General features: G+C 46.2%; 5 protein-coding genes, 10 long non-coding RNA genes and 1 pseudogene across 88 annotated transcripts; 8 read left to right on the top strand and 8 right to left on the bottom strand.

Annotated features, from left to right (window-relative positions):
* Window positions 1-22,408: 22,408 nt before the first annotated feature.
* Window positions 22,409-220,162, top strand: SMARCC1 (SWI/SNF related, matrix associated, actin dependent regulator of chromatin subfamily c member 1). Of its 3 annotated transcripts, XM_077992467.1 has the most exons (29): window positions 22,409-22,710; window positions 34,981-35,100; window positions 59,901-59,986; window positions 69,409-69,490; window positions 71,348-71,440; window positions 79,520-79,589; window positions 84,842-84,911; window positions 91,417-91,492; window positions 92,919-93,044; window positions 96,314-96,406; window positions 97,805-97,926; window positions 103,536-103,660; window positions 111,114-111,173; window positions 114,997-115,034; window positions 120,273-120,394; window positions 121,849-121,920; window positions 124,080-124,193; window positions 125,601-125,754; window positions 126,788-126,901; window positions 132,257-132,316; window positions 140,038-140,296; window positions 140,980-141,141; window positions 163,590-163,645; window positions 166,481-166,595; window positions 167,567-167,721; window positions 181,131-181,265; window positions 194,969-195,230; window positions 215,256-215,432; window positions 217,758-220,162. In XM_077992467.1, the coding sequence occupies exons 1-29, from the start codon at window positions 22,516-22,518 to the stop codon at window positions 217,853-217,855; spliced, it is 3,411 nt and encodes a 1,136-aa protein (XP_077848593.1). In that variant the 5' UTR covers window positions 22,409-22,515; the 3' UTR covers window positions 217,856-220,162. The 3 variants fall into 3 exon arrangements, with proteins under 3 accessions (XP_077848593.1, XP_014986557.2, XP_028699904.2); XM_015131071.3 differs by lacking the exon at window positions 96,314-96,406; XM_028844071.2 differs by lacking the exons at window positions 96,314-96,406; window positions 215,256-215,432.
* LOC144339165 (uncharacterized) lies at window positions 22,469-33,602 on the bottom strand. Its single transcript, XR_013413888.1, has 2 exons — window positions 32,689-33,602; window positions 22,469-23,850 (listed from the first exon to the last, which is right to left on the bottom strand). It is a non-coding gene; the product is annotated as an uncharacterized LOC144339165 (long non-coding RNA).
* Window positions 41,107-43,601, bottom strand: LOC144339155 (uncharacterized). 2 transcript variants are annotated; one of them, XR_013413877.1, is made up of 4 exons: window positions 43,390-43,601; window positions 42,517-43,073; window positions 42,079-42,203; window positions 41,107-41,427 (listed from the first exon to the last, which is right to left on the bottom strand). It is a non-coding gene; the product is annotated as an uncharacterized LOC144339155 (long non-coding RNA). The 2 variants fall into 2 exon arrangements; XR_013413878.1 differs by having other exon boundaries at window positions 41,108-41,432; window positions 42,086-42,203.
* On the bottom strand, window positions 99,096-100,344 carry LOC144339160 (uncharacterized). The gene is made up of 2 exons (XR_013413883.1): window positions 99,690-100,344; window positions 99,096-99,369 (listed from the first exon to the last, which is right to left on the bottom strand). It is a non-coding gene; the product is annotated as an uncharacterized LOC144339160 (long non-coding RNA).
* LOC144339163 (uncharacterized) lies at window positions 157,308-159,037 on the top strand. Its single transcript, XR_013413886.1, has 2 exons — window positions 157,308-157,591; window positions 157,756-159,037. It is a non-coding gene; the product is annotated as an uncharacterized LOC144339163 (long non-coding RNA).
* LOC144339172 (uncharacterized) lies at window positions 169,951-176,921 on the top strand. The gene is made up of 3 exons (XR_013413895.1): window positions 169,951-171,821; window positions 174,011-174,155; window positions 176,837-176,921. It is a non-coding gene; the product is annotated as an uncharacterized LOC144339172 (long non-coding RNA).
* Window positions 174,815-177,939, bottom strand: LOC144339147 (uncharacterized). The gene is made up of 2 exons (XR_013413869.1): window positions 176,776-177,939; window positions 174,815-175,354 (listed from the first exon to the last, which is right to left on the bottom strand). It is a non-coding gene; the product is annotated as an uncharacterized LOC144339147 (long non-coding RNA).
* On the bottom strand, window positions 185,723-187,754 carry LOC144339152 (uncharacterized). Its single transcript, XR_013413874.1, has 2 exons — window positions 187,199-187,754; window positions 185,723-185,915 (listed from the first exon to the last, which is right to left on the bottom strand). It is a non-coding gene; the product is annotated as an uncharacterized LOC144339152 (long non-coding RNA).
* LOC144339154 (uncharacterized) lies at window positions 210,498-213,818 on the top strand. The gene is made up of 2 exons (XR_013413876.1): window positions 210,498-211,690; window positions 212,951-213,818. It is a non-coding gene; the product is annotated as an uncharacterized LOC144339154 (long non-coding RNA).
* A 6,290-nt stretch (window positions 220,163-226,452) lies between the features above and the next one.
* On the top strand, window positions 226,453-245,195 carry CSPG5 (chondroitin sulfate proteoglycan 5). Of its 8 annotated transcripts, none has more exons than XM_077992523.1 (5): window positions 226,453-226,808; window positions 228,744-229,827; window positions 233,601-233,789; window positions 237,221-237,296; window positions 244,666-245,195. In XM_077992523.1, the coding sequence occupies exons 2-5, from the start codon at window positions 229,049-229,051 to the stop codon at window positions 244,825-244,827; spliced, it is 1,206 nt and encodes a 401-aa protein (XP_077848649.1). In that variant the 5' UTR covers window positions 226,453-226,808; window positions 228,744-229,048; the 3' UTR covers window positions 244,828-245,195. The 8 variants fall into 8 exon arrangements, with proteins under 8 accessions (XP_077848649.1, XP_077848646.1, XP_077848648.1 ...); XM_077992520.1 differs by having other exon boundaries at window positions 237,221-237,377; XM_077992522.1 differs by lacking the exon at window positions 226,453-226,808 and adding an exon at window positions 227,501-227,638.
* A 45,733-nt stretch (window positions 245,196-290,928) lies between these two features.
* Window positions 290,929-317,251, top strand: ELP6 (elongator acetyltransferase complex subunit 6). 17 transcript variants are annotated; one of them, XR_013413412.1, is made up of 7 exons: window positions 290,929-291,073; window positions 293,662-293,740; window positions 294,947-295,017; window positions 300,130-300,248; window positions 302,715-302,916; window positions 307,134-307,645; window positions 317,029-317,251. XR_013413412.1 is itself a non-coding variant. In XM_001113386.5 (7 exons), the coding sequence occupies exons 1-7, from the start codon at window positions 291,020-291,022 to the stop codon at window positions 309,403-309,405; spliced, it is 801 nt and encodes a 266-aa protein (XP_001113386.2). In that variant the 5' UTR covers window positions 290,929-291,019; the 3' UTR covers window positions 309,406-309,837.
* Window positions 305,154-306,692, bottom strand: LOC114676113 (bolA-like protein 2 pseudogene; annotated as a pseudogene).
* Window positions 314,159-319,026, bottom strand: LOC144339153 (uncharacterized). The gene is made up of 3 exons (XR_013413875.1): window positions 318,411-319,026; window positions 317,628-317,943; window positions 314,159-314,226 (listed from the first exon to the last, which is right to left on the bottom strand). It is a non-coding gene; the product is annotated as an uncharacterized LOC144339153 (long non-coding RNA).
* Window positions 319,027-329,532: 10,506 nt separating this feature from the next.
* Window positions 329,533-398,779, top strand: SCAP (SREBF chaperone). 34 transcript variants are annotated; one of them, XM_077992462.1, is made up of 25 exons: window positions 329,533-329,712; window positions 357,406-357,461; window positions 364,717-364,936; window positions 368,211-368,381; window positions 374,128-374,257; window positions 384,204-384,361; window positions 385,204-385,424; window positions 385,608-385,713; window positions 386,691-386,863; window positions 387,235-387,361; window positions 388,804-388,916; window positions 390,335-390,429; window positions 391,842-391,940; window positions 392,099-392,317; window positions 393,166-393,542; window positions 394,030-394,218; window positions 394,351-394,552; window positions 394,624-394,739; window positions 394,981-395,500; window positions 395,598-395,683; window positions 397,317-397,399; window positions 397,503-397,669; window positions 397,844-397,924; window positions 398,108-398,314; window positions 398,395-398,779. In XM_077992462.1, exons 8-25 carry the CDS (start codon window positions 385,667-385,669, stop codon window positions 398,638-398,640), a joined length of 3,147 nt encoding a protein of 1,048 aa, XP_077848588.1. In that variant the 5' UTR covers window positions 329,533-329,712; window positions 357,406-357,461; window positions 364,717-364,936; window positions 368,211-368,381; window positions 374,128-374,257; window positions 384,204-384,361; window positions 385,204-385,424; window positions 385,608-385,666; the 3' UTR covers window positions 398,641-398,779. The 34 variants fall into 34 exon arrangements, 32 of the variants coding, with proteins under 32 accessions (XP_077848588.1, XP_077848584.1, XP_077848575.1 ...); XM_077992458.1 differs by having other exon boundaries at window positions 394,978-395,500; XM_077992449.1 differs by lacking the exon at window positions 368,211-368,381 and adding an exon at window positions 363,514-363,627.
* A 264-nt stretch (window positions 398,780-399,043) lies between these two features.
* PTPN23 (protein tyrosine phosphatase non-receptor type 23) lies at window positions 399,044-432,761 on the bottom strand. 15 transcript variants are annotated; one of them, XM_077992401.1, is made up of 27 exons: window positions 432,257-432,436; window positions 417,083-417,301; window positions 416,174-416,248; window positions 408,723-408,853; window positions 407,799-407,926; window positions 407,496-407,572; window positions 406,775-406,824; window positions 406,527-406,658; window positions 406,163-406,243; window positions 405,956-406,087; window positions 405,823-405,870; window positions 405,396-405,452; window positions 405,243-405,301; window positions 404,989-405,068; window positions 404,762-404,876; window positions 404,618-404,683; window positions 404,070-404,215; window positions 403,368-403,679; window positions 403,138-403,292; window positions 402,893-403,044; window positions 402,627-402,806; window positions 400,787-402,533; window positions 400,507-400,691; window positions 400,275-400,379; window positions 400,055-400,193; window positions 399,849-399,962; window positions 399,044-399,770 (listed from the first exon to the last, which is right to left on the bottom strand). In XM_077992401.1, the coding sequence occupies exons 5-27, from the start codon at window positions 407,834-407,836 to the stop codon at window positions 399,291-399,293; spliced, it is 4,650 nt and encodes a 1,549-aa protein (XP_077848527.1). In that variant the 5' UTR covers window positions 407,837-407,926; window positions 408,723-408,853; window positions 416,174-416,248; window positions 417,083-417,301; window positions 432,257-432,436; the 3' UTR covers window positions 399,044-399,290. The 15 variants fall into 15 exon arrangements, with proteins under 15 accessions (XP_077848527.1, XP_077848525.1, XP_077848524.1 ...); XM_077992399.1 differs by lacking the exons at window positions 408,723-408,853; window positions 417,083-417,301; window positions 432,257-432,436 and adding exons at window positions 431,754-431,954; window positions 432,737-432,761; XM_077992398.1 differs by lacking the exon at window positions 408,723-408,853.
* A 15,582-nt stretch (window positions 432,762-448,343) lies between these two features.
* On the top strand, window positions 448,344-451,013 carry LOC144339158 (uncharacterized). Its single transcript, XR_013413881.1, has 3 exons — window positions 448,344-448,486; window positions 448,860-449,594; window positions 450,527-451,013. It is a non-coding gene; the product is annotated as an uncharacterized LOC144339158 (long non-coding RNA).
* The last annotated feature ends 27,038 nt before the right edge of the window (window positions 451,014-478,051 follow it).

The raw sequence follows: 478,051 nt of genomic DNA, 5'->3' as shown, positions 1-478,051 counted from the left end.
CTACAGGCACGTGCCACCACACCCAGATATTTTTTCATTTTTTCTGGAGAAAGGGTCTCACTATGATACCCCAGGCTGATTCAAACTCCTGGCCTCAAGTGATCTATCACTTCAGCCTCCCAAAATCCTGAGATTACAGGTGTGACCCACTACGCCCAGCCACAAATAAATCAAGACCTAAGGCCAGGTGTGGTGGCTCACGCCTGTAATCCCAGCACTTTGGGAGGCCCAGGCAGGCGGATCACCTGAGGTCGGGAGTTCAGGACCAGCCTGACCAACATGGAGAAACCCCGTCTCTACTAAAAATTCCCAATTAATCGGGCGTGGTGGCACATGCCTGTAATCCCAGCTATTCGGGAGGCTGAGGCAGGAGAATCGATTGAACCTAAGAGGAGGAGGTTGCGGTGAGCTGAGGGGGCAAAATACTTGAATAGATGTATCTCCCACAGGCGCAGTGGCTCAAGCTTGAAATCCCAGTCCTTCAGGAGGCTGAGATGGGCAGGTCAATTGAGCCCAGGAATTTGACATCAGCCTGGGCAACAAAGTGAGACTCCTCTCTGCAAAAATACTAAACTTAGCTGGGTTAGGTGACATGTGCCTGTAGTCCCATCTGCTCAGGAGGATAACATGGGAGGATCGGCCAAGCATGGTGGCTCATGCCTGTAATCCTAGCACTTTGGGAAGCCAAGGCAGGGGTCAGGAGTTCGAGACCAGCCTGACCAACAAACATGGTGAAACCTCGTCTCTACTAAAATACAAAAATTAGCCGGGTGTGGTGGCACATACCTGTAATCCCAGCTGTTCAGGAGGCTGAGGCAGGAGAATTGCTTGAACCTGTGAGGTGGAGTTTGCAGTGAGCTGAGATCACACCACTGCACTCTAGCCTGGGCAACAGAGCAAGACTCCGTCTCAAAAAAAGAAAAAAGAAAAAAAAAAAGTTGGGAGGATCAATTGAACCCGAGAGATTGAGGTTGCAGTGAGCCAAGGTCACACCACCACACTCCAGACTGGGTGACAGAGTGAGACCCTGTCTCAAAAAAAAAAAAAAAAGGTCAGACGAAGTAGCTCACACCTGTAATCTCAGCACTTTGGGAGGCCGAGGTGGGTGGATCACCTGAGGTCAGGAGTTTGAGACCAGCCTGGCCAACAAGATGAGACCCCAACTCTACTAAAAATACAAAAATAAGGTGGTTCACTCCTGTAATGCCAGCTACTTGGGAGGCTGAGGCAGGAGAATCACTGGAACCTGGGAGGTGGAGGTTGCAGTAAGCCGACATCACAATACTGCACTCCAGCCTGGACAACAGAGTGAGACTACATCTCAAAAAAAAAAAAAAGAAAGAAAATTTTTGCCCAGAGCAGTAGGTCATGCCTGTAATCCCAGCGCTTTGGGAGGCTGAGCCCTGCAGATTGCTTGAGCCCAGGAGTTCGAGACCAGTCTGGGCAACAATGGTAAGACCCCATCTATACAGAAAATTGAAAAAATGTATCCAGGCATGGTGGTACATACCTGTAGTCTCAGCCACTCAGGAAGCTGAGGTGGGAGAATTGCCTGAGCCCAGGGGGTGGAGGCTGCAGTAAACTGTGATCCCGCCATTGCACTACAGCCTGGGTGACAGAGCAAGACAGCCACCTTTTTACTCTGTCTTTAACATGGCTATTTTTCTGTGTGTGCAAAGAGAAGGGTCTCTGGTGACTCTTCCCCTACTTACAAAGACACAGTCCTATCTAACTAGGGGCCTGCCCTTATATCCACATGTAACCTTAACTACCTCTCTAAAGGCCCTATTTCCAAATGCAGTTACAGTTGAGGGTTAGGGCTTCAGTATATGAATTCTGAAGGACACAATTCAGTCCATGACATCAATTTAATGAAATAATATGCAGCAATAAAAAAGAATTAGTTAGGACAGGTGTGGTGCGTCACGCTTGGAATCCCGCCGCTGGGAGGCTGAGGCGGGTGGATCACTTAAGGTCAAGAGTTCAAGACCAGCCTGGCCAACATGGTGAAACCCCGTCTCTACTAAAAATATAAAAATTAGCTGGGCCTGGTGGTGGGCGCCTGTAATCCCAGCTACTCGGGAGGCTGAGGCAGGAGAATTGCTTGAACCCAGGAGGCGGAGGTTGCAGTGAGCATCGATTACGCCACTGCACTCCAGCCTGGGTGACAGAGTGAGACTGTCTCAAAAAAAAAAAAAAAAAAAAAAAAAAAAGAACAAGTTAGATCAAATGTGCAGACATGGAAAAATATGAAGGAAATGTTGGTTTTATTTGTTTTGTTGTTTGGATTTTTTGAAACAGTGTCTTGCTCCATCACCCAGACTAGAATGCAGTGATGGCAATCATAGCTCACTGCAGCCTCAAGCTCCTGGGCTAAAGTGGTCCTCCAACTTCAGTCATCAGAATAGCTAGGACTACAGGCAGGTGCCACCAAGCCTGGTTTGGTTTTTTTTTTCTTTTTTTTTTTTTCTTTTTTTTTTGAGATGGAGTCTCCCTCTGTCGCCCAGGCTGGAATACAGTGGTGAGATCTCAGCTCACTGCAACTTCTGCCTCCCAGGTTCAAGTGATTCTCCTGCTTCAGCCTCCTGAGTAGCTGGGATTACAGGCGCCCGCCACCATGCCCGGCTAATTTTTATATTTTTAATAGAGACAGGGTTTCACCATGTTGGCCAGGCTAGTCTCAAACTCCTGACCCCAGCTGATCTGCCTGCCATGGTCTCCCAAAGTGCTGGGATTACAGGCATGAGTCACCGCCCCCAGCTTTTTTTTTTTTTTTTTTTTCTTTTGAAAGAGGGTCTCTGTCTGTCACCCATGCTGGAATGCAGTGGTGCGATCTCAGCTCACTGCAGCCTCGACCTCCTGGCCTAAGGAATCCTCTCACCTCAGCCTCCGGAGTAGCAGAGACTATGGGCACGCACCAGGTCTGGCTAATTTTTGTATTTTTTGTAGAGATGGGTTTTACCATGCTGTCCTGGCTGCTACTTTTGCTGTGATTATGGTTTTGTTTTGTTTTGTCTCTGACCCAGGAGTCTTGTGTCTTCTACCAGCATAGAGGAAATAGTGGCAGGCTCACTAACAGCTTGTAAGTAGGGTAAAATTCCAGACCTGCATCTTCACAGTTCCTCACAGTATAATGAACACCCATATTAGCCATCACCCAGCTTCAGGGATTATCAACCGAAGGCTAACCTTGCTTCATCTATAGGTCCTCATGCCCTAATTCGCACCAGATTTTAAAAATCAAATCATACCACTTCATCTGTAAATATAACAGGGTGCATCTCTACAAGATTCCTATTTATTCATCATAACCATAAAACCAATGTCGCTGGCCGGGCGCGGTGGCTCAAGCCTGTAATCCCAGCACTTTGGGAGGCCGAGGCGGGCGGATCACAAGGTCAGGAGATCGAGACCACAGTGAAACCCCGTCTCTACTAAAAATACAAAAAATTAGCCGGGCGCGGTGGCGGGCGCCTGTAGTCCCAGCTACTCAGGAGGCTGAGGCAGGAGAATGGCGTGAACCCGGGAGGCGGAGCTTGCAGTGAGCCGAGATCGCGCCACTGCACTCCAGCCTGGGCAACAGCGTGAGACTCCGTCTCAAAAAAAAAAAAAAAAAAAACCAATGTCATACCTTCAAAAGCTAGTAAATCCTTAATATCATTGCAAAATTCCTAACAATAGATAAATTCTTTTTTTTTTTTTTTGAGTCAGAGTCTCACTCTGTCGCCCAGGCTAGAGTGCAGTGGCGTGATCTCAGCTCACTGCAACCTCTACCTCCTGAGTTCAAGCAATTCTCCTGCCTCAGCCTCCCAAGTAGCTGGGACTACAGGTGCACGTCACCACACACAGCTAGTTTTTGTTTTTTGTTTTTTGTTTTTTTTTTGAGATGGAGTCTCGCTCTGTCACCCAGGCTGGAGTGCAGTGGCCGGATCTAGGCTCACTGCAAGTTCCGCCTCCTGGATTTACGCCATTCTCCTGCCTCAGCCTCCTGAGTAGCTGGGACTACAGGCGCCCGCCACCTCACCCGGCTAGTTTTTTTGTTTTTTTTTTTTTTTAGTAGAGACGGGGTTTCACCGTGTTAGCCAGGATGGTTTCGACCTCCTGACCTCGTGATCCGCCCGTCTCGGCCTCCCAAAGTGCTGGGATTACAGGCGTGAGCCACCTCTCCTGGCCAATAAATTCTTTCGGGTAAATTTGTATCTTATCCCCATCCTTTGTGCCAATATTTTAAGTTGTTACTGCAACATTAAAATAGGAATATATATCATTTATTTATGGACTTCTTTCAAACCCTGGGGTTACTTTTTTGGCTTTCAACTGCAAAGATAAGGGAATTTGGGTAATGGAGCATCACATTTTGGGGTATGCATTAAACACTTTGTTATAAAATTAGTAATTTATTATTATCATTATTTTGAGATGGTATCTCACTCTGTTGCCCAGGCTGGAGTGTGGAGTACAGTGGGGAGATCTTAGCTCACTGCAACCTCGGCCTCCCAGGTTCAAGTGATTCTCCCACCTCAGCCTCCAGATTAGCTGGAATTACCAACACTGATAAAAGAATAGAGGCCAGGTGGGGTGGTTCACACCTGTAATCCCAACACTTTGGGAGGGATTACAAGCATGAACCACTGCGCCCGGCCATAAGATAAGTAATTTCTGATAGACGCTCTAGTTAATGTCATGGCCAATTTGTACAAGTCAGTTATTTTCTTTCATTTTGTTTTGTTAATTTTTTGAGATGGAGTCTTACTCTATCACCAGGCTGGAGTGCAGTGGCACAATCTCAGCTCACTGCAACCTCCACCTCCTGGGTTTAAGCGATTCTCCTGCCTCAGCCTTCTGAGTAGCTTGGGTTACCGATGCCTGCCAGAACACCTTACTAATTTTTGTATTTTTAGTTGAGACGGGGTTTCACCATATTGGCCAGGCTGATCTCGAACTCCTGACCTCAAGTGACCCACCAGCCTCAGCCTCCCAAAGTCCTGGGATTATAGGCATGAGTCACTGTGCCTGGCTACAAGTCAGTTATTTTCTTTTTTTTTTGAGACGGATTCTCGTCTGTCGCCCAGGCTGGAGTGCAGTGGCGTGATCTTGGCTCACTGCAACCTCTGCCTCCCGGGTTCACGCCATTCTCCTGCCTCAGCGTCCTGAGTAGCTGGAATTACAGGTGCCCGCCACCATGCCTGGCTAATTTTCTTTTTTTTTATTTTTTATTTTTTATTTTTAGTTGAGACAGGGTTTCACCATGTTAGCCAGGATGGTCTCCATCTCCTGACCTCATGATCTGCCTGTCTCGGCCTCCCAAAGTGCTGGGATTACAGGTGTGAACCACCGCGCCTGGCCCAAGTCAGTTATTTTCAATCTTGGAAAATATATATTAGTAAAACTGAAAAGAGATGTATTGCACCCAGAAATTTTGTCTTTTTTTTTTGAGAGAGTGTCGCCCTGTCACCCAGGCTGGAGTGCAGTGCCACGATCTTAGCTCACTGCAACCTCCGCCTCCTGGTTCAAGCGATTCTCCTGCCTCAGCCTCCCAAGTAGCTGGGATTACAGGCATGTACCACTGTGCCTGGCTAATTTTGTATTTTTAGTAGAGATGGGGTTTCTCCATGTTGGTCAGGCTCGTCTCCAACTCCCAACCTCAGGTGGTTCACCTGCCTCGGCCTCCCAAAGTGCTGGGATTATAGGCAAGAGTCACCGAGCCCTGCCTTTTGTTTTTTTTTTTTTAAACACTGAGTCTCACTTTGTTGCCCAAGCTGGAATGCAGTGTTGTGATCTTGTATTTTTAGTAGAGACAAGGTTTCACCGTGGTAGACAGGCTGGTCTTAGACTCCTGACCTCAGGTGATCCACCCGCCCCAGCCTCCCAAAGTGCTGGAATTACAGGCTAAGCCACGGTGTCCACGCTTAGGAGTATTTTTTTTAATTAAATTAAATTTTATTTATTTCTGTATTTATTTATTGAGACAGAGTCTCACTCTGTATCCCAGGTTGGGATGCAGTGGTGCGATCTTGGTTCACTGCAACCTCTGCCTCCTGGGTCCCGGTTCAAGCACTTCTCTTGCCTCAGCCTCCCAAGTTGCTGAGATTATGGGCTCATGCCACTGCACCGGCTAATTTTTTGTATTTTTATTAGAGATGGGGTAACCATGTTGGCCAGGCTGGTCTTGAACTCCTGACCTTGTGATCCGCCCACCTCGGCCTTCTAAAGTGCTGAGATTACAAGCGTGAGCCACCAAGCCCGGATCAGAATTTTTGTTTGTGTTTTTTTTTGTTTTTGAGATGGAGTCTCACTCTATCGCCCAGGCTGGAGTGCGGTGGCATGATCTCAGCTCACTGCACCCTCTGTGTCCCGAGTTCAAGCAATTCTTCTGCCTCAGCCTCCTGAGTAGCTGGGACTACAGGTGCATGCCACCATGCCTGGCTAATTTTTGTATTTTTAATAGAGACGGGGTTTCACCATGTTTGTTTATTGAGACACAGTTTCACTCTTGTTGTCCAGGCTAGAGTGCAATGGCACTATCTTGGCTCACCGCAACCTCCACCTCCAGTGTTCAAGCGATTCTCCTGCCTCAGCCTCCCGAGTAGCTGGAATTACAGGCCTGTGCCACCACACCCAGTTAATTTTATATTTTTAGTAAAGACGGGGTTTCTCTATGTTGGTCATAGAGACTCCCTCTAACTCCCGACCTCACGTGATCTGCCTGCCTTGGCGTCCCAAAGTGCTGGTATTACAGATGTGAGCCACTGCGCCTGGCAGATTTTTTTTTTCTTTTTCTTTTTTATTAGAAACAGGATCTCGGCCAGGCGCGGTGGCTCATGCCTGTAATCCCAGCACTTTGGGAGGCTGAGGCGGGTGGATCACCTGAGATCAGGAGTTCGAGACCAGCCTGATCAACATGGAAAAACCTTGTCTCTACTGAAAATGCAAAATTAGCCGGGCGTGGTGGTGCATCCCTGTTATCCCAGCTACTCGGGAGGCTGAGAGAGGAGAATCGCTTGAACCCAGGAGGTGGAGGTTGCGGTGAGCCGAGATCGTGCCATTGCACTCCAGCCTGGGCAACAGAGCAAGACTTCTTCTCAAAAAAAAAAAAAAAAGAAAAAGAAAAAGAAAAAAGAAACAGGATCTCACTCCACTGTTCTCTGCCTGTAATCTCAGCACTTTGGGAGACCGAGGCGGGTGGATCACCTGAGGTTGGGAGTTTGTGACCAGCCTGGCCAACGTGGTGAAACCCTGTCTCTTCTTAAAATAAACGAAATTCCCCGGCCAGGCTTGGTGGCTCATGCCTGTAATCCCAGCACTTTGGGAGGCCGAGGCGGGTGGATCACCTGAGGTTGGGAGTTCGAGACCAGCCTGACCAACGTGGAGAAACCCCGACTCTACTAAAAATACAAAACTAGCTGGGCGTGGTGGCAGGCACCTGTAGTCCCAGCTACTCGGGAGGCTGAGGTAGGAGAATCGCTTGAAAGCAGGAGGCAGAGGTTGCAGTGAGCCAAGATCGCACCATTGCACTCCAGCCTGGGCAACAAAAGCAAAACTCTGTCTCAGAAGAATAAAGAAATAAATAAACAAAATTAGCTGGGCGTAGTGGTACGTGCCTGTAGTCCCAGTTACTTGGGAGATTGAGGCACAAGAATCATTTGAACCCGGGAAGTGGAGGTTTTGCAGTGAGCCAAGATTGCACCACTGCACTGCAGTTTGGGCAACAGAGCCAGACTCTGTCTCAAAAAAAAAAGAAACAGGATCTCACTCTGTAATCCAGGCTTGGGTGCAATGGTGCAATCATAGCTCACTATAGCCTTGAACTCCTGGGCTTAAGGGATTATCCTGCCTCAGCCTCCTGAGTAGAGAGGACTACAGACATACATGCTAGCTTTTTTTTCGTAGAGATGGAGGTCTCATGTTAACCAGATAAACCACCACACCCAGCCATTTTTTTTTCTTTGAGACAGGGTCTCTTGCTCTGTCAGGCGGCAGTGCAGTTGTATGATTGTGGCTCACTGCAGCCTCAACCTCCCAGGCTCAAGCAATCTTCTCACCTCAGCCTCCTGAGTAACTGGGACCACAAGCGCATGCCACCACACCCAGCTAATTTATTGATTGATTTTTTATAGAGATGAGGTTTTGCCTTGTTGCCCAGGCTGGCCCTGAATTCCTGGGCTCAAGTGATCCTCCTCCCTTGGCCTCCAAAAGTGCTGGGATTACAGGTGCGAGGCACCAAGCTTAACTTCCCAGAATGTTTTTTAGCCCTTACTGTTTTTGTTTGTTTGTTTGTTTGAGACGGAGTCTCACTCTGTCGCCCAGGCTGGAGTGCAGTGGCGTGATCTCGGCTCACTGCAAGCTCCACCTCCCAGGTTCATGTCGTTCTCCCGTCTCAGCCTCCCTAGCTGGGACTACAGGTGCCTGCCACCACGCCTGGCTAATTTTGTGTTTGTATTTTTAATAGAGACAGGGTTTCACCATGTTAGCCAGGATGGTCTCGATCTCCTGACCTTGTGATCCGCCCACCTCGGCCTCCCAAAGTGCTAGAATTACAGGCTTGAGCCACCGTACCCAGCTAGCCCTTACTGTTAAAAATGGTACTGCCAAAGGACCAACATTTAGGCTTTTAAAAAATCTGAATGAGCCTGGGTGCAGTAGCTCACACCTGTAATCCCAGAACTTTGAGAGGACAAGGTGGGAGAATCACTTGAGCCCAGGAGTTATAGACTAGCCTGGGCAACAGAGTGTGACCCTGTCTCTACAGGAAATAAAATAAAAATGAGCTGGACATGGTGGCATGCACCTGTAGTCTTAGCTACATGAGAGGCTGAGACAAGAAGATACTTTGAGCCCAGGAGGGAAAGGCGGCAGTGAACCATGATCTTGCCACTGCATTTGAGCCTGGGTGACAGAGCAAGACCCTGACACACACACACACACACACACACACACACACACACACACACACACACACACACGGCCAGGATTTCAAAACCAGCCTGGGCAACATAGTGAAACCTTGTCTCTACAAAAAATAAAAAATTAGCCAGGTGTGGTGGCGTGCACCTGTGGTCTCAGCTACTCAGGAGACTGAGGTAGAAGGATCACCTGAGTCTAGGAAGGTCAAGTATACAGTGAGCCATGATCATGCCACTGCACTCCAGCCTGGGTGACAGAGTGAGACACTGTCTCAAAACAAGAAAAAGAAAAAGAAATCTTAGGCCAGGCGCAGTGGCTCTGCACTCCAGCCTGGGCGACAGAGCAAGACTCCATCTCAAAAAAAAAAGAATTGAGGTGGCCGGGTGCGGTGACTCACGCCTATAATCCCAGCACTCTGGGAGGCCGAGGCGGGCGGATCACGAGATCAGGAGTTCCAGACCAGCCTAACCAACATGGTGAAACCCTGTCTCTACTAACAATACAACAATTAGCCTGGCATGGTGGCACAAGCCTGCAATCCCAGCTACTCTGGAGGCTGAGGCAGGAGAATCGCTTGAACCCAGGAGGCAGGGTTGCAGTGAGCCGAGATCATGCCACTGCACTCCAGCCTGGGTGACAGAGCGAGACTCCATCTCAGAAAAAAAAAAAAAAAGAATAGATGCTGGACTTAGTGGCTCACGCCTATAATCCCAGGACGTTGGGAGGCCGAGGTGGGCAGATCACTTGAGGTCAGGAGTTTGGGACAAGCCTGGCCAACATGGTGAAAATCCCCATCTCTATTAAAAATACTAAAATTAGTCGGGCATGATGGTGGCTGCCTGTAATCCCAGTTAGTCAGATGGCTAAGGCAGGAGAATCACGTGAAGCTGGGAGGCGGAGGTTGCAGTGAGCCAAGACAAAGCCACTGCACTCTAGCCTGGAGGACAGAGAGAGACTTTATCTCAATAAATAAATAAATAAATAAATAAATAAATAAATAAAATAATAGAAAAGGCCGGGCACAGTGGCTCACACCTGTAACCCCAGCACTTTAGGAGGCCAAGGCAGGCAGATCACTTGAGCAGGCACCTGTAGTCCCAGATACTCAGGAGGCTGAGGCAAGAGAATGGCATGAACCTGGGAGGCAGAGCTTGCGGTGAGCGCCACTGCACTCCAGCCGGGGCGACAGAGCAAGACTCCAGAGGCCAAAGCAGGCGGATCAAGAGGTCAGGAGATGGAGACCATCCTGGCTAACACGGTGAAACCCCGTCTCTACTAAAAATACAAAAAATTAGCTGGGTGTGCTGGCGGGCAACTGTAGTCCCAGCTACTCAGGACGCTGAGGCAGGAGAATGAACCTGGGAGGCGGAGCTTGCAGTGAGCCAAGATCGCACCACTGCACTCCAGCCTGGGCAACAGAGCTAGACTCTGTCACCAAAAAAAAAAAAAAAAAAAAAAAAAAAAAAAAAAAATTATTTGTAGAGACAGGGTTTCACTATGGTGCCCTGGCTGGTCTCAAACTCATGGTCTCAAGTGATCCTCCTGCCTAAGCCTCTGACAGTGCTGGGATTATAGGGTTGAGCCACCGTGCCCTTTTTGCCAACTCTTTTTGTAAATAAATTTTTATTGGAACCCATCCGTGTTCATTCATGTACCTATTGTCTGTGGCTACTTTTGAACTCTCATGACAGAGTTGAGTAGTTGCAATGGAGAGCATTGGGACCTTTGCAGAAAACGTTTGCTAAGCCTAGTCTTTGATATGTTTTTTCTTTTTTTGTTTTGAGATAGAGTCTTGCTCTGTCACCAGGCTGGAGTACAGTGGTGCGAACTTGGCTTACTGTAACCTCCACCTCCCAGGTTCAAGCGATTTTCCTGCCTCAGCCTCCCGGGTAGCTGGGACTACAGGCATGCGCCACTATGCCCAGCTAATTTTTATATTTTTAGTAGAGACAGAGTTTCACCATGTTGGCCAGAATGGTTTCGATCTCTTGACCTTGTGATCTGCCCGTCTGGGCCTCCCAAAGTGCTGGGATTATAGGCACGAGCCACTGCACCCGGCCTCCTTTTTTTTTTTCTCTCTTTTTTTGAGATGAAGTTTCCCAGGCTAGAATGCAATGCCACGATCTCAGCTTACTACAACCTCCGCCTCACAGGTTCAAGCAATTCTCCTGCCGCAGCCTCCCAAGTAGCTGGGATTACAGACATGCACCACCAGGCCCAGCTAATTTTACATTTTTAGTAGAGATGGGGTTTCACCATGTTGGCCAGGCTGGTCTCGAACTCCTAACCTCAGATGATCCACCCACCCAAGCCTCCCAAAGTGCTGGGATTACAGGCATGAGCCGCCACACCTGGCCTTTGCTATGTTTTTCAGAAACCTTTTTGGTAAACTTATCATAAACTGAGAAAGCTAATGACTGTAATGGCTGGTAAATGGTCATGCAGTTTCTGACTTTTTTTTTTTTTTTTTTTTTTGAGACGGAGTCTCGCTCTGTCACCCAGGCTGGAGTGCGGTGGCCGGATCTCAGCTCACTGCAAGCTCCACCTCCCGGGTTCACGCCATTCTCCTGCCTCAGCCTCCCGAGTAGCTGGGACTATAGGCGCCCGCCACCTCGCCCGGCTAGTTTTTTGTATTTTTTAGTAGAGACGGGGTTTCACCGTGTTAGCCAGGATGGTCTCGATCTCCTGACCTCGTGATCCGCCCGTCTCGGCCTCCCAAAGTGCTGGGATTACAGGCGTGAGCCACCGCGCCCGGCCTTAAGTCTTTTTTTTGTTTGTTTAGGTTTTAGTTTTAGTACTTACTTTGAGTTCTTTGATCCATTTAGACTTATTTTTTATGTATGGCATGAGGTAAAGTCCTAACTTCATTCTTTTGCATGCTGCTCTCCAGTTTTTCAGGCATCCTTCGTCGAAAAAGGTATTCTTTCCTCATTAAATGATCATGGCATTTTGTCAAAAATTCATTGACTAGGCCAGGCACGGTGGCTCACACCTGTAATTCCAGCACTTTGGGAGGCCAAGGCAGGCAGATCACCTGAGGTCAGGAGTTTGACCTCCTGGTCAACATGGTGAAACCCTGTCTCTACTAAAAATACAAAAATTAACTGGGCGTGGTAGTGTAAGCTTATAGTTCCAGCTACTTGGGAAGCTGAGGCAGGAGAATTGCTTGAACCCAGGAGGTGGAGGTTCCAGTGAGCTGAGATCATGCCACTGCACTCCAGCTTAGGCGACAGAGTGAGACTCAGTCTCAAAAAAAAAAAAAAAATTGACCATAGATTATGGGTTTATTTTGGACTCTCATTTCTATTCCACTAACCTATACGTCTATCCTTGTGCTACTAGGACCACACTCTCTTGATTACCATTGCTTTGTAGTAAGCTTTAAAATTGGGAAGTGTGAATTCTTCTATTTTGGTCTGTTCTGGAATTGTTTTTGGCTTTTCTGGGTCCTTTGCAATTCCATATATTATTATTACTATTATTATTTTAAATTTTAGAGATGTAGTTGTGCTCTGTCACCCAGGCTGAAGTGCAGTGGTGTGATCATGGCTCACTGTAGCCTCAACTTCCTGTAGCTGGGACTACAGACACACACCACCACACCTGGCTAATTTTTAATTTTTTGTAGAGACAAGGTCTCACTACATTGCCCAGACTGGTCTTGAGCTCCTGACCTCAAGTTAATCCTTCTGCTTCAGCCTCCTCAGTAGCTGAGATTCCAAGTATGCGCCATTTTGCACTGGGCAGATTTTTTTTTTTTTTTTTTTTTTGAGACGGAGTCTCGCTCTGTCGCCCAGGCTGGAGTGCAGTGGCCGGATCTCAGCTCACTGCAAGCTCCACCTCCCGGGTTTTACGCCATTCTCCTGCCTCATCCTCCGGAGTAGCTGGGACTACAGGCGCCCGCCACCTCGCCCGGCTAGCTTTTTGTATTTTTTTAGTAGAGACGGGGTTTCACTGTGTTAGCCAGGATGGTCTCGATCTCCTGACCTCGTGATCCGCCCGTCTCGGCCTCCCAAAGTGCTGGGATTACAGGCTTGAGCCACCGCGCCCAGCCTGGGCAGATTTTTAAAAAGCTCTATTGCAATCGTGTATTACTGTATTAATCATATCCTTTTAGCCACGTGCAGTTGTGCACACCTGTGGTCCCAGCTACTTGGGAGGCTGAGTTGTGGATGGATCACTGGAGCTCAGAAATTCAAGACCAATCTGGGCAAAATAGCAAGACCCCTATCTCTTTATTCTTTTTTTTTGAGATGGAGTCTCACTCTGTTGCCCAGGCTGGAGTGCAGGGGTGCAACCTCAGCTCACTGCAACCTCTGCCTCCTGTATTCAAGCAATTTTTGTGTCTCAGCCTCCCAAGTAGCTAGGATTATAGGCCTGCATCACCACGCCCAGCTAATTTTGTATTTTCAGTAGAGATGGGGTTTTGCCATGTTGGCCAGGCTGGTCTTAAATTCCTGACCTCAAGTGATCTACCAGCCTCCCTCAGCCTCCCAAAGTGCCGGGATTACAAGCGTGAGCCACCATGCCCAGCCAAGACCCCCACCTCTTAAAACAAAATCATGGCTTTTTTTTTTTTTTTTTTTTTTTTTTTTTTGAGATGTAGTCTCGCTCTTTCACCCAGGCTGGAATGCAGTGGTGCAATATTGGCTCACTGCAATCTCCGCCTCCCAAGTTCAAGTGATTCTCTTGCCTCAGCTTCCCAAGTAGCTGGGATTACAGATGTGTGCCACCACATCTGGCCAATTTTTGTATTTTTAGTAGAGACAGGGTTTCACCATGTTGACCAGGCTGGTCTCGAACTCCGGACCTCAGGTGATCCACGTCCCTTGGCCTCCCAAAATGGGGGAATTACAGGCATGAGTCATCATGCCTATTTTCTCTGGTTTGATGCTTTGACATCTTCAGGCCTTGCTGACTCTGGAGGGACTGCCCCCACCAGGGTTAGTCAGTTCCTAGAGATAGTAAAATACTTGCCAGTAAGTATGCCTTTTATATGTAAACCAACCAATCCACAGCCCAAACCCCCAACCACTATCCTCCTGCCCTAACTACCCTGGGGACAGGTAGGAGATGACTAGGGAAAGCCCCTATGCCCCAGGGCATGCTGAAATTATTCTAACATGCCTATCCAGGACCCTGGAGGCGACTCATGCCTGTAATCCCAGGAATTTGAGAGGCCAAGGCATGAAATTGTTTTAGCCCAGGGGTTGGAAACCATTCTGGGCAATATGGCAAACCCCCATCTGCCTCTACTAAAAATACAAAAATTAGCAGGGTGTGGTGGCACAAGCCTGTAGTCCCAGCTACTCTGGAGGCTGAGGTTGGAGGACTGCTTGAGCCCAGGAGGTTGAAGCTGCAGTGAGATGTGATAGAGCCACATATTCCAACCTGGGTGACACAGGGAGACCCTGCCTAAAAAAACAAAACAAAAACTAGGACATCCTGGCCAGGCACAGTGGCTCATGCCTGTAATCCCAGCAGTTTGAGAGGCTGAGGTGGGTGGATCACCTGAGGTCAGGAGTTCCAGACCAGCCTGGCCTACATGGCGCAACCCCATCTCTACTAAAAACACAAAAATTAGCCAGGCGTAGGCCGAGCACGGTGGCTCATGCCTGTAATCCCAGCACTTTGGGAGGCCAAGGCGGGTGGATCACCTGAGGTCGGGAGTTCGAGACCAACCTGACCAACATGGGGAAACCCCGTTTCTACTAAAACAAAAACAAAACAAAACAAAATTAGCTGGGTGTGGTGGCACATGCCTGTGATCCCAGCTACTGGGGAGGCTGAGGCAGGAGAATCACTTGAACCCGGGACGTGCAGGTTGCAGTGAGCTGAGATCGTGCCATTGCACTCCAGCCTGGGCAACAAGAGTGAAACTCCGTCTCAAAAAAAAAAAAAAAAAGAAAGAAAAGAAAAGAAAAATTAGCTAGGCACAGTGGCATGCGCCTGTAATCACAGCTATCCTGGACGCTAAGGCTGGAAAATCACTCGAACCCAGGAGGTCGAGGCTGCAGTGAGCCGAGATAGCAACTTTGCACTCCAGCCTGGCAACAGGTGGAGACTCCATCTCAAAAAGAACAACAATAACAACAACGAAAAATAACAACAACAAAAATCCCAGATTATATGAATAGATCTATAAGAAGTAAAGAGATTGAGTTAATCAGCTGGGCATGGTGGTTCATGCCTGTAACCCCCAAACTTCAGAAGGCTGAGGTGGGCAGATCACCTGAGGTAGGAGTTCGAGACCAGCCTGGCCAACATGGCGAAACCCCGTCTCTTCTAAAATACAAAAATTAGCCAGGCATGGTGGTGTGTGCCTGCAGTCCTAGCTACTTGGGAGGCTGAGGCAGGAGGGCCGCTTGAATCTAGGAGGTGGAAGTCGCAATGAACCGAGATTGCACCACTGCACTCCAGCCTAGGTGACAGAGTGAGACTGTCTCAAAAAAAAAAAAAAAAAAAAGATTAAATTAATAATCAAAAACCTACCCACAAGGAAAAGCCTAGTCCAGATGGCTTTACCACTTAATTCTACCAAATGTTTACAAAATAGCAATTATTCACAAACTCTTCAAAAACAGGAGTGAATTCATTTATGAGCCAGTATCACCCTAATACCAAAAAACAGAAAAAGAAATCCCAACAGAAACACAGGTTGGGTGCCTTGACTCAAGACTATAATCCCAGCACTTTGGGAGACTGAGGTGGGAAGATCACTTGAGCCCAGGAGTTTGAGACTAGCCTGGGCAATATAGTGACACCTTGTCTCTACAAATAATTTAAAAATTAGCCAGGCGTGGCTGGGCACCCATGGTTCACGCCTGTAATCCCAGCACTTTGGGAGGCTGAGGTGGGCGGATCACGGGGTCAGGAAATTGAGACCATCCTGGTTAACACGGTGAAACACCGTCTCTACTAAAAACACAAAAAATTAGCCGGGCATGGTGGCGGGCGCCTGTAGTCCCAGCTACTGGGGAGGCTGAGGCAGGAGAATGGCATGAACCCAGGAGGCAGAGCTTGCAGTGAGACCGCGCCACAGCATTCCAGCCTGGGGGACAGAGCGAGACTCTATCTCAAAAAAAAAAAAAAAAAAAAATTTGCTGGACGTGGTAGTGCACACCTCTGGTCCTAGCTACTTGGGCGGCTGAGGATTCACCCCGTCAGATTGTCTGTTTCTTCCTGAGTAACTTTTTTTTTTTGAAACAGAGTTTTGCTTTGGTTGCCCAGGTTGGATTGCAACGGTGGGATCTCGGCTCCCTGCAACCTCCGCCTCCCAGGTTCAAGTGATTCTCCCACTTCCCACTCCCAAGTAGGTAGGATTACAGGCATGTGCCATCATGCCCAGCTAATTTTGTATTTTTAGTACAGACGGGGTTTCACTATGTTGGTCAGACTGGTCTCGAACTCCTGACCTCAGTTGATGCACCCACCTTGCCTCCCAAAGTGGCATGAGCCACTGTGCCCGGCTCTTTATATTTTTGGGTGTGTGAGACAGAGTCTTGCTCTGTTGCCCAGGCTGGAGTGCAGTGGCACCATCTCTGCTCACTGCAACCTCCATCTCCCAGGTTCAACTGATTCTCCTTCCTCAGCCTCCTGAGTAGCTGGGATTACAGGCGCCTGCTACCACGCCCCCTGGCTAATTTTTGTATTTTTAGTAGAGATGGGGTTTCACCATGTTGGCCATGCTGGACTCGGATTCCTGACCTCAGGAGGCTGAGACAAGTCGATCACCTGAGGTTAGGAGTTCAAGACCAGCCTGGCCAACATGGTGAAACCCCATCTCTACTAAAAATACAAAAATTAGCTGGGCATGGTGGCGGGTGCCTGTAATTTCAGCTACCCAGGAGGCTAAGGCATGAGAATCACTTGAACCTGGGAGGCAGAGGTTGCAGTGAGCTGAGATAGCGCCACTACACTCCAACCTGGGTGACAAGAGCAACTCTATCTCAAAAAAAAAAAAAAAGAAAAAACAAAAAAAACGAAAAGCTGGGCATGGTGGCTCACGCCTGTAATGCTAGGACTTTGGGATGCCAAAGTGGGTGGATCACGAAGTCAGGAATTCGAGACCAGCCTGGCCAACATGGTGAAACCCTGTCTCTACTAAAAATACAAAAGTTAGCTGGGCGTAGTAGTGGGCGCCTGTAGTCTAAACTACTTGGGAGGCTGAGGCAGGATAACTGCTTGAACCCGGGAGGTGAAAGCTGCAGTGAGCCGAGATCACACCATTGCACTCCAGCCTGGGCAACGTAAGGAGACTCCGTTTCAAAAAAGAAAAAGAGGCCGGGTGCCGTGGCTCACGCCTGTAATCCCAGCACTTTGGGAGGCCGAGGCGGGCGGATCACCTGAGGTCACGAGTTCAAGACCAGCTTGGCCAACATGGTGAAACCCCATCTCCACTAAAAAATACAAAAGAAATCAGCCAGGTGTGGTGGTGGGCACCTGTAATCCCAGCTACTTGGGAGGCTGAGGCAGGAGAATCACTTGAACCTGAGAGGTGGAGGTTGCAGTGAGCGGAGAACGCACCATTGCACTCCAGCTTGGGCGACAAGAGTGAAACTCCGCCTCAGGAAAGGAAAAAAAAAAGAAAGAAAGAAAAGAAAAGGACTATCTGCAGCTGACTGTGGCCATCATATTAGTACATATTTAGACTTGATTAGATTTATTATTTTTTGGATAAGGTCTGCCTTTGTCACCCAAGCTGGAGTGCAGTGGCGCTATTATGGCTCACTGTAGGCTAGAGCTCCCAGGCTCAAGCAGTTCTCCCAAGTATCTGGGACCACAGGTATCTGCCACCACACCTGGCAGCTAATTTTTGTATTTTTTGTAGAGATGGGATTTCGCTATGATGCCCATGTTGGTCTGGAGCTCCTGGGCTCAAAGGATCCACCCACCTCAACCTCCATAAGTGCTGGGATTACAAACATAAGCCGCAGCGCACGGCCAAGAGTGACTTTTTTTGTTTTTTGATGCGAAGTCTTGCTCTGTCACCCAGGCTGGAATGCAATGGCACGATCTCAGCTCACTGCAGCCTCTGCCTCCCGGATTCAAGCAATTATCCAGCCTCAGTTTCCCAAGTAGCTGGAATTACAGGTGCCCGCCACCATGCCCGGCTAATTTTTGTATTTTTATTTTTTGAGACGGATTCTCACTCTGTCTTCTAGGCTGGAATCCAGTGGCATGATCTCGACTCACTGCAACCTCCGTCTCCTGGGTTCAGGTGATTCTCCTGCCTCAGCCTCCCAAGTAGCTGGGATTATAGACATGCACCACTATGCCTGGCTAATTTTTGTATTTTTAGTAGAGATGGGTTTTCACCATTTTGGCCATGCTGGTCTCAAACTCCTGACCTCGTGATCTGCCCTCAGCCTCCCAAAGTGTTGAGATTACCGGTGTAAGCCACCATGCCCAGCTAATTTTTGTATTTTTAGAGATGGGGTTTCACCATGTGGGCCAGGCTGGTCTTGAACTCCTGACCTCAAGGGAACCACCCACCTCGGCCTCCCAAAGTGCTGGAATTACAGGAGTGAGCCACTGTGCCCAGCCAAGAGTGACATTTTTATCTTTCCTAATCCTCTATCATCCCTTCTCAAATAATTCAGTCCTAAAGTCATTCGATTGGAGAGAGCAAGGCATGTCTTAGCATATTTAGGGTGGACTAGCATGGGATGTTGGGAAGGCTGGTTGGAGAGTAGCTACGTAGGAGGGTAACTCAGCATGGAGACTGGGTATATCTGGAGAACTAAGAAAACAAATAAACATATTGAGAATAATGGCAGCCAAATCACTCACTGTGAGAGAAAAATTTACAAATATGCATTTAGTCAAGTTTGGAATGGTTTGAGTTTGTGTGACAAAAATAAGTGGAAAGTTTGATGAGGAAATGAATTATTTATATAATTTTTTTTTGAGTGGGAGTTTTGCTCTGTTGCCCAGGCTGGAGTGTAGTGGCCTGATCTTGGCTCACTGCAGCCTCTGCCTCCTGGGTTCAAGTGATTCTTCGATTCTCCTGTCTCAGCCTCCCAAGTAGCTGGGATTACAGGTGCATGCCACCGTGCCCAGGTAATTTTTTTTTTTTTTTTTTTTTTTTTTTTTTTTTTTTTTTTTTTTTGAGACAGAGTCTCGCTCTGCCGCCCAGGCTGGAGTGCAGTGGCCGGATCTCAGCTCACTGCAAGCTCCGCCTCCCGGGTTCACGCCATTCTCCTGCCTCAGCCTCCGGAGTAGCTGGGACTACAGGCGCCCGCCACCGCGCCCGGCTAGTTTTTTGTATTTTTTAGTAGAGACGGGGTTTCACCGTGTTAGCCAGGATGGTCTCGATCTCCTGACCTCGTGATCCGCCCATCTCGGCCTCCCACAGTGCTGGGATTACAGGCTTGAGCCACCGCGCCCGGCCGGTAATTTTTATACATATATTTTTTTGAGACGGAGTCTTGCTCTGTTGCCCAGGCTGGAGTGCAGTGGCACAATCTCAGCTCACTGCAACCTCCACCTCCCAGGTTCAAGCAACTCTTCCTGCCTCACCCTACCGAGTAGCTGGGATTACAGGTGCCCGTCACCATGCCTGGCTAATTTTTTTGTATTTTTTAGTGGAGATGGGGTTTCGTCACGTTGGCCAGGCTGGTCTTGAACTCCTGACCTTGGGTGATCAGCCCGCCTCGGCCTCCCAAAATGTGGGATTACAGGCGTGAGCCACTGCTCCTGGCCTAATTTTTGTATTTTTGTAGAGACAGGGTTTTACCATGTTGGTTAGGCTGGTCTCAAACTCCTGACCTCAGATGATCAACCTGCCTCGGCCTCTCAAAGTGCTGGGATTACAGGCACGAGCCACAGTGCCTGGCCACTTCTTCTTTTTTTTTTTTTTAAATATACTTTTTTTTTTTTTTGAGATGGAGTTTTTGCTCTTTCTTGGTCAGGCTAGAGTGCAATGGTGCGATCTCACCTCACCACAACCTCCACCTTCTGGGTTCCAGCCATTCTCCTGCCTCAGCCTCCGAGTAGCTGCGATTACAGGCATGTACCACCACACCTGGCTAATTTTGTATTTTTAGTAGAGACGGGATTTCTCCATGTTGGTCAGGCTAGTCTTGAATGCCCGACCTCAATTAATCTGCCTGCCACAGCCTCCCAAAATGCTGGGATTACAGGCATGGGCCACCACACCAGGCCTTAATATACTTTCAAAACACCTCCACAAAGGGATCAATTGAGCCCAGGAAGTGGAGGCTGCAGTGAACCATGATCACACTACTGCACTCCAGCTTGGGTGACAAAGCAAGACTTTATCTCAAAAAACCCCCCAAAAGCAAAAAAACCAAATACCTCCATAGAAAATAGTGATTAATTACAAAGGCAAAAAGAATAACTTCACAGTAGAGAAACTTGAATGATACTTTGTCATCAATGTAACAGGAGAAATGAAATTATGCATCACCTGATAGAATGCAATGCAAAGAACACAAAGAAGAAACATCAAACTCAAATTGAGGGTCATTCTACTAAATAAATGCCTTGTAATCTTCATAGGTATCAATGTTGTTAAGGTTTAAGGACTAAGGAACTGTTCCGTATTGAAGGAAACGAAACTTTATTGAATGCAAAGTGTGATTTTGAACTGGAAACTTTTGCTATAAAGGACCTCACGGTTCAATAGGAAAAACCTGAATGGGGTCTGGGGATGGCATCAGTGTTAATTTCCCAGTATAAATGATTGTACTGTGATTATGTAAGAGAATATATAGACTATACTTGTCTGTAGAAAATACACTTTAAAATTTTTGATAGTTATGGGCATTATGAGAATAAGTTATCAGCAACTTATTCTCAGATGATTCAGGAAAAGTTCTTTGTATTATATTTGCAACTTTTCTGTTAAATCTGAGAAAGTTTCAAAATAAAAACTTTTTTTTTTTGGAGATGGAGTCTTGCTCTGTCGCCCAGGTTGGAGTGCAGCGGCTCAATCTCGGCTCATTGCAATCTCCACCTCCTGGGTTCAAGCGATTCTCCTGCCTCAGCCTCCCGAGTAGCTGGGATTGCAGGCATGCACCACCACGCGTGGCTAATTTTTGTAGTTTTAGTAGAGACGGGGTTTCACTATGTTGGCCAGGCTGGTCTCGAACTCCTGACCTTGTGATCAGCCCACCTTGGCCTCCCAAAGTGTTGGGATTACAGGCGTGAGCCATCTCGCCTGGCCCTCCTGATCACATTCTATTCATTTTTTTATTTAATATATTTTACTGTCCGTGACACAGCCCTCAGGAGATCCTGAAAACGTACATACCCTCATTTTTAAAAGGTCTCAAAACCTTATCAGCAGTTAGTCACTTTCTCATAAGCAATTAGTTACTTGCTTCTCTGAGATCATATAGCATTATGTTCACAACTCCATTATGGCCAGTCGTACTTTTTGAAACAGGGTTTTGCTCTGTCGCCCAGGATGGTGTCGTGAGTGGCGCGATTATAGCTCACTGCAGCAGCCTGCATCTCCCCAGCTCAAGCGATCCTCCCACCTCAGCCCTCCAAGAGGCTAGGAGCACAGGCTTGCAACACAATGCCCGGCTGCTTTTTGTACTTTTTTGGAGAGACGGGGACGGGCGTGGCGGTCTAGAGCTCCTGAGGTCAGTCGATCGTTCCGCCTCAGCCTCCCAAAGTGCTCCACGCCCGGCCAATCATACCTTGATAATTTAAAAATTTTCGGCTTCTATATGGGCCATTCATTAATTCATCAAGTATTCACTGTACATGTATTCATTGTCTCAGGTGTTCAGGATACACCTGTGAACAAGTTAAGATTAGGTTCTCATGTAATTTATGTGGAAGGTAAATGAGAAACTAAAAACACCGGGTCATGGTAAGCGCTACGCAGAAAGTGTATGGGTGTGAACAGTTCAAGATTGTAAGATATGACAACGGCTTTCTGAAGTCCTTTGAACCAGTGAATCTGAACGCGTCTCATAAGTGAAAATCAGAAGGGAAGACCCGCTGAGGTCTCCGAAACAGCCGATGCAAGGGCCCGTGGGGGCAGGAATGAGCCGCTGTGGCTGGACCCCTGAGGGAGTGGAAGGTCTGTGAAGCCGAAAAGCCTTGGCGTGGGCGTCCCAGATGGCTCTTCCCAAATGCCGCCGGGCCGCTGGGGGTGGAGGGTCTAAGGGAAAGCCGGGCCCGGCGCACTCGATACCCTAGGCAGGCTTTCCCCTCGGCACTTCTCGCACCAGACCTTTTCCCTTCAGCGGAGGCAGGCTATGACACAGAATCAACCTGCGGTTGTTAACCGCATAACGATTCGACGTCGGTAGCGAGGGAAGAGCATGGCTCAATAACCGGCACTCACTAGGGGAGAACGGAGCCTACAGAGGCTGGCGGAAGAGGCGGCTGGACGTGCTAGTCCAAGGCGCGCCCGCACGAGTGCTGCGCATGCGTATGCGCGGGCTCGCGTCGGATACGGCGCCAGTCCCGAGAGGGGGCGGGGCCGGGCGTCCGCACCGGAAGGGGGTTGGCTGGGCGGGGCCGGGAAGCGGCAGTGGCGGCTACGCGCGCGCGGGCGCGCGCGGGAACGAACGGGAAACACCGCGAGGGCTGGGGTGGGCCAGGCTGTGGGGACGACGGGCTGCGACGATGGCCGCAGCGGCGGGCGGCGGCGGGCCTGGGGCAGCGGTAGGCGCCACGGGCTCGGGGGCCGCGGCGGTAGCCGCAGGCCTAGCCGTTTATCGGCGGAAGGATGGGGGTCCGGCCACCAAGTTTTGGGAGAGCCCGGAGACGGTGTCCCAGCTGGATTCGGTGCGGGTCTGGCTGGGCAAGCACTACAAGAAGGTGGGTTCGCGCGCCCATGGGGGCCGGGAGACCACGCGACTGGGGCCGGAGGCGGCATCTGGCCTCGCGGGCCTCGGGCCTCCCCTCCCCCCCGCACGCCACGAGGGACAACAAAGGCAGGCGCAGGGCCCGCCACGCCCCCGCCGTCCGCTCTGGGCGCCCGCGCGCCGGTGGCCTGACGGGTCAGGCGCTTGTTCTTGTGAGCCCACGCACCCCTGGCGAAAGCCCCTGCTCAGTCTCGTGTGCCAGAGCAGGTCGAGCTCAGCCACTAGGCGAGTGTGACTCTCTTTTGTCAGCTGCCTTAGGTGTATGAACAATGATCCCTAAAGACCGAGCAAGCGTGGTAAAAGCAGCTTCAAGTTTTGTTTAGAGAGTATTCAAAGTCTCGAGGGGGTTTGCTACCTGTTGTTGATTTGCTAAACGACTGGGATGATTGTATTCGTTAATTACTAACAGGTAATGTGAATTCTAGGATGGATGAGAGCTATTAACGACGGTTTCTACCTCATTGTGCTTCTGGTTCTGTGTGGCGTGAGAGTTAATGTTCACTTGTACGTAAAGTGTTCTTCAGGGAGGCCTTCCGAGAACCCAGTTTTTATTAGAGCACTTTTCTTATGTCACCTTTATTTTCTTCGTAGTGTTTACCACATTTTGAAATTAGTCATTTACTTATTTATCCTACCTTTGGAATGGAAGTTCCGCCGAGTCAGTAGTTTTCAAAGTTTTGACTTAATCCCTTGTTTATAACATTTTTTTTTTCTCCAACTTCCCCTTTGTGTAAATATTCCGGAGAACTCCCTTAAAGGGTGTAATGAAGCAGGTAGTCAAAAAGGCTCCCCAGCCTCTGAAGTTTTCCTATCACCCTCTTTAATTCTGTACTTTCTCCTATTGAGGATCATAGCACTGAAGAAAGGGCTTTGTTCACTACAGTGTATCCGGGAACGTGGCTGATACTTAGTGCCTTACCCTTAGTAGCTGCTTAGTAAATATTTGTTTAATGAATGAAAAGATAAACTAGGAACCTATTTATTTGGCCTTTACAGCTCAGTGAAGCCTGTCAGTGTTTGGCAGTTATTAGGCATGGGCAGGGATCTTGGGTTCCTTTGGCATTACACGTGGTACATTCGGAAATGACCATTTCTGGCCGGGCGCGGTTTGGGAGGCCGAGGCGGGTGGATCACCTGAAGTGAGGAGTTCGAGACCAGCCTGACCAACATGGTGAAGCCCCGTCTTTCCAAAAAATACAAAATTAGTCGGGTGTGGCAGCACACGCCTGTAATCCCAGCTACTCGGGAGGCTGGGGCAGGAGAATAGCTTGAACCTAGGAGGCAGAGGCTGCAGTGAGCCGAGACCGCACCATTACACTCCAGCCTGGGTAATAGAGTAAGACTCTGTCTCAAAAAACAAAAACAAACAAGCAAAAAACAAACCCCAGAAATGACCATTTCTTTCTTTCTTTTTTATTTTTGAAGTTCAGCTGGGAAAAATTACATTTCTTGTCTGAAGTTTGAGGAAGTGAGAGACAGTAATTATATTTTTAGGTGCTTGGACCCCCCCCCCAAAATTACATTTAGACTCTAGATGTTTAGTAATATTGCCCTTTCTTACACAGTGATAAATTGGTCACTTTTTATTTTATTTTATTTTATTTTTGAGACGGAGTCTCGGTCTGTCGCCCAGGCTGGAGTGCAGTGGTGCGATCTCCGCTAACTGCAAGCTCCACCGCCTCCCGGGTTCACGCCATTCTCCTGCCTCAGCCTCCCTAGAAGCTGGGATTACAGGCACCCACCACCACGCCTGGCTAATTTTTTTGTATTTTTAGTAGAGACGAAGTTTCACCGTGTTCGCCAGGATGGTCTCGATCTCCTGACCTCGTGATCCGCCCGCCTCGGCCTCCCAAAGTGCTGGGATTACAGGCGTGAGCCACCGCGCTTTTTAAACGTAGGTAATAGAGCTTCCAGGAGTGGCTAGTGGGATTGAATATGTTATGAAAATATTGGTTAATTCTTTCTTATTACATTCCTTTTAGCCAATGCTTTGGGTCTTAAATTCAGTGAAGCTTTAACAAAGAAAAATAATCTAGAGATGTTCCTTTGAATATCAAGGAAGAGAGTAGAAAAAGGCAAATTTCAGTAATTTCTACCTCTCCACACTGTTCAGTGTGCATCAGTTTGGGACCAACTACAAGAAGCTTTAGGTGTGGATAATCATCTTCAGTATTTGTTTGGGTGGGTAGGGAAGTGGCTACAAAGCAGTTTGAAGAATTGCCCAGTAGTATTGAGACCACTAGGCTAATGTTGATTCACTATCCCTGAGACTTTATAGACAAAGTTGTCTTTGACTTCTCAGGACTTTGTAAAGCCAGAGTGTATTTCTGTGGTCTACTGAGATTGAGAATCATATATGCCCTAGGCCTGACAGCCAGAATCTTTTCAGTCTCTGGGTGTTAGTGTCGAAGTGGTGAAAATATTATCAGAAGGTTCTTTGCTTCTTTTCTACACAATGCATTTCTATTTGTGTACACATTGGTTTTAACTAACCGTTTCTAGTGCATGTAATACTGCATTTTCAGAGCAGACAACAGTTTCAGTCTCAGTAAACTTGATTTTGCTAGTGTTGTTTTTTATTTTTATTTTTATTTTTTATTTTTATTTTATTTATTTATTTTTTGAGATGGAGTCTCGCTCTGTCGCCCAGGCTGGAGTGCAGTGGCGCAATCTGGGCTCACTGCAAGCTCTGCCTCCCGGGTTCACGCCATTTTCCTGCCTCAGCCTCCCGAGTAGCTGGGACTACAGGCGCCCGCCACCTCACCTGGCTAGTTTTTTGTATTTTTATTTTTATTTTTTTTGAGACAGAGTCTCGCTCTGCCACCCAGGCTGGAGTGCAGTGGCCGGATGTCAGATCACTGCAAGCTCCGCCTCCCGGGTTCATGCCATTCTCCTGCCTCAGCCTCCTGAGTAGCTGGAACTACAGGCGCCTGCCACCTTGCCCGGCTAGTTTTTTGTATTTTTTTTTTTTTTTTTTTTGAGGCGGAGTCTCGCTCTGTCGCCCAGGCTGGAGTGCAGTGGCCGGATCTCGGCTCACTGCAAGCTCCGCCTCCCGGATTTACGCCATTCTCCTGCCTCAGCCTCCTGAGTAGCTGGGACTACAGGCGCCCGCCACCTCGCCCAGCTAGTTTTTTGTATTTTTTAGTAGAGACGGGGTTTCACTGTGTTAGCCAGGATGGTCTCGATCTCCTGACCTCGTGATCCGCCCGTCTCGGCCTCCCAAAGTGCTGGGATTACAGGCTTGAGCCACCGCGCCCGGCCTGTTTTTTGTATTTTTTAGTAGAGATGGGGTTTCACCGGGTTAGCCAGGATGGTCTCGATCTCCTGACCTCATGATTCGCCCGTCTCGGCCTCCCAAAGTGCTGGGATTACAGGCTTGAGCCACCGCGCCCGGCCTATTTATTTTTATTTTACTTTATTTTTTTGAGACAGGGTCTTTCTCTGTTGCCCAGGCTGCAGTACAGTGGTGTGATCATAGCTCACTGCAACCTCAAACTCTTGCATTCAGCTCATGCGTTCAGTGAACAACTGAGCATTTACCATGTGCCAGGTACTTAAAGTATAACTCACTTAAAATCCTCACAGCAGTCCTAAATGATAGATATTATTTACCTTCTTTTTCAAATGAAAGATACCTGAGACTTCATTTAGGAACTTTTCTTTTTTTTTGAGACAGGGTCTCGCTTTGTTGCCCAGGCTGGAGTGCAGTGGTGCGATCATAGCACACTGCAGCCTCAACCTCCTGGGCTTAGGTGATTTCCCACCTCAGCCTCGTCAGTAGCTGGGACTGTAGGCATGAATCACCACACCTGATTAATTTTTTGTATTATCAGTAGAGTCAGGGTTTTGCAATGTTTCCAGGCTGGTCTCAAACTCCTGGGCTCTCTGCCTGCCTCAGCCTCCCAAAGTACAGGGCTTACAGGTGTGAGCCACCACACTTGGCCCATACTGACTCTTATTTGAAATATTTTGAGACTAATATATTTTTCTTTTCTTAAATAAAATATGATAGACTTTTTTTGATCAAAAGATTAATTGGGCCAGCTGCAGTGGCTCAGGTCTGTAATCCCAGCACTTGGGAATTCCAGGTGGGACATTCATTTGAGCCCAGGAGTTGGAGACCAGCTTGGGTAACATGATGAGACATTCTCAAAAAAAAAAAAAAAAAAAAAAAAAAGAGACAAAAAAACCCCACCAATTGTGGTGGCATGCATGTGTAGTCCCAGCTACTTGGCTGAGGAAGGGTCCTTGGAGGATCATTTGAGCCTAGGAGGTTGAGAATGCCGTGAACTGTGTTGGCGCCATTGCTCTCCAGCCTGGGCAACAGAGCAAGACCTTGTCTCAAAAAAAAAAAACAAAAAAACCCAAAAAACCCAACAGATTGTTTATGACATCAAAATTAAAATTTATTGGCCGGGCGCGGTGGCTCAAGCCTGTAATCCCAGCACTTTGGGAGGCCGAGACGGGCGGATCACGAGGTCAGGAGATCGAAACCATCCTGGCTAACACGGTGAAACCCCGTCTCTATTAAGAAATACAAAAAACTAGCCGGGCGAGGTGGCGGGCGCCTGTAGTCCCAGCTACTCGGGAGGCTGAGGCCGGAGAATGGCGTGAACCCGGGAGGCGGAGCTTGCAGTGAGCTGAGATCCGGCCACTGTACTCCAGCCTGGGCGACAGAGCGAGACTCCGTCTCAAAAAAAAAAAAAAAAAAAAAAAAAAAAAAAAAAAAAAGAAAGAAATATTTTAAAATTTATTGATTAGGAGTCAGTGGTTTTTTTTTTTTTTTTTCTTTTTTGAGATAGAGTCTCGCTCTTTTGCCCAGGCTGGAGTGCAGTGGTGCGATCTCGGCCTCCCATGTTCAAGTGATTCTCCTACCCCAGTCTCCTGAGTAGCTGGGATTACAGGCACCCACCACCACGCTCTGCTAATTTTTTTCATTTTTAGTAGAGCTGGGGTTTCACCATGTTGGTCAGGCTGGGCTTGAACTCCTGACCTCAGGTGATTCGCCAGCCTCTGCCTCCCAAAGTACTGGGATTACAGGCGTGAGCCACTGTGCCTTGCCTACATGCATTTTCATGTTTGGTAATTCGGTGGGATGATTTGGGAAAAAAAAATCTAATCAGAATTAAATATTTTATAGTTTATTAAAAATTGGACTCAGAATGGGCACTGTGACTCAACGCCTGTAATCCCAGCACTTTGGGAGACCGAGGCTGGTGGATCACCTGAGTTCAGGAGTTCGAGACCAGCCTGGCCAACGTGGTGAAACTTCTCTACTAAAAATATAAAAATTGGCTGGGTGTGGTGGCGCACAACTGTAGTCCCAGCTACTCAGGAGACTGTCGCACGAGAATCACTCAAACCTGGGAGGCAGAGGTTGTAGTGAGCTGAGATCAGGCCACTGCACTCCAGTCTAGGTGACAGACCAAGACTCTGTGTCAAAAAAAAATAAATATATAAATAGAGACAGGGTCTTACTGTGTTGCCCAGTCTGGTCTCAAATTTCTGGACTCAAGTAGTCCTCTAACATTGGCCTGCCAAAGTGCAGGGATTACAGGCGTGAGCCACTGCACCTGGCCTATATTCACTGTAGTTTTTAAAGGTATAGGCCGGGCATGGTGGCTTATGCCTGTAATCCCAGCATTTTGGGAGGCCAAGGTGGGCGGATCACCTGAGGTCGGGAGTTTGAGACCAGCCTGGCCAACATGGTGCAACCCCGTCTCTACCAAAAATACAAAAATTAGCCAGGCATGGTGGCGCATGCCTGTAATCCCAGCTGCCCAGGAGACTGAGGCAGGAGAATCGCTGGAACCCGGTGGGCAGAAGCTGAAGTGAGCCGAGATTATGCCACTGTACTCCAGCCTAGGCGACAGACCAAGACTCTGTCTCAAAAAAAATAAATATTTACCTGAGGCCAGGTGCGGTGGCTCACGCCTGTAATCCCAGCACTTTGGGAGACCAAGGTGGGCAGATCATCTGAGGTTGGGAGTTCGAGACCAGCCTGGCCAGCATGGAGAAACCCCATCTCTACTAAAAATACAAAAATTAGCCAGACATGTTGGCACATGCCTGTAATCCCAGGTACTTGGGAGGCTGAGGCAGGAGAATTGCTTGAACCTGGAAGGCAGAGGTTGTGGTGAGCCGTGCCATTGCACTTCAGCCTGGGCAACAAGATCGAAACTGGGTTTCAAAAAAAAAAAAAATGTATATACACACACATACACACACACACACACATACATACACGTACATGTTTACATATATATGTATATTTACCTGAAAAGTTGATTTGGTTCCATCTGAACAGCCTTTTTCACGGACATTGTCTTTTTCAGCTATAGAGTTTGGTATTGTTAGTTATCTGAAAAATAAAGATTGTAGTTACTGTTTTTGAGACAGAGTCTCACTTTGTCACCCAGGCTGGAGTACAGTGGCACACTCTTGGTTTGCTGCAACCTCTGCCTCCTGGGTTCAAGCGATTTTCCAGCCTCAGCCTACTGAGTAGCTGGAATTACAGGTGTGTGACACTCTGCCTGGTTAGTTTTTGTATTTTTTTAAGTAGAAATGGAGTTTGGCTGTGTTGGCCAGGCTCATCTCAAACTCCTGACCTCAAGTGATCCATCCTCCTCGGCCTTTGAAAGTTCTGGGATTATGGGTGTGATCCACTGTGCACGATCAGTCATTATTTTTATTTTATTTTATTTTATTTTTATTTTTATTTTTTTGAGACGGAGTCTCGCTCTGTCGCCGGGCTGGAGTGCAGTGGCCGGACCTCAGCTCACTGCAAGCTCCGCCTCCCGGGTTCCCGCCATTCTCCTGCCTCAGCCTCCCGAGTAGCTGGGACCGCAGGTGCCCGCCACCTCGCCCGGCTAGTTTTTTTTTTTTTGTATTTTTAGTAGAGACGGGGTTTCACCGTATTAGCCAGGATGGTCTCAATCTCCTGACCTCGTGATCCGCCCGTCTCGGCCTCCCAAAGTGCTGGGATTACAGGCTTGAGCCACCGCGCCCGGCCACGATCAGTCATTATTTTTTTACGTTGCTTTACCTTATACAAAAAAAGTGCAGTGCATTATATGACTCCTTTAGGAAACCTGTGGTTATTAAAGATTATGAAGTTATCTTGTGGATATGTACAATGTATTTTGTCTTTTTTTTTTTTTTTTTTTGAGACGGAGTCTCGCTCTGCCGCCCAGGCTGGAGTGCAGTGGCCGGATCTCAGCTCACTGCAAGCTCCGCCTCCCGGGTTCACGCCATTTTCCTGCCTCAGCCTCCCGAGTAGCTGGGACTACAGGCGCCTGCCACCGCGCCCGGCTAGTTTTTTGTATTTTTTAGTAGAGACGGGGTTTCACCGTGTTAGGCAGGATGGTCTCGATCTCCTGACCTCGTGATCAGCCCGTCTCGGCCTCCCAAAGTGCTGGGATTACAGGCTTGAGCCACCGCGCCCGGCCTGTCAGTTTTGTAAGATATACTTGAAGCATTTTTTTTTCCTTTTTTGAGACGGAGTCTTGCTCTGTCACCCAGGCTTGAGTGCAGTGGCGCGCTTTCGGCTCACTGCAACCTCTGCCTCCTGAGTTCAAGCCATTCTCCTGCCTCAGCCTCCCAAGCAGCTGGGATTATAGGCATGCAGCACCATGCCCGGATAATTTTTGTATTTTTAGTAGAGACGGGGTTTCACTATGTTGATGAGGCTGGTCTTGAATTCCTGAGCTCAAGTGATCTGTCCACCTTGGCCTCCTAAAGTGCTGGGATTATAGGCGTGAGTAACTGCATCTGGCCACAGTTTTAATTTTTAATTTTTTTGGGTACATAGCAGGTCTATCTTGAAGTTTATTCTTTTATTTATTTATTTATTTTTTTGAGACTGAGTCTCGCTCTGTCGCCCAGGCTGGAGGGCAGTGGCGCGATCGCGATCTCAGTTCACTACAACCTCTGCCTCCCGGGTTCAAGCGATTCTCCTCCCTCAGCCTCCCAAATAGCTGGGACTACAGGTGCCCGCCACCACACCCGGCTAATTTTTTATATTTTTAGTAGAGATGGGGTTTCACTGTGTTAGCCAGGTTGGTCTCGATCTCCTGACCTCATGAGATCCACCCACCTCTGCCTCCCAAAGTGCTGGGATTATAGGCGTGAGCCACCGTGTCCAGCTTTGAAGTTTATTCTTTTTTTTTTTCTTTTTTTTTTTTTTTGAGACGGAGTCTCGCTCTGTCGCCCAGGCTGGAGTGCAGTGGCGCGATCTCGGCTCACTGCAAGCTCCGCCTCCCGGGTTCACGCCATTCTCCTGCCTCAGCCTCCTGAGTAGCTGGGACTACAGGCGCCCACAACCGCGCCCGGCTAATTTTTTGTATTTTTTAGTAGAGACGGGGTTTCACCGTGGTCTCGATCTCCTGACCTTGTGATCCGCCCGCCTCGGCCTCCCAAAGTGCTGGGATTACAGGCGTGAGCCACCGCGCCCGGCCTCGAAGTTTATTCTTTTCTTTTCTCTTTTTTTAAAGGTGGAGTCTCACTCTGTCGCCCAGGCTGGAGTGCAGTGGCGCGATCTCTCTGCAAGCTCGGTTCACTGCAAGCTCCGCCTCCTGGGTTCACGCCATTCTCCTGCCTCAGCCTCCCGAGTAGCTGGGACTACAGGCACGTGCCACCACGCCTGGCTAGTTTTTTGTATTTTTAGTAGAGATGGAGTTTCACCATGTTAGCCAGGATGATCTCGATCTCCTGACCTTGTGATCTGCCCACCTCGGCCTCCCAAATGCTGGGATTACAAGCGTGAGCCACCGCGCCCAGCCCGAAGTTTATTCTTAAGTAAAAATTAGGCTGGGCGCGGTGGCTCACACCTGTAATCATAGTGAGAGGCCAGGGCTGGCAGATTGCTTGTGTCCAGGAGTTTGAGACCACCCTGGGCAACCTGGTGAAACCCTGTCACTACCAAAAAAAGCCCCCAAAATTAGCCAGGCATGGTGGTACATGTGTGTAGTCCCAGCGACCCGGGAGGCTAAGATGAGAGGATCCCCTGAGCCCTAGGAGGTTGAGGTTGCAGTGAGCCATGATCATGCCACTGCATGCCATCCTGGGTGACTAGGAGTGAGACTCTTAAAAAAAAAGATACATTTGAGTACATATGGACACAAAGAAGGAAACAAAAGACACCAAGACACCAGGGCTGGCTTTAGAGAGAGGGTGGCAGGAGAGAGAGGATCAAAAAACTATGGTTACTATGCCTATTACCTGGGTGACAAAATAACCTTAACACCAAATCCCCAAAACATGCAATTACCTACATAACCTGCACATGTATCCTTGAACCTCAAATAACAGGTAAAAAAAAATACTGTGTTGAGTATCACTAATTATTTAGCAAATTGAATCTTATTATTGTTTTTTTTTTTGAGACGAGTCTTGCTTTGTTGCCCAGGCTGGAGTGCAGTGGCGTGATCTCAGCTCACTGCAACCTCTGTCTCCTGGGTTCAAGTGATTCTCCTGCCTCAGCCTCCTTAACAGCTGGGGTTACAGGTGTGTGCCACTACACTCAGCTGTTTTTTGTATTTTTAGTAGAGATGGGGTTTCACCATGTTGGCCAGTCTGGTCTCAAACTCCTGACCTCAGGTGATCCTCCTGCCTCAGCCTCCCAAAGTGTCGGGATTACAGGTGTGAGCCACCATGCCCGGCCCAAATGGAATATTATTTATGTATTTTTTTGAGTTGGAATCTCACTCTGCCACCCAGGCTGGAGTGCAGTGGCGTGATCTTGGCTCACTGCAACCTCTGCCTCCCGGGTTCAAGTGATTCTCCTGCCTCAGCCTCCCGAGTAGCTGGGATTACAGGTGCCCACCACCACACCCGACTAATTTTTTGTATTTTTAGTAGAGACGGAGTTTCACTGCATTAGCCAGGATGGTGTCGATCTCCTGACCTTGTGATCCGCCCGCCTTGTTCTCACAAAGTGCTGGGATTACAGGCGTGAGCCACCATGCCCGGCCCTTGAATGTTATCTATTAAATTTTTACTATGTTGAGTAAATTGGAGAAAAAGTGATTGACAATTTTCACTTGAAAGTATATGGGCCAGGTGCAGTACTTTATGCCTCTAGCGTTTGGCCTCCCAGCGCTTTTTGAGAGGCCAAAGTGAGAGAATCACTTGAACCCAGGAGTTCTAGACTAGCCTGGAGAAGTTGGTGAAAACTGTTCTCTACAGAAAATTAAAAAATTAGCCAGATGTGTTGGCACGCCTCTGTAGTCCTAGTTCTCTGGGAGGTCGAGGAGGAGGATCACTTGAGCCCAGGAGATTGAGGCTGCAGTGGCTGTCATCACACCACTGTGGTCCATCCTAGGTCTCCATCTCAAAAAAAAAAAAAAAAAGAAAAAATGTTTTTAAAATTAATTATTTGAGACGGAGTCTCGCTCTGTCACCCAGGCTGGAGTGCAGTGATGTGATCTCGATTCACTGCAACCTCCATCTCCCAGGTTCAAGCGATTCTCCTGCCTCAGCCTCCCGAGTAGCTGGGGACAGGTGTGTTGTCACCACACCCAGCTAATTTTTGTATATATATATTTTTTTTAGTGGAGCTGGGGTTTCGTCATTTCAGGCTGAGTGATAGAAGAAGACCCCATCTCAGAAAAATAAATAAATAAATAAATGATTGCCCTTTTATATGCTGTAAGTTTCAATGGTAGCAGAAATTGTGTGCCCTTTGTCCTATGCATAGTAATTGTAGACGTTGCAGCTGATATAATTTTGACCATACACCAGTCATCTAAAAAATATTTATTGTAATGGAGACATACCACATTAACCTTGAAATGTCGGGCGGTAGTTTGAAGTTTGCTCCAGCAAAAAAAAAAAAAAAAAAAAATTCTCTCTTGTCCAACTGAAAGGCGAGTGTAGATGTTTTTCTTGCTCGGAATTGGAGATTTAAAAATACTTTTTGAGGCCAGGCGTGGTGGCTCATACCTGTAATCCTAGCGCTTTGGGTGGCCAAGGCGGGCGGATCATGAGGTCAGAAGTTCAAGACCAGCCTGGCTATCATAGTGAAACCCCGTGTCTACTAAAAATACAAAAAAAATCAGCCGGACATGGTGGTGTGCCCCTGTAGTCCTAGCTGCTAGGGAGGCTGAGGTAGGAGAATCGCTTGAACCCTGGAAGCAGAGGTTGCAGTGAGCTGAGATGGTGCCACTGCACTCCAGCCTGGGTGAAAGAGCAAGACTATCTCAATAAAAAAGAAAAAAGTGGCCGGGCGCGGTGGCTCAAGCCTGTAATCCCAGCACTTTGGGAGGCCGAGGCGGGTGGATCACGAGGTCAGGAGATCGAGACTATCCTGGCTAACATGGTGAAACCCCGTCTCTACTAAAAATACAAAAAACTAGCCGGGCGTGGTGGCGGGCGCCTGTAGTCACAGCTACTTGGGAGGCTGAGGCGGGAGAATGGCGTGAACCCGGGAGGCGGAGCTTGCAGTGAGCCGAGATCATGCCACTGCACTCCAGCCTGGGAGACACAGCGAGACTCTGTCTCAAAAAAAAAAAAAAAAAAAAAAAAGAAAAAAAAATTTTTTTTGAGTGTATTGGCTACTCAGTGATATTGAACATTTAATTGCCAAATAAAACTTTTACATTTAACTCACTAATTTATGCTTTTCTTGTTGTGTTACCCATTGTTTTTCCTTGCTGTGAAGCTTCCTAGCTGATGTGTCTATTACTGGGTTGGGCTTTTGACATTCTTTACATTAATATGGATAACATTTTACTTTCATTCTTTTGGTAAAAAACACAGGAGATTTACCTTTGTGAGGTCGAGGCGGGCAGGTCACCTGAGGTCAGGAGTTCGAGGCTAGCCTGTCCAACGTGGTGAAACCCTGTCTCTACTAAAAATACAAAAGTAGCTATGTATAGTGGCTCATGTCTGTAATCCCAGCTACTTGGGAGACTGAGACAGGAGAATCGATTGAACCTGAGGGCAGAGGTTGCAGTGAGCCGAGATCGCACCGCTGCACTCCAGCCTGGGTGACAAGAAAGAAACTCTGTCTCAAAGAAAAGAAAAAAGAAGAAAATTAACCATCTTAACCATTTTTAAATGCACACACGTATTTGTTTTTGTAAGCTCCTTTATAGCACAGAGCGTGTCTCAGACATCTATAAATTTCCCATAACATAAGTACTTAGTAGGTACTAGGAAGTAAGCCAACATTTTCTTCTGCAAAAATTGTACTTGTTTTTGAATGCCTGTCTTTATCTTGCAGTATGTTCATGCGGATGCTCCTACCAATAAAACACTGGCTGGGCTGGTGGTGCAGCTTCTTCAGTTCCAGGAAGATGCCTTTGGGAAGCATGTCACCAACCCGGCCTTCACCAAACTCCCTGTAAGTACATCAACTTATTATTATTTGGGCATCCACAGTTGCTGTACTTTTAGGTATAGCATCCGGCTTTTTTCCTTTGCTGCTGCTAGCGTGTAGAATTAAAAAAACCAAAAAAAAAAAAAAAAACCCCAAGAGAACAATTTTAGTTATAGAATATTACTACTTTTTAACGTAGGAAGCTGCTTTTTGAAGAAGCACTTGATATTTGCATTAAATATTGGAGCAGTCATTGTGAAGACCTAAAAATATTTTACCATGTTGCAGTTCCCTATCCTCTCGCTGTGAGAGTCTTCTCCATGCTTTCTCCTGATGCAGGTTTTGTGCCTAGAATACTGTTTTGTGGAATTTTTTACATTTTGTAGGTGAGATACCTTCTGAACTTGTGTGAGAATATAATTTTGGTGTCCTTGCAATTGTGTGTTTTATTTTTATTTTTACAGACAGGGTCTTGTTCTATTGCCCAGGCTGGTTTGATCACAGTGTACTGCAGCCTTGATCTCTGGGCTCTAACCATCTTCCCACCTCAGCTTCCCAAGAGGCTGGGACTACTAGCACGTGCTAGCATGCACGTATGGGTGACTTTTAAATTTCTGTGGGGATGAGATCTTGCTGTGTTGCCCAGGCTGGTCTCAAAATTTTGGCCAGAAGGCGATCCTTCTGCATTGACCTCCAAAAGCACTTTGATTACTGATGCGAGCCACCATGCCAGCCCTTCTCTGCTATCTTTATTTTATTTTATTTTTGAGACAAAGTCTCGCTCTGTTGCCCAGGCTGGAGTGCAGTGGTGCCATTTCGGCTCACTGCAACCTCTGCATCCTGGGTTTAAGCAATTCTTGTGCCTCAGACTCCTGAGTAGTTAGGATTACAGGTGCGCGCCACCATACCCAGCTAATTTTTTTATTTTTAGTAGAGACAGGGTTTCACCATGTTGGCCAGGCTGGTCTTGAACTCCCAACCTCAAGTGATCCACCCACCTTGTCCTCCCAAAGTACTGGGAGTACAGGTGTAAACCACCACATCTGGCCTTTATTTTTATTTTTATTTTTATTTTTATTTTTATTTTATGTTATGTTATTTTATGTTATTTTTTGAGATGGAGTCTTGTTCTGTCACCCAGGCTGGAGTGCAGTGGAGTGATCTCGGCTCACTGCAACCTCTGCCTCCCGCGTTCAAGTGATTTTCCTGCCTCAGCCTCCTGAGTAGGTGGGACTACAGGCATGCACCACCCACCACACCTGGCTAATTTTTGTATTTTTAGTAGAGATGGGGTTTCACTGTGTTGGCCCAGCTGGTCTTGAACTCAAGTGATTTGCCTACCTCGGCTTCCCAAAGCACTGGGATTACAGGTGTGAGCCACTGTGCCCAGCCTCTGCTATCTTATACTCCTTCATTTATATTTTTGAACTCTGATTGTACAAATACTAGATTTTTAGGAATTGTCATATCTTTTCTCATAATTTTTGTCTCTGAATTCATTTCGGGTTTTGTTTCTAGCGTGGTGTTAGCTGCCTTTATGAATCTATGATCAGTAGACCTTTTTTGTGGGGACTGTTCTTGATCACTAAATCGTTTAACAACTTACTGATCTTTCAAATATAATTGAGAATAAGAAATAGTACTCTGGGCACGGTGGCTTATGCCTGTAATCCCAGCACTTTGGGAGGCTGAGGTGGGCGGATCACGAGGTCAGGAGATCGAGGCCATCCTGTCTAACAAGGTGAAACCTTGTCTCTACTAAAAGTACAAAAATTAGCTGGGCATGGTGGCAGGTGCTTGTAGTCCCAGCTACTTGGGGGAGGCTGAGGCAGGAGAATGACGTGAACCCGGGAGGCAGAGCTTGCAGTGAGCCGAGATTGCGTCACTGCACTCCAGCCTGGGTGACAGAGCGAGACTCCATCTCAAAAAAAAAAAAAAATAAAAAAAAATAGGCCAGGTGCGGTGGCTCACGCCTGTAATCCCAGCACTTTGGGAGGCCGAGGCGGGCGGATCACGAGTTCAGGAGATCAAGGCCATCCTGGCTAACACGGTGAAACCCCGTCTCTACTAAAAATACAAAAAATTAGCTGGGCATGGTGGCGGGCGCCTGTAGTCCCAGCTACTCGGGAGGCTGAGGCAGAAGAATGGTGTGAATCTGGGAGGTGGAGCTTGCAGTGAGCTGAGATCGGGCCACTGTGCTCCAGCCTGGGTGAGAGAGCGAGGTTCCGTCTCAAAAAAAAAAAAATAGTGTTTCAATGATCTTACCGTTAAATGTGTTTGCGTATGATGTTTTTATGATCCAAAAAGTTAAAGAAATTTAGTTAAATAGATTGATGTGGTTACTTTTCTCATTTTGAATTATAATTGGGAAGCTTTTATCATTCCTTGGTTATAAAGGAATTCAGCTATGTGTTCTTTTAGTACTTGTATGGTTTCATTTTTCACTTTTTTTTTTTTTAAATTTATAAAGATAGAGACAGGGTCTTTCTGTGTTCCCTAGGCTGGTCTTTTTTTGGAGACAAAGTCTTGCTCTGTCTCCCAGGCTGGAGTGCATGGTGCTATTTCAGCTCACCACAACCTCTGTCTCCCAGGTTCAAGCAATTCTTGTGCCTCAGCCTCCCAAGTAGCTGGGAATTCAGGCACCTGCCACTACGCCTGGCTAATTTTTTTGTGTTTTTAGTAGAGACGAGGTTTCACCATGTTGACCAGGCTGGTGTTGAACTCCTGATCTCAGGTGATCCACACGCCTCAGCCTCCCAAAGTGGTGGGATTATAGGTGTGAGCCACTGCGCCCGGCCCCAGGCTGGTCTTGAACTCTTGGGCTCAGGTGATCTTCCCGCCTTGGCTTTGCAAAGTCCTGGGATTACAGGTATGAATCACCACACCCAGCCTTATTATTTATTTATTTATTTATTTTTGAGACAGAGTCTCGCTCTGTCGCCCAGGCTGGAGTGCAGTGGCACGATCTCAGCTCACTGCAAGCTCCACCTACCGGGTTCATGCCATTCTCCTGCCTCAGCCTCCCGAGTAGCTGGGACTACAGGTGCCCGCCACCATGCCCGGCTAATTTTTTTTTTTTTAAATTTGTAGTAGAGACAGGGTTTCACCATGTTAGCTAGGATGGCCTCAATCTCCTGACCTTGTGATCTGCCCACCTCAGCCTCCCCAAGTGCTGGGATTACAGACGTGAGCCACCGTGCCAGTCCCCAGCCTTATTTTTACATTTAGCTCTCTGATCCGTTTAGGATTTGCCCTGGTTAGTTGGTGTGGGAAATGGCAGATCCATTTTTATGTTTTTCGTTATGGTTATCTGGTTATTCCAGAAAAGTTCATTTAAAAGGGCTCCTTTTCTCCACTGATTGGAGCTCAGCAAATGCTAAGAATTTGATTAGGTGCAGGGTCCTAAGAATACAAACAAATACTGTATATTATTTGTCCTCAGGGGACTCACAGTCTAATGAGCTGTGTGAGTGGAGACTTTGACTTACTTGGTGATGTCAGGAAATGTTTCTGTGGAAAAGGACATTTGAATTGTGTCTTGAAAGTTGAGTGTGAGTTCTTCAGCTAAGTGGGGGAAGATGGGATTTTCAGGCAGTGGTAGCAACACATAAAAGCATTACGGTCTGAGAGAATGTGATACTTAAAGGTAGTTGCACATAGTTCAGCACATTTAGACCTAAGGGTAGGTAGAGGGCAGTCAGCAGAGAGATGGGCCAGAGTCAGTCATAAAAGGACTGGTTTACTGTGCTAGAAGTGTGCATTTTATCTTGAAGGTGATGGGAAACCACATCATAGGGGAAAGTAGAAGGTGGCTTAGTCAAGTTTGGTATTTATGTATGTATGTATATGTGTGTGTGTGTGTGTATGTATATGTATTTATGACGGAGTCTTGCTGTGTCGCCCAGGCTGGAGTGCAATGGCGTGATATCGACTCACTGCAACCTCTGCCTCCTGGGTTCAAGCAATTCTCCTGCCTCAGCCTCCAGAGTAGCTGGGATTACAGGTGCCACCACCGTACCTGGCTAATTTTTGTATTTTTTAGTAGACACAGTTTCACCATCTTGGCCAGGCTGGTCTCGAACTCCTCACCTCGTGATCCGACCGCCTCTGCCTCCCAAAGTGCTGGGATTACAGGCGTGAGCCACTGTGCCTGGCCTATTTTTTTTTTTTTTTTTTGAGATGGAGTCTCACTCTGTCATCCAGGCTGGAGTACAGCGGTGTAATCTTGGCTCGCTGCAACCTCCACCTCCTAGGTTCAAGCAATTCTCCTGCCTCAGTCTCCCCAGTAGCTGGGACTACAGGAGCCTGCCACCACGCCTGGCTCATTTTTGTATTTTTAGTAGAGACAAGGTTTCACCAGGTTGGCCAGGCTGGTCTTGAACTCCTGACCTCAGGCGATCTGCCTGCCTTGGCCTCCCAAAGTGCTGGATTACAGGTGTGAGCCACCGTGCCCAGCTAGCTGCCTGATGTTTTTTGTAACAAAAGTTTAAAGATACTTAAAAGTAAAAATTTGCAAGATTAGTATGAAGAACTTTTCTTTTCCCTTCACTCAGAATCTACAGTTGCTAACATTTTACCCATTTGCTTTATCATTATCATTTTCTGTGGGATGTGTGTTACGTATTTTATGTGTGAAAAATTTGAAAGTTCCTTGTTCCTTTACAGCTAAAGTATTCATTTCCTGTTCTCTTGCATTGTGAACTGGGCTAGAATTATCAAATTAACTATTGATTGAGGTTTTCGATAGCTTAATTCACTGTAATATAGTACATATTGATTGCACTTTATTAATTGTAACATGTAATTTAGAGTAAAATTACAGATTATATTATATAAAGTATTTTACATAATATGATTGAAATTATATTGGGATTCTTAATTAGGAAAATATGCATGTTTTCAAAAATGGTGTTTTCAGAGAGCGTTATGTGTGGGCTCTTTGACTCCTGGGAACTAAACCATTATTTAGTTCCAGATTTTAAAGTATTAGGGAGGAATGTTTTTAGGCATAAGCCGTAATTAAAAACAATTCCTGGTTTAGTGCCACTGGGACCAGATGTATTTGCCTTCCTCTCAAAATGGTGTTCAGCGTTTTCCCAGATGAAAGGAATTGATACAATCCGTAATGGTATAAAACAAAATTCGTTGAGATAGATAATTAACAAAGCAAAGAATGTTTCAGTGAGACATATAAGTTATATACTTTAAAAAGTTTTTTCCCTGAGTAATCAGTATGGTATAAGAGTTCATGCTGGGCATAGTTGACACCTGTAATCTCAGCACTTTGGGAGGCTGAGGTGGTCAAAACTCTTGACCCCAGGGGTTTGAAACTAGCCTGGGCAATATAGGCCCCGTCTCTACAAAGAAATACAAGAAAAATTGGCCGGGTGCGGTGGCTCAAGCCTGTAATCCCAGCACTTTGGGAGGCCGAGACGGGTGGATCACGAGGTCAGGAGATCGAGACCATCCTGGCTAACACGGTGAAACCCCGTCTCTACTAAAAAAATACAAAAAAACAGCTGGGCGAGGTGGTGGGCGCCTGTAGTCCCAGCTACTCGGGAGGCTGAGGCAGGAGAATGGCGTGAACCCGGGAGGCGGAGCTTGCAGTGAGCTGAGATCCGGCCACTGCACTCCAGCCTGGGCGACAGAGCGAGACTCCGTCTCAAAAAAAAAAGAAATACAAGAAAAATCATCTGGGTGTGGTGGTGTATGCACGCTTGTAGCCCCAGCTACTTGGGAGGCTGAGGTGGGAGGATCACTTGAGCCTGGGAGACAGAGGTTGCAGTGAGCTGAGACTCTGTTTTAAAAAAAAGAGTTCACTATTTTGTTGTTGTTGTTGTCGTTGTCCAGGCTGGAGTGCAATGGTGCGATCTCGGTCACTGCAACCTCTGCCTCCTGGGTTCAGACTATTCTCCTGCCTCAGCCTCCCGAGGAGCTGAGATTACAGGCGCCCGCCACCATGCACAGCTAATTTTTGTATTTTTAGTATAGACGGGTTTTCTCCATGTTGGCCAGGCTGGTCTTGAACTCCTTTTTTTTTTTTTTTTTTTTGAGACGGAGTCTCGCTTTGTCGCCCAGGCTGGAGTGCAGTGGCCGGATCTCAGCTTACTGCACGCTCTGCCTCCTGGGTTTATGCCATTCTCCTGCCTCAGCCTCCCGAGTAGCTGGGACTACAGCAGGCGCCCGCCACCTCGCCCGGCTAGTTTTTTATATTTTTTTAGTAGAGACGGGGTTTCACCGGGTTAGCCAGGATGGTCTCGATCTCCTGACCTCGTGATCCACCCATCTCAGCCTCCCAAAGTGCTGGGATTACAGGCTTGAGCCACCGCGCCCAGCCTTGGTCTTGAACTCCTGACCTCGTGATCCACCCGCCTCAGTCTCCTAAAGTGCTGGGATTACAGGCGTGAGCCACCATGCCCAACCGAGATCGCTATTTGGACTAATCATTTTAAAAAAAAAATCAGAGTAGAGGCTGGGTGCGGTGGCTCAGGCCTGTATTCCCAGCACTTTGGGAGGCTGAAGCGGGCAGGTCACCTGAGGTTGGGAGTTCAGGACCAGCCTGACCAACATGGAGAAACCCTGTGTCTATCAAAAATACAAAATTAGCCGGATGTGGTGGTACCTGCCTGTAATCTCAGCTACTCAGGAGGCCAAGGCAGGAGAATCACTTGAACCTGGGAGGCAGACGTTGTGGTGAGCTGAGATTGCGCCACTGCACTCTAGCCTGGGCAACAAGAGCGAAACTCCATTTCAAAAAAAGAAAAAATCAGAGTGGAACTTTTTTTTTTTTTTTTGAGACGGAGTCTCACTCTGTCGCCCAGGCTGGAGTGCAGTGGCACGATCTCTGATCACTGCAACCCTGCCTCCCGGGTTCACGCCATTCTGCTGCCTCAGCCTCCCAAGTAGCTGGGACTGCAGGCGCCTGGCACCACGCCCGGCTAATTTGTTTTTGTATTTTAGTAGAGACGGGGTGTCACTGTGTTAGCCAGGATGGTCTCGAACTCCTGACCTCATGATCCGCCCACCTTGGCCTCCTGAAGTGTTGGGATTACAGGAGTGAGCCACCATGCCCGGCTAGAGTGGAACTTTATATAGTAACTTCCCAAATCATGCTGGATGTCAGACAACTGGCTCTTTTTTTTTTTTTTTTGTTTTTTTTTTTTTTTGTTTTTTTTTTTGAGACGGAGTCTCGCTCTGTCGCCCAGGCTGGAGTGCAGTGGCCGGATCTCAGCTCACTGCAAGCTCCGCCTCCTGGGTTCACGCCATTCTCCTGCCTCAGCCTCCCGAGTAGCTGGGACTACAGGCGCCCGCCACCTCGCCCGGCTAGTTTTTTGTATTTTTTTTAGTAGAGACGGGGTTTCACCGTGTTAGCCAGGATGGTCTCGATCTCCTGACCTCGTGATCCGCCCGTCTTGGCCTCCCAAAGTGCTGGGAACCAACTGGCTCTTGTTCTATCAAATGCTGAGAGATTTAGAAAGAAAGAACCAAACACTTCATAAGGCTAAGGCTAAAGGTGTGTTGCATTAGCAAACACATGAATTGAAACAAAAAAAAATTGCTAAGATGTGGGTATAAAACAAAAAAGAAAAATATATTTTACCTTCATTACAAGTAAAGTTTCTAATTTTTCTACAAGCCCTCCAAGGCTTTAGTCTACATAATATAAACGTAGTCGTAATAATAGAACTATTTTTCTCTTTTTGAGACAGGGTCTCTCTCACCCTGTCACTCAGGCTGGAGTGTGGTGGTATGATCTCAACTCACTGCATCTTCGACCCCTACTTTCCGGGCTCAGGTAGATCCTCCCACCTCACCCTCCTGAGTAGTTGGGACAATAGGCTTGCACCACTACACCCTGCTAATTGTTGTGTTTTTTTTTGTAGAGACAGGGTTTTGCCCTGTTGCCCAGACTGTTCTCGAACTTCTGGGCTCAGGCTGTCTTCCCGCCTTGGCCCCCCAATGTCCTGGGTTTACAGACATGAGCCACAGTGCCCGACCTAGAGCTATTTTTTTTTTTTTTTTTTTTTTTTTTTTGAGGCGGAGTCTTGCTCTGTCGCCCAGGCTGGAGTGCAGTGGCCGGATCTCAGCTCACTGCAAGCTCCGCCTCCCGGGTTCCCGCCATTCTCCTGCCTCAGCCTCCCGTGTAGCTGGGACTACAGGCGCCGCCACCACGCCCGGCTAATTTTTTGTATTTTTAGTAGAGACGGGGTTTCACTGTGTTAGCCAGGATGGTCTCGATCTCCTGACCTCGTGATCCGCCCGTCTCGGCCTCCCAAAGTGCTGGGATTACAGGCTTGAGCCACCGCGCCCGGCCTAGAGCTATTTTTTTTAATTCTGCATTTTAAAATAGATTATAAGCATCTGTGTTTAAAAAAACAAGAAAGCTCTGAGAGTAAGAAATGTAGAAGGTTAAGTGAGAGTCTCAAGTAACTGGATTTTAATTGTGTTTGGGAGATGTCCAAGATTTTGTTTTCTTTTTTACGTGACACAGCCCCAGGAGATCCTGAGAATGTATTCCCAAAATTGTAAACCTGTCATTGCACTTAAAAAATTAATCATTGACCCAGCGAGGTGGCTCACCACGCCTGTAATCCCAGCACTTTGGGAGGCCAAGGCGGGCAGATCACGAGGTCAAGAGATTGAGACCATCCTGGCTAACATGGTGAAACCCCATCTGTACTAAAAATGCAAAAAAATTAGCCAGGTGTGGTGGCGGGCGCCTGTAGTCCCAGCTACTCGGGAGGCTGAGGCAGAATGGCATGAACCTGGGAGGCGGAGCTTGCAGTGAGCCGAGATCGCATCACTGCACTCCAGCCTGGGCAACAGAGCGAGACTCCGTCTCAAAAAAAAAAAAATTATTTAGACTGGGGGCGGTGGCTCACGCCTGTAATCCCAGCACTTTGGGAGGCTGAGGTAGGTGGATCACCTGAGGTCAGGAGTTAGAGACAAGCCTGGTTAACATGGTGAAACCCTGTCTCTACTAAAAATACAAAAATTACCCGGGCATGGTGGTAGGCGCCTGTAATCCCAGCTACTCGGAAGGCTGAGACAGGAGAATTGCTTGACCCCAGGAGGCGAAGGTTGCAGCGAGCCAAGATCATGCCGCTGTACTGCAGCCTGGGTGACAGCAAGATTCCATCTCAAAAAGAAAAAAAAAAATTTAATTTGCAACTGGAGGAAAAATGTAGAGTATTATATTCCTGAACTGATTTCACTCTGCCATTGTATGAATTTCAGAATGGAGAGACTATCTTTGGGAACATGGGACTAGGAAGGAGACCATAAGTGTTGTATATATATTTGAAGTGAGCATTTGAGTTTGTAGCTTAGAATTCTGTCTGATGAAAGTAGAATATAAGCACCTGTTTAAGCAAAATAGTATGGGAAATGTACTTGTGGAATAATGGTTTCGTTTTGCAAAATATATGGAAAGTAAAATACATTTTGACTTAAATAATTATAAAGAGAACATCCATTTAACCACAGTCCAGGTCAGAAATTGCTAACATTGCTAACAACCCTAACAAGCGTATGTATTCCTTCCCTAACCTTAAACTCCCCTTTTTCCCCCACAGATAATCTTTTCCTTGCTTCTTTTTTTTTCCTGAGATGGCGTTTCGCTCTTGTTGCTCAGGTTGGAGTGCAATGGTGCGATCTTGGCTCACTGCAACCTCTGCCTCCTGGGTTCAAGCGATTGTCCTGCCTCAGCCTCCTGACTAGCTGGGATTACAGGCATACGCCACCACGCCCAGCTAATTTTGCATTTTTAGTAGAGAAGGAGTTTCTCCGTGTTGTTCCGGCTGGTCTTGAACTCCCGACCTCAGGTGATCCACCTGTCTCAGCCTCCCAAAGTGCTGGGATTACAGGCGTGAGCCACCGTATCCGGCCTGCTTGCTTTTCTTTATAGGTATCACTGTGTTAGCATGCATCCCTGAATAATATAGTATAGTTTTGCTTGTTTTTGAATTTTGTACTAATGAACTCATAGATATTCTTGTAACTTGGCGGCCATGTAGGAAATAATTTGCAAACATGGAGAAAACAAATAGTCTAACTGAACTGCTCAGCCATATACGTGTGGATAAAACAAATTACTGTAGAAGAGTTAAGTCTCTGAAAAATCTAGTTAGCTAGCTTCTGGCCTTTATAATTCATGTGCAAGGGCAGTGAGCCTACATGATCTAGCATGACCAGTTAGATAGAGCTCAGTAGGCTGCAAAATATGGGCTGCTATGTTGGAGACATGGACTAGTATTCCAGGCAGAGGGCATGCTGGACCAGGTGGTGGGCAAGGCTCTGGAGAGCTGTATGATCAACTTCAATGCAGGCTTGTACTCCGTATCATATGGATTCACAGGTAGATACCTGAGTTCACTGGCATTGTACTTATTTATTTGATTGATGTTTCATTTATTTATTTTTTCCCATATTTTTACTTTTTTTCATCTTTCTCTCTCTCCCTATAATGTGTCCTCCAGCTTTGCTGAAGTATGGCTAATGTACAGTAAACAGTACATATTTAGCTGGGCACACTGGCTCATGTCTGTAATCCGGTGTACTTGGGAGACTGAAGCAGGAGGGTCACATGAGGCAAGGAGTTTGAGACCAGCTTGAGCAACATAGTGGGACCCTATTTATCAGAAAAACTAAAAATTAGTCGTGCATGGTGCTGTGTGCCTGTAGTCCCAAGTACTTGGGAGCTGACCCAGGACTATCACTTGATCCCAGGAGTTAGAGGCTGCCATGAGTTATAGTAGTACTGCTGCACTCTAGCCTGAGTGACAGAGCCAAATCCCATCAGTTTCTCTTTCTCTCTCTCTTTTTTTTTTCTAAAGAAAAAAGCTGGGTGCAGTGGTTCATGCTTATAATCTTAGCATTTTGGGTGGCTGAGGCTAGAGGAGTCCTTGAGCCCGGGAGTTTGAGACCAGCCTGGACAACATGGTGAGACACCCTGCCTACAAAAAATTTTAAAAAATTAGCTTGATGTGGTGGTGCATGCCTGTGGTCGCAGCTACTTGGGAGGCTGAGGTGGGAGAATCCCTTGAGCCCAGGATGTTAAGGCTGTGGTGAACTATAATCATGCCATTGCACTCCAGCCTAGGCGACAGTGAGACCCTGTTTCAGAAGAAAAGCCTAACTGAAGTGTTTTGTGTTGTGAAAACATAGTGTAAACATAAAACAGAATACTGTATACATATATATTTATTTTCTTAAAAATCTCAGCTGGGCACTGTGGTTCATGCCTATCTGTAATCCCAATACTTTGGGAGGCCTAGGTGAGTGGGTCCTCTGAGCTCAAGAGTTTGAGACTAGCCTGAGCAACAATCTTGTGAAATTGAGCTTTTCTTAATATAGCTACAAAAATGGTGAAGTATAATACTGACTTATTTTAAAGCAGTTGTCAGAACTTACTGAAAAAATTATTTTGTTTTTATAATTTTTTTTTCTTTTGAGACGGAGTCTCACTCTGCCGCCCAGGCTGGAGTGCAGTGGCCGGATCTCGGCTCACTGCAAGCTCCGCCTCCCGGGTTCCCGCCATTCTCCTGCCTCAGCCTCCCGAGTAGCTGGGACTACAGGCGCCCGCCACCTCGCCCGGCTAGTTTTTTGTATTTTTTAGTAGAGACGGGGTTTCACTGTGTTAGCCAGGATGGTCTCGATCTCCTGACCTCGTGATCTGCCCGCCTCGGCCTCCCAAATGTGGTTATAATGCATTATTTTCTAGTTGCTAATAATTAATGTGAGCAACTTTTATTTATTGACCACTTGTCTATCCTTTCTTGAGAAGTACCTGTTTGCCTGTTTAAAAATTTGCACATTGGTCTTTCTCTCTTTTTCTTTTTTTCTTTTTTGAAACGGGGTCTGGCCTAATGACCCAGGCTGGAGTACATTGGCTTGATCATAGCTAACTGCGGCCTCAGACTCCTGGGCTCAGAGGATCTTCCCACCTTAGCCTCTCGAGTAGCTGGGACTACCAGTGTGCACCACCACACCTGGATAATTTTTTCTGTTTTTTTGTGGAGACAGTCTCACCTTGTTTCCTAGGCTGATCTCAAACTCTTGGGCTCAAGCGATTCTCCCAGTTCAGTGTTCCAAAGTGCTGGGATTACAGGTGTAAGCCACCATACCTGGCTGAATTTTTCTTAGGTATTCTGGATATGGTTCATTGGTCAGAAATATTTATTACAGATCTCTTCTCCCGCTTAATAGTTTATTTTTTTTTTTTTTTTTTTTTTTTTTTTGAGACGGAGTCTCGCTGTGTCTCCCAGGCTGGAGTGCAGTGGCATGATCTCGGCTCACTGCAAGCTCCGCCTCCCGGGTTCACGCCATTCTCCCGCCTCAGCCTCCCAAGTAGCTGAGACTACAGGCGCCCGCCACCACGCCCGGCTAGTTTTTTGTATTTTTAGTAGAGACAGGGTTTCACCATGTTAGCCAGGATAGTCTCGATCTCCTGACCTCGTGATCCACCCGCCTCGGCCTCCCAAAGTGCTGAGATTACAGGCTTGAGCCACCGCGCCCGGCAATAGTTTATGTTTTTACTCTCATAATGATGTCCTTTGATGACCAGAGGTTTGTAATTGTAATATACAGCAGGAAACGGTAAACTTTTTCTGTAAAATGCCGGATATTTTGGGCTTTTTGGGTCATGTGGTTTGTGATGCAAGTACTCACTTTTGCTGCTATTGTGTGAAAGTAGCCACAAAAAAATACATGAATGAGTGTGAATTTGCTTTCGTTAAACTTTATCTGCGAAAACAAGAGTGGACTGCATTTGATCAGTGGACCATCATTTTCCGTTTCCTGGTACAGAACAATTTAGGAAAATTTTTCTGTATTGTTAATACTTTTTGTGTTCTTATAGAAATCTTTGCCTTTTTTTTTTGAGACGGAGTTTCGCTCTTGTTACCCAGGCTGGAGTGCAATGGCACGATCTCAGCTCATTGCAACCTTCGCCTCCCGGATTCAAGCGATTCTCCTGCCTCAGCCTCTTGTAGCTGGAATTACAGGCATGCACCACCACGCCTGGCTGATTTTGTCTTTTTAGTAGAGACGGGGTTTCTCCATGTTGGTCAGGCTGATCTCGAACTCCTGACCTCAAGTGATCTGCCTGCCTTGGCCTCCCAAAGTGGTAGGATTACAGGCATGAGCCACCACGCCCGGCCAGAAATCTTTGCCTTTTGTAAAGTCATGTATATATTCTATTGTATTTTCTTCCAGAAGCTTTATTTTTTATTTATTTATTATAATTTTTTTGAGATGGAGTCTTGCCCAGTCGCCCAGGCTGGAAAATGGCGCGATCTCAGCTCACTGCAACCTGTGCCTCCTGGGTTCAAATGATTCTGCTGCCTCAGCCTCCCGAGTAACTGGGTTTTCAGACGCCTGCCACCACGCCCAGCTTTTTTTTTTTTTTTTTTTTTTAAGATGGATTCTGGCTCTGTCACCCAGGCTGGAGTGCAGTGGCACCATCTCGGCTCATCGCAACCTCTGCCTCCTGGGTTCAAGCGAGTCCCTTGCCTCAGCCTTCAGAGTAGCTGGGATTACAGGTGCCTGCCACCACACCTGGCTAATTTCTGTATTTTTAGTAGAGACAGAGTTTACCATGTTGGTCAGGCTGGTCTCAAACTCCTGACCTTGCGATCCACTTGCCTCAGCCTCCCAAAGTGCTGGGATTACAGGCATGAGCCACTGCTCCTGGCCTATTTTTTTTTTTTTTTTTTGAGACAGAGTCTCGCTCTGTTGCCCAGGCTGGAGTGCAGTGGTGCGATCTCAGCTCACTGGAAGCTCCGCCTCCCGGGTTCACGCCATTCTCCTGCCTCAGCCTCCCGAGTAGCTGGGACTATAGGCGCCTGCCACTACGCCCGGCTAAGTTTTTGTATTTTTAGTAGAGATGGGGTTTCACCGTGTTAGCCAGGATGGTCTCGATCTCCTGACCTCATGATCCACCCGCCTTGGCCTCCCGAAGTGCTGGGATTACAGGTGTGAGCCACCGCACCCCACCGATTTTTTGTATTTTTAGTAGAGACGGAGTTTAACCACATTGGCTAGGGTGGTCTGAAACTCCTGATCTTGTCATCTGCCCGCATTGACCTCCCAAAGTGCTGGGATTGCAGGCATGAGGCACCGCGCCTGGCCTATCTTACATTTTACATGATAATTTTTTTTAAAAAGTGCAATTTAAAAAAAAATTCATTTTTTATTTAGTTAATTTAGTTTTTGAGGCAGACTCTCACTCAGACTGGAGTGCAGTGGTGCAATCTTGGCTGACTGCAACCTCCACCATCTGGGTTCAACGAGTTCTCCTGCCTCAGCCTCCTGAGTAGCTGGGATTACAGACATGTATAACCGTGCCCAGCTAATTTTTATTTATTTATTTATTTTTGAGACAGAGTCTTGCTCTGTCATCCAGGCTGGAGTGCAGTGGCACAGTCTCGGCTCACTGCAGCCTCTGCCTCCTGGGTTCAAGCTATTCTCCTGTCTCAGCTTACCAAGTAGCTGGGATTATAAGTGCCTGCCACCGTGCCTGGCTAATTTTTCTATTTTTAATAGAGATGGGGTTTCACCATGTTGGCTAGGCTAGGCTGGTCTTCAACTCTTGACCTACAGTGGTCTGCTTGTCTTGGCCTCCCAAAGTTCTGGCATTATAGGCATGGGGCACTGTGCCTAGCCTAGGGTTGTATTTTTTACCTTGCGTGATTACCACTTTGACGTTTAGTTGTTTCTTTTTTTTCCTCCCTTTGATTTGCTTTCTTTCTAGGAATTCAGCTGCTCATTTAAAATAATGTCTGTTACATTTACCCAATATTTCTACATGTTAGTGATAGTGTGTAATAGTTGTTTAGTCTACAATATTGCTGGAGCCAGCAACACTTTTTTCACTTGTAAAATGGGTGTAAAAGAGCAAAGTTCAGGCCAGGCGCCGTGGCTCATGCCTGTAATTTTAATACTTCGGGAGGCCGAGGCGGATGAATCACGACGTCAAGAGATCGAGACCATCCTGACCAACATGGTGAAACCCCGTCTCTGCTAAAAATACAAAAATTAGCTGGGTGTGGTGGCGCGCGCCTGCAGTCCCAGCTGCTCAGGAGGCTGAGGCAGGAGAATTGCTTGAACCTGGGAGGCGGAGGTTGCAGCGAGCTGAGATTGCACCAGTGCACTCCAGTCTGGCGACAGAGCAAGACTCTGTGTCATAAAAAAAAAAAGTAAAGTTCGTGTGATTGTTGTGACAAGTAAATGAGGAAATAAGTCAAAAGTGCTTCATGGTAAATTCTCAGTGATTGGTATCAGTGCTAGTACTTTTTGTTGTCTCCAAGACTATTACAGTAGCAATGACCTATCATTAGAGGTGCTGATAATAATACAATTTCCAAATAAGTTTAATAGATAAGTAAATGTATGGAATTTTTGATGTATGTCATTTTACTTTGTGAGGTATAAGAATTCTGGAATTTAAATGATGTGTTTTTTTTTCTCTGGACCGTTTTCAAGGTGTGAGGATGACTTTGTGATTTCCTGTGAACTCTCTTGGTTTTTTGGACACATTCTCTGCTTATTTACTACTTCACATCCCTTTTCTGGCACAGTCATTTATTGACTGATAGACCTAAACATAGTGTTATAAATGTGTACACTCCTTTCATAGAAACACACGTTTTTTACCAGTCGTTAGCACTACTTTGTCTTTTTTTTTTTTTTTTTTAATTTTTTTTTGAGATGGAGTTTTGCTCTTGTTGCCCAGACTGGAGTGCAATGGTGCAATCTCGGCTCACTGCAACCTCCACCTCCCGGGTTCAAGCGATTCTCCTGCCTCAGCCTCCCGAGTAGCTGGGATTACAGGTGCACATCACCATGCCTGGTTGGTTAATTCTTTGTATTTTTATAAGAGACAGGGTTTCACTATGGCCAGGCTGGTCTTGAACTCCTGACCTCAGGTGGTCTGCCCCCCCGCCGCCCCCCCGGCCTCCCAGAGTGCTCAGTTTACAGGCGTGAGCCATCGCACCCGGCCTACTTTGTCTTTTATGAATAAGTAAAGAAGTAAGGGTTAATGGCACAAATTATTGTAGTAGATTTATCTTTTCATTTTTTATTTTGGAGATGGAGTCTTGCTCTATTGCCCAGGCTGGAGTGCAGTGGCGTGTTCTTGGCTCACTGCAACCTCCACCTCCTGGGTTCGAGTGATTCTCTTACCTCAGCCTCCCGAGTACCTGGGACTACAGGTGTGTGCCACCACGTCCAACTAATTTTTGTATTTTTAGTAGAGATGGGGTTTTACCATGTTGGCCAGGATGGTCTCAAACTCACCTCATGACCCGCCCGCCTCGGACTCCCAAAGTGTTGGGATTACAGGCGTGAGCCACCGTGCCTGGCCTAGATTTATCTTTTCTAAGTTTCTTTTTTTTTTTTTTTTTTGAGACGGAGTCTTGCTTTGTCGCCCAGGTTGGAGTGCAGTGGCCGGATCTCAGCTCACTGCAAGCTCCGCCTCCCGGGTTTACGCCATTCTCCTGCCTCGGCCTCCCGAGTAGCTGGGACTACAGGCGCCCGCCACCTCGCCCGGCTAGTTTTTTGTATTTTTTAGTAGAGATGGGGTTTCACCGTGTTAGCCAGGATGGTCTCGATCTCCTGACCTCGTGATCCGCCCGTCTTGGCCTCCCAAAGTGCTGGGATTACAGGCTTGAGCCACCGCGCTCGGCCTATCTTTTCTAAGTTTCATTAAGCTCAGCAAGATGTTAGGTGGGCTACGAATAAGTAGGATGAGACCACTTACATATATCCAGAATAAGATCAGATTAAATTTCCAATAGAGTCAGCCAGGGATAGAATTGTTTATTAAAAGCAATTGGGTCACACAGTTGAGAGTAGAGGCAGCCTGTTAGAGATGACTTTGACCCCCAGAGTCTCTAATTAGAGTGTTCAGCTGTTGAGATACTCATGTAAGGCATCATTTTGCTAGCTCTGGAAATTTCAGTTTTTGCTACTTTTTTTATGTTTGTTTTTTTCAGACAGGACTATGATCATGGTTTGCCGCAGCTAGCCCTAGGCTCAGCTAGCCCTCCTGACTCAGCCTATTGGGTAGCTGGGAGGTGCATCCTACCATGCCCGGCTAATTTTATTTTAATTATTTTCTAGAGACAGGGTTTTGCTCTGTTATGTTGCTCAGGCTGTTCTTGTACTCCTGGCCTTAAGTGATCCTCCTGTCTTGGCCTCTCAACGTGTTAGAATTACAGGTGTGAGCCACTGCATCTGGCTACCTTTTTATTCTTTAGATTTTCCGATACGAATTAACAAGTATTTACTCTAACATCCTGTGCTTTTCATAGGAAATGTTTAAGAACCATACTCACTATGAATTACAGCAGGGCCTCTTCAGCACTGGGGTTTATAGGATGGTGCTGGAATGGGAGATACAGTCAAGGTGCAGTGAATGTCTCTAAGAAGTTTCTTGTCCCCATCTTCAACTTTCCATTACCTGACTTTGGTTTCTCATGTTTTCATTTGGGTGATTGTGCTGCTGAGCTTTATGAGCCAATCCCAAGTCCATTTCTATCCCAAATCCATTTGTGTGCAAGCCGTGAGAATCCTTGATATATGGATAGACCTTGCCCCGCCAGTATCATTTTATTCTGCCACATCTGTAGAGGTTTTTTTGTTGTTGTTGTTGTTGTTGTTGTTTTTGAGATGGAATCTGGCTCTGTCACCCAGGCTGGAGTACAGAGGTACAATCTTGGTTCACTGCAACCTCTGCCTCCTGGGTTCACAAGCCTCCTGAGTAGCTGGGATTACAGGTGTGTGCCACCATGTCCTGCGAATTTTTTTGTGTTTTTAGTAGTAATGGAGTTTCACCATGTTGGTTAGGCTTGTCTTGAACTCCTGACCTCGTGATCTGCCCTCCTCGGCCTCCCAAAGTGCTGGGATTATAGGCGTGAGCTACTGCGCCCGACCAAGGTTTTTATCTTGTTGAACTTCGTTGTTGGAACTAATACCTTTGATAGGTTCGTGAGTTCTGTCTATTCCTTTTTATTTTTATTTTTAAATAATATAGACAAGGTCTCCCTATGTTACCCAGGTGGGTCTTGAACTCCTGGGCTCAAGAAATCTTCCTACTGTGGCCTCCCAAAGTGCTGGAATTACACTGCTTTTATGTATATTTTACCATTGGAAAATTGAATGTCAGTTTTCTTTTTTTTTTTTTTTTGAGACGGAGTCTTGCTCTGTTGCCCAAGCTGGAGTGCAATGGTGTGATCTCAGCTCACTGCAACCTCCGCCTCCTGGGTTCAAGCGATTCTTCTGCCTCAGCCTCCCAAGTAGCTGGGATTACAGGCGTCTGCCACCACACCCAGCTAATTTGTGATTTTTAGTAAAGATGGAGTTTCACCATATTGGCCAGGCTGGTCTTGAACTCCTGACCTCATGATCAGCCTGCCTTGGCCTCCCAAAGTGTTGGGATTATAGGCATGAACCACCGTGCCTGGCCATCTGTTTTCTACTTCATTCTCAGCATCTGCCCCTGTAGTGGTTGAATAAAAGTTACTTTGTTAGCCTGGCACGGTGGCTCACGCTGTTAATCCCAGCACTTTGGGAGGCTGAGGTGGGTGGATCACCTAAGGTCAGGAATTCAAGACCAGCCTGGCCAACCTGGTGAAACCCTGTCTCTACTAAAAATACAAAAATAAGCCTGGTGTGGTGGCACGTGTCTGTAATCCCAGCTGTTCAGGAGACTGAGGCAGGACAATCACTTGAACCTGGGAGGCGGAGGTTGTAATGAGCCCAGATTGCGCCACTGCACTCCAGCCTGGTGACAAGAGCGAGACTCAGTCTCAAAAAAAAAGTTTGTCTTAAGTGTATATTTGGTAATGATTTCATTTTTCAAATTTAATATCTGTTGAGAAATTGACCTTAAATTATTTATACAGATGTTTTATTGTTATGGCCTGCTCAGTATATATTTCTGAGTAGCATGGATCTCTCATTTTAAGTGGTGTCAATATAGTTGAACTATTGAGAAAATTCAGATTACCTATGTTATCAGGTGGCACATTGCTGAATGTCGGTGATAGATTTGAATAAGCACTGTTCCTGTCCACAAGGAGTTCATATCCCACATAAAATATGTGAATCAGTCATGTCAGTATTATGCTGAGGTGCAATAGTGATTACAGGCATGGTTTGAGGAGAACATTTTAGATCAATCTGAGGATTAAGGGGAGGCTTTGTGTAGGAGAAGTAAGTCTCATTCTACTGTAGTAGATACCCACCTATTACATTAGTTTATTTATTTATTTATTTATTTATTTATTTATTTATTTGAGATGGAGTCTTGTTTGTCGCTAGGCTGGAGTGCCCTGGCGCGATCTTGGCTCACTTCATCCTCTGGCTTTCGGGTTCAGGCGATTCTTCTGCCTCAGCCTCCCAAGGAGCTGGGACTACAGGCATGTGCCACCATGCCCAGCTAATTTTTGTATTTTTAGTAGAGATGTGGTTTTACCATGTTGGCCAGGATGGTCTTGATCTCTTGACCTCGTGATCCGCCCGCCTTGGCCTCCCAAAGTGTTAGGATTATTCACGTGAGCCACCATGCCCAGCCTACATTAGTCTATTTTGAGATGTCAGCACTACAGGATTTTCAAAGATAAAATGTTATCAGTGGATAAGAATTGCACCCAAATGTACTTTTTTTTTTTTTTTTTTTTAGATGAAGTCTTGCTCTGTTGCCCAGACTGGAGTGCAGTGGCATGATCTTGGCTCACTGCAACCTCCACCTCCCTCCGCCATTCTCCTGCCTCAGCCTCCTGAGTAGCTGGGACTACAGGCACCCTCCACCACACCTGGCTAATTTTTTATATTTTTAGTGGAGACGGGCTTTCACCATGCTAGACAGAATGGTCTCGATCTCCTGACCTTCTGATCCGCCCGCCTCGGCCTCCCAGAGTGCTGGATTACAGGTGTGAGCCACTGCGCCTGGCCTTTTTTTTTTTTTTTTTTTTTTTTTTTAAAGGACATTATAATGTAGCATTTGGGATGTATTGGGTATAGAGCTGGCCAAAATAGTAGGAGATCAGAAAAGCTGCATATTTAAAAAGCACAGAATAACCAGATTGACTTGGAGAGTGTATCAGCTTAATTTGGAAGAACTCTAAGGGATCTTAATGATTCTTCTTAATTTTTTTTTTTTTTTTTTGAGACGGAGTTTTGCTCTTGTTGCCCAGGCTGGAGTGCAATAGTGCGATCTCGGCTCACCGCAACCTCTGCCTCCCGGGTTCAATCACTTCTTCTGCCTCAGCCTCCCTAGTAGCTGGGATTACAGGTGCCACCATGCCTGGCCAATGTTTTGTGTTTTTATTAGAGATGGGGTTTCTCCCTGTTTGTCAGGCTGGTCTCGAACTCTCAACCTTAGGTGATCTGCCCGCCTCAGCCTCCCAAAGTGCTGGGATTGCAGGTGTGAGCCACAGCACCTGGCCTTAATTTTTGTATTTTTAGTAGAGACTGGGTTTCACCATGTTGGCCAGGCTGGTCTTAAACTCCTGACCTCAAGTGATCCACCTGCCTCATCCTCCCAAAGTGCTGGGATTATAGGCTTGAGCCACTGTGCCCAGCTGATTGATTATTTGCCTGCCCCTCCCTCTGTCCCTCTCCCCGCCACCTCTCTGTGTCTCTGTCGCGTTCTCTCTCTTTCTCTCTCTCTACCCCTGTGTGTGTGTGTGTAATTATTTGGTTAAAGGGTCTCACTTTGTCATCCAGGCTGAAGTGCAGTGGTGTGGTCACAGCTCATTGTAACCTCAACTTCCCAGGCTCAAGCAACCCATTTACCTCAGCCTCCTGAGTTGCTGGGGCCACAGGCATGTGCCGCCACACATGGTTCATTTTTGTTTTATAGTTTATTTTATTTTATAGATGAGGTTTCGCTATGTTGCGCAGGATGGTCTTGAACTACTGGTCTCGTGATCCTGCCTCGTTGGCCTCCCAAAGTGCGGGTTTTATAGGCCTGAGCCACTGTACCTGGCCTATTTATTTTTTTAAATTTTATTTATATTTAATTATGTTCTAATATCTATGACAAAATATACCATTTTAATGATTTTCATTTGTTTTTTGAGATAGGGTCTCACTCTATTACAGTGGTGTGACGTCAGCTCACTTCAACCTCCGCCTGCCAGGTTCAAGTGATTTTCCCACATCAGCCTTCCAAGTAGCTGGGACTACAGGCGCCTGCCACCTCGCCCTGCTAATTTTTGTATTTTTTGGTAGAGATGGGATTTCACCATGTTGGCCACTCTTGTCCCGAACTTCTGACATCAAGTGATCTAAGGGATCTTAATGATTCTTAATTTTTTTTGAGACGGAGTGTTGCTCTTGTTGCCCAGGCTGGAGTGCAATGGCATGATCTCAGCTCACTGCAACCTCTGCCTCCCTTGCTTAAGTGATTCTCCCACCTTAGCCTCCCAACTCGATCTCCCAAAGCGCTGGGATTACAGGATACTTTTTATTTTTTATTTATTACTATTTTTTTTTTTTAACAGAGGTGGGGTCTCACTATGTTGTCCAGGTTGGTCTTCTACTCTTGGGCTCAAGTGATCCTCCTGCCTCAGCCTCCCAAAGGTTTGGGATTATGGGATGGAGAAACTATGCTCACTTCTGTATGTATTAAACAATGACTTCCATTCCTTGTCCCTCTTTCCTTGGCAACCACCATTCTGCTTTTTGTCTCTTTTTTTAATGTTTGATACCATGTGGTTCTTTGTAGTATATTATTTTGTAGTAATAGTTTTTAAAGAAAAAAATGCATGGGTGTTTCTAATAACACTTCATCCTATTTCGCCTATCTGATGCTCAGTTTATATTGCTTATACCTTCATAATGTGGAAATTATTCACCATTTCATTTAATTTGAGCTATATTTTTAATCCATAAAGCACAGATCTCTTGAATTGTGGCATAGATTTTAGCTATTAGTTAAATATAGTTTTACATAGTTACACCACGTTTTTATGGTCATTAAAATATCATAATAGGCTAGGTGTGGTGGCTTATGCCGGTAATCCCAGCACTTTGGGAGGCCAAGGTGGGCAGATCACTTGAGGTCAAGAGTTTGAGATCAGCTTGGCCAATATGACAAAACTTTGTCTTTTAAATATGCAAAAACCAAAAAAAATTAGCTGGGCGTATTGGCACTCGCTTGTAATCCCAACTACGTGGGAGGCTGAGATATGAGAATTCCTTGAACCCGGGAGGCAGAGGCTGCAGTGAGCCATGATCACGTTGTTGTACTCCAGCCTGAGCGACACAGTTGAGAACCTGTCTCAGAAAAAAAAATAAGTATAATAAAAGTGTTCACTTACAATTTTTGTATAATTTATGTTTTTATTTTTATTTTTTTGTTGAGACAGTCTCACTATGTCGCCCAGGCTGGAGTGCAGTGGTGTGCTCTTGGCAACCTCTGCCTCCCGGGTTCAAGTGATTCTCCTGCCTCAGCCTCCCGAGTAGCTGGTATTACAGGCGCCCGCCACCACACCTAGGTAGTTGTTGTATTTTTAGTAGAGGTGGGGCTTCACCGTGTTGGCCATGCTGGTGGAAAACTCCTCACCTCACATGATCCACCCGCTTTGGCTTTCCAAAGTGCTGGGATTACAGGCGTGAACCACCACGCCTGGCCTAATTTTTGTATAATTTATAGTCAAGAATCTATAAGATGAAAAACTCTTACTATCTCTATATTTATTTTTTTGTTTCCTTTTTTTTTTTCTTGTGGCAAAGTTTCACTTCCTTGCCCAGGCTGGCCTCAGAACTCCTGTCTTCAAGCACTCCTCTCTTCCTCCCTGCCGCCTTTCTCAGCCAGGGTACTGGGGTTATAGGTGTTTTCTTTTGGAACATTTTGATTTACCTTTTTTATTAAAAAAAATTTTTTTGAGATAAGGTCACACTCTGTCACTCAGCCTGGATTTGTCACCATCACAGTTCCCTATAGCTCAACTTCCCATACTCATGCAATCCTCCCACCTCAGCCTCCTGCGTAGGTGGGACACTACAGGCATGTGCCACCATGCCCAGCTAATTTTTATATTTATATTTATATTTATATTTATATTTGTATTTGTATTTGTATTTGTATTTGTATTTTTTTGAGACAAGTTCTGGCTTTGTTGCCCAGGCTGGAGTATAATGGCGTGGTCTCAGGTCACTCCAACCTTTGCCTCCCAGGTTCAAGCCATCCTCCTACCTCAGCCTCCCAGTAGCTGGGACTACAGGCACACTCCCCCCATGCCTGGGTAATTTCTTTTGCATTTTTTGTTGAGACAGGGTTTCACCATGTTGCCCAGGCTGGTCTTGAACTCCTGTGCTAAAGCCATCTGCCCGCCTTGGCCTGCCAAATGCTGGGATTAAACTTTTTGTAGAGGTGGGATCTCACTGTGTTGCCCAAGCTGGTCTCAGACTCCTGCGCTCAAGTGATTCTTTCAACCTTGGTGTCTCAAAATGTTAGAATTACTGGTGTGTAGCTAGGCGCGATGGCTCACGCCTGTAATCACAGCACTTTGGGAGGCTGAGGCGGGCAGATCACTTGAGGTCAGGAGTTCGAGACCAGCCTGGCCAACATAGAGAAACCCTGTCTCTACTAAAAATACAAAATTAGCCGAGCGTGGTCACGCATGCCTGTAATCCCAGCTATTTAGGAGGCTGAGGCAAGAGAATCACTTGAACCTGGGAGGCAGAGGTTGCAGTGAGCCGAGATAGCACCATTGCACTCCAGCCTGGGCAACAAAAGCGAAACCCTGTCTCAGAAAAAACAACAACAACAACAAACTGCTCCTGGCCTAAATTTAGCTTTTTAAAATCTTTCTTTTGACAGACTATTTACTCAAATTATAGTATGTTTATGGAATTTAAAAGGAATTCTTTTGGGAGGGATATGAGGTCTTGCTATACTGTCTAGGCTGTTTGAATTCCTGTGCTCAAGTGATTCTTTCATCTCAGCCTCCCAAGTAGCTGTGACTATAGGTGTGAGCCACTGTACTTGCTACCAGAAAGTAGTTTGAATTCAGTTTATTTTATTTCATTCCATTTTTTTTTTTTTTTTTTTTTTTTTTTTTTGAGACGGAGTCATGCTCTGTCGCCCAGGCTGGAGTGCAGTGGCCGGATCTCAGCTCACTGCAAGCTCCGCCTCCCGGGTACACGCCATTCTCCTGCCTCAGCCTCCCAAGTAGCTGGGACTACAGGCGCCCGCCACTTCGCCCGGCTAGTTTTTTGTATTTTTTAGTAGAGACAGGGTTTCACCGTGTTAGCCAGGATGGTCTCGATCTCCTGACCTCATGATCCACCCGTCTCGGCCTCCCAAAGTGCTGGGATTACAGGCTTGAGCCACCGCGCCCGGCCCATTCCATTTTTCTTGAGACCGCATCTCACTCTGTCGTCCAGGCTGGAGTGCAGTAGGGCGATCAGGGCTCACTGCAGGCTCAACCTCTCAGACTCAAGTGATCTTCCCACCCCAGCCTCCTGGATAGGATTACAGGCATGTGCCACAATGCACAGCTAATTTTTAAATTTTTTTTCTAGAGACTGAATCTCCCTGTGTTGCCAGACTGGTCTTGAACTCCTGGGCTCAAGTGATCCTCCTGCCTTATGCTCCCAGAGTGTTGGGATTACAGGCATGAGCCTCCATGCCCAGCCTAATCGACTTTTAGAAAAACTTATTGATTCCTCAGTTTATTCAAGAAGATATTTAAGGAGGTTGTTTAATTAATATGTGTTTATATCTTTGAATTTATAAAACTTAGGATTCAGATATGAGTAATTTTGTCAGAAGCTTTATTTTTCTCATGTGTAATTTGTATCATTTTTAGGCAAAGTGTTTCATGGATTTCAAAGCTGGAGGCACCTTATGTCACATTCTTGGGTCTGCTTACAAGTATAAAAATGAACAGGGATGGTAAGTTTTTGTATTTGTTTGCATGTTTTGATCTTAAGTTATTTACTTTTAAGTCCTATTTCCTTGTGTTAGAAAATTCTGTAAGCACATTATGATTAATGTGTTTTACCAAGAGCCCTAATTTACCTTGTTTCTACATCCAAGAAAAATATCAACCAACCATGTATGTATTTACTTACTTATTTTTGAGACGGGGTCTTAAAAATAGGACCAAGGCTGTCAGCAAGGCTAGAAGTGCAGTGGTGCAATCTCAGGTCACTGCATCCTCCGCCTCTCAGATTTCGACCAATTCTCATGCCCCAGCCTCCTGAGTAGCTGGGACTACAGGCATGCACCACCATGCCTGGCTAATTTTTCTATTTTTAGTGGAAACAGGGTTTTGCCATGTTGTTCAGGCTGGTCTCGAACTCCTGGCCTCAAGCAATCCACCCACCTCAGCCTCCCAAAGTGCTGGGATTACAGGGATGAGCCTCTGCACCTGGCCACAACCATGTATTTATTAGGCAAGTGATTTCTTTTTTTTTTTTTTTTTTTTTGAGACAGAGTCTCGCTCTGTCGCCCAGGCTGGAGTGCAGTGTCGTGATCTCAGCTCACTGCAAGCTCCACCTCCCGGGTTCACGCCATTCTACTGCCTCAGCCTCCCGAGTAGGTGGGACTACAGGCACCCACCACCACGCCTGGCTGATGTTTTATTATTTTTTGTATTTTTTCATTTTTAGCTAACATGGGGTTTCACCGTGTTAGCCAGGGTGGTCTTGATCTCCTGACCTCATGATCTGCCCGTCTCGGCCTCCCAAAGTGCTGGGATTACAGGTGTGAGCCACTGCGCCCAGTGTGATTTCTTATATTTGATTTTTATAGTAACAGGTATACATTATTAGCAAATTAGAAGGTAGGCTTGCCAGGAAATGTGTAAATGTGTATAATGAACTCATACATTATGTTTGAAGTGGATAGATAGTATTTTTGTTTGTTTTGTTTTTTTGAGACTTAGTTGCGCTCTTTCACCCAGGCTGGAGTAAAGTGGTGCGATCTTGGCTCACTGCAACCTTTGCCCCCAGGTTCGAGTGATTCTCCTGCCTCAGCCTCTTGAGTGACTGGGATTACAGGCACCTGCCACCATGCACCCAGCTAATTTTTGCATTTTTAGTAGAGATGGAGTTTCACCATGTTGGCCAGGCTGGTCTCAAACTCCTGACCTCAGGTGATCCACCTTCCTTGGCCTCCCAAGGTTCTAGGATTACAGGTGTGAGCCACTGTGCCTGGCCAGATAGCAGTTTTAAGAGATCAAGTTAGCTAGGCCTTCAAGTGTTCCATTTTGCTATCCTCAGGACAGTGATAAAAGGAGAAATACATATCTTTGCCTAGATCAGTGTTGGAGATAGATTGAGAATCCCTGCAGATGTTCCTGCCATTTTGCTCCCTTCAGTCTTTTCCCCTTTTCTAGCTGTCTGTCTTGGTACTATTTCTTTTTTTTCCCCTTGAACTCTGGGGTTTCCATCAGTTGCTGGGACTAGTGATGTTTGACGATGATGGTCCTGATCTGTGGGGTTGTCAGGGACATACTTCACAGGGTAGGGTTGGGGGAGTGGAGTATATTGTCTTGAAATTGTTTGGTATTTTCAGTTGAGTTAGCTGTGCACGTTTATAAGCTTAGCATCTTTCCAGGAGAATACACATGTAATTTATATATTTTACTTTCAAAGTTAAGCTAACCCCATACTTTATGGCTGGGAAGTGCAAATAAATATTTAGATCAACAATAAGGACAAGTGTGCAATTAAATTATTTATATAGTAAATAGGACATATAAACTAACATGTGTATTTACTGAAACTTTTTATATATGGATGGTGTTGAATAGATGTTGATTTGGATCACCTGAGGTCAGGAGTTCGGGTCCAGACTGGCCATCATGGCGAAACCCCGTCTCTACTAAAAATACAAAATAAATTAGCCAGACTTGGTGGTGGGCACTTGTAATCCCAGGTACTCACGTGGCTGAGACAGGAGAATCACTCGAACCCGGGAGACGGAGGTTGCAGTGAGCTGAGATTGCGCCACTGCACTCTTGCCTGGGCAACAGAGCAAGACTCTGTCTCAAAAAAAAAAAAGATATTGACTAAAAGCATGAGTCTTTTTTGTTTTTGTTTTCAGAGGTAGCTCTCTGTTTTCCAGTTCTGTGTCTAGCTCTGATGTTGGACCTCTCACGAGGGTATTATTCCCTGATCTAGGACCAACGGCATGTTTCAGTACTTGTAGAGATGGTTTGTTCCCTACTCTTGACTCTGGGTTCCCGGTTGGAACTCTTTCTGTCCCTGGTTCTTGTTCAGCTTCTATCACAAGTCCTGACGTGGACACTTAAGGACAGAATTCCAAAGTGATATGATTTTTCATAGGTCACGTATTGTGGAACTTGCTTTGTGTCTATAGTTTCTGCACAATGAAAAAAAAATTTTTTTTGAGACAGAATCTCGCTCTGTCACCCAGGCTGGAGTACAGTGGTGTAATCTCGGCTCACTGCAACCTCTACCTCCCGGGTTCAAGCGAATCTCCTGCCTCACCCTCCTGAGTAGCTGAGATTACAGGTGCCTGCCACCACACATGGCTAATTTTTGTATTTTTAGTAGAGACCGGGTTTCTCCATGTTGGCCAGGCTGGTCTTGAACTCCTGACCTCAGGTGATCTGCCTGCCTTGGCCTCCCAAAGTGCTAGGATTACAGGCTTGAGTCACCGTGCCCGGCCACAGTGAAATATTTTTATCTGAAATCACTTGCAGTAGTTTAGAAAGATATGTATAATACAGGTCGGGCGCAGTGGCTTGCACCTGTAATCCTAGCACTTTGGGAGGCCAGGGTGGTCTGATCACGAGATCAGGAGTCAGAGACCATCCTGGCCAACATAGTGAAACCTCGTCTCTACTAAAAATGCAAAAATTATCTGGGCATGGTGGCATGCGCCTGTAGTCCCAGCTACTTGGGAGGCTGAGGCAGGAGAATTGCTTGAACCCGGGAGGTGGAGGTTGCAGTGAGCCGGGATCGCGCCACTGCATTCCAGCCTGTCAACAGAGCGAGACTCCGTCTCAAGAAAAAAAAGAGAGAGACACATATGTAATACGATTTCCTTAAAATTAAAAGTGGGGCTAAAAAAGACGTAAAGGATAGGGTTAGCATTGTCAGGAATAAGAATTTTTCCAAGTCTCTTATGCAGATTGTGCCACAATTATTTCCTTTCAGGTATAGTTATGTATCCAGTTTCAGTGTGTACCTTCTCTCATCTCTTGTGCCTCACACTTGAAGTGAGTGCATATGTTAGTAACTTCCCCACTCTGTTTGGATATCTGAATGCTGACCTGTCATTCTGACCATGCCCTGACTTGCCCCATGCCTAACATGCCTCTCAGAACCTTGTGTGTGTTCTTTAATTGAACCTCACAGTCTAGGTTGCATTTCTGGCTTTAGGTCCAAAGTTTGCTGGTTTCGTTATTATGGCAAGCACTATTTTCTTCTTATTTCATTGTGGTTCTGCTTTCTTACTGACTTCTCAGTAGTCTTTGTTTTAGTCGCTAATGGCATGAAGCTCTAATGTCATGCATATGAGGTTGAATGGGAATACCTGGTAATTACTAGCATATTTGTGAAGAGACTGTACATATTAATATTACAGAATTGGCCAGCTGTTGTGGCTCATGCCTGTAATCCCAGCACTTTGGGAGGCTGAGGTGGGCGGATTGCTTGAGCCCAGGAGTTTGAACCCAGCCCAGGCAACATGGGAAAACTCAGCCTCTACAAAAAGTAGAAAAATTAGCTGGGTATGGTGGCACATGCCTGTAGTCCCAGCTACTTGGGAGGCTGAGGTGGGAGGATCACTTGAGCCCAGGATGTAGAGGCTGCAGTGAACCAAGATTGCACCACTGCACTCCAGCCTGGGTGACAGAGACCCTGTGTCAAAAAAAAAAAAAAAAAAAAAAGAGAAATTACAGAATTGAAATGTTAAGTTTGATCTTTCTGGATGTTTCTAAATAGGCAAAATCAATGAGTGTCTTATTAATGGTTTTTCTCCTGAAGGATAAAACTTTGTATAGATTTAAATTGTAGTTATATGTAACTGAAGGATAACAAGTTTGACCTATTCATGGAAATCCAAACAGATCTCCCAAAGGAGAGATTAAATACCAAGTTCAATTAAGTAATAGAGAATTGACTTTAGTGCCCACGTGCCCAGAGATTAGGATGTTGTTTATTTTTCCCTACAGTTCTAAAGAGATTGTTAAATTTTTTTTTTTTTTTTTGAGATGGAGTCTTGCTTTGTCACCCAGCGAGCTGGAACACTATCTTGAATTTACCAAGAATGTTTAAATTAAGTTTTGCTTTCTAATAATGCAGAAAGGTGTTCAAGCTTCAACCCGAAAGAGGAATGCAAATTAGAACTATAATCATTAGACCGGCGTGGTGGCTCACGCCTGTAATCCCAGCACTTTGGGAAGCCGAGGCGGGTGGATCACCTGAGGTCAGGAGTTGGAGACCGACCAGGCTGGCCAAAATGGTGAAACCTCGTCTCTACTAAGAATACAAAAAATTAGCCGGGTATCGTGGTGGGTGCCTGTAATCCCAGCTACTCGGGAGCCTGAGGCAGGAGAATCGCTTGAACCCGGGAGGTGGAGCTTGCAATGAGCCGAGATCTCACTGTTGCACTGCATCCTGGGCAACAAGCGTGAAACTCCCTGTCAATTAAAAAAAAAAACCACAAAAACTATAATCATTAAATATTTTAAAATCTATCGCAGATTGACAAAGATTAAAAGGTGAGGTAATGTAAAATAAAAATAAGTACATAGTTGGCTACTGAGAGGGAGAAAGCATAATACATTCTTAGTGGAACTATAAATGAATACCATTTTATTGAAAGATGATTTTGCCAGTTGTGTTACGTTTGTATTATGTTTCTTATTATTTCAAGTTGAGTATCTCTAATTCCTTACAAATCCATCTGACTAGTACTAGGTTCTAGAAGAATCCCATAGGAGGGCTCTAGAAAAAAAAAAAAAACAAAATCAACTGGAAAGAGATATTCTTGCCCTATGTTATCACAGTCCTATAGAGAAAAGCAAATAAATACATTTTCCTTTTCTGACTTTTTTTTTTTTTTTTTTTTTTTGAGACAAGGTCTCGCTGTGTTGCCCAGGCTGGAGTGCAGTGGCATGATCTCGGCTTACTGCAAGCTCCGCCTCCCGGGTTCACGCCATTCTTCTACCTCAGCCTCCCGAGTAGCTGGGACTACAGGTGCCCGCCACCACGCCCGGCTAATTTTTTTGTATTTTTAGTAGAGATGGGGGTTTCACTGTGTTAGCCAGGATGGTCTTGATCTCCTGACCTTATGATCTGCCTGTCTCGGCCTCCCAAAGTGCTGGGATTACAGGCGTGAGCCACTGTGCCTGGCATTTTTTTTTTTTTTTTTTTTTTTTGAGACCGAGTCTTGCTCTGTCGCCAGTACAGAGTGCATAGGCGCCATCTAAGCTCACTGCAACCTCCATCTCCCAGGTTCAAGCTATTCCCTTGCCTTAGCCTCCCAAGTAGCTGGGACTGTAGGTACACGCCACCATGCCTGGCTAATTATGTTTTAGTAGAGACAGGGTTTCACCATGTTGACCAAGATAGTCTCTTATTTCTCGCCCCCATGATCCGCCCGCATAGGCCTCCCAAAGTGCTGAGATTACAGGAGTGAGCCACTGCGTCCCGCCTTTCTGACTTTTTAAATCTTTGGCCATTTAAACTGTAAATGCAAGCTCTCAGTTGAGGGTTTACTCATTAATATAAAAGTCTTCTGCATTGTTTCCTTTTGTCAATCTACTGGGCAATATCTTGCTGTAGCCTTTCAATCTAAGGCAGTAAATATGCATTGTGTGTCAAAAGGAATTACGGGCTGGTGGGAAGCCAAGGTGAAAGGTTCGCTTGGGCCCAGGAGTTGGCGACCAGCCTGGGCAACATAGAGAAGCACTGTCTCTTGAAGAAATTTTAAAATACTACCCCAGAAAGGTAGCATGTACCTGTAGTTCAAGCTCCTCGGTAGGCTGAGCCGAGAGGACTGCTTGACCCCAGGAATGCAAGGCTACCTACAGTGAGCTATGACTGAACTGCTGCAGTCCAGCCTGGATGACAGAGCAAGAGTCTATTAAAATATATATATTAAATAAAAATAGAAAATTTAAAAAAAGTTCCTCTACTAACTGTATTCCTCCAGTTTTATTGCCTCTCGTGAGTATATTTAGGGCTACCTCTAGAAAATGGTCCAAATAGGGCCGGGCACGGTGGCTCACACCTGTAATCCCAGCACTTTGGGAGGCCAAGGTGGGTGGATCACGAGGTCAGAAGATCAAGACCATCCTGGCTAACATGGTGAAACCCCGTCTCTACTAAAATACAAAAAATTAGCTGGGCATGGTGGTGCATGCCTGTAGTCCCAGGTACTTGGGAGGCTGGGGCAGGGGAATCACTTGAACCTGGGAGGCGGAGGTTGCAGTGAGCCAAGATCACGCCACTGCACTCCAGCCTAGCAACAGAGCAAGACTAGCAAGACTCTGTCTTTAAAAAAGAAAGAAAGAAAGAAAGAAAATGGTCCGAATAAAAATAGTCTGTTTTTTTTTTTGAGACCGAGTGTCACTCTGTTGCTTAGGCTGGAGTGCAATGTTGCAGTCTGGCTCACTGCAAGCTCTGCCTCCTGGGTTCACACCATTCTCCTACTTCAGCCTCCTGAGTAGCTGGGCCTACAGTTGCTTGCCACCACGCCCAGCTAATTTTTTTTTGTATTTTTAGTAGAGACAGTGTTTCGCTGTTAGCCAGGATAGTCTTGATCTCCTGACCTCGTGATCCGCCCACCTCGGCCTCCCAAAGTGCTGGAATTACAGGCGTGAGCCACTGTGCCCAGCCTAATCAGACTCTTTAACACTGGATGGATCCCAGGTGAAGAGTTTATTCCATAGAAGTTGTGTAAAAGGGCTTCAGAAGGAAACTTCTAAAGGGAAAAACAAAAATGCACTGAGCCAAGCGCAAGACAACAATACAGCCAAACAGTTTTGTGGGGAAGTTGCTAAAGCCGGTCTCAAATAAGGAGCTTTGTATGATGACAGCAAGCTAGACTACCCTGGAGACCATCCCCACAGGATGGTCTAGTATCCTGTACCCCAAAAGGGTGGCAAACATCCTAGTAGGATCAGGTGTGGTAGCTCACACCTATAATCCGAGCACTTTGGGAGGCTGAGGCAGAAGAATCACTTAAGGCCAGAAGTTCAAGACTAACCTAGCCAACATAGCAAGACCCCATCTTTATTAAAGAAAGAAGAAAAGAAAAAAACATGAAAGATGGCCAGGTGTGGTGGCTCACATCTGTAATTCCAGCACTTTGGGAGACCGAAGCATGTGATCACCTGAGGTCAGGAGTTCGAGTTCAGCCTGGCTGACATGGTGAAACTCTGTCTCTACTAAAAATACAAAATAACTGGGTGTCATGGAGCATGCCTGTAATCCCAGCTACTCGGGAGGCTGAGGCAGGAGAATCGCTTGAATCCAGGAAGCAGAGGTTGTGGTAAATCGAGATCACACCACTGCATTCCAGCCTGGGCAACAGAGTGGGACTCCATTTAAAACAACAACAACATAGAAGATAGGCTTAGCTTCATAGAGCAAGTGACTTGGGGACTGATTCTGGAAGTGATAGTGTCAGGCCCATTGAGTGGGTAGTAACATCCTGGAAAGGCTATAGAGTTTAAAAAGAAAGATTGGAAGTGTGGGGAACATCTCCAGGATAAAATAGCATGACATGTGAGTTAAGCGTATGAGCTCTGGACTCAGACTGCCTAATGCTAGGTAGTATCTGGTAATTATTAAGAAAATTATAACTGGGCCAGGCGTGTTGGTTCACCTCTGTAATGTCAGTACTTTGGGAGACTGAGGCAGGAGGATTGCTTGAGCTCAGGAATTTGAGACCAGTTTGGACCAACATAGTGAGACCTTTGGCTTTACAAAAATAAAAATAAAAAACAATTACCTGGGTATGATGGCTGGTGCCTGTGGACCCAGCTACTCAAGGCTGAGGTTGAGGTGGGAGTGTCCCCTGAGCCCAGGAGTTCAAGGTTACAGGGAGCTCTTACTGCACCAGACCTTTCCAGCCTAGATGACACAGTGAGACTTTGCCTCCAAAAACAAAAATTATAACTATAGCTAACATTTATTGATCAGTTACTTTATATTAAATTTAAGCACTGTTGTAGTATATACCTCATTTAACCTTCACAAAAACCCACAGTAGGCTATTACATTTATGAAGCAGTCAATCCTTGGGTTAACAAATTGCTCAAGACTAATGTAGTTTTCCACAATCCTTACTTTCAGTCACTAAGCTCTACTCCTCTCCTGGATGTTAGTGTTAAAAGAACTAAAACAGAGCAAAAACAAAGTAGGTATTGAATAAAAAGTAAGGAGAAACAGGCGTTAGACTTTGTAAAGATTTAACCACATGGAGGTGACATGCTTGGGAACTTAATGTAAAGAGACATTGGAGAAGAGTTTCAAGTAAAGGTAAATACATCAGTTTTACCACATTTAGGAAAACAGTGCTTGTTATTCATACTTGCGGGTTTGGTATACCCCCAGCAATCAAGTGATTTCAGATTAAGGGATAGTCTCTGCTCTTGACTGTTACTGTGGCCAGTTAAAAATTTTATTTGGAGAAACCTTGTCTGTTTAAATCACGTCTTACAGCTGTATCAGAATTAAATACCCAAGATGCTTTCCTTTATCTAAGAGAACACAGATACTGCTGAATTTGAACAAATGATTTTTTTTTTTTTTTTGAGACGGAGTCTTGCTCTGTCACCAGGCTAGAGTTCAGTGGCATGATCCTGGCTCACTGCAACCTCTGCCTCTCGGGTTCAAGCGATTCTCCTGCCTCAGCCTCCAGAGTAGCTGGGATTAGAGGCGTGCTCCACCATGCCCAGCTAATTTTTATATTTTTAGTAGAGATGGGATTTCACCATGTTGGCCAGGCTGGTCTTGAACTCCTGACCTTGTGATCCGCCCGCCTCACCTCCCAAAGTGCTGGGATTGCAGGCGTCAGCCACTGTACCCAGCATGGATCTGTGAACTACTTTTCTGTAAGATGTAAGATGTCTTAGATTTAAGGAAAATTAGATAGATATGTCATGGAATTGATACTTCATTTTCACTGAGGTGGATCTTAATATCTCTTTTATAAGGGTGTTGATACTGTGTATTCTTATATTACTGAGAGAATATCTCACATGTTTTGTAGAGTGTTATTTTAATTTCCAAATCTTTCTAACTCATTTGCATCGAATTCTAAAACCAAGTTTTCATTTGTGTTTAAGGTGGGAGACAAATTAACTAGGGTTTTTCCTTTTTTTTTAGGCGGAGGTTTGACCTACAGAACCCATCCCGAATGGATCGTAATGTGGAAATGTTTATGAACATTGAAAAAACATTGGTGCAGGTAACTTGGAAACAGGTTATTTAAAAAGTTTGCCTTTAATATATTTTCAGTTTTAAGATTGGCGGGCCGGGCGCAGTGGCTCACGCCTGTAATCCCAGCACTTTGGGAGGCTGAGGCAGGCCTCCCAAATCACGAGGTCAGGAGATCGAGACTATCCTGGCTAACATGGTGAAACCTCGTCTCTACTAAAAAAAAAAAAAAAAAAGAAAATACAAAAATTTAGCTGTGTGTGGTGGTGAGTACCTGTAGTCCCAGCTACCTAGGAAGTTGAGGCAGGAGAATGACGTGAACCCAGGAGGCGGAGCTTGCAGTGAACCAAGATTGCGCCACTGCACTCCAGCCTAGGCAGCAGAGCGAGACTACGTCTCAAAAACAAAACAAAACAAAAACAGATTGGCTTTATTGGATTGCCAAAAGAACAAAGGAAGAAAATGTTCTGAAAGGTATTGTTTTATTATTATTATTATTATTTTTTTTTTTTTGAGACGGAGTCTCGCTTTGTCGCCCAGGCTGGAGTGCAGTGGCCGGATCTCAGCTCACTGCAAGCTCCGCCTCCCGGGTTTACGCCATTCTCCTGCCTCAGCCTCCCGAGTAGCTGGGACTACAGGCGCCTGCCACCTCGCCCGGCTAGTTTTTTGTATTTTTAGTAGAGACGGGGTTTCACCATATTAGTCAGGATGGTCTCGATCTCCTGACCTCGTGATCCGCCCGTCTCGGCCTCCCAAAGTGCTGGGATTACAGGCTTGAGCCACCGCGCCCGGCCTGTTTTATTATTTTTATGGGTGTTTGGGGATTAGAGCTATGATTAATCTTGTCTTTAAGACTATTAAAATTTATGGTGAAATAATTTATAATTTTCTTCATTAATTTTACCTAATGTATTGTTTGACTTGCCTTTATTTTATTTTTATTTTCTTTGAGACAGGGTCTCACTCTGTCACCCAGGCTGGAGTGCAGTGGTGCGGTCATAGCTAGGCTCACTGCAGCTTTGAACTCTCGGGCTCAAGTGATCCTCCCACCTCAGCCTCCCCTGTAGCTGGGACTACAAGCACATGCTATCACACCTGGCTAATTTTTTGTATATTTTGTAGAGGTGGAGTTTTGCTGTGTTGACCAGGCTGGTTTCGAATTCATGAATTCAAGTGATTTGCCTGCTTGGCCTTCCAAAGTTCTGGGATTACAGGCATGAACCACCGAGTCCGGCCTGCCTTCATTTTATTTGGTTTAAGCACTCTTCCATCCTACTGTTCACTTGACTGAATATTTTCTTTGGGTTTGTTCCATGGTTGTACCATAAATACACATATTATTTCTCTAACTATATTATAACCTGGAAAAAAGAATGCTTAATGTCCTTATTTGTGTTTCCTAATATGTTCATTGTTTAATAATTTATGGTGATCACTAAATTAACCTTCCTGGGGAGAGGTAGCTGGCAAAAATTCAGTTAGATATTACTGTTAACTTAATATGTGAAAGTTGTTTGTCTCACAGATTCTTAGCTAGGGAAACAATTGGATATGTTTTGTTTGTTGGGTGAGAGTTTTTTTCATGATTTGGGGAGTCAACATACATGTTTTGTCATTGCTATTTTTAAGATTAACTGTAATCCCCTTCCATAGCTAAAAACACTACATTAGACCATTAAAGTAAATTTGGGTAAAATTGGGGAGGAGGATTAATCTGGCAATCTGGTGTGGTATCTTAATGAAAAAGCTGCTGAATTTCTTTAGGTCATGCTTCTCAATATTTTTTGTGGCAGAAAAGGTTATCTGGGGGTGGTTTGTGTATTACATAAATAATGTGATATTATTTCAAAACCAAGAGAATTTGAAAGTCTGTTCTTTTCATCCTCAGAACAATTGTTTGACCAGACCCAACATCTACCTCATTCCAGACATTGATCTGAAGTTGGCTAACAAATTGAAAGATATCATCAAACGACATCAGGTAATAGACACAATCACTTTAGATAATAATAGACACGATCACTTCATTTTGTAATTGTAAGCCTCTAATAAATGTCAACCATAGTAATGCTTTGGATTTCTTGATATATTTACATCAAAATAAATTTTTTTCTTGAGTTTTTATTTCTCTTTTTAGAGGTGAGGTGTCACTGTGTTGCCCAGGCTGGAGTGCAGTGGCGCTATCCTAGCATCCTTGCTCACTGTAGCTTTAGACTCCCGGGCTCAAGAGATCTTCCAGTTTTTGTGTGTGTGTGTGGTTTTTTTTTTGTTGTTGTTGAGAGAGTCTTGTGTTGTCGCCCAGGCTGGAGTACAGTGATGCGATCCCGGTTCATTGCATCCTCTGTCTCCGAGGTTCAAGTGATTCTTGTGCCTCAGTCTCCAGAATTGCTGGGACTACAGGTGTGTGCCACCATGCCTGGCTAATTTTTGTATTTTTCGTAGAGATGGGGTTTTGCCATGTTGGTGAGCCTGGTCTCGAACTCCTTACCTCAAGTGATCTGCCCACCTCAGCCTCCCAAAGAGCTGGGATTACAGGCATGAGCCACCGTGCCCGGCCACGATGGTTTCTCACTATGTTCCCAGGCTGGTCTTGAATTCCTGGCCTCAAGTCATCCTCTAGCCGGCCGGGCGCGGTGGCTCAAGCCTGTAATCCCAGCACTTTGGGAGGCCGAGACGGGCGGATCACGAGGTCGGGAGATCGAGACCATCCTGGCTAACACGGTGAAACCCCGTCTCTACTAAAAAAATACAAAAAACTAGCCGGGCGAGGTGGCGGGCGCCTGTAGTCCCAGCTACTCCGGAGGCTGAGGCAGGAGAATGGCGGGAACCCGGGAGGCGGAGCTTGCAGTGAGCTGAGTTCCGGCCACTGCACTCCAGCCTGGGAGACAGAGCGAGACTCCGTCTCAAAAAAAAAAAAAAAAAAAAAAAAAAAGTCATCCTCTAGCCTCGCCCTCCCAAAGTATTAGGATTGATTATAGGTGTGAGCCACCAGACCTGGCCTCTTTTTGAGTTCTTAAAGTAGCAGTGTTTTTTTTCTCTCCACTCATCTTTAGCTTTTAGCCTAGAGTAGCATTTAATAAAGTCATTGGTGTGGAGTCTTTAGTCTTATTGTGAAGTATGCTTTCATAGACCTAAGGAGACCAATGTATTCTATATCACAGAGCTCTATCTACATCACAGAGATTATAAAGTCAAATAGAGTTGGTAACATAATTGGTAGGAAGAAATGACATATTACTTTCAAGTAATCCTGTCTCCCTTAACCCCGCATTTTATGTATTCTGTTACATACATTATTTAAAAAAAAAGCAATTGATGGCCAGGCGTGGTGGCTCATGCCTGTAATCCCAGTACTTTGAGAGGCCAAGGCGGGTGGATCACAAGGTCAAGAGATCGAGACCATCCTGGTCAACATGGTGAAACTCGTCTCTACTAAAAATTAGCTGGGCATGGTGACGCGCCTCTGTAGTCCCAGCTACTGGGGAGGCTGAGTCAGGAGAATTGCTTGAACCCAGGAAGTGTAGGTTGCAGTGAGCTGAGATGGCGCCACTGTACTCCAGCCTGGTGACAGAGCGAGACTGTGTCTCAGAAAAATTCTGCCCCCTCAAGCTTACTTTGTCTTGATACACATGTACTAGTACTGTCTTCTGACATCTTAGCCTTCTTCTTCTGACTTCCTTTTAGGCTGAGACTTTGGGTATTTACTACATGTAAGTTTACAATTACACGTGACTAAACTGTAATTAAGCCCATCACATAGTAATCTAGCTGAGGAGACTTATGTAGAAGATAATTTTCTGAAACATTCCTTGTGTGACAGAGTTTTATGTATCCTTAGAATTGGTTGAGAAGCCTCATGAAATGTCTTTTTTTCCTGCTGCAAAAGAGATTACCAATTGAATTATGTTTTAGCATTTAGTAAAATATCTTGCATGTTCTGAAAGTTAATGTTTCTAGTACTGCATACAATTAAAGATTGAGTACATTCTTTCTTTTATATATGATATCTCAAAGTGTAAGGTAATATAATTATTTTATCACATTGAGCAATCTGAAGTCCAGTTCCTTTTTTTTACTAGTATTATGGCTTTGAACAGATCCCTTAAACCTCTCTCTTTTGGAATATCTTTTTATTGGATTGACTGTCAAATGCAGTTTATATGTGGAATGTTACCAGGACAGGAGTGGAACAAATTGATTGCTGTTTCTTGCCTTGAACCTGAAATTACCTACTCTTTTTGCTACCAGGTTGTACTGGAAACATTTTATGTATTGTCCTACAATTTATGCTGAATATTTAGCTGTTTTATATATATATATATATATATATATATATTTTTTTTTTTTTTTTTTTTTTTTTGAGGTGGAGTCTCGCTCTGTCACCCACGCTGGAGTGCAGTGGTGCGATCTCGGCTCACTGCAAGCTCTGCCTCCCGGGTTCAAGCCATTCTCCTGCCTCAGCCTCCCGAGTAACTGGGACTACAGATGCATGCCACCTTGCCTGGCTAATTTGTTTTTTTTGTATTTTTAGTAGAGACAGGGTTTCACCGTATTAGTCTCGGTCTCCTGACCTTGTGATCCGCCTGCCTCGGCCTCCCAAAGAGCTGGGATTACAGGCATGAGCCACTGCGCCCGGCCTTAGCTGTTATATTTTTGATGAAACCTGCCTTAGTGATTGTTTTCTAGGGATACCCTCCAGAGGGATGCAGAGGTCTAACTGGCTTCTTAGAATCTTAGGAAAGAGACCTTAATAGGTCATAATAATAGTACCTTCATTGATTTGATGATCAGGCCTTTATGTGTAAGCATTTTAAATGAATTAACAGGCTGGGCACCGTGGCTCACGCCTGTAGTCCCAGCACTTTCAGAGGCCAAGGCATCCAGATTGCTTAAGCCCAGGAGTTCAAAACCAGCCTGGGTAACAAGGCAAAACCTCTACAAGATGATAAGTAAATGAACCAACAGCTCACATTGATTGAGTACCTTCAGTGTTCCTAATGCCTTAATTCATTGTATTTGTTAATTCAGTTGTAAAGAATTCTAATGATATAGGTGTTATTGTTATTACTTTGTTTCTTTTTTGTTGTTGTTCTTTTTTGTTTCTTTGTTTGAGACAGAGTCTCACTCTGTCTCCCAGGCTGGAGTGCAGTGGCGTGATCTCAGCTCACTGCAAACTCCAATCCCCGGGTTCAAGCGATTCTCCTACCTTAGCCTCCCAGGTAGCTGGGACTACAGGCATGTGCCACTATGCCCTGCTAATTTTTGTGTTTTTTAGTAGAGACAGGGTTTCACCATATTGGACAGGCTGGTCTCGAACTCCTGACTTTGTGATCTGCCCAAAGTGCTGAGATTACAGTCATGAGCCACCTTGCCCGGCCTTGTTGTTTTTCTTTTTTTAACAACAGGTGTGCTCCACTGCACCTGGCTATTTTAGTTTTATTTTTGAAGAGACATGGTCTTGCCTAGGCTGATCTCAAGCTCCTGGCCTCAAGAGATTCTCCCTGCCGCCTCGGTCTCCCAAAATGCTGGGATTACAGGCATGAGCCACGGAACCCACCCTGCAGCACACACTCCCCCCCACTCCTTTTTTTATATGGAAGGTTTGTGGAAACTGTGTCAAACGAGTCTGTTGGTGCCATTTTCCCAATAGCATGTGCTCACATTGTGTCTGTGTATCACATTTTGGTAATTCTCACAATATTTCAAACTTTTTTAGTTGTTTGTTTGTTTGTTTTGTCACCCAGGCTGGAGTGCAGTGGTGCGATCTCAGCTCACTGCATCCTCCACCTCCTGGGTTCAAGCAGTTCTCTGCCTCAGCGTCCCGAGTAGCTGGTATTACAGGCATCCGCCACCACGTCCAGCTAATTTTTGTATTTTTAGTAGATACGGAGTTTCACCATGTTGGCCAGGCTGGTCTTGAAGTCCTGACCTTGTGATCCTCCCCGGCTTGGCGTCCCAAAGTCCTGGGATTACAGGTGTGAGCCACCACTCCTGGCTTACTTTTTTAGTATTATTGTATATGTTATGGTGATCTGTGATAGATGCTATTTGATATTATTTTAATTGCTTTGGTTTAGCACAACACCCATAGAAGATGGTGAAGTTAATTGATATATGTGTTCTGACTTCTCCACTGACTGGCTATTCCTCTCTCTACCTCGTCCCTGAGACCCACAAGTATTAAAATTAGGCCAATTAATAACCCTACAATGACCTCTAGCTGGTCAAGTCAAAGGAAGAATTGCTTATCTGTCACTTTAAATCAAAAGCTAGTCGTGATTTAGTTTAGTGAGGAAGGCATGACAAAAGCCAAGATAAGGTGAGAACTTGGCTTCTTAAGCCAAACAACCAAGTTTTTAATGCAAAGGAAAAGTTTTTGAAGGAAATTAAAAGTGGAACTCTAGTGAACATGCAGATGATACGGTGCAAAACATGCTTATTGCTGATACTGAGAAAGCTTCAGTGGTCTGAATAGGAGATCAAAGCAGCCCAACATTTCCTTAAGCTAAATTCTAATCCAGAACAAAGGCCTAACTCTCTTCAATTCTGTGAAGGCTGAGAGAGGTGAGGAAGCTGCAGAAGGAACGTTTGAAGGTAGCAGAGGTTGCTTAATGAGGTTTAAGGAAAGAAGCCGTTTTCAGAACATAAAAATACAAGGTGAAGCAACAAGTGCTAATGTAGAATCTGCAGCAAGTTATCCAGAAGATTGAGCAAAGATAATTGGTGAAGCTGGCTACACCAAACAACATATATTCAATGTAAATGATAGTCTTCTATTAAAATAAGATGCTATTTAGCATCTTATTTATAAGATGCTATGCATCATATTTATAAGATGTCATAGTTAGAGAAGTCAATGCCTGGCTTTAAAGCTTCAGCCAGGCTGTTTTGGGGCTTAATGCAGTTGGTGACTGTAAGTTAAAGCCAATGGTCATTTGCAGTTCTTACAATCCAAAGGCCGTATAGATAATGCTACATCTTCTTTGCCTGTGCTCCATAACAAAACTGCAAAGCCTAGATGACAGCACATCTATTTACAGTATGGTTTACTGAATACTTTAAGCCCACTGTAGAGGCCTGCTGCTCAGGAAAAACAATTTCTTTTGAAATACCACTGCTCATTGACAGTCACCTAGTCACCAAAGTCTCTATTGGAGATGTACAAGGAAATTAATGTTATTTCCATGCATAGTAACACAACTTCCATTCTGCAGCCATGTTTTAAGGAGAAATTCGACTTTCAAGTCTTGTTATTTAAGGAATACATTTTGTAAAGATATAGCTGCTATAGTTAATGGTTCGTATGATGGATCTGGGCAAAGTAAATTGAAAATCTTCTGGAACAGATTCATCATTCTAGATGCCACTAAGAACACATGTGATTCATCAGAGGTCACAATATCAACAGTAACAGAAGTTGTGAAGACGTGGATTCTGACCCTCATGGTTGACTTTGAGGGGTTAAAGACTTTAGCTACAGACGTGGTTCAAATAAGAGAACTAGAATTTGAATTGAAGCCGGAACATGTGACTGAATTGCCGCGATCTTATGACCAAACTTGAACATATGGAAGAGTTGTTCCTTATGGATGAACAAAGTGCTTTCTTGACATGGAATCTACTCCTGGCATAATTGCTGTTAACATTGTTGAAATGAGAACAAAGGATTTTAAATATTACATAAATTTACTTGATAAAGCAAACAGCAGGGTTTTGAAAGAAATTCTACTGTGTGTAAAATGCTGTCAGCATCACATGCTACAGAGAAATCGTTTGTGAAAGTAGTCAATTAATGTGACAAACTTTACTGTTGACTTATCTTAAGAAATTGCCACAGCCACCTTAACCCTCAGCAACCACCACCCCTGATCAGTCAGCTGCCAGCATCATTGAGGCAGTATCCTCTATCAGCAAAAAGACTGATTTGCTTAAGTCTCAGATGATTGTTAGCATTTTTTTTTTTTTTCTTTGAGGTGGCATTTTGCTCTTGTTGTCCAGGCTGGAGTGCAATGGCGTGATCTCGGCTCGCTGCAACCTCTGCCTCTGGGGTTCAAGGGATTATCCTGCCTCAGTCTCCTGAGTAGCTGGGATTATAGGCACCTGCCACCACACCCAGCTCATTTTTTGTATTTTTAGTAGACACAGTTTTCACCATGTTGGCCAGGCTGGTCTTGAACTTCTGACCTCAGGCGATCCACCCACCTCGCGTCCCAAAGTGCTGGGATTACAGGCGTGAGCCACTGGGTCCGGCTGTGATTGTTAGCATTTTTGAGCAATAAAATATTTTTAAATTAAGGTATATACATTGTTTTCTAAAACCATGTAAACATAACTTTTTATTTTTGTTTTGAGAGACAGGGTCTCTCTCACTCTCTTGCCCAAGCTAACGTACAGTGGCATAATCATAGTTCACTGCAACCTTGAACTCCTGGGCTCAAGTGATCCTCCCACTTCACCTCCTGAGTAGCTGGGACTACAGGCATTATTGCCTGGCTTTTTTTTTTTTTTTGAGACAGAGTCTCGCTCTGTCACCCAGGCTGGGGTGCAGTGGCTGGATCTCAGCTCACTGCAAGCTTCGCCTCCTGGGTTTACGCCATTCTCCTGCCTCAGCCTCCCAAGTAGCTGGGACTACAGGCGCCTGCCACCTCGCCCAGCTAGTTTTTTTTTTTTTTTTGTATTTTTTAGTAGAGACGGGATTTCACCGTGTTAGCCAGGATGGTCTCAATCTCCTGACCTCGTGATCCGCCCGTCTCGGCCTCCCAAAGTGCTGGGATTACAGGCTTGAGCCACCGCGCCCAGCCTGCCTGGCTAATTTTTAAATTTGAGACAAGGTCTCACCGTGTTGCCCAGACTAGTCTTCAACTCCTAGGCTCAAGTGATCCTTTCACCTCAGCCTTCCAAAGTGCTGGGATTACAGGTGTGAGCAGCTGCGCCTGGCTTAAATGTAACTTATTTTTTATTTTTTTGAGACGGAGTCTCACTTTGTCCCCCAAGCTAGTGGTGCCATCTTGGCTCACTGCAAGCTCTGCCTCCGGGGCTCAAGTGATTCTTCTGCCTCAGCCTCCGGAATAGCTGGGATTACAGGCATGTGCCACCACACCAGCTAATTTTTGTATTTTTAGTAGAGACATGGTTTCACCATGTTGGCCACTCTGGTCTCGAACTCCTGACCTCAAGTGATCCACCTGGCTCAGTCTCCCACAGTGCCAGGATTACAGACATGAGCCAGCACACCTGGCCATAAATGTAACTTTTATATACGTCAGGAAACTAAATTTGTGCAACTAATTTTGTAATGCTTTATCACAGTGGTCTGAAACTGAACTTGACAATATTTCTGTGTTATGCTTGCACAGAGTCCTAGCTTATGGCTCAAGGCCAGAAACTGCATTGATTCACTTTAAATAATGATAATTTGTGATGACCTTGGAAGTAATTTTAAGAAGTAGTAGTACCTGGCTAGACACAGTGGCTTACACCTGTAATCCCAGAACTTTGGAAGGCCAAGGCAGGCGGCTCACTTAAGGTCAGGAGTTCAAGACCAGCCTGACCAACATGGTGAAACCCCCTCTCTACTAAAAGTAGAAAAAGTAGCCAGGTGTGGTGGCAGGTGCCTGTAATTCCAGCTACTCAGGAGGCTGAGGCAGGAGAATTGTTTGAACCCAGGAGATGGAGAAGGTTGCAGTGAGCCAAGATCATGCTGCCACACACTCCAGCCTGGGTGACAGAGCAAGACTTCATTTCAGGAAAAAAAAAAAAAGAATTAGTAGTACCCATATTACTGATATGGGTACCCAGAGAGAGAGAGATCTGTAGAGAACTAGCTAATAGATGCTCGAATTACTTTTTCTATACAGCAGTCTAAACTGTGTAGACAATTTCTTGGTTTATTGTTGTTAATCACTATTTTTTTTATTTGACTAAAAATAAGCAATACTTTTTAAATAAAGTCTATAAGTAAAACCATGCTTTTAGAATTTGTATGGAATTTGTATCTGGGATCCCATAGTTCATTTGCCATGTGCTTTATTTTTGTGGTTTTTGTTCATTTGCTTTCCAGGGAACATTTACGGATGAGAAGTCAAAAGCTTCCCACCACATTTACCCATATTCTTCCTCACAAGATGATGGTAAGTTGGTTTTGCGTTGTGAACGGATAAGCTCATACATCATACCATATGGATTTAATGTCATATCCTCAAAGTCTTAAACAGAATAACCAGCTTTTTATTTGTTTTTGTTTTGTTTTGTTTTGTTTTTAAGATGGAGTCTCTGTTGCCCAGGCTGGAGTGCAGTGGCGTGATCTCAGCTCACTGCCACTTCCACCTCCCGGGTTCAAGAGATCCTCCTGCTTCAGCCTCCTGAGTAGCTGGGAATACAGGCGGCCGCCACCATGCCCAACTAATATTTGTATTTTTATTAGAGATGGGGTTTCACCATGTTGGCCAGGATGGTTTTGATCTCTTGACCTTGTGATCCGCCCACCTTGGCCTCCCAAAGTGCTGGGTTTACAGGTGTGAGCTACTGCACCTGGCCAACATTAACTTTTTTTTTTTTTTTTTTTTTTTTGAGACGGAGTCTCACGCTGTTGCCCAGGCTGGAGTGCAGTGGCGCGATCTCGGCTCACTGCAAGCTCCGCCTCCCGGGTTCCCGCCATTCTCCTGCCTCAGCCTCCTGAGTAGCTGGGACTACAGGCGCCCGCCACCGCGCCCGGCTAATTTTTTGTATTTTTAGTAGAGACGGGGTTTCACTGTGGTCTCGATCTCCTGACCTTGTGATCCGCCCGCCTCGGCCTCCCAAAGTGCTGGGATTACAGGCTTGAGCCACCGCGCCCGGCCACATTAACTTTTAAAAGATGTAGTAGAAGCTGTGCCTAGAGGAACATTTATTTCTTTTTTTTTTTTTTTTTTTTTTGAGAGGGAGTCTGGCTCTGTTGCCCAGGCTGGAGTGCAGTGGCCGGATCTCAGCTCACTGCAAGCTCCGCCTCCCGGGTTTACGCCATTCTCCTGCCTCAGCCTCCCGAGTAGCTGGGACTACAGGCGCCCGCCACCTCGCCCGGCTAGTTTTTTTTTGTATTTTTTAGTAGAGATGGGGGTTCACCGTGTTAGCCAGGATGGTCTTGATCTCCTGACCTCGTGATCCGCCCGTCTCGGCCTCCCAAAGTGCTGGGATTACAGGCTTGAGCCACCGCGCCCGGCCCATTTATTTCTTTATATTAGGAAAAGAGAAAGGTTAGAAATCAGTGGTCCAAACATCTTTCTCAAGAAATTAGAAAAACACCACCAAATTAAACCTAATGAAAAAAGGAAATAATAAAAGAGCAAAAATCAATGATGTAGAAAATACACATTAGTGAGATATTCAGCAATGTCAAGTGGTTCTTATGAAAGACTAATAAGGCCCGGATGTGGTGTCTCATGCCTGTAATTCTAGCACTTCTGGAGGCCAAGGCAGGTGGATCACTTGAGGTCAGGAGTTTGAGATCAGCCTGACCAAAATGGTGAAACCCCATCTCTACTAAAAATACCAAAAATTAGCCGGGTGTGCTCGCACCTGTCTGTAACCCCAGCTACTTGGGAGGCTGAGGCAGGAGAATCACTTGAACCTGGGATGCGGAGGTTGCAATGAACCAAGATCTCGCCACTGCACTCCAGCCTGGGCGACAGAAGGAGACTCCATCTCAAAAAAAAAAACCGGACTAATAAGGTGGTTAAATCCAGGTGTGGTTGTATGTGCCTGTATTCAGCTCCTCTGGAGGCTGAGGTGGGAGGATCACTTGAGGTCAGGAGTTTGAGGCTGTGGTGTGTGATAATTGTGCCTGTGTATAGCCATTGCACTCCAACCTGGGCAACATAGTGAAATCTTATGTCTTAAAAAACAAGGCCTGGCGCTGTGTCTCAGGCCTGTAATCCCAGCTTTCTGGGAGGCTGAGGCAGGTGGATCACCTGAGGTCAGGAGTGCAAGACCAGCCTGACCAACATGGTGAAACCTGGTCTCTACTAAAATGACAAAAATTTAACCGGGAATGGTGGCAGGTATCTGTAATCCTGGCTACTCGGGAGGCTGAGGCAGGAGAATCGCTTGAACCTGGGAGGCGGAGGTTGCAGTGAGTTGAGATTGCGCCATTGCACGCCAGCCTGGGTAATAAGAGCGAAACTCTCTTACAAAAAAAAAAAAAAAAAGAAGATTCCTGTTGGTAAAAGAGGAAAATATCTAAAACCTAAGTTAAAATAATTAGATGAATGGATAAACAAAATGTGGCATATACATACAGTGGAATTTAAAAAAAAAATTTTTTTTGAGACGGAGTCTTTGCTCTGTCACCCAGGCTAGAGTGCAGTGGTGTGATCTCAGCTCACTGCAACCTCCGCCTCCCGGGTTCAAGTGATTCTCCTGCCTCAGCCTCCTGAGTGAGACTCCGTCTCAAAAAAAAAAAAAAAAAACCCAACAAAAAAACCCAATTCTGTTCTTCTAGCTAAGCTAATTTCAGTTAATTATTATATTAACTGTATGATATGCTAATTATTAACTGTATTTTATATTATACTAATTATTATATTAACTGTATATTTTTATTTTCTGTATTTGTGTTGCTCTGGCATTTGATGCCCTGGGGAGAGATTGCCCTTTTGAGGGCTAGCTAATTTCTAAAGATAATAACTTCTCTAGGAGCATATCTTTCATATGTAAACCAACCAATCTGAGTATGTAGCTGTAACCATCTTCTTATCTAACTCACACACCAAACCAATATTTCCCCTTTTCTAAATCATTCCAGGGTGAGGTACTAGGCAATTAGAGACAACCTCTGTGCCCCAATGTTTCTTGGAATTATTCAGCCATCCCTACCCTAAACTGTTTACTCTGCCCCGTGTTACCTTTTCTATGGAAACCCCAATACAGGCTTTGGCTTAGGCTTCCCCTTGTTCCTGTCTTCTACCTCTTGACTATTGTGATGCCTCTGCAGTGGCTCTGCATGGTATGTTCTTTCCCTTCTTTTGGGATATGTAAGTAATTCATCTTTCAGTGGCATTGGCCTTACTCTTGTCATTCAGCCATACTTCTATAAATTAATTCTTGGGTATAAATTTATAATACCTGGGAAGAGAGTGAGTTTACATCTCACACCTCTTGTTGTTTCTGCTATTAGGAAATTTTTCAAAGACAATTTAAAAAATTGTCTTGGCCGGGCGTGGTGGCTCACGCTTGTAATCCCAGCACTATGGGAGGCCGAGGCGGGCAGATCACGAGGTCAGGAGATCGAGACCACAGTGAAACCCTGTCTCTACTAAAAATAAAAAAAATTAGCTGGGCACGGTGGCGGGCGCCTGTAGTCCCAGCTACTCAGGAGGCTGAGGCAGGAGAATGGTGTGAACCCGGGAGGCAGAGCTTGCAGTGAGCCGAGGTCGAGATCGCGCCACTGCATTCCAGCCTGGGCTACAGAGCGAGACTCTGTCTCAAAACAAAACAAAACAAAACAAAAAAAATTGTCTTGATAAAAATCAAAAATTTTTTTGGCCGGGCACAGTGGCTCACGCCTGTAATCCCAGCACTTTGGGAGGCCAAGGTGATAGTTCACCTGAGGTCAAGAGTTTGAGACCAGCCTGACCAACATGTAGAAACCCTGTCTTTACTAAAAATAAAAAAAATTAGTCAGGCGTGGTGGCGCGTGCCTGTAATCCCAGCTACTTGGGAGGCTGAGGCGGGAGAATCGCTTGAACCTCGGAGGCAGAGTTTGCGGTGAGCCGAGATCACACCATTGCACTCCAGCCTGGGCAACAAGAGTGAAACTCCATCTCAAAAAAGAAAAAAAAGTCAAAATTTGTATCAAAGTCAGCTGTGGTTAGGAAAGATATGTTTTCTTGTTTTTCTCATTAAAGTACATAGTCTTTGACAAGATAATCAGTGTTCTGAAAGTCAGCTTTTACTAGTCAGAATACCACCAAGACACTCTTAACAGGACAGGACAGGTAGTTTAGGTAGTGGGGATTTAGAAAGATCCTCTGGCCCCTTCTTTTCTTTTTTCCTCTGCCATGTTGAGTTACCAGGTTAGGGAACAGGACCTGATTCTGTCATTTTCACCTTTTGTTTTGAGGTGGGGACTCACTCTTGCCCAGCCTGAAGAGCAAGAGTGCACTTATTAATAGCTCACTGCAGCCTCAAACTATAATGCTCAAGTGATCTTCCTGCCTCAGCCTCCTGAGTAGCTGGGAGTATAGATGCACACCACCATGCCTAGCTATTTTTATTTTTAAATTTTTTAAGTGACCGAATCTTACTTTGTTGCCCAGGCTGGTCTTGAACTCCTGGGCTCAAGTGATCTTCCTGCCCCTGCCTCCAAAAGTGCTGGGATTACAGGCTTGAACCACCACACCTGGCCCCCTTTCACTTTCTTTTGAGATGGTTAGGTGAGTCATTGTATGCTTTAAAAACAGCACAGGTGTAGGGGCTTCATGGCTTTATTCAGTGAAAACAAGGCTATATCTTGTTAAAACCAGCACTGGAAAGTAATTTTTACTTGGCTAATTTACTAAGGTCTGGTGGTTGTTTTTTTTTTTTTTTGCTCTTTCTTGGGCTTTAAGGGGGCTTGCTTCAGAACTTCTCTCTTGCTATTAGGCATACATTTTCTAAGCTAAATTCAGACTACCAAAGAAGCACATGATAACCATTGTTGAAATGTGGAGGTAATTTAACTATGATTAGAATGAAAATCACTTTATTGTGTAATTTGCACTTATCTTTGGAAAGGAAACTTGAAAAAAAAAGTCTACAATATGTAATCACATTGCTTACACTCTTGTTGGGAGGGCCAAATTAATAGGTATGAGGCAGTTAAAGAATAGTAAAAATAGTATTTTTGATAAAAACTTTGATGTAGCACTGTATAACTTACAGAACATCAGAAAAAGGGAATCTAGAGGAAGCAGAGTAGTTAGTAAAACTTTCATCAATGAGATGAAGTACAGTTTACATCTGGAAAGATGTGTAATAATTGCTAAGCCTCACAGAAAGAGGGATGAGAGGTTCACCATGGGAAGTGAAGCATTAAATAATATGATGATTATTACTTGGGTAGAAGAGAGAGGGGAGGCTGGCAGGAGAATGGGATGGGAGTATTTTACCACAGTGGATAGTTGGTTTTGTCAAGAGTGATGGATAGTAGATCTACAGTTTGGTAAGTCTGAAAGACTGAGAAATTTCCCTTTAATCTGGTAGATAGTACTCAATTTGAAAACTTTTTCTTTCTAAACCAGCAATGGCATGTTGGAAAAATGTTGTTCATTAGCAAACTAAAACATCTTAGTAAAAATTAAGGCTAAAAATAATAGTTTCTTCATTATTTTGTCAGTTTGAGTAAAATTTTTTTCTTTTTCTCTTTCAGAAGAATGGTTGAGACCGGTGATGAGAAAAGACAAGCAAGTGTTAGTGCATTGGGGCTTTTACCCAGACAGGTAATGTTCATTTGCTGTGAGACCTGGTATAAAGATTTCTGTGAAAGGAAGGCACATTTATTTATAGTTTTATTTTCTGAATAGTGACAATTTGTTGATTTGTGTGTAGTCTTTTAGACTCTTTCAGAGTCTTTCATTGACTGTTTTCTTAAGGTACAGAATTTAATGAGATCACCATTAAATCATGAATGAATAAGCCATAAATGGCTTTATTTATCTTTGAAAAAAAAAATCGATATCAGCGCTGGACGTGATGACTCATGTCTGTAATCACAGCGCTTTGGGGGAGGCTAAGGCAGGTGGATCATGAGGTCAGCAGCTTGAGACCAGCCTGGCCAACATAGTGAAACCCCATCTCTACTAAAAATAAAAAAAATTAGCCAGGCGTGGTGTTGGGTGTAATCCCAGCTACTCGGGAGGCTGAGACAGGAGAATTGCTTGAACTCGGGAGGCAGATGTTGCAGTGAGTTGAGATTGCACCATTGCACTCCAGCCTGGGCGACGGAGTAAGACTCCGTCTCAAAAAAAAAAAACCCAAAAAACCTGGTGTCTTTTATGTATTTGCCGAGAAAGTCTGTGTGGTATTAGGTTGCTAATTTATATTTGTTTCTTTTAAGAAATGAATTTTACCGGGCACGGTGGCTCATGCCTGTAATTGCAGCCCTTGGAGAGGCCACGGTGGGTGGATCATGTGAGGTCAGGAGTTCAAGACCAGCCTGGCCAACATGGTGAACCTCCGTCTCTACTAAAACTATAAAAAGTTAACCAGACATGGTAGCACACGCCTGTAATCCCAACTACTCAGGTGTCTGAGGCATGAGAATCACTTGAACCAGGCCGGGAGTGGTGGCTCAAGCCTGTAATCCTAGCACTTTGGGAGGCCGAGACGGGCGGATCACGAGGTCAGGAGATCGAGACCATCCTGGTTAACATGGTGAAACCCCGTCTCTACTAAAAAATACAAAAAACTAGCCGGGCGAGGTGGCGGGCACCTGTAGTCCCAGCTACTCGGGAGGCTGAGACAGGAGAATGGCGTGAACCCGGGAGGCGGAGCTTGCAGTGAGCTGAGATCTGGCCACTGCACTCCAGCCTGGGCTACGGAGTGAGACTCCGTTTCAAAAAAAAAAAAAAAAAAAAAAAGGAATCACTTGAACCTGGGAAACGGAGGTTGCACTGAGCCGAGATCATGCCACTGCACTCCATCCTTGGTGACAGAGTCTCACTCTGTCTTCAACAAATAAAGAATTTTTTCTAGTGTTTATTACTGATTAAATTTTTTTGAGACAGAGTCCCGTTCTGTTACCCAGGCTGGAGTGCAATGGCACAGTCTTGGCTCACTGCAACCTTCACCTCCCAGGTTCAAGTGATTCTCCTGCCTCCATCCTTCCTAGTAGCGGGGATTACAGGTGTGCCTCACCATGCCTGGCTAATTTTTGTATTTTTAGTAGAGACCGGGTTTCACCATGCTGATCAGACTAGTCTTGAACTCCTGACCTCAGGTGATCCACCTGCGTTGGCTTCCCAAAGTGCTGGGATTACAGGTATGAGCCACCACGTCCAGTCTGATCAGTTTGCTTTTTTCAAAAACTACTCATGCCAAACCATTAAGGATGAAATTAATTTATGTCGAAAATTGAGTTTTTCTTCTCATCAGAAATGTATTTGCCTAGTACTGTTGTGGCTTTACATGTTATAACCCATACTGGTTTCAGTATCTATAGTGTGTATAACGAGTATTGTAAACAAGAGCTAGATATTAGTGAAAATAGTGGGGGCAGGCGTGATGGCTCATGCCTGTAATCCCAGCACTTTGGGAGGCTGAGGCAGGCGGATCATGAGGTCAGGAGATCGAGACCATACTGGCTAACATGGTGAAACCCTGTCTCTACTAAAAATACAAAAAAATTAGCCGGGCGTGGTGGCGGGTGCCTGTAGTCCCAGCTACTCTGGAGGCTTAGGCACGAGAATGGCATGAACCCGGGAAGCGGAGCTTGCCGTGAGCCGAGATCACGCCACTGCAGTCCAGCCTGGGAGACAGAGCGAGACTCTTGTCTCAAAAAAAAAATTTTTTTTTATTTATTAAATAAAAATTATTTAATATTAATGCCTGCATAGTGCACATGGAAATAGGGATAACATTCCTTATACTTTATTTTTCTAAACCTATAGTAGAGCAGCTTTAGTATTCATTTCATTCTTGTCAAGTAAAGTGGAGATTTTCATTGTGGTTTCTACAGGTCTAGTCAGTCTTCTTTCACCTGCTTAATTTTTATGTTTTTATTTTATTTTCTCATAAGTTATTGGGGTATAGGTGATATCTGGTTACGTGAGTAAATTCTTTAATGGTGATTTGGTGCACCCATCACCCAAGCAGTATACACTGCACCTTATTTGTAGTCTTTTATCCCTCGCCACCACCCCCACTTTTTTTTAACCTCTACTTCTATCTACTTCTCGTCTTCTCATGTTATTTATAGCAAATCCCAAACACCATTTGAATCATAAGTATTTTATTATGTGTTTAAAAAGAAATACATTCTCTCTTTTTTAAAATTTTTTTGAGATGGAGTCTTACTCTGTCTCCCAGGCTGGAGTGCAGTGGCACAATCTTGGCTCCGCCTCCCTGGTTCTAGCGATTCTCATGCCTCAGCCTCCTGCGTAGCTGGGATTATAGACGCAAGCCACCACACCTGGCTAATTTTTGTATTTTTAGTAGAGATGAGGTTTTGCCACGTTGGCTAGGCTGGTCTTGAAAACTCCTGACCTCAGGTGATCCACCCACCTTGGCCTCCCAAAGTGCTGGGATTATAGGTGTGAGCCACCATGCCTGGACTTTTTTTTTTTTTTTGGAGACAAGGTCATGCTCTGTTACCCAGGCTGCAGTGCGGTGGCATGAAGACAACTCAAGTGATCCTCCCACCTCAGCCTCCCTAGAGGCTGGCACTACAGGCACGTGCCACCCATAGGTGCCTTGTTTTTTAATTTTTGGTTGGGGGGTGGTCTCTGTGTGTTAGGCTGGTCTCAACCTCCTGGCCTCAAACAGTTCAAAGTAATAATACCATTGTCATCTTAACCCCAAACAGTTCCTTAATATAAAATATCATGACTGGGCACGATGGCTCATGCCTGTAATCCCAGCACTTTGGGAGTCTGAGGTGGGAGGATCACTTGAGGCCAGGAGTTCTAGACCAACTTGGACAACGTGGTGAAACCTTGTCTCTACAAAAAATACAAAAATTAGCCAGTCGTGGTGATATGTGCCTGTAGTCCCAGATACTTGGGATGGGGCTGAGGTGGAAGGATTACTTGAGCCCCAGAGGTTGAGGCTGCAGTGAGCTGAGTTCATGCCACTGCACTCTAGCCTGGGCAACAGAGCGAGACCCTGTCTCAAATAAAAATAAAAATCCAGTCAATGTTGTCAATTAAATGACACATTTGATTGATTGATAGTTGTTTGAATTAGAATTTAGATAAAATCTACCTGTTGGGATTAGTTGGTGTATTTAAGTACTTTTCTAATTTATAGTTGTATAGGTTTTTCTTCTGTCTTCATGACCTCCCCTTTCTTAAAACCTTACTGGTTTTAAGAAACCAGTTGGTTTGTCATGTTTTGTTTACCACAGTATGGAGTTTTTCAGTGGCAGCACTGTGGTTTATTTGAATGGATTACTCTGTTCTCTGTATTTCCCTTAAATTGGTAGCCGGATCTAGAGGTTAATCAGATTCCATTTTAATTGGGGAGGAACAAGACTATTGCATATATGTGTGTTCTTTATCAGGAAACAAAATGTCAGGTTTTGCATTGTTTCTGTTAGTCTATTTAAGTTTATTTTACTTGTAATTATATTTTTAAAAGAAGGAAGTTTGTCTTTAGATTCATTCAACATTTTAAGAGTATATGCCGTCTTTTTATGTAGTTCGAGTTAATTACAACTAAATAAAGTCACCTTTGTAATCAGTCTCGTGTGAACCATAATTGACAAATTTAAGTGAATAACTTCCCGTCCCCTAAGGATTAGTTTTTACTTTTAAAAAATATGTTGCCCACACTGGCCTCAAATTCCTGGGCTCAAGGGATTCTTCTGCCTCCTTACTAGCTGGGACTACAAGTATATGTCAGTAGGCCCAGCTTATTTTTAAAACATCATTTGAATAAGTGCTTTCTGTAAAGCACTTCTAGTCTAAAGGCTTCAAGTCAGTAGTCCTTGCATCCAAAAACACCTTTTAATATCTCAGCAACTATGATAGGAAAGCAGTTTGCCCTTTGAAACACTTCAGTGGAAACTTAAATTTATGATGACAAGCTACATAAGTATAGAGTTGGTATAAATTCCAAAATAACACATTTGTAACACATTTTAAGACAGTAGCCTGTTTACTCACCTTTTATGTATCAAATTAAGATGTGGCAGCTGGCTCAGGTCTTGTCTTCTCAAGGGGTCTTGTTAATTTACCTTTTAAAAATTAACTATGGCCTGTGCCCTCACTTCTGCCCACATTTGGATTTCTAATCAAGACTGGAAGAGTATAAGATTGAGTTTTTTTTTTTTTTTTTTTTTTTTGAGGCAGAGTCTCACTCTCACCCAGGCTGGAGTGCAGTCGTGTGTGTGATCTAAGCCCACTGCAACCTCCGCCTCCCAGGTTCATGCTATTCTCCTGAATCAGCCTCCCATGTAGTGGAGACTATAGGCGCCCACCACAACGCCCTGCTAATTTTTGTATTTTTTAATAGAAACGAGATTTCACCATGTTGGCCAGGCTGATCTTGAACTCCTGACCTCAGGTGATCCACCCCCTCGGCCTCTCAAAGTGCTGGCATTACAGGCGTGAGCCACTGCACCTGGCCAGGTTCTATATGCTTTTGAACTGACTTCTGAATGGTGACTAAAAGGAAGCTGATATTTGTCATCATACTAGATGTCATTTGGTTTCATAGTTTACTGGTCAGTATAGTGATATTCACAGTGTTTTATTTTGGTGAAAAATGTTATGCTTATTTTATGATTTTGTTGGAGTAGGTGGCCTGATTTATGTCATTAACTTAGAGCTTGTTGATAAAGAGGCTCCTTGAGCAAAGAGATGTGAAGAAATGAGAGACTAAGCTATATGGATATCTCGGCAGTGAGGGACCAGTCTGTGTAGAGTGTATGCAGGCTTAGTAGGGCATGTTGGAATAATGTTATCAAAGCCTGTGTGACTCAAATATAACATGAGTAAGGAGAGAAGAGCAGGAGATGGGGTCAGCGTCTCCATCAGATAATCAGATCTTGAAGCCATGGCAAGCCATCATTAGGTTTTTTTCTTTCACTCTCATTGGGTGAGAGCTGTTGGAAGGGTTGGATCAGTGGAGTGATGTGGACTGACTTAGTTTTCAAAAAGATCACTATGGTTGCTATGTGAAAAATTAACTCTTGAGAGACCAAGAGACCAATGGCAGAAGCCGGAAAACCAGTGAGCAGAGTGGAGGGGTAAAAATTAGATGGATTCTAGACATACTTTTGAAGTTAGAGCTGGTCACATTTGCAGTTGGTTTGATTACAGGATGTGCTTGAGAATGGAATCAAGGCTGTTTGCAATAATTTTGGCCTGAACAGCAGGAAAGATAAAGTTGCCATTACTGAAGTGGAAATGATTGGCTAGAGTACATCGCTGGGGCCAGGGTAGCATTGCAAGTTGAGCTTTGAATGTTAGGTTTGGAATGCTTGTTAGACGTTCTACACAAGGAGATGTGGAACTGGCTGTTGGATTTATGAGTTCAGAATACATGGGAGAGTGCTGACATAAAATTTGAAGTCATCAGTGTGTATTTAAAGTTATAGGAAGGAATGAAATTATCAGGGGAGAAGGATTTTTCCAAAAACTGAACCTCGGAACTTTTGAAGGTTGAAGACGTTTGGGACTAAGACCAGAAACTGGCATGGAAACTTGAAGAGAGGCTGGTGAATATAAGGACTATTAGGTGATATAGTACTTTCTTGGTGGCCAAGTGTGGGAAATGCTTTGAGGAAAGAGCAAGCAGCTGTTTAAAATTTTTTGGTCTTAGTCTTCAACTTCGGGTTTAGCAATATATACGTTATATACTGGTGACCTCTACAGAGGAGCTTTCTTGGCAGAATAGTAAGGAGAAAAGTGTCTAATAAGTTGCTATTAATAGATTTTAGTAGTATTTCTTTTAGTTTTTTGTTTTGTTTTGTTTTGTTTCGAGATAGGGTCTCACTCTGTTTTCCAGACTGAAGTGCAGTGGCATGATCTCAGCTCACTGCAACCTCTGCCTCCTGGGTTCAAGCGATTCTTCCACCTCAGCTTCCTGGGTGGCGGGGACTGTAGGCACGTCCTACCATGCCCAGCTAATTTTTGTATTTTTTGGTAGAGACGCAGTTTCACCATATTGACCAGGCTGGGATTTTAGTAGTATTTCTAAAATATGTTCTTAGTATTTGTAAAAGTCTTTCTAGTAAATTACCTTTGACTCTAATTTGTTTTTCTCTTTTCTGTTCCTTTATAGCTATGATACTTGGGTCCATAGTAATGATGTTGATGCTGAAATTGAAGATCCACCAATTCAGGAAAAGCCATGGAAGGTAAATGATTAAAAAAAAAAAATCTTATAATAATCTCTTTTTTTGTTGTTTTTTTGAGATGGCGTCTCATCTGTCGCCCAGGCTAGAGTGAAGTGGTGTGATCTTGGCTTACTGCAACCTCTGCCTCCCGGGTTCGAGTGATTCTCGTGCGTCAGCCTCCCAAGTAGCTGGGACTACAGGCACACGCTACTATGTTTGGTTAATTTTTGTATTTTTAGTAGAGATGGAGTTTTACCAGGTTGGTCAGACTGGCCTCAAACTCCTGACCTCAGGTGATCCGCCTGCCTCGGTCTCCTGAAGTGCTGGGATTATAAGTGTAAGCCATCGTGCCCGGCCAAAAAAAATTATTATAATAATCTAATAGCTCTTCTCAGCTGTTTTCTAAGCAGTCTCTCTAAGGAGATACAGAATGTTGGTTTCCCTTTCCTGTCATCCATTTACAAGATATGCATGGCTACGAAGACTTTATTATCTAGGTCTTAGATGAGATGTCTGCAGTGCTTGATGTTTGAGGAGAATCCAAAGGCAGGTCAGATTGTGGTTTGTGAGAGAGGAGTGTGAGGAGTAGAGTTGAACATCACTGATGATGTCATTTGGAAAGCTTGGAAGCAGTGCCTGTGTGACTTTTAGAATGATGTAGACTCACTTTATTAATCATTTCTACCATAATGTAGTAAGAGTCCATACACTGACTTGTTAGTCAGCTTTTGAAGTGGAAGTAATTTAAACTTTGTGGGGCATGGTGACTCATACCTGTAATAACAGCACTTTGGGAGGCTAAGGCAGGAGGATTGCTTGACCAGCCTGAGCTACCAAAAAAAAAATTATCTGAGCATAATGTCAAGTGCCCTATAGTCCTAGCTACATACTTAGAAGGCTGAGGCAGGAGGATTGCTTGAGCTGAGGAGGTTGAGGCTGCAGTGAGCCATGATTGCACCACTTCACTCCAGCCTTTGTAACAAGACCCCGTCTCAAAACAAAAAAATTAATTGTACAGGTTGCAAGAGTAGTCCAAAACAAAAGCACTACTTTGTACTCTTCTTCCAGATTTTTCTATTTTTAACTATTTTTGGAAATTAAATGTTGAAATTATACTATCATCTAATAGTAAAGGAGTAAGCCATATGACTCATGAACCATGTAATGTTGCGAAGTACTACTGAAGGATTTTTAGACATTTATTGCCCTGTAGATTATAGTGTCAGAAGTTTAAGACTGGGAATGATTACTTACTATGGTATCACATTGTTAGGAAGGAAACTAGGCTCCAGAGTATACCTCATATATCATTAGTAGTATTACGTTATTAATGTGTTTTATGCATTTGAGGCTTTGAAAATAAATCAGCGTGTTTCCTTTTCAATACTTTAAAACCTTGAGTGATTTTGTTATTTATGTAGATATTCATGATTTGATACGGTTTTAGGTTCATGTGAAATGGATTTTGGACACTGATATTTTCAATGAATGGATGAATGAGGAGGATTATGAGGTGGATGAAAATAGGAAGCCTGTGAGTTTTCGTCAGCGGATTTCAACCAAGAATGAAGAGGTATTTTCTTTGGCATGATTTCTCACCGTTAAGTCTGTCTTCTTGGCCTAAATGTTACTAAATCTTCATCAATAAATTGTCATATACAAACCACTTAGGAACTTTCACATCTACCTGATGGCTGATGTGCCATCAGGTGAAAATTCCTAAGTGGCTGTAACAGCCATCTCAGAAGCTAATAACCTCCCAAAAAGGGGTATGAAAATCTTAAAAGGTTATTAAGATTTAAAGTGGCCCATGCAGAAGGATAGTGGTATAGCTGATTTTGCCCACTAGATCTGAAGTGTAATATCATCACAGCAGAATTTAATGTAGCCGTTGGTTTTCCTATGGAAAACTCATTTTGTTTAATATGTGTATATATTTTTTGAGACAAAGTCTTGCTCTGTTGGCCAGGCTAGAGTGCAGTGGCACAATCTCGGCTCACTGCAACCTCTGCTTCCTGGGTTGAAGCGATTCTCCTGCCTCAAGCCTCCCAAGTAGCTGGGATTATAGGCGTTTGCCACCACATCTGGCTAAGTTTTGCATTTTTAGTAGAGACAGGGTTTCTCCATGTTGGCTAGGCTGGTCTCCAACTCCTGACGTCAGGTGACATGCCTTGGCCTCTCAAAGTGCTGGGATTACAGGCATGAGCCACCATGCCCGACCTGTTTAATATTCTTAAATAACTGTTAATCCACAGATGGTAGGTAGTGTAAAGTACAGGCCTTAAACATCTTAACAGTTATAGTTCAATCCGCTTTTCTGAGGGTGGATGATTTGACATTTTATATCATTTAATCCTTTGAGAAGTTCAGTCGCTTAGATATTTACCCATGATTCCTTGTAAGGCACAACTTGTGGAAGGCACAACTCGTGCGGTAGGTGTCACTAGAAGACAATTTGACACTGAGAAGAAGGGGTGTTAGTATTGGATTTGTGGTAGCTTTAGAGACTTCTGGTTCCTTTTCCTGGGGTGTTGTTTGACTTCATTTATTTGTTTGTTTGTTTGTTTGAGACAGATTCTCACTCTGTTGCCCAGGCTGGAGTGCAGTGGTGTGATCTTGGCTCTCTGCAACCTCCACCTCCTGGGTTCAAGCGATCCTCCTGCCTCAGCCTCCCAAGTAACTGGGACTACAGGCACGCGCCACCACACCTGCCTAATTTTTGTATTTTTAGTAGAAATGGGGTTTCACCATGTTGGCCAGGCTGGTCTTGAACTCTTAATCTCAGGTGATCCGCCCGCCTCGGCCTCCCAAAGTGCTGGGATTACAGGCCTGAGCCACTGCGCCTGGCCTGTTTTACTTTGTTGAAACATCTTAGAGATGGATATTCTTTGAACCACTGACATGCAGAGTACAGTTCTTTCATACCTATTTCAGTGCTGTGACTTTACTATGAAAACCTTACTGTTTTTCACATTAATTTTTTTTTTTTCTTGACACGGGGTCTCATTCTGTTGCCCAGGCTGGAGTGCAGTGGAACGATCTTGGCTGAATGCAGTCTCTGCCTCCTAGGTTCAAGTGATTCTCCTGCCTCAGCTTCCCAAGTACCTGGGATTACAGGCACGTGCCACCACACCTGGCTAATTTTTGTATTTTCAGTAGAGATGGGGTTTCACTATCTTGGCCAGGCTGATCTTGAACTTCTGACCTCGGTTGATCCACCAGCCTTGGCCTCCCAAAGTGCTGGGATTACAGGTATGAGCCACCATGCCTTGCCAATTTTTAGGAAAAATATTAGGAAACAAAAATGTTAAATGGCTGGGCCCAGCGACTCACACCTGTAATCCCAGCAGTTACGGAGGCCGAGGTGGGAGGATTGTTTGAGCCCAGAAGTTTGAGACCAGTCTGGGCAATGTAGCAAGACCTCGTCTCTTCAAATGATAAAAAAAATTAGAGAAAAAAAAAAGAGAAGAGAAAAATGTTTTACAGTTGAGTCTTTGTCATACCTTTTTACTTGCAGTTGGTTCTTGTTTGTTTTGGAATTGGACTCGTCAAATTTTTTTTTTTCCACCAGTCTTATGGTGCTGATGACTCTTCCATATTCTCTTATTTTAACCCTTCCAGAAGATACACTTACATATTTGCTTTCCCTTAATATATTTTAATTGAAGGCTTTTTTGTCATTAGGAATATTCCAGTTTCTACATTACATTCTTTAACCGACCAGTTCATACCCATTTCTGTTCTGATTTAGTTTGTTTATTCATTTATTTTTAGGAGGTTATATAAAAATGGATATTTGGGCCGGGCGCCGTGGCTCAAGCCTGTAATCCCAGCACTTTGGGAGGCCGAGATGGGCGGATCACGAGGTCAGGAGATCGAGACCATCCTGGCTAACACGGTGAAACCCCGTCTCTACTAAAAAATACAAAAAACTAGCCGGGCGAGGTGGGGGGGGCCTGTAGTCCCAGCTACTCCGGAGGCTGAGGCAGGAGAATGGCGTGAACCCGGGAGGCGGAGCTTGCAGTGAGCTGAGATCTGGCCACTGCACTCCAGCCTGGGCGACAGAGCGAGACTCCATCTCAAAAAAAAAAAAAAAAAAAAAAAAAAGGATATTTGTTTAAAAATTTAGGGTTGGGCATGGTGGCTCACGCCTGTAATTCCAGTACTTTGGGAGGCCAGGGTAGGTGGAGTGCTTGAGCGCAGGAGTCTGAGACTAGCCTGGGCAACATGGCAAGACCCTGTCTCTGCAAAAAATACAAAAATTAGCTGGGCTTGGTGGTGCGCAACTGAAGTCCCAGCCACTTGAGAGACTGAGGTGAGGGGGATCAATTGAGCCCAGGAAGTTAAGGCTGCAGTGATCCATAGTCGCTTGAACTCGGGTGGTGAAGGTTGCAGTGAGCTGAGATCATGCCACTGCACTCCAACCTGGGTGTCAAGAGTGAGACCCTGTCTCAGAAAAAAAAAGAAAAAAATTCAACTTCAGATTTATTGTATCATTCAAAGGTGTATATCCTTTAGATTTTTTTCAAACTGCTATTACATACTCATAAGGTGTTCAAGGTTCTCAGTTTGATGCCATGGAGCTTCTCAATGGAAATGCAGTTGAAAGGAATAGGATGGCAACAGAGAAAATTAACATTTAATTCATGGATTTTTTTCATTTTGGCGTGAGACAGAATCTCATTCTGTCACCTACGCTGAAGTGTGGTGGCGCAATTATAGCACACTGTGACCTTGACCTCCTGAGCATAAGCTATCCTCCCGGCTCAGTATTCTGAGTAATTCGGGTGACAGACGCACACCCCTAAACCCAGCTAACTTTTTGTTTGTTTGTTTTTGTAGAGACAAGGTCTTACTATGTTTCCCAGGCTGGTCTTGAACTCCTGGGCTCAAGCATTCCCCCTGCCTCGGCCTCCCGAAGTGCTGGGATTACAGGTGTGAGCCACCATGACCAGCCTAATTGATGTTTTAATTTTAGGTTATTTACTTATGCCTTTCATGCTTTTACCTAATCTAGTACTGATCATTTAGGTGTTTTTTTCTTTATGATAGTCTGTTTTATTAAATTGGTAGTTACTGTCTGCAGGCTTGCTTTTGTATGTTGATCTTATGTCTTGCAACTTTCCTGAACTTGTTCATTAGGTCTGGTAGCTTTTTTTATGTATAAAATTGTATCATCTGCAAACCAGGATAGTTTTTACTTATAAAGGTTGACTTTTTTTTTCCTTCTTTGAGACAGAGTCTTGCTCTGTCACCCAGACTGGAGTACAGTGACATGATCACGACTCAGTGCAACCTTCGCCTACTGGGTTCAAGCAGTTCTCATATCTCAGCCTCCTGAGTAGCAGGGAGTACAGGCATGCTTCACCATAGCCCGCTAATTTTTTGTATTTTTAGTAGAGATGGGGTTTCCCTGTGTTGGACAGGTTGGTCTTGAACTCCTTGCCTCTTGCCTCAAGTGATCTTCCCACCTCGGCTTCCCAAAGTGCTGGGTTTACAGGCATGATTCATGGCACCCGGCCCTAGACCTTGACTTCTTTTTTTTTTTTTTTTTTTTTTGAGACTGAGTCTCACTCTTGTCACCCAGGCTGGAGTACAGTGGCCCGATCTCAGCTCACTGCAAGCTCTGCCTCCTGGGTTTACGCCATTCTCCTGCCCCAGCCTCCCAAGTAGCTGGGACTGCAGGCGCCACCAAGTTTTTTTTTGGTATTTTTTAGTAGAGACGGGGTTTCACCATATTAGCCAGGATGGTCTCAATTTCCTGACCTCGTGATCCGCCCATCTCGGCCTCCCAGAGTGCTGGGGTTACAGGCTTGAGCCACCGTGCCCGGCCAGACGTTGACTTCTAAATTATGTTGCCATCTTGCTTAACATTTCTTATAACATAAAGTTATCTTCTATTTGTTTTAGAGATTAAGAATAATTCCTATAATGCTACATTTTCACAGGATCATTTGGCCTGTCTTTGTATTTTGTCAGTTTAATAGAGTGTATTTCATATTTTTCCAGTAGTTATTGAAATACATTTCCCACCTCAAAACATAGAATGTGAACAGTACCAGTTTTTAGTTGTGCAGGGTTTCAGCATGTCTATTATAGCATAGTTTGAATAACTGATAGCTGATACTTCCATTGATGATATATATCACCTGAAAGGTCAGGGAAAGTTTCTTGATTACTGGTGTTCCTGGATGATTAATGATATTCTTTTCATTTGCTCTGAACTAAGGATATGCTCTTGTCTTTGTATGTGGAGACTCACCTTTTGCCAAGGATTTGTAGAAACTGAGGAGCAAAGATAGCTGATATTTATTTCCATTTACTTCTTCCTAGCCAGTCAGAAGTCCAGAAAGAAGAGATAGAAAAGCATCAGCTAATGCTCGAAAGAGGAAACATTCGCCTTCGCCTCCCCCTCCGACACCAACAGAATCACGGAAGAAAAGTGGCAAGAAAGGGTAAGAACGATTACATGATTCAAAGGGCATTAAAACAGGCCGGATGTGGTGGCTTACACCTATAATCCCAGCACTTTGGGAGGCCAAGGCAGGCAGATCAACTGAGGTCAGGAGTTCAAAACCAGCCTGGCCAACATGGTGAAATCTCATCTCTACTAAAAAATATAAAAATTAACTGGGCGTGGTGGTGCACGCCTGTTTGAATGTTAGGTTTGGAATGCTTGTTAGACGTTCTACACAAGAAGATGTGGAACTGGCTGTTGGATTTATGAGGCTTGGGAGGCTGAGCCTGGAAAATCACTTGGATTTTTTTTTTTTGGTATCTAAGTATGTATTGAGAAGCATGGCTGGTAAGGAGTTTAAGACATTATATTCACCAAGTTTAGTGTCTCCTTTTCTGATTTTACCATTTGTCCCATTTGTGACAAAATGTACTCATAGAAGAGGTGAATACGTGGCTGCTTGATGTTCGGCAAAGCATGGCAGTACAACTTTTGTACTTAGTGAGCTTTGGTTGAATGAGGATTATGATTTCTACTGAATAGATTGTTTTGAGGGTTAAATGAGACTTTAAAGCCTTTGCACATTGCCTGGCCTTAAATACACACTTAATAAATGGTATATGGTAGTTAATAATTGGTATATATTAAGATACATAATTTCTTTTTTGCATAGCTTAAAATATTTTCATTATAATTTTTATAGTTTAAACTTAGCAAGATAATTATGGTCTGTAAATTGATTATTTTCATGTGACAGTCAACTTTTTGGATGTTGATTGAAGTGTAAAGGTACAATTGACATCATCTCTCCTGCAGTTTCCTTATATAGACTTTCCTCCCTACCCTAGTTAGCATTTCTGTTCCCAGAAGATTCCTTGAATCATATTGCTTCCTGAAGGGTAGTTATGACAACACTCTTACTAATAGAAGTCTTTAGGTGCATTTAAAAACCTCTTAGTTTCATATATTATTAAGCAAGTTACAGTCATCAAAAAACCTTTAAAAACTTAGTTTTTGAGCCCATATGTATTATGACATGAAAATTGAAATTATAAAAATAGATTTTTCATTAGCTGTTTATGGGGTAACTTTATTTTTTACAGGTTTTTTTTTTTTTTTTTTTTTTTTTTGGAGATGGAGTCTCACTCTGTTGCCAGACTGAAGTGCAGTGGCGCAATCTCAGCTCACTGCAACCTCCGCCTCCCAAATTCAAGTGATTCTCCTGCCTCAGCCTCCCAAGTAGCTGGGAGTACAGGCTCGCGCCACCATGCTCAGCTAATTTTTTTGTATTTTTAGTAGAGACAGAGTTTCACCATGTTGGTCAGGATGGTCTCAATCTCCTGACCTCGTGATCCACCCGCCTCAGCCTCCCAAAGTGCTGGGATTACAGGCATGAGCCACTGTGCCTGGCATACATTCCTTTTATATATATTTAACATTTCTTTTTTTTTTTTTTTTTTTTTTTTTTTTTTTTTTTTTTTTTGAGACGGAGTCTCGCTCTGTCGCCCGGGCTGGAGTGCAGTGGCGCGATCTCGGCTCACTGCAAGCTCCGCCTCCCGGGTTCACGCCATTCTCCTGCCTCAGCCTCCCGAGTAGCTGGGACTACAGGCGCCCACAACCGCGCCCGGCTAATTTTTTGTATTTTTAGTAGAGACGGGGTTTCACCGTGGTCTCGATCTCCTGACCTTGTGATCCGCCCGCCTCGGCCTCCCAAAGTGCTGGGATTACAGGCGTGAGCCACCGCGCCCGGCTATATTTAACATTTCATCTTTTTTTTGAGACAGTGTCTTGCTCTGTTGCCCAGACTGGAGCACAGTGGTGTGATCTCAGCCCATTGCAACCTCTATCCCCTGGGCTCAGGCAATTCTCCTACTTCAGCCTCTTGAGTAGCTGAGACTACAGGTGCGCAGTACCACACTCAGCTAATTTTTGTATATTTTGTAGAGATGTTTTCTCTCCTTGTTACCCAGACTGGTCTCAAACTCCTGGTCTCAAGCAGTCCTTCCACCACGGCCTCCCAAAGTGTTGGGATTATTTGCATGAGCTACCACACCTAGCCTATTTCTTACATTTCTAGTCTGAATGTTGCTGTTGCTGTTCAGAGATTTTGGAGCTACATGAGATCTCTGCAGGGAGGGCACTGTCAACTATGATGAGATAAAATGGGGTGCCGGGACACCAGTGGTTATTGAACCGAGATGTGATCCCTAGGAGGCTTGAGGCTCACAGTGGTGACATGTACCCTCCACTTTGAATATAACGCATACCAGATTGAGTTCTCTAAAATATATGTATGCATGTACTTTAATGGAATACATTTGCCTTGTAATGACCACACCTTTTCTCATTTTACGTTTCTCCTTAGAATTATGTTGAAAATATAATTAGAAAATATTTTGAAATCTGTTTTCCCAACTTTTGTTTCATTCATCTGCATTGTATGTTTTCTTCCCCTTTAAGTATTTTATCTCTCTGCTGCCTTTAGGTTTATAGGCTTTTAAAAAATCATCATGTAGCACTTGTCTTTCAAGTTGCCTGCTTAGCCCTCTTCCAAGTGTACTTTCCTTCCTTTTGTTTAAAAAAAAATAAAGGCTGAGTACGGTGGCTCATGCTTGTAATCCCAGCATTTTGGGAGGCCGAGATGGGTGAATCACGAGGTCAGAAGATGGAAACCATCCTAGCTAACACAGTGAAACCCAGTCTCTACTAAAAATACAAAAAAAAAATTAGCCGGGCATAGTCCCAGCTGCTCGGGGGAGGCTGAGGCAGGAGAATGGCGTGAACCTGGGAGGCGGAGCTTGCAGTGAGCTGAGATCACGCCACTGTACTCCAGCCTGGGTGACAGAGCAAGACTCCGTCTCAAAGAAAAAGAAAAAAAAAAAAAACAAGAACAAAAACAAGCCGGGCGCGGTGGCTCAAGCCTGTAATCCCAGCACTTTGGGAGGCCGAGACGGGCGGATCACGAGGTCAGGAGATCGAGACCATCCTGGCTAACATGGTGAAACCCCGTCTCTACTAAAAAATACAAAAAACTAGCCGGGCGAGGTGGCGGGCGCCTGTAGTCCCAGCTACTCGGGAGGCTGAGGCAGGAGAATGGCGTAAACCCGGGAGGCGGAGCTTGCAGTGAGCTGAGATCTGGCCACTGCACGCCAGCCTGGGCGACAAAGCGAGACTCTGTCTCAACAAAAAAAAAAAAAAAAAAAAAAAAAAGAACAAAAACAAACAAACAAAAAAACTCATGTGATTTTTATTTGGAAAACAGTTTTACTTTATGTATCCTATTCTAACCTAAGCCAATATGTCATCCCTCAAAGGGAACTTTGAACATTCTTTCTGCACTGTAGAACTCAGGCTGGCCCAGCATGCTGTTTCAGTCAGCTTTTTCTCCATTTCCACTCTCACTTCACAGTGCACTTTAGATTGCTATGCAGTACTTCCCAAAGCAAGTGTGTTTTTCTTTTCTTATACCTTTTGGCCATTATTCTGCATCCTGAAGCATTGTCTTTTTTTTTAATATTTCATTTATTTATTTTTGCCAGACAAGATCTTGCTCTTTGGCAGAAAAAAATAAAAAACAATAACAAATAAATTAGGGGCTTAAATTAGTATAATAACATCTGCTGAAGAATAAATAAATAATCATTAAAAAAAGACAATGCAGAATATTCAGGGTGCAGAATAAAGGCTGGAGTGCAGTGGTGCAATCATGTAACCTTAAAATCCTGAGGTCAAGCAATCCTCCTCAGTGGCTAGGACTACAGGTGCATGCCCCCATGCCTGGCTTAGCATTAAAAACTTTTTGGAGGCTGGGTGCAATAGTCCATGCCTGTCATCCTAGCACTTCGGGAGACTGAGGTGGACAGATTGCCTGAGCTCAGGAGTTACAGACCAGCCTGAGCAACATAGTGAAACCCCATCTTTACTAAAAATACAAAAAAAATTAGCCGGGCGTGGTTGTGCACCCTTGTAATCCAAGCTACTGGGGAGGCTGAGGCGTGAGAATTGCTTGAACCTGAGAAGGCAAAGGTTGCAGTGAGCTGAGATTCGTGCCACTTCTCTCCAGCCTGGGCAACAGAGCAAGACTGTCTCCTCCCTCCGCCCCCACCAAAACAAAAGAAAAGAAAACAAAACTTTTTGGGCCAGGAGCCATGGTTCATGCCTGTAATCCCAGAACTTTGGGAGGCCAAGGTAGGAGGATCGCTTAAGTTTGACATCACCTGAGACAACATAGTGAAACCGTGTGTCTAGAATAAATTAAAGAAAGAAAAATAGTCTGGGCATGATGGTGTGCACTTATAGCCTCAGCTACTCAGGAGCCTGAGGAAGGAGGATTACTTGAGCCCAGGAGTTCAAGGATGTAGTGACCTGTGATTGCACCACTGCATTCCAGCTTGGACAACAAAGTGAGACCCTGTCTCAAAATTTAAATTTTTTGTTTTTTGGTAGAGATGGGGTCTCGCTCTGTTTCCGAGGCTAGTCTCGAACTCCTGGCCTTCCCTTGCTCTTGGATTACAGGCATGAGCCACCACACCCAGCCCTTACCTCTTAGTGAATTGTTAAACAATTCTCAAGGTTCAGCTTAACTCTAATCTTCAGTCCTTACAACCTCTCTATGATGTATTTTCTTGGTACTTTTATTCATTTCTCTGCACTGAAATATAATACTTCTATTGTATTTCTCTGTGTTTCTGTGAATCCTGTTATGTGAGGTAAGGATTTCTGTTGTATATCCCTTGTAATCCCTAAAGGTAAAGAATCATTACTGGGTTTATTTTTTTGAGCCCCCCTGGCATTTATTAGTTTTAAAAATTAATAATGATTTGATTGAATTTTTGGTGCAAGAGCAGTGGATGATTTTATACGGTAGATTTAGTACTATGTTTAAGGACTCTACTTGCCATTCCTGATATTTGGATGATAAAATGGCCATTAAAACACAATGGTACATATCTTTGATCACATATGTGATTGCTTATAATCTTAGAATATATCATATTTCCTTAGCAGTTCTTCTTTTATTACACTAATTTAAGTCCCTTTTGTGATAGTGCCAGCAATTGTCTAGTAGGATTTTTTGCCCATTTTTTATGCCTGTTAACTTTTATTTTTGTTTTATTGGCTGGTTAGATGTAATTTGGGGGAAGTTATCTAATTTTTTTTTTTAATGTTGCCTTTTTTATTTTTAAAAATTCTTTTAGATAGAGTCTCCCTCTGTCACCCAGGTGGGAGTGCACTGGCGACATCTCAGCTCACTCCAACCTCCACCTTCTGGGTTCAAGCAATTCTCCTGCCTCAGCCTGCTGAGCAGGTGGGATTACAGGCGCCTGCCACCATGCCTGGCTTATTTTTGTATTTTTAGTAGAGACAGGGATTCGCCATGTTGGCGAGGCTGGTCTCAAACTCCTGGCCTCAGTGATCCACCTGCCTCAGCCTCCCAAAATGCTGGGATTACAGGCATGAGCCACTGCGACCGACCTACTGTTTGTCTTTTAAAGTGATCTTGAGCATATATTCTACAAATAATGAAGGTGTACAGCCTCAGAAACTGTTTGCTATAAGTAGCAATAATCAATCTTGTTTATATTTCATATACCTTGTATGTTTTAGCCAAGCTAGCCTTTATGGGAAGCGCAGAAGTCAGAAAGAGGAAGACGAACAAGAAGATCTAACCAAGGATATGGAAGACCCAACACCTGTACCCAATATAGAAGAAGTAGTACTTCCCAAAAATGGTTTGTATTATTCTGCATGAGAGTGTTAGATGTAATTTAGTCATTCTCAGCAATACCATGGGATGAGTCATTGCTTGCTGTGGGTCCACAGTTCTCGACTTTCAAGTATGAATAGATTATCCCTTTTATGGATATCATTTTTGAATGTTCTGTAATCATTTGAGTAGTTTTACTCTTTTTTTTTTTTTTTTTTTGAGACGGAGTCTCTCTTGGTCGCCCAGGCTGGAGTGCAGTGGCGCGATCTCAGCTCACTGCAAGCTCCGCCTCCCGGGTTCACTCCATTTTCCTGCCTCAGCCTCCCGAGTAGCTGGGACTACAGGCGCCCACCACCGCACCCGGCTGATTTTTTGAAGTTTTTAGTAGAGACTGGGGTTCACCGTGTTAGCCAGGATGGTCTCGATCTCCTGACCTTGTGATCCGCCCGCCTCGGCCTTCCATAGTGCTGGGATTACAGGCGTGAGCCACTGCGCCCGGCCCTACTCTTTGTTTATTGAGAAAACTTACAGCGACCAAAAACAACTTTAAATTTAGGAATGTTTTAAAATTAATGGTTTTTAAATTGCAACAGAATCATATTCATATGAAAAAGTGGAGTATGTACTTATATACAGTTTAACTTATTGAAATCTCTAGGGAATGCTTTATGTGAATGCAAATTTGAAGATCTCCAGTAATGAATTTCTTCTAAGTGTGATGAACCTTAGTTACCAGTTATGTAAATTCTGACCTGACTTCTATTCAATGTAATTAAATTCAAAGTGGGCTGGGCATGGTAGCTTATACCTGTAACCCCAGTACTTGGGGAGACCAAAGCAGGGGGATCACTTGAGGTCAAGAGTTCAAGACCAGCCTGGCCAACGTGGTGAAACCCCATCTGTACTAAAAATACAGAAATTAGCCAGGCACAGTGGCACGCCTGTATTTCCAGCTACTCTGGAGGCTGAGGTAGAAGAATCATTTGAACCCAGGAGGCGGAGGTTGCAATGAGCTGAGATCATACCACTGCACTCCAGCCTAGGCGACAGAGTGAGACTCAGTCTCAAAAACAAAAACAACAAACATAAAAAAGCCAAAATGTTCTTTAAATATCGATAAGGTATTTTTTATTGATGATTAAATGTTTGTGTCCTCAGTGAGCCAGTGATTAGATTTAAAAAAATAAGCTCTAGCATACTTTATAAAGTAAAGACCTATGATTGGCGTTTTATGATTTATTAGCCTTCTCCACCCATCTTTGTGGGTACAGCTTGTAAATAAGAGACTATATATATGACTATATATATCAGTTGGTGAATTATAACTCTCATACTAATCATCTGAGTTTATAGAATTTCACTGGAATCTAGAAAGTGGAGATTTAAAATTTGGGAACTAGAAACTAAGTCATTAAAGTTATTAGTGTTTTTTTTTTTAAATATACTTTATTGAAATAACTGGAGGAATTAGAACTTTTTCTGGTTATTAGAAGCTGAATTACAATTTCTTCAAAACAGCCTAAGATGAAGGATTGTAGTAAATTATAAGGTATCTCTTTTTTATTTTACTATTCTGTGAGCATGAAAAATAATGAAAAAGTAGAAAAAAAATCTAGGATTTAGATTAAGATGTATATGAAGCGTATAACTATCTCTCCTGTGCTAAACTTATGCAGTGACAGAAAAGAGTATTATAAAAAGCCTAGGAAAAACCAGAACATTATTTGTACATTTGTACATTGTTGAGAAATTTGTAAAATATAGGAAGCCATCTGGATCTAAAAGTAAGATGAGTTACTAAAACTCAGAAAGTATACGGTTAAAAATAGGAGAAGATTATATGGTTTATATGGCACTAAACAGAGCAATTGATAAAGAAGACTATATGGTTTATATGGCACTAAAGACAGAGCAATTGATAAATAATTAAGATGGGTACTGGGTGTATATGTATATATACATAGGTATATACATGTAGGGCAATATGCATATGTATGTATATACCTATATATACACACACATAGGAAATATACATATGTATAGACATATAGGACAATATACATATGTATAAGATGGGCACTGGGTATATATATGTATATACATATGTATATACATACAGGACAGTTAAGAATACCAGGAGAAGCTAGGCTCATCAGCATTGGTCTGTCTGTATTTTGCACTCAGCTGATGGTGTGTTGTCCGGTCGAAGGCTAAAGCACTATGGCTAAAGGTGACAAAGATGGCAAGGAAAGTGTCCCAAGCAGTTCTTGACATCCAGATGGAGGGATTAAAGGATAAAAAAAAATAAGCAGGAGAATTGGTAGTTGTCCTTTTTATTGGTTTTCTGTTCTCTAGTGAATTTATAAATTACACCATTCAAGCATTTGATTTTTCTGAATTTAAGTATAACCAGTTCAAGCCCCTATTCACAGTTGCTTGTATTTTCATTTTCTTAACACTTTTTTTTTTTTTTTGGAGGACAGGTGCTCTTAACTTCTTGTGTCCTAAGAAATTTTTTGCCTACGTTAGTGTTGTAAATGTGTTTTTCTGTGTGTTCTTGCAGAAGGCTTATGCCTTCTGCTTTTATAGTTAGGTCTGTGACCCAATTTAAAGTTGATTTTGAGGATGTTATGAATTACGGGTCGAAGATTATTTTATTCCCCACATAGGTATTTAGTTGTTTGTACACCATTTGCTGAAAAGACACTACTTCTCACATTGAACTATTTTGATGCCTTTGTTGAAAATCATCACACGTGTCTACATTTAGATTCAGTATTCTATTCTAACCATCTCATTGTACTTAATACCACGGGGCCTGAGTTATTATAGTTTTTTTAGTAAGTATTGAAATTGAGTAAACTTCAACTTTTGTTCACATTTTTCAATATTGTTTTTGCTATTATAGCTCTTAGCTTTTCCATGTAAGTCTTAGCACCAGCGTTTAATGTAATTTTTCCTCTTCTGTGTTTTGTATGTTTTATTATGAGGTCTTTCACATTTTGTTAAATTTATATCTCAATTTTTTTTGTTACTGAAAGTTTAAAATTTTCCACTTATGTTTTGCTAGTATGTAGAAAGAGAATTAATATTCCTTAATTTTTGACCGTGTATTCTGTTGCTTTTTAAAAAATCATGTATTCTGGCACTTTTTTGTAGATTTCTTAGGATTTTCTGTTACACAAACCTCCAATTACGTTATACCTCCACTATAATTTTAATAGCGGTTTAGAAAGCAGACATTTTGCTTTTTTCTCTGTCTTCGAAAGAACACATTTTTATTTTACCATGACGTGTGATATCACACAATAGATGTTTCATCAATTTCAAGAAGCTTTCTTCCTGGATTTTTGTGAGTTTTTATGAATGAATGCCAAATTTTGATACCATTCTTCAATATCCACTGATGTAATGATATTTCTCCTTTTAATCAGTTAATATTATTTAATTACATTGTATGATTTTTGTAGTGGTTGAATCAACTTTGCATTCCTGGAATTAAAAAAAAAAAGTCAGGGTCTCTCGCTCTGTCACCCAGGCTGGAGTGCATTGGTACAGTCATGACTCACTGCTCACTCAAGTGATCCTCCCACCTCAGCCTCTCGTTTTAGCTGGGATACAGGTGCTCACCACCACGTTTGCCTAATTTTTATTCATTGTAGAGACACGGTCTTGCCATATTGCCCAAACTGGTCTCAAACTCCTGAGCTCAAGCAATCTGCCTGCCTCAGCCTCCCAAAGTGCAAGCTACCATGTCTGGCTTATTTTATAGTTAATTCCTAATTAAAATCTATGGCAGAGCTGGACATGGTGGTCTTTCCCCGTAGTCCTAGCTGTTCAGTGAGAGGATTGCTGGAAACCAAGGACATTGAGGCTTCAGTGAGCCATGATCGCACCAGTGGACTACAGCCTGGGCTAAGGAGTGAGACCCTGATTCAAAAAAACCCAAAATCATTCACTGAAAATCTAGTCTTTTGAAATTTATTCACACTTGGCCAGGCACGGCCTGTAATCCCATGCCTGTAATCCCAGCACTTCGGGAGGCCGAGGCGGATGGATCACCTGAGGTCAGGAGTTCAAGACCAGCCTGGACAACATGGTGAAACCCCATCTCTACTAAAAACACACACAAAAAATTAGCCGGGTGTGGTGGCGGGCACCTGTAGTCCCAGCTACTCAGGAGGCTGAGGCAGGAGAATCACTTGAACCCGGGAGGTGGAGGTTGCATTGAGCCGAGATTGCGCCATTGCACTCCAGCCTGGGCAACAAGAGCGAAGCTCTGTCTCAAAAATAAAAAAAATTATTCATACTTGTTTTATTACACAGCATATAGTTTATTTTGGTGAACGTTTGCTTGTACTACTGGAAAAGGACATGTGTTGTACAGTTTTTGAGTCTAGTGTTGTATAAATTTGTTTGTTTGTTTTGTTTCTGAGACAGAGTCTGGGCTCTGTTGCCCAGGTTGGAGTGCAGTGGTGTGATCTCAGCTCACTGCAACCTCAGCCCCTAGGATTCTAGTGATTGTCCTGCCTCAACCTCCTGAGTAGCTGAGATTACAGGTGCCCGCCACCACGCTTGGCCAGTGTTTTTGTATTTTTAGTAGAGACGGGGTTTTGCCATGTTGGCCAGGCTGGTCTCGAACTTCTGATCTCAGGTGATCCACCCGCCTCGGCCTCCCAAAGTGCTGATTATAGGCATGAGCCGCCTCGCCTGGCCTTTTTTTTTTTTTTTTTTGAGACGGCATCTTGCCCAGTCACCCAGTCTAGAGTGCAGTGGCATGATCTCGGCTCACTGCAACCTCCGCCTCTTGAGTTCAAGTGATTCTCCTGCCTCAGCTTCCCGAGTAGCTGGAATTACAGAAGTGCACCACTATGTCTGGCTAATTTTTGTATTTTTATTAGAGATAGAGTTTCAGTGTGTTGCCCAGGCTGGTCTTCTAACTCCTGACCTCAAGTGATCTGCACACCTCAGCCTCCTAAAGTGCTGGGATTATAGGTTTATAGGTGTGAGCCACTGCGCCTGACCTTTTTTTTTTTTTTTTTTTTTTTTTGAGACAGTCTTGCTCTGTTGCCCAGGCTGGAGTGCACAGTCTCTGCTCACTGCAACCTCTGCCAGGTTCATGTGATTCTCCTGCTTCAGCCTCCCTAGTAGCTGGGATTACAGGTGCCTTCCACCATGCTCAGCTAAGTTTTGTATTTTTAGTAGAGACAGGGTTTCACTATGTTGGCCAGGCTGGTCGGAACTCCTGACCTTTGGTGATCTGCCTGCCTTGTCCTTCCAAAGTTCTGGGATTACAAGCATGAGCCACTGCGCCTGGATGACAAAGTAACTTTTATTCAACCACTATAGGGACAGATGCTGAGGGTGAAGTAGAAAACAGGCATTCAATTTTCCAGTGTATGATTTTATGCATAATATAGCATTGTTTTAATTGAGATATACTTCACATAACATAAAATTAATTATTTAAAAGTGCATACTTGCATTGCCACCCAGACTGGAATACAGCTGTGCAATCATAACTTATACAGCCTTCACCTCCTAGGCTCAAGCGTTTCTCCTGCCTCAGCCTCCCTAGTAGCTAGGACTTACAAGCATGAGCCACTACACCCAGTTATAAGGGCATTAATCCCATTCTTGAGGGGCCCTATCCTCCTGACTTAATTATTTTCCAAAGGCCTCACTTCTAAATGCCAGGACACTACAGTTGGGTTTCAACATAAGAATTTTATGGGCACACATTTTTTTCTGTTACTATGTGTTTAGCTCATCAAATATATTTAGAATCACTGTTAACTAGTTGAGGTTAAAATACAAGAAATTTAGCACTTTAAACAGGTTTTTTTTGGGGGGGGGATGAAGTATTTACCCATATAACAAAGGACTAGAATACTAAAAATGTATAAAGAGTCTGAACCCCTTAGACTAAGTATTTACTGTTGATTATGTCAGATTGGTAACTTGTTAGAAATACATGGCCAAGAAGTGTGTGAACAGATGGTCACTTAAAGATAGGCAAGTTCTTCAGATCACTGTTTTCATCAATAAGATTTTTAAAACCTAAAAGGTAGATGGAAAAGTGTGAAAGTTTTGAAGAATGAGTACTATCAAATGCTGTTGATGGAAAGTGTAAATTAATGAAGACGTTTAACGCAATTTGGCTGTATTTTTTTTGTTGTTGTTTTTTGTTCTTTTTGAATCTGAGTCTCGCTGTATTGTCCAGGCTGGAATGCAGTGGCGCAGTCTCACTCATTGCAACCTCCACCTCCCAGGTCAAGTGAGTCTCTTGCCTCAGCATCCTGAGTAGCTGGGATTACAGATGCACACCACCATGTCAAGCTAGTTTTTGTATTTTAGTATAGACGGAATTTCACCATGTTGGCCAGGCTGGTCTCAGACTCCTGACCTCAAATGATACACCTGCCTCAACGTCCCAAAGTGCTGGGAATACAGGCATGAGCCATTTCACCCGGTCTTGACTGTGTTTTTAAAATTTTATAATGTGTACCTTTAGTTGCAGTGTTTTATTTTTAGAATTTATCTTAAATAATTACATGTGCCCACAATGATAATTACAAAAGAATGTTTTTGAACAGTGAAATATTCAAAATAAACATGGTTTCCACAAATGTAGGGCCAGTTAACTTACATCCACCCATGGACACAGTGAACTTTTAAAAATGAAAGAAATGTAATGTAACTTAAAGTTCTTACGTGGAAAGGTCAGTGCTAAGAACTAAGCACAGTATTGATAACATTTACATAGAGTTAAAAAACCCTCAGGATATATTTTGACGTCCATATGGATGTATAAAAGATTTGTTTGGCCAGACGCAGTGGCTCATGTCTGTGATCCCAGCATTTTGGGAGGCTGATGTGAGTGGATTGCATGAGCTCAGGAGTTCGAGACTAGCCTAGGCAACGTGGTGAAACCATGTTTCTATAAAAAATAAAAAAGTTATCTAGGTATGGTGGCATGTGCCCGTAGTCTAATTCCTTGGGAGCCTGAGATCAAAGGATTGCTTGAGCCTGGGAGGTCAAGGCTGTGGTGAGCCATGATCGCACCACTGCACTCAAGCCTGGGCGACAGACTGTGTCCCTGTCTCAAAACAAACTGAAAAGGTATTAGTTCTTCCTTAATTTTTTTTTAAATGAATGAATGGAATATAAGTGAGAATCAAAACAAATGCATCATAAACTTCAATAAAAAAACTTTGTGGAAGCAATTGAAAGATTATTTTCATGTTTTGTTGAGTATTTTGTATTGTTTACTTTTATGATGAAAATACATAGTGCTTGGGTAATTAGAATATAGTCTACTAAATATTTCATATCTGGACTTATGATTTTTACCTGAAAATATTGAATTGTGTCGCAGTTGTAGTGAGATGCATGTCATTTAATCGTGTCCTATTCTGTTTTCTTTCTAAAAAGAAGTACAACTTTCCCACATAAACATAACTCTTTTGCTTTTCTAGTGAACCTAAAGAAAGATAGTGAAAATACACCTGTTAAAGGAGGAACTGTAGCGGATCTAGGTAAGCACCCCCCCCCCCAAAATATACAATGGTCTGTGCTTTCTCTCTTGAATATGTCATCTCCTTTGATAGTCTATTCTTTCTTTATTTTTATCTGTTTTTTAGAGACAAGGTCTTGTTCTGTTGGTAACCTGGAGTGCAGTGGTGTAATGTAGACCACCACAGCTTTAAACGTCTGGGCTCCAGTGATTTTCCCACCTTAGTCTTCCAAGTAGTTTGGATTGTAGGCACATACCACCATGCCCAGCTTGATACACTCCTTTTCTTTTTTTTTTCTTGAGACAGAATCTCGCTCTGTTGCCCAGGGTAGAGTGCAGTGGCACGACCTCGGCTCTCTGCGAACTCTGCCTCCTGGGTTTAAGCAATTCTCCTGCTTCAGCCTCCTGAGTAGCTGGGATTACAGGCACGCGCCACCACACCCAGCTAATTTTTGTATTTTTAGTAGAGATGGGGTTTCACCATGTTGATCAGGCCTGTCTCGAACTCCTGACCTCATGATCTGCCTGTCTCGGCCTCCCAAAGTGCTGGGATTACAGGCGTGAGCCGCCGTGACTGGCCGATACTCCTTTCTTAAGTGAGACTTGTGCTTAACCACTGCAGGATATTAGCTGTGGCTTACTCTTAGTGCCATTATGATTTGGGTAGCTACTGTTGTAGGAAAGTTAATTTCCTGTGATCCATTGTTGCCATTCTTAGTGATCTCCCCCTGTTGGAGCATATTTTTCTACAAACTAGCAAAGGTGGTAATATTATAATTGAATATGAATATGAGTTTTAACGAAATAGTTCTAATTAAAGTGCTTTTTCAAATGTCGCTGAAAGAATTGTTTTTGTAACATGCAAATTGATATTGTATTAGAACAAAAATCTGTGGAGTGTTAATACTTTGTAAGCCAAATTAAAGTTTCTAAGCAGTATGAAATGAGAATGACATCATCTTTTCCTAGTATTTCCAAGTCTTAGAGTACATTTTCACAAGTAAGGTGTAATTCTTGAGTGATTTTGCAGGAAAATAGAGAAAAGTATAATCACTTGTTCTCTTTAAAAATTAAATAGGGGTAGTTTTAAACATCTTTGTTCTGGAGAGTTGTGGATGAGACAATAGCCTTTATTTCTTTTATTCACTTGTAAAGGAGAACCTAATGTTTTCAGTATATACTAAATGTTTGACTTTATGGAATTTTAAACGTGAAAGGGATTTTCAAGATCTCCTTTTTTAGAAAATGAGATGTCAATTCTATCTTCTAATTAAGGAATTCTGTATTTGAATAAATTGCAGTCATTATTATTTTCTGAGATGGAGTCTCGGTCTGTTACCAAGGCTGGAGTGCAGTGGCACGATCTTGGCTCACTGCAACCTCCTCCTCCCGGGTTCAAGTGATTCTCCTGCCTCAGCCCCGAGTAGCTGGGACTACAGGCACGTGCCACCATGCCCAGCTAATTTTTGTATTATTAGTAGAGATGGGGTTTCACCAGGTTGGCCAGACTGATCTCGAACTCCTGACCTCAGGTGATCCACCCACCTCAGTCTCCCAAAGTGCTGGGATTACAGGTGTGAGCTTTCGCGCTAGGCAATTACAATTACTATTGATGGCAGATATGAGTGGGTATTTTGGATAGTGATCCATCAACTGTAAATTTTTGTTCTCAGAGCTGTTGTATTTTGTTTTTTGTTTTGAGACGAAGTCTCGCTCTTGTCACCCAGGCTGGAGTGCAGTAGTGTGATCTCGGCTCATTGCAACCTCCACTTCCCAGGTTCAGGTGATTCTCCTACCTCAGCCTCCCAGCTAGCTGGGATTACAGGCACCTGCCACCATGCCTGGCTAATTTTTGTATTCTTAGTAGAGACAAGGTTTCACCATGTTGGCCAGGCTGATCTTGAAATTCTGACCTCAGGCGACTCACCCACCTCAGCCTCCCAAAGTGCTGGGATTACAGGCGTGAGCCACCGTGCCTGACCAGAGCTGTTGTTTTAACTGCTCTGTGTTCTGCCTTATATGCTACCTCGTCAAATATAGGTCTTTCATTCTTCAGGTCTCTGAAGGATTCAGTTGTTTGGTGTGGAGCATATTTTCTCACATCTGAAAGAAGGAAGAGAACATTTATTGAATATTACCATTTAGGGATCAGCTAATTTAGTATTATCAGACATATCTTTCCATTGAGTACCAAGACTACCTTGGGGAATGAAATTTGTCAGACTAAAAATGTGTAATTTGAGTAATGGGAGAGATTATTAAGTCAAACTAATAGTTTCTAGTAAGAGGTTGGTTATCCTATGGTTTACCATTGTCCAATGGACCAAGTGTTTGTTTTTGGCAGCCTTACCTAGATTTCTTTCTGTTAGTTACTTCCTAGATAAAAATAGTCACTATGCAGAGCTGCAGAACTCCTACTGGTAATTAATACAGTATTTTTTTCACATCCAGAATCGCCTATTCCTTGTTAGCAAGTATTTGTGACTAACTCACACATTAAGCCACCATGTCCATCTCTGGGTGGCATGAGTAGTTGTCAGATCTTGTTCTACATGTGTTTGCACTTCACTATTAAACTGTTGTGTTTTATTGGTGAGGAAATGGAGATTTAAATAAGTTCAGTAACCTCTTTCCAAATATTTTGCAGAACCCCGATTTCGGTCCTGGTCTGTCTTACGTTTCCTGCCAGTGCTTTGTATCACTGCACTTGGCTGTTGTGCTTTGTCTGTTTTGCTCAGCCTTTATGTGTTTTCATAGTGGCTTTCTGTTTTGTGAAGTCACCAAACCAATCCAACTGGAGGCCCTTTGATTTGGTTCTTTCCTTTTTGTGGAATAATTACCTTGTCTTTCTCATCTCTTAACATTTCAACTTAAAGGCCAACTTTTCAGAGATACCTCTTTACTTGCTCTGAAGTGTCCGCCTACCCACTTCCTCTCTAATATATTTATGTTTATTCTTTGTATAGCATTTTTCAAAATCTGATAAATTTCTGTTTATTTTTGCTATATCCCATACCAGCCACCAAAAGTGTTGGTATAATAGCTGTGAGCGACCACACCCTACCCCCTTTTTTTTTTTTTAAATGAGAGGTAAGATCTTGCTCTGTTGCCTAGGCTAGACTTGGACTCCTGGCCTTGAGTGATTCTCCCACTTCTGTCTCCAGAGTAGCTGGGACTGTAGATGTGCACTGCTGCACCCAGCATCCCATGTTCTTTTTGAACTTCATCATGCCTTACCTAGTGCCAGCTGTCACAGTAGTCATAAAAAGCTTAAATATTACAGGCATATAATAACGTAATTTGTTGTTCTTTAATACTACCTCTTTCCTATTCTGTATTGGCAGTTTTGCTTTTCACTGTAGAAATCAACTGTCTAGTTTATAAATTTTACCTGGGCTTTCTCTCATGCTGAGCCCTGTATCCTCAGAAGGCATTGTCTTACTAAGATTATTAAGGGATTGGTTATCACTTGTTTTTTTATTCATCATTCTTTACTCAATTCTTTTGGAACCCAAAAGTTGTTATTTTAGCAAAACCCAGGAGACAAGAATCATAATCAAGTCCTGTATCTGTTACTAAGATCATGACTATGATATTAGCTCAAGTAGTAATTAAATTCCCTACTGTTTGAAATTTTTAATGATCTTTGCTTTGAATTTCTAATTACGTCTGTGATTCTGTGTAAAATTCTAATTTAGTGAATTATTCAGAGTGATTTTGCTTTTATAATGCTCTATTTCATTCCTTTTCTTTGTCCAGTATCAGTTCTTACACCATTAATTTTCCAAATAACCCAAAGAACATTTACCTGTTTCGAAAATGAATTGTGTGTTTTGGTTTTGCAGATGAGCAGGATGAAGAAACAGTCACAGCAGGAGGAAAGGTAACATTCAGTTAAGCCTGTTGTGAGAGAGCTTCTCTAAGGGTCCTGTGTACCGAACAGTAGAAGCACTGAATTGTACGTAGCCCAATTTTTGGACTATGAGGCCCTTCTGGTTTTTAAATTTTTCTTTTTTCTTTTTTTTTTTTTTTAGTTTTCCCCCCAAGGAAAACAAATACAGCATAAGAACCATTTCTGGAAGGTGTTTTTGTTAGTTTTTTGTTTTGAGACAGGCTGTCAGCTCACCGTAACCTTGACCTCCTGGGCTCAGGTGATCCCTCTCCCACCTCAGCCTCCCGAGTAGCTGAGACTACTTGTGTGCACCACTACACCCAACTAATTTTTTTATTTTTTGTAGAGATGGAGTTTTTCTATGTTGCCCAGGCTGGTTGCGAACAGCTGGGCTCAAGCAGTCTGCCTGCCTCAGCCTCCCAAAGTGATGGGATTTCAGGTGACAACCACTGCACTTGGCAAAATACTTGACTTTCTTGGACCCCAAGATTTTACTTAGAGGAAATTTTCATCCTCCCTGCTAGTGTCCCTGATGTGCTATGATTTGAAAAAACAAAAATAAAAGTTACTTAGTCAAAGAGCCACTTATTAATGAACATTACTTGTGCAAAAAGATATTATTTAAAGTAAATAGTGACTGGCACCTATAACCTCAGCATTTTGGAAAGCTGAGATGGGAGGATTTCTTGAGGTTAGGAATTCTATGCTGGCGTGAGCCAAAATTCTGCCACTGTGCTCTAGCCTGGGCGACAGTGCAAGACACTCTGTCTTTTTTTAATGTAAAGTGTTGAGTGCAGTGGCTATGTATGTAATCCTAGTTCTTTGAGAGGCCAGGTGGGAGAATCACTTTTAGCCCAGGAGTTGAAAACCAGCCAGCACAACATGGGGATACCCTGCGTCTCCAAAAACTTAAAAAATTAGCTTGGTGTGGTGACATCTGCCTGTGGTCCCAGCTAAAAAGGAAAGTCAAATTCCTTCATTTTAATGCCAAAGATAAGAGGATTTGAAGCCATGTACCAGTCGTTTATATAGCTTAAAAGGATTAAAGGTATTGTCTCTAAAGCAGTCTCCCAGAATGTCATCCTCCTTATTGTTTTCTGATTGAGGTCATTACAACTTATACTGTTGTCCTTCATTAATTGCAATGCCAGCCTCTTCCTGTTTTTTCTGAGTAAGGAAAATATTTTGTGTCCTAAATGATTTGTAAAGTCTATGCCACAAAAATGTATTAACTAAAGCCATAATAAAAAGAGGTCAGCCTTGAGAATATTTTTTGCTAGCTTCTGTGATTTGGGAAATAAAATTTGTTACCCTTGTCATCGTTATTATCACGTTTGTATTCGATATCATTTAAGTAATAACTAGAGTCCTTGGTGTTTTCAGCTTTAAATTTATTCCTTTTTACTATTCTTATAGAAACTGTTAAGTTTATAGGTAGTACACTAGATCGTCATTTCAGATACTGAACAGGAAATTTAGGTTGAATTAAGTTAAAGGTAGAAATTAAATTTTGGAACCATTGTAAAAGAAAACTGATTTAAAATTTGGGTTTTTGCTTATTTTATTTTTTTGAGACAGGGTCTTGCCTAGGCTGGAGTGCTGTGCAGTGGTGGAAACACAGCTCACTGCAGCCTTGACCTCCTATGCTCAAGCAGTCCTCCTGACTTCAGTCTCTCAAGTAGCTGGGACTGCAGGCATGCACCACTATGTCCAGCTAATTTCTAAATTTTTAGTAGAGACAAAGTCTGACTGTGTTGCCCAGGCTGGTCCTGATCTTTTGGTCTCAAGTGATCCTCCTGCCTCAGTCTCCCAAGTGTTGGAATTACAGGTGTGAGACACCTTGCCCAGCCCATAATTTGTTTTTTTAATAGAAAACAATTTCATAAGGTTACAAATAATAAAATCACCACAGAGAGAAAATTGGAGAACATTTCAGTATCAAAAAACGTATTTAAAATACGTTTAAATGTATGCGATAAGAATGTATATCAAGTAAACATTTACTTTAGATTAAGTAAAACTGGGCAAGGAAGAAGCAAGCTGTTATGGAATGAGATCTAGGTTATGAGTTATTTATTTAGTCTGAAGTCCTGTGCATTGAAACAGACTTTCTTCAATCAACTTGTTAATCTTATTATGAGAGACCTACCTTCTCTGCATTGGTTCCCTCATTATCATAAATGAGCAACAAAACCTTATCTGTCAGCTGGCTACCTTGTACCTTAAACCTTAAATACTGTGAAAGGTTGTTTTTACTTGAAATTTGTTTTCGGATATCTGATTGAATCAGGGAGCTTCATTTTATTTAACCTAACAACTAAAGTGTGAGAGATGTTATATATAGATACATATGTATGGATGGATGGATGGATGGATGGATGGATGGATGGATGGATGGATGGATGGATGGATGGATGGATGGATGGATGGATGGATGGATGGATGGATGGATGGATGGATGGATGGATGGATGGATGGATGGATGGATGGATGGATGGATGGATGGATGGATGGATGGATGGATGGATGGATGGATGGATGGATGGATGGATGGATGGATGGATGGATGGATGGATGGATGGATGGATGGATGGATGGATGGATGGATGGATGGATGGATGGATGGATGGATGGATGGATGGATGGATGGATGGATGGATGGATGGATGGATGGATGGATGGATGGATGGATGGATGGATGGATGGATGGATGGATGGATGGATGGATGGATGGATGGATGGATGGATGGATGGATGGATGGATGGATGGATGGATGGATGGATGGATGGATGGATGGATGGATGGATGGATGGATGGATGGATGGATGGATGGATGGATGGATGGATGGATGGATGGATGGATGGATGGATGGATGGATGGATGGATGGATGGATGGATGGATGGATGGATGGATGGATGGATGGATGGATGGATGGATGGATGGATGGATGGATGGATGGATGGATGGATGGATGGATGGATGGATGGATGGATGGATGGATGGATGGATGGATGGATGGATGGATGGATGGATGGATGGATGGATGGATGGATGGATGGATGGATGGATGGATGGATGGATGGATGGATGGATGGATGGATGGATGGATGGATGGATGGATGGATGGATGGATGGATGGATGGATGGATGGATGGATGGATGGATGGATGGATGGATGGATGGATGGATGGATGGATGGATGGATGGATGGATGGATGGATGGATGGATGGATGGATGGATGGATGGATGGATGGATGGATGGATGGATGGATGGATGGATGGATGGATGGATGGATGGATGGATGGATGGATGGATGGATGGATGGATGGATGGATGGATGGATGGATGGATGGATGGATGGATGGATGGATGGATGGATGGATGGATGGATGGATGGATGGATGGATGGATGGATGGATGGATGGATGGATGGATGGATGGATGGATGGATGGATGGATGGATGGATGGATGGATGGATGGATGGATGGATGGATGGATGGATGGATGGATGGATGGATGGATGGATGGATGGATGGATGGATGGATGGATGGATGGATGGATGGATGGATGGATGGATGGATGGATGGATGGATGGATGGATGGATGGATGGATGGATGGATGGATGGATGGATGGATGGATGGATGGATGGATGGATGGATGGATGGATGGATGGATGGATGGATGGATGGATGGATGGATGGATGGATGGATGGATGGATGGATGGATGGATGGATGGATGGATGGATGGATGGATGGATGGATGGATGGATGGATGGATGGATGGATGGATGGATGGATGGATGGATGGATGGATGGATGGATGGATGGATGGATGGATGGATGGATGGATGGATGGATGGATGGATGGATGGATGGATGGATGGATGGATGGATGGATGGATGGATGGATGGATGGATGGATGGATGGATGGATGGATGGATGGATGGATGGATGGATGGATGGATGGATGGATGGATGGATGGATGGATGGATGGATGGATGGATGGATGGATGGATGGATGGATGGATGGATGGATGGATGGATGGATGGATGGATGGATGGATGGATGGATGGATGGATGGATGGATGGATGGATGGATGGATGGATGGATGGATGGATGGATGGATGGATGGATGGATGGATGGATGGATGGATGGATGGATGGATGGATGGATGGATGGATGGATGGATGGATGGATGGATGGATGGATGGATGGATGGATGGATGGATGGATGGATGGATGGATGGATGGATGGATGGATGGATGGATGGATGGATGGATGGATGGATGGATGGATGGATGGATGGATGGATGGATGGATGGATGGATGGATGGATGGATGGATGGATGGATGGATGGATGGATGGATGGATGGATGGATGGATGGATGGATGGATGGATGGATGGATGGATGGATGGATGGATGGATGGATGGATGGATGGATGGATGGATGGATGGATGGATGGATGGATGGATGGATGGATGGATGGATGGATGGATGGATGGATGGATGGATGGATGGATGGATGGATGGATGGATGGATGGATGGATGGATGGATGGATGGATGGATGGATGGATGGATGGATGGATGGATGGATGGATGGATGGATGGATGGATGGATGGATGGATGGATGGATGGATGGATGGATGGATGGATGGATGGATGGATGGATGGATGGATGGATGGATGGATGGATGGATGGATGGATGGATGGATGGATGGATGGATGGATGGATGGATGGATGGATGGATGGATGGATGGATGGATGGATGGATGGATGGATGGATGGATGGATGGATGGATGGATGGATGGATGGATGGATGGATGGATGGATGGATGGATGGATGGATGGATGGATGGATGGATGGATGGATGGATGGATGGATGGATGGATGGATGGATGGATGGATGGATGGATGGATGGATGGATGGATGGATGGATGGATGGATGGATGGATGGATGGATGGATGGATGGATGGATGGATGGATGGATGGATGGATGGATGGATGGATGGATGGATGGATGGATGGATGGATGGATGGATGGATGGATGGATGGATGGATGGATGGATGGATGGATGGATGGATGGATGGATGGATGGATGGATGGATGGATGGATGGATGGATGGATGGATGGATGGATGGATGGATGGATGGATATCTGTAGTTCTTTCTTTCTTTCCACTTTGTCTTCTTTTCTGTAGGAAGATGAAGATCCTGCCAAAGGTGATCAGAGTCGATCAATTGACCCTGGGGAAGATAATGTGACAGAGCAGACTAATCACATTATTATTCCTAGTTATGCATCATGGTTTGATTATAACTGGTGAGTGACCACTTCATCTGTGAGCATGGTACTGAGCAGTACAAGAACTTTCCTTCAAATCAGGTTGTGCCTTTCTGCCCATGTTCCTCGTCAGAAATTACTGTCACCTTTGACGAAGGGAGATGGAAAGTGATTTTTATCTTTGGAATGTGTTTATGGGTTTTTTTTGTTTGTTTTTTTGTTGAGACAGAGTCTTGCTCTGTCACCCTGGCTGGAGTGCAGTGGTGTGATCTCAGCTCACTGCAGCCTCTCCCTCCCGGGTTCACGGATGTCTTTACATCACATCACTGCACTCTAGCCAGGGTGACAGAGCAAGACTCTGTCTCAACAACAACAAAACAAACAAAAAAACACAAACACATTCCAAAGATAAACAGAATTTTTTTTAAAGTGGGCTCTTCCTCACCTGTAACAATGAAAACATTGGGAGTTATATTAGAATTATGTAATTAGTTCCTTACGGTTATTCTTTTAGAAGTCATTATGTATATTTATATAGCATTAATTCATCTTAGAAATTGTTTTTCTAGAAGTTTGCAGGTAATTCATTGTATTTATAGTATTTTACTGTGCAAATCCAATTTAATTTAAATGTTACCAAATACTCAAAGAGTGAATAATTTGAGTTATATTCCCAGACCATCGATTTGCTCTTTGCCATGCAACCAATACTTACATGTTGCATATCTGGAAAGCCACTGAGAAACTTAAAATGTCATCAGGAAGATGACACTTGTATTAGCAGCAGAAACTTTTTGCTAGATATACAGTTGGTTCATTTTTATACCGTTAGGCCTGATCATTTTACCTGATCTTTGCTTATGACCTGTAACATTTCATAAAATTATTAGCATTTGTATATATTGTTAAAATGTACTTCTATGATATTATTAAAAGCAATTGATACTGAAAATTTTAAAAAATTAATTTATCTCCCCAGCACCTCCACCAAAACTAAAAACTAAAAAGTAATTTATCACAGTGTTTCTGAGGGCTGGACAAAGGCTCATTTATGTTAACAGCCTGAGAAGCTGAGACTTGCAAATTTATTGTCTATTCTGGTCATTTGTTTCATCAGTTTGTTGCCATGCCATGCCAGCTACTTTGTTATTGTCAACATTTTTCAAAGAATTCTTCGTATCTTGTGGCTTCTTATCTAGTTATGATGTATTACGTCAAAAAATAATAAAATGTATAGTTTTCAGTGTGTCGATAGTAGTTTTTTAGTTTGGTTATGGGAATAGGAAAACTACAGTAAGTATTGGGAGTAAGAAAGAGAAGGCTTTCCTTAACTTTCTTGTATGCTGTTAATACATAGAAACTAGTGTAAGCCAATTAATTTTGGCAAGCGGTACTGAGGTTTTGGATTTATCACTTTTACTTAGAATATTTAATGATTTTATTCTTTTAAAAAGAAGGCTCCTAAACCTTTTTTTTTTTCTTCTTCTTTTCAGTATTCATGTGATTGAACGGCGTGCTCTTCCTGAGTTCTTCAATGGAAAAAACAAATCCAAGACTCCAGAAATGTGAGGCCAGTGTTTTAGAAAACTTGTTTATTTGCCTGTGTGTGGTAGGGCCTCTTCAAGCATCCACCTGAGTTTCTTATTGCTGATTCTTGGAAGTTTGCAAATACTCCTTTCAGAACAGTGTTCATATCTCATTTGTATAGCATTCCATGGTACAAAGGAAATTGTATCTAGTTTTGTTTTCTGTTTTTTGGGGGTTTTTCTTTCGTGTTTTTTTGAGACAGGGTCTCACTCTGTTGCCCAGGCTGGTGTGCGGTGTCATGATCTTGGCTCACAGCAATCTCTGCCTTCTGGACTGAAAGGATCCTCCCACCTCAGCCTCTTCAGTAGCTGGGAGAACAGGCACATGTCACCACACCTGGCTGATATCTATCTGTCTGTCTGTCTGTCTGTCTATCTATCTATCTATCTATCTATCTATTTTTTGGCAGAGATGGGGGTTTCACCATGTTGCCTAGGGTATTCTTTTATTTCTAAACCTTGAACTGTATGGACATCAGCTCTTGGAGTTTAAGTTTGGATTTTAAACCAATTTTTACTATAATGAATTCAGGCTTATCCTCACAACTTACCCTTTTTTTTTTTTTTTTTTTTTTTTATTGAGATGGAGTCTCACTCTGTCGCTCAGACTTGGGGTACAATGTTGCAATCTTGGCTTGCTTCAGCCACCACCTCCTGGGTTCAAGCTATTCTCCTGCCTCAGCCTCCCAAGTAGCTGGGACTACGGGCATGCACCACCACACCTGGCTAATTTTTGTATTTTTAGTAGAGATGGGGTTTCACCATGTTGGCCAGACTGGTCTCGAACTCCTGACCTCAAGTGATCCACTTGCCTCGGCCTCTCAAAGTGCTAGGATTATAGGCATGAGCCACCACGCCCGGTCTGTCCTAACAACTTTCAGCTTGTGTGTGCATGTATGTTATGGATTGTTTCTATTCATCCAGGAGAAAATGAATCTTTATCTTCCTGATGCATGAGTGCTAATTAAAAGAGAGACATGGTGATATAGCTACATGTGAATTAAGCTTAATTACATAAAGGATTTTTGTGCTTTTGCATTGGAAATAGAGAAACTCTTATTGGAAGGAAGAAGTTTGGCAGAAAGTACTTTTTGTCTTTCCCTGATGATTCATCAGTATATACTTCTGGAACACTTGTCCCTATATATAAGTACACACCTTTCAGTACTGTAGATACGCTCCCATGTATTAATCAGGGTATAATCTGTTGATTTTTTTTTTTTTTTTTTTTTTGTGGCGGGGGGACAAAGTCATTCCGTCACACGGGCTGGAGTGCAGTGGCATGATCTTGGCTGCCTGAGTTTTGTTTTTCTTGTGTGCCAAGAACTGTTGCTAGGTCTCAAAGTCCTTAACACTCTTGTTATTAAGTACTGTATTTTGTGACAGAAGTCATTGGAATCTGCTGTAACAGAATCTCAGTCTCTCTCTCCATTTTCGTATGTTCTTTTCTGGATTTGGTCTCATGGATTCTACTTGTTGCCCAGCCATGATCTCCCTTAAAGAACTGCCACGAGAAGTTACATAGCTATTTTCAGAGCCAAATCCACGTGCCACATTTGAAATACAGAAGTGATAGGCAACAGAGGTTGAGAGCATAGATTGAAGAGCCACCACACTGGGTGCGATGAATTCTGGCTCCATCAATTACCAACCCTGTGGCTAGGACAAATTCTCTAACAACTCAGTGTTTGTTTCCTCACCCATAGATGGGATGATAGCAGACCCTACCTGCAATATGGAGCGATTATGAGGATTCAGTTGTCAGACATACATTGCTTATAACAGTGCCCTGCACACAGTAAAGTATAGATATGTGGTAGTGAGGCAGATAGCCTATGTAACCATGTGTTAGTTTCAAATTCTGCAGTTAACTACCACCATGACCAAGTTTGAATTTATGTTACTTCACATGAATGTCGTTACATTACTTGTTATTATACATTAGTAAACAGTTGTTTTGCATATTTGTGGTTCTAAATTCACTCATAACTTAATATGCAATATAATATCACCGTTTTTTTATGCTCTTGTCTTAATTTATTGTATTTCTAAGGAATCTGAAGATTTTTGAGTTTCTGAGTAACATTGTTTCTGAAAGGATACGTGTCCACCTTATGAATTTTGCCATTGCTTTTTAGATACTTGGCATATCGAAATTTTATGATTGACACGTATCGCCTAAACCCCCAAGAGTATTTAACTAGCACTGCTTGTCGGAGGAACTTGACTGGAGATGTGTGTGCTGTGATGAGGTAAAATGTTTGACTTTTTCTGAGACATTTAACTGTAGGAATTTACTTATGCTTTGCTGTCATATTAAACTGGTTGTTTCAACTGGGTAAAACACCTAATTTTAGTTGTGTCATTTAGGGGTGGATTATATTTTGTTTCCTTTCATTTCATTCAATTTATTTTATTTTTATTTTATTTTATTAATTTAATTTTATTGTCGAGATGGGATTTCATAATGTTGCCAAGGCTGGTCTCAATCTCCTGGCCTCAAGCAATTCTCCTGCCTCGGTCTCCTGAAGTATTGTGATTGCAGGCGTGAGCACTGTGTTCAGCATTAGAGGTTGAAAATTTAAAATATTTAATTTAGGCTGGGTGCAGTGGCTTACGCCTATATTCCCAGCACTTGGAGAAGCCAAGGTGGGCGGATCACCTGAGGTCAGGAGTTCGAGCCTGGCCAATATGGTGAAACCCCTTCTCTACTAAAAATATAAAAATTAGCCGAGCGTGGTGGCACATGACTGTAATCTTAGCTATTGGGGAGGCTGAGGCAGGAGAATTCAGGAGGCAGAGATTGCAGTGAGCTGAGATTGTCCCACTGCATTCCAGCCTGGGCGACAGAGCGAGATTGTGTCTCAAAAAAATAAAATAAGTAAGATAAATATTTAATTTAGTTTTCTAGATTTTACAGTTCACATTTTAATTTTTTTAGTCAAATCATAAAATAACCAGGGAAGGAGTAGATTCAGGTTGGGAGTGGATAAACTCTGCGCCCTAGCTCTGCCAAAAAAAAAACAAAAAAAAAACCCGCCAGGTACAGTGGCTCACACCTGTAATCCCAGCACTTTGGGAGGCCGAGGTGGGTGGATCACCAGAGGTCAGGAGTTCGAGACCAGCCTGGCCAACATGGTGAAAGCCTGTTTCTACTAAAAATACCAAACATTAGCTGGGCATGGTGACGGGCACCTGTACTCTCAGCTACTTGGGAGGCTGAGGCAGGAGAATCGCTTGAACCGAGGAGGCTGAGTAGGTTGCAGTGAGCTGAGATTGCACCATTGCACTCCAGCCTGAGAGACAGAGCGAGACTCTGTCAAGAAAAATGTGGATTTTTTCTATGTGTGTATTTGGTCTGTGTGTGGGTTCTTTTATTACCATGGACCTAAATGCGTATTTGTGCTCTCATTTCTGTGATTTAAATGATTAAACTTTGTAATAGGTTTGGGGGGTGCTGTGTTATCAACATTATTTGTGGCTTGTAGAAATTGTTCCCTACATAACAAACAAAATCTGTCAAGTAATTTGTGGTGTTTGATAGCCTGCTGAGCACATTTACTTGTTTTATTGTTTCTGTTTTTTAATGGTGTAATGATGATAATAAAGCACATGAAATTGATTCTTTAGATTTTAACTTTCCGAGCTTTATTCTTTAGGGTCCATGCCTTTTTAGAGCAGTGGGGACTCGTTAATTACCAAGTTGACCCGGAAAGTAGACCTATGGCAATGGGACCTCCTCCTACTCCTCATTTTAATGTATTAGCTGATACTCCCTCTGGGCTTGTGCCTCTGCATCTTCGATCACCTCAGGTAAATTAATGTTGACTTTTCATCAGACCTGAATAGTAACAAATGTCTGTTTATAGCATATCTATTTAGGAATGCTGTTGTTAGTGCTGTTTCTTTGATGCTTGTTTGTATGTGTGTTTTGGTGTACTGTAAATATTACAGTCCAAAAGAATATATAGTGTTTAAGTTAATGCTGTCCCACCAATCCCAAAACCCAATGCCTTAGTCTATCAAATTATTAATTTACTTTTATATGCATAACTCCCTTTATCCTTCTGTCATCAAAAAGACACACATAAGTAAGCAGATGATGCAAAATCTTCTTTCCCTTCCTTCAGTCTGTGTTCTAGAAACGTGAAGCAAAGAAATCTTTATAACTTGTCCTAAGATTTGTAAAGTGGACATCCATATATACATTATCAAACAGATTATGTCAGACAAATTCTGTATAGCATTAAGTTGGATTCACAGGAACCTAAGGTATAAATTTTGTTCCATTGTGAAATAGAATATAGTAATGAAAATTTGTTATCCTTTCTGGACTTAAGGGACACCAAAATGTAACTTGTATGTTGAATTTTTGTTAGAAGTATAGTGTAGAAGTGTGGGTATTTATTGTTTTTCGTAGGAAATCCACCAAGAGTGGCTTAAGTTCCAATATTAACCTTTTTTTTTTTTTTTTTTTTTTTTTTTTTTGGAGACAGAGTCTGTCTCTGCTCCCCAGGCTGGAGTGTAGTGGCATGATCTTGGCTCACTGCAATTTCCGCCTCCGGGTTATAAGCAATTCTACTGCCTCAGTCTCCTGAGTAGCTGGGATTATAGTCACATGCCACAACGCCCAGCTAATTTTTGTATTTTTAGTAGAGATGGGGTTTCACCATTTTGGTCAGGCTGGTCTTGAGCTCCTAACCTTGTGATCCGCCCGCCTCGGCCTCCCGAAGTGCTGGGATTACAGGCATGAGCCACCGCGCCCGGCCTAAACAAATTTTAAAAAACGTTTACCCTCTTGACTTTAAAGAGGCTAACTCAGCCGTTTATCATTTATTTGACTCAGGTTCCTGCTGCTCAACAGATGCTAAATTTTCCTGAGAAAAACAAGGAAAAACCAATTGATTTGCAGAACTTTGGTCTACGTACTGATATTTACTCCAAGAAAACATTAGCAAAGGTAAGGATTTTTTTTCTAATCACATGTAGGCTACAATCCAGCACATCTTAGTCCTTCTAAGATACATCTGATGAGCTTTCTACTCAAATCTGATGGTATTTTTAAAAACAATTATGATTTATCTTACCTTTTATATTCCCATATGACTTAGTAGATAGGTATTTTAAAAATAACACTATTAGAGAAATTCGATGGGAAAATGGAGAATTTGAAGAGAGAATTGGAATCTGTAAAAAGAATCATGAATATTTTAGAACTGAAAAGTATACTTGAAATTATTTGATAGGTTTAACAACAGACTGCATACAGCAGAAGACAGGTTAGTGAACTCAGAGACAAATTAGTAGATATATTGAAACTGAAGTACCAAGAGAAAAAGAAATTGGATTGAGGTAGGGAGGGGCCAGGACAGAGAGGAGAGTGGAAAAGATACGTGAGATACAGTTCAGGCTGGACATGGTGGCTCACACCTGTAATTTCAGCACTTTGGGAGGCCAAGGCAGGAGGATCCCTTGAGCTCTGGAGTTTGAGACCAGCCTGGACAATATAGCAAGACTGTGTGTCTCTATTATTAGAAGAAGAAAAAGAAAAAAGAATGATAGAGTCCAAAGAATTAATGTTTGTCATTAGAGACCCATAAGAGAACGAATGAAGGAGGAGTGATACTTGAATATATAATGGCCAAAAAGATGTTGGAACAAATTAAAAGATACCAACTCAAAAAACAAGAAAGACAGAGCCAGGCCAGGCTCAACACTTTGGGAGACCAGGGCAGTAGGGTTGCCTGAGGCCAGGAGTTCAAGAGAAGCCTTGCCTCTACTGAAAAACACACACAAAAAGAACAGATCCAGATTTATATATAGAGAAAATCACACTCGGGTACTTTATGCTTAATCTCTTAAAAACTAACATCTTAAAAGCAGACATGGAGGGTGGGGATAAGGGTAGAGAAGAACATACTAAATTCAAAAGAATAATAATAAAACCGATAGCTGACTTTTCAACAAAAATGATTAAAGCCAAAGGACAAATACAATAACATTTTTAAATTGTAAAAGAAAAAATATCTCTCTGGAATTCTGTATCCAGTAGATACTACTTTCAAAATTGAACGTGAAATAAAGACGTTTGTAGGCATTCTTAATGTAGAAAAGTTATCACTAGCACACAGTCTAAGAAAAGTAAAGGAATGTCTTCAGCATAAAGGATAATGATCCCAGATGAAAGCACATGACTCCATGAAGGAATAAGGAGCAGAGAAAAGGGTAATCTATGTGGTTAAATATAAAGTAATACAGATAGTTTAAACAATAATATTTGGGATTTATAATGGTAGAAATTATAAGAATGGCAGAAAGGCAGAAGGAGATTAAATTGAATAAATTGTTAAAAAGTTTACATTATTTGGAAACATGACAAAAGTCCTGATTTGGGGTAAACTATAATTTGACACAACATTTTGGGACCTGACTGGATCTAATGGAAGAATAAAGAGTGCTAGAAAAAAGGTCAACATGTGAGTCAGTATAAAAGACATCTTCTGGCCAGACACGGTGGCTCACGCCTGTTTTTGTTAATATAAAATTCAGATCCAAGAAAAACTAACCTATGGTTACAGAAAGTATATACTAGTCTATACTTACTTCTGTAAGTATATACTTTTGTGAGTGTATATACTTCTGTAAGACTAGTATATACTTTAGTGAGTGTATACTTCTGTAAGTATAGATTAGTATATACTTTTGTGTAAAAGACTAGTATATACTTTTGTGAGTGGCTATCAATTTGAGGTTTAAAGGAGGGAGCCTTTTGGGTTTTGATTTGAGTATTATTACATTGTCATATAAGTTAAATTGTATCAAGTTTTATACTAATTTGTGTATTTTATTGTATATGTATCATACCTTCAGAAATACAAAAGAATTTTTTTTTTTTGAGACTGAGTTTGCCCTTTTCTCCCAGGCTGGAATGAAGTGGGGCGATCTTGGCTCACTGCAACCTCCACCTCTGTGGTTCAAGTGATTTTCCTGCCTCAGCCTCCCAAATAGCTGGGATTACAGGTGTGTGCCACCACACCTGGCTAATTTTTATATTTTTAGTAGAGACAGGGTGTCTCCATGTTGACTAGGCTGGTCTCGAACTCCTGACCTCAGGTTATCCACCCACCTTGGGCACCCAGTGTGCTCAGATTACAGGCGTGAGCCTCTGGGCCTGGGCTTTTTTTTTTTGGAGACAGAGTCTCGCTCTGTTGCGCAAGCTGGAGTGCAGTGGTGCAGTCTCAACTCCCTGCAACCTGTGCCTCCTGTGTTCAACCGTTTCTCCTGCCTCAGTCTCACAAGTAGCTGGGACTACAGGCACGTGCCACCACGCCCAGCTAATTTTTGTATTTTTAGTAGAGATGGGGTTTCACCATGTTGGTCAGGCTGGTCTCAAACTCCTGACCTCAGGTGATCCTCCTGCTTCAGCCTCCCAAAGTCCTAGGATTACAGGCATGAGCCACCACACCCAGCTTTTTTGTATTTGTATTTGTATTTTTTTAAAGAGAGGACATCTCACTGTGTTGTCCTGGTTGGTCTTGAACTCCTGAGCTCCAGTGATCCACCTTTTTTGACCTTCCAGAGTGCTAGGAATACAAACATGAGCCACCAGGCCCAGCCTAATAAAAAAAAAAATTTTTTTTTAATCATATGGAAGCTTCAGCAATCATTTTGTGGGCTCTGATGAGGCTTATGTTGTAGAGCCAGTTGTTATCAAGAGAGGAAACAGGCTGGGCATGGTGAAACCCCGTCTCTACTAAAAAAAAAAAAAATACAAAAACTAGCCAGACATGGTGGCGGGCGCCTGTAATTCCAGCTACTCAGGAGGCTGAAGCTCAAGAGTTGCTTGAACCCAGGAGGAAGAGGTTGCAGTGAGCTGAGATCACGCTAGTGCACTCCAGCCTGGGTGACAGAGCAAGATTCCATCTTTAAAAAAAAAAAAAAAAAAGAAGAGGAAGAAACATTGACTTAAGTCTGTGGGGCAGAAAAAATTCTTTCTACACTTTGTGGCTGAGAAGTGGAGAGATGGTTGTTGAGGACCTTCCCTATAAATAAATGTCTGGGTCTAGGTTGTAGAGATCTTCCTTATGTTTGCTCAGGTTTTGTTTCTTCAGAATTTAGATTAGATGTTAATGAATTTTGTTCTTCTTGGTGCTCCAAATCTGATTGGTGATTACCTCTGATTTTGGTTTTTTAAAAGAACCTTTGGTTATCTTAAAGTAATCCTTGGGGATCTCAGCTGTATATTCTGTGTTATAGATACAGGCATCTTTTCTTTCTCACAAAGCCATACTGTAGGAGTTTAATTATTAATTCTGCAATGCTTAGGTCAACTGTTTTTATTCTTTAGTTAAAAGACTACTTATTTTTGATGCATTATTTGTTTTTTCTTTTTTTTTTTTTTTTTTTTTTGAGACAGAGTCTCGCGCTGTCACCCAGGCTGGAGTGCAGTGGCCGGATCTCAGCTCACTGCAAGCTCCGCCTCCCGGGTTCACGCCATTCTCCTGCCTCAGCCTCCCGAGTAGCTGGGACTACAGGCGTCCGCCACCTCGGCCAGCTAGTTTTTTGTATTTTTTAGTAGAGACGGGGTTTCACCGTGTTATGGTCTCGATCTCCTGACCTCGTGATCCGCCCGTCTCGGCCTCCCAAAGTGCTGGGATTACAGGCTTGGGCCACCGCGCCCGGCCCTGTTTTTTCTTTTTGCAAGTGAACAGGGTGTGTCAGAATGCTGTGAATTGAATGCCCCAGAGATGTAGCAAATCAGGGTTTAATTTTGTTGTTGTTGTTTTATTTTTGTTTTTTCTTTCTTCCTTCATACAGAATTTAATTTTTTCATGCAGTGTGTAGCACTATTGCACTAAGAGATTTAATTATCTAAACTGAGAAACTATTGACATATACAGGAAAATCACGGATTGTAGAAATGTTTATTTATTAAATGGTAATCTCTCAAAATAGAGTTTTGAGAGAGGGAAATACGTTAGAATGTATATTTTGAATTAGTAATGTTTATAGCTGCATGATAATATCAGCTATACTACAAGTCTCCTGAAGATGAGTGAATGCAGCAGGGTATGCAGATCAAGAAATAAAAATTAATCGATTAAATTGTAGTTTTTACACAAGCCAGTCTCACTTTTCTTATACTCACATTGTCACATGAATCATAAACTATAAGGGACTCACATGGAAAAGGTGATTTTGAGTTTATGGACTCACTTGGAGGTTCTTTTATATTTGAGAGGTGTTTTAAAATGAGATAGTATAGACTTACTGCAGTTGGAATCAAGAACCTGTCAGTGTTTTATGTCTGTAGTACATCTGATCCTTGAATCCTGGAAGAAGTACTGTCTTTTTTTTTTTTTTTTTTTTTTTGAGACGGAGTCTCGCTCTGTCCCCGGGCTGGAGTGCAGTGGCCGGATCTCAGCTCACTGCAAGCTCCGCCTCCCGGGTTTACGCCATTCTCCTGCTTCAGCCTCCCGAGTAGCTGGGACTACAGGCGCCTGCCACGTCGCCCGGCTAGCTTTTTGTATTTTTTTTAGTAGAGACGGGGTTTCACCCTGTTAGCCAGGATGGTCTCGATCTCCTGACCTCGTGATCCGCCCGTCTCGGCCTCCCAAAGTGCTGGGATTACAGGCTTGAGCCACCGCGCCCGGCCAGTACTGTCTTTAAGTTATTACCAAGATGTGTGTTATGTTTGTGTATTACAGCTGATTTATGGTATGCAGTAAATTAATATGCCTTTTTAGCTTGCTAAAGATACTGTTAAGTATCAAAATAATAGAAATAACATATCCAAATAGTTATGGGTCCTTGTTTGACAGCAGGAAGTCTTTTTTGGTTTTTGTTTTTGTGTTTTTTTGAGATGGAGTCTCGCTCTGTTGCCAAGGCTGGAGTGCAGTGGCGCGATCTTGGCTCACTGCAACCTCTGCCTCCTGGGTTCTCCTGCCTCAGTCACCGGAGCAGCTGGGACTATAGGCAAGAGCCACCACACCCGACTAATTTTTGTATTTTTAGTAGAGATGGGGTTTCATGGTGTTGGCCTGGCTGGTCTAGAACTCTGACCTCAAGTGATCCACCCACCTTGCCCTCCCAAATGCTGGGATTACAGGCGTGAGCCACTGTGGCCAGCCAGTCTTTGAAATAAGCCAGCATTTCTTTTAGAAGTTTAGGCTCCTTAAAGTGTTTTATTCCTGTTAGTCAAAGACTTACGTTGATAGTTTGTATAGCACAGTCACCTGAGCGTGGAAAGTAATTCTACTGAGCTCCATATTCAACTTTAAAAATGAGCAAAAAATTTCTGATTTTGTTTCCTTAGAGTAAAGGTGCTAGTGCTGGAAGAGAATGGACTGAACAGGAGACCCTTCTACTCCTGGAGGTAAGCAGATTAATGCATATGGGATGTGTGCTAAGATTCTGTGACTAGCATTTTATTCTGTTTTGTTTTATTTGGAGGCAGGGTCTTGCTCTGTCACCCAGGCTGGAGTGCAGTGGCCTGATCATGGCTCAGTGCAGCCTCTACCTCCCAGGCTCAGGCGATCCTCTTACCTTTAGTCCTGAATAGCTGGGACTACAGGCATGTGCCACCATGCCTGGCTAATTTTTGTATTTTTTGTAGCAGTGGGCTTTCACCATGTTGTCCAGCTGGTCTCAAACTCCTGGACTCAAGTAATCCTTCCACCTTGGCCTCCCAAAGTTCTGGAACTAAGGCATGAACCACTGTGCCTGGCCTGTGACTAGCATTTTAAATTCACCTTTAGTATTCTGTTTTAAAAAGTGTCCACTGGAGCTCAAAACTCAATCACACATGTGTTTTCCTTTAGAACAGCCATCATGCTTTGATAGTTGATACTTAAATCCTTTTCTGTATCTCCCATTGATAGTACAGAATTTTAAAACCGTGGAGTTAGATATTTAGACGATTAAATTGATAATTTTTATAGATTCATCGAGGATGTTTAAGTGAAGCTAATTCATAATTGTCACACACTCACAACAAAATAAGTTGTGAGTGTGTGACAATTAGGAATAAAGTGACTACTAAGACAATTGGTTTCATTGCCTGGATTTATGCTAAGATGTTGCCGCTCCTTTTGCACCATGAATGCAGATGTCGACATAATGAAAAAGACAGTAGTAGTGCCTTAGTATTATCAAGGAAATTGTTTGACATCACAGTCCTAAAAGAGCCTGGTGCCCTCTGGGTTCCCAGACCACGTAGAGTGGACTTGGTGACATTTTGGTTGCTGTACTGCTTTGATTTGGTTTTTCAGGTTGTTCCAATTGTTGTAATTACTGTAGAAGTATCCTTGGTGCATCAAACTATTTTCATTTCTTTTTTGCATTCCTCTTTTACTTTTTCTTGCTGTTTTCTCCTTCTCCCCCAAACCTTGTCTTTCTCTGTTGTGATCAAAATCAAAACGATCCCTAGTTGTGTGTTCTTTTGCCTCTACTTTAATATGTTCTCATATGCCCATTCAGTATCAGTGATATGCAGAGAGCTTTGCTGACTCACTTTTTTCTTATTTATTTAACTATCTTTCCTATGGTACTGACTGACTCACTTTTAATTTCAGGACTATTTTGTATAGCCATATCTACTAGATTTTAATATTAATTAAAATGAATCGTGTTTTCAGTACTTGTGGGTGACTGTAAACACACTTCTGTATTGCTATTTTGGAATCTTTGGGCTCTGGAGAGAAAGTAAGTTATATAACAATGACTAGGACAACAATTGTTCTTTTTCATGCTGCACATTGACGCTGAAACTTTTCTCCTTTTTCACATTTAAGATTAGTAGGTAGTAAAAGTGAGGTAAGAATAACTGAACTACTGTTTAAAGACATCCGGTGGGGTGGCTCACGCCTGTAATCCCAGCACTTTGGGAGGTCAAGGCGGGCGAATCACGAGGTCAGGAGATCGAGACCATCCTGGCTAACACAGTGAAACTCCGTCTCTACTAAAAATACAAAAAATTAGCCAGGCGTGGTGGCAGGCGCCTGTAGTCTCAGCTACTTGGGAGGCTGAGGCAGGAGAATGGCGTGAACCCGGGAGGCGGAGCTTGCAGTGAGCAGAGATCACGCCACTGCACTGCAGCCTGGGCAACGAAGCGAGACTCCGTCTCAAAAAAAAATAAAAAACAAAACATCCAAGAAAACCACAGTATTCTTACACAATAGTGCATTTTCTCTCTTGCAGGTGGAATCTGTGCAGTGTTTGATTTTTCTTTTAAACTTGCAATTCAGTCAACAGTAATTGTTTGCGATTACACAAAGAGAAATAAAAGACTTCTCCACATCAGTGTTTACCTCTAACATCTTCCATTTATATAGTTTATTTAGAGATACTCAATAGCTTAAGAATATGAAGTCACATGAGTATTTTTAAATGGATTTATAATCAAATATCGTCTCTTTCTAATACGTTGATAAATCTGGTAGACTCAGTGGGGTTTGCTGTTTTCAAAATAGCTTCGTACTTTTTTTTTTTCCCCCCAGACAGGGTTTTACTCCCTTCCCCCATGCTAGTGTGCAGTAGCACAATCTCAGTCCACTGCAGCCTCAATTTGCCGAGCTCAGGCGATCCTCCCAGCTCAGCCTCTCGAGTAGCTGGGACTACAGGTGTGCACCACCATGCCTGGCTAGTTTTTTTGTATTTTTAATAGAGATGGGGTTTCAGCATGTTGCTCAGGCTGGCATACTATTTTATTAAACAAATATACCACACAGGAAGCATTCCAAATATTTTTTGTATTCTTGAGCCCACCGCTTTGATTTTTAAAAGACCTTGTTTCATAAAGTCTTTTATCAAAGCACAGTTTTTGAGTAAATGCTAAAGGTTAATATCTGGTCATGTTCATTTCTTTGTTATCTTATTGTAAATATTGGAGGCAACATTTCAGTTTTGGAAATAGTCAAAGTGGAATGTATACAATAGATGAAGGAATGCAGTTTGAAAAAGAAAGATCTTTAATTGGTAGAAATGAAGGATAATGTAAGATTTTATATTAACTTTTTAAAAAGAAATTACTCTGTAAGATCGAGATGACGACAGCTTGTTTGAATAAGACTTCAGTTGTAAAAAGGTATGGGGAATTTCTACTTGAAAATGTGTCATTAGAATGAGTAGGCATATAAAGTCTGAAGTTTGAGGTGAAAAAACAAAATAGCACAACAACAAAAAGAAGCTACAAAAGACCACCACAGTCTTTATGGAAGTTTGAAATTCTGTTGTTAGAATCAGGGCATCAGAAGGAAAGAGAGATAATGGAGCCACTCTATTCCACAGTGATTAAGGCGATCAAAAATTTTTTTTCAAATTAATATATATGTACATACATATCTATATATTTTTACACATACTTATTTAATATAGAGGCAGGGTTTTGCTACGCTGCCCAAGCTGGTCTTGAACTCCAGGTCTCTAGTGATCCTCCTGCCTCAGCCTCCCAAAGTGCTTGGATTACAGATGTAAGCCACTGTGCTGGGTACACAGTTTCTTTTTTCTTTGAGACGGAGTCTCACTCTGTCTTCCAGGCTGGAGTGCAGTGGTATGATCTCGGCTCACTGCAACCTCTGCCTCCTGGGATCATGCGATTCTCCTGCCTCAGCCTCCCCAGTAGCTGGGACTACAGACACGTACCACCACGCCCAGCTAATTTTTGTTATTTTCACAAGACACAGGGTTTCACCATGTTGGCCAGGATGGTCTCGATCTCTTGACTTCGTGATCTGCCCGCCTCAGACTCCCAAAGTGCTGGGATTACAGGCACAAGCCACCGCGCCTGGCCTTCACAGTTTCTTTTAAGTCCACAACTGATTGCACTATTCTTCCTGTTCATTTGTAATTATTCCTGGGCTTTAAAGTGACAAGACTTGAATTTGTAAGCTCACTGATTCTCCCTTGATAACTCTAGTGTTTGTCATGTATGCTTTGCTTTCTCATGCTATTTATTTTCCCTTAGATAATTAATAGACATAAAGGCTATACCTGGAAATAAAACTTATAATTTATTAACATTTATGTATCACTATAAGAGTTTTTCTCTTTTTTCTTTTTTGAAACGGAGTCTCACTCTGTCACCCAGGCTGGAGTGCAGTGGCATGATCTTGGCTCACTGCAAGCTCTGCCTCCTGGGTTCACCCTGTTCTCCTGTCTCAGCCTCCCAAGTAGCTGGGACTACAGGTGCCCGCCACCAAGCCCGGCTACTTTTTTTGTAGTTTTAGTAGAGACAGGGTTTCACCATGTTAGCCAGGATGGTCTTGATCTCCTGACCTTGTTATCGTCCCGCCTCGGCCTCCCAGAGTGCTGGGATTACAGGCGTGAGCCACCGCGCCCAGCCTTTTCTCATTTTTTTATGCCAGCTAAATTACAGGAAACATAGCATTAGAAGATATTTAGTAACCAACATGCAAGATTTCCTCACAGTGTGCATGCACTTACATACTTTTTCTTGATACGCAACCCAGGAAATATTTCATTCTATGTACTTTTGAACTACACTAAGAGGAATAGTAAATCTTCTATTAAAAAACTTTTCTTAAGGACAGAGATGTTCAATCTTTTGGCTTCCCTGGGCCACACTGGAAGAACCGTCTTGGACCACACATAAAATACACTAACACTAACAATAGCTGATGAGCTTAAAAGAAAAAAATCCCCCAGAAAATCTCATAGTGTTTTAAGAAAGTTTATGAATTTGTATGGGTCACATTCAGCGCCATCCTGGGCCACATGCGGGCTGCAGGCCGCAGGTTGGATAAGCTTGGTTTAGGAGAAGCCTTTTTTTTTTTTTTTTAATTAAAAAATAGCCTTTTTACATTTGAGAGCCTTAGCAAAGTCAGATTTCTTTTTTGGTTTAGTTCAGTTTCCTGTGGTTTGAGTTCAGTAAACTTTATTAGGTATTGTGTGTCGGACACTATGACAGACACTGCATGTTGAGATCTATAGGACATAGTCTGTACCTTTAAGGAATTCATAGTCTACTAGGTGACAGAGAAAGATAAAACACAAAGCTTGAATGCAGAATTCCCAACTTTATGATTAGAGGTATGTCCGGAGCACAAGAGCTGTACAGAGGAGTTGCTTTGCAAACAGACCAGGTAGATAAGACAATGAGCAGCCTTCTGGGAATGGTATAGCTGTGTTGGTCCTAAAACATGATGTTTCCAGTGCAGAACAAATGGTTCATAGGCACAATACCTAGTAGGAATATATCAGTGGGACCTGTGTATTCTTGAAACAAAAAGAGTAGGGAATAGGGTGGGAGAAGTAGGCAGTGTCCTGATCATGTTTGGCTTAGTTTCATAAGATAATGACACATAATGAAATAGTTTTAGGCAGGAGAGAAAGAGTGTTTTACATAAAACATATTTCACTCTAGCAGCTTGGAGAAGGATGAAATTAAAGTATAAAAAGGTAATTATAAGAATCAATTTATGAGGCCGAGATGGAAGGATCACTTGAGGCCAGAAGTTGGACAGCAGCCTGGGCAATATAGCAAGACCGTGTCTCTAAAAAAAAAAAGAGAGAGAGAGAGAGAGAGAGAACGTATCCAGGTTGAGTGATGATGAAGACCTGAACCTGGGTTATGGCAGGATGAATAAAGCTGTTTTGTAGTATTATAAGATACTTACTAAAAACCTTTAATTGAATGAATGAAGCTGTTTTGTAGTATTATAAGATACTTACTAAAAACCTTTAATTGAACCTTTAATTGAATCATTCTCCTTCCTGGCCAGTGTATTCTCTTTTCAAAACATCTCTTTATTTTCCTCTCTTACTAACATTACTCTCAGTTCCCAGGCTCAGACATTTACTGATTCTCCACTCTGTGCTCTTCTGGATGCTGATTCTTGCTTGGATTTTGTATCTCAGAAGGTTCCCCAACTCCACCTTTATTCTGGAAAAAAAACTTGAACTTTCTTATTGTTCCCTGGCGAAAGGAACATGAAAAAATATTTTTAAAATAAAAACTTCATTGGAAAAGGGCGTGATAGAGCATGCCTAGAAAATCCCTATTTATAATTAGAAACATAATACAGCCCCAGTAGATATATTTCTACTTCCATGGACCTGCGTGAGATAGATTTATTTTTCTTTTTTCTTACAATCTGGGTCTTTCAAAAAGTAATTCCTTCTGAAACTACCTGAGGTTACTGAATATCCAGAGGTCACTGAATATCCAGAGGAAACCTAGAATTAGCCTAGTGTTTCAAGGGATTTAATGACTCAGACCGTTTGCTGGCTTGGGTTTTGAGAAGTCCTATATTATTCCAGCAGAAATGAAAGCCTGAGCAGCAGTTGGAACCCAGAGTTAAGAATTAATTGATGGCCAGGCACAGTATTTCACACCTGTAATCTCAGCACTTTGGGAGGCTGAGGTGGGAAGATTGTTTGAATTCAGAAGTCCGTGACCATCCTGGGCAATATAGTGAGAACCCATCTCTAAAAATTAAAAAATAACAAACAAACTTTGAAGTAAAATAATTAACTGAAAAAGTAAAACATGGAGACAACTATTGTTATAGAAAGCTCAATCTCACAGTGTAGATCAGCAAATTAGGCTCTAATGCAAGGTTTTTCAGTTGGAGCATTCAATATTGACATTTGGGCTAGTTTTTTTGTTGTTGGAGTGGAGGGTTCATATATGTTTTACAGCATATATGGCCCCTCCTTGTTCTTAGATACCAGCAGCACTTCCCCAGTTGGGTCCACCAGAATGTTTGCAGACATTGCCAATGTCCTCAAGGGGGCAAAAATTACTCTTCATTGAGAACCATGGTCCTGGAGAGAATGGTGTTAGAGTAGCAACTTCAGTATGCCACTAAATAAATTCTTGTTATCCAATTAATTCCTCAACTTTCTTAGCACCACATAGTTGTGGTTTTCTTTCTACTGTTCTATCCATTTTTCCCTTGGAGACTCCTTTTAAACTTTTTGTTGGTTTCTTTCAGGATTTTCTCTGAAAAAATAATAAATTATACAACTAGAAATGTATGTAGTTTATAAATTTTAGAATCAGTTTATCAATTTCTACTAAAAAGAAGCCTACTTGGAGTTTGACTGGAATTGTATTGAATCTGAAGTTCTACTTGGAAATAATTGACATCTTAATACTGAGACTTCTGGTGAATGAACACAATATATCTCTTCGTTATTTTATTTGGGTCTTTTAGTTCTCTCATGTTTTACTCATTCCAGTCTGTTACTCTTATACATTCTTTATTATGTTTATTCCTCCTCCTAAGTATTTAATTATGCTATTTAAGACAGGGTCTTGCTGTGTTTGTCAGGCTAGCCTTGAACTCCTGGGCTGAAGAGATCCTCTCGCCTGAGCCCCCTGAGTAGCTGGGACTACAGATGTGTGCCCCCACACCCAGTTTTTATATTACTTTAAATACTTTTTTTCTTCATGTTTAAAATTTTTCATTGCTATTATATATGGATATATAGTTGAGTTTATTGCCCTTCTATCCTTTGACTTTGCTCAGCTGTTTAGTTTTAGTACTTTTTTTTATAGCTTCCTTGGAATTTTCTATATAAACAGTCATGTCTCTCTATATTAGTAAAAATATCAGCCCTTCCTCCCTCCCTCCCTCCCTTCCTTCCCTGTTTTCTTTCTTTCTATCACTCTTGCCGCCCAGGCTGGAGTGCAGTGATGCAATCTCGGCTCACTGCAACCTCTGCCTCCTGGGTTCAAGCGATTCTTGCACCTCAGCCTCCTGAGTAGCTGGGAATACAGGCACACACCACCATGCCCGGCTAATTTTTGTATTTTTAGTAGAGAGGGAGTTTCACCATGTCATTGGCCAGGCTGATCTCGAACTCCTGACCTCAGGTGATCTGCCTCCGAAAGTGCTGGGATTACAGGCGTGAGCCACCATGCTTGGAATACTTCTTTCTTTATAGTATGCATGTCTTTTATTTATTTTTCTTGCCTGATTGAAAATAATATAAAGAAAGCCATCAAATCTTTCTATTTATGCTTAACTATTTGCATTAATTTTTTTTTTTAAAAGCTATATAAAGAACTTCTAATATTACACATTACTTTCTTGTTACTGGACATTAAAGCATCTGTTTTTTCTGTTTTAGGCCCTGGAGATGTATAAGGATGATTGGAACAAAGTGTCGGAACATGTTGGAAGTCGTACTCAGGATGAATGCATCCTCCACTTTTTGAGACTTCCCATTGAGGACCCATACCTTGAGAATTCAGATGCTTCCCTTGGGCCTTTGGCTTACCAGCCTGTCCCCTTTAGTCAGTCAGGAAATCCAGTCATGAGTACTGTTGCTTTTTTGGCATCTGTGGTGGACCCTCGCGTGGCATCTGCTGCAGCAAAAGCGGCTTTGGGTACGGACTTCCCTAAACCATCTCCTCAACAGAAAAACTCAGTTTATCTCAATTTGAATATTACCAGCCATTACATTCATTTCTTTTAATGTAAATAACAAAAATCAGATATTACCTGTGAAAGATACCATATTCTTTGTGGAAGTATTACAAAATTTTTAAGTAATGCGTCTTAAAATTAAGAGCTTTAGGAATTGGAGGGACAGAGGTTTTTTATTGTATATTTTGTGATTAATTTATAATTTGGTATAACTAGCAAAGGAAGTCATTTGATATTCATGGGTTACACATTAATTATAACTAGAACTTCGTCACATCATAGAACTCTTTCTTGGTTTTATGGGTGTTTAATCCTTGCTGTTTTTGTTTTTTTGATTTATTAATCTAGTAAGCAAAGTTAAAATATGGACAGCAGTTTTGATTATTGCTGGTATGAGTTGAAAGATCTCTTATATCAAGGCTCTGTGATGTGTAGGATAAAATGTAGAGCCATAGAATTTCATTATTATTTTTTTAAATCTCATTTAGTCCTCTCATTTTGCTGGTGTAGAGGGACTGAGAGCCTGAAGAGGTTGCTACACCTAAGACAATAATATTGTGTTGGGTTTCCCGATGGTGGTTTTACACTGAAGCAAATTTTTGTGCAAAGTTAGATTGCTGTTCCATTTTTATTCTTGAACCAGAGGAGTTTTCTCGGGTCCGGGAGGAGGTACCGCTGGAATTGGTTGAAGCTCATGTCAAGAAAGTACAAGAAGCAGCACGAGCCTCTGGGAAAGTGGATCCCACCTACGGCCTGGAGAGCAGCTGCATTGCGGGCACAGGGCCCGATGAGCCAGAGAAGCTTGGTGAGTCACTGCTGCTTTCAAGGGACAGGGTTAATATATGTTTGTATTCCTGTCAGCTTACTCAAGTAATTGGGTTTACCTGCACTAAAAAGTGAGTACAATGATCAGTATAAACTTGTCTTTTAAGATTAGTACATGATTTGTTTTCTCTTGTCTGTTTCTTTTGGTAGCTAGAACTAAAAAAATTGTCTTGTAATTGTTAATGGTATTACAGTTGTGAATTATCTGGTTACTGTTTGTAGATCCAGGTTTTGAATAGACAGATAGAAGAATACTGAAAGATGGATGGAACTGTAGGTGAAAAAAAAGAAATGACTTATGATTATGTTAATTTATATGTTGCTGAATGGGTTTCAGTTCATTGTTTTGTGGGTTTTCTTAGCTGAGGAGAAAATCCTGTAACATAAAATTCCTCATTTTAACTGCTTAAAAGTATAATAGCTTCTGCTCTATTTACAATGCTGTGTGTCTATCACCACTATCTAATTCCAGAACATTTTCCTCATCCCAACAGGAAATCACATACTTATTAAGCGGTCACTCCCCAGTCCTTTTGCTCTTCAGCTGTGGTACCCACTAACAATCTGCTTTCTGTGTCTATGGGTTTGCCTATTCTGGACATTTAATATAAACAGAATCATGTAATATGTGGCCTTTTGTGTCTGCTTCTTTGACTTAGCATGTTTTCAAGGTTCATCCATGTTGTAGCATCCATCAGTACCTCATTCTTGTCAGTGCTGACTATTTCTTTGGGTGGATATAACCAATTATATTTATCTGTCATATACCCAATTATATTTATCTGTCAATTCATGGACATTTTGTTTCCACTTTTACACTACTATGAAAAATGCTGCTATGAACACTTATATACAAGCTTTTTTGTGAACAGAGGGTTTTCACTTCTTTTGATTGGGTATATACCTAGGGGTAGAATTGCTGAGTTACATGGTAATTTTGTTTACCTTTTTGAGAAACTGCCAGCCTGTTTTTCATAGTGGCTATACCATTTTATGTTCCTACCCATAATGTATGACATTTCTAAGTTCTTCACATCCTTGTCAATACTTATTTTTCTATTTTTACCTTTAATAGCCAGTCTAGTGGTTTGATGTTGGGGTTTGTATTTGCATTGATGATTAATAATCTTGAATATCATGTGTTTATTGGCCATTTTTATGTCTTCTTTGGGAAATACCTACTCAGATTCATGGCCCACCTCCCCGTTTTTTTTTTTTTCTTAGTAGACTTTATGTTTTAGAGCAGTTTTAGGTTCATAGCAAAATTTGGTAGACATTACGGAGTTCCTGCATACCACCTGACTACCCCCCACATGCACAGTTTCCCCCACGACGATCAATATCCCATACCAGAGTGGTACATTTGTTGATAAACCTACTTTAACACATCATCATCAACTGCAGTCCAAAGTTTTAGTTTATTCTGTAATTGATTCTCACATGTTGAACCACCCTACCTTTTTTTTGTTGTTGTTTTTTGGTTTTTATTTTGATAAATCCAACTTGGCCTTTGTAAATAATCCATTTAACATGCTATCAGATTCAGTTTGCTAGTGTTTTGTTGAAGATTTTTGCATCTGTATTCATAGATTGTTTGTAGTTTTTTTTTCTGTGATATCTTTGTCTAGTTTTGGTATTAAAGTAATACCAGCCTCAAAGAATAAGTTAGGAATTGTTCTTTTTTTTTTTTTTTTTTTAAGAAAAGTTTGAGGAGCTTTGGAGTTAATTCTTCTTTAAGCATTTGGTAATATTTACTGGTAAAGCCATCACATCCTGGGCTTTTCTTACTTTCTTGATTACCGATTCTGTCTCTCTTTTTCTTTTTTTTCTTTTCTTTTCTTTTTTTTTTTTTTTGAGACGGTGTCTCACTCTGTCACCCAGATTGGAGTGCAGTGGTGTGGTCTTGGCTCACTGCAACCTCTGCCTCCTGGGTTCAAGCAATTCTTCCGCCTCAGCCCCTGCAGTAGCTGGGACTACAGGTGCGTGCCACCACACCTGGCTAATTTTTGTATTTTAGTAGAGACGGGGTTTCACTGTGTTGGCCAGGCTGGTCTTGATCTCCTGATCTTGTGAACCACCCGCCTCGGCCTCCCAAAGTGTTGGGATTACCGGTGTGAGCCACCGCACCCAGCCCTGATTCTGTCTCTTAACTCGTTATAATTCTACTGAGATTTAAACATTTCTTAATGAGTCAGTTTTGGTAGTTTGTGTCTTATAGGAATTTATTCGTTTCGTGTAGACTATCTAATTTGTTGGCAAAAAACTTATAACAACAAAAAGGGGAAACAACTGGAATGTCCATCATCTGATGTGTGATAAGCAAAATGTAGTATATCCATACAATGGAATGTTACTTGGCTATAAAAAGGAATGAAGTATTGACATATGCCACATCATGGATGAATTTGGAAACATTTGGTAAGTGAAAAGCCAGTGAAAATAGCCAATATACTATATGATTGCATTTATAAGAAAAGTCCTGAAGAGGGAAATCTATAAAAACAAAGTAGATTAATGGTTGCTCTGCATAGGTGGAATGGAGGATTTGGGGTTGATTGCGAAAGGATACCTCTTTGAAGTAATGAAAATGTTTTAAATTTTACCATAGGGATGGTTGCACGTATCTGTTGATATGCTAAATTTCATTGAATTGTACTCCTTCAATGGGTGAATTTTATATTATGTGAATTACATCTCAATAAATTGGTGAATTCTATATTATGTGAATTATATCTCAAAGCTATCTTTTTAAGTTCATAGTGTTCTCTCATAACTGTCAATAGTAATGTCCTCATTTTCATTACTGATTATAGTAATTTCATCCACTTGCTTTTCTTGTTTTAAAGTCAGTCCAGGTAAAGGCTTGTCAATTTTGTCTCTTCAAAGAACCAGCTTTTTTGTTTCATTGATTCTTTGTTTTTCTGTTCTATAATTTCTCTCCACTCTAATCTTCATTTTTTCCTTCTGCTTGCTTTGGGTTAAATTTGCTTTTTTTTCCTAGTTGTTTTAAGATAGTGTATGTTATTTGAGATCTTATTTAGTAATGTAGGTGTTTACAGCTCTATGAATTTCCCTCAGTACTGCTTTTGTGACATTCCATAAGTTTTGATATATTTATTTATGTTTCTGTTCTTCTCAAAGTACTTTGTAATCTTTTCTTTTCTTTTCTTTCTTTCTTTCTTTCTTTTTTTTTTGAGATGAAGTTTCACACTTGTTGCCCAGGCTGAAGTGCAGTGGTGCGATCTTGGCTCACTGCAACCTCTGCCTCCTGGGTTCAAGCCATTCTCTTGCCTCAGCCTCCTGTAATCCCAAGTACCTGGGATTACAGGCACCCACCACCACTCCTGGCTTATTTTTTTTGTTGTATGTGTGGTTTTTTTTTTTTTTTGTTTTGTTTTTTTAAGTAGAGATGGGATTTCACTATGTTGGCCAGGCTCATCTCGAACTCCTGACCTCAGGTGATCCACCTGCCTTGGCCTCCCAAAGTGCTGGGATTACAGGCATGAGCCACTGAGCCCAGCCCCTGTACTTTGTAATTTCTGTTGTGATTTCTTCTTTGACTCATTGGCTATTTAAGAGGATGTTATTGTGAATTTTCATAAATATGTAAACTTTAAAGATTTTCTTCTTTTACTGATTTTTAGTTACATTTCATTGTAATCAGAGAAGGTAATTTGTGTGATTTCCGTATTTTTAAATTAAGACTTGTTTTGTTGCCTAACATGTGGTCTATTCCAGACAACGTTCTTTGTGCATTTGAGAAAAATAAGTTTTCTGTTCTTATTGGATAGGGTCGTTCAAGTTGTCTACTTCCTTGTTTATCTTTTGCATAGTTCTCTCCTTCATTGAAAGTGGGGTATTGAAATCTCCAACTATTATTGTTGAATTATTCCTTCAGTTCTGTTTTTGCTTTATATATTTAGAGACTCTGTTGTTGCTTATATGTTTATAATTGTTACATCTTTTTGTTGTATTGAACCTTTTATCTTTATAAAATGTCCTTTTTGTCTTATATAACATTTTGTGTCTTAAAGTCTATCTTATATTAGTATACTATTTCAGATGCTGTTAGGTTTCTGTTTACTTTTTTTGTTGTTGTTGAGATGGAGTCTGCCTCTGTTGCCCAGGCTAGAGTTTAGTGGCATGATCTTGGCTTACTGCAACCTCAGCCTCCACCTCCTGAACTCATGTGATCCTCCTGCCTTAGCCTCTCGGGTAGCTGGGACTACAGGCACATACCGCTGTGCCCTGCTAATTTTTGTATTTTTAGTAGAGACGGGGTTTCACCATATTTCCCAGGCTGGTCTCGAACTCCTTGGCTCAAGTGATCCACCCACGTCTGCCTCCTAAAGTGCTGGGATTACAGGTGTGAGCCACGGGGCAGGGCCTGGTTTCTGTTTACACTGAATCACTTTTCTGTCTTGTTACTTTCAGTCTCTTTGTTTCTTGGTATCAAAAGTGATTCTTACAGACTGCATTAACATCATTGTATTTGAGAAGTTGAAACTTAGATTCTACCTTTGTTTCTACCCTTCATAGCCATAGGACTTTCAAAAGCAGTTTACCTTTGCTGGTTAGCTCTGAATTGTCTCATCTGTAGAAAAGGTATTATTAGATACTTTCTGTAATGTATCGTTTACTAGTGCTGTTTTATGATGTCAGAAAGGAGACATTTTTGCTATTAAGGACTTAATTACCTGTTTCTCTTTAATCAGTCTTAAAGAGAAGTGCACTTAATAAAGCAGCTTTATATGTAGTACAGCTTCTCAAATGGAAGTGCCCTTATATGAAAGGCTGTTTTTTTTTTGAAATGGAGTCTTTCACTGTCACCCAGGCTGGAGTGCAGTGGCGTGATCTCAGCTCACTGCAACCTCCGCCTCCCGGGTTCAAGCAATTCTCCTGCCTTCCAGTATATTCCCAGCATGTTTTACATTGTTCATTAATATTTTTCTTTTCTTTCATTGTGAAACTTTGTATGTCTGCTGATTAAAGAATTATAGGTGTCATTCTGCCTAATTATTTCCATCTTTATCTCACCTGTATGAAATTTATATACACTGTGCTTTAGATACAATGATTTTCATTTGTCTGTTTGTTTGTTTATTTTTGGAGATGGAGTCTCGCTCTGTCACCCAGGCTGCAGTATGGTGGTGTGATCTCAACTCACTCCAACCTCCACCTCCCAGATTCAAGCGATTCTCCTGTCTCAGCCTCCCGAGTAGCTGGAATTACATGTGTGTGTCACAGCACCTGGCTGATTTTTGTATTTTGGGTAGAGACGGGGTTGCACCATGTTGGCCAGGTTGGTCTCCAACTCCTGACCTCAAGTGATCTGCCTGCCTCAGCCTCCCAAAGGGCTGGGATTACAGGCGTGGGCCACTGTGCCTGGCGTATTATTATTATTTTTTAAGACATTGTCTTGCTTTGTCACTCAGGCTGGAGTACAGTGGCATGATCATAGCTCATTGCAATCTGTACCTCCCAGGCTCAAGTGATTCTCCCACCTCAGCCTCACAAGTAGTTGGAACTACAGGCACATGACACCATTCTTGGCTATTCTTTTTCATTTATTCTTAAAATAAAGATAATAGGAAGTAAAAATTAAAATTGCTAGCTATTGCTCTCCAGAACATACCATCTGAACACCTAGTGCTCCATTCTTGGCAGTTCAAGTGGATATCAGTGAGGTCCTTTCAAGTCTCAAATCTTACCATTTTTTATGAGTTTGCATAGGGCCTACCCCTGTTGTTCTTTCTACTTTGTTTGAATTAAGTGCCAGTCTAGCCATCTCATTTTGCTTATACAGAAACATTTTTTCAGATTAATGAAGCCTCTCATCCCTGCTGCTGGGGTTTGGATATGGTTTGTTTGTCCTCGCCAAAACTTGTGTTGAACTTTGATCCCTAATGTGATGGTGTTGGGAGGTGTTTGGGTTGTGGAGGCAGATCCTTCATAAACGGCTTGGTGCTATTTTTGTAGTAGTGAATGAGTTTCCATTCTCACTCTTGGGGAATTGGATTAGTTCTCCTAGTAATGGATTCATTCCCCTCAGAGTGGGTTGTTATAATTTCAGGACCCTCCTCAGGTTTCTCTTCTTTACACCTGTCTGCTTCTCCTTTGACCTCCTCTGCCCTGTTGGGACACAGAATAAAATCCTTTGCTAGGAATCGGGACCATGCCCTTGAATTTCTTTTTTTTTTTTTTTTTTTTTTGAGACGGAGTCTCGCTCTGTCCCCCAGGCTGGAGTGCAGTGGCCGGATCTCAGCTCACTGCAAGCTCCGCCTCCCGGGTTCACGCCATTCTCCTGCCTCAGCCTCCCGAGTAGTTGGGACTACAGGCGCCCGCCACCGCGCCCGGCTAGTTTTTTGTATTTTTTAGTAGAGATGGGGTTTCACCGGGTTAGCCAGGATGGTCTCGATCTCCTGACCTTGTGATCCGCCCGTCTCGGCCTCCCAAAGTGCTGGGATTACAGGCTTGAGCCACCGCGCCCGGCCATGCCCTTGAATTTCTAAGTCTGTGGAACTGTGAGCTAAATAAACCCTTTTTCTTTGTAAGTTACCTAGTTTCAGATATGCTTTTATAGCGCCACAAAATGGACTAAGATACCAGCCCTCTGCGCAAATTATTGTTTTAATTCTTCTTAACATTGTTACACCTAGAGCACCAGCTCTTTGATTTATTTATTTATTTATTTTTTTTTTTGAGACGGAGTCTCGCTCTGTCGCCCAGGCTGGAGTGCAGTGGCCAGATCTCAGCTCACTGCAAGCTCCGCCTCCCGGGTTCCCGCCATTCTCCTGCCTCAGCCTCCCGAGCAGCTGGGACCACAGGCGCCGCCACCTCGCCCGGCTAATTTTTTGTGTTTTTAGTAGAGACGGGGTTTCGCCGTGTTAGCCAGGATGGTCTCGATCTCCTGACCTTGTGATCCGCCCGTCTCGGCCTCCCAAAGTGCTGGGATTACAGGCTTGAGCCACCGCGCCCGGCCCAGCTCTTTGATTTAAAAGTAATTTGAGAGTATCTATAATTCTTAGTTTGAAATTAACTTATTTTCTTTTTTTATGTGAAGACTGAATTTAGCAGGCCAAGTCACTTCTCTGTTCTTCTTTCCTGATTCTGCACCATCAGACAGTACCCAGCATAGGCTGGAAAAACCTGGGACTAATGAAGCCTGGGTCTTAATTTCCTAAATGTTTTGAGTCAGTGAGATTTGTGTACTTTGCCAAATGAGGGATGTGTTTTTACATGTACGTTTTGAAAACATATTTTGGTAGATGATACCATAGAGCATTAGTGGCTATGAAATAGGCTGCAAATTTAGCCATTTCTAGTTTACTGAGATTTGAAACAAGACTAAAGTACCTAGCAACCTTGGTTTCTTTGGGAGACCTTTGAGTTTCTTTTTAGGAGAATCCTTTGGAGGAAGTAACTTTTATTTTTTTTTTTTTGGCAAAAGCAAGTAAACTGAGGCATGGAGAGGTTACATAGGTATGTAGCTGAACCAGAAATTTAGCCTAAATCTCTCTAATCCCAAAGCTCTGCTTCTCTTCACTGTAGCAGGCTGCCAGAAGTAAAATATGTAGGTTTGTCTGTGTGGTTTTCATTCATTGAACAAGCATCTTTAAAGGCCTAATAGCTCCAAATTACTGTTCTGTCTTAGATACTATGGGAAATATAATACTAAAGAGCCCAAGCCCTCTTGAGAACTTAACACCTGTCTCCTGAAATAGGCAAATGCATCAGTCAGAGCAGCTGTGGTTGACTTCCTCTATATGCCACTGAATACCAGCAAAACCCACAGAAGTCTGGGTGCCATGGCTCATGCTTGTAATCCCAACACTTTGGCAGGCAGGAGGATTGCTTTAGGCCAGGATATAGAGACCAGCCTGGTCAACATAGCAAGACCCCATCTGTACAAAAAAATAGAAATAAAAAAATTAGCTGAGCATGGTGGTGCAAACCTTTAGTCCTAGCTACTCAGGAACACAAGGTGAGAGGATCATTTGAGCCCAAGCTACAGTGAGCTGTGATCCACACCACTGCATTCCAGCCTACGTGACTAAGCGAGACCCTGTCTCAAATAAAAACCAAAAACCTTACACCAAAATTCAGTCAGTGTCATTCAGTGCATGAGCCTGTGCCAGAGAAGCTTTCTTGGACATAATCACAAAAAATCAAACTCAGTGTATCATATTGTCACATCATTTCTTTGTGTTCTAGATGCTAGGATACAGGTAAAGTAAACCAAAATTTCTCCCCTTTATGTTTTATATTTATCGAGTGTAAGATTGACAGCAATCTAATCAAATAAGTAAAACTTAGCGTGTATAGATGTAATTATTTATGAAGAGTATGTTGGCTGATGTGCTATTGTGAAAAGCAAAGCAGGGTTGCAAGAATATGAGTAAAGTGTGGGAATTACAATTTTAAATGATCAGGGAAAGTCTCATTGAGAAAGTGACTTTTGAGCGAAGATGTAAATAAGGTGAGCAAGAGTGCTATGTAGACATGCAGTGTAAGAGTGTTCCCAGTATTGGGAGAAGCCAGTGTAAAGCCCTCTGGGTAGGAGGTACCTGGCATACTTGAAGAACAGCAAGGAGGCTCATGTAAAGTCATAATAGCTCGATTGGTGGGGGAGGGGAGGATATGAGATGTTAAGGTAATTTGTGGATTATTGTGATGTTTACTTTATGCAAAGTGGAGGAAGTGGAGCAGTTTGACCAAAAGAATGTCAGAATCTGACATATGTATTTGAGACAGGGTTTCACTCTGTTGCCTAGACTGGAGTGCAGTGGCACAATCTTGGCTCACTGCAACCTCTGCATCCTGGGCTCAGGTGATTCTCCCAGCTCAGCCTCCCGAATAGCTGGGACCATAGGGGTGCATCACCACACCTAGATTTTTTTGTTTTTTTATAGAGGCGGGGTTTTGCCATGTTGCCTAGGCCGGTCTCAAACTCCTGGACTCCAACAGTCTGCCTGCCTCAGCCTCCCAAAGTGCTGGGATTACAAGTGTGAGCCACCACGCCTGGCCTGAGTCTGACCTATATTTTTTCAAGTCTTACTCTAACTGTTCAATTGAGAATATACTCTCATGTGGAAGTCATTAAATTGATTTATTATTTAGATAACATATATATGATTTTCAAAGAAAATTTTCTTCACTACATAACTAAGGCTTTTATTAGAAAGCTCTATTAAAGATTTTATTAAATTTTTCTTTATGTTTTTATTTTTATTTTTTAAAGAGACAGGGTCTTGCTATGTCTCCCAGGCTGGATACAGTGGCATGATCATGACTCACTACAGCCTTGACCTCCCGGGCTCAAGTGATCTCCCAGTTCTGCCTCCAAGTAGCTGGGACTACAGGCGTGCACCACCATCCTGGGCTACTTATTTTAGTTATTGTAGAGACAGGGTCTCACTATGTTGCTTAGACTAGTCTCAAACTCTTGAGCTGAAGCCATCATCCCTCCTTGGCCTCTCAAAGTGCTGGGATTACAGGCATGAGCCACTGCGCTCAACCCAAGGCCACATTTTATGCTTGTGTTTTGCTAGGATTACAGGTAGATATTCTTTTACATGACTTGGAAACTAAACAAAATTGCCTATCTTATAATTTGTTTACTTATAGCAAACATACTGATACATTGATAGGATAGCACAGTGAAATCTTGTATACCTACTAGTTAGGTTCAACTTTTTGATATTTAGCCTTCTAAATAAATGTTCTTTTTCTTGAATTATTATTATTATTATTATTATTTGAAACGGAGTCTCGCTCTGTCACCCAGGCTAGAGTGCAGTGGCACGATCTCCGCTCACTGCAAGCTCTGCCTCCTGGGTTCTCACCATTCTCCTGCCTCATCCTCCCAGTAGCTGGGACTACAGGTGCCCGCCACTACTCCCGGCTAATTTTTTGTATTTTTAGTAGAGATGGGGTTTTACCGTGTTAGCCAGGATGATCTCGATCTCCTGACCTCAAGATCTGCCCGCCTCGCCCTCCCAAAGTGCTGGGATTACAGGCGTGAGCTACCGCACCCAGCCTGAATTACTTCAAAGTAATTTGAAGACATGATGATTCTTTGTAGCCTAAATAGTCCACCATATATTTCCTAAGGATAAGGACACTTTCCTAAATCAGTTATTTAACACAATGATTTTAGTCCCTTTTTAGGACACCAGCGCTTTCCCTCAAGAGAGTTGGAATGTACTTGTACATTCAAGGGGCTAGTCAAGGGTTTGTCAAAAACCTTTTGTTGTTACTGTCATTTATATTTCCTGATCTCAAGTATTAATTTCATTTCTTTTGCTACTGAGTGGATTTACTGTCTGCATCTCAATTCTGGTTTGGACAGATTTTGAGGGATTAGGTTAATTGAAGTGTTTTCCTTGCAAGTTGATGACTTTTGGTGAAATTTAATCACAAATAGAATAATCAGAGTTTTTAAAAATATGTCAATGAGTAGATTGTCTACTGAGCTCCTTAATAACCTATGGAATACAGGTTTCCAATGAGTACATCTTGAGCCAGTTGTCACAGCTCTGTGTTAACCCAACTAATCATTCCTAGTTTTTAAGAAGGTTAAGGACTAGTCTAGACATTATGAGATTAAGATAATCCTGACAATAAATAATACTGAAGAAGTAACTTTCTAAGAACATATAGCCCAGAAATGACTGTTAGAATTCTCGCCTCAGATACTATTCATAGCTTATAAGTAGCCTCACTCTTCTCACCATGAGGATTTCCATAACATTATTTTTAAAGTCAGGCACTTCTAAAACACCATGTGTGAAAATACCCTAGGCCAATGCATGTAAGAAAAATGTGGAACCATATTTGATCATCAGACTTACATCATGTGGAATGGGCTGCTTTCTCTTTGTTATATTTAAAAGGCTCTTTCAAGTATTGTAAAAACATATTGAAATATATACTCTAACTTCTGAATAGCTCATAATTGGACATTTAATTTCTAAGGACTGACTAGGATTTATGTGACTTTCCTCATATTTATTAGGTAGTAGGATGTATATTTTCAGGAAGAAATTGACTTTTGTTACAAAATATAACTGTCTGCCTTTGGGAGATTGTTTCATCAAATCAGGCATTTTGGATATTTGATATATGCCTCTTGCTGTGGGCAAGTCATGTCATGCGACATACAGTTAATACCCTCTACCAATTGAAGCTATTTTTTTGTGCTACACATACATGAAAAAAATAATTTCAGCATTTGGGGCGTTGGCGATAAAATGAAGTATAGTATTATTTGTTCATGGAAAACTCTACATAGGAAGGGCTGTAAGAATTATTATACAGGAGCCAGGTGTGGTGGCTCATGACTGTAATCCCACCACTTTGGGAAGCCGAGGTGGGAGAATCATTTGGGCTAAGGAGTTTGAGACTAGTCTGGGCAACATAATATAGTGAGACCTCGTCTCTACAAAAAAGAAAAAAACCTAGCCAGATATGGTGATGCACACTTGTTGTCCCAGCTACTTGGGAGGCAGAGATGGAAGGATTGCTTAAGCCCAGAAGTTTGAGGTTGCAGTGAGGTCTGCTTCTGCCACCGTACTCCAGCCTGGGTGACCAAACAAGACTCTATCTCTTAAAAAATAAAAAAAGAATTCTTAAAAGGCATCGTGTAATTTTTGATGGAGGAATGCTTCACAAAGAAAGTAGTATTTGAGCTGAACGTAGAAAAAGAGGTTTAGAAGGCTGGGCGCGGTGGCTCATGACTGTAATCCCAGCACTTTGGGAGGCTGAGTTACACAGATCACCTCAGGTCAGGGGTTGGAGACCAGCCTGCGCAACACGGTGAAACTCCATCTCGACTAAAAATACAAAAGTTAGCCGGGTGTGGTGGCGCATCGTTATAATCTCAGCAGCCTGGGAGGCTGAGGCATAAGAATCACTTGAACCCAGGAGGCAAAGGCTGCAGTGAGCTAAGGTCGTGCCACTGCACTCCAGCCTGGGCAAACAGAGTGAGACTCTGTCTCAAAAAAAAGTAAAAGAGGTTTAGAATGTCACTGAGCAGATTCGAGAAAGTATTTGATTCTGTAAAACAATGTGATTGAAGTCACAGAAACAGAAATGAGAAGTTATTTAGAGAATGGGAAATAAACTAGATTGGCCACAATACAAAGTTCAAATAAGAACGTAGAAAGAATAGGCTACAAAGGTAGGTTGTAGCTAGGTTATAGAGATTTGTGATGCCAAAGGTTGTGAGCTTGGGCTGTGTATTGCTGGCTTTATGAAATCCTTGCAGTTAAATATAGGGAGTGACGTGATCAGTCTCACAGAAGTATTGACTGGGTTCCTGCCATGTGCTTCATTCTGCTTTTGACAAGACAGAAATCTATGAGACTGTAAGTTCTCCAAGTTTTTGGTCTCAGGACTCCTTTATACTCTTAAAAAATATCTAGGAGAACCCCAGATGCTTCAGTTTATATGGATTATGTTTGTTGATGTTTGCTATACAGATGGTTCTTGGCTTTCAATGGGATTATGTTCTGATAAACCCATTATAAGTTGAAAATATGTCAAAAATACATTTAATACACCTAACCTACCAAACGTAACTTAGCCTAGCCTACCTTCAGCATGCTCAGAACATCTACATTAGCCTACAGTTGGTCAAAATCATGTAACACAAAGCCTACTAACATATTGAATGTCTCGTGTAATTTACTGAGTATTACATCAAAAATGAAAAGCAGAATGATCATATGGGTATTCAGATTATGGTTTCAACCGAATGCATATCGCTTTTGCACCATTGTAAAGTTGAAATGCCACAAGTCAAACCATTATAAGTCAGGTACCATCTGTAATATAAATCAAGACTGAGGAACTTTTGAAAGAATTCACGAGTGCATTGTTTTCGCTATCTGACTGATCATTTCATTGTGCATCATGCAGCCTCTAAAGTGTCAGACTCTAAATCTGTGTGAGAATGAGAATGCAAAGGCAAATAACATCTTAATGTTACTATGAAAATAGTTTTGACTTTAAGTAGAGGCTCATGCAGAAGAAACACTGTTAGTTTTGCTTGGGTCCTTTAGGGAAGTCTTCACAAAGGATGTGACCTTTTTTTTTTTTTTTTTTTTTTTTTTTTTTGAGACGGAGTCTGGCTCTGTCGCCCAGGCTGGAGTGCAGTGGCCGGATCTCAGCTCACCGCAAGCCCCGCCTCCCGGGTTCACGCCATTCTCCTGCCTCAGCCTCCCGAGTGGCTGGGAGTACAGGCGCCCGCCACCTCGCCCGGCTAATTTTTTTTGTATTTTTAGTAGAGACGGGGTTTCACTGTGTTAGCCAGGATGGTCTCGATCTCCTGACCTTGTGATCCGCCCGTCTCGGCCTCCCAAAGTGCTGGGATTACAGGCTTGAGCCACCGCGCCCGGCCGGATGTGACCTTTTATACAGGAACAAGTAAGGGGAAAAAAAATGAATGTAGGTGGCATATTCTGGAATGATTGCCAAGAGGTCTGTGGGGAGCAGGTACTCTGGTCAAGTGCATGCAGCTCTGGAGATGGCTGTGGGATTGATTTTGAAGGGTTCTTACCTTGCAGATATTAGGAAGTCATCAGAAAATAGAAGTAGCATGATTCAGTCTGTTTTTGAAAATAACTGCTGGCAGTTTACAAATGAAGTGCAGAAAATGGAGGGTGGTTCCTGCCAAATAGTCATAGTGCCTGATTATTACATGCTTACATTAAAGGCAGCTATGTGGCAAACATTTAAATCTCTTCTCCAGTATGCCTCTCCCAGTTCTTTCAACCTGTTAGGAAATAGTTATTAGACCTTTTTTCATACTGTTTTTCCTAGCCATGTTATTACTAGAATGTCTTTGGCACATGACCCACTAGTTTAAGTTATATGCCTTCTTGTTTAAGTCGTTTAATCCTCTTTAACGCTGCAGATATGGGTCAGGTTACATGTTTTTGGGGAAGGATTTTTAACCTGTTGGTTTATCAACCACAACAAAATGACATGAGATTCATGGAGAGGCTGCAGCCTCCTAAGGGTTTATGATTCAGACCAGAATTTAGACCAAAGAGAGACTTTTTCTTTTTTCAAGAAGACATAGCAGATTTAAACAAATATTTTGTGGAATAGAAATTGCTTTACATACTGTTCCACATAGCATCTTGAGAGATGGACAACACACCATTAAATTCTTTATTTTATTTTTTTAGAGACAGGGTCTTGCTCTGTTGCCCAGGCTATTCCTGACCTCCTCAAGAATCCCCACACCTCGGCCTCCCAAAGTGCTGGGGTTACAGGTGTGAGCCACCACACCTGGCCCTACCAATAAATGCTTAACAGACATCACCTTAAAAGTCCGAGTCAGGTGGACCTGAGCAACACAGCGAGACCCCATCTTAAAAACCAAAACAAAGACCTGAGCATTGTCTCTGGATTTTTTCACTTATAGAGAGTCTGTCTCTAACTGTGCTATTACCATGTAAATAGCTATTAATATTATGTAACTTTATCTTGGAATCATAGCTAATTAAAGAATTGATTTCAAATCTGGCTTGCCTTACCAATACAGAAAGTGGGTGTGTCATCCTTTTGGAATGTGGACCTACAGATGGTGGGTAGTCATTTCAAAAGCAGATATCTTTGTGAGAAAAAAATCATATTGCATTTCTCCCACATTATACTTATTCAGTCTCTAAGCTAACTCAGTCAAGGTGACCTAATGCGTATTTATTTACAAGTAATTTGTACTTAATCTGTCACGGGATTAGAAAGAAATTTTAAAAGTAACGTGAAGTTTGGGGGTTTTGTTTGTTTTTAATAAACAAGTTCTTACTCTGTCACCCGGTGTGGAGGGCAGTGGCACAATGATACCCTGCTGTACCCTCAAACTCTTAGGCCCAAGCCATCCTCCTGCCTTCTCAGCCTCCCAGGTAGCCTAAGGCTACTGTCATTTTTATTTCAGTTTTATTTAACTTCAGTTTTACTCATTTTAAGAAGGTTGAACCTTTATCTTCATCTAATGTCTGCTCATATTCACTGTATGGCTGCATATTTGAGGGTTGTTTTTTGTCTTGTTTTGTTTTGTTTTGGAGACAGGGTCTCACTCTGTCACCCAGGCTAAAGTGCAGGGGCTTGAACACAGCTCAGTGCAGGCTTGACCTAGGATCAAGAGACCTTCTGGGTTCAAGCAACCTTCTTTCACAGCCTCCTTTGTAGATGGGACCCTAGGCATGCAGCACTACGTCTAGCTAATTTTTTGTAGAGACAGGGTCTCACTTTGTTACACAGACTGTTCTCAAATTCCTAGTGAACCACCACGCCCAGCCTGAGATATTTTCACTGATAGAGTTGATAGAAATTATTGACTAATTGCTACTGGAAGGTGAGAGAGCGAAGAAAGTCAAGATTGGGTTGACTCCCCTACCTTGCCATTTCATGGAATACCAAGAGGATGATACAGTTAATAAAGATACTGAGAAATACAGATATTAATCTCATCCTTGTTTCCTATTTGTATAAAACCAGCCTTTTAAAATTTTTAGTTTTTAAAAAAGTTATTATTGGCCGGGCACCGTGGCCTCTTGCCAATAATCCCAGCACTTTTGGAGGCTGAGGCGGGTGGATCACTTGAGGTCAGGAGTTCGAGACCAGCCTGGCCAACATGGTGAAACTCTGTCTCTACTAAAAGTACAAAAATTAACCAGGCCTGGTGACTGACACCTGTAATCCCAGCTAGTCAGGAGGCTGAGGCATGAGAATTGCTTGAACCTGGAAGACAGAGGTTTCAGTAAGCTGAGAGCATGTTACTGCACTCCCACCTGGGTGATAGAGCGAGACTCCATTTCAAAAAAAAATTTTTCTTTTGAGACAGTGTCTTGTTCTGTCACCTAGGCGGAAGTACACAGAGGTATAGTCATAGCTTATTGCAGCCTCAAACACCTAGGCCCAAGTGATCCTCCTGCTTCAGCCTCCCAGGTACCTGGGACTACAGGTATATGCTGCTGTGCTCAGCTAATTTTTTTTTTTTTTCTTTTTTTTTTTCTGTGTGGAGATGGGCTTTTACTATATTGACCAGGCTGGTCTCAAACTCTTGACCTCAAGCTGTCCTACCCCTGCCTCTGAAAGTACTGGGCTTTACAGGCATGAGCCACTGCGCCCAGCCTTTTTTTTTTTTTTTTTTGAGACGGAGTCTCACTCTGTCGCCCAGGCTGGAGTGCAGTGGCCAGATCTCAGCTCACTGCAAGCTCCGCCTCCCAGGTTTACACCATTCTCCTGCCTCAGCCTCCCAAGTAGCTGGGACTACAGGCATCTGCCACCTCGCCTGGCTCGTTTTTTTTTTTTTTTTTTTTTTTTTTGTATTTTTTAGTAGAGACGGGGTTTCACTGTGTTAGCCAGGATGGTCTCGATTTCCTGACCTCGTGATCCGCCCGTCTCGACCTCCCAAAGTGCTGGGATTACAGGCTTGAGCCACCGTGCCCGGCCCTTAATTTTTATTTGTTTAGAGACAAGGTCTCCCTGTGTCACCCAGGCTGGAGTGCAGTGGCAATCATTGCTCACTGTAGCCTTGCACTTCTGGGCTCAAGCAGTCCTTTCTCCTCGGCCTCCCAAGTAACCAGGACCACAGGTATGTATCACGATGCCCAGCTAATTTTTAATTTTTTTGTAGAGATGGAGTCTCGCTTTGTTGCTTAGGCTGGTCTTGAATTGCTGGCTGCAGTCCTCCCACATCAGCCTTCCAAAGTGCTGGGATTATAGGCATGAGCCACCCATGCCTTGCATTTTGTGGTTTTTTATAATCACATCTGCATTTAGTTGTTTAGTTTTTTGTTCATCTCTCTTCATTATTATATTACAATGTGTCTTAATGCAGGTTATATATTTCATTTGAACTAAGTATTAGAACATTACCAGTAATTTGAATCAGTCTGTTCCTCCCATATCTTCTCTCACTTTCCCTTTCCCAGCACTAAGCATCTTGAATTTTGAGTTAGAATTAAGTACTGTGAAAATAACTTTTATCACAAACATAAATGTACTTAAGCACTATGTGACATGTAATTTTTTTTTAAAGTTTATAAAACATGGTATATTCAGACTTTATTTTTTTCTTGGACCTCTAAGTGACCGTGTCAGACTTCTGAAACTTGATTTTTTGTTGTTGTTCACTCCATATTATGTTTTTAAGATTTATTCATGTGGTTACATTATGCATGTAGCTGTTTGTTTTCACTGCTGTAAAATCCTCTTGTGTGATTCTAATCCAGTTTAATTATCCATTCTGTTATTGAATGAGCAGTTTGGGTTGTATCCAGTGGTTTCTATGTTACACATGCATGTACTGTCTTGTATATGCCTCACAGTGCACATGCACAGGATGTCTCTTAGATGCGGTGCTACTCAAAGTGTGGTTGATCGACCAGCCGACACGCCAAGATAAGGAGCTTGCATCACTAAGCTTGCTGTCTATGTCATTTGTCACTTTTTCATCAGATGAATTTGTCAGTGAAGGAAGAGTAGTGAACGTTCTTGAATATTGAACTTTGAACACGTCTTGCTCAAATCGTTATTTTGTTGTGGACTGGTTCTATGAGTAACAACATTTTAGGAAATTCCAATTTTTTTGTTTGTTTGCTTACTTTCAGACAGGGTCTCGCTCTGCCACCCAAACTGAAGTACAGTGGGGTGATCATAGCTCTTTGCAGCCTCAACTTCCCAGGCTCAGCAGTCCTCCTGAGTAGCTGGGACTACAGGCATGTACCATCATGCGTGGCTAATTGCTTTTTGTCTGTTTGTTTGCTTTTTTGATAGAGACAGAGTCTGACTACATTGCCTAGAGTGGTCTCAAACTCCTGGACTCAGGTGATCCTCCTGCCTCTGCCTCCCAAATTGCTGGGATTATAGGCATGAGCCACCATACGTGGGCTGGAAATTTCAGTTTTTTTTTCCAAAGTGTATGTGCTGTTTTATATTTCAGGCAGCAACACTTGATCCAGTCCTTTCTGGTGTTAGACTCTGCTGATCTAGCAGGTGTAAAATGACATTTCATCGTGGTCTTATATTAGGTATCTCTCTTTTTTTTGAGACAAAGTCTCGCCCTGTTGCCCAGGCTGGAGTGCAGAGGCGCGATGTTGGTTCGCTGCAGCCTCTACCTCCTGGGTTCAAGCCATTCTCCTGCCTCAGCCTCCTGAGTAGCTGGTATTACCAGCATGCGCTACCACACCCAGTAATTTTTGTACTTTTAGTAGAGACGGGGTTTCACCATGTTGGCCAGGCTGGTCTCGAACTCCTGACCTCAAGTGATCCACCTGCCTTGGCCTCCCAAAGTGTTGGGATTACAGGTCTGAGCCACTGCACTGGGCAAAACCTAATATCTTTTCTTATATTTATTGGTCATATGTACTCCTGTAAAGCAACTCTTCCTGACTTCCTTACTTTTGTAGAGTATTTGTCTTTTTCTGTATAGATCTTATGTACTAATCTTTTTTTTTTTTTTTTGAGACGGAGTCTCGCTCTGTCGCCCGGGCTGGAGTGCAGTGGCTGGATCTCAGCTCACTGCAAGCTCCACCTCCGGGGTTTTACACCATTCTCCTGCCTCAGCCTCCCAAGTAACTGGGATTACAGGCGCCCACCATCTCGCCCGGCTAGTTTTTTGTATTTTTTAGTAGAGACGGGGTTTCACCGTGTTCACCAGGATGGTCTCGATCTCCTGACCTCTGATCCGCCCGTCTCGGCCTCCCAAAGTGCTGGGATTACAGGCTTAAGCCACCGCGCCCAGCCTTATGTACTAATCTTTTGCAAGTTACTACACTACATGCTACTTCTTTCTTCTTTCTTTTGGAGTCTTTTAATGAAGAGAAGTCGTTGATTTTAATAGTTCTATGTTTCAGGGATGGATGCGATAGCTCACATCTGTAATCCCAGCACTCTGAGAGGCAGAAGTGGTTGGATTGCTTAGGGCTATGAGTTAAGACTAGCCTGTGCATTATAGTGAAACCACCATCTCTATCAAAAAATAAACAAAATTAGCCAGACACAGTGGTGCACGCCTGTAATCCCAGCTACTGAAGAGGCTGAGGTGGGTGGATCAGTTGAGCCCAGGAGTTTGAGGCTGCAGTGAGCTGTGATCTCACCACTGCACTTCAACCTGCATTACAGAGGGAGACCGTTTCTCTTAAAAATATACATAAGAGTAATTTTTTAAAAGTGTTGTTTGTCATTTTTATCCTAAGTGCTTTTTGTGTCTTGTTTAAGATAACATTCAAGTTTTATTTTTTCATGTGTCTTTATCTAGATTTTTTTTTGTTAACATATCAAAATGTAGCAGTTGGTTTTATATGGTAATTTTATAACTCACTCCCTTCCAAAACCCTATCATTATTTCTAATAAGTTTTCTGCAGATTTTTGTATGTAGACAGTTTTACTCTCTGCATATCTTTTCAGCTTTCCTTTTTTCTTTCTTTTTTCCTTTGAAACAGGGTATTACTCTGTCGTCCAGGCTGGAGTGCAGTGGCAAGGTCTCAGCTCACTTCAGTCTTGACCTCCTAGGCTCAGGCGATCCTCCTCCCTCAACTTCCTGAGTAGTTGAGATCAGGTGCTCATCACCATGCCTGGCTAGTTTTTGTATATTTTGTAGACACGGGGTTTCACAGTGTTGCCCAGGCTGGTCTCAAACTCCTTGACTCAAGTGATTCACCCACCTTGGCCTCCCAAAGTGCTGGGATTAGAGGCATGAGCCACTATGGCCAGCCTAAGATTTTTTTCTTAATTAACTGTGTTGGCTTTGGCCTGTATGACAATATTGAAGGGAAATAATAATATTTGTATTCTTATCTTGCTCTTAATTTTATATAGAGAATACTGTTGGCATCTTTCAGTGAATAATGTTATTTGTTGTAGGATTTTTGAGAACAGCCTTTTGGAGATCAGGAACCTTCTTTGTAGCCTTAATTTTCCAGGAGCTTATAATGGACAATACTGAGTTTTGTCAGATACTTTACATGCATTTAATTAAATAGGTTTGTAGAGTACTAATATTAAGTCATCCTTCATATTACTCTGTCTAGTATAGGTTTTCTTTTTTAACACATTGCTCTATTCTGTTTTCATATAATTTGCTTAGTTTTTCATTTGTGATTACAAATGAGATTTAGCCTAGCCTCTAATATTTCTTACCCATTATCCCTATTTGATTTGTGAATCAAAGTTATACTGGTATCATAGACTGAGGTAGGGGAATTCCTTCTTTTTCTATACTCTAGGAAAGATTATGTAAGATTGTAATCATCTTTTCCCTAAGAGTTTGGTAGAATTTCCCAGTATAAAACATCTGGACTAGTGTATTTTTAAGTTTTATAGTTATTTCAGTTTTTCTAACTAATATAAAGACAATTCAGGACTTCTTTGTCTTCTGGAATCAGTTTGATAAAAATAAATTTTTAGTAATTTTCCCATTTGATCTAAGTTTTAAATTTTAGTTGGAATAAAGTTATTCAGAATATATTATCACTTCCTTTTTGACCTTGTTCTGTCATGATCTTTCTTCCATTCCTCATATAGTTTGTTTATGCCATCTCTCTCTTTTCTTGATCAGTTACATTTATCATTTTTATTAATCATTTCAAAGAACCAACATTTGGGAATATTAATTCTCGTATATTTTTCTAAATCTATAGTGTATTTTTTTTCTGTTTTTTTTTTCCTCCCTATCTTCTATATTGTTTTCTTTTTCTGCTATATCATAAAGGACATAGAGCTCATATACTTTGAGCCTTTATTTCTTTTCTGATTTAAACCTAAGACTTTACATTCTCTGTAATAACTACTTTTACTTCCCACAATTGAGTTTCCATGCATAGAGAAGTTTATTTTTATATTTTAAGTATCTGATTTCTTTGCATTGTGGTTGGATAAATTGATCTGTATGATAGTGGTTATTTGAAATTTGTGAGGACTCAAAACTTTGTGACCTAATTGGTAATCACTATGTTTAAAATGTTGTGTGAGCTTGAAATTAATGTGTATTATTGCCTAATTGGTGGATGTAGAATTCAGCATATGTACATTTGTACCGTTTTTCTGTGTTCATATCTGCTCTATATCTTATTGAGAGGTGTGTTCAAATCCTTTATGATGATGTTTGTCTTTGTTTCTTCCCTGCCATTCTCAGTTTTTGCTTATACGGTTGGTTGGTCTGGTTTTTTTTTTGTTTTTTTTTTTGTTTTTTTTTTTTGAGACGGAGTCTCGCTCTGCCGCCCAGGCTGGAGTGCAGTGGCCGGATCTCGGCTCACTGCAAGCTCCGCCTCCCGGGTTCACGCCATTCTCCTGCCTCAGCCTCCCGAGTAGCTGGGACTACAGGCGCCCACCACCGTGCCCGGCTAGTTTTTTGTATTTTTTAGTAGAGACGGGGTTTCACCGTGTTAGCCAGGATGGTCTCGATCTCCTGACCTCGTGATCCGCCCGTCTCGGCCTCCCAAAGTGCTGGGATTACAGGCTGGAGCCACCGCGCCTGGCCGGTTGGTCTGTTTTTTTGTTTGTTAGTCTCGCTCTGTCTCCTAGGCTGGAGCGCAGTGTTGTAATCTCGGCTCACTGCAACCTCCGCCTCCTTGGTTCAAACAATTCTCCTGCCTCAGACTCCGAGTAGCTAGGGCTATAGGTGCATACCACCGCACCTGGCTAATTTTTTTGTATTTTTAGTAGAGACAGGGTTTCATCAAGTTGGCCAGGCTGGTCTCGAACTCCTGACCTCGTGATCCAGTCGCCTTAGCCTCCCAAAGTGCTGGGATTACAGGCATGAGCAACCATGCCTGGCTGCTTATATAGTTTGACATTAGTTTATTAGGTTCCTAAAATTATAGAAAATTAATAATTTTCTCATATGTGAAATAATTTTCTCTTGTAATTTGTTGATACGTGCCTCTGTTATACTGTGCTGGACTTGTTGGTTTGTGTCCTGTTTAGCCAAAATGTTATCCTCTTGAGATTTCAGTGAATATCTGGGTCAGCAGTGTTTCCCCCAGTACCTGAGTCAAAATATATACTTGTCAAGCATCTGTTAAATAATAATGAATTATTTTTATTTTGCCTTTATATTTTAATACATACAGAAAATCGAAAATCATAAGCAGACAGCCTAGTTCATTTCTACAAATTCCAGACCTAGAAACAGAGAAGTACCAGCACCCTAGGACCTCCCATTTCCCCACTGAACCTGCTTTCTGTATAACTCACCTCTTCCCCCTGTTAGCCACTGTTCTGAGTTCTGACACCATAGATTACTTTTTACGTGTTTTTGAACTTTATCATATAGTGTGTTTTGTGCCTGACTGTATGGCTATATTCGTATGTATTACTGTGTATATTTGTATTTCAGACATGCTTACAGTTGTATAATAGTTTTACCTTTTTCCACATTGGAGCACTTGTTTTTATTCTTTTACTTGTAGAAGGAGCTGAAGAGGAAAAAATGGAAGCCGACCCTGATGGTCAGCAGCCTGAAAAGGTAAAGTCTCACAGCAGTAAAACCACAGATAGCATGCCTTTTGGAGCATAATGGTTTGTTTTTTTGGTGTTTTTGAGTCCCTCTTAGGGAACTGTAAGTAATTCTATCTGCTACTTGGACTTCGCTGGTTTAAGATATAGTTCTCACAAGATATAATATGGGACATTTTTCATTTATTCACTGGGGAGAAGGTATATTCACTCCCTATCCTCTTCTTTTATATTTTAAACATCTAATTTCATTGTATTAGAAGAAGAAGGAATACAAATTTCCCACAAAAGAAGAGGGAATATGAATACACAAGTTGGGAATATGAATACAAAAGTTGTTCTTGGCCAGGCTCAGTGGCTCACGCCTGTAATCCCAGCACTTTGGGAGGCTGAGGTGGGCGGATCACAAGGCCAAGAGTTCGAGACCATCCTGGCTAACATGGTGAGACCCCATCTCTACTAAAAATACAAAAAAATTAGCCAGGTGTGGTGGTAGGCGCCTGTAGTCCCAGCTACTCAGGAGGCTGAGGCAGGAGAATGGTGTGAACCCGGGAGGTGGAGCTTGCAGTGAGCCGAGATCGTGCCACTGCACTCCAGCCCGGGCAACAGAGTGAGACTCCGTCTCAGCAACAACAGAAAAAAAGTTGTGGTTCTTGTGAATATCGAATTGTAAGGTTTGAGTCCTATACTTGTGCCAGAAGAGAATGACAGAATAATAAGTGATTTCCTATGAGGGCTAACTGCCTGCTGAAGAATCTTTAGAAAATAATTAATGAGAAGATGACATTTGAGGTAGGTTTTAAAGAGTAGGTAGAAATATAAAGATTGAAATAGAGGTTAGAAAATCAAAGATTCACACTGGTTGGGGAGGAGAGACACTAAAGCCAGTGTGTTAGTGGCTCAATCTCTCTTCTGTAGGAGACTGTAAATGCATCATGGGTGTGGCAGAACAGGAGGTTACAAAAGTCAGGATGTAGGCCTTTGTATTCCTTTTTTTTTTTTTTGGAGACAGAGTCTCACTCTGTCACCGAGGCTGGAATGCCATGGCGCAACCTTGGCTCACTGCAACCTCCGTTTTCTGAGTTCAAGTGATTCTCCTGCCTCAGCCTCCCAAGTAGCTAGAATTACAGCCACGCACCACCACATCCAGCTAATTTTTGTATTTTTAGTAGAGACGTGGTTTCACTACGTTGGCCAGGCTGGTCTCAAACTCCTGACCTCAGGTGATCCACCTCCTTGGCTACCCAAAGTGTTGGGATTATAGGTATGAGCCACCACGCCCAGCCTCTGGGCCTTTGTATTCCTAATGCTTTTACTGCACGTAGTGAGCAGTCAGTCACTATTTGAGTGAATATATATAAGCCAGGATTGAAGGTCTTGATTACATGTGGTATTCTAAAATTGTATATAGTCAAGGGGAGGGTGAGGGTAATAATGAAATTGATTATAGTTCCTGCAGCATTCTAAAGATGATATTTGTACTTCACATTGTTTATTTCATTTAATTCCTATAATAATCTCAGCTGGGTGTGGTGGCTCATACTTGTAGTCCCAGCTACTTGGAAGGTTAGAGGATCACTTGACACTAGGACTTTGAAACCACCCTAGGCACTGTATGGGGACCCTACCTCTAAGCAAACAATATAGCCTCATGAAGTCAGTGATAGTCAGTTGCAGTTTTTTCAGTTTCTAAAGCATGATCACTGATGTTCTCTCATGGTTCTTCCTGAAACTGTTAGCAGATGGCTGTATTAAAAGACTTTGTCAACTTTTCCAGCAGTATTTCAACTTCTTTGTTGATGGTGTGAAATTTAAAAGCTCTTAATTCTTTAAATCAGTAATTATTAAGTACACGCACACACACACACACGTGTATGTGGTGGTGGTGGGGTTTTTTTTCTTTTTCTTTTTCCTTTTTTTTCTTTTTGAAATGGAGTCTTGCTCAGTCCCTCAGGCTGGAGTGCGGTGGTGTGATCTCAGCTCACTGCAAGCTCCCCCTCCCGGGTTCACACCATTCTCCTGCCTCAGCCTCCCAAGTAGCTGGGACTACAGGCGCCCACCACTACGCCCGGCTAATTTTTTTGTTTTTTTAATACAACGAGGTTTCACCGTGTTAGCCAGGATGGTTTCGATTTCCTGACCTCGTGATCTGCCCGTCTCAGCCTCCCAAAGTACTGGGATTACAGGCGTGAGCCACCGCGCCCGGCTGGTGGTGGTTGTTTTTGAGATGGAGTCTCACTCTTGCTGCCTAGGCTGGAGTGCAATGGCGTGATCTTGGGTCACTGCAACCTCTGCCTCCTGGGCATTCAAGGGATTCTCCTGCCTCAGTCTCCCGAGTACCTGGGATGACAGGTTCCCATCACCATGCTCGGCTAATTTCTTTTTTGTATTTTTAGTAGAGACAGGGTTTCACCATGTTGGCCAGCTGATCTCAAACTACTGACCTCAGGTGGATCCGCCCGCCTCAGCCTCCCAAAGTGCTGGAATTATAGGTGTGAGCCACTGCACCCGGCCTGGCCTGTTTTTAGTCAACAAATAATATCAGTTCATTCCCTTCACTTTCCTTTGGGCATTGTAAACCTTGCTTTACAGCAGAGTATGCAGAGAGGGCAGTGACTCTGTGCTTCGGAGGAATATCTTGTGAGCACTCAAGTGTTGAAGTGGTAGAAAGTATTGCTCAGAATTTATTAGTTTTTTTCCAGCTGTTCTCTACAAGTCACTTTTGAATCTAGTCTACTTCTTGCCAAAAATATTGGAACCTTTTGCTAGTCTAAGATAATTACTCGTAAAAAGGTCTGGGGTTTTTTTGCTCACTGCCTGTCCTCTTGCTTTGTATCCCTTTCAGGAAGAAAACAAAGTGGAAAATGAAACAGATGAAGGTGATAAAGCACAAGATGGAGAAAATGAAAAAAATAGTGAAAAGGAACAGGATAGTGAAGTGAGTGAGGATACCAAATCAGGTAATTTGAGGAAACTCCTTATATATTCTTATGTGAAACTGTAAAAGGCACTGGAGAAATGAAGGTGGTTTATATAGAAATATTTCCCCTTTATTTTGGGTTTGTTTCTTAATGTAACAGTAAGTATGTAATTGAGTTTCATTTATCACATAGGTACTAATACTAATGCTGGTGGCTACACTTTTTCTCTGTGCTTTTAATATGTAGAACAACAAGTTATTCAGCAGTATTGAAGTCACCTCACAGACTTGCCATTTTATTTTCTGTGTCAGTTGCTGATACACCCCATCATGCCTGTCAGGCTTACAGAAGTAGTCTGTTGTCAGCTTCTGATTTCCTACAGACCCTAGAGTTCCTAGGGCATTTCATTGACTGATAGGCAAGTATGTTGGTTTTAGACTTAGTTCCCCTGAATTTTCCTTTATATATATATCCAAGGGACCTCCACATAGAACTTAGCAAAATGATAGGAAAACAAGTGTACTGTTTAGAAAACATGTCCCCCAATAGAGGCAAACCTAAATGCATGGAATGCCTCAACAGAACTCTTAAAAAGAAAAAAGCATTGGCCGGGTGCGGTGGCTCACGCCTGTAATCCCAGCACTTTGGGAGGCCGAGGCGGGTATTGAGGATATTGAGACCATCCTGGCTAACACGGTGAAACCCCATCTATACTAAAAATGCAAAAAATTAGCTGGGCGTGACGGCGGGCACCTGTAGTCCCAGCTACTTGGGAGGCTGAGGCAGGAGAATGGCGTGAACCCGGGAGGCTTGCAGCGAGCCGAGATCGCGACACTGCATTCCGGCCTGGGCAACTGAGCGAGACTCCGTCTCAAAAAAAAAAAGAAATGAGAAAAGCATTGACATCTCTTTGTCACATCAGTCCTAGTTTGTTACGGTGGTGGAGGTGAGGAGAAAGATGGATTTTCGAGACTGGGCACACTAGTAATAAAGCTTTCTGATATTTTCAGAAGAAAAGGAGACTGAAGAGAACAAAGAACTCACTGATACGTGTAAAGAAAGAGAAAGTGATACTGGGAAGAAGAAAGTAGAACATGAAATTTCCGAAGGAAATGTTGCCACAGCCGCAGCAGCTGCTCTTGCCTCAGCGGCTACCAAAGCCAAGGTTTGCCCCTGACAGCCCTTTTCCAGTGCTCTCTTAAGGCATGAATGGTCGTATTGTTTTTAGTTAATTGGGAACATTTAGTATAAAGAGCTTTGCTCCCAATAGAAGATGACTATTTGCTTGAATGGCATTTCTAGGTTAAGAAATCCACAGGAAGGAGGAGGGCGATAGAAATAGTAGATCCAGTCTAAAGGGTGACTTTCATTCCATTCATTGTATCATTTAGCCTTGTAAAGACTACAGAGAATGAAGGCAAATTTTGAAGTCTCTTTAAGGAACTGATTATCATTTTGTTTTTAATTTGCCTGCAGAACTTATCTTGGACTATTGTTCCAATAATTTCTATCAGATTGAAATATTTATGATATTCAAGACAAAAACCCGTTTCCTTGCCTAAATACTTCACCCTGATCTTACAGACTGAAAGGAGAGAGAGACCCTAAAATAGCTCTTTTTCTTCTTGAATTTGCCAGCTTTTCTGGGGGTGGTTTTTTCTATTTATAGTATTAGCTGCAGAGCATATTTAAGAAGACATGAGAATGTTATTTTCCTCTCTGTGTTAATTTAACATTTTAAGTAATTCTAAACATGAATATGTAAAGTTTTGAAAAATCTTTTCCCCTATTCTTCATTCTACTTCAGAAGTAGTTTCCTTCCATTATAGGATACCACATTTCAAGAAACAGTGATTACTAGAACATTGCTAATCATTTTATTTTGAACTGTTTTTGATCTCTTATTAAGATGCTTTTTCATAGTCTTTAATTCCCTGGATCATTCATCTACTGTGAACTACTTCTGTAAGTGTTTAATCTGATGTGATGAACCAATTCAAACTACAAGATTACTGTTTTGAATGACCACCCATCTAACATAGAGACAATGGAGGTTAGGGAGGTGTTTACAGGCCGCAGCAAATGCTCAGTCAACCCAGACAGTTACCTGGCTGATCATCGTTATTATACTAACTTGAAGTCCTACAAATTCATACTACCTGCCTTTTTCCTAATAACTAAAACTAGCTAATACTTCCTAATAACTAAAATTAGCTCAAGAATCAGTAAGATATCTCCTGATCTTTCTGATTCTTGAGCTAATTTTAGTTGTTCTATCTCCCCTACATCCCCCTCACCTCTGGGAAGGTACATGCTTGCTTAAGTGACGACTAATATAACTTGACTCTTTTTCACCATTTGTCTGGTTTTGCTTTTTCATTGCAAACATCTTTTTTAGTCTGTCTTCTGCTACCCTGGAGTGTTTGGGCATCTCTTTGTCTCTGAGCTGTTTAAGTTCTTACTGTAATACTGTCATTAGGTGTTTCAGAGACCTTAAGGATTATTATTATTATTATTATTTTTTTTTGGAGATAGAGTCTCACTCTACCCCCCAGGCTGGAGTGCAGTGGTGTGATCTTGGCTCACTGCAACCTTCACCTCCTAGGTTTTCAAGCGATTCTCCTGTCTCAGCCTCCCAAGTAGCTGGGATTACAGGCGCCCACCACTATACCCGGCTAACTTTTGTATTTTTAGTAGAGACAGGGTTTTACCACATTGGTCAGGCTGGTCTCGAACTCCTGACCTCAGGTGATTCATCTGCCTCAGCCTCCCAAAGTACTGATATTACAAGTGTGAGACACTGTGCCCAGACTCTCACCTTATAAATGAGGAGCTAGAGGTGGAGAGGGCTTTCTCCTTTGTGCCCTTCCTCAGTCTTCAAACCTGCAACCTCAGCTCATTTTTTATTCTTGGTTCCTTCATTTTCCATAGCTATTCAGCCAGCAAATCCTTCATGGTGCTTTAGATCACTGGCTAATGTTCAACTGCCCACTCAGGTCAGCATCTCTTAATCTTTTGCCTGTCTTCTCAGTCCCATTCTCTAACCTGCAGCCAGTGTAATCTTTTTGCTTTTTAACTTGTTCTTAAGTATAACTCACATTCAAATAAATGGACATACTTAAGCCTACACCTTTGTGAATTTTTGACAAACTGAGCCCACCCATGTCACAAGCATCCATTTTAATAAACAACATACCAGCCTCTCCAGAAGCTTCCTCTTATTCCAGTTACTTTGCGTTCCCTGGAGAGTAATCACTAGTCTGTCTCATTACACTGTAGATTAGTTTATCCTTTTTTTTTTTTCCACTTCATATAAATGGAATCCTACATTATTCACAGAAATCTTTAAAAATGCAAATAGGAGCATGTTGCTTTCTTCAGTAACCTCCCTATCTCTCTCAGGTTACAATTTCAAACTCTTTAGTAGAGAACTTAGGATTTTTCTATAATCAGGACCCTACTTAATTCTCAACTCTCATTTCATACCTGTCCTTCTTGAACTGTTTCTTGTAGCTCTGCCAAACAGAATTTATTCTTTTATCTCTATCTAAGCTTTTTCGGACATTCTTTTCTTACAGAGCATGGTTTTTTCTTTCTATTATTTCTTCTCTTTTTAAAATTTTTTTTTGTAGAGACTGGGTTTTGCCATGTTACCCAGGCTGGTCTGGAGCTCTTGGGCTCAAGAGATTTGCCCACCTTGACCTCTCAATGTGTCAAGATTATAGGTGTGAGCCACCTCACCTGGCCAATGTCTCCTCTTGTTATCACTCTGCTGTGCTTCAGTATATGTTGCCATAGGAAGAACTGAAATGGTAGATTACCTTTTAAAAGTTTCACGAGGCTGGGTGCAGTGGCTCACACATGTAATTGCAGCACTTTAGGAGGCCAAGGCAGGAGGATCACTTTTGCTCAGGAGTTCAGAACCAGCCTGTGCAGCATAGTGAGACTCTATCTCTACAAAAAAGAATTTTTTTAAAAGTTTCACAAATGCTTCATGATGTTTTCCTCTGGCCTCATAGCTGTTAATATGAGCAACTTTGGGCACAAAAGATTTGCCTGGTATGCACTACTGATTATCTTACAATGGCCTGACTCCTTCACTGCAGAGAAACTACTTTTATGGATCATTTGGCCTGCCTCTTCACTATTCCATACAAAATTTAAAAGGTGTCCAAAGAAGAATTTCTCTCCAGGTCACTGAATTTTCACTCCCTCATCATCATTCACTCTTCTATTTACTAGGAGCTCGTATCTTCATACTCAAAACACCTAGGTTTCCCTCTGAGTTACGAAAGTGTACAAATGCTCATGCTGCACGACTTGGCACATGTGAACCTTTCAGTGCCACTTACAGCTGGATCTGATAAATTTGATAGCACACATAATCATTTTCATACTACATGGTACTTAGGGGGGTAAGGATTCCACTGAAATTACTATAATTAATATTAACTTATGTAGCCAGTCCAAGTTTCTCTTATTCTCATTTTCTTCTTCTGTGTCTGTAAACAGCTTTGTTATTAAAAGTTTTCCGTAAGAATCTTTTGTCATACAGACGTGGAGTGATAATTAGAGATTCTAGATCTATCTCCTAAATAGATGAGGTGGCATGCTTTATGGCTTCTATTATTGCCCCCTGAAAGGTTCTTCAAGAGCATGTCCATTTTTTCACTGCACCTGCTGACAGGCTGTGAATTGTCTCAACTAAAGGAGTGATGTGTGGGTGTAAGCAGAAGTACCATTGTTTGGATGCTTTGGATCCTTACCATCTGGGTCTTTAGGCTTAGAGGAGAAGGAAGGCCCCAGAACTATTGCCAGAATAAACTGTAAATCCACCATATTAGAGCATGTTCTCTTTTTGTCAGCAATAGTAGGTTCAGTTCTTCCAAGAAAGCAGAGATCACATTTTCTTAAAACCACAGATACTTCCTTTGGATTTATTCTACAAACCACCCCATGTCCACGTTTTCCAAAATGGCGTAAGTAGGTTTGTATTCGTGGCAACATGGTAATTGGATATTAGCTCTGGGACAACGGGAAGACTCTTTCTTACCCCTCAGAAACGTCTCATAACTTGATGCATTGTTTCTGCAATTTCTCATTCTTTTCGTTCTCTCTCTCCTCTCTTTCTCTCATTCATTCTTGCTTTCTTCTTTCTCTCTCCCTCTCTCTCTTTTTCTTTCTCTCACTCGCTTGCTTGCTTGCTTTGTCAGGGTCTTGCTCTGTCGCCCATGCTAGAATGTGGTGATGTGATCACGGCTCGCTGTAGCCTTCATGTCCTGGGCTCAAATGAGATCCTTTCACCTCAGCCTCTCGAGTAGCTGGTTCCACAGACATGTGCCACCACACTCAGCTAATTTTAAATTTTTTTGTAGAGGCAGGGTCTCCCTATGTTGCCCAGGCTGGTCTTAAACTCCTGGTGCCAAGCAATCCTCCCACCTCAGCCTCCCAATGTGCTGGGATTACCGGTGTCAGCCACTGCTTCCAGCATGAAATTCTTTCTGGAGGTGTGAAAATTGTCATTATATATTTTAGTCACAAGGCTTTAACAGACAAGGGTTGATTGAAATTGATTTACACTAAGCATGTTGATCATTGTTACCATACCTTAATAATCCTATTGAGAAGAGACAGAAGGAAAAAATAGCCCATTTGATCATTTTGCCTACAGTTAGTCCTGTTCAGTTTCATTTTTGTATGACTACATAGAAAGTAATTTCTGTTCTACTTGTTGGAATTCATGCTTTGTAATGCAAAATTTGCCTCAACCCTATTCTAGCTGGATTATTACTTCTCATTAATCACTTATCTCAGGTTGTTTCTTCTATGTTCCATGTATTAGGGATCCCCAACCCCAGTGGCTTGTTAGGAACTAGGCCACACAGTGGGAGGTGAGTGTCAGAGCGAGTGATAGCAAGCATTAATGCTGAGTTTTGCCTCCTGTCAGATCAGTGGTGGCATTAGATTCTCATAGGAGTGCAAACCCTTTTGTGAACTGTGCATGTGAGGGATCTAGGTTGTGTGCTTCATGTGAGAATCTAATGCCTGATGATCTGAAGTGTAAAAGTTTCGTCCTGAAACCACCCGCCACCCCCACCCTGCCCCGTAGAAAAATTGTCTTTCACCCTTTTCCATGAAACCTGTCCCTGCTGCCAAAAAGGTTGGGGACTGCTGCCGTGTATCTTCTGTGGCACCATCCCAGACCTCATCATTCTTCTTAGGTCTGTAAAGCCAATATGTGAAGGGTTGGGCCTCTCCCTGTAGCTTCTCCCTGAAACACCCTGGTCATCACTGTTGCCAGACCTTTCAAGAATCCATGATCTGAGCATCCGCTATATTCCTGTTTCAGTTATTTATTGCTATGTAAACTATGTAACTACCCTTGAAGTTAGTCGTTTAAAACCTCAGTCATTTTATTATCTGTCATGATACTGCAGTGAGGAACTTGGGCAGGCTTAGCTGGCAAAATGTGCTCCATGTCGCATTGACCAGAGTCACTCAGTACTACCTCATGGCTGGGCTGTTAGAGAGGGCCAGAGACAACTTCATTTATATGCCTATGCCTAGGCTGAGATGGCTACCATCACTCTCTATACATCCTTCCTAAGAAGCAGGTGTAAGGTAGTCTCCAGGAGTAGTTGGACTTTTTACAAAGCTTAGAACTTTGAGAGAAGAATGTCACAAGCAGCAAGGAGGAGGATCTGCCAGTGGCTTATGACTTGGAGCCCCAAACTGACACAGCATAATTTCTGCCCTACTCTACTGGTGAAATGTTCTGTCCAAATTCAAGGTAAGGGGACAAGGTAGAAGATGTGCCACCTTAACCCACCACAGTCTGCTCTCTTATCATAAATTGTATACCTTTCCCCCACTGAAAAATAGATCTCTCATGACTTTATCTCATTATCATATCAAGCTGAGGTTGGAAGTCTTATGTAAATCAGGTCCACGTACAGATGAGGCTCTTTAGGAGTGATTCCTATTTACCTATTTACAGCTTCTTGAATGCTGATACTGTAATTTGAAGATTTTCTGCACTGGTATAACAGGGGTGAGACACATCAAGGTTAACTGCACTCCGTTCAAGGAGGGTTTGAATTGAAGACATAAAACAGTCATACTTCATGGCAAATTTGAAATCTAGCCAGGCACACATTTCCAGTTCCTTCATCAGGGCCCAGTCCTACTCGCAGAATTGTTCTCCACACAGTTTGACTCGACCCTCTGGGCTTTCAGTTTTTTCAGTTTTTTCTTCTGAGTCTTTTTCCTTTTCCATTAAAAAATTAGCAGAGTTTTGCTTCTTGGCCTGCATTCTACTTTTAGGCCCAGTTTATATTCTTTCTACTTCAGTTCAAGGTATTATACCTTTTTAAGAACTTTGTGGGAATTCTGTGTTTAAAATGTAATCCCCACTTTGGGAGGCTGAGGTGGGCAGATCATTTGAGGGATGTCAGGAGTTCAAGACCAGCCTGGCTAACATGGTGAAACCCCATGTCTACTAAAAATACAAAAATTAAGCCAGTCGTAGTGACACGTGCCTATAGTCCCAGCTACTTGGGAGGCTGAGGCATGAGAATCACTTGAACCTGGGAGGCGGAGGTTTCAGTGGTCTGAGATCACGCCACTGCATTCCAGCCTGGGGACAGAGTGAGACTCTGTCTCAAAAAAAAAAAAAGTAATTCCCATTAGACAAAAGCCACACCTATATTTTCTTGCCTATATAGTTCCCTTTTTGCCCTAGTCTTAGTTAAGATGTTATGAGAACAAAGCCCTCAATTTTTGCCTAGTCTTAGTTAAGATGTTATGAGAACAAAGCCCTTAATTTTTGGATCCCTTTTTGTCTAGTTGGAGGGATCTTAGATTTGTAACTTCAGTAATGATGATACAAAGAAATTGAGAGGTAAACTCGTAGAGGTGACACAGAAAACTAGTTTAAAACTAGGGACAGTAGTTAAAAACAAATATTTCAGCACAGTGATATGAACTAGGCAGAAAACAAAAGCAGAGGCAGTTATTCCTGAAAGATCATAAAGAGCTTGGTTAGGAAATTGTGGGAAAAGTCAAGTGTCCAAACATGGGAGTTCAGAAAGAAAGGAAAGAGTGATGTAGGCAGAATAAAAATAAATATTGGCTGTGTGAAAACTTTCCAAATTTGATGAAAACTTTAACTTCCAGACCTAAGAAGCTCAATAAAAGAATATATATATAGAGGAGACATGCTGTAAAGATGTTTAGACCCAGCACAGTGGCTCACACCATAAGCCCAGCACTTTGGGAAGCTGAGGCAGGAGGATTGCTTGAGGCCAGGAGTTAGAGACCAACCTGGGCAACAGAGAGAGACCCTGTCTCTACAAATAAAGTTTTTAAAAGTTGGCCATGCATGGTCGTGTAATGCCTATAATCCTACCTACTCGGGAGGCTGAGGCAGGAGGATCTCTTGAGCCGAGGAGTTTGAGGTTACTGCGAGCTGTGATTTCACCGGTGCACTTTATCCTGGGCGACAGTGAGACCCTGTCTCAAAAAAACGTCTAAAAGATGCTTAGAGGCCCTCATGTCTAGTAGAAAGGTCTAAGTCATATACTCAAGACTCTTAGAAGTCCTACTATAAATACCATTCAAAAAGCTTTATAGCTGCACCTTGAGCTATTTACCTTCAGGTCATCCTTTGCTGGTAGTGCTCTGGATTGGATCTTTCTCCCAAAGCCATTTCTTAGCTTCAGACTCTGCTGGAAGGAACCAGACATGAGAAATAATGTTTTATTCAAACCCTGCTTTTTCATATTTCCTCTAAATTCTGCCTGAAAACCTAATAGTTTTTTTTTTTTTTTTTTTGAGACGGAGTCTTGCTCTGTCACCCAGGCTGGAGTGCGGTGGCTGGATCTCAGCTCACTGCAAGCTCTGCCTCCCGGGTTCAGGCCATTCTCCTGACTCAGCCTCCCGAGTAGCTGGGACTATAGGCGCCCGCCACCTCGCCCGGCTAGTTTTTTGTATTTTTTAGTAGAGACAGGGTTTCACCGTGTTAGCCAGGATGGTCTTGATCTCCTGACCTCGTGATCCACCCATCTTGGCCTCCCAAAGTGCTGGGATTACAGGCGTGAGCCACCGCGCCCGGCCAATAGTTTTTCTTTACTTCCATGTTCTTCTACCTGCTTACAATAAAATAGAAAAAGAATTTTTCCATTCTGCCTGGAAATGCCCCAACCATATCCTCAAGTGTATTAATTACCCTTTCTATTTCCATATGACTAGAGATGATGGTGTTTCCAAAAGTTGTGCTACTAGATAATAAAGATCTACTTCTTCAACCTTCAATACTGTTTTCCTCTCTTTATATACCTACTGATGGTTTTCTTAAAGCCCTTTCAGCTTACACCCACTATGTGGTCCCAAAGCCAAAGAGGAGCATTTTAGGTTTCTGTTACAAAAGCTCCCCATTTCCAGATAACCAAATTATTTTACAATAGCAAAATTGAGTAGTTTAAAACATAACAATTTATTAAATCTCATAATTTTGTTAAATTTTAACACCGAACAGCTGGGCAGTTCTGCTTCATGTATCAGTTGAGTCATTTAGCAGTCTTAACTTCATAGGTAGGTTTATGTAGGTCTGAGACGGCTTCATTAGAATCCTAGTCCTTGGCAGGGGTAACTGAGGTTTTTTTCCGCTCCATGTAGTCTCAGAATTTCTCTTTGTGGTGTTTCCAGCAGGGTGATCATACTTTGTACATGGCAACTTGAGACTCCCAGAGAGAACATTCCAAGAACAGGACATGAAAGTTTCCAGGATTGTAAGGCCTGGGCTTAGAAAAGGCTACCACTAATTTTTATTGGGCAAGGCAGAGAGCCTGTCTTGATCTGCCTCTTAATGAAATAAAGGCCAGTGAACTTGTGGCTATCTTTAATCTACCACAAGTCCCTTCTAAGAATTACCCAGGAAAGTATCCACTGAAGTATCAGTTATTCCAAAGATGCACTGGAAAATAATTCATGGGCCTTTGGGTTTGGAATTTAAATTTTTGGTTCCAGCTCTGCCATTTACTAGTCTCTTTTTTCTTTTTCTTTCTTTCTTTTCTTTTTTTTTTCAAGATGGGGTTTCGCCAGGCACAGTGGCTCACGCCTGTAATCCCATCCCTTTGGGAGCATCACTTTGGGAGGCTGAGGCAGGCAGATCATGTCTCTACTAAAAATACAAAAATTAGCTGGGCTTGGTGGTGGGCGCCTGTAATCCCAGCTATTCGGGAGACTGCGGCAGGAGTGTCACTGGAACCTGGAAGGTGGAGGTTATAGTGAGTCGAGATTACGCTACTGCACTCCAGCCTGGGCGACAAAGCTAGACTCTGTCTGAAAAAAAAAAAAAAAAAAAAAGACGGGGCTCGCTCTGTCACTTAGGCTGGAAATGCTGTGGCAAGATCACAGCTCACTACAGCCTCAAACTCGCAGACTCACATGATCCTTCCTCCTCAGCCTCCTGAGTAGCTGGGACTATAGGAATGTGCCACCATTCCTGGCTAATTTTTTTTATTTTTTTGTAGAACGGGGTCTCATGTTGCCCTGGTCTCAAACTCCTGGTCTCAAGCGATTCTCCTGCCTCAGCCTTCCAAAACACTGGAATTACAGATGTGGGCAACTGCAACTGGCGTGTTTTCAGTGAACTTCTTGGTGATACAAATGTTTTTAATTTGATGAGGTCCAACCTAATTTTCTCTTTTATTGTTTGTGCTCTTTACATGTCTCGAAATCTTTGGCTTAACCTAAGATCATTTAGATATACTTTGTTTTTTCTTCTAAGAATTTTTTATTGTATACTTTTATATTTAGATCTGTGATCCACTAAGTCAATTTTTGTGAGTGATGTGAGATAGGAGTCTAAATTCATTCTTTTGTATTGGATATTCAGTTTTCCCAGCTCCATTTGTTGACCTACCCCAACCCACCTTTAAACTTTTATTATGAAAGTATTAAAATATATATAGAAGTAGACTGGGCACGGTGGTTCATGCCGGTAATCCCAGCACTTGGGGAGGCCGAGACAGGCAGATCATTTGAGCTCAGGAGTTTGAGACTAGCCTGGGCAACCTGGCAAAACCCTGTTTCTACCAAAAATACAAGTTAGCTGGGTGTGGTGGTGTGCGCCTGTAGTCCTAGCTACTTGGGAGGCTGGTCTTTTTTCCTTTTTTCCTTTCTTTTTTTAAATTGTAAAAATAAAATAAAAATAAAGAAGGGATTTTGCCATGTTGGCCAAGTTGGTATCAAACTCCTAGCCTCGAGTGATCCACCCACCTCGGCTTCCTGAAGTGCTGGGATTAGAGGCATGAGCCATAGCACCTGCCCAGATTCTGTCTTTAAAAAAAAGAAAGAAAAAGAAATTAAAAAAAAAGAATATATACAGAAGTAGACAAAGTAGTAAAATGAGTCTCTGTGTACACATTATCTAGCTTTGGTTATCAAGTTCTTACCAGTCTTGTTTCATTTGTCTCAATTTATTTTATTTTCTGAGAAAGTGTCTTGCTCTGTCGCCTAGGCTGGAGTGCTGTGGCGCGGTCTTGGCTCACCACAGCCTCCGCCTCCTGTGATTACAAGTGTGTGCCACTACATCCAGCTAATGGTTTTTTTTGTTTTGTTTTGTTTTGTATTTTTAGTACAGACAGGGTTTTACTATGTTGGCCAGGCTGGTTTTGAACTCCTGGCCTTCTGTGATCCATCCACCTTCTCAAAGTGCTTGGATTATAGGCATAGGCATGAGCTTCTGTGCCCAGCCTCAGTTTATTTTTGAATCATTGCTTGCCCTATAAACTCAGAGTTTCTTTCTTAGGTTGGGTCTGTGACTTTTGAATCTAAGGTCTTTTTACCTTTTTCTGATATTACATTACTTGAGCTAGAACACATACCTCAGTAGCATGTGTAGGAAGTGAACTTTTTAGTCCTTGATTTCAGGAATGTCTGTTCTATATTCACACTGTTACAGGTTGCTGTACAGGAAATTCTAGTTTGAAATTCATTAGCTCTGAGTTGAAAGGCATTTTACCATTATTTTCAACATCTGATATTACTCTTAAGAAGTCTGATACAGTCCAATTTTTGGGGTAACCTGTTTTTTTGGGACGGTGCCTTTCCAAAAGCTTGTAGGATTGTCTATGTCTTGTGTTCTTAAAACTTCAGTAATGTTTCTTGCTATGGATCTTTTTAATTTTTTTGATACTTGCTGCCCACCCGCTTTTTTTTTTTTTTTTTTTTTTTTTTTTTTTTTTTTGAGATGGAGTCTTGCTCTGCCACCAGGCTGGAGTGCAGTGGAGGGATCTCAGCTCACTGCAACCTCTGTCTTCTGGCTTTAAGCGATTCTTATGCCTCAGCTTCCCAAGTAACTGGGATTACAGATGTGCACCACCACGCCCAGCTAATTTTTTTTTTTTTTTTTTTTTTTTTGAGACGGAGTCTCGCTCTGCCGCCCAGGCTGGAGTGCAGTGGCCGGATCTCAGCTCACTGCAAGCTCCGCCTCCCGGGTTCACGCCATTCTCCTGCCTCAGCCTCCCGAGTAGCTGGGACTACAGGCGCCCGCCACCTCGCCCGGCTAGTTTTCTGTATTTTTTAGTAGAGACGGGGTTTCACCGTGTCGGCCAGGATGGTCTCGATCTCCTGACCTCGTGATCCGCCCGTCTCGGCCTCCCAAAGTGCTGGGATTACAGGCTTGAGCCACCGCGCCCGGCCTAATTTTTTTTATTTTTAGTAGAGACAGGGTTTTTGCTATGTTGGCCAGGCTGGTCTCCAACTCCTGATCTCATGTGATCTGCCCACCTAGGCTTCCCAAAGTGCTGATGTTGCAGGCGTGAACCACCACGGCTGACCAGTGACCTGCAGTTTTAAAAGGAAATATTTTCATATTATTTTATTGAATAATACTTGAAGACCCTATTTTCGTATTATTTTATGAATAACACTTGAGGACCCCCTTTCCACCTACCACCCTCCCCCCCTGTTCCTGCATAAATCTCAAAAACAAACAAACAAACAAACAAACATTTTCTTTCAAACCAGCTGAGTTCTAGGAGTCACATTCTCATAAAAAGACCAGAAATTGATAACATTATTATCTTCAAAGGAAGAGTTATTGATGTATAGCTGACAGAAGTGAGGAGACCTACTTTTTATTTTATACCTGTTTGTAACTTTTCAGTTTATATCATGTACATAAATTTTTTTGTTCAAAAATATAAATTGTATAACATTGTACAGTGATAATGGCTTGAGTTACATAATTGTTTAAAGTTTTGGTGTCATTGATGTAGCTCATTGTAGTTTAGGGTGGCACACATGATCATTAATAGCTATAAAACCTCATTTTCACCTCTTGTCTACATTTCTGAATCTTTCTGCAAATGGGTCTCCATATCTGTAAAACTACAGTTTTTATTTTCAACTGTAGATGAACAAAAAACTAGGCTTTCGTCTAAGTGTTAGGTCTCAGCATAGTTCCCAAAAGCCTATATTAAGTTCCTCTTGCATGGTTGCTCCTAGGTTCTATAGGAAACCTAAGATCATTAAGAGATCAGTAAAGTAGCCGCTTCATGCTGTTTCTTAAGACCTTGGGAAGATGCGTACTGTGACATGCACAGCTGTGGCATGTCACAGCTACTCAGGAGGCTTAGGCAGAAGGATCACTTCAGCCCAGGAGTTGGAGGCCAGCCTGAGCAACATAGGTTTTTTTTTTTTTTTTTTAATGACCCTGCTGCTGCTGCTGCTTTTTTTTTTTAAAAAAAGCCTTGTGCAGAAGCAAGATAAACACGTAAATTCAGCAGGCGTAATAAAAGTGAATGAAAAATGGTGCTGGGAGTTTGTTGGGGAAGTTCTTGGAAGTCTGTAGAGGGTGGGATTGATTACTGGCTAGTAGTTAGGGTCTTAAGCAGATACAAGTAATGTGGCATCTTCCTCTTTGTGCTGTTGAGTTGGCAAGAAGCATGAGTAGGAGTCACCATCGGTCTTGCGGAAAGGAGTGGTAGTCTTCCAGAGTACCTTTCTGTTTAGTACTGTATTTATTTTTCCAGCTATGGATCTGGACCTGGAATTACAGGTGAAATATTGTTTTCCCTTTTGTTTCCACACGTGAGGTCTGCTCACCAAAGAGAAGGGAGAGGCTTTTGTAAGAGTGTCAGGTGCTGAGGAGATCACTGCCTGCCTGCCTGCCTGCCCACCCGTGGAAAAGTCTTAGGGAGGAAAGGATAGTGAGGGGACAGACCGAGTGCCAGGATGGGATGGTAGGTGGCAAAGTACCTCCTGTCCTCATCTTTGGCCCATCAGGGTCCTAGTTTGCCCTCTCCTTCTTGATAGGCCTTTTGAAGGTAGTAGTTTACCACATGAGGCATTTCCTTTAATCTTTTAAGGGTTGGTTTATCTGTTTAAGGACCAGAAATTCAGAGACGTTATTTTAGATTGAAATAAATGTTTAGTAGAAACGTACAAAGGAGACATATAGGGTACCATTGTAAATTATATAATCTCCACTTTGCATATTGTCAGCATTTTCTTAATGTTCTTTAAGCAAATGTTTACCTAAATAGCTTGAATGATCTTTACCCTTAGCACCTGGCTGCAGTGGAAGAAAGAAAGATCAAGTCCCTGGTAGCTCTGTTGGTTGAGACACAAATGAAGAAACTAGAGATCAAACTTCGACATTTTGAAGAGCTGGAAACTATCATGGACAGAGAGAAAGAAGCTGTAAGTATTTGGAATTTTATAGTGGCTTTTTCATGATTAAACCTTGGTCACTTTTCACAAAACACAAGTTAGGTAAAATAAATGGTAGCCTGTTCTCTTGGTCTCCATGGCTAACTTCTGTCCTTTTTCCTATGTTTGATTTGCCATTTCAAAAGGATTATTAGCCAGTGATGTTAAGTAAAAGGTACTCTGTTAACTTTCTAAAGCTAATTCTCTAAATCTCAGCTTCTTGTACATGTTGGCTGTGAAGATACATGATGATATTAAATTCTTCCTTCTACAAAACTTAGAGTTTTATTTCATTACCTACTTGTTACCAATAAAGTAGAAACTGTATAACTCCATTTTCTTTTTTTTTTTTTTTTTTTTTTTGAGACGGAGTCTCGCTCTGTAGCCCAGGCTGGAGTGCAGTGGCCCGATCTCAGCTCACTGCAAGCTCCGCCTCCCAGGTTCACGCCATTCTCCGGCCTCAGCCTCCCGAGTAGCTGGGACTACAGGCGCCGCCACCTCGCCCGGCTAGTTTTTTGTATTTCTTAGTAGAGACGGGGTTTCACCGTGTTAGCCAGGATGGTCTCGATCTCCTGACCTTGTGATCCACCCGTCTCGGCCTCCCAAAGTGCTGGGATTACAGGCTTGAGCCACCGCGCCCGGCCCATAACTCCATTTTCTGATTCAGGAATTTTTTCTTTTTTTCTTTTTTTTTTTTTTTTTAAGTTTTAATTTTTATTTCAGATTCAGAGGTACTTGTGTGGGTTTGTTACATGGATATATTGTATGATGCTTAGGTTTAGGCTTCTATTGAAGCTGTCACCCAAATAGTTAACATAGTACCCAATATGTAGCTTTTCGGTCTTTCACCCTTTTCTCCTCTTCCCCTTTTGGAGTCACCATTGTCTATTGTTTCCATCTTTATGTCTGTATATGCCCAGTGTTTAGCACCTACATAAAACTGAGAATATGGCCGGGCACGGTGGCTCAAGCCTGTAATCCCAGCACTTTGGGAGGCCGAGACGGGCGGATCACGAGGTCAGGAGATCGAGACCATCCTGGCTAACACGGTGAAACCCCGTCTCTACTGAAAAATACAAAAAACTAGCCGGGCGAGGTGGCGGGTGCCTGTAGTCCCAGCTACTCGGGAGACTGAGGCAGGAGAATGGCATAAACCCAGGAGGCGGAGCTTGCAGTGAGCTGAGATCCGGCCACTGCACTCCAGCCCGGGCCACGGAGTGAGACTCCGTCTCAAAAAATTAAAAAAAAAAAAAAAACAACTGAGAATATGTGCCATTTTTTGTTTCTGGGTTAATTCACTTAGAATAATGGCCTCCAGCTGAATCTATGGTGGTGCAAGGGACATAATTTCATTCTTTTTTTTTAATGGCTGTGTAGTATTTCATAATGTATATGTACCACATTTTCTTTGTCCAGTCCACAGTTGATGGGCACCTAGTTTGATTTCACATCTTTGCTATTGCGAATGGAGCTGCAGTAAGCATGCACATGCAGGTGCATTTTTGGTAAATTGATGTATTTTCCTTTTTTCTTTCTGAGACAGAGTCTTTTTTCTTTCTGTTGCCAGGCTGGAGTGCAGTGGCACAATCTCAGCTCACTGCAGTCTCTGCCTCCCGGGTTCAAGCAATTCCCCTACCTCAGCCTCCATAGTAGCTGGGACTACAGGCACGTGCCACCACGCCCAGCTAATTTTTGCATTTTTAGTAGAGATGGAGTTTCACATGTTGGCCAGGATGGTCTCTATCTCTTGACCCCATGATCTGCCCACCTCAGCCTCCCAAAGGGCTGGGATTACAGGCATGAGCCACCATGCCCGGCCAAACAATTTATTTTCTTTTGGGTATATACTCAGTAATGGGATTACTGGGTTAAATAGTAGTATAGTTGAATAATATTTTTATTTCTTTGAGAAACCTCCAAACTGCTTTCCACACTGAACTAATGTACGGTCTCATCAGCAGTATGTAAGTGTTCAGAGATTTCCTTGATTCCTTGACTTCTTCAAAATAAATACTAGAAAGTAGAACTTAATCTCATCTTGAATTAGGAACCACATTTTCTCTTATCTTCCCTCAGATCCATCCTTGGGCTTTCTCACACTTCTCTTCCCTCTCCTATACTGAATGGTAACTGAAATTAGGCCCATCTGGAGTCTTGTACCTAGCATTCCCTGGAACAGAAATTTTTGACATAAGGTCATGGCCCAAACAGGGCCAAGACAATTATGAAAAGGGCCAAAAGTGAGAGTGGAAGTCATAGAAAGTAAGAAATTGGTTATCTTGGGAGAAGTTCTAGAGAAAAAGAGATTAAGTAAGCTCTTTGTGGGAAAAAAAAAAAATTTTTTTTTTTTTTTTAAACGGAATCTTACTGTGTCACTCAGGCTGGAGTGCAGTGGCATGATCTCAGCTCACCACAACCTCCACCTTCCAGGTTCAAGTGATTCTCCTGCCTTAGTCTCCCGAGTAGCTGGGATTATAGCCATGCACCACCACGCCCAACTAATTTTTTGTTTTTTTAGTAGAGACAGGGTTTCACTGTGTTGCCCAGGCTGGTCTCGAACTCCTGAGCTCAGGCAATCTGCGTGCCTCAGCCACCCAAAGTGCTAGGATTACAGGCGTGAACCACCGCACCTGGCCAAAAATACATTTTTTTTGAGTTGACTGGAGAAAGAATTAGTGACTCCCTAAGCATGGGCTAAATTTGAGCATTTTAGTTAGGGCTTTTTCCCTCTGACTATTTTGACTTTTTTATCTACATATGAGATTCTGACTCCAAATGGTAGAACTTTAAAAAGAAATTATTCCAGAATACTGATCATTTTAGGATCACTGTTTACATTTGCCTAAGTATCTTCTTGCATTATTTAAAGTGTTTCTTAGTGGCCCAAGCAAGTCCTCTGTTGAACTCATGATGAGCAGCCCAGTACCTGTCACTATAGCCCTATCCATTTTGTCCTAAGACCATCTGGCCCCATGAGTAGGAAGAAGCTGCTTCAGTAGCTCTCCTACCCCAGCTCTATACCACCCCACCCTCAGTTCCCTGATTAGGAAGGAGCCTAATCAGAGACTTACTGTGCCTCTCACTCCATGCTCTACATCTGTCATTGAGCTTTTGTCTATGTAAGCATCTCTCACACCATTGACCCTCTCCTGCCCTGGGAGCTCATGAGACCTCTGTTTCATCTCTGTCACCCTCTGTGTATGCTGGACCAAATGCAGGCTTCCTTCACAGCCTTACTCTCCTTGCCACCTGTTTGCTTTCTGCTTCTCTGGCCAAGAAGGCCCTTTGCCCCACTTTTTGCCTACCTCCTGCATTCCTCAGCTATGGGTGGCATGGCCTTCACATTTACTGCTATGGCAGTCTCACAAAGCACTTAATTGTACTGTAATCACCAGTTCATGTGTTCGCATTTCTGTACCAGAGTGTATACTTTTTGAGGGTAGGGACTTAATCAGATGTCTTTTTTAACACAGAAGTAGCACATCAGAGGCCCTTACTTAAATGAGTGTGTGCCAGCATTGTTGGCGTAGTTGGGAAAGTGGAAAGGGTAATCCACCCTTAAAGACTTATTTTAATGGGAGAAACAGTCAACAAATAATGACAATACAGTATGCTTGTATAGTACAGCAGTTGTACAGATGGTGCTATGGGAACAGAAAGGAGGCATCCCCAGGAGATGGGGAGAGGGAGAAGTTATCAGAGAAAATGTCCTACAGGTGGAGCTTTGGGGGATGAGTCTTTGTGTTTATCTTTCTCTTATAAGCTTCCCTTTTGACATTTTACGGATTTTCTTAGAGGACCTGGAGTAATAGGGGGGCTGTAATATAGTGGAGTGGATTATTGGTATATGCAGAATTCAAATGATGGTTGGGTAGATCCCACTGGCAACAAGACGTCTTGCTGTCATTTGCAAAGTGTAAGTGATCCATTAATCTTGAATATTGAGGCGACCCTGAGCACTTAAATAATATATCTAGTTTGGCAAGGAGCTCTTTCCTCAGCACTAAGTTGCTTTGTCTTCAAAGAATGAACCTGCTGGTCCCCCAGTTTTTTAAACCTTCTGATGCACCCGTTGTCTGTCCCCTAAGAATAGCAGAGTTCGTATCCCCTTTCCACTTCTGTCCACTGGCCCCCAGACACCAAGGGGCAATGTGTAACTGCTCCACTTCTCTCAGGCCTGCAGAAGTTTCCTTGTGTGGTGTATATTTTTTAAATAACTGCTTAAATTATGTAACTTCACTATTTTTTCTCTTTTGACTTTTTTTTTGGGGGGATAGGGCTCACTCTGTTGCCCAGGCTGGAGTATAGTGGTGCAGTCATAGCTCACTGCAGCCACAAACTCCTGGGACTCACGTGATCCTCCCTCCTCAGTCTCCCAAGCAGCTGGGACTACAGGCATGAGACACTGTGACCAGCTAATTTTTTTTTTTTTTTTTTTTTAAATAGAGACAGGATCTTGCCATGTTGCCCAGGCTGGTCTCAAACTCCTGGCCTCAAGCAATCCTCCTGCCTCCTCCTCCCAAGGGGTTTGAGTTACAGACATGAGCTGCTGTGTCCAGCTTTTTGACTTTTAACAAATGTTGCTTTCTAATCAGATCACACACAATATTTCATAAATATTTTCTGAATAAAACAACACAGCTGAAAATGTTGCAGAAATACTCTCCAGACTCCATCCCAATACACAAGGCTGCTATGCTTGAATTCTTTCATGGTCGACCGTTATTTTGTTTTTTGTTTTTTGTTTTTTTGAGACGGAGTCTTGCTCTGTCGCCCAGGCTGGAGTGCAGTGGCCAGATCTCAGCTCACTGCAAGCTCCGCCTCCTGGGTTTACACCATTCTCCTGCCTCAGCCTCCCAAGTAGCTGGGACTACAGGCGCCCGCCACCTCGCCCGGCTAGTTTTTTGTATTTTTCAGTAGAGACGGGGTTTCACTGTGTTAGCCAGGATGGTCTCGATCTCCTGACCTCATGATCTGCCCATCTTGACCTCCCAAAGTGCTGCGATTACAGGCTTGAGCCACCGCACCCGGCCAACCATTATTTTCTTAATCAGCATTTAATGTCAGCTGTTTGTGGCAGGAAAATTCTTTGAGACAGTCCCTACCCCTACTGAGTGAATGTCAGTAATCCAACTGTATTGGTTATAAATTGCTATGGTTTCTAAGCGATTCAGAAAAGTTAAGAGTATGAAAAATCACCCAAAATGGGAGCTGTAATGTTCTTTATAATGTAAACATGCAAGTCACATCCGTTCTGCCACATCCTGTTGGTTGCAGAGACCAACTCTGGATCTGGGGTAGGTGAAAGTTTTCAGTGGAGACGGTGTAAATATTAGAAAGCAGGATCGTTGGCAACCAGCTTAGAGACTCGTTCTCAGACCAACAAAAATGGGTCATTTGAACTTCAAAATGCCACCCGTTCATTTTGTGTATAATTAAGACATAACCTCTTTCTCACCCTAGCACTAACATCCTATCCTTCCCTGTGGGAAGCAAAGCTATGAATGTTTTTCTACTGATGATTTCCACACAGAATTCTTTTGAAAATTGAGAGAAGTATGACATATGCCTTGGCACAGTGTCTAGCACATACATAGTGTTTGGTAAATATACGCCTCCCATTATGCAAACCAGTAATCAACAAATATATAGAAAATTCTTAAGATTCATAAGCCGGCCGGGCACAGTGGCTCACGCCTGTAATCCCAGCACTTTGGGACACCGAGGCGGGTGGATCACAAGGTCAGGAGATCGAGACCATCCTGGCTAACACGGTGAAACCCCATCTCTACTAAACATACAAAAAAATTAGCCGGGCGTGGTGGCAGGCACCTGTAGTCCCAGCTACTCGGGAGGCTGAGGCAGGAGAATGGCGTGAACCTGGGAGGCGGAGGTTGCAGTGAGCCGAGATCACGCCACTGCACTCCAGCCTGGGTGAGAGAGCGAGACTCCATCTCAAAAAAAAAAAAAAAAAGATTCATAAGCTATTGTTGGCCTTGTGAGCATTTATTGGGTCAGTTACTATGCCAAAGCACTTTAAATGGATTTACTCAGTTTATTTCCCGGCAAACTATGTGAGGAAGCCACAAGCAAGAAAATAATGTTTGCTTTGAATCCTCTTATTCAAGAATCCAGCAGTGATGTCGGATGACAACATAAGCCACTTCTTTGTTAGCCCTTCTTACATTCCAGACTGGAGCTTGAACCTGGTAGGTTGTGTACCTCAGATTACATGAGTCAGAAATGACAGAGCCAGATATCAAACCTGTTTGTTCTGTTCTCTGTATTTATCTAGTACTTCATAATTTATAAAGAAATGAGCTTTTGCTATTTCATTTTAACCTAGGGACTCTGAGATATATATGCAGCTTCTGTCATCCTTCTATTATGAATCAATAAAGTTGATACTCGAGACAGTGAATAGATCAGCTAGGAGTAGAGGCACCTAACTCTCCACCTCCCACACTGCCTCAGTTCATTTTAGGGTGCACTCTTGCTCATCTTAACTCAGTAAGCAGTAGCTTTAGGATAACGTTTTCTTAAATGGAACATTTGGTTTGTTTAAATAGCAATGGGTTTCAGAAATTAAGACTCACAGTCAAATATAAAGCTTTTTTTTTTGTCTGATGACTTAAAGCCAGATGTTCTTTTTAGTCTTAAGTAATTGTAATTAGATGTAATCATATAAAAATTTCAGGGCCAGGCATAGTGGCTCATGCCTGTAATCCCAGCACTTCAGGAGACCAAGGCGGGAGGATCACCTGAGGTCAGGGGTTCGAGACCAGCCTAGTCAACATGGTGAAACCCCGTCTCTATTAAAAATGCAAAAATTAGCTGGGCGTGATGGCGGGCACCTATAATCCCAGCTACTTGGGAGGCTGAGGCAGGAGAATCACTTGAACCCGGGAGGCAGAGGTTACAGCGTGCAGAGATCATGCCATTGTACTCCAGCCTGGGTGATAATAGCAAAATTCTGTCTCAAAAAAAAAAAAAATCCCAATTTGTTATAGGTATCATGAACTCAGCTATAATTAGTAGCTATTCCAGCTTCCTCATATTTTAAAGCGTTAATATTAAAGGAAAGGCAGTTATGGAAGTTATAGAGTCTGTCAGGGAATTGGCATGAGAAAAGCACTCCAGTTCAGGGGAAGGTGTTGAGCTGCCAGTGAGTCTACCGCTCATTGTGTCTGTAGACTGAGCAGCAGTCAACAGAGCAGGTTTCAGACATGGGTTGTGTTGTAGACTAGAACTACCTGGAGAGAATTGAAGAGCCTGGGCCCCACATAAGCCGTTTACATTTAAATGTTTTCTTTTAAATGTTTTCTTTTAAAAGACACTCTCGGCCGGGCGCGGTGGCTCAAGCCTGTAATCCCAGCACTTTGGGAGGCCGAGACGGGTGGATCACGAGGTCAGGCGATCGAGACCATCCTGGTTAACACGGTGAAACCCCGTCTCTACTAAGAAATATAAAAAACTAGCCGGGCGAGGTGGCGAGCGCCTGTAGTCCCAGCTACTCGGGAGGCTGAGGCAGGAGAATGGCGGGAACCCGGGAGGCGGAGCTTGCAGTGAGCTGAGATCGGCCACTGCACTCCAGCCTGGGCGGCAGAGTGAGGCTCCGTCTCAAAAAAAAAAAAAAAGACACTCTCAGGCCATTGAGAATGGATCTATGAGCTGATTCCATTTATACCTTTTGGACTAAATGTTGTCTGTGTCTCTGAAGTTCATTTGGCTAGGTATAGAAATTTTATACCTTCAGAGGCTGGGTGCAGTGGTTCACGCCTGTAATCCCAGCACTTTGGGAGGATGAGGCGGGTGGATCACGTGATATCAGGAGCTCGAGACCATCCTGGCCAATATGGTGAAATCCCATCTCTACTAAAAATACAAAAATTAGGCGGGCGTGGTGGTGGGCGCCTGTAATTCCAGCTGTTAGGGAAGCTGAAGCAGGAGAATCCCTTGAACCCAGGAGGCAGAGGTTGCAGTGAGCTATGATCGCTCCATTGCACTCCAGGCTGGTCAATAAGAGCAAAACTCTGTCTTTAAAAAAAAAAAATAAACTGTCTACCTTCAGAAAAGAGGGACTATTAGGGAACTCAAAGCTGTGAGAAACCCAGACTCTGTACTTAAGGAAGTTAAAGGATGGATGAGACATTGACACGAAACCAAATACAATGAGATGATGGGGCTATGAAAATTCAGAGAAAGGGGAGGTCTCATGGTCAGCTCAGATTATCAAGGTAAGGTTCCTGGAAGAGGAGGACTGATAATGATTTGTAAGAAAGGTCCAGCTCTTGAAATATGAAAAGAATGATTGCTTAGGAGACTGGAGAATCAGCCTGCCTTGATAGTTTTTGTGGTGGATAAAATGATTTATTTGTTCATTTGCCAAATACTCACTGAGCATCTGCTGTCATCCAGGCATGTAGCTAGTGAGGATACAGTGGTAAATAAAACCCAGCAAAGATCTCTGCTTTGGTGGATCTCAAATATTTTGAAATCAGGAGTGAATTAAGGAAGTTATATAAGTAATAAGGTATATGCTGCATATATATAGGTATACATACAAACTTTGTGTGTATGTTATGGGCTGAGTCGGGGGAGATTAGGAGTGGCAGGGAAGGGATTTCTGTTTTGAGTGGTGTCATCAGATTAGGCCTTATTGAGAAACTGACAGTTGATGGGCAAGCACTTCCAGGTGCTGGAAACAGTCAGTGCAGAAGCCCTGAGGCAGGAGTATGACTGACATGTTCCAAAACAAGGGAGTAGGCGGGTGGGCTGGAGCATAAATGAGTCAAGGGAGTTAGGAGGATAAAGTCAAAGAGATCATGGTGACCAAGTCACAGAAATTCTTGAAAGCCGTCCAGAGGCCTTTTGCTTTACTCTAAAATGTGGAATAATTGAGGGACCTTGAGTTGAGGACTGAAGTGATCTTCCTTACAGTTTATCAGGAATCACTCTGTCTACTATGTAGAGAGAATAAATTATAAGGCAGCAAGGTCAGAATCAGGGAGACTGGGTGTGGAGGCTGTTAGGTTAATGCGTGTGAGATACGGTGGCTCGGACCAGGGTGTCAGCCATGAAAGTTAACAGAAATGGTGAAGTTCTGGATGGATTTTGAAGATAGAGATAATGGGCTATCGGAAAAGTTTGTTATATTTTATGACAAACTAAGGAAGAAAGAACAGCAAAAAAGAATTTCATACTGTCCCAGGGTAATTATATTTAACTTTGTTTTCTGTGTATTTGTAGTAATTCATCTCTGTGCTGCTTGTCATACAATTGAATCTATTGTTCAACATTTGCTATTACATTAAAGGTAGTTTTATTTGAGATTAGAAAGCTGTACCCAGTAGCAGGTTCAGTTCTGAAGCAGAAAGACATGTGGCCTCATGAAGCAAGCACACTGCAACAAAGATAAAATGACCAGCCCACAATAATGATGCAGGCTCCCTTTTTTGATTTCTGCTTCCAGAAGTACACATGGAAGCAGCAAAACGCAATTACATTGTTTTCTTTTACCTCAGGTATAAAAAGGGATGGATATGTCTGTTTAGGATTTGGGTTTTCTTCAGTGAATTTCTCATCACTGATACAAAGCATTGAAAAGGAAGGTGTGATTATTTACTTTAGCTCTGAGGCTTCAAGTCTCAGCTGGTATTTCAGTCCTTGGCATTATAGATAAATTTTTGTGACCCTCACTGTCTTTTACTCTTTCCCACCCCCCTCCCTGCTTTATGCAAATAGAAGGGAGAAGAGCTTTGTGTGAACTTCAGCTGCACTTGCAGCTGTGTCTGTGTTTGGTGTCTTGGTGTTGAAAAGTGCTCTGTTGTGTTAGATTTTGCTCGGATACGGCTGCTTTATGCATATACAGTGAAGAGGGAGAGGAAGGCAGGGTTTTTGAAAGCAGGGGAAGTGGGGACTCAGGATGTGTCTTCAGAGCAGGGCCATAGGCTGCCTTGTATGAAAAACTGGGTTCGCTGGAGCCTATTTTTTTGTTATTAAAAAATATTTATGTGTGTACTTTAAATTTTCAAATCATAAATAAAAAGTTCTGGCCAGGTGCGGTGGCTCATGCCTGTGCACTTTAGGAGACCAACGCGGGTGGATCGCCTGAGGTCACGAGTTCAAGACCAGTCTGGCCAACATGGTGAAACCCCATGTTTACTAAAAATACAAAAATTAGCTGGTTGTGGTGGTGGGCCCCTGTAATCCCAGCTACTTGGGAGGCTGAGGGAGGAGAATTGCTTGAACCTGGAAGGCGGCCACTGTACTCTAGCCTGGGCGACACAGCGAGACTCCGTCTCAAAAAAAAAAAAAAAAAAAAAAAGACAAAAGTTCTCCTACTCCCAGTTTCATTCCTATGGATGATCACTGTTAATAGTTTGTATCTTTCAGAACATTTTAAATGTGTTTATACATGATCACAAAGTCATTTTTATATACTTGGATTATCTTATAAATATTTTTATTGCAACTTGTTTTTTTCCCCATTCAGGTTATCTTATGTAACTGAACATCAAAAAGAATGCCTTGATGACCATCCTTACACGTGCATACATACGGTATTTTAGGACAGTATTTCCAGATGCCTAATCACTGGTTCATTGGTTAAGTGCATTTAAAATATGACCAGTACTGGCAATTTTCCCTCAAAAATTCCTAGTTAACATTCTTTCTGATTGTCACAAAAGTGAATGCAGTCTTCAACTTGATTTAATAAAAATAAGATGTCTAGAACAAGAAAAGTTATTTTATTTGCATAATGAGGCCAGTACATGGTGGCAAGCTCTGCTGCATCTGCCCCAGAGCAGACATGGCCCTTGTGGAGCCAACTGGTAGCCTGTTATTTGGACATTGCTCTCAACTCATAGGATCTGTTTAGCCCCACATTGGAACTTTTGGTTTAAACTGGGTTCTCTTTCAGGTTTATGTATGTGTTTAATCGCTTATCCTTTCTAATTCTTCTAATTACTTTTTTTAAATTACCTTCTAAGTTTTAAAATGACAGATGAAACTCAGAAAATAAAGAGGATAATACAGGCTAGCTCATGTTGTAGGCAAGGAAAATTGGCCAATTTTTTCTTCCCAGCTTGGCCCTCTCATCTTATTAGTAGATTCTTTTTTTGTTTCCAAAGATAATACCTTGATATTAAGGTAAGCCCCCAAAGAAAGACTAGTTTGGTTAAAAACAGAACCCAAAATTCAGCTAGAGAATGCAGAGACCAAAATTTCTTTTTAGAGTCACTGCTCCCTCCAGTAGCAGTTCAGCTTCCTTATAAAGCATATCTTGACCTGAATTCCATAGTTCTTACATAACGGTAGGACTACAGCCAAGCTGTTCAGACCAGTAGTCACTCAACAAAAACATAGATAAGAGGACGTTTTCTGGCTACCTCTTAAGCAAATTCAAGTCCTAAATTCCTAGAAAGAATGGTAAGAAGAAAGCAAAACCAAGGATCTGTAGCCAGAATATTTAGATTTCCCACCCCACCTTTTATAATCATTTTGCCTCTTACTTACTAATCTGTTTAGTCTTCCTGCAGAACTGGACTTCCAGAAGATTCTCTTGCTGTTTACATCTTATAGCTCCCTTCTCATCATGCACACAGGAAACTGAACCAGGCCAGGCTTTACCCTCCTCAGATCACCTTTCCCAGAAAATGAAGAGCCCACACTAGACTATTAGGACCAGTAGAACCCTGTCTTGCTTGTTCCTGGTAACCGTCAACCTCTCTCAAAATGTTTTGTTTCAGAAGATCTCCCTCTCCCTAAGGAAAGTCTACAAGCCAGTTACCAAAATCCAGGACATAAGCTATACCATTTACTCTTTTTATTTGTTCTCCTCTTCGCCTGCTCATGCGTCTTTTCTTCATACTGTGTTCATGGCCTGTCTTCCCACACCCCATCTGTCCATGGAAATACCCTAGTTGCTACTCCTATAACCAGTGATGCTTCTCACTCAATTTCACAGGGATTTTCCCCAGTTGGCCCTCTGCCAAAGGCCCAGATTCTTAGGCTAATTCTCATGCTTATTCCATCTGGTTTTTGCAAATAATAGTGTGTAGTGTTTATCCACAGAACTGGCTGCCCCCAAAAGCAAAAATGTTCTATTTCCCTAACCTATTAAATGCATCAGAATAGTGCTATCTGACAGAAATATGTGAGCCATATATATAACTGAAATTTTCTAGTAACCAAATTAAAAACAGGTGAAATGATGTTCTACATAATTCAGTATATGTAAAACCTACATATATACATTGTTTCTATATGTAATCTATGTGAACAATTTTTCTTTTTTTTTTTGAGACGGAGTCTCGCTCTGTCGCCCAGGCTGGAGTGCAGTGGCCGGATCTCAGCTCACTGTAAGCTCCGTCTCCCAGGTTTACGCCATTCTCCTGCCTCAGCCTCCCGAGTAGCTGGGACTACAGGCGCCCACCGCCTTGCCCGGCTAGTTTTTTGTATTTTTTAGTAGAGACGGGGTTTCACCGGGTTAGCCAGGATGGTCTCGATCTGCTGACCTCGTGATCCGCCCGTCTCGGCCTCCCAAAGTGCTGGGATTACAGGTTTGAGCCACCGCGCCCGGCCTATATGAACAATTTTTCATATTAAGTCTTCACATTTTACTGTGCATCACTGACAGCACATCTCATTTCGTGTTAGCCACACTTCAGGTGCTCAGTAGCTGTGTGTAGCTTGTAACTGCTGTATTGGACAACACCGCACAAGAAAATGATTCCCAATGACTCAGATTTTTCTATGAAAATGGTGGGATGGAGACATTATTGAAAAGAAGTGGGTTTATTAACCCTCCTAATGCTTATGATTTTTATACTACTTTCAGAGATCTGGATTTTCATTTTCCTACATGTTCAGGTTTCCTGCATGATTTTCTTTATCATCCCTGAATTAAATTAATTTAGGATAGGCTTCATTCTCTGAACTAAACATATAATATTGTATTTCTCTTTATTCTCATTTGGGTGCCAGAAAGATTATCTTGAATATTGAAATGCTTGTAGTCGTTAAACTAAGATTCATGCTGATTTTTTTATAGGCAACTAAAATATTCCGTGAATGTGTCACCAAGTATAATTTTGGGTACTTGAAAGCTAAGATTTGCAGTGGCACTGCCAAAGTTCCACATAGAGAAATGCATATCTTTGCAGCTAAGGCCACATCAACTCATGCAGAGTAATTTAACTCTGGTGTTATGTTCTAAAATAGATGATAACCAAAAGAGTATCACATCCAAAAGAGAGCACATAGGAAGTTGGGGGAACTTGAAATGTTAACATCTGAGGAACTATTACAAGGACAACAGAGGCTCATTTTACCTGGGGAAGACTCAGACAGCCATAGGAAGTATTTTTAGTTATCTAAAGGCCTGCCAAACATAGAGGGGATTACATGTGTCCAAGTGAGCCCAAAGAGCAGTAGCCCTACTGCAGGAAGATTACAAGGAAAGACTTAGACTCAACATGGAGAAGACGTTGCATGGTAACAGATGTCCAAATGGAAATATGCTACTCAAATAACGCCTTTGTTCTCACTGTAGAAGGTGCAGGAAGTGAGGTGGTGATGTCAGTGTGATGGGATAGAAGGAATTCAGGCATTATGTAGTTGTTCTTTGTGTTATCCAATCCTGAAAGCCTCTTCTGGTGTCTCTTCCCTTCCACTTCCTTTGCTTACAGCTAGAACAACAGAGGCAGCAGTTGCTTACTGAACGCCAAAACTTCCACATGGAACAGCTCAAGTATGCTGAATTACGAGCACGACAGCAAATGGAACAGCAGCAGCATGGCCAGAACCCTCAACAGGCCCACCAGCACTCAGGAGGACCTGGCCTGGCCCCACTTGGAGCAGCAGGGCACCCTGGCATGATGCCTCATCAACAGCCCCCTCCTTACCCTCTGATGCACCACCAGATGCCACCACCTCATCCACCCCAGCCAGGTAAGAGGAAGGCCCTGCTCTTGGAAAAAGCTTTTGGTCACTACAGAGGCACAGAGCATCACTGAGGCCAACCACACAGTTGGTGTTTTCTCATGAAGACTGTTCAAAATTTTCATTGTCATCTAGAAAATTGTAGGCATGTGAGATTTAGGGTTATCGCCATATAAGGCCTTCCATGTTCTTTTTCTCTTGGTATGATGCCTTTTCTTTGAGTAGGTCGGTCTCTGAATGGACAGTAATATCTCAGAGTTCATTCAGAATTTATCTTTGGATTATTGATACTTTAAAAAATTTGTAGATATTTTCAAAGATAAACACACGTAACACAGCAAACTCCCATGACCTGGTTTCAGCAACCATCATCTTTCTGCCACTTTTACTTTTTGTTACAGAAATCTGCAACCATAGATAAAGTAGAGAGAATAGTATGATAATCCCCCATGTACCTATTGGACAGCTTCAAAATTATCAACATTTTCGAGTCTGTTTTTATCTTTTCCTCCTCACTTTGGGAAATGAGATAGACTTCAAATATATCTCTAACCAGTGGGAGTCTTATTCTTTTTTTTTTTTTTTTTTTTTTTTGAGACGGAGTCTCGCTCTGCCGCCCAGGCTGGAGTGCAGTGGCCAGACCTCAGCTCACTGCAAGCTCCGCCTCCCGGGTTGAGGCCATTCTCCTGACTCAGCCTCCCGAGTAGCTGGGACTACAGGCGCCCGCCGCCTCGCCCGGCTAGTTTTTTTTGTATTTTTTAGTAGAGACGGGGTTTCACCATTTTAGCCAGGATGGTCTCGATCTCCTGACCTCATGATCCGCCTGTCTTGGCCTCCCAAGGTGCTGGGATTACAGGCTTGAGCCACCGCGCCCGGCCAAAGGAGTCTTATTCTTTAACATAACTATCATCACCATCAAACAAAAGTAACCATAATTCCTAATATCTTTCGTTAAATATCTTTGAGTGCTTAGTTTGTTTGAATCAGTATTCAATTAAGATTCACACATTTGTTGACATGTCTCTTAAAAATCTATGTAATAATTCACCTTCCCTTTTTTGTGCCATTTATGTGTTGAAGAAACCAGGGTTTTTCTGCAATGTGGCTATGCCTGATTATACACCAAAGGTGCATAGTGTCATGTCATATGTCCTAACCCCCACCCCACCTACACACAAACACACATTTCCTATAAACCAGAGGATTGCTCTGGATATTTTATCAGATTCAAATTCACCTTTTTTTTTTTTTTTTTTTGGAGACACTGTCTTGCTCTGTTGCCTAGGCTGGAGTGCAGTGACATCAGTGACATGATCATGGCTCACTGCAGCCTCAACCCCCCAGGCTCAGTCAGTCCTCCCATCTCAACCTCCTGAGTAGCTGTGACTACAGGCGCACACCACTACACCTGGCTAATTTTTGGTTATGTTTTTATAAAGATAGGGTTTCGCCTTGTAGCCCAGGGTGATCTTGAACTCCTGGGCTCAAGCAATCCTCCCACCTCAGACTTCCAAAGTCCAGGGATTACAGGCATGAGCTCTACCACACCCAGCCAAGATTAACTTATGAGGTCAGGCATTCTTGTAATGTCAGTTTTTCTTTTTGTGATACTAAGATTGATCAGTAGTTCTGGTGTTATCAGTTGGATTCATCCATTATAAAAATCCCCATTCAACTTAATTGTTTTAGAATTTAGCATTCAGAATTGCTTCCTGAATTAGCTATTTTAGTCTGGGCATGATGGTTCATGCCTGTAATTCCAGCACTTTGGGAGGTCGAGGTGGGCAGATCACCTGAGGTCAGGAGTTCGAGACCAGCTTGGCCAAAATGGTGAACCCCCATATCTACTGAAAATACAAAAATTAGCCAGGCATAGTGGTGCACATCTGCAGTCCCAGCTACTCAGGAGGCTGAGGCATGAGAATTGCTTGAACCTAGGAGGTGGAGGTTGCAGTGAACCAAGATTGCGCCATTGCACTCCAGCCTGGGTGACAGAGTGAGACTGTGTCTCAATTAGTTACCCTGAAAATCAGTTCTCATAGGAAAACCTGGATAAATGCATCATATTTTCCCTCTATTGGTTGTCTGTATAATGAGTTGCTGCCCCCCAGTCACCAAAGGTGACCAGTGAAGGTTTTTTTGTGTATATTTTTAATATTGTAAAATTACAAGTTTTTAAATATTTTGTGTGTTTCAGTCTATCATAGATACTATTTGTGTTGCTTCTTAAAAGACGTTGGGTCTCACTGAATTGCCCAGACTAGACCCAAATTCCTGGTTTCAAGCAATCCCCCTGCCTCAGCTTTTGAAGTAGCTGGATTATAGGCATGTTCCACTGTGCTTGGCATTTTCTTATGCTTAAATTGTCCCATTTGTAGCTTGTGAGAGCTGTTTCGAGTTGGCTATTATTTACTAAATTTTAACCATTTTGGAAGTTGAACTCATAGTTCCTTCAAGCTTAACTGCCAGCATCATTAAAACCTAAGATGTACTTTTAATTCCAGTTCACCCCCCAACCCCACATTCCTTCTCTTCTTAGAGGGCAATATGTGTGAGTGTGTGCTGTGTATTGTTAGTCTAGTGAAAGTCATCTTGTAAGATTTTTATAGTTTGTTTATCAACAGTAATATACTAAGTGCTTAGCCAGAGCCAAAGTTTGTGCTTCTGGGGTTGGGATGCAAATTCTCTGGCCAAGTCATGGTATTATCAACACACTTATTCACAACCCAAAATATATTTTAGGCCTTAGTTTTAGTAGTTTTTATTGGCTTTACTGAAAAACAGGGCTAAGTTTACTTTGGGAAGCTTTTGTTTAGACACATTCAGAGGATTAATGTGCAATCATGAGATTTACTACCATCACCAGACTTGCCACTCTAAATGACATTTGCGGAGAAAGCCTTAGAAGTTTGCCCTGCTCACAACCAGATGCTTTCTTTCTCAGTCTTCTTCTCTGTCTACTTGAGTGGATCTTAAATTCTCTGTATAGAATCTGATTTTCTCCAGGGTTAAGCTTTCAAAAGATACAAATGCTTAACAGAGTGCAGATCTCAAAGTAATTTTTCAAAAACAGTAGTTATTCAAAAATTAAATTCCTAGGTCAGGCTTGGTGGCTCACACCATTAATTCCAGCACTTTGGGAGGCCAAGGTTTGAGGATTGCTTGAACCCAGGAATTTGAGACCAGCATGGGCAATATAGAGAGAAGCTGTCTCTACCAAAAAAAAGCCAGGTGTGGTGGCACTACATACCTGTAGTCCTAGCTACTCAGGAGGCTGAGGTTGGTGGATCACTTGAACCCAGGAGTTTGAGGTTGCAAGTGAGCTGTGATTATGACACTGCACCATTGTACTCCAACCTGGGCAACAGAGTGAGACCCTGTCTCTAAAAAATAAATAAATAAATAAAAATTCAGTTTCTAAAATACTGGGATAAACTTTTAAGAGGAAGTTTACTGTAGCTACATGGTATTTGGCTTTTAATGGTGCTAAAGCATCATATTCACATTAAATCTCACAGAACATCTAAGGAGCACTAGCATCTGCATTTAGTTTGTAAAAGATGAGCAGAGAGGTGCATCTACTTTCTTCCCTAAATGAGATTTTGGTGATAATAGGTATTTGTGTGCCATGCCCCTTACCCACATTGTTTCACTTACTTTTCATTTACTTTTCACTTACTTTTCATTCTCACCTTACAAAGCATGGCAAGGCCACAGAACTTTGCTGCATGGTGGAGCCAGGATTCACACTGAGCTCCATCTAATTGCAAAGTGAGGCCAGTGCCACAGTGCTGCCTCCCGTGACAGAAGACTAAGGGGATTTACAGCAGATTCAGATACAGCTATTCTAGTGAAGCAGTGCCAGCAAACTAGAGTTCATAAAAATAGTCTTTGGAAGAGAAATAGGTCATTTTAATCTTTTTACTTTCTCACAAAAATAGACTTTTCTAAAGTGAATTTGTAAAGGAAAGAATTATTGAGTGCAGTGCATGATGAGAGGTTTTTTTTATTTTTAGTCTATGACAAGATAGTCTTATGATCTTTTTATTGAAATAAAATGTACATTTTGGATAATGCACAATCATAAATATTCAGCTGAGGGTTTTTTTAAAATTTTTTTACTTCCTTTATACTTACAGAATTGATGAGTTTTAACAGAGAATATTCATGTGTAACGAACACACAGAGGCCCTCATCATACTCAGTCGCCTTCTAGCACCTGACTTCTAGCACCGTAGACTAGTTGGGCTGGTTGAATGTTATCTAAATGTAACCACAATGATATTTATTATATCTGGCTGCTTTCCTTGTTTTGTTTTGTTTTATTTTGTTTTGTTTTGTCAGGACCATACTCTGTCACCCAGGCTAGAGTGCAGGGACACCATCAAGGCTCACTGCAGCCTCAGCCTCTTGAGTAGTTGGGACCACAGGTGCACACCACCACGCCCCACTGCTTTTTAAATTTTTTTGTAGAGTCATGAGCTCACTATATTTCCCAGGCTGGTCTTGAACTCCTGGGCTCAAGCAGTCCTCTCACCTCTGCCTCCCAAAGTGTTGGGATTACAAGCTTGAGCCACCATGCCCGGCCACGTCTGGCTTCTTTCACTCAACACTGTGTATCTGGGATGCATCCACATTGTTGTTAGTGGTTGTACATTTGTTCCTTCTGTATGCTATACAGTGTTCTGTGGCTGTATTATTTACTAGTCTGTTCTCCTGTTGGACATTTGACTGATTTCTGGATTTTAGTTATTATGAATAGTTTGTGGTGTTGTGAAATACATGAGCACATGTCTTTTGATAAGATATATATGTACATTTCTGTTGTATATATCCCTGAGGTATAGAATTGAGTATTTATGAACCTAAGAGTGGATCATAGGATATGCATATGTTCAGATTAATAGATGCTGCCAAACTTTTTGCACAGTGGTGGTGCCTGTTTACACTCTAGCAGTATGTGAGAGTTCCAGCAATTCAAGATAATAATTTTCCCAAATTATCCCTTTGTTGCGTTGCTTTGGAGTTTGAATGTAAAATTAAGTCTGTTAAAGAGTAAAATTAAGAGCAACAGCAAATTAGGCTGGGCGCAGTGGCTCATGCCTGTAATCCCAACACTTTGGGAAGCCAAGGCAGGTGGATCACTTGAGGCCAGGAGTTCGAGACCAGCGCCTGGCCAACATGGCAAAACCCCATCTCTACTAAAAACAGAAAAATTAGCCGGGTCTGGTGGCACACGCCTGTAATTCCAGCTACTCAGGAGGCCAAGGCATGGACCCAATTGCTTGGACCCAGGAGGCAGAGGTTGCAGTGAGCTGAGATCATGCCACTGCACTCCAGTCTGGGCAACAGAGTGAGAGACTCTATCTCAAAAAAAAAAAAAAAAGTAAACACGCTGTTTTAAAGTTATCGGTTCAGAAAAAGCTGGTTCTAACAGGTAGGTCTGATAGACCATATTCTAAAGGTCAGCTACAGAGTACTTTCAAACCAGGACAAGTAAGATTGTCCGTAGCGTTCTGGGGCCAGAATGGCTTTCGTCTCTGAGTTGCCACAGGGTAAGAACTATGAGCAGGTCCTTCCAACTTAGGATTCCTAAGTTCCAGAAAAGTTAACAGGCCACAACTTACATTGGGAGCTGAAGACTGTCAGTTGGCTGTCTTTGGTATTTGGCTAGACTTTATGATACATGATGGGAATAATCAGCCTCTGAATGCCAGTAAGGTTGGGGAAATGCTGAGTGCAGGGACTAGGCAGGTTTATTACCAAGTGGTTAATTTTTCATCTCTCTGGCTTCTGTATAAGTATGCAGATAAGTTACATGTAATTTTTCTCTACACAACTCTCCATCAGTTAGTGGTGGAGCCTGTTAAAGTAGCAGCTTGGTATTATGAATCTGCTAGGCTCTCAAACACTTATGGACTTCTAGGTTTCAGTGTAACTGGTATAAGCTGGTACCTGTACATATGCCATTTAATTCGTACCTGTACCCCTCTGTAAGTCCTTCAGCCCCTCTGCCCCATCCCCTACCTTTGATTCATCAAATGCTTGTAATTTTTGTTTAGAGACGACTGTGTGCATGCCTCTATTGCTCTTCCTTGGCTCTTATTATTTTGTTCCTATCTCTTATAGTGTCCTAACTTGGTTTCTTCCTACCAAACAAAAAGACAAGGGAAGTATCTGTAGTAGAGTGTTTCTGGTATCCAGTTGGCAAATGGAAACTGAAGGTTGGCCCCACCTGTTCTGTTTGTTTAGGTTTTGTTGATCTTAATGAAATACACAGCACTGCATTTCATTCCTTTTCATTTAAACTATAAAATTGTATCAAATGATGCCTACATTAAGATTCTCCCTATAAGGCTGCCATTCCAGATGGCAAAAGGTGAATAGTCATAATAGAAACCAATTCTTAAGCACATGTGTGTTATTCCCTTGACCATACCCTGGCCCATGGTATCTGTTAATATGAAAGCACATGGGGAACCATAGAGGAGAATGGCCCAGGTGGTGGCTGCTGTTTGCTGAGGTGTGCTGCTTACTCGAGCAGGAGGGCACCTCTGACTTCCTGGGATCTCCGGTTTTTTCTTTTTTTTGTTTTTTTTGTTTTTTTTTTGAGACAGAGTTTTGCTGTTGTCACCCAGGCTGGAGTGCAATTTTGTAGTCTTGGCTCACCACAACCTCTGCCTCCCGGGTTAAAGCAATTCTCCTGCCTCAGCCTCCCGAGTAGCTGGGATTACAGGCATCTGCAAACATGCCCAGCTAATTTTTTTATTTTTGGTAGAGACAGGGTTTCACCATGTTGGCCAGGCTGGTCTTCAGCTCCTGACCTCAGGTGATCCACCCGCCTCGGCCTCCCAAAATGCTGGGATTACAAGTGTGAGCCACTGCACCCGGCGGGATCTCCTTTAAGTTGAGATGGTCAGGACTGTAGGAACTTTAGCACATGTTTAAAGGAAGATTACCTATCATTAAGTTCGAAGGAAATGACAGAAATCTAGTATATAATTATAGTGGTAATCTCTGCTCTCCATAGGCAGGGATGTATTTTAGTAGAGGCAAGGTCTCACTATGTTGCCCAGGTTGGTCTCAAACTCTTGAGCTCAAGTGTCCCTCTCGCCTTGGCCTCCCAAAGTGCTGGGACTACAGGCATGAGCCACTAGGCCCAGCCCATCCTAGGCATTTGTAATAAATGAGACACTCTTGAATATTCTTGCCTCATGGATCTTAAGTCAGCTGCCTGCATTGGGGAAGCCTTTGTGTGTGCTCGATGTGTGTAAGCAGAGGGAAAGAACATGTTTGATTTAAATATTTTCATTGTTTCATCATTATTAATAGTGTAAGAATTTTTGAAAGTGCCTAGAAAATCAGAATAGAATTGGTCTGATTTGATGAGAACTCAGACATAATACAGTGATATTCTAATGATAAAACTAGAATGGGCTGGAAATGATGGCTCACGCCTGTAATCCCAGCACTTTGGGAGGCCAAGGCAGGCAGATTGCTTGAGCTCAGGAGTTCGAGACCAACCTAGGCAACATGATGAAACCCTGTCTCTACGAAAATAAAAAAATTTGCCGGGTGTGGTGGCATGCGCCTGTGGTTCCAGCTACTTGGGAGGTTGAGGCAGAAGGATCACTTGAGCCCAGGAGGTCGAGGCTGCGTTGAGCCAAGATCGCGCCACTGCACTCCAGCCTGGGCGATAGAGCAAGACCCTGTCTTTTAAAAAAAAAACAAACTTTTTTTTGAGACAGGGTTTTGCTGTATCGCCCAGCCTGGAGTATAGTTGTGCAGTCATGGCCCACTGCAGCCTCGAATTCCTGGGCTCAAGCAATACTCTCACTTCAGCCACCTGAGTAGCCGGGACTACAGGCATGTGCCACCACACCCAGCTACACTTGGCTTTTTAAGCCCCTCAGACCTACTTACACAACCGTACCTCATGAGAAATAAAGCTCAGGAAAGGATTACAACCAGTTATCACTTTCTAACCCACCCCTGGACTCAACCCCACACTGAAAAAGAAAAGCAATAGCCTGGCCGAGCGTGGTGGCTCACATCTGTAATCCTAGCACTTTGGGAGGCCAAGGTAGGCAGATCACCTGAGGTCAGGAGTTTGAGACCAGCCTGGGCAACATGGCGAAACCCCATCTCTACTAAAAGTACAAAACTTAGTCGGCCATGGTGGCAGGCACCTGTAATCCCAGCTATGCAGGAGGCTGAGGCAGAAGAATCACTTGAACCCAGGAGGCAGAGGTTGCAGTGAGCCGAGATCACACCACTGCACCACTCCAGCCTGGGTGACAAGAGTGAGACTCCGTCTCAAAAAAAAAAGAAAAAAGCAATAGCCCATCACATCAGCCAAGATTTTATTATCTGCGGTGCCTTTGGTCCTACTTGCATCATGTGATAACAAGGCTGCCATGCTACTTTCCGGAGTAGCAGGTTACCCTCACAAAGAGAACAGTGAGGGCCCAGTCTTCAACAAAGAGAGTCTGTCACAGGCACCCCCAGGAAGCTGCTGTGGGGAAGGCACAGTCTCTGAGGAGCCTGGGCTTCCCCTCACTTGGCCCTGATTTTGTTATTTCCGTTCTCCAGGGGACTCAGCCAGAGGATGTGGCTTATATAGACAGTTAGAAATGGATTGATGAAATGTGCTCAAGACTGGAAATTCACAGGTTCCCTTTCCTAGATTAACTTTCTTTTCCTACCCTCCTTTCTCAACCCAAAGTATAAAATTAAGATACTTTACTAATATTCCATTAAGTGTCATGAGTGTAATGCTTTAGTAAAAGATATAATAAACCTGAAAGAGAATGAGGGATTTTTCTACTAGTTAAACTTAATTTTAGCAAACCTTTTAATTTTTCAGGCTTCAGATGCCTGCTGTTTAAAAAAAAAAAAGAAAAGAAAAAAAGCTTGTATGTAGGTCAGACTGCCACCATTCTAAGCTTTGATACTGCTGTTTTGATGCACACGCTCTCTCTGTCTCTCTCTCATTTTCTTCCTCTCCCTGTCTGTTGGGGAAAAAAATACCTGATTTTTTTTTTTTTTTAATGGAAAAGACATACACCCTTTACTTCGTTTGCCAAGGCCTGTTCCTATGCATTTCAGATTTGTGTGGGCCAGATCTCTCTCTTTTTTTTTTTTTTTTTTTTTTTTTGAGACGGAGTCTTGCTCTGTCTCCCAGGCTGGGGTGCAGTGGCCGGATCTCAGCTCACTGCAAGCTCCGCCTCCCGGGTTTACACCATTCTCCTGCCTCAGCCTCCTGAGTAGCTGGGACTACAGGCGCCCGCCGCCTCGCCCGGCTAGTTTTTTGTATTTTTTAGTAGAGACGGGGTTTCACCGTGTTAGCCAGGATGGTCTCGATCTCCTGACCTTGTGATCCGCCTGTGTGGGCCTCCCAAAGTGCTGGGATTACAGGCTTGAGCCACCACGCCCGGCCCAGATCTCTTAATGTTAGTAAGAATTAATGGAAATGCCTTCAGACACTGTTGTTCATTTAAAAGTGGTGAGACCTATATTAAGACACCACAAAAACCATAAGGATGTTTAGGTTTTGTAAGGACAAGGGTTGCTTTACGAGAAATTGATTTTGTCTTCTCCTGAGTCTTCTTAAATTCTACCCATTTCAGATTTCATCCTTGGAAGTTACCTTTTCTAAGGGGAAAGTTACTCCTTCGAAAGGAAGGTGGGGTAAAGGAAAAGAGAATGGACTTCAGGATCAGAATGACCTGGATTTGAATCTCAGCTCAGTCTCTTGTTCATTGTGACTTTGGGCCAAATTACATAGCTTCTCTGAGGCTTAGTTTCCTTATCTCAAAACTGGGCCCTTACCATCATCTTCCTAACAACCTGGAGGCTTCAAAGAGATAACTGTCACATCACCTGGCATGGTCGACCCTTACTCAGCCTTATTCTTACCTCCTTTCCTGTCTTTTCTCTAAACCCACTGCCCCAGGTACACCAGTGCTGAGTTGCATAGCATCTGACAGAAGGAACCTCTGGACAGCAAAGGGACATCATTCACTCTTAGAGTACCCTTTGCTTTCCTGCGAGATGTTTGTCTTTGCAAGGTGCCATAAGCAGAAGTAAATTGCTTTTCCTCTATACCTTCATTTTTGCTGCTGAGAAGCTGTTGTCCTCTCCTACTCAGAACACCTGTATCCTAGCGGCTTTATGACCTTGTTTGTGACAATAGGATAAAGAATCTTTTCCACAAGGCTTTAGAATTTATAATAAATGAAAAGAAAGGTTTTATCTGTTGGGCTAACAGCCTTGGAAAACCCTAAAGCTGCCCTATCCCAGCTTGTATTCATAAAGATGTAGGGAAATAGGTAAATGGGCCACTGCCACTGAGAAGATAGCTTTGGAAATAGTACTACTGGACTTAAGAGCAAGAGCCTGCAGGCATTTCCCAGTGCATGATAGGTAGATATCACTTCATGGGCGTTTGTCAGTCAGCCAGTGATGCTCCTCTTTGCCAGATTGTTTCTTGAATAGTTGATTTCTCTGCTGGAACATACACTCTGAATTGCTGGTTCAGAAAGTAATTTCTGTCTGGAGCTGAGCATGGGGCAAATAACAGGTCAATCAGTTTGGTGACACCAGGGTTTGCATCACATTGTCTCTGAGCACCTGTTAGACCCCTCTCCCCCAGACCTTGATTGTCAGAGGTGCATACTGGCTGCAAGCACCATCTCTAGAATCAGAGTACCTACATCAGATCTGAGCTCCCTCATTTACAGCTTTATGACATTGGGCAGGCTACTTAATCTTTGTGTCCTTCCCTTTCTTTCACAGGGATAATAGTGCCTGGTTTATAGTGTTGTATGGGGATTGAATGAGTTAACATTTATAAAACTCTTAAGTACAGTGCCTAAGGCATACCACATGTTTCCTACATAGTTTCCTGAGGCTGCTATAATTTTTTTGAGACAAGAGTTTTGCTCTTGTCGTTCAGGCTGGAGTTCAGTGGTGTGATCTCTGCTAACTCTAACCTCCGCCTCCTGGGTTCAAGTGATTCTCCTGCCTCAGCTTCCCAAGTAGCTGGGATTACAGGCATATGCACTCCTGGCTAATTGTTGTATTATTAGTAGAGACGGGGTTTCACCATGTTGGCCAGGCTGGTGTCAAACTTCTGACCTCAGGTGATCCACCCTCCTTGGCCTCCCAAAGTGCTGGTATTACAGGCATGAGCTACTGCACCCAGCCTGTCATAATAACTTAATACAAGAGAAATTTATTCTTACTTTCTGAGAAATCAGGTCCAACATCCAGCAAAGCCATGCTCCTTCCAGGGTGTATAGGGAAGAATCCTGTTCCTTGTCTCTTCCAACTTCTGGTGGCTTGCAGCATTCCTTGTCTTATGGCCACGTCTTTCTTTGCTCCATCTTTACATCACCTTCTCCTCTCTATGTCTCTGTCTCTGTGTGTGTCTCTCTCTCTTTTTTTTTTTTTTTTTTTTTTTGAGACAGAGTCTCTCTGTTGCCCAGGCTGGAGTGTGCAGTGGCGCAATCTCAGCTCACTGCATTCTCCACCTCCCAGGTTCAAACGATCTTCTCCTCAGCCTTCCGAGTAGCTGTGACCACAGGCATGTACCACCACACACAGCTGATTTTTGCATTTTTAGTAGCGACAAGGTTTCACTATGTTGGCCAGGCTGGTCTTGAACTCCTGACCTCAGCCTCCCAAAGTACTGGGATTACAGGCGTGAGCCACTGTGCCGGGCCACATACATAGCTTTATTCAATAAAGTCTCAGGAAACCAAAGCTCAGGGATTCAGAGAGAGAGGAGGAGACCTGTGAAGGGTGGCAATATGTTCTTCCTAACTTGTTTAAGGCCTCTGTCCAGGTTGGACTTGGTGGAAGGAAGCAACCTGTACCTGTTGATAAACACGGGCGGCATTATTTCTCCTAGTATATGGCTTCCCTTTCTCACAACAAGTCCATTAGGAGTGTTCTTTCGTCTGCAGGCTAGAGTGTTGTACTTTTTAGCTTAAAAGTAGGCCTCCTGTTTCCAGCAGCAACGAAGTCATCTCCTGTCACCCTTCACACCACCTAGAATACCATTAGAGAATCATTAGTAGTGATTTAGAGTGTGGAAAACAAAGCATTGCTTTTATTAATGGCGTAGCAGGTGATGTGGGGTAGGAAGAGAGCAAAAAACGGGCCTCCAAAAGGGAGCTGGGACAGTACCACCTTAAAAACAAAGGTGCCACCTTAAAAACAAAGCTGGGACAGTACTACCTTAAAAACTGCCCCTTTGACAGTTTGTGGAGAATCTTAGAATAGTAAGTCTCTGTGTTTGCCACTGCTCTATTTGAAACTCTGGGAGTTCTATACCTTCTTCCCTTTACACATACCTCTGTATTTCATTGTGTGGCTGCCCAGCCTATATCTCCTGTTCCCAAAGCAAAAGTTCTGTGTCCTCTTCACATCATCCCATCTTCACACTCCCAGCAGTCAGATACCAAACCCAAATTCATTCTCCATCTCAGTTCCATGCTCACCCTTCCTCCTTGCTCTGTCACCAATCCCCAGGATGCCTGTTTTTAAGGAACCTGCGGCTGGGCACAGTAGCTCACACTTATAGTCTCAGCAACTCAGGAGACTGAGGTAGGAGGATCATTGAGCCTAGGAGTTTGAAACCAGCCTGGGCAACATAGAAGGCCCCATCTGTATAAAAAATTAGCTGGTATGGGCCGACCGCGGTAGCTCAAACGCCTGTAATCCCAGCACTTTGGGAGGCTGAGGCAGGCGGATCACGCGGTCAGGAGATCAAGACCATCCTGGCTAACACGGTGAAAACCCATCTCTACTAAAAATACAAAAAATTAGCCAGGCGTGGTGGCGAGCGTCTGTAGTCCCAGCTACTCAGGAGGCTGAGGCGGGAGAATGGCGTGAACCCACGAGGCGGAGCTTGCAGTGAGCGGAGACTGCGCCACTGCACTCCAGCCTGGGCAACAGAGTGAGACTCCGTCTCAAAAAATAAAAAATTAAATAAATAAACTAGCTGACGTGGTGGTGCACACCTGTAATCCTAGCTACTCAGGAAGTTGAGGTGGGGGCATCACTTGAACCCAGGAGTTCACTGCTTTAGTGAGCTATGATCATACCACTGTACTCCAGCCTGGGTGACAGAGCAAGACCTCATCTCTTTTTTTTTTTTTTTTTTGAGACTGAGTCTTGCTCTGTCGTCCAGGCTTGAGTGCAGTGGCGCAATCTCAGCTCAGCTCACTGCAACTCCTGCCTCAGCCTCCTGAGTAGCTGGGATTACAGGTGTGCGCCACCATGCCCAGCTAATTTTTGTATTTTTAGTAGAGATGGGGTTTCATCGCGTTGGTCAGGCTAGTCTCAAACACCTGACCTCATGATCCACCCGCCTTAGCCTCCTAAAGTGCCGGGATTACAGGCATGAGCCACCGCCCCCAACCAAGACCTCATCTCTTTTATTAAAAAAAAAAAAAAAAAAAAAAAAAAGAAGGAACTTGCAGAGTGCCATCTCCTATTCTTGTCTATCTCATCAACCTGACATTCAGCCCATACTTCTCTGCAAAAGCGCTTTTTCTCTGCTCTAGGCACTAACTCCTCTCCATCCCTTCTTAAAGCTTTCTATCCTAGCTGGGCATGGTGGCATGCACCTGTAACCCCAGCTACAGAGGAGGCTGAGGGAGGAGAATCACGTGAGCCCAGGAGGTCTAGTTCAGCCTCGGCAACATAGCAAGACCCCATCTTTTTTTTTCTTCTTCTTCTTCTTTTTTTTGAGATGGAGTCTGACTCTGTCGCCCAGGCTGGAGTGCAATGGCATGATCTCAGCTCACTGCAACCTCCGCCTCCCAGGTCCAAGCAGTTCCCTGCCTCAGCCTCCCGAGTAGCTGAGATTACAGGCGCCTGCCACCATGCCTGTAACCACCATGGGGTTTCACCATCTTGACCAGACTGGTCTTGAACTCCTGACCCCTTGATCCACCTGCCTTGGCCTCCCAAAGTGCTGGAATTAGAGGCATGAGCCACCGCACATGGCCAAGACCCCATCTCTTAAACATTTTCTAAAAAATTGCTTTCCATCCCACAAAAAATTAGGTTCAATCTTCTCTTCTCTTCACAACTTTTCACTAAGTCTTCTGTAGCCTTACTATTGAAGTTCTCACCCCTTGTTCTACATGCATGACTCTTTTTTTGAATTAATGTAGCCCTTTTTCCTTTGAATCATGACAGACCCAGCAGTTTTGTTTTATTTTTGTTTTGGGGGAAAAAAAAAAAAACCTGGGCCGGGCGCGGTGGCTCAAGCCTGTAATCCCAGCACTTTGGGAGGCCGAGACGGGTGGATCACGAGGTCAGGAGATCGAGACCATCCTGGCTAACACAGTGAAACCCCGTCTCTACTAAAAAATACAAAAAAACTAGCCGGGCGAGGTGGCGGGCGCCTGTAGTCCCAGCTACTCGGGAGGCTGAGGCAGGAGAATGGCGTGAACCCGGGAGGCGGAGCTTGCAGTGAGCTGAGATCCGGCCACTGCACTCCAGCAAGGGGGACAGAGTGAGACTCCGTCTCAAAAAAAAAAAAAAATCTGGCCGGACTTGGTAGCTCACACCTGTAATCCCAGCACTTTGGGAGGCCAAGGCAGACAGATCACAAGGTCAAGAGATTGAGACCTTCCTGACCAACATGGTGAAACTCGGTCTCTACTAAAAATACAAAAATTAACTGGGCGTGGTGGCGTGAGCCTATAGTTTCAGCTCTTCAGGAGACTGAGGCAGGAGACTCACTTGAACTGGGGAGGCAGAGGTTGCAGTGAGTCAAGATCGCCCCACTGTACTCCAGCCTGGGCAACAGAGCAAGACTCTTGTCTCAAAAAACAACAAAACAAAAAAACCTTTATAAGCCTCAGTGTAATACAGATGAAAGATAGTAAGGTACCACAGAAGGGTATGGTATTTATGTAGATGCTACATATAAATGGTACCTCTCAGTTACAATAGGAGTGATATTCACATTATTTTCTGATTGTTTAACTTAGGCTTGGCTGTGTGTTTATTTTATTTATTTATTTATTTATTTATTTTGAGACGAAATTTCACTCTTGTTGCCCAGGCTGGAGTGCAATGGCTCGTTCTCGGCTCACTGCAACCTCCGCCTCTCCAGTTCAAGCGATTCTCCTGCCTCAGCCTTCAGAGTAGCTGGGATTACAGGTGCCCGCCACCACATCTGGCTAATTTTTTTGTATTTTTATTAGAGACAGAGTTTCAACATGTTGGCCAGGCTGATCTTGAACTCCTGACCTCAGGTGATTTGCTCACCTCGGCCTCCCAAAGTACTGGGATTACTGGTGGTGAGCCACCGCGCCCACTTGGCCATGTGTTTTTTTTTAAAAAAAAAAATCTTAACCCATACACAAACTTTTCTAGCAGCTTTATTCATAGTAGCCAAAAAGTGAGAAGCACTGGATGTCCTCTTTAAGGTGTGTGGTCCATCCACAGCAGGGAGCACCACCCAGCATTGAGAGGAACAGCCCGTGACTGCATACACAACCGGTGACTCTCCAGGAAATTACCTGGAGTGAAAAAAGAAGCCAATTCCAAAACATTGCAAACAGTGCTTCCACTTATGTAGTAACATTCCTGCAACAACAGGTCAGAGATGGAGAATAGAGGAGCGGCTGCAGGAGTCAGGATGGGTTGTAGGGATGTAGGTATGCAGATCTTATCAAGGTGTACCTGCTGTCCTGCAGCATATTCCCTGGGGGTGGGCCAAGGCACCCAGGATTTCTGTTATTTCTTATTGGTTTGTGGATCTACAAGCATGTGGCTTCACAGTCCCATCACAAGGATGCCTGAGTCCTTGGGTCCCTGCTGTCCCAGGTGTTTTTAGGATTAGTCCTATCCCTAATCCCTTTCCTTCACTTTACTTACATCTCATCCACAATTCCAGGTTACTCACAAATTTTTATTGATCAGCTGGAAAGTCTTCATTTTTTTTGGCTTGCTCCTTCCATGGTTTTTCCTTGATTTGCCTTTCACTCCTTTATGTGCACTCATCGTTCATATGCCTTGTAGTATTCTTGCCATTTGTCCCTTTTATCTCTGAGTCAATCCCTAGATTGGCAGACTCTCCAACACTGCCTATTTCTATCCTAGCTACACGGCACAAGTACAAAAAGACAAAAATTAATAATGGTCAGTTGGTCCTAGTGGCAGTGTCCACGTAGGAGTAGATTCAGCAGCTGCTCTTGGTTTTGCCAAAGTGATTTGACCAAGTTATTTTCCAGCAAGCGGATCTCTGAGACTCCTCTGCCGGGCTTTGCGTTACATTATAGAGTGCAGAAATATGGGCCAGAGGGCCCAAAACTCACTATTCTGTATATTCTGGGACATAATGTTGATGTATTTTGTTTTAAAAAGTAGTCCCTGGAAGACTGGACTACCTTAATTCCTAATTCTTTTTTTTTTTTTTTTTTTTTTTTTTTTTTGACAGAGTTTCACTCTTGTTACCCAGGCTGGGGTGCAGTGGTGCAATCATGGCTCACTGCAACCTCCGCCTTCGGGGTTCAAGGCAGTTCTCCTGCCTCAGCCTCCCAAGTAGCTGAGATTACAGGAGCATGCCACTATGCCTGGCTAATTTTAGTATTTTTAGTAGAGATGGGGTTTCACCATGTTGGTCAGGCTAGTCATGAACTCCTGACCTCTGGCGTGAACCACCGTGCCCAGCCCCTTATTCCTAATTCTCATACTTCATTGTAGTTCTCTTCATTGACACCTCTGAAGTAAGGGGCTCCTCTCTTAGGTTCTTGGGTCAAGGAACAGCCACTGGAGATAGGCAGGGTGTGGTTTGAAGCTTTGTATGTCTTTGTTTAGATAGACCTCTTTCTGTAGTGACAGAGAGTCTTTATTTGAATTATCTTCAATACTGCTTTGTGTATTTTAATTTGGTCCAATCTCCAAATTTTTCAAGATTAAGCATTCTTATTTCTAGCTGTCTCAGTACTGTCTTCTAACCTATATTCAGTTTCATACAGTTGTCCTTACATAGATAGTAAAGTCCCTAGATTTAAAGAAAAACTACATTGATTCTGTTTTCTTATTCTGTAGAGAATATAATTTGTCCTACATAAAAAAATTTCAGGCCAGGCACGGTGGCTCACGCCTGTAATCCCAACACTTTAGGAGGCTGAGGCAGGCAGATCACTTGAGGTCAGGAGTTCGATACCAGCCTGGGCAACATGGTGAAACCCTGTCTCTACAGAAAATGCAAAAGTTATCCAGGTATGGTGATGCACACCTGTAATCCCGGCTACTTGGGAGGCTGAGACAGGAGAATTGCTTGAACCTGGGAGGCAGAGGTTGCAGTGAGCCAAGATGGCGACAGAGCAAGATTCTGTCTAAAAAAATAAAATAAAATAAGCCTTGATTGTGCCCATTAAACTATTCTTCTTGATTTATTACTCTTTAAAACCAAGACTACGGCCGGGTGCGGTGGCTCATACCTACAAACCCAGCACTTTGGGAGCCTGAGGTGGGTGGATCACTTGAGGTCAGGAGTTCGAGATCAGCCTGGCCAACATAGTGAAACCCTGTCTCTACTGAAAATACCAAAGGAAAAAAAAAAGCCGGGCATGGTGGTGCACACCTGTAGTCCCAACTATGTAGGAGGCTGAGGCAGGAGAATCCTTTGAACCCAGGAAGCAGAGGTTCCAGTGAGCTGAAATCGTGTCACTGCACTCTAGCCTGGGTGACAGAGAGAGACCCTGTCTCAAAAAAAAAAAAAAAACCAAGACTACCAGCCTGGGAAACATGGTGAGACCCCATCTCTATAAAAAAAATTTAAAACTAGCCAGGCATGGTGATGCTCACCTGTAGTTCCAGCTACTTGAGAGACTGAGGCAGGAGGATCACTTGAGTTTGAGTTGTTGAGGCTGCAGTGAGCTGACCTGTGATTGCACCACTGCACTCCAACCTCAGTAGAGAATTCTTTCTCAACAAAAGAAAACAAGCCCAGCAGCCAAATCCCTTGGTTTAAGAACTAGTAAATATTTACCATCATATCCAAAGCAGGAATCGCCTACAGCCTAGGTCAAAATCTGGCTCATCAATTGTTTTTCATACAGTTTGTAAGCTAAGAGTGGTTTTTATAGTTTAAATGGTTGGAGGGGGATATCAAAAGAAGAATAATGTTTCATGTCACATGAAAAATTTGTGAAATTAACCTTTTAGAGTTCATAAAGATGTATTTATTAGAACACAGTCTATTGTGTATCATCTGTGACTGCCTTCATGCTTACATTGCAGAGTTGAATAGTTGTGACAGAGACCATATGGCTGGCAAAGACTAAAATATTTACTATCTGGCTCTTTACAGAAAAAGTTGGCTAAACATTCTAAAGGGTCAGAAAGCTCAGTGTGAAACCGAATACGGGAGGTATTTTAGTGTTCTTGTCCTTCAGTGTTCAGTTGCCAGTTAGTTATCAAATGGTCCCATCTCCACATTTTTCAAGATCAAGCATTCTTATTTCTAGCTGTCTTGGTACTGTCTTCTAACCTATATTCAGTTGCATACAGTTGTCCTTACAAAAAGATAGTAAAGCCCCTGGATTTAAAGAAAAAAAACTATATTGACTCTCATATGATTTTCATCTCTCAAATGATTCCTTTAGTGTTCATGTCCCTCAGTATTGAACAACAGTATTGAATACTGTAGAGTCTTCTGTCATTAATTAGAAAACAATAGGAAGAGTGGCTCACGCCTGTAATCCCAGCGCTTTGGGAGGCTGAGGCAGTCATACTGCCTGAGCTCAGGAGTTCAAGACCAGCCTGGGCAACATGGCAAAACCCTGTCTCGGCCGGGCGCAGTGGCTCACGCCTGTAATCCCAGCACTTTGGGAGGCCGAGGCAGGCGGATCACAAGGTCAGGAGATCGAGACCATCCTGGCTAACTCGGTGAAACCCCGTCTCTATTAAAAATACAAAAAATTAGCCGAGCGTGGTGGCGAGCGCCTGTAGTCCCAGCTACTCGGGAGGCTGAGGCAGGAGAATGGCGGGAACCCGGGAGGCAGAGCTTGCAGTGAGCAGAGATGGCGCCACTTGCAGTCCAGCCTGGGTGACAGAGCGAGACTCTGTCTCCAAAAAAAAAAAAAAAAAAAAGAAAAGAAAAAAAAACCGTCCCTACTAAAAATACAAAAAAAATTAGCTGGGCCTGGTGGGGCACCTGTAATCCCAACTACTTGGGAGGCTGAGGCACGAAAATTGCTTGAACCCAGGAGGCGGAGGTTGCAATGAGCTGAGGTCATGCCACTGCACTCCAGCCTGGGCAACAGAGTGAGACTGTCAAAAAAAAAAGAAATGAAATGAAAGGAAGGGAAAGGGAGAAAACGGTAGGAAGAGATGGAGCTGTCTGTGTTTTCCCATATGAGTCTATCAGGCGAGTGCTTCATAGTAACCTCTATAAGGAATGATTTTTTTTTTTTTTTTTTTTAAATCATACATGAGGCTTTTAATGGGAGAAATAGTTGTGGACAGGAATTGGGGATTCAAATCAGAATCCCCTTTTAATGGTGATTTCGCAGTACTAATACCCTTTCAGACAAACCTTCCCTGTAAGCCATGGAGCACAATCTGGACTGAGTTGTGGTCCTTTTACTGACTTTTACTTACTGACTTCCTTTTAAAGTCCTCTCCATTCCCTGTGGGCTGTGCTTGGCATTGTATATCCTCAGGAAGACATTTGACAATCTACTGCTCACCCAAACTAACCAGAGTGAGTGCTTTATTTTAGGGAACCTTTGCCATTTCTTTTTACAGCCACCTTCTTGCCAGTGTTTAGAATAATCAGTCATTCCACAGATCTACCCCCATTAACACCCTCCTCCAAAAAACTCAGAATACAAAAAGCTAGACGTAGAGATTATTACAGATTATTGCTCTGTTGGTATTTCAGATCCTCTGGAAGGTTGGATATTTATCTGTATTTAGGAGTTGGATTTAAGTTGATCCCTTTCTTATACCCCTTTCTAGTATACTTATAGTACTTTAAATCTCCCTCCACAGGTCAGATACCAGGCCCAGGTTCCATGATGCCCGGGCAGCACATGCCAGGCCGCATGATTCCCACTGTTGCAGCCAACATCCACCCCTCTGGGAGTGGCCCTACCCCTCCTGGCATGCCTCCAATGCCAGGAAACATCTTAGGACCCCGGGTATCCCTGACAGCACCTAACGGCATGTGTAAGTAACACGGTAGGGGGATGCATTATCCCAGGGTCTGTCCTGGAGGGCTGTAGATAAGGGAAGGAGGCTTTGTTCTCTCCCCGAGATTTGGCAGGTCCATGGATGATGCAGTCTGTGACAGTGGCTTCTAGAAGACCAGTTTTCAGTCTTTGTTCTTAGGCACCCCGATGGACAGGTGCACAGATGACAAAATGCTTCTAATCAGGGTTGTGCCTTTATGGCATGCACTGTCGGCATTGGGGCCAAAAAGATATTCCTCTGTTTAAGCCTGTCTCATTATGACTCTCAACAGACATGTAGAGCTACTGGTGGTGATTTTCCCTACAGCAGCCTTTTGTGGATACAGGGTTCAAAAGTGATGTGTGTAAAGAAAAGAAGTGAGTTTAGAGCTGGAATAACATATGTTTCTTGTAGCCATTCTTGATGTATTAGTAGTGGCTGTGTAGGCTAAGAAAGTAGTATTTGGGGTCTGTGTTGAGAGGAAATACGAAGTCCCAGCAAGCTCAATGAAGAAAGCACTGGTGCTGCTAAGTGATAGTTGTCTGAGGCTGTGTTTAGAGGCCAGGTCATTTCTCCCATAGGCTCTTGCTCGGCTTCAGCCTTGGCCTGAGGGTTGTTTCAGAGACCCTGGCCTGCCTTTTACTCCAGAAGGTCTTCCCAGTGAGGATGATGCTGAAATGCAGCCAATAGTGGGTCGGGTACCCCAGCCACATCTGTAATCTTAGGTTCATGTAGAAGTTCACGTGTGGCCAAAAGTTTAGCTACTATTTATAGTTCAGAAAGATAGGAAGCATAAGAATTCTTGCTCTGTAGGAGCTTTAGTTGGGAAAACAAGAAATGAAAACTTGGATAGAACTTAGCAAATGTTACATGAAGGCATATAGAACTTACCATAGGTTACATGAGACTACGATGTGCCTTAAGTACACTGTAATACTCTGGGAGGTTTCACAGACTGAGACGTGTCTTACTCTTCTCTGGCCCCCAGAGTCTGGGACAAAGTAGATACACAAAAGAAAGACACTAATTTATCTAGGTATATAAGATCACAACAATTTTTTTTTTAATTACCTCCCTTAAGCTAGTGGTCAGAGGTTGTATAGTACAGTTGGTACCTCTTTTTCTTGGCAAGAAAATGTTTGCCAAGCCACCCTGCAAACCGTACATAAATGAACCCGCCTGTCAGGAGAGTTGACCAGTTTTCCATCCCTGTTGCAGAGGTAGTGTCACTGGTCTTTACCAATTTACCACTGTCATGCCCTGCTGGTCACGCATGTTTTGCACTTCAGGATTCCTTCCCAAAGGGACCTCAGTAGAGCTCGTTGAGAATGTGGAGGGTTTCAGGTGGAACCTTCCCACCTGCTGCCTGGTTCCTACCATAAGTCAGTGCTCTGGGAATTCTGAGCCATGTGAATTGGTTCTAGGATACTAGGTAGGCCACACTGGATGAGTTGCTTCTCCACTTCAGCCCTTCATTTCCTCCACTGAAAGATGACACAAGGGATTAGATCAGTGAGTTTCAAAATGCATTGAAGAGTCTTAAGGGTTTGGTAGAAACCTCTTGGGCATAGAGTTGGGTGAATTGATTGGTGAGCAAGGCTGCACTTTGTTTCATATGTTTTCAATTCTGGCAAGATCTAGGGGTTTTTAAAACCCAGATTAAATGATCTCTAGGGTTCCTTTGTACACTAAAGCAGCTAAAGTTGACATAGGAAAGAGTCCCAGACACTCATACTAATTGTTCCCTTCAGGACATGACCTAGTTTGGGCCAAAAATCGAAGGACTGCAGTTCAGGAGCTGTGGAGGCCTCCCTGGACTATCCAGTTTGTCAGCAACTGCCTCAAGTGAAGCTCTCTGGCCCTGGTGGAGACATTTAAATAGCAAGAATTTATTGATAATCTCTTGTGTGCCCAGCTAGGCTAGGGACTTATGGGAGAAAGAAAAATAAGACATAGAACTGTCCCAGGAAGGAGCTTATTATTTAACTGAAGAAATAAAATTAGAACCATTGAAATACAATGAAATCAAAATTAACTTCTGAACAATTCGTGGAAGGAGTTGGCCTGGAAGGAGGGTGGGGGAAATTCAGACACCTCCCACTCCCCAGCCACTAGGGTTAGGCTAAGCAACATGAGCAGCACCCTGGAGATTCAGAAGGAATTGACCTGCATAGACCACAGTGGAATCAATGCCTCAGAGGGTGCATTGGTTGCCTGCCACTAAGAAAATGACTTCTGTGTCTTTTTTTCATTGAGTAGGCTCTTTCCTCTAAGTCCCTTGTATTTCCAGCAATAACGAGTTACTCTTGGATATGTTTGCAGATCCCCCTCCACCACAGCAGCAGCCGCCGCCACCACCACCTGCAGATGGGGTCCCTCCGCCTCCTGCTCCTGGCCCACCAGCCTCAGCTGCTCCTTAGCCTGGAAGATGCAGAGAACATCCACGTCCACCACCATGAGCTGGAGTGGGGATGACAAGACTTGTGTTCCTCAAACTTTCTTTGGTTTCTTTCAGGGTTTTTCTTCTCACAGCTCCAAGCACGTGTCCAGTGCCTCCCCACTCCTCTTACCACCCCTCCTTCTGACACTTTTTGTGTTGGGTCCTTAGCCAACACTCAAGGGGAAACCTGTGGTGACAGTGTGCCCTGGTCATCCTTAAAATAACCTGCATCTCCCCTGTCCTGGTGTGGGAGTAAGCTGACAGTTTCTCTGCAGGTCCTGTCAACTTTAGCATGCTATGTCTTTATCATTTTTGCTCTCTTGCAGTTTTTTGCTTTGTCTTATGCTTCTATGGATAATGCTATATAATCATTATCTTTTTATCTTTCTGTTATTATTGTTTTAAAGGAGAGCACCCTAAGTTAATAGGAACCAAAAAATAGTGATGGGCAGAAGGGGGATAGCCACAGGGGACAAACCTTAAGGCATTATAAGTGACCTTATTTCTGCTTTTCTGAGTTAAGAATGGTGCTGATGGTAAAGTTTGAGACTTTTGCCACACACAAATGTGTGAAAATTAAAAGAGATGTGGAAGGAGAACCTCAGTGATTTTATTCCCTAGTGAGGCCTCTGAGGGCCTCCACACTGCCTGGCAGAACATACCACTGAACTAGTATGTGCTAGAGGAGAGCACAAACATCCGCTCCTTCCCTAGGCCCGCTGGCTCTGGTTTTCTATGCAGATGATTCATTGGATTGGGGGTGAGTGTTTTGTTTTTCTGGGGGCAATTTGACCTTTGAGGGTTGTAATATTGGGAAGCATTCCTTAGTTTCCTCAACTAGCCTTGAAAGTTAGGAGTCTTGGGTAATGACCCCTGCAATGAGTCTAGCCTACTATTCACTGCTTTGTGTGCATTTTTTTTTTCTCCCTCTTTAAAAAACCCTTTACAAGAAGAAAAAAAAAAAAAAGTAGATAGTGCTGAATGTTTTAGCTCGTGAAACTTGGTTAGGATGGCTGGGGGTACAAGTCCCCAAACTACCTCTTGTTACAGTAGCCAGGGAGTAGAATTTCATGAACCGGTACTTTTAAGGTTAGGATGGGATGGGAAAAGTGAAGCAGGATATTAGTTCCTTGTACCTTCTCCCTTCCATTTCTGAGAATCTCACATTCCATCTATCACAGGGTTTTCAAAGAGATGCTGAGGGTAACAAGGAACTCACTTGGCAGTCAGAGCATCATGCTTTGAGGTTTGGGGTGCTCAGGCTGGGAGGGTAGAATGCCATTCCAGAGGACAAGCCACAAAAATGCCTTAATTTGAGCTCGTATTTACCCCTGCTGATAAGTGACTTGAAAGTTCCCGGTTTTCTCGTCCTTCCCTCCCTTCTGTCCTTCCATGTGTGGGGAAAGGGTGTTTTTGGTAGAGCTTGGTTTCCAAAGCGCCTGGCTTTCTTACTTCACATTCTCAAGTGGCAGTTTCATTATTTAGAATGCAAGGTGGACATCTTTTGGATATCTTTTTCTATATATTTTCTAAAGCTTTACATATGAGAGGGTATAGGGAACTTTTTTCCTTAATATCAGAAAGCAAAAAAAAAATAAAACCACAATTGAGATTTGCCTTTCAAACCCTCAGGTTTGCCTCTAACCAGGTGTCCCTGGTCACCATCAGAGTACTGGAATACTGGAACCGAGGAGACCTTGGTCCTTTTGTTTTTGTTCTGGACTCTTGGGAGTGGAAAATGGGAATGAGTTTATTCCTACTGGAGTTTAGTTCCAATGCATTTGGCTCCAGAAAGACCCCAGTGCCTTTTGACAATGGCCAGGGTTTTCCCTACTTCCTGCCAGTCTTTCCCAAAGGAAACTCATTCCAAATACTTACCTGTTCCCCTGGAGTCCTAGAAGGAAAATGGAATTCTGGTTCATACTGTGGTCCCTTGTAACCTCAGGTCTTTAATGTGATCACTTTCAAATTTAAAAGATCCAGGTGGAAATATTTTTACTATAATAATAATTCTACAAAATACCTGAATTCTTAACACTGTTATATTTCAGTATAAGTGGTGGCTTTTTCTTTTCATGTCTTTGATCTGGTTTTATTCCTGTAATTCACAGCCACCTGATTTTGTGAAGGGGGGGGAATAATACGTGGTTTTTGTACAAACATGTTTCTCAGTGTGTTGTTATTTTGGAGAAAATGAGGGGAGGGAGTTTGGCGAGATTGGAGAAAATGAATGAAGAAGGCCTAATCTCCCTCTTTTTCAGTGAATAAATGGAACACCATTTCTGGATTCTAGTCCCATTTTCTGCATTCATATACCAGTTTCTTCATATATCCTATGAAGAACCTAAACATTTGGCCCCGCCTTGTCTTGGTTTGGTCGGCAGTTAAAATTCTGTGACTCGGGCTTCCTTTCTGACTGCCCACCTGCACGATGTGTAAGGAACATACATTTTGAGCATACCTCACCCAGTGTTCATTTGCATGGTCAAAGTGAAAATGAGTGGAAGTTCTCCAAAAATGATGGCCAACATCCTGGCACCTCCTGGTGTGAGAAATAGCTTTCCTTAGTGAATGGGATAATGTTTGTCAGGATGCAGTTTAGACAGTCCCAAGTTGGAGGCAGGCCTTGAGGGCAGAAGGTTCTGTGAACCTTGACATACTCTAAGGACAATAAACCCTGTGCAGAAAAAAGAAGTGATTGTTTTCAGGATGCTCATAAATCCAGTGAAGCAAAAGAAGAGGATTCTGTGTCTGCCATGAGATGAATGCCCTGCTCTTCACAAAAGTGTGCCTCTAATAAAGAGAGCCAAAGCCAGCTGGGTCTCACCAGATTCCTGTACTTTCTCAAGGGTGATGGGGAAGGTTAATCCTTTATTCAAACTAAAGACTGGTTTATAAACTTGAGTGTGAATTATTTTTAGGATATTGGAGGACATGCATGATCAACTAGTCTTACATAGGTTCCCTGGGTCCTTACCATGGAGTAATTCCCCCACATTCAATTAAGAATAGTTTAGGCTGGGTGCAGTGGCTCACGCCTGTAATCCCAGCACTTGCATTTTGGGAGGCCAAGGTGGGCTGATCACCTGAGGTCAGGAGTTTAAGACCAGCCTGGCCAACATGGTGAAACCCTGTCTTTAGTAAAAACAAAAAATTAACCAGACATGGTGGCATGCACCTGTAATCCCAGCTACTCGGGAGGCGGAAGTTGCAGTGATCTGAGATCGCACCACTACACTCCAGCCTGGGTGACAGTGAGACTCCATCTCAAAAAAATTTTTTTTTAGAGATGGGGTTTTGCTCTGTCACCCAGGCTAGAGTACAGTGGCATGATCATAGCTCATTGCAGCCTTAACCTCCTGGACTCAAGTGATCCTCCCGCCTTAACCTCCCAAAGTGCTGGGATCACAGGTGAGAGCCACCACGCCCAACCAAATTTTGCTTGTTTTTGTTTTTGTTTTTGTTTTTTTGAGACACAGTCTCGCTCTGTTGCCCAGGCTGGAGCGCAGTGGCGCTATCTCGGCTCACTGCTGCAAGCTTCGCCTCCTAGGTTCCCGCCATTCTCCTGCCTCAGCCTCCCAAGTAGCTGGGACTATAGGCACCCGCTACCACGCCTGGCTAATTTGTTGTGGTTGTTTACTATTAGTAGAGACGGGGTTTCGCTGTGTTGGCCAGGATGGTCTTGATCTCCTGACCTTGTGATCTGCCCATCTCAGCCTCCCAAAGTGCTGGGATTACAGGCGTGAGCCACCGCGCAGCCCAATTTCGCATTTTTAACAAGTTCCCAGGAGATGCTGATGAAGCTGGTCAAGGAACCAACCTTGGAGAGCTAGTGGTTAAGAAGGTCGTATGATAGAGCAAGATCCCTACAGTTCCTTACAGTTTATTGTATGAGATGTTTCATACAGTAAACATTTGAGGAGCTACTATTTGCCAGACATTGGTCAATTAATACAGTGAAATTGCAGTTGTGAATACAGTATGCAGGGCCTATGCCATCCAGGCCATTTATTCTAATGGGGTGGGGTACAAGACCATAAATGGTTAAAAAAAAATGTTTTGTATTCTTCCAAGTGTTCATAAAGAAAATAAATGCAATCAAGAGTTTCCTGGAGGTGGGGCGTGGTGGCTCATGCCTGTAATCCCAGCACTTTGGGAGGCCGAGGCGGGTGGATCACCCAAGGTTGGGAGTTCAAGACCACCCTGACCAACATGGAGAAACCCCGTCTCTACTAAAAATATAAAAAAATTAGCCGGGTGTGGTGGCACATGCCTATAATCCCAGCTTCTCGGGAGGCTGAGGCAGGAGAATTGCTTGAACCCAGGAGGTGGAGGTTGCGGTGAGCTGGAGATCACGCCACTGTACTCCAGCCTGGGCAACAGGAGCAAAACTCTCAAAAAGTTTCCTGGGGACAACTTCCGGGTGGACAATGTGGATAGTCTGTGAATTGCGTGGTCTCCCATGATTTCTGTCCTGCTGGATATGGTAGCCTGAGGGGTTGACCTTCATTCTGGAAAAATACCCATCTGAATACCCAGAGCACCCTTTTGTCTATATAATGCCAGTTTGTGAGAGTACTCTGCAAACCGCTCTGCCTGTAACTGTTTATTACAAAACCCCTGCTTTCTACAGTTCCAGGAGCATAGTTCTTTTGCTCCCATTAAAGGGGGGTGTCTTCCTGGAAACAATGTGAAAGTACCCTCAATTCCCTGTTGATGGATTATCTCCATTTAAGGAGGTCGTTTCAGAATGGGATGGGAAAGGTATATCCCTGAAGGAAGCGCTACCTGCCTTCAGACCCAAACCTCCTTTGTTGGATCTCCTTGTGAGCAGCTCCTCCCCCCAGCTTCATTTCCCTGTGGCTTGTTTTTAGGCATGCCAGCACTCTGGCCATTAGGATACACCTGTGATCCTGAAGTCCTTGGGACAAAGTTGAGGCAACACTGTCATACACAAAGGGTGACTAAAGGGATAGAGAAGGTGCTATGAATCAAACTAAACAGGTTCCAAAACCAACTGTAGCTAGCTCTAGCCCTGTTCCAATTCTTACGGAACCCCTGCTCTTAGCCTGCCACGCAGAATTGTTGTCATCTTTACTACCACTGCCCCCAAAGACCTTTCCATGCCCTTTTAACCTATAGAGGGCAGCCAGTTGACTAATTCTGACAGCAACTTTACCCTTCAGGGGAGATACTCCCACCTCCCCTTAGGATACAGCTTTTGCAGGCCTCTGGAAAATAGCCGTGCCTTAATACAGTGTGACAACCACCTTCAGACAAGTGACAAGGAAAATGCCTCCTGCTCTGGTTCTGTGGCAATCTACCATCTAAGGTGCTCTCTCAGGGCAGTTGGTCCAGAAGAATGTAAGGAAGTGGGAACAGTCTTGGATGGTAATAGCTACGCAGTTTCATTCTGATCCTCCCTAGCAGATTTCTGTAGCAGTTTCAGAACTGAGCAGGTGATAGACGGTGGATCCAACCAAATCAGCACAGGCTGATTGATGTGTCTGGTTTGGTCCAGACATGGATGGGTTTCCTGTGGCATCCCTGTTTGCAGTCAGCTTATTCCACAGTAGCTACAGGATGCCCGAGAAGTGCTTAGGTCACCTGCTGAGGCAGCAGGTCTCTTCTGCAGACAAACAGTTGCTTGGCTGGGCGCAGTGGCTCACACCTGTAATCCCAGTACTTTGGGAGGCCCAGCCAGGCAGATCACCTGAGGTCAGGAGTTCGAGACCAGCCCGGTCAACATGGCAAAACCCCATCTCCACTAAAAATATAAAATTACCCAGTGTGGTGGTGCATGCCTGTAATCCCAGCTACTCGGGAGTCTGAAGCAGGAAAATTGCTTGAACCCCGGAGGTGGAGGTTGCAGTGAACCAAGATCATGCCATTATACTCCAGCCTGGGCAACAAGAGCAAAACTCTCAAAAAAAAAAAAAAAAAAAAAAAAGTTTCTCCACATGGTGAGGCCCTGTGTTTGCTTGTGCTATGTGGCTTTCTCCCTGCTGGTTTGGCTTTGGGGTAATGAAATTCAAGAGGCCTTTCCCATCTGGTTGCAGACCCATTGTCTGAACAAGATTACCACCTTCTTCAGGTTGTGATGTCCTTAGATGACAGCACTTGCTCAACTGAGAATCCAGAGTTTTCTGCAGTGCGGAGGTGGTGGTCAGCACAAAGAACTCAGACCCCTACCTCTTAGCCCTTCCCTTTCTGGGGATGGTGTAAAGAGGCACATCACATAAAATGGTCACAGAGCAGACTGCCATGCAGCCTAGAACCAGGAGTCTGGTCTTGTTGCTGTGTTCCCTGGTAAGAGATCATGGCATTATTTCTTAAATGGCTAAGTGAAGGTAGGAGAGTTGGGGAGGGGAGGAGGGAGGTCCTCTGTTCTGCCAATTGATAGTCTACCTCTGTGTCCTGATTTCTCAAGCAAGAATGAAAACCTCCATATTGAAACGAAAGGGTTTGGAATCAGGGTCTTTGTTCAAATCCTGTCCTTACCACTTCATTAGCGTACTCTTGGACAAAATTGCTAATTCTCTCCATTTGCAGATGTGTAAAATAGGACTGACAAGATATTTGTAGTGTGATTGTGAAGAATTAGGCACATTAGCACAAGGAAAACTAAAAACTCATTAATATGTTTGTGTTAGCCTGTTTGTGTTGCTATAAAAGAATACCTGAGATTGGGTAATTTATAAGGAAGAGTGTGTTTGGCTAACGGTTCTGCAGGCTGTACACAACATAGAGCCAGCATCTGCTTCCAGTCAGGGCCTCAGGAAGCTTACAATCTTGACTGAAGACAAAGGGGAGCCAGCATCACATGGTGAGAGCAGGAGTGAGACGAGAGGAGGTACTAGGTTCATGTAAACAACCAGATCTCACATGAACCCATGAAGCAAGAACTCATTACCTCGAGCACCAAGCCATTCATGAGGAGTCCACCCCCATGGCCCAAACACCTCCCACTAGGCCCACCTCCAACACTGCATGTCACATTTCAGCATGAGATTTGGAGGGAATAAAACATCCAAACCATATCAATGTTAATGGTTAATACTGAGGACTTAAAGCCGGGATCTTCCAGTCCACGCAGCTATGCCCCCAACCATGGCAACTGTAGCACTCCTGCTCTGGACTGCAGCCCCCTGGTCAAACCAGGGGCTTTTCATGCAGATGGAGCCTGGCTGCTTTCATGGCAATGGACCTTGAGCCTACCTGAGCCCTGGAGCCAGGCTGCCAACCCAGTAAGAACCTCAGAGGCATGAAGAAACTGTTGCCACATAAAACATCCCTGATGCCCAGATGCAAGAGACATAAATATGGGGACATGGGTGTAAGGACGTCAGTTTCCCTTTTTTTCACTCTGTGGTTCCTACATCTTCTGTCTCTTTTCTACCCTACCACAGTCCTGTGCTCAGAATAAATGTTCATTTGACACTCTGGTTACCAAGCACTTTCACATATGAGAGACAAGTTGCTAACTCAAAGTCACACTGATGCTGAATCCTGCCCTTCCCATCACATTCCACTGGCTGAGTTTTCCCATTCATCTTGTGGAGGTGTTACCCAACCAAGTGTGCTATGCTCACTTCTCAAACTGCTATTGAGATCCACTAGGGAAGATCAGAACGAAACTGAGTAGCAACAATTGATTTAAAATCCCAAATTGGGCAGGGCATGGTGGCTCATGCCTGCAATCCCAGCACTTTGGGACGCCAAGGCGGGCGGATCACCTGAGGCCTGGAGTTCGAAACCAGTCTGAGCCAACATGGAGAAATCCCGTGTCTACAAAAAATACAAAATTAGCCAGGCGTGGCATGCCTGTAATCCCAGCTACTCAGGAGGCTGAGGCAGGAGAATCACTTGAACCCGGGAGGCAGAGGTTGCAGTGAGTGAGTCAATATCACACCATTGCACTCCAGCCTGGGCGACAGAGCAAGACTCCGTCGCAAAAAAAAAAAAAAAAAAAAAAAAAATCCACATTGAAGTAAGTGTTAGCAGACTTCATCTCCAGGAAAGGGAAGATACTTAAATAGTTAACACAATATATTTAAAATGAGTGGGAGAACTTCCTCCATCAAATGCTGTTGAAAACGTGTGAGTGGTTGTCATGCCCCAGACATCAAGGAACCCATCCATGAGGCCTTCCCACACAGACCGACCTCAGGAAGGGAAGGAGGAAGTAGGCCATTCTGACAGCCACAACCTGAGTTGAGGAAACAAGCAGAGGAACACAGAGAGTCTACATACAGTAAAAGGTGACAGGAGGTAAGCTGCACACAAGGGAAGCCGAGATGGGTTGGAGGCAATTAAGGGTGTGTTGCTGCCTCTGTGGCCAAGAGGTGAGTGCAAAGCCCTACGGTGCCCTGTTTAGAGAAGGCTATTGTTTCAAACATATTTTACTTGGTCCCTGGAGGCAGCATGAAACTGTGAAAGAAAGAGCCTTACCCCTTTTTTCAAGGAGCTCCAGACCACAGTTATGGGTTGGGTGTGGGTGGTTGCCATTCGTTCATTTATGCCTGTCTGATATGGAGCCTCCCTCTGTTACCAGCCCTGTGCACTCAAGTGCCTTGCAGTCCAGTGAGGATTAACTGTAGGTAAGATGAGATGATGGGCATAAGTGTAACTGCTGAGGAGGCTTCATAAAGGGAAAGGTGATAAGAACTGAGCTTTTCTGGCATGAGGAGTTTACCAGGCAGGAGAAGTAGAGACGCTAGGCTAGGCAAATAGGCTGCAGCCATAATTCTGTGGAGAAACAGGTGTTGAACCAAGGCAACTCCATCTGGAGACATGTATAAGAAAGATTAGGAGATGGAATCTCCATCTTGGTCACTTACTTGGTCCTCTAAGACAGAAATGGGACCGAGAGTCTCTTAAATACTGGAGTTGTCCTGTCTCCTTGGGCTGATACCCTGAACTGTCACATTTGGGTGAATAACACATTAAGGGGTAGACGGTCAGTTTGGGGGAATAAACTAAGTGACTAGGTTGCGGTTCCTCCTCCCAACTAAGCAGACCTCCTGGTGAGTGGTCTTGGGTTGCCCTGTGAGCCCTGAAGCTGTGAATGGGCCCCACAGATACTCTAAAGCCAGGCGTCCATGTGTGCCCGGCTGGGGATCTAGGCCCCCCTGGTCTACCTAGGAATCTGAGTCTTGGTGGTCTGAGACACCTGGGGGACGACGTATCCCGGAGAAGGGACCAGGATTAAAGGCCACTCCCCAGGCTGCCCGGAGGAGGCTAGAAGGAAGGCGAGGTAGCCGCAGTCCCAGGGAGGGTCTCACCCCTTGCTCCAGGGATGCGTTCTGGCGGGCCTGGCTGTGCGAAATCTGGGCTAGTGGCTTTGGCTGCGAACGGATTAGGTCTGATCCGATTAGAGCCTGGGCCGTCGGCTTCGCCCCCTTGCCAGGCTCTGCCAACGCCCGCCCCTCCCTGGTGGAGACCCGGAGACCTCCCTGAGAGCCTTCCCGCCCGGAACACGGGATTGGTGCAGAAATTCGAGAGGCTCCATGCGCCCCGGGCCTGGCTTGTTTCCACAGTGGGGGCTCTTGCTTCCGCCCCCTGCGGCTCTTCTGAGCCCCGCCCCGACCTTGCGGGTATCTGGGCCCGCGACGTCCCCGCCTCCATGCTTGCCGCGTGGCGGGTGGGTTCCTCCGGGTCGGGGCCCCGTGCCGCCTGTTCACCTGGGGCAGGACCGTGGCCCCATCCCACAGGTCTCCCGCCCGTGCACCTGTCGCCTAACGCCGCTTGCCGCGCCGCGCAAGTACGCTTGCCCAGCGCTCCCAGTCCATGTGTCTCCTAGTCCCCAGCGAGGGGTCTGTCTGTTCCCCTGGCAGGCGGACCGAGGGGCCGGCGTCAGCGCTACGTGCGGCGGGGCCGGCGCGGCGGGCGGGGTGAGGGCGGCGCTGAGCGCAGCGGCGGCAGCGGCGGCGCGGGAGGCGGGGAGGCGCGGCGCGCCGGGGACAGCGGCGGACGGCGGCGGCGGCATGCGGCTCCTCGCGCTGCCCATCGTGGGCTGAGGCGTCCGCAGAACGGGCGGGAGGCGCGGCGGCCGGGAGAGCCGAGGGCGCAGCCAGCCGGGCGGACCGCGGACAGCGGTCGGGGCGCCGCGCCATGGGGCGAGCCGGGGGCGGGGGCCCGGGCCGGGGGCCGCCGCCACTGCTGCTGCTTCTGGGGGCCGCGCTGGTCCTGGCCTCTGGGGCCGTGCCGGGTAGGTATGACTGCGCCCGGGACCCCCGCGGCCCTCGCGCCCCACCCAGGGCAGGGGTCCCGCTGGCTGCAGGGACAGGTGGAGCCGTGAGCTGTGGCAAGGGGGCGGGGCACCGCCTAGCCACGGCCGGGCGTCGGAAGGGTCCCAGGAGGTGGTGGGGGTCCGGGGAAGGCCGACCCGGATGGAGGCCGACCCAGGTGGGGGTAGCCGGGACCCAAGAGCGCGGGCCAATGTGCGGGCTGGGGGCGGGGCCGGGGGCGGGGCTGGGGCGGGGCCTGAGGGTGAGACTTCAGGGCGGAACCTGGAGCTGAAGGAGCGAGCCTGTGGACGCGGCTCAGGGTGGGTTCCCGAGGGTGAGACTTCTGGGTGGGCCGAGCTGGGGGCCGCCCTGGCCTGGCTCCTCAGACGGCAGGGCAGGTCCGGCGGGACCCGAGCCGCGAGCCGTTGGGCGGGCTGTGATCCTGGGCTTGGGGGCAGACTCCGGGACGGGGCTTAGAGGTGCCGGGTGAATGGGGTCACACTGGGGCGGTGGGGTCTGCGGGTGGCGGGGTCTGGGTTGACCGGGTCTAGGCAAGCTGACCTGGCTGGGTCGGGCCCGGGCTCCAGGGCTCCCCAGCGCGCCGCCCTGACGCCCCGCCCCTCGCCCTCCCGCCCGCAGCGCGTGAGGCGGGCAGCGCGGTCGAGGCCGAAGAGCTGGTGAAGGGCAGGCCGGCGTGGGAGCCGCGTGCCAACGACACGCGAGAAGAAGCCGGCCCACCAGCGGCTGGGGAAGATGAGGCGTCGTGGACCGCGCCTGGCGGCGAGCTGGCCGGGCCAGAGGAGGTGCTGCAGGCGACCGGCACCGCCTGGCTGGAGGCTGACAACCCAGGCCTGGGAGGAGTGACCTCAGAGGCGGGTAGTGGCGATGCCCAGGCCCTTCCAGCTACGCTCCAGGCTCCCCACGAGGTCCTCGGGCAGTCAGTCATGCCCCCTGCCATTCCTGAGGCTACAGAAGCCAGCGGGCCACCCTCCCCCACCCCTGGCGACAACCTGAGCCCAGCTTCTGAACTCCCCAAGGAGAGCCCCTTGGAGGTTTGGCTGAACCTGGGGGGCAGCACACCCGACCCTCAAGGGCCAGAGCCGACTTACCCCTTTCAGGGCACCCTGGAGCCCCAACCGGCATCAGATATCATTGACATCGACTACTTCCAAGGATTGGATGGTGAGGGTCGTGGCGCAGACCTGGGGAGCTTCCCAGGGTCACCAGGAACCTCAGAGAACCACCCTGATACTGAGGGAGAGACCCCTTCCTGGAGCCTGCTTGACTTATACGATGATTTCACCCCCTTTGATGAATCTGATTTCTACCCCACCACATCCTTTTACGATGACTTGGATGAAGAGGAGGAGGAGGAGGAGGATGACAAAGATGCAGTAGGAGGTGGAGACCTAGAAGATGAAAATGAGCTTCTAGTGCCCACTGGGAAGCCCGGTCTGGGGCCCGGGACAGGCCAGCCCAACAGTCGATGGCATGCTGTCCCTCCACAGCACACTCTGGGGTCGGTCCCCGGCAGCAGCATCGCCCTCAGGCCCCGCCCAGGAGAGCCAGGCAGGGACCTGGCCTCCAGTGAAAATGGCACTGAGTGCCGCAGTGGCTTTGTGCGGCATAACGGCTCCTGCCGGTCAGTGTGCGACCTTTTCCCAAGTTACTGTCACAATGGCGGCCAGTGCTACCTGGTGGAGAACATAGGGGCCTTCTGCAGGTAAGGGCATGGCAGGCAGGTGCATAGGGACACTGAAGTGTGTATGTGAGGCCGACTCAACAGAGGGCAGTGTGACAGGCACAGCTTGCAAGAGGTTGTACAGTCGTAGGATTCCCAGGTGGAGAAATGTTCACTCAGGCTTCTACAGAATTACTTCGTAAAATACACTTCCTGTGACCTTATCACTAGGAGAGATTCCTCAGAAATAAGATTCTGTCTTTCCTCTGTGCGTTGTGTCCTTACCCAAACCCTCAGTTACAAGGGCAAAATGAGGCTGGGCGCCGTCGCTCACGTCTGTAATCCCAGCACTTTGGGAGGCCAAGGTGGGCAGATCACTTGAGGTCAGGAGATCGAGACCATCCTGGCTAACACGTGAAACCCTACTAAAAATGCAAAAATTAGCCGGGCGTGGTGGCGGGCGCCTGTAGTCCCAGCTACTAGGGAGGCTGAGGGAGAATGGTGTGAACCCAGGAGGCGGAGCTTGCAGTGAGCGGAGATTGTGCCACTGCACTCCAGCCTGGGCGACAGAGCGAGACTCCGTATCAAAAAAAAAAAAACCATAAAAAATTTAGCCGGATGTGGTGGTGGGCGCCTGTAATCCCAGCTACTCCGGAGGCTAAGGCAGGAGAATTGCTTGAACCTGGGAGGTGGAGGTTGTGGTGAGCCGAGATCGCACCATTGCACTCCAGCCTGGGTAACAGGAGCGAAACTCTGTCTCAAAAAAAAAAAAAAAAAGAAAAAGAAAAAGGCAAAATGAAGGGACTTCTTTAAGACTTTTGGAAAGAGGGCTGGGTTGAGGAGTGTTTGCTGGAGAGAGTTCTGGCGGTACTGGTGAGAGGGGTAGGCCCATAAACCTACTCTGTGGGATAAAGACAGCTGCTGAACACTGCTCTGTGCCTTGTGCACAGAGGGAGGAGGGGCCAGTTCCTCAGAAGGGATGTAGGCATGCAAACTCAAAAGGAAGGACCTTCTTGGAAACAGACCCCAAAATGCAGCCACTCACACAGGTAAAATCAAGCTAAGGGTCTTCGTATTGCAGATGGAGGGGTGTTTCTTGACTTTGGGAGGTGGCTTTTTTCTCTCTACTTTGATGTTTGTCTACCTTGGGATATCATATCCATAATCCTTTTAAAGACTCAGAGTTTAGTTTCCCTAAGGGCATTGTCTGCAGCTCATCAGTAATTACCCTACTCACCTCACTCTTGGGAACTGCCCTCACAGTGAGGTATTTAACTTGCTGCAGAGCTTGCAGCCTGATTCCAGAAGAATCCCAGGTTGGGGTGATCAGGTGGTTTGCTTGTCTCCATCCTTTACTGGCTGTAGAAGTGGAGTAGAGCCCTCAGACTCCTTTGAGGGTTGTCTCCATTAGTCCTAAGTGGAGCACTTCTGTCATCTGACTGTCTCTTTTTATTTTTAGTAGAGACAGCGTTTCACCATATTGGCCAGGCTGGTCTCAAACTCCTGACCTCAAGTGATCCGCCCACCTCAACTTCTCAAAGTGCTAGGATTACAGGCGTGAGCCACCATGCCCGGCCAGGGTATCTCTTTTTCAAGTGTCATTCTCCATCCTTCTTGTTCTTGTTTGTTCTGCAGGTATATGAAGAATTCAAGTTCCTTAAGTCCTGATGTAGTGATCAGAGAATAACATATAGAAAGCAATGAGCATTTTGTCCTTGGCATTGTAACTTGAGTTCCAGTTTCTTTCTATGAAGTTCTTTTTTGTTTGTTTGTTTTGAGATGAAGTCTTGCTCTGTCGCCCAGGCTGGAGTGCAGTGGCACAATCTCGACTCACTGTAATCACCGCCTCCCAGGTTCACACCATTCTCCTGCCTCAGCCGCCTGAGTAGCTGGGACTACAGGTGCCCGCCACCACACCCGGCTAATTTTTTGTATTTTTAGTAGAAACGGGGTTTCACTGTGTTAGCCAGGATGGTTTCAATCTCCTGACCTCGTGATCTGCTCACCTCAGCCTCCCAAAGTGCTGGGATTACAGGCGTGAGCCACTGCGCCTGGCCGAAGTTCTTTTTTATAAATGGTCATGACTTTAGGGTCACTCATAGGACGTGACCACACAGTTCTTGGAGTTGCCCAGCCACTGCCAAAAGGAGGTACTGTGATTAAGAAATTGTAGCAGTTTTATTTTAAAAAAGAAAATATGGCAATAAACTAACTTGCCCATTGATTAAGGGCTACCAGAAATATGAGGAAACCCTGTGATTTTGCTCCTCAAACTTCAGTTTGGGGGACTATAGTGATGTAGCCTGGGGGTTGTGCAACCTCTTTGCAAAATCATCATCTTTCATCCTATTGGAGGCCTGGAATTTTCACCTTCAAAGTGAACTCCTCATAATAGTATGAAATTTTACAGCTCTAGAGAGCTGTAAAAATTCCCAGAATCTCCTGGAACTCTCGGAAAATTCCCAAGTAGAAGAATAAGATTGTCTTCCTCACTAAGCTACATGGCTCTGCCAGCATGGGTCTACCAGCCTCTCACTGCCTCGCAAGGGCTTCTCCACGTGTCCACTCCAGTTCCCCTTGCTTAGCTTCCATCCCAGGATCACATTCGGGCCTTCCTACCAGATTCCTCCCCTGGCTGTGTACACCCAGGCCTGGCCACGGCTTGAAAACTATTTTTGCATTCCACTCACAGGAGACTGCTGAGCCGTTGGTTGCAGACTGCAGTGTGCCTTTGTCTCTGTCACCCTGACCCACTGCAGGGAAATGAGCAGAGCCGTGGCGGAACTTCTCTAGAACACTGGAGTAGAGGGCCCCGCTTAGAGGGGTCTGCATTCCCTGGCAACCTCAAACAGATAGCCCTCCATGACGGCAGAGGCTCAGTTGGAAAACAAAGAATTTCTTGCTAGCCATGTCTCCCCACCCTATTCTAGATGTGGAGTAGCCAGTTCTCTGGTGCATAATTTCCCCATTTCTGGACCCTTTTCTCTTGTCAGTCATTCACCCTGAGGTTCATGTCCTCCCTCCTTTGCCTGCCTCTGTATCCTTCCACATCTTTCCTCTTTGAAGTAGCCTCGTTCCCATGGAAACAGCAATGTCATTGGAAGAGTTGGAGCCTGGGAATGTCCCCAAGGGCAGGAGAAAGTCACTCAACAAAAAGACTAAAACCCACCCAGAGGGTTGATTCTCACTGTGCTTGCATGACAGTTCTCATAGTACTAGAATAGGGAGCTTTAGGGGCAGAACTTGGGGGGCTGCAGAGATAGAAGGATCTACATCCATCTTTCTGTTTGTCCTTGTCTGTCACTTCCTTATTTTTCGGTGTCTTCTTAGCCACGTGAACTAGGTGGGACTACAAAGCAGCAAGATAGGTTTGCATGTGCAGGGCAGGTCCTGGGACTTTGTAGTTGTAGCTCTTATTCCTCTTGTCTTTCACCCAGAGCCAAGGGCAGGGAGAGACCTGAGAGGATCCTGTTGGTGTCTTCATTGAGGCTGCACAGCAGAAGACCAGGATTCCCTTCCCTCCTCAGTCACTTAGCAGTCAGAGAACTTTGACCAGTTCACTCAGTTTCTCTACTCCTCGGTTACCTCATTTATATCACAGACCTCAGAGCTCCCTGGCCCACTTCATAGAATGGTTGTGAAGGTGGGGGCGATCACACCAGCTCTGAGGTCTGTGCAGATTCGGAGCATTGCAGTTGCTCTAGTTGGCCTTAGGAACAGGCTGTGGAGATAGGTGTTGGGGTGAGGGCCCAGGCCCTTGCTGTGGCCGTGGCTGCCTGCTCCATCGCTACGGTTTCTCAATGTCGCTGCTGCAGGTGCAACACACAGGACTACATCTGGCACAAGGGGATGCGCTGCGAGTCCATCATCACCGACTTCCAGGTGATGTGCGTGGCCGTGGGCTCAGCTGCCCTCGTCCTGCTCCTGCTCTTCATGATGACGGTGTTCTTCGCCAAGAAGCTCTACCTTCTCAAGACGGAGAACACCAAGCTGCGTAGGACCAAGTGAGTCTGTGTCACTCACCCGTCCACCCAGGTCAGGGTGTGGGAGGCCCCCGACCCTGCTATACCCCTCCAATTGATCCAGGGACTTTGTCCTGAGGGTTTCTGGCACCTGTGCTCCATTCCCAGCTGTTTTGTTGGTGCTAAAGATTCACCCAGGCTCATCTGTTCCCACACAAAATGTGCTGGAGCTGCAGCAGAGGTGAAGCCCCTGTGGCACACTGCCGCTGTCCAGCAGCTTTCCCAAACCCCTGCCCTAGGCATCTGAGAGCCTGCTTTAAAAAGGCAACCAGCATGTAGCTACTCCTCTAGCCCCCAAGTAAGTTACTCAGTCTGTCCACCCTCCTGATAGCCCCTTCTTCCCTGGACTGTGACAGCCAGCAGCCAGTGCGAGATGTCATTCACAATTCTGTGTGGAGGAACTCCATCTCTTTCACATCTGTCATCCAAAACCATCTCCTCTTCGGTGAATGCTGAGGAGAAAGTGTTTATTGAGCACCATACTGCATTGGTTTTTGAAAGCTAGTCAAGCCTGTGTCCAATCGGAAGTGCAAGGAACTTAAGGAAATCCTCTTTACCTCTCCTGAAAAGAATATGTGGGGAGAACTAGGTTTAACTTCCTCTACTGTGGATTTTAAGGGCCATATGGGATGTAGAATCTTATTTCAGCTCTTCCCTTAGCAAAGCAGTGACTATTGTGTGCATGTGAGAATCAACATGTGTTTGCCTTTAAGCCTGTGCCTTGAACACTAGGATGTGACCTTATACGCTATGAGAGAATTACTCCTATCACTAAGCAAAGTTAGAAAACCTTTTGGAAGTGTCACAGGAGTCACAAAAGGGAGATTGGAGTTCAGCTTCCTTGGGACCCCAGAAACAATTTATGCAGAACTGCTCCCACTTCCCTTTCAACCTGTTGCCCCATTAATCCCCCTCCCCTTGACCTGAGACTTCCTCTAGAGAATATGACTGAAGGACTTTCCCTGGGTCCTGGGAAAAGGACAAAACACCATCTGTTGCTCCTTTGCTGGGTAGACTCACACAATATACAGATGCCAGCAGCTCTCTGCAGCCTTTCAGCTAACCGCCGCGGGGCTGGTAGGGCCTCTCCATTGTGCCTGTGCACTGAGGCGGGCTGCATCTACGCACGTGATCACTCCAGAAAGACACAGTCCTGGACCCCTGGCTCCTCACAACTACACCAAGGGGGTGGGTGAGCAGGGGTATCCAGGGGACAGGAGATGGGACTGCTTCAATCACGGCAGTTGCTGATGAGGATGGAGGAGAGAAAGGAACAACAGCCAGGGCAGTGAAGAAGCAAGAGCTGAAGCCAGGTGCAGGACACTATTCTAGGGCCTCCTCCTCTAGCCAGCCCTGTGTTTTTCACAGAGCATGGCCCTCTTGTTTCTCCACATGCCTTCTTTCTTTCCCAAGCCTGGTTACTGCTTTGATGGTGTGACATGCACCTGGTGCACTGCAGATACTGCCATAATTTATTTATTCTAAAATATACCTTTTTTCCCCCACATATTAACATCTCTGAAATTGGATTGTGTCTTACAATCACTGGCATCTTTTTTTTTTTTTTAATTGAGACAGGGTCTCACTATGTTACCTAGGGTGGTCTTGAACTCCTGGGCTCAAGTGATCCTTCCACCTCAGCCTCCCAAATAGCTGTGACTACAGGCATGCACCACTGTGCCCAGCCACTGGCATCTTATGATCACTGTTGGCCACATGGTAGTTATGATGTAGTGGTAATTCCCCGGCATGCACAAATGGGTTCCTAGCTGTTCATATTGTTGTCAGTCCCTTATCTAAAGTCTAAAAGAACTACTTCAAGTATATAAGAAAAGCTCAGTTGGGCATGGTGGCTCACGCCTATAATCCCAGCACTTTGGGAGGCCGAGGCAGGTGGATCACGACGGGTGGATCACAAGGTCAGGTGTTCAAGACCAGCCTGGCCAAGATGGTGAAACCCCGTCTCTACTAAAAATACAAAAATTAGCTGGGTGTGGTGATGGGCGCCTGTAGTCCCAGCTACTCGCGAGGCTGAGCCAGATAATGCTTGAACCCAGGAGGTGGAGGCTGCAGTGAGCCGAGATTGTGCCACTGCACTCCAGCCTGGGCAACAGAGCAAGACTCTGTCTCAAAAAAACAAAAACAAAAACAAAAAAAACCTCTAAGGTGTAAGAAAGTATTGGATGATGGTTTAAGTGGTGGAAGTGTTTTTATTTTTTCTTAATGGTACATCAAATAATGGTGCATCTTATTACAGTCCATGGCATTTGGCTAGATGCTATGACTCATGCCTGTAATCCCAAGACTTTGGGAGGCCAAAGCAGGAGTACCACCTGAACCCAAGGATTTGAGTCCAGCCTGAGCAACATAGCAAGACCTCATCTTTACAAAAAAAAAAAAAAAATTTGTTTTAAGATAATCCAGGAGAGGGGAGGGGGAGAGCATTAGGACAAACAGCCAATGCACGTGGGGCTTAAAACCTAGATGATGGGTTGATGGGTGCAGCCAACTACCATGACACACGTATACCTATATAACAAACCGACATGTTCTGCACTTATATCCCGGAACTTAAAGTAAAATTTTAAAAAAAGATAATCCGTGGCATTTGATAAAACACAGTATTTGGCTGGGCACAGTGGCTCACACCTGTAATCCTAACACTTTGGGAGGCTGAGGCAGGCAGATTGCTTGAGCTCAGGAGTTCAAGATCAGCCTGGGCAACATGGTAAAACCCCATCTCTACAAAAATTACCTGGGCATGGTGGCATGCACCTGTAGTCCCAGCTACTTGGGAGGATGAGGTGGGAGGATCACTTGAACCCAGGAGGTCAAGGCACAGTGAGCTGTGATTGTGCCACTGCACTCAAGCCTGGGCAACAGAGTGAGACCCTGTCTCAAAAAGAAAAGAAAAGAAAAGCCTTTAAAAACCGATAACCAGCACTAGGCACAGTTCTGCACTTACCAATAAAATTTAAAATACTTTTTTTAATAAAGAAAGAAATACAGTATTTGGTTTTTTTGTTTGTTTGTTCTTTGAGGTGGAGTCTCGCTCTGTTGGCCTGGCTGGAGTGCAGTGGCACGATCTCGGCTCACTGCAACCTCCGCCTCCCGGGTTCAAATGATTCTCCTGCTTCAGCCTCCCAGGTAGCTGGGATTACAGGTGCATGCCACCACAGCCAGCTAATTTTTGTATTTTTAGTAGAGATGGGGTTTCACCATGTTCACCAAGCTAATCTGACTCCTGACCTCAAGTGATCTGCCTGCCATAGCCTCCCAAAGTGCTAGGATTACAGGCGTTGAGCCACCACGCCCGGCCAAAATACAGTATTTGATCCAGAAGCTGAGACATTGTCATGTTTTGTCGTGATTATTTCACTTACATTTTTCCTTCACTCTTCTCTCTTAATCAGCAAATTCCGGACCCCAGCTGAACTCCACAATGATAACTTCTCCCTCTCCACCATTGCCGAGGGCTCTCACCCAAATGTAAGGAAACTTTGCAACACTCCCCGTACCTCCTCCCCCCATGCCCGTGCCTTGGCTCACTATGATAACGTTATCTGTCAGGTAACTTGTTTTCTTCACATCTCTCCTCTTATGCATGCTTTGGCCCCTAGCCCATGTCTGGTGTCTATTTCAAAGTATGAAATCCCCAGAGAGCTCTGGAGGTCAGCCTAGGGCAACTGGGTTGGGCAGCAAAGGTGGGAATAAGCACTTGATGATGGATCACTTATTTGACAAGCAGAATTTTAAATAGAAAAGGTCTTTTTCTTTTTAAAATTTTTATAGAGATGAGGTCTCACTGTGTTGCCCAGGCTGGTCTCAAACTCCTGGCCTCAAGTGGTCTTCGTGCCTCAGCCTCCTAAAGTGCTCGGATTGTAGGCGTGAGCCACCTGCCTGGCTGAGAAGATCTTTTTCTAGGATTACTCATGACTTTTTGCTTCATCTATGCTTTAGAAGTCTGATTATTGTCTTATTTTCCATATCAAGGAGAAAGGCTCTGCTTTCACTGCTGAGGAATTTCATGATGGTCAGTGAAGCAAATGATGGTTGCTCTTTGGGATGGGTGGAAAGAGTTCTGTGTCCTTGCTGCTATTTGAAGACCCTAAGAACTGGCAGGGTTATACACAGCTGGTTAGGGCCAAGGTCTGAAAACCAAACACTGGCAGAGCCTTAAGTCTAGGAATAATCCTGTTCTTAGGAGGATGGGCTTATAAATATCAGTTGAAATCCAATAAAGATCCCAATAGACCATTTTCTTTTCTTTTTTTTTTTTTTTTTTGAGACGGAGTCTCGCTCTGCCGCCCAGGCTGGAGTGCAGTGGCCGGATCTCAGCTCACTGCAAGCTCCGCCTCCCGGGTTCACGCCATTCTCCTGCCTCAGCCTCCCGAGTAGCTGGGACTACAGGCGCTGCCACCTCGCCCGGCTAGTTTTTTGTATTTTTAAAGTAGAGACGGGGTTTCACCGTGTCAGCCAGGATGGTCTCGATCTCCTGACCTCGTGATCCGCCCGTCTCGGCCTCCCAAAGTGCTGGGATTACAGGCTTGAGCCACCGCGCCCGGCCTCAATAGACCATTTTCTAAAGACTATGGCCTAGTGTATTGCCTAGATTAGACCAGTAAAATACTAGAGAGAATTTCGAAAACAAGGCAGAAACCATCCAAATCCCAAATCGTGCCACATCCAAATCCTAGAATTCTCTATATAATGCAGGTTCCATACTTCAAGATAAATGCATTTTTACACAGATTATTACACAGATAAACAAGCTAAACTGAGACTGCAGACTGAAGCAATGGAGTTTAAGAAGAAATTTAGAAGACGTTCTTAGAAATCATGGACCATAGAGTGTCAGACCTCACAGGGGCCTCAGCAGTCTAGACCAATACTGTCCAGTGGAACTTTCTGTGAAATACAAGTATTCTACATCTGCTCTGTCTACTACAACAGCCACTAGCCACTTGCGGCTGCAGAGCTCTTAAAAGGTAGTTAATGCTACCACTTTACACAATGCAGACCTAGACTCCTGGGCTCAAGTGATACCCCTGCCTCAGCCTCCTGAGTCGCTAGGACTACAGGCATGTGCCACCACACCTGGCTCATTATTTTAACTTTTGTAAAGATGGGGTTTTGCCATGTTGCCCAGGCTGGTCTCAAACTCCTGGGTTCAAGTGATCCTCCTGCCGCAGCCTCCCAAAGTGTTAGGATTACAGGTGTGAGCTACCATGACTGTCCTTTTTCCTTTTGTAGATGGGGAAATTGCAGCCCCAGAAGGAGGAAGAGAGAATAAGAGTAAATGTGTGGCCTCATTCACAAAACCCCAGAATAGGAAATCTTGGCCTGGTACAGGAGAAGTAAATGGGTGAATTTAAATATGAAGTAAAAGAGGTAAACTTAGGATAATTTTTTAAAGACTTTGATGTAAAGGGTAGAAAAAGAACAGATTATTTCACTTGGTATGTACCAAGATACAACAAGTAAGGTCAAGATGAACATTATAACCAAGGAAACACTATGTCTTATAAACTGTAAGATTGGTCGCCATGTTCATCAACCCACAGAGATGTAGGCACCCTGAGGGCAGGACAGAGTCTCGCTCACTCTTCTCGGTGAGCACATTACCCCGCCCTCTTCAGTAACATGCACACAGTCAGCACTTGCTGAATACTAGTGAGTGATGGCCTGCTACGGGGGCTCTCGGTTCCACTGGCCAATCTGCCATCCTGCAGATGGCAGCAGGTCTGCCACGGCGGGAGCTCCTGTAGTCAGCATGTTCACTGTCCACGGTTGGACAGAGTCCTCCCACTCCGCTTGACAGAGTGCAAGCGTCCTTAGGAAAGTTTCTGACCCTTGTGTTTCTGGTACCATAGCTTCAGACACCTTTCCTCTTCCCAGAGGGGGAAAAGAAAGAGCTCCTCTTGGAGGGCTTGGCTACACAGCCAGTGCAAAGGTTTCTTGTTCTTGGCTGATCCAGCTTTGTGGAAAGTGAGGTTTTTGTACCTGAACACTGCCACTGACCCTTAGTTCAGAAGATGGCAAGCCTTGAAAACAGCAGAGCAGGGGGTGGTCAGCCACAGAAGGGTGGTGGTCGGCCACAGTGGGTGGTTGGCCACAGGCAGTGGTGATCTAGCATGAGGCTTGGGGGTCAGCTACGGGGCGGGTGAGGGTGTCGGCCATGGTGGGCTATGCCTGAGACAGGGTGATGGGGTGGCCAAGGCAGCACTCAAGCCATCCGTTAGGAAGCAGCAAGATCTGGCTCTGGTTCTCTCCTGGCTCCTCTTAGATCTTGAGGCTGATGCCTTCTTTTTTTTTTTTTTTTTTTTTTTTTGAGATGGAGTATCGCTCTGTCGCCCAGGCTGGAGTGCAGTGACCAATCTTGGCTCACTGCAAGTTCCGTCTCCCGGGTTTACACCATTCTCCTGCCTCAGCCTCCTAAGTAGCTGGGACTACAGGCGCCCGCCACCTCGCCCAGCTAGATTTTTTGTATTTTTTAGTAGAGACGGGGTTTCACCGTGTTAGCCAGGATGGTCTCGATCTCCTAACCTCATGATCCGCCCGTCTCGGCCTCCCAAAGTGCTGGGATTACAGGCTTGAGCCACCGCGCCCGGCCCCCCCCCTTTTTTTTTAACCAAATACCCAGACTCCAAGGAGATTGAGGCTGGTGTCTTTCTGTCAGCTTGTGCCCAAGGGGACATCATCCTCTCCTCTCTGAAAGCAGAGAGGTGACTCTCCTATCCAGCAGGAAATGTACTGGTGGATTTTCTACCTTCATCTCTAATTCTCTCCACCTCACCCAAAGGTCAAACTTAGTCATATTCAAGATCTTGTGGGCATTGCTGATGAACACTGTTGCCACTTGTTTATGAAGTGAAGCCCTGCTCACTGCTACAGCCGCCACACTGACTGCCTCCAAGGGGTGCCAGCAGCCGGGGAGAGTGAGAAATCCTCCAGATGAGCCGGGAGGAGAGACGAGGGGGCACTGGAGTCCAGCCTGCCTTGTGGCCTCTCCCCGCCCCTCTCTCCCCGCCCCCAAACTCCTTGCTGGCATTGGTGTTCTCTAAAATTTTGGAGAGTTTTATTTATTTTCATGGAGGCGTTATTTCTTTTATATAAGCAAAATAGGTTGAGCAGGTCAATTTCCTACACTGTTTCAATCACCTCTACTAGCCACACTCTGAAAAGATTGCAAACAAAAAAGTCTGGGGCTTTGGGCCTGTGACAGGGAAGGGTCAGTGGCTGGTATCTGTACCAGTGGCACCTACTTCCCTCCTCCACTCCTCTCTGCCCTCAGGCTGATGTGCGGCTCTGTAGCTGGCCAGCCTTAGGCTGAGTCTGTGTAAGTGTCTTGTGTAGCTGAACAACCAGCCTTGAAGGGTATGTCAGGAGGCACGGAGAGTGTAGGAAGCTGCCCGCGCTCCAGGCACACTGCATGAATGAAGCCACCAGAAACTCAGGGCAGCTGCCCCAACACTGGGCTGCCCTGGTGGTCCCCACAACGGTGCTGTGGAGACCATGGGGGTAACTTGGGTTGTACTAAGATTTGACAGACCTTCCAGGATTTCAGTTTATTACTAGGGTTTCTCCATTGATGCCCCTGTGCTTTTGTTTGTTTGTTTGTTTTTTCCTATTTAACTCTCACTTCCCAGACTCTCCTCTTGCATGTATTTGTTAAAGCACTGACTGCCCACCCTCTTGCAATAGACGTTTGCCTCTGACCAGTGGGGTCTAGACCTGAACCCACATGACCCCTGGGTTGAAGGGTGTCCATATTGCTGGGGTTGAAGGCTGGGAGCAGTGAGTCCACAGTGGTTCCTAGAAACTTATGCCAGATGTTGATCCAGCTCCCTTGTGATGAGGTACTTCTGTTAAGTCAAAGGCAGTTGGACCTGCTGTGGAATTCAGCTACCCTTGGCTTAATAGGATCAAGTTCTAGAGCAAACACCTGGGTTAGGAGAGCCCCATCTTGGTGTAGACATTCCTTTGCCTGTTGTGTTTGTTGGAGGGATTCAGCTTGTCTAATAGCGCTGTTTGTATATCTCTTGCTTTTGTGATATGCTTCTTCCATGCCTTGGCTCAGAAGGCAGTTTTCTTTTTTTTTTTTTTTTTTTTTTTTGAGACAGAGTCTCGCTCTGTCGCCCAGGCTGGAGTGCTGTGGCCGGATCTCAGCTCACTGCAAGCTCCGCCTCCCGGGTTCCCGCCATTCTCCTGCCTCAGCCTCCGGAGTAGCTGGGACTACAGGCGCCCGCCACCTCGCCCGGCTAGTTTTTTGTATTTTTTAGTAGAGACGGGGTTTCACCGGGTTAGCCAGGATGGTCTCGATCTCCTGACCTCCTGATCCGCCCGTCTCGGCCTCCCAAAGTGCTGGGATTACAGGCTTGAGCCACCGCGCGAAGGCAGTTTTCTAATCTGGACCTCATGAGCCCTTGAGGGGTCAGGTTTAATCTGGGAGCTCACCTTCATGGCATCAGAGCTCTGAGACCTGGGTCTGTGAGGAGTCCCTTAGTCTACTTTTCCTCACGTTATGAGAATGTTTCTGTACCCCTGTATGCCCCCAAAGAATATGTGATGAAGGAGTTGAGGGTGAGAGGCTATCTTGAAAGACATAAAAGCAAGTTGTATCCTTGTAAGAGGAGAAGTGAGTATAGGTCCTCTTGTCCTGTTTCAGATTTTAGTGTGATTCAAAGTCCATCCTACATAATGATAGTGTTAGCTCAGCTCTCAAGCTTTCATGCCCATGGTTTCCCCCAAACAGTACAGAAGTACATGAAATAAAAAAGTGCAGCTCTACGTCACCCCCACTTCCCTCTCCATAAAGTACACACGTGTGTGTATATATATACACACAAACACACACCTATATCTATATTTTTGAAACATAAATGAGATTTTGCTATACATATGTTCTACCCCTTACTTTTTTTCAATCAATGTATCATGGAGATCTTTCTGTCTCAGCAGATGGACATTTATGTCGCTGCACAGTGTTTTCTGATTCTAAGCAGTGATTGACCGTTCAACTGGCTACACGTGCTATGTGCAGCTGCCTTGCCTCATGTATGCCTCAGTACTCTGTGAAGTTCATTGTCTTGTTCTTGTCTCATTGGGACAAGAAACATGTGTTCCCCTGTCTACAAATCATGTGTGAAGTCTTTGAAACTCTACTAAATTGTCCTCCTTAATATTGGCCTCTGGAGAAGCACTGAGTGAGGCTGTGGCCATTGGGCAGCTGGCAGTGATTTCCATACGCACAGAACTCGTGGACGCCCCGGTGTCCTGTGTGTACAAGCACCATGGAAAGCCTGGGGTCTCTCCCTACTTTCTTTCCAACTCATCACTCCCATAACCTAGTGCTGTTATGGGTCAAACTCAGTAGCAGGCAGCACAGACGAGGACTCACCAGACTTCTGTGGAGAACACCCTGGTCCTTAAGCATGATCCTGGTCCTTAAGGTAATCTTAAATTTTGGTAGTAGTTGAAGCAAGAATGGCCTTAGCTAGCTGGTCAGATTAGGACACTCTCTACCTTCTTGCCATCCATGAATCTGCCTTAGTGGTTACACACCCTCTTCCATCAGCAGAGTTCCAAGCACTTACAACAGCTGTTTGGGGCACCAGAGAAAGAACTGAAGCCCACTGAATTGTACTAGGTATATTCCCCTTAGGTGGTCCTAAAGGAAATGAGTAAAGCAAGAGTTGCCACAGAAGTTCTCTGAATGTGCAGAATGCAGACCTGGAGGACTTTGTGCTAGTGTGGGCTTCCTGAGAACCTTTAAAAGGCAAATTCAGGCTGGTGTGGTGGCTCACACCTGTCATCCCAGCACTTCGGGAGGCCGAGGTGGGTGGATCACTTGAGGCTAGGAGTTTGAGACCAGCCTGGCCAACATGGTGAAACCCCATCTCTACTAAAAATACAAGTTAGCCAGGCGTGGTCGCGAGCGCCTATAATCCCAGGTTCTGGGGAGACTGAGGCACGAGAATCCCTTGAACCCAAGAGGTTCAAGATTGCAGTCAGCCAAGATCACACTACTGTATTCTGGCCTGGGTGACACAGCGAGACTCCATCTCAAAAATAAATAAACACATACATACATATATACATAAAATGCAAATTCATCTCAGGTTCAGGAGTTTGTCAGAGAGAGCTTGTCACAGGGCTGTAGGCAGTATACATGGATTATTACATTAGAATCAGCAGTGCAAATATCATGTGATGCAGAGTGTGGCAAGCCATTGAGGCAGCCAGGTTCATTCGGGCTTGGATTGAGGACATCCTTTTGACAGGTTCACTTGTGACAATGAGAGACTGACACATCTTTGACCTCTACTCAGGGGACATGCTCTTACTGTGGGGAGAGAGGCCCCTAGCATAGCCAGGAGCAGTTCTGCACTTTACCAGTCCTATGCATACCCCACTCTATACACTGATGAGACATGTTCCCTGACCAAGACATCTTTGTGAAAGCAAAACTCAACAGGATGGAAGGCCAGAGGAAGGCCGGGCTCAGCAGGCCACGCAGAGCTCATCAACACATGAGGCTATAGAGGCACCTGGGCCAAGGGACTCTTTCTTCCCGATCTCTGTTCAAGAGAAAACCTTGGACATGGCCCAAATTAAAGGTATATGTAAGCTGATTACTGTCAAGTTTTCCTCTCTGCCTGGCCATTGCTTTTAAGGATGACTTTCCTAAAAAGTTGCTGCTAATGAGTTACTTTTTGGTTCCTTTTAGTTAATTCAAGTCTTGGAGCTTTTTCCTTGTTTCAGTGATGCTTCCTTCAGCCAGATAGAAAAACCTGATATTATTATTTGATTGCTGTATGCATTGTCTCCCCCCACCCCAACTTTTTCCCTCTTCCAGGATGATCCTAGTGCTCCCCACAAAATCCAGGAGGCCCTCAAATCCTGCCTGAAAGAGGAGGAGTCATTTAACATCCAGAACTCCATGTCGCCCAAACTTGAGGGTGGCAAAGGTGACCAGGCTGACTTGGATGTGAACTGTCTTCAGAATAATTTAACCTAAAACAGAGCAAGAAGAGAGGAAGCGGGGCTGGTGGGGGGGGGGGGTAGGGGAAAGAAACATTATCTCCTCTTGTACAGAGTCTATTTCTTGTAACCATTTGTTAAACTCTTCTTTTTCTGATCTCATGGCATGCTTTGATGTATTTTGTACAGGAGGCAAAAAAAAAAATACTTAAAATAAGCAAAGAAACTGAACAAAATTGCATACATTGGGTTGTTTTGTCTGTGCTGTCTGTACATTGCTTCTGCTGCTGTGATTTCTAAACCTGTGCTGTTATTCAACTGACTTTTTTTTGTACTTTGACCCACCTTTTTTTGAAATACCAGTAAAAAAACAAAGTTCTTGAAATAAAACTTTTAAAAAAGTTATTCATTTTCTTAGTCATTGTGTCCACTCCTTTAAGTTTGAGTTGAGTTACCTCCACTGAAGATGTTTGTTTATCTATTTATTTATTTTGAGGTGGAATCTTGCTCTGTCGCCCAGGCTGGAGTGCAAGGCTCATGGCGGCTTTACCTCCCCAGCTCAAGTGATCCTCCCACCTCAGCCTTCGGAGTAGCTGGGACTACAGGTGCATGACAACACACCTGGCTAATTTATACATCATTTTTTTGGAAAGGCAGAGTCTCACTATGTTGCCCAGGCTGGTCTCAAACTCCTGGGCTCAAGCAATCTTTCACCTCAGCCTCCCAAAGTGCTGGAATTACAGGTGTGAACCACCGCACCTGGCCAAGGATGTATATTTATTTATATTTATTTATTTGTTTGTTTATTTTTTGAGACAGAGTCTCACTCTGTTGCCCAAGCTGGAGTGCAGTGGCGTGATCTCGGCTCAATGCAACCTCCACCTCCTGGGTTCAAGTGATTCTCATACCTCAGCCTCCCAAGTAGCTGGGACTATAGGTGTGTGCCACCAGGCCTGGCTAATTTTTGTATTTTTAGAAGAGACAGGGTTTCACCATGTTGGCCAGGCTGGCAAAGATGTATATTTAAACATGTTTGAAATATCAGAAATGTTCTGTGTGTTTGTCTGCTTAGGCTATCATGACAAAATACCACAGACTGGGTGGCTTAAACAGCACAAATTTATTTTCTCATGGTGCTGGAGGCTGGAAGTTCAAGATCAACCCAAGAGGGTTGGTTTCTGATGAAGCCTCTCTTCCTGGCTTGCAAATAGCTGCCTTCTCATTGCATCCTCACACGGCTTTTTCTCTGTATGCATGTGGAAAGAGAAAGATCTTTGATGTCAGTTCCTGTTCTTACAAGGACACCAATCCTATTGGATTAGGGCCCCTCCTTTATCAGCTTTTTAATCTTAGCCCATTAAAAGCCCTGTCTCCAAATATAGTCACAGTGGAAATTGGGGCTTCAACGTATGGATTTTGGGGGAACACAGTTCAGCCTGTAACAGTCTGTATCACCTATTATTAAGAATACTCTGGCTGGGCGCAGTAGCTCTCGCCCACTGTAATCCCAGCACTTTGGGAGGCCGAGGCGGGTGGATCACAAGGTCAAGAGATCGAGACCATCCTGGCCAACATGGTGAAACCCCGTCTCTACTAAAAATACAAAAATTAGCTGGGCGTGGTGGCGCATGCCTGTAGTCCCAGCTACTCGGGGGGCTGAGGCAGGAGAATCACTTGAACCTGGGATGCGGAGGCTGCAGTGAGCCAAGATCATGCCACTGCACTCCAGCCTGGGTGACAGAGTGAGTCTCTGTCTCAAAAAATACATATACACTTTCATTCTTTCATAAATGTTTAGTAAGCTGGGCAGCATGGCACACACATATAGTCCCAGCTACTCAGGAGCCTGAGACAGGAGGATCAATTGAGTCCAGGAATTCTGGGCTATAGTGCACTCTGATGATCCGGTGTCCACACTAAGTTTGGTAACAATGTGGTGTCCCCTGGGAGCATGGGACCACCAGGTTGCCTAAGGAGGGGCAAACCAGCCCAGATCAGAAGCAGAAAAGGTCAAAACTCTCGTGGTGATCATTAATGGGATTAAGCCTGTGAATAGCTATTGCACTCCAACCTGGGCAACACAGCTGAGACCCTACCTCTAAAAATTAAAATGTTTATTAAGCACTTACTCTGAGCCAGCACTATGCTAGATGCTAGGAATACTAAATGAATAAAATAGATCCAAACCTCAACAAGTTAATAGTCGGCTTGAGAAACAGACATAAACAAACAATTATAACAGTGTGTCAGTACAAATAATTAGAATACTGTGTCAGTGTGTAAAAAGCTATGAGAGTTGGAGTTAAGATTTCAGAAAGGGCCGGGCGGGGTGGCTCATGCCTGTAATCCCAGCACTTTGAGAGGCCAAGGGGGGAGGATCACCTGAGGTCAGGAGTTCGAGCCCAGCCTGGCCAATATGATGAAACCCCGTCTCTACTAAAAATGCAAAAATTAGCTGAGCGTGGTGGCGGGCACCTGAAATCACAGCTACTTGGGAGGCTGAGGTAGGAGAATTGCTTGAACTCAGAGGACAAAGTTTGAAGTGAACTGAGATGGTGCCACTGCACTTCAGTCTGGGTGACAGAGCAAGACTCCGTCTCAAAAAAAAAAAAAAAAAGAAAAAAGGCTGGGCGCAGTGGCTCAAGCCTATAATCTCAGCACTTTGGGAGGCCGAGATGGGCAGATCAGGAGGTTAGGAGATCGAGACTATCCTGGCTAACACGGTGAAACCCTGTCTCTACTAAAAAATACAAAAAACTAGCCGGGCGAGGTGGCAGGCGCCTGTAGTCCCAGCTACTCGGGAGGCTGAGGCAGGAGAATGGCATAAACTCAGGAGGCGGAACTTGCAGTGAGCTGAGATCCGGCCACTGCACTCCAGCCTGGGTGACAGAGCGAGACTCCATTTCAAAAACAAACAAACAAAAAATATATATATATATATAATATATATATACACACACACATATATATATTTCAGAAAGGCTTCAAAGAGAGGAGGTTTAAATTGGACTTTGAAGGATAAGGAGGCATTTTTCAGGATAAAATAGGAGACGAGGACATTGAAGGCAAAGGTGGAATACCCAGGAAAGTAGTCTATATGAAGAGATTGTATGATGAAGCTGAAAAGGGCAGTTTAGGACAGATTACAAACAGCCCTGAATGCCATTTAAGCACAGAGCTGAGGGATAGTCAGATTTGTTTTGTTTAAAGACAACTCTGGAGACAGTGGGTAAGGCAGATTGAGGATGGGGATTGTAGTATGGGGATGGATTAGAGAGTGAAGATTTCAAATAGCCAGACTTACCAGCGATTGGAGTTTTCTTGAACATTTTGCCTGTGTTCACTCTGTGATCATTCCAATAACTGGAATCCTTGTGTGTTCCTGTCACCTAATTTCTGCTGGTTCCCCCGATGTGTGTTCACGTGTGCCTCATTTTTTACTTTGTGCTGGACATTGTATTTGAAAACCTGTTCATTAAAATATTTTGAAGCCTAGGACAATTTCTGCCTCTAGAGAGGAATTTTATTTGCTTCTGTCAAGTACCCAGGAGCACTAGAATTCTGGGGTCACAGTAATCCAGATTCAAGGTTGGATATTTTCTAAGCCACTGAAACCAAGCCACAGACCTGTCAGACTATGCAAGGGCTGGTTTGCTTCTGGTTTATCCTTAACCCTAGGGTATAATCCTCTCAGGTCACACCTCAAAACAGGCAGTGGTTTACCAGTATTCCACCTTTGGTAGGCCCCGTACTCCAGCTCCCCCTGCCCAGCCCTACAAAACTTTCAGAAACACAACCCATTCTCTCCATTGCCTCTGCTAAATGGGCAGTTGCCTCCAGGCCCAAGTGGCCCAAATGCTGGGCTCACCTGTCTGGATTCGTGTCCTCTCTGGGATGTTAGCCTAGTAATTCTTTAGTATCTTGTTAGCTCTTTGATGCTTTTCAAATGTTTTGGCTCCTAGTGCAAGAGTTGGTACAATTTACCTAGTCTCCCATTTACTAACAACAGAAGTCCTCTGTTTTCATCTTGGGTCCCTTGCCCAGATGGTGTTTAGCTGGCGCCATGAGCTCAGTCTGCTCTTTGCTGTAGCATAGGGCTGCATATTGGGACGTGTGTCATGGGTCCCTAACCACATCTCTGACCCACTTTCAGCTCGTTGGTTCTGCTTGGGCCTTTCTGGACTCTGTTAACTAGGGAACCTGTCTTTCGTGGATAGGTACCTCTGGATCCTTTCACAATTAGGCCCAATCAAGAGGGACTGGATGTAAAAGTACTTTGTAAGCCGGGCGTAGTGGCTCATGTCTGTAATCCCAGCACTTTGGGAGGCCGAGGCGGGCAGATCACCTGAGGTCAGGAGTTCAAGACCAGCCTGGCCAACGTGGTGAAACCCCGTCTCTACTAAGAAAAAATATAAAATTAGCCAAGCATTGTGGCAGATGCCTGTAATCCAAGCTACTCGGGAGGCTGAGGCAGGAGAATCACTTAAATCCAGGAGGTGGAGGTTGCAGTGAGCAGAGATCGCCCCATTGCACTCCAGCCTGGGCTAAAAAAGGGAAACTCCGTCTCAAAAAAAAGCACTCGGGAGGCTGAGACAGAATTGCTTGAACCTGGGAGGCAGAGGTTGCAGTGAGCCGAGATTGTGCCACTGCACTCCAGCCTGGGCGACAGAGTGAGACTCCGTCTCCAAAAAAAAAAAAAAAAAAAAAAGTGCTTTGTAAATTCTAGATCTCAGCAGACAGAAGGTTTTCTTAGTGTTGTGCTCTGTTTTGTTTCTGCTGCAAGAGTGTTATGAAATATGTGTCAAAGCCCTTGGCTCTGTCTCACCTACCCAGCACAATGCAAGAGGGATAGGAAAGCCCGGATCAGAAGGGGAGCAGGAGATGGCGGAGGCCTATGGAATAGAGTTACTGGATGTTGCCAAGAGTCTTGGACCCAAAGAAGGGGCTGAAGTGTTAGAACAGGGTATATTGATTTCCATCTGCGTCTGTCCTCTTTCCTGCCAGAGTGTTTGTGCTTCTTGACGACTGTGATCCATAGGCCTGACAAGAGTTCTCTGGGGACCTTGTCCTTTCTCAGATAATTTATCCTGATGAAAAGGCTCATCTGTGCTCCAGAAAGCAGCACTAAACACTGAACTCGGAGCTAGAAGTTCTCTCTGTTCAGGAGCCATGTGCTTTCTGAACCTAAGGCTCTTCATCTATAGAATCTTTGCCTTTTCCTAGGACTAGCTAGGCATCAGGGATATAGCAATGAATAAAACGGACCAAAAACTTTGCCTTGTGAAGCGTATTTCTCAGTGTCATGAAATTCATTCAGGGTTCTCCAGGCCCAAGGGAAAGGGCGGTACCAGCAGGGGAACAGAGGCAGCTTCACTGGTCCAGGAGCAGGGAGCATGCGAATACCACCCTTGCTGGGTGCTACAGCAGAGGCGCTTTCCTCAGCCCAACAGCTCATTGCAGGCATACAAGCAGCTTTGGGGAAAGTGTGAGGAACTCCTCTAAAGCAAGCTTGGAAATAATACTGTCTCCTGAGTGTATAACCGTAATATGACACAAAGTACATAGGAACAAGATTGCAGAGTTACCCTAAGGACTCAGATGGCCAGCCAGACTAAGTAACACTCTGGCCAATGGTTTATCAAAACCAGAAGAAGAATGTGGCGATCAGAAGGATTCACCTCCAGGTACCCATGTGCACGCAATTCTGGAGCACATACCTAGAAGCAGAATTGCTAGGATGGAATTTAACTTATCTTGACTTTACAAGATCATAGTTAAAAGTGGTTGTATCAGGCCGGGCGCGGTGGTTCATGACTGTAATCCCAGCACTTTGGGAGAACAAGCCAGGAGGATCATTTGAGGTCAGGAGTTCAAAACCACCCTGGCCAACATGGTAAAACCCTTGTCTCTACTAAAAATAGAAAAATTAACTGGGCGTGGTGGCACACACCTATAATCCCAGCTACTTGGGAGGTTGAGGCAGAAGAATCTCTTGAACCCAGGAGATGGAGGTTGCAGTGAGCTGAGATCATGCCACTGCACTCCAGCCTGTGTGACTCTGTCTCAAAAAAAAAAGTGGTTGTATACTCCCACCAACACTGGATTGCCTTTGCTCCACATCCACAGCAGTGCTTGATAGTTTTATACTTGTCAATTTTAGAGATTCTTATTGGCTAAAATGTAGTGGCAAGTAATAGTGATTTTAATTCGCATTCTCTAATTATTAATGACATTGCACAGCTTTTTTTTCGATACAGGGTGTTGCTCTGTTGCACAGGCTGGAGTGCAGTGGTGCAATCATGGCTCACTGCGACCTCAACCTCCTGAGGTCAGGCTTTTCCCACCTTAGCCTCTCAAGTAGCTGGGACTACAGGTATGTGCCACCACACCTGGCTAATTTTCTAATTTTTCATAGAGATGGGGGTCTCCCTATGTTGCTCAAGTTGGTCTCAAACTCTTGGGCTCAAGCAATCCTTCTGCGTCAGCCTCCCAGTGTGCTGGGATTACAGGTGTGAGCTACTGCACCCGGGCTGCACAGCTTTTAACATGTTTATTAGCAATCTGGATTTCTGCTTTTGTGAAGCACCTGCTTAACTCTTTTTTTTTTTTTTTTTGAGACGGAGTCTCGCTCTGTCGCCCAGGCTGGAGTGCAGTGGCGCAATCTCCGCTCACTGCAAGCTCCGCCTCCCGGGTTCACGCCATTCTCCTGCCTCAGCCTCCCGAGTAGCTGGGACTACAGGCGCCCACAACCGCGCCCGACTAATTTTTTGTATTTTTAGTAGAGACGGGGTTTCACCGTGGTCTCGATCTCCTGACCTTGTGATCCGCCCGCCTCGGCCTCCCAAAGTGCTGGGATTACAGGCGTGAGCCACCGCGCCCGGCCAACTCTTTTTTTTTTTTTTTTTTTTTTTTTTGAGACGGAGTCTCGCTCTGTCGCCCAGGCTGGAGTGCAGTGGCCGGATCTCAGCTCACTGCAAGCTCCTCCTCCTGGGTTTACGCCATTCTCCTGCCTCAGCCTCCCCAGTAGCTGGGACTACAGGCGCCCGCCACCTCGCCTGGCTAGTTTTTTGTATTTTTTAGTAGAGACGGGGTTTCACCGTGTTAGCCAGGATGGTCTCGATTTCCTGACCTCGTGATCCGCCCGTCTCGGCCTCCCAAAGTGCTGGGATTACAGGCCTGAGCCACCGCGCCCGGCAGCACCTGCTTAACTCTTGAGTCCATCTTTCTTTTAGGTTATCTTTTTCTTAATCTGTAAATTTCAATTTCTCTCAACATGTAAAAACATGCTTAAAAAATTAAAACATTTGTCTTGAGTCCCAAAGTTAGGACAAGTTATTCTAGCCTCCCTTTGTAGCCCCAGTTTGTAGAAAACAGGGTTGAAAAGCAGCATTAGTGGGACCAATAGTGATGGAAATGATCTTTCTTTGGGATCCGTGGAATTTGTTTTCTCACTCTTTTTAAGTTATCTATTCTATAGAAAAATGACCATAGCAACACAAGCTATAATTTTGGGGAGAAAAATTTATGTTCTTAAATTCACATAGTGGTTTCGATTTGTGTAAGAAATTGATAAGGTATATTATATAGTTAAGCAACAATGAATGATGAAGATTCCACTCATCAGAGAAAGTGTGTGTGTGTGTGTGTGTGTGTGTATACACATACAATGTATCTAGATTACAGTAAGTCAGGGATAAAGTCTACAGTAGAAACTATTCTATATATATATATATATATATATATATATATATTTTTTTTTTTTTTTTTTTTTTTTTTTTTTCCTGAGACGGAGTCTCACTCTGTCACCCAGGCTGGAGTGCAGTGGCTTGCTCTCGACTCACTGCAACCTCTGCCTCCCGGGTTCAAGTGATCCTCTTTCCTAGCCTGCCAAGTAGCTGGGATTACAGGTACCCACGACCATGTCCAGCTAATTTTTGTATTTTTAGTAGAGATGAGGTTTCACCGTGTTAGCCAGGCTGCTCTCGAACTCCTGACCTCAGGTGATCCGCCCACCTTGGCCTCCCAAAGTGCTGGGATTACAGGCATGAGCCACTGAGCCTGGCTGATTTGGTTTTTTTTTTAATTTAATTATTATTTTTTTACAGATAGGATCTCACTCTATCAACCAGGGTGGACTACAGTGACGCACAAATAACACTGTAAATGGAACTCCTGGTCTTAAGCCATCCTCCTGCCTCAACCTCCCAAAGTGGTGAGATTACAGGTGTGAGCCACTGCTGCCAGCCAACTTTTTAGTTTTTAATTTTTTAGTTATATATTGCCTCTTGTGTTGAAACATACATACTGCTTTTTGTAAAGAAGCTCAATTATTTTTTAGTATTGATTTGGTATTCAGCAACCTTGCTAAATACCCTTATAATAATTGATCCATACATCCTTTTGGATTTTCTTTTCTTCTCCTTTTTTTTGAGACAGGGTCTTGCTCTTTTGCTCAGGCTGGAGTGCAGTGGTGCAATCACAGCTCACTACAGCCTTGATCTCCTGAGGTCAAGTGATTCCCTCACCTTAGCCTCCTGAGTAGGTGGAACTACAGGTGCCCGCCACCATGCCCAGCTACATTTTTTGGTTTTTAGTAGAGACGAGATCTTGCTATGTTATCAGGCTGGTCTCGAACTGCTTAGTTCAAGCAATCCTCCCGCTTCTGCCTCCCACAGTGCATTGGGATTTTCTATGTATAAAATCATGTAATCTACATATAGTAATAGCTTTGGGCCGGGCGCGGTGGCTCAAGCCTGTAATCCCAGCACTTTGGGAGGCCGAGGCGGGTGGATCACGAGGTCAGGAGATCGAGACCATCCTGGCTAACACGGTGAAACCCCGTCTCTACTAAAAATACAAAAAACTAGCAGGGCGTGGTGGCGGGCGCCTGTAGTCCCAGCTACTTGGGAGGCTGAGGCGGGAGAATGGCGTGAACCCAGGAGGCGGAGCTTGCAGTGAGCCGAGATCACGCCACTGCACTCCAGCCTGGAGACACAGCGAGACTCCGTCTCAAAAAAAAAAAAAAAAAAAAAAAAAAAGTAATAGCTTTGTTTCTTCCTTTACAATCCTTACACATTTTAATTCTGTTTCTTGGATATCACACTAGACAGGACCTTTCAGTACCGTAAGAATACATATGGTGAGAGCAGACATCCTCATATCATTACTAGTCTCAAAGGGAAAAAAAGCCTTCAATATTTCATCAAGACTGCCTGCTGTAAGCTTTTTTGCAGCTACCCTTTATCACATTAAAGTTCTCTTCTATTCATAGTCTTGAAGAGTTTTAATTTTAATGGATGTTAAATTTTATCAAAAGCTTTTCCACGTCTATTAGGATAATCATGTAATTTTCCTAACTTATTTGCTTAATACAGAAAATTACATCGATTTTTCAAATGTTAAACCAATCTTGTAATTTTGGAATAAACGTAACTTGGTCAAATGCATTAACCTTTCAAATTATTATTAGACCAAATTTGCCAATGTGTATTTTTAGTATTTGCACATATGTTAATGAGTTAGATTGGCCTATAACCTGCCTATCTTTGTTGGATGTTTGGTATCAACATTATGTCAGCCTTCTAAAATATATTGAGTAGCTGAGTGCGGAGGCCCAGGCAGGCAGATCACCTGAGGTCAGGAGTTCAAAGCCAGCCTGGCCAAGATGGCAAAACCCAGTCTCTACTAAAAATACAAACATTAGCTGGGCATAGTCAGGGGCATCTGTAATCCCAGTTACTCAGGAGGGTGAGGCACGATAATTGCTTGAACCCAGGAGGTGGAGGTTGCAGTGAGCCAAGATCGCGCCACTGCACTCCAGCCTGGGTGACAGAGCGAGACTCCATCTCAAAAAAAAAAAAAAAAAAGTGTTGACACAATCTTGGCTCACTGCAGGCTTGACCTCCCATGCTCAAGTGATCCTCCCGCCTCAGCCTCCTGAGAAGCCGGGACCTCAGATGCGTGCCACCATGCCCATCTAGTTTTCGTAATTTTTTTTCGCAGAGACAGGGTTTCACCAGTTGCTCAGGCTGGTCTCCAACTCCTGACCTCAAACGATCTGCCCGCCTTGCCCTCCCACAGTGCTGGGTTTACAGGTGTAAGCCACCATGCCTGACCTGCACTACCTAATAAAACATTTTTTAAAAAATATCTCGGCTGGGCGCAATGGCTCACGCCTGTAATCCCAACGCTTTGGGAGGCTGAGGTGGGCAGATCACCTGAGATCAGGAGTTCGAGGCCAACCTGGCCAACATGGCGAAAGCCCGTCTCTGCTAAAAATACAAATACAAAAATTAGCAGGGCGTGAGGCTGGCACTGTGGCTACTTGGGAGGCTGAGGTGGGAGGATCACTTGAGATCAGGAGGCAGAGGCTGCAGTAAGCCAAACTTATGCCACTGCACTCCAGCCTGGGCAACAGAGCAAGACTCAGTCTCCAAAAAAAAAAAAAAAACTCATTTGAAAATCCATGAGTAAAATTAAAATTTCAAATTTTATTCATTACCATTGCCCAGTTTGCAAAATAAGAAATGATTATTTTTATCATTTCATGCTTTGCCACTGTCAGTTTGAAAGTTACTAACTTTTTTCAAGGCTGGGTGCGGTGGCTCACGCCTGTAGTCCCAGCACTTTGGGAGGCGGAGGCAGGCAGATCACTTGAGGCCAGGAGTTTGAGACCAGCCAAGGCAATATGGCGAAACTCTGTCTCTACTAAAAATACAAAAATTTTCCAGGCGTGGTGGCACACACCTGTAATCCCAGCTACTCGGGAGGTTGAGGCAGGAGAATCACTTGAACCTGGGAGGTGGAGGTTACAGTGAGCTGAGATCATACCACTGCCCTCCAGCTAGGTGATAGAGCAGAAGAAGAAAAAAAGAAGAGGGCCGGGCGCGGTGGCTCAAGTCTGTAATCCCAGCACTTTGGGAGGCCGAGATGGGCGGATCACAAGGTCAGGAGATCGAGACCATCCTGGCTAACATGGTGAAACCCCGTCTCTACTAAAAATACAAAAAAAACTAGCCGGGCGAGGTGGCGGGCGCCTGTAGTCCCAGCTACTCGGGAGGCTGAGGCAGGAGAATGGCGTAAACCCGGGAAGCGGAGCTTGCAGTGAGCTGAGATCCAGCCACTGCACTCCAGCCTGGGCGACAGAGCGAGACTCCGTCTCAAAAAAAAAAAAAAAAAAAAAAAAGAAAAAAAGAAGAGAAATGAAAGTTATTTGCTTTTTCCATATTCATTTAGTAATTTCTCTAGAATAGTTTTGACCAATTTTTCATTCTGTACTGAATGAAAATATTCTGTGTGGCTGCTGTTCAGTGTAGTAACCACATGTGCTATTGAGCATTTGAAGTGTGGCTAATACAATGAAGAAACTTAATTTTTAATTTTGTTTAATTTTACTTCATTTAAATGTAAATTGATCCTCATGTGACAGCTCTCCTGGCCCCTCAATGTCACATGGCTGGTGGCTACCATATTAGATAGCATAGTTGTAGAAATTATAACTTGCATCCCTTTCTTGTCAATGTCTGGTTTTAACATTATTGTTATCTTCTTCCCAGGCAATTAAAGAACCTTAGAACACTAACTCATTTGTTTCTCTCCTCATATATACGCTACAGTTAATATTTTTAAATTCTCCCTATATATTTAAAATTCCAAAAGCTATTATTGTCTTGTTTCCCTCTTGTTCAATCCATCCTATGACCACTCTGGTTTTCCTTATGTTCCTTGAATAACAAGACTTACTTCAGAGCCTTTGCACGTGCTCCTCGGTCTGCTGAGAACATCTTTCCCTCACATCTCTGTACAGATGGCTCCTTCCCGTCATTCAGATGCCCGCTCAGATCAACATCCTCAACGAGGCCTCCCCTGACCCTCTGTTGCAGCATTTGGTGGTTGCCTACCCAACAACGATGTGGTGATCCTTCCTGAGGACCTTCTCTTTGTTTCGTTACCAGGCCTCCTCTGAGGCCCCTGCGTTTAGAAGCGAGTCCTAATTGGTAAGCCAATCCAGGTGATTTCTGCCACCTTGCCAGTGATTGTTTTTATTTTTAAATTTTTATTTATTTATTTATTTATTTATTTATTTGAGACAGAGTTTTGCTCTTGTTCCCCAGGCTGGAGTACAATGGCGCTATCTCAGCTCACTGCAACCTCCTGAGTTCCAGCAGTTCTCCTGCCTTAGCCTTCGGAGTAGCTGGGATTACAGGTGCCCGCCACCACACTAATTTTTTGTATTTTTAGTAAAGACAGGGTTTCGCCATGTTGGCCAGGGTGGTCTCCATCTCCGTACCTCAGGTGATCCACCCACCTCGGTCTCCCAAAGTGCTGGGATTACAAGCGTGAGCCACCATGCCCAGCCCCTAATTATTATTATTTTTTTAATTTTGTAGAGACAGGGTCTTGCCATGGTTCCCAGGCTGGTCTCAAACCCCTGGGCTCAAGCAATTTGCCCCCCTTGGCCTCCCAAAGTGCTGCGACTACAGTTGTGAGCCACTGTGCCTGGCCTTGGTGATCAGTTTTAAGCGTGAACACGTGACGCTGCTCTGGTAAATGAGTTGTGAAGTGAAGCTTACTGGGGTGAATTCCGGGAAAGTTTTTCTATCACCAGGAATAGATGATCTCTTCTCCAGTGACCTCTGTCATGCATTACATCCTTAGATGTAATGCTTGGCACAGTGGCAGCCATCTTGTGGCTACAAGAGGCGCCAGCCTGAGGCCAAGGCTGAAGATAACAGAACAGAGAGCAGCAAAGTGCCTGGTTCTTCAAAGATGTCCGTGAGTCCCTGAAATGGCCAGTTCTGGAGCTGCCCAGTTTCCACGTTTCTTATCACTTGAAGCCAAAAGCAGTCTAATTTTCACCTTCCCTGATGTGGCTCTCCTCACCCCACACCTCCCCCGACATTCCCTCCCACTCAGGTTCTTCAGAGTATGTGTCTCTACTGGAAACTACTTTATTTTTCATTTAACAAATACTTGGCCAGGCGTGGTGGCTCACGCCTGTAATCCCAGCACTTCGGGAGGCCGAGGCTGGCAGATCACCTGAGGTCAGGAGTTTGAGACCAGCCTGGCCAATATGATGAAACCCTATCTCTACTGAAAATATAAAAAATTAACTGGGCGTGATGGCACACACCTGTAATCCCAGCTACTTGGGAGGCTGAGGCAGGAGAATCACTTGAACCTAGGAGGTGGAGGTTGCAGTGAGCCGAGATCGTGCCACTGCGCTCCAGCCTGGGTGATAGAGTGAGACTCCATCTCAAAAAAAAAAAAAAAAAAAAAATTTCTGTGGTGTTTACTATGTGCTAGGTAGTGCTTGAAGTGTTTTACATATATTAACTCCTTTAATTCTTAGAGCTATCCTGTGTGATAGATGCTTTTATTATCCCACCTTACAGAGGAGGAGGCCCAGGCACAGAGGTTAAATAGCTTTCTCGTGATCAGAGGTGCAGCCAGGGCTGGGCTTTGAACCCAGAGCTTTCAGCCTGTGGAGTCAGTGCCCATAACCACTCTTTGCCTCTGTGTAGTTTTTCCACATTGGTTTACTTGCTTTCTGCCTGAGGAGTCAGAATAGAGATTTCTGAGAGCAGGGATCCTGATTGTCTTGTTCCCTACATGGTCCCAGGGCACTCAGTAGTTGGTAGTCTTTGTTGAATGAATGGAGGGATGGATGAATGAATGCATGAATGAATGAATGAATGAATGGTAGACTCTGTTTCCTTGAGGATGGAGCAGTTTCTTGTTTGCATCATGGCCCTGGGCTTGGAAGAGGGCTGAGCCTTCCTCAGGATGTATTGATGGAGCCTGTGGAGTGAGCTGAACTCTGGACCCCTGATGCCACCCCCACTCTGAGGCCCTCGGGGAGGCCTGTGCTGAGGTCTCAGGAGCCCTCAAAAGCGTGGCCCTTTGTTTGGGTTTGCCCTCTGGTTGCCGGGTGCTCCCTTGGCCGGCTCCCTCATCCCTTCGCTGCAGAAGAAAGGGAACTGGTCCTCTTCCCCCTTGGCACTATGTGTGCTCATTGGAAGTTCCCAAGGCCAGGCCCAGTGGGCGGCCCGAGCTGCCATCGTTAATCACACAGCCTGCTGCTGCCTGCCCACGCGGCTAGCTTTGAGGGCCGGCCAGAGCCTCTGGTGGGAACTGCTCTCTGCTCTAATTGGGCCTCTCCTGGGAGGCGGCAGGCCCTGATTCCCACTTGTCTTTACTCTGGCGACTGCTTGGCCCTCTCGAGGAGGACAGCATGCTTCCTGGTCTGGCCAGCTCTATGGACAGCCAGGGCAGAAGTTCACCCTTGTTCTACAGATGGAGAAACAGAAACCCTGGGGCAGACCGGGTCCATGTCCAAGGCCACGACAAGGTTGCCAGGAGTAACCACCAGAAAGCCAAGTGACATGGCTTTGCTCCTCACTCTGCTGGCAGCTGGAATGAGTTCCCACAGGAAAAAGGACCTCCCTTTGGCTCCCCTGGCTTCCCAGGCCCTGCCAAATGCCAGACACCAGACTCTAACTTCTGGCATTCATGGAGAACTGTCCATGTGAGAACTGTCACCCACCCTAGAGACCCTGCCAACCTGAAAAAGGTGGAGGAGAGCATGACCAGCAGGAGCACACTGCAGGCCCCTCTGACACGGAGCGGGACAAGCTGGTGACCACATACCACTGTGACTTCCCTGTCCTGTGCCTCAACTTACCCTTCCTGGAAAATGGAAAGAGTTTCAGATACATGATGTCAGGGACCAGGGGAGGCTTGTCTGTGAGGGACTTGCAACGTGCTTTCCCCAGGCAGACTCAGAGAGACTCTCCGGGCAGGACGAGCGTGATCATAGGCTGGCCCCGACCTCCATTTGCGGCTGAAATCACCCCTGCAAAATTCCAAAGATCACGTGCCTCGCACAGTCGGACTTCCTCCAGCAGGAAGGCCCTCACGACTTCCCACCGTGCTCTACTCCCTGTTTTGTTCTTCTACCCCTTCCCCGCCTTCCCCACCTTTTGTCAGATGGGTCATTTTTTCACTGAACCCTCCTGCCTCCCTGAGTCACACTGTGGACCTAGTCTACTCTCTCAGCACTTGGAATAAACGAGTAAGTCCTCCTTTTTCTTTCATCAACTTTCCAAAAACAAAATACAACCAGAGTGCCGCTCCTGAACCTTCTCTCCTCCTGGCTGAATGTCTTTAGTCCCCTCAGCTGACCCTCACATGACAGCTCTCCTGGCCCCTCAATGTCACAGGTGCTTTTCTTAGGACATTTGTGGGGGTTCGGAAGGGGTTGCACTTCTCTAGGTGCTGCCTGAACTCAGAGGAGCACACACGCCTCCTCGCCCCGGCACACACGAACATCTGCAGGACAGTACTGGGGGATGCACAGAGGCCCATGCCTGAAAGTTTACAAGCAATCGTACAAGCAAACCATTCAATAAGCAAATCTCCACTCTGACCTTCATGATGACTTGGAAGGCCAAGTTTGAATTTAGATTTCTTGGACTCTTCAGAGTTCTGTTTGAGAATGTGCTGGGGCCAGGAGAGGAGCCCTGCTGACCCCAACCTGGTCCCTCTCCTTGTATCCCCAGGCTGTACTTGTAATGCAGGGGATTTCAGGGATCCATGTGTGGCCCCCTGAGACCACACGTTCTGGTTCTGTTCACAATCCCTTAGCCTCCTCTCAGACCCCATCGCTTGCGGAGCAGGGGTTTGGGGCCTTTTGGGCAATAGATTCTGGGGTCCCCGGGGCCAAGCGTGGTGTGAGTGTGGCTTCTGAGTGGGCATGTCCCTTGGCCCTGAGGAACATTACCCCATAGGGAAGATCACAGCCCTTCTTGCCCAGGTCTGAGGACCTCAGTGACTTGCTAACATCATGCCTCTCTCAGTTTAGTCACCCTGAGCTGGTCCCCAGTGTCATTTTTCTGATAGAAGTGCTACTCCAGGCCAGGCACGGTGGCTAATGCCTGTAATCCCAGCACTTTGGGAGGCCAAGGCGGGCGGATCACGAGGTCAGGAGATAGAGACCATCCTGGCTAACACGTTGAAACCCCATCTCTGGCCGGGTGCGGTGGCTCACGCCTGTAATCCCAGCACTTTGGGAGGCTGAGGCGGGTGGATCACCCGAGGTCGGGAGTTCAAGACCAGCCTGACCAAAATGGAGAAACCCGTCTCTACTAAAAACACAAAATTAGCCAGGCATGGTGGCGCATGCCTGCAATCCCAGCTACTTGGGAGGCTGAGGCAGGAGAATCGCTTGAACCCGGGAGGTGGAGGTTGCGGTGAGCCGAGATCACGCCATTGCACTCCAGCCTGGGCAAAAAGAGCGAAACTCCGTCTCAAAAAAAAAAAAAAAAGAAACCCCATCTCTACTAAAAATACACAAAATTAGCCGGGCGAGATGGCGGGCTCCAGTAGTCCCAGCTACTTGGGAGACTGAGGCAGGAGAATGGTGTGAACCCGGGCAGCGGAGGTTGCAGTGAGCCAAGATTGCACCACTGCACTCCAGCCTGGGCGACAGAGCGAGACTCCGTCTCAAAAAAAAAAAAGTACTACTCCATTTGTTCAGATGGGTTTGGGGGCACAAGGACAGACTTGGCCTTTGTAAAAACTGAGTATCATATTTCTTTTTTTTTTGTTTTTTTTTTTTTTTTTTTTTGAGATGGAGTCTCGCTCTGTCACCCAGGCTGGAGTGCTGTGGCCGGATCTCAGCTCACTGCAAGCTCCGCCTCCCGGGTTCCCGCCATTCTCCTGCCTCAGCCTCCCGAGTAGCCGGGACTACAGGCGCCCGCCACCTCGCCCGGCTAGTTTTTTTTTGTATTTTTTAGTAGAGACGGGGTTTCACCGTGTTAGCCAGGATGGTCTCGATCTCCTGACCTCGTGATCCGCCCGTCTCGGCCTCCCAAAGTGCTGGGATTACAGGCTTGAGCCACCGCGCCCGGCGAGTATCATATTTCTAACCTGTTGAAATTCTTTTGAGCTCCAATTCTATCCTCCAGAATTCTGAGCTAACTACAAGTGCCACCTGCCATGTGCACCTTTGTTGGATGTGTCATTTGTACCCCCAACCAAGACCTTCACCAGTCTCAACCCCAGAGCCTGGCTGCTTCACTTGGCATCACACTCCTCTCTGCCTGTGGTGGCTGGTCCCAGGGTGCAGTGTTAGTGGCACTAAAAGCAAGCTGATGAGGGGTGCGGTGGTGGGGAGTGTGAACAATGCTTTGGAAACTGTGACGCTCCTGTTCTTGTTTCCTGAGTCCCTAGTTGACTGTTTCCCAGCCTGTTGGCTTAGCTGACTTAACCTGCAGGTGGCAGGTCACTCTGCACAGCACTGCACACAGGACTGCTGAGGACAGTGGGCTTGATGAGGAAACTTAGGAGATTTCTGCTCAACCCTTGGATGGCCAAGAAATTCCTTCCAGAGTAACCCTCAAATCCTCAGGCTTTATTAAGCCATGATTCATAAGCTTAGTAATAACTGTCACACAGCCAGATACTATGCACAGTTCTCAACAGCATTATTTCATTTAATTCTCATGACAACCCACAGATGTATGTAGGCATTACCTTTACTGTTTTTCTTTCTTTTTCTTTTCTTTCCTTTCTTTTTTTTTTTTTTTTTTTTTTGAGATGGAGTTTCGCTCTCGTTACCTAGGCTGGAGTGCAGTGGCGTGATCTCGGCTCACTGTAACCTCTGCCTCCTAGGTTCAAGCGATTCTCCTGCCTCAGCCTCTCAAGTAGCTGGGATTACAGGCTGCCACAACACCCAACTAATTTTGTATTTTTAGTAGAGATGGGGTTTCACCATGTTGGCCAGGCTGGTCTCGAACTCCTGACTGCAGGTGATCCACCAGCCTCAGCCTCCCAAAGTGCTGGGATTAAAGGCGTGAGCCACCGCGCCTGGCCTAACCTTTTGAAAAAATCAGCCAGGCGCAGTGGCTCATACCTGTAATCCCAGCACTTTGGGAGGCTGAGGTGGGCAGAACACTTGAGGCCAGGAGTTCAAGACCGGCCTGGCCAACATGATGAAACCCCGCCTCTACTAAAAACACAAAAAATAGCAGGGAGTGTGGTGGTGTGCACCTGTAATTCCAGCTAGTTGGGAGGCTGAAGCAGGAGAATCATTTGAACACAGGAGGTGGAGGTTGCAGTGAGCCAAGATCACGCCACTGCACTCCAGCCTGGGTGACAGAACAAGACTCCATCTCAAAAAAAAAAAAAGAAAAACGATTACGCCTGTAATCCCAGCACTTTGGGAGGCCAAGGCAGGAGGAGGCAAAGAGGTCAAGGCTACAGGGAGCTATGGTCGCACCACTGCACTCCAGACTGGGCAACAGAGGAGACCTTGTCTCAAAAACAGGAGGAACCTGAAGTTCAGTGAATTTCATCGAGGTTGCAGTGTGGGGAAGTCACTCATTCAAGATGTCCTACTTCAACCCAGTATTTCTTTTTTTTTTGAGACGGAGTCTTGCTGTCGTCCAGGCTGGAGTGCAAGAGGCATGATCTTGGCTCACCGCAAGCTCCGCCTCCCGGGTTCATGCCATTCTCCCGCCTCAGCCTCCCAAGTAGCTGGGACTACAGGCACCCACCGCCACGCCTGGCTAATTTTTTTTTATTTTTTATTTTTTATTTTTTTTGAGACGGAGTCTTACTCTGTCGCCCAGACTGGAGTGCAGTGGCGCGCTCGCTGCAAGCTCCACCTCCTGGGTTCGCGCCATTCTCCTGCCTCAGCCTCCCGAGTAGTTGGGACTATAGGCGCTTGCCACTACGCCCGGCTAATTTTTTGTATTTTTAGTAGAGACGGGGTTTCACCATGTTAACCAGGGTGGTCTGGATCTCCTGACCTCATGATCCGCCCGCCTCAGCCTCCCAAAGTGCAGAGATTACAGGCGTGAGCCACCGCGCCTGGCCAATTTTTTATTTTTTGTAGAGACAGAGTCTCACTATGTTGCCCAGGCTGGTCTTGAACTCCTGGGCTCCCTCTTCAGCCCTGCAAAATGCTGGGATTGCAGGTGTGAGTCTCCAGGCCAGCCGCAGTAATTACTTTAAAAGCAGAAATGTGAGGCCCTGTGGGCTGCAGGCTTGAGCCCTGGGGACTACCATGGTGAGGAGGTTGGATCACCTGAGGTCTGGAGTTCAAGACCAGCCATGGCCAACATGGCAAAACCATGTCTCTACTAAAGATACAAAAATGAGCTGGGTGTGGTGGCAGGTACCTGTAGTTCCAGCTACTCAGGAAGCTGGGGCTGGAGAATCACTTGAACCTGGGAGGTGGAGGCTGCAGTGAGCCAGGATTGCACCACTGCGTTCTACTCTAGGTGACAGAGCGAGACCTTGTCTCAAACAACAACAACAACAAACCAAAACCACGCTTGTCCGTGGATGGATCTACCTTCTCCCTGGCTCCACACTGTGCTCTTTGGTGGGTGGGACACTTGTCTGATTGACTGCGTGGTCTATCTGCATGTAGTCATGTAGTCCCAATTACATAGCCACCCTACTCAAACATATGGCTAAGGAGCGAGACAGGGCCCGGGATCTGCCTGCAGAGTCTGAAGTGTCTCCATGGATACATACTTCTTTGTTTCGTCTTAAAAATTCAGGTAAATTTTGCATTTCACTTCACAGCTGTTTGTTTTCTTTTTAAAGCACTGATTTTATAGTGCTTATATGGTACGTTTTTAACTTCTCCCCACTAAATATTCAGGTAAAACTGGTGACCAGTTGTCCTCTGTCTTCTTGAAATCCTCTCTCTGTGGGGTATCTGTGTCCCTATTTTGCATGCCCAGGCCTCTGGGACAGGGATCATGTTTTGCAGTCCTTGTGTAGCTGCTGCCAGCTGCTCACCCCATCCTCAGAATGCTGTCCTCGGCTGCACCGCTGTCCTCCTGGCAGGCCCCACCTCCTTCCTTTTCTCCCAACCCCACCTCAGTCATCTGCCCTGCTCCTACCCACTCTTCTAAGTCCAGCAGAGCCTTGTCCAGCTTCCCCAGGGGTCAGGTGGGTTGCTGTATCCTCTGAAGGCCACACTGGAACAGGGACACTTCTTGCCTTGTGTGGAGGAGTCTGTCCCTCCACTATTCAGACAGGGAGGTTCTGTGTGGGAGGCCACTGCACCCACCTCTTCCAGGCCCCGCCAGTCTCAGCAGAGAGCTGCGGGTCTGTCCACGCTTCCTAAAGGGAGGAGGGAGCCAAGAGAGGTCCCATGACTACCTAATCCAGGGCCCCCTTATGGCTAGAACAACAATCTGGGATCCCAAGGGAGGGAGGCAGAACCCTGGGCCCAGCCACACTGGGCAAAGCTGGGGCTCTGACTTGGCCAGTGGCTCTCAGGACAGGGTGGATGCTCAGCCTTTCCAGAACCATCCAAGCCCCATCCAGAGCTCTCAGTCTGAGCACTCCATCGCCAGGGCCCGAGTGGTGATTACATTCAGTGGTGCTGTTGCTTGGCTGAGGCAGTAGCCCTTTGTGATGAGACTGGGTTGGCACCAGAGTGTGGGATGAGGGGCGGGCTGGCAGGGAATCAGAGCAGCCCTTCTGCCACCGGCTCTGGCTTTCCGCTGGTGACACATAAGAGGATTAGGGCTCAGAACTCTGGACAAGGGCCTTTTATTCTCAGGGCTGCGTTTCCATTGGCCTGCAAAGCCCCAGAGACAGGAACAAAAGGTGACGAGGGACCGCCAATCCCATGCCCTCCAAGCCTGGTGCTTTGGGGGAGCACAGGGAGCCCCAGCCCCACTTCTGGTGGGTGGCTGGCATCCAGCCCCATCCAGATCTGCTTGAGGCCAGAGCTCCAGGACCCGGGGGCCACCCTCACCCTGCCATAAAGGCCTGAGCTACCCACAGGCTGGCACGAGGGATTTCCTGAGGACACAGTGGCTTAGAAAGGAATCACAGAATCCTGGACAGTCAGGATGGAAGGAAACATTTGGCCACCTATACCAGCCTCTGTGGAAACTTTCATATGGGGAAACTGAGGCCCAGAGAGAGGCCATGACTTTCCCAGCGCCACTCAGTGATGGAGCGCCTGAGCTGGGACTGGAATACGGAATGCAAGGCATGGGGGCCACCCAGCAGTGGGGCCTTGCCTTCTAGCCAGGGGCTGAGTTATTCCCACCCTTGGAAGGAAAGAAGGAAGGGAGGGAGGGAGGGGGATGAAATGAAATGAAATAATGAAATGAAACGAAGTGAAACCTTGGCCTTTAGGTCACTGTAAGGACCCCAGCTTTTCTCACAGAATGTGGTAAAAGACATTGAAGGGTTCTTAGCAGAAGGATGATGTGATCTGCTTTAGTTTTGTTATTTATTTATTTATTTATTTTGAGACACGGTCTCACTTTGTCACCCAGGCTGGAGTGCAGAGTTGTGAACATGACTCACTGCAATCTTGGCCTCCTAGACTCAAGTAGTCCTGCCTCAACCTCCCGAATATCTGGAACCACAGTTGCGCAACACCACGCCTGGCTAATTTTATTATTTTTTGTAGAGACAGGGTCTTGCCATGTTGCCCAGGCTTATCTCGGACTCCTGGGCTCAAGCAATCCTCCTGCCTCAGCTTCCCAAAGTGTCTGGATTACAGGCATGAGCCACTGCGCCCAGCCTGATTTAATTTTAGAAGGATCACTTAGCTGAAGCTAGGGCAAGAGTAGACTAAGAAGACTGGTTAGGAGCCTACTGCACTGACCCAGGCAGGAGATGCTGGAGGCTCAGAGTGGACTGGTGGTTTTAGAGCTGGTGGGAAGGGGTCACATTCTGGACATATTGTGAAGGTTGAGACCACAGATTTTACTGGTGGTCGCAATGTGGATGAAAGAAAGTGAGAAGTAGGGTGGGTGCAGTGGCTCACACCTGTAATCCTAACACTTTGGGAGGCCGAGGTGGGCAGATAACTTGAGGTCAGGAGTTTGAGACCAGTCTAGACAACATGGTGAAACCCCGTCTCTACTAAAAATACAAAAATTAGCCGGGCATTATGGCGAGTGCCTGTAATCCCAGCTACTTGGGAGACTGAGGCAGGAGAACTGCTTGAACCGAGGAGGTAGAGGTTGCAGTGAGCTGAGATTGTGCCACTGCACTCCAGCCTGGCAGACAGTGAGAACCTGTCTCAAAAAAAAAAAAAAAAGAAAAGAAAAGAAAAAGAAAAAGAAAAAAAGAAAATGAGAAGCAAAGGATGACTTGGTTTCAACACTAGAAGGATAGAACTGGCTGGACATGGTGGCTCACACCTGTAATCCCAGCACTTTGGGATGCCAAGGCAGGTGGATCACGAGGTCAGGAGATCGAGACCATCCTGGCTAACACGGTGAAACCCCGTCTCTACTAAAAATACAAAAAATTAGCTGGGCGTGGTGGCGGGCACCTGTAGTCCCACCTACTCGGGAGGCTGAGGCAGGAGAATGGCGTGAACGCGGGAAGCAGAGCTTGCCGTGAGCCGATATTGCACCACTGCAGTCCAGCCTGGGAGACGGAGCGAGACTCCGTCTCAAAAAAAAAAAAAAAAAAGGCCGGGCGCGGTGGCTCAAGCCTGCAATCCTAGCACTTTGGGAGGCCGAGACGGGCGGATCACGAGGTCAGGAGATCGAGACCATCCTGGCTAACACGGTGAAACCCCGTCTCTACTAAAAATACAAGAAAATTAGCCGGGTGAGGTGGCGGGCGCCTGTAGTCCCAGCTACTCGGGAGGCTGAGGCAGGAGAATGGCGTGAACCCGGGAGGCAGAGCTTGCAGTGAGCCGAGATCGCGCCACTGCACTCCAGCCTGGGGCACAGAGCAAGACTCCGTCTCAAAAAAAAAAAAAAAAAAAAAAGACAAAAAAAAAAAAAAGCAGAATAGAACTGCAGAACACTGTGGGCAAAGCAGGTTTGGTGAGGCGATCATGAGTTGGTTGGAGACTTCTATTAGGCATCTAAGTAGCTACGTCAGTTGTTGTGGGTGAGCAGCGACTATCTGGACCGGTGGTAGTCGCACACTTTCACATGGACACCTTTCAGTCCCACTGGCATGTAGCTCCAGCCAGAGACCTACAGTTGTTTCTGTGCTTAGATGCTTTCCACCAAGAGTCCCAAGTTGGAAAAGAGAAAGAGAGAGAGGTGAGTTTCCTGTAAGGAGAGAGGTTCCCCATATGGGCCACTGAAATGTCACGGGTCACAACTATCTGCGGCTGGTGTCACCTGGGCGGTAAAAGAATTTACCAAGACAGCTGTAGGTAAAGAAAGGTAGATTTGTTAGAAAAAGTATGAAAATATTTTGCAAGGGTGCAACGGGCAAGTCAGCAAGAGAGGAGCTGACTGCAAAGAGACAAAGGCTTGCTGGGAGTTTTATAGGGTGGTGTTTGTGCTGTGTGTTGAAGAGGGCTTTGTGTAGTCATGATAACACCAAGGTTGCAGTGAGCTAACTCTCATTTTTCTATCAGCCGAGGGTCTGGTGATAGCTGGGTGCAGGAAGATTGTGATTGATTTACCCAGGAGGGCTATGTGTCCTAGACCATGAAGAAAGGCAGACTCATAGCTTATCTGCTTTCTCTTTTTGCTTTTCCCTGCTCCAGCAAGCCTGGCTCCTCCTCCCCAATTAGAACTCCACATCAGTGAGGCAGCTGGAACCGGGTGCGGGCTGGAAATGTACATCTGGATGTTGCATTGTACTGGAAGGTCCAGCCTAGACAATTAGGCAAGAAAATAAAATTTAAAACATACACATTGGAAAGGAAGAAGTAAAACTATCTTTATTTCTATGTGCCATGAACTTGCATATTGTATATAGAAAATACAGAGCATCCTAAAGAATACACACACCCATACAACTATTAGAGCTAATAAATGAGTTAAGTTGTAGAATACAAGATAAACATACAAAATCAATTATATTTCTATACACTAGCAACTATCTGAAAATGAAAAAAAAAATTTTCATTAACTCAAATTCATTGCTGGTGGGGATGCAGAATGGTGCAGCCATTTGGAAGACGGTTTGGCAGCCTCTGACAAAACTAAACACACCCTCACCACATGATCCAGCAGTCATGCTCCTTGGTATTACCCAAACGAGTTGAAACTTATGTTCACATAAAAACTTGCATACACATGTTTGTAGCAGCTCTATTCATATTGCTAAAACTTGGGAAAGCTACTAAGATGTCCTTCCGTAGGTGAATGAATAAATAAACTGTGGTACATCCAGACAATGGATTATTATTCAATGCTAAAAGTAAATAAATTATCAAGCCACAAAAGATATGGAGGTGGCCAGGTATGGTGGCTCAAGCCTATAATCCTAGCACTTTGGGAGGCCAAGGTGGGCATATCACTTGAGGTCAGGTGTTCGAGACCAGCCTGGCCAGATTGGGGGAACCCCGTCTCTACTAAAAATACAAGTTAGCTCGGCATGGTGGCGGACACCTGTAATTGCAGCTACTTGGGAGGCTGAGGCAGGAGAATCACTTGAACCTGGGAGGCAGAGGTTGCAGTGGGCCAAGATCGAGCCACTGCACTCCAGCCTGGGCAACAGAGCAAGACTTTGTCTCAAAAAAAAAAAAAAAAAAAAGACAAAAAAAAAAAGACATGAGGAATTGTAAATGCCTATCACTAAGCAATAGAAGCCAATCTGAAAAGGCTACATACTGTATAGTATAACACTACGGAGACAGTAAAAAGATCAGTGGTTAACAAAGTTTTTGGAGGAGAGAGGAATGAATAGGTGCGGTGCAGTGGATTTTTAGATCAGTGTAACTATTCTGTATGACATTATAATGGTATCAACATGTCATTATACATCTGTCAAAACACACAGAATGGCCAGGCGTGGTGGCTCACGCCTATAATCCCAACAACTTGGGAAGCTGAGGCAGGAGGATCACTTGAGTCTAGGAGTTTGAAAGCAGCCTGGGTAACATGGTGAAACCCTGTCTCTACAAAAAATATAAAAAGTAGCTAGGCATGGTTGCGCCTGCCTGTAGTTCCAGCTACTCAGTAGGCTGAGGTGGGAGGATGGCTTGAGCCTGAGAGGTTGAGGCTGCAGTGAGCTATGATTGTGTTGCTGCACTCAAGCCTGGGTGACACAGTGAGACCCTGTCTCAAAAAAAAAAGTTACACACACACAGAGAAAAAAAATTCCATTGCAATAGCATCAAAAAGAATTAAATATTCTTTTTTATGTTTAGTTATTTAAAAATATTTATTTATTTATTTATTTTTATTTTTTTTTTTTTTTTTGAGATGGAGTCTCGATCTGTCATCCAGGCTGGAGTGCAGTGGCCGGATCTCAGCTCACTGCAAGCTCTGCCTCCCAGGTTCATGCCATTCTCCTGCCTCAGCCTCCCGAGTAGCTGGGACTACAGGCGCCCGCCACCTCGCCCGGCTAGTTTTTTGTATTTTTTAGTAGAGACGGGGTTTCACCATGTTAGTCAGGATGGTCTCGATCTCCTGACCTCGTGATCCACCTGTCTCGGCCTCCCAAAGTGCTGGGATTACAGGCTTGAGCCACCGCGCCTGGCCATAGTTACTTAAAAATATTTATGAAGGCCGGGTGCCATGGCTCATGTCTGTAATCCCAGCACTTTGGAAGGCCAAGGTGGGCGGATCACCTGAGGTCAGGAGTTCGAGACCAGCCTAACCAACATGGAGAAACCCCATCTTTACTAAAAATACAGAATTAGCTGGGTGTGGTGGTGCGTGCCTGTAATCCCGGCTACTTGGAAGGCTGAGGCAGAATTGTTTGAACCTGGGAGGTGGAGGTTGCAGTGAGCCGAGATTGCACCACTGCACTCCAGCCTGGGCAACAAGAGTGAAACTTCGTGTCAGAAAAAAAAAAAAAAATTATGAATAAATTTAACAAAACAAGTGTAAGACTTTTACACTGAAAAAAGAAACATTGTTGAAAGAAATTAAAGACCAAAATAATGAAAAAATATCCTGCGTTCTGGTGGCTCACACCTGTAATCCCAGCACTTTGGGAGGCCGAGGTGGGCAGATCACGAAGTTGGGAGATGGAGACCATCCTGGCTAACATGGTGAAACCCCGTCTCTACTAAAAAAAGTACAAAAAATTAGCCTGGCGTGGTGGCGGGCACCTGTAGTCCCAGCTACTTGGGAGGCTGAGGCAGGAGAATGGCGTGAACCCAGGAGGCGGAGCTTGCAGTGAGCCGAGATCGTGCCACTGCAATCTAGCCTGGGAGACAGAGCAAGACTCCGTCTCAAAAAAAAAAAAGAAAAAAAATCCTGTGTTCACAGATTGGAAGACTTGATATGATTAAGCGAGGGCCAGGTGCGGTGGCTCACACCTGTAATCCCAGCACTTTGAGAGGCCAAGGTGGGTGGATTGCTTGAGTCTAGAAGTTTGAAACCAGCCTGGACAATATGGCAAAACCTTGTCTCTACTAAAAATACAAAAATTAACTCGGCATGGTGGTATGTACCTGTGGTCCCAGAGACTCAGGAGGCTGAGGTGGGAGGATCACCTGAGCCCAGGGAGGTCAAGGCTGCAGTGAGCTGAAATCAGGCCACCGTACTCCAACCTGGGCAACTGGAGTGAGACCCTGTCTCAAAAAAAATTTTTTTTTAAATAATATTATTAAGATGGTAATGCTCCACAAATTGATCTGAAGATTAAATGCAATCCCTGTCAAAATCCCAGCTGACTTCTTTGCAGAAATTGACAAGATGATCCTAAAATTCATGTGAAATGCAAGGAACCCAGATTGTTGCATTGAAAAGAACAATCTTGAAAAGAACCATTTTGGAGGACTCACACTTTCTAATTCAAAATAAAACAGCCAGAAGTCCCCTTGCAGTGACTCATGCCTATAATGTCAACACGTTGAGAGCCCAAGGTGGGAGGATCGTTTGAGCCCAGGAGTTTGAGACCGGTCTGGGCAACAGAGCAAGACTCCCATCTAAATAAAAAATTAGCCGGGCATGGTGGCATGAGCCTGTAGTGTCATCTACTCAGGAGGCCAAGGTGGAAGAACTGCTTGAGCCCAGGTGCTGAAGGCTGCAGTGAGCTGCAATTGTGCCACTGCACTCCAGCCTGGGCAACAGAGTGAGAGCCTCTAAGAAAATAAATAAATAAAACAAAATTTTAAAATAGCTGGGCATGGTAGTTCATGCCTGTAATCCCAGCTACTGGGGAAGCTGAGGGTGCTTGAGGCCAGGCATTGGAGACCAGCCCAAGCAACATAGTGAGACTCTGTCTCTAAACAAAAGGCAAAAAATTAGAAGAACTAAAACTAAAGCAGCAAAATGTATAATGATGTCAGCAAAAATGGTAGGACCTCCAAAAATTTGGCTCTGCATAAAGGCAATGAAAACACTGGCAAGGCTTGGTGTGGTGTCTCACACCTGTAATCCCAGCACTTTGGGAGGCTGAGGCTGGAGGACTGCTTGCGCCCAGGAATTTGAGACCAATCTGGGCAACATAGTGAGACCTCATTACTACAGGTAATTTAAAAATTGGCCAGGTGGCTGGGTGCGGTGGTTCATGCCTGTAATCCCAGCTCTTTGGGAGGCCGAGGCAGGCAGATCATGAGGTCAGGAGATCGAGACCAACCTGGCTAACACAGTGCAACCCCGTCTCTACTAAAAATACAAAAAATTAGCCGGGCATGGTGGCAGGTGCCTGTAGTCCCAGCTGCTGGGGAGGCTGAGGCAGAATGGCATGAACCTGGGAGGCAGAGCTTGCAGTGAGTCGAGATTGCACCACTGCACTCTAGCCTGGGCGACAGAGCAAAACTCTGTCTCAAAAAAAAATAATAATAATAATAAATTAAAAATTAAAAATTGGCCAGGTGGCTGGGTGTGGTGGCTCACGTCTATAATCCCAGCACTTTGGTAGGCTGAGGCGGGCAGATCACCTGAGGTCGGGAGTTCGAGACCAGCCTGACCAACATGGAGAAATCCCATCTCTACTAAAATACAAAATTAGTCAGACATGGTGGCGCGTGCCTGTAATCACAGGTAATTGGGAGGCTGAGGCAGGAGAAGCACTTGAACCCAGGAGGCGGAAGTTGCGGTGAGCTGAGATTGCGCCATTGCACTCCAGCCTGGGCAACAAGAGTGAAATTCCGTCTCAAAAAAAAAAAAAAATGGCCAGGCATGGTGGCTCATGCCTGTAGTTCCACCTACTTGGGAAGCTGACGTGGGAGGATACCTTGATCCTGAGAGGTGAAGGTTGCTGTGAGCCGAGATCGCGCCACTACACTCCAGCCTGGGTGACAAGGTGATACCTTGTCTCAAAAAAAAAAAAAAAAGATGAAAATACAGGAAAAAAATATGGATTCAAATTACTATCTGGAGTTGCTTGTTTTCAGGCTAAAAAAGTTTCCCTTAGTATTTCTTGTAAGGCAGCTTAGCGACATATTCTCTGTTTTCGTTTATCTGGAAACGTCTTTATTTCGCCTTCTTTTTTTTTTTTTTTTTGATACGGAGTTCGCTCTGTCGCCCAGGCTGGAGTGCAATGGCACCATCTCGGCTTACTGCAAGCTCCGCCTCCCTGGTTCACGCCATTCTCCTGCCTCAGCCTCCCGAGAAGGTGGGACTACAGGCGCCTGTCACCACACCAGGCTAATTTTTTTGTATTGTTAGTAGAGACACGGTTTCACTGTGTTAACCAGGATGGTCTCAATCTCCTGATCTCATGATCTGTCTGCCTCAGCCTCCCAAAGAGCTGGGATTACAGGCGTGAGCCACCGTGCCCAGCCTATTTCACCTTCAATTTGAAAGGTGGCTCTACTGAATATAACATTCCTTTTTTTTTTCTTTTCTTTCTTTTTGAGGCAGGGTCTTGCTCTGTTGCCCAGGCTGAAGTACAGTGCCATGATCAAGCTCACAGTCATCTTGAACTCCTGGGCTCCAGCAACTCTCCCGCCTCAACCTACACAGTAGCTGGGACTATAGGTGCTCACCACCATGCCCAGCTAATTTTTAATTATTTTGTAAAGGTAGCGGGTCTTGCTATGTTGTCCAGGCTGGTCTTGAACTCCTGGTCTCAAGTGATCCTCCTACCTCAGATTCCCAAAGTGCTGGGATTACGGGTGAGAGCCACCATGCCTGGCCTAATATTCTTGATTGACTTTTTTTTTTTTTTTGAGCTCTTTGAACATGCTCTTTTTTTTTTTTCTTTTTTTGAGATGGAGTCTCGCTCTGTTGCCCAGGCTGAGTGCAGTGGTGCGCTCTCAGCTCACTGCAACCTCCACCTCCCAGGTTCAAGCAATTCTCCTGCCTGCCTCAGCCTCCCAAGTGGCTGGGATTATAGGCGCCTGCTGCCACGCCTGGATAATTTTTTTGTACTTTTAGTAGAGACAGGGTTTCACTATGTTGGCCAGGCTGGTCTCCAACTCCTGACCTCAGGTGATCTGCCTGATCTCCCAAAGTGCTAGGATTACAGGCATGAGCCACCACGCCCAGCCTGAACATGCTTTCTTACTACCTTCTGGCCTCCGTTGTTGCTGATAAGAAGCCACCTGTAGCCCGGTGCGGTGGCTCACGCGTGTAATCCCAGCACTTCAGGAGGCCGAGGCAGGTGGATCACGAGATCCACAAAAAAATTAGCCAGGCATGGTGGCGTGTGCCTGTAATCCCAGCTACTCAGGAGGCTGAGGCAGGAGAACTGTTTGAACTGGGACCCAGGAGGCAGAGGTTGCAGTGAGCTGAGATTGCAACATTGCACTCCAGCCTGGGCAACAAGAGTGAAACTCTGTCTAAAAAAAAAAAGAAGAAAAAAGTCACCTGTAAGGCTTATTGGCATTCACTTTCAAGTGATGGGTCATATTTCTCTTGCTGCTTTCAAGATTTTTCTTTGTCTTTGCCTTTCAGATTTCTTTTTTTTTTTTTTTTTTTTTTGAGGCGGAGTCTTGCTCTGTCGCCCAGGCTGGTGGGCAGTGGCGCGATCTCCGCTCACTGCAAGCTCCGCCGCCTCCCGGGTTCACGCCATTCTCCTGCCTCAGCCTCCCTAGAAGGTGGGACTACAGGCACCCGCCACCATGCCCAGCTAATTTTTTTGTATTTTCAGTAGAGACGGGGTTTCACCGTGTTTACCAGGATGGTCTCGATCTCCTGACCTCGTGATCCGCTGGCCTTGGCCTCCCAAAGTGCTGGGATTACAGGCGTGAGCCAGCGTGCCCGGCCAGAATTCTTAATATAATGTTTTGGTTCATTGATCTTTTTGTGTTTACCCTACTTGGATTTCAGTGAGTGTCTTGGATGTATTAATACTTTATAGCAAATTTCAGACGTTTTCAGTCATTATTTCTCTGAGTATTTTTTTTCTGCTCCTTTATCTCTACCTTCTCCTGGTATTCTTATGGATATAATTGGTATATTTAACAGTGTCCAACATTCCTCTGAGGCTGTTTGTTTTTCTTCATTCTTCTTTCTCTCTGTTCTTCTGATGGCACAATCTCTGTTGATCTACATTCAAGTTTTCTTTTCTTTTTTTTTTTTTTTTTGAGACGGAGTCTTGCTCTGTAGCCCGGGCTGGAGTGCAGTGGCCAGATCTCAGCTCACTGCAAGCTCCGCCTCCCGGATTTACGCCATTCTCCTGCCTCAGCCTCCGGAGTAGCTGGGACTACAGGCGCCCGCCACCTCGCCCGGCTAGTTTTTTGTATTTTTAGTAGAGACGGGGTTTCACCGTGTTAGCCAGGATGGTCTCGATCTCCTGACCTCGTGATCCGCCCGTCTCGGCCTCCCAAAGTGCTGGGATTACAGGCTTGAGCCACCGCGCCCGGCCAACATTCAAGTTTTCTAATATTTTATTCTGCCAGTTAAATCTACTGTTGAGATTTTCATTTCAATTATTATGCTTTTCAACTCCCAAATTTCCATTTGATTCTTTTTTTTTTTTTTTTTTTTTTTTTTGAGATAGAGTCTCACTCTGTTACCCAGGCTGGAATGCAGTGGCATGACCTCAGCTCATGACCTCTGCCTTCCAGGCTCAAGTGATTCTTGGGCCTCAGCCTCCCGAGTAGCTGGGATTACAGGCATGTGCCACCACACCTGGCTAATTTTTGTATTTTTAGTAGAGACAAAGTTTCGTCATGTTGGCCAGACTGGCCTTGAACTCCTGACCTCAAATGGTCCACCCACCTCGGCCTCCCAAAGTGCTGGGATTACAGGCATGAGCCACTGTGCCTGGCCCATTTGATTCTTTTTTAAAAAGATAATTTCTGAGCTGGGTGCAGCATCTCAATCCTGTAATCCCAGCAGTTTGGGAGGCCAAGGCAGGTGGATTGCTTGAGTTCAGGAGATAAAGACCAGCCTGGACAAATAGAGACCCTGCCTGTATAAAAATTACAAAAAAGGGCCGGGTGCGGTGGCTCACGCCTGTAATCTCAGCACTTTGGGAGGCTGAGGCGGGCAGATCACGAGGTCAGGAGATCGAGACTATCCTGACTAACACGGTGAAACCCCGTCTCTACTAAAAATACAAAACATTAGCCGGGCATGGTGGCGAGTGCCTGTAGTCTCAGCTACTCGGAAGGCTGAGGCAGGAGAATGGCACGAACCCAGAGATTGCGCCACTGCACTCCAGCCTGGGCAACAGAGCGAGACTCTGTCTCAAAACAAACAAACGAACAAACAAACAAACAAAAAATTACAAAAAAGACCGGGCACAGTGGCTCGTGCCTGTAATCCCAGCACTTTGGGAGGCCGAGGAGGGAGGATCACATGAGGTCAGGAGTTTGAGACCAGCCTGGCCAACATGGGGAAACCCCGTCTCTACTAAAAATACAAAAATTAGCTGGATGTGGTGGTAGGCGCCTGTAATCCCAGCTATTCAGGAGGCCAGGGCAAGATAATCGATTGAACCCGGGAGGCGGAAGTTGCAGTGAGCTGAGATCACGCTACTGCACTCCAGTCTGGGCAACAGAGCAAGACTCTGTCTAAAAAAAAAAAAAATAGCTGGGTGTGGTGGCTGAGGTGAGAGCATTGCTTGAGCCCAGGAAGTCAAGACTGCAATGAGCTGTGATCACTCCAATGTACTCCAGCCTAGGGAACAGAGGTTGTCTCTAAAAAATTTTTAAATAATAATAATTTCTATCTCTTTTTTTCTTTCTTTCTTTTTTTTTTTTTTTTTTGGAGATGAAGTGTCTCTCTGTCACCCAGGCTGGAGTGCAGTGGCGTGCCTTCTGGGTTCAAGCGATTCTCCTGCCACAGCCTCCCACATAGCTGGGATTACAAGCATGCGCCACCTTGCCTGGCTAATTTTTTTATTTTTAGTAGAGACGGGGTTTCACCATGTTAGCCAGGCTGGTCTGGAACTCCTGACCTCAAGTGATCCACCCACCTTGGCCTCCCAAAGTGCTGGGATTACAGGCGTGAGCCACCACACCCAATGTCTGTCTATTTACTGATATTCTCTATTTGATGGGACTTTTCATCACACCTTCCTTTACTTCTTTTTTTTTTTTTTTTTTTTTTTTTTTTGAGGTGGGATCTTGGTTCTATCATCATCCAGGCTGGAGTACAGTGGCTCGATCTCAGCTCACTGCAGCCTTGACTGCCCAGGCTTAAGTGATCCTCCCACCTCAGCCTCCCAACTAGCTGGGACCGGGGGCACATGCCACCCCACCCAACTAGTTTTTTTAATTATTTGTAGAGACAGGGTCTCACTATGTTGCCCAAGTTGGTCTCGAACTCCTGGGCTCAAGCTCTCCTTGCACCTCAGCCTCCCAGAGTGCTGGGATTACAGGTGTGAGCTACAGTGCCCAGCCCCTTTACTTCTTTAATCATGGTTTTCTCTAGTTATTTGAAAATACTCATAATTATTACTTTGAAGTCTTTCCATGAAATCTGACATCTGAACTTTCTCACAGGTAGTTTCTATAGCCTGTTTTTTTCCCTGGGGTATGGGTCAGACCTTCCTGTTTCTTTGCATGTCTTGTATGTAATTTGTTATTGGAAACTGGACATTTTAGGTGATATATTGTGAAACTTTGGGCACTGGTTTCTCTGTTCCATGGCTTGTTATGGGTTTTTGTTTGTCTGGTGACTAGTGGATTTAGTGAAGTCTATACTCATCGGCCCCCACCCCAATCCCAATCACCACCCATAGTGTGAAGCCTCTTACGTTGCTCCCCAGAGGGCACAGCCTTGGGTATGCCCACAGTCGCCCTGGGATGGCAGTGGTTCTGGCAGGACTTTATCTCATTCCCTGACCACACACAGCTGTGAGACTCCGCTAATTGCTGGCTGATTGCTCTACTGTTTTCAACAATTCCTTGGGGTACAAATTGCTCTACGGAGGAATCCAGTTAAATCTGGACTTTTGCGAAGGAATCGCTCTCTCTCTCTCTCCTTTTTTTTTAGACAGTCTCGCTCTGTCCCCCAGGCTGGAGTGCAGTGGCGTTATCTCAGCTCACTGCAACCTCTGCCTCCTGGGTTCAAGTGATTCTCCTGCCTCAGCCAACCAAGTAGCTGGGATTACAGATGTGTGCCACCACACCTGGCTAATTTTTATATTTTTAGTAGAGATGGAGTTTCGCCATGTTGGCCAGGCTGGTCTGAAACTCCTGGCTTCCAGTGACTCTCCCGCCTCTGCCTCCCAAAGTGCTGGGACTACAGGTGTGAGCCACTGTGCCTGGCCTGAAGGGATATCTCTTTGGGTCAATGACTGAGACTTGTGACTCCAGAATGGCTCTTAACTGTACCTTTCCTTGGTCCTGTCTAGCAAACTAGCCAACCTATGGTTTTGCTTCTATCTCTGATTAATTTTCCAAATTCCTCTTAATGGCATTTTTTTTTTTTTAATCAGAACCTCAATTGTTTCTGAGAGCACCATTAGGCTTGAACTTCTCCACACTCTTGCAAACAAAGTCAATTCATTTGGGAAAACATCTGAAGCTCCCAGCCTTCCCCTTAACCCAGGCCAAATCTCTGAGCCACAGCTCTGGAGCTGGGGTCGGGGACAATGGCCCATCTCTTGCTGAGTGACACACCTGCTATAAGAGATTGTCACTCTGTGGAGAGTAGGGAAGTAGCTCCAAGTCTTCTTGGCTTGCCCCTGCCTTATGAATCAGAATTAAGACAATCAAGGCCCCAGCATTCTCAGTGGCACCACACACAATGTAGAGTCTCTATCCCCTGCATGAGGTCTGGGTGCACTAAGAGAGCTACCATCTTGGCCATACTCATAAAGAGCTTAGCCTCAGCAACAGGTAGCTGGGGGCCAGGTGGAAAATGCCAACATTCTATCCCTCTTGGGAAGACAGTTCTCCTACTGGGAGCTAGTTGGAGAGGGAATCCTATGTTCTTGGCTTAACCAGTCTGGAGTGGACTTTCCATCTCATTGAACTGGGAAGGAGAAAGAAGGAATGCATGTTGGTTTAACTATCATAGCTTTGATTAGTCCTACCAAGTTTTAGTAGATTCACTTGAATATTTATTCATTTTCTGAATGCACTTAGGACCATTTCCAGAGACTTTATTTTGGTTTTTTTGTTTTTGTACTTTTTTGAGACTGAGTTTCACATTGTCGCCCAGGCTGGAGTGCAGTGGCATGATCTTGGCTCACAGCAACCTCCACCTTCCGGGTTCAAGCAATTATCGTGCCTCAGCCTCCCAAGTAGCTGGGACTACAGCCTCCACGCCTGGCTAATTTTTGTATTTGTAGTAGAGACAGGGTTTCACCATGTTGGCCAGGCTGGTCTCAAACTACTGATCTCAGGTGATCTGCCCGTCTTGGTCTCCCAAAGTGCTGGGATTACAGGTGTGAGCCACTGTGCCCAGCCTGTGTTTCTATTTTTGAGACAGGGTTTTCTCTGTTGCCCAGGCTGGAGTGCAGTGGCATGATCATAGCTCACTGCAGCCTTGAACTCCTGGGCTAAAGCAATCCTCTCGCCTTGGCCTCCCAAAGTGCTGGGATTACAGGCATGAGCCACCACACCTGGCCCTGGGTAGTTTTTTTTTTTTTTTTTTTTTTTTTTTTAACATTTCTCCTCTCCCTGTCCCCACTACAAGTCTTGGTTTAGCCCCTCCCAGACTCCTGCCCCACCCCTTCTGAGGCAGCCAGTGCTGTGGCTTCAGTGGCTGGTCTAAAAATCATGCACTGGTGGCTGGGCGCCATGGCTCACTCCTGTAATCCCAGCACTTTGGGAGGCTGAGGCAGGCAGATGACCTGAGGTTAGGAGTTTGAGACCAGCCTGGCCAACATGGCAAAATCTCCGTCTTTACTAAAAATACAAAAATTAGCTGGGTGTGGTAGCAGGCACCTGTAACCCCAGCTACTCGGGAGGCTGAGGTAAGAGAATCCCTTGAACCCAGAGGCACAGGTTACAGTGAGCCTAGATCACACCATTGGACTCCAGCCTGGGCGACAAAAGCAAGACTCCATCTAAATCAATCAATCAATAAACAAACCAACCATGCGTTGGCTGCATCTCTCCCACCTCCTCCCAGCATGGCCCCCACAGCCCTTGCCTTCCTCTCATGGTGGACACACCACCTCACAGACTCTCCTCGGATGTCACTGTTGACTTCTTTTGTGTGCTCAGCCTCACCTCACGCGAGTCTCCTCCACCCAAGGCTCCTCCAACATGGGGTAGCGGGGCAGGCTCAGCAGACAGCTCAGGGGTGCAGGCAACCAGCCCTACTCGGGTTGACCCTCCACTTAGTGGAGACAGAAGATGACAGAAAAGTGTTCCAGCGGTTTGGCATGGTGGCTCACACCTGTAATCCTAGCACTTTGGGAGGTCGAGGCAGGAGGATCACTTGAGGCAAGGAGTTTGAGACCAGCCTGGGCAACATAGTGAGACAATATCTCTACAAAAAATAAAATTAGCTGAGCATGGTGGTGCACACCTGTGGTCCCAGATACTCAGGAGGCTGAGACTGGAGGATCACTTGAGACTAAGAGGTTGAGGCTGCCATGAGTCATGACTGCACCACTGCACTCCAGCTTGAGCAACAGAGCAAGAACCTGTCTTGAAATAAATAAATAAAAAGAAAGTTGTTGCCAGGAGCGGTGGCTCAAGCCTGTAATCCCAGCACTTTGGGAGGCTGAGATGGATGGATCACAAGGTCAGGAGATCGAGACCATCCTGGCTAACATGGTGAAACCCCATCTCTACTAAAAAATACAAAAAACTAGCCGGGCGAGGTGGCGGGCACCTGTAGTCCCAGTGACTCCGGAGGCTGAGGCAGGAGAATGGCGAGAACCTGGGAGGCGGAGCTTGCAGTGAGCTGAGATCCGGCCACTGCACTCCAGCCCGGGCAACAGAGCGAGACTCCGTCTCAAAAACAAACAAACAAACAAACAAACAAAAAAAAAACAAAAAAAGAAAGTTGTTCCAGTCCCTTGTCTGGCATGTGTACAGCTCTGGGAGACACTGCTGGCTTTTCCCAGACCCCAGCCAGCATCTCCACTTTGACAACTCCTGCCTGCCCAGGCCTCTCCTACTTCTGCCTGACTCCTTTATTTCCTTCCTAATAGAGGAACTCCACTCAGCTCAGCCTTTGGGGAAGCAAGGCTAAATATACTCTTTTGTCAACTTTTGTGACCCTCTTGCAAGCACATCTTTCTCCAGCTATACTACATTGACCACAGGTCCTTGTCTCATTCCTCACATTTCTTGGCACCTACTGTATCAGAGGTATTCTTCTAGATGCTAGGGATACACGAGCGAAGAAAAGAGACAAAAATTTCTGCCCTCACCGGGCTTACATTCTAGTGAGGAAGGGCACTGGGTAAGCAAAGTGAATTGTGAGGAGGTGGTAAGTTCTGCAGAGAAAACTAAAGCAGGATGGGGATGGGTGGAGCTGGAGTGTTGCGGGCTGGGCTTTTCAGAGGCATTTGCTAAGATGGAATATGAGGCCAACACCTGTGGAAGGAAGGAGGCAGAAGCAGGATCGGGCAGGAGAACTTGAACGGTGGTGGGCGCCCAACAAAGTCTTGGAGAAGTTAGGCAGTCGGACAGAGTCCCACATGAGATGGAAACGCCAGTTCTTTATGGCCCCCGCTCTGCTCAGTCACCAGATGAAGGCTGTCCTAGGAGGGCTGTGGCCTCGGGTGAGGCTGCATGCAGCGTGCTGGGCCCTGCAGGAGGGTGTCTGGTGACCGCTCTTCCCCGGGGTCCCGCTCAAAGGGATGTGGTGGTGCTGCCTGTGTCTACTACAGGGGTGTGCTCAGGGAAGGCCTGAAGGAGTTCAAGGAAACGTGCTCTGCAGACACCTGGGGGAATAGCTCATAAACAAAGAGAACAGAAGCACATGGCCCCTGAGTGTGCCTGTGCTGAGGCCTGGAGTAACAGCGCAGAGCCTGGTGCTGCCGTGGTGAGTGGGCAGTGGGTAAGGATTCCAAGCAGCCAGGGCTGTGAGGCCACTGTGAGGACTCTGACTCGCACTCTGATCTGGAGGGGAGCTGTGAAGGGAAGAGGGCAGTGGGGACATTCCTTAAGTCAGGACAGCCTAGAGCAGGAGAGCCCATGAGGACTACCACTGGGCTCGAGAGAGAGGAGCTAAGGGCAGGCTGGGGCAGGGGCAGCAGAGAGATTGCAGGATGCAGGGCAGATTCCCACCTCTGAGGACTGTCTGCAGTGGGCTCTGCCCACGTGCTGGCCATTGCAACTGTTTCCAGCACTGAGGATGTGTGACTAAGAGCTTTAGCCAGTGTCTGCTGCCCTCTGGTGGGTGTGCTGGAGATAACCCAAGGCTGCTTCCCGCTTTTTTCTTTTGTCAACAGTTTATGGGTTCTACAGGTTCACCTTGAACTCTGTGGTATGAAAACTCTCTAGGCTGGGTGTGGTAGCTCACACCTGTAATCTCAGCACTTTGGGAGACTGAAATGGGAGGATCGCTTGAGCCCAGGAGTTCGAGACCAGCCTGGGCAATATGGCAAAACTCCATCACTATTATTATTATTATTATATTTATATTTATTTATTTTTGAGATGAAGTCTTGCTCTGTTGCCCAGGCTGGAGTGCACTGGTGTGATCTTGGCTCACTGCAACCTTCAATCCCCAGGTTCAAGCAATTCTCGTATCTCAGCCTCTTGAGTAACTGGGACTACAGGCGCACGCCACCACACCTGGCTAATTTTTGTATTTTTAGTAGAGACAGGTTTCACCATGTTGGCCAGGCTGGTTTTGAACTCCTGACCTCAAGTGATCTGCCTGCTTCAGCCTCCTCAAGTGCTGGGATTTTTTTTTTTTTTTCTTTTGAGACTCAGTCTCGCTCTGTTGCCCAGGCTGGAGTGCAGTGGCCGGATCTCAGCTCACTGCAAGCTCCGCCTCCTGAGTTTAGGCCATTCTCCTGCCTCAGCCTCCCGAGTAGCTGGGACTACAGGTGCCCGCCACCTCGCCCGGCTAGTTTTTTGTATTTTTTTAGTAGAGACGGGGTTTCACCAGGTTAGCCAGGATGATCTCCTGACCTTGTGATCTGCCCATCTCGGCCTCCCAAAGTGCAGGGATTACAGGCTTGAGCCACCGTGTGCGGCCAAGTGCTGGGATTACAGGCGTAAGCCACTACACCTGGTGGCCCCCATCTCTATTATTTTAAAAACAAAACAAACAAAAACCTCTTGTCACAGATGATACAGGTGTCAGACAACAACCTGTTGATGAGGCAGCAACTCATCAACTGAGAGACAGGGAGGCGCAGGGAGCCATGGTGTCCATGCAGCACCATGTGGACTGGGGCTGGCAGGGCCCATGCTGTTTTCTAGTAGTGAGGGTCACTAGAGAAGTGGGGCTAAAGGATGCATCCAGGACTGGGAGCTGCAGAGCAGGTGCCATTCCCAGGAGGCCAACAAGATGAAGACGTTGAGGGTGCTTGCAAGAGAACTCTGAATTCAAGGGTAGTTCATAGATTCCTGCTAGGGATGGAAGGAAATGGAGCTAATGGAAAGAAAATACAGATGATGAAGGCCTGTAGATCCAAACAGAGCTGAAGATGTGGTGAACTGAGGGCGTGAAGGGACTGTGGACAGAGGGAGCTATGGGAACTGCAGAGCCATGGGAGGCGTGGCTCCCCTTGTGGCTGCTGGAACCCAGACACCTGCGCTCACTCACCCCTGCTGCCTCTGCTGAGACTGTCACTGTCTGCTGCAGCCCAGTCACCCACTACTGATGCTGACCCTGCCAGGGGAGTGATCATGAGCAGAAGAATTCCTTCTTCCTGCCTTCCAGTCTCCTGCCAGTGTCTCCCTGACAGAGCAGCATTGGAAGCCAGCTGGAAAAGCAGTCTGGAAGATTTAGTTTACAGGCTTCCAGCCCACTCAATACAGAGGAGAGTGCTCCAGGCCAGGGGAGGTAGGAGCTTCCCAATTGCTAAGTAAAATCCCCTTCACCCTTTTGTTCCTCCAGTCCTTCCAACACCATTCTCCCCAATTTCCTTTAGAGAAGCTGTTTGAATTTTCCATAGTTGCACTATTCTGTTCAACATGTGCATAAACAACAATGGAGGCAAATCCAAGTATTCCAGGACCTGAAGCTTATATAATTGGAGGGGAGTTCTCTTTGACAAAAAGAGTACAACATTATGAACAGTAGATTAGCTTTATCAGCTTTATGATAAATTCACCTCTGCCTATAACCCAACAATTCCACTCCAGATACTAGAGAAACTCCTGCATATGTTCACCAAGGACATGGTTTAGTATGTTTATGAGGGCATCGTTTTTTGTTTTGTTTTGTTTTTAGGCAGAGTCTTGCTCTGTTGCCCAGGCTGGAGCACAATGGTATAATCTTGGCTCACTGCAACCCCTCCTCGCCCCCGTCTCCTAGGCTCAAGCCATCCTCCTACCTCAGTCACCTGAGTAGCTGAGACTACAGGCATGCACCACCATGCCTGGCTGATTTTTGTATTTTTAGTAGAGACGAGGTTTCACCATGTTGCCCAGGCTGGTCTTGAACTCCTGGCCTCAAGTGATCTGCCCGCCTCAGCCTCCCAACCTGTTGGGATTATAGGTGTGAGCCACTGCACCTGGCCAATGAGGGCATCTTTCTAATGGGAAAATAAGTAGAACTAACCCATCACTCTCAAAACAAGAATGAATAAATATAGGAAGAATCAATATTTTATATTAAATATATATTGATTATCCTCAAACTATATCTAAGATTCAATATACATGGATTAGACTAGAACCAAAAAGTAATAAGAAGAAAGAAATGGAAGAAAAAAAGGGGAGTAAAAAAAAAGATCCAACATAATACCAATCAACTTACCAGCAAAATCAAATGCAACATGCTATTCCAAAAATGGATCTGCATTCCTTCCCACCAAACACAAAAATCAACTGCAGATAGATTAAAGGCTTAAATGTGAAAAGAAATCCTTTATAACTTTTCAAGAAAATATAAGAGAATATATTTATGATCTTTGGGGTAAGAAAGACCTTTTTTAAACAACTCAATAAGCTCAAACAGTAAAGGAATATGTTCTTAACTTTGGATCTCAAAAGATAATCAAAGCAAAATAAAACAACAACAAAAAGATAATCCACAGACTTCCATTTCCAGCAAAGGACATAATCCATGAGAGATGGGAAAATAATGTGATGAACCTAGGATCATCTCAGTTCATACCACCTTAAAAGAATTTCCAGGCCGGGCGCGGTGGCTCAAGCCTGTAATCCCAGCACTTTGGGAGGCCGAGGCGGGTGGATCACGAGGTCAGGAGATCGAGACCATCCTGGCTAACATGATGAAACCCCGTCTCTACTAAAAATACAAAAAACTAGCCGGGCGTGGTGGCGGGCGCCTGTAGTCCCAGCTACTCGGAGGCTGAGGCGGGAGAATGGCGTGAACCCGGGAGGTGGAGCTTGCAGTGAGCCGATATCGTGCCACTGCACTCCAGCCTGGGCGACAGAGCGAGACTCCGTCTCAAAAAAAAAAAAAAAAAAAAAAAAGAATTTCCAGACAGTGAGGAGAAACTAAGGTGGAGCCTAGAATATTTCTTTTTTCTTTCTTTTTTTTTTTTTTTTGACAGGGTCTCACTCTGTTGCCCAGGCTAGAATGCAGGGGTGCAATCACAGCTCACTGTAGCCTCGACCTGCCAGGCTCATGTAATCTTCCCACCTCAGCCTCCCAAGTAGCTGGGACTACAGGTGTGTGCCACCATGCCCGCATGGTGTTTTTGTATTTTTAATAGGGAGGGATTCACCACGTTGCCCGGGCTGGTCTCAAACTCCTGGGCTCAAATGATCCACCCACCTCAGCCTCCCAAAGTGCTGGGATTACAGGTGTGAGCCACCATGCCTGGCCCTGGAATACTCCTTGAGTTGAAAAGACAGAGCTGAGAGTCTGGAGAGACCAAGGCAGCTAGAGTTCATGGGACAGAGTACCAGAGATGACAGTGTTGCAAAGAGAGAGAACCTGCAGACTTGCAGAGGGTCACACAAGCATTCAGCATACAAGAACTACAGAGGCCAGAAAAAGGAGTACCAAAAAGAGGGAACATTTTCAACCTGATAAAGGGCCTCCATGAAAAACCCACAGCTAACATATATTTAATGGTGAAAGACTGAAAGCTTTCCTCTAAGATCAGAAATAAGACAAGGATGTCTGCTCTCACCATTTCTAGCCAGTGCACTCAAGCAAGAAAAGGAAATCAAAGGCATCTAGACTGGAAAGGAAGAAGAAAACTGTCTTTATTCATGGATGACATAATCATCTATACAGAAAATCCAAGAAAAATCTTCAAAAAGCTAACTAGAATGAATAAACGAGTTTAGCAAAGTTGCAGAATAAGATCAATATACAGAAATTAATTGTTCTGTATATGGTTCACGCCTGTAATCTCAGCACTTTGGGAGGCTGAGGTGGGTGGATCATGAGGTCAAGAGATCAAGACCATCCTGGCCAACATAGTGAAACCCCATCTCTATTCAAAATACAAAAATTAGCTGGGCATGGGGGCACATGCCTGTAGTCCCAGCTACGCGGGAGGCTGAGGCAGGAGAATCACTTGAACCCAGGAGATGGAGGTTGCAGTGAGCCAAGATTGCACCACTGCACTCCAGCCTGGCGACAGAGTGAGACTCCATCTCAAAAAAAAAAAAAAAAAAAAAAAAAGGACAAAATATTTGAACAGACACACTTCACCAAAGGTATATGGATGGCAAATAAGCACATGAAAAGATGCTCAACATCATTCATTACTACAGAAATGCAAACTAAAAGCGCAATGTGGCCAAGCACAATGGCTCATACCTGTAATCCCTAACACTTTGGGAGGTCGAGGCGGGTGGACTGCCTAAGCTCAGGAGTTCGAGACCAGCCTGGGCAACATGGTGAAATGCCATCTCTACTAAAATGCAAAAAATTAGCCGGGCATGGCAGCATGTGCCTGTAGTCCCAGCTACTTGGGAGGCTGAGGCATGAGAATTGATTGAATCCAGGAGGCGGCAGAGGTTGCAGTGAGCCAAGATCATGCCACTACACCCCTGCCTGGGCCACAGAGCGAGACTCTGTCTCCAAAAAACAAAAACAAAAAAATAAAAATACAGAAATTAGCTGGATGTGTGGTGGACATCTGTAATCCCAGCTACTCAAGAGGCTGGGGTAGGAGAATTGCTGGAACCGGGGAGGTGGAGGTTGCAGTGAGCCAAGATCGCAGATTATACTACAGCCTGGGCGACAGGGGAAAACTCCGTCCTAAAAAAAAAAAAAAAAAAAAAAAAAAGAGGCCAGGCGTGGTGGCTCACACCTGTAATCCCAGCACTTTGGGAGGCTGAGGTGGGCAGATCATGAGGTCAGGAGATCGAGACCATCCTGCCTAACAGGGTGAAACCTTGTCTCTACTAAAAAAATACAAAAAAATTAGCCGGGCTGGTGGTGGGCGCCTGTAGTCCCAGCTACTCGGGAGGCTGAGGCAGGAGAATGGCATGAACCCAGGAGGCGGAACTTACAGTGAGCCGAGGTTGCATCACTGCACTCCAGCCCGGGCAACAGAGACTGTGTCTCAAAAAAAAAAAGAAAACGTAGTGTAGTATCAGGATGGCTAAAATTAAAAAGATTGACCACACCATCTATTGCCAAGGAACTGGAACCCTTCTACATTGCTGGTGGGAATGTAAAATGGTACAACCACTTTGGAAAATAATCACCCAGTCTGGAGTGCAATGGTGAGATCTTGGCTCACTGCAACCTCTGCCTCCCGGGTTCAAAGGATTCTCCTGCCTCAGCCTCCCGAGTAGCTGGGATTACAGACATGCACCACCAAGCCCAGCTAATTTTTGTATTTCTAGTAGAGACAGGGTTTCACCATGTTGGCCAGGCTGGTCTCAAACTCCTGACCTCAAGTAATCTGCCCACCTCAGCCTCCCAAAGTGCCAGGATTACAGGCGTGAGCCACGGCACCTGGTCCAATGCCTGGCAGTCTTTTAGGCACTGAGGAAATAACAGCAAAGAAGACAGGCAAAAATCCCTGTCCTCTTGCCTTTTGGTACTAAAGTTCAAATAAGGAAAGTAAGAAACATAAAATTAGCTCAGACTGTGAAAACCTGTCCTGCTATTTATCATCACAGATAATAGATGTGCAGGCTGGAGGGCAATGGCGTGATCTCGGCTCACTGCAACCTCTGTCTCCCGGGTTCAAGGGATCCTCCCCCCTCAGTCTCCCAGGTAGCTGGGATTAAATATGCTGCAGCTGTAGTCTCATAAATAACCCCTTTCTTTGAGAGACTACCACTTTTTTCTTTTTCTTTTCTTTCTTTTTTTTTAAGACAGACCTTGCTCTGTCACACAGCCTGGAGTGTAGTGGTGTGATCTTGGCTCATTGCAACCTCCACCTCCTGGCTTCAAGTGATTCTCTTGCCGCAGCCTTCCATGTAACATGAATCACCTCGCCTGGTGGAGACTACTGCTTTCTCAGCAAGAAATTTTGTTTTCTAAAATTAAAACTTTGCTGATTGACATCACGTCTATTCCCTCCAGGCAATGACCACCAGGAATATACTTATTACTGAAAACATTAAGTTTATTACTCATTGCTATGAGGGAGAATGTACACCATGGGGGAACCATGGGGTATCTCATTAAGACGGTGTTAGAAAACAATTACAGGATTTGGGCTTGTTAAGTGATTTAGGGGAGGGTTTAAGGAAGTACAGCTTTGCTCGGGAACGGATGCTGTCAGAAGGTTGGAGTAATTCTATGATTAGGTACCCTGATGTATCTTATTTACAGGGAGGCATCTTTGCAAAGCCAGTATGTGATAAACAACTGGTATCAGGCCAAAAAAAAAAAAAAGAACTTGTATCAGGCTAAAAAGATTGGTAAAGAAGAGGTACTCTTATTGCTGGGAAATGAGATGTTTGGTTGTGGCTTGGACAATGTATGTGTTTTGTGTTCAACATGATTATGGAGTGGTCTAGTTTTGTCTTGATCCATCACTATCAGTCTGATGTTGATGTTTCGTGAAATTGTTTATGCTCAACAGGAACACTAAGACCTAGCTGTAAGGGTTAGGCCAATTTTTTTTTCTCTTTCTCACATTTCAATAAACATGAAACATCTCATTCTTGGCTGAAGGACCTACGTCCCTTTGACACAGAGCAGCAGCCTCAATTTCCATCCCAGGTGCAGAGCTTCAGCTAACGATTACATTCTACATCTATCTTAACAACTTGCAGTTTCCAGAGGAACGACCCTGGGTCCCCTTTGCAGTCCACGCCAGAGTAGGACTCCTCCATACACAGCTGTGCTGTGCTTTAAGCATATCAAACACCGCTTCACTTAAATTTCACCTGAATTCGATTCTTTCCCAAATCATATAACAATTCTCTTTCATTTTAGTGACTGTCAATAAACTTGACTTTGGTTGAACTACAGGTTTGTTCACTGAACTGAGGCTGATTGGGCTAGAACAAAACTATATACGGTATAATAGATACAAACCTTATGGAAAAAGAAAAGCAAGGAAAAAGAAGTGTTCGAAAAGGGACAGTTTGTGATTTAAGTAAGGTGCTCAGGGAAGGCCTCACGAATAAAGTGACATCTGAACAAAGACCTGAAGGAAGTGGGGAATTTTAAAATCAGCTGAATATCTGGGAAAAGGGGCATTCCAGGAAGAGGGAAGAGTTAGTGCAAAGGCTCTGAGGACAGGAATACAGGGCGTGTTGCAACCACACTTTTTTTTTTTTTTTTTTTTGACGAAGTCTCACACTGCTGCCCAGGCTAGAGTGCAATGGCACGATCTCCGCTGACTGCAACCTCCGCCTCCCGGGTTCAAGCGATTCTACTGGCTCAGCCTCCCGAGTGGCTGGAATTACAGGCTCCCCCCACAACGCCCGGCTAATTTTTTGTATTTTTAATAGAGAAGGGGTTTCACTATGTTGGCCAGGCTGGTCTGCGAACTCCTGACCTCTTGATCCCTCCGTCTCGGCCTCCCAAAGCGCTGGGATTACAGGCGTGAGCCACTGCGCCCGGCCGCAAACACCCTTTGTCTGTGAGACCCAACTTGACAACCTCTTTAATTCTGAAACCTACCTTGCCCCCATTGTTACTCCCCAATCCCGCTTTGCTTTCCTCCACATAACTTTTCAAGATATAATTCCGTGTCGGCCGGGCGTGGTGGCTCATGCCTGTAATCCCAGCACTTTGGGAGGCCGAGGCGGGTGGATCATGAGGTCGGGAGATCCAGAGCATCCTGGCTAACACGGTGAAACCCCGTGTCTACTAAAAATACAAAATATTAGCCGGGCGTGGTGCCAGGCGCCTGTAGTCCCAGCTACTCCGGAGGCTGAGGCAGGAGAATGGCGTGAACCCGGGAGGCGGAGCTTGCAGTGAACCGAGATCGCGCCACTGCACTCCAGTCTGGGCGACAGAGCAAGACTCCGTCTCAATAAAAAAAAAAAAGATAATAATTAAAAAATAATAATTTCCTGTCCTTTGTTTTCGTTTACCGATGAGCCCAAGCTCCCAGGAGTGTGGGGCATACAGAGGGCGCCTGATAGCCACCTGTGGAGGAAAGGAGGCCCGGGGCTGGGCAGAGAGCGAGGCCAAGGGAAGGAGAATACTCGGTCGCGTGGAGCTTTGGGGGCCACTGGGAGGGCTCGGGCGCCAGGCCGATCTGCGCGGAATGAGCCGCCACAGGCCGCTGGCAGTCCTACAGAAAAGCCCATCGTTTCCAACTACCTGGGACTCCACGCACGTCTATGCGCTTGCGCAGCGGCCCCATCCAGACACCGCCTCATTGGCTGTGGCTGGTTCGCAAAAGTGGCGTTGCGCATGCGCGCTTCTTTGCGTGAGGCGGGCTGTCTGGTGCGTTTAAGCCTCCATCGTCTTTGCAGCACCCCGGATTCTCCTCCAGAGTGTTAGTGCCAGGAGCTCGGAATGTTCGTGGAACTTAATAACTTGCTTAACACCACCCCCGACAGGGCGGAACAGGTAAGAGGTCCCGCGGCCCGGAAGGGGGCGGGACCTGGCAGGGCGGCGGAATACTGCATCCGGGAGGCGGTGCGCACGACCCCAGGGAATGGCGCGACGACCTGGCATGGGGCACCTGGGAGTTGTAGTCCGCAGAGGGTCGACCCGGGGATTGGAGTGTAGACTTGGACCCGCCGAAGGTGGGCTTCTGGGCCATCTCGTATATTCTCAAAGGCCGTACGTGCCCTTAAAAGTCTCTGGGAACGGTGGCTCAAGCCTGTAATCCCAGCACTTTGGGAGGCCGAGACGGGCGGATCACGAGGTCAGGAGATCGAGACCATCCTGGCTAACACAGTGAAACCCCGTCTCTACTAAAAATACAAAAACTTAGCCGGGCGAGGTGGCAGGCGCCTGTAGTCCCAGCTACTCGGGAGGCTGAGGCAGGAGAATGGCGTGAACCCGGGAGGCGGAGCTTGCAGTGAGCTGAGATCCGGCCACTGCACTCCAGCCTGGGTGACAGAGCGAGACTCCGTCTCAAAAAAAAAAAAAAAAAGTCTCTGGGAAGCGACCGGGCGCGGTGGCTCACGCCTGTAATCCCAGCAGTTTAGGAGGCCGAGGCGGATGGATCATATCAGGTCAGGAGTTCGAGACCAGTCTGGCCAACATGCTGAAACTCCGTCTCTAGGAAAAATACAAAAATTAGCCGGGCGTGGTGGCGCACGCCTGTAATCCCAGCTACTCGGGAGGCTGAGACAGGAGAATAGCTTGAACCCGGGAGGGGGAGGTTGCAGTGACCTGAGATCTCGCCACCGCACTCCAGCCTGGGCGACAGAGCGGGACTCCGTCTCAAAAAAAAAAAGTCCCTGGGAAGCATGGCCGACAGGGGGGTTGGATTATATTCACGGACGTGAACTGGGGCGCCCTGGGGCGCCCTGTGCGTGTTCACTGGGGTGGAGGTCCCAGGCGCTCAGAGGAGACTGCGGAATAGGCCTGAGAGGAGAGGGGAGTTCGTATAGGCGAGCTTCCTAACCGCCCCCTAGCCCCGGAGCAATCGGCACATTGTGTTGAACGCTGCTGTTCTTACTCTTCCTCTTTGTGGTCTCTGATAGAACTGTTAGAAGCTGGACGTAGCAAACATTGGCTTGGACTAAGTCAGTCTTTGGCACCCCAGGCTGGCATGTTCTCTTCACACTCTGGGGCACCTTGAAACCTTTCACATTTTAACGTAGGAGTAACCTCTTTCAGGAGCGTATCTTCTGGCTTATTCTTTTTTTTTTTTTCTTTTTCTGATGGAGTCTCGCTCCGTCACCCGGGCTGGAGTGCACTGGCGCTATCTCGGCTCCCTGCAACCTCACCTCCTGGGTTCAAGTGATTCTCCTTATTCAGCCTCCCAAGTAGCTGGGATTACCGGCGTGCGCTACCACACCCAGCTAATTACTCGGCTAATTTTTTTTTTTGTATTTTTTGTTAGAGACGGGGTTTCACCATGTTGGCCAGGCCGGTCTCGAACTCCTGACCTCAGGTGATCCGCCTGCCTCTGCCTCCCAAAGTGCTGGGATTACAGGCGTGAGCCACCACACTTGGCCTGGTTTATTCATAATCTTTGTCTTCCTAATGAAATGGTGAACTCCTTTTCAATGGCAACCAGGATACTATGTGTCTAAAGCCTTTTTATGATCCCATAGTGCCAAATTGTAGCTTTCAGTAGATCCTTGTGGATTTTAGTTGCCAGGCAGTTGTTGTCCAGATGACTCTGATTACCTTGCCAGTTACCACTGGCACTTCCAAAGTCAGCCTAGGGCCAGATGAGAGAATGGAGTATTCAAGTGGGCACCAGGAAATGACAGCACCAGGGGTAACCCTGAAGGTCTGACGGTGTGAGCTTTCATATTTTATAAGTGAAAAAACCTGAAGCCCAGAGAAGTTAGGCATTTGTGGAAGGTCACACAGCAAGGAGGTGGAATGCATGATATCACTTGATCCTGACCTTCCCTGTCACTGACAGAAATAGAGGTGAGTGGAGCGGGACAGCCAGGCTCTGCAGGGACCACCCTTAGAGGTCTTTCTAGAGCTCTCCATGATCAGGCCTCTGAAGCAGGGCCATTGGGTGAACTTTGTTATCAGACATCTCTATCAACAACTGCTTCTTCCTCCCTTCTCCCTCACCCTACAGAATAGAATTGGCATCAGAATATAAAGTAGTTGGCGGGGAGGCCTTTTGAAGGCCTCTTCCAGTCCCAGCAATCTGATTTTCATTGGAGTCTCATGGTAAAACATCCTTTGTTCAGGATCCAATTCTTCCTAAGACTGGTTCCTGAATTACTAACATGAGAAGTGAGGAAGAGAAATTATTTTATTCTCTGTTTGCTTTGAGGAGATGGAGTCTGAGATATGCCTGCCTAAGTAACAATAAGTGATAACTTTAATCATGGATTTTCCATAATTTTGACTTATTTTCATCTTTTCAGGGTACCTTAGCATATATATCATTAAAAAAATAAACTCTTCAGGTGTAGGAATTTAGGTGTGGACACAATTGACTAGATTTCTACACTAAGCTGACCTCTTTCCAGGGAGTCTAACCTTTTTGTGTTCCTCGTAACTTTTAGGGGAAACTGACTCTACTCTGTGATGCCAAGACAGATGGGAGTTTCCTTGTACACCACTTTCTCTCCTTCTACCTCAAAGGTATGGGACGCATTGATGCTGTAGAAAAGAAACCCAAGATGGGTGCAGAAGTAATAAAAACCAAAACTATGCCGGGCGCGGTGGCTCACGCCTGTAATCCCAGCACTTTGGGAGGCCGAGGCGGGCGGATCACAAGGTCAGGAGATCGAGACCACGGTGAAACCCCGTCTCTACTAAAAATACAAAAAAATTAGCCGGGCGCGGTTGTGGGCGCCTGTAGTCCCAGCTACTCGGGAGGCTGAGGCAGGAGAATGGCGTGAACCCGGGAGGCGGAGCTTGCAGTGAGCCGAGATCGCGCCACTGCACTCCAGCCTGGGCGACAGAGCGAGACTCCGTCTCAAAAAAAAAAAAAAAAAAAAAAAAACCAAAACTATTTAAGGAAGCAATAACAGCATTTACAAGCCAAGCCTTGGTGTTGGGATACCTAGGGGGGCTATTTTGTGAGGATAACAGATCACTGGGCCATCTCGTTCCCTCCCCAGCCCTGCCAAAGAGTGGCGTGTGCTCACTGTTTCTGTGTCCTACCTTCTGCTTCTCCACCTACTGTGTGGACGTTGCCTCACTGAGGTCTTATGTGGCTTCTGATTTTGTTGCTCTCTGGTCTTTGTGTATCTCGAGGTCTCTGGGCACTCGACCCCATTGACACTTTGTCCTGGCAGTAGATGCTTCCTAAAGAACGTGGCTGCTGCATGGCTGGGCGTAATGGCTCATATCTATAATCTCAGCATTCAGGAGACCCAGGCGGAAGGATGATCTGTGGCCAGCAGTTCGAGACCAGCCTGGGCAATATAGGGAGACCCTGTCTCTACAAAAAAATGCAAAAATTAGCTGGGCACACCTATAGTTCCAGCTACTCGGGAGGCTGAGATGGGCAGATCACTTGAGGCCAGAGAAGTTGAGGCTGCAGTGAGCCATGATTGTGCCACTCTAGCCTGGACAACAGAGCGAGCTCAAATAATAATAATAAGAAGAAGAAGAAGAAGAAGTACCTAGTACTACGTCTAACAGAAATATATCTTAGAATCAGCAAAATAAGATATAACTGTTAAGAAAAAAAGTACATCTTAGAATCAAATTGCGTATGTCGGGTTGCAGAGCCTCTGGGTCTCTAGATTTGCCTCAGTGCTTTTGTTTTCAGAGGTATGAAATCAGTGAGACTGGTTGTAACCAGAGGATTTATTTAAAATCAATTGTTTTGTTTTCTAGCTAATTGTAAAGTCTGCTTTGTGGCACTCTTCCAGTCCTTCAGCCACTACAATATCGTGGGACAGAAGCTGGTAAATATTTTGGAGTTCCATGGTGAGGTCCCTGAGTGAGTGTGTGTGTCACACATGGTCTAAAGCTGGGCTTTCCTATTTGCATTGTACAGAACTTAGCAAAAGAGGGACTAAATAAATATTGAGCCGGGCACGGTGGCTCACGCCTGTAATCCCAGCACTTTGGGAGGCCAAGGTGGACGGATCACGAGGTCAAGAGATCGAGACCATTCTGGCCAACATGGTGAAACCCCGTCTCTACTAAAAATATAAAAATTAGCTGGGCATGGTGGCACGTACACGTAGTCCCAACTACTTGGGAGGCTGAGGCAGGAAAATTGCTTGTACCCGGGAGCCAGAGGTTGCAGTGAGCCGAGATCGCACTCCAGCCTGGCGACAGAGCAAGATTCTGTCTCAAAAAAAAAAAAAAAAAAAAAGAAAGAAAGAAATCTTGGGATCCTGAACCCCTTATTTGAAGGGCTGAGGTAGCATCTCAGCATTAATTGAGACTTATTGAGACTTTGTAGAACCAGACCTGCTGTTTGTAGATGTTAATTAATCAAACCCTTCTCTACTCATTCTGGACCAGTTAAGATTTTCTCCTTCTCCATTTGAGTTTTGATTTTCGTCCTCCTTGGTTGGAGATCACACTTTGGTCTGCTGCTAAACTGGATGCCTCCCACTGTCTTTCCCTAAGTCTAGCGCTTCAGACCCCAATGTGGGGAGCGGGACTTTCGTTTCCTGCCCCTCACCACATCATACACAGGGGCAAGAATAAGATGGCTAAGAGGCTGATGAACTTCCTGACCTAGCCTGGGCCATTACCTGTGACTAGGTGGACTTCACTGCCTGAGAATGGAAGCTGAAGGGCTGTTTTTTGGTTTTTTTTTGGACAGGCCAGGCTTAGAGAGGGAGATAACTGGGCTACTCTTCAGCAGTGATCTTTAAAATGCCAGTCTTGGACTGGGCGCGGTGGCTTATGCCTGTAATCACAGCACTTTGGGAGGCCGAGGTGGGCAGATCACCTGAGGTCAGGAGTTTGAGACCAGCCTGGCCAACATAGCAAAACCCCATCTCTACTAAAAATACAAAAATTATCTGGGCAGTTGGCGTGCGCCTGTAGAGTGACACACCTTTTCAATAAAAAAAGGAAAAAAAAATATCTCCCAGAGATGCAATTCCCCCGCCCCGCCCCCCGCAAGATATAAGCAAATCAAGTCCAGAAATGTATAAGAAGAACTATACACCTCACTTGGGTTTATTAAAATTTTACAAAGCCAGTTCAGCATTTGAAAATCAGCTATTGTAATCCACCATCTCAACAGGCTAAAGAAACAAATTCATATGATGATATCACTTAATGCGGAAAAAGCATTTGACAAAACCCAAGACCTAGTCACTATAAAAATTCTTGGCTGCCAGGGGTGGTGGCTCATGCCTTTAATCTTAACACTTTGGGATCATCTCACTCATGGGGCGTGCATTCCACTCATTTATTTCTCAGAGGATCCAGACGTGGTGGCTCACGCCTATAATCCCAGCTACTTGGGAGGCTGAGGCATGAGAAGCACTTGAACCTGGGAGGCGGAAATTGCAGTGAGCCAAGATCGCACCACTGCACTCCAGCCTTGGCAAAAGAGCAAGACTCCATCTCAATACATACATACATACAAATAAAAAAAAATAAAATCCAGTCTTACTATTGGACCAAGTCACTGCCTCTTTCTCTGTTGGGCAGAAGCAAATGAGGAGGTGAGAAAATGGTAGGTTCTTTCTTTCCCATCCTTTGCAGAGAAGGGAGAACTTCTTGTGTTAGACATCAGGGCAGGAGCCCAGGGAGAACAGTCAGGATGTAAAGAAAACATGTTGCATTCCAGGGCTCTGTAGCATGGCTTTATGGCCACTGGATCTGTTTCAGGATGAGACAGCTGTGTGTTCGCATGTCTAAACTGGCTACTTTTTCTTTTACCTTTGAATGATAATCAGCACAGCAGGAATGGCATGCACAGTACTTGGCATGTGAAGTACTGGAGCGTGAGCTTCTATACTCATGGCATATTGTTGCACTTACATAAATAGACTGGTAGTGAGCAAGAGCAAACGTGATACGATCAGGAGTCTTTCTCTGTCAGCTGCAGCTATCAGAACAAATGGTGTTGGACATTGGAAGACCCTGGGCATTTTGTGTGTGAATGAGCAGTTGAGACCTGATGTAGGGGCATGGAAAGTCTAAAGAGTTACATGTTGCCTCTTTCTTTTTTTTTTTTTTTTTTTTTTTTTTTTTTGAGACGGAGTCTCGCTCTGTCGCCCAGGCTGGAGTGCAGTGGCGCGATCTCGGCTCACTGCAAGCTCCGCCTCCCGGGTTCACGCCATTCTCCTGCCTCAGCCTCCCGAGTAGCTGGGACTACAGGCGCCCACAACCGCGCCCGGCTAATTTTTTTGTATTTTTAGTAGAGACGGGGTTTCACCGTGGTCTCGATCTCCTGACCTTGTGATCCGCCCGCCTCGGCCTCCCAAAGTGCTGGGATTACAGGCGTGAGCCACCGCGCCCGGCCCATGTTGCCTCTTTCTTTCTTGCCTTTTTTTTTTTTTTTCTTTTTTAGAGAACGGGTCTCCTTATGTTGCCCAGACTGGTCTTAAACTCCTAAGCTCAAGGGATCCTCCTGCCTCAGCCTCCCAAAGTACCGGGATTGCAGATGTGAGCCACCACACCGAGCTCCATGTGACCTGTTTCTGCACAGGTGGAGCAGTGGGTTGCACATTTAGAATGCATCACTATCCCTGGGTGTTTGTTGAGCTGGACATCCTGAACTGTGCCCTTGTTCTGGAATTAGACCCAGGGATCTGCTTTTGGTTTTTTTGAGACAGAGTTTCACTCTTGTTGCCCAGGCTGGAGTGCAATGACATGATCTTGGCTCGCCATAACCTCTGCGTCCCCGGTTCAAGTGATTCTCTTGCCTCAGTTTCCCAAGTAGCTGGGATTACAGGCATGTGCTACCATACCTGGCTAATTTTGAATTTTCATAGAGACAGGATTTTGCCATGTTGTCCAGGCTGGTCTCGAACTCCTGACCTCAGGTGATCTACGTGCCTCGGCCTCCCAAAGTGTTGGGATTACAGGCGTGAACCACCATGCCCGGCCAGGAATCTACATTTTAATCAGGCATCTTAAAGGGTTTCTTAATCGGATGGTAGTTCATGAACCATATTTAAGAAGTCCTTGAGGCCAGGCGCAGTGGCTCACACCTGTAATCCCAGCACTTTTGGAGGCTGAGGCAGGTGGATCACTTGAGGCCAGGAGTTTAAGACCAGCCTGGTCAGTATGGCGAAACCCTGTTTCTACTAAAAATAAAAACATTAGGCTGGGTGCGGTGGCTCATGCCTATAATCCCAGCACTGTGGGAGGCCAAGGTGGGTGGATCACCTGAGTTTGGCAGTTCGAGACCAGCCTGACCAACATGGAGAAACCCCGTCTCTACTAAAAATACAAAAATCAGCTGGATGTGGTTGCACATACTTGTAATCCCAGCTACTCAGGAGGCTGAGGCAGGAGAATCGCTTGAACCCAAGAGGCAGAGGTTGCAGTGAGCCAAGATCGTACCATTGCACTCCAGCCTGGGTAACAAGAGTGAAACTCCATCTCAAAAAATAAATGAATAAATAAATAAATAAATAAATAAATAAATAAATAAATAAAAATTAGCCAGGTATGGTGGCACACACCTGTAATCCCAGCTACTCAGGAGGTTGAGGCACAAGAATCGCTTGAGGCCGGGCGCGGTGGCTCAAGCCTGTAATCCCAGCACTTTGGGAGGCCGAGACGGGCGGATCACGAGGTCAGGAGATCGAGACCATCCTGGCTAACACGGTGAAACCCCGTCTCTACTAAAAAAAATACAAAAAACTAGCCGGGCGAGGTGGCGGGCGCCTATAGTCTCAGCTACTTGGGAGGCTGAGCCAGGAGAATGGCGTGAACCCAGGAGGCGGAGCTTGCAGTGAGCTGAGATCCGGCCACTGCACTCCAGCCTGGGCGACAGAGCGAGACTCCGTCTCAAAAAAAAAACAAAAAACAAAAAAACAAGAATCGCTTGAACCTGGGAGGCAGAGGTTGCAGTGAGCCGAGATTGCATTACTGCACTCCAGCCTAGGCAATAGAGTGAGACTATGTCTCAAAAAAAAAAAAAAAAAAAAAGAAAGTCCTTGAGCTTCAAGTCAGTGACAAGTAAAAAAAGAAAAGAAAAGAAAAAAAGTCCTGGTCTGAGCAGGGATATGCATACTAAATTTCTGCGTCCCATTTTTTGTGGGTTTTTTTTTTTTTTTTTTTTTTTTGTGGGATGGAGTTTCACTCTCGTCACCCAGGCTGGAGTGCAATGGTGCGATCTCGGCTCACTGCAACCTTCACCTCCCAGTTCAAGCAATCCTCCTGTCTTAGTCTCCTGAGTAGCTGGGATTGCAGGCACCTGCCACCACCCCTAGCTAATTTTTGTATTTTTTGTAGAGATGGTGTTTCACCATGTTGGCCAGACTAGTGTCGAACTCCTGACCTCAAGTGATCTGCCCCTTGGCCTCCCAAAGTGCTGGGATTATTGGCATGAGCCACCATGCCCAGCCTAGGTTTTTGTTTTTTGTGTCTTTTTGAGACAGGGTTTCGCTCTGTTGCTCAGGCTGGAGTGCAGCAGCATGATCATGGCTCACTGCAGCCTTGACCTGCTGGGCACACGTGATCCTCCTACCTCAGCCTCCTGAGTTGCTGAGACTACAGGTGCAAACTGCCACACTTGGCTAATTTTTTTTTATTTTTTTTTGTAGAGACGAGATCTTGCCATGTTGCCCAGGCTGGTCTCAAACTCCTGGGCTCAAACGATCCACCTGCCTCAGCCTCCCAAGTAGCTGGGACTCCAGGCATGTGCCACCATGCCTGGCTAGTTTTTCTTTTAATGTGACAATTAAATGGAAATATACATCTGAAAACAGATGGGGGATTGTGGGTTGGGAGCACCCAGGGGAATGAAGACAGGCCTGTACATTGGGTGATCAGATACACTTCTGCCATGTTTGGAAGGTGTCTTGTGCCCTCTTGCAAGCTGGCATCTAGTCTGATGGGCACAGTAACTCACTGTTTGTCATGTTTAGGGTGTCAACCTGACTGTGGCGCGGGAGCGTGGGCAGCTTGTGTTCCTCGAGGGACTGAAGTCCGCAGTGGACGTCTTTTTCCAGACTCAAGAGGAGCCACATCCCCTGCAGTTTCTCAGGTCAGTCAGCCTGCAGCCCAGCCCGGAAGCACACACGTGGCAGGTGGGCCCAGACAGGGTTCCTGGTTGCTGTGTGATTCCTTCTTATTGTGCAGGAAGATGGAACTGGCTTCAGGAGACAGACACTTCATCTGGTGTTGCAGCATTATCAAATGCTGGCTCTTATCCTGGGGCTGAGGGTGGACATTTGTCCCCAAAGCTATAGAGAGGATCATTTGCTGGAAGGATGGCAGAACAATATGCTTTGCTGTGTTTTCCAGCCCTGGCTTAGAGCCCTAGTATACACCTGAGCTCTGCGACAGCAGAAACTCTGCAACGGCAAACTATGGGCTATGGGTCAGCTGCCTGTTTTTGTAAATAAATATGTTTTGTTTCATATTTTTAAAATTGTCTTTTTTAATATTATTTTTTTAAATTTATTTTTTGTAAATAAAATTTTACTGGAATACAGCCACGTTCATTTGTTTGCATGTTGTCCCTGGCTGTTTTTGCATTACAGCAACAAATAGAGTTGAGTAGTCAGGACAAAGACCATATGACCTGCAAGTCTAAAATATTTACTCTTCAGACATTTAAGAAAAAGTTTTTCCCCTGGTTTGGTATTCAGCGTCACAGGCCTGAGATTGGTTTTCCTGCTTTTCCTTCTTTCTGAACATTGGCCACAAACATAGCTCTGTGAAGACTCCCTGCTTGGCTGCTGTTCTTCCTCCACTACAAAGCGGTCCACACATTAACTTCCCCCGACCACCTTATCTCTCAGACACACACACCCTTATGTGGTGGCTGTGAGGCCATGTTTCCTGACCCTGTGTGTGACCTCACATACATCCCTTAGCATCTCTGACTTGGGGTTTCCTCATTTGAAGGCAGGGGCTGGTTACACCTCATCCCAAGATATGGGGAGATGTCCTCATTGTTAGTGAAAATAACGCAATGCCAGGGGCTCATCCCCGGAGCATAAGGCAGTAGGCCAGTTGCCCTGAGCCCTGTGCTCTGTTCCTCCACTCATTGCTGAGAAATGATGGCTGGGGGTAGTCACTAGAGAAGGCGGAGATAGTCAGTCTGGCTTGTGTCAGAAACAGGTCAAATCTGTTATGTATACAGAAGCCCTTAGGCCACTGCCACTGACCATCAGGTCATCTGAGTTGCTGTTTAACTTCTTATTTCATTATTTTTTTGAGACAGGGTCTTGCTCTGTTGTCCAGGCTGGAGTGCAGTGGTACACACACGGCTCACTGCAAACTCGACCTCCTGGGCTCAAGCACTCCTCTCATCTCGGCCTCCAAGTAGCTGGGACTACAGGGGTGTACCACCATGCCTGGTTAATTAAAAAAAAAATTTTTTTTGTAGAAATATGGTCCCACTCTGTTGCCTAGGCTATTCTCGAACTCCTGGGCTCAAATGATTCTCCCCCACTGGCCCCCCAAAGTGCTGAGATTATAGGTGCGAGCTACTGTGCCTGGCCTGTTTAACTTTTTCCAGCTGTGAATGACCTCCTGGGAAGGCTTCTGCCTGCCCAATCCAGTTATCTTCCAGATGCCTTAAGCTCTTGGGTTGAGAGGCTGTATGGTGTCTCTCTTTTTTCTTTTTTTTTTTTTGAGATAGAGTCTCGTTCTGTTGCCGAGGTTGAAGTGCAATGGGATGATCTCAGTCTTGGCTCACTGCAACTTCGCCTCCCAGGTTCAAGCAATTCTCCTGCCTCAGCCTCCCGAGTGGCTGAGATTACAGGTGTGCGCCACCACACCTGGCTAATTTTTGTATTTTTAGTAGAGACAGGGTTTCACCATTGTTGGCCAGGCTGATCTTGAACTCCTCACCTTGAGTGATCCGCCTGCCTCAGCCTCACAAAGTGCTGGGATTACAGGTGTGAATCACCGCACCTGACTATGTATGGTGTCTCTTAAGGGCCCTAGGAGCTGTTTATTTTTGTGTCCCCCAGTTTCTAACACAGTGCTTTATACCTAGCAGGCCTCAGGAAATATTTGAATTATTCCTGTACACGTGCATGCCTTTTCTTTCTAACCAGATCATGAACTCTTTGTTGCCAAGAATTGTGATAAAGTTCTTTGTCCCCCTTAGCCCTCTCCTGTGGTGCTACTTGGTTCTTGATAAACATCTGTAGAGAGAGTGAAGTCTGGGCCGGGCGCGGTGGCTCAAGCCTGTAATCCCAGCACTTTGGGAGGCCGAGGCGGGCGGATCACAAGGTCAGGAGATCGAGACCACAGTGAAACCCCGTCTGTACTAAAAATACAAAAAAAAAATTAGCCGGGCGCGGTGGCGGGCGCCTGTAGTCCTAGCTACTCAGGAGGCTGAGGCAGGAGAATGGCGTGAACCCAGGAGGCGGAGCTTGCAGTGAGCCGAGATCGCGCCACTGCACTCCAGCCTGGGCAACAGCGTGAGACTCCGTCTCAAAAAAAAAAAAAAAAGAGAGAGTGAAGTCTGATAACTTTTGTCCTGTCTCTCCAGGGAGGCTAATGCTGGGAACTTGAAACCATTGTTTGAGTTTGTACGGGAGGCCCTGAAGCCAGTAGACGGTGGAGAGGCTCGGTGGACGTACCCGGTGCTGCTGGTGGACGACCTCAGTGTACTCCTGAGCCTGGGCGTGGGGGCGGTGGCTGTGCTAGACTTCATTCACTACTGCAGAGCCACCGTGTGCTGGGAACTAAAGGTACTCATGGAACTGCCTTCTGTGCGCCCACCTGTGACCTCCAAGAACTCAGACAGGTCCACACCTCGCTTGCTGTGATCTTTTTATTTGCTTGGGGTTTTGGCTTTACTCTGGTAGCGCCAGAAAGCTTTTGCTCCAGCCACCTGCTTTCCCTTACCTGCCGTTGCTGAAAAGTAAAGCCCCCCAAAATAAAGCGATGATCAACATTGCGTTCAGTGGGGCTGGTCACGTGTGGCACTGCTGCAGTCCCAGGTCTGCCAGATATAGCCTGTGTGTCCTGGGGCAAGTTATTATCATCCCTGAGTGTATTTTATAGATCAGCTAAGATAATGAGTATATTGGCCGGGCGCGGTGGCTCAAGCCTGTAATCCCAGCACTTTGGGAGGCCGAGGCGGGCGGATCACAAGGTCAGGAGATCGAGACCACAGTGAAACCCCGTCTCTACTAAAAATACAAAAAATTAGCCGGGCGCGGTGGCAGGCGCCTGTAGTCCCAGCTACTCAGGAGGCTGAGGCAGGAGAATGGCGGGAACCCGGGAGGCGGAGCTTGCAGTGAGCCGAGATCGCGCCACTGCACTCCAGCCTGGGCAACAGCGTGAGACTCCGTCTCAAAAAAAAAAAAAAAAAGATAATGAGTATAAGCTACTTTGAAAATTGTAAAGGGCAATACAAGTATAGGATATACAATGTTACCTTGATTACCAAGTTATGAGGGACAAACAGGGATTTCTGCTGTAATAGAGGTTTTAGAGTTTTTGTTTTTGTTTTCTTTTGGTTAGTCAAGTGAAGCAGTGGGAGCAGAGAAGAAACAAAGAAATCTGTAACTGGTTGTGATCAGTTAGGTGTAAATACTGCTGTACTTAATGGCCATAATAGAGTTTTTAACAATAACAATAGGCCAGTCAGTAAAATAGGAATGGCTGTGGGGCCTACCTCGCAGGTACCTGACTACAAGAGTAAAGTGAGATGAAGCTTGTAACATGTCAGCACGGTGTCTGGCCCACGGTAGCACTTGTCATTGTGTAATGGTGTAGCTGGCAGGAACGTGTGGACAGTGGTATGGTGTGGTCAGACTGAGTGTACAGAGCAATGGGAGAGATAAGCTAACTGAGTTAGCCAGGTGTGTGGGTATCCAGCAGTGTGTGTTGAACACCTGTGTGCAAAGTCCTGCCTGGAAGCTCTGTTCAGGGAACTTGTGAGGCCATCCTGGCTACAGCTGCAGAGCCAGGAACCAGGGTAATGCAGAAAGAATGGGAGGAGGAGGAACTGTTAGGGGTGTGGAAGGCACAGTCAGGATTAGGGGTTGAGAGTAAGTAGCCAAAGTCACCTTCTGCAGTCCAGCTGGGTCTGTGACCTGCTACCACCCTCTTTTTGTAAGAATACTTCTTTTAGTTGAAAAAATAAAACTTGGGCATTGTTTTAAAAAGAAAAAGAAGGAAGAAAAGTGCTCTTGCCTCTCTCCCTCCCTCCAACGTGCATCCTTCTTTTTTTTTTTTTTTTTTTGAGATGGAGTTGCTCTGTCTCCCGGGCTGGAGTGCAGTGGTGAGATCTCGGCTCACTGCAAGCTCCGCCTCCCGGGTTCATGCATTCTCCTGCCTCAGGCTCCCGAGTAGCTGGGACTACAGGTGCCCACCACCGCGCCCAGCTAATTTTTTTTTTTTTTGTATTTTTAGTAGAGACGGGGTTTCACCGTGGTCTCTATCTCCTGACCTCGTGATCTGCCCGCCTTGGCCTCTCAGAGTGCTAGGATTACAGGTGTGAGCCACCACGACCGGCTCAACGTGCATCCTTCTAGCCAGTCTGTACAATTATGCACATATTTGGTTTTTTCTTTTTTTTTTTTTTTTTTGAGACGGAGTCTCACTCTGTCGCCCAGGCTGGAGTGCGGTGGCCGGATCTCAGCTCACTGCAAGCTCCACCTCGCGGGTTCACGCCATTCTCCTGCCTCAGCCTCCGGAGTCGCTGGGACTACAGGCACCTGCCTCCTTGCCCGGCTAGTTTTTTGTATTTTTTAGTAGAGACGGGGTTTCACCGCGTTAGCCAGGATGGTCTTGATCTCCTGACCTCGTGATCCACCCGTCTCGGCCTCCCAAAGTGCTGGGATTACAGGCTTGAGTCACCGCACCCGGCTTCTTTTTTCTATATTTTTACTTTTTATAGAGACTTGGTTTCACTATGTTGCCCAGGCTGATCTTGAACTCCTGGGCTCAGGTGATTCTCCTGCCTTGGCTCTCAAAGTATATGCACATATTTGTCTCCCTGCATTTTTCTTCACATTACTGGTAACGTGCCATCCACACTGTTTGCTACTTCTTTTTTTCATTTAGTAATACACAGTGTATTTTGTTGTCCATTGTCCAATAACACATGGATCTGCTTCATTCTTTTCCTTTGTTTCTAGCCTTGATTGATAATTTAATGGCTGTGTAGGTGTCAGTCCCTCGTTTCTGCTGCTCACAGGCCCGCTGCTCTGGGATGAGGGTTTTCTGCTCAAAAGCATGTGTGAGAGCCTCCGGCTAGGCACACGTTTATCCGCCAGTGTATCTGAAGCAGCCGCTTCCCCTTGAACTTGGCCGACACCACCAGGACTCAGAAGCTGCAGGCACAACGGTTGAGGGTCACATCCTCCACCTTCACATGCTCTGCCTCCAGGTCCCACTGCAGTTTCTCCCGGAGTTATTCTGCACTGAGTTCCGTGGCAGCAGTCCAGCTGGGGCCGCAGCCCAGCAGGGACAGAACCCCAGCTCAGACCCTGGCCTGGCCACGCTGCTTTGTACCCCTACAGGAGCCATTTATTCTTTTTCTTTTTTAAACTATTCTTTTCTTTTTTTTGAGATGGAGTTTCACTCTTGTTGCCCCGGCTAGAGTGCAGTGGTGCAACCTCAGTGACCTTGGCTCATGCAACCTCCACCTCCCAAGTTCAAGCAATTCTCCTGCCTCAGCCTCCCAAGTAGCTGGGATTACAGGTGCCCACCACCACACCCGGCTAAATTTTTTTTTTTTTTTTTGAGATGGAGTCTTGCTCTTTTGCCCAGGCTGGAGTGCAGTGGTGTGATCTCAGCTCACTGCAACCTCTTCCTACCGGGTTCAAGCAATTCTCCTGCCTCAGCCTCCCGAGTAGCTGGGATTACAGGCACACGCCACCATGCCCAGCTAAATTTTGTGTTTTCTTTAGTAGAGACAGGGTTTCACCATGTTGGCCAAGCCGGTTTTGAACTCCTGACCTTGTGATCTGCCCACCTCAGCCTCCAAAGTGCTGGGATTACAGGCGTGAGCCACCATGCCTGGCCGGCTAATTTTTAAAATATTTTTAGTAGAGATGGGATTTCACCGTGTTGGCCAGGCTGGTCTTGAACTCCTGACCTCAGGTGATCCACCCACCTTGGCCTCTCAAAGAGCTGGGATTACAGGTGTGAGCCACCATGCCCGGCCTTTTATTACTATTCTTTACAAATAGAGACAGGGTGTCACTATGTTGCCCAGGCTGGTATTGAACTCCCTGGCTCAATAATCCTCCTGCCTTGGCCTCCCAAAGTGTTGGGATTACAGGCGTGCACCACTGTGCCCGGCCAGCTTTATTCTTTTTAACAACTGGACAGTATTCCTTTGAAAGGACTTATTCAAGCTGTCACTTTTTGGCAGGGTTGACCAAAAAGTCATTTCGGCTTGGCTAACTCCTACTTGCCCTCTGAGATTCAGCTCACGTTTACTCACCTCCTGACCTGCTTCTCCAGGTTAGAGCGGATGCCTCTTCGTTGTGCTCCCCATATACCTCATGCTTCCCTCTCCCTTGCTCTTATCATCCTGTATTGTCAGCATCTATCTGCTCCTGGGCCCATATCTCTCACTTGTTGTTTCTATTGTGGGATCTGGTACACTGTAAGTATTCAGGAACTGTAGATGGAATAAATGGGTGCCTGGCAGGATGGTGACACTTTTAATAACATTCAGGAATTCAGGAGAGTGAGCTAATTTTGAAGACTGTTGGTTTAGATGAAGTGAGCTGAAAATATGGGTTGGCTCATTATGGGTGAGATTGTCCAGTAGATGACTGGAATCAGGGTCTGGGAGCACAGGTAGGGGCTGGCTGTAGCAGCAGCAGGGAGGGTGATCTGTGAGAGGATGTGCAGGGGAGCGGAGGCAATGAGAGGCTGGCACTCCCTGACTCTGGGTGTCCCTTCCGGTAAGGAGCAGGCTTCCATCTTGTATCTGATGCAGGGAAACATGGTGATCCTTGTGCACGACAGTGGAGATGTGGAGGATGAGGAGAATGACATCTTGCTGAATGGCATCAGTCACCAGAGCCACCTGATCCTGCGGGCTGAGGGCCTGGCCACTGGCTTCTGCAGGGATGTGCATGGGCAGGTATGCAGGGGCCTACTGGGCAATGGGCTGCTTGCCCGTGTACCTATGATTCTTGACTGCATGGGGGAGAGTCAGGCCTGAGGGACTGTCTGGTTGGGACATGACTTCAGGTGGAAGGGAAACACTGGAAATTGTGAGACTTCAGGTAATAGACCTGCTCCAGATGGCACTTAGCCTCATGGACCAACACACATATTCCATGGGGATCCCATTTGTGACCAAAGTGGAGCACTCTTAAAGAGGAGACAGCTGTCTACAGTGGAATGCAGGGCATGCCGTCAAGTAACAGCAAAATTTCTCTGCAGTACTGCAGCAGGCATTGTCTATTCAGGTCAACACTGTTCCTTTTTTTTTTTAGTCAAAGAGTCTTGCTCTGTCGCCTAGGCTGGAGTGCAGTGGCGCGATCTTGGCTCACTGCAACCTCTACCTCCTGGGTTCAAGCAGTTCTCTGCCTCAGCCTTCCAAGCACCTGGGATTACAGGCGATCCACTGCCATGCCTGGCTAATTTTTTTTATATTTTTAGTAGAGACGGGGTTTCATCTTGTTGGCCAGGCTGGTCTTGAACTCCTGACCTTGTGATCCACCCCCGTTTGCCTCCCAAAGTGTTGGGATAACAGGAGTGAGCTACCGTGCCCAGCCTGTTCCTTTTAAAATAATAACTCGGGGCCACGCATAGTGGCTAATGCCTGTAATCCCAACACTTTGGGAGGCCAAGGCAGACCAGTCACTTGAGGTCAGGAGTTCGAGACCAGCCTGGCCAACATGGTGAAACTCCACCTCTAATAGAAATAGAAAAGTTAGCCAGGCATGGTGGTGCGGGCCTGTAGTCCCAGCTACTCAGGAGACTGAGGCAGGAGAATCGCTGGGTATCATGGACCAGGGTTGCTGCCCCAACTGCTGTCTCTTACTAGAACAATTGGAGTACTTGGGCAGAAACTGAGAGTCCTTCTCTGGGAGGGAAGCTGGATTCTACCCCTCTAAATGGGCTGCCGTGTGGCTCTCTGCCTTCTCAAACTTCTCTTCTGGAACCACTCCCAAGCCTCCACCACAGCTTCCTGGTTAACTTGATGTTGAGCACTCCTGACCCAGTAAGAGTGGCTAGGAGTCTTGGCCCAGAGTCCTTCAGAGGCAAGGCTGGTAGGTCACACAGAGGACCAAGCCCAGCAGTGCTATGTCTGTAGTGCTGCAGCAGGGCCTGAGGAGAAGGTGCTGCTGGGCAGCTGTGGCCTCTCTTCAGCCAGACCCCCAGAGCATTGTAGTCAGTGGAAACACCATCAAAACAGGTATCTAGCCTTCCTGGGCCTCTGTATTGAATGTGCAAATTCTAATGGGATTTTCAAAATTAGTCTAGCCCACAAGTACAAAACCATGCTTAGAAAAAAGAACAAAGGGACCAGGCGCGGTGGCTCACACCTGTAATCCCAGCACTTTGGGAGGCCGAGGTGGGTGGATCACCTGAGGTCAGAGTTCCAGACCAGCCTGGCCAACATAGTGAAACCCCGCCTCTACTAAAAATACAAAAATTAGCTGGGCATGGTAATGCGTACCTGTAATCCAGCTACTTGGGAGGCTGAGGCAGAAGAATCGCTTGAACCCAGGAGGCGGAGGTTGCAATGAGCCAAGATTGCGCCACTGCACTCCAGACTGGGCAACAGAGTAAGACTCTGCTTAAAATAAAATAAAATGAAATAAAATAAAATAAAAATACTTTAATGGTCTTCCTTTGAAAGACTTTTTCCTTCCTTCTCCTTTTTGTTTCTCTTTCACATTTTTTGTATTGAGCCAATATGACTACTGTAATGGAGGGGAACCCTTTATTTGTAGTTAGCTGGTGATACGCTTTATTTTACAAGTTGGCCCCATTACCAGATGGCACGTCTGACTGTCATCTCATAGAGGCCTCAGCTGAAGGTCACAGAGAAGCTAGGGTGGGGCTCCCAGTGGAGCAGCTTCCTGGGGTGGTTGCTCCTCTTTCATTCTTCTCTGTCTCTGTAGCTGAGAATCCTGTGGAGGAGACCATCGCAGCCCACAGCCCAGCGGGATCAGAGCCTCACTTACCAGTATAAGATACAGGACAAAAGCGTGTCCTTTTTTGCCAAAGGAATGTCTCCTGCTGTTCTGTGACCTGATTTGGGAGCAGCTGAAGCTATGTAGGACTGTTTTTGGATGTGGAAGATAGAGCAACCTTGCAGGAATGGGTCTTTCTCCTCTGTAGTAGTATTTCAGGCTGGACCGCTGACTCCACTGTGACCAAGGAGGATTGAGTGCTGCAGTGATGGCATGCCTTGGCTGTCCTGGGCCCTGTTCAGAAAACACGACAAGGTACCACGATCCTGCCTCTGCTGAGAGAGGCTGGATGCTAGACCCAAGTGAAAGGGGTCCCTTGGAGCCTTTGTTTAAATATGCCTTAGTCCCAGCTGCCCATTTTTGGTTGACATGCCTTTCAGAGCCAGAGAGGGTATAAATGTGCCAGCCAGGAGATGGCACCAGATGGCAGGTGTGCAAGGTGACAACTAGGATAATCATGGCTAGAATAAAGTAAGTTTCCACACTGAGGCTTCCTGTGGGTTGTCTTGTTCAATTTCCATCCTGGAAAGGTACTTCCCCTTTCCCTATGAGTCCAGCGAGGAAACAGACCTAGAGAGGTTTGGAAGCACACAGGCTGCACAGCAGGCTGTAAGTAACTGCGCCTCACTCCAAAGTCCACACTTGCTGACTGATAGTCACGCAACCCAGAGGCCGGCTCCCCACCCAAAGGTGGGGACCTTTCACTTCTCCAGTTTCTGTGGTGCCTTGCCTTTGTGCCAACAAATCCTAGCCATTAAGGGCCTGACACCAGGGCCTTGGCCACATGAGACCCTGTGTAGGCGCAGGTGTGTATGGCCTTGGTGAGAGGGGTAAGGGATGTTCTTGCTGCCAGGCAGATCGGGCCTTGGCGAGGAGCTGGTGCCTCCCTCACCTGTGAAGACTGCGGGAAGTGAGCTCTTGCCTCTGCATCCTTTAGGTGACAACTAGTCCCACTCAGCCCCTCAGTTGAGGTCACCTCAGAGTAGACACCAGGTGTATTCTAGTAAAATGGGTGTTTTTTTTGGTATATAAATTATACTACAATGAATTTTATCTTAAAGAAAATGAAAAAATAATACTATTTTTGCTATATAATAAGGAACTTACATAGCTGTTATTTTCTTTTCTGTTTTTTGTTTTTTTGGTTTTTTTTTGAGACAGAGTCTTGCTCTGTCGCCCAGGCTGGAGTGCAGTGGCATGATCTCGGCTCACTGCAAGCTCCGCCTCCCGGGTTCATGCCATTCTCCTGCCTCAGCCTCCTAAGTAGCTGGGACTACAGGTGCCCGCCACCATGCCCAGCTAATTTTTTTGTATTTTTAGTAGAGACGGGGTTTTACCATGCTAGCCAGGATAGTCTTGATCTCCTGACCTCGTAATCTGCCCGCCTTGGCCTCCCAAAGTGCTAGGATACAGGCGTTAGCCACCACGCCTGGCCTTTTTCTTTTTTTTTTTTGAGGTGGAGTCTCGCTCTGTCACCCAGGCTGGAGTGCAGTGGCGTGATCTTGGCTCACCACAACCTCCGCCTCCTGGGTTCAAGCTATTCTGCCTCACCCTCCCGAGTAGCTGGGATAACAGGCAGGTGCCACTGTGCCTGGGGTTTAGTAGAGACGGGGTTTTGCCATATTGGCTAGGCTGGTCTTGAACTCCTGACCTCAGGTGATGTGCCTGCCTTGGCCTCCCAAAGTGCTGGGATTACAGGCATGAGCCACCATGCCCGGCCTCTTTTCTTTGTTTTGAGACATGGTCTCTCTCTGTCACTCAGGCTAGACTGCAGCGGTGTGATTATAGCTCACTGCAGCCTCAACCCTCTGGGCTCAAGGGCTCTTCCCACTTCAATCTCCCAAGTAGCTGGGATTATAGGTGCGTGTCACCATGCCCAGCTCATATCTGTTGTTTAATTTTAACTTTTTAGATTTTTAGTCTTTGGGAAAAATTTATCACACTACTCTTCAAATCATACCATTGTGTATGTTTTCCCTCTGAAACAGTAAGCTGCTTTTATTCTCAAAATAGTGTAGACCCAGGCTGGGTGCGGTGGCTCAAGCCTGTAATCCCAGCACTTTGGGAGGCCAAGATGGGCGAATCACGAGGTCAGGAGATCGAGACCATCCTGGCTAACACGGTGAAACCCTGTCTCTACTAAAAAATACAAAAAACTAGCCAGGCGTGGTGGTGGGCGCCTGTAGTCCCAGCTACTCGGGAGGCTGAGGCAGGAGAATGGCGTAAACCTGGGAGGAGCTTGCAGTGAGCTGAGATCTGGCCACTGCACTCCAGCCTGGGTGACAGAGCGAGGCTCTATCTCCAAAAAAAAAAAAAAAAAAAAAAAAAATACTGTAGACCTGATAGAATATTTGAAAGTTACGAGTGCAGGCCGGGCGCGGTGGCTCAAGCCTGTAATCTCAGCACTTTGGGAGGCCGAGACAGGTGGATCACGAGGTCAGGAGATCGAGACCATCCTGGTTAATACGGTGAAACCCCGTCTCTACTAAAAAGTACAAAAAACTAGCCGGGCGAGGTGGCGGGCGCCTGTAGTCCCAGCTACTTGGGAGGCTGAGGCAGGAGAATGGCGTGAACCCGGGAGGCGGAGCTTGCAGTGAGCTGAGATCTGGCCACTGCACTCCAGCCTGGGCGACAGAGCGAGACTCCATCTCAAAAAAAAAACGAAAGTTACGAGTGCAATTAAGAGAAAGTAGTTACGGCCGGGCGCGGTGGCTCAAGCCTGTAATCCCAGCACTTTGGGAGGCCGAGACGGGCGGCTCACGAGGTCAGGAGATCGAGACCATCCTGGCTAACATGGTGAAACCCCGTCTCTACTAAAAAAAATACAAAAAACTAGCCGGGCGAGGTGGCGGGCGCCTGTAGTCCCAGCTACTCGGGAGGCTGAGGCAGGAGAATGGTGTAAACCCGGGAGGCGGAGCTTTCAGTGAGCTGAGATCTGGTCACTGCACTCCAGCCTGGGCGACAGAGTGAGACTCCGTCTCAAAAAAAAAAAAAAAAGAGAAAGTAGTTACTAAAGAATCTAATGATTTTTTCACTAAGACTTCAGTATTTATGCAAAGTTCATTTGAGCTACGGTTTTGAATGGGCAAGGCACCATTTTTTACATGGCATAAATGTTGTTATCATATTTCTTCACTTAGTTTATAAGTGTTTTAACAAATTTTTTTTTTTTTTTTTTTTTTTTTTTTTTGAGACAGGTTCTCTCTCTCTCTGTTGCCCAGGCTGGAGTGCAGTGTGGCACTTCCTAGCTCACTTGAATTCTAAGCGATCCTCCCATCTCAGCATCCTGAGTAGCTGGTACCACAGGTGCCCACCACCATGCCTGGCTGATTTTTAAATTTTTTTGTAGAAACGGGATGTCGCTTTGCTGCCCAGGGTAGTCTTGAACTCCTGGGCTCAAGAGATCCTCCTGCCTCAGCCTCCCCTCAAATATTTTATGTTTAATAGCTATTCAGGGCCGGGCACGATGGCTCATGCCTGTAATCCCAGCACTTTGGAAGGCCAAGGCGAGTGGATCACCTGAGGTAAGGAGTTCAAGACCAGCCTGGCCAATATGGTGAAACCCCATCTCTACTAAAAATACAAAAATTAGCTGGGTGTGGTGGTGGGCACTTGTAATCCCAGCTACTCAGGAGGCTGAGGCAGGAGAATCACTTGAACCTGGGAGGCAGAGGTTGCAGTGAGCTGAGAACGCGCCATTGTGCTCTAGCCTGGACAACAAGAGCAAAATTTAGTCTCAAAAAAAAAAGGAAAATAGCTATTCAACATTTTATGCTATCATTATATTCTAGTTTGTTTAGTTGTCCCCTGGGCATGTAGGTTCTGGTTTTTACAGTTATCAATTATGCTGCTATAAATTTTATAAACTCTACCTATTGCTGGGGGGCATAAGTACTTGTTTGTTTAGAACCTGACAAACCAGGTCACTGGCAGAGCTCATAGAACTTACATTCTGGAGGAGAAGACAGGCAATCAACAGAATTGACAGGGGACATATTTAACTTAGATAGACCACGGTAAGTGCTATAAATAAACCAGCACAGGGGCCTGTGAGAAGTGAGGAGTGATGCCATTTTAATCTATTCCTTCTAATGGAATTACTCAATTACAGCGGAAACTGGCCCTGGCACATTATCAGATTGTTCTTCAGAATGATGGAGCCAGTTGATGGTGATGCAGAGATTTTCCTCTGTCAACTTTGGGTTTAACTTATTTTTTAATTAATTTAATAGTGGTGGTTGTGTGAGAATGGACTAATACAGGGGTAGAAATACAGGATCATAAGGTGTGATATGGGCCATAAAAAGGATTCTAGTGTGAAAATTGGCATTTCTTTAATCACTAGCACATGATTTTCTCTGTATTTTTCCATGTGTACAGAATCTGTTCCTTATCCTTGCTTACTTATCAATTAAAACCTGATGTTGGTCGGGCATGGTGGCTCGTGCCTGCAATCCCAGCACTTTGGGAGGCTAAGGCAGGCAGATCACTTGAATCCAGGATTTTATTTTTATTTATTTATTTATTTATTTTGAGACAGAGTCTTGCCCTGTCACCCAGGCTGGAGTGCAGTGGCGTAATCTTGGCTCACTGCAACCTCCACCTTCTGGGTTCAAGCGATTCTCCTGCTTCAGCCTCCCAATTAGCTGGGACTATAGGCGCCCGCCACCTCGCCTGGCTAGTTTTTTGTATTTTTTAGTAGAGGTGGGGTTTCACCGTGTTAGCCAGGATGGTCTCGATCTCCTGACCTCGTGATCTGCTCGCCTCAGTCTCCCAAAGTGCTGGATTACAGGCATGAGCCACTGCACTTGGCCAGAAGACCTGTTTCATAAAAAGGGTTATAAAGATAAAAACAATCCTAAAGGCTGGCAATGGTAGCTCATACCTGTAACCTCAGTGCTTTGGGTTGCTGAGATGAGAGGATCACTTGAGGCCAGGAGTTTGAGGCCAGGCTGGGCAAAATAGCAAGACCCTGTCTTCAACAACAACAACAAAAAGCTGGGCATGGTGGTATGGTCCCAGCTGCTCAGAAGGCTATGGTGGGAGGACTGTTTGAGCTTAGCAGTTCAAGGCTGCAGTGGGCTATGATCGAGCCACTGCACTCAAGGCTGGATGACAGAACGAAACACTATCTCAAAAAAACCCCGAAAACCAAAAACCAAAACAATCCTAAAGACTGCTATAGCCTAATGAGGTTGATATAGTTTGGGTCTGTGTCCCTGCGCAAATCTCATGTCAAAATTAATTCCCAGCCGGGCGCGGTGGCTCAAGCCTGTAATCCCAGCACTTTGGGAGGCTGAGACGGGTGGATCACGAGGTCAGGAGATCGAGACCATCCTGGCTAACACAGTGAAACCCCGTCTCTACTAAAAAATACAAAAAACTAGCCGGGCGAGGTCGTGGGCGCCTGTAGTCCCAGCTACTCGGGAGGCTGAGGCAGGAGAATGGCGTAAACCCGGGAGGCGGAGCTTGCAGTGAGCTGAGATCCGGCCACTGCACTCCAGCCTGGGTGACAGAGTAAGACTCCGTCTCAAAAAAAAAAAAAAAAAAAAAAAAAAATTAATTCCCACTGTTGGAGATGGGGCCTGCTGAGAGGTGATTGGATCACGGGAGCGGATTTCCCTCTTGGTACTGTCCTGAGTTCTCATGAGATCTTTTGTTTAAAAGTGTGTAGCACCTACCCCCCACTCCCCACCCCATTTTGGTCCTGCTCCTGCCATATAAGACACCTGCTCCCGCTTTGCCTTCCGCCACCAGTGAAAGCTCCCTTGAGGCCTCCCCAGAAGCATATACTGCCATGCTTCCTGTGCGGCCTGCAGAACCGTGAGCAAATTCAACCTCTTTTCTTTGTAAATTACCCAGTCTCAGGTATTTCTTTATAGCAGTGTGAGAATAGACTAATACAGGGGTTGAAAAACAGGATCATAAGGTGTGATATGGGCCATAAAAATGATTCTACCAACATGGGGCTGACGTTTGTAGGGAAGAACAATTATTTCCCCCTAATTTTTTTTGTTTTTGAGACGGAGTCTTGCTCTGTCGCCCAGGCTGGAGTGCATGGTGCAATTTTGGCTCACTGCAAGCTCCGCCTCCCAGGTTCATGCCATTCTGCTGCCTCAGCCTCCCAAGTAGCTGGGACTACAAGTGCCCGCCACTATACCTGGCTAATTTTTTGTGTGTGTATTTTTAGTAGAAATGGGGTTTCACCACGTTAGCCAGCATTGTCTCTATCTCCTGACCTTGTGATCTGCCCTCCTTGGCCTCCCAAAGTGCTGGGGATTACAGGCGTGAGCCACCATGCCTGGCCCTAAATTTTTTTTTTCTTTTTTGTTGCGGGAGCAGAAAATGGGGGAAGAATTTATGGGGTCTGTGCTATTTGTACAAGACCTTGTAATGTTCCTGTTTCATCTCTGATGGTGTCCTAATTCTTCAGGACTCAAAAATGTGTTTTTCTTCCTCCCTGGAATGAAGTTGCTAGTCTATGCTTTCTAATGTAAAATAATTTTTAAAATATGGGTAAAATTTCAACTCATTTAAAATTCATAGGCCGAGTGCAGTGGCTCATGCCTGTAATCCCAGCACTTTGGGAGGCCAAGGCAGGTGGATCATTTGAGGCCAGGAGTTCAAGACCAGCCTGGCCAACATGGCAAAACCCCGTCACTACTAAAAATACACAAATTAGCCAGTCATGGTAGTGCACGCCTGTCGTCCCAGCCACTCAGGAGGCTGAGGCAGGAGAATTTCTTTAACCTGGGAGGCAGAAGTTGCAGTGAGATGAGATTGCACCACTGCACTCCAGCCTGGGCCACAGAGCAACACTCTGTCTCAAAAAAGAAAAGAAAAGAACTTTTTGGAGAGTATCTAACTTTTTTGTTTATTATTGGTCTTTATTTGTGGTCACTTTCTTTGTGATGTCAGTTTTAGTAGTCCTTTTCTGAAATACTTACTCATTCTACTTGTTTTCCTGAAAAAAATTTATGATCATATTTATAATAAGAGACTTGTATCCAGAATATGGAAGGAACTCTTAACAACTGAATAAGAAGAAATTTGCCAGGCGTGGTGGCTCACACCTATAATCCCAGCACTTTGAGAGGCCAAGGTGGGCGGATCATGAGATCACAAATTTGAGACAAGCCTGGCCAACATAGTGAAACCCCGTCTCTACTAAAAATACAAAAATTAGGGTATGGTGGCACATGCTACTTGGGAGACTGAGGCAGGGGAATTGCTTGAACCCAGGAGACGGAGGTTGCGGTGAGCCGAGATTGCGCCACTGCACTCCAGCATGGGCAACAGAGCAAGATTCTGTCAAAGAAAGAAAGAAAGAGAGAAGGAGAGGGAGGGAGGAAGGGAAAGAAAGAAGAGAGGGAGGGAGGGAGGAAAGAAGGAAAGGAAAGAAAGGAAAGAGAAAGAAAAGAAGACAAATGCCAGGCACAGTGGCTCATGCCTGTAATCCTAGCACTTTGGGAGGCCGAGGCGGGTGGATCACTAGGTTAGGAGTTCGAGACCAGACTGATCAACATGGTAAAACCCCATCTTTACTAAAAATACAAAAATTAGCCAGGTGTGGTGGTGTTCGCCTGTAATCCCAGCTACTTGGGAAGCTGAGGCAGAAGAATCGCTTGAACCCAGGAGGCGGAGGTTGCGGTGAGCCGAGATCATGCCACTGCACTCCAGCCTAGGCAACAGAGTGAGACTCCATTTCAAAAAAGGAATAAGACACATAATCCAGTTAAAAAATGGTCAGCAAGCTGGGCATGGTGGCTCATGCCTATAATCATAGCACTTTAGGAGGCCGAGGCAGGAGAATTCCTTGAGGCCAAGAGGTCAAGACCAGCATGGACAACACAGTGAGATCCTGTCTTTACAAAATTAATTAAAAAAAAAAAAAAAAAAAAAAAAAAAAAAAAACCTAGGCATGGTGGTGCATGGCTGTAGTCCAAGCTACTCAGGAGGCTAAAGTGGGAGGATTGCTTGCACCTAGGAAGTTGAGGCAACAGTCAGTGAGCAATGATTGCACTACTGCACTCCAGCCTGGGTGATGCAGTGAGATACTGTCCTTCTATTTTTTTGAGACACTCTTGCTTTGTCACCTGTGCTGGAGTGCAGCACAATCTCAGCTCACTGCAACCTCTGCCCCCTGCGTTCAAGCAGGTCTCATGCCTCAGCTTCCCAAGTAGCTGGGACTACAGGCATGCACCACCATGCCCAGTTTTTGTATTTTTAGTAGAGACGGGGTTTCACAGTATTGGCCAGGCTGATCTCAAACTCCCAGCCTCAAATGATCCACCTGCCTTGGCCTCCCAAAGTATTGGGATGATAGGCATGAATCACCGCACTTGGCTGAGACCCTGTCTCTTTAAAAAAAAAAAAGGCAGAAGATTGGAATAGACATCAAAGCAGACATAGGAATGGCTAACATGCATATATAAGTGCTCAACATTATTAGGGACGTGCAAATTAAAACCACAATGAGGACTGGGTGCAGTGGCTCACACCTGTAATCTCAGCACTTTCAGAGGCCGAGGCGGGCAGATCACAAGGTCAGGAGTTCGATACCAGCCTGGCCAACATGATGAAACGCTGTCTTTACTAAAAATACAAAAATTAGATGAGTATGGTGGTCTCAGCCTGTAGTCCCAGCTATTTGGGGGGCTGAGGCAGAAGAATCGCTTGAACCCAGGAGGCGGAGCTTGCAGTGAGCCGAGATCACGCCACTGCACTCCAGTCTGGGCGACAGAGCAAGGCTCTGTCTCAAAAAAAAACCACCATGAGATACCACTACATAGCCACTAAAATGGCTATATCAAAAAGACTGACAGTAACAAGTGATGGCAAGGATGTGAGGAAATAGGAACCCTCGTACATTGCTAGTGGGAATGGAAAATGGGGTAGCCACTTTGGAAAATAATTTGGCAGTTACTTAAAATGTTAAACCTAAGCCGGGTGCAGTGACTCAAACCTGTAATCCCAGCACCTTGGGAGGCTGAGGTAGGCGGATCACCTGAGCCCAGGAGTTTGAGACCAGCCTGGCCAACATGGTGAAACCCCATCTCTACTAAAAATACAGAAAATTAGCTGGGCGTGGTGGCAGGTGCCTGTAATCCCAGCTACTCAGGAAGCTAAGGCATGAGAATTGCTTGAACCCAGGAGGAGGAAGTTGCTGTGAGCCGACATTGTGCCACTGCACTCCCACCTGTGTGACAGAGCAAGACCCTGTCTCTAAATAAATAAATACTTGCTATATGACTCAACCATTCAATTCATAGCTATCTACCCAAAAGAAATGAAAACATAGTTCTACACAAATCCTTGTGTGGTGACAAAAGTGACTCCATCTTGGATGCTAATCTGCCATGTTGACCTCAGATTAACCCCAGCCCTGTGAATGCCTCCTGATTCCTTGTTTGTTTACTGTCTTTAATGTAAGAACATGTACTCACAATATATTCTACCTTTAGGTCAAAGCAACCTTGATGTTATTTTGCAACTCATTCTGGCCTGTTCTAGAGGGTTGCCTTTCATTGTCCCTATAGAGCACATACCCCTTTTTCCTATGGTATATAAGCCCTGGGTCGGGGGAATAATGGTGGGGAGATCTACCTGACTTGTTGCTGACCAAGACCATGCTTTTGTCCATAATTTCCCTAATAAATTGCCCTCTGCTGATAAACTGGATATGTCTGCCTTGTTCTTTGGTTTCTCAGCTCCTTCTGCATTTGGGGGTCATTTTGCATATATGGCCCTTTCATGGAATAACTTGTATGTGAGTATTCACAACAGTGTTTATTATAATAGCTGAAAAGTAGAAAAAATCCAAATGTCCATCAACTGATGATAAAAATATAGTATATCTGTGCAGTGGAATGTTACTCAGCAGTAAAAAAGGAATTAAAGTCCCGATACATTCTGCAACATGGGTGAACCTTAAAAGCAGTATGCTAGTCGGGTACATACTGGTAGTCTCAGCTACTCAGGAGACTGAGGCAGGAGGATCACTGGAGCCCAGGAGTTCAATGCTGTAATGTGCTGTGATCCTGTCTTGTGAATAGCCACTGCCCTCCACCCTGGGAAGCATAGTGAGACCAAAAACCATCAAGCCAGATACAAAAGATAGGCCAGGTGCAGTGGCTCACACCTGTAATCCCGGCACTTTAGGAGGCTGAGGCGGGCATATCACTTGAGGTCAGGAGTTTGAGACCAGCCTGGCCAACATGGTGAAACTTCATCTCTACTGAAAATACAAAACTTAGCCGGGTGTGTTGTTGGGCTCCTGTAATCCCAGCTACCCAGGAGGCTAAGGCAGGAGAATTGCTTGAACCCAGGAGGCGGAGATTTACAGTGAGGCAAGATTGTGCCGCTACACTGCAGCCTGGACGACAGAGCGAGACTCCATCTCAAAAAAAAAAAAATATATATATATATATACACACACACACACACATATACATGGAATCATACCATATAGTATATATATAATGTGTGTATATGTGTGTGTGTGTGTGTGTGTGTGTGTGTATAGTATGATTCCATGTATATGAAATGTCCAGAAAAGGCAAATCTATAGAGATAGATGATAAATTAGTTGCCTGAGGCTGGGAGTGAGAATGGGAAGTAACTCCATTAAGTTTCATCTTGGGGTGATGAAAATGTTCTAAAAGAAGATTGTGATGATAGTTGCACCATACATTTACTGAAAGTCACTGAAATATACACTGGAAAGGGGTGAATTTTATGGTGTTTACATCTATTGAGGTTAGGATCCTGACTCTGCCACTTACAGCTCTCCTATAGTAACAAATAGCCCTCAAATCCCAGTTGGCTTAAAACCGCAAGCACATTCCTCAGTCACATTACATGTTGGGGACCATGGGTTGTTTGCTGCAGTTCTGCTCCACATGGCTTCTCATCCTGGCACCTGGTCTGAAGGAACAGTTCCAACACAGGACTATGTTCTCCTGACTAAGGGGAAGAACAAGAGGCTCATTCACACAAGCTGTGGCTCTTAAAGCTTCTGCTAGACTTGGTAGGTCATGTTCACTCATGCTTTGTTGGACAAGGATGACAATGGAGAGGTGAGGTGCACTCACCCAGCTGGGAGGCTCCATAGCCACCGGACGTTGGGCAAGGGGTACATGTGTATGATCAGCTTACAGAGAAGACAACAACCAAGTAACTGACTATAGTGATCTTACTGAAGTGATTGGACATTTTTTTTTTTTCTCTCTCTCTCTCATCTCTCTCTCTCTCTCTCTCTCTCTCTCTCTCTCTTTCAGATGGAGTCTTGCTCTGTTGCCCAGACTGGAGTGCAGTGGCGTAATCTCGGCTCACTGCAAGCTCCGCCTCCTGGGTTCATGCCAGTCCCCTGCCTCAGTCTCCCGCCTCAGTCTCCCAAGTAGCTGGGACTGCAGTCGCCTGCCACCATGCCTGGCTAATTTTTGGTATTTTCAGTAGAGACGGGGTTTCGCTGTGTTAGCCAGGATGGTCTCGATCTCCTGACCTCGTGATCTGCCTGCCTCGGCCTCCAGAGTGTTGGGATTACAGGCGTGAGCCACCGCGCCCGGCGTGATTGGACATTTCTAGGCCCGTTTCTTTTACCTGTAAAATGCGGAGACAAGCCAAGTGCAGTCTCAAAAAAAAAAAAAAAAGTGGGGAGACAAGAGTGCCCATTTCATGGGTTTTATTGGGGTTGTTAGGATCAGTAAGTAATGACATGTAAAGTAGGCCTGGTAACTGGTTTAAGGATTAGCCACTGCTGCTGTTCTTTTTATTAATTTTTTTTTTTTTTTTTTTTTTTTTTTTTTGAGACTGAGTCTTGCTCTCTCACCCAGGCTGGAGTACAGTGGCGTGATCTCATCTCACTGCAGCCTCTGCCTCCTGGGTTCAAGCAATTCTCCTGCCTCAGCCTCCTGAGTAGTTGAGACCACAGCGTGCACCACCATGCCCAGTTAATTTTTTTTTTTTTTTTGAGACGGAGTCTCGCTCTGTCGCCCAGGCTGGAGTGCAGTGGCTGGATCTCAGCTCACTGCAAGCTCTGCCTCCCGGGTTTACGCCATTCTCCTGCCTCAGCCTCCCAAGTAGCTGGGACTACAGGCACCCGCCACCTCGCCCGGCTAGTTTTTTGTATTTTTTAGTAGAGACGGGGTTTCACTGTGTTAGCCAGGATGGTCTCGATCTCCTGACCTTGTGATCTGCCCGTCTCAGCCTCCCAAAGTGCCGGGATTACAGGCTTGGGCCACCGCGCCCGGCCTAATTTTTGTATTTTTAGTAGAGATGGGGTTTCCATGTTGGCCAGGCTGGTCTTAAACTCCTGACCTCAGGTGATCCACTCACCTTGGCCTCCCAAAGTGCTGGGATTACAGGCATAAGCCACCACACCTGGTTGACTGCTGCTGTTCTTATTGCCTAAGAAGCTCTTACCCTATAAGGCCCTACCCAAAATCACATCAGCATCTTCGTGATTCCTGGTCTTTGGTTTCCAAATCCCTTTCCCTCATAGCATTTGGAAACTCAGTGGCAGAAGTGCAGGGGCTTTGGGGATAGGTGGATCAACATTTGATGCTGCCTCTGCAACACAGCAACTGTGGAACCTCAGAGAAGTTGTTAGAGCTCTGGATGCAATGGTTTTTACAATTTAAAATGGGGTTTGGGCCGGGCGCGGTGGCTCACGCCTGTAATCCCAGCACTTTGGGAGGCCGAGGCGGGCGGATCACAAGGTCAGGAGATCGAGACCATCCTGGCTAACACGGTGAAACCCCGTCTCTACTAAAAATGCAAAAAATTAGCCGGGCGAGGCGGCGGGCGCCTGTAGTCCCAGCTACTCGGGAGGCTGAGGCAGGAGAATGGCGTGAACCCGGGAGGCGGAGCTTGCAGTGAGCCGAGATCGCGCCACTGCACTCCAGCCTGGGCGACTAAGCGAGACTCTGTCTCAAAAAAAAAAAAAAAAAAAAAAAAAAAAAAATAAAATGGGGTTTATCGGCCAGACGTGGTGGCTCACATCTGTAGTCCCAGCACTTTGGGAGGCTGAGGCAGGTGATTCACCTGAGGTCAGGAGTTAGAGACCAGACTGGCCAACATGGCAAAACCCCGTCTCTACTGAAAAAACAAAAAACAAAAATTAGCCAGGCATGGTGGTGAGTGCCTGTAATCCCAGCTACTGGGGGCAGCTGAGGCAGGAAGATCGCTTGAACCTGGGAGGCGGAGGTTGCAGTGAGCTGAGTTCGTGCCACTGCTCTCCCGCCTGGGCAGCAGAGCGAGACTCCATCTCAAAAAAAAAAAAGGGGGGGGTGTTATGGTTATCTTACCTGCTTCTAAAGGTCATCACAAGGATTATTTGAGATAAATATATTGTAAAACCTGCTTCTGGCAAGAACCCAACAATCAATAATTGGTTATTATTATGGGCTATTATGATCTCTGTAATAACCCTTATATTGCCTATAAGGTTTTGTTTAAAGGTTCAACACTAAGACAGTTAACTTCTTTTTTTTTTTTTTTTTTTTTTTTTTTTTTTTTTTGGAGACGGAGTCTTGCTCTGTAGCCTGGGCTGGAGTGCAGTGGCCAGATCTCAGCTCACTGCAAGCTCCGCCTCCCGGGTTTACGCCATTCTCCTGCCTCAGCCTCCGGAGTAGCTGGGACTACAGGCGCCCGCCACCTCGCCCGGCTAGTTTTTTGTATTTTTAGTAGAGACGGGGTTTCACCGTGTCAGCCAGGATGGTCTCAATCTCCTGACCTCGTGATCCGCCCGTCTCGGCCTCCCAAAGTGCTGGGATTACAGGCTTGAGCCACCGCGCCCGGCCAAGACAGTTAACTTCTTTAGTACAGGAAATTAACTTATTGTACTCTGGGTCTCTGACACATAGTAGGAATTTGATAGGTAATAAAGACATTGAATAAATGTATTCATTCAACTTTGACATTTTAAATATTTTTAAATGATTGTATCATGGTTATTGAAGCTACCTTTGGGGCCAGGCGCGGTGACTCATGCCTGTAATCCCAGCACTTTGGAAAGCCGAGGCAGGAGGATCATGAGGTCAAGAGATTGAAACCATCCTCGCCAACATAGTGAAACCCTGTCTCTACTAAAAATACAAAAATTAGCTGGGCATCGTGGCGTGTGCCTGCAGTCCCAGCTAATCAGGAGGCTGAGGCAGGAGAATCACTTGAACCTAGGAGGTGGAGGTTGCAATAAGCTGAGATTGTGCCACTGCACTCCAGCCTGGGCGACAGAGCGAGACTCTATCTCTCAATAAAAAAAAAAAAAAAAGCTACCGTTTATTTCAATGTAGGCATTTTACATGTGTTCACCCTCCAATTTTATTGTTTTCAAAACCCATAGCAGTTGGTGGTGTTTGCATCTCAGAACCTGACTCCTAATTTGAGGTTCCCTGAGGTGAAGTTAATTCTCCCAGTCACAGAGGTGCTGCTTGTGTCAGGGTCAGGATTTGAATCCAAGGAGTCTGGCCCTGAGGCAGCTCTTTCCACTTTAAGATGTTGCCAGCTGCTATCACTAATGGCTAATTCATGATAAGCATGATCCTCAGTGTGAGTGATTGCAAAGACAAATCCATATAATCATGAAACTCCCTTTATTGTGCTCGTGACAGGGTGAGGCAGCTGGGCAGTGAGCTAGAACCTGCAGTCTTGGGTCCCAGAAGAAGGCCCTCTGTTCGGTTCTCAGAGAGACCTTGGACACATCATCTCCCCTCTGCAGAGAAATTTTCTACATTTGTAAAATAAACTCAGTCTCTATATTTCAAGATTGTTCTGAGGATTGAGATCAGGTTTGAGAATTGGCCCAGGGTAGAAGCCCAAGTATTAGAAATTGTTATCATTTCTTGATTTCTGTGCTCCATTTAGTTTTTAAAGTTTTTGAATTTACCTTTCCCTTTTTTTTTTTTTTTTTGAGAGTCTCACTCCGTCGCCCAGGCTGGAGTGCAGTGGCACAATCTCAGCTTACTGCAAGCTCCACCTCCCAGGTTCACGCCATTCTCCTGCCTCAGCCTCCTGAGTAGCTGGGACTACAGGCACCCACCACCACGCCCGGATAATTTTTTGTATTTTTCTTGGTAGAGACGGGGTTTCACCGTGTTAGCCAGGATGGTCTTAATCTCCTGACCTTGGGATCCGCCCGCCTCGGCCTCCCAAAGTGCTGGGATTACAGGTGTGAGCCATTGCGCCTGGCCTGAATTCACCTTTCTCATGGGGAACAATCTGAAGTAAAGTTGAGCTCTACCTAGTTAGGGCTAAATGGAACCATTCCATTTGAGTTACTATATGTAAAAACTAAAATCAGTGTTCTGCAACTTAACTGGAAGTGCATCAAAAATAAGATAGGGGCTGGGTATGGTGGCTCACACCTGTAATCCTAGCACTTTCAGAGGCCAAGATGGGAGAGTTGCCTGAGGCCAAGAGTTCGAGACCAGCCTGGGCAACAGAGAGACCCTCATCTCTATGAAGAAAACTCCAAAATGTATCTGGGAGTGGTCATACCCACCTGTGGTCCCAGCTACTTGGGAAGCTTGCTTGAGTCCAGGAGGTCAAGGCTGCAGTGAGCTGTGATTGTGCCACCACACTCCAGCCTGGACCATAGAGCAAAACCCTGTCTCTTAAAATAAAGGATTGATATGAAATCACCTTTGCAAAATTATGGCAGTAAGAAAAACCTGACGTGGTTGACTCCATGTTGCTTCTTTTTTTTTTTTTCTCCAGAGTTTTGCTCTTTTTTCTCAGGCTGGAGTGCAATGACGCGATCTCGGCTCACCGCAACTTCTGCCTCCCAGGTTCAAGCTATTCTCCTGCCTCAGCCTCCTGAGTAGCTGGGATTACAGGCCTGCGCCACCACGCCTGGCTAATTTTGTATTTTTGGTAGAGACAGGATTTCTCCGTGTTGGTCAGGCTGGTCTCGAACTCCTGCTCAGGTGATCCGCCCGCCTCGGCCTCCCAAAATGCTGGGATTACAGGAGTGAACCACCGTGCCCAGCTCTATCTTGCTTCTAACCTCCAACCTGGGGATAGGCGAAGGTAACCTTGGGAGGAATTTATAGTTCAACCTTAAAGCAAGGATGACATTAGCCCTTTCCAAAACTAAACTGCCTTTGTAAAACTAATGAAAAGTCACAAGGCTAGGATTTTTATAGGAGGGGCCTGAATTCTGCTAAGGTGTAGGTGTAGTTAAACGATAACGATAACCAGTCATTACTCTGGAAGTCACAAGATTTGTAACTTCCTCAGTTACTCCTATAGATAACATCACTATTGCAGAACCTAAAATTTGCCTTTTGAGATGTTTCTTTTTTTTTTTTTTTTTTTAGATGGAGTCGCCCAGGCTGGAGTGCAGTGGCGCAATCTCGACTCACTGCAAGCTCCGCCTCCTGGGTTCACACCATTCTCCTGCCTCAGCTTTGAGTAGCTGGGACTACAGGTGCCTGCCACCACACCTGGCTAATTTTTTGTATTTTTAGTAGAGATGGGGTTTCACCGTGTTATCCAGGATGGTCTCGATCTCCTAACCTCGTGATCCACCTGCCTCAGCCTCCCAAAGTGCTGGGATTACAGGCGTGAGCCACCGCGCCCGGCCTTGAGATGTTTCTTTTCAGACTTGCTTTTCTGCTGACTCCACCCAGAGGCTGACTCAGCGCATGAGGACCCCTCCTATGATTGCATCCCCAACCAATCAACATTTCCCATTCCCTAGCACCCTGCCTACCAAACTATCCTTGAAAAACCCTAACCTCTAAGCCTTTGGGGAGACTGATTTGAGTAATAGCTCCATGCACAAAGCGTGGCCTTGTGCATGGCCAGCCTTGCGTCAGTGAAACTCTTTACTGCAATGCCAAGGCCTCAGTGAAGTGATTTTGTCTGTGCAGTGGGCAAGAAGCAGCCTTGGGCAATTACAGATAGATGGATAAAACGATAGATTTTTTAGATAGACATGAGATACTAAGCAAAACATTAATAGTTGTAGAATCTAGGGCATATGAGTGTTCACTGTATGGTTCTTTCAACTTTTCTGTTATGTTTCATATTAAATGTTGTAGGAGGCTGGGCATGGTGAGTCACACCTGTAATCCCAGGATTACAGCGGGTGGATCAGTTGGGCCCAGGAGTTTGAGACCAGCCTGGGCAACATGACAAAACCTTGTCTCTAATAAAAATACAAAAATAAACCTGGTGCGATGGCGAAAGCCTGTAGTCGCAGCTACTCAAGAGGCTGAGGCACGGGAATCGCTGGAACCTGAGAGGTGGAGGTTGCAGTGAGCCAAGATTGTGCCACTGTGCTACAGCCTGGGTGACAAAGCGAGACTTGGTCTCAAAAATAATAATAATAAAAAAAGGGCCAGGCGAGGTGGCTCATGCCTATTATAATCCCAGCACTTTGAGAGGCCAAGGCGGGTGGATCCCACCTGAGGTCAGGACTTTGAGACAGCCTGGCCAACATGGCAAAACCCTGTCTCTACTAAAAATGCAAAAAAATTAGCTGGGCATGGTGGTGAACACCTGTAATCCCAGCTACTCAGGAGGCTGAGGGGGGAGAATCACTTGAACCTGCTGGGGGAGGTTGCCATGAGCCAACACCTCACCACTGCACTCCAGCCTGGACAACAGAGTGAGACTGTGTCTCAAAAAAAAAAAAATGTGGGAGAAGCCCTAAAATCACGGCCACTTCATTATACTCCATGGGGGGCATTCTGTAGCAGACTTACCAGGGCCCCATAAGCCCCAGCTTCCCCTTCCCCAGAGCCTCCACAGGGTTCTCAGTGGGTCCTCTCAGGGCAGTGGAGGATTGTTTGCCATGCTTCAAGGCACAAAGGTACTTAGCTAGGTGCTTGTCAGTTTTGGAGCCTCTTATTTTTTGTGGGGGAGTATCCAGACTTCGCTGACGGTCTGCGAACACAGCTTTGATGGAGTGGTGGGTGGGAAGAGGTGGTGAGTGAGGAGAGTGACAGCAGTTCCCAAGGCTGTCCGGCTAAGTCCTGCCGTGGAGGTGGTTAGAAGACAGGCTCCTGACCCTCTCTGGAGAGAAGACTTTGGTACAGTGGGCCTACGGCTCAGGAGGACTCCTTCATGCCCAAGGTTTCTGAGGGGACAAATGATGGTATTTCAAGGGATCAGACCTGGAGAGAGTGGTGTCAGGATAGGTAAGGGGGTGTAGGTAAGTTCCCCTGAATGCTCTCTATTGTTGCTTCTCTTTCATTGAATACATCAAACAGGATGGGCATGGTGGCTCACACCTGTAATCCTAGCAGTTTGGGAGGCCAACATGGGAAGGCTGCTTGAGCCCAGGAGTTTGAGAACAGCCTGGGCAACACAGCAAAAGACCCCATCTTGATAAAAATAACAAAAACAAAAACGGCATGGTGGCGCTCATCTGTAGTCCCAGCTACTTGGGAGGATCACTTGAGCCCAGGAAGTTGAGGCTGCAGTGAGCTATGACCACGCCACTGCACTCCAGCCTGGGTAAAGGAGTGAGACCTCAAATGTAAAAATAAAAATAACCTTAAAAATTCATTTCTTTTTTTTTTGATATGGAGTCTTGCTCTGTCACCCAGGCTGGAGTGCAGTGGCATGATCTCGGCTCACCACAAGCTCTGCCTCCCGGGTTCACACCATTCTCCTGCCTCAGCCTCCCGAGTAGCTGGGACTACAGGTGCCCACCACCATGCCCGGCTATTTTTTTTTTTTTAGTAGAGATGGGGTTTCACCATGTTAGCCAAGATGGTTTCGATCTCCTGACCTCATGATCTGCCCGCGTTGGCCTCCCAAAGTGCTGGAATTACAGGCGTGAGCCACCGCGCCCAGCAAATTCTTTCTTTATAGGATAAAAATTCCCATATTAAGCCAAAAGAGAATGCTGAAAATGGCATAACCCTGAAGGTCACTTTGGGCCAAGGCCCACTGTTCCCATTGTTAATTTCATTGTGACAATAGTGTGGTGGGCAGAGAGGAACAGGGTTTTAGGAGGAGGTATTTGAAGAATGTGTAGAGGGTCAGGGGGCTGGTGCAGTCAGAAGGGCCACCTCTAATTTCTGCCTTGCATTGGTGACTAGATCTGCACTTTCTGGAACTCCCAGAGAGGTTTGCTGGTGCCTTTGAGGGCAGGTACAGGTCCTGCCTTAACCAGGTAGCCCTGGAGTGGGTGCGGGTGTCCAGGGCAGTAGGGAGGGGCTGAGGGGAGGCTTACCTCTGACACAAGACCTGGGTACAGCCAGGGCATGCAGTAGCATGATCAAAGTCCCCCCAGAGCGGTCCGGGCAGCGTCTCTGATTGGGGACCTGCGTTTCCCTCGCGGGGAAGCAGCCTCCCCTTACCCTTCTGTGAGGCCCTGTAACAAGGCCTACCTCGTGTTTTCAGGAGGGCCAAATGCGAGGACGTGTACAATACCAGCTTCGCACCAGACACCTAGTAAACAGTTAACGTAGCTGTTGCTATTATAACAAATACCTGTTCCCTGTGGAAAATGGTTAAATGCCAACTTATGCTTTTAAATGTCTATAGGGAAACTAGTTTTATGGACATTATTTATTCTTCTCATCTGCATTTGTAGTGTATCTCAGCCCGGCTGCTTCTAATTTTTTGCCATTATAAAACAGGGAACATGAGCATCTTGTGCAGGGTGGGTTTTTTGTTTTTGTTTTTGTTTATTGGCTCACTGTAGCCTCCCGGGCTCAGGTGATCCTCCCACCTCAGCCTCCTGAGTAGCTGGGACCACAGGTGCGCACCACCACACCCGGTTATTTAATTTTACTTGTGGAGACGGAGGTCTCCTACGTTGCACAAGTTGGTCTCTAACTCCTCGGCTCAAGCGATCTTCGCGCCTTGGACTCCCACTGTGTTGGGATTAGAACCGGGAGCCACCGCGCCCGGCTTTCTGCAAGTTCTTGATGACCTATGGGGGCCTGTGGGCCCTAACCCGGCGGGCCCTAACCCGGCGGGCCCTAACCCGGCGGGCCCTAACCCGGCGGGCCCTAACCCGGCGGGCCCTAACCCGGCGGGCCCTAACCCGGCGGGCCCTAACCCGGCGGGCCCTAACCCGGCTTCATGCTCCGCCCCGCCCGGTCCGGCCGCCCATACTTCCCACCGGTGTCCACCAGGGGGCGAACGGGAGCCGCGAACGGGGTTCGACTACGCATGCGCACGCCCTGGGAGCACGTGCCGAGGGCGGTGGGGCGGGAGGGTAAAGGTAGGAGGTGAGAGGTGAAGGGGCGGGCGCCCGGCGGCCAGGAGGGGGAGGGCGGGCGCCGCGCACCGGACTGCGGGCCGGGAGCGCGCACGCCGCGCTCCGCCCCCGCTGCCGCCCCCGTCGCCGTCGCCGCCGCCGCCGCTGCCGCCGCCGCCTGGGAGCTGCTGCCGCCACAGGTACCATCAGGCGCCCAGGGCGCCTGCCCGCGGGCCCCAGCTCGACTCCAGCCGCGCGAAGCCGGGAGTTCCGGGATGGGGGCCGCTAGGGGAGGGGGGTGCGTGGGCATGGCGCTGTCCAGCAGCCGTGCGGACCGGCCCTGGAGACCGCAGGCCGGCAAGGAGGCAGGGCCGCCGCGTCCCCACCCCCAACCCGACCGCGCCCCTGCACGGGCCGGCCCCTGGAGCTCCGCGTCCCCACCAGACCTCCGCGGGCCCCTGGTGTGCCGGGGGGAGATGCGCGCCGTCGCATCCCCTGGCCTAGTTGCTCCGGGCAGCTGTTCTAGAACCTGCTTTGGTGCTGTCTGGGTTTTCCGGAGTGCGGGGGAGAGCATGCTTTCCACTTCTGCCTCTTTTGGAAGATCTTGAGAGAGAACGCTAGCTGCTTTGCTGGTTTTGCTTGGTTTCTAGTTTTCCGTATTGCTTAAATCTCAACTTTGCTTCACTAATGTTGCTTCTGTTTACTTCTGAGTGGGTTTATGACTGCAGTACTAAACCGGTTTATAATGTCACGATAGCGTTAGTTGCAGGGAGCCCTGGATCCGGACTGTTTGAAGTCCAGAAAGTTGTCCAGATGGGAATGCGGAGCGGGTGCGGGGGCAGTGAGTCCCAGTGAGGGCTCTGGCAGCAGTCAGCCCCTGGTTCAAGTCACTCACTGCTCCACCTTGTATGGCGACAGTCGGAGCTAGGTGAATAAACTCTGGGGATTTTGTAATACGTATTGTGAAGCGGCCATAGAAAAGGTTTAATGTTGTTAGCTTTGTGTGTTTCTTTTATTTGGCCAAAAGTTTTGTGGAGTTTGGTTATGCGGTGTCCTTATTGGTTTGCTGTCATGTCAGGATATTGTGCAAAAGACTGACGCTTTTATTAGGGAGTCAGGGTCGAGGGTGTCTAGTTAGTGCTGTATCTATTTTAGGTGTTCCTCAATGATGCCTAAAGACCTGTTTTTTGTTTGGAGACAGGGTCTCACTCTGTCTCCCAGGCTGGAGTGCAGTGGCGCGATCTCGGCTCACTGCAGCCTTGATTTCCTGGGCTCAGGTGATCCTCCCACCTCAGCCTCCCCAGTAGCTGGGACAACAGGTGTGTGCCACCACGCCCGGCTAATTTTTGTATTTTTTGTAGCGATGAGGGTCTTGCAGTGTTGCCTAGGCGGTCTTTAACTCCTGGGCTCAAGCATTATACAAGCCTTGGCCTCCCAAAAGTGTTGGGATTACTGGCGTGAGCCACCGTGCCCGGCCAAGACCTGTATCTTTTAAAATGTGTGCTAATATAGTTTACATTTTAGGTGTTTTACACATTTGCGGTATTCCCACTCAGCACATGATGTAAACAACACTATATACATATATTTCACACTGTATAAATATATTTCCATATTTATTCTTTTGGTCATAAATTGAAATGGAAAGAATTAGGCTTTTTAAATTTATTTATTTATTTATTTATTTATTTATTTGAGACGGAGTCTCCCTGTGTCGCCCAGGCTGGAGTGCAGTGGCGCGCTCTCGGTTCACTACAAGCTCCGCCTCCCGGGTTCACGCCATTCTCCTGCCTCAGCCTCCGAGTAGCTGGGACTACAGGCGCCCGCCACCACGCCCGGCTAGTTTTTTTTTGTATTTTTTTAGTAGAGACGGGGTTTCACCATGTTAACCAGGATGGTCTCGATCTCCTGACCTCCTGATCCACCCGCCTCGGCCTCCCAGAGTGCTGGGATTACAGGCTTGAGCCACCGCGCCCGGCCTTTAAATTTATTATGAACTGATCTGATGTTTGAGTGCTCTCTCTTTTCTTTTTCTTTTTTTTTTTTTTTGGAGACGGAGTCTCGCTCTGTTGCCCAGGCTGGAGTGCAGTGGCGCCATCTCGGCTCACTGTACCCTCTGCCTCCCGGGTTCAAGCGATTCTCCTGCTTCAGCCTCCCGAGTAGCTGGGACTACGGGTGCCCGCCACCATGCCCGGCTACTTTTTTGTATTTTTAGTAGAGACGGGGTTTCACCGTGTCAGCCAGGATGGTCTCGATCTCCTGACCCCATGATTGCCCGCCTCAGCCTCCCAAAGGGCTGGGATTACAGTCGTGAGCCACCGCGCCCGGCTTGAGTGCTCTCTCTTTTCTTTTGCTATTGTGGTAAAAACAGCCCCTCTCTAGAGATCTCCATGTACTTTATAATCACTGGTTTGGGGCCCTTCCCCTGTTCCCCCAGTCACTGTCATGAGGTGGGTAAAAAGTTTACTCCAAGTTTATTACTAGAAAAATGGAGGCATATGCTATTCAGGTATTAAATAAACTAAAAAAGGAAAGAAAATGGAGGCATAAAGATTGTGATTTACCTGAGGTCGTATATGAACAACTACCCAGTTGGGAAAGGAACCGTGCCTGTGGACTTCACTGCATATATGTTTATTAACATTTGGTGGTAGAATTTAGGGATATTTTCTCTCTCAGAATCTAGCCATGCATGTGAATGTGCCTCAGGGATCCTGGAATGACAGGTTCATGTGCTGTTTGCTTACTCTCACCATTGGTGGTTGCCAGTGTTTTACTGGCTCTGACAGGTACTTCATATACAGTTTGTGTTATCACCCCTCGTTGAACAGATGAAAGGACTCCTAATGGGTTCTTACAAGGTCACCCAGCGTGTCAAGGGTGGATCATCCTTCAAACCAGGTCTGCCACACCTCTGCCACCTGAGCTCCTTCCGTTAGAACTTGCTACCTTAATGAGTTGGCTAAAGAAACAAGGTTCAGGTGTTGTCTTTTGCTACCCAAAGTAATAATTCTGGGTGATATTGAGTGCTTGTGCTGTTTAGGCACTGTCCCAGGTACTGTAATACTAGTTTATCTCACTTAGTTTTCTTTTTTTTTTTTTTTTTTTTTTTTTTGAGACGGAGTCTCGCTGTGTCGCCCAGGCTGGAGTGCAGTGGCGCGATCTCGGCTCACTGCAAGCTCCGCCTCCCGGGTTCACGCCATTCTCCCGCCTCAGCCTCCGAGTAGCTGGGACTACAGGCGCCCGCCACCACGCCTGGCTAGTTTTTTGTATTTTTAGTAGAGACGGGGTTTCACCATGTTAGCCAGGATGGTCTTGATCTCCTGACCTCGTGATCCACCCGCCTCGGCCTCCCAAAGTGCTGGGATTACAGGCTTGAGCCACCGCGCCTGGCCTCACTTAGTTTTCATAATAACCAGATGAGATAACTCTGTTATCACCCCCTTTACGGAGAGTTTTAGGCAAGTGATTTGACTGGCCCTGGGTCACCTGGTGAATTTGAGACAGAGTATGTGTGCAAACTGAGATTTGGCTGACAAAAGAGTCCATGCTTTTATGCTGTTCTTGTACCCGCTGGCTTCCACAGTCTGTTTTTTTTTTGGGATGGAGTTTCGCTCTTCTTGCTCAGGCTGGAGTGCAGTGGCGTGAGCTCAGCTCACTGCAACCTCCGCCTCCCAGGTTCAAGCGATTCTCCTGCCTCAGCCTCCCGAGTAGCTGGGATTACAGGCATGCGCTACCATGCCCGGCTGATTTTGTATTTTTAGTAGAGGCGGGGTTTCACCATGTTGGTCAGGCTGTTCTCAAACTCCCGACCTCAGGTGATCTGGCTGCCTCGGCCTCCCACAGTGCTGGGATTATAGGCGTGAGCCACTGCAGCCAGCCCCAGTCTTTTCTGTTGTTCATTGGCAGGTAAGGGTAGTGGAAGAAGGTGGTAGGGGTGATGGGAGGAAGCCTGCGTCACTGACTCGAGTGTCGGGATGGTGGAACTCAGCAAGGTGACAGCAATTTGACCACTGCCATTTGGCAGTTTCTGGTTAAGCAGTCAAGGGCACTAACTTAGAATGGTTGCAGGGATGCTAAGTCATAAGGCAGCTTTGCAGTGGGGTCCAAAGTTGGTGTGTAAGCATAAAGATGCACGTGGATCTCAGGAAAAAAATAAAACTAATTTTCCTGTTTATTTCAGTCTCATTTAATTTTTTTTTCTTTTTGAGATGGAGTTTCACTCACTCTGTTGCCCAGGCTGGAGTGCAGTGATGCTATCTTGGTCTCCTGCCTCAGCCTCCCAAGTAGCTGGGATTACAGGTGTGCACCACCACATCTGGCTAATTTTTGTATTTTTAGTAGAGATGGGGTTTCACCATATTAGTTAGGCTGGTCTCAAACTCCTGGCCTCAAGTGATCCACCCGCCTTAACCTTCCAAAGTGCTGGGATTATAGGCATGAGCCACCATCATTACAGGCATGAGCCACCATAATAATTTTAGCATATACTTTATAATGTACACTGTATTATCACTGTAGTACATATATATAATTTATATGTAAGTGTGCATGTATTAGGAGCATATACTTGAATTTTTGTTGTTTGGGCATTCATGATCAAAACATTTGGTAACCACTGGTTTATTTGATATTTAGCATTTTCAGAAAGCGTAAAATATACAAGGTGTTGGCCAGGTGCAGTGGCTCATGCCTGTAATCTCAGCACTTTGGGAGGCTGAGGTGGGCGGATCACCTGAGGTCAGGAGTTCGAGACCAGCCTGACCAACATGTGTGAAACCCCATCTCTACTATAAATACAAAAGTTAGCCAGGTGTGGTGGTGTGCGCCTGTAGTCCCAGCTACTCGGGAGACTGAGGCAGGAGAATTACTTGAACCTGGGAAGTGGAGGTTGCAGTGAGCCGAGATCCCGCCACTGCACTCCAGTCTGGGCAACAAGAGCAAGACTCCATCTTAAAAAGAAAAAAAAAATTGCAGTCACTAATGTGAAAGAGGTCTTTGTGTCTCACACATAGCACCTGTCTTAAATTTGAAGCTATGGTGACCAGTAATGGTCCCTTAGACAAATCTAGATGTTAAAATTTTGTTGAACCTCTTCTATTTTAAACATCTTAATTTTGGTTGGAGGCCAGAGGGACTCAAATAATCAGTTCACACAAATATGACAATTACAGTGGTTATATTTGTGCCATTCCCCAACTTCAGAGTATTTTCAAATCATCTGAATATTGAAATTTCAAATACGTTGATTTTTTATAATTTTACAAGTGAGACTTGGTTTTCTTCATTTCATTCCTCTGCATTCCTGATTTTTAAAATATCTTATTTCCCAGTTTATTTTACAGTTGAATAGATTAGTTTTTGTTTTGTTTGTTTTGAGACAGGGTCTTGCTCTGTCACCCAAGGCTGGAGTGCAGTGGCGCGATCATAGCTCACTTGCAGCTTCAGTCTCCTGGGCTCAAGAGATTCTCCCACCTCAAGCTTCCCAAGTAGCTGGGACTACAGGCGCATGTCACCATGCGTGGCTAATTTAAAAAATATATATATTTTTTGAGATGGAGTCTCGCTCTGTTGCCCAGGCTGGAGTGCAGTGGTGCAATCTCAGCTCACTGCAACCTCCGCCTCCCCGGTTCACGCCATTCTCCTGCCTCAGCCTCCCTACTAGCTGGGACTTTAGGTGCCTGCCACCATGCCTGGTTAATTTTTTGTATTTTTTAGTAGAGACGGGGTTTCACTGTGTTAGCCAGGATGGTCTCGATCTCCTGACCTGCCTCGGCCTCCCAAAAGTGCTGGGATTATAGGTGTGAGCCATCGCACCTGGCCTTAAAAATTTTTTGTAGAGACAGGGTTTCAACTATGTTGCCCAGGCTGGTAGAGTTTGTGTTTTTTTTTTTTCCAAGACAGAGTTTTGCTCCTGTTGTCCAGGCTGGAGGGCAATGGCGCGATGGCTCATTGCAACCTCTGCTTCCTGGGTTCATTCTCCTGCCTCAACCTCCCTAGTAGCTGGGATTACAGGTGCCCGCCACCATGCCCAGCTAAATTTTTTTGTCTTTTTAGTAGAGGCAGTGTTTCTCCATGTTGGCCTTGCTGGTCTTGAACTCCTGACCTTAGGTGATCCGTCCATCTTGGCCTCCCAGAGTGCTGCGTTTACAGGCATGAGCCACCGAGCCTGGCTGAGTTTGTTTTTAATTCAAGTCATTCTTGTTGCAAAATTAACAGGTAAGCAGAAAACCCCAAAGTTAAATTGTAACCCCATTGGTAACCACTATCAGGCTTCTTAGGCTTTTTATCATGCTTTCTTGCTTACTCGTTCTCTGTCTTATAGTGGGATCAGAATGTTTTGTATTCATTGTCTACATTATATTGTGAGGTTCTTTTCGTGGGTAAAACTGCATGACATTTTTGGTTTTTTGAACATAAAATCTCATTTATTTTTATGTTTTTCAATAATTTTATCCATTGAGCAGCCTTGTTCAGCCCAGTTTGCTGCATTTGGCTGTGGGCTTGGATTGCACCTTTTGGAAGACTGCACTGTCACTCACCAGGTCTCCAGTCATAGTCAGTAGTTTCCCACTCTCATGATCTGCCCCAAGCTGGCCTACCTAGTTAACCTTTCCTCCTTCTGAAAGGTCATGTTCATGCCTCATCTCCATGTTTTGATTAGGTCTCTTCTTTCAGGCCTGAGCCCTGGTAGAGTTTGACAGTGATGTGCATTTGTCACCTCCAGAGACAGTGACTATTAGAGACATATTTAGGAGACAGTTGAGATGTTACATCTCATGTTCTTGCCAGGAAGGATAATCTTGAATTCAACTCCCAAAAGCCACAGCTGAGCTCAACTGTGGAAAGAATATCCACTGAATTATGCTTGAAGGTACTTCAGTGTACCTGTTTCAGATCTGCAGTGTTTTGTCTTTGGGTGAAGCTAGATCATGAGAAAGCACAATTCTGGCCCTTCTTCCAGTTGTTTTCACTCATCTCACTTTGCATGGCCCCATCAGTTTATATTGCAGTCTTTATCAGAAGTTCCCAAGGGAACCTCTGAGGCTGCTGAGAAAATTTCTTCAAGTTGAGTGACTGGGATCGCTATACCTCTAAGTATACTGGAACTATGTCATTGATGTTTTTGTCTGTCTGCCTTGGCCACTAGGAAGCTCAGAGTCAGGTTTGTATCCAGGGTCTTCCAGCTTGCGCTTAGTGTATTAATCTTCTAGATTGTTTTTAATGGTTTCTGCTCTTTGTCTCAGGTTTTACTATAAAATACATAACACATTTCCTTCCTGTTCTAAATATTACTGTGATCATATTCTTATAGCCAAATCTTTGTTCTCATTTTTATTTTCTATTATTTTTTTATACTGTTGAATCCCTCTGAGCCTTGCCTTTCCCTGCTTCCTCCTCTGTACTCATTTTTGCCAAAATTTGTAAGGGGATAAATTCTTGAAAAGCTTTGCACATTTTGAGGACTTTTTTTTTAATATTTATTATAGTAAAATTCAAATATACATCCAAGTAGAGAGCAATAAGCCCTTGTGTACCTATCACTCAGTTATATCTGTCATTTAGTCATTAACTCGGGGACACTCTTGTTTCATCTGTATCCTTTAATCCTCATTATGCTTTTTTTTGGGGGGGGAGAAGTTTATTAATTGATAGGTGTTACTTTGGGGTAAATGAGGAGGGAGCCAACTAGTATGCTGGGGAACTGTAAGGTTCTTTTTTTTTGAGACAGAGTTTTGCTCTTGTCGCCCAGGCTAGAGTGCAGTGGTGTGATCTCGGCTCACTGCACCCTCCGCCCCCCGGGTTCAAGCAATTCTCCTGCCTCAGCCTCCCAAGTAGCTGGGATTATAGGTGCCTGCCACCATGCCTGGCTAATTTTTGTATTTTTAGTAGATGGGATTTCACCATGTTGGCCAGGCTGGTCTTGAACTCCTGACCTCCGGTGATCCGCCCGCCTCGGCCTCCCAAAGTGTTGGGATTACAGTTGTGAGCCACTGTGCCCTGCCAAGGTTCTTTTCTTTGGGATCCTTTCCTGTCCTTAGAGAAGACCTTTTAGCTTTCTGCCTGAGGAGCTGATGCCTAGTTGTCAGGCTTTCTTCTTGTCAAGATAGCAGTGTTAACTCCTGTCTACAGACATTCACTTAATCCTTTTTACCAATCCCACATCTCACTCCAGCCCTATGCTATACCTGGATTTCTCCATCCCAAGCCCCTTTAGGGTGTCTAGTGCCAGTCTTCTTACTCATTGGCTGTGTCCCCCAGAGTTCTTTTTTATTTTTCCCAATGGTAATGCACTTACTGAGCAGATGCAGCAATCTTCTTACCTGATTGATCCTACATATAACCATTGGCCTAAATGTATGATGGTTTGCCAGCATCAGCAGTAAGACTTTTTTACCCCAGTAGTGGGGTAAAAAACAAGTTCTCTTAAGGCTAGATCTTGATCCCCTGTTCTAAACTGACCAACTTAATCTGAAAATAGTTTGCAGCATGTAAATATTTTAGGATTACAGCCATCTGTATACACACTTAAAAGTAGTTTTGCTACCATTACCTTAGTCTAAAAGAGTCATCTAAGAATGCCAAACGTTATTTTGTTCGAATGCCATGGTTATTTTAATTTAAAAGCATTTATTTCAAAGCTGCTTCTCTCTTTACAACAGTAGAACTCTGGCAGCGAATTAAGAGGTCAAAGATTCAGTGAAACTGTGGCTAATTTCTGGTTCCAGTCTGGGAGCTCTCTTTGTACTATGATCAAAATGGAGTTTTGCCAGCTGCCCAGGGTAATAGCCTTGCAGGTCTCTTCCTTGTTGAGCAATGAATATAAGTTCCACATGGCTGGAGAGGCCTCACAATCACGGCAGAAGGTGAAAGAGGAGCAAAGGCATGTCTTACATGGTGGCAGGCAAGCCTCTTCTCATTATACTTTTAACATTATTTGGCCGGGTGCGGTGCTTCATGCCTGTAATCCCAGCACTTTGGGAGGCCAAGGTGGGCGGATCACTTAAGGTCAGAAGTTCAAGACCACCCTGGCCAACATGGTGAAACCTTACCTGTACTAAAAATACAAAAATTAGCAGGGCATGGTGGCACACACCTGTAATCCCAGCTACTCGTAATTCCAGCTACTCGGGAAGCTGAGGAGGAATTGTTTGAACCGGGGAGGTGGAAGTTGCAGTGAGCCAGGATTGCGTCACAGCACTCCAGCCTGGGTGACAGAGCGAGACTCTGTCTCAAATAAATAAATAAATAAAAATAAAAAAATAAATTAGCCAGATATGGTGGCTCATGCCTGTAGTCCCAGCAGTGTGAGAGGCTGAGATGGGAGGATCACTCGGGAAGTCGAGACTACAGTGAGCCACGATTGTACCACTGTATCCAGCCTGGGTGATAGAGCGAGACCCTATCAAAAATAAAAAACAAAAAAACTTACAAGTCAACAGATGCTTATTGAATTCTTCCTAAGTATCAGACACTGTTCAAGTTCTGGGGAATCCGCAGTGAACAAGGCTAAGCCCCTGCTTTCTTTCATTTTTTAATTTTTAATTTTAATTTTTTTTTTAGAGACAGAGTCTCACTTTGTCACTTAGGCTGCCAGGCTTGAGTGCAGTGATGCATTCTCAGCTCACTGCAACCTTCGCCTCCTGGGTTCAGGTGATTCTCGTGCCTCAGTTTCCCGTGTAGCTGGGATTACAGGCACTACCACACCCAGCTAATTTTTGTAGTTTTAGTAGAGACGGGGGTTTCACCATGTTGGCCAGGCTGGTCTCAAACTCCTGACCTCAAGTGATCTGCCTGCCTTGGCCTCCCAAAGTGCTGGGATTACAGGCATGAGCCACTGGGCCCTGGCCCTCTGGAGTGTTTTGAGCAGGGTAGTGACATTAGTGATCTGTGCTTTAGAAAGATGTATCGAGGATGGAGTGAGGCAGGAATGAATAGAGGCATTCCTGCTGTCCCCATGGTCAGTGAGGGGAGAGTAGCCAGGGCGATGACGATGGTTCGTCAGGTTGGGGATCTGATTTGGAGGTAAAACTGTTGCAACCAGCTGTTTCAGATGTGGGCTTGTTGTAGGATGTTTCCTAAACTTTGGGCCCAAGCAGTAAACAGGGTAGCTAGTAGTATAATTAACTGAGATGGCTGGGGAAGAACAGATACTTAGGAGAAATCAAGAGTTCTGTGTTTGGTCTTGTTAGATTTGAAGTACTTTTTTTTTTTTTTTTTTTTTTTTTGAGACGGAGTCTTGCTCTGTCCCCCAGGCTGGAGTGCAGTGGCCGGATCTCAGCTCACTGCAAGCTCCTCCTCTCGGGTTCACGCCATTCTCCTGCCTCAGCCTCCCGAGTAGCTGGGACTACAGGCGCCCGCCACCTCGCCCGGCTAGTTTTTTGTATTTTTTAGTAGAGACGGGTTTTCACCGTGTTAGCCAGGATGGTCTCGATCTCCTGACCTCATGATCCACCCGTCTCAGCCTCCCAAAGTGCTGGGATTACAGGCTTGAGCCACCGCGCCCGGCCAGATTTGAAGTACCTATTAGGCATTTGAGTGGAGATACCAAGTGGAAATAGTGTAAATAAGGAGCTTAGGGGAGAGGCTTGAGAGGTGTATATGTGAGAGACATCAGCAAACAGATGAGACTTGGACTCAGGAGTCAGGCTGAGAAGCCCTGGGGAGAAAGGGTAGATGAGGAAAGCTGGCCAGGAACAAAGCCTATAGGGAAGCAGTAAGGGAGGCTGAGAAGCACAACCTTCTAGGACACTAGTAGGGACATGATGTCACTCACAACTAGGAAATAAGTAGGCGTTTTTCTTTTTCTTTCTTTTTTTTTTTTTTTTGAGACGGAGTTTCGCTCTTGTTGCCTAGGCTGGAGTGCAATGGCGCGATCTTGGCTCACCGCAACCTCCGCCTCCCGTGTTCAAGTGATTCTCCTGCCTCAGTCTCCTAAGTAGCTGGGATTACTGGCATGTGCCACCACGCCTGGCTAATTTTTTGTATTTTTAGTAGAGACGGGGTTTCACCGTGTTAGCCAGGGTGGTTGTAGGCGTTTCTCATTTCAGCATAGTGTCTTCATGGTCAGCCCTTTGAGTGGCTGCCTCTGATGGTGTTTGATCATAAGTCATAACTCATCCATGAAGGTGTTTTACAGTCTGTCTTCAAGCAGTCAGGTCCTTAGATTGAAAGAATGGAGGCTTCACTGCGTGTGCCTTTGCTACACACATAGTGGATGGGACAGAGGCTGTCAGATGACTGTTTTACAGAAAAACCTTTGACAAGTTGTATGGTAAACTAGTTAAAAGAATAAGCTGATCTTGTCTCTACTAAGAAATACAAAAAACTAGCCGGGCGAGGTGGCGGGCGCCTGTAGTCCCAGCTACTCGGGAGGCTGAGGCCGGAGAATGGCGTGAACCCGGGAGGCGGAGCTTGCAGTGAGCTGAGATCCGGCCACTGCACTCCAGCCTGGGCTACAGAGCGAGACTCCGTCTCAAAAAAAAAAAAAAAAAAGAATAAGCTGATCTTTTAGCTAAGACGAAGGGTTACAGTTTAGGAAGATAAAAAAGATGGATGGTGGTGATGGCTGCACAATAATATTGTCACTGGTTATAGTAAACATCTAAATCTGAGTGGTAGATTGCCTTTTTGTTGTTGTTGTTGTTGTTGTTGTTGTTTTGAAACGGAGTCTCACTCTGTCGCCCAGGTTGGAGTACAGTGACATGATCTCAGCTCAGTGCAACCTCTGCCTCCTGGGTCTCCTGTCTCAGCCTCCCAAGTAGCTGAGATTATAGGTGCCTACCACCAAGCCCGGCTAATTTTTATAGTTTTAGTAGAGATGGGGTTTCACCATGTTGCTCAGGCTGGTCTCGAATTCCTGACCTCAAGTGATTTGTCTGCCTCGGCCTCCCAGAGTCCTAGGATTATAGGAGTGAGCCACCGGGCCCGGCCTAGACTGCTCTTTTTTTTTTTTTTTTTTTTTTTGAGATGGAGTCTCGCTGTGTTGCCCGGGCTGGAGTGCAGTGGCTGGATCTCAGCTCACTGCAAGCTCCGCCTCCTGGGTTTTTACGCCATTCTCCTGCCTCAGCCTCCCGAGTAGCTGGGACTACAGGCGCCCGCCACCTCGCCCGGCTAGTTTTTTTTGTATTTTTAGTAGAGACGGGGTTTCACCGTGTTAGCCAGGATGGTCTCGATCTCCTGACCTCGTGATCCGCCCGTCTCGGCCTCCCAAAGAGCTGGGATTACAGGCTTGAGCCACCGCGCCCGGTCTAGACTGCTCTTAAATGGGTTAAAACAAATTATTTTGTTGGGAGGTGCTGGGGAATCAACTCTGTCATGGAAATGTTCCCCGGGCTGGGAGTTGGAACCAGAGTGTTGACTGTTGTCATTTGCTACATGACCTGGGTCATCTGGCATGACCCTCCCTAAGCCTCAGTTTCTTCCTTACCAATAGGATATTGTGCTGGAGGATCCCATCTCTCCTAGCTCTGAAATCTGGTAACTTTCTGTTCCTTTGCCTCTATAAATGTCTGGAAAGCAAGCATGTTCCAGTCTTAGAAGTGACTGTGAACATTTGGAAGAATTGTGTGGTCCCAGTGCATATCACAGTCCACAGCTGTCCTGTTAGCTGGAAAGTTTTACTTAGTACCAGATTATAGATATGAAAAAGAAGCAACTAAAACTTGCAGTAGGACTTAGAATTTGAAACAGAAACAAAATCTTTGTTTTTTAGACTTTGACCAAATATTTGGGAATGAGCACCATGTAGATGTGATTTGTTTATCTGTGAGGCTTCACACATTGTGACTTGACAGGCACCCACAGCACTTAGGTTTGTGAGCCCAGAGTACCACCCTTTGCCTTCAAGAGTGTGAAGGGAGTCTTAGGGCCAGTGGTGAGCAGGATGAAAGGCTCTTAGAAGCTGGTGGGCATGAAGCGGGTACAGAGGGGAGGCTCTCCTGGGAGATAAGGTGGTGAAAGGGGCTGGTGAAGTCTGGTGTGCTGGAGAGAGCTCTAGGGGCTCCTGGACCCTGACCCCAAGGAAAAGGGGCCCAGGTGAGCCTCATCTCTTGGCTGTCTTCTTTGCTACTTTTCCCCTCACACACTCCTCCTCTCTTTGCACTCTCTGTGTTTGGAACCATCTTCCATGCAATGTTTATATTGAGTTCTTGCTGGGTGCAGTGACTCATGCCTGTAATCCTAGCACTTTGGGAGGTCGTGGCGGGTGGATCACGTGGTCAGGAGTTTAAGACCAGCCTGGCCAAGGTGGTGAAACCCCGTATCTACTAAAAATATGAAAATTAGCTGGGCACAGTGGCAGGTGCCTATAATCCCAGCTATTCGGGAGGCTGAGGCAGGAGAATCGCTTGAACCTGAGGGCGGGGGTTGGGTTGCAGTGAACTGAGATTGTGCCACTGCACTTCAGCCTGGGGGACAGAGTGAGAGTCCGTCTCAAAACAAAAAACAGAGTTCTTGAAGTGTTGCAGGAAGTCAGGGACCCGAACAGAGGGACTGGCTGTCGTGGTGACAGAGGAACATAAATTGTGAAGATTTCATTTTAATATGAACATATTTCAGTTCCCAAAATGAATACTTTTATAATTTCTTTTTTTTTTTTTTGAGACGGAGTCTCGCTCTGTCGCCCAGGCTGGAGTGCAGTGGCGCGATCTCGGCTCACTGCAAGCTCCGCCTCCCGGGTTCATGCCATTCTCCTGCCTCAGCCTCCTGAGTAACTGGGACTACAGGCGCCCGCCACCGCGCCCGGCTAATTTTTTGTGTTTTTAGTGGAGACGGGGTTTCACCGTGGTCTCGATCTCCTGACCTTGTGATCCGCCTGCCTCGGCCTCCCAAAGTGCTGGGATTACAGGCGTGAGCCACCGCGCCCGGCTTACTTTTATAATTTCTTACGCCTGTCTTTAATCTCTTAATCCTGTTATCTTCGTAAACTGAGGATGTACGTCACCTCAGGATCACTATTGTGTTAGCTGTACAAATTGATTGTAAGATGTGTGTTTGAACAATATGAAATCAGTGCACCTTGAAAAAAAACAGATTAACAGCGATTTTAGGGAACAAGGGAAAACAGCCATAAGGCCTGACTGCCTGTGGGGTCTGGCAGAATAAAGCCATTATTTTTCTTCTTGCAGAGGGACGATATCGTTAAATTCTTTCCCTAGCAAGGAATATTAATAATTAATACCCTGGGAAAGGAATGCATTCCTGGGGGAAGGTCTATAAACAGCCGCTCTGAGAGTGTCTGTCTTATGCGGTTGAGATAAGGACTGAGCTATACCCTGGTCTCCTGCAGTACTCTCAGGTTTACTAGGATTGGGAAACCCTGCCCTGATAAATTTGAGGTCAGACTGGTTCTCTGCTCTCGAACCTTGTTTTCTGTTAAGATGTTTATCAAGACGGTACATGCACAACTGAACATAGACCCTTATCAATAGTTCTGAATTTGCCTTTGTCCTATTTCCTCAGAAGCATATGATCCTTGTTCTCCTTTTTGCCCTTTGAAGCATGTGATCTTGTGGCCTACTCCCTGTTCTTGCACCCCCTCCCCTTTTGAAATCCTTATTAAAACTTGCTGGTTTTGTGGCTCTGGTGGGCATCACACTCCTACCGATATGTGATGTCACCCCTAGAGGCCAAGCTGTAAAATTCCTCTCTTTGTACTCTTTCTCTTTATTTCTCAGCCGGCCAACACTTACGGAAAATTGAAAGAACCTATGCTGAAATACTGGGGGTGGGTTCCCCCAATGTTGAAGTAGTAATACAAGACTCATCACATCTCCCATTTTGGGATTTGATTGTATAAAATGTGAAGAGCTTTGATGCCCTCCAGCAAAGCACACTTCTTGTGGGAAATCAGGCAAAAGGTCTTCAGCCTGTGTAGCCTGATATGCTCATGTGTAGCTGGTGGCAGGAGGCTGTTCCTGGCTGTGCTCCTACGAGTACCTGCTGGGGCTGAGGCTGAGGGCCCTCTGTCCATGGGCCAAGAGTCTGATTGTGAAATGACAAGGCTGTCCCCATGGGCTCTCAAGTTTCTAGCTTTAAAACGGGTTCTTGGCTGGGTACAGTGGCTCACACCTGTAATCCCAGTACTTTGGGAGGCCAAGGAGGGCAGATCACTTGAGGTCAGGAGTTCGAGACCAGCCTGATGTGAAACCCTGTCTCTACTAAAAATAAAAAATTAGCTGGGCATCGTGGCGCATGCCTGTAATCCCGGCTACTTGTGAGGCTGAGGCAAGAGAATCGCTTGAGCCTGGGAGGCTGAGGTTGCAGTGAGCCGAGATCACACTATTGCACTTCCGCCTGGGCAACAAGAGTGAAACTCTGTCTCAAAATAAATAAACAAATAAATAAAAACAAATAAAACTGATTCTTAGCAACAGAGGTTCAGTCCCTTTGTTAGTCATTCCTGACCAGATCAAGAGGGAGTAAGAATGTAGGTAGCTGGCATTGTGGAATAAAATCTTTAATATGTTTGTTGGTGTTCTGCTGTGAAGAGGGTTGACATTATGCACGTGGTTATTTGTGACAACCATTACAACCAATTAATATAATTTGGTCTTCCTTCAGTTTGGGTGGTGTTGTGCCATACCAACAGTTACTCTAAAATGTACCAATACTCATCCTCTTGAATATGTGTGTTTTTAGGCTTTAAATTCTCTGAAATCAGTTTTTGTTCATTAACTGAAATTCCTTTATTTTTTCCATACTATTTAATTATTATTATTTTTTTGAGACAGAGTTTCACTCCTGTTGCCCAGGCTGGAGTGCAGTGGTGCGATCTCGGCTCACTGCAACCTCTGCCTCCTGGATTCAAGCGATTTTCCTGCCTCAGCCTCCCGTGTAGCTGGGATTACAGGCACGTGCCACCACGCCCAGCAAATTTTTGTATTTTGAGTAGAGACGGGGTTTCACCGTGTTGGCCAGGCTGGTCTTGAACTCCTGACCTCGTGATCCACCTGCCTTGGTCTCCCAATGTGCTGGGATTACAAGCATGAGCCACTGTGCCCGGCCACGCCCTGCTAATTTTTGTATTTTTAGTAGAGATGGGGTTTCACCATGTTGGCCAGGCTGGTCTTGAACTCCAGACCTCAGGTGATCTGCCCGCCTCGGCCTCCCAAAGTGCTGGGATTACAGGCGTGAGCCACTGTACCTGACCTTTTTTCTTTTTTTTTTTTTTTTTTTTTTTTTTTTTTGAGACGGAGTCTCGCTCTGTAGCCCAGGCTGGAGTGCAGTGGCCGGATCTCAGCTCACTGCAAGCTCCGCCTCCCGGGTTCACGCCATTCTCCGGCCTCAGCCTCCCGAGTAGCTGGGACTACAGGCGCTGCCACCTCGCCCGGCTATTTTTTGTATTTCTTAGTAGAGATGGGGTTTCACCGTGTTAGCCAGGATGGTCTCGATCTCCTGACCTCGTGATCCGCCCATCTCGGCCTCCCAAAGTGCTGGGATTACAGGCTTGAGCCACCGCGCCCGGCCCTGACCTTTTTTCAATACTATTAACTTGATCTGCTGAAAATTCTCCCAGGTTACTGGCTAATTTTGAAGCTTAAGAGAAGCAGTTTTCTGCCCTGAGCATTGGTCCACTTGACAACTTCCAGGAAAACATTCCCCCAAAGGAATGAATTGTTTGCACCAGTGAACTAGTTTAGCACAGTGAGCAGTCCTGTAGTGACTTTCTGCTCGCCACCAGGTGAGGTGCTGGGTGCTCTAGGGAACTCAAGGTGATTCAGTTATGCCCTTCTCCCGAAGGGGAACACAGTCAGTCCGGGAGGCTGAGAGTCGGAATGAGCAAGGTGGAAATTCATAGTTAGAGAAGCTCAGAGAAGAGGACTGCTGCTTCCACAGGAGACTTTGTTCATTATTTTTTAATTTCAGCTTTTCAATGTAGAAATACATTTATGTGACACAAAATTGGAAAGGTAAACCAGTATACATGGGAAAGTTTCCCTTCCATCCTGCACCTGGCTACCAGATCCTCTCCCTAGAGGCTGCTGGTGCTGCTACTTCTCATGTGTCCATTCCCAGATGTGTTGTGCATTTATAGACAAATAAGCAGAGACTTCTGTTCTCTTACATGAAAGTAGCACGCTGTTCCCTTGCTTTTTTCTCTGAATGTTTATTTATGATAGTTTATCATTAATACATTTCCTCATTGTCTTTTTTTTTTTTTTGACGGAGTCGCCCAGGCAGGAGTGCAATGGTGTGATCTTGGCTCACTGCAACCCCCGCCTCCCGAGTTCAGGTGATTCTCTTGCCTCAATCTCCTGAGTAGCTGGGACTACAGGCCTGCACACCACCATACCCAGCTAATTTTTTATATTTTTGGTAGAGACGGGGTTTTATCATGTTGTCCAGGTTAGTCTCAAACACCTGACCTCAAGTGATCCGCCCGCCTCAGCCTCCCAAAGTGCTGGGATTACAGGCATTGAGCTACTGCACCCAGCCCCTCGTCTTTTATAACTAGATAATATTCCATTTTCAGGATGTCCTTTAATTTATTTAGTCAGAGCTCTATTGATGGAATTGTAGAGGAATTTTAAGTTTTGTTAGTACAGACAGCACTGGGATGAGTAACTTTCTGTGTGCATCAGTCAAGTATATCTGTCCAGTTACTTACCAGAGGCAGAAGTGCTGAGTTGATGAGGATTTGCTTTTGTAATTTTGATAACTCTTACCAGATAAACCTCCATAGCAGTTTTATCCACATGTGCTCCTAAGCAGTGTGTGGCAATGCTTGTTTATTCACACCCTCTCCAACACTGTGGTACCACACAGTTTGATCTTTGCCATTGTGATGGGTGAAAAATTAGTTTCTCTGTTTAGATTCCACCACCCCCCCCCAAACTTTTTAGTGTAACCTACAGAAAAGTTGAAAGAGTAGTAGAATGAACACTCCTATTATCTCAGGAGGAGTTTTAATTTGTCTCTGTTTGGTTGCAGTGAGGTTGAAGGACCATTTACGTTTTATTTTTTGTGAAAAAAACTATTCAAGCTGGGCATGGTGGCTCAGGCCTGTAATCCCAGCACTTTGGGAGGCCAAGGTGGGCGGATTGCTTGAGTTCAAGAGTTTGAGACCAGCCGGGGCAACCTGGCAAAACCCCATCTGTAAAAAATACAAAAATTAACTGGGCATGGTTGTGTGTGCTTGTAGTCCCAGCTGCTCAGGAGGCTGAGGTGGGAGGATTGCTTGAGCCTGGGAGGTCAAGGCTGCAGTGACCTGAGATCATGCCACTGCACTCCAGCCAGGGTGAGACCTTGTCTCAAAAAAACCCCACAAAAACCCTATTCGTATCCTTGACCACTTTTCTGTTGGGCTTTTTTTGTTTGTTTGTTTGAGGTGGAGTCTCATCTCCGTCACCCAGGCGGGAGTGTAGTGGCTCAATCTCAGCTCACTGCAACCTCCACCTCCCGTGTTCAAGCGATTCTCCTGTCTCAGCCTCTCGAGTAGCTGGGATTATAGGCATGCACCACCATGGCTGGCTAATTTTTGTATTTTTAGTAGAGACAGGGTTTCACCATGTTGGCCAGGCTGGTCTTGAACTCCTGGATCCACCCACCTCAGCCTCCCAAAGCACTGGGATTATAGGTGTAAGCCACTGTGCCTAGCTGGGCTTTGGTGTTTTTAAATTGATTTTGTCAAAATTGCTTATATATGTGGGAACTTAACACCTTGTCAGCGATATGAATTGAAGTTGTGTTTTTCCAGATCTTATTTATCTTTTTTTTTTTTTGAGATGGAGTCTCACTTTGTTGCCCAGGCTAGAGTATAATAGCATGATCTTGGATGATTCCAGCTCACTGCAACCTCTGCCTCCTGGGTTCAGGTGATTCTCCTGCCTCAGCCTCCTGAGTAGCTGAGATTACAGGCTACTGCCACCACACCTGGCTAATTTTTCTATTTTCAGTAGAGATGGGGTTTCACCATGTTGGCCAGGCTGGTCTTGAACTCCTGACCTCGTGATCCGCCCTCCTCAGCCTCCCAAAGTGCTGGGATTACAGGTCTGAGCCACTGCGCCCGGCCTTCTTTATCTTTTTACTTAAAATAATTTTGTTGTGAAATATTTGTTTATTAACTAATTATATAGATTGGTTTTTACTTTTAAGGCTTTTGAGTTCTATGTCATACCTAGAAAGATCTTCCCTAGTAGAAGATTGTGAAAAATTATCCTGTGGGGTTTTTTGTGTTTTTGTTTGTTTGTTTTGTTTTTTTTGAGACATTTTCATTCTTGTTGCCCAGGCTGGAGGGCAGTGGCATGATCTTGGCTCACTGCAACCTCCACCTCCTGGGTTCAGGCGATTCTTCTGCTTCAGCCTCCCAGGTAGCTGGGATTACAGGCGCCCACCACCACGTCCGGCTAATTTATTTTTGTATTTTTTGTAGAGATGGTGTTTCACCATATTAGCCAGGCTGATCTCGAATTCCTAACCTCAGACACTTTGGTCTTCCAAAGTGCTGGGATTATAGGTGTGAGGCACCTCACCTGGCCTATCCTGTGGTTTTTTTTTTTTTTTTTTTTTGAGACGGAGTCTCACTCTGTCGCCCAGGCTGGGGTGCACTGGCCGGATCTCAGCTCACTGCAAGCTCTGCCTCCCGGGTTTACGCCATTCTCCTGCCTCAGCCTCCCGAGTAGCTGGGACTACAGGCACCCACCACCTCGCCCGGCTAGTTTTTTGTATTTTTTAGTAGAGATGGAGTTTCACCGTGTTAGCCAGGATGGTCTCGATCTCCTGACCTCGTGATCCACCTGTCTCGGCCTCCCAAAGTGCTGGGTTTACAGGCTTGAGCCACCGCGCCCGGCCTCCTGTGGTTTTTTAAAGTAATTTTTTTTTTTTTTAATTGAGACAGAGTCTTGCTCTGTCGCCCAGACTGGAGTGCAGTGACATGATCTCGGCTCACTGCAACCTCCGCCTCCCAGGTTAAAGTGATTCTCCTGTCTCAGCCTCCTGAGTAGCTGAGACTACAGGCGCATGCTACCATGCCTGGCTGATTTTTGTATTTTTAGTAGAGACAGGGTTTCGCCATATCGGTCAGGCTGGTCTTGAACTCCTTACCTCAGGTGATCCACCTGTCTTGGTCTCCCAAAGTGCTGGGATTATAGGCGTGAGCCACTGTACCTGGCCTAAAGTAATTTTTTTTTTTTTTTTTTTTTTTTTGAGATGGAGTCTCGCTCTGTCGCCCAGGCTGGAGTGCAGTGGCGCTATCTCGGCTCACTGCAAGCTCCGCCTCCCGGGTTCACGCCATTCTCTCGCCTCAGCCTCCCGAGCAGCTGGGATTACAGGCGCCCACCACACGCCCGGCTAGTTTTTTGTATTTTTTTTAGTAGAGACGGGGTTTCACCATGTTAGCCAGGATGGTCTCGATCTCCTGACCTCGTGATCCTCCCGCCTAGGCCTCCCAAAGTGCTGGGATTACAGGCGTGAGCCACTGCGCCCGGCCAGTAATTTTTATATTTCATATTTTACCTTTAAATCTTTATTTGGAATTCATTTTTATTTTGAGGCAGGGTCTTGCCCTGTTGTCCAGACTGGAGCACAGTAGTGTGATCATCGCTCACTACAGCCTGGACCTTGCCAGGCTCGGGTAATCCACCCACTTCAGCCTCCTGAGTAGCTGGGACTACAGGTGTGCATCACCATGCCCAGCTAATTTTTGTACTTTTGGTAGAAGAGGGGTTTTGCCATGTTGCCCACGCTGGTCTTGAACTCCTGGGCTCAGGTGATCTGTCTGCCCTGACTTCCCAAAGTGCTAGGATTATAGGCCTGAGCCACTGTGCTTGGTCCTATTTGGAATTTTGATGTGAAGTGTTAGATCCAATTTAATTTTTTTTCTGTGGCTACCCATTTGTTGCAACACCTTTTATTGCACAATTAATCTTTCTCCCACTTGTTTATCATTTACTGTATATAATATACTTTGTCATATGTGTACATTTTGGTCTATTCCTGGACATTCTGTTCTGTTACATTAATCTGTGTATTTGTGGTAGGACCACACTGTTTTAATTACTCTAGCATGTTTTGTTATTTGGTGAAGTTAGTTCCCTTTCATCATCTTTATTTTTCAGAATTTTCTTGGCTATATTTGTTTTTCTTTTTTTTGAGACGGAGTCTCACTCTGTCACCCAGGCTGGAGTGCAGTGGCTGGATCTCAGCTCACTGCAAGTTCTGCCCCCCGGGTTCACGCTATTCTCCTGCCTCAGCCTCCCGAGTAGCTGGGACTACAGGCGCCCGCCACCTCGCCCGGCTAGTTTTTTTTTGTTGTATTTTTTAGTAGAGACGGGGTTTCACCATGTTAGCCAGGATGGTCTCGATCTCCTGACCTCGTGATCCGCCCATCTCGGCCTCCCAAAGTGCTGGGATTACAGGCGTGAGCCACCGCGCCCGGCCGGCTATATTTGTTTTTCTATATAAACTTTAAGTTTGTTTAGTTAAAGAAGTCCTATTTTTATTGGGACTGTGTTACATTTCTAGATGAATGTAGGAAGAGTGACATTTTGGTTATGTTATATTGACTCTTCCTCATTAAGAATGTGGCATGCTTTTCTTTTTGTTGAAGTCATCTTTTCTGTCTTTCCGAGTTTCAGAGATTTGTTTTGGTTTCTTTCTTTTTTTCTTTTCTTTTTTTTTTTTTTTGAGATGGAGTCTTTTTTTCTTTTTTTTTTCTTTTTTTTTTTTTTTTTGAGACGGAGTCTTGCTCTGTCACCCAGGCTGGAGTGCAGTGGCCGGATCTCAGCTCACTGCAAGCTCCTCCTCTCGGGTTCACGCCATTCTCCTGCCTCAGCCTCCCGAGTAGCTGGGACTACAGGTACCCGCCACTTCGCCCGGCTAGTTTTTTTTGTATTTTTTAGTAGAGATGGGGTTTCACCGTGTTAGCCAGGATGGTCTTGATCTCCTGACCTCGTGATCCACCCGTCTCGGCCTCCCAAAGTGCCGGGATTACAGGCTTGAGCCACCGCGCCCGGCCGAGATGGAGTCTTGCTCTGTCACCCAGCCTGGAGTGCAGTGGTGCAATCCCGGCTCACTGGAACCTCCGACTCCCGGGTTCAAGTGATTCTTCTGCCTCAGTTTCCTGAGTAGCTGGAATTACAGGAACGTGCCACAACGCCTGGCTAATTTTTGTCTTTTTAGTAGAGATGGGGTTTTGCCATGTTGGCTAGGCTGGTCTGTAACTCCTGACCTCAGGTGATCCGCCCACCTCGGCCTCCCAAATTGCTGGGATTACAGGAGTGAGCCACCGCGTCCTGCTGGGAGTTTCAGAGATTTCTTACATTTCTTTTTATTTTCAAGTTTTTGGTTTTGTTATTTTAGTGTTACTGAATCGTTATAATCAATATTATCATTATTTTATTTTCTGCCTGCTTGTTGGTGATGTATGTGAAGGCATTGATATATATTAGTTTTCACTATCTTATGGTGATTCTTTTAACAACTGTAAAAGGTTTTCAGTTGATTATCTTGGATTTTGTATATAATATCATTTACAAAAATGATAATTTAACTTTTTCCTTTCCAGTTGTATACCTGTGTTTTCTTTCTCTTGCCTAATTGTGATAACTAGTAGCTCCACAATAGTAATAAATAATGGTGGTTAAATGCATAGCCTGTATGGCCCCTGACGTTAGTGAGAACACTTCTAGTGTATTCCCATTGGGCTTGATTTTTAGCTTTGAGATTGAGAAAGATGTAAATATTTAGTTGAAGTCTGTATTTTATATATATGTGTATGTATATATTTTTATTATTTTTCGAGACAGAGTCTCACTCTGTCATCCGGGCTGGAGTGCAGTGGCACAGTCTTGGCTCACTGTAACCTCTGCCTCCTGGGTTCAAGCGATTCTCCTGCCTCAGCCACCCAAATAGTTGGGATTACAGGTGCCCGCCACCATGCCTGACTAATTTTTGTGTTTTTTAGTGGAGACAGGGTTTCACCATGTTGGCCAGGCTGGTCTTGAACTCCTGACCTCAAACGATTCACTTGCCTTGGCCTGCCAAAGTGCTGGGATTACAGGTGTGAGCCACTGTGCCTGGCCTATATGTATGTATTTATGTATGTATGTAAATCAACATACACATATCTACTAAGCATTTGTCTATTTTTATTTTAAAAGGATGAGGGTTGAATTTTGTCAGATGTCTTCAGCATTGACAGAGATGATCTCTGTTAACATGTTGAACATAACATTGTTTTAACATTAGTACTTACCTGTTTCTGGCACAAAATGAATAGGATGATGTTTAGAGAAGGCTTATGGAGGAAATGGCATTTTATCTAGTTCCTGAAGGCTGAATAGAGAAAATTAGAGGTGGGAATTAGAGTGGGAAGATGGGAAAAGGGCATTCAGTAAAGAGAGAGCCTTGACTGCAAAGGTGTGGAAAGTGGGAATGCAGGTTATTTGAGGGAAGAATGCCAGCAACCCAACATGACTGTGATATTCATGGGGGCCTTCTAGATGGGTAACATGGGGGCAGGTTACACCTCCGGGCTTCAGATTCTTCATCTGTGGAATTGAAATAGTAAAAGTTGTTATTAGTTTAAGGGTTGTTATAAGGATTCAGGAGATAATGTAGGCAAAAGTCTTAGGCCAGAGGCTGACACATGGTTTGTAAATACTAGTTATTTTTATGGCAAGAGAATAAAGCTGGAAAGAGGTTTCAGTATATTTTGAGTGTGCCTGTATAATAAGCAAAGAAGTGTGGCCTCAAATGTGCAGGCACTAGAGAGCCATTCAAGACTTTTGTGCAAGGGGTGACCTAAGCAGGTCTTTTTTTTTTTTTTTCCCCATTAAAATATATTTTTTTAAAGAGATGGGGTCTCACTATGTTGCCCAGGCTGGTCTCGAACTTCTGGGCTCAAGCAGTCCTCCCATCTTAGCCTCCCAAAGTGCTGGGATTACAGGTGCGAGCTACCGCGCCTGGCCATGAGCAGGTCTTTATTTTAGGAAGCTGTCCACACTGACCGTGTGGGAAGAGAAACCAGAAGTGAAGTGCAAATGTAGGTAGCAAAATCAGGTAGGAGATTATTAGAATTTTTCAGGCTGGTGGTTTTGGATATCTGCCACTAGTCCAGTTCATTTTTTTATTTTTTATTTTTTAAGATAGGCCTTGCTCTTTTGCCCAGGCTAGAGTGCAGTGGTGGAATCACAGCTTACTGTAGCCTTGACCTCCTGGGCTCAAGCAATCCTTCCCACTCAGCCTCCCAAGTAGCCAGGACTCCAGTCATGAGCCACCACACTTGGCTAATTTTAAAACTTTTTTTTGTAGAGACAGGTTCTCTGTATGTTGCCCAGGCTGGTCTTGAACTTTCCTGGCCTCAAGCAATCTTCCTGCCTCAGCCTCCAAAACTGCTGGGATTGCAGACTTTAGTTAGCTACAGTGCCTGCCCTGCTAGTCCAGTTTAGACATGTTCCAGATGTGGGCACCATAGAGTTGACTGAGGCAACTCTTGGGCTCCAGGGTTTGGTAGGGCAGTGTTTCTCAAACTTGAGCATATCAGTGTCAACTGGAGGGTGTGTTAAATACAGATTGCTGGGCCTCACCCCCAGATTTTCTGATTCACCAGGTCTGGGATAGGCCCAATAATTTGCATTTCTAACAAGGATTTAGATTGGGACATTTGTGAAGAACAGGATGGATGAAGTGTTCCTTGTCTATTATTTCATTCAGAGAGATGGGATTATTAGCTGTCTCTCTTTCTTCCAGAATGCCTGAGGTGCTTTGTATCACAGTTAGAAATTGAGAAGATATGTACTGAACACTGTCCTGATAATATCTGATCCTGGTTGGGTTGGTTGGTTTGCTCATCACTTATTCAACAAGTGGTTTGTTTTCAAAGACAGGGTCTATGTTGCCCAGGCTGGCATAGAACTGGGCTCAAGGGATTGTCCCACCTCAGTCTCCTGAGTAGCTGGGAGTATAGGTGCATTTAATAAAAATTTAACATACCAAGTACTATTAAAGACCCTGAAGAACAGACAGGGAGTTTATTTATAGTCTCGACAGAGGACAGATAGTAAACTAGGGAATGAGTCATTTGTACAGTTACAGAGTTTTAAATGCACTGAAAAAGAAGAAATAGGCTCTGTAAGGAACAATAGAGAGAACTACTGGAAGACAGGGGAGGTCTTTTTGTAGAAATCATATTTCAGCTGAGACTTGAAGAGGAAAAAGAACCAGCCTATAAAGAGAAGAGGGAATAGAGGACGGAACAGTATGTGCCAGGCCCCTGAGATGGGAATGAGGTTGGCACACATAAGGCATTGGAAGAGAGCAGAATGGAGAGGTGACATGAGGTGAAGTTGGGGAGGACCGGGGTGGGTTGTGCAGAGCCCTGGGAGCTAGGGAGAGGCATTTGGACTTTGTTCTAAGTGCAGAAGGGGATCCAGCTCATGGCATTGGTAGAATCTGTGTCCACTCTGACCTCTGAGATAAGGTGAATTGGAAAGGGATAAGAAGGGGTCTGTGAGGGCCAGGCATGGTGGGTGGCTCAGCCTGTAATCCCTGCTCTTTGGGAGACCAAGGCAGGAGGATGGCTGGAGTCTAGGAGTTCAAGATCAGCCTGGGCAACATGGTGAAACCCCATCTCTACAAAAAATAACAAACATTTTGCTGGATGTGGTGGTGTACACCTGTAGTCCTAGCTACTTGGGAGGCTGAAGTGGGAGAATTGATTGAGCCTGGGAGGTGGAGGCTGCAGTGAGCCATGATCATGCCACTGTCCTCCAGCCTGGGTGACAGAGTGAGACCCTGTCTCAAAAAAAAAAAAAGGTCATTCCAGTACTATTTGAATATTTGAATATAAACATGTATATTTTTACTTTTATAATTGAAAAATAGTCAGCACTGGGGCTCATAAGGGGGACCCTTTGGGTTAATGTTCTGTTTCTTGATGGAGTGATGTTTAGGTTACATGGCTTTGTTTACTTGGTAGTAATTCATGGAGCTGTGTGCTTATAATTTGTATGCTTTTCTGTGATATGTTATACTAAACTTTAAAAGTTTATTTTAAATAGGCTTGCACGTTGGCTCACGTCTGTAATCCCAACACTTTTGGAGGCCAAGGCAGGAGGATTGCTTGAAACCAGGAGTTCAAGACCAGCCTGGGCAACATATTGAGTCCCTGTCTCCCCCCAACAATTTTTTAAAAAAAAAATTAGCTGGCCATGGTGGCACATACCTGTAATCCTAGCTACACGGGAGGCTGAGCTGGGAGGACTGCGTCCAGGAATTCAAGGCTGCAGTAAGACACGATGGTACCCATGTACCCCAGCCTGGTTGACAGAGTGAGACCCCATCTCTAAAAAAAGAAAAATAAATAAATGAATGCTTATAGTGAACAATGTAAAGGTATTGAGATTTGAGTTAAAAAAATTTCTCGCCGGGCGCGGTGGCTCAAGCCTGTAATCCCAGCACTTTGGGAGGCCGAGACGGGCGGATCACGAGGTCAGGAGATCGAGACCATCCTGGCTAACACGGTGAAACCCCGTCTCTACTAAAAAATACAAAAAAAAAAAAAACTAGCCGGGCGAGGTGGCGGGCGCCTATAGTCCCGGCTACTAGGGAGGCTGAGGCAGGAGAATGGCGTAAACCTGGGAGGCGGAGCTTGCAGTGAGCTGAGATCCGGCCACAGCACTCCAGCCTGAGTGACAGAGCGAGACTCCGTCTCAAAAAAAAAAAAAAAAAAAAAAAAAATTTCTCGGCTCGGTGTGGTGGTTCACACCTATAATCAGTTTGGGAGATTGAAGCGGGAGGATTGCTTGAGCCCAGGGGTTTGAGACCAGCCTGGGCAACATGGCAAAACCCTGTCTCTACTAAAAATACAAAAAATTATCTCTCATGGTGGTACGCGCCTATAGTTTCAGCTAGTAAGCAGGCTGAGGTGGGAGGATCACCTGAGCCTGGGAGATTGAGGCTGCAGTGAGCTGTAATCCTGCCGCTGCCTGGGTGACAGAGTGAGGCTCTGTCTCAAGAAAAAAAAAATCCTGCATGTAATCACATTACACAAAGACAAGCAACCACTACTAATGTTTCCCTCTATTCTGTTTTGTGCACTTTTTGTGTATAATTTTTATTTTTTCAAATTGTAAAAGTAATGTATGCTTTTTGTAGAAAACTTGTATTACATGCTTCTCACAATGAAATGATGTGATTGACAGAAAAATGCCAGTAGGCATAGTGTGAAAAGTTTCCTTAGGGCCAGGAGCAGTGGCTCACACCTGTAATCCCAGCACTTTGGGAGGCTGAGGCAAGCAGATCGATTGAGGTCAAGAGTTTGAGACCAGCCTGGCCAACATAGTGAAACCCCCTTTCTACCAAAAATATAAAAATTAGCTGGGTGGGGTGGCACACGCCTGTAACTCCAGCTACTTGGGAGGCTGAGGCACAAGAATTGCTTGAACCCAGGAGGCGAAGGTTGTGGTGAGCCAAGATCACACCACTGCACTCCAGCTTGGGTGACAGAGCAAGACTCCATCTCAAAAAAAAAAAAAAGTTTCTTTAAAGGCAAAGAATCGGCTGGGCGCGGTGGCTCAAGCCTGTAATCCCAGCACTTTGGGAGGTGGAGACGGGCGGATCACGAGGTCAGGAGATCCAGACCATCCTGGCAAACACGGTGAAACCCTGTCTCTACTAAAAAAAAATACAAAAAACTAGCCGGGTGAGGTGGTGGGCGCCTGTAGTCCCAGCTACTCGGGAGGCTGAGGCAGGAGAAGTGAGCTGAGATCCGGCCACTGCACTCCAGCCTGGGTGACAGAGCGAGACTCCGTCTCAAAAAAAAAAAAAAAAAAAAAAAAAAAGGCAAAGAATCCTGAAATGTATGAAGATTTTCACATTACAAAAAAGTTTAAGAGTTCTGATTGTGATAAAGATGGAGTAAACATAACTCCACCCTTTATGTCTGACAGAGAGCAACTGAAATCCCTGGACAGAATGCATGGATCAGTGGAGTAACCCCAGAAAGGTAAATGTTAGCACGCAAATTGGAGAAGGAAAGCAGAACTCCAAATACCAGTGAACTGGTAGTGAGTTTCCCATATTTTTTTTCCTCCATATAATATTTTCCAGCCTGGATTTAAAGTCAGCCCCAAACCTGGAAATATGTGCTGGATGTGCAGGAAAAGAGGTCTAACAGAAGCTGTCTTTCTAGTTTGAGGAGCAGGAAAGGGGATCATCGTGGGTCAGGAACGGGGATGGAGGGAGAAGTCTCATGTGTTGTTTGCTTTGTCTTTTCTCCTTTTCTCTTGCTCTGGCCCTCCATGTAATTCTGTAGCGGTGGAGACAGCAGTGACATTGGCAGATGGATAGGAGAGGAAGTCTTCTATTCATAGGGACTGTGGTCCCAGGAGCATGGAGGGAATGCTTGATTTTGTTGTTTCCTTTCTCTCATTGCTTTTCCTTGGAGGTAGTCACAGTTGTGGGAGGTACTCAGCAGGTCAGGGAAATTAAACCCCTGACTTTTAGCTAGAAGACCAGGAAAGGGGCCTTTGAGATCTGGAAAGTATTAGAAAGATTGTGTAGAGGAAGGAGCTCAACAAATTAAACTCATAAAGTTGCATATGAACTCCTGGGCTGTTCTTCAGAATTAACATATGTGCATCTGACCCTAAATAGCATACCAGAGGCTTTGAGGACCAAACTGTGGAGTAGATTACTGCTCAAGTAGTTCCACACTGGCCCAGTATGCTTGGGAAAAACCAAAATAATACTTCAGAGGCTTTTAAAACTGATCTCGGCCGGGCCCGGTGGCTCACGCCTGTAATCTCAGCACTTTGAGAGGCCAAGGCGGGTGAATCACGAGGTCAGGAGATCGAGACCATCCTGGCCAACATGGGGAAACCCCATCTCTACTAAAAATACAAAAAATTAGCCGGGCGTGGTGGCGGACACCTGTAGTCCCAGCTGCTCGGGAGGCTGAGGCAAGAGAATGGCATGAATCTGGGAGGTGGAGCTTGCAATGAGCCGAGATCGTGCCACTGCACTCCAGCCTGGGTGACAGAGCGAGACTCCGTCTCAAAAAAGAAAGAAAACTGATCTCATATTGGTACCACAGCCCACAGAAGGTGGGTAGGAACTTGTGGACTGGACCTAATTAGGTTGATTGCTGCAAAGGCAAATTCAGAATTTTTCGTGGGACTTAAACAAGAGCTAGAGTCACATAGCATAATAATCAAAATGTCCAGTAATTCAGAATTACTTCAGCTATGAAGAATCAGGAAAATCATGAGGGGGAAAGACAGCCAACCGATGGCAACCGCAACATGACACAGATCCAAAAAATTAAAAGCCAAAGTATAATTAAAATGTTAATTAAAACCTTGCTATAGCAAGTAAGGGTGAATACTCTTGAAATGAACAGAAAATTAGAAATTTATTTACTGCAAAATATGACAATCTAAATGAAAAATTAATTGGGTGGGCTCAATAGCAGAATGGAGAAGACAGAAGAGTCAGTGAACATGAAGGTAGAATAATAGAAATTATCCAGTCTGACTAACAGAGATTGAAATAAAATGAAAAAAACAAAACAAAAAAACAGAGCTTCAGGGACCCATAGGACAATAACAGAAGGTTTATGTTTTTGAAGTCTCAAAAAGGAGAAAGAGTGGTGCAGAAAAAATATTTGAAGAAATTATGGAAAGGAAGAAATAAATGTTTTTGTTCACAGATAACATGATAAGTCTTCGTAGAAATTCCCAAAGAATCTACACACACACAAAGACTCTGGCACTTAATAAGTGATTTCAGGACAGTTGCAGGATAAAAGATTAACATAAAAAAATCAGTGTACTAGCAATGAACATGTGAAAACCAAAATTGAAAACATAGTTGCTGAAAAAAGTGAAATAATAGGTATAAGTCTAACAAAACATGTACAGTCATGTATGCTGAAAACTACACAATGCTGATGAAAGAAGTCAAAGATCTAAATAAATGGAGAAATATACCATGTTCATGGATTGGAAGACTCAACATGCCAGTTCTTTGCAAATTTGATGAACAGGTTTAATGCAGTTTCTATCAAAATTCTATCAAGTTTTTTTTTTTTTTTTTTTTTTTTTTTGAGAGGGAATCTCCCTCTCGCCCAGGCTGGAGTGCAGTGGCGCGATCTCAGCTCACAGCAACCTCCGCCTCCTGGGTTCAAGCAATTCTCCTGCATCAGTCTCCAGAGTAGCTGGGATTACAGGCGTACGCCACCATGCCCGGCTATTTTGTATTTTTCGTAGAGACAGGGTTTCACTATGTTGGCCAGGCTGGTCTCGAACTCCTGACCTCAAGAGATCTGCCCGCCCTGGTCTCCCAAAGTGTGGGATTAAAGGCATGAGCTGCTGCACCTGGCCTTTTTTTCTTTTTTCTTTTTGTTTTTCTTTTTTTTTTTTTGAGTCAGAGTCACGCTCCATTGCCCAGGCTGGAGTGCAGTGATGCAATCTTTGGCTCACTGTGGCCTCCGCCTCCCAGGTTCAAGCAATTGTCCTGCCTCAGCCTCCCAGGTGGCTGGGATTACAAGCACTCACTATCACACCCAGCTAATTTTTGTCTTTTTAGTAGAGAAGAGGTTTCACCATGTTGGCTAGGCTGGTCTTGAACTTCTTTTTATTTTTATTTTTTTTATTTTTTGAGACAGAGTCTTGCTCTGTCACCCAGGCTGGAGTGCAGTGGCGCGATCTCGGCTCACTGCAAGCTCCGCCTCCTGGGTTTACGCCATTCTCCTGCCTCAGCCTCCCGAGTAGCTGGTACTACAGGCGCCCGCCACCTCACCCGGCTAGTTTTTTTGTATTTTTAGTAGAGACGGGGTTTCACCGTGTTAGGATGGTCTCGATCTCCTGACCTTGTGATCCGCCCGCCTCGGCCTCCCAAAGTGCTGGGATTACAGGCTTGGGCCACCGCGCCCGGCCTGGTCTTGAACTTCTGACCTTGTGATCCGCCAGCCTCTGCCTCACAAAGTTCTGGGAATATGGGCGTGAGCCACTGCGCCAGGCCTTTTTCTCTTTTTTTGAGATGGAGTCAGTCTGTCACCTAGGCTGGAGTGCAGTGGGGTGATCTTGGCTTGCTCAACCTCTGCTTTCTGGGTTCAAGCGGTTTTCAGCCTACCAAGTAGCTGGGATTACAAGTGTGTGCCATCACACCCAGCTAATTTTTTTCTGTTTTTAGTAGAGAGGGGTTTCACTATGTTAGCCAGGTCTCAAACTCCTGGCCTCAAGCGATCCACCCACCTCGGTCTCCCAAAGTGCTGGAATTACAGGCGTGAGCCACTGTTCCTGGCCCAGACAACTGCTTTTTGACAAAGATGCCAAGCAATTCAATGGAGGAAGGATAGTCTTTTCACCAAATGGTGCTGGAACAATTGGCTATCTTTAGACCAAAGGGGAACAAAAGGAATTTATATCTCACACCTCATCTAAAAATTAACTCAAATGGATCACAGATTTTTATTTTTATTTTTTGAGACAGTCTTGCTCTGTAGCCCAGGCTAGAGTGCAGTGGTGTGGCCATAGCTCATTGTAGCCTCAAACTCTTGGTCTAAAGTGAACTTCCTACTTCAGCCTCCCAAGTAGCTAGGACTACAGGCGTGTGCCACCCTGCCCTGCTAGTTATTAATTTTTTTTTTTTTTTTTGTAAAGACAAGGTCTCACAGTGTCCAGGCTGGTCTCAAACTCCTGGTTTCAAGTGATTTCCCACCTCAGCCTCCCAAAGTGTTGGGATTACAGGCATGAGTCACTGCATCCAGCTGGATTACAGACTTAAACAAATGTGAAACTACACATTTTTAGAAGAAGATATTGAGGAAAATTACCTTATGACCAAGCATTTCCACTCCTAAGAATGAATATACTCAAAAGAAAACAAAAAGAAAAAAAATACAAAAAACCCCAACTGAACAACAACAACAGAAAAGTAAAAATAAGAATTGGGGGTGGCTGGGCACGGTGGCTCACGCCTATAATCCCAACACTTTCGGAGGCCAAGGAGGGCAGATCATGAGGTCAGTAGTTCAATATAGTAAAACCCCGTCTCTACTAAAAATAAAAAATTAGCCGGGTATGGTGGTGGGTGCCTGTAGTCCCAGCTACTTGGGAGGCTAAGGCAGGAGAATCACTTGAACCCAGGAGGTGGAGGTTACAGTAAGCCGAGACTGTGCCACTGCACTCCAGCCTGGGAGACAGAGCGGGACTCTGTCTCAGACAAAACAAAACAAAACAAAAAGGTTGGCCAGGTGCAGTGGTTCATGCCTGTAGCCCCAGCGCTTTGGGAGCCTGAGGCGGTCAGATCACGAGATCAAAAGATTGAAATCATCCTGGTCAAGATGGTGAAACCCCGTCTCTACTAAGAATGCAGAAATTAGCTGGGTGTGGTGGCACACATCTGTAATCCCAGCTACTCAGGAGGCTGAGACAGGTGAATTGCTTGAACCCAGGAAACGGAGGTTGCAGTAAGCCGAGATCGCACCACTGCACTTCAGCCTGGCGGCAGAGCAAGACTCTGTCTAAAAAAGAAAAAAAAATTGAGACAGGGTCCGGTGGCTCATGCCTGTAATCCCAGCACTTTGGGAGGCCAGGCTGGCAAATCATCTAAGGTCAGGAGTTCTAGACCAGCCTGGCCAACATGGTGAAACCCCATCTCTACTAAAAATACAAAAATTAGCCTAGCATAGTGGTTTGCACCTGTGCTCCCTGCTACAAGGGAGGCTGAGGCACGAATCGTTTGAACCACTGGAAGGCGGAGGCTACAGTGAGCCGAGATCGCACTACTGCACTCCAGCCTGGGCAACAGAGCAAGATTTTGTTTCAAAAAAAAAGTTCGAGTTCGAGACCAAGTAAACAAGAATAATTTGACCCGGTGTGGTGGCTCATGCCTGTAATCCCAGCAATTTGGGAGGCCGAGGCATGTGGATCACCTGGTCAGGAGTTCGAGAGCAGCCTGGCCGACATGATGAAATCCCATTTCTACTAAAAATACAAAAAATTAGACGGGCGTAGTAGCGGGCACCTGTAATCCCAGCTACTTAGGAAGCTGAGGCAAGAGAATCGCTTGAACCCAGGAGGTGGAGGTTGCATTGAGCTGAGATCGCGCCACTGCACTCCAGCCTGGGCAACAAGAGCGAAACTTTATCTCAAAAAAAAAAAAAACGAAAAAGAAAACAGGTGTTCAAACAAATACAGGAATGTTAGAATGTTCATCACAGCACTATTCACAATAGGCAAAACATAGAAACTGCCCAAATGTTTATCAACTGATGAATGGATAAACAAAATGTGGCATGCTCATTTGATGAAATATTCAGCCATAAAAAGTAATGAAGTGGCTGGACTCAGTGCCTCACGCCTATAATCCCGGCATTTTGGGAGGCCGAGGCTGTGGATCACTTGAGGTCAGGAGTTTGAGACCAGCCTGGCCAACATGGTGAGCCTGGTCTCTACCAAAAATACAAAAATTAGCCAGGCGTGGTGGCGGCCGCCTGTAGTCCCAGCTGCTCGGGAGTCTGAGTCAGGAGAATAGCTTAAACCCAGGAGATAGAGATTTCAGTGAGCCAAGATTGTGCCACTACACTCCAGCCTGGGCAACCCCATCTCAAAAAAAAAAAAAGTAGTGGAAGTACTGGCTGGGCATGGTGGTTCATGCCTATAATCCCAGCACTTTGAGAGGCTGAGGCAGCTGGATCATTTGAGCCCAGCCTGGAAAACATAATGAGAACCTGTCTTTACAAAAAAATACAAAAATTTGCAGGGCGTGATGACGCACACCTATAATCCCAGCTACTTGGAAGACTAGGTGGGAGAATCACTTGAACCTGGGAGGCAGAGGTTGCAGTGAGCCAAGACGGTACCACTGCACTCCAGCCTGGTCGATAGAATGAGACTCCATGTCAAAATAATAGAAGGTTCTTGAACTGGAAACTTGCATGTGCACTTAAGGCTTCTGCTTTCGGAAAGGTAGAATGAGCAATAGGCATTCCTTTTGGCTTTTGAGTTGGCTGTGGTGTGACTCCTTTTACTTCTTGTTTCTGATCTTGACAGTTATGAGGAGTCATCTTTGAGTCTGGGTTTTCATCAGTGAGTACCATCAAGCCAAGACACGTGTCTGGGCAAGTTCCCTGTAGCACAAGAAAACAGCAACATGGAACAAGAGAAGTAGGTTTAAACTTGGATTCCATGGGAGGACTCAGTAGGGAAGATAATTCTAGATCCCTGGGCCTCCTGGAGTTTTCTATTCTGATTTTATTGGTTTAATGTTATTTGTTTGAAATCACCAGAAATTAACTTTGGCTAACACAAGCAAAAAGATAATTTATTGGAAGGATATAGAATAGCTTACAAAATGGAAAGAAAAGTTGATGAGCCAGTCCTCGGAAAGGATGGGAGCCAGAACAGCCTGGGGATCTTGGGAGCAGGAACCTCTGTGGGATGAATAAACATCATGAATATCCAAGTTCCTGTTTCTTTGTGTTCAGAAGTCAAAGTCCAGGGAGCGAGGCCCAATTGGTGTAGCTTGGGTCAGCACGGGGCACCTTGACTCATAGTTAATCCAGGCTAAATCCTGTGGAGTGAGGTGGTTCCCCTGAGCCACACCAGGCTGCTGTTACTCGTAGAAGGGGACAGCTACTGGGCAGGCAGAACAGGAGGTGCTCTCTACCTTTATGTTCCCAGGAACGACTGTAGGACCAAGAGCAGAGAGTTCTACCAGAGTGAATTTTGCTTGGTGACCATTATGTCAGAGACCTAAGCTTTTTGGTGTTTTTATATTGAGGCATGACCTCACTGGACATTCTTCATGAGTGAATCACTATTTGTCCAACAGTGTGTTTTGGGGAGGCCATCCCTATGTAAAGGTTTTTCCCAAGGACTTCTCTCAGTGGGGTTGGTGCATAGAGAAGGGTGGGGAAGAATGCCTGTTTGACAGAGAGCAGCTGAAGGTGACGTCTGTTACACAGGCATGGTTTCCTGTGCCACACATGAGAAAAATGCCCTTTGTGGGGTGGCCTTTTAGCATTGCCTAATATAGGAGGGAGGGAGTTGGGTCGGTGGGGGGGGAGAGGGAGAGAGAGAGAGAGTGTGTGTGTGTGTGAGTGTGTGTGTGTATTTTGGAATTGATGTCACTAGAACTTACATACAGGCATTCTGAAACCATTCCCCAGCCACATAACTATCGCCTCCCTCCAGCAGCCCTAGTGTGCAGAGCCAAGTACTCTTTGTTAACTGGCTTTTCTCCCTTCTGACCAGGTACCTGCACATGTTGTTCTTTGTCAGTGCCGTCAAGTGTGTGCCAGGGTGATCCATGGTCACTTTCCGGGATGGCAGCAAGGTGACTTCGGCTGAGGATGACCCTGACTGAAAGGCTGCGTGAGAAGATATCTCGGGCCTTCTACAACCATGGGCTCCTCTGTGCATCGTATCCCATCCCCATCATCCTCTTCACGGGGTTCTGCATCTTAGCCTGCTGGTATGTTTTTGGGTTGCCTTGGATATGGTGGACCAGTGTCGTAGGACAGTAGGTTTTCTTTTTTTTTTTTTTTTTGAGACGGAGTCTCGCTCTGTCGCCCAGGCTGAAGTGCAGTGGCCGGATCTCAGCTCACTGCAAGCTCCGCCTCCCGGGTTCACGCCATTCTCCTGCCTCAGCCTCCCGAGTAGCTGGGACTACAGGCGCCCGCCACCTCGCCCGGCTAGTTTTTTTTTGTATTTTTAGTAGAGACGGGGTTTCACCGTATTAGCCAGGATGGTCTCGATCTCCTGACCTCGTGATCCACCCGTCTCGGCCTCCCAAAGTGCTGGGATTACAGGCTTGAGCCACCGCGCCCGGCCAAGGACAGTAGGTTTTCTAACCCTAACCACTATGGCGCTCTTGGCCTCTGTATGCTTTTTACACAGTGGGAGCTTGGGCTCCTTCTAACTGTGAGTGGAGAACTCTAGTCCTGGCATGGTTAGCTAATATAATAAAATAGTTCCGGCTGGCCCTGACCTACTGATTCACCAGATTTATTCACATCACTGGTACTCTATCTCAAAATAATGTTTAGATACTTCTAAGACACAGATAATTGAAAGATATGATATTTCAATTTTATTTCTCAGTAGTAGTGGTTTCCTGTTAGTACCGGGTTAAGTGCAGGAGCCTTCTTTGTGTGTTGCAAGGCAAAGTCCATTAGAACAGTACCTTGGGCAGCCTGTGGCAGGCTAACCTCAGAGACTTGCTTCTTTGCTCTCTAGTCATTTTTTTGTGTTCACATGGAGCTTGCTTCAGACCTCTTGTTGATTCTTGTGGCCAGCTGCACTTGCCAAGGACAGGATGTGAGAGCTGTAGCTGCCCTTGTTCCTGTCTGTCTTTCTCAAGGCCTCATAGAAGCCTGAAGGCTATGGCTGACAATGACGTTGTAAAGGAGGAGTTTGATATAAGATGGTATCTGATGACCCTTTTAGCTCTGAAACGCTGACAGTCGTGAAAAGAGCCCATCTTATTATTTTCTCTGGAAAGAATTCTGTTTTTCAGATTCATTGTCTTTCTAACATTTATAGATGTTTTCAGTGCTATGCTGAAGGGAGGATGAGAAGTCAGGAGAGAACTCTCTGTTCAGTTCAGTTGCTAATGATCTCAAGCTCTTCCCTGATTATCAGTAAGAAAGATGAATATTGGCCAGGTGCAGTGCTCATGCCTGTAATTCCAACACTGGGAGGCTGAGGCGAGAGAATCATTTGAGGCCAGGAGTTCAGGACCATCCTGGGCAATATAGTAAGACCCACCCTGTCTGTACAAAAAAAAAGAAAGAAAGATGAACATCACAGAGAGTTTCTTGCTGGGTGCTGTGTTGATGCTTCAGGTATAACATTAGGAAGTGGTGCAGTTATGTTTCCATTTAACAAAAGGGGATAGGGACTTAGAGATTTGCCTGGTCCACATAAAAATTAGGGAAACTGGGGTTCAAATTCAAATCCAAGCCATAGGGACTCTGGTGCTTGCACCTGTGTTACTGTCACCTGGTCTCACTCTGGCTCAGTATGTTTGTATTGGTGTTTAAACTGCTAAATTGTGTTGTACAAGATAAAATACTTATAGCTGTGTCCCATAAGTGATGAATTTGGAGTGCTCTGAGAACTCAGCTCTTGGGGTTTTTTTTTTTCTCTAAGTTAATTGACCTCTTTCTCTTTTCTTCTTTAAAAAAAATTTTTTTTGAGACATGGTCCCACTCTGTCACCCAGGCTGGAATGTAGTAGCACAATCACAGCTCACCTCAGCCTCAACCTCCTAGGCTCAAGCGATTCTCCCACCTCAGCCTCCTAAGAAGCCACGACCACAGGCGTGCGCCATCACACTTGGCTGTTTTTCATTTTTTGTAGAGATGGGGTCTCATTATGTTGCCCTCCTTTGGTTTCACTCTCTGATGGTACTATGGTTTCCTCTTTTGTAGTCACCCTGTTTTTCTTTTAAGAGGAAAGACCTGGCTGGGTGTGGTGGCTCACGGCTGTAATCCCAGCACTTTGGTAGGCCAAAGTGGGTGGATCACGAGGTCAGGAGATCGAGATCATCCTGGCCAACATGGTGAATCCCGTCTCTACTAAAAATACAAAAATTAGCTGGGTGTGGTGGCATACACCTGTAATCCCCGCCACTCGGAAGGCGTAGGCAGGAGAATCGCTTGAACCCAGGAGGCGGAGATTGCAGTGAGCTGAGATCACTCCACTGCAGTCTAGCCTGGCAAAAGAGTGAGACTCCATGTCCAAAAGAAAAAAAAAGAAGGAGGAAAGACCCTTCTGTATTATCCCATTCTTTTTCTTTTTTTCTTCTTTGAGACAGGGTCTTGCTTCCGTTGCTCAGGCTGGAGTGCAGTGGCTAATTGCAATCTCGACTTCATGAGCTCAAGTGATTCGCCTACCTCAGCCCTCTGAGTAGCTGGGACTATAGGCGTGCACCACTAATTTTTTGTATTTTTAATGGAGCTGGGGTTTTGCCATGTTGCCCAGGCTGGTCTCAAACTCCTGAGCTCCAGTGATCCACTCGCCTCGGCTTCCCAAAGTGTTGGGATTACAGGCGTGAGCCACCACACCCAGTCTTGTACTGTCTCATTCTTAGTGCTGTGTACTTATTTTCTCAAACCAGTATCTTTGTCATGTGATCTTAAAAGTTTTTTTTATTTTTTTTCTTAAAACCTGATTGACTTGAGAACATTTTTCCAAGGCTGGGTGAAGTCTCTCAACCTCCAAAGACTAATAAAAGGTTGTATAAGAGAATCCATAGATTCTGGGACTTGGCCAGAAAACCAGAGATTATGGACCCAGGGACACAAGCTTCACCATTGTCTTCAACCTCAGAAGCTTTTGTGTCCAGAGCAGCAGAGCAGTGCCCCCTTCTTCCAGAGCCTGGGATTGCCTACAGAAAACAAAGTATGGATATAGACTGCTTCTAAGTAGTTTTGCTCGACATTCGGTTTCCATACAGAAAATAAAGTATGGATATAGACTTCTTCTAGTAGTTTTGTTCGACATTCAGTTTCCATTTAATTGCTTAACCTTTTATTGTTCCTGGGATGAAAGGCTTGTACAGCCAAACCCAAAGGACTGCTGCACTTAATTTCCCTATTCAGATCTAACAGCCACCTGAGCTGCAGAAATACTTTTTGCACACCACTGGCTCACCACCACTGAGTCACCCCAGGGAAAGTACAGAGCAGCACTAGAGGGGGTGGTGGTCAATGACAGCTTGGGAATGTGTCGGTCTCCATCAGGCAGAAGAATCCGGAAGTGAGAGAGGGCATCTGTATATGAGGAGTCAGGCTCACCCCAAACAGCACTGAGGATGTGTGACTTTCTTCTCTGAGCTGCCGTTGAGGCTGCAGGTTTCAGTGACTGAGAGCCAAGGATACTACTTCAAATGAACCCGGTGCTGAGCCTTGCAGGTGAGCTAGAGTTAGCTGTTCTTCCTGCCTGGCCCCTGGGTGCAGTGACTGTTCTTTCCTCTGGGAATATCTGATGAAATGTGTAGCAAGTAGGCGTTATGGCAAGAGGTGTCTGTTTGTAACTCTTGGAGGTTAGACCACTGGGCCCAAGATATGTCCCAGCAGCAGCCCAGCAAGACAGAGGGTGCTGTTACTCTGGACCTGCCCTGGTAAGCGGTGGGTGCACCATGGGGTAAAGAAGAGCACCCAGGGCCGGGCGTGGTGGCTCACACCTGTAATCCCAGCACTTTGGGAGGCCGAGGCGGGTGGATCACGAGGTCAGGAGATTGAGACTATCCTGATCAACAAGGTGAAACCCCGTCTCTACTAAAAATACAAAAATTAGCCGGGCGTAGTGGCGGGCGCCTGTAGTCCCAGTTACTCAGGAGACTGAGGCAGAAGAATGGTGCGAACCCAGGAGGCGGAGCTTGCAGTGAGCCGAGATTGCGCCATTGTGCTCCAGCCTGGGCGACAGAGGGAGACTCCGTCTCAAAAAAAAAAAAAAAAAAAAGGAAGAGCACCCATATGCCATGTTAGTTGGACTGCCCTACGTGCAGGTCAGAGAGTGATGTGAGTCATTGAGTCATTTGATTCAACAAGCTGCTGCTCATGGTGAGAGAAGGTGGATTTTAATTTGGAGAGGAAATTGGAATCACATTGTGTTATTTTTGTTTCGAGACGGGGTCTCACTCTGTTGCCCAGGCTGGTGCAATTTCGGCTCACTGCAACCTCTGCCTCCCAGGTTCAAGTGATTCTCTTGCCTCAGCCTCCCGAGTAGCTGGGATTACAGGTGTGAGCCACCACGTCTGGCTATTTTTTGTATTTTTTGTAGAGATGGGGTTTCACCATGTTGACCAGACTGGTATCAAACTCCTGACCTCAAGTAACCTGCCCACTTCAGCCTCCCAAAGTGCTGGGATTATAGGCATGAGCCACCTTGCTCAGCCTAGTCATGCATTTTTGACTTAGATATTTTCAGTTGGCCGGGCGCGGTGGCTCAAGCCTGTAATCCCAGCACTTTGGGAGGCCGAGATGGGCAGATCACGAGGTCAGGAGATCGAGACCATCCTGGCTAACACGGTGAAACCCCGTCTCTACCAAAAAAATACAAAAAACTAGCCGGGCGCGGTGGCGGGCGCCTGTAGTCCCAGCTACTCCGGAGGCTGAGGCAGGAGAATGGCATGAACCCGGGAGGCGGAGCTTGCAGTGAGCTGAGATCCGGCCACTGCACTCCAGCCTGGGCGGCAAAGCGAGACTCCGTCTCAAAAAAAAAAAAAAAGGTATTTTCAGTTTACAACAGTGTTATCAGGACATAACCCCATCATAAGTTAAGGCATATCTGTACATGTCAAGTGCTTAGAATAGTGCCTGGCACATATTACATATCATGTAAGAGTATTTCATTGTTATTATTCACTGTCTTCCTAGTCTTCTACCTTCACAGCCAGAAAGCACAAGCAGACTCCAAAACATGTATAGTCTAAATATAGAACAAAAACTGACCATACTCTGTGATTACTATGCAAATGCTGTAGCCACAGCCTACATTTTTTTTGAGACAGGGTCTCTCTCTGTTGCCCAGGCTAGAGTGCACTGGCATGGCACGATCTCAGCTCACTGCAGCCTCCACCTTCCGGGTTCAAGTGATTCTCCTGCCTCAGCCGCCCGAGTAGCTAGGATTACAGGTGTGTGCCACTGCATCTGGCCAATTTTTGTATTTTTAATAAAGACGGGCTTTCACCATGTTGGCCAGGCTGGTCTTGAACTCCTGACCTCATGTGACCCACCCACCTTGGCCTCCCAAAGTGCTGGGATTTCAGGCGTGAGCCACCGTGCCTGGCCTAAATTAATTTTTTTTAAGTGGAAGCAAGTTTATTAGAAAAGTAAAGGAATAAAGAATGGCTACTTCATAGGCAGAGCAGCCCTAAATGAATTCTGATCACATTCTCTTGCAGTTGTTTCTCTCTTCCTACTTAGAGCATCTTGGAGGCAGACCGTAGTGTTATCTTTTATATCCCCAGTGCCCAGCATATAATACATACTTAATACATGGTTTTTGAGTGTAGGTAAAGATGGAAAAGCCAGAGAAAAGTAAAAATTGATTTTCATGAAGGTAAGGAGATTGTGTAATTAACATAATAAATGTATTTAAATTATTTAAAACATGGTATTGTCAAAAGACTTGAAGAGGCGTTTCACAAAAGAGGCTATATCCAAGTGGCCAGTAGTAAACTACAGCATGTGCATAGTAATCACAGAGTATGGCCAGTTTTTGTTCTATATTTAGACTATACCTGTTTTGGAGTATAGTCTGAAATAATTTTTTAAATTGTTTCTTATCAGGAAAATGTACATTAAAACCATGCTGAGATACCACTGTCTCTTCCTCTAAATGGTTAACATTAATTGGACTGACAATATCAAGAGGTGACAAGGATTTGAAGAAACTGAAACTCCTATTACACTGGTGATAGTGGGAACATAAATTTGTACAACTGCTATGGAAAACCGTTTGGTGTCATCTACTAAGCTAAACATGCATATAACTCCATACCCAGCCATTTCATCCTAGGAATATACCCAACAGAAATAAGTGCTTATGGGACTACCAAAACCCAATAAAGGATAATAGTTTTAGTCTTTTTTCTTTCTTTTTTTTTTTTTTTGAGACGGAGTCTCGCTCTGTTGCCCAGGCTGGAGTGCAGTAGCGCGATCTCGGCTCACTGAACACTCCACTTCCCGGGTTCACGCCATTCTCCTGCCTCAGCCTCCTGAGTAGCTGGGACTACAGGCGCCCGCCACCTCGCCCGGCTAATTTTTTGCATTTTTAGTAGAGACGGGGTTTCACTGTGTTAGCCAGGATGGTCTCGATCTCCTGACCTCGTGATCCGCCTGCCTCGGCCTCCCAAAGTGCTGGGATTACAGGCGTGAGCCACTGCACCCGGCCATATTTTTTTTTTTTTTTGTAGGGATGGGGTTTCACCATGTTGCCCAGGCTGGTCTCAAACTCCTGGGCTCAAGAAATCCTTCTGCCTTGGCCTCCCAAAGTGCTGGGATTACAGGCATGAGCCACCCGGCCTGGCCAACTTTATTCTTTTTTTTTTTGAGATGGAGTTTTGCTCTTGTTGCCCAGGCTAGAGTACAATCGTGCCATCTCAGCTCACCACAACCTCCGCCTCCCGGGTTCAAGCGATTCTCCTGCCTCAGCCTCCTGAGTAGCTGGGATTACAGGCATGCGCCACCACACCGGGCTAATTTTGTATTTTTAGTAGAGACAGGGTTTCTCCCTGTTGGTCAGGCTGGTCTCAAACTCCCAATCTCAGGTGATCCACCCGCCTCGGCCTCCCAAAGTGCTGGTATTACAGGTGTGAGCCACTGCGCCTGGCCCAACTTTACTCTTAATAGCTCAAACCAGAAACAGCCAAATGTTCCTCAACCAGTGGAATAGACAAATGCACTATACTTTATTCATTAGTGGAACAGTATGTATCCAAAAAGGAATGATCTGCTGTATGCACCAGTGTGGAGGAATCTAGCAGATAGAATTTGAGTGAAAGCAGTCAGTCACAAAAGAGTATATAAGTAGAATGGATGATTTCATTTATATGACATTCAAAAATAGGTAAAACTAATTTATGGTGATAGAGATTCTAATAGTTACCTTTGGTGGTTGGGGCGGTGTGCTGTTGACTGGGAGTGGGAACAAGGCTGCCTTCTGAGACTCCGGAAATGTTCTGTAGCTTGATCTAGATGGTAGTTACACAGATACACACATGTAAAAACTTACTGCACTTTATACTTAAGATCTGTACATTGTACTATATAGAAGTTATTTTTAAATTTTAAGAAAGTGAGATGTGAAACAAAATGTACATCTATTTGCCAACTTTTTCTTTTTTCTTTTTTTTCACTTGAGATGGGGTCTCACCGTGTTACGTAGGCTAGAGTGTAGTGGCATGACCTCAGCTCACTGCAGCCTCCACCTCCCAGGGTCAAATGATCGTCCTGCCTCAGCCAGTAGCTGGGACCACAGGTGCACACCACCACGCCCCACTAATTTTTTGTGTTTTTGGTAGAGATGGGATTTCACTGTGTTGCTCAGTCTGATCTCAAACTCCTGAGCTCCAATGATCCGCCTACTTGGCCTCTCCCAGAGTGTTGGGATGACAGGCTTGAGCCATTGCACCCGGCTCGTTTGCCAACTTTTTGATGCAAGGTCAGGGCTTTTCCTTTGCATATATTGGGTCCATTAACTTACTTTCCTCATGATCCTAGTATAAACCACATCCTTAGTAAATTACACAGAATTTTCATGGTCTGTCCCTTCAAGTGGAACAGTTGCTTAGCTATCCGAATTGGAATCCTGGATTTTTAAAGGTACCCCCAATTTTGTTTTTTATTGTTCCCTTATGTCTGATTTGGCAAGGTGATTTTTTTGTTTGTGTTTAGCATCTTGCCTTTATTAAGTCTCTGAAAACTTTTTTCTTTCAGAGACAGGGGTCTTATGTTGCCCAGGCTGGAGTGCAGTGGTGTAATCATGGCTCACAGCAGCCTCTACCGCTAGGCTTAAACAGTCCTCCCCCCTCAGCCTCCTGAGTAGCTGGGACCACAGGCTCATACTGCCATGTCTGGCTAATTTTTTTTATTTTCTGTAGAGAGGAGGTCTCACTATGTTGTCTAGGCTGGTCTCAAACTTCTGGGCTCAAGCAACCCTCCAGCCTGGGCCTCCCAAAGTGCTGCGGTTACAGGCATAACCCACTGCGCCCAGCCTGAAAAGATATATATAGTGTTATATATTATAACATGGTGGTGTTAATGTTGGTGTTTCCTTTCAGTAAAAGTTACTCATTAAATGTATAAACTAGCCAGGCATGGTTGCTCACGCCTGTAATCGCAGCACTTTGGGAGGCTGAGGTGGGTGGATCACCTGAGGTCAGGAGTTCAAGACCAGCCTGGCCAACATGACGAAACCCCGTCTCCACTGAAAATACAAAAATTAGCTGGGTGTGGTGACGGGCACCTATCTATCTATTTGTGTGTGTGTATGTGTGTGTGTGTGTGTATATATGTTTATATATATTAATGTTATATATAATGTTATAACTAAGTATACTTATACATACTTAGCTTATACAGCCTGAAAACATTTAACAGAACAGTCTGTTTTACCAGTTGGGCTTCTCTGTAAGGTTTATGTGACTAAAATAAGTTTGAAAAATTCACTGGGCGCAGTGGCTCAAGCCTGTAATCCCAGCACTTTGGGAGGCTGAGACGGGCGGATCACAAGGTCAGGAGATTGAGACCATCCTTGCTAACATGGTGAAACCCCGTCTCTACTAAAAAATACAAAAACCTAGCCGGGCGAGGTGGCGGACGCCTGTAGTCCCAGCTACTCGGGAGGCTGAGGCAGGAGAATGGCGTAAACCCGGGAGGCGGAGCTTGCAGTGAGCTGAGATCCGGCCACTGCACTGCAGCCTGGGTAACGGAGCAAGACTCCGTCTCAAAAAAAAAAAAAAAAAAAAAGAAAGAAAAATTCTAATCTAGATGACTTCTGAGTTTTGGCTTTGCAATTTTGTGATTCTAATATTTTGCACATTTGTACAGTCCTAACAGAATTTAGTTATTAACTCCAGTGGCTCCTGTGTCACTGCTGAGAGAGGACTGCCTCTCATAGTGTCTAACCTTTTCTCCTTTTTGTTCATCCCAGCTACCCACTGCTGAAACTCCCCTTGCCAGGAACAGGACCTGTGGAATTCACCACCCCTGTAAAGGATTACTCGCCCCCGCCTGTGGACTCTGACCGCAAACAAGGAGAGCCTACGGAGCAGCCTGAGTGGGTGGGTACTCGGCATGTTCCTGAGGCCAGCACAGAGCATTGGGTGGAGATTGGCTGAGGCAGGGATCTGCCAGTGAGATTGAGGTTGGTTAGCTTCTGATTTGTGAATTCATGTACTTTAACAGCTTTATCAGTGTACCATATAGATACTTAGTTTATACATTTTTTTTTTTTTTGAGATGGAGTTTTGCTCCAGGCTGTAGTGCAGTGGCATAATCTTGGCTCACTGCAATCTCCACCTCCAGGGTTCAAGTAATTCTACTGCCTCAGCCGCCCGAGTAGCTGGAATTACAGGCACCCGCCACCATGCCCAGCTAATTTTTGTAATTTTAGTAGAGACGGGGTTTCATCTTGTTGGCCAGGCTGGTCTTGAACTCCTGACCTCAGGTGATTACACCCATCTCAGCCTCCCAAAGTACTACGATTACAGGTGTGAGCCACTGCGCCTGGCTAGTTTATACATTTATTGAGTAACTTTTTTTGAAAGGAAACACCAAATGATGCCAAAGCATAACTATTATAGTAAAACTGAGATCTGTGTTTGTTCTAGCTGTGGCCAGCCGGGTCTGGGTTCATACCCTGAGTTGCTCACACATGCTGCATGGGTGTGCGGCAGTATCCTGGCAGACACACAGGCTGTCTCCTTCTTGTCCCTGGGCAGTCAGAACAATTGCACATCCCTGAGAGTGGTCTGACATAGACTTCCAGTGCTGTCTAGTATTTGTATCGTGCACCTAATTTTTTCAGATCTGTCAGGTCCTGTTTTATCCTCACAATCCAAAAAGTACAGATTCTAAATCTCTTTTCCAGGTAAGGAAGCTGGGGCTCAGAATGATTAAGTGCCTCAGTTACTTACTTATTTTTTTAATTTAAAAATTTTTTTATTTTAGTCTTGCTCTGTTGCCCAGGCTGGAGTGCAGTAGTGTGATCTCAGCTCACTGCAACCTCTGCCTCCTGGGTTCAAGTGATTCTCCTGCCTCAGCCTCCCGAATAGCTGGGACTATAGGTGTGCGCCACCACGCCCAACTAATTTTGTATTTTTATTAGAGATGGGGTTTCACCATGTTGGCCAGGCTGGTCTCGAATTCCTGCCCTCAGGTGGTCTGCCCGCCTTAGCCTCCCAAAGTGCTGAGATTACAGGCATGAGCCACTGCGCCCGGCCAGTTATTTAGTTTGGAACTCTAGGTCTCCTGACCCCAGCCCTCTGTTCCTTCTGGACTGTACTGTTTTCAGTTGACTGTCTCTGGGCCGAGCACTGATATAAATGAGAAAAAAGGTCTTCAGTTGAGGGACTCAGTCAAGGGACCTAACTCACCATCACACCGCACTCATTATTTAGAGCTCATTGAAGCTTGACTAGCTCATCTCTGTACCTTTTGCCTGTCAGGTATGGACAAAGTGCCCTTTCTTCCTGTGGTGTTCTGTGGTCCCCGGATTGGTGCTGTACTTGCTGAATCTGTTGTTGAGGAAAACCGAAGCTCAGTGAACAGAGCTCCCCTCCCGCTTCTCTCTGACAGTCATAGCATATTCCCATTTCCTTTTTGGTTAACGTAGTAGTCAGGTAACTTGTTATGAACTTGACTCTGTGGCTGAAATAGAGGCATATCTAGTAAGATCGGTCTGTGGCACAACTATACATGGTATCAGTGTGGAGTGCACAACCCTGGCTTCATGGGGCTCTGCCTATGAAGGTCAAAGGGTGCATGGTCTGATGCTGGCTGAAACCAGTTTTGTGGTGAAACCAGTTTTGTGGCTTTATGGCCCTGGTTGGCCATTGGCTCACTGGCTCATTATGGGACCTTCTTGGTTAAACCTTTTACCTTCATTAACCATTTTATTTTTATTGTTTTGAGATGGAGTCTCACTCTGTTGCCCAGGGTGGAGTGCAGTGGTGTGATCTCAGCTCACTGGAACCTCTGTCTCCTGGGTTGAAAGCGATTCTCCCGCCTCAGCCTCCCGAGTACCTGGGACTACAGGCATATTGCCACCACACCTGGCTAATTTTTGTGTTTTTAGTAGGGACGGGGTTTCACCGTGTTGGCCAGGCTGGTCTCAAACTCATGACCTCAGGTGATCCACCTGCCTCAGCCTCCCAAAGTGCTGGGATTACAGGCATGAGCCATTGTGTTCAGCCTTCATTAACCTTTTAATTCAATTTTAGCACATAAGGGAGTATTTGTGTTTCCTGACTAGAAGAGTTCATTTGGCCCATTGGTGTGGAGTAGATGTTTAATGATGAGGTTGTAAGGGGTGTGTAGTGTTTGTGAGCTCTTTGAATGATGAGATGATGACAGAAAGTGTTGGTGCAGAGTAACAGGAGGGCTCTGGAATCAGGAGGATTGTCCATTTTCTCTCTCTCTGATTGGAGCCCTTATCCCCTGCAGGAATGAAAAGGAGACTTGGGCCCAGTGCAGTCACTTGGTGTCACACAGCTCAGTGGTCAGTTATCTCACCTCCATTGACTGTCCTTGATAAAGATACAGGCCAGCGATACTGAAGTGGGTGGTAAGGACTGTTTTAGTTATGAAGAACAGAAAATTCAACCCAAATCAGAGTAAGTGAAAGGGAGTTTTTGGTTCATATAACTCAGCCAGGTGCAGGGCTGACTTAAGTACAATATAGTTTGAGCCTCAAAAGGAATCCATCTCTTGACTTTGTCCTCTCTGGGTCAGCTTCACTCTTGGTCTTCCCAACAGTGGCCCTAGCAGATTCAGCCCTATGTTTTTGCCTCATTCAATCCAATGGAAGATGAAAGGGAGCCCAGTTGGCTATGAATAAGGTTACCTGCCTGTCCCCTTCCCAAGCCCTATGGCTAAAGGCAGGTATTTCATTGTTGTCGTCAGCACCTCGCTGGGAATGAGAGAGGATGGTTTCCAAAGGGACAACAGGGCTGGGTGCAGTGTTGCATACCTGTAATCCCAGTGCTGAGGTAGGAGGATCACTTGAGCCCAGCATTTCAAGGCTGCAGTGAGCCATGATCATACCATTGCAGTCTAGCTGGGGCAACAGAGTGAGACCTTGTCTCTAAAAAAATTTTTAAAAATAAAAAATAAAAGGGAAAATAGGAGACTTGGGCAGTAGACAGCACATTGCAGGCATCTGCTGCCTATACCAAGGAGCCAAAACTTCCCTCCCTGCTCTGCTCATTGCTCAGTTCAGCACTCGTTCGTTGCATGTGTGTGGTGTGGAATGATGTGGGGACAGATAGAGGCTTACTGCCCTTGAGGAGATCCTATACTGTTTGGGAAGAGAAGACAAATATTTTTCAAAGTTTGAAATGAATATAGTGTATGTCAAAGAGACATAGGGGGGCAAATTGAAAGAGCTCCCAGTGGTCAGTGCTAGAGCAATTTTTTTTCTTTTTCTTTTTCTTTTTTTTTTTTGAGACAGAGTCTTGCTCTGTCACCCAGGCTGGAGTGCAGTGGCGCGATCTCAGCTCACTGGAACCTCCGCTTCCCGGGTTCAAGTGATTCCCCTGCCTCAGCCTCCCGAGTAGCTGGAACTACAGGTACACGCCACCACGCCCGGCTAATTTTTTGTGTTTTAGTAGAGACAGGGTTTCACCATGTTGGCCAGGATGGTCTCCATCACCTGACCCTGTGATCCGTCCGCCTCAGCCTCCCAAAGTGCTGGGATTACATGCGTGAGCCACCGTGCCTGGCCTAAAGCAATTTTTGCAACAAAATAAACCAGTATTGAATTATAACCCAAAATATAAAATAATTCTTTGTGAGTCCCTCCTGAGTCCATATGCTTGAATAAATATAAATAAATGAATGGATGACAATAGACAAATTTCCTGGGCAAAATAATTCTAAGTAATGTATCCTAAAGTGTGGACTATGCCTGATGACTTTCTTTCAAAGAGGACAGTGTGATTGTGAGAAAAAGTAACTTTACAGTGGAGAAGCCTGATAGACACCTCCTACAGTAAGTGATTGGGGTTAAAGCAGCAGTGATAAATCACAATGATTGATTGTGCCCTTGGTATGTGAGGAGGAGGACATTTTACTGCTGATCTTCTCCCCCAAACCCATAGCCCCAGTCCAATCATGAGTAAAACATCAGACAAATCCTAGTTGAGGGACACCCTACAAAATGCCTGACCAGTACCCCTCGAGCTGTCAATATCATCAAAAGCAAGAGAAGTCTGAGAAACTGTCACAAGCTACAAGAAGCCTCAGGAGACACTACAGCTAAACGTAATGTGGTTTCCTGGATGGGATCCTGGAAAAGAAAAAGGACATTAGGCAAAAACCTGAGAAAATCTGAATATACTTTGGACTTTGGTTAAGAATTTCACTGTGGACTTTGGTTTTCAGAATGAGGACTACAGAGATGAAATGTCCTTCTTTTTATATACCTTGGCCTTCTAAATTATTGAAAAATTCCCATACATTAAGGTTCAGTCTTTGTGCTGTAAAGTTCTTGGTGTATTCAGTTGTTTGGATTTTTTTAAAAGCCATATTCTAATATAGAGAAATCTCATTGTGATTGTGATGTGAATTTTCATTTCCCAGATGACTAATGACCTTAGTCCCTTTTTCAAGTGCTTATTGTATTTGCCTGTCTTCCTTTGTGATGTGTGTGTTCAGATGTCCCCATTTTGAGTTGTTTGACTTCTTTTTGTTGAATTGTGGATTTCTCTCTCTGTTGGAGATGGCTCTCTTTTTATGTAGCCCTCCTCCTCCCCTTTTGCTAGGTGCTTCTCCACAATGAGATTGATGGCTGCACCCTACAGTTAAACCTTTATGTGTCCTCCAGAAAGGACTCCAGTCAGTTCTGCCATGTCTTTGTGCTCAGAGTTAGGCTTACCCTGTGTCGTCACTGTGACCATTGGCCTCTGTGGCCACTCTTGGGGAAGGGCGGTTCTCTCTGGGCAGAGGGATGTTTTTACCAGAGGAAGAGAGGAACAAAGCAGAAACAGTAGAGACTACGTTTTCCAGCTTTGTGACCTTGGGCAAGTTACTATCACCTTGTACCTTAGTTTCTACATCCATAAAATGGGATAATTATACCTACATTATACACTGTAATTCATATGATTAAGCGAAAGAATGCAAGGGTTTAGCACAGTGCCTGGCCCGTCGCTTGCATTCAGCAGTGTTTGTGGCTGTCGCCATTGCCATCGTTGTCATTGATCAAGTCTGGCTGGTCAAACAGAGGGGAGAATGAAGATTCGTGTGCTTGGACTGCCCTGTGGTGTGCACCAGGAGTGCCCTCCTTAGGCTTTATCCCTCAGCTCCGTGAAGCTCCAGGAAGCCTTCCCCAGCTCTTGCATTGTGTCCTCTGCTTCTTCTCTGTGTTCTACATGACGACCCCGTTGGAGTCATGTTTCCTTCAAGTTTATATACTCCAGTGTTTTACACAGAGTAGATGCTCAAGAAAGGTTTCTTGTTGAGTAAAGAAACAGCGTGGCTTATTTAGGAGACAGTGAGTCTGCAGTTTTTCTTGGAGCATGGTAGGTGGAACCAACTTGAATCTCCTGGCCTGTGAAGTTTAAACTTTTAATTCCGTAGGCATTGGGAAGCCATTCCCTTAGAGGCAATGACTCGATGAAAGTGGTGATAAGGAGACCCATCGTATTGAATTTGGAGAAACTTGTAGACTGAGATGATTGTGCATGGGACACCAACTCCAGTTTTCATAGTTTTAGGGGATAATAGAAATGATATAACGAATACATTTTCAGATACTTTGCTAGATCTAGATGGTTCCCAGGAGTTGTTTTGTTTGGTCCTCACGGTGCTCTAGTGAGGTCTGAGGTTTTATTCTCATTTCCCTCAGTAAGGGACAAGGCTTGGAGAGTATAGAGACCATCATCCAAGGGACACAGCCAGGGAGTGGTGGCACTGGGATTGGAACTCAGGCAGGTCTCCTGAGCCTGCTCTTCCCACCATAGCCCTTGCCCACCAGGGTTGGAGGGCAAGGATCAGGAGGTCTTTTCTGTAGGAAGAGCTGAGTGGCAGGAGTCCTCCACATCCTGTTCTGAGGGAGCCCACGGGTGCACCAGTGTGAAGGTAAAATACCTGGAGCTCTAGGTTGCTCTATCTAAATAGAAAGGAAGGATTCTGTTTTTCAAAAACCTGAGGTCTCCAGCATTGCCTGGGTCCCCAAGACTGGCTCATTGTGAAAACTTGAGCCTCACACCAAGACCAGCTGGCAGGTCCACAGCGGTGGCTGGACTTGTTGCATGCCAGACTTCTACGGCCAACATTGCAGTGTTTATGGTGGCTGTGTGAGCGTGGACACAGGGTTTCCAGGAAGCTCTGGGTGGGAGCCTCATGCTCTGAACTATGGTGGCTGGAGACTCCAGGGCCCCCAGAACCTCAGCTCCTCTCCCACGCTGCTTGTGCTAGGCCTTTCCTTCTGCATGTTGTTCTCCATGAGACTCACATTCTTCAGAGCTACCCAGCTCTGAGTTTCAGTCCTGGCTCTGTTGCCTATCAACTGTGTGACCTCGGACACTTCATTTTATCTCTCTGAGCCATGGTTTTCTTATCTGGGTCCTTTAGCTCAGGGTCTCTCACAAGACTACAATAGAACCGTCAGCCAAGGCTGCTGCCATCTCAAAGGTCAACTCGGGGAGGACCCCCATCCAAGCCCACTTAAAGGTAGGCTCCTTACAGGCTGTTGGGCTGAGGATCTCAGTTCCTCACTGTGCGTTGGCTGAAGGCCTCTCTCAATTCCTTGCCACATAGGCCTTCCCTGAGCAGCTCGCAGTGTGGTGGCTGGTTTCATCAGAGTGGTGGCTCCCAAAAGAACGGGGCCAGGGTGGGAGAAGGAGTCATAGTCTTTTGTAACCTAATTGGAAGAGTGATTTCTTATTGCTGTGGCTGTATTTGTTTGTCAGAGGCAGATCATTAGGTCCAGCCCACTCTTAAGGGGATGGGATTACACAAGGGCATGAGCACCAGGAGGTGTGGACTGCTGGGGACTGTGTTAGAAGGCTGCCTGCCACAGCCTCTCACTGTTAAGAGTCTTTTGCCTAGGGGCATCTGGACCCCACTGGCCCGTACTTCCTCCATCACCCACTCAAGATACCAGTGTTTCTATGTCCATTTCTCTCTTGAATATTAAGTGGAGACTGTGGGAGCTCAGCACAGTGAGTGTGGGCCGTGCCCACCTCTTCCTTACCAGGTTAGTGCTCCTTCCCTGCTCAGGCCTGTGTGAGCTTCTGGTCACAGCCTGTGGTGGCCAGCTCCATCCAGGTGCCTCTGTACCTCCCAGCAGCTTTTAGTGGCTGAGTGTGGTACAGAAGACAAAGTGGACGAGGCCTTTTGTCCCCAGAGCCCTCACTAAGGCACAGCCACATCAAGTTCACAAGGCTCAGACGGTTGCCTCTGGTTCCTTTGTGCCCAGGGTCCCAGGAGGCATTAACTTGCTCTGCTTGCTCAGCATCTTGGCCCTTGCCTATGCTGTAACCTGGAGTACTGCGTCGGTGAGTGGCCCTGTGACCTCCCCTTCATCCACACACATGCCCCTTGGAGATCCTGACTGCAGCCCAGGCGTGGGGACAGCCCCTCATCCCTCAGCTGGGCTGGGCCCTGCCCCCTTCAGTCCATAGCTCGCAGTACACCACTGTCTAGGACCGTCTTTCCTTGTCTCCAGTTGTCCCCACCTCCAGGGGAGTCTTTCCAGAGCACTGCTTTCATCAGGTTGCCCTTCACCTCAGAGACACTGGGCTTCACTTTGTCAATTGATTAAAATTCTGACAGCTTAGTCACGCTTCAGTCTAAGCCTGCTTGTCATCTTTCTCATAATTTCTGTTATCCCCTGACAGGTTTCCTTGGTGCCTTCTGTGCTCTCAACATCCCTTGCAACTCACATTCCCTCCTGCCCCTCTCCTACCTGTTCTTTTCTAACTTTATGGCTCCATTTAGCTTCTCCTGGGCCGTAATCTTGCCATGGCTGACCCAGCATGTTTTGGGGTGCTCCGCGACATGCCTGTCACTGAGGGTTGCATGTGTGAACATGCTTGTCATTTACATCCCTGTTAAGCTCTTGAAGGGTAGATGGCAGATTCTAGTGAGAAAAGTGTGTGATATTTAGTGAGGGAACCTTGGTTTGAGTCCTTGCACCACTCTGCCTGGAGTGTGAAGCTCTAGGCGGGCACGATGCCTGAGCCTCTCCTTGCTTCTCATCAGGCTGTTGTGAGGGTCGGATGAAGTGAAGTGCCTGATTGTTCATTACTGATATTTCTGCTAATCTCTCAGACACTGTGTGTATGCGTGTGTGGTGTGTGCATACATCTTGATGCTGCAGGGTGAATGTCGTCGTTCCTCTTTCACAGTGAGGAAACTGAAATCCAGAGATGTCAAAAGTGTTTCCAAGGTCATATGTTTGGAAAGCTGTGATTTAAAATTGGGTCCTTTGATCTTCAAAACCCGCTACTCGGCTGCAAGTGACGAAACCTGGATCAGTAAGACAGGCTACATGCTTTGGGGAGTGTGGAGTCTATAGTGCGGTCAGCAGACATGTTCCATAAAGGGCTAGATAGTAAGCATTTAGGCTTTGCGGGCCAGACGGCCTCTGTTGCAGCCATAGACAATAGTAATGGTAGGGGTGTGGCTGTGCTTCAGTAAAAATTGGAGGTGGAAAAACAGGCACTAACCAGCCTGGGCAACATAGTGAGACCCCATCTCTACAGAAAATAAAGAAGTTAGCCAGGTGTGGCACTTTGGGAGGCCAAGATGGGAGGATTGCTTGAGCCCAGGAGTTCGTGACCAGCCTGGCAACATAGTAATACCCTGTCCCTACAAAACATTTTTGAAAATTAGGCATGGTAGGCTGGGCGCGGTGGCTCAAGCCTGTAATCCCAGCACTTTGGGAGGCCGAGACGGGCGGATCACGAGGTCAGGAGATCGAGACCATCCTGGCTAACCCGGTGAAACCCCGTCTCTACTAAAAAATACAAAAAACTAGCCGGGTGAGGTGGCGGACGCCTGTAGTCCCAGCTACTCGGGAGGCTGAGGCAGGAGAATGGCGTGAACCCGGGAGGCGGAGCTTGCAATGAGCTGAGATCCGGCCACTGCACTCCAGCCTGGGCGGCAGAGCGAGACTCCGTCTCAAAAAAAAAAAAAAAAAAAAAAAAAAAAAAAAAAGAAAATTAGGCATGGTGGTGCACACCTCTAGTCTCAGCTACTTGGTGGGTGGGGGTGCTGAGGTGGGAGGATCTCTTGACCCTGGGAGATTGAGGTTGCAGTGAGCCACGATTGGGCAACAGAGCAAGACCCTGTCTCAAAAAGAAAAACAGGCATGGGCCCTGATTTGGCCTACAGGCCATAGTTTGCCTACACCTGGTCCCACATACGCTTTGCCCATAGTAGATGTGTTATTGAGCAAAAGAGGCTCGCTGCCCAATGTGCTAGAAGCCAATACTTATGACACTGAGATTTGGGGAAAAGAAAGCTTTATATTGAAGGTTGACTCCCTAGGAGACAGGAGTCCAGCTCACATCTGTCTCCCTGTGCTGGCTTTAAGGCAGTAATTTTATTAGAAAAGGTTTAGAGGGTGGATACTAGGATTAGCAGATGATTGGTGGAGGGAAGGGGGATTTCTGGAAAGTCCTTGAGCATGCCCAGTTATCTCTTGATGCCACCTCATGCGTCTCATGTGCAAATTCCAGGGAAGTCAGTATGAAACGTGCAGTGGAAATTCAGGCTGTGATGGCGGCAGGGTCATTCTGCACAACTCCAGTCGGCCATCTTGGTTCCAGCTTATTTCAGCCAGTTCTTTTATCTCATAAGCGGAGGGAGTTTCTGGGTTTCAGCAAATTGTTTCTTCTCTTATCTGCCATCCTGCAAACTCAAGAACTTGTGTTAGTCATTGGTTTCTTTAACTCTGTGGGGCATGGTTTCCAATGCCCATTAAATCCCTTGAATTGGACCGTGTTCCTTCCTCCTGTGCTCAGCTGCCCTTTCTGCCCTCCCTCATTTCTTCTGCAGTATGTGGGTGCCCCGGTGGCTTACGTCCAGCAGATATTTGTGAAATCCTCAGTGTTTCCCTGGCACAAGAACCTCCTGGCAGTAGATGTATTTCGTTCACCTTTGTCCCGGGCATTCCAACTGGTGGAGGAGATCCGGAACCACGTGCTGAGAGACAGGTACCCCCTCAGGGACCCTTGCCTCCCTGAATCCCATTCTGTACTGAAGGGAGAGTTACAGTCCTCAGTGTAACTCCAGTGAGCCAGTCAGCTCTGCAGAGATAGAACAAGCAAGAAGGATGGAGGGTGAGCCAGCCTTGAATTTCTCAGCATCCTTGAGGGTCCACAGTGGCTGCATTCCCCTTAGACCTATGCAGATGGCACACACATAGCCCTGAGTCTCATCCTTACATCTCAGATGGAGTCAGTGTCCACTGAGCTGACTCCTGACCTGCATGGCCTCCTGCCTGTGGGTTATGGTGTGAATGTAATGGTGGTGTCTCTGCCGACGGGAAGCAAGCTCTACCGGGGGGTACCTTCTGAAGCCCCAGCCCGGGTTGTGCTCCCCTGCCTGTCAGTGGGTCCCTGGGTTATGCTGGCTCGGCATACAATGTGTGTAATTGGCAAGCTGCATCACTGCCAGGTTTTAGTTAGCTAGTGGCGTTGACAGATATTTTGGTGAACTAAATGAAGCCCCAGATTTACCCCCGTCCCTCCTCATCCACTGAACTGGCCAGGGTGTTTTAGTGGGCGGGATTGTGCATGCTCTCATAGTACGCTTGCCTGTCCTCAGAGCTGATGGGCTTTTGGGCCTCAGATGCACTTGAAGTCAGACAGCCGCATGGTTAGGTTATTGGCCACCTGGAAGTACTTTCCCCTGCTGCCCTAGTGGTCAGGCTCTTTGGCGTTACTAGAGAGCAAATATGGGGTATTGAAGAACAGACAGAGGACGTCCCCTGAGTACCGCAGATCTGCCCTGTGGTGGCAGACACAGCAGGTTCCTTGTCCTGTCTCCTGTGCAGCTCTGGGACCAGGAGCTTGGAGGAGTTGTGTCTGCAAGTGACCGACCTGCTGCCAGGCCTCAGGAAGCTCAGGGACCTACTCCCTGAGCATGGATGCCTGCTGCTGTCCCCTGGGAATTTCTGGCAGAATGACCGGGAACGCTTCCATGCTGATCCTGACATCATTGGGACCATCCACCAGCACGAGCCTAAAACCCTGCAGACTTCAGCCACACTCAAAGGTAGCCGCAGTACAAGTTCCCTTCAGACCTGCAAGGGTGCCCATTGGTCACTGTCTTTTTGATGTGTACTTAGGCAGATAAGGGTTTACCCTTTGTTCCCAGGGTGGGGGTGAAAAAGGGGTCCTTGGTGGCTCTGCGGTAGCTGTCATTTCTTTGTCAGTACCTGCTGGTTTCTACTTGCAGACTTGTTGTTTGGTGTTCCCGGGAAGTACAGCGGGGTGAGCCTCTACACCAGGAAGAGGATGGTCTCCTACACCATCACCCTGGTCTTCCAGCGCTACCATGCCAAGTAAGATTGACAGCACCCTGGGCTCTTGATTGGTCTGCTGGGTGACATGAGGCTTTGAGTAGTCCCTCTTCTGGTTAGAGTGTTCTGAATGCCCCGCTGGAAACTTGGAGAGTTTCCAGGCCTCCTGTTGAAATGTTTACATCCCTTACACTAGATGATACTGTCTACCACATTTTAATGGGGATGACCTGACAGCTGGTTAAGCATAGGGGACTAAGGCAGGGCTGGCAGTCTCAGTGTCCTGGTGCCTCCTCTGGTCTCTCTTGAGCCTAGGGCAGGCATCCCCAGCTGGTTGCTAGTGAGCCCTGTATGGCCTGAGTCCTTCCCAGTGAGGCACTGCAGGCACCTCCCCAACTGGCAACGGCACTCGAGGTTCTTCTGATCGCCTCTCCTGGGTCTTTGGTAATCAAGAGTGTTGGAGGCCAGGCGTGGGGGCACACGCCTGTAATCCCAGACGCTGGGAGGCTGAGACGGGCGGATCACAAGGTCAGGAGATCGAGACCATCCTGGCTAACACAGTGAAACGCCGTCTCTACTAAAAATACAAAAAATTAGTTGGGCGAGGTGGCGGGCGCTTGTAGTCCCAGCTACTCCGGAGGCTGAGGCAGGAGAATGGCGTGAACCCGGGAGGCAGAGCTTGCAGTGAGCCCTGATCTCGCCACTGCACTCCAGCCTGGGCGACAGAGCGAGACTCTGTCTCAAAAAATAAAATAGGAAAATAAATAAAAAGTGAGTGTAGAGTAGGTCCGGAAAGGGAAGCTGAGAAAGGAGCAGGAGGGGTTCCTGAGAAAACTTTGCCCCTCTGTGATTTTCCCAGCACCCCTGGAGACTACAGAGAAGCCCAGGCACCAGAGAGGAGTTCCCTTCCAACACAGGGGCAGGAGGGAGGTCCTAATGGACTCTCTGTCCAAGGATTGTCTTTGTCCCCGGAACCAAGGGCAACACTTCCATCTACCCCCACCCTACTCCTTGACCAGGTTCCTGGGCAGCCTGCGTGCCCGCCTGATGCTTCTGCACCCCAGCCCCAACTGCAGCCTTCGGGCGGAGAGCCTGGTCCACGTGCACTTCAAGGAGGAGATTGGTGTCGCTGAGCTCATCCCCCTTGTGACCACCTACATCATCTTGTTTGCCTACATCTACTTCTCCACGCGTAGGTTCATGGCAGGGAGACCGGGAGCTTTCTCCAAGCTAAACGGGCATTTCCATGTCACCTGCTTCCCTGCCTCTGGAGGTGGCTTGGGGTAGAGAGATAGAACACACCTGCTGGTCGTCAGAGCTAGGGCTTTATCCCCCAGCAGGGTCTTAGGAGCTTGGGTGGGTCCGGGGCTCTTCTCACTTTCAGCCCCTTCCTGGGTTAGGGTTCCTAAAAGGTGTACTATGTCCATGACACTGGGAAGTACTTGTGCCTATCCCTTTCCTTTGGTGAAACCAGGAGCTTTCCCTTCCTCAACTGTCAGGGCAACCTACTCCCGAGAGCCCCTGTGGGAGGGGCTGCCCTGATGTGCCCTCTCTGCCCTCCAGGGAAGATCGACATGGTCAAGTCCAAGTGGGGGCTGGCCCTGGCCGCCGTGGTCACAGTGCTCAGCTCGCTGCTCATGTCTGTGGGACTCTGCACACTTTTCGGCCTGACGCCCACCCTCAATGGCGGGTAGGTCCCCAGCAGGCTCCACTGGGCCACAGGGTGGGCTCAGGCCAGAGAGCCTTGCACTTCTGGGTACTTGGCCTTCCCTGGACTGGGTGTTTGCTGTGACCTCACGTCTTCACATTGTCGTTTTTGACATTTAAGAGGTATATTTTCTTCCTCTTCTTTGTCTGGCTTGTATTCATACTAGTGTTTGTATATAGCATATCTAGCTATAGTGAGTGTCCATAGGTACAGAAGTGTGTATTTGTGGGCTGGGTGTGTATATATGGGGTGTGTGTTGGTATGTGTGTTTGTGTATACATGAGTATGTATTGCATGTGTGTAGTCGGATTTGTGCATCTGTGTTTATATATTCTATATACACACACCGCACACACACTGCAGCTTGATGGCTTAAGCCACTGGAGGTGTGAGATAGAGAACATTTCTTTTTTTTCGTAATTAGAACATTTAAATGCCTAATGAAATAGGTCATTTTAGAGGAAGCTCTTTGGAAGATATGAGCACACTGTAATTTGTTGCCTTTTCCACCGATGTTTACTTTCCCCTTGCCGCTCCTCTCTGAACCTTAGTCTGGAAGCCCTTCCCTTGGCTTGTCCTCAGGCTTTGATCTTGGCTCTGGATAGGCCCACCTGCCTGTCTGTTAATGGTTATTAATGGATTATGGATTGGCCTGTCCCCCACCTTGGACCGTCAGGCTGGTCGTATGAAAATCGACGTCGTGTTTTGTTTCTGGTAGTTTCCTTGCTCTTAGATACCTGCTCCCTTTCCTGAGCCTGATGGTGTTAAACACCGCCCTCCCATACCGTCTGCCGTACCCTCTACAGGGGCCCTCCCTTCCTTCGGCTCCAAAGCAGAGGTCCCGCAAGTTATAACTCAGCTGGCGTTCCTCGCACATAGACTTTCGTAGGTTCTGCCGCGGGGAGTGTGGGACGGTGGGCTCAGATAGCTGGTAGAGCTTTCTGTAGGAACAGTTGTTCTCCGCACACAGCTTCTCAACAAAGGTGAGTGGGCCTTCAGGGTGGTTTCATCTCCTTGCGTATTTAGCTGTGATGGATCCACCCAGAGTTACTGGCGTGGGTTTTGGCAGCAGTCATTGTCTTTAGCCAGCAGTCCTCCTGGGAAGGGCAGGGAGAAGTGTGGTCTAGCAGTGGCGCTGCACAGCTCTCCCTGAGGGGCCTCTCCCAGCCCCCCTGAGCCAGATGGCTAGAGACGGGACAGCTGCTGGCCCCTCCGCAAGGCTCTGGAGCCTGCCTGAAAGCTGAGCACTGTGTAGATGCAGGCCTTGTTGGGTGAGGCGGACAGGGGAGGGTTTCTGCCCAGTGGTTGTGGGAGTCACTCAGCAGCCCCTGTAACAGGCTGGAAACCCCATAGCCTTCCTGAGGGCCCAAGTCTGTTGGGAACCACCACAGCACTGTCCTCACCTTCTCCTTCTCTGTCCCCAGCGAGATTTTCCCCTACCTTGTGGTGGTTATTGGGTTAGAGAATGTGTTGGTGCTCACCAAGTCCGTGGTCTCAACCCCGGTAGACCTGGAGGTGAAGCTGCGGATCGCCCAAGGTAACACAGTGGGAGAGTTGGGCAGGGGGCTGCAGGAGGGGCTGGAGAGGGGCCTGTTCCTCTTGCTGCTGATGCTCTGTGAGCAAACAGAGCCCCTGAAATGTCCCTTGCTCTTGCCTCCAGCATAATATGCAGTGGGCCACTGGGCCCTGGCAGCCCTTGAGTGTGTGCCCTGGGGAGCCATGGGGCCACTGGACTGTACTTCGTCCTGGTTCATGTGTCAGTAAGAAAAGAAAGCAAACCAGGCTGCGTGCCATGGCTCACACCTTCACACCTGTAATCTCAGCACTTTGGGAGGCTGAGGCAGGTGGATCACTTGAGCCCAGGAGTTCGAGACCAGCCTGGGTAACATAGTTAAACCCCATCTCTACAAAAGATACAAAAATTAGCAGGGCATACTGGCATGTACCTGTGGTCGCACCTACTCAAGAGGCTGAGGTGGGAGGATTGCTTGAGCCTGGGAGGTCAAAGCTGCAGTGAGCTGTAATCACGCCACTGCACTTCAGTGTGGGTGGGGCTTGTATTTGGTGGTGACTTTCTGTTTGGGGATTTTAGTGCCTAGTATTTTCTCTTACTGCCTCACTCCAGCACACTAGCCCAAGCCCCAGGGTCTGGCCGTTTCAGAGATGCTGCCTTCATGGCTGCCAGAAAAGCTCCCTTTGGCCCTGCTGGTAGAAGCTGGGGATCTGGGGTTTTGGGGAAAATGAGAAAAGGGAGAAACGGCCTTGGAGGTCTGGTCACTTGAGCGTCTTCCTCCTCGTCACCTCCTGTCACCCTATGTCTGTGAGGAACAGGACTGTAGGCAGCTGTCCATTCATCCAGCAAACCTCTGTGAGCCTCTGTGATAAGCCAGGCCCCGTGCTGGATATGGAGTTAGGAAGACATGGGGCGAAATAGTCCTTGCCCAGTAGGAGCACAGAGCCTTAGACATGTGACAGTGTGATAGCATGGGATCAGGGCTCACCACAGGAAGGGGCTTGAGGAAGAACGCAGCCAGCTCCTCCACCCCCTGAGTGCTTCTGCCATGTGGCTGGTGGGCACACTGTCATGCTGGCCCATACAGACCAGACAAGAACCACATGCGGAGGTTGGATGTGGCTGGAGTGGGTGGCACTTGGCTTTCCTTGTGGATTTTCTCATCTCCACTCTGCTGCTTCCCCCTTCTGATGGTTATAGCTCTCCCCTGCACCCTCCAGGCTGTGAACACCTGTTCCCTGTAGCAGCTGTGTGGTGGTGACAGCCCCTTAGAGTCTGGGCATTAGCAGGGCCCTGAGGGTTGGGGTGCTTTGGTGGAATGGCTGCTTCAGAGGGCTGGGGGCCCTCCCCATGCCTCTGCCACTCTGAGGCTCTTGAGGTTGTGTGAGTCATGTCGCTGAGTGGCCACGTGCTGCCCTGTGCCCTGTTGCTGCCCTCTGCAGGCCTAAGCAGCGAGAGCTGGTCCATCATGAAGAACATGGCCACGGAGCTGGGCATCATCCTCATTGGCTACTTCACCCTAGTGCCTGCCATCCAGGTAAGGCCCCAAGGCCTGCCACCTGGATGAGCATGGAAACAACTGCTGTGCTCCCCAGCTGTGCAGCCATGGACAGGGTGCTCCCCTCTTCAGCACAGGCATCCTTGCCTCTGAGGTGGGACCTCTTTGCCTGGCAAGCGGATCACTATAGCACACAGATGGCCCCTGGCACGCCTGACTCAGAAGTGCTCAGCAAACTCTGGCTGGGTTCCGAGATTGAGTGCCTAGCCAGGCAGGCTCTGCGCTTGACCCTCTCTTCCTACCCCTCCCTGCCTGCTTCCCCTTCAGCCAGGTGGCAGGAGGAGGCCGCAAGGGCATGGCAGAAACTGAGGACTGTCTGTGCCATTTCAGTCACACCTGTTTCCCATTTCTGAGGGAGAAGCACCGTGGGGTTCCTAGACCCTTCCTCTGGTCTCTTCCTTTGGCCCTGACCCATGCTGCCATCTCCAGACAAGAGGCCTTGCCTGGCCTGACCTGTGGAGGGCCACCACCCATTGCCCAGAGTGACCCTGCTCTTGGCAAAGTGCCCTTGCTCAGCTGTGGGCTGTGAGCAGAGGTGGAGGTGGCCCTGCACTGAGCTGGAACCTCAGACTGATGCCGGCCATTCCAAAAGGAGTTGCAGGAAGGGGAGGATGCCATCTTTTCTCCCCCATCTTTCCCCCAGGGCTGGCAGGATGGGGGTGAACAGAGAACAGATGGGCTGTGGGCTGCTTCTCCTGGAAAACAGTAGTATCTGCAGGATAGGGTAGTCTTGGGACGTTAGAGCTGAGACAACCACTGTGCCACTGTCTACCCCACGGTCTTACCCCAGATCCGAGTAGCACTGTGGTGATGCGCTAGAGGTCTCAACACCGACATCTCAGAAAATTCTGTCTGCTGACAGAGCTTGGGGAGCAGAGAGCTCACCCTTTTTCGATTTTAGAGGAGAGTTTATCCCTCTCTCTCTCTCCATTGTTCCAGGGCAGTTGCTGGCTGGGAACCTTTCTGAGAGCCCCTGAATCAGGCCTGGGCTCTGGCTGGGTTGGTGATGCATGAGCAGGGCGGGGGCTCTGTGGGGAAGGACTTTTTGGGGAGCAGGCTGGTGGGGCTTAGAGGTTGCCAGGTTGGATCAGGCCTTCAGTCCTCTCTAGGGGGACCGGAAGATTCAAGGAAGGTACTCCCCCCTCCCCTTTCAGCCCTTTCTGAAGAAAGTGTGAGGGTTTCTGCTGCCCCCTGGTGGAGACAGGGTGAGCTGCTAGTGGTATGTGAGCTGAGGACCAACCAGCATCTCTCTTCATCTCTGCTGTGCCCTGCCTGCTGCTGCCCTGCTGGTTCTGAGGTGGCTGCAGTCCGGGCACTGCTCCTCTAGGGCTGGGGCAGTCAGGTCATGGCACCGCCTCCCCTCCACCCCACCCTGTGTGCTCTGATTCCAGGAGTTCTGTCTCTTTGCTGTCGTGGGGCTGGTGTCTGACTTCTTCCTTCAGATGCTGTTTTTCACCACTGTCCTGTCCATTGACATTCGCCGGATGGAGGTAGGAGTGGGCTGAGCCTTGCCCCGCCCACCTCCTCAGCCCTGGCTGTACTGAGGGAGTCCTGGGTGAGAAGGGTGTGGACCTTGGGCAGGGCAGTGGTCCTGTGCGGGCGCCCTCTGGATGGTGGACTCGGGCCCTGACCACTGTGCCCCCAACAGCTAGCGGACCTGAACAAGCGGCTGCCCCCTGAGGCCTGCCTACCCTCAGCCAAGCCAGTGGGGCAGCCAACGCGCTACGAGCGGCAGCTGGCTGTGCGGCCGTCCACACCCCACACCATCACGTTGCAGCCGTCTTCCTTCCGAAACCTGCGGCTCCCCAAGAGGCTGCGTGTTGTCTACTTCCTGGCCCGCACCCGCCTGGCACAGCGTCTCATCATGGTACCTGCCACCCCTGCCCTGCCCTCTTCTGGAGGGCCAGCGCTCCAGGCCTCTTGTGGTGCTGCACTTGTCCTTAGAGTGGCGAGGGATGCTCCTCAGGCTCTGGTGGCCCCTGGAAACCTGGCTCTGGGGAGCTGCCTGTTGTGTCCTCCCTGCCCAGACCCTGGTGGCTTCTGAGGAGACAAGCCTGTGGGAGAAGCAGCTCCAGGGCTCTCAGGTACAGGAGCCATCCTCTCCCGAGAGTGGCCCAGGACAGGAGCCTGTTAGTCGAGTGCTCTGGGATGGACCCACCTGTGGCCACATTTCCCTGGGCCACATTTCATCGGCCGCTGCATGGTGTGCAGACAGTGGAAAGTGCTGGGCAAAATCAGTCACCAGCCAGGCTGCGCTGGCTGCGGGGCAGCAGTGCCTCTCCCAGGGAGCTGAACTGAGACGGGAGGAAGGCTGAGGCTCCCTGAGACTAGGCCCTCTGGGGGACTCTGGAGCAGGTCAGGCAGCTGGCCCTCTGGCCATGCTGACCATATGAATGGTAGCAGCTTTCTGATCCCAGCTGAGGTGGAGATTAGGGACCGGGACATTCTGTGTCAAACCTCAGGGTGGTTCAGTCTATTTCCAGGCCAAGAAACTCAGCCCCTAACTGTGGAAAGGGAAGCAGGCCCTCCAGCAGCAAGTGCTGGCAGGTGTTAGCAGGAGGACTCGGAGAGGCAGGAGGAAAGCACACAGTGGGGCCTGTGTCCTCTCTCCATCCCTAGGCCTCAGGTCCCCGTGCTGCTTTCCTCTCAGCATGAGGGCTGAAGCTGCTGGGGTTGAGGCCCATTCCTCCCACTGAGTACCCTGCTCCACTGCAGGCTGGCACCGTTGTCTGGATTGGCATCCTGGTATACACAGACCCAGCAGGGCTGCGCACCTACCTCGCTGCCCAGGTGACGGAACAGAGCCCGCTGGGTGAGGGAGCCCTGGCTCCCATGCCCGTGCCTAGTGGCATGCTGCCCGCCAGCCACCCGGACCCTGCCTTCTCCATCTTCCCACCTGATGCCCCTAAGCTACCTGAGAACCAGACATCGCCAGGCGAGCCACCTGAGCATGGAGGTCCAGCAGAGATTGTCCATGACAGCCCAGTCCCAGAGGTAACCTGGGGGCCTGAGGATGAGGAACTTTGGAGGAAATTGTCCTTCCGCCACTGGCCGACGCTCTTCAGCTATTACAACATCACGCTGGCCAAGAGGTGAGCTGGGCCATGCCAGGTGCCACCTCCTCACTCGATGGTGTCAACTCATCATCCCCTTTCCCCAATGTAGTAGGCCCACAGTTTGAATTCTGCAAATAATTAAAACAATTCATAAGGTTGTGAGGTGGGAACTGGTGGTCTAGGCAGCCATAACCCAAGAGCAACCCCAGGTTCCTCTGAGGAGTCACAGGTGGCTGCCAGCCCTTGCTAGAATGAGACCCACCCACCTGTGCCAGGAGTGGGGAGGGAGATACCCCACACGGTCAGAAGGGCTGCTTGGGTGCTGGTATCTGGGACAGCAAGGTTGGCTGCTAGGCTGGGCTGGGGAGGGACCTACCTCTGTCCCCAACCCCCATGCTGGGAGAGTCTGGCCGGTGGAGCTGAGGCGTGCCTGGGGAGGAGGGAGCGGACTGGCTGGCAGGCACAGTAGGAGGAAGCCTTGGGAGGGGGTCCCCCGCTGAGGCTGCCCACTGTCCGGATCCAGGTACATCAGCCTGCTGCCTGTCATCCCAGTCACACTCCGCCTGAACCCGAGGGAGGCCCTGGAGGGCCGGCACCCTCAGGATGGCCGCAGTGCCTGGCCCCCACCGGGGCCCATACCTGCTGGGCACTGGGAAGCGGGACCCAAGGGCCCAGGTGGGGTGCAGGCCCATGGAGACGTCACACTGTACAAGTAAGGTTGCTGGGTGGGGTGGGGTGGGATAGAGTGCGGGGAGGGGGACAGGTGGGCAAGAGTAGGGGAGAGGGAGGAGGGGAGGGGACAGGCTATGAGGTGTGTCTCACAGCAGTCCGCCTTCCCGTGCAGGGTGGCGGCACTGGGTCTAGCCGCGGGCATTGTGTTGGTGCTGCTGCTGCTCTGCCTGTACCGCGTGCTGTGCCCGCGCAACTACGGGCAGCCGGGCAGCGGGCCCGGGCGGCGGAGGCGCGGAGAGCTGCCCTGCGACGACTACGGCTATGCGCCACCTGAGACGGAGATTGTGCCGCTGGTCCTGCGCGGCCACCTCATGGTGAGCGGGGGCACAACGGCCAGGCAGGGGAGGGCTGGGGCCTGGCCCACACCAACACCAGGCTCCCGCAGGATATCGAGTGCCTGGCCAGCGACGGCATGCTGCTGGTGAGCTGTTGCCTGGCAGGCCACGTCTGTGTGTGGGACGCACAGACCGGGGATTGCCTCACGCGTATCCCGCGCCCAGGGTAGGTGCGGCTGCCCTCTCCTCTGTGACCCCCCACCCCCCTCACCCCACCACCTACCCCGTGCAGCCATGTCTCTCTCCTCCTTTCTCCCTCTGACGTATCCCCCAACCCCTCCAGGCTCCCTCCCACCCCCACACCGCACCCTCTCCGCTTGTCCCCTCTAATGGCCCCTCACTTCCCCCTCTCACCCTTTCCCCCTCCCCCACACCCCCTCTCACTCCACCATCCTGGCCCCCAGCAGGCAGCGCCGGGACAGTGGCGTGGGCAGCGGGCTTGAGGCTCAGGAGAGCTGGGAACGACTTTCAGATGGTGGGAAGGCTGGCCCAGAGGAGCCTGGGGACAGCCCTCCCCTGAGACACCGCCCCCGGGACCCTCCACCGCCTTCCCTCTTCGGGGACCAGCCTGACCTCACCTGCTTAATTGACACCAACTTTTCGGCGCAGCCACAGCCCTCACAGCCCACTCAGCCTGAGCCCCGGCACCGGGCGGTCTGTGGCCGCGCTCGGGACTCCCTAGGCTATGACTTCAGCCGCCTGGTGCAGCGCGTGTACCAGGAGGAGGGGCTGGCGGCCGTCTGCACACCAGCCCTGCGCCCACCCTCGCCTGGGCCGGTGCTGCCCCAGGCCCCTGAGGACGAGGGTGGCTCCCCTGAGAAAGGCTCCCCTTCCCTTGCCTGGGCCCCCAGTGCGGAGGGTTCCATCTGGAGCTTGGAGCTGCAGGGCCACCTCATCGTGGTGGGGCGGAGCAGCGGCCGGCTGGAGGTGGGCAGAGGGGCTAAAGGTGGGCAGAGCGGCTGTCCACCCCGGGGATTGTGGGCCTTTCTGGTGGGCAGGTGCTCACAGCCTCTGGACTTAATAGGTGTGGGACGCCATTGAAGGGGTGCTGTGCTGCAGCAGCGAGGAGGTCTCCTCAGGCATTACCGCTCTGGTCTTCTTGGACAAAAGGTGAGTGTGGCCTGCCCCAGCCCCAGATGTCCCCAGCCTTTGTTGGCTAGGCCATACTCAAGATATCTTGAGTCTTGAGTCCTGGTTCCTGTCCACTGCTGCACTGTATGTTTCGATTGACCTTCTTGATGACCAGCCCCACACGTGTAAGCAGAGGGCAGTCCACTTGGATGGGAAGGTAACAAAAGCATTAGGGGTGTGACGTGCTCGGAATTGGGCCTGGCACAAGGTGACCTCCCAGGGCCTTAAGCAGTGACAGTGGGGAGTGATAACACTCCTGTCCTTTCTCGCCCTTCTCAATGAAGCCAGTTTCTCTGATTAGCTTGTCAGTCTTGAGCCTTTGGGGTATCTTGGTTGCATTTTTAGTTACAGAAACAAAGTGTGCTTGCAGAACCCTCTTCTCCTTGGCTGCTGGCGGCTGTTCTCTGCTCTCCCTGGTCCTGTCGTGCTTGCCCTCCTCAGCAAGCCTGCTGGCTGTGGGCGTCGCCAGGGCTCCGTCTGCATGCACACTGCTTGGGGAGTCTCAGTCACCTGGGTTCTGGCCCCACCTCTGAGCTGGTGAACCTGGGTCTCCACCCAATGGCCAGGTGCCTTCCACCGAACGCCTTCGCCTGCCTGTCCCACACTGGCTCCTCCTCCAAGGCTCCTTGACTCTTGGTGGCAGCACCATCTGACCTAGAGCTGGAGTCTTTCTTTTTCCTTGGGGAGGGGGCGTCCCTTGCCCTTAGTGCTGTGGATTTCTGCCAGTGGCTGCTGCCGTCATTCCTGTCAGCAGAGGTTCTGCATGGGCCTTGGCTGACATCCTCTCCAGCCTGGCCAATTTCCCCAGGTCCCTCTGTGCTTCTTGGAAATTCTCCTTTGCTGCTTGTTTTAGCTTTAAGGAAAGCCCCGAGGTCTCAGCCCTGATCCTCAGGGTTCCTGGTGACTGTGGTCACTCTTTGTCCACCCACTTCCAATCATACAACTGTGGCTTCCCCAGGTCTGGTGTGGCCCTTCAAATTCATGGGCAGAGGTTGGAGGCATGCATTGCCTTTCGCTACATTAAGATTTTGAACCCCACCTGCTTTGAGGCTTTGGGGTTATTGGGCAAATATACCCATCCCTGCCTGTCAGACTGTACCTAGGAATTTTGGAGAGCAAAAAAAAAATCCTTCTTTGTGGAAAAAGGAATTGGTGTGGGCTGTGATTGGGTTGAAGCTGCTTTTATGTGGAGAATGCAGGCTTCCACAATGCCCAACATAGCCCACTCTGCATCCTGTTTCCCCTCAGCAGTCTTCCCTTCAGCTCCAGGCTACATGGAGCCCTCTGCTTGTTTTTAATTTACAAACTTATGTGACATTCACCAGGTACCACCTTACACGTTAGCTCACTTGATTCTCATGACCATTATGTGAGGTGGGTACTCTTATCCCTATTTTGCAGACAAACTGAGGCACAAGGAGGTTAATATTTGCAGTTGCCCTCTGGCTCCAGCATCTGTTCTGGTACCATGTGCTTTCCTCTTGGCCATGTCCCTCCTGACCCTTCTTGAACTGGCCCTTCATCTCTCTTGTGCCCACATGCTCAGCCCCAGGATTGGGGCTCTCCTGGGGCTCTAAGGGAGAGGCCCCTGGCAGCTGTTCTTCTCTTCCAGGATTGTGGCTGCGCGGCTCAACGGTTCCCTTGATTTCTTCTCCTTGGAGACCCACACTGCCCTCAGCCCCCTGCAGTTTAGAGGTCGGAGGGCCTGGGGTGGGCAGGTGTTCACACTTCGTGGGATGTGCAGGGCCGTCTGCCCATTGCCTTCTCAGAGATCGTTCACTTGGCCTTTTGTCCTCAGGGACCCCGGGGCGGGGCAGTTCCCCTGCCTCTCCAGTGTACGGCAGCAGTGACACAGTGGCCTGTCGCCTGACCCACACAGTGCCCTGTGCACACCAAAAACCCATCACAGCCCTGAAAGCCGCTGCCGGGCGCTTGGTGACTGGGAGTCAAGACCACACGCTGAGAGTGAGTATTGTCTCATCTCTTGGGTGCTGGAGTGGCCTGGCGCAGGGTGGGAGCCTGATGCATTCGTCAGGGAGAGGCTGGAGGAGTCCTGGTGAAGGACAGAGGGCATTTCCCAGCCAAAGTATAACTTGGAAAATCCCAGAGACCAGAACCTGAGGTCCATCCCTGTCACAGGTATTCCGTCTGGAGGACTCGTGCTGCCTCTTCACCCTTCAGGGCCACTCGGGGGCCATCACGACTGTGTACATTGACCAGGTGAGGGGCCTGCGGGGCGGGGGTAAGGGGGTACAGAGCCTGTGGCCCATGTTTGCTGACTCCTGGGAGCTGGGCCCCTTCCAGGAAGCAGAGTCAGGGCCCCACCCACCAGGGCACAGGAACACCATTTTTGACAGAGGTACTCCACCACAGTGACCCCGCTCCCCTGACCTGTTTCCCCAGACCATGGTGCTGGCCAGTGGAGGACAAGATGGGGCCATCTGCCTGTGGGATGTACTGACTGGCAGCCGGGTCAGCCACGTGTTTGCTCACCGTGGGGATGTCACCTCCCTCACCTGTACCACCTCCTGTGTCATCAGCAGTGGCCTGGATGACCTCATCAGCATCTGGGACCGCAGCACAGGCATCAAGTTCTACTCCATTCAGCAGGTAGAGGGGGTGGGGATCATAGGATTCTTGGGACTTTAGGGAAGGACTCAGGACTGAGCTTGTCATGTCCTTGCCTCCAGGATCTGGGCTGTGGTGCAAGCTTGGGTGTCATCTCAGACAACCTGCTGGTGACCGGCGGCCAAGGCTGTGTCTCCTTTTGGGACCTAAACTACGGGGACCTGTTACAGACAGTCTACCTGGGGAAGAACAGTGAGGCCCAGCCTGCCCGCCAGATCCTGGTGCTGGACAACGCTGCCATTGTCTGCAACTTTGGCAGTGAGCTCAGCCTGGTGTATGTGCCCTCCGTGCTGGAGAAGCTGGACTGAGCATGGGGCCTCCCTGCCCAGGCAGGGGTCTGGGGTGCTGTGTGGGGGCCAATGCACTGAACCTGGACTTGGGGAAAAGAGCTGAGTATCTTCCAGCCGCTGCCTCCTGACTGTAATATTAAACTTTTTTAAAAAACCACATCTGTCAGGCACTTTGGGAGCTACTTGTCTCTCTCGGAATTGTTTGTGCACACACTCTGCCTGGACCCTCCTCAGAGCTGCTGAGGAAACATACAGCATGGCACAGGTAGCAAAGCGGGGAGGATGAGCAAGCCAGAACTGCAGGACCCTTAAAGAACTGTCCTGGTAGTATAACAGTTTGGTACCATCCTGTTATCCACGAAAGGTGCTAAGTTCCTGCCAGTGCTACTGGAGCTGAGGCAGCAATGGGCAGACTCAGACATGGGCCACAGAACAGGGTGGTTTATTATTTCAATAGCAAAGAGCTGAAAAATGTCAGGTCTCATAAAGGAGCAGAACCTGACCCAGAGCCTGCAGTACATCTCCACCCCACAGGGGTGCGGACTGGGCCAGGCAGGCCAAAGGCAGCAGAAATGGGAGTAAGAGACTGTGCCCACTGAGAAGCTCTGCTGGGTGTGGGCAGGTGGGCATGAGAGATGTAGTGTAAGGACCAGGTAGGCGAAACCTGTTCAGGTCTTGTTGAGTGTCCACAGTGGATCCAGAAGGCTGAGGGGGTCGTCAGAGGGCTGGGTGGCCCGTAGCCCTTGCCCGTTATGGGCCTGCAGAAAGTTCTGCTTGCTCATCCGCTGCTTGCCCCGCAGGGAGCTATCCAGGGAGAAGGCCTCTGGGGTCAAGGAGGCCAGCAGCTCCAGGGAGGAGGAGGGGGGCCCCGAGCTGGGGGCTTCAGGCACTGGCGGCTCCTCCTTAGGCTGGGGAGCCTCAGGCAGCGGGGAGGAAAGGGGGGGCGGGGAGGAAGATGGGATTGGGGTAGACTCTGGGAGGCTGGCTGGCGGGAGGCCTGGGGGCTCTGCAGGGCCTGGCAAGCTGGCAACTGGGGACTCCAATCCCCCAGGAGGCCGGATGCTGAGCTTGGCAATGGTGGCCTGGATGGAGCTGATGGGCACATCCCCACCGAGGACCAGGTCCTGGGAGTCCTGAGGAAGGTGGTTCTGAGAAGACAGAGTGGGTGAGGAGAGGGAGTCCCAAGGTTGTGGCTGTCCCAGCAGCTTCCAGGGAACCTTCCTCACCTTCTGGCTGATGCTTGCGCTGGCCAAGGGTTTGCATGGAGGGGGCACACCATGGCGCTGCAGGACCTGCTCCACGTGTCTCACCACTGCCTCATAGCAGAACCGGAGGTGCAGCTGCACAGGTGCATTTGGCCAGGTCAGCCAGGCAGGGGCCCGTCACCCGGAGACAGAAGGCCCATCCCAGCCCCACCTGCCCAGATCCTCACCTTCTCCTGCAGCATGTGCTTCCTCTGCTGCCGCATGCGTCGCACCAGTTGAGGCAGCTCAGGGATTCCATTCCCAGCCTCCACCTCCTGCACAGCTGCGTAGAGCAGCGCAAAGGCTCCCGTGCGGCCCACACCAGAGCTGTGCCAAGAAGGGGGCATGAGGCTGGGGAATGAGGCCAGGCCAAGAGCCCGCATAGAGACTGTCAGGCCCACCCTCTACCTGCAGTGCACAACGATGGGCGTGTGCAGCGGCCGCTGATGCAGGTAATGTGCGTGCACCTCCTGGATGAAGTGCAGCAAGTTGCTGGGGCTGTCGGGCAGGCCTCTGTGGGACAGGATGGGGTGGGGAAGAGCCTATGAGCCAGACCTGATCTCAGGCTCTCATCCCTCCCAGCACCAAGGACTGGACAGCACCCCAGACTCCCAGCCACCATCCAGAGCAGTGGACGCACAACTCAGGCCAAGTGGGGAAGTGGAGGTGCACGAGAGAGCGCTTGAGGCTCTGGTCTCGGAACTGCAGGCTCAGCACACGTTCCACATGCGTTTCAGTGCTGCGGACGCTGCTCAATGCCAGGCTCAGGGCACCGTGCACCATGGGCTGGCCCCTCTCGGTGGGGAAGTAGCGTGCCACTTTTTGCTGAGGGACAGACAAACCAAAACAGGGCTGGTTTTCCAGGATCCCCTGCCCTGCCACCCCACACTGCCCTCGTGGGCACCCAGCCCCTCTCTCACCTTCTCCATCTCAGCCTCAGAAACCAGCATGACAATGACTGACACTTTCTGCTCATGGACCATGAGCCAGAAGTCAGCAGCTGTGCCGGGCAGTGGGGCCTGGGTGGCCACTAGCGGCGGGCAGTATGGGGAGAGCCCCTCCACGCAGCTGGCATTGATGTAGTCATCCTTGCCTGAGCGCAGTACCACACGGTTACTGTCGTACGGCATGACATCCTGGTGCCGGTTTTTCAGTGAGTAGCAGCGGGCGATGGCGATGGAACGGCCTCGGGCATCATGTTCCTGTGCATCTTGCAGTTCCCGCCAGACAGTGTCCAGAGCCCCCACATCCCCCAGCTGGCCCCGAAAGGCCTCCAGCTCCTGCTGCAACTGCCGCAGCCTCTCAGGATGCTCATAGGGGTCCCGCTCAATCAGCCGCAGGGCCTGCGGCCGACGGCCCTCAGCTGCGTCCACCTTGGTGGGCTGCAGCAGGGGCTGCCCACCCCCAGGAGGCTGAGTGCTGCCATGCTGGCTCTCCGGGCTGGAGGAGAGCAGGTCTGCAGCTGCAGCGCCTCGGCGCAGGCAAGGGGGTGGTTCTGCTGCTGGGGGCCGAGGGGGCACAGAACCGGGCCCTGGAGATGGAGCAGGTGAAGGCACTAGGTGGGGACTGGGGGTGGGCTGGCCAGCAGGCGAGGGCCCTCGGATGGTAAGAGGGGCTGCCTGGGGGCCCACGGGTCTGGTAGAAGGGGCAGGACCATATGCCAGGGGGGGATGGGGAGGCTGAGGGGGCCCAGGGCTGGGGAAAGGCAGAGCCCCTGAGTGGGCTGGCAGAGGGTCTTGAGCAGGACCTGGGTAGAGCTGGGTGTGCAGGGGGGTTGGCGGCTGCCCCAGAACCCCAGGCTGAGGGGCATAGGAGTAGGGGGACTGTGGGGGTAGGAGTCCTGGGGCCTGGGGTGGGAAGAGGTGCGGATGCTGGAGTGGAAGGGGCTGCTGTGGGGGTTGAGGCCCAAATGCTCGTGAAGGATGGGGCTGGGGCTGGGGCCCAATCCTCGGGGCTGGAAAACCTGCAGGGATCCCAGGAGAGAAGTGGTGCTGGGCTGGGACGGGTTGCTTGGTCCCTACGGGGTAGGTGTAAGGTGTGGGCAGTGACTGTGGTGGGGGCACCGGGAAGCGGGGCTGGGGAGGAGCAGTCGTGGGGTTTGGCCGTGGGGCTGTGTGGCTGGGGATGGGCGCCTGGATGCTATCTACTGTGGTGGTGGCTGGCCGAACCACCATGGTCAGCTCGGGGCTTGAGAATTGAGGAGGTGGGGCGGAGGGCAGACCTGCAACTGGTGGGGCCGGCCCTACCCCCACATAGGGACTGCTCACCACGCCATGCTGGGGGGAGGATCGGGGCACAAGGCCCAGCTCCGGTGTGTAGGCAGGGGCTGGGTAGAGGGCAGGTCCAGGTGCTACGGGCATTGCAGCGGGCCCTGGGGCCCTGGGCTGTATCAGCTGGGTGGGGCCTGAGTAGGTACCAGGGGGCAAGGGGCCTGAGAGATAGTGGGGTCCTGGGCCTGTGGAGCTGGGGAAGGGGCTGGGAGGAAAGTGGAGTGGGGTGGCAGTTCCCAGGAAGGTGTCGGGCAGTCGTGGGCCAGCCACCATGTCAGGGGGAAGGCTGCGCAGCTCCTCGGGGGGGTCTCCTGCTTCCATTGCCTCACTCTCCTCCCTGCGGGGCAGCAGTGGCTTTGGGGCTGTGGGCCGTGGCGGCGGCTTCTTCTTCAGCTCCCTGTGGGACAGGCAGGGAAGAAGTGGGGCCAGGCTCCCATCACCCCAGCCTGTCTGGACCCAAGCCGCACCACAGCCCCAGGGCCACACGAACCTGTCCAAGAGCTGCTGGCGGGCAGCCTCGCGGGCCTGGCAGGTGGACTGCGTGCGCTCCAGCAGAGCAGCCACCTTGCTCTCCAGGTCTGCGTAGAAGTCCCTGCCCTCCTGTGACTTCTTCATCAGGTCCTCATAGGCTTCATACGAGGCCACCAGGGTCTGCAGCGTGGAGTTCCACCTGGTGGGCAGAAGGGCCAGCTCCAGGTGAACCATGGGGGTGGGCTCCAGGTGGCTCCAGACAAAAGCAGAGGACTGGGCACTGACTTTTGGTCCAGGTCACTGAGTACCCGCCGCACGGCTGCGTACTGCACGTTGGCCTCTGTCAGTGCGCGGAGGACACGGTCCTGGGCGGCCAGGTTCTGCTCCAGGTATACCTTCAGCTGGTCGTACTTTTTCAGCTGCTCCTCGAACAGCTTCTGAGGGAGGGGTGGGGGCCGGGGATGGACACTCAGGGCCTCGACTCCTAAGGGTGGGGCCCAGAGTCCCTCCACCCTGCTCACTCAGCCCACCTTCATCTCTGAGTGGTCTGTGGTGACCAGTGAGGCAGTGATGTCATCTTTCTGGATAAGCTCACGCAGCTGCTGCTCCAGGGACACACGCTGGTCCCGCATCTCCTGCACCTTGGCCAGGATGCGCTTTAGGTTCTGCAGCACAGCCTTGTCCTCTGTGGGCAACAGTGGTCAGTGAGGCCAGAGAAACCCTCAGCTCAAGTCTCCCAATGGGGTCGGGTGGGGCTCACCTGGGGTGAGGGCCGGTGTGGGCAGGGCAGCCCGGACCTGGTCAAGTGGCCCGCTGAGCAGGCGCAGGTTGCCAACGTGCAGGTTCATGGCACGGTGCAGCTCACTGTTGGTAAAGGAGGCCTTCTCGTGGACTTCCATGTACTTGGCCCATTCTCGCCTCACCTCTGCCAGCTCAGCCTTGGAGGGGACGGAGGTGGCCCCCGTCTGGCCCACCACCTCCTGAAACTTCTGCTCTAGCAGCTCATCCTCCTCCAGCAGGTCTCTGATGTCCTTCAGGGAAGCCTCCACATCCGTGAACACACCTGACAGCACTGGGGGTGTGGATTGTAGAGGCAGCCCCTGAGGCAGGCTGACTGGGCACCCATGTGCCCCTCCCCAAAGAGACAGAACCGCCCCCTCAGGTCAGGGCTTGAGGTGTGCTGAGCAGGGTGCATGAGGTATGCGTACACTGAGCAGGGTGCATGAGGTATGCGTACACTGAGCAGGGTGCATGAGGTATGCGTACACTGAGCAGGGTGCATGAGGTATGCGTACACTGAGCAGGGTGCATGAGGTATGCTGATCCAGAGGAGTGGGCATGGATACCCAAGCCAGGGCCTAGAGGGGTGCAGCCTCCATCCTCGGTGACCAGAGACATGGAGGAGGCCACAGCAGATGACCTCCACACTCCCCTCCACCTGCTTGCTCTGCCCCTTACTCACCTTGCATGGACTGGACAAGGTTCCTGACAGTGTCGGGCCGGACGCTGAGGGCCGCACACTTCTCCATGAGCTGGGGTGGGATGTGGCTGTAGGCATCAAGGTTGTCCACGGTCTCGGGATCCAACTGCATTGAATCCATGAATTGGCTGTGGGGGGGTAACAGGGCCAGGTGGGTGCTGGGTGCTGATCCAACTCTGACCATGTCAAAGGAGCCGCTAGGGCAAGCCCCACCACTGAATCTGAGGTCTCAGCAGAGAGCAAATTGTGACCTCGGACCCCTACTACCAGGTCTGGCCTGGTCTCACAGAACATGCCCAGGGCACTGCTGGAAATAGTGGGACAGAAGGCACCTCCTCCTCCCAAGACATGACTCCTGCCTTACACACCAGCCCCACCACCCTGGGCGGGAAGGCAGCGTTGGGAAACCTGTTTGGAACGGACATTTCATTCCTTTCCCAGCATAGGCAGCCCTGGGGTTCCCAGAGCCCCAGGACGTGCTGCCTGCCTCCGCCTCCGCCTCCGCCTCCTGGCCCAAGTCCCACACTCACTCCAGGACCTCATTCTTGTCCTCAATCTTGGCCATCATCTCCCGGAGCAGCTTGGCCTTCTCCTCACTGCAGAAGCAACACAGCATTGGCTGGAGACCCACATCTCAAGACACCCAGCCTCCCTCTGTTCCACCCTCCACCCACCTGTAGAGTGACGAGGCCTCGTGGGCAGCCATGGGTACCAGTTTGGCGAAGATGTCAGGGCCTGTAACAGCTGGGTCTGTGGGGTTCACTGGCAAGGGCTTCACCAAGGGGGCTCCTGGAGAGGTGGGAATTGTGGAGATCAGGCCCATGCAGAGTCCTTGAGGCAGCCTCCTGTGTCCTGTCTCCACCCCACCGTCACCTCTGCCCCCACCTCTCAGCTCCCCGACCTTTTACAGGCTGAAGGGTGTCTAATGCTGGGACAGCCTCATGGTAGATGAAGTCGTTGTCCTTCTTCGCAGAATTGAACCTGGGGGTCAGGAGCAGGGGGAGTGGGCAGTGACGGGGTGTCTGTGGAGATCCAGAACCTACTTCCCATGTAGGACATCGCTCTCTGGCACTGAAGGCTTCCTCCCAAAGATGCCAGCAGAGACACAGGACCCTTCACAAAAAGAGGGAACCAGGGCCACCCCCACAGACTCACTTTCCCCCAATGACATCCATAGTGAAACGAAGCGCGTCTTGCACCGTGTCAGGCTGGCCCTGTGGGGTTAGGGACAGGGGTGGGGTCTTAGCACCAACCAAGGCTGGCACCAACCAAGGGTCTGAGGGGCAGCCAGGCCTTCCTCAGCTTTACCTTGGCCAACTTGATGGCTTCATTGAGCTTGTCCAGGGCGCTCTGGAAGTACGCAACCTGTGGAGAGTGGCAGGAAAGCCTGCTCTGTCCTCCTCTGCTTGGACCCCTACTCCTCCTGCCTCCCACCCGGCCCGGCCTTTCCATCAGGTGATCCATCAGATGACAAGCAGCTCAGGAGGCAGCCGGGAGCAGCGCCACGCCCTGCCCCAGCCACCCGCTCTGTGGGGAGCCCGCCCCACCTCCTCAGACTCTGAGGGACGAGGGCTGCACAGATGGGACAACACTTAAGACACCAGGCCTGCAGCAGGTGGTGGCCAGGGTGAGACAGAGAAGGCCACCCCCTGGTGTGTAAGGAGTGGGAGCACACCAGCATCTCACTGAAGGCTGCTATCGGTCCCCAGTCCCCTCCTTGCTGCAGCTCACTCACCCGCTCCCCAAACTTCTGCTGCTCCTCGGCCTGCTTTCCCATGTGCAGCTGGGAAAGAAGAAGAGGTGCCATGACTTGCTTCCTGAGCTGTGGCCACTCAGCCCCACCCCACCCTGGGGCCCCAGGCCCTCACATGAGCCACGGCTGCAAAGTAGTAGATCTTCATCTGCACAAGCTTCTTCCAGTCCTTCTGGATCCGGCCCAGCAGTGAGGCAGTGTCGGGGTTCTCCAAAGCCCGGCATGCCTCCTTGTAGTAATCTACTACCTGGGGACAGGGTGGGGCTCAGTGAGTGGGGGGGTCAACAGTAAAACGAAGGCCTCCCATCAGCCCCGTCCCTACCTGTGCACTGATGCGGGCCACCAGAAAGCTCTTCCTGTTGTCCAACATCGACTTCTCCAGGAGGCACTCCTGAGCCTGGCCCTGGGGAGACACATGAGGTGTCCCTCACTCACCCAAGGCCTCACCCTTCCCCTTCCCCTTCCCCAGGGGCAGACTGAGGGATCCCTCTTCACTGCCCTCTCCCCCAGCTGACCCCACGCCAAGCAGCACCACTGTGCTCCTAGATTCAACAAAGCCAAGGCCCCCTGCTTGTCCCTCACTGCCATCAGCACATGGCCTGGTCCAGGATCCAGGCCCAACTGCCCCCTCCCCAGCCATCCCCTTCCCTGGATTCAACTCCACTCCAACCAGGGCACCTCCTCACCAGCATGAGGTTGACGTTGAGAGTAAGGATCTGGCGGCTCATGTCGACGCTGTAGGCTTGAGGGAAGTGCTCCCGCAGGTAGGCGAAGGCGCCGGCTGCGCACTGGAAGTGGGTACAGGAGACCTTCATGCCCTGGGAGGGAGTGGGAGGATGGCCTGTGTCCACTCCATGGGTCAGGATTCATCCATAACTGGCAGGCTGCCCCTCCCTGGTATGTCCACATGTTCCACTACTGCCCCTCTCCTCACCTCCTCAGACACCCGCTTGTCCATGGCCCCCAGCATGGAGTGCAGTGCTCCTGGGGAGGGAGGGGACACAGTGTTAGGGGGCCTGGGGCTGCTCATACCCATGTAAAGGTGAGGCAGAAGGGGCACTGTTGTCATCCACAGTCAGGAAAACAGGGCTCTGAGAACCAGGGCAATGAGTCCAAGGACACCCAAGCTGGAGGGAACAGCAAAACTCAGAAGTCCTGCCCAGTCCGCAGTCTCCTGCTCTGCATTTGGCAGAGGATGGAAGGGCTCCTGTCCAAGGGGTCCAATCTTGAAGCTTCAGGGATGTTTGCACAGAACTCTGGGGCTCCCCAAGCTTCTCCCTTGAGCCAGGCTAAGGCTGACTAGCAGGGCAAGCTGAGGCCAGCCTTGCTCTTCTCCTTCCTGAAGCAGCCCAAAACCACAGTGGGGAGGGGCTGTCCAGTCAAAGAAGAAAGGCCATCTCTCCCAGCCAGAGCACACAGTGGCAACTCTGTGTGGCAACCAGACCAGTAGAACCTCGCCCCAGCAGAGGCTCCCCATGGGCCCAGACCAGAAAACAGCAGAGGAGCTGGCAGGGCTGTAGGGAAGTCAGTGGAGGGGCGGGAATCCTGGAGTTCTCCCTTTATCAGCCCACTGCCTTCGTGGCCATCTGAAGAGCTGAAACCTAGGCTGGCAGGACTGGGGAGTAGGGCCATGGGGAAGGGATCAGGCAGCTCACCAAGGTTGTAGAGAATACAGGCCTGCTCGTACTTGATGTCCTCATGGGCCACAGACTTGCCTGAGAAGATCTCTGTCCTGCAGACATGGCACCCCAGTTATCTCGAGGGCAGGAACTGGCCAGAGCCCTGAGATTAGGTAAGGGGACTAACTACTCCAGTGTGGGGTTGTGGGGAGGCCTAGGGGGACCATACGAGGCCATTCCCCATCCTATGCAGCAAGGAGAAGGGGGAAGGGAGGGAAGGAGCACCCCCACCACCCAGACTCCCCCCCGGGATCCTCCAGCCCTTCCTGGGGCTCTCACCAGGTGACAGGGACAGCGGCCTCCTGGCCCGAGCCCATGGGGACCCGACTCTGCAGGTAATGAAGCTGGCCGAGGTACTTGCGGAGGACACTACAGCCCTCAAAGTCTCGTGGGACACGGACAGCATTCTGGGGGGGCAGGATGGGAGAAGCAGGCCTGTTGTCATATGGGGCAGTGGACAGGCAGGCCAGCTAACCCACAAAGCCAGGAAAACGCATCAGAGCTGGCCGACTGCACATGCCAAGGGATCCCAAAAAGTCCATGGCTACACCTATAGTCGTTCAACAAACCATTCCACAAGCCAGGGCTGGCAGCTGGCTGACTGAATCCATCCCACGTAGTTTTTCTTTTTTTTTTTTTTTAAGGAAAAAAAAAGAGTCTCACTCTGTCACCCAGGCTAGAATACAGTGTTCACTGCAACCTCCTGGGTTCAAGCAATTCTCCTGTCTCAGCCTCCCTATTAGCTGAGACTACAGGCATACGCCACCATGCCTGGCTAATTTTTGTATATTTAGTAGAGACGGGGTTTCCCCATTTTGGCCAGGCTGGTCTCGAACCTTGTGATCCACCCACCTCAACCTCCCAAAGTGCCGGGATTACAAGTGTGAGCCACTGTGCCCAGCCCATCTCAAATATCTGAAAAGCAATTTGCAACATGTTTTAAGTTTTTTACTGTACTTAACTTTTGGCCCACAGTTTTTTGTTTTTAATAGAGACGGGGTTTTGCCATGTTGCCCAGGCTGTTCTCAAACTCTTGGGCTCAAGTGATCCTCCCACCTCCATCTCCCAAAGTACTGGGATTAAAGGCGTGAGCTGCCACTCAGCGTGACCCACAGTTCTATATCTCACAGTTTACAGTAACAGACATCCAGGAAAGTAAATGCTTGGATATGAATAGAAGGATATTTATCACAGCATTATTACCAGGGTCAAAAACTGGACTCCAGATCAGGTGCAGTGGCTCACACATGTGGTCCCAGCATTTTGGGAGGCCAAGGTGGGAGGAGCGCTTGAGGCCAGGAGTTAGATACCAGTCTGGGCAATGTAGCAAGACCCTGTCTCAACAAAAAAGAATTTTAAAAATTATCTAGGTGTGATGATGCCTTTAGTCCCAGCTCCTTGGGAGGCTGACGGGAAAAGATCGGTTGAGCGGGAGGTTAAGGCTGCAGTGAGCTACGGTTGTGCCACCGTTTTCCAGCCTGGGTGATGAAGCAAGACTCTGTCTCTCAAAAAAAACAAAAAGGCAAAACTGGATACCCGCCAGAATTCCCATTAAAGAGGACTGTTTTAAATTAATTATGTCAAGGTGCCTCACAAGAGAATATTCTGCAACCATGAAAACTAAAGACAAGAGTCTCTAGTTATTCATATGTTAAGAAGCCTATGGGCAAAAAAAAAGAAGCTATTGGGCAAAAAAAAAAAAAAGAATCTAACAAATGGAATCATACAAATACTGATATCCATATCCAAATAGGTACATAGGCCAGGCAAGGTGGCTCGCGCCTGTAATCCTAGCACTTTGGGAGGCCAAGACAGACGGATCACCTGAGGTCAGGAGTTCAACACCAGCCTGGCCAACATGGTGAAATCCCATCTCTACTAAAAATACAAAAATTAGCCAGGCATGGTGGTGCATGCCTGTAATCCCAGCTACTCGGGAGGCTGAGGCAGGAGAATCGCTTGAATCCGGGAGGCGGAGGTTGCAGTGAGCTGAGATCATGCCATTGCACTGCAGGCTGGGCAACAACAGCAAAACTGTCTCAAAAGAAAAAACAAACAAAAAACCACAAATAGGTACATAAACAAAAAGAAGATTCAGAAGATTGTATACCATAATGTTAACTGTGATTATCTCGGGATGATAAGATTTAAGTAATTTATCTTATTCTATATAAATAGATACATATGGCTGAGCGAGGTGGCTCATGCCTATAATCCCAACACTTTGGGAGGCCTAGGCGGGTGGATCTCTTGAGCCCAGGAGTTCGAGACCAGCCTGGGCAACGTGGTGAAACCCTGTATCTATTAAAAACACAAAAATTAGCCAGGCATGGTGGTGTACACTTGTAATTTCAGCTACTCAGGAGGCTTAGGCAGGAGAATCACTGGAATCCGGCGGGCAGAGGTTGCAGTGAGCTGAGATTGCACCACTGCACTCCAGCCTGGGTGACAGAGTGAGACTCGGTCTCAAAAAATAATAATTATAAATAAATAAATGGATATACATCTGACAGAAACATGTATTTACTTCTTCATATTGTTTATGTATTCTTTATATTAAACATTTTCAATATTTATGATAAACAACAGACCTATTCTTATTTTGGGGGGAAAACAACAAAAAAACAAATGAACCCTCTGCTTAAACAAACAGAAAAGCAAACAGTACACCCTCCAAGGAGCAGATGCACAGTGAGGGGGACGGCTTGACACCTGTCTGCCCTCAGCCCCCTGCAGAGGACCAGAGCCCCTCACTAGGACTTAGCCAGAAGAAATCCTCCAGGACACTCCACTCTGGGAGCTCAGCTCTGAGCTGCCGGCAGAGATGCTCTCAGAAGGGGTACATACACCCTGGGGACAGCAGAACAGAAGAGTCAGGCATCAGTTGTACTCTACACCACTTCCCAGCAGTATCCTGGGAGACTCTGAAACTCAGTCTCTTCTTTAAACAGGGATGATAATCTCCCTGGTGGTGAGGCCTCTAGAATGCCCAGTGCAAGGATAAGGCATGTCACAGCCACAGCTTACAGCATTAGGGCAGTGCTTCTCAAATCTAGTCATTCTTATCATACCCCTCCATCATGACCTCTGCCATATCCAAATACCACTTGTACTTAACATCTTTCTTTAAACAACCCATTTTTAAAATCAAGAGCCACATCCTAAGCTATAACAGCTCTAAAATAATAGGTGTGATGCACTAGCCACACAGTTTTTTTCAATACTCACTAAAGTAGCACATATAAAAATATTTAAAAATCTTGGCTGGGCATGGTGGCTCATGCCTGTAATCCCAGCACTTTGGGAGGCCAAGGTGGGAGGATCGCTCGAGCCCAGGATTTTGAGACCAGCCTGGGGAACATGGCAAGACTCCACCTCTACAAAAAATACAAAAATTGGCAAGGTGCAGTGATGCACACCTGTAGTCCCAGCTACTTAGGACTACAGGCTTGGGAAGGGGGAGAAGTGATTGAGCCTGGGAGGTGGAGGCTACAGTGAGCCATGATCATGCCACTGCACTTCAGCCTGGGCAACAGAGTGAGACCCTATCTCAAAAAATAAAAGGCCGGGCATGGTGGCTCACACCTGTAATCCCAGCACTTTGGGAGGCCGAGGTGGGTAGATCACGAGGTCAGGTGGTCTCGATCTGAGACCATCCTGACAAACAAGGTGAAACCCCGTCTCTACTAAAATTATAAAAATAAGGCGGGTATGGTGGTGGGTGCCTGTAGTCCCAGCTACTTGGGAGGCTGAGGCAAGAGAATGGTGTGAACCCGGGAGGCAGAGCTTGCAGTGAGCCAAGATTGCGCCACTGCACTCCAGCCTGGATGACAGAGTGAGACTCCATCTCAAAAAATAATAATAAAATAAAATAAAAAATAAGACGGGCACATTGGCTCACACCTGTAATCCCAGCACTTTGGGAGGCCAATGTGGGCAGATAACCTGAGGTCGGGAGTTTGAGACCAGTCTGGTCAACATGGAGAAACCCCGTCTCTATTAAAAATACAAAATTAGCTGGGCATGGTGGTGGCTACTCAGGAGGCTGACGCAGAAGAATCGCTTGAACCCTGGAGGCAGAGGTTGTGGTGAGCCAAGGTTTTGCCATTGCACTCCACCCTGGGCAACAGGAGCAAAACTCGGTCTCAAAAATAAATAAATAATAAAATAAAATAAAATTTGTCTTGTACTTCCTAAAACCATCTTTGGGAAACAATGGAAGCAGTCTCCCCTCCAGATCCAAGAGATCACCTGTACCCTTTAATCCATCCAAGAATGCAGCCCCCTGTGGTTGTAGCCTGGTCTGTCAGACTCTCAGACGAACTGCACAGAGGAGTCTGAGAGACAGCTTGATGCTGTGACACCCCCACAGCATCCTCTGCACCTGTCAGTTTTATTCCCTGTAATCACAGAGCCAAGAATGTACTCCAGAGTTTCAAAAGGGAAGTCTTCTTAGAAACAACTATTCAAACCCTGGTTTTACAGATGAGGAAACTGAGGCTCAGATGAGGGAAAGAGGATTGCCTAAAGCTCCCAATAACTTTTTCACTGAAAGATTATTATCAGTGTCCTATGTAAGAAAATTTGTTCTGGGGTTTCAAAAGTTTAAGGAACAGTCATCAAGACTAGGCATGGTGGCTCATGCCTGTAATCCCAGCATTTTCTGAGGCTGAGGCAGAGGATTGCTTGATTACAACAATTAGCCATGCCTGGTGGTGCATACTTGTAGTCCCAGGTACTCAGGAGGCTGAGGTAGGAGGATCGCTTGAATCCAGGAGGCAGAGGTTGCAATGAGCCGAGATAGACTGCATTCCAGCCTGAGCGACAGAGTGCGACTCTGTCTTTAAAAACAAAAACAAAAACAGAAACAGAAACAGTGATCTATCTAGTCCAACTCGCACATTGCTGGGATAAATTAAACCAAGTCCCAGGAAGGGGAAGTGGCTACCCCAGATGGCCTTGTGTGAGCTTTTTTTGCGCTGGAAAAGCACAGGTCTGAAAGCTGCTGGCTCACAGCTCTCTCAGGGGCTGCTCTACCCAGCCCGTTGCTCTGTGCAGGTTGTCTGCCTTATGCTTTGGAGGATATGTCTCAGAGGACGCTTTGGAGATTGGTGGTAATGCTCCTTCTAGGGTGTGTTGCGTCCTTGTGTATAGTGTATGCCTGTGTGTGCAAAATGATGGTTGTCCTAGAGGCTAAGATTATCTCACTGGTTTTCTTTTCTTTTTTTTTTTTTTTTTTTTTTGAGACGGAGTCTGGCTCTGTCGCCTGGGCTGGAGTGCAGTGGCTGGATCTCAGCTCACTGCAAGCTCCGCCCCCCAGGTTTATGCCATTCTCCTGGCTCAGCCTCCCGAGTAGCTGGGACTACAGGCGCCCGCCGCCTCGCGCGGCTAGTTTTTTGTATTTTTTAGTAGAGACGGGGTTTCACCGTGTTCGCCAGGATGGTCTCGATCTCCTGACCTTGTGATCCGCCTGTCTCGGCCTCCCAAAGTGCTGGGATTACAGGCTTGAGCCACCGCGCCCGGCCAATCTCACTGGTTTTCAAACTTTGTTCAAATAAACCCTTTTAGAAGATTCAATTTATGAGGAGGGTTCTGAGAAGACAGCATAAGAAGCATCAGAAATCTATCTTCCCACCAAGACAAGCTGCACTGGCAGAATCTGACTTAACTCTGGAGTCTATTGAAGGCTTGCAACTTCTAGGGGAAGGCTTTGACAGTGCAGTTCATTGCCATTAATTTTGGTCAATTTCAGCCCCTACCATAGTAGCAGTCACCCATCCCCCACCCCCAGCACCTGGGAGGTAGCTGTGCACCAGTTCCAGGAGCAGCTTGTGGGAGCCAGCATGGACAAAAAGGACTCTGTACTCCAAATACAGGAGATCTTGCTGATTGCTGCTTCTGATCACAGAGGTACAGAGAAAGAGGCAGCTCCTCCACTATTGCACCTCCCTCCATGGCTGTAAGCTTCTCCACCCCTAGCTGAAGTAACTTCCAAGGGATCTAAAGGCCTGGCATCTTTTCCCTTCTTCATTTTTGTCTTTTTCCTCTTTTGGGAGGCAGACATTGAAGAGTAAGATGTTCAAAAGCAACCACATATATAGGGGAAATGAGAAAGTCACTGCGCATGTAGAATGGTACAGGCTCAGAAAAGACCTGTGAAGACCTTAAGTTTACAAGGCCGGGTGCTGCGGCTCACGTCTTTAATCCCAACACTTTGGGAGGCTGGGGCCAGAAGATCACTTGAGCCCAGGAGTTTGAGACCAGCCTGGGCAACAGAGGGGAACCCCACCTCTACAAAAAATTTAAAAAGTAGCTGGATGCGGTGGTGTGCACCTGTAGTCCCAGCTACCTGGGGGCTGAGGTGGGAGGATGGCTTGAACTGGGGAGATGGAAGCTGCAGTGAGCCGGGATTGTGCCACTGCACTCCAGCCTGGACGACAACGAAACCCTGTCTCAGGAAAAAAAAAAAAAAAAAAAACTTTAAGTTTACATTTCAGGCTGATTCTTGGCACAGGGGTAGCCTACAACAATCAAAAACACAAAAACAAAACTAGCAAATTCTGGGGAAGGGGGAGAATCTGATATCCAGAGATATGACATCATTCGATTATTTTTTAATTTCCTTCAAGAATTTTTTCTTTGCATTCCTAACTTGGTGATCTGGTGCAAGAGGCCTAGCTTTTGGCCTATCTCAGCTTTTTCACATGCCTTCCTCACTAAGTGTAATAATTTCTAGCTTTTCTTTTTTGAGACAGAATCTTGCTCTGTTGCCCAGGCTGGAGTGCAGTGGTACAATCTTGGCTCACGGCAACCTCTGCCTGAGCCACTGCACCTGGCCTTGTACTAACTTTGAATAACTGACAGAGAAAATATCTTCACCCAGGCCAGGCGCGGTGGCTCATGCCTTTGTAATCCCTGCACTTTGGGAAGCCGAGGCGGGTGGATTACCTGAGGTCAGCAGGTCGAGACCAGTCTGGCCAACAAGTTGAAACCCTGTCTCTATTAAAAATACAAAAAATTAGCTGGGCACGGTGGCGGGCACCTATAGTCCCAGCTACTTAGGAGGCTGAGGCAGAAGAATCGTTTGAACCTGGGAGGTGGAGGTTGCAGTGAGCTGAGATCGTGCCACTGCACTCCAGCCTGGGTGGCAGAGTGAGATTAGGTCTCAAAAAAAGAAAAAAAGAAAATATCTTCACCCACTAGACTAAATGAAAATATATCCAAAAATTTACTGATGGGTAGTATACTGAAAATAGTTGCTAATGCTGCTGGGTTATTGCAAGGATTGGTATGTGGTCCATGACAGATAAGAAAACACTAACAGCTACTGATTTCTATGGCATGTATCTACATCACTGGTACTCAAGCTCAGCCATGCCAGTGCAGACTCTCAGACTTCTAACAAAAACATAAGGGAAAACATGTTGTTATCCAATAATACATAAAATAATCAGGGAAAAATACAGCATACGTCATTTTATTGCACTTAGCAGGTGCTGTGTTTTTTACAGACTGAAGGTTTGTGACAACTCTGCATCACACAGGCCTGTCGGCACCATTTTTCCAGCAGCATGCACTCATTTCATGACTCTGTGTCATATTTTAGTAATTCTCACAATATTTCAAACTGTTTTTTATTGTATATCTGTTATGGTGATCTGTGATCGGTGATCTTTGATGTTACTATTGTAATTGTTTTTGGTGCCATGAACTGCACCCATAGAAGACGGCAGACTTATAAATGTCCCGTGTGTTATCGCTGCTTCACTGGCTGGCCTTTTCCTGTCTCTCTCCCTCTCCTGAGGCCTCCCTATTCCTTGAGACACAATAATATGGAAATTAGGCCAATTAATAACCTTACAATGGTCTCTTAAGTGTTTAAGTGAAAGGAAGAGTCACTCATCTTTCATTTTTTTTGTTTTGTTTTGTTTTCTGAACAGTCAGGATCTCACTCTGTCAGTCAGGCTGGAGTACAGTGGTATGAACATGGTTAGCTCACTGCAGTACCAACCTCCTGGGCTCAAGTGATCTTCCCTCCTCAGCCTCCTGAGTAGCTGGGGACACAGGTGTGCACCATCATGCCTGGCTAATTTTTTTTTTTTTTTCCTGTAGAGACAGGATCTCACTATGTTGAATTTGGTCTCAAACTCCTGGGCCTGAACTCCAGGAGGAACCGATCCTGCTGCCTTGGCCTCCCAAAGTGCTGGCATCATAGGCGTGAGTCACCACATCCAGCTGTCTTTCACTTTACATCAAAAGCTAGAAATGGGCTGGGCGGTTTCTTTTTTTGTTGTTTTTGAGATGGAGTCTCGCTCTGTCACCCAGGCTGGAGGGCAGTGGCACGATCTCGGCTCACTACAACCTCCACCTCCTGGGTTCAAGCAATTATCCTGCTTCAGCCTCCCGAGTAGCTGGAACTACAGGCACATGACACCACATCCGCCTAATTTTTGTATTTTTAGTAGAGATGGGGTTTCACCATGTTGGTCAGGCTGGTCTCAAACTCCTGACCTCAAATGATCTGCCCACCTCAGCCTCCCAAAGTGCTGGGATTACAGGTGTTGAGCCACCGCACCGGCCTAGGCGGTTTCTTTATCTCCCTATCAAACCAATCCTGTCTACCCATGCATAAAAAAACAATACTCTCCTCCTACCTGTCTGAGCAACTCCAGCTTCTTCAGTTCTTCATTGTAGGCTTCTGGGTTCTCTCCATAATTCTTCAGGACAAACTAAAGAAAGAGAAGAACATAAGCCAGTGGCAGAGAAAACCCGTGCCTCGCCCTCTGAGTCCTGGGCAAGCACCAACCAGGGCTCAGGATTAACTGCAGATCTACAACCATAAGCATGTCTCCTGGACCACCAGGAACTTGACTTTATGAAGAGGCAGCACCAAAATGCTGACCATGAGAGCCTTGACCCTGCACCAGCACTCTGGCAAGTCCTCCTAATGCTGCAGCCTCTCTACAAAGTCCAGGAGTCTGCCAGCTCAGGAAGCCAAGGAACTCAGCTGACTGAAATGGGGTCCTAGTAAGGATTCCAGAAAGGGTCACAAACTCAAGCCTCCCTAGATTGGGCCCTGCTGTGTTTTGGGGTCACAACCATAACCTTAAGCTCATAGCAAGTGCAGGCAAGAGGCACCAAACAAGAGTGGGAACAGAAAGCCTCTCTCACCAACCCATCCTCCTGGCCTGGGAAAGGATAGCATAGAAATATGTGATCTGCAGTGTCCTCATCTGTGAGGAAAGACCTGCGGCTATGTGAGGAGAATGGCCCAGGTGGGAGAAGGTGAGGAAGGAGAGGTCACTACCCACATCAGAGAGAGCACTAGAGTGCCTGTCCACAGTGGCACTCACCACCTCCAGAGCAGACTGTCTTGGACAATGAGCATACACACCCGCCTGGAGGCACAGGCTCAGCCCAAAAGGCCCCCTGTTCAACTCAGATCACCAGACTAAGGCAACTGCAACTGCCCCTGTTGCAGTACTTGCTGCTGGTGTCTTGGCTAGCAATCTGGGGGGGCCAGATCCACTCACGCCACAAACACTAAGAGCACTGATACCCACCTCACAGGGCTCCTTAAGGCCATGACCAAGGTTTGCAAGGTGGAGAGAGAGGCTGGGAAAGGCTGAGATGAGGCAGCCTGCTCTGTCTGGGAGCACACTCACTCACACCATGTGTGTGGCCACCCATCTTTCCTGGGGTCCCTTCCCAGGATCCAGGAACCATGGCTAAGGAATCAGCCACATGGGAACCAGGAAGCCTGTGTGACAGCTTCTATCTGCCTGGTGAGCAAAGGGAGAAGAGGAACAGATGGCAGGGAGGTAACAGCTGAGCTCATTACAGCACCACGCAACCCTTTCCCAAACCTCTGAATATAACCCTGGTTCTCCTGTTGGTTTCAGCTCCTGAAAGTCCCTGTGTCCATAAGTTCTTTTCTCTCTCCACCTCTGTCCTGGACAATCCACCCCTAAAAATCCGTCCCTTACCAAGTGGCCAGAATTGTTATTTCTAACACAACTCTGAGGTCACTTCTAGCTTTAAATCCTTCGGAAACACACGTACACCCCTAGGGAGAAGATAGACCAAAACATGCTTACCTCAGGACAGTGATATGACAGGAAATGACGTATAATCTAAAAAGAATGTGTGCAGTAGCTTCCCAAAGCCTCTAGGACCAAATCTAATCTTGGCACAGAGTTTATGACCCTGCACAACCTGTTCCTGGCCGGGCGAGGTGGCTCAAGCGTGTAATCCCAACATTTTGGGTGGCCAAGGTAGGAGAATCACTTGAGGCCAGGAATTGGAGATCAGCCTGGGCAAAAGAGCAAGACCTGTCTCTACAAACATAAACAAAAATAAACAACCTGCTCCTCACAACCTTCAAGGATTGTCCTCTGGCACCTCCCAGGGACAACCAGCCCACAGTACTTAGGAATTACTGCTCTCAGGTATCAATGCTTATCTACATTGTCCCTACCTTCTCTACTAAGATTCAGCTGAAATGTCACTTCCTTGAATATTAGCTGCTGTTTGGCTCACATTCCAAACATGCCTCCATTATACTGTGTGCTGACAGCAGGGTCATGCCAGTGACCCCAACATCAAACAACAAGCATTAAGGAATGGTAGGGGCCTTATCAGATGTGTTGTATACTCAGCAAATTATTGCTTTCACAGGAAATGCAGAGGACAGATGAACATGAAAAGGAAACACTCACAAAAATGAAGAAAATGGGGCAACAATGAACCCACTCTTCAAAAAATTAATGTCATTTAAAAGGAGGGGGTTGAGCAGTGGGCTATTCTAGATTAAAAATGATTAAACAGGTTGGACATGGTGGCTCAAGCCTGTAACCCCAGCACTTTGGGTGGCTGAGGTGGGAGGATTGTTGAGCCCAGGAGTTCAAGAGCAGCCTGGACAACATAATGAGACCCCATCTCTACAAATTAAAAAAAAAAAAAAAAAAAAAATTAGCTAGGTATGGTGGCCCAGCCTGTAGCACCAGCTACTCCAGAGGGTGAGGTGGGAGAATCAGCCTGGGAGGTTGAGGCTGTGGTGAGCTGTGTGCACATTCCAGCCTATTTCCAAATAAATAAATAAATAAGTGATTAAAGGGACAGAACACAACTAATGCAATATGAGAACCCCAACTGGATCTGAGTCTGCAAAAAAAGAAAAGTCATAAAAGATAGGGGAAAATTATGGTAGATTTTCTTAGGTATGATAATAATATTGTGATTGTGCAGGAGAATGTCCTCACTCTTAGGAAAAACGTGCTGAGATGTGTCCAGGAAAAGTGATGTCCAAAACTTACTTTCAAAGGGCTTGTGGGATCTCTATCTATCTATCTATCTGGAGAGAACACAAATATGGTGAAATACATCCATCAAAACTAGGTAGCTGGGGACGGTGGCTTATGCCTGTAATCCCAACACTTTGGGAGGCCAAGGCGGGTGGATCACTTGAGGTCAGGAGTTCGAGACCAGCCTGACCAACATGGTGAAACCCATCTCTACTAAAAATACAAAAATTAGCCAGGTGTGGTGGTGAGTACCTGTAATCCCAGCTACTCGGGAGGCTGAGATAGGAGAATAGCTTGAACTCAGGAGGGGGAGGTTGCAGTGAGCTGAGATTGTACCACTGCACTCCAGTCTTGGCCACAGAGCAAGACTCCATCTTAAAAAAAAAAAAAAAAAAAAAAAGCCGGGTGCAGTGGCTCAGGCCTGTAATCCCAGCACTTTGGGAGGCCAAGGCAGGTGGATCACAAGGTCACGAGATCGAGAACATCCTGGCTAACATGGTGAAACTCCGTCTCTACTAAAAATACAAAAAATTAGCCGGGCATGGCAACGTGTGCCTATAGTCCCAGCTACTCGGGAGGCTGAGGCAGGAAGATGGCGTGAACCCGGGAGGCGGAGCTTGCAGTGAGCCGAGATCACGCCCCTGCACTCCAGCCTGGACAACAGAGCAAGACTGTTTCAAAAAAAACAAAAAACAAAAAACAAAAAACTAGGTGATCTGCTAGGTGCAGCAGTTCACACCTGTAATTCCAGTACTTTGGGAGGCCGAGGTCAGAGGATCACTTGACCCCAGGAGTTCAAGGCCAGACTGGGCAACGTAACAATAAATCCCATCTCTACAAAAATTAAAAAATGAATCAGCCAGGTGCAGCGCACACCTGTAGTCTCAGCTACTCCAGAGGCTGAGGCAGGAGGATCACCTGAGCCTAGCAGTTCAAGTCCAGCCTGGTGAACATGGAGTAAATCCCGTCTCTAAAAACAAAACAAAACCAAACCAAAAAACTAGACAGTGAGAATTTGGGCAAGCACTGCATTATTCTTCCAACTTTTCTATATGTTTGAAATTTGAAAAGCAAATGTCTTAAGAGTTGCTAAAGAGCTAAATGGTATTTGAACACCACTTTCCCCTGTCAGCGGGTTTTACCTTTTGTGGGTCCTTTGAGAATATGATAAAAGCCATGAAATAAATCCCCCTAGAAATTTTCAACTATGCACAAACATAAGGAATTACCAAGAACTTTAGGGAGCTGACAGGCATTTAACAATCCTCACTCTGCTCTATCCAACTCAACCCCCTCTCCACTCACTCCCTCAAAAACCATGACAACAACAACAAAACCACAACGATAAAAAGTGGCCTTGGGTTGGGCATGATGGCTCATGTTTGTAACCCCAGCACTTTGGTAGGCTGGGGTGGATCACTTGAGGCTAGGAGTTCCAGACCAGCCCGGGCGATATGGCGAGACCCCCATCTCTATGAAAAAAAATTTAAAAATTCGCCAGGAGCGGTGGTGCATGCCTGTGGTCTCAGCTAGTTGGGAGGCTGAGGCAGGACTGCTTAAGCTCAGGAGTTTGAAGCTACAGTGAGCTATGATGGCACCACCTCACTTCAGTTGGGGTGTCGGAGTGAGACCCTGTCTGTATTAAAAAATAAAAATAGGCCAGGCACAGTGGCTCACGCCTGTAATCCCAGAACTCTGGGAGGCTGAGGTGGGCAGATCATTTGAGCCTAGGAGTTCAAGACCAGCCTGGCCAACATGGTGAAACCCCATTTCTACAAAAAGCACAAAAATTAGCCAGGTGTGGTGGTGTGCGCCTATACTCTTGGTCAGTTGGGAGGCTGAGGTGAGAGGACTACTTGGCACCAGGAGTTCAAGGTTGCAGTGAACCATGATTGTGCCACTGCACTCCAGCCTGGGTGACAGAGTGTGACACTGTCTCAAAAATAATTAACTAATTTTTTAAATGTGGCCTAAGCTATGAGGTAAAACTTGACTTTATGAGAGAATGTTCTGTGGTTAACCCCCTTGCAGTAAGAGGTTTTGCCCACCCTTTTAGGTTAGAGAAAATGAGTAAAAGTGTAGCTCAGAGGTCTCGTGGGATAGAGGCCAAAGGAATCAGATGGACATGAGACTCCTATGTCCTAGAAACAAGGCTTCCCGTGATATCACTAGAAACATCTGACCCTGCTGTTCACACAATGGTGACAGAAAGATGCTGCTCCCACCCCTAGCAAATCATGCCTAGAGGTCACATTCTATCTGAGTCTCATCTTGGTCCTCCTGTAAGATCAGCAGCAAATGCTTACTGAGAACCTACCACAAGTCAGGCACTGTGCTAAGTGCCTAGTAAGCACTCTGTCCTTACAACAACCCTAAGAGGTAGACACTATTATCATCACCACTTTATAGATGAGGAAATGAGGAAACTGAGGCAAAGAGGGTATTCACCAAGGTCACTGCGCTAATAACTGATAGGGATATGATTGAAACCCAGGCATTTGGGCTCCAGAGCCCATGTTCTTTCCATATTAGACCAATCCATTTCTATTTAAATTTATTTTATTTTATTTTATTTTTATTTTACTTTATTTTATTTTATTTTATTTATTTTATTTTAGACAAGGTCTCGTCCTGTTGCCCAGGCTGGAGTTACAGTGGTAATGCAACCATAGCTCACTGTAGTCTCAAACTCCTGGGTCCAAGTAATCCTCCTGCCTCAGCCTTCCAAGTGGCCGGAACTACAGGCACATGCTAGCATACTCAGCTAATTTTCTGTAGAGGTAGTGTCTTGCTATGTTGCCCAGGCTGGTCTGGAACTTCTAGCCTTAAGCAATCCTTCTGCCTCAGCCTCCCAAAGTGTTGGAATTACAGACACAAGCCATCACACCCAGACTTTTCTTAAATTTTGTAGAGACAGGGGTCTCACTATGTTGTCCAGTCTGGTCTCAAACTCCTGGGCTCAAGCAATCATCCCACATAAGCCTCCCAAAGCATTTGTTTTTTAAAAATATGGTTCTTACAAACAACTCTGAAAAAACAGGCACAGAAAATGAATCCCTGCCCACACAATGAGTCAGTGGAGCAGCCAGGATATTTATGTTATTATTATTATTTGGAGCCTGTTAGAAGCAAAAAGGATATTTTTAAAACCCTAACAAAATCCTCTGTGACTTCTGATCACTCCTCCACTAAAAAAGAAGAAAGAGGCTGGGTGAAGTTCTTGGAATAAGGGACAGAGACCTTGTCCTGATTTCGCTATGGTCTGGGACTCTGCAGAACTCGAAACAGTCTAGTAAGGAGTATGAGGCTCCAAAGGAGCCTGAGAAGGCAGGCCCAGCAGCAGACCAGGAGAAAGAACCAGAGGCCCTGACAGGACCCCAGTACCTATACACTAATGGCAGGAAGACCAGAGAACCTCCAAAAACAGCCAGGCTTTGGAGTAGCTGGGGATCCTTTTCTGAAGGAGTAAGAGAAGACCCGTGGAGAGCTCTCAGAGAGGGCACGTCCAGGGATCAGAGCCACCAAGGGGAAAAAGAAAAGAAAGGAGTTACCAGATTACAAGTAGGAAACAGTACCCCTGAGATGCTGTGAAATCTGGGCTTGGTTTTTTGTTTTTTATTTTTATTTTTTAGAAATGGTCTTGCTCTGTCAGGAAGGCTGGAGTACAGTGGTACTATCATAGCTCATTGCAGCCTCAAACTCCAAGTGATCCTCCCACCTCAGCCTCTGATGTAGCTAGGACTACAGGTGTGTGCCACCATGCCCAACTAATTTTTTTTTGAGATGGAGTCTCACTCTGTTGCCCAGGCTGGAGAACAAGGGCGCGATCTCAGCTCACTGCAACCTCCACCTCCCGGGTTCAAGCAATTCTCCTGCCTAAGCCTCCCAAATAGCTGGGACTACAGGCGCATGCCACCATACCCGGCTAATTTTTGTATTTTTAGCAGAGATGGGGTTTTGCCATGTTGACTAGGCTGGTCTCAAACTCTTTTTTTTTTTTTTTTTTTTTTTTTTGAGACGGAGTCTCGCTCTGTCACCCAGGCTGGAGTGCTGTGGCCGGATCTCAGCTCACTGCAAGCTCCGCCTCCCGGGTTCACGCCATTCTCCTGCCTCAGCCTCCTGAGTAGCTGGGACTACAGGCGCCCGCCACCTCACCCGGCTAGTTTTTTGTATTTTTTAGTAGAGACAGGGTTTCACTGTGTTAGCCAGGATGGTCTCGATCTCCTGACCTCGTGATCCGCCCGTCTCGGCCTCCCAAAGTGCTGGGATTACAGGCTTGAGCCACCGCGCCCGGCCCAAACTCTTATTTTTTTCTTTTTTTTTTTTGAGATGGAGTCTCATTCTGTCGCCCAGGCTGGAGTGCAGTGGCGCCATCTCGGCTCACTGCAAGCTCCACCTCCTGAGTTCATGCCATTCTCCTGCCTCAGCCTCCTGAGCAGCTGCAACTACAGGCGCCCGCCACCACGCCCAGCTAATTTTTTGTATTTTTAGTGGAGACAGGGTTTCACCATGCTAGCCAGGATGGTCTCGATCTCCTGACCTCATGATCCACCTGCCTCGGCCTCCCAAAGTGCTGGGATTACAGGTGTGAGTCACCGCGCCCGGCCCTGGTCTTGAACTCTTGACTTCGTGATCTACCCGCCTTGGCCTCCCAAAGTGCTGGGATTACAGGCGTGAGCCACTGTGCCCAGCCTCAGCTAATTTTCATTTTTATTTTGTAGAGACAGGAGTCTTGCTATGGTGCCTAGGCTGGTCTCAAACTTCTGGCCTCGAGCTATCCTCCCACCTCGGCATCCCAAAGCGCTGGGATTACAGGTGTGAGTCACCATGCCCAGTCTAGGCCTGGCTTCTTTCATGTGTAAAATGGGGTTAATAGCACTTGCTACGTCTAGCTCAGAGCTGTTATAAGGATTCAAGTTATTTCCTAAACAGGGAAGGAAGATGCTCAGGTGAAAATATTGTTTACAATAGGCCAAGACCTGTACTAAGAACTTATAAGCATTAGAAAGACAAACTCTGAACAGGTTCTCACTTATTTGTAGGAGCTAAAAATTAACTCCACTGAATTCATGGAAACCAATAGCAGAATGATGAATACCAGAGGCTGGGAAGGGTAGTGGCAGTGTGGGGAGCGGAGTGGGAATGGTTAATGAGTACAAAAATATAGTTAGATAAAATGAATACAATCTAGTATTTCAGGCTGGGCGTGGTGGCTCACACCTGTAATCCCAGCACTTTGGGAGACCAAGGCAGGTGGATCATCTGAGGTCAGGAATTCGATACCACCCTGTCCAACATGGCGAAACACAGTCTCTACTAAAAAGACAAAAATTAGCTGGGCGTGGTGGCTGGTGCCTGTAATCCCAGCTACTTGAGAGGCTGAGGCAGTAGAATCGCTTGGACCTGGGAGGCAGAGGTTGTGGTGAGCCGAGATTGTGCCACTGCACTCCAGCCTAGATGACAAGAGTGAAACTGTCTCAAAAAAAAAAAAAAAAGATCTAGTATTTGACAGCAAAACAGGGTGACTATAGTCAGCAATAATTTATTACATTTAAAAATAAAAGTATAATTGGATTGTCTGTAACACAAAGAAACGATAAATGCTTGTGGTAATGAATACCCCATTTACCCTGATGTGATTACTATACATGTATGGCCATATCAAAATCTCATGTACCCCATTAACTTTTGTGGGTACATAGTAGGTGTATATACTTATACACCTACTTAAGCCCAGGTGTTTGAGACCAGCCTGGGCAACACAGTGAGACCTTATCTCTACAAAAAATAAGCAAAATTAGCGGCACATGGTGGTGTGTGCCTGTGGTCCCAGCTATTCGGGAGGATGAGGTGGGAGGACCACTTGAGACCTGGCGGTAGAGGCTGCAGTGAGCTGAGATCGCGCCACTGCACTCCAGCCTGGGTGTTACAGCAAGACCCAATCTCTAAAAAACTTAAAATAAAAAAGAACTTAGAAGCATTAACTTTTGATTCTCAGAAGCTTATGAAGTATATTACTAGTTCCATGTTTCAGGTAAGAAAAGTGAGGACCAGATTAGTTATGTAATCTTTGTGGCAGCTGAAGGTCATTCAGCTATTAAAGGAATGAGAGGCCTAAATCAAGGTCTGATTCCAATAGCTATGCTGTTTACATGATGCTACTCTGCTATTTTACTGAGCACCAAACAGTAGAGAATTTTGTAACTAGATGAGATCACTGGAAACATCCATTCTGGTCCTGCCATGATTTTGCAGATTAGAAAAATGGGAAACCACAAATGAGCAATGATAGTGCTAGGACCCCAAGATGGATTTCCTGACTTTGGACCTAGTATTAATCCCTCTGCATCACCTTCTCTTGTACTAGTATGTTCTCATTCTTCTATGTATGCTTTACTCTTTTGCTCTTAATTTGATATAACATTTGGAATTTCATCATGCTAATTAAAGCAATAATCCAAGAAGAAAAGGCAATTAAAAGGCATCACATGTATTAGTTTTACCTTTGTTCACCAATTACATTATGTTTCTTTTTTCTCCACTTCCAGAGTTGACTCAAATGTAGGGCATTCCTTGGGCTACTCCAAGAAACAAGCTTTTTTTTTTTTTTTTTTTTTTTTTTTTTTGGAGACAGGGTCTCTGACACCCAGGCTGAAGTGGCGAGATCTTGGTTCACCACAGCCTCGACCTCCCGGGCTCAAGCCGTACCCCCTACCTCAGCCTCCCGAGTAGCAGGGACTACAGGTGTGTGCCGTGACACCACGCCCATGCCTGACCTTTTTTTTTTTTTTTAGAGACGGGGTCTTGCTTTGTTGCCCAGGTTAGTCTCAAACTCCTGGTTTTGAGTGATCCTCCTGCCTTGGCCTCCCAAAATGCTGGGATTACAGGCATAAGCCAACGTGCCTGACCAGTATTGTTAATTAATACAGTATATGTTCAGTTACTAAATTTCAAATGAGACTAATTATATTCAGAGAATGGCGCATTGCTAAGTGAAATCTTCAGCTCCTTGGTCCATGTCAGCAAGCCTGAAAGAAAACCGCCACAGGCCAAGAGTACTGGGGACAAGAACGTACCTTCATCCTCCCCTTGCCTAATCCCTGCAATAATACTCAAGGCCTCGTTCCCACATCTTTTCTGAATGGCCCCTTGCCTGTCTGAACAACACAGGTAACCTGAGTCTTCTCCCCGAAGGTCCTAGAACTAAACTAGGTCATTAAACCAATGCTTGTTAAGCACTCCCTATACACAGGTATTTTATTACGTACTGAGTAAAGGAAAGAATCTGGTCTAAACTCTTAAGTGAAATGGATATAGGCCTCTGGTGTATGAGATTCAAGTCAGAGAAGAATGGACAATCCAGGTCATCTGTGCCTGGAGCTGTTCTGCTACAAATACAAGTGAACAGACAGGCACAGGCAGACCAACTGGGTGACTCCAAATCTGTGACAAGAGATAAGACAGGTCACCACCACAGGTAACTGGCAATGTCCCATGCCCCTCACTGCTGAACAGCCAAGGGCCTTTAAGGCCTCTAGTCCTCTTATTTACCTTTCTATGTGTGTGTTTGTGTATGTACATACATGTGCAAGTTAGTTTTTCAAGAGCCAGCCATCCCATGGAAAATCTGGAAGGGGAAAAAATTCCATAAACCTGAAAAACCAGGCTTCTACCTGGATGTGAATAAAATGAACAGTAAGGCCGGGCGCGGTGGCTCAAGCCTGTAATCCCAGCACTTTGGGAGGCCGAGACCGGCGGATCACGAGGTCAGGAGATCGAGACCATCCTGGCTAACCCAGTGAAACCCCGTCTCTACTAAAAAATACAAAAAACTAGCCGGGCAAGGCGGCGGGCGCCTGTAGTCCCAGCTACTCGGGAGGCTGAGGCAGGAGAATGGCGTGAACCCGGGAGGCGGAGCTTGCAGTGAGCTGAGATCCGGCCACTGCACTCCAGCCTGGGCGACAGACCGAGACTCCGTCTCAAAAATAAAATAAAATAAAATAAAATAAAATGAACAGTAAAAAAAGGCAACAAGAGTGTGCACTGTGGGCCAGGCACAGTGGCTCATGCCTGTAATCCCAACACTTTGGGAGGCCAAGGCAGGCGGATCACCTGAGGCCAGGAGTTTGAGACTAGCCTAGCCAACATGGCGAAACCCCATCTCTATTAAAAATACAAACATTAGTTGGGCGTGGTGGTACATGCCTGTAATCCCAGCTACTCGGGAGGCTGAGGCACAAAAACTGCTTGAACCCAGAGGCAAAGGTTGCAGTGAGACTGCATCATTATACCCCAGCCTGGGTGACAGAGCGAGACTGTCTCAAAAAAAAAAGAAAAAAAGAAAAAAAAACAGTGTGCACTGTGTGGGGTGCAGTCTAGCCCAGTGGTGCAGAGCAAGACAGTCTGAATTCAGAGGAAGGTAAAGTTCTTTCTTATTTCTGGCCCTCACACTTGTTGGGCAGCTAAGAGGACCCTAATGAAGTACAGTTCAACCCGTGTGATAAACAGGAGGAAGGGAATTTGAGGAAGGGCCTGAGCAAGGGCAGTGACCAGATGTGGAAAAAGAGAAGCTGAAAGTTCTCATAGGAGAGGACTGGGGAGTGAAGTTAGAGAGGCAGGCTGAAGCGAGCTGGGGACAGGCCATGAGCAGCCTGATGGGAAAGTAGAGATTGAGAGATCAACTTAGCCAGAGTGGGAGGAAGGGAGATGAAGATAAGCCAAGTGACAGGCAGGGTGGCTACCAGCCAGACGTACACCTGCACTTGAGGATGAGGGTTACTGTGTAGATTTCTAGAAGGTAAGTTTCAATGAAGACAGGGTTTTGTGGGGTTTTTTTGGAGACAGGGTCTCACTCTGTTGCCCTGACTAGAGTACAGTGGTGTGAGCTTGGCTTAATGTAACATCCACCTCCTGGGCTCAAGTAATCCTCCCACCTCAGTCTCCTAAGTAGCTAGGCGCTCACCATCATGCCCAGCTAATTTTTGTATTTTCGGTAGAGATGGGGTTTCACCATGTTGGCCAGGCTGGTCTCAAACTCCTGGACTCAAGCGATCCACCTGCCTCAGCCTCCCAAAGGTTTGGGATTACAGGTGAGAACCACTGCTCCCAGCCAAGACACAGGTTTTTGTCACCACTGTACCCAGGGCTGGCACATGACAAGCACTCAATAATTATTTGTTCAATGAATGAATCAGGGATGAATGTCTAACAGCTCAGTCCAAGTGAGCTGGACTTGAGCTCAAGTAGAGCTGGTTAAGGGCAAGTGTTTGGGTCACAAAGAAGAAAGAACTTTAAACAGTAATACCTGAGGCCAAATCACTCACTGATAAAGAGGACAAGAGTTATCCATCATCAGTTTCCTCCAAAGTACAAGTTAAGAAGATGAAGGGCCAGTAGCATTTCCCCACTAAAAAAATTAAGTGGGTCTGGCTGGGTGTGGTGGCTCATGCCTGTAATCCCAGCACTTTGGGAGGCCGAGGCAGGCAAATCACCTGAAGTCGGGAGTTCAAGACCAGCCTGACCAACATGGAGAAACCCCATCTCTACTAAAAATACACAATTAACCGGGCATGGTGGTACATGTCTGTAATCCCAGCTACTTGAGAGGCTGAGGCAGGAGAATCACTTGAACCTGGGAGGCAGAGGTTATGGTGAGCTGAGATGGTGCCATTGCACTCCAGCCTGGGCAACGAAAGCAAAACTCTGTCTCAAAAAAAACACAAAAAAACAAGTTACGTGGGTCCAATATCCTAACCTACAGTTAGCCACTGCAGTTCAAAACCATCCTGCTTTTCTGGCTTCTATTTCACATTATGCCTTAATGGAAGGCATGTCCCCTGGCCACCATGAAAGATGTGTCAAAAGCCCAGTCCTCTCAAACAACGAACCCCTTTACCTGTTTGGAAAACTCCTATTCATCCTTTAAAACCCATCTCTGGCAAGCCTTCTCTGATGGCCCCTCCTTAGGCTGGTATTTCTATACACTGCAAATACTTCTCTCTCTTTTTTTTTTTTTTGAGACGTAGTCTTGCTCTGTCGCCCAGGCTGGAGTGCAGTGGCGCCATCTTGGCTCACTGCAAGCTCCGCCTCCCGAGTTCTCCTGCCTCAGCCTCCCAAGTAGCTGGGACTACAGGTGCCCGCCACTACGCCCAGCTAATATTTTGTAGTTTTAGTAGAGATGGGGTTTCATGTGTTAGCCAGGATGGTCTTGATCTCCTGACCAGGTGATCCGCTCACCTCAGCCTCCCAAAGTGCTGGGATTACAGGCATGAGCCACCGCGCCTGGCCTACAAATACTTCTACTCTTACATTACTGTCATCACTCTAATTTTTAAATTTCCTTTATGAATTCCTTGAAAAAAAAAAAGGCTGTCTCTTATTTGTCTGCTTATCAGGGTTCAGCATAGTACTTAACCAGTTGATGTAAACAGAACCAATTTTCACCCTTCTATCCTACATTAAATTCTAACCCTCGGCTCCAATTCACTGGCAGAGGTTCCCACAGCTCAGAGCAAGGATAAAGAAGGACAAGGGTACCAGTGGCAGAAGGCAGAGAAGGGGCTCTGCAGTTGGGGAAGGGGGTGCAGGTTGGGAAGAGTCCCCCAGGCTGCAGTGGTGTCTGCACAGTTTCCTCCAATGTCTATGGAAGGAATTGTTTCATATCTGATACCATCTCGGGCTAAAGGGCTAATGAGCAACTCCTCTCCTGGAGGCCCAGGTGCTTCGAGGGAAGTCACTGGTCACACAATACCCTTTCCGCTCCGTGTGAGTGGTCAGAGCAGCAAAGGCTAAACTCAAACAAAAATACGTCCTAGGAGTTTGTGGGCCAAGATCTTATCCACTGCATTCCCATATATTTATGGTCACCATCTCTAAATTTCCTCTCAGCTGTCATTCAATCATTTGAGAAAGATTTTTCTGACTGCCAACTATGTAGAGGGTACACTGTTAGGCTCTGGGGAACACAGGGATACTTCTCAGGTAACGCACACTTGAACAGCGGGGTTAAAACACGGTATACATAACTGTCACCAGGGAAAGGATGAAAAGAGTTAAGGAATTAAGAGAAAAGAAAGATTAATCCAGGTAGGAAGATTAAGAAAGGCTCTGCAGAAAGGAGAGCTTAAGCTGGACCTTGAAAGTTGGATGGGAGACAAGAAAACGAATTCACAGAGATTGAAGAAGGGCACCTCACCACCCCACAGGGCAAAATGAGAGCTCTTCTAGGCAGGAGGAATTCCATGACCAAAGGCACAGAAGAGGAAACAGTATGGTAAGGAAACAACAAGTGACTGCGAACAGAATCTAGGGTACCTCTATCAGATGCACACAGTAGATGAAGAACACAGTGGGGACTCAATAAATGCTGAAAGAACTGGGATAACTCTGGAAGAACTCTAATGGAAAAGTAAAGATACTGGCTCTATTCCAAGACTCCATCTCAAAAAAAAAAAAAAAAAAAGATACTGGCTCCATTCTGTAAAATAGAAAACAGGAGTTTTGGCCTGGCGCAGTGGCTCACGCCTATAATCCCAGCACTTTAGGAGGCCGAAGCAGGTAGATCACGAGGTCAGGAGACCATCCTGGCTAACATGATGAAACCCCGTCTCTACTAAAAATACAAAAAATTAGCCGGGCGTGCTGGCGGGCGCCTGCAGTCCCAGCTACTTGGGAGGCTGAGGTAGGAGAATGGTGTGAACCCAGGAGGTGGAGCTTGCAGTGAGCCGAGATGGCGCCACTGCACTCCAGCCTGGGTGACAGATGAGACTCTGTCTCAAAAACAAAGGAAGGAAGGAAGGAAGGAAGGAAGGAAGGAGGGAGGGAGGGAGGGAGGGAAGGAAGGAGGGAAGGAAGGAAGGAAGGAAGGAAGGAAGGAAGGAAGGAAGGAAGGAAGGAAGGAAGGAAGGAAGGAAGGAAGGAAGGAAGGAAGGAAGGAAGGAAGGAAGGAAGGAAAGAAAACAGGAGTTTTGTTGTGTCTTAGAAAAATTCATCCAATTGTATTTTTATGAAAGAGCAGAAGAAGGCCTGTAATCCCAGCACTTTGGGAGGCCGAGGCAGGCGGGTCACCTGAGGTCGGGAGTTCAAGACCAGTCTGACCAACATGGCGAAACCCCGTCTCTACTAAAAATACAAAATTAGTCAGGCATGGTGGCGCATGCCTATAATCCCAGCTACTCGGGAGGATGAGGCAGGAGAATTGCTTGAACCCGGGAGGCGGGGGTTGCGGTGAGCCAAGATCGCACCACTGCACTCCAGCCTGGGCAACAAGAGCGAAACTCCGTCTCAAAAAAAAAAAAAAAAAAAAAAAAACAGCAGCAGATGAAGAGAGTAACGTATGGATAACAGTTAACAAAATTCTAGAAGTTTGGATCAATTAGCCTCATTTCCTGGGCCCAAGAGGCTAAATGATGGACTCAAACACTGTCTGAACTAAGGCAATGGTGTATGGAGAGAAGAGGGGAGATAGCTTCTTGGGAAACTACTTCAAAACCCATTTTCTTTTTCCTATTTGTTTTCCCAAGCATCTCGCTAAGTGGTGCACCATCTAGACTGGGGCTTACTCTGGCATCTGCTGTGCTATGCCCACAAGGCCCCCCACCTGCGACAGCCTCCTGGTTGTTCCTTTTCACTTCTGCTCTATCTAGCCCTCAGTGCTACCAACACAGCGGATGTCTCAGAGGGCACCTGTGTTCAATCACCATACCTGGACCTCTCCACATAAGTTCCTTGCCTTAGTCAACGCCAAACCTGCCCGTCTGTTCTTCCAACACAGTAAGATTTCTCTAAGCTCTACAACACTGTTTATGCCCTCCAGTCGGTTACGAAAAGCAGTAACCCTCTAAAAATGTCATGGGATTGTATCGTTTGGTCCAAAGAGACTCCCGAATGAGAGACCATACAGCATCGCAGCAATTTTAAAACAAACCCTCACCGCACGGGTCGGGCATCTCGCTGGGTCACCGGGGCTCACGTCTTAAACACACGCCCTGAGCCATCCCCAGCGTCTGTCCCAGGAGGGCCGTGGACTTGACAGTGCACCGAGGGCCGGGCGCAGCAGAAGAATCCGCACGGTCAGGGCCGCCCACCGCTCCCGCGCGGGGCGGTCCAGCCATGGAGGAGGGGCGGGGCAGAACTGGGTCCCGAGCGTCAGAAGGAGGAAGTGTGGTGCCTCAGTGGGAACTGCGGATGACTCGGGGCAGAAGTCGGGAAGCGGGTTCAGATGAGGATGCAGGTGCTAGCACCGGGCTATCGGGGAGAAGAATGGCCTGCGAGCCCCTGGGTGTGGGACAGGTTGAGGAACACTGGCGGAAGCCCCTCCTGGCCTCACCGGACCCTGCGACGGGGCCTGAGGTGGTGGGCGCGCAGGGGGCGTCACGCGCTGGCAGACGACGGAGATACGCGGCGGATGGGGGGGAAGACGGAAGGCAAACTCACCTTCTTAACAGCTGGTTGGAAGTGGAAGTCACCAGCCTCCTTCAGATCCAGCCAGATCATAGGCATGCGGGGCACGGCCTCCATGGCGGCTGGCGCCAGCCGGCCACCCGGCCACTCCCGTAGCTGCTGCAGCTGCTGGCTCAGCCACGAGCCCAGCCCCGCCCCTTCGCGCCGGAAGTCACTGGTCACGGGAGGGAATGAAAAATACCACCTGCCTGCCGGGAGTTGCAGTTTCCTCCCCCGCCCGCGTGGTCTTTTGCGCAGGCGCAGTCCCTGTTGCGCAGGCTCAGTCTTTTTCGCGCGGAGGGAGTAGGGCGGGGAGGAGCTCGCCAGCCCGAGGCGAAAGGGTTTCTGGGTTAATAGTCTTCCTCTGCTAAACTGAGAGGCGCGGAGCGACCTTATTCCCCGCTCCCGGGCCAAGCCCGTCTGCCGGCCCCTCCCGCCGCGCTCCTCCCTCCTAGGAAGAGCGTGAGAACTCACCTATGAACTTGCCCTCCCAAGTATTGTCAAGGGCCGTGGAGGACTGGTGCTGTGGTAGAGATGACGTGGCAGGCGGGCCGCTGGGAAGAGATGACGCGAAAACTGGCTTAAGAGAGGGTGCGGAGGGGCCACCTGGCCTGAAGGAGTCGGTGCTGAGAGCAGGGGGTTTCATTCTCGGGGCTGCGAAGGCTTTCGAGCTTTGGAACAGAAGAATGACTGACCAGAGACTGGCCTACTCAGCCCAGCCTGGGAGGCCGGGCAGTGCCCAAGGGAGACGGACGATAGGGAGGGAGCGCCTGGATGGAGCGTCTCAAGCGGAGCGAGGAGGCCCCTGGCCCTGTAGGAAAGTGGGTGGGGGAAGGTATCCGGCCAGGTGAGCTCCCAGGGAGGCCCAGAATATCTGGAAGGAGACCACGGAATGGAGAGCACCTGTTGACTCTGTAGAGAGGACCTGTAGAGCAGGAATTGTTAAATCGTATGGCTGTATCACCTACTTTTAGAAATAAATAATAGGCTACTCGGGAGGCTGAGGCTGGAGGTTCAATCGCTTGAACCCGGGAGGCGGAGGTTGCAGTGATCCTAGATCGCGCCACTGCTCTCCAGCCTGGGCGACAGAGCGAGACTCCGTCTCAAAATAATAGTAACAATAGAAACAAGTAACAGAGAATGGCCTGGAGATAGTGAGTGCAAAAGTGGGAGCTGGGAGACCAGTGAGTCTTTTGTAGTCTTCCAGGAGACAGGTGATTGTAGCAAAGCAGAGGGAAATAAAAAGTGGGCAAAGAAATATTTTGCCCACTTTGAGAAATATTTGAGGAATATTTAGGAGACAGAAGTATCAGAACTTGGAATGGATGGATGTAAGGGAATGAGGACGTCGAATATGTTTTCCAAGCTTCTGACTTGTGCAGCTGGGTGGCTGTGGGACTGTTTACTGATAAGGGAAAACGGGAAGAGCAAAGGTTCAGGTCTGTGTTAAGCTCGAGGTCAAGGCCTTTGACTGGTTCTAGATGAAATGTGGAGACCACCATGTTTGGCGCGGTGGCTCATGCTTGTAATCCCATCACTTTGGGAGGCCGAGGTGGGCGGATCGCTTAAGCCCAGGAGTTCAAGACTAGCGTGGCCCACATGGCCAAACCCCGTCTCTACAAAAAATACAAAAATTAGCAGGACGTGGTGGCTCATGTACACCTGTAGTCCCAGCTACTCAGGAGGCCGAGGCGGGAGGATCGCTTGAGCCCGGGAGGCAGAGGTTGCAGTGAGCCGTGATTGTGCCATTGCACTCCAGCCTGGGCAACAAAAGTGAAACCATGTGTAAAAAAAAAAAAAAAAAAACATTGTGGAGACCGTGGGATGTGGGATCTGGGATTCTAAGACAGGCTTCACCCACAAGGTAGAGCCCAGGTCCCTTTGTTATGAGACCTTAAACCCTTTCAGGACTTAGTCAAGGGCCTAGCTTTATTCCAGTTGGAGTTAGAGCAGAAGAAAGTGAAATTACATGAATGTTCATAGCAGTATCATTTCACAGTAGCCAAAAGGGAGAAGCAACCCATTCATTGATGGATGGATGCATGAATAAAGATGTTGTATGTACATACAATGGAATATTATTCAGCCTTAAAAAAGAATGAAATTCTGTTACATGCTGCAGCATGAATGAACCCTGAAGACATTATGCTAAGTGAAATAAGCCAGTTGCAAAAGGACAAATACTGTATTAGGCTTATTTGAGATACCTAGTTAGTCAGATTTATGGAGAAAGAAAGTAGAATGGTGTTTGTCGGGCTGGGGGAGGGGAGAATGGAGAGTTACTCTTTAATGGCTGTACAACAATCTGAACATATTTAATGCCACTGAACTGTACGCTTGAAATTGTAAACTTTGTGGCCAGGCACGGTAGCTCACACCTGTAATTCCAGCAATTTGGGAAGCCGAGGTGAGTGGATCGCCTGATTTGGGAGTTCAAGACCAACCTGACCAACATGGAGAAACCCTGTCTCTACTAAAAATGCAAAATTAGCCGGTCATGGTGGCCCGTGCCTATAATCCCAGCTACTCGGGAGGCTGAGTCAGGAGAATCGCTTGAACCTGGGAAGCAGAGGTTGTGGTGAGCCAAGATTTGCGCCATTGCACTCCAGCCTGGGCAACAAGAGTGAAACTCCATCTCAAAAAAAAAAAAAAAAAATTGTAAACTTTGTTTTTTATATATATATATATATGAGTTTGCAAATAATTTATTTAAAGAGAAAGAAAAATTTCTCAGTTCTTCTAGCATCCTAGAAGGGTTTGTTTCTGGAAGATATATATATATATATATTTTTTGAGACATAGAGTCTCACTCTGTTTGCCCAGACCAGAGTGCTAATGGTGTGATGTCAGCTCACTGCAGCCTTGGCCTCCTGAGCTCACTCAATTCTCCAACCTCAGCCTCCCTAGTAGCTGGAGTACAGGCGTGTGCCACCAGGCCTGGCTAATTTTTTCTTGTATTTTTTGTAGAGATGGGTTTTTGCCATGTTGCCCAGGCTAGTCTTGAACTCCTAGGCTCAAGCAATCTGCCTGCCTCAACCTCCCAAAGTCCTGGGATTACAGACATGAGCCACTGCACCCAGCCTGGAAGACCATCTTGAGGTCACCTGGTCAGAGGTAGAGAAATTTCAGGCAAAGCCGGGCATGGTGGCTCACACCTGTAATCCCAGCACTTTTGGAGGCCAAGGTGGGCAGATCACTTGAGGTCAGGAGTTCAAGACCAACCTGGTTAATATAGTGAAACCCCATCTCTACTAAAAATACAAAAATTAGCTCAGTATGGTGGTGTGTGGCTGTAGTCCCAGCTACTACGGAGGCTGAGGCAAGACAATCGCTTGAACTTGGGAGGTGGAGGTTGCAGTGAGCCAAGATTGCACCACTGCACTCCAGCCTGGGTGACAGAGCAAGACTCTGTCTCAAAACAAACACAAGAAAGAAATTACGGGAAGGCCCACACCCTGCAAAACTGCCCAAACACAATTTGTAGTGAAATACAAAAATATGAAGCAGCCTACCTTGGGGCTTTCTGATGGTGAAGCACTGGTCAGCCATAAGGGAGCTGCAAGACCTAGGCACAACAGCTGAGTCCAGAGCAGGCTGGGAATTGGGAGACTACATCATAGCATTACTGAGCAAAGAAGGAGGCGGCCGCTTGGCCACAGGACACAGGCAGCCCAGGACCCAAACTTGAGGCCAGCAAGGGGTCAGGATTAAGCTGTTGCAGTTCAGTATGGGCTGGAACAGGAAGTGAGAGAGGAAGGGGAGAAGTAGGAAGCCCTAAATTGGGCCTTGCAAGATGGAGAAGATCTATAGAGATGGGCATTCCAGGTAGGTGAAATTGCAGAGGCAAGAGGGAGCTCTGGCTAGCCTCTAGGATTCAGGAGAGCTGGGCAGATGGGTTCCTTCCTCATGAGCTTCCTAGAGTGATAGCTTTGGCCCTACTGTCTTTCCTTCGCCTGGCCTCCACTCCCAAGGTGGAATGGGAACAACTTGTCCCCACATGGTGCTTCTGGAGTTGAACTACAACAAATGAAATAAATTATTCTGGCCGGGCGCGGTGGCTCAAGCCTGTAATCCCAGCACTTTGGGAGGCCAAGACCATCCTGGCTAACCCGGTGAAACCCCATCTCTACTAAAAAATACAAAAAACTAGCCGGGCGAGGTGGCGGGCGCCTGTAGTCCCAGCTACTCGGGAGGCTGAGGCAGGAGAATGGCGTAAACCCGGGAGGCAGAGCTTGCAGTGAGCTGAGATCCAGCCGCTGCACTCCAGCCTGGGTGACAGAGCGAGACTCCGTCTCAACAACAACAAAAAAAAAATTAAAAAAATAATAAATTATTCTGTGAGTTCAAGGGTGTATTCATTTGCTAGAGTGGCCATAGGAAAGTACCACATACTGAGTGGGTTAAGCAGAAATGTGTTTTCTCACAGTTCTGGAGGCTAGAGGTCTGAGATAAGGTATTAGCAGAGTTGGTTTCTTCTGAGGCCTCTCTCCTTGGCTTGTTAATGGCCATCTTATCCCTGAGCCTGGTGACCCTGCCTTTAAATTCAGTCACATTCTGAGGTACTGGAGGTTAGGACTTCAAACATGAAATGGGGAGTAATGGAGGGGGCACATTTAGCCCATAACACAGGGTCACAGTGACATGAAAGGCGATTGGTGTGAAAGGCATCAAAGACCAAGAGGACCTTCACAGGCCTCGAATGCTGAGGGTGGGGATGGGTTGGTGGAGGTGAGACAGCAGAAAGAATGACTCCGGGGCAGGGGATGCCCTCCTAACATGTATTTCCCAGCAGAGTTGGAAGTTAGAAGCCTAAGACTTGATGGTACTGGGGAAGAGTCCGCCTTGTCACGAGGGGGCAGCACACTGTTTTCTCAAGATAGCCTCTCCATCACACCCAACAGAGTCAGATGGGCCCTTAAAAACACACACACCCTTCCCCATTTTACCAATGTAGAAACCCAGGCCTGGACTCAGGAGGGAACCACACAAAGTCTCTCAACAAGTGAATATAAATGAGTCTGGGCTGCACTTTGGGAGGCAGAGGCGTACAGATAACCTGAGGTCAGGAGCTCCAGATCAGCTTTGCCAACATGGTGAAACTCCTTCTCTACTAAAAAATACAAAAATTCGCTGGGCATGGTGGCAGGCACCTGTAATCCCAGCTACTTGGGAGGCTGAGGCAGGGGAATCGCTTGTACCTGGGAGGCAGAGGTTGCAGTGAGCCGAGATCATGCCACTGCACTCCAGACTGGGGACAAAGCGATACTCTGTCTCAAAAAAAAAAAAAGTCTGGGCTGGACATGAGTCTCATCTCTCTCAGTTCTTTTATTCAACAGATATTTATTCAACACCCACAGTGTCCTAGACATTGTTCTAGGTGCTGTTGAACAAAACAGGTAAAGAGCTCTGCCTGCATGAGGTCCCATTTTAGGGAGGGACATAGACATTAACACAATAAAGAGTAGACAGTATGTTAGATGGCAACAACTGCTGTGGTAGGAAGAAAATCAAACAGGGAGAGGAAGGTGGGAATATAGGTAGAGGACAATGCAATTTTATATTGGGTGGTCAGGGGAGGATTACTGAGAAGATACTATTTGAGCCGAGATCTGAACGAAGTGAGGGAGCAAGACAGGGCATAACTAGGGGAAGAGTGTTTCAGAAAGGGGGAACAGCAAATGCAAAGGTCTTGAACTAGGACTGTATCTGGCATGCCTGAAGAACAGCAGGGAGGCCAGAGTGTCTGAGGTTGAGTGAGTGTGTAGAATAGAGGAGATGGGGTCACAGAGGCAACAAGGAGGCGTGAGGCGAGGGGTTACAGATGGAGTCAGGTGTTGCAGATAGAGTCAGGTCTCGAAGACCATGATAAGGATGTGGGTTTTCTTTGGACAAGCTGGGGAACCATGGGGAGGGTTTGAATAGACCCGGGGATATGATCTGGCCTAAGTTTGTTTAAGGGTTACATAGACTGAGTAGGGGATTAGAGAAAGGGGCCTGTTAGGCCTCTGAGCCCAAGCTAAGTCATCATATCCCCAGTGACCTGCACGTGTACATCCAGATGGCCTGAAGCAACTGAAGATCCACAGAAGTGAAAATAGCTTAACTGATGACATTCCACCATTGTGATTTGTTTCTGCCCCACTCTAGCTGATCAATGTACTTTGTAATCTCTCCCACCCTTAAGAAGTTTCTTTGTAATTCTCCCCACCCTTAAGAAGGTTCTAATTCCCCCCACCCTTGAGAATGTACTTTGTGAGATCCACCCCTTGCCCCCAAAACATTGCTCTTAACTCCATCGCCTATCCCAAAACCTATAAGAACTAATGATAGGCCGGGCACGGTGGCTCAAGCCTGTAATCCCAGCACTTTGGGAGGCCGAGACGGGCGGATCACGAGGTCAGGAGATCGAGACCATCCTGGCTAACACAGTGAAACCCCGTCTCTACTAAAAAATACAAAAAACTAGCCGGGCGAGGTGGCAGGCGCCTGTAGTCCCAGCTACTCGGGAGGCTGAGGCAGGAGAACGGGCGTGAACCCGGGAGGCGGAGCTTGCAGTGAGCTGAGATCTGGCCACTGCACTCCAGCCTGGGCGACAGAGCGGGACTCCGTCTCAAAAAAAAAGAACTAATGATAATCCCACCACCCTTGCTAACTCCTTTTTCAGATTCAGCCTGCCTGCACCCAGGTGAAATAAACAGCCATGTTGCTCACACAGAGCCTGATAGCTGGTCTCTTCACATGGACGCATGAGACATTTGGTGCCGAAACCCGGGACTCCTTCGGGAGACCAGTCTGCTCTCCTCATCCTCACTCCTTGAAGAGATCCACCTACAGCCTCGGGTCCTCAGACCAACCAGCCCAAGGAACATCTCACTGATTTTAAATCGGGTAAGCGGCTTCTTTTTACTCTCTTCTCCAGCCTCTCTCACTATCCCTCAACCTCTTTCTCCTTTCAATCTTGGCGCCACTCTTCAATCTCTCCCTTCTCTTCATTTCAATTCCTTTCATTTTCTGATGGAGACAAAGGAGACACATTTTATCCGTGGACCCAAAACTCCAGCGCCGGTTACAGAGGCAGCCTTCTCTTGGTATTTAATCATTGCGGGGATGCCTCTCTGATTATTCACTCACGTTCCATTGGTGGCTGATCTCCACGGGGATGCCTGCCTTGATCATAAACCCACGTTCCCTTGGTGGCAAGTCAGTTGCGGGGACGCCTGCTTTGGCTGCTCACCCACATTGCAGCCCAGGGCTGCTCCCCACCCCACTTCTCCATGTCTTTACCCTTCTCTTTAAACTTGCCTCCTTCACTATGGGCAACGTTTCACCCTCCATTCCTCCTTCTTCTCCCTTAGCCTGTGTTCTCAAGAACTTAAAACCTCTTCAACTCTCACCTGACCTAAAATCTAAGCGTCTTATTTTCTTCTACAATACCGCTTGGCCCCAATACAAACTCGACAGTAGTTCCAAGTGGCCAGAGAATGGCACTTTTGATTTGTCTATCCTACAAGATCTAGATAATTTTTGTCGAAATATGGGCAAATGGTTTGAAGTGCCTGATGTCCAGGCATTCTTTTACACATCGGTCCCTCCCTAGTCACTGCTCCCAATGCGACTCATCTCAAATCTTTCTTCTCTCTCTCCTGTCTGTTCCTTCAGTCTCCACCCCAAGCTCTGAGTCCTTTGAATCCTTCTTTTCTATGGACTCATCTGACCTCTCCCCTTCTCCCCAGGTTGCTCCTTGCAAGGCCAAGCCAGGTCCCAGTTCTTCCTCAATCTCTGCTCCCCCTTCCTATAATCCTTCTATCACCTCCCCTCCTCACACCCAGTCTGGCTTACAGTTTCGTTCCACAACTAGCCCTTCCCCACCTGCCCAACAATTTCCTCTTAGAGAGGTGACTGGAGCTGAAGGTATAGTCAGGGTACATGTGCCTTTTTCTTTATCTGACCTTTCCCAAACCAGCCAGCGTTTAGGCTCTTTCTCATCAGACCCCACTCAATATATACAGGAATTCTGATATTCTAACTCTGTCCTACAATTTAACCTGGAGTGATTTAAATGTCATCCTAACTTCTACCCTCTCTCCAGATGAACGGGAAAGTTTTTTCTCTAGCCCAATCTCGCACTGATAACCACTGGCTTCATGAGCCAGAACTCCAGGAAGGTATTAGAGCAGTTCCCCGAGAAGATCCCCAATGGAACTATCAGGCCAATTCCCCAGGTATAGCTAGGTGAGATTACATGGTTTCTTGCCTAGTTGAAAGGCTTAAAAAGGCAGCTTACAAAGCTGTTAATTATGACAAACTTAAATAAACTACCCAAGGTAGAGACGAAAACCCAGCCCAGTTCATGGCCCACTTAGCAGCAACTCTAAGACGCTTGTGGCCCTAGACCCAGAGGGGCCACAAGGCTGTCTTATTCTCAATATGCATTTTATTACCCAATCCCCTCCCGGCATTAGAAAAACCTCCAAAAATTAGATTCCGGCCCTCAAACCCCACAACAGGACTCAATTAACCTTGCCTTCAAGGTGCACAATAATAGAGTACAGGCAACATATTTCTGAGTTGCAATTACTTGCCTCCACTGTGAGACAAACCCCAGCCACATCTCCAGCACACAAGAACTCCAAACGCCTGAACCACAGCTGCCAGGGGTTCCTCCAGAACCTCCTCCCCCAGGAGCTTGCTACAAGTGCCCGAAATCTGGCCACTGGGCCAAGGAATGTCCACAGCCTGGGATTCCTCCTAAGCTATGTCCCATCTGTGTGGGACCCCACTGGAAATTGGACTGTCCAACTTGCCCGGCAGACACTCCCAGAGACCCTGGAACTCTGGCCCAAGGCTCTCTGGCTCCTTCCCAGATCTTCTCGGCTTAGCAGCTGAAGACTGACACTGCCCGATCACCTCGGAAACCTCCTGGACCATCACACTTTGGGTAACTCTTACAGTGGAGGGATAAGTCTGTCCACTTCTTAATCAATACGGAGGCTACTCACTCCATATTATCTTCTTTTCAAGGGCCTGTTTCCCTTGCCTCCATAACTGTTGTGGGCATTGATGGCCAGGCTGCTAAACCTCTTAAAACTCCCTAACTCTGGTGCCAACTTGGACAACATTATTTTATGCACTCCTTTTTAGTTATCGCCACCTGCCTAGCTCCCTTATTAGGTCGAGACATTTTAACTAAATTATCTGCTTCCCTGACTATTCCTGGGCTACAGCCAAACCTCATTGCCACCTTTTTCCCCAGTTCAGCCCCCTTCGCATCCTCCCCTTGTATCTCCCCACCTTAAAGCACAAGTATAGGATGCCTCTACTCCCTCCTTGGCGACTGATCATGCACCCTTTTCCATCCCATTAAAACCTAATCACCCTTACCCTGCTCAACACCAGTATCCCATCCTGCAGCACCCTTTAAAAGGATTAAAGCCTGTTATCACTCACCTGTTACAGCATGGCCTTTTAAAGCCTATAAACTCTCCTACAATTCCCCCATTTTACCTGTCCAAAAACCGGCCAAGCCTTACAGGTTAGTTCAGGATCTGTGCCTTATCAACCAAATTGTCTAGCCTATCCACCCTGTGGTGCCAAAGCCATATACTCTCCTATCCTCAATACCTCTCTCCACAACCCCTCCATAACCCATTATTCTGTTCTGGATCTCAAACATGCTTTCTTTACTATTCCTTGCACCCTTCATCCCAGCCTCTCTTCGCTTTCACTTGGACTGACCCAGACAGCCATCAGGCTCAGCAAATTAGCTGGGCTGTACTGCCTCAAGGCTTTGCGGACAGCCCCCATTATTTCAGTCAAGCCCAAATTTCTTCCTCATCTGTTACCTATCTCGGCATAATTCTTCATGAAAACACACGTGCTCTCCTGCTGATCGTGTCCGGCTAATCTCCCAAACCCAAACCCCTTCTACAAAACAACTCCTTTCCTTCCTAGGTATGGTTAGGTACTTTCACCTTTGGATACCTAGTTTTACCATCCTGACTAAACCATATGTAAACTCACAAAAGCAAACCTAGCTGACCCTATAGATCCTAAATCCTTTTGCCACTCCTCTTTCCATTCCTTAAAAACATCCCTAGATACTGGCTCTCCCTAACTCATCCCAACCCTTTTCATTACACATAGCCAAAGTACAGGGCTGTGTGGTCAAAATTCTTACACAACAGCTGGGACCATGCCCTGTAGCCTTTTTGTTCAATCAACTTGACCTTACTGTTTTAGGCTGGCCATCCTGTCTCAGTGCTGCGGCTATTACTTTTAGAGGCCCTCAAAATCACACACTATGCTCAACTCACTCTCTACAGCTCTCATAACTTCCAAAATCTGTTTTCTTACTCACACCTGACACATACTTTCTGCTCCCCAGCTCCTTCAGCGAGCTGTACTCACTCTTTGTTGAGTCTCCTACAATTACCATTGTTCCTGGCCCGGACTTCAATCCGGCCTCCCACATTATTCCTGATACCACACCTGATCCCCATGACTGTATCTCTCTGATCTACCTGACATTCACTCCACTTCCCCATATTTCCTTCTTTCCTGTTCCTCACCCTTGTCACACTTGGTTTATTGATGGCAGTTCTACCAGGCCTAATCGCCACACACAAGCAAAGGCAGGCTATGCTATAGTATCTTCCACATCTATCATCGAGGTTACTGCTCTGCCCCCTCCACTACCTCTCAGCAAGCCGAACTCATTGCCTTAATTCGGGCACTCACTCTTGTAAAGGGACTACTCATCAATATTTATACTGACCCCATATCCTGCACCACCATGCTGTTTTATGAGCTGAAAGGTTTCCTCACTACGCAAGGGTCCTCCATCATTAACGCCTCTTTAATAAAAACTCTTCTCAAGGCCGCTTTACTTCCAAAGGAAGCTGGAGTCATTCACTGCAAGGGCCATCAAAAGGCATCAGATCCCATCGCTCAGGACAACGCTTATGCTGATAAGGTAGCTAAAAAACCAGCTAGCGTTCCAACTTCTATCCCTTGGCAGTTTTTCTCCTTCTCATCTGGTCATTCCCACCTACTCCCCAACTGAAACTTCCACCTATCAGTCTCTTCCCACACAAGTTAAATGGTTCTTGTACCAAGGAAAATATATCCTTCCAGCCTCACAGGACCATTCTATTCTGTCATCATTTCATAATCTCTTCCATGTAGGTTACAAGCCGCTAGCCCGCCTCTTAAAACCTCTCATTTCCTTTCCATTGTGGAAATCTATCCTTAAGGAAATCACTTCTCAGTGTTCCATCTGCTATTCTACTACTCCTCAGGGATTGTTCAGGCCCCCTCCCTTCCTTACACATCAAGCTCGGGGATTTGCCCCCACCCAGGACTGGCAAATTGACTTTACTTACATGCCCCGAGTCAGGAAACTAAAATACCTCTTGGTCTCTGTAGACACTTTCACTGGATGGGTAGAGGCCTTTCCCACAGGGTCTGAGAAGGCCACAATGGTCATTTCTTCCATTCTGTCAAACATAATTCCTCGGTTTGGCCTTCCCACCTCTATACAGTCCGATATTGGACCGGCCTTTATTAGTCAAATCTGTCAGGCCTCTGAGCCCAAGCTAAGCCATCATATCCCCAGTGACCTGCACATATACATCCAGACGGCCAGAAGCAACTGAAGATCCACAGAAGTGAAAATAGGCTTAACTGATGACATTCCATCATTGTGATTTGTTTCTGCCCCACCCTAACTGATCAATGTACTTTGTAATCTCTCCCACCCTTTAGAAGGTTCTTTATAATTCTCGCCACCCTTGAGAATATACTTTGTGAGATCCACCCCCTGCCCCCAAAACATTGCTCTTAACTCCACCACCTATCCCAAAACCTATAAGAACTAATGATAATCCCACCGCCCTTTGCTGACTCCTTTTTCGTACTCAGCCTGCCTGCACCCAGGTGAAATAAACAGCTATGTTGCTCACACAAAGCCTGATTGGTGGTCTCTTCACACGGACGCATGAAACAAAATCACCCAAGCAGTTTCTCAGGCTCTTGGTATTTAGTGGCTCCTGGTTTTACCTCAAACTGCCACCCTTAAGTCTCACTTGAAGTGGATAGAAGATCTTCAGTGACAAAGTACATTCCAATACTTTCACCCTGATGAAGTCCTATTCTTTACTTTTATACTTACTCTTATTGTCATTCTGTTCTTATGCCACCCTCTACCTCTCCCCAGCTTTCTCCACCACACTATCAATCTCAGTCACTCTCTCCTAGCCGTTTCTAATCCTTTTTTAACAAACAATTGCTGGCTTTGCATTTCTCTTTCCTCAAATTACGAGGCCCAACTTACTCACCACTTAAAAAAAAGAGGGGGGGGACTCTGTATATTTTTAAACAAAGAATGTTGTTTTTACCTAAATCAATCTGGTCTGGTATATGACAACATAAAAAAACTCAAGGATAGAGCCCAAAAACTTGCCAACCAAGCAAATAATTACACTGAACCCCCTTTGACACTCTCTAATTGGATGTTCTGGGCACTCCCAATTCTTAGTCCTTTAATACCTGTTTTTCTCCTTCTCTTATTCAGACCTTGTGTCTTTCATTTAGTTTCTCAATTCAAACAAAACCACATCCAGGCCATCACCAATAATTCTATATGACAAATGCTCCTTCTAACAACCCCACAATATCACCCCTTACCCCAAAATCTTTCTTCAGTTGAATCTTTCCCACTGTAGGTTCCCACGCTGCCCCTAATCCTGCTCAAAGCAGCCCTGAGAAACATCGCCCATCATCTCTCCATACCACCCCCCAAAATTTTCACCACCCCAACACTTTACCACTATTTTGTTTTATTTTTCTTATTAATATAAGAAGACAGGAATGTCAGGCCTCTGAGCCCAAGCTAAGCCATCATATTTCCTGTGACCTGCACATATACATCCAGATGGTCTGAAGCAACTGAAGATCCACGAAAGTGAAAATAGCCTTAACTGATGACATTCCACTATTGTGATTTGTTTCTGCCCCACCCTAACTGATCGATGTACTTTGTAATGTCTCCCACCCTTTAGAAGGTTCTTTATAATTCTCCCCCACCTTTAAGAAGGTTCTTTGTAATTCCCCCCACCCTTGAGAATGTACTTTGTGAGATCCACCTCCTGCCCCCAAAACATTGCTCTTCACCACCTATCCCAAAACCTATAAGAACTAATGATAATCCCACCACCCTTTGCTGACTCTTTTTTTGGACTCAGCCTGCCTGCACCCAGGTGAAATAAACAGCCATGTTGCTCACACAAAGCCTGTTTGGTGGTCTCTTCACATGGACGTGTGAGACAAGCCCTACCAAGGATTCCTAAGACAATGCTCTGGGCTCTGTATAGGGGAGCGTGGAGACAGGATAACTGTGTCACTCAGATCTAGCTTTCAGGGTCTTCATAGTCAGATCTTGGTATGGACACATGCAAGAGACATGAAGGAGACTTTTGAAAGGAACATAACCTTGTGGTTTGCGGTATTCAGGCCAGTCAAGTGGGCCAGATCACCCCTACAGAATGGGGCAGGGATAGTGTGAACCCAGAGGGGACAGAGAGCCTAATGGGGCTAGTGAAGAGGGAAGGTTTCCTGGAAGAAGAGATGTGATCCATAGGCTCAGTGCAATTCCTGCCAAACTCCCAAGTTTTTTGTGAGAAAGTTGGCATACTGCTTGTCAAATTTATATGGAAAAGCAAAGACCATAGAAGAGCCTAGACAGTCTCTCTCTCTCTCTCTCTTTTTTTTTTTAAAGAGACAAGGTCTTGGTCTATTGCCCAGGCTGGAGTGCAGTGGCATCATCCTAGCTCACTGCAGCCTGAAACTCCTAGGCTCGAGTACTCTACCGGTCTCAGCCTTCTAAGTAGCTAGGACTACAGGTGTGTGCCACCATGCCTGGCTAAGTTTTTAATTTTTTGTGGAGAGAGGTATTGCTATGTTGCCCAGGCTGGTCTCAAACTCTGGCCTCCAGTAATCCTCCTGCCTCAGCTTCCCAAAGTACTGGGATTATAGACGTGAGCCACTGTGCCCAGCCACTAGACAGTCTTGAAGAGAAACAAAATGAGCAGACCTGTTTTACCAGATGTCTAGGCCTGCTGAGTAATTGGGACAGTGTGGGTGTTTGTTTAGGAATGCAACATTAGACCCTCAGAACTGAATAGAAAACCCAGAAATAGACCCAAGGCATCCACATCTATTTAATGGACTCAGAGGTAGTATTGCAGGCCAGTGAGGAAGGATGGCTACTGAATAAATGACGCAGGCTAACTGGTCATCCATATGAAAAACAAAACAAAACAAATTGGAGTCTGTGACAGGTTGAATTTTTCCCCTCAAAAGATATATTGAAGCCTTAGCACCCCCCACCAGTATCTGAATATGACCTTATTTGGAAATAAGGTCTTTGTAGACATAATCAAATTAAGGTGAGGTCATACTGGATTAAGATAGGTTCTAATCAGGCCAAGCATGGTGGGGCTCACGCCTGTAATCCCAGCACTTTGGGAGGCCAAGGTCGGTGGATCACAAGGTCAGGAGTTCAAGACCAGCCTGGCCAAGATGGTGAAACCCTGTCTCTACTAAAAATACAAAACTAGTGGGCATGGTGGCAGGCACCTATAATCCCAGCTACTCAGGAGGCTGAGGCAGGAGAATCGCTTGAACCCGGGAGGCAGAGGTTGTATTGAGCTGAGATTGTGCCACTGCACGCCAGCCTAGGCTACAGAGAGAGACTCTGTCTCAAAAACAAACAAACAAAAAAAAACCAAAGCCAACTAATAAATGTATGAAGTATGACGAAGGATATTAGAAAATCACTATTTGGCAGCCATATTAATAATTCGATGGGCCGGGCGCGGTGGCTCACGCCTGTAATCACAGCACTTTGGGAGGCCGAGGCGGGCGGATCACAAGGTCAGGACATCGAGACCATCCTGGCTAACACAGTGAAACCCCGTCTCTACTAAAGAATACAAAAAATTAGCCAGGCGTAGTGGCGAGCGCCTATAGTCCCAGCTGCTCGGGAGGCTGAGGCAGGAGAATGGCGTGAACCCAGGAGGTGGAGGTTGCAGTGAGCCGAGATTGTGCCACTGCACCCCAGCCTGGGCGACAGACCAAGACTCCGTCTCAAAAAAAAAAAAAAAAAAAAAAAAAAAAAAAAATTCGATGAAAACCGTCAATGGACATAAAAACTAGTAGACTTGAGAAATAAAGTAATAGGGCAATTACACAGTCCATGGTATCTCCCCTAGATACTTAGTAATCAGAAAGGGAAAAACAGTAACTTTATATGGAGAAACTTAGTAGACTTCACCTTAACCAGGTGATGAAGTTTAATATCACCAGGAATGAGAGAAATCTAGATCATGTGCCTTCTGCTGATGCTCTGAGGACAGAGTGTCCAAAATGCATTGCCTTAATCTAATCATGAAGAAACATTAGACAATCCCAAATTGAAGGACATTCTATAAAATAACTGGTCTATCATCTCCAAAAAGTCAGTCTCATGAAACACAAAGAAATACTGTTCTAGATTAAAGTATAGAAAGACATAGACATAACCTCTTTAGTATGCTAAAGAAGTAGAACACATGATATGGGATGTTCTTTTTGCTCTAAGGAAGTGGTCCCCAACCTTTTTGGGACCAGGGACTGGTTTCATGGAAGACGATTTTTCCATGGATGACGGGCGGGGGATGGTTTCAGGATGAAGCTGTTCCACCTCAGATCATCAGGCATTAGATTCTCATAAGAAGCACACAACCTAGATCCCTCACCTGCGCAGTTCACAATAGGATTCGCGCTCCTGTGAGAATCTAATGCAGCTGATCTGACAGGAGGTGGAGCTCAGGTGATAATGCTTGCCACCCACGGCTCACCTCCTGCTGTGAGGTTCCTAACAGGCCATGGACTGATACCAGGGGTTGGGGACCTCAGCTCCAAGGGACATTACTAGTATGATTGATGAAATCTGAATAAAGTCTATAGATTAGATAATGGTAGTGTTTCAGTGTTAATTTCCTGATTTTGACAGTTGTTCAGTAGTAATGTTTACATGTAGGAGAATGTTTTTTTTTTTTTTTTTTTTTTTTTAACTGAGGACGGAGTCTCACTCTGTCACCCCGGCTGGAGTGCAGTGGCTTGATCTCAGCTAGCTGCAAGCTCTGCCTCCTGGGTTCATGCCATTCTCCTGCCTCACCCTCCCAAGTAGCTGGGACTACAGGTGCCGGCCACCACACCCAGCTAATTTTTTGTATTTTTAGTAGACACGGTGTTTCACCATGTTCGCCAGGATGGTCTCGATCTCCTACCTCGTGATCTGCCCATCTCGGCCTCCCAAAGTGCTGGGATTACAGGCATGGGCCACCACGCCCGGCCGAGAATGTTCTTGTTTTTAAGAAATATACACCGGGCCGGGAGTGGTGGCTCACACCTGTAATCCCAGCACTTTGGGAGGCCAAGGTGGGTGGATCACCTGAGGTCAGGAGTTCGAAATCAGCCTGGCCAACATGGTGAAACCCTGTCTCTAATAAAAATACAAAAGTTAGCCAGGTGTGCACCTGTAATCCCAGCTACTCAGGAGGCTGAGGCAGGAGAATCACTCGAACCTGGGAGATTGCAGTGAGTAGATATTGCACCACTGCATTCCAGCCTGGGCAACAAGAGTGAAACTCCGTCTTAAAAAAAAAAGAAAAGAAATATACACTGAAGTATTTAGGAGTAAAAAGGCAGCATTCTGCCCTTTACTCCCAAGTGACTTGGAGCTCAGGGAAGGGGAGGGAAGATACATGTGTAAATATGGGGGCACTGAAAGAGAGAGAGAGGGACACAAATGTCAAATGTTAACATTTGGGGAACTGGGGTAAAGGGTATGAAGACATTCTTTGCACTATTCATGCAACTTTTTGATGTAAATCTGAGATTATGTCAAAATAGAAAGTTAAAAAGAAAAACAGGACATCATAAAGAAAATGAACAGACAAGACCAAATTGGGAGAAGATATTTGTGAGACATAATCAAAAAAGGATTACCATTAAGGATATGTAAAAAAGTCTCATGAGTTCTCAAGAGACACAAACAATCCAATGGAAAAATGGGCACACGACTTGGATGGGAACTTAACAGGAACAGAACAGCCAAAACCACATGGAAAGATGTCCAACCTCATCAGTAACCAGGAAAATGCAAACCCCAACTACACTGAAATGCCACTTGAAATACACTGAAATGCTACACTGGAATGCCACTCATCATTCTGATGAGTATACGTCTGTCAATAATAAGTGTTGGTGAGATGGGGCTGTAGATAGGGCTGTGAATTGGTGCCACCATTTTGGAAAACTGGCCTTATCTAGTCAAGTTGACACTATCAGTCCCTGTGACCTGCTGGGTGCCTGTATACCCTTGAAAGACTCCTGCGCACAGCACCAGGAGCTGTGTCAGGAAAGAATAGTCATAGCCACCCAAACAGGAAACATGGAGTCCTCCCCTGCTGCCATCTTCCATGGATGAGAATCCAGAACTACTGCATTACAGGTGGGGAAGCTGAGGTGTGCCATGGGAAAGGGACTGTCCAAAACACCATGTGGGCTCTGAGGGAGGGCCACAGGAGAGGTCTGCTGTGGCAGGAGAAGTGGGGAGGAGGATAAGACTTTGAAGGGGACGGGGGAAAGGGGGAAAGCGGGGAGCTCTCTTGGTCTCACACTTGGCAGAGTGGAGGCCAGAGTAGGAAGCATCCCCATCTTATTCCTTCCCTCCCAGCCACCGGCCAGGTTCCTAGAGCTCAGGGAGGGGCCTCTGAGGCAGCCCTCTTCCGCTGGCCTAGAGAGCAGTGGGGACCTTCCCACCAGAGCAGAAAAGAGGTTGCTCAGTGGTGCAGTACTCCTCTTCCCTCCAGAGGGTCCCAGACCCTCCAAGAACTCTCGGAGCACTGGGCACTTTCTACCTAGGAAAGGATCCAATATCTCGGATTTGCAAATATTCAGGAAGGCTGGAAGCCTCTGAATTCATTCACAAAATCGCAACCCCTCCCCAGCTCCCAGCCTAGGGGTGGGGATGGTGGGGGGGGGGGGGGGGGCGGTGTCACTCAGCCAGCAGATGGCGCCAAGGCCACAGTGTTGCCACAACACAGCCACAATCCTGGGAGGCCTTTGGCTGCACAAAAACACTCCAAAATATTTAAAATCAGGGTTTTTTTTTGCTCAGGACCAGATTTAATTCTTATGCAAGGGGCCCTTTGGTACCAGTGTCTGTGAAAGGAAAGGTAGAAATGGAGAATTTATTCCTCTCCTGGCTGGTACAAACTCCCAAGTTCAGGCCATTCATTGATAGGAAGGAAGGGCCTCTGGGGCAGATGGGGTCTTTGGGATTGCCCAAGTACACCCTCCAAGGCTGTCTAGTGCCAGGCAGTGAGCTGCAGCACAGCGGAACGTGGTGGAACTTTGAGACATCCTCGCCTTTGCAGTGAGACCCTGCAGACTGGCTGGGCAGCAACCCCTTGAGGGTGCCAAAACCACTGGGTCAGGACTGGGATCACCTGTGGGACTCTTAGATGCAAAGCCTTCCTAGCCAAGGTCTCTGTGTCCATGGGTAGTAGAGTGACTTGTATCCACCATTTGGGTTTTGGAACATCAGGTGGTGCCCCATGTGGCCCCACTGTGGCCACAGCAGCTTTCTTCACCCCATTCGACTTGTGCAGGCCACTTAGGCAAGGGTTCCTAGAATCTGTGCCCACCTCCTGGCTACTTCATTACGGCAAAGAGAAGCTGCCACTGAGGTCCCGGGCTTACACAGGCCCACCGGGGTTCTTTCATCACAGTTCTTCAGTCCTTGTGAAAGCTTTTTGCTCCAGCCATCTTCTCAAGGGAGGTGTAGAGGCTCTGGGGACATCCAGAAGGAGTCACAGGTCTCGGCTGCCTGTAGTGCTGGCTCTATGCAGAGAAGATGGGAATAATAACTGGGGAGTGGGACTGCTCACTTGAATGGAACCTTTCATTTCCTGCAGGTGAAGACTTTTCCCAGGGTGAAGTGGGAGAGTCCACTTCTGGCTCTCTGCACCTTCCAGCTGCCACCCAACCTCAGGCCCCAGGGTCAAGTCACATGTGGGGTGGGTCTTGGAGAAAGCTCTTGCTGGGGGTCTGGAATCCTGCCCTCACCTTCTGCAGTTCAGGTCCCAACAGCCAAACCAACAGCAGACTGCCACTCCTCCTCTGAGGGCAGAGCAGCCTGGGGGGTGACACTACCCTGGGGTGGATCCGCAGCACCTCCACTTACCAGCTCTGTGCCTAGGTCCTGTTCTTTTTTTTTTTTTTTTTTTTTTTTTTTTGAGATGGAGTTTCACTCTTGTTACCCAGGCTGGAGTGCAGTGGTGTGATCTCGGATCACTGCAAGCTCCACCTCCTGGGTTCAAGTGATTCTCCTGCCTCAGCCTCTTGAGTAGCTGGGATTACAGGTGCTTGCCACCATGCCCGGCTAATGCTTTTGTTGTTGTTAGTAGAGACAGGGTTTCATCATGTTGGCTAGGCTGGTCTCGAACTCCTGACCTCCAGGTGATCTACCTGCCTTGGCCCCCCAAAGTGCCGAGATTACAGGCGTGAGCCACTGCGCCCAGACTGGGTCCCGTTCTTAACCTCCCAGTGTATTTGTTTCCTCATCTGCAAAAGCGGGTTAATGGTAGTCCCCTTGTTTATGCCTGGCAGGGGTAAGAGCTCCGTGCTTGATAAGGGTCTCCAGTGCATCTCTGCGCCATCACTGCAGCAAAAGCCACCATACCTGAAGCTTCTCCTATCTCCCACACTGGCCCAGGTTGCCCATATTAGCTTTCTGTCTGCTTTATAGATGAAGAAACTGAATCCCAGAGAGATCGACTAAGAAGCAGTGGGGAAGTGGCAGAGGTGGGATTTGAACCCAGATCTATGGGACCCTGGAGCAGAGGAAGGGCTCATACAGCTGTGCCCTGAAACTGCTCTGAGTTGATTATCAAGCACAAGTTACTGAAGGGTTTTCATGTAGCTATAACGGAGTTTGATCATTTGAACTTATATCCTATAAAGTCTACCTATCAAAAACACCTTTCTTCCAGTTGAAAGTCTCCCACCTGAGTTCCCAAGACTGACTCTACTGCCTTCCAACCTCAAGTCTTTGGACATGTTATAGAGGCTTAGGGTTTGACAGGATCATAAAGGCTACAAGGTCTTGTCCCCATCCCTCTCCATTGGATGCCAGAGTCCTATATTTATTGCATTCATTTTGCCAATAACAGAAAAGCCCACTCAAACTAGCTTTAACAGTAAACTCCAGAGGCCCCCTCCACCTTCAGGCAAAGTGTGACCCAGCAGCTCAGCGACATCAGAAAGGATTTGTTTCTTTCTCGCTCTCCTCTGTGCCTTCTGTGCTGCTGATCTCATTTTAAGGGCAGCCCACCTCATAACCAAGATGTCTTCTTTGTCACATCTAGTCAGGCTCCCTCGTTATTTCCAAGGAGAAGGAAAGATCTTGGTATGGAGCAGTGGCACACACTGGTAACTCCAGCAGTTTGTGAGGCCAAGGTGGGACGATCGCTGGAGCCCAGGAGTTTGAGATCAGCCTGAGCAACATAGTGAGACCTTGTTTCTACCAAAAAATTAAGAAGATTAGCTGGGTGTGGTGGTGCATGCCTGTAGTCCCAGCTACTCAGGAAGCTGAGCAGAAGGATTGCTTGAGCCTGGGAGGTTGAGGCTACAGTGAGCTAGTATTGTGCTACTGTACTCCAGCCTTGGTAACAGAGTGTCTGTCTCAAAAGAAAGAGAGAGAAGAAAGGAAATAAAGAGAGTGAAGAAGAGGAAGAAGAGGACAAAGAAGAAGAAGGAGGAGGAGGAAAGAAAGAGAAAGGAAGGAAGGAAGGAAGGAAGGGTGGCCAGACGTGGTGCCTCATGCCTGTAATCCCAGCACTTTGGGAGGCCGAGGTGGGCAGATCACCAGAGGTCAGGAGTTCAAGACCAGGCTGCCCAGCATGGCAAAACCCCGTCTCTACTAAAAATACAAAAAACTAGCCAGGCGTCGTGGTGGGCACCTGTAATCCCAGCTACTCGGGAGGCTGAGGCAGGAGAATCACTTGAACCCAGGAAGTGGAGGTTGCAGTGAGCCGAGATCGCACCACTGCACTCCAGCCTGGGCAACCAGAGCAAAACTCCTCCATCTTGGAAAAAAAAAAGAAGAAGAAGAGAGGGAGGGAGGGAGGGAGGGAAGAAAGAAAGAGAAAGTGTTCGGTGTCCTCACCAAAGGTTTTGAGATGTATTCTAATTGGACCAGCTAATCACATGCATACCCCGAACCACATTAATGGAGCGATGGGAGGCACTGGTAGACTTCGACTAAGTCTAGTTAGTCTAAGTTCCACTCCTAGAACCATGCAGATCCTCAAAAGGAAATTGGGGCCTGATTCGACGGGAAAAAAGGTAGGGGAAATAGATGCTGAAGAGGCCAAGCATCAGATGGCCCCTGCAGTTTCCTACGGTTTTCCTGCCAATGAATTGTCCAGACATAGTTCAGTGTCTCCCAAGCCACCTCTGTCATGCTAGGCTCCAGCTGTTGTAAGGAGGCCTTTCCCATTGACATGTCTCCCTCTGAGAATCTAAACTCTCATTCTGGCTCTGAGGCCACAAAAACATTCTGGTTGTCTTGTTTGTCACAGCCTTTCAAAGGCAGAGCAGGGAACTGAAATCTCCTTGTTGCTCCTCTCCTCCAGATAAATCTTCCCAGTTTCCCATTATTCTACATAAGACTTGGCTGTGTCATTTGGACAAGTTTCCTAACTTTTGTTGCTGTTGTTTAGACAGAGTCTCACTCTGTCATCCAGGCTGGAGTGCAGTGGCATGATCTCAGCTCACTACAACCTCCGCCTCCCAGGTTCAAGCAATTCTCATGCCTCAGCCTGCTAAGCAGCTGGGATTACAGGCACACACCACCATGCCCAGCTAATTTTTGTATTCGTAGTAGAGATGGGGTTTCACCATGTTGACCAGGCTAGTCTCGAACTCCTGATCTTAGGTGACCTGCCCGCCTTGGACTCCCAAAGTGCTAGGATTACAGGCATGAGCCACCATGCCTGGCCAACTTTTTTTTTTTTTTTTTTTAAGAGACAAGATCTTCCTCTGTCACCCAGGCTAGAGTGCAGTGGTGCAATCATAGTTCACTGGAGCCTTGAACTCCTGGGCTCAAAGAATCCTCCCACCTCAGTGTCCTGAGTAACTGGGTTACTCAGTAACTGGGTGGGCATGCCACCATGCCTGGCTAATTTTTTATTTTTTATAGAGATGGGGTCTTGCTATGTTGCCCACGCTGGTCTTGAACTCCTGGGCTCAAGCAATCCGCCTCAGCCTCTCAAAGTGTTGGGATTGCAGGCATAAGCCACCACACCCATCCAGTTTCCTAACTTGTACAGGCCTCATTTTCCTCATCTGTCAATGATGGGGGCAATCAAAGCTTCTCAAACTGATGAGGAGTCACATATTGGGAGAGAAGAGTCCCTGAACAAACACACTACAGCATCTAAAGGCTTGATTTTACTGGAGTTTCTGCTCCACCGTGGAAATATTAATACAAAATATTTCAAAGTTAAAACAGTTATGGACAACTCAACAATAAAAAATACAGTATTTTGGCCGGGCGCAATGGCTTACACCTATAATCCCAGCACTTTGGGAGGCTGAGACAGGCGGATCACTTGAGGTCAGGAGTTTGAGACTAGCCTGACCAACATGGTGAAATCCAGTCTCTAAATAATAATAGTAATAATAATAATTTTAAAATTTGCAAAGGACTTGAATTTCTCAAAGAAGTCCTTTGAGACTAGGCATTTCTCAAAGAAGATATGTAAATGGACAATAAGCACAAGAAAAGATATTCGACATCATTACCTGTTAGGAAAATGCAAATCAAAACCACAGTGAAATATCATTTCATACACACTAGGATGGCTGTAATAAAAAAAGAGAAAGAGGCCAGGCGCGGTGGCTCAAGCCTGTAATCCCAGCACTTTGGGAGGCCAAGATGGGTGGATCACGAGGTCAGGAGATCGAGACCATCCTGGCTAACACAGTGAAACCCCGTCTCTACTACAAAATACAAAAAACTAGCCGGGCGAGGTGGCGGGCGCCTGTAGTCCCAGCTACTCAGGAGGCTGAGGCAGGAGAATGGCGTAAACCCAGGAGGCGAAACTTGCAGTGAGCTGAGATCTGGCCACTGCACTCCAGCCTGGGCAACAGGCGAGACTCCGTCTCAAAAACAAAAAAAAAGAAAAAAGAGAAAGAGACTGGGCATGGTGGCTCACGGCTATAATCCTAGCAGTTTGGGGGCCAAGACGGGAGGATCGTGTGAGCCCAGGAGTTCAAGACCAGCCTGGGCAACATAGTGAGATAACATCTCTACAAAAAATTTTAATTAGAAAAAAATTAACTAGGTGTCATGACATGCACCTGTAGTCCCATCTACTTGAGAGGCTAAGATGGAGGATCACCTGAACCTGGGAGTTCAAGGCTGCAATGAGTCATGATCGTGCTACTGCACTCCAGCCTGGGCAACAGAGTAAGAGTCTGTCTCAGAAAAAAAAAGAGCGAGAGAGACAAATATTGGCAAGGGTGTGGGAATACTGGAACCCTCACAGATTGCTGGCAGAAATGTAAAATGGCACAGCCTCTGTGGGAAAGAGTTTGGCAGTTCCTCAAAAAGTTAAACATAGAGTTACCATATAACCCAGAAATTCTACTCCTAGCTATACATTTCTAGATAATTGAAAACATATCCCCATACAAATCTCATATGTGAATATTCATAGCAGCATTATTCATAATAGCCAAAACATGGAAACAACCCAAATGGCTATCAACTGATGAATGAATAAATAAAATGTGGACTATTCATACCACAGAATACAGTTCAGCCATAAAAAGGAATGATGTACTAACACACGCCAGAACATAGACGAGCCTTGAAAATACCACACTAAGTGAAAGAAGCCAGACACCAAATGCCACAGATTAACATGATTCCATTTACATGAAATGTCCTAAATAGGCAAGTCCATAAAGGCAGAGTGAATTGGTTGCTGGGGATTGAGAAGAGAGGAACATGGGAGAATGACTGCTAATGGTACAAAGTTTCTTTTTGGGGCTGATGACAATGTTCTGAATTGTACACTTTAAAAGGGAGAATTTTATGGTACATAAACCTTGTCTCAATAAAAAGAGTTCCATTGAACTTTTTTTTTTTTTTTTTTTTTTTTTTTTTGAGACGGAGTCTGGCTCTGTCGCCCAGGCTGGAGTGCAGTGGCCGGATCTCAGCTCACTGCAAGCTCCGCCTCCCGGGTTTGCGCCATTCTCCTGCCTCAGCCTCCCGAGTAGCTGAGACTACAGGCGCCCGCCACCTCGCCCGGCTATTTTTTTGTATTTTTTTTAGTAGAGACGGGGTTTCACTGTGTTAGCCAGGATGGTCTCGATCTCCTGACCTCGTGATCCGCCCGTGTTGGCCTCCCAAAGTGCTGGGATTACAGACTTGAGCCACCGCGCCCGGCCCCATTGAACTTTTTTTTTTTTTGAGACGGAGTCTCGCTCTGTAGCCCAGGCTGGAGTGCAGTGGCCGGATCTCAGCTCACTGCAAGCTCCGCCTCCCGGGTTCACGCCATTCTCCTGCCTCAGCCTCCCGAGTAGCTGGGACTACAGGCGCCCGCCACCTCGCCCGGCTAGTTTTTTTTTGTATTTTGTAGTAGAGACGGGGTTTCACCGTGTTAGCCAGGATGGTCTCGATCTGCTGACCTCGTGATCCGCCCGTCTCGGCCTCCCAAAGTGCTGGGATTACAGGCTTGAGCCACCGCGCCCGGCCCCCACTGAACTTTTTTAAAAGCTGGTTAAGGGCCTCATTTTCCTCATCTGTCAATGCTGGGGGCAATCTAAGCTTCTCAAACTGATGGAGAGTCACGTATTCGGAGTACAGTGTCCCTGAGCAAACACACCACAGCATCTAAAGGCTTGATTTTACTGGAGTTTCTGCTCCACCATGGAAATATTAATACAAAATATTTCAATGTTAAAACATTTATGGATAACTCAACATAAAAAAAATAATAATTTGGTCAGGCACAGTGGTTCACTCCTGTAATCTCAGCACTTTGGGAGGCCGAGGTGGGTGGATCACTTGAGGTCAGGGGTTTGAGACCAGCCTGGCCAACATGGTGAAACCCTGTCTCTACTAAAAATACAAAAATTAGCCAAGTGTGGTGGCAGGCGCCTGTAGTCCCAGCTACTTGGGAGGCTGAGGCACGAGAATCACTTGAACCCAGGACGTGGAGGTTGCAGTGAGCTGAGATGGCACCACTGCACTCCAGCCTGGGCAATAGAGCAAAACTCTGTCTCAAAAAATAATAATAATAAAAAATAAATAAATAAAAAGTTGGCTAGGCGTGGTGGCTCATGCCTGCAATCCCAGCACTTTGGGAGATCAAGGCGGAAGATTGCTTGAGCCCAAGAGTTTGAGACCAGACTGGGCAACATAGTCAGACCCCTGTCTCCTCAAAAAATTAGTCAGGTGTGGTGGCACATGCCTGTAGCTACAGCTGCAGAGCACCCAGCTACAGAGCAACAGAGCAGGACCCATCTCAAAAAAAGAAAAAAAATGTTGCAGACGTGTTGTGGAATAAAATGCAGACTCCGCGTGGGCATTTTAAAAATACTTTTGTTATTTTTGTAAAACTGAAAGTTGTTTATTATTTTAAAAGTTTTCAAATAATAAAAGCTAAAGAAGAAACATAGAGATAATCATTGTTAACTTTAGTGAACCTCCTTTCAGATGTCCTACTAATGAGTTTGTTAGGATGTTAATTGGTGCTCAATTTTATATACAAGGAGTTATGACTAAATCGGGGGTTGGGTTGACATGCTATCTTCCTTGGTCTGTGCAATCCCCCTCTCTGCTTTTATTTTTATTTTTCCCACCCTATTTCCTACCCCATCCCATTTTCCACCCCCTCAACATTTAATCTTTTAAAAAATACATACAGTTGCATGATCATAGCTCATGCCATGAGCTATGAGTGTCTGTTCTCACACTTGAGCCTCTAACTCCTAGGCTCAAGCACTCCTGCCATCTTAGCCTCCCGAGTAGCTGGGACCACAGGCACATGCCATCATACCTGCCTATTTTTTTTTTTTTTGAGACGGAGTCTCGCTCTGTCGCCCAGGCTGGAGTGCAGTGGCCCGATCTCAGCTCACTGCAAGCTCCGCCTCCCGGGTTCACGCCATTCTCCTGCCTCAGCCTCCCGAGTAGCTGGGGCTACAGGCGCCCGCCACCTCGCCCAGCTAGTTTTTTGTATTTTTTAGTAGAGACAGGGTTTCACTGTGTTAGCCAGGATGGTCTTGATCTCCTGACCTCGTGATCCGCCCGTCTCGGCCTCCCAAAGTGCTGGAATTACAGGCTTGAGCCACCGCGCCCGGCCGCCTGGCTAATTTTTATTTTTTTTTTGTAGAGATGGGGTTTCACCATGTTGCCTACGCTGGTCTTGAACTCCTGGACTCAAGTGATCCTCCCACCTTAGCCTCCCAAAGTGCTGGGATTACAGGTATGAGCTGCTGCTCCTGGCCTACTTATTTATTTATTTAAAAAATTGTTTTATCAACTCCCAAGCGCTTAGACTCCAAAGTCTTAACTCATTCCAGCATTAATTCAGAAGTCTCCCAGCCTGACCACCATGGTAAAAACACGTCTGTACTAAAAATACAAAAACTAGCCAGGCGTGGTGGTGCCCACCTGTAATTCCAGCTACTTAGGAGGCTGAGGCAGGAGAATCGCTTGAACCCGGGAGCTGGAGGTTGCGGTGAGCCAAGATCGAGCCACTGCACTCCAGCCTGGGTGACAGAGAAAGACTCTCACTCAAAAAAAAAAAAAAGTCTTAAGTCCAAAGTCTCATCTAAAGATGAGTCCCTTCCACCTATGAGCCTGTAAAATAAAAAAGAAGTTATTTACCCCCAAGATATAGTGGGGGGGAGGGTATAGGCAGTGAGTAAACATTATCATTCCAAAAGGGAGAATTTGGTCAAAAGAAAGGGGCTACAGGCCTCATCCAAGTCCAAAATCCAGCAGCCATTCATTAAATTTTTTTTTTTTTTTTTGAGATGCAGTCTCACTCTGTCACCCAGGCTGGAGTGCAGTGGTGAGATCTTGGCTCACTGTAACCTGTGCCTCCCAGGTTCAAACCATTCTTCTGCCTCAGCCTCCCAAGTAGCTGGGACTACAGGCATGTGACACCATGCCTGGCTACATTTTTTTTTTTGAGATGGCGTTTCGCTTTTGTCACCAGGCTGGAGTGCAATGGTGAGATCTCGGGTCACTGCAACCTCCTCCTCCTGGGTTCAAGCAATTCTCCTGCCTCAGCCTCCTGAGTAACTGGGATTACAGGTGCCCACCACCATGCCCGGCTAATTTTTTGTGCGTTTTTAGTAGAGACAGTGTTTCACCAGGTTGGTTAGGCTGGTCTCAAACTCCTGACCTCAGGTGATCCACCCACCTCAGCCTCCCAAAGTGCTGGGATTACAGGCATAAGCCACTGCACCTTGCCTAATTTTTGTGTTTTTAGTAGAGAGGGGGTTTCACCATGTTGGCCAGGCTGGTCTTGAACTCCTGACCTCAGGTGATCTGCCCGCCTCGGCCTCCCAAAGTCCTGGTGTTAGATATAAGTCCTAAATTTATCTTCAAAGAATCAATATGTCAGTATGTTCAATTCTTTGCCTTCTACTTTTAAACTTAACTTCCTCATAAAGCAACCTTTTTCGATTACCTGCTCCACCCTGACTCATTCTCCACCCTGACTCATTCCATAACCATTTTTCCTGCCAAACCACTCACCCCATCACTCTCTTTAAATTAACCAATTAGAATTAGTTTAGCCTGTGTGGTCTAACCCTAGCCAATAGGGGGACGACACAGCAACAAGGGCCATGTGCATCAGGAATAAGAAATTCTTCCCCTCCCTTGCCCAGGTGTGTGCTCACCATTGCTCCATCTGTGAGGGCACACCCTTCTATGGAATTAAATTGCCTTGCTGAGATGAAAAAGAGAAAATTTTTTATTCAAGTGCTATTTCTTTTGCTGCACCAAAAATTTATTTATAACACTGGGATTACAGGCATGAGCCACTGCGCCTGGCCCATTCATTAAATCTTAATGCTCCAACATAATCTTCTTTGACTCCATATCCTGCATTCAAGGCACACTGGTGGGAGGGGTGGGTTCCCAAGGCCTTGGGCAACTCTGCGCCTGTGACTTTTCCACACTGAAGTTGCAAGCCATTGGTGGCTCTAACATTCCTGGGTCTGGAGGATGGCAGCCTCCTTCTAACAGCTCCACCAGGCAGTGCCCCACTGGGGACTCTGTGTGTAGGGTCTAACTCCACATTTCCCCTTGGCACTGCCCTAGTAGAGATTCTCTGTGAGGGCACTGCCCCTGCAGCAGGCTTCTGCCTACACATCCAGGCTTTCCTCATACATCCTCTGAAATTTAGGTGGAGGCTGCCAAGCCTTCACTTTTGGACTCTGCACCCACAGGATTAACACCATATGGAAGCTGCCAAGGCTTACTGTTTGCATTCTCCAAAGTGAGACTGCAAAGTGGCAGCAGCTTGAGCTATACTTGGGCCCCTTTGAGCCCTGGCTGGAGCTAGAGTGGTCCGGGATGTGGGAAGCAGTGTCCTGAGACTGTGCAGGGGAGTAGGGCCCTAGGCCTCGCCCATGAAATCATTCTCCCCATTAGGCCTCAGGGCCTGTGATGGGAGGGGCTGCCACAAAGGTCTCTGAAATGCCTTCAAGACCTTTTCCCCATTGTCTTAGTTATTAGCACTTGGCTCCCTTTTAGCTATGCAAATATCTCTAGCAAGTGGTTGTGCCACAGCCTGATTGAATTCTCTCACTGAAAATGGGCTTTGCTTTTCTACCACATGGCCAGGTTGTAAAATTTCCAAACTTATACATTCTGCTTCCCTTTTAAATATAAGTTCTGGCCAGGCATGGTGGCTCATGCCTGTAATCCCAGCACTTTGGGAAGCCAAGGCAGGTGAATTGTCTGAGGTCAGGAGTTCGAGATCAGCCAGACCAACATGGTTAAACTCCGACTCTACTAAAAATACAAAAAAATTAGCCGGTGTAGTGGTGCTTGCCTGCAATCCCAACTACTCGGGAGGCTGAGGCAGAACTGCTTGAACCTGGGAGGCGGACATTGCAGTGAGCAAGACTGCACCCTTGCACTCCAACCTGGGCAATAAGAGTGAAACTGCATCTGAAAAACAAACAAACTATATATATATATGTATATATACACATATATACATATATATACACACACACACATATATATATATATATACACACATACACACCAACTTTAAGTCATTTCTTTGCTCCCACATCTGAGTGTAGGTTGTTAGAAGCAGCAAGGCCGGCCGGGTGCGGTGGCTCAAGCCTGTAATCCCAGCACTTTGGGAGGCCGAGATGGGCGGATCACGAGGTCAGGAGATCGAGACCATCCTGGCTAACACGGTGAAACCCCGTCTCTACTAAAAAATACAAATAAAAAAAAAATTAGCCAGGCGAGGTGGCGGGTGCCTGTAGTCCCAGCTACTTGGGAGGCTGAGGCAGGAGAATGGCGTAAACCCGGGAGGCAGAGCTTGCAGTGAGCTGAGATCCAGCCACTGCACTCCAGCCTGGGCGACAAAGCGAGACTCCGTCTCAAAAAAAAAAAAAAAAAAAAAAAAAAGCAGCAGCAAGGCCATATTTTCAATGCTTTGCTGCTTAGTAATTTCTTCTGCGATACCCTACATCAAACCTCCCCAGATCCCTGTGGCATGAACACAATGCAGCCAAGCTCTTTGCTAAGGCATAACATGCGTTACTTTTGCTGCAGTTACCAATAAGTTCCTCATTTCCATCTGAAACCTTGGCAGCATGGACCTCATCATCCATATCACTATCAGCATTTTGGTCGCAGCCATTTAACCAGTCTCTAAGAAGTTCCAAACTTTCCCTCATTTTTCTATCTTCTTCCCAGTTCTTCAAACTCTTTTTTTTTTTTTGAAATGGAGTACCACTCTGTTGCCAGGCTGAAGTGCAGTGGCACGATGTCAGCTCACTACAACCTCCACCTTCCATGTTCAAGTGATTCTCCTGCTTCAGCCTCCCGATTAGCTGGGATTAGAGGTGCGCACCACCATGACTGGCTAATTTTTGTATTTTTAGTAGAGACAGGGTTTCACCATGTTGGCCAGGCTGGTCTTGAACTCCCAACCTCAGGTGATCTGCTCACCTCAGCCTCTGAAAGTGCTGGGATTACAAGTGTGAGCCACCATGTCCGGCCTGAGCCCTCCAAACTCTTCCAAACTCTACCTGTTACCCAGTTCCAAAGTCACTTCTACACTTTCAGGTATCTTTATAGCAATGCCCCAATCCTCACTATCAATTTTCTGTATTAGGCTGTCCTTGCATTGTTATATTAAAAAAAAATACCTGAGACTGGGTAATTTATAAAGAAAAGAAGTTGAACTGGCTCACAGTTCTGCAGGCTTTATAGGAAGCATGCTGCTGGCATCTGCTTGGCTTCCAGGGAGGCCTCAGGAAGCCTGCAGTCATGGTGGAAGGTGAAGTGGGAACAGGCACATGGTGAAAGCAGGAACAAGAGAGGGAATGGAGGGGGAGGTGCCACACAGTTTTAAATGACCAGATCTTGTGTGAACTCAGAGCGAGAGTTCACTTATCACCGAGCGTGGCCCAAGCCATTTATGAAGGATTAGTCCCCATGATCCAAACACCTCCCACCAGATCCTACCTCCAACACTGGGGATTACAATTCAACATGAGATTTGGCAGTGAGATACACTCAAACTATATCATGACCCCTTAGGGTTGTACAGCTGTACAAGTGGTATCCTTTGGCCACTTTCCAAAAGCTGAAGCACCTTAAACCTCTGCTGAGACCACTTAACAAGCCCCCTGGCTTTGGCGAAAAGTGCGGACCTGGGCTAAGACCCTTCCAGATGTGTAAACTTAACCTCTCTGTGCCTTTGTTCCCTCACCTGTAAAAGGGAGATGTTCATGACTTTTCTGTTGCTTCTTTAGAACTCAGCTTTATGATTTTTAGGATTAAAGAGATAGTATGCATTTCCAGCTGGGAGACAGCTCCAAAAATGTGCCTTCGGGGAGGGCAACTGAGTCTCTCATCCCTCCAGCTCCCAGCCCCTGTATGCAAAAGGTCACCTCCTCTCTTGCTCGAAAGAAGATGTGTCTGCCTCCACCCACCTCACTTGACCACTTCACCTGAGGTTCGAATGTGGAAAAAATCGGATTTTTTCTAATTGTTTTTTCTTGCTATAAATTATTGCAAATCCTTATTTATAAAAGTAATACATACTTAAAAAATTACTAAACATAAAAAGAACACACCTGGCAGCGTGGCTCAAGCCTGTATCTCAGCACTTTGGGAGGCTGACGCGGCTGGATTGCTTGAACTCAGGAGTTTGAGTCCAGCCTGGGCAACATGGGGGAAACCCTTTCTCTACCAAAAATACAAAAACTAGCCGAGTATAGCGGTGCGGGGCTGTGGTAGCAGCTACTGGGGAGGCTGAGGTGGGAAGATCACTGCAGCCCAGGAAGTCGAGGCTGCAGTGAGCTGAGATCTCACCACTGCACTCCAGCCTGGGCAACAGAGCGACACCCTGTATCTAAATACATACATACATACACACATACACACACACACACACACACACACACACACACACACACACACACACGGCCATCCTTTATTTTAATGGATGCACATGTAGTCCCCTGGGGTTCTTCCCAGTGATTGTCTTTCGCTCCTGGCTCTGGTTTGCATCTATGGTTTGAGGACGACTTAGGGGAAAATCCCACGGTGGGGCATGGGATTCCCATGGGTCTACACGGCCCTCCAGGCTCCGGCCTCCCTGGACGGCTGGGGTCCTGGGTTTGGGCAGTCCCGCTACTCTCGGGTTGGTTGGCCGGGACCTTCCACCCCCTGCCCTGTCCCCTGCAGAAGAAGCCAATCTGCACGTGGGGGTTCCTGACCCTCGGTTGCAACAAAGATCCCAGCGCGAGCCAGATGTGAGCCCGCCCTGGTGCGGTCCCCCTGGGTCCCTCCTCTCACCCGCAGACGCGCCTCCCTGAAACTGCCGCGAACCCCTTCCGGCGGCTTTAGCTTGGTTACCTCCTGACCACTGGGGTGCCGCCGCCTGGGCCAGCAATTTAGAGCGTGGTGCCTCAGTTTGCTCATCTGGAAAGTGGGGCGGATCCAGCACTTCTCAACGCAAGCTGTTGGGAAGGGAGAGGCCTGTAGTGTGTAGGGAATGCGAGGGTGATTGCTAGTCCTTGGCAGGAGACGAGGAGGAGGGGCCCGGGGTCTGGGCTCGCTGAGGGCGCCCGGTGCTCTCAGGGCCCTGGCTGTGCTCTGGACCCTGGGCTCTGGCCCCGAGAGATTCCTTGGAAACCCACCCTCCCCGTAATCCCACATTTGGGAAAACTGGAGGCAGAAGTGGAGCCTCCTGGCAATTGAGAAGAACTGCGAGGACGGAAACAAGTCTCAGAGTCTGGGTCCTCTGGGCTCTGGGGAAGGGGATTCAGCCAGGGGCTGCCTCTAGTCCCATCCTTGAGCCCTGCCTGCCCGTGCCTCATCCCCCTCACCCAGGCCTTGAGGGACGGGTCGGTCAGTGACGGCGATGGTGGTGACTATTCAGCGTGGCTTCTGCAGGTGCCTCCAGTGAGTTGCGGGTCCTCTGAGGCAGCCATGCCCTCCTCACCAGCTGAGAACACCAAGCTACCGCCTGTGGTCAGGGACCTATATGAGAAAGTCAAGTAGACACCATTACCAACATCCTAAGTCATTTCTAGGGCTGGAAAAGGGAAGGGAGGCCTGCCACAGACCTCCCCTTCCCCACCTGTCCAGCTCATTCTGGGGGCTTCAGCACCCCTTTCCTGCACAGTCCAGGGGTGTCCCCTTTAGAGAGCCCCCAAAACTCTGAGCCTGCCCACACTTCTCTGCCTTCGCACACCTGCTTCCCTCTGCCTGGAATTCCTGCCTCATCCTGTATCTGTAAACCCTACTCATCCTTCAAGGCATAGCTCAAAAGTCACCTCCTCCAGGAAACCTCTCTGCTTTCCCAGGTAGAAATGCCCTTCCCTCATCTTTTTACTCTCAATGTTCAGACAGTACTGTGTTGGCTCACAGCGCACCCTCCTAAACCAGCTGTAGGTGGCTGTGGAACAAGGTTCTCTATGAGGTGCTCCTGGCATCCTGGGAGGCAGTTTGTTTTGTGAGGAACCTGAACACCTCTGCTCCCTGCCCAGTCATGTGACAACCAAATGCCCTTTCACATATCCGGACACCCCCAAAGGGGGCAGCCCACCCCTGGGAGAGAACCACGAGAGGCTTAATAAAGCATTTCTGAAAAACATGATTAAGTGAATGAGTGAATGAATAAAGTGTTAGAGAGAGGCTGGACTGGCTTGACATGGGGTAAGGAGATCAATGAGTCAGGTTCTGGGTGGGGGTCGGGAGACTCCCTGAGGTCAGGGTTGGAACCATGGAGAGAAACTGGGGGCCATCAGAGGGTGGGCCTGGAGGCTCAGGAAGGCAGAGGAGTCGGCCACCAGCCCCCTCGACCCCTTTAGTTTCTTAATGCCCCAACTTTTATCACACAGCTCCAGCCAGAACTTCTCCCTGAATAGCGGACTAGGACTACAGGCACGCACCACCACACCTGGCTGATTTTTGTATTATTTGAGGAGACTTGGTTTCACTCTGTTGCCCAGGCTGGTCTCGAACTCCTGGCCTCAAGTGATCCACCCGCCTCAGCCTCCAAAGTGCTGGGATTACAGGTGTGAACCACCACACCCAGCCTGGTTGGCACCTAAATCCTGGTTGGCACCGACTGGTGGGTAAGAGGAGGGGAAAAGGGATGCTGCAAGGGGTGACTCTGGAGTGAGATTGGGAAATGGGCAGGTTTGGGCTGAGCGAGATAAGTCAAGACCCTCAGATCCTCTCCCCTGGTAGAGAAATGTTCAGCTGGTGAAGGCCACTTCCAACCCTTGCAGGCCCACAGAATGCAAACGTACCTCATTCACACCACATCACTCCCTTGCAGGACCCCCACTACCAAAAAAGAGTGCTTTCTGGCCTCATCCAGGTCTTCTGTGGGTCACTAGGCCCAGCCTCTTGGATCTTGAACACCATGGGGCTGGGTTGGGTGACTTCTGCCAGGAAACTCAGGGCCCATCTATGGTGGTCAACATCACACATCACACAAGATCTGGGGAAACTGGCCTTGCAAGATGAGGCTGGCCTGTAGGACTAGCCACAAGGCCCTGCTTCCCGGTGATGCTGATGCTGCCTGTCCATGGACTACACGTTGAGTAGTGAGGCTTTAAAGGACATGCACTTCCAAAATTATTTAAACTTTGCCAATAGTTTACATAAAATAATTTATGTGTAAGCACCTATATAATAGTTATTTAATTTGGCCAGGCATGGTGGCTCACGCCTGTAATCCCAGCATTTTGGGAGGCTGAGGTGGGTGGATCATCTGAGGCCAAGAGTTCAAGATCAGCCTGGCCAACATGGTGAAAACTAGTCTCTACTAAAAATACAAAAATTAGCCGGGTGTGGTGGTGCATGCCTGTAATCCCAGCTACTTGGGAGGCTGAGGCAGGAGAATCGCTTGAGCCAGGGAGGAGGAGGTTGCAGTGAGTTGAGATCACTCCACTGCACTCCAGCCTGGGCAACTCCATCTAAAAAAAAAAAAAAAAAAAAAAAAAAAGTTATTTAATTCAAAATCAAAGAGAAAGATGTAAAGTTCCTCAATCCATTTTACTAATCCCAGAATATGCTTAATGCTAAAACTTAAAGATAGTATAAAAATAACATTATGAACAAGTTTGCCATAGTCTACTGGCAAATAATAAAAGTAATGCTGGTAATAGTGTCCGTGGCCCTGCTCTCCCGGGGTCCTTCACCCACACTGTTACACCCAGCAGACATGAAGCCAAATCCTTTCCTACCTAAAACTCCCAGTTTAGGCTTCCTCTAGATTCTTGCAGATTAAGTTCAACCAAATTAGAGCCCAATCTTATTAAAACACATAAAATTAGATCTGAATAAGACAGAAAGACAAGTCTTATTCTAATTTAAGGTCTAAGATGCAGGGAATTTTTTATTTATTATTTATTTTTTTTATTTATTTATTTTTTTGAGACGGAGTCTCGCTCTGTCGCCCAGGCTGGAGTGCAGTGGCCGGATCTCAGCTCACTGCAAGCTCCGCCTCCCGGGTTCACGCCATTCTCCTGCCTCAGCCTCCCGAGTAGCTGGGACTATAGGCGCCCACCACCTCGCCCGGCTAGTTTTTTGTATTTTTCAGTAGAGACGGGGTTTCACCGTGTTAACCAGGATGGTCTCGATCTCCTGACCTCATGATCCGCCCGTCTCGGCCTCCCAAAGTGCTGGGATTACAGGCGTGAGCCACTGCGCCCGGCCGTAAGATGCAGGGAATTTTATCAGTTTTGTTTACTGCTTTATCTCCATACCTAAAATTCAGTAATTTTAATTTAAAAATCGTGAGGCTGGGTACAGTGGCTCACGCCTGTAATCCCAGTACTTTGGGAGACCACGGCAGGCAGATGACCTGAAGTCAGGAGTTCAAGACCAGCCTGGCCAACATGGTGAATCCCCCATCTCTACTAAAAATACAAAATTAGCCAGGCATGGTGGCACGTGCCTGTAATCTCAGCTAATCGGGAGGTTGAGGCAGGAGAATTGCTTGAACCTGGCAGGTGGAAGTTGCAGTGAGCAGAGATCGCACTACTGCACTCCAGCCTGGGTGACAGAGCAAGACTCTGTCTCAAAAAATAAAAATAAATAAATAAATCTTGAACAAGTAGGAAAATTAAATATCATGAATAAATCAGTTTTCTCAACACACACACACTTAATACATTAGAATCCATAAGCATCCTGGCTGGGCACAGTGGCCTATAATTCTAGCATTTTATGAGGTTGTGAGGCTGAGATGGGAGGATCACTTGAGGCCAGAAGTTCAAGACCAATCTGGTCAACAAAGTGAGATCCACTCCCAATCTCTATTAAAAAAAAAAAAAAAAAGAATCCATTAGCAGCCTAACAAGGTTTTTCTTTTTCTCTCTTTTTTTTTTTTTTTTGAGGCAGGGTCTCACTCTGTCTCCCAGGTTGGAGTGCAGTGGCACAATCTTGGCTCACTGCAACCTCTGCTTCCTGGACTCAAGCAATCCTCCCCTCTCAGCCTCATCCCTGGTTAATTTTTTTTTTTTTTTGAGATGGAGTCTCGCTCTGTTGCCCAGACACAATCTTGGCTCTCTGCACGATCTCAGTGGCACGATCTTGTCTCTCTGCAACATCCACCTCCCAGGTTCAAGCGATCAAGCGATCCTCTTGTCTCAGTCCTGCTAGTAGCTGGGATTACAGGCATCACCATGCCCGGTTAATTTTTATAGTTTTAGTAGAGACGGGGTTTCACCATGTTAGCCAAGCTGGTCTTGAACTCCTGACCTCAGGTGATCCACCCGCCTAGGCCTCCCAAAGTGCTAGGATTACAGGCGTGAGCCACTGCGCTCGGCTTTTTTTTTTTTTTTTGTATTTGTAGCAGTGATGGGGTTTTGGCATGTTGTCCAGACTGGTCTCAAACTCCTGGGCTCAAGTGATACACCCACCTCAGCCTCCAAAGTACCTAGCCTTTAAAAATTGATTACAGGCTGGGCGCGGTGGCTCACACCTATAATCCCAGCACTTTGGGAGGCTGGGGCGGACGGATCACCTGAGGTCAGGAGTTTGAGACCAACCTGGCCAACCCACTTTACTGTGTTAAAATGGGTTCTGATGGGGCTACTAATAAAGGCGGTAGAACAAGAAGGGAATCAAGCAAAAGAGGAAGGAAAAAAGTGGGCTGCACTTTCACAAAGCGTGACTGTGAGGCATACTTCTGCATTTACGTGATATGGGGTGTATTATAAGGTGGGCATGTACATAAAGGAATTAAAAAATGTAAAACAGTGATATTCTTTTTTTTTTTTTTGAGATGGAGTCTCGCTCAGTTACCCAGGTTGGAGTGCAGTGGCACAATCTCAGCTCACTGCAACCTCCACCTCCTGGGTTCTCACCATTCTCCTGCCTCAGCCTCAGGAGTAGCTGGGACTACAGGCGCCCGCCACCATGCCCAGCTAATTTTTTTTGCATTTTTAGTAGAGATGGGGTTTCATCTTGTTAGCCAGGATAGTCTCGATCTCCTGACCTCATGATCCGCCCGTCTCAGCCTCCCAAAGTGCTGGGATTACAGGCGTGAGCCACAGTGCCGGGCCAACAGTGATATTCTTGAAGACCATGTGACATCATGAAAGTGTGTCAAATGACAAAAGTAAGATCCTAAAATTTACCCATGTGAGAGAAGCAGGCATCAGATTCAGATATATCCCCACCCCAGCCCAGGAGCTGCTGGCTGGGGTGACCCCCACAGGATGAAGACCACAATGCCTTTGGAGCCCACTGGTCCCTTTACCATCCCAGCCTGACCCCTGCTCCAGGATCTAAGCCCCAGATGGTCACAAAGGGCCCCTCCACTTGGGAAAGGAGACAGCAGACTTTGGGGACTCAGGAGACGTGGTGAGAATCAGTGCTCTGCTGCTTTTTCAAGCTATAATTGACATATAATACCTTGTACATACTCAGTGTACATTTTGCTAAGTTTGACTTATTATATGCCATGACACAATCACGACAATCAAGTTAGTGAACATATCCACCATCCCAACCCCAACTCTCCTCACACCCCTGTAATCCCTGCCTCTTTCTCAACACCACCACTACCCCCACTCTGGCCCAGTCCTGCTGTCTTCAGGTTGGAACGGCATCGCCAATCTGCTTTCTTTTGCTATAGTTTGCATTTTCTAGAGTTTATATGCATGGAATTATACAACATGTACTCTTTTTCATCTGGCTGTTCTCACTCAGCATCATTATTTTGAGATTCATTTATGTTGTTTTATCAATAGTCCATTCCTTTTGTTGTTGTTGTTGTTGTTGGAGACAGGGTCTTGCTCCATGCTCTGTTGCACAGGCTAGAATTCAGTGGCATGATCTTGGACCACTGCAACCTCTGTCTCCTCAGCCCTAGTGATCCTCCCACCTGAGCCTCCCAAGGAGATGGAATCATGCTCTATTGCCCAGGCTGAAGTGCAGTGGCTCGATCTCAGCTCACTGCAACCTCTGCCTCCCTGGTTTCAAGTAATTCTCCTGCCTCAGCCTCCTGAGTAGCTGGGACTATGGCAAGCACCACCACACCCGGCTAATTTTTGTATCTTTTTTAGTAAAGATGGGTTTTTGCCATGTTGCCCGGGTTGGTCTTGAACTGGATTCAAGTGACCTATCCACGTTGGCCTCCCAAAGTGTTGGGATTACAGGTGTGAGCCACCGTGCCTGGCCAATAGTCCATTCCTTTTATTGTCAAGTATGGATGTATCACAACTTGTTATCTGTTCATTTTTTATTTGTCTTTTTTGGAGCCACTTATTGAATGACCTTGGATAGGTCTCTTCTCCTGTCTTTAGCTTGCTTATCTATAAAATGGGGATACCTCTGCTATGTCCCTTCAACCAGGCTGTTGGGAGGATATGACAAGACTCAATGTGCAAATACTTTATAAAGAATCAAGGTCAGGTGTGGTGGCTCACGGCTATAATCCCAGCACTTTGGGAGGCCGAGGTGGGTGGATCACCTAAGGTCAGGAATTTGAGACCAACCTGGCCAACGGGGCAAAACCCTGTCCCTACTAAAAATACAAAAATTAGCCAGGCATGGTGGCACATGCCTGTAATCCCAGCTACCCCAGAGGCTGAAGCAGGAGAATCGCTTGAACCCGGGAGGCGAAAGATGCAATGAGCCAATATCACGCCATTGCACTCCAGCCTGGGTGACGGAGCAAGACTCTGTCTCAAAAAAAAAAAAAAAAAAAAAAAAAAATCAAGAATGAAGGAGAGCTCTGCTTGGAATGCAGGTGCTAACTGTCCCAGCCCCTCCATCCTGGGTGGGGGGCACACATCCTGTCTGTTAGGGGCGTTATGTGTGAACTGTTCCCCAGGCCATCCCAATAGGAGAATAGGTCCTGAGGTCCTGGGAGCCACTGGAGGGATCTGAGCATGCTGCAATTTACAGCTTTACAATTTCATTCTGGCTGCTCTGCTGTCTATAGATTGGAGGGGGAGCAAGGGGAAGTAGGAAGACCAGTTAGGAGAGCATTGTAGTAATCCAGGTTCTTTTTTTTTCTGGTGGGGGAACGGAGTCTTGCTCTGTCACCCAGGCTGGAGTGCAGTGGTGCGATCTCAGCTCACTGCAATCTCTGCCTCCTGGGTTCAAGCAATTCTCCTGCCTCAGCCTCCCAAGTGGCTGGGATTATAGGCGCCCGCCACCATGCCTGGCTAATTTTTGTATTTTTAGTAGAGATGGGGTTTCACTATGTTGGCCAGGCTGGTCTTGAACTCCTGACCTCGTGATCCACCTGCTTGGCCTCCCAAAGTGTTGGGACTACAGGTGTGAGCCACTGCGCCCAGCCCGTAATCCAAGTTCTTTTTTTTTTTTTTTCAGACGGAGTCTTGCTCTGTCGCCCAGGCTGGAGTGCAGTGGCGTGATCTCGGCTCACTGCAAGCTCCGCCTCCCGGGTTCATGGCATTCTCCTGCCTCAGCCTCCAGAGCAGCTGGGACTACAGGCACCCGCCACTGCGCCCGGCTAATTTTTTGTATTTTTAGTAGAGACAGGGTTTCACTATGGTCTCGATCTCCTGACCTCGTGATCCGCCCGCCTCCGCCTTCCAAAGTGCTGGGATTACAGGCGTGAGCCACGGCGCCTGGCCTCCGTAATCCAAGTTCTAAAAGATATGCTGATGGTGTGGACTAGTGTGGCAAGAGAGGAGAGAAATGGACTGGAAGTAGCATCAACAGAACTAGGTCATGACTTGGTTACTGGAGAGGAGGAAGAAGAAAATTAATGACCCTCAACTTCTCCCATCTCCAAAACCCACTGCTGGGTTCCTGAATGAGCAACTGGGTAGGTGAGAAGATTGGGAGAAACTGGGGGATGACCGGGTTTGAGGATAAAATCAAAGCTTCCACTTCGAACTATGATCATATTGGACATATCCAAGTGAATGCATGAATCTGGGACAGTTCAAAAAATAAGATTCCAGACACCTTCCTCACATGTGGGATAAGGTGGTACCAGCTAGGGAGAATGCATGGAGTGAAATCAGAATCCAGGGCTGAGCTCTAAGGCCTCTTATATTCAGAAGTTAGAAAAAGGTGGTGGTGGGCAGTACAAGAGTGGAGAACAGGGACGGTCTCCGAGACAAGGAGAGGTGAGCACCCTAAAGCAAAGGAGAGAGGAAAAGTGAGGAGCTTGTAAAGACACACATCACATTCACTCTGGTGATCTCAATCCCTGCTGGGGGCAAGAATCTCCCTAACCACAAGGGTCTCATCCCCTAAGAGAAGCAGATGCCCACCCTAAGGGGGACCCCAGACAAGTAAGGAAAATGAATTAGAAATTTAAAAATTTCTTGGGCCGGGCGCAGTGGCTCAAGCCTGTAATCCCAGCACTTTGGGAGGCTGAGACAGGTGGATCACAAGGTCAGGAGATCGAGACCATCCTGGCTAACACGGCGAAACCCCGTCTCTACTAAAAAATACAAAAAACTGGCCAGGCGAGGTGGCAGGCGCCTATAGTCCCAGCTACTTGGGAGGCTGAGGCAGGAGAATGGCGTAAACCCGGGAGGCGGAGCTTGCAGTGAGCTGAGATCCGGCCACTGCACTCCAGCCTGGGCGACAGAGTGAGACTCCGTCTCAAAAAAAAAAAAAAGAAAAAAAAAAGAAATTTAAAAATTTCCCACAAAAACAGAGGCCCAGATGGCTCCTCTGGTGAATTCTATCAAATATTTTAAAAAGAAAAAATACCAATCCTTCACACACTCTTTCAGAAATAGAAGTGTAAACAACACTCCTTAACTCATTCTGTAAAGCTGGTATTACTGACCAAAGACATCACATGGAAAGAAAACTACAGAAAATATCTCAAGTGAACATAGATGCAAAAATACTTAATATTAGCAAACCACATCTGACAACATAAAAAATAATTATACACCATAACCAAGTGGGATTTATCCCAGGAATGCAATGTTGGATCAACACCTTAAAAATAAATTAATGTTATAACAATATTAACAGGCTAAAGAACAAAAACCACATGTCACCTCATAGATGCAGAAAAAGCATCTGATGAAATCTCACACCAATTCATGATACAAACTCTCAAGAAACGAATAACAGAATGAAACTTCCTCAATTTGGAAAAGGTATAGATGAAAAACCTACAGGTTAACATCAGATTGAATGGTGATGGACTGAAGGTCTTCCTCCCTAAGATTGAGAACAAGGCAAGGATGTCCACTTTTGCCACTTTCATTCAACACTGTACTGGATTTCTAGCCAGTGCAATAAGACAGGAAAAAATTAAAGGCATACAGATTGGAAAGAAAGAAGTAAATGTCTTTATTTGCAGATGACATGATATTGTAGAAAATGTCAAGGAAGACACACATGGACTTTTTTTTTTTAAATGATAAAACTGACAGATTGAGTTTAGACAGGTCACAGGATATAAGATCAATAAACAAAAATCAATGGTATTTCTATATATTAGCACCAAAAAGTCTGGAAACAAAATTCAGCAAGCAATTCCATTCATAATAGCAAAGAAATATGAACATTTTAACAAAAGGGGTGTAAGACTTTTTTTTTTTTTTTTTTTTTGAGACAGAGTCTCGCTCTGTCGCCCAGGCTGGAGTGCAGTGGCCAGATCTCGGCTCACTGCAAGCTCCGCCTCCCAGGTTCACGCCATTCCCCTGCCTCAGCCTCCCAAGTAGCTGGGACTACAGGCGCCCGCCACCTTGCCCGGCTAGTTTTTTGTACTTTTTAGTAGAGACGGGGTTTCACCATATTAACCAGGATGGTCTCAATCTCCTGACCTCGTGATCCGCCCATCTCGGCCTCCCAAAGTGCTGGGATTACAGGCTTGAGCCACCGCGCCTGGCCAAGGAGTGTAAGACTTATATACTGAAAATAACAAAATATTGCTAAGAGAAATCAAGGAAGATCTAAATAAATGGACATAAATTCTATGTTCACAGACCGGAAGACTTTATATTGTCAAGATGGCAATTCTCAAGTTGATCTATAAATTAAACATAATATCTATTTAAAACCTCAGAAGGCTTTTCTGTCTAATTGACAATCTGATCATAAAAGTGACATGGGAATGCAAAGTATCTAGAAAAGTCAAAAGAATTTTGAAAAAGAACAAAGTTGGAGGCCTTACATTACCTGATTTAATGACTTACGAATACTTTAAAGCCAGGGTAATCAATACCACACAATCATGGACAGACACAGATCAATGGGACAGAACTAAGAGTTTAGAAATAAATCCTTATATTTATGCCCAATTGATTTAGACAAAGGTATCAAAGCAATTCAATGGGGAAAAGATACTCTACAACAAATGGTGCTGGGACAAATGGAAATCCGCTCGTGAAAAGGTGAATTTAGACTCTTCCCTTACACCATGCCCCAAAATGAACACAAAGTGGATCACATTCCTACATGTAAGAATAAAACAAGAAGACTTCAAAAAGTTCTTAAGATATGACATCAAAGACATGACCCATAAAATAAACAACTGATAAACTAAACTTCATCAAAGTAAAAAACTTTTACAATTCAAACACCACCACTAAGAAAATGAAAAGAGTCCTTGTTAGTATAGTGGTGAGTAAAAAAAAAAAGAGAAAGGACTGGGCACGGTGGCTCATGCCTATAATCCCAGCACTTTGGGAGGTTGGGGAGGGCAGATCATGAGGTCAGGAGATCGAGACCATCCTGCCCAACATGTTGAAACCTAAAAACACAAAAATTAGCCGGGCATGGTGGCGGGCACCTGTAGTCCCACTACTCAGGAGGCTGAGGCAGGAGAATCGCTTGAATCTGGGAGGTGGAGGTTGTAGTGAGCCAAGATCGCACCGCTGCACTCCAGCCTGGCGACAGAGTAAGACTCTGTCTCAAAAAAAAAAAAAAAAGAAAAAGAAAAAGAAAGAAAATGAAAATAAAGACAAGCCAAGACTGGGATAAAACATTTGCAAATCATATATTTGATAAAGGACTTGTATCCAGAATATGTAAAACTTTCTTACAATTCATTAATAAGACATGTGACCCAATTTAAAAATGGGCAAGAATTGAATAGATATTTCACTAAAGATATACAAATGGTTAACAATCACATGAAAAGATGCTCAAAATCATTAGTTGTCAGAGAAATGCAAATTAACCACAGTGAAATGCCACTTTGCACCCACTAGAATGGCTACAATAAAACAGAAAAGTCCAAGTGCTGACAAGAATGTGGAGGAACCTGAACCATTATATATTGCTGGTGGAAATGTAAAGAGGGACAGCCACTTTGGAAGAGCTTGGCAATTTCTTAAAAAGTTAAACCTAAACCTACTATATGATCCCAGCAGTTTCACTCCTAGGATCTACCCAAGAGGAATGAAAATATATGTCTACTAAGACTTATACATGAATGTTCATAGCAGTGTTATTCATAATAGCCCCAAACTGGAAAAAATCTAAACATTCATCAATTGGTGAATGAACAAAATATGGTATAGACATACAGTGGAATACAATTTAAAAACAATAAAAGGAACTATTGGTACATTCTACAATATGAATGAACTTCTACATTATTCTAAAGTAGGAAGCCAGACACAGAAGACCACATATTGTATGATTCCACTTACATGAAATATCCAGAATAAGAAAATCTATAGAGACAAAATAAAATAGTGGTTGCCTGATGATGCAGGTGAAAGAGGGAATTAACTGTAAAAGGCATTAACTGAGTGATGAAAATATTTTAAAACGAGATGGTAATAATGGTTGCACAGCTCTGTACATTTACTAAAAGTCATTGAGTTGGACACTCAAAATGAATGAACTTTAAGGTATGTAAACTATGACTCAATAAAACTAAAAAAACAGTGATGTAAAAAGGAGGAAGACAAGGGAAGCATGATCAGGTGATATTTGAATGTGGATATACCTGATTGTCCCTAAATTCCTCAAGAAGCTATTGTTGAGCCTCTTCTTCATGCCCAATGCTGTGTCTACAGTAACGGAGAGTCTCACAGAGCTCACCACATAGCAGGAAAAACAGGCAAACAGGTTACTGCATGGTAGAATATGGCCAAGGGCCAGCACAACAGATGGAGAAGCGCCACGCCGACCAGAGATGTTTTCATGAAGGTAACATCTAAACTGAGATCCTGAAGACCGTTGCTGGGCAGCTGAGAAGTGTCAATATCTCAGTGACATTCTTTTCTTTTTTTTTTTTGAGACGCAGTCTCGCTCTGTCGCCCAGGCTAAAGTGCAGTGGCGCGATCTCGGCTCACTGCAAGTTCCACCTCCTGGGTTCACGCCATTCTCCTGCCTCAGCCTCCCGAGTAGCTGAGACTACAGGCGCCCGCTACAACGCCCGGCTAATTTTTTGTATTTTTAGTAGAGACGGGGTTTCACCATGTTGGCCAGGATGGTCTCAATCTCCTGACCTCGTGGTCCACCTGCCTCAGCCTCCCAAAGTGCTGGGATTACAGGCGTGAGCCACCGCAACTGGCCTAATATCTCAGTGACATTCTATGCCATGCTATGAAGTTTAGGTTTTATGAACTGCAGAACTAGGCTGGGTGTGGTGGCTCACACCTGTAATCTCAACACTTAGTGAGGCCAAGGTGGAGGGATTGCTTGAAGCTAGGAGTTCAAGACTAGCCTGGGCAACATAGTGAGACTGCTTCTCTACGAAAAATAAAAATATAGCCAGGCATGATGGTGCATACCTGCTGTCCCAGCAACTCAGGAGGCTGAGGTGGTGGGATTGCTTGAGCCCAGGAGTTCAAGGCTGCAGTAAGCAATGTTGTATACTGTGATGTTATTGTGAGTAGCAATAAAAAGCAGCAGTGCTGGACTTTGGGGTGAAGTGGAGTGAACTCTGCTGTTGGTCACGAAGGGAAAGGAGTCCAAATAACAAAAACAAAGAAAAAAGAAATGGAAAGTCAAGCAGATGAGTCTAGTTTGACTTAGCAGTCCACTCTTCACCTATGGGGCTCTTTGGCTCTGGTCAAGGGGGCATAGGTTACCTGGAAAGGGTTACTATTACTTTACAAGCATATGGCCTTTGTCCCAGAGGGCAGAGTTCCCAGACAGTCTGGCTATCTCTTTTAGCACGAAGGCGCCTGCTTCTTCACTCTTCCCCTTGCTGCCCAGTCTGCTTTTCCAAGGTCTATGATAGTGCTGGGAGGAACGCTGCTCCCTCTATAGGTGGAAGACACTGCTGCCCTTAGGCAGACCAGACTGTGAGTGTGGAGATGTGGTCTCAGTTTCTCACAATACCACTGGTTAGCTGGAGTCAGGTCAATTACTTGGCCCTTCTGAGGCAGTTTCCTTATGCTAAAATGTTACCCGCTCCATGGGGATTACTAAGGACCATGTGAGATTCAACTGACAAGAGTGTTTATATGTAAGATATGTCCTGGTGGGGTGTGTGCGGGAGTGATAGGCCTTCC

The sequence above is a fragment of the Macaca mulatta genome, chromosome 2, assembly GCF_049350105.2.
Source record: "Macaca mulatta isolate MMU2019108-1 chromosome 2, T2T-MMU8v2.0, whole genome shotgun sequence".
Taxonomy (NCBI): Eukaryota; Metazoa; Chordata; class Mammalia; order Primates; family Cercopithecidae; genus Macaca; species Macaca mulatta.
Note: the sequence above shows the minus strand (reverse complement) of the source record. Positions and strands in the feature narration are given on the sequence as shown.

Bases quoted from the DNA above. Each gene is read 5' to 3' on its own strand.
- SMARCC1 (XM_077992467.1), top strand. From the start codon at position 22,516: ATGGCCGCAGCGGCGGGCGGCGGCGGGCCTGGGGCAGCGGTAGGCGCC. The intron at 84,912-91,416 runs GTAATGTTCATT...GTTCCTTTATAG, and splicing joins TGGGGCTTTTACCCAGACAG to CTATGATACTTGGGTCCATA. The intron at 96,407-97,804 runs GTGTGAGCCACC...ACTTCTTCCTAG, and splicing joins CCGAAGTGCTGGGATTACAG to CCAGTCAGAAGTCCAGAAAG.
- CSPG5 (XM_028844068.2), top strand. From the start codon at position 227,989: ATGGGGCGAGCCGGGGGCGGGGGCCCGGGCCGGGGGCCGCCGCCACTG. The intron at 228,086-228,743 runs GTAGGTATGACT...TCCCGCCCGCAG, and splicing joins GGCCTCTGGGGCCGTGCCGG to CGCGTGAGGCGGGCAGCGCG. The intron at 229,828-233,600 runs GTAAGGGCATGG...TCGCTGCTGCAG, and splicing joins AACATAGGGGCCTTCTGCAG to GTGCAACACACAGGACTACA.
- ELP6 (XM_077990802.1), top strand. From the start codon at position 291,020: ATGTTCGTGGAACTTAATAACTTGCTTAACACCACCCCCGACAGGGCG. The intron at 300,249-302,714 runs GTCAGTCAGCCT...CTGTCTCTCCAG, and splicing joins CATCCCCTGCAGTTTCTCAG to GGAGGCTAATGCTGGGAACT. The intron at 307,281-309,276 runs GTATGCAGGGGC...CTGTCTCTGTAG, and splicing joins GCAGGGATGTGCATGGGCAG to CTGAGAATCCTGTGGAGGAG.
- SCAP (XM_028844065.2), top strand. From the start codon at position 364,815: ATGACCCTGACTGAAAGGCTGCGTGAGAAGATATCTCGGGCCTTCTAC. The intron at 364,937-374,127 runs GTATGTTTTTGG...TGTTCATCCCAG, and splicing joins TTCTGCATCTTAGCCTGCTG to CTACCCACTGCTGAAACTCC. The intron at 394,553-394,623 runs GTGAGCGGGGGC...AGGCTCCCGCAG, and splicing joins TCCTGCGCGGCCACCTCATG to GATATCGAGTGCCTGGCCAG.
- PTPN23 (XM_015131085.3), bottom strand. From the start codon at position 432,340: ATGGAGGCCGTGCCCCGCATGCCTATGATCTGGCTGGATCTGAAGGAG. The intron at 404,877-404,988 runs GTCGGGGAGCTG...CCACCTCTCCAG, and splicing joins CACCCTTCAGCCTGTAAAAG to GAGCCCCCTTGGTGAAGCCC. The intron at 404,216-404,617 runs GTGAGTGTGGGA...ACCCCCCCACAG, and splicing joins GACAAGAATGAGGTCCTGGA to CCAATTCATGGATTCAATGC.